Source organism: Schistocerca nitens, chromosome 4, assembly GCF_023898315.1.
Source record: "Schistocerca nitens isolate TAMUIC-IGC-003100 chromosome 4, iqSchNite1.1, whole genome shotgun sequence".
Taxonomy (NCBI): Eukaryota; Metazoa; Arthropoda; class Insecta; order Orthoptera; family Acrididae; genus Schistocerca; species Schistocerca nitens.
Window position 1 is genome coordinate 395,669,256 of NC_064617.1, and position 576,716 is coordinate 396,245,971.

A 576,716-nucleotide genomic window follows, 5' to 3' on the forward strand; every position below is an offset into this window, starting at 1 on the left:
GTTGTACAGTGTTTCAGGGATAGCATAAGGGAACGATTGACAGGGATGGGGAAAAAAACAGTACAAGAAGAATGGGTAGCTTTGAGGGATGAACTAGTGAAGGCAGCAGAGAACCAAGTAGGTAAAAGATGAGGGCTGGTAGAAATCCTTGGGTAACAGAAGAGATACTGAATTTAATTGATGAAAGGAGAAAATACAAAAACGCAGAAAATGAAGCAGGCAAAAAGGAATACAAACATCTCAAAAATGAGATTGACAGGAAGTGCAAAATGGCTAAGCAAGTATGGCTAGAGGACAAATGTAAGGATGTAGAGGCTTATCTCACTAGGGGTAAGATAGATACTGCCTACAGGAAAATTAAAGAGACCTTTGGAGAAGAGAGAACCACTTGTATGAATATCAAGAGCTCAGATGGAAACCCAGTTCTAAGCAAAGAGGGGAAAGCAGAAAGGTGGAAGGAATATATCGAGGGTCTATACAAGGGCGATGTACTTGAGGACAATATCATGGAAATGGAAGAGGATGTAGATGAAGATGAAATGGAATATGATACTGCGTCAAGAGTTTGACAGAGCACTGAAAGACCTGAGTCGAAACAAGGCCCCGGGAGTAGAAAACATTCCATTAGAACTACTGACAGCCTTGGGAGAGCCATTCCTGACAAAACCCTACCATCTGGTGAGCAAGATGTATGAGACAAGCGAAATATCCTCTGACTTCAAGAAGAAAATAATAATTCCAATCCCAAAGAAAGCAGGTGTTGACAGATGTGAAAATTACCGAACTATCAGTTTAATAAGGCACGGCTGCAAAATACTAACGCGAATTCTTTACAGATGAATGGAAAAACTGGTAGAAGCAGACCTCGGGGAAGATCAGTTTGGATTCCGTAGAAACATTGGAACACTGAGGAGCAAAAGGCTTTTAACAATTTGTACAGAAACCTCATGGTAGTTACAAGAGTCGAGGGACATGAAAAGGAAGTAGTGGTTGGGAAGGGAGTGAGACAGGGTTGTAGCCTCTCCCCAATGTTATTCAATCTGTATATTGAGCAGGCAGTAAAGGAAACAAAAGAAAAATTCGGGGTAGGTATTAAAATCCATGGAGAAGAAATAAAAACTTTGAGGTTCGCCGATGACATTGTAATTCTGTCAGAGACAGCAAAGGAATTGGAAGAGCCGTTGAACGGAATGGACAGTGTCTTGAAAGGAAGGTATAAGATGAACATCAACAACAGCAAAACGAGGATAATGGAATGTAGTCGAATTAAGTCGGGTGATGTGGAGGGAATTAGATTAGGAAATGAGACACTGAAAGTAGTAAAGGAGTTTTGCTATTTGGGGAGCAAAATAACTGGTGATGGTCGAAGTTGAGAGGATATAAAATGTAGACTGGCAATGGGAAGGAAAGCGTTTCTGAAGAAGATAAATTTGTTAACATCGAGTATAGATTTAAGTTTCAGGAATTCGTTTCTGAAAGTATTTGTATGGCGTATAGCCACATATGGAAGTGAAACATGGACGATAAATAGTTTGGACAACAATAGAATAGAAGCTTTCGAAATGTGGTGCTACAGAAGAATGCTGAAGATTAGATGGTTAGTGTGATGTACAAACAGTAGCAGAGCCAAGATGGGGAAGATGTAGGCACATTTATTTGGTCCAAATCTCGTGGACACAAACTTATTATTTAACAATAATTTGTTATACATCCAAGTTATTACAATTAAGAGTTTAAAGAAAAATTTAGCAATAGAAAATTCTTTTTAAACATTCTCCAGAAGAACATGCAGCCCCACTCTGGAACATTACATAAAGGTACTGTTAGTAAAAGGTATATCATATATCATGTGCAGTCATCAAGACCTCAAGAATATTGTTTTGGTTCAACATAAGGTGAAAACACCAAAAATGTAGATCTTACAAATAAATAATTTAACACATCACTCACAAAACCACACGAATTATTTCACACATACAGTCTATTACGAGCTCAACAGTCATTTCTGACAGCTGTGTGATACCTAAATTTTATTGATACAGAATAAACACAGCTCAAAAGAATGATCTTCCAACATACTATAAAACAACTTCATAATAAAGATGACTGCTTTTTCCCCATTCAAATTTCTGTGTAACAGTTTTTTATACTAACAAGCTACTGTTGCTGCCTCTTACTTGCTACAGACAGACAAGCACATCTGTCATTAAATGATTGATTAACGAGGTGGCAATTCAGAGCTAGCAACTCCTTGTAACAACTGATTCTCAAATGCTGCCACGAAAAAGATTCTACAAAACAGAATCACACAAATTAAAGTTCCGTTGTTGTTGTTGTGGTCTTCAGTCCTGAGACTGGTTTGATGCAGCTCTCCATCCTACTCTATCCCAGTAACAACTGCAGCCTAAATCCTTCTGAATCTGCTTAGTGTATTCATTTCTTGGTCTCCCTCTATGATTTTTACCCTCCACGCTGCCCTCCAATACTAAATTGGTGATCCCTTGATGCCTCAGAACATGTCCTACCAACCGATCCCTTCTACTAGTCAAGTTGTGCCACAAATTTCTCTTCTCCCCAATCCTATTCAATACCTCCTCATTAGTTATGTGATCTACCCATCTAATCTTCAGCATTCTTCTGTAGCACCACATTTCAAAAGCTTCTATTCTCTTCTTGTCCAAACTATTTATCGTCCATGTTTCACTTCCATACATGCCTACACTCCATACAAATACTTTCAGAAACGAATTCCTGACACTTAAATCTATACTCGATGTTAACAAATTTCTCTTCTTCAGAAACGCTTTCCTTACCATTGCCAGTCTACATTTTATATCCTCTCTACTTCGACCATCATCAGTTATTTTGCTCCCCAAATAGCAAAACTCCTTTACTACTCTAAGTGTCTGATTTCCTAATCTAATTCCCTCAGCATCACCCGACTTAATTCGACTACATTCCATTATCCTCGTTTTACTTTTGTTGATGTTCATCTTATATCCTCCTTTCAAGACACTATCCATTCCGTTCAACTGCTCTTCCAAGTCCTTTGCTGTCTCTGACAGAATTACAATGTCATCGGCAAACCTCAAAGTTTTTATTTCTTCTCCATGGAGTTTAATACCTACTCCGAATTTTTCTTTTGTTTCCGTTACTGCTTGCTCAATATACAGATTGAATAACATCGGGGAGAGGCTACAACCCTGTCTCACTCCCTTCCCAATCACTGCTTCCCTTTCATGTCCCTCGACTCAGTCTACAAATGCTAGAAACGTAGGTTTGCCTTTCCTTAATCTAGCTTCTAAGATAAGTCGTAGGGTCAATATTGCCTCACGTGTTCCTATATTTCTACCGAATCCAAACTGATCTTCCCCGAGGTCGGCTTCTACTAGTTTTTCCATTTGTCTGTAAAGAATTCATGTTAGTATTTTGCAGCCGTGCCTTATTGAACTGATAGTTCGGTAATTTTCGCATCTGTCAACACCTGCTTTCTTTGGTATTGGAATTATTATATTCTTCTTGAAGTCAGAGGGTATTTCGCCTGTCTCATATATCTTGTTCACCAGATGGTAGAGTTTTGTCAGGACTGGTTCTCCCAAGGCTGTCAGTAGTTCTAATGGAATGATGTCTACTCCCGGGGCCTTGTTTCGACTCAGATCTCTCAGTGCTCTGTCAAACTCTTCACGCAGTATCGTATCTCCCATTTCATCTTCATCTACATCCTCTTCCATTTCCATAATATTGTCCTCAAGTACATCATTCTTGTATAGACCCACTATATACTCCTTCCACCTTTCTGCTTTCCCTTCTTTGCTTAGAACTGGGTTTCCATCTGAGCTCTTGATTTTCATACAAGTGGTTCTCTTTTCTCCAAAGGTCTCTTTAATTTTCCTGTAGGCAGTATCTATCTTACCCCTGGTGAGACAAGCCTCTACATCCTTACATTTGTCCTCTAGCCATCCCTGCTTAGACATTTTGCACTTCCTGTCAATCTCATTTTTGAGACGTTTGTATTCCCTTTTGCCTGCTTCATTTACTGCATTTTTATATTTTCTCCTTTGATCAATTAAGTTCAATATTTCTTCTGTTACCCAAGGATTTCTACTAGCCCTCGTCTTTTTACCTACTTGGTTCTCTGCTGCCTTCACTACTTCATCCCTCAAAGCTACCCATTCTTCTTCTACTGTATTTCTTTCCCCCATTCCCGTCAATTGTTCCCTTATGCTCTCCTTGAAACTCTGTACAACCTCTGGTTCTTTCAGTTTATCCAGGTCCCATTTCCTTAAATTCTCACCTTTTTGCAGTATCTTCAGTTTTAATCTACAGTTCATAACCAATAGATCGTGGTCAGAGTCCACATCTGCCCCTGGAAACGTCTTACAATTTAAAAATGGTTCCTAAATCTCTGTCTTACTATTACATAATCTATCTGAAACCTGTCAGTATCTCTAGCCTTCTTCCATGTATACAACCTTCTTTTATGATTCTTGAACCAAGTGTTAGCTATCATTAAGTTCTGCTCTGTGCAAAATTCTACCAGACAGCTTCGTCTTTCATTTCTTCCCCCAATCCATATTCACCTACTACGTTTCCTTCTCTTCTTTTTCCTACTACCGAATTGCAGTCACCCATGACTATTAAATTTTCGTCTCCCTTCACTATCTGAATACTTTCTTTTATTTCATCATACATTTCTTCAATTTCTTCGTCATCTGCAGAACTAGTTGGTATATAAACTTGTACTATTGTGGTAGGCGTGGGCTTCGTGTCTATCTTGGCCACAATAATGCGTTAACTATGCTGTTTGTAGTAGCTTACCCGCACTCCTACTTTTTTATTCATTATTAAACCTACTCCTGTATTCACCCGTTTTGATTTTGTATTTATAACCCTGTATTCGCCTGACCAAAAGTCTTGTTCCTCCCGCCACCGAACTTCACTAATTCCCACTATATCTAACTTTAACCTATCCGTTTCCCTTTTTAAATTTTCTAACCTACCTGCCCAATTAAGGGATCTGACATTCCACACTCCGATCCCTAGAACGCCAGTTTTCTTTCTCCTGATAACGACGTCCTCCTGAGTAGTCCCCACCCAGAGATCCGAATGGGGGACTATTTTACCTCCGGAATATTTTACCCAAGAGGACGCCATCATCATTTAACCATACAGTAAAGCTGCTTGCCCTCGGGAAAAATTATGGCTGTAGCTTCCCCTTGCTTTCAGCAGTTCGCAGTACCAGCACAGGAAGGCCGTTTTGGTTAGTGTTACAAGGCCAGATAAGTCAATCATCCACACTGTTGCCCCTGCAAGTACTGAAAAGGTTGCTGCCCCTCTTCAGGAACCACACGTTTGTCTGGTCTCTCAACAGATACCCCTCCATTGTGGTTGCACCTACGGTACGGCTATCTGTATCGCTGAGGCACGCAAGCCTCCCCACCAATGGCAAGGTCCATGGTTCATGGGGGGATTACCACTCACTACAAAATCCGACAAATCACGCGATATAAATAATGATCACTTCGTAACAATGAAACTGAAAAACATTACACACTGAAGTGTGCTTCTCACTCACAACAGTCCCTTTAAGTGCATACACAACACAGCTCAAAATCTAAATCCCAAGCAATATTAGTAGAATTAGGAAATTTGCAATTTAAACACACCAAGTTTAACAAGATGTAATGTAATAATAACTTGGACAGAACTTTGATAAAATGATCGATGATAGTGGATACCGTGCCATACACTATGAAACAAATTAAGAATTATTCACAGTAGACACCTGGCACGTGATCATATTCTCTGAATTGTTCCAAATCACAAAATGTTGGTTGCAAGTACCAACCCCATAATAAGTAATGATCATGAAATATAATAAAAGTATATGAAAATTTCGGCCTTAGCCAGGTAACGAGAACCACACCAATGCAGTTTCCTGTTACACTCGAGTGCTAGGCCCAACAAACAACAGCTGGTCATGGAGAACCACGCTAAGCAAGCGAGCATTCCGTCCTCCCCACATGCTCACAAACAGCAACCTTATCGCAGTCCTTAAACGGCAGGCACCTGTTGACTCCCAGCCGCTTCCGTCCTGTCGTCATCCGACGACCAGCCGACCGATCGACCAACGGCCTTCCGTCTGCGTCGACCACGGCCCCGGCGCGTACTTGCACCGTGCGGACCTGCCTGCTGCTGACTGCCAACTCGTCCAACGGCGGAGTAACGACGAACCCAACTCAGTGCTCAACCCAACAGCGACTGAGACTTAGAGCCGACCGACTGACATGCGAGTGTCTGCGTTCTGACTGACCCTGTCGCCTCACTACACCGACTCCCAGACTGAGCACCTACCCGACTGACCATACTGGTCCTCTCATCATCTCCCGACCGAGCCGTCCTCCAAAACTCTTGCTTCGCGCTCCAGCGCCAACAGCGCTCAGCGATCACGCCCCCTATCGATGCAGCAGAAACAAGTGAATAATGTCGTGGGTAAATCAAATGAGCTGAGCCGTGACACGGCTCTGTTAGATCACATAACTAATGAGGAGGTATTGAAAAGAATTGGGGAGAAGAGAAATTTGTGGCACAACTTGACTAGGAGAGGGATCAGTTGGTAGGACACGTTCTGAGGCATCAAGGGATCACCAGTTTAGTATTGGAGGGCAGCGTGGAGGGTAAAAATCGTAGAGGGAGACCAAGAGATGAATACACTAAGCAGATTCAGAAAGATGTAGGTTGCAGTAGGTACTGGGAGATGAAGAAGCTTGCACAGGATAGAGTAGCATGGAGAGCTGCATCAAACCTGTCTCAGGACTGAAGACCACAACAACAACAACAATACTACCACAGCACAACGGTCAACATTGCTGCATGAACTACCTAAGCTGAGTGCCCTCCCCACCACAAACTTCAATTCATTTTTCTCTTATATATTGTCACTGATGCGAGCCATAATTTTCTTATTGAATGGGAGAAAAAGTTTTCGAGGTGCTGGCCACTGTTGCTCAGAACTTCCGGTTTCTTCTGCTCTTTAATGGAGTGCTCAATCAATCTCCTTACTATCATATCCATTTTTCCTGAAGGTCGACTGTAAGCGATTTGTCTGCAGATAAAACAGCTCGCAGAGTTTGTTGGCTCTGTCCACCAAGGATTTAATCACACATCTTTCTTGTGTAGGATGATGGTTTAATTTCTTGGGGAGGACTCGATCAGTGTGTTTTCTTTCTATACACCTTATGGCTAAGAATTTCGCCCTCCCATTTGATTACAGCTACATCTAGAAATTTGAGTTGGCCCTTGCTCTCTTTCTCCATGTAAACTGTATCTTCAGTTTAATACCATTGAGATACACCAAGGAAACACCCTGTTCATCTCCATCGTGAGTCCATGTTACAAAAGTATCGTCCAAATAGCAGTACCTTTTAGCTGGTCTTTTACTGACCATATGCAACGCCCTCTGTTTGGAGGATTTCAGAAATAAATTGGCAGTGGCTGGACAAAGAGGTCTGTCTGCAGACACCCTGTCGATTTATTGGAAAAAGGCGTGGTTGTACTGGAAATAAGTTTCGGTAAGGCAGCGTCTAAATATAGCCACTATGTCAGACGGAAAAATATCTGCTATGTATGAAATAGCTTCGATTCAGGAACAGCAGTAAAAAAGAAAATACAGCACAAGTTAATCATATTAACAACCACGTGGAACTAATGATGCTACAGATGAGACGAGGATGGCAGCAGCTTGCAGTAAGCTGTTATACCTCCATTTTTGTATCAGTGATGTATTGCAGGGTTGTGACTGGAATAAGGTGGACTGACTAACATTCAGGACTATGGAACTCAGCACACAAGTGTCAGACATTCGGCAGCAAAGGAAGTCTGGCGGCTTACAGAAAAGCAGATGTGAAACATATGTCGTTGTCAATTATTGATCGGTTATTAATTTGTCTGGGAGAGAATTAACCGAAGAAGAAAGTTTAGTTCTATCGAAAGGCAGTAATTTTGCAGTGACATCGCTGAAGATTCTCGTGGAGGGCATTATAGCAAAAGTGGAGGTAGGACTATGTCTGTTATCCCCACAATCTGCTTATGAAATTAGGACAGAAATGGAGAAATGGCCAGAATGTTACGCAATGCTAAGCCACCTAACAGCAATTTATCTTAAGTGAAAAGGAAGATGCTGACAGAGATCACTGCAGACAAGAGCACCTTTGCACTTACAGCTGACGAAAGTACTACCACAGTTTTGATGAAGAGCAAAGTTTATTACCAGAAGAATAGTGACCTTTTGGAACCCACTACTTATAAAAACCTTCAGGAGGATCCTACAACGAAAGTTTGAGAATCACCACTCAACTGGTATAAAACAGTCTTCTTTCTCTTCAGCCAATAACCAATAACCAACAACTCTGCATAACAAAAGCTAATCGATCCAGACTATATGCCCCACCAAAGGTGCGTAAGCCAAATGTTTCTATGAGACTTATGGTGAGTACCATAGGATCTACTACCCATGAGGTGGCACGGTATCTCGCCTGTATGTTGCAGCTGTATATTGGTAGAACCGACAGTTACGTTAAAAACTCTGTAATTTTATTAAAGGAGATTATCGTCAGCCCAAGTGTTATTCTTCGATTCAGTGTCATTGTTTACTATGGTTCTCATTAACGAAGCTATTTCATACATAGCAAACATTTGACTGAATGGCATGCTGGGTTTATTTAGACACTGCCTTACCGAACTTATTTCCAGTACAACAATGATTTTTATCAACAATTTGACACCGTTACTATGGGCAGCCCTCTTCGTCCAGCCATAGCCAATGTATTTAAGGAGTTCTTCAAACAAAAGAAGCTGCAGACGCCCCGTAAAAGACCAGGTAAGGGGTAATGTTATGTGGGCAATACCTTTGTTGTATGGACCCAAGGTGAGGAGAAACTGGATGACTTCTTGGTGCATCTCAACGGTATTAAACTGAAATACAGTTTACAATGAAGAAAGAGGGCGAGTGTCAACTTAAAAGTTCTGTAAGTACCCGTAATCAAATAGGTGGATGGGACTCTGGCCATTAGGTATATAGAAATGACACACACACTGACAGATGCCTACACAAGGAATTAAACCACCAGCCTGCACAAGAAAGAGGTGTCATTAAATCCTTGGTGGACAGAGCCAACTAACGCTGTGATCCAGTTTACTTGCAGGATGAATTCAATCATTTACAGTAGACATTCAAGAAAAATGGATATGCTAGTAAGGAGACTGATCGATCACTCCATCAAAGAAGTAGGAAGTACTGAGCAACAACGGCCACCATCTACACTGGTGACCAAAATTAAAGCAACAAACGGAAATTATTCAAGGTCGCGCTTATTTTGCAACAAAATATCATAAACAGGCGACAGTAACGTAGAAACAATGTAAATAATACATAATGTAAACAAATTGCAACATGCATAACAGTAGAGAAAAATGTTCTTCGTTTTTTCCAACTTAACAGATTTGCACACACATTCTGACAACAGATCAATGTGTTCAGTATGGGGTACGACCATCTATGGCAGCAATACAGGTCTGACAACGATGGGGCATGCTGTGAATGACGTCATCAATTTCATGTTGAGGCAGTAACGTACATTCCTCCTGCAGAGCTGCCTGCAAGTTTTGGAGAGTGACTGCAACCCTTGTCCCTAGTGCATCCCAGGCCTTTTCTATGACATTCAGATCAGAAGAGCGAGCAGACCACGCCATCTGTGCAGTATTTTCCGTCTCCAAAAACACTTCAACCACCTGTTCTCAATGAGGTCGAGCATTATCGTCCATCAGTACGAAGTCTCGGCCCACAGCACATCACAACAGCTGCACATGAAGTCCCAAGATCTTGTCACAATACCTGACATCAGTTCAGCCTTGCCGATTCAACCAGGAATTTCAAGAAGAGGTGTTCGAGCGGCGAACGTAGTCCCTACCCACACCATTAGGGATCCTCCTCGGTACTGGTTTCTTTCCACAATGTTTGGTTTCTGAAGCCGTGTTCCACGTTCCCTCCAGATGAGAATCCGTCGACAATCACTCTCCAGACGAAATAGGGACTCATCTGCAGAAAGAACATTGGCCCATTGTTCCACCGTTCAGGTGGCATTTTGACAAATCCACTCTCAACGTTTCCTTCTATGAAGACGCGTCAGAGGCACACGTACTGCTTAAACTGTCGCCACTCCCAAGACACAACAGAACAATTCACATTAAGCCAGCGAGCCACGTCAGTTTGTGACTGTCCTGCTTCCATTCTTCCTTGGCCCTCCACCTCAGAGAATCTGGTAGGCGTCTTTTCTATGCCATACAGCACTGTCTGTCACTGTGAGGTGGAATGCCAGGGAGATGTTTTATACATCGACCACAGCAACTTAGCACAACAGTTTCAACTGAAAAAGATGTCAGCAATGAAAGCCTACACTGTATGACTTCGAGTTTTGTTGATGACATTGTACTTCTGTCATAGACAGTGAAGGACTTGAAAGTGCAGTTGAACAGATGCTCATTGTCTTGAAAGTAAGATATAAGATGAACATAAACAAAAGCAAGACAAGGATAATTAAGTATAGTAGAATTAAATCAAATAATGCTGAGGAGAATTACATTAGGAAATGAGACAATTAAAGTTGTAAATGAGTTCTGTTGTTTGGGCAACAAAACAGCTGATGATGGTCAATGTAGAGAGGATATAAAATGAAGACTGCCAATGGCTAGAAAAGTTTTTCTCAAGGAGAGACATTTGTTAACATCGAATGTGGACTCATGTGTTAAAAAGTCTTTTCTGGAGGTATTTGTCTGAAGTGTAGCCTTATTTGGAGTTGGAACTTGGATGATGAACAGTTTGAATCAGCTTTTGAAATGTGGTGTTACAGAAGAATGCTGAATATTACATGAGCAAATAGTCAAACCAAGGAGAACGTACTGTATAGAACTTGCAGTAAAAGAAGAGACATTCATCTCTTTCGTCTTACATTGCTTGTTTTTATAAAGATGACAAAGGCATTTCCTACAAATTAATTTATTTTTCTCCATATTCCCACTTTAGGTTTTATTCAAACTTTTATAGGAACATTAAGAACCAATAAAGACATCATAGAAATAAAACAAGAAGTAAAAGGCAATACTGAAAATGCCTCAATAAAAAATACTCGACTGCAGTAAACCATTTATGGGTGACATACAATGAAATCAATATTTCATTCACATCCTGATATTACTCTGTTTTTACACAATGTTATTAACTGCTGCCTTAAAAAAAATTTAACTGCCATAACTTTCCAATGTTATTTAAAAATATCCTGCACAAGTTCCTATGAATGCATATTACAAAAGACAACGATTCCTGACTTTTTGTGGTTGCTATTAGTTAAGTGAAATTTATTTACAGCCTGTTATCACGTCTCTTATGTTAAATAATGGAAGGATGCTGAAGTTGAGAATGTTCCCAGAAACATTACACTGAAGAAGAGCGGGAGTTACTATTATGGCACTGTCATGTTCTGTCTTTGTTATTTCATAAAATGTACTTACGGTCTAAACACAAAGAAATATATTTATTAAGAACCTCACTACATAAAAAATGGTATATTGATCCTTTCAGGTGTCACAAAAAAAACCAGTGTCTTCTGGCTTGCATTAAGTTACATTACAGCAAGCAGAGGAACCAAGAGAGAAGAGACTTTCTGTTATTCCTGGTAAAAAACTATGCCCAACTTGTAGATGGGAGGTTACACAATATAAGAACGGAAATGAAGGAACTACTTCAGAGGGTACCAGTGAAACTGGAGACCGGACTATTCAGTCTCTAGAAAAAAATATTCTAGACAAGTTTATCAAATTTGGGACTGTCTCAGGCTAAACTGCATTCTATTTCTCATCACAGGAGAGGTGCAATTGCCAAATGAAAACTGGACACTGAAACGGACACATTACAAAATAAACTCACATGCATACAATGTTGAACTGAAAGAGAAACATGAGCATAGAAAATATGACCATAAACAGAAAATAATCCATTTTGATAAATTAATGAAACAAACGAAAACAGAAAATGAAACATTCCAATAATCCAGAAAAAATCAAATTTTGACTCTTGTACCACAGGCTTGTGCTCGACTAAAGGGATGTGAAATGTTTTAAGTCTTTGAATATTTGGTACGCCGGGCACATACTCTTTTGAAACAAAAGAGAATTTTATCACTGCCTGAACAGAACACAAGAAAGGTATTACCACAGGAAACAGCTGACAAAGTAAAAAATTTCTATTTGGATGATGAAAACTCAAGAATAATGCCAGGAAAGAAAGACAAAGTGAGCATCAGGAAAAATGTACATGAACAGAAATGAGTGATTTTAAGTACTTTACCTGAATCGTACCCTCTACACAAATATAAATTTCCTAAAAACACAGTAGGTTTTTCTACACTACCTTCAGCCGAAACAGTTGCAACACTAATGACAAAACCTGTATGCTTCGTCTCTGTGACAAATGTCTCCTACATCCCTATTTCACGAACACCTGCAAAATCAAGTAGAAGATTTTGAGCCTGATGAGAGAGTTCAATACAGGCAGTGGGTTTCAACTGACAGGATGAATTTGGTTCTTCATGTAAAAACACTGTCAGAAATCTGCGAATAGCTGGTATAGAAGATAGAGAAATTTGCACCCCATTCCTTCAATGCAAAATCTCAGGTTAATTATTTGAAAATGAGAAATGAAACTCTTCAAGAAGGAACTGTTTTAATGTTGATGGACTTCCATGAAATCTTCAGCTTTGTTGTGCATGACAAAGCATAACATTCTTACTGGAGTAATGGCATAAATACTATTCACACAGAATGAGCGTACTATAAGAAAGACAAAAGTTTGCAATCAAAACACCTACGCATTGTTTCTGACGGTTTAGAGCATGATGTAGCCATAGTTTATGAAATGCATAAGACTGTATTGCAGTTCTTGAAAACAGAACTCGTATTGCTTATAAGTGATACTGAATATTTGACAGATGGTTGTGCTGCATAGTACAGAAACTGCAAGAATATGTATGAAGTGCTTGGAACTATATAGTGACAAGCAACATTTTTGACATATGCATGACTTTCCGTATATATACCAAGTCAATCACATATATATATCCTGTTAAAATACAAAATGTAGATCTTTTAGATGTGAAGAAACTCATTTGTTTGCTACTGTACATCTTTGATAGAAACTGAGGTTATGCTTTTTCTTAAATCAAATAAAAAAAACATTTTTCCCAATACTTTTTACCTTACATCAAATCTCAGCTTATGAAGGATGTACAATACACGATCCATAATTTTAGAATAGTTTATATGGATACTGCGGCTATTTAAGTTAGTTTTAGTTTTTTTCTAATGAATTGTGCAGCACATTACATTTGATTCCATTATGATGAACACAATTAAGATGCTATCAAAAAAACTTGAAAAACGTTCTTTATATTACATACCAAACAAGTAAACAAAGTTTCAGCTTGATACTTCATACATGGTTGCCAGGACCTCAATGATTTGAAACGGAATGATTCAGAATAAACAGTTTGCTTACTATTTTTGCATCTGTCCCACTTTCATTTGACTGCCCCTTATATTTTCCATTGAACAGGGAATTGTTAGACATCCGAACATGCCTAAAAAAATTGTATGAAACAAAATGTGAATGTGGAATTCTAAAGAGAATCCTACATCAAAACTGACCATAGTATCTGTACCATGGAGCCACAATGACTAACTCAGTGAACAAAGTCAACAGAGTTGTAGAAAACGTGTTTACACTTCATCACATAATTGCTGAGAATGTGTTTCTGGTATTTTGCCAGCTGGTATGTAAGTGTGACAATATTACTAGCTATTTTATTCCTGTTATTTATATATTGTTTCAAAGAAGTAGTCCATTGTCACTTATTGTGGTGAACCTATACAAGGAGCACTTTGAAGCTAACGCCCTTGAATCCACCAAGTTGAAACGCATGTCTTTCCATCGGTGCACGAATGATACATTTGTGGTGTGGTCACATGGGGTATAAAAGCTTCTAGAGTTCCTAGAACGTTTAAATGCCATCCATCACAATATAAAATTCAGATGAAACCTGAAAAAGGGGGCTAACTACTTATCCTTGACATGTTAGTTTAGAGAACAGTGGATGGATTCCTGGTTCACAGTGTATGTGGAAAACCTATGCACACTGACCTCTATTTCCATGCCTTGAGCTATCGCCATCCAGCAAAGAAATTCAGTGCTATTTTTCAGCAAATGTAATATATATTTCAGAATAAAATCCAATCATCAGTTGTACAGATATATTTATTTCACTTTACTGGTATGATAAATTAATTTACAGTAAATGAACCACACCTACTAGGCAAGTTGCTTCTACTTTACGTAAATGTACAGCTGAGGTCTAAAAATTTACAATATCACTAATTTCGTAGGCTTCTGAAGATAACAATTAATATCTCAAAAAAGTAAAGTGAAATAAAAATATATGTGCAACTGAAGATTCAATTTCATTCTGAAACAATCTGGGTGTCCGAAAGCTAGGTGTGTAGGTGTGCATCACATTGCATGTGAATGTGGCACATCTTACATAGGGCAGACTATCAGAACAAGTGAAAAGAGATGCAAGGAACACCAGTGACAACCTTACTAAAACAACCAAGCCAATCAGTTGTCACCAAGCACTGCCTCGAATACACAAGGTGTTGAATGAAGTGTCAAATACTTTTGAGGGCCGATAATATAGACCAAAACAAGAAAAAAATATCCAGTACACATGGACTCTAAAATGCATACCATAAGAGCTATAAGCACTTGGGCAATAGAATAGATGTGTTTAACAACAGCAAAGATGAACAAGTGCCCATAGCTCTGAAGGTGTGCATTTTACAGCTCATGCTTATTTGGAAATTTTTCTTGTTCAGTCCACACTACCAACTCTCAAAATATTCATCACTTTCTTTTTTTACAGCCTGCAGTCATGAAATGAAATACAAAGACACCATTATCATAGTCCATATGGCAAGTTTCTGGGACAAAATACTTTAGCAGTGTATCAAAACACAGATGTCAGAAAACTTTATAAACAGGAATGATAGTTTCAATTTAAACAACACTTGGGGTCAGGCACAAAATTTATTTAAATCGTGTTGGCCGTCACAATGACCACAGTTGGGAAACAGACAATTTGCATTTCAAGGAATATCAGTGTGTGGCATCGATAGGTCACATCGACTGCGTAAAGCATGATGTTTGAACTATAAGTGCTCCGATGCGCCACCATGTTACTGTGACAGTCAGCCTTTGTACCTTGTACAGTGTACAGTGTACACGTGTATCTTTCTTTGTGCTGAAATATATGTGTGTATAAACATTCATGGGCACAGTTTGTTGCATAAGCAGTTATCCGTATTCGCGTTTCCCACATTGGTGACCCCCAAGTTTCTATGTCTTCCACAATTTCGGCACTGGCTGTATGGAATCAACAGGTTTTACGTTTGATGCCGTGGCTACCTCACCCAACGTTTTATACAAAGATTTGAAGGCTCAGCTACTACTACCAGGCCACTCCAACCCCTGCCAACGTATGTTTCGCTGCTAACGGACAGTGATTCGCGATCTGCAACGAAGATAACTTCAAACTTTAAAGCTCTACAACGGCTGAGTGTTACACTATTACCTCAAACAATGGACTCAGGTTTCATGTCACTGGACTGTGCATGCCAACATGTGAAAGGTGAAGTGGACGATTTTCAGAATCGTGTAGCGATCGATCTCTCATGTGGTGTTCAAAGATACCCAAATTCACACACGTGCTTTGATCCTCTATGCGCTGCAACGTTGGATACAGTAGTGCCGTCTGCAACGCTGTCATTCATGCAAAACGCATACACGGTCAACTGCTATCAAGCTATGCCAGTTTTGCCTTCCTCACAATTTTTATATTGGACATTTTTCAACATCAAGTTCGCCAGGCTCAACCACCATATCTGTCGCCCAGTTTCTCGACCACTTGGGTTCGAGCACACTCGACGGTGCTTTGCCATCCAGGACCGTTGTACCATGACAAGTTTCACCAGTGATTTATGGTCCTACAACTCGAGGTGCGTTTCCAACAGGTGGGCCCCACATCATGCCGAATAGACCACTCAGGACTGGCATCACGTTCTCTTCACTGATGAGTATGGCATATGCCTTCAGCCAGAAAATCGTCGGAGACGTGTTTGGAGGCAACCCAGTCAGCCTGAATGCCTTAGACACTGTCTAGCGAATGCAGCAAGATGGAGGTTCCCTGCTGATTTTGGGTGGCATTATGTGGGGTCTACATACGCCACTGGTGGTTATGGAAGACGCTGTGATGGCTGTACGATACATAAATGCCATGCTCCAAGCGATAGTGCAACCATTTCGTCAGCATATTGGCGAGGTATTCGTCTTAATGGACTACCATTCGTGCCCCCATCGTGGATATCTTGTGAATGACTTCCTTCAGGATAGTGACATCGCTCAACTATAGTGGCCAGAATGTTCTCCAGACATGAAACCTATCGAACATGCCTGGGATTGACTGAAAAGGGCTGTTTATGGACCATGTGTCCCACCAGACACTCTGAGGGATCTATGCCGAATCGTCTTTGAGGAGTGGGACAATCTGGACCAACAGTGTCTTGATGAACTTGTGGATAGTATGCTAGGATGAATACATGCATGCATCAATGCAAGAGGACGTGTTACGGAGTATTAGAGGTACTGGCATGTACAGCAAACTGGACCGCCAGCTGTGAAGGTTTTGCTGTGTGGTTGTACAACATGCAATGTGTGGTTTTAAAGAGGGCGGAAATGATGTTTATGTTGATTTCCATTCCGATTTTCAGTACAGGTTCTGGAACTCTCGGAACTGTTGTTGTTGTTGTTGTTGTTGTGGTCTTCAGTCCTGAGACTGGTTTGATGCAGCTCTCCATGCTACTCTATCCTGTGCAAGCTTCTTCATCTCCCAGTACCTAATGCAACCTACATCCTTCTGAAACTGCTTAGTGTATTCATCTCTTGGTCTCCCGCTACGATTTTTACCCTCCACGCTGCCGTCCAATGCTAAATTTGTGATCCCTTGATGCCTCAAAACATGTCCTACCAACCGATCCCTTCTTCTAGTCAAGTTGTGCCACAAACTTCTCTTCTCCCAAATCCTATTCAATACCTCCTCATTAGTTACGTGATCTACCCACCTTATCTTCAGCATTCTTCTGTAGCACCACATTTCGAAAGCTTCTATTCTCTTCTTGTCCAAACTGGTTATCGTCCATGTTTCACTTCCATACATGGCTACACTCCATACAAATACTTTCAGAAACGACTTCCTGACACTTAAATCTATACTCGATGTTAACAAATTTCTCTTCTTCAGAAACGATTTCCTTGCCATTGCCAGTCTACATTTAATATCCTCTCTACTTCGACCATCATCAGTTATTTTACTCCCTAAATAGCAAAACTCCTTTACTACTTTAAGTGTCTCATTTCCTAATCTAATCCCCTCAGCATCACCCGATTTAATTTGACTACATTCCATTATCCTCGTTTTGCTTTTGTTGATGTTCATCTTATATCCTCCTTTCAAGACACTGTCCATTCCGTTCAACTGCTCTTCCAAGTCCTTTGCTGTCTCTGACAGAATTACAATGTCATCGGCGAACCTCAAAGTTTTTACTTCTTCTCCATGAATTTTAATACCTACTCCGAATTTTCTTTTGTTTCCGTTACTGCTTGCTCAATATACAGATTGAATAACATCGGGGAGAGGCTACAACCCTGTATCACTCCTTTCCCAACCACTGCTTCCCTTTCATGCCCCTCGACTCTTATAACTGCCATCTGGTTTCTGTACAAATTGTAAATAGCCTTTCGCTCCCTGTATTTTACCCCTGCCACCTTCTTTAATTGATGAATGTGGTGCTACAGGGTAATGCAGGAGTAGGTTTAATAATGAATAAAAAAAATAGGAGTGCGGGTTAGCTACTACAAACAGCATAATGAACGCATTATTGTGGCCAAGATAGACACGAAGCCCACGCCTACTACAGTAGTACAAGTTTATATGCCAACTAGCTCTGCAGATGATGAAGAAATTGATGAAATGTATGACGAGATAAAAGAAATTATTCAGGTAGTGAAGGGAGACGAAAATTTAATAGTCATGGGTGACTGGAATTCGTCAGTAGGAAAAGGGAGAGAAGGAAACATAGTAGGTGAATATGGATTGGGGGGAAGAAATGAAAGAGGAAGCCGCCTTGTAGAATTTTGCACAGAGCATAACTTAATCATAGCTAACACTTGGTTCAAGACTCATAAAAGAAGGTTGTATAGCTGGAAGAATCCTGGAGATACTAAAAGGTATCAGATAGATTATATAATGGTAGGACAGAGATTTAGGAACCAGGTTTTAAATTGTAAGACATTTCCAGGGGCAGATGTGGATTCTGACCACGATCTATTGGTTATGAACTGCAGATTGAAACTGAAGAAACTGCAAAAAGGTGGGAATTTAAGGAGATGGGACCTGGATAAACTGAAAGAACCAGAGGTTGTAGAGAGTTTCAGGGAGAGCATAAGGGAACAATTGACAGGATTGGGGGAAAGAAATACAGTAGAAGAAGAATGGGTAGCTCTGAGGGATGAAGTAGTGAAGGCGGCAGAGGATCAAGTAGGTAAAAAGACAAGGGCTAATAGAAATCCTTGGGTAACAGAAGAAATATTGAACTTAATTGATCAAAGGAGAAAATATAAAAATGCAGTAAATGAAGCAGGCAAAAAGGAATACAAACATCTCAAAAATGAGATCGACAGGAAGTGCAAAATGGCTAAGCAGGGATGGCTAGAGGACAAATGTAAGGATGTAGAGGCTTGTCTCACTAGGGGTAAGATAGATACTGCCTACAGGAAAATTAAAGAGACCTTTGGAGAGAAGAGAACCACTTGTGTGAATATCAAGAGCTCAGATGGCAACCCAGTTCTAAGCAAAGAAGGGAAGGCAGAAAGGTGGAAGGAGTATATAGAGGGTTTATACAAGGGCGATGTACTTGAGGACAATATTATGGAAATGGAAGAGGATGTAGATGAAGATGAAATGGGAGATAAGATACTGCGTGAAGAGTTTGACAGAGCACTGAAAGACCTGAGACGAAACAAGGGCCCGGGAGTAGACAACATTCCATTAGAACTACTGATGGCCTTGGGAGAACCAGTCATGACAAAACTCTACCATCTGGTGAGCAAGATGTATGAGACAGGCGAAATACCCACAGACTTCAAGAAGAATATAATAATTCCAATCCCAAAGAAAGCAGGTGTTGACAGATGTGAAAATTACCGAACTATCAGTTTAATAAGTCACAGCTGCAAAATACTAACTCGAATTCTTTACAGACGAATGGAAAAACTGGTAGAAGCGGACCTCGGGGAAGATCAGTTTGGATTCCGTAGAAATGTTGGGACACGTGAGGCAATACTAACCTTACGACTTATCTTAGAAGAAAGATTAAGAAAAGGCAAACCTACGTTTCTAGCATTTGTAGACTTAGAGAAAGCTTTTGACAACGTTAACTGGAATAATCTCTTTCTTTAGCAACTCGGAACTGAGGCGTTGCAAAACTTTTTTTGATGTGTGTATATCAACAAGGGATTCATCTCTTATAAAAGTTATGGCGCAAGTTTATTGATTAAAATTGGACAAAAATAGATGTTAAATGTGTTAACAGAAATAAAACGTGATGTGACGGCAGCAAAAATATGCAACAAACAGTTAACGACCCTGTGCGACAGCTGGTTGGCAGACTAAGGTTTGACTGATTGAAGTATTTACTTTGGCTCAAAATATGGATAATGCAATCTAAATTACTTAACACTGAATAGAGCTTGATAGATTTATTCTACGCAGAAGTTATACTACATTGGTGCAGCTGAGAACAAATGGCATGATTGTGATCTTTTTTGCCCTAACAAGCCAGTAGCAATATGGTACCCCTCTTCTCAATGTGCGTTACTGTCTCAGGTGCTGGTCATAGTTCAAGCACCTGCACAATGGCAATGTGCAACACTTGTAATTCCCTAACATGAGCATGAAATATGCAAAGTCGAGGCTAGCAATCTGTTAGACAGATCGCAATTACCCTCTAACACAGCCCTGAAATTTCGATGGACTCCAGTGCGTGACACTCTCCTCCCCCATCATACCATGGGGCAATTTGACTCACTTATATGGCAGTGCACACAAGGAGAACAAATGTCAAAGCGAAGCGAATAAGATTTTCTTAGGCACAGCGAGTTGTCCGAGATGACTATGGTCTAAACTGTCAGTACAGCTAAGTCCTCACCACAGGCTCCCCAGTAAAATCAGTGCGAGTGTGGTGTCATGCTCAGGGCAAGTGTCTCAACTGCATCCCACCCATAACAAAAGTCAAGAGCAGTTTCCTCTCCAGACCGAAGTCTGAATCGAAAGATCCATTCCAGACAGCCATCTGAATCGGAAGACCAAATACCACCTCTCCTCCCTTTCCATCAAGTCTCAATAAACTCCCAAAAGCATCTTCACGACCACCGCCACAAGGGTTTTATGCCAATCACGAGACTCCACGATCCCCATGTCTCTCCTCTAACTCGTCTGCTCTACACATCAGCCAACCCTAATCCAATTTAACAAATATTCTTAACTTTCTGGAGAAATGGCCAGTCCCTGACTCACTGTGTTCCCAATTTGCTTTTTTTTTCCATGGCCCCTTTAGGCAGCGTGTTATTTTGAGTTTCCGTAAAGCTCTAAAGTGAACATAGAGATAATTACCTGGATGGCCTGAATGTTAAGGTGTATCCGACCAGGGGCCTCAGTTAAACCAAGAGAATTGCTTTTGTGTCCCAACATGTATCGTTTCAAAGTCACCATAAATGATGTGTTCCTTCTAACACTGTTTTGAAGTTGTGAGGCTTCCCAGAAAACTCTGCAAGCAAGGGGTTGACACCAACTAATGGTTCCCTCGATAGCATTCTGTCCATGATTAACTTGGCAACTTGCTAATTTTTATGACCGCCATCCTCTTCACAAAGGTAGTTTACAGTGCTGTTGTAGCATGTTGGCTGGGCGACCTAGATTTCTTTCCCACCACGGGCCTCTGCTGTGGCAAGAGGTAGCTAACAGGTATGTTCAGGTATGCCGTGTTACCTCCTCATCGACCAAACGCATTGTCTGCACACTGTGGGAGAACTTCTTGGGTCCAGCATTCTGTCCCCAGTAAGTGTTTTGAGACGTTCGTTACCCTAGTAGCTGCATGTGGCTTTCAAGCCCTAAATGTCCACCACAAGATTTATTGTTAAATGGCCAACTGCCATCTAGTTCGAAACTCCAGAAAAGTACTATTTGAAGGAGAGACACCCTAAAGAACATGCACGCATTAACAATGTACATGCTTCCATCAATGCCTATTTATGTTGATAACTTCTTGTCGTCTCATAAACATGATGTCCTGGGCGAAAAATCAATATTAAATTGTAACCTTGAATATGGAGGATAGTGAGAAAGTGACCCATCCTTTCTCAACTGTATACCTTATCCATTATATTTTTCGTTACGTAATTAATGACCTCATGGCGACAGGAGAAACTATAAAATTTCAATTGATGAAGCAGTTCAAAGGGAACACAAACGTCTAAAGAGTTAGATTGCAGGAAGTGCAAAATGGACAAGCAGGAATGGTTAGAGGACAAATGTAAGAATTTAGAAACAAATTTCGTAGGGGGAAGATATATACCACTTACAGGGAAACTGCAGAGACCTTTGGAGCAAAACCATACAGCTGGATGAATGGAAAACTGGTACTAAGTAAAGAAGGGAAAGCTGAAAGGTGGGAAGGAGAGTATTGAGGATCTATACCATGAAGATGAGCTTGAAGGCTATGTTGTGGAAAGGGAAAAGAACATACATGAAAATAAAATGGGGGAGATGACACTGCCAGAGGAATATGAGAGTGCACTGCAAGATTTAAGTCGAAACAAGGCCCCTCGAGTAGACAAAATTTCATCAGAACTAGTGATAGCATTTGGAGAGCCATCCATGCTAAATCTATTCCATCTGACATGAACGATGTATAAGACAGGTGAAATACTCTCAGACTTCAAGAAGAATATAATGATTCCAAATCCAAAGAAAGCAGACGCTGAGAGGTATGAATATTACCGAACTATCAGTTTTATGGGTCATGGTTGCAAAATACTAACACAAATTCTTTACAGAAGAATGGGAGACATAGTAGAAGCCGACCTCAGAGAAGAGCAGTCTAGATTCTGGTGAAATGTAGGAACACGCATGGCGGTATTGACGTTACAGTTTTTCTTAGGAGAGAGGTTAAGGTAAGACAAATCCATGTTTACAGCATTGGTAGACACATAGAAAGTTTTTGACAATGTTGACTCGAATACTCTCTTTGAATTCTGAAGGTAGCGGGAGTAAAATACAGGGAATTAAAGGCCATTTATAACTTGTACAGAAACCAGAAGGTAGATATAACAGTCGAAAGGCGTGAAAGGCAAGTAGTGGTTGAGAAGGGATTGAGACTGTGTTGTAGCCGGACCCAATGTTATTCAGTCTGTACGCTGAGCAAGCAGTAAAAAGAACAAAAGGAAAATTTGCAATAGAAATCAAAGGTTAGGGAGAAGAAATAAAAAGTTTGAGTTTTCTTCAGCAAAAACTTTCAAGCTGAGAGGTTGTGGTCGATATATAAATTTTCTTTCTGACGTTGTGTCTACAAGTGTGGGAGCTATCTTCTGAGGTAAAGCTGCTGTTGCCACTAAGGCCTGAGCAGCTCTCGCCTTTATATTTTACAAAGTCGAAGCTCCAGTTTTTATGTCTGTTACATCAAATTGCACCCAGAATTACTAAAAGGAACACTGTGTTACGAGCTGCCGTAACACCTCTTGAGAAACTGGTTTGTTTGAGTCACCAGCCCAGTGCAAAATTTTTGCAATAGTCATATCTCCTTCAATACCCTTCTGTTGAAGATTTATAGGTTTTATTTACGTCTTGTATTTGGCTTTTAATAGTTCAAGTGCCTTATTTGTACTGGGTTTAGCTAGTGAAACCACATAAATATTGATCACTGCTGCATCCAAAATTATTTCAAAAAAACAATCCAGAGAGCTACTTAACATTAAATTGGCATATTTAAATGGCTCTGAGCACTATGGGACTTAACGTCTGAGGTCATTGGGCCCCTGGAGCATAGAACTACTTAAACCTGACTAAACTAAGGACATCACACACATCCATGCCCTAGGCGGGATTCGAACCTGCGACTGTAGCGGTCCCATGGTTCGAGACTGAAGCACCTAGAACCGCTCGGCCACCAAGCCCGGCACATATTTAAACAAACAACTCTAATACATTAGCTGATGTATATTTTGCACAAAAAAAAGCATTTGTCACTGTTGCAGTGTCTGAAGGGTTCAGTTCATTTCTTTATGAAACATTACAAATATCTGGCAACATACTAATAGATTCCACTTACTAATCAATCTCTTCCACCCACAGTACTTTTTACAATTCAAGCTGCAGTCTTATTGCAATCTATTTCATTGCAAAATACTAAATACGGTACTGGTATGCATAAAATCCACTTTGCAAATGTAGCAGATGGCAAGTAATTTAGCACACTATGTTGTACAGTTCAGGTTGCTGCCTCACTGCTTCATTTAATCTTTAGTCATTTAGTATGAAATTATAAATTTTAGAAAAAGAAATAACGAAACCAAACATTTTATAATAAATAACAAAAATAACTAACAACAAACAACTGATACCTGGCAACATACTAACAGATTCCACTTACTAATCAATCTTTTCCATCCACAGTACTTTTTCCACTTAAAGCTGCAGTCTTATTGCAATCCATTTCATTACAAAATATTAAATACGGTACTGGTATGTATAAAATCCACTTTACAAATGTAGCAGATGGCAAGTAATTTAGGACACTAGGTTGTACAGTTCAGATTGCTGCCTCACTGCTTCATTTAACCTTTAGTCATTTATTATAAAATTATAAACTTCATAAAAAGAAATAACGAAACCAATCATTTTATAATAAATAACAAAAATAACGAACAACAAACAACTGATATAAACGACGATGAAACGAAAAATGGAGATGTGGGCATCGCTGTGTATCGGAAGAAAATGAGCATGGGGACCACGTGATGAACAACGGATGGATGACGTTAGCCTTCAGAACTACATTCACGAGAAATCTGGTTGGTGCCATGACTTGAGGTAACATGACGGCACGTCCTGTGTGGATGTCGGCATTTGAAATATATTGTAGGATCTTTTGATGGGACGTGACAAGACATGACGGCCAGTGTGAATTAGGCTTTGCTCAGTGACGTTGCCTTCTGTTCTCTCTTGACGCCCAATGTGAATCGACAACCTGACATGACGGTGTCATGACGTGATGTGACGTGACAGCCAGTGTAAATCGGCCTCTAAAGTAAAGTTTCTCGGAAAGAAATTTTTGACTCTGACGTTGGCTTGAGTGACCATGTCGGCGTCTGCTAAATGGTGTGCTGACGTTGGATTTTAACTTATTCTTGTCATGAAAACTTTTATCATAGATGTGGATTTTGTGCTTTTGCACCTATTTAGTCATGACTTTATCACTTAGCTTTATTTTTGTGGCATCATACATAGATTGATGACGTTACTTTAGACAAGTAACCTTTTTTAAGAGTGACGAAGTGAACTCTGTGGAAGTGGAAAATATAAAAATGCTTTTCTCGCTTGCATGGTGATTGTGATGCTCAATATTTGGCAATACCAAAATCATAATTTCTGTAGCTCGTTATGTGCTGGTGCTTGTCTTCAGATTTTGGCACCTGTTAAGCGTTGGGCTGACCAGCATAGTGTGTGTATGCGGTAGTGCCTGAAGGTACTTTAGTGAATTGTGCCAAACCTAAGAAGTTGCTATAGACCCTATAGATCAGTCATTACTGGATACGTAAAAAGGGAAAAATCATTAGTGAAGCCAAACAAACTCTGTTTATTGCCTAATAAATATTGTTTGTTGATTGCATTTACGGTAGCAACTAATGTTGATATTTTGAAAATTGTCGGCGAACTGTCCTGTTGTGTTACATCTCAGCGGTTTGCGAAACAAAGTTTGTCTAGAAGTTTCTTTATGAAATTATTTTGGCCATTAATGTATTTAATTATCGTCATTGCCTTAACTCAAGAGTATATTGTGACTGTTTGTGTCACGAATTATATAGGATAACTTCACCTACAGCGTGCGGTGCCGGACTGGAAATGAAGTGTTGAGGTTACCGGTACGTTTACACTGGGATACATGTATCGCGACATGTATGAGCGACATGTCAATTTGACATGTCGCGATACATCACCTCATACAAAAATTCACGGAACTTGTATGCGGACCCTCGAGCTCATACATGTCGCGTATACATTTTGTATATCGCTTTTTGGCCATATACGCGACATGTATGAGCGACATTTGAAGAACTCGCGCATGCGCAGTACTATCATTTCCTGTCGTCTTGTCGACTGCCGCTTATTTCGACGATTAGCGCATGCGTAGTACCAGGCACTTTGGCGGCTGTTTGAGTTTTGAAGGTGCCGACTGTCGTTTCGACGTTAATGTATCTGCATAGAATATCAAAAAGTGCCATATGCAACATTATTCTTCGTGTTTGCGAGGCCATTGTGCAAGTTTTATCCCAAGAAGTGAAGGTAAAAGTTTTATATATATATATATCAGGTATGTAATACATTATACAATTTTTTCATGCATCTGGCACGTATATCAATGTTTTGCTATTATTCCGGCGGCCTCGCGTGATAATGTTGACAACGGATGCCGACAATCGTGTGTGAGCCGTTGGCATTAGCAATCGCGCGACAATGCAAATGTTTTGTCATGAAATCTTCGTTTTACGAGGAATCCCCAGTGGCTGAAAAACGGAGTGTTACTGCCAACTGATCCTCTGGTGGAATCGCTTCCCGAAAGTTTGTGTTGGTTTTGCACACAAGAGGAGCCACAAGTGATAACAAACCGCGGAAATCCTCCATACTCATCCTAACATAATTTCTAAAATATGCGCCATCCTCTAGCGTTAATTCACGAGAAACTCTCTGTGCCACCATCTACGCTTCCTCCGCCTTTTCTTCCTATCATCTTCCAAAAGAGCAAGTGTATCACCACATAAAAATGTGAAATCTTCCAAATCGTCGTCGGAAGCTATCGCACAGTGATACATATCAACCAGTGTAAACGCACGCTCATACATGTATGAGGTTGATACTTGTCAACTCATACAAGTCGCGATACATGTCGCAAAGTCGCATATACATGTATCTCATACATGTGCCGATACAAATCGCAGTGTAAACGCACCTTTACCGGTACGTTCAGTGCTCCCAGCTGTTGACGTTACCTGCCGTTTTGTTAACGTCTAGAACTGACCTATAACTGAAACACTGGAGTTGTTTTTTACGCAGCGACGCTACTCTTTTTTATATGTCTTAAGTTTTCCGCGATGTTGTTCCACACGGCTATTTCTTGTTTACATATAAGGAAATTACATTGTAGCTCTGGGGGGGGGGGGGGGGGGGAATTTGTAAGTGAGGTGACAAAAGACTGATGAGAAATGCCGGTCAAAGAGTGGAATCTTTGGCCAAGAGCACGTTTCAGTCCCATCTGAGCGTAAAGTGTATGTTATTGAACATATGTGCTCCCACACGATTGTGAAATAGTGTGTTTGAGGCATAGTGACGTGTAAAAAAGACGAGCATTGCTTACTTTTGCCTTCTATATGAGAGGAGATTCGGAAATAAAACATTTATCAAAAAAATACCCTTTTTTAATTTTGTGTCTAGGGAAGCAACAATTTAAAAGTTGCGATGGGAAAAGCAAAAAGAGGCAAAAAAGGTGCCAAGGATGAGGAAATGTAAGTGGAGCTTACTTTGACACTAGCTAATATATTCAACACCACTTTACAAATAGAGCGAGAAAAGCATTTTTATATTTTAGGCCAGCTGTTTTTGCTTATTATCGCCGCGAAGTGTCATCAGAAATGTGTTGTTTTTGTGGAGCATGAAGTCGAGTTTGTTTTCCATTAAAGAGCTATTATCCGAACGTTTGTGTCAGATATGAAATTCAGTGACCCGCAGGCGCCGGTTTTTTTTTATTTTTATTTTTTTTATAAAAAACTTGAAATTCAAGAATTTTACGTGTCAATTTCGTAAAATTAGATCGCCTAATAGGTTTCATTATTACTATATAGTTAAAGATGTTACGTATTTCCCAGTTTTATTTAACGTGTGCATACTTTTTACTTTTAGTGAAGATGATGTTGGGGAACCGCAATTTATTGATGAAACACCTGTTAAAGGGAAGGAAAAGAAAGTTAAACCTAGGTGAGTAACACTGTTCAATTTTAGTATACTTTTTCATCCTAATTTAATGCCATGATTTCATTGAGAATTCATTCCAGAACCAATACTACTATTTTTTTAGACTTATAAAACTGGTTGATCATGTTAGGGCAGTTAATCGTCAGTGAATCATTTAGATGGCGAAGTACATCCACACGTTTGGTTTCATGTTAATTTGAGGATATAGAACTGGCTTTCACGACAAGTTTCACCCACAGCCAGCCTTGCATGGTGATTGTGATGCTCAATATTTGGCAATACCAAAATCATAATTTCTGTAGCTCGTTATGTGCTGGTGCTTGTCTTCAGATTTTGGCACCTGTTAAGCGTTGGGCTGACCAGCATAGTGTGTGTATGCGGTAGTGCCTGAAGGTACTTTAGTGAATTGTGCCAAACCTAAGAAGTTGCTATAGACCCTACCTTGTGCAATTTGTTTACAGTAATCCTTTTTCATCCAGAGTGACAAGTATTTATTTTCTCTTCATACATTACCTTGTGATCGAACGTTATGTTTGCTTCCTCATGGCGTATTGAGCTATTAATTGAAGTTTTTGCATTCAGCTTGCAGAGCTGTGTGCCATCACTGCCGTTGAAAATGTTATTTTTTTCTGATGAAGAGACATCACACTCCTTTGCTATCCAGCTTAAATCAATATATTTACTGAGATTCTTGTGCATGTACAGAGCAGTGTTTGTGCAGGGATGACACAATGGATTTGCATTTTGGAGGACAGTCAATTCAAGCAATTGTTGAACCATCCAGATACATGTTTTGCGTGGTTTATGTAGATAATTTCATGCAAACGCAAGAATATTTCCTTAGAGAAGAACACTTGCTTTCTCCCTGTATGTTAATCAAATCAGCTTGTGCACCGTTTCTAGTTATTTTGCGATTTCTATGGCTTTAAATGCAACTCTGTCGAGCTTTTCTTTCTGATTGTGTTGTTAACAGGTATGAATGGTTATCCTTTGTGTCATTGTTGCCAATGGTTCACTATTGCACAAAGATTGATGATAGTTGTGTACATAGAGATTTATTTTCTCCTTTTATAGATATTCATATTTATGTCAGTGAGCTCTTGGTGCACCTATTTCTCTTCATTCTGTGTCATTAAGGCACTTCTTACCCCTGTCATTCATCTCTACAACTGAGTGGCTCAGCAGAACAAGGTCTAGAGTTATTTGGCAACTAGAGATAGTTTTGAGATAAATCAAGCTTTACTGAATTTACATTTTTAACAGACATGTGTTTTACATAATTCCCTTTAGGCTTAACATTACAAAACCAACGTACCTTTTGCCTGTAAATGACAAGAGTTGGCATGGGCTACGTCGGATCTTATTCATAATTAACGGACTATTAATATTCTGTTTTACGACTGCATTTTTTTAAAAACTTTTATTGCAAATATAACTCAGTTGAAATAGAGGATGTTTGCTAATGAAACTTTGCTGACCTCAATTTGTGTAACTTTCTATCGTAAGTTTCTAGACTCATATCAAAATCAACACCGAGCGAGGTGGTGTAGTGGTTAGCATGCTGGACTTGCATTTGGGAGGACGATGGTTCAAACCCGCATCCAGCTGTTCTGATTTAGGTTTTTTGTGATTTCCCTAAATTGTTTGAGGCAAATGCTGGAATGGTTTCTTTGAATGGGCACAGCCAACTTCCTTCCCTAACCTGATGTGACTGATGACCTCGCCATTTGGTCCCTACCACCACATCAACCAACCAATCACAATCAACATGTGAAGTCTTAAAAGTATCTTCAGTTTCTGCTTTGAGATTTCTGTAGAGTATCTGATACACAGGAGGTAGGCCTACAAATTTTGAGGTATGTGATATTATTGTATTTCAACTGAAATTCACATCCCTAAAAGGTATTTCCTTGGAAAGTGCACAGCACAGGGTACTTCCCTGTCTGTTTATGCAGACTAATTTGTACACCTGTTGTGATCTCGGATTTTCATGGCACATTTCGTAATACTTTGCTTCCTGCTGTTCAGCTTAGTTGTTTGTTTCCTTTTTATGCACAATTCAACAATTTCTTCAGGTTATGTGAATTTTGCTGTTATATATCTTTGCTTTCTGGTCTCCAGACAGACAGTGAGCTATTGGCCTCATGTTGCTGTTTGTTGCAAAGCTTGATTCCCAACACACACTCTGCTATTTGATGCTGTTCTATTTTTTAGGGCTTGCACTTACGGGAAACGGGAATACTGATCACTGCAAACGCAACAAACTGTTCCCGTAAATGTTTATACACACACATATTTCAACACAAAGAAAGATACACGTCTACACTGTACAATGGCTGACTGTAACATTAATATGGCGGCTCGTCAGAGCAGTTGGAGTACAAAGATCATGCTTTATGTGGTCGATGTGACCTATCGATGCCATCCCACCCCCACCCCCAAATCCCGCAGTACGGGACACCTTAGGGGCGCACGACTGGAAGCTCCATGTCAGTCAGGACTACGTGCGAAGGCGCAGTGATGGGCTGCAGGTCCACATCGTAATTGGACAGCCAGCAGGGGCGGACGATGTGTTGGCTGGCCCAGGAGTAGAGGTGTGGGGAGGGGTGCGGCGTGCGAGCGTGCCTGCCACTAATGCAGATCAAGCCGTCCGAGGAGACGAACGCACGAACTCTTGATGGATTGCACTCTCGGGGGAGGGACAGGCTATGCACTATTTTGAGATCTAGTTCTTTGTTGAGTCTGCAGTATCTTTAAGGAACATGAGCACCCGGTCGTAGAAAGCGACAATCGACACATCATCAACGTGGTTAGCTGGTACATTGCAGTGCAAGTTTAAAGTTGGCAAGCAAGTCTCTCCAGTAGATGAAACGTCTTCAAACCCTGCGGTGACGAAGGAGAAGACCCTACCATGGGATGAGCTATCTCATTATCGAGCACGACAGTGGAAAATTCGTCCGGATGGTCCGACTAGGATGGCAGAGGGGCGTTCATGAAAGCAGGTTTGAGTCTGTGTAGCGAAATGATCTGTGGGCGACCTTTAACCATAATGTCGAACGTCGTCTCACCCCTCCGGAGTACTTCAAAGGGGCTAAGGTATGGCGTTTGTGGGGGATGTCTAAAGGAATCGTCCCTAAGCATAAGGTGTCTGGTATCACACGCCGCGGAATTCGAATCCCCGCCAGACGTCTTGGACGTCGAAGACCCGTAGAGGTCTCTGCACCATCGTGCCATAAGCTGTGGCAGCACGCTTCCTGGTCTGCATATAATGTGAGGGCACCACAGTGGAACACGTGGTTCCAGTGGCCAATAGCGGTGCCCCTGATAGAGTATCTAAGCGCCTGCCTCTCGCTCAGCCAGTAAGTCTAATCGTTGCGTGAGTATCTACACATCGCCTCGACAACAGATATCTGTACATCGCCTCGCCTCGACAACAGACAGCGTGTTTATTGTTCTTTGTTTTCATTACTCGTGGACGTCTTGGATTCATTTAGTTGTTGTGGTAAGGTCTCTCACCATCGTCCGTCGTTGTTTTGTGTCCGTCCTTTCTGTTCGTTTGTTTGTTCGTGGGCCACCTTCTGTCTGGTCCTGCCGCGCTTTCTCGGCCACCCCGGAACGGTCGTGGTAACAACAGGTTACTACAATGTAGGAGCATGTGTTGAGTGTGGTTGGCACTTAAGTGTCTGGCGGGGAATGACTGACAGGCAGGTGTAGCTGTGCGTGTCTGAAGTGGGTGCGCATTCTACTAATAAAGTCCGGGGAGGTGGGGGAATCCTCAGGTGCTTGAGGCAAGATAAGTTCCCCAGGTAGAACCAGGTTCTCGCCGAAAACGAATTCGGAGATGGTTCCCTGTAAGTCGGGTTTAAAGGTCGAACGGAGACCGAGTAACATCCATGGAATCGCCTCAGACCAGAGGCAGTCATGGCACCTGAGTGCTGTTTTAATGGTGCGGTGCCATTGTTCCACTAAACCGTTGCTTTGCGGGTGGTAGGCTGTTGTATGAATTTTTTTAATATCGCAAAGGTTACATAGAATCATGAAAATTGCAGACTCGAACTGTCGACCCTAGGTGGTGGTGGTGGTGGTGGTGGTGGTGGTGGTGGTGGTGGTGGACGGGCAACCGAACCTAGTGATCCATGATGAGACGAATCCCTTGGCCATGGTTTCTGCTGTGATGTTGGGTATAGGAGGAACAGCTTCCACCCAACGAGATATGCGGTCGATTGTGGAGAGGATATATCTGTGGCCCTCTGACGGTGGCAGAGGGCTGATAAAGTCAATATGTACATGATGAAAACGTCCTTGGGTAATGTCAAACTTGCCAAGGGGGGGGGGGGGGGTCGTGTATCACTGATTTTGTTGCGTTGGTAGGAAATGCAGCTGTGTGCCCAGGTTTGACAGTCCTGCTTAACATTTTTCCGAACAAAACACTCGGTGATGAGGCGTGTGGTGGCGAGGTTCTGTGAGGCGTCGAAGGCTTGTCGGTGCAACGCAGGAGGGAACAACAGCCGCAGAGTGCCAGTAGAAGAGTCGCACCACACTTCATCCGAAATGCTGGGGAACTTGGCTTTGGTAAACACAGGCAATGTCTGAGGCTCCATGAGGAGAGCTTGAGATTCCTCGTCAGAGGCCTGGAGAGCGGCGAGGTCAGATAAATTGACGATGCGTGAGACAGTATTGATCCACAAAAAGAAATCAGTGGGATGTTTTCCGTGCCTTTGATGTAGTGTATCTCCGTAGTAAATTGAGAGACGAGGTTGAAGTGGCGGAAACACCATTGGAGTTAAAGGTATGGAGGACCTGGGATAAATGATCTTCGTGGTCCTCAGTCGACTTGCTGAAAATGAGGATGTCATCTAGGTATGCAAAGCTCTGTCGTAAGATTGAGTCAATGAAACGTTGCCACGTTTGTGCCGAATTCTTTTAGCCGAATGGCATGAAGTTGTATTGAAACAAACCGAGTGGCATGATGATAGCAGTCTTTGGAATGTCTTCCGGCACTACAGGAATCTGGTGATAAGCACATTTACAGCCAATCACACTGAAGATTGTGGCACCCGATAACATATGGGTGAAATTGTTTATGTTCGGCACTGGGTAATTGTCCATGATGGTGCGAGCATTTAAGCGTCTGTAATCACCACACTTTCAAAAAGAACCGTTGTGTTTGGTGACAAGGTGAATCGGTGATGACCAATTGCTGTCCGATGGCTGTAGAATGCATGTCTCCAGAAGTTTGTTAATTTGCTGCCAGGCCACGTGCAACTTAATGGGGTTGAGGCATCTAACCTTGTGCTTAATAGAAGGACTGGCAGTGGTAATTATCTTGTGCGTCGTTCCATCAGTGACGGAAGAGTCTGTGAACTGCACACGAGGCTGAGTAACATCCTGATGTGAAGTTTTGGGATGAGTGGGGCACGATGAGGCGTAGCCGTTAGTGCAAGTGGGAAAAGACAGCACGAAAGTCACATGCCTATTATGTGAGTGCAGCATGCGCTTGTTTGGAGAGGTCGGGTGTGCGCGCAACACGAAGCGGATTGGGGCGCGCAGTGACTGACTGTTGTTAGCTTTGCCTTGAGTAACCAGTGCGGGCGAGAGAGAGGCATTGGCGTTGCATGGGGAACGGCGATGGCCGCCAAATCACATGGTTGGCGTGTGAGAGAGGGGGAATGTTTACCAACATGTGGGGTGGCTATCTGCGTTGTGGGCATGTTTGTGTCACGCGCGTGACTGTCATTAGGAGCACTGTTTGAAACACATGGCACTGCACGTAGCAGGCGTGTGGCGGGCGCAGAGATCACTGAACGCAAATCGTCACATGCAATGAATGTTTTTAAACTAACTTGATGAGTGTCCATGCTGGTGTGTGCTGATGAAGGTCGATCAGGTGAAGGAACTGTGGATTGCAGTAGCAGCAGCGAGGTACGAGCCGCGGTGAACTCTTCGGAAGTGTGAGCAATGCGTTGTTTCAACTCGTCGTTTTGCCAACGGAGTTGCGCCGCTGCGTCGTACTCTGACAGTAAATAGGTGACGCAGTTCAGAATTTTGTCCGCGAGGATGAAGCACTCACAAACCAAATGACATGCCGCTACAGAAACGGAACGGCGAGCATATGGGAGGAGCCAATGGTGTAGGTATGATGGACATGTCAGCGCTTGTGTCTACTAGGAAAACAAGCTGCGACGAAATGTTGGTCACGTTTAAAGGACCGCTTGGCCGAGAGGACGAGTGGATGGAGTGCAATGTTTGAGGACGCCTGTGAAGTTCCCCGCAGGACTCGGCGTCTCTTAGATCCTGCAGTCAGCATTTGGGTGCTGGCAACGTAATCTGCAATTCTTGGCCTCATCCCCAAAAATCTTGCGGTACCAACAGTACGTATGAGCTGGATCTGGTGGTGGCGGTGATTGTGACAGTGGAGGTGGTTTGTCGCCGTTGATCTGTTCCGGAATGTAAACCGGGACATATGGTGCGTGTGCGATTTTTGAGTGCTTGGAAAGAGGAGAGAGCGAACGAGTACTGCCCGGTGGTGTAGATGGCGTGGAGGCGGAATGAGCCCTGCCTCTGCCCGCAGACAGCCGGTAAACAGGTGACATAGTGCCAACCAGCGGTGAGAGGTGTGCTGGTTGTTTTTGATGCAGAAGTGCATACAGCTGATTTGCAATGCGAAGGCGAGAGCTGATAGACTCAAAGGAGTGTGGTAGCAGATGTATCTGCAGGTCGGTAGGTAACCTTGGCAGACCGTACCGCCCACTGGCGAAGGTGGCACCAGAGTTGTGACGGAGTGCAGTCCCCCAAGTGTTCCTCGTACAGGATCTTGATTATTAATTCCTGTGGCAAGATGCGGCAGACACGGTCGGTACCGTGGGAACAAACGGATGAGCAGCACATAAACTAGGCCCGTAAACTGGACCGGAGGTTAAAGGTAGAGTACTTAAATTGTCCAAATCGGAAGTGACGCGAAAGGATGGCGAGGCAGTCGCAGATGGTACAGCGGGAGGAGCGAGCGGCTGTATGGTTGGTATCGCCCCCGCCCCTCCCCCCCCCTCCCCCCCTCCCCTCGTGTGTGTGTGTGTGTGTGTGTGTGGTGGGGGGGCAGGGGTGTGGGGGAGGGGTGGTTTGGTACTAAGTGTGGCAACAGCAAGAGTTTTCTGTGCACATCGGAAATGCACCTCATATTGTAGGACCATAAATCACTGGTGAAACCTGCTGGCTGTCACATTGTCATGCTACAAAGTTCCTGGATGACAAAGCGCTGTCGGGTGTGCTCGAACCCATGTGGTCAAAAAACTGGGCGACAGATCTGGTGGTTGAGCCTGGCGAACTGGATGTTGAAAAATGTCCATTATTAAATTGTGAGGAAGGCAAAACTGGCATAGCTTGATAGTAGTTGACCGCGTGTGCGTTTTGCATGAATAGTGGCATTGCACACGGCACTACCGTATCAAACGTTGCGGTGCGTAGAGGTTCAAAGCACGTGTGCGAATTTGGGTACCTTTGAACACTACATGAGGGATCGATTGCTACATGATTCTGGAAATCGTCCACTTCACCTTTCACATGTTGGCATGCACAGTCCAGTGACACGAAACCTGAGTCCATTGTTTGAGGTAACAGCGTAACACTTGGCTGTTGTAGATCTGTAAAGTTTGAGGTTAACTTCGTTGGAGATTGCGAATCACTGTCTGTTAGCAGCGAAACAACCATTGGCAGGGAATTGGAGTGGCCTGGTAATAGTAGCTAAGCCTCCAAATCTTCATATAAAACGTTGGGTGAGGCAGCTATGGCGTCGAGTGTAAAACCTGTTGATTCCACACAGTCGGTGTGGGAGTTGCGGAAGACGTAGAAACTTGGGGTCACCAATATGGGAAACGGGAATACGGATATCTGCATATGCAACAAACTGTTCCCATGAATGTTTATACACACATATATTTCAGCACAAAGAAAGATACATGTGTACACTGTACACCGTACAAGGTACAAAGGCTGACTGTCACATTAACATGGCAGCTCGTCAGAGCAGTTAGAGTTCATAGATCATGCTTTACGTGGTCGATGTGACCTATGGATGTGTTTTGATACACTGCTAAATTATTTTGTCCCAGAAACTTGCCATATGTACCATGATAATGGTGTCTTTGTATTTCATTTCATGACTGCAGGCTGTAAAAAAAGAAAGTGATGAATATAGCACTGAATTTCTTTGCTGGATGGCGATAGCTCAAGGCATGGAAATAGAGGTCAGTGTGCATAGGTTTTACACATACACTGTGAACCAGGAATCCATCCACTGTTCTCTAAACTAACATGTCAGGGATAAGTAGTTAGCCCCCTTTTTCAGGTTTCATCTGAATTTTATATTGTGATGGATGGCATTTAAACGTTCTAGGAACTCTAGAAGCTTTTATACCCCATGTGACCACACCACAAATGTATCATTCATGCACCGATGGAAAGACATGCGTTTCAACTTGGTGGATTCAAGTGTGTTTGCTTCGAAGTGCTCCTTGTATAGGTTCACCACAATAGGTGGTCTACTTCTTTGAAACAGGATATAAATAATAGGAATAAAATAGCTAGTAATATTGTCACACCTACATACCAGCTGGCAAAATAACAAACACATTCTGAGCAAGTATGTGATGAAGTGTGAACACGTTTTCTATAACTCTGTTGACTTTGTTCACTGACTTAGTCAATTGTGGCTCCATGGTACGGATACTATGGTCAGTTTTGATGTAGGATTCTCTTTAGAATTCCACATTCACCTTTTGTTTCATGCAATTTTTTAGGCATGTTCGGATATCTAACAATTCCCTGTTCAATGGAAAATATAAGGGGCAGTCAAATGAAAGTGTGACAGATGCAAAAATAGCAAGCAAACTGTTTATTCTGAATCATTTCGTGTCAAATCATTGAGGTCCTGGCAACCACGTATGAAGTATCAACATAAACTTTGTTTACTTGTTTGATATGTAATATCATGAATTTTTTCCAATTTTTACGATAGCATCTTAATTGCAAAATGTTAATTTTTTTCTTGAGAGTGCATGTAAGGTGTGATTGGCTTGGTACATATACGGAAAGTCTTGCATATGTCAAAAATGTTGCTTGTCACTATATAGTTCCAAGCACTTCATACATATTGTTCAGATACGTCACCCACCAGGACCTGATCACTGCAGGCAAACCATCTCGGCTCACATATCAGTGCAATAATTACACCCGTTTTGGAGTATTGTAAGTCAACTGTCAGTCAAACCACAAACCATGTAGCAACACTGCGATCAGTAATTTGCAGTAATTTGTCTCATTGCACATTCATTTTACTCTTAAATAAGGACCACTTTGCTTCCACCAATTTAGAAGGGACCTGACATGGAGTATGCATTCCAGTCATTGTGTTGATTTCTACCTGACATAAAATAAGGGAGAATGGAACATCCCAAGTGTCATTTTCAGACCAATAAAAGGACGATTATGGCCAATGTGGATGGATATATCTAACTCTTGCCTCACTTTCATCATCATTCACTTTCAAAATAACTCCTAGATGCCAGAAGGAATCATTCACACAACCAAAACAGCAATTAGCATGCACACGAACTTCAGGCATTAACGGCTCACTTCAAGGGAAGTAAAAAATGGCACTGAAACTGGTATCACAGCTGAGGTGCTTGGCTCCAATCTGAGTTGCTGGAAATGCTAAGAAGTGGTACATGGGTATGGTTCCAGAAACAGTTCTTGCAGTTGAAAACCATGCAGAAAGAAAACTACAATCCTCAGCTAGCTCTTGGTTTGTAATAAAGAAAAGTGACACTTGTTTCAGGTTGTCCTTGACAAAATTGAAAAACTTCCACATCACTAGGTATTTTTCCACAAAACAGTCCATACAGACTTGCTTGACTAAGAAGCCTGTTCAAAGTGCCAACAATTCCATCATGGGGAGATTTACTGTGGCTAGTTCAAAAAAATAACTAAGTGCATTTGGTTTTGAAGCCATGTTCATGATTTCATATATTCAGAAAATTCTTGCAGTTTCTGTACTATGCAGCACAACCATCTGTCAAATATTCAGTATCACTTATAAGCAATACGAGTTCTGTTTTCAAGAACTGCAATACAGTCTTATGCATTTCATAAACTATGGCTACATCATGCTCTAAATCGTCAGAAACAATGCATAGGTGTTTTGATTGCAAACTTTGGTCTTTCTTATAGTACGCACATTCTGTGTGAATAGTATTTATGCCATTACTCCAGTAAGAATGTTATGCTTTGTCGTGCACAACAAAGCTGACGTTTTCATGAAAGTCCATCAACATTAGAACAGTTCCTTCTTGAAGAGTTTCCTTTCTTATTTTCAAATAATTAACCTGAGATTTTGCATTGAAGGAATGGGGTGCAAGTTTCTCTGTCTTCTATACCAGCTATTCGCAGATTTCTGACAGTGTTTTTACATGAAGAACCAAATTCATCCTGTCAGTTGAAACCCACTGCCTGTATTGAACTCTCTCATCAGGCTCAAAATCTTCTACTTGATTTTGCAGGTGTTCGTGAAATAGGGATGTAGGGGACATTTGTCACAGAGACGAAGCATACAGGTTTTGTCATTAGTGTTGCAACTGTTTCGGCTGAAGGTAGTGTAGAAAAACCTACTGTGTTTTTAGGAAATTTATATTTGTGTAGAGGGTACGATTCAGGTAAAGTACTTAAAATCACTCATTTCTGTTCATGTACATTTTTCCTGATGCTCACTTTGTCTTTCTTTCCTGGCATTATTCTTGAGTTTTCATCATCCAAATAGAAATTTTTTACTTTGTCAGCTGTTTCCTGTGGTAATACCTTTCTTGTGTTCTGTTCAGGCAGTGATAAAATTCTCTTTTGTTTCAAAAGAGTATGTGCCCGGCGTACCAAATATTCAAAGACTTAAAACATTTCACATCCCTTTAGTCGAGCACAAGCCTGTGGCACAAGAGTCAAAATTTGATTTTTTCTGGATTATTGGAATGTTTCATTTTCTGTTTTCGTTTGTTTCATTAATTTATCAAAATGGATTATTTTCTGTTTATGGTCATATTTTCTATGCTCATATTTCTCTTTCAGTTCAACATTGTATGCATGTGAAAGTTTATTTTGTAATGTGTCCGTTTCAGCATCCAGTTTTCATTTGGCAATTGCACCTCTCCTGTGACGAGAAATAGAATGCAGTTTAGCTGGAGACAGTCCCAAATTTGATAAACTTTTCTAGTGTATTTTTTTCTAGAGACTGAATAGTCCGGTCTCCAGTTTCACTGGTACCCTCTGAAGTAGTTCCTCCATTTCCGTTCTTGAACAATAGAAAGTCTCTTCTCTCCTGGTTCTTCTGCTTGCTGTAATGTAACTTAGTGCAAGCCAGAAGACACTGTTTTTTGTGACACCTGAAAGGATCAACATACCATTTTTTATGTAGTGAGGTTCTTAATAAATATATTCCTTTGTGTTTAGAACCTAAGTACATTTTATGAAATGACAAAGACGGAACATGACAGTGCCATAATAGTAACTCCTGCTCTTCTTCAGTGTAATGTTTCTCGGAACATTCTCTACTTCAGCATCCTTCCATTATTTAACACAAGAGACGTGTTAACAGGGTGTAAATAAATTTCACTTAACTAATAGCAACCACAAAAAGTCAGGAATCGTTGTCTTTTGGAATATGCGTTGCAGAGGAACTTGTGCAGGAAATTTTTAAATAAAATTGGAAAGTTTTGGCAGTTTACTATTTTTTTTTTTTTTTTAAGGCAGCAGTTAATAACCTTGTGAAAAAAACAGAGTAAGTAATATCAGGATGTGAATGAAATATTGATTTCATTGTATGTCACCCATAAATGGTTTACTGCAGTCGAGTATTTTTTATTGAGGCATTTTCAGTATTGCTCTTTATTCCTTGTTTTTGCTATGGTGTTTTCATTGGTTCTTAATGATCCTATAAAAGCTTATACAAAATACAAAGTGGGGAAATGGAAAGAAATAAATTAATTTGTAGGCAATGACTTTCATCTTTACAAAAACGAGCAATCTAAGACGAAAGCTTATGGATGTGGCTTCCAAAGACAACACTATTCTCTTATATATATATATATATATATATATATATATATATATATATATATATATATATATATATATATATATATAATCTGTGTCCTAGTGCAAAAATTATAGGAACTGTAATATTATGTTCACAGTGACAGGTAAAGTTTTCTAAAATATGGTTACAAAACCCTCTAATTTATTTATTCTTTTCATATTGATGCAGTCATTTAATCAAATGCAATAAAATTTGGGCATTTGTCATAGGGGTTCCTAAACTTTCAACACACAAACTTTGAAAGCTTTTGTGTGTGTGTGTGTGTGTGTGAGAGAGAGAGAGAGAGAGAGAGAGAGAGAGAGAGAGAGAGGAGGGGGGGGGGGGGTGAAGGTTTCATTTACTTAAATCTATGGATGATTTTACCCAAAATGACCCTTCTTTCAAAAGTATTTTCCATAAAAGTTAATACATTCATCCCACTGTGAGACAAGACGGTTGATGCCTTCATGGAAAAATGTTGGCGGCTGACTATGGATCCGAGATTGTACACAGGTGTGCATCTCTTCGACTGAAGCAAATTGGTGGCCACAAATGTCTTTCTTCAGGCCTCCAAAAATACTGAAACCTCCTGGGGAGAGTTGGGGACTATATGGAGGATGTTTAAGGGCTTCCCAGCGGAACTTCTGCAGTATACTCGAAACAACCTTGGCAACTTTATGGCCAGATCCGTGTGTCACAGTATAAATAGAAAGCCTACATGCACAGACCTCTATCTCCTCATCTTGAGCCATCATTATCCGTCACAAAGAAATTTGCTGCTGTAGACTTCGGTCTATAGAGCTTGAACACTTTCAGGCAAGGAAATCCTTGTTGACAAATTAAAACATCTAGAAATAGTTTTCTTAAGAAATGTATACTTATGTCAGCAAATTGAATAGGTCAAAATAAAGTAATTCTGAGAAGGATGATTAGACTGAGACAGGGGAAGAGAATCTAAAAATTGCTTATCTATCTTATGCAGACCTTATATCGGAAAAGATGGTAGGTGCTTACAGAAATGTGCCATCCAGTGTGTTTTCTCCCTTGTGTTCTTTGTGATGTTGAAGATGATCTATGTTTCCAAAAGCTGGGTATGTATGAAATTCAATGCAAATGTGGCATGTCTTACGTGTGTTGGACTATCACAACAGTACAAATGTTGGATTACGAGAACAGTAGATAAGAGAGGCAAGTAACAGCAACATGCTTGACTAAAACAATTTAGCAAATCAGGTGTCACATAGCACTGCCTTGAATATAATCATGAAATGAAACAGTGTGACCAGAAGTGTGATTCATACTCCAAATTTTTAGGAAAGCATAATTAAGGAGTCTTTCAAAATAAAGATGTCGGGAAACCTAATAAACAGGGACAGCGTTTCAGTTCAAATAACCCTTTGTGTCCGGCACTCAGTGTATTAAAATCTCTCTGGCCATAACCACCAGACTTGGAAAATGCTGTAGAATTTAAGTTTCATGGAATACCAGTAAAAATTGTGGAAATAAAAGGGAGTAGTAGGCACTCTGAGTCAAACTCGTCTGTAAATAATAACATGGGACCAACATTATTTCAGTCTAATTGGAGTCTAGGCAGTAAGAACACATAAACAGGGAAACTCGCAGCAACTGAGGAAGACAGCTGTGTTGATGAACAAAATATTCTGTATTAAATGGAAACAACTCAGCAGAACACCTGTGAACAAACTATTAATTTACATCTCTTCTTGTGTCACTGCAAGGATATTTTAAATGCATTGCACACTCGTAATTGGAAAATGGAAGCTACGACACCCGCCTAATGCATACTTTCTGATTATGTGGTGACAAATTACAATCATTAAAAATCTTTAACTCGTCATTCCTCATTCTGGTGACTCAGAAAGCCTACAGATTCTTTAGTCTATAGCAAAACCAGCAGGATCAGCCATCAGCTGTGACTCACGACAGTATAAAGATGGTGGGCACTCCTGTTTCAACCATATACAGTGTGACAACCATGATATCACCCACTACACCCACAAACATTAATAAATAAAACGAAAAATATTTAATTAAAAGAATAAAATGAAATTAATGGGACAGCCACACCAATTAAGAGTTTTCGTTGTGACAAAGTAAATAAACATCAGTCTGAATAATGAAAACATATCAAACCAAATATAAACCCAAAAATAAAGCAAATGCCATCCTTCGCAATCAACAAAATCAGCATATAAAAAAATGAAAAACAAATCGGTATCGGAAATTTCATTGGATTTCTACACTGATGAGCCAAAACATTATGACCACTTGCTTAATTGCTTGTTTGTCTGTCTTTGAAATGAAATACATCATTGATTCTGTATATCCGACAGTTTGTTGGAATTGCAGTCAAGTCTTCAAAGGAAGCACCTGAGCTACAAATTCATAATATCCAGAAACATATGGCCCCAGCATGCCAATTTTGATTATTTTTGAGTGGTGCATATGGGGCCTGAAGATGACATAATGAATTGCTGAAATTGGTAGTGAAAATAAAATAAAATAACATCTCAGTTGCACAGCTGTTTGACGAATTTCGCTGTTAAATGTTTGTCTGTAGGTTTGTGGAGGATTACTACCACTGGTCCCATGCAAGAGCAGGAGAATGTCTCCCATAGCATAATACAGCTCCCACCCGTTGTAATGTTATGTGAGCCTCACTGCCCTTTTCTTAACTAATTTGTGCCTAATTTTTATTCTGAGAAGCTCAGTAATGCATATAAATACTGTAAATGTAAATGTGATTCAGAAAGTACTTGAAGTGAAGTGCAACACAGCTGGACAGCTAGAAACTCTTTAGCGTGCAATCCCCGCACAATAGTAGTTGTGAATCTTTGAGTGTGCACTGGAATGTTAATCTGTATCTTGTGGAAAGAGGACGTGTTGCTAGGCAGTCACTCAGAACGTATTGTTACATTTAATGAAAATTGTTTTTTTAGTGATAAAACTGAGTAAAGTATGTGTAAGAGTTGCCATACATTTATGTATACAAATTTTCTGGAAGTGAAGAATAGAAATATCTTATTTTTGGAAAAGGAAGTGAACTTCATTGTTGTTGCCATCTATCAATCAGCACTTCCCCCATGAACCATGGACCTTGTCGTTGGTGGGGAGGCTTGCGTGCCTCAGCGATACAGATGGCCGTACCGTAGGTGCAACCACAACGGAGGGGTATCTGTTGAGAGGCCAGACAAACATGTGGTTCCTGAAGAGGGGCAGCAGCCTTTTCAGTAGTTGCAGGGGCAACAGTCTGGATGATTGACTGATCTGGCCTTGTAACATTAACCAAAACAGCCTTGCTGTGCTGGTACTGCGAACGGCTGAAAGCAAGGGGAAACTACAGCCGTAATTTTTCCCGAGGAAATTCAGCTTTACTGTATGATTAAATGATGATGGCGTCCTCTTGGGTAAAATATTCCGGAGGTAAAATAGTCCCCCATTCGGATCTCCGGGCGGGGACTACTCAAGAGGACGTCGTTATCAGGAGAAAGAAAACTGGCGTTCTACGGATCGGAGCATGGAATGTCAGATCCCTTAATCGGGCAGGTAGGTTAGAAAATTTAAAAAGGGAAATGGATAGGTTAAAGTTAGATATAGTGGGAATTAGTGAAGTTCGGTGGCGGGAGGAACAAGACTTTTGGTCAGGTGATTACAGGGTTATAAATACAAAATCAAATAGGGGTAATGCAGGAGTAGGTTTAATAATGAATAAAAAAATAGGAGTGCGGGTTAGCTACTACAAACAGCATAGTGAACGCATTATTGTGGCCAAGATAGACACAAAGCCCATGCCTACTACAGTAGTACAAGTTTATATGCCAACTAGCTCTGCAGATGATGAAGAAATTGATGAAATGTATGACGAGATAAAAGAAATTATTCAGGTAGTGAAGGGAGACGAAAATTTAATAGTCATGGGTGACTGGAATTCGTCAGTAGGAAAAGGGAGAGAAGGAAACATAGTAGGTGAATATGGATTGGGGGGAAGAAATGAAAGAGGAAGCCGCCTTGTAGAATTTTGCACAGAGCATAACTTAATCATAGCTAACACTTGGTTCAAGAATCATAAAAGAAGGTTGTATACCTGGAAGAATCCTGGAGATACTAATAGGTATCAGATAGATTATATAATGGTAAGACAGAGATTTAGGAACCAGGTTTTAAATTGTAAGACATTTCCAGGGGCAGATGTGGATTCTGACCACAATCTGTTGGTTATGAACTGCAGATTGAAACTGAAGAAACTGCAAAAAGGTGGGAATTTAAGGAGATGGGACCTGGATAAACTGAAAGAACCAGAGGTTGTAGAGAGTTTCAGGGAGAGCATAAGGGAACAATTGACAGGAATGGGGGAAAGGAACACAGTAGAAGAAGAATGGGTAGCTCTGAGGAATGAAGTAGTGAAGGCAGCAGAGGATCAAGTAGGTAAAAAGACGAGGGCTAATAGAAATCCTTGGGTAACAGAAGAAATATTGAATTTAATTGATGAAAGGAGAAAATATAAAAATGCAGTAAATGAAGCAGGCAAAAGGGAATACAAACGTCTCAAAAATGAGATCGACAGAAAGTGCAAAATGGCTAAGCAGGGATGGCTAGAGGACAAATGTAAGGATGTAGAGGCTTGTCTCACTAGGGGTAAGATAGATACTGCCTACAGGAAAATTAAAGAGACCTTTGGAGAGAAGAGAACCACTTGTGTGAATATCAAGAGCTCAGATGGCAACCCAGTTCTAAGCAAAGAAGGGAAGGCAGAAAGGTGTAAGGAGTATATAGAGGGTTTATACAAGGGCGATGTATTTGAGGACAGTATTATGGAAATGGAAGAGGATGTAGATGAAGATGAAATGGGAGATAAGATACTGCGTGAAGAGTTTGACAGAGCACTGAAAGACCTGAGGCGAAACAAGGCCCCGGGAGTAGACAACATTCCATTGGAACTACTGATGGCTTTGGGAGAGCCAGTCATGACAAAACTCTACCATCTGGTGAGCAAGATGTATGAGACAGGCGAAATACCCACAGACTTCAAGAAGAATATAATAATTCCAATACCAAAGAAAGCAGGTGTTGAAAGATGTGAAAATTACCGAACTATCAGTTTAATAAGTCACAGCTGCAAAATACTAACGCGAATTCTTTACAGACGAATGGAAAAACTGGTAGAAGCGGACCTCGGGGAAGATCAGTTTGGATTCCGTAGAAATGTTGGAACACGTGAGGCAATACTAACCTTACGACTTATCTTAGAAGAAAGATTAAGAAAAGGCAAACCTATGTTTCTAGCATTTGTAGACTTAGAGAAAGCTTTTGACAATGTTAACTGGAATACTCTCTTTCAAATTCTGAAGGTGGCAGGGGTAAAATACAGGGAGCAAAAGGCTATTTAGAATTTGTACAGAAACCAGATGGCAGTTATAAGAGTCGAGGGGCATGAAAGGGAAGCAGTGGTTGGGAAAGGAGTGAGACAGGGTTGTAGCCTCTCCCCGATGTTATTCAATCTGTATATTGAGCAAGCAGTAAAGGAAACAAAAGAAAAATTCGGAGTAGGTATTAAAATTCATGGAGAAGAAGTAAAAACTTTGAGGTTCGCCGATGACATTGTAATTATATCAGAGACAGCAAAGGACTTGGAAGAGCAGTTGAACGGAATGGACAGTGTCTTGAAAGGAGGATATAAGATGAACATCAACAAAAGCAAAACGAGGATAATGGAATGTAGTCAAATTAAATCGGGTGATGCTGAGGGGATTAGATTAGGAAATGAGACACTTAAAGTAGTAAAGGAGTTTTGCTATTTAGGGAGTAAAATAACTGATGATGGTCAAAGTAGAGAGGATATAAAATGTAGACTGGCAATGGCAAGAAAATCGTTTCTGAAGAAGAGAAATTTGTTAACATCGAGTATAGATTTAAGTGTCAGGAAGTCGTTTCTGAAAGTATTTGTATGGAGTGTAGCCATGTATGGAAGTGAAACATGGACGATAACCAGTTTGGACAAGAAGAGAATAGAAGCTTTCGAAATGTGGTGCTACAGAAGAATGCTGAAGATAAGGTGGGTAGATCACGTAACTAATGAGGAGGTATTGAATAGGATTGGGGAGAAGAGAAGTTTGTGGCACAACTTGACTAGAAGAAGGGATCGGTTGGTAGGACATGTTTTGAGGCATCAAGGGATCACAAATTTAGCATTGGAGGGCAGCATGGAGGGTAAAAATCGTAGAGGGAGACCAAGAGATCAATACACTAAGCAGATTCAGAAGGATGTAGGTTGCAGTAGGTACTGGGAGATGAAGAAGCTTGCACAGGATAGAGTAGCATGGAGAGCTGCATCAAACCAGTTTCAGGACTGAAGACCACAACAACAACAACATCAATCAGCAGAATTGTAAGTGTACAAAGTTCACTAAAATACAGGAAAAGAAATGCATTCTCTATAGTTTCCATTCAATACATAACAACCTCTCATAATTTCTTAATTACAGTAATTGAATTATGTTTTTGTAGTATGGTGATGAACTCCACTGACTATTCTTGATGTAGCAGGACGTGTAGTTTGAAGGAAGTTTGTGTGCCAAGCAATCTCCTTTTCTCATGAAAAGCAGATTGCTGTTTGATCTTATTTACTTACCACAGTGGTCCCTTAGGTATGATAAGCTACGAAAACTTGGGCTCAAAGCTATCCGTTATACGTCCAAGTAACCAATAGTGTCATACTTTAAATCTTAAAGAACAATAACTTCCTCCAAATTATAATACGTCACCAACTGATGCAGAAGCTGATCATTTAAGGAGGCAGCTACCAAAATTCAGGTACCAGTTAAGACTTAAAGTAAAGTCTCAATCAAAATCAATCTCTCTCTCTCTCTCTCTCTCTCTCTCTCTCTCTCTCTCCAAACACATATGTAAATATTCATATTATTAAGATAAAAGTCCTTTTATACCGTGCTGTGTTCGTGGTGCGCAACATGTTTCAAGCCACTGTTCACCTTGATTATGGCATTTATGGAGATGAGCATCAACCTTATGTAGCAAAAATGTGATTTGCTCGAAGAGCTGACATGTTTCCATTGATGGAAGGTTGAATCCTGATTCTCCCATGCCCACTGCAATCATAATTGACAATGTCATTGGGTCAATGTGTGAATATGTAGGGGTGGTCTGCTGTGGAGCCCCATGTTCGGCAATGTACGATGAACAGTGTGCACCGAAACACTTCTGTTTCACCGACATTATGCTGTTTCAGCAGAGATACCACAGATCATCATCTATCCTACTTTACAAAACAGACAAACGTCCAAACCCTGTGTTCTGTGAAGAGTCATGAATGTCCAACCATTTAGCGCATAGTGGTAGTTTTGTTGTCCTCCTACCTTTTTTCGTAGTTGCTCAAGACATTAGCACGTGAACATTTCACCAGCTTCGCCCACTCAGGGGCTCAGCATTCATTTGTTGAGTATGGGCTTGGCGACCCCAGGGTTCTTGAGCTGGGATCTGGTAAGCACCACCAGTCCTCTGTCACCTTAATCTCTAGTCATACTTCAACGACCACCGTGCAGTGCAGCGGTAGAATGTTGTGTGTTTCGGAGAACGAGGGTCTTTGGTAACAGGGCATTAGTGTGCCATAACACTTTCATTGTAATCGAGCAGAACGGCGAAAGCTTTGAGAAGATATCCCCTTTCTATATTCACAAGGCTTTGGAACGTATTGCTGGGTCTCTGAACAGTGTCAAACAACTTCGTAATGGAACGCTTTTAGTTGAAACTGCTAATTTCAACCAAATATCTAAGCTTCTGGGATGTAAGGCCTAAGGTAACTACCCAGTCGAGGCTGAATTGCGTAACACCCTTAACTATAGTAAGGGCATAGTTACCTGTGACAAACTGCCTATTGGCTTCTGTCTCGGGTTCTTCGGCTGACGTTCATCTAATGATTTTTCTGACGTTTCGCCAGCACGAGTGGCTGGCATTGTCAAAGCTTCACCCTCCATTGCCGGTGGTGAACTGGAGGCGAGCTCGCGGCCGCAGACTATATGTACCTGGCGCGCCAACGTCCGAGGGCTTCTCCGCGGTCATTTCCGGTGCGGTTCTCCTCTTGCTACCTGCGACGGTCGTTCGCTGCAGTACGGGAAGCCAGGATCCGTTTACCTTAAGGCTTTCCTCTTTCTTGTTGAAACTGTTCGCGTGTTTTTGGATTTCTACAGCTTCTCTGAACAAGCGCGTGTGATAGTGCTTCTCTACAGCCAGAACTTCCGTGTCGGCGAATTTTATTACGTGGTCGGTCTCATTCAGTGCGTGTTCTGCCACGGCCGATTTCTCCACCTGCCCCAACCTGCAATGTCGCTTATGCTCTTTGATCCTGGTGTTAATGGATCGTCCAGTCATTCCGACAGAACACGCACTGAATGAGACCGACCACGTAATAAAATTCGCCGACACGGAAGTTCTGGCTGTAGAGAAGCACTATCACACGCGCTTGTTCAGAGAAGCTGTAGAAATCCAAAAACACGCGAACAGTTTCAACAAGAAAGAGGAAAGCCTTAAGGTAAACGGATCCTGGCTTCCCGTACTGCAGCGAACGACCGTCGCAAGTAGCAAGAGGAGAACCGCACTGGAAATGACCGCGGAGAAGCCCTCGGACGTTGGCGCGCCAGGTACATATAGTCTGCGGCCGCGAGCTCGCCTCCAGTTCACCACCGGCAATGGAGGGTGAAGCTTTGACAATGCCAGCCACTCGTGCTGGCGAAACGTCAGAAAAATCATTAGATGAACGTCGGCCGAAGAACCCGAGACGGAAGCCAATAGGCAGTTTGTCAACAAGTGGCCACGAAAGCCTTAACAATTTTGTATAGTTACCTGTCCCGAAATAATGGAGGTGGACCCTGTGGAGTTAAGTGAAGAATGGAAGACTGTGGGCATCATGGAGGTGCAGAATTATATGAGGAGAATCAATGGCAAATTGGAAAAATTGGCAATGTTTATTCAAATGTTTAGTACTTCCAAATTACTGGAATATATCTGTGCAGGCTATATCTGCCTCAAGGTTCGCCCATTTGTTTCTAACCCCATGTGATGCTATAAATATCAAAGATTTGGCCATACCACTATGGGATGTAATGGGAAGGCTGTGTGTGGCAATTGTGGAGGCTCCGCTTGTGAGTCAGGGACTTCTTGTACACTTCCATCGAAATGTGTAAACTGCTCTGAGGATCGCCCAGTGTGGAGCAGAAAGTGAGGGGTTTACAGTGAGGAAACGAAAATTCAAGAGTTGAAAGTAAAGAGATGCATACACTATGGTGAAGCTAAAAAGGCTTACAAAGCCATTGCATCAGCCCTTAAGACGTCAATAGCTAAGTGTGATGCCTCCTCACAAACTCAGATCACAGATTCAACTAAGAGCACATGTACTTGTCGATCTTGTCGATGTACCTGTGGGGGAAACTCTCCACTTGCAACTGATGTCGTTCGGAAGCCGTCAGCAGTAGGCTTACCACCTAAGCCACATACCACTCCCCAATATCAGAAGCCAACTAAGCCATCTCTGCAACCCAGGCAGCTGCCTCCACCTGTCAGCAAAGAAAAACATCCTTCGCAAAGTAGTTCTAAGTCCAAGAAAGCGGTAGGTAAGCCTTCGGATTGACGAGCGCTCTCACTTTCTGATGGCGATTATGCTCTTGAAGATAAGGACTTCCAATCGGAGGAACCAGAGAGCACGGAACTGGCTAATGTTCTCCCTGACCTACGTGGTAAATCACCGCCTCCGAGGGAGAAAGAAAAGAACCACCATCGCTAACCAATGGCTTCCATACGGAATTCTGTGTTGCAATGGAATTTGAATGGATATTGCTCACATTTGGAAGAATTGCAGCTGCTGGTCCAGGATAAATCTTTCTGCATCTGCTTACAAGAGACACATCTTAAAGTCACACACACCTGCATTACGGGGCTACCACACATATGGGAAGGACGATGCTACTGGAGATGGAGCTAAAGGTGGAGTGGTTATTTTCCTTGATGACAGATGCCACTGCTCTCCTGTCCCTCTTACCACGACCATGCAAGCAATTGCTGTGAAAGTTCTCACATGCTTTACTATCACAGTGTATTCTTTGTACGTGCCCATCAATGACGCTTTGGATGCGGATGCACTGGCAGACCTCTTTTAGGCACTCCCACACCCATTCCTCCTTGTGGGGGACTTAAGTGCCCACAATGTGCTGTGGGGCTCGGCTACAACTTGCTCCAGGGATCGGATGATTGAGCAACTCGTCGATTCTGAGAATATTTGCCTTCTGAACGCGGGTCAGATGACTCACTTTTCCACAGCTACAGGGTCTTTTTCAGCTATTGATCTTTGTTTTTGTTACCCAGCTGTTGCAGACTTAGTTCAGTGGGAAGTGGCTCCAGATTTACATTCTAGTGACCACTTCCCAGTGTGGATTTGTCTGCCGCCTAGGACGGTGGCCAGCAGGAGACCATGCAGGTGGTTGATACAAAGGGTAAATTGGTTACAGTACAGTCGACAGGCTATTTTTGAATGAAAGGATTTTGCATAGGAGGCGGTGGTCCATATCACTCATGAGATCCAAAGGGCTGCCGCAGAGTCCATCACCAGGTCTAGTAACCACCACAGACGATGGCCGGTACTGTGGTGGAATGACGACTGTCGATTGGCAATCAGGGCCAGACGGACAGCTCTGCGGAACTTCAAACAGTGTCCAACTACAGACAATCCTCATGCCTTGAGGTCTGCGAGAGCACATGCAGGATGAGTGATCAAAGAACGGAAGAGGGCTTCCTGGAGGGAATTCAAGACTTCCATTAATTGGTCCATTTCCGCTGCGCACATTTGGGAATCAATAAGACGGATTTCAGGCTAGGGTAGTCCACATCTCCTTGTGTCCTTGTCCAATAATGGGGTCTTGGTGGACACGCCAGAAGACATGGCTCACGTTTTAGCTGAACACTTCTTTACTGTTACTAAGTCATCCAGACAAGCTCCTGCTGTTTAGGTATTCCGTCAAACTGCAGAGTTAAGGAAGCTCAATTTCTTCTCACATGATGAGGAAGTGTACAACCTTCCATTCTCCATGTGATAACTGGAATCTGCTTTAATGCAGCCAGAGACACTGCTCCTGGACCTGATGAGATCCATTATGCCGTGGTTCGTTCCCTGAAGTAAAAGGTCAGCTCCTCTCTTGTTTGTCAGATCTGGTGTGATGGACAGTAGCCCAAGACCTGTAGGGAGGCAATATTAATTCCATTCTGGAAACCTGGCAAGGACTGTAGTGCCCCTAATAGTTATCGGAGTGTTGCCTTTACCAGTTTTATGGGTAACACTCTTGAACGCATGGTCAATAGCCTCCTCGTCTGGCTGCTTGAGTCCCGAGGTCACATGAGCTGTTCTCAGTGCAGTTTCAGATGCTACCGTTCCACTCTTGACAACTTAATTCTACTGGAGACGGCGATGCAGGAGTCCTTCTTACGCCGAAACCATTTAGTTTGTGTGTTTTTTTACCTCGAAAAAGCAAATGGCACTACTTGGAGGTACAACATCCTTTGCCCACTTCATGAATGTTAACTACGTGGACGCCTGCCGCTTCTGATCCAATCCTTTCTGGAGGACCGGCATTTTTGTTATCGCATTGGCGGTGCCATGTCTGATTGCTTTGTTCAGGAGAATGGTGTGCCCCAGGGCAGTGTCCTCAGCGTCACATTGTTTGCCACCACTATCAATGGCATTTCCTCCACAGTCAGGAGCCCTGTCAAACGCTCTTTGTTCGTTAATGACTTTGCAATCTTTTACCCTTCCTCTGATGTTACGACGACGACGATGCAGCTACAGCTGACCATCAGGAGGCTGGAAACCTGGGCCCAGACAACTGGTTTTCGGTTCTCACCTGAGAAGACTCTGTGTGCACAATTTTAACAAACCAGAGCTTACACTGGGGGTCCATATTTTATGTTTTCAAGAAACTGTACGCTTTTTGGGTTTATTATTTGACTCGAAATTAATATGGCTCCCACACCTGAAAGACCTACGAACAAAGGTCTTCCGGATGTTGAACATTTTGAAATGCCTTGGTGGAAAAACATGGGGAGCTGACAAGTCCCGGCTCCTGCAGTTTTATAGGGCATTTGTTTGATCACGCTTAGACTGTGGCAGTGTGGGCTACAGATCAGCCCGTCCTTCCTACCTCAGGAAGTTAGATGCTGTCCACCATGAGGGCATTTGGATATTGACTGGAGCGTTTTGGACCAGCCCAGTTCAGAGTCTGTGTGAACCACCACTTTGGGTTTGGCGACATATCCTTTTGGCTTGACAGGTGCTGAAAATACCAGTGTCACCTCAGTCATTGGCATTTAGTTCAGTGATCCAACCCACCTTTGAACGATTGTTCAGGAATCGGCCCCAAGCGATCCCGCCATTTGGTATACATGCTGCGGACTGTCTCAAGGATCTGGATCTCTCGGGTATGAAAATACACACTCAGGGTTGGAACGCACTGCCGCCTTGGTGTCTTCAGAGGCCTAAAGTGATTTTAAGCTTGACACTGTACAAGAAAAGTTGTACTCCAGATATGGTTTTTACGACTTTGTTTTCATCTGTTTTAAGTATGTACCATAGTTTTATCGTTATTTATACAGGTGGATCCCAGCAGGAGAATGCTCTCGGTTGGTCTGTGGTTTTCTCTGATAGGGTTTTTTAAGTGAATCTTCCAGAACAATATACAAATTAAGATGCGAAGTTATATGGCATTCTGATGCACTGCAGAGGGTTCACAGACATCATCTTAAGAGTTTTTTTGTCTGTTCCGACTCAGTGCACTGCAAGCACTTCACCAAATGTATCCGGTAGACCCACTGATTCAGCTCATCCATGACTCCTTACAATGGCTCCAGTGCCATGGCAAGGAGATGATCTTTTGCTGGGTACCTGGCCACGTTGGGATACAGGCTAACGACATGGCTGACAGAGCTGCCAAGGAAGCGTGTTGGGATGGTGCTGTCCATCAGTGTCCCATCCCGTTGCATGCCATTCTCTCATTTTCTTACAGATGCATCATGCGTCAGTGGGAGCCTGAATGGCTGCAGGTGTCAGGCAACAAACTGCAGTGGCTCAAATCAACCACAAAGGCTTGGCAGACTTGATGTCAGCCTCGCCACTGGAAGGAGGTTTTGCTTACCAGGTTGCGCATCGGGCATAGCACTTTCACACATGACTTCCTCCTTCGCCTGGAAGATCCACTATTCTGTGAAGTTTGTGGCGTGTCGCTTTCAGTTCGGCATTTTGTGGCTACGTGTGTCCTGTATACTGATATTAGGGCAGCCCTCGGTCTCACTGGAGATCTGCCCACCATTCTCGCAGATACCGATACCAGTGTTATCAGAGTAGTGAAATTTTGTGAACTGTCAGGAATCATCCCTAAACTGGTGGGGGAAGGGCAGCAGACTTTAGTACGTTATAAACTGCTCCGCATGTGGGAACAGCCTTCATTCTCACCTATGAGATTTCATGTTGAGTTTTGTCAGGACGCTGATGACCATGACGTTGAGCGCTCCCTCAAGCCAAATAATAATCATCATCATCATCATCATCATCATCATCATCATCATCAACAACATCATTTACCAGCTTCTCTGTTTTTGAGACACTCATTTACGGGCTCTGGGTAGTAATAATCTGCCCCTTGTCAAAGTCACTTTTCTCAACGGATTTCCCCATTTGCAGCCCATATCTTTGCTAGGATGATTCCCCAACCATGTATGCTCTGCTTACATACTTTCATTAACACGCCACATGCCTGCAACACCAGCAGCTAGCATACATCATCATGGTGGGCAGTGGTCATAATGTTTTGGCATATCAGCGTGTAGCTCAAACAAAGTGTATATCACAAATCTATGCACAGCTCCGAAAGCTGGTACTGCTATTTAAATTACCCTGTACAGCTCACATGAAGCCCGCGATACCAGAAAACAACAATACTCAAATCGTTAAAGGCAGTATTCAACACTTCACTTTACTGAATACGGCTCAAATGAAGTTTGTAATGTGACAAAACCTAACCTCGCTCACGTATCTAATATTGAAAACCTCACCAACAATAGTAAACCCATATCCATCATATCTACCAATCACAGATTTATGGTTCGGTGCCACCCTCAACATTGCGTTTGCTCGACCCATTGCATCATTGCGGAATTTGACTAGCGACAGGAGCTATTAGGACGAGTCCGGTGACAAGTGTACTGGTGGAGGCTGGAGTTCCTCCATTGAAGATCAGACGTGCACAACTGCTCGCCAGTTATGTTGCACACATTCATAGCTCTCCTGAATATCCTAATTACCATCGTCTTTTCCCAACCACGGTAGTTCACCTCCTGCATAGGCAGCCCAGGTCAGGGCTAATGATTGTGGTTCGCGCGTGATCGCTTCTGTCTGAACTGGAGTCCATCCCTTCACCACCGCCCCTCGAGGTCCATTCACGTACACCTTCATAGGGGTAACTGTAGGCCGAAGCTTCACCTGGACCTTTCACATGGCCCTAAGGACTCCATTAACCCTGCGGCTCTCTGCTGTTGCTTCTTCTCGATTCTTGAAGTGTTCCGGGGCTCAATGGCTGATGGTAATGTTGTCCACAGAGGCCATATTGAACAGCATTCCTTGCCTGATGGCTGCAGTGTATTCACTGCAGAGCTGGTGGCCATATCTCTTGCAGTTTAGTGTATCCGTTCATGCCCCGAGAAATCGTTTCTTCCCCGATAAATCATTTCTTCTGTGTACTGACTACTTGAGCAGCCTACAAGCTATCGACCAGTACTACCCTCGCCATCCTTTGGTGGCGTCCATCCAGGAATCCATCTGGGAGTCCATCCAGGAGTCCATCAAAGCCCTGGACCGGTCCCGTCGTTCAGTGGTGTTTATGTGGACCCCAGGAGACATTGGCATCCCAGGCAATGAACTTGCTGACAGGCTGGCGAAACAGGCTATGTGAAAACCGCTTCTGGAGATGGGCATCTCTGAACCTGACCTGCGTTCTGACTTACACCGCAGGGTTTTTCAGTCGGAGATGGAATGGCATAACAGTACGCACAACAAACAGCGTGTCATTAAGGAGACTTCGAATACCGTGGAAGTCTTCCATGTGGTCATATCGCGGGGAGTCAATTGTCCTCTGCCAGCTCCGCATTGGCCACACTTGGGCAACTCAAAGCGACCCACAGTTGCCTCCTGCGCCATGAAGACCCACCTCAGTGTCGGAGCGGCGCCCGTTTGACAGTGGTCCACTGTCCCACTTTGATTGCCCAGCGAAGAAATCTTGGGTTACTGGACTCACTCGTTGCCGCACATTTTATCTGACAACGCCTCATTGGCTGATTTAGTTTTATGTTTTATTCATGAGGGTGGGTTTTATCATTTGATCTAAGTTTCAGCGCATGTCCTTTGTCCCTCTGCGTCCTCCACCCCAGTGCTTTTAGGGTGGAGGTTTTAATGTGTTACAGAGTGGCTGGCTTTTCTTTTTTATTCTCGTGGTCGGCCAGCCACTGTAAACTGCTTTCTTCTTTTACTCTCTTCTGTTTCTAGCATCTCTGTTGTTTTCTTGTCCTGTTTTGTTCCTTTTGGTGTTTTTTGCCTTTCCTTCATTCTTCTGGTTTTTCCTTTCTTTCTGTTTTGTGTTATATGTCTTGTCTGTTTTATTCTCACACTTGTGACATTGTTGTACGAGAAACAAGGGACCTATGACCTCGTAGTTTGGTCCCCCCCCCCCCCCCCCTCCTCTTTTAAACCAATCCACCAATCTACCAGTCACAATCCGGCATAGTTACAGAACACTATCAAAACAAACTGAAAATTCATAAAAACTTGCATCACCACCAATATTGGTGTAAAAGTCACACACATTGTAAACATAAATACACATACCATACATACTACAATAAAAATAAAATAAAACTACAAAAAAAAGAAAAAAAAACCTTATGAAAGCTGCTAACATACACATGTAAGCTGCCCCGCTCCACCCACCCACCAAAAACAGCACAAAATCATAAATGTCAGCCATACCTCCAAAACACAAACACCCCTCCCCCAAACCCCCTGTGCCCTCCCCACACCTACTAACCATAGTAATCACAGTAACTTAACAAAAATATAAGTAAAAAAAAAAACTACATTCAAAAACCATGAAATGGAAAATCCTACCCCTCCCCCACAATCACCTCCACAAATGACACCAAGAGAATTCCCTCCCTCTTTCCTTCATTCCCCCCCTCCCCCCCCCCCTACACACACACACACACACACACACACACACACACACACACACACACACACACACACAAATCTATTCAACTGACTACCATAGGTGTATACATTTTCACAGTAGCCCTCAATAACCTCTGAAATGGGCAAAAATTAGGGCAGCTAAGTGTAGTCAGGAGGTTAGAAGGGGGTGGGAAGGGGCAAAGAGGAAAACGAGAGAAGTAAACAGACTGTTGGTTTGTAGGTGGAGAAGAAGATTGTGCAGTGCTAGTATGGGAGCAGGGAAGGTGATAGATGTGTGAAAGACAGTGACTAATGAAGGTTGAGGCCAGGGGGGTTACAGGAATATGGGATATATTGGAGCGAGAGTTCCCTCCTGTGTAATTCAGTAAAGCTGGTGTCGGTAGGAATGATCCAGAATGGTGCAGGTTGTGAAGCAGTCACTGAAGTGAAGAAGGTTGTGTTGGGCAGTGTGCCCAGTGACTGGGTGGTCCAGCTGCCTTATGGCCATTGACTGTTAGGGGGTCATTCATGCGGACAGACAGTTGTTGGTTGGCATGCCCACATATAATGGAGCACAGTGATTGCAGCTTAACTTCTAGATCGCGTGACTGTTATGGCAGTTGGCAGGAGGCAAAGGCTTGGGAGCAGAGGTAGAGCAGTGCTACCTATGAAAGCAGTTGTGATTTACAAGCTAAACTGCAATCACAGTGCTGCGTACTCTGTGGACATGACAACCAACAAGCTGTCTGTCCGCATGAATGGCCGAATGGCCACAGACAAATTGTGGCCAAGAGATAGCTGGACACGTAGTCTCTGAGCACACTGTCCAACACAGCCTTCTTCACTTTAATGACTGCTTCAAAGCTTGCACCATCTAGGTCATTCCTACTAACACCAGCTTTTCTGAATTACACAGATGAGAACTCTCCTGTGTTCTTGTAACCTCCTGGCCTCAACCTTCATTAGTCACTGCTCTTTTCCCACCTAGTCTAGGGAAGGCTGAAAGTTGGAAGAAATATGTAGAGGACCACAGGGTAAGCAGCAATTTATACTGTTTGCTGACGATACTGTCATTACAGTACAGTGTCATCGTTGAGTGACTGTAGGAGGATACAAGATCACAGACAAAATGTGTAGCAGGTTTCATGGATGGCAGCTCAATCTAAATGCAAAAAAGTAAGTTAATGCAGATGAGTAGACAAAATAATCCCATGATGTTCAAACACAGTATTTGTAGTGTGCTGCGTGATACAACCACATAGATTAAATATCTAGACATAACATTGGAAAGCGATATGAAATAGAACGATCATGTAAGGATGGTAGTAAGGAAGGTGAGGGATCAGTTAAGTTTGATGGGAGAAATTTAGGGAAGTGTGGTCCATCTGTAAAGGAAACCACATACAGAACATTAGTGCAAACAATTATTGAATACTGCTCTAGTGTTTGTGATCCTCACCAGGTCAGATTAAAGGAAGACATTGAATCAATTAGAGGTGTTCTGCTTAATTTAGTACCAATAGGTTCGACCAACATGCCAGTATTATGGAGGTGCTCTGTGAACTCAAATGGGAGTCCCTGGGGGGAAGGAACTTCTTTTCGCGAAACACTGTTGAGAACATTTAGAGAAGCAGCATTTAAAGTTGATTGTAGAGTGAATCAGTTGTGACTAATGTAGGTTTCGCATAAGAACAATGAGGGTAAGGTACGAGAAATTGGTGCTTATATGTAGGCATATATAGGGTAGTTTTCCTATCCCTCCATTTGTGAGTGGAACAGGAAAGGAAATGACTGGTAGTGGTCCAAGGTATCTTATGACATGCATCATGTTTCGGAGTGTGGATGTAGATGTAGATGTGTGGGCAGGAACTACCGAGGATAATGTTGTCACCAGAAAAAATAAATCTGGCAATGTATGGGTCGAGGTGAGGAATGTTAAGATTCCTAAATTTGGAAGGAAAGCAAGAATGGTCCCTAAAATGGAAACAGAAAGAGATCCAGCTTATGCTAAGACCCATCATTGTAGGTCATACTGCAACCATTTTTATAAAATAGTTGACAGCATTTTACTGAACAAACTAATAACTGTCATGTATCATTGCTTTTATCTCCAGCTGGGTGGTACTCAACCAGATAAGTCATGTGTAGAACATGTGGTTTTATAAAGCAAACCTCTGATGGTTTTGAGACTGGAAATGTGATAAGAGTATCTTTGGTTGACGTTTTGATGATATTTGACACTATCATCCATGGAGATTGGTATGTGCAGTGTCACCAAAAGAGGCAACTAGAAAATAAGTTTTTTGTTTAATTCTGAAGCAGCCAAAGTTAGCTATAATTTTGGAAGCTCCTGTATCTACATCTATACTCTGCAAACCAGTGTGAAGTGCATTAATGCTTAGTATCCACCCATATGACTAGATCACAGCATGTACAAATAATGTAGCTCCAGTAGGCTAGCTGTTTTTGTTGTTGGCTTTAGGGTGTCAGTGACAAAATGAATAGTGTCATTTCAAAATCTTTTGAAGGACCGATGATAGTAGCATAATATAAAACAAAGTTGAAGACAATGTTCAGCAAAAGAAGAGGGAGTAAATGAAGATAAGATATGAGGTACAGTACTGCAAGAAGAATTTAACAGAGCACTGAAAGACCAAAGTCAAAAAGAGTCCCCTGTAGTAGAAGACATATACTCAGAATTATTGAGATTTAAATGTGATGGTATTGAAGCCATTAGATTAGGTAGTGAGACACGAAAAGCATTAAAGAGTTTTGCTATATGGGCAGCAAAATAAATGACAGTGGCTTAAATACAGAGTATATAAACTGCCGACTGGCAGCTGCAAGAAAAGCATTTCTGAGAAGGAGAAATTTGTTGACATCTAAAATAAATGTAAGTTCTAGGGAGACATGTCTAAAGGTACGTGTGTGAAGTGCCTTGTTGTACGAAGGTGAAATGTGGACGACAAGTAGTTCAGACAAAAATGGAATATAAAAGAAACTTTTGAGAAATGATGCTACAGGAAAATGTTAAAAATTAGTGAGTAAAGTGAACAGCTAAAGTGGAGGTACTGAATCGAATTGAGGAAAAGTAAATTTGTTACATAACTTGACTGAAAGAAAAGAGAACCATACAAGAAGATCAGAAAATCTGTAAATAGTGCTGACACCATCATTTGAGCTATACAGTGTAACTTGAAAGACTTATACCAATACAAAAATCATTAAAGAATTTGCACTATAAAAAAAAGGAAGGCCAATACACATAGTAAAAAATTGCAAAAACTAATGAATGTCTGTATTGACAACATCAGCTGACCTATATAGCACAAAACGCCAATACTGACACAGAGAGGCCAAAACTTACACACACACACACACACACACACACACACACAAATAAATAAATAATAAACAAATGTGAACATAACTGAGAATTGAACTTACCAGATGCCAAATTCCCCATGCATGAAAGGCTGAGACTCATTGACGCAGATAATGCAGGGGGGGGGGGGGGGGGAAACCACAGTGAACAATGAAGAAATAATATAATTCACAAGTCAGTTAAAATACACAGTAACAATAAGAATGTACATGTCATTTAATAGAAGAAATTGACATACACAAAAACTCATCCTACACACCCAAAAAGAAACCAGCTACCCCCTCCCGTACCCACAAAAAAAAAAAAAAAAAAAAATAAAAGAGAGAGAGAGCCTGCCATCCATTCCCATTTAACTTACAAGCTGTGGAGCCTGTATGTATAACTTTATAAACACCTGAAAGATACAATACTCATGTGGAATATTTTCTGCCAACAGTACTCGTAAAGATGAGCCTGTAGGTCAGAATTCAATCTTTTACCTCTCCAAACATCAGATTTTAAAGTTCCTCAGTGTCACTTAATAGCATTAGTACAGGCCTCAGTGTCACTGTCTTTAAATTCAGTGTTGTGGTTCCCAACATGGCAATTATATCCCCTGCTGTTCAACCCCTTATAGGAAGCGAACTCAACCAACATAATTGTATGCCTCTCTGATACATATACCTCTATTAAGGATGTCAAAACATGTTTACTGTGCTTTTCAACAACCTGAAAAAAATCATCATTACTACTCTCAGTAGAAATAACGGCCCCAAAACCACAAAGTCCAACAACTTTATGGCCCACTACCACTCTTCTTCTTACCAGAGCTCAACTCATCTACTTCCATTATCACCCATCGACCTGCTAATGATCCACTATACCTAATGAATTCCTCGCAGACATTTTTACAGAACAAAAACTGATCAGTTACTGTACTTTTCGGAAACACACATTAAACTGAGGAGTTGTAACAAAAATAGTACATCAGTTTAACTATAACATAAAGGCTGAATCTTGAAGCCTCAAACCACATTTTGTGCCTGATGGACCGCCACATATTATTCTGATGACACCATCACATGTAGACGTTTGAAGAATGTTGACAGCAAACCTTTGTCAGTCTCATTTTGTTGCCACATATCTGACATTTAGAGAGTTCCGTACTGTCTCCTAACATTTGGAAAAGAAAAAATTCACAGTGTATTCCATACATTCCATCTCACTCCACGGCATTCAGCTATTGAATATTAATTTTGGGTCCATGTTGCAAAACATACACGGTATGTTCAAAACCAAAATAACCAACTAATCAAACCAGTCATGTACCATATATTATGTACATTATAAGAAAGAAGGGTATGTACCATAGAAATAAAAGAGAAGATACATGTGTCACACAACTATAAGATGACATAACATTGATCACTAAAAGGGGTTACCACACTGAACACAAGTTTAATTTACGAAACTAAAATTTGTTTGCCTCCAATTCAAAATAAATGTAAATTGCACACATAATTCACTGTTCATGTTAATTGTAATCACAGTTTTCTCCAGTTTCTGAGACATCCGTAGATATTTAATCTTTGGACACTTGAAAGCTTCACATTGCAAACAAATGACATCACACTTGATGTCATGGATCAAACCCAATGAGTGGTATCAAATGCTAGAGTTGACCAAAGTGAAGAGGCTTGCAGTACATAGGCTAATATGGAGACTGCATCAAAGTAGTCTTTAGACTGAAAATCACAACCTCAACAGCTGCTATTACGTGTATATGATAAGGACAGCAATTGCTAGAGGAATTATGTGGTACTGATTGCACTAGTGTCTTGTGTGGTACTTCCTTCTGGAGTTGCACTACACTTTCGCAGAACCCTCCCCTCAAATCATCATCTGTGCAACTGATTTCATGTGTTCACATGATTTCATACCACTTCATAATTAGCTCTAGATTTTTATTGCTAATATTGTAATTTGAGCCTGTCAATATTGCCTTTGTTGAAGGAAGTATCTTTGCATTTATCCAAAGTTTAAAGTGAGTTCCCATTCATTATACGAAATGAAATCCCAAGGTCATCATGTATTTAATTAGTCATCCAGTGATGATACTGTCCTGTAGACAACAGCATTGTCAACAAACAGTATGTTACTGCTTCTGAAACTATTTAATGAATTGTGTATGAGTATTGAGAATTCTAGTTATCCTGTAATGCTTCCCTGTTACACACCCAATTTTGCTTTCACTCTTGCTGCACAAGTGCTGTGTAACATACTGTGTTCTGTTAGTCAAACATTCTTCAAGTCATCATGTGTTTGTGAAGAGGGCACCACGTACTGCCTCAGACATCAACTATCAATGTGGTACAGTGTTGAAAATCTAGGAGGTGAAATGCACCTACTATTTGCAAGATACTGTGTGAAAAAGTTGACTGAGTAGTTTTTCCATAATTCAATCAGACTAGTTGACAGAAACTTCTCTTTGCCCAAGGAATGTTTTAAAGTTAGAGCTTAGAATGTGCTCTAAGATTCTGCAACAGACTGACCGTAAAAATATTGGTCTGGCATTCTATGCATGCATTATTTCACCATTTTTACAAACATGAGTGATGTACAGTCGTCTGCAGTGGGACTGTTCACTGCTCCAGTGTGTCTCAACAAAAACAATGTAGAAGTGTTTCTAACTTTGCACAGTATTCAGTGCAAAATCTAGTAGGGATACAGTCGAGGTGTGATGGCTTGTCATACTTGTTTCGTTACCTCTCATTTGTGTGTGTGTGTGTGTGTGTGTGTGTGTGTGTGTGTGTGTGTATTTTTAAGTGTGTAATTTCAGTTTCTTCTTTCTGTATGTTGTCTTCAATTTGGACACCCTACTGGCATTGGAATTTCCTAGAATTTTCAGATATTTTGCCTGGATCTGGCTGTGAAAATTGTTGTGGACATCGTGCATAGTTGTCCCCCCCCCTCCCCCCCCCCCAGCAATTCTCCAAACGGTCCAATTAAATTAAGATGCATCCTAGCCCTCTTTGATTATCATCCTTGATACATGTTTACCTAATTAGAATATTACCTGTGAAATGACTGACCTTTAACAATGTCATAGGATGGTCAGCTCCCTCTCTCTGTAGGAATGTTAATGGCTGACACCATAAAGGATGTCAAGAAGTTAAGTAGCAAACCAGTGTCCCAGTCATGATTCGAATCGACCGGTCTGATTTCTCAGTTAGCTATGAATGTGCCCAAGTGCTTACATCAACCAAATCACAAAAAGAAGGAAACATTCCACGTGGGAAAAATATATCTAAAAACAAAGATGATGTAACTTACCAAACGAAAGCGTTGGTACGTTGACACACACACACACACACATACACACACACACACAAAATTCAAGCTTTCGCAACCCACGGTTGCTTCATTAGGGAAGAGGGAAGGAGAGGGAAAGACGAAAGTATGTGGGTTTTAAGGGAGAGGGTAAGGAGTCATTCCAATCCCAGGAGCGGAAAGACTTACCTTAGGGGGAAAAAAGGACAGGTATACACTCGCGCGCACACAAATATCCATCCGCAAGGTGTCTGTATATGTGCGGATGGATATGTGTGTGTGCGTGAGTGTATACCTGTCCTTTTTTCCCCCTAAGGTAGGTCTTTCCGCTCCAGGGATTGGAATGACTCCTTACCCTCTCCCTTAAAACCCACATACTTTCGTCTTTCCCTCTCCTTCCCTCTTCCCTGATGAAGCAACCGTGGGTTGCGAAAGCTTGAATTTTGTGTATGTGTTTGTTTATGTGTCTATCAACGTACCAACGCTTTCGTTTGGTAAGTTACATCATCTTTGTTTTTAGATATATTACAAAAAGAAGTGTCTCCCAGTACTCTTGTGTTTGGGATTGGCGAGGTCGATAGGTGAGGTCTTCTGTCATTCAGCTATTATTGTGAAGTTTTGAAAATCATAAGACTAGCCATTATTGTAGGCAGTGTAGCTATATTCACAAAAAGTAATATACTAATATTTGGTTGTGTAGACCTTATAAATAATATGGAATTACCATTGTGCAGCATATTCTTAACAAGGTTTTTTCAATATGTTAATTCTACAAAAACTTGTACCTCGCGAAGCTATTACTCTCATTATGTTCAATATTTGATAAAGTGTTTAATTTTCAAATAAATTATGTTTCAGGAATAAGGATGAAAATGAACAGGATTTGGAAGATATAGATGATGAAAATGATTCAACAAAGAAGAAAAGGGTAAAGAAGGAGAAGAAAAAACACAAAGATGGTGGTGATCGTGAGACTGATAGTGATGAAGATGAATCAGGAAAGAAGAAGAAGGTAAAAAAGGAGAAAAAGAAACAGAAGGACGATGATGACGACGACCATGAGGCAGACAGTGTCGAGAAAAAGCTAGAGAACCTGCATATCGATACAGAACATGCAGGAAAAAAGCAGGCTAAGGTAAAAGTTTTCAGAACATTAAGGTCCATTTTTTCAATGACTGAAAACAAAAAGAAGAGAGCAGACTGTTTAAAGATGTGTGGCATTGAGATTGGTTAAAAATGTGTGATGTTATACAATGGACTGAAAAGAGTTTCTTACAAGTCTGTATTGAAAAACGACTTTTTTTGCAGTGCTGTGAACTTTTTGCATTAGTACTGATTCATGTACATGTCCCTCTGTTAGTTACTCTTATGCTTTTTCTTCTTAGCTTTTTGTGAGTGGACGATAAGTGGTTGCACTGATGAGAATTTCTTTCATCTGTCTACACTTTTTCTTCCAACGGAGCTTTGAATAAAAGATAATTCCACATCAGGTGGTCTAATTTTAGAAATGGACGCCACTGGACAATATCATATTTTGTTGTAATTTTGTGTGCAGATTTACTAAATGACCAAAGGAAGATTTACAAATTTTTATGTGTAAAATGTAATACTTCGTGTGTAGGGACCTCTTTAAGTGAAAGGTGCACAAATGGTGCGGTGACATTTCAATAATTTTCAGAGTGCTGTAATTCACTGGATAACTGTGATAAAGCTGCAAAATGTGGGAAGGTAGTCAGATAGTTTGTGTTGTGCACTTTCTGTAAGTTTTATGTCTTTTGGCTCACTATTTTTGCTCAGAGTGCCATAGAAAGGAGTCAGTAAATTTTGCCATGACAAAATTTCTCCCAAGTTGAAATAGCTTGATATCTTTATGTAGGCTAGTTAGTTTAAAAGAAATCCTCTTTTTTGACCTTAATGCCTAGTAGCTTGATTATCACTTTTTGGGTTATAGTTCTTGCGACTGATGGGTGAATGTACCCAAAAATAGATTTGCTACAAAAGTAATTTTTGAACCCTTTATTTCAAAAGGGATACCTAATGCATACTTGCTTTAATTACTGTTTGAAAGAACATCTTTTTCTCCACAAAATAGTCAGTTTCCAATAATGGTTTTTACTCTAAAGGTCAATAATTATCCATTAAAGTTTGTCATGCAAATCAATGGTTAGGAGGGTACAAGTTGTTTCCCCATGTATTTTATGTATAGAGGTATAGAGAGAGAGAGAGAGAGAGAGAGAGAGAGAGAGAGAGAGTTCCACCAATAACCTCTCAGAGATGGTAGTATGAACATAAACAAGAAAAAAATACCTAGTAAACATGGTTTTTGAAATGAAATGCATACTGGAAGAGCTATAAACACTACTTCATCTTCGATACTGAGGGAGATATCTCTTCTCCTGAATAAGTGCTCATAGCTCTTAAGGTATGCATTTTAGATTCCATATTTACTGGACCTCTTGTCTTGTTTTGGTTTGCACTGCTACTTCTGAAAGTGTATGGGGGTTTTGTTTCACTGTATGTATCTATCAAAACACATGGCAGGAACTTGCCTGTTACCTGAGTTACCTGGGTTTTCTGAATTTATCTTGCAGTTTTAATTTTTGAGATGAAAAATGCTTTAGTAAGGTGCTAATACAAACTTTAGGCTACACAACAGCTCAGTCTCTTATCACAACCTTTACATGGCTTTCACATTCATTTGCTTTTGCATTTTATCAACCAAATTTTCAACTTCTATATTAAAGCTCACTCTACCACCACAGCTATGCTGTGAAGGGTATTCAATCTCATACTGTAGCCGTTTGTGGCATCTGAAAACAGTCATAGTGTTGCTACTGTCACTACCAGTAAGTAAGAAACTAGCCTCCTCATCACCAAAGGCCACACTCAAAAGCCAGACAAGTTCACCATAGGTTGGGAACTTGTTCCAAGTTCTCAGCTCTGATAGTTGTTACTGGGTTGCTTATAACTGTTCCCAAGTCTTGCGTAGGTTTCTTAAACAAGTTGTGAAGCATTTGGGGGATTTGGCAGTTTTTTCTAAGCCTCATGTTTCAGTATCATTATGGTTCCAAAACTGATGTATTTACATTTATGTAAAAACAGCATTAGTGTTGCAGTGATTTAAATTTTTTGTCAATGGGAGGAATGCCAGGCTAAGGACGGCAGCGAAGCTTATTCACCCTGGTACCTCGTATGTACGAGAGTAAATGGGGAATCTTTCTTGTCAATGAAACCTCAGTTTTTTGTGGAGCATTTAGAGGACAAGTTTGGGGAGGTGGAGGGCTTGTCCAAAATGTGATCAGGGTTGGTCTTGATCAAAACAGCATGCTCTGCCCAGTCTGGGCATTACTTGCCTGTGACAAGCTGGGGGATATTTCTGTTTCCATCACACATCATAAGAGCTTAAATATGTTCCAGGATATCATATTTCACAGGAACCTTCTTTTGCTGTCTGACGATGAGCTGCGCGCCAATTTAGAGTGGCGAGGTGTCTGTTTTGTCCAGTGCGTGGGGTTCAAGGGATAATCATGTTGCCACTGATGCCTTCATCTTGGCCTTCGAGGGTGATCCATTACCACAGAAGGTCAAGGTGCTGGGCTGCCACTGTGACATAAAGCCGTATATCCCTCCCCTGATGCGGTGCTTTAAGTGCTGGAAGTTCGGCCATATGTCTTCCCGCTGTACTTCCAGCGTCACCTGCTGGGACTGTGGACGTCTTTCACATCCCAATACTCCCCGTGCCCTACCTCCCATCTGTGTCAATTGTGGAGAGCACCATTCGCCTTGCTTGCCAGACTGCAGCATTCTCCAGAAAGAAAGAAAAATAATGGAATAGCAGACCCTGGACCGACAGACCTGCACTGAGGCTTAGAGAAAATATGAGAGGCTACATCCTGTGCATATGCCGTCAACCTATGCTGCCGCTATGACAACGATTCTACCATCTTCTGTTCTGCTGCATACAGTTAGCTCTTAGAGCTGTCAGACTCCACCTGCCCCCTTGATGGTGGGAGGGGGGCCACTTCCCTACCTGTTGCTTTCCGACCAGTGGCAAAGCTGACACCCGTCAGTGGCTGAAGCAACCACAGGTAGCTGGTCGTAGGGCTTCACAGTCCTCCTCAGTCCCTGAGAATCAGTGAAGCCCTCCCAGCCGGACAAACCTAGAGGAGCAGTGAGATAAACCTAAAAAGAAAAAGACCCCCAAGAACCAGCACTACGCAAAAGCTCTGTGTCTGAGGATGAGGTGGAGATTCTGGTGTCCGCTGAAGACCTAGATCTCTCTGGGCACTCAGACACAATGAATGTCTATCACACAAGTACTCATCTGGTGGCAGCAGGCGACCCTGAGGCATAGACTGCCTCATAGTGTTTCATGACTTCCCAGTCTCACGATCACATAATCCTGCAGTGGAACTGTGGCGGTTTTTTCCACTACCTGGCTGAGCTAAGGCAACTGTTAAGCTTTACACCTGCTTTTTGTGTTGTCCTCCAGGAAACCTGGTTCCCGGCATTGCTGACCCCTGCCCTCCGCAGCTATAAGGGATATTACAGGAACCATTGCAACTATAATAGAGTATCAGGCGGAGTTTGTGTCTATGTCCTGAACTCAGTATGTAGTGAACAGGGGCCGCTTCAAAACCCTCTTGGAGCTGTGGCTGTCAGGATAAGGACGGTGCAGGAAATAACTGTCTGCATTGTATATCTTCCTCCAGATGGTGCAGTACCCCTGAATGTATTGGCTACACTGATTGATCAATTCCCTAAACCTTTCCTACTTTTGGGAAATTTTAACAAGCATAACCCCTTGTGGGGTGACGCCATGCTTACTGGCCAAGGTAGGGATTCGAAAATTTACTGTCACAACTTGACGTCTGCCTCTTAAATACAGGTGCCCCCACACATTTCAGTGTGGCACATGGCACATATTCGGCCATTGATCTCACGGTTTGCAGTTCTGGCCTTCCCCCATCCATCCACTGGAGAGCTCATGACAACCTGTGTGGTAGTGCCCACTTCCCCATCTTCCTGTCATTCCCCCGGTGTCATGCCCAGAGACGCCTACCCAGACGGGCTTTAAACAAGGCAGACTGGGAAGCTTTCACCTCTGCTGTCAACACTGAATTTCCCCCACATGGTGCCATCGGTGTTGTCGTCGATGTTGTCGTTGATGTTGTCGTTGAGCTGGTCACTACAGCGACGGTTTCTGTGGCGGAAAACGCGATCCCTCATTCTTTAGGGTGCCCCGGCGAAAGACAGTCCCTTGGTGGGTGCCGGAAGTCGCTGAGGCAATTAAACAGCATTGGCGAGCTCTACAGCGACATAAGCGGCACACTTCCCTAGAGCACCTAGAGAGCCTTTAAGCAGCTCCATGCCTGCATTCGCCAGCTTATAAAACGACGGAAACAGGAGTGTTGGGAGAGGTATGTGTTTATCATTGGGTGCCATACGTCACCTTCCCAAGCCTGAATGAAGATCAGATGTCTTTTTGGGTATCAGACTCCAGCAGGTGTCCCTGGCATTAACATCAATGGCATGTTATGTACTGACGCAAACGCGATTGCCGAGCACATTGCTGAGCACTATGCTTGAGCCTCTGCATCGGAGAAATACTCCCAGCCTTTCCCACCCTTAAATGGCGGATGGAAAGAAAAATCCTCCCATTCACTACACGCCACAGTGAACCCTATAATGTCCTATTTACAGAGTGGGAGCTCCTCAGTGCCCTTGCACATTGCCCCGACACAGCTCCTAGGCCAGATAGAATCCACAGTCAGATGATTAAACATCTCCCATATGACTACAAGTGACACCTCCTCACCATCTTCAACCAGATCTGGTGCGATGGCATCTTTCCATTGTAGTGGCAGAGAGCACCATAATTCCATTGCTCAAACCCAGTTAAAACCCACTTGATGTGGATAGCTACTGGCCCATCAGCCTCACCAGCTTTCTTTGTAAGTTGTTGGAACGAATGGTGTGTCAGCGGTTGTGTTGGATCCTGGAGTCATGTGGCCTACTGGCTCCATGTCAGGGTGGCTTCCGGCAGGGTTGCTCTACAACTTATAATCTTGTGTTCCTCGAGTCTACCATCCGAACAGCCTTTTCTAGATGCCAAAATCTGATTTCAGTCTTTTTCTTTTTTTTTTTTTTTTTTTTTTTTAAAAAAGGATACAGCACAACCTGGTGACATCATATCCTTGCCACATTGTATGAGTGGGTGTCTCTGGGGCTCACACCCGGTTTTTATTCGAAACTTCCTTTTGCTCCGTACTTTCCATGTCCAAGGTGGTGCCTCCCATAGTTCTCCCCATATTCAGAAGAATGGCGTTCCGCAGGTCTCCGTATTGAGTGTCTTTCTATTTTTAGTAGCTATTAATGGTCTAGCAGCAGCTGTAGGGCCGTCCATCTCACATTCTCTGTATGCGGATGACTTCTGCATTTCGTACTGCTGCTCCAGTACTGGTGGTGCTGAGTGACACCTACAGGGAGCCATCCATAAGGCACAGGCATGGGCTGTAGCCCACGGCTTCCAGTTTTCAGGTGCGAAGTCGTGTGTCGTACATTTCTGTCAGTGTCACACCGTTCATCCAGAAACAGAACTTTACCTCAATGACAATCCACTCACTGTAGTGGAGACATATCGATTCTTAGGACTGGTCTTCGACACCAGATTAATTTGGCTACCTCACCTTCGTCAACTTAAACGGAAGTGCTGGAAGCACCTTAATGCCCTCTGCTGCCTGAGCAACACCAACGGGGGTGCAGATCGCTCTACGTTGCTGCAGCTCTACAGAGCCCTTGTTCAATCCTGCCTTGACTATGAGAGTCTGGTTTATGGTTTGGCGGTGCCCTCAGCATTTCATTTACTTGACCCAGTGAACTACTGTGGGGTTCGCCTAGCGACGAGAGCTTTTAGAACGAGTCCGGTGACCAGTGTCCTGGTGGAGGCCGGATTCTCTCCATTGAAGGTTAGGTGTCCGCAACTGCTCGTCAGTTATCTTGCACACGTTCATAGTTCTCCTGCGCATCTGAATTACCATCTCCTTTCCCCAACCACGGCGGGTCATCTCCCTCATCGATGGCCTTGGTCAGGGCTTACGGTTGTGGTTCACATCTGGCCCCTTCTGTCTGAACTGGAGTCCTTCCCATTACCACCTCTCCTCGAGGTCCATTCACGTACACCCTCCATGGTGTACACCTAGGCCGCATATTCTTCTGGGCCTTTCGCATGGCCTTAAGGACTCCGTTAACCCTGCGGCTCTCCGCTATCACTTCCTCTTGGTTCTCGACATGTACTGGGATCATGAATGGTTTACACCGACGACTCGATGGCTGATGGTCACATAGGCTTTGCGTATATTCATGGAGGACATATTGAACAGCACTCTTTGCCAGATGGCTGCAGTGTTTCCACTGCAGAGCCAACAGCTATATCTCATGCTCTTGAGCACATCCCCGCATGCCCTGGCGAGTCATTTCTTCTGAGTACTGAATCCCTACAAGCTATTGACCAGTGCTACCCTTGCCATCCCTTGGTAGCATCCATTCAGGAGTCCATGTGTGCCCTGGAATGGTCCCATGGTTCAGTGGTGTTTGTGTGAACCCCTGGACACGTTGGAATCCCAGACAACAAACTTGCCGACAGACTTGCCAAACAGACTACGCGGAAACTGCTTCTGGAGATGGGCATCTCCAAAACTGACCTGTGTTCTGCCTTATGCCGCAGGGTTTTTCGGCTTTGGGAGGTGGAATGGCATAACAGTACGCACAAAACAACCTGCGTGCCATTAAGGAGACTACGAATGTGTGGAAATCTTCCATGTCGTCGTCTCGCAGGGAATCAGTTGTCCTCTGCTGGTTCCGTGTTGCTGTGGCTCACAAATGACGGTTGTCCACTTCTTGCTGGACTGCCCACTTTTAGCCATTCTGTGGCAGACTTTTAACTTTCCCAGCACCCTACCTTTGGTGTTGGGCGATAATGTCTCAACAGCAACTTAAGTTCTACATTTTATTTGTGAGGGTGGGTTTTTCATTTGATCTAAGTTTTAGCGCATGTCCTTTGTCCCTCTGTGTCCTCCACCAAAGTGCTTTTAAGGGGGAGGTTTTAATGTGTTGCAGAGTGGCTGACTTCTCCTTTTTATTCTCATGGTCAGCCAGCCATGGTAATCTGATCTCTTGTTTTGATCTCTTCTACATGTTTCTTGTGTGTCTATGTGGTTTTCTTGTCCAGTTTTGTCCATTTTAGTGTTTGTTGCCCTTCTGTTATTCTTGTGGTTTTCTCCTTTCTTCCAGCTGTGTTTTGTATGTCTCGATTATTTTACTCCCACTCTTGTGGAATTATTTTAATCGGAACGAGGGACCAATGACCTAGCAGATTGCTCCCTCCCCGCCCCTCTTTAAACCAACACACTTTTCACTTCAAGTTTTTGTCTACTTTAACCTATCTCTGACACACAAAATTCTATTGAGATTTTTTACTGGACCAACACCTTGATGCCAATGTGGGAAAATGAATTTTCTCACCATGAGTAAAAGTTTGCATTTTTTTTCTTTCCAGTCTGACAACAGCTTAGTAAACAACCATTTCATGCACTCTTTTGTACCTTTTTCTGCTGGTTGCTGCCACTCATCAGGATGGAAGGCACTAGCAGATGACACTTGGCTCTGAGCACTATGGGTCTCAATATCTTAGGTCATAAGTCCCCTAGAACTTAGAACTACTTAAACCTAACTAACCTAAGGACATCACACACACCCATGCCCGAGGCAGGACTCGAACCTGCGACCGTAGCAGTCCCGCGGTTCCGGACTGCAGCGCCAGAACCGCACGGCCACCGCGGCCGGCAGCAGATGACACTTACTTGGTCACTTATTAAACGTTGTACCTAATTAACATTGTGTTTTGTATAGCCTTTTGAATCACATTTACTGATTTCTCTAAAGAGAAGCACCCCCAATGGAACTCAAAATGCTATTAAACTTATCATGTGCTTCCATCTGTGCATCTTCATCAGACAAAGGCTGAAGCTGTGACATCAGCCAATTTCTTATGGATTTCCATGTAACCGCTTAACACTCGAGTATGCGCGCCATTTTTCATATCATGAGCAGGCGCGCGGCGCATTTTGTATGTGTGTATAGAATAGCTTTGTTTATGTTACCAAGGTAAGTCATGTATGATCAAAATCACAGTTTAATCTTAGAGTTTATTTAAACAACGAGAAAATAAGCGTATATTATTCGAGCTAAACCACTGTTTTATTAAAAAATAATGAAATAAATTTTCACTATAACACTGTTGCTAAGGACAGGTGTTACAGAGACAGTAACAACCCACTCAAAGCATTAAGCAGTGGAGTTGCATCATATCCCAGCCAGCTGCTTATTCGATTACCAGGTATCTCGTAGAAAACTGCCTCAATGTGGGAATAAGTTTGTAGTTCGTAATCTATGTAATTTTTTTTGCACGGATTGTAAATTTTTTTCTCGCCTAGCTCGCTTTATATTTTATATTACTGCTGCTCACTTGGACGTACGACAACACAATTTATCACTGTGTTACATGAAGCAAATAATGAAGGAATAGGTATGGGTTTGCAGTTGTGAAACAAAAATGGAACTGTGCAAAATCATTTTATTTTTATTTGGTGCACTTTATACACCTGCTCGAGGGTTAAACACAACTTTTGCTCAATTGTTCAGCTGATTTGCCAAATTTGCATTTATGCAGGTCAGATTTTTCCAGTTGTGATATTCTTCAACAAAAAAGGATTGCAACAGTATATTTGCAGACATTCAGATTTTGTCTGCAAAGTAGCTTTATGATAATAACAAATTGTACATTCATAAACTAGAATGACTCAACAACAGTTCCTTTTGTTCAGGAGAAAATTCTCCAGCATTTAGCAGCCTTAAGTTAATTACTTTTTTGTGTAATATAGTTCTAAAAAGTTGAAAAACAGAATAAGCCAAATGTTTCATAAATATTCTGTTTTTATGTGACCTGTGGGACATCACACACTGGAAAATAGAATAACCAAAAATAAATATAATTATACAACTGAGAAAACAATTAATGCTTCTCATATTGTTGGAATAGCTTGTAGTTAATTATTATTGCATCACCTTCCTCCTGAGAAACAGAGGCGGCCAGAAAATGAGTCTACCAACATACAAACATTTCTGTAATTTTTTGGTGAACTTATAGCTGTGTTCACCATCCTGTATTCTGAAAATTTCTTGTTTCTGGGAGAAATTGATAGCAAAACAATAAAATATAGAACTTCAGTGTCAATTTGATGTTAAGGAGGATTAAATTTGTTAAAAATTAATTTATCATCTGTGTCACACTTTTTCTAGAATGACCTAGTAGTCGTTTGTAGAAGGAATTGTACTGGATTGTTTGAAACCTTAAAGAAATAAAGCATTCTAAAAGTTAGATATTTCAAAGAGAAAGAGGTACTCTTTCAAATAGAAGGGATCAGACATGGGTTCAAAAATTAATTACTTTTACCAGCAAATCTGTTTTCAGGCAACTTCACGCTCGTTGATCTCAAGGATTGTCAAACCAAAAGTGATGTAACTTACAGGTTTTATTAACAAACTGATAAGGTTAAAAAAGGGGAATTTTTTAAACCAACTACATAAAGAGATCAAGCTGTTTCAACTTGGGAGAAAATGTGTCGTGACAAGAATGTATTGACAGCTTTGTGTAGCACTTGGAGTAAAAATGGTGAGCTAAATGACACACAATTTACAGAATGTGCACAGTGCAAACTGTTTAGCTGTCTTGCCAGGTTTTGCAACTTTACCACTAGTATCCACTGAAATACAACACTTCGAATGTGGCTAAAATTTTTGAAATGTCGCCGTGACATTTGGGCACCCTTCATTTGGGAGATTTAGAGGATCAGAGGTGTGAATATACCACTAAAGTTTGGAGGGAGCCATCTCAGTGTGTTCAGGATGGACTCGACCACCACCTGGGGCATCCTGGGTTCTTTTGATGGCTTGGGAGATGGGTGTGGTTTTGTGGACAGCTGTAGAGAAGCAAACAGTGAACATAAATTGTTCTTTATTAACCCATTAAACTTGGAATGCCATATGAGTGCACCTTCATCTCTGGTGCGATTCAGTGTTATCTTGTAACATTCCCAATTGCAGTGGCAGGTGAGCTAGATGCTCCATACAGTGTACTTGCACTGCCCTGGTGGCGGTGCGGTAACTGAGCACCTGTGGCGCCCCCACTGGGGCATAGGGTAAGACAGTGATGTCTTCCAACTTTGCAGCAGCGTCCCAGTGGCAGAAGACAGTGTTATCAGGCCTTTATCAAATACTACAACTGAAACAAAATCTGACACATTGAAAAACAATGAAACAAGGTTACAAATGATACAAAGATACCAGAATGTATGCATCTCATGAGTGAAATTCAAAGATCTTCTCTGCTACTCAAATATTCTACCGTCCCAGTTGAATCAGCTTTGCAGTCTGCTGTTATCAGAATGAAGTGTACCTTTTTCTTTGTTTCTCAACCATCATGCTTGTGACACCACAATGTCACAAGTTGGAGATGCGAACCGATCACTACTGGAGGATGGCAGCCGTCTTGGTGTGTCAGACTAGGCTCGACTCCCATGTGGGGCATCTTGGATTCTTTTGATAGCTTGGGAGAAGGGTGTGACGTGGACAGCACTCTTGTGCTGATTGTAACCTCCTTGCTTGGACCAAGGTTTAAATGCAGCTGTATAGCTCTGGCCATTGTGGAAGAAGCCATGTTTCTTGGCAGCATTGAAACATCTGGAATGGGGGTCTCTTCATGTGGAAGTGGGTGCATGGCGGAGGGTTGTAGGGTCGGCAGGTAGGTACCCTCGGCTGCTGGCAGTGATGTGGCCTGGTTACAGCTCTGGACTGTAGGGGAATTTTATGCCATAACAGGGATCCCCTACACACAAACTATTAAAATTCAGCAGCTTAAAGTTTTTAAACCTTTCTTGGGTCATAATCACACTAAATTAAATATATGGTTGAATGGGGCCCGTCTCTAAAAGAAGACCAACCTATTTTGATGAGCTAGTTCTGAAATCTGTGTATCAAAGAAAAGCAAAACGGAAGTAGGCCATTAACAACAACAGCAGCAGCAACAACAACAACAACAATAATAATAACAGTAGCAGTAATAGAAATGACAATAAATACTCACATTGATGCTTCTGATTTTGTTACTAATTTGAGTGTATGTTAATCATGGTGAAATCTTTATTATACATAATTTTTTTTAATCTTGCTTTGTTTTGACCCTACCCCTGTAGGATTAACTAATTCCTAGTGGAACTCTGTCCTTCATATCGTTTTCAATAGTTTTAAGTTGCACATAGATTCCTGTGCATCAGAATGTTTCCCTTGCTACTTTGTGCCGCACACTTAAAACGCATTTCACATTGTAACAGCGTCGGTAGACTAATGTTACTTGATCTTTTTGTCCCACATGTGAAGAATGCCATAACTTTGCAAACCATAACTTCTACCTGGTGTCAGTACTGCTCTGAGAACGTGGGTTTCACTTAGTTTCTTGATCATCAGTCACACATTCCAGTGTTTAATCAGGCTACTTATCCCAAGGAACTACTGGCAGTTCCATGTGAATATTTAAATACCATCCACACACAGCCTATCAAGACATGGTGCAGAATCCAGTGCTGCTGAGTTTTTCCTAGTATTCTTGCAAACCTCCCCACTGCCCTTTTTTTGTTTTTCAGCCCTGCTTCCTCAGAAACATTTTCTAGTGCCTCATCAGTGGTTTCCTAAATCTGATCTAGCTTTTCATTTGTTATCGGACTTTTGAGAAAAAAAAAGGGGGGGGGGGTGGGGGGTGGGAAGAGAGTGAGAGTGTTTGTGATTTATTCTAATCTCTTTTCTAGGGTCACAACTGACTTTGAATGGTCATAATAGTGATTGTTACTTTGTAATTACTTTTGTTCAATGTTTTTCTTTAATTTTATTTTTGGTTCATTCTCTTTGTATATTTAAATACTGACCGGTAACAAAATTTATGATTTTTTTTTTAATATATTTTCAAAGAATGTGTGTAAATCGATGCTGTGAAAAACAATGTTACATCTGTGTGTTGTTGACTTCCATGGTCAGCCATATTCGGTATCTGTTTTATCTAAATGCACACTTCATCAAAATTAGTTACCAGTTGCCATTTAATGGGTCATTGCTTTTTCTGCGTTAGAACATTTACTACCATGCAAGAGATGCACAATCATGAAGAACCTATAGTTAAAATATCATTCTCTGTCACTAATTGTAATGACATGTGAGTAATACTAGTGTTTTTTCAGGTATTACTCTGTGTACACCCGCAATCAGACAATAATGGTTCATTTTTTCTGTGGTAATTTTTTTTGTCTGATACAGATAGTGAGAAGATGGTATATTACCAAAAGTGGGAGTAATAACAAAGAAAGATTAATACAGCTCTGTCACACATTTTCTGAAGTACCATTATGTGATTTATGCCTTAAAAGTGAATGTAATTAGTACTAATTCAGTACCTACCAGTTCATCCACCATATTGCTGTCGAAACATAATCACTTTCTATTATTGTTATCCTACTTCATGGTACTTGTACAGAGATTGTGATGGAGGTGTCTGTAAAGTATCTGAGATGAGGACATGTAAAATCTCTCACGGTCATTTAAGTGTTGTCCATTTCAGAATAAATAGCCCTCAATCTCACCATGGAATGAGTTTCTGTATTAGGGAGTTGATAATTTTAACCTATTCTCAGAAAAGTCTTGTAAATTTATTCGAAAGGCTAACTGTATCCTTCACTGCCTGAAATCAGTACTTGTTCCATTCCTATTAAATACTAAAGTGGACAATTTTGTGATTTATCTGTTGGCAAGCACATAATTCTCAGTAAATCTCTGATTGCAAATCAGTACATAGTTTTCAATTACAACAAATTGAAGGTTCAGCCAAGGATCCTTTCATTGTGAATGTCTTAATCAAGTAATTAGAAAGAGTTTTCGTGGATGCCAGGAGTGGTGATCCTGTTAAGTTCATAGACAGCATCTTTGTTGTATGGGCTTATAGTAGACATGAACTACTTAGTTTTTATTCTTGGAACATCAAAATTCTTTCTCCATTGTGAAATTCAAATTATCTTCTTCTCAAAACAACTGAGGCATGTAAAATGTCAAGGGCATGGTGATCCTAGCGAGTCTCTATATGTAACTACTTTGTTTCGGCATCTCTTCAAAGATGATTTTGGTGAAAGTGTGTGGGGCTTGGCACAGAGAAGGTAGTAAATCCATATCACATGACAAAATTTGGCCAAAAGAACCTTCATCTTTTTCATTGTTATTACACTCACAACAGTGCTTTAGAAATAATTTATTTATTTGATCAAGTGGACAGGATGTACAGAGGAATATACCTTTCCAACCAGTATGTAAACCCATCTTATTGTCATGTAGGGTAAATATCTCATCATGGCTGTTCTTCTCAAGGAAGCATAAATTTTTAATTATCTTTTATTAGGTCATGTGTTAAGTCTTCCTGCAAGTGTCAAAGAATAAAAGAACTTGACAGATGTAAACAGTGCTGTGAACAAATATGAGAAAATGAAGTCCATTTTGTTTTTGGGTTAATACACCTTGTTCAGATAAAAAGGAGGCAGCCAAATTGTGACAATCTTGAATCCCAGCCCACTAGAAGACAAGTATCAAGCCATTATACTTGACCAACACATTTTTAATCGAAATCTCTGTCTCATCGCTGTAAATTAAAATTTATGGAACAGGATGTCAGTTTAATTGAAGCTTGAATTTCTTCTTTCCCAAAAGAAAAAGAAGTCATTATCCACAGTACAAAGTAATTAAGGTATTCTTAAATTCTGCTTTATGTATGTTCTGGATGTACACTAAATTTTGGATAGTTCATCCAGTGTGTGTTAATCTGTGATTCTGTTGGCGAATTTTAAGAAAAACTTACAGAAGCTTTCATTGTACTGCTCCTGCTCAGATACTGCACTACCTGTGACCAGAGAAGCTTAGAGTATAGCCAAAAAGAAATTATGTCTATGAAAAACAGAAAAATCTATGGAAATTCTTGAATTTCAAAAGACCGAATCTCAAATGCCTTAAAGTTCTATCCATGCACTATATGGACAAGCAGTAAGTGATATTCACACCAATGTTGACCCAGTTAGTATATTTTATAGCAAACAGTTGTCGATTACTGTGTGTGACTGTTCACTGGTATAATTGGGAGATGTTTTATGAGTCTAATGGGATGAAACATAGCAGGATGAGGTGGAAATGAGGTTGCATCTTGTCTGTTCAGAAATATTGTAACACCTGGATGCACTTACCAAAGAATATCTCTGCAGATTTGGTGTGATTATTGTGCTGGACTGCAGGACTAAAAGAGAATTGCATAGTTTTTATGGTACCTGTTTCAGTTACAGCTAATAACTATCTTGAAACAGTTTATTTGAAATTTTTAGTGTCTGGATACTTACATGTTCTTGTGGCAGAGATTTTGGCATTATCAAGTCAAGGAAGAAAATCTGCAAGACAGTGGTGCAGAGAGAAGCTGCAAATATGATAAAAGGGCACAACTATTAAGTGTTGCCTCCATGAAGACTGAAGATATCCAGGATGTACCAAATGCAAGTGATCAATTCCTGAGTACAACCATTTCGAAAACTGGCATCCTTGCTTTGATCAGGATATCAAAAACTGATTTGTCCTATGTGAAGATATTCCTTAAATTTTACAAGCTGGAAACTTGGATGAAGATCAAGATCACAATGGAATTACATTATCTATACCTCTTCCACCACTTGAGACTAGAACGTCTATTAGTGAATTTAAAAACAAATCTCTATTGGCCACACTTGAAATTTTTTTTATAATAAACATGAAAAATTTCTCTCAAAACTATGTGCTTCAGAATAGCAAGCTTATCTTTAACTTGTATGTACAAATTCTTTTTGTGTTTGACATGATGCTCTTGTATAATTTGTATTACTCGAGTTTCTATATTTCGCTAGAGGTGTGTGTGTGTGTGTGTGTGTAGAAAGATAGGAGTCTGTGATTCACCCATGTTATGGGTAATGAAAAGTATTAATATTGTCCTTCACAGTAAGTTCAGCTAGGAGGCAAATGTGAGGTACAGGGGTCGGATAAAAATTTGGAAATACTGCAAGTAATGATTGATTGAACATAAATGCAGATGCTAGCCAAGCCTTCAGGTTGCACTTTTGTATTTGATCCTTAAGAGCATTTGCTTAACATCCTCAATATGTTGCAAGTGTCACTTGTGGTCAGAACAGTGTTCTGTGTTGTTATTAGTGCATCTGTTGGAGCTAAGTGAATTCAAACATGGGAAAATTGTTATTACTTATATGATGGGAGCTTCTGTAGCCAAGGGAGCAAAGTATTTGGTGTTTCAAGTATACCACATACTTTGAAAATGCAAAACATCATCCACTAATCATAAAGCAGATGACAGTGTATGTTGAGGGATTGTGGCCAAAAAAGGGAAGAGCACAGCTGTAAACGTCACTGCAGAACTAAATGTGACACTCACAAACCCTGTCAGCACCAAAATAACACAAATGTATCTCCATAAGCATGGAATTACAGGGTGAGCTCGAATTCCAAAACCACTCATCAGTGATGCATAATCTTGAACCATAAAACCTGGAATATTGACCAATGGAAGAGTGTCATTTGGTTGGCCGAGTCTCGTTTCATGCTGTTTCCAACTTTTGGCTTAGTTTATGTCCCAACAGTAAAACATGGTATGGGTTCAGTGATGTAGACAGCCATATCGAGGTATTCCATGGGCCCCATCGTTACTATGCAAGGTCACATTAGTGCCAAGAATTAAGTGACCGTTTTGACTGATCAGGCCCATTCCGTAGCACAGTGTTAGTACCCAGTGTTGTGCTCAAAGGTGACAGGGTCCTTGTTCACACAGTTCAGATTGTTGAAGACTGGTGTTGTGAACACAGGGATAAATTGACGCATCTCTCCTGGCTACCATTCACAACCTCTCACTGTTATCGAGCCTTTGTGGTATACTTAGGAGAGAAGGGTGTGTGATCGCTATTCGCCTCCTTCATAGTTACCTGACTTGACATTATTATGCAGGAAGAATGGTATGAGATTCTCTTGAAAACTGTATGGGACCTGTATTTATCTGTTCCAAGATGTCTGGAAGATGCTTTGAATGCCAATGCATTCCTACACTGTATGGTTTGCCATATTTTTGTCCAACACCTGCATAACCTAACAACTCATTGCAGAAAATTACAAACCAGTATAAATGTCAGCATTTCTTGAAATTTGTTACACTCATGAATAATTTTCTATTGGTTTACTTGTGCCTTTTCCAGCACTCACAAAATGTGTTTGTCAATTGTTGAAATTTTTTACAAACTTTAGATGAATTAATACTTTTTGTGATCAGACCTATCTTATTTCGTGCCACATGTAAAATTATCATTAAATTTGTTAAGTTATGCCTTGTAGTTTATTTTTACTACAGCTTTCATTGGTGATGTTATGATATGGGCATTTAGAAATTTTATTCTATCTCTCTGTTTAATCAGTTACAACTCTCCATAATCCCATGGACTAAGGCATGCCACTTTCTTCTATCCTATGTTTTCTTGTAGACTTTCCAATTTGGAATCCATTACTTTTGTGATGCTATTGATACATATCATTCTTTACTATCCTGTTCTAGTGCGTTTAATCTTCTATAGTGTTAATGTCTTTTCTAGTGAATCGTGTTTTCTCATAATGTGCCCAAAGTAGGTCAGTTTTTGTTGTCAGTATCATACCTTCCAGGGAGCCATCTGGTTTTTTTTTATTGTAATACTGACCTGTTTTTTCCTGTTGGGGTCAATGGAATTCTAAGGAGTTTCATTGAACACCACAATTGAAAGGTTTCTGTTCTGCACCGTTCAGCCTTTGTTAAGGTTCAGGTGTCACACAATTCTTTTATCACAATTGGAAAGACCAGCACCCATACCGTATGGAACTTTGTTGTTAAAGTTATGCCTCAGCTCCTTAAAACATTGTCAAGCAGGGTGTATATGCTCCAGGAAAGCCGGGAAAAACACGGGAACTTTTTGATCGGGGAGAAACCTTGGAATTTTTTAGAATTTTAGAAATATTTCATTGTTTTAGTTTTCAGTTAAATTTTTGTAATTTTGACCAGTACGAACTGATACTATAACAAAGATTTTTACTGTGGCTCACGACTGCAGAAAAACACTGCAGCAAGTAACACACAAATGAGAGAATAACGCCAAAATAAAACTGTAGTTGCAGAGAAAATTTGCTATTTACAACAACAAAACACAATGCACACACAAGCATCTGCTGACAGCAAAATGTGTCAAAGGATTTAGGACAACAACTATGCAATACCTTGTTACAAGAACCTGCTTTCAATGAGCATGAAGTCACAACTGTTCACAAATATTGCTTATGGTTGTGTGAGAGACATTACTTTTCAAAGTAAATTCCCTTTGATGGAAGATGAATTATATTATGTATGAGAATGTGAGAAGAATTTCGTAAATCATTGAGTGTTTGACTCTCATTCAAAACTTAACAACACTTTGAAGACCAGCCACTTAGAAAAATTTTGGGCCCAGAAACCAGCCATTTAATCCATTATTTAAAATTGTACTGGCACATTTGTGTTTGATATATTTAAAGGGTAATACATGCTAAGAAAGACCAAGTTTCAAGGTAAGTTTATAACACATTTACAATAATGATAGCTAAAAGTATAGTTATCCTTTAAAAATGGAGAAGTAAATTCTTGAGCAATTTTATGCTCAATTGGCTTTTTTTATGGAAAAGTCAAAGCACTCGACAGAACATGTATTTCAGCAAAGTTATCCACGAAATGTTCAGTGTAAAACAGTGGAATTTATAATCATGCTTGTCAGAAATATTCTGCTGCAGTTATTTAAGCTGTGCTCTTTAGGATCCTAACCAACCATACCCTTGAAAATTTTTGACGACTAACATTATATGTGAAATCTTAGCTTTTCAAGTAGCTGTACTGTATGTACATTGATTTAAGCCATTGAGTTTTCCTATTTGTTTGTGCACACTACTGAACAGTGATGATGTTTGGCTGACTACATCACATAGCCTATGCTCTGAATATCTGCTGTCATTGGCTGGTGAGATCATGCGACATGAGCTATGATTGGCTGATGAAAGTGCATCACAGCGCAATTTCGATTTCAGTGCTTCTGTAGCTACCGTGCAGTATTTGGTGGGGATAACAGTGTATTGGTTTTCGATAGCTCATATCAGCAAAGCAGGTTGTGACCTCAATGTTGAATTAAGAAATTTTATACTTTCGTAATACAAAAATATGCAGTGAACATGTTGCTGCACAGCAAAGGTCTTTCCAAAATGTGTTGTTTATTGCTGTATTTTGTTTCCTTAAGTGCTGGGAAGTTCTATGCCGGTATATGGAACCTTTACCATTCAAAGGATTGATCTGTTTAAAACTCCGAGGCAAAGTGTATTGTCATTTAATATTGGGGGTGATGTACTTTCACCCAGTGTACAGTGTATTTTCACCTGGGAAAAAGTGTATTTTTGACAGGGAAGTCTGTCAGCGTACACACCCTATCAAGGTTTGACATTGCCTTTCTGCCAGGTAACAAGGATTTCGTGGCTCCAGTCACCATCTTGGAGCCAAGATAACTGAGCATTGAAATATCCCATGTAGTGGTAGGTGTAATAACTCTAATTCTTGTTTTCTTGACATTCAGCGGTAGAGTATAAAGTCTTGCAGATATTATGTACATTTGTATGCTTGGTGTGAACTGCAGTAAACTGTTTGTCTGGAAGTACAAATTAATTTTTCTTAGTTGTGTGTTTTGTTTAATTAACAAAAAATGAGAAATTTTTGTTGGTGGTGATTTTAAGTAAAAATTGAGGTTTTGTTATAACATCTGAAGTTTTTTGTAAATGTGAACATTTATTTGACTTCTTTTCCACAGAAAAATAAAGGAGCCGATCTGAATGAAGATGATGATACCATAAAGCAGCCTTCTAAACCTTCAAAGGCAAAGAAACAGCAAAAAATTATGGTGCCTGATGAAGATGAAGATAGTGAGAGTGAAGAAAAATCTAAAACCCCTGTCTCTCAGAATAAGAAAAAGGGGGCTAAGAAAAGTTTTGCTTTGTTGGATGTAGAAGATGGTGACTCTGGCTCAGCTAGTGATAAGGATAAGAATAGAGACTCAGAAGAAGACACGCGTGAAGTAAAAAAGGCAAAGTCAAATAAAAAGGTGGTGTCTAGGACTGATAGTTTTGAGGATGATAGTGAAAGGACGAAAGAAGATAAAAGTGCAGTGAGTGGTGGCAAGAAAGGGAAAAAAGCCAGGCGGAAGAAGGATGAAGATGATGAGGAGGACATTGAGAGAATGTTAGCTGAACTGGAGATGGAATATTCAGGTGTGAAGAAAGAACAGGTTGAAGGTACAGAGGAGAAAAAAGTTAGTGCAGATGGTGATTTAGGGGCGAAGAAAGATTCTAAAAAGAAAAGTAAGAAGAAATCTAAAATTGACGTTGAAGACGTGGAACTTGATGATGATGATGTGACTATAGTTGATGGTGAGGAACTTGAAAGTACTGTTAAGACTGCTGCACAGAAGAAGAAGGAGAAGAAAGAAAGAGAGAAACAGAAGAAACTTGCTCAGAAGAAAGTGGTAAGTTTCTGTTATGTCTTTTTATAATTTCTTTTAATTTCTCTTTGGGCCGGGTAGAAAACTGATCATTTCATGTAAATGGTTGATCTCCTCCAGCCCCCCCCCCCTCTCTCTCTCGCTCTCTCTCTCTCTCTCTCTCTCTCTCTCTCTCTCTCTCTCTGTGTGTGTGTGTGTGTGTGTGTGTGTGTGTGTCTTCCTACCTGAATCCACATAGCGATCAAATGCTGCTTAAAGGCTGCTGCTGCGACTGTGACTTCATATAATACTTTCCTTTGCTGTTGGAAAGTTTGTTTTTTGGCATTATCAAAAGTTTGTGTGTAAATGGTCATACGTCCACTGTTCATAGATCACATGTTAAGACAAAAAACTTAAGCATGGCCTTGCCATTCTTGCCAACGCCTTACTTCATAAATGGTCTACAAACAGTAGATGTTTGACCACTTCCACACAAATGCTTTATAATGACCATAATGTACAAATTGACCAATAGCTAATAAAATTATTGCACAAAGTTACAGCCTCAGTACAGGGGCATCCAAAATCAGTCTGCCGTTACCTGTCTAGTGGAGTAGATTGGCATGCAGTGGTATACGATGCGGATTCTGTTCGTGGGATCTTAGTTGCCAGTGTCAGTCAGTTAACTTTGTGTACTTGCAGATAGACTTTGGTATATAGGACACATAAGAAAGGAACGCGAAAATAAACCACATGGTTTACTTGAATCGCCACGAAGGACAACTAATAATTTTGGGAAGGAAACCCATCATTATAGACAGTTTCACAAAAATCAGTTATACAACCAATGGTGGAGAACTTTCAAATAAAACTAAAAATAGTGCCGACATTATGGGATGGGATTTTTGAAGACATACTAGGTGCCATAATTATTAAGCTAAAAAGTGTTAACAATCTTGACAGTCACACTGCTGATGATGACCTCTAAAATGTGATGTATATAAATAGGCAATGAATAATTTCTTAAAAAATACATTGTGTGCTTTCAAACCTGACTGTGTTCATATAGTTTCTCTTGGTACAAAATTTACTACATGGTAATAAAAGTGTTAAACAGTTTTCCAAGGTAAATGCAGTCAAATGTGGTCCAAAGCAAATCTCTGTCTCAGTTACTATTCACCTGATTCTAAGAGACATTGCTTAAAACACACATGCAATACATATCCAGAACACTGCAGAAATTCCCTTCAAAAAATGTGTACTGATTATGGACTTCTACATAAAAAGCTTGACGTTCGAGGTGAGTTCATATATTAATTTTTATTTTTTGATAATAACTTTATTTGTTAACCTACAGCAATGTTATCCTATTCAAAATATTCCTCATTACATACTATACATTTGTGTCAATGCTTTTTCCAATTCCTGAAACACTTTTGGAACTGTTTCTTTGGGATGTTTATAGCTCTCTTAACTATGCATTTTATATCTCACCTATGCTTGTAAAACTGCTGTGCCCTAAGGCCTGCTTTGAAATGTTTGTACCACTTGTAATCTCCTGTTTTACTCATATACTCATATACTCCTCAAAATATTTACCATTTCTAAAAATTTGACACACTTCATTCCATTCTTATAACAAAATTTCATACAGATTCTCTAATATATTTAAATACAAAACAAAATATTGTTGCTACTACCAAAACACATGTAACCTTTTTGACAGCTGACAATAGACTAAATACTCAATATGCATAACATTGTGCAGGTCCTTTTCAGATATGTTTGTGAAGACCGTGACCAAAAAGTAGTGTGAATCAGACTAATACAACACCCGGAATTACTTTCATAACATTCTTTGTGTTGCAATAATTGTTATGTTTCAACAAAACCCTTTGAAGAAACTACCATTTAATAGGAACACAAAGTAAGAACAAACTTTAAATTCTACAGATTGATTGCACTGTATGGGGTTCATTTTACAAATAGCAGTGGAGGCACATACATTGACATGAACAGGCATTCAGTTCTGTGTTTGTAGTAGGATCCTGACTTCCATTCCTATGTTAATATTATTTACTCTATAATGTTGTGTTTCAGAAGTAGCTATTGTCTTTTCATTCCTTGTGTTTTTAATGTATTTATCTAAAAATAAATGCTGCCGGAATGTATCTGTACATGGTGTTGCAACAGATTTAAAGCATGTGCTGCGGCAGGGCTGGTACTACGTTGTGAAACAGCCTATAGAAGTGCCTTGTGACATAGCTGGATAGGCAGAGTAGGGGCTCACTCACTGATCTTGAGTTTACCGCAGAGTATAGCATGTCTTCTTTTAAAGAGAAATTCATTACAGTTGGTCTGTGAGACAGATTGCTGCTTTGTAGAACTAGCATTGCGTGGATACAGTGTACAGTATATTTAAGGCACCTACTCGTTACAGTCTTTTATTTTATTTTTTTGGGTGGTGGGGGTGGGGGTGTCTATGTAGTTTCTGTTGTTGTTGTTTTTTTTTTTTTTAATTAGCACAAGAATTGTGAAACAATACATCTTAATAGCCTAAATGTAATTTTCTGTAAGACAATGTTTGCTGTGTTTGTGGCAGTCTTCAAGCTACATAAACTCTGTTGATGGTGCAACTTAGTTCCTCATGGAGTGTGCAGGTGACTGGCTGTAGTTTGTTGTGGTAACCCCAAGATGCCTAACTTCTACACCCGTACTCTGCAAACCACTGTGAAGTGCAGGGCAGTGGGTATGCCCCATTGTACCAGTTATTAGGGTTTCTTCCTGTTCCATTCATTTGTGGAGCACAGGAAGAATGTTTGTTTCAGTGGCTCTGTGTGTGCTGTAGTTATTCGAATCTTATCCTCACAATCCCTGTGAGAGCAATATGTAGGGGTTGTAATATATTCCCAGAGTAATCATTTAAAGCTGGTTCTTGAAACTTTGTTAGTAGACTTACTCGGGATAGTTTACGTCTATCTTCAAGTTACTATCCATTCAGTTTATTTAGTACACCTCTGACATTCTCCCACAGATTAAAAAAACCTGTGAGCATTTGTGCTGCCTTCCTCTGTAGAGATTCAATATCCCATGTTAGTTCTATTTGGTATGGGTCCCACACACTTACGCAATATTCTAGAATCAGTTGCACAAGTGATTTGTAAGCAATCATCTTTTTAGACCGATTACATTACTTCTGTATTCTACCAGTAAACTGAAGTCTACCACCTGCTTTATCCTCAACTGAGTTTATGTGACCATTCCATTTCGTACCCTTACAAAGTGTTACACCCAGGTATTTGTATGAGATGACTGATTCCAACTGTGACTCATTGATATTATGGTCATAGTGTAAAACATTTTTTGTAAACTGCACAATTTTACATTCTGAACATTTAAAGCAAGATGCCATCTTTGCACAACATTGAACTCTTATAAAGTTCTGACTGAAAATTTATGTAGCTTCTTTCAGACACTACTTCATTCTAAATAACTGCATCAACTGCAAAAAGTCTGAGGTTACTATTAACATTGTCCATAAGGCCATGAATGTACAACATGAACAACAAGTATCCCGACACTTCCCTGGGGCACACCTGAAGTTGCTTCTACATCTGATGTTGACTCTCCATCAAAGATTACATGCTGTGTCTTCCCCACCAAAAAGGTTTCAGTCTAGCCATAAATTTCACTTGATACTCCTTATTGTTGCACTTTTGACTGGTCAGTGTAGTTGTGGTACTGAGTCAATGTTTTTTTTTCAGAAATTAAGAAATAATGCATCTACCTGACTTCCTTGATCCAAAGCCTTCAGTATGTCATGTGGGAAGAGTGCGAATTGGGTTTCATGTGATTGATGTTTTCAGAATCAATGCTGGTTGGCATGGAGGAGTTCTTCTGTTTGAGATACCTTATTATGTTTGAGCTCAGAATATATTCTAAGATTCTACAATAAATCAAAGATACTGGACAGTAGTTTTGAGGATTGCTTTTACTACCGTTCTTGTAGATGGGTGTGACTTGTGCTTTCTTCCAGCTGCTGAGCATGGTTTTCTGTTTGAGGCATCTAAGATAGTTTATAGTTAGAAGAGGGGCTAACTCAGCTGCAAATTCAATGTAGAATGTTATAGGGATTCCATTAGGCCCTGGAGCTTTGTTCAGTTTTAACAATTTCAGCTTTTTCTCAACACCACTGACAGGGATACTGATTTCACTCATCTTTTCAGTGGTACAAGGATGAAATTGGGGCAGTTCTCCTGGGTTTTCCTAAGTAAAGGAACATTTGAAAACGGAGATAAGCATTTCAGATTTTGGTTTGCTACCCTCAGTTCGTTCCTATCTCATTTGTTAGGGACTGGACACTAACTTTGGTGCCACTGACAGCCTTTACATATGCCCAGAATTAAATGGTTTCATGAAAGATCATTTGACAATATTGTGCTATGGTTGTCACTGAAGACTTCACACATTGCTCTTTTGATAGTCAAATGTGTTTCATTAGAATCTTTCCACCTATAGTCCTATAATACAGTAATCCATTTCTTTAAAAGTTTCTTTACAGTAACTTGATACCATGGACGGTCCCTCACATTATGCACTGGTCTTCTGAGTACATATCTATCCAATGCATGGTAAGCTATTCTTCTAAACTTTAGCCATAGTTCCTCTACATGCCCCCTGCTCTGTGCTGAGATAATAGTATTGATTTTTTATCTACTTTACTGAACATGTTTATCTTTCTGCTTGTTTTAATTGCCCCTTTTTACCTTGGTAATCATTGTTGCCACAGCCATTTCAAGATCACTAATTTGTTTCAGTGTGGACATCCTCAAAGAGATCAGATGTATTTGTTGCCATTAGATCCAATATATTTCCATCATGACTGAGGTACCGATCTATCCAATCCAGGTAGTTTTGAGAGAAGGCATTTAGTAATATTTTGAAGGACTTCTTACCACATCCACCTCTAACGAAACTCTAATTTTTACAGTTGATAGTTGGTTGATTTAACAGTCTCCACCTGTGTTTACAGTATGAGTTATGGTTAATCTGGAGATGAGTGTGGTGAGTGATAGAAGGGTCCAGTTATCATTTTATGCCCACCCTAGATACTGAGTCTTGCCCAAACAATCTCACATGCAGCTTCAATTTCTATCTTCAGGGTTTTAAGTTTCTTGTGTACTGTGACAAATACGCCATCTCCATTTCCCGTTTGTGTATCATTTTTGTATATGTCTAAATTTTCCTCAAAAAGCTCATTGCTATCAATTTAAGGTTTCTATCAGCTTCCTGTACCTAGTATTACGTGATTAACACCTTATAGGAGCACTTCAAACTGTGGCACTTTTTTGCGGATGCTATGGTAGTTAAACAGCATGATTTTAGTACTTTCACCTGTGGGAGGCATTTTTTTTTTTGACCTTACACTGATACTTCTGGATTTCCTACAGCTATCTTTATCTGCATTGGATGGAGATTCACCTAATCTAAAAAGCTGTTGTATGCAGCCCAAACACAGTCAGCTACATGAGTAGCAGCAGCTTCTCACAGAACCCTTTAATTCTCTGGTTCAGTCCTTCCACTTGACTTGGAACCAGAGGGCCACAATCAGTTCTGGGGATTATACTGCAAATTGTGAGCTTCATTGTTGAAACTCCGTGCTCAAGGCTGGTCTCCTCAAACTTCTCTGCTAGTCACTGGAATGACCCATGTATGACCTTTGAGACCAGACAACAGGCATCATTTGTTCCACGCGTGCCACAGGCTGCGGTTGGTTGCACCCTGTTCCCTCAGTGGATGCTGGAATAGCCTCTTAAACATGTTGAATGAGGTCCCTAGGCATACACACTGAGTGCATATGATGTCCTTTCCTGTCCCTTGCTGTCATTTCCCTAAGGGGCAACAGCATTCAGCATATGTTTGAAATGCTGACGATTAATAGATCCTATTCATTTTCGTTTGCCTCCTATTGACACCGAACAAAACAAGTTTTCCCAAAATGGGTGAAGTGAGTTCCAGTGGCTCAGTTTCAGTGAAAGACAGCAGGAAGAGAGAAAGCACAAGCTAGGACTGGGGAAGGGGATCAGCCATGTGCTTTTCTGAGGATCATTTCAGCATTTGCTTTAAGCAACTTAGAGAAAACTTGGAATACATAAACATTGATGCCAGGCAGAGATTTGAACCACCATCCTCCCAATTTCGTGTCCAGTAACTTACCTCTAAACCACCTCACCCAGTGCCTGGAGTAAGTTTTGTTCATTGCCACCAGACTTCCATTAACATAATGTTGGTGTATGCTTCGATACCTGCTACTTCTCTTACTGTAACCACCTACATTGTGAAGGTGGCCGAAATATAAAACAGTATGGTTGTAGGGGTGCCCAGTGTGCATAGTTGGTGAGCAGGACTGTGTTGAGGTCATGAATGGATGAAATGTGAGCGGTAACGTGTTCCGAATGAATTTTCACTCTGCAGGAGAATGTGTGCCGATTTGAAACTTCTTGACTGATTAAAACTGTGTGTCGGACTGATACTCAAAACTAGATTAGAGTCTTGGTCCAGCACAAGGTTTTCATCTGCCAGGAAGTTCCATTAATGAATTCACTGGTAGCTCAGTGCATAGTGTCAGCAGATTCTGATAAAGATGTTGGCGATTCAAATCCCACTAATAGCTTACCTTCCTTTCCCTTTTTTAAACAACATATTTGTTAACAATGGAGCATGTCAATTAACTAATACTGAAAAATATTTTTTTAATAAAAATATCTTTGTATTTTCATGAAAAGGTGAGTATTTACAAAAAATTAAAATTTGGCACAAAAATGGGAAACATCAGATACTATGTGCAGATACAGTTCTACACATCTATGGGTACTGCATCAGTGACACGTGTAATACCTGATGAGGCAATAATAAATAGAGTGGAAACGTAAAAATTCTTAGGTGTGTATATTGATGAGAATTTAAACTGGAAAACATACATATTGGGACTCCTAAAACCACATAGTTCAGCCACATTTGCACTTAGAATCATTGAAACTCCTGGTTAGACACACATCAGTATGTTGTCTTATTGTACATGGTTTCATTCAGTAAAGCCATATGGAATAATGTTCTGGGGTAACTCATCTTTAAACTAGAAAATCTTCATTGCTCAAAAACATGTTTTAAGAATAATGTGTGGTGCTTACCCACAATCTTCTTGTAGACATCTGTTTAAGGAGTTGGGCATTCTGACTACTACTTCACAGTATATTTATTCCAACACGAAATTTGTTGTAAATAATTCACTACAGCTCGAGAGGAACACTGATTTACATAATGACAATTCCAAAAGGAAAAAAGGACATTCATTACTTCATGTTAAGGTTGTCTTTAACACAAACAGGCGGTGCATAATGCTGCAACAAAAAATTTTGATCACTTACCTGGTGATATATAATGTCTAAGACAGCAAAGTAAAATTTGAGAACAAACTAAAATTTCTATTATTGCAATGTGTAAAAGGTAGGCATTACTAACTCTCCTGTTGCCCTCTCCCGCCCTTCGACCCCCTCTGTCCGCCGCTCCCCGTTCTGCCCGCCGCTTGGGTCAGTCTTGATCAAAACAGCCTCCTCTGCCCAGTCATGGGCATTACTTGCTTGTGACAAGCTGGAGGATGTTTCTGTTTCCATCACACCCCATAAGAGCTTAAGTATGTTCCAGGATATCATATTTCACAGGAACCTTCTTTTGCTGTCTGACGATGAGCTGCGCGCCAATTTAGAGTGGCGAGGTGTCTATTTTGTCCAGTGCGTGGGGTTCAAGGGATAATCAGGTTGCCACTGATGCCTTCATCTTGGCCTTCGAGGGTGATACATTACCCCAGAAGGTCAAGGTGCTGGGTTGCCGCTGTGACATAAAGCCATATATCCCTCCCCTGATGCGGTGCTTTAAGTGCTGGAAGTTCGGCTATATGTCTTCCTGCTGCACTTCCAGCCTCATATGTCGAGATTGTGGTTGTCCATCCCATCCCAATACTCCATGTGCGCCGCCTCCCATCTGTGTCTACTGTGGAGAGCAGTATTCCCCTTGCTCGGGACTGTAGGATTTTACAGAAGGAAAGGGAAACAATGGAATACAAGACCCTGGACCGAGTGACCTACACAGAGGCTAAAAGGAAATTCGCAAGGCTCCATCCCGTGTGCATGACAACATCTTATGCCACCAATATAACTACTGTTCCAGCCCTATCCATTTTATCAATTCCAGTCAGCTCTCAAAGCCGTAAGACTACATCGGCTCCCTTGATGGTGGGGGGCACTTCCCTCTCTGTTGCTCCCGCACCACCTACTTTGGGAGCGGCACACCCCCAACCATTGAGGATATCGGTCCCCACTTCTAAGCTGCAGAAGCGTAAGTCTTTTTCGGTTCCTCTCGCCAGGAAGGGGTCCCTTGGGTCGCTCCCTTCCCAGGTTCCTATCAGTGGCAAAGCAGACACCTGTCAGTGGCTGAAGCAGCCACATGTAGCTGGTTGCAGGGCTTCACAGTCCTCCTCAGTCCCGGAGACTGAATCAAAGAATCCCTCCCAGCTAGTGGAAACCCAAGGAACAGTGCAAGAAATCTAGAAAGAAGAGGTCCAAGAACAAGATAGTTGCAGTAGCACCCACTTCACCGCTACCTACAAGCTCTGCGTCTGAGTATGGGGTGGGGATTCTGGCATCCCCTACGGACCTAGATCTCGCTAGACCCTCAGACACAATGGATATAGACTGCTCAGGCAATAAGTCGGTGGTAGCAGGTGACCCTGAGGCATAAACTGCCTTATTGAATGTTCCATGCCTTCCCAGTCTCACGATGACGTCAACCTCCAGTGGATTTGCGGCAGTTTTTTACACCTTGTGGCTGAGTTACGGCAAATGTTAAGTTTTACACCTGCTTTCTGCATTGCCCTTCAGGATACCTGGTTCCCGGCAATGTGGACCCCAGCCCTCTGCGGCTATAAGGGATGTTACAGGAACTGTAGAGACTATAATCGAGTGTCAGGTGGAGTTTGCGTTTATGTCCTAAACTCGGTATGTAGCGAAACGGTGCCCCCTTCAAACCCCTCGTGAAGCTGTGGCTGTCAGGATAAGGACGACACAGGAAATAACGTATATCTTCCTCCAGATGGTGCAGTACCCCTGAATGCTTTGACTGCACTGATTCCTCAACTCCCTGAACACTTCCTACTTTTGGGAGATTTTAATGCCCATAACCCCTTGTGGGGTGACACCATGCTTGCTGGCCGAGGCAGAGATGTCAGTACTTTACTATCTCAGTTCAATCCCTGCGTCTTAAACCACACACCTCAGTGTGGCTCATGGCAGTTACTTGGCCATTGATTTATCACTTTGCAGACCAGGACTTCTCCCATCTGTCCACTAGAGAGCACACAACTACCAGTGTGGTAGTGACCACTTCTCCATCTTCCTGTCACTGCCCCAGCATCAGGCCCATGGACCCCCTCCCAGGTGTGCTTTTGACTGCAACAATCGTTTCTGTTGTGGAAAGCGCAATCCCTTGCTCTTTAGTGTGCCTCTGGCGAAAGGCAGTCCCTTGGTGGTTGCTGAAAGTCGCTGAAGCAATTAAGGTGCACCATCATTCCAGTGCTCAGCCTCTGGTAAAAACCCGCTTGATGTGGATAGCTATTGGCCCATCAGCCTCACCAGCGTTCTTTGCAAGCTGCTACAACGTATGGTGTGTCGGCAGTTGGGTTGGGTCCTGGAGTCATGTGGCTCCATGTCAGGGCGGCTTCCGCCATGGTTGCTCTCCCACTGATAATCTTGTGTCCCTCGAGTCTACCATCTGAACAACATTTTTCCAGGTGCCAACACCTGGTTGCTGTCTTTTTTTGCTTGACGAAAAGTGTATAACACCACTTGGTGACATCATATCCTTGCCACAGTATATGAGTGGGGTCTCTTGAGGCTTGCTGCCAATTTTTATCCAGAATTTTCTGTTGCTCTGTACTTTCCATGTCCAAGTTGGTGCCTCCCATAGTTCCCTCCATATCCAGGAGAATGGCGTCTTGCAGGACTCTGTATTGAGTGTGTCTTTATTTTTAGTGGCCTTTAACGGTCTAGCAGCAACTGTTGGGCTTTCAATCTCACCCTCTCTGTATGTAGATGACTTCTGTATTTTGTATTGCTCCACCAGTACTGGTGTTACTGAGAGTCGCCTACAGGGAGCCATCCACAAGGCACAGTTGTGGGTTCTAGCCCATGGCTTCCAGTTTTCAGCCGTGAAGACATGTCATGCATTTCTGTCGGCATTGTACCATTCATCCGGAACCACCACTTTACCTTAATGGTGATCCATGAACTGTCGTGGAGACATATCGATTCTTAGGACTGGTCTTCGACACCAGATTGACTTGGCTACCTCACCTCCTTCAGCTTAAGCGGAAGTGCTGGAAGCACCTCAATGCCCTCCGTTGCCTGAGCAACACCAACTGGGGTGCAGATCGCTCCATGCTGCTGCAGCTCTACAGAGCCCTTGTTCGATCCTGCCTTGACTGTGGGAGTGTGATTTATGGTTCGACGGTGCCCTCAGCATTGCGTTTGCTCGACCCATTGCACCATTCCGGAGTTTGATTAGTGACAGGAGCCTTTAGGATGAGTCCTGTGACCAGCGTATTGGTGGAGGCCGGAGTCCCTCCATTGAAGATCAGATGTGCACAACTGCTCGCCAGTTACGTTGCACACGTTTGTAACTCTCCTGTACGTCCTAGTTACCATTTTCTTTTCCCAACCACGGCGGTTCACTTCCTGCATAGGCGCCCCAGGTCAGGGCTAATGATTGCGGTTCGCGTACGATCGTTTCTGTCTGAACTGGAGTTCTTGCTTTTACCACCTCTCCTTGAGGCCCATTAACATACACATCCATGGTGTAGCCCTAGGCCAAAGCTTCGCCTGGACCTTTCGCGTGGCCCTAAGGACTCCATTAACCCTGTGGCTCTCTGCTGTCACTTCTTCTCGATTCTTGAAGTGTTCCGGGGCTCTGAAGTGGTTTACACTGATGGCTTGATGACTGATGGATGCGTTGGTTTCACCTACATACACGGCGGCCATATTTAACAGCATTCATTACCCGGTGGCTGCAGTGTATGCACCGCAGAGCTGGTGGCCCTATCTCGTGCACTTGAGTACATCCGTTCATGCTCTTGTGAGTCGTTTCTCCTCTGTATGGTCTCCCTGAGTAGCGTACAAGCAATTGACCAGTGCTGCCGTCGTCATCCTGTGGTAGCGACCATCCAGGAGTCCATCCATGTCCTGGAATGGTCCAGTCATTCCGTGGTGTTTTTCTGGACCCCAGGACAAGTTTGCATCCCAGGCAATGAACTTGCTGACAGGCTGGCCAAACAGCTACGCAGAAACCGCTTCTGGAAATGGTTCTCTCTGAAACTGGCCTGCGTTCTGTCTTAAGCCACAAGGTTTTACGGCTTTGGGAGGTGGAGTGGCATAACAGTACCCACAATAAACTGTGTGTCATTAAGGAGGCTGCGAATGTGTGGAAGTCTTCCCTGCCGGCTTCTCGCAGGGAATCAATTGTCCTTTGTCTACTCCGCATTGGCCATACGTGCTTCACACATGGTTACCTCCTCCGTCGCAAGGACCCACCTCAATGTCACTGTGGCTTCCAAATGACGGTTGTCCACCTCTCGCTGGACTGCATACTTGTAGCCACTCTGCGGGCTTTTAACTTTCCCAGTGCCCTACCTTCGGTGTTGGGCAACAGTGCTTCAACAGCAGCTTCAGTGTTATGTTTAATTTGCGAGGGTGGGTTTTATCATTTGATCGGAGTTTTAGCGCATGTCCTTTGTTCCTTTGTACCCTCCACCCTAGTGCTTTTAGAGTGGAAGTTTTAATGTGTTGCAGAGTGGCTCGTTTTTATTCTTGTAGTCGGCCAGCCACTGTAATCTGCAGTCTTGTTTTACTTTTTTCTAATTGTTTTTTGGGTGTCTCTGTTGTTTCTTTGTCCTCTTTTGTTCCTTTTATTGTTTGTTACCTTTTCTTTGTTCTTTTGGTTTTTCGTTCCTTTTGGTATTGTGCTGTAAGTGTCTTTTGTTTTATTCTACCCCTAGATGACTTTTATAGGAGCAAGGGACCGATGAGCACCCAGTTAGATCCCTCCCTGCCGGCCGCGGTGGTCTCGCGGTTCTAGGCGCGCAGTCCGGAACCGTGCTACTGCTAAGGTCGCAGGTTCGAATCCTGCCTCGTGCATGGATGTGTGTGATGTCCTTGGGTTAGTTAGGTTTAAGTAGTTTTAAGTTCTAGGGGACTGATGACCACAGCAGTTGAGTCCCATAGTGCTCAGAGCCATTTGAACCATTTGATCCCTCCCTCTCCCTCCTTCAACCAACCAACCAACCAACCAACTCCCTCCACTTCTCACCCCCCCCCCTCCACCCCCTATCCCCTCTCCCTTTTTCCTCCCGTGTGTGTGTGTGTGTGTGTGTGTGTGTGTGTGTGTGTGTGTGTGGGCGCGCGCGCGATATTTATACGACCAAAAAGTACATCAGTAATTTCTTCAGATATACTGGATCTAACTGAAGCCATTCGTTGATGATTTGATCCCATCCATCAATGAAAATATAAGTGTCCAGCGCATATTCACCATGAAAATGTAAAAGAATGGTACTAGAAATGATAAAGTAAACATCTTGGTCTGTGTTTCCAGTAACTGTAATGACTGGGAAAATGTCATGGTTTCAGAAAGTCGCTCAAAACATTACGGAACGACTGTTGGCTTGTACTATACTCTCCACACACACTGCCAGTTAAATACTTACACTGTTGGTGCACTCACTGTTCTGCATCACTTGAAAAGAGGGAAAATTACAACCCATTAGACCACTACGTGCCTCCAGTCAGCTACTGTCCGGTTTGTGTCATTTGGACCATTGAAGACTTACAGCTTTATGTTCCACAATAGCCTTTTGTGAGATACTCGACTCCAAACATTGATTGCATGCTGTTAACTTCACAATGTTCACTTCAAAACTGGTTGAGTTGGACCTGCATTTACTGAAAGCAGCAGCTGCTGTCAGGTTTGAAACAGATTGTCATGACAAGGTTGGCACTTGTCTCCAGTCCCTTTCAGTTAGGACTTCTTATGACTACTGTCCTTCTGCTGTGTTATGTAGTTGTGTGATACTCTGTTCCTTGCAAGGATGTTGAACAGTTTGCATTGATAAACCAGCAAGTTGGGCAACTTCATGCATGGTGTGGCCATGGGCATGTCTCCTTTTGGCCATTTGTTTGTGCCTCAGTGTCTGTGCTTATTAGATACACATTGTATTACATGACAAGAAGGGCAATTTTTTGGTGATTGGTGAGAAGGGATCATACTGAAAAATGAAAAGACCAATTTTTTTTGGAGAGCTTGTAGTGATACTGACAGTCTTTCCTTGGTATCACCAACTTTGATCATCTCAAAGCTGAAAATCTGAATGAGTGTGGGATATTGTTTGCTTAGGAATGTACGTGATACCATAATTAGAGTTGCACTAATACACAATTATTAAGTTATTAGTGATGATTACCAATCTATCTTGTATGAAAAACTTATCAGCACGCAGAACCAGATCAGCACGTACCATACCTAACAGCTACAGTTCATTGGCAAAGTTAATTATTTAATTGTGGCACAAACAAAAACTCAGATTTATGCAAAAACATTACAATTTGCACCTAGCGCAGTCCTGTAGTAATTTATCATATGCAGAATGTTATGATAATGGCATGAGTCAACATTAAGAGAGCAACTGACATAGGTCATGCTCTTGGGCTTTTGAACTAGAAACTACCAATTTTGATTAATGTTGGCCTACCTAAAGACTAGTGTAAGATTGCATTGTTATTCTATTAACTCTTTGAAAATTGGCTGGATTGGATTTCACTGTTTTGGATGAAATAACAGAACTAATGTTATTTTGGCTTACAGAAAATTATTTGGTTAGTAATTAAGAAAAAAATATGGATCTCATGAGATTTGGATCTCCTTTTTACATATATTAATACCATATTGCAAATTAGGTTACAGTACATTAAATTCTTAACTAGTGAGTTAATTAATGCCATATATCATTTTATGTAGAAAAATTATATCAATGAAAGTATGTATTCATAATTCGGAATCCAACAACAGTCAGGGCAAAGATGGCAATGAAAACTGTCAGAGATTAAGAAGTTAAAGTTTAATTATTTTAGAAGGTGATTGTTTTAGGTAATTTGAAATAAGTTTCTAAAAAATAGAAATGCTTAGGCTTCAAATGATGTAGGTCATTATATTGAATTATGCTGATTAGCCCACAAAGTTTTACATATATCAAAATATAGTGATAACTCTAATTAATTGTGACTTTTGATTAACATGCTCTGTACCCAAACTACTGTTACACATGGAATAATTCTATCCAAAAGGAATAATAATTCTATGCAAAAGGAATAACAGAACAACAAATTTAAATGGGGAATTCTTATGTAACAGTGTTGGGCAAGTTTGAGTATCAGAGGTGGGCATAAAATAATTGGATCCTTCGGTCACCTACCAGACTCATCTCCCTGATGTAACAGAAACCTTTAGAGAAAACCTCAGTTTGCTTGTATGTAAGTTCCCCACTCACACTGTAATCATCGTTGGAGGCTTTAATCATCCAACAGTCAATTGAAAAAAATAGTTTTGTTAGTGGTGGGCACAGTAAGACGTCCTGTGAAACATTACTGATGTGTGGAGGTGTTTTCCATTTATGCAACTAATTGAAGGCAGTTTGTTTATTGCTATATGAGTTTCGTATCTGTTACTTGTGAAGTTTCTTCAGTGGCCTGTGATACATGTTTCCTTTTATACAATAATAAATGTATTATGTGATACTTACAACATGTTACTATACATCTTGTCATGTTTCTCTCTTGTTTTTCAGCTTTTGTAGCACAAATTTTGTGTTGTTAAATCATCATTTGCTGTTACTTAAGGTTTCCAGACGAGATGTGTTCATTAGTCTCAGTACTCCTGATGGCTAATTTCTGACATTTTTTCGCCCACATTTGATGAACACATCGCGTACGTCACTTGCACTTTACATTTTGTGATCAACGTGTGTGTGTGTGTTTACAGTGTTTAGTGTTGCCAACTATTGCTGTGTGTTTATCTTTTGTTTGTGTTTTATGTGTGGTTTGATATTTTTCATTTGGTGTGTGTGTGTGTGTGTGTGTGTGTGTGTGAGAGAGAGAGAGAGAGGGGGAGAGAGAGAGAGAGAGAGAGAGAGAGAGAGAGAGAGAAGTGGGGGGGGGGGAGGGGAAGATTCATTAATTATTTATTCTGATTATGTTTCAGATTCCTGTTAGTTACTGTTTTTGTGGCTACCATGATCATAGTTATTGCTTACAGGGATTTGGTCATTAATTACCTTCTTTTTCATTGCAAGCTCTCTTTGTATGTGAAAGTTCTTGCAACGTCAGAAGCTTTTTGTTGTGATTATTCACTCTAATAATTGTCATGTCTTGTTCCATTTTGGGTGGTTTATGTCCATTTTTTATCAGGTTTTCGGCAAAGATAGAATGGCTGTTTTCATATTTACAACTTCTTACATGTTCTTTGTATCAGCCGTCTGGAGCGTGGAGACTAATGAATACATCTCCGCTGGAAATCTTGAGTAACACTAAACAATAATTTCACATCACAGAATTTGTATTACAAAAGTTGATTCTAACCTGAAAAACAAAAGAAAAACATGACAAAATTAACATAGTAACTATACATTTATTATGTGTATGAAAACAAATGTGTATTACAGGCCATTGAAGATGCTTCACAAATAAAAGAAGCAAAACGTGTGTAGAATAAACAAACTGCCTTCAATTAATTCCATAGAAGGAACATACCTGCCCGAATTTTGGAGCAACTAAGGATCAATGGAGAAAAAAAAAAAATAATAATAATAATAACTGAATGCCTTCTCCCGAAAGTACCTAGAACAGATAATTTGGAACCCCAGTCATGATGGAAATTGGCTGGATCTAATGGCAAAAAATACATGTGACCTCTTTGAGGATGTCCACATCGAAATGGGTATCAGTGGTCATGACGTGGTTGTGACAACTATGATTACAAAAGTATGAAGGGCAAGTGCAACAAGCAGAAAGATATATATGTTTAGTAAACTAAATAAAAGGACCATAGAGTGTTATCTCTGTGAGGAACCTGAAACCTTCAGACAGGGCAGGAGCATGTAGAGGAACTATGGCTCAAGTTTAGAAGAATAGTTGCCCATGCACTGGATAGATATGTACCCAGAACAGTGCATAATGGTAGGGGCTCTCCATGGTGTACAGTCACTGTAAAGAAACTTCTAAAGAAACAGACTCCTGCATAGTAGTTGTAAAGGAAAGCGAAGGACTACAGATAGAAAGATGCTAATGAAGGAGAACTGCAACTGCACCAATTTCATCCTCATACCGGGACCGATGACCGTAGCAGTCTGGTCCCTTTCATCCCCCAAACCAACCAACCAACCAAATCATCCTCATACCACTGAAAAGATGAGTGAAATCAGTGTCAGTGGTGTTGAGAAACAACTGAAATTATTAAAATTGGACAAAGCTCCAGGGCCCAATGGAATCCCTATCAGGTTCTACATTGAATTTGCAGCTGATTTAGCTCCTTTTCTAACTACAGACTGTCGTGGATCCCTCAAACAGAAAACCATGCCTAGTAGTTGGAAGAAAGCATAGGTAACACCCATCTACAGGAAGGTTACTAGAAGTTATGCTCAAAGTTACTGTCTATTATCTTTTACATCAGTTTGTTGTAGAATTTTAGAGCTCAAACATAATGAGGTATCTCGAATAGAATGAGCTCCTCTGTGCCGACCAGCATGGATTCTGAAAACATCGATCATGTGAAACCCAACTTGCACTTTTCTCACATGTCATACTAAAGGCTTTGGATGAAGGCAGGCAGGTACATGCTGTATTTCTTGATTTCTGAAAAGCATTTGACTCAATATCACACCTAAGCTTGTCGCTAAAAGTTGGATCATGTGGAGTATTAAGTGAAATTTGTGACTGGATTAAGGACTTTTTGGTAGGAAGGACACAGCATGTTATCTTTGATGGAGAGTCAATGTCAGATGTAAAAGTGACTTTGGGTGTGCCACAGGGAAGTGTGTTGGGACCCATGTTCATATTGTATATTAATGGCCTTGCAGACAATATCAGCAGTAACCTCAGACTTTTTGCAGATGATGCAGTTATCTGTAATGAAGTAGTGTGTGAAAGAAGCTGCATAAATTTTCAGGGTCTTAGATTAGATTCAAAGTGGTGCAAATACGGCAATTTGCTTTAAATGTTCAGTAATGTAAAATTGTGCACTTGCCCACAAAATGAAAAAGCTTGGTATATTATAACTATAATATCCAGAGTCACTTTTGGAATCAGTTCTCTCATACAGATACCTGGGTGTAACACTTTGTATGGATATGAAATGGAATGATCACATAGGCTCTCTTGTGGGTAAAGCAGATGGTAGACTTCAGTTTATTGGTAGAATACAAGGGAAATGCAATCAGTCTACTAAGGTGATTGCTTACAAATCACTGTGCGGCCCATTCTAGAGTGTTTCTAAAGTCTGTGGGACCCGTACCAAATAGGACTAACAGGGGATATTGAATGTATGCAGAGAAAGGCAGTATGAATGGTCAGAGGTTTGTTTGATCTGTGAGAGAGCGTTACAGAAGTGCTGAAGAAACTGAATTGGCAGACTCTTGAAGATAAATGTAGCAAGTGTATTAACAAAGTTTCAAGAACCGGCTTTGAAGGAGGACTGTAGGAATATACCACAACCCCTCCGTGCCATTCACATAGGATCCTGAGGGTAGGATTAGAATAATTACAGCATTCAGTCTACCATTCTTCCCACACTCTGTACATGAATGGAATGGGAAGAAACCCTAATAACTGGAACATTAGAACTTCCACTCTGCTATACGTTTTGTGTTCGTTTGCGCGTTGAATGTAGATGTAGATTGAAAATATAGCAGAAAATTAGAGAAAGGAAAGGAAAATTGTTATTAACTGGGGTCAGATGGTGTAGAACCATGCTGTTATGTCATAAGCTATAGACCAGTTTTCTGACAGTATTGTGCAAATTGTTTGGTGTGCTTGGAACATAGAAAAAATTCCAGTGCCGCTTGACACTATCATATCCTCTCCACACTTTACTAATGGCGCTTAAAGGGCAGATTCACAACTTTAATTCATAATTTTTTTTCTCCCACTGTTTCACATTCAGGTTGGAGTTACCTTCACTAATCAACATGTATAAGAGATTGCTGCACTTTTGGAATAAGTTATGAGTGGCACCCTTTCCACTACTGCCATCAGCAGTACAATCGCTGCTGTAGTTCAGTGTTCTAGCCGTAGAAGAGCTATCTACGCTACAGTGCTACATCAATAAATGCTACTGAATGCCAGCTCCAAGGAGCCAGTTGGAAGACACAGAGTTGAGCTCTGAAAAATATTCATTTATAACCTTTGATAAAATGCATTGTACTCTTATGCGGACTCTGGATTTTGCACCCCAAGCTGAGCATTACTGTGATAATTGTCAAAAGTTGTTGAACAGTATTGTTTCCTGAGTAAGAAGTTGACATGTATGCCATACACATGCCCACTGAATACGTACTATGAGAATGCCTAAGACTATCCAGTCCCTCAGTGGTACTACTTAGGGAGCTAATCACTCACTTTTTTTTATTTTTGTAAGTCATTTACCATATTTTGACTAGATTTAGGATGCATAATGTATGGATCTGCAGTGATGTTGGTGTTAGACCTGCTTGATCCTATTCAACATAAAGCCAATTTGGCAGCAATTGACATTGTGAGGATTCTATGGTGTATTATGAACTATGTCATAAAAACCACTAATTTAAAGACAATTGTATTTTTCCATGCCATTATCAATTTTGAAATTTCATTCATCAGATGGCTGCATTTAAAGACGACCTGCTAATCAGATGTTGGTTGTTGGGCACCATGGCAGACAAAACAACCAAAGTCTAATTAGCAGTTCTGATGATAAATGAAAATTCAGAACTGGTAATGGCATAGAAAAAATGCGTTAACACAAAAAAAGTCTTTGAATAAATGGTTGGTAACTGTTTTTAGAATACGGTCTATTCAACATAGTTGTTGTTTGGTCCCAGATTGAATCATTTTGGGAAGTCCTGTCAGCAACCTTCTAATATAAGCGAATGTCATGTTTGATATTAGCTGCCATTCATAGTATATGTAATGATGATCCACCATATGCCTAGCAACCTACACTATGTGATCAAAAGTATCTGAACACCTGGCTGTAAATAACTTAAAAGTTCATGGCACCCTCCATTGGTAATGCTGGAATTCAGTATGGTGTTGGCCCACCCTTAACCTTGATGACAGCTTCCACTCTTGCAGGCATATGTTCAATCAGGTGTTGGAAGGTTTCTTGGGGAATGGCAACCCACGGAGTGCCGCACTGAGGAGAGGTATCAATGTGGGTTGGTGAGGCCAGGCATGAAATTCGCATCCGAAACATCCCAAAGGCGTTCTTTAGGATTCAGGTCTGGACTCTGCACTGGGCAGTCCATTACAGGGATGTTATTGTCGTGCAACACCTCCTCCACAGGCCGTGCGTTATGAACAGGTGCTTGGTCATGTTGAAAGATGCAATCGCCATCCCCGAAGTGCTCTTCGACAGTGGGAAGCAAAAAGGTGCTTAAAACATCAATGTAGGCCTGTGCTGTGATAGTACCATGCAAAACAACAAGGGGTGCAAGCCCGCTCCATGAAAAACATGACCACACCGTAACACCACTGCCTCAGAATTTCACTGTTGGCACTGCACACAATGGCGGATAACGTTTTCCGGGCATTCGCCATACCCACACCCTGCCATCGGATCGCCACATTATGTACCGTGATTTGTCACTCCACATAGTGTTTTTCCATTGTTTAATTGTCCAATGTTTACACTTCTCAAGCGAGGTGTCGTTTGGCATTTACCGATGTGATGTGTGGCTTATGAGTAGCCGCTCGACCATGAAATCAAAGTTTTCTCACCTCTTGCCTACTGCCATAGTACTTGCAGTGGATTCTGATGCAGGAATTCCTGTGTGATGGTCTGGATAGATGTCTGCCTATTACACATTACAACCCTCTTCAACTGTCGGCAGTCTCCGTCAGTCAACAGACGAGGTCGACCTGTACACTTTTGTGCTGTACATGTCCTTCCATGTTTCCACTTCACTACTACATCGATAACAGTGGACCTATGGATCTTTAAGAGTGTGGAAATCTTGCATACAGATGTATGACACAAGTGACATCCACTCACCTGAACATGTTTAAAGTATGTGATTTTCATAGAGTTCCCCATTCTACACTCTCAAGATGTCTAATGAGTACTGAGATTGCTGGTATGGAGTACCTGGCAGTAGGTGGCAGCACAATGCACCTAATATGAGAAACATTTGTTTTTGATGGTGTCCGGATACTTTTGATCACATAGTGTATAATGCCTCTCCCCTAGGGCCTTATCCAGTAATGGTTGGGATAGACTTGTTGAAATGGGAACTGTTCAATGCTACAAACATTCTACAACTATAAGCTAAGTACGTATTTTGGTGATCAAATCACATTGATAAGAAAAGTAGAAACCTCTACAAAGAAAACCTCTCAACCTTTATTTTAGCAATAGTGTTGTGAAATGTAAAGATATCAGAAATGGAGGAGGAGTGGGAAAGGTGAGTAATGCCATGAAATGAGTAAATGGAGGGAGTTGGAAAAACAGTGGCTTTCATCCCTACATTGGACACTCCAACACTTCCTGAGTACTTAAAAGTGGGACTTACTCACTTCATAATGTGTTACTACGTTCCACCAAACCCATACACTGGGTGAAAGTTCGGAACACATTAAAATTTAATGTAATGGTGAAGCAACCTATGGAATGATCTCGGGGACACCGTGCACTCCCTCTTACCCTATTTTTTTAGTAGTTGCTCTGGCAAGCATGTCTCTCCCCTCCCTCCATATCAATTGCTTTGGCAACCATCCATTGTGGAGCAAGGGATATAAATCTTTTTGCTGTAGAGAGAAAAATTCAGAAACTGAAGGCCGGCAAATGAATATCGTACTGATGGTGAAGTAAGGAAGCCTTTAAAGCATGTAGCCTCCAGTTTTGCTATGTCATTAAGACTGTCACAGTAAACAAAGATACGTAACGCCATGCAGACAGAAGGTGATATTGTCGTTCATGCTAACTGCAACTGCAAATGATCCAGCAAGGTTATATCAACAGTTTGCTGTATTGAATTTCAGAGACCACCACAAGTGAAACCAAAGGAAATGGCAAGTAGGAAAGTATTTGGCCAGGAGCCACATTCAAATGGCAGTAGTCTATTGCCGTATCAAACCTAGCTACTCTCTCCAATTAAAAAAATGTATAAGCGAATGAAAAACATTGGAGGAGGAATCTCGTGTATAAATGAAGACTGCTGTATAATATCAAGGTACTAGTCTACCTACCTACCTGCTTAAAACATTGCCCCCATTGTCTTGGATCCCCCCCCCCCCCCCCCCCCCAAAAAAAAAAAGAGTATATTGAAGTCAAACCACACCGTTAAAAATAGGCCCCATAATAAAATAGAATATGGATGGTTTCAGGATTCTTGCATAAGAATTTAAGTGTGGAGAAGAGCCTTTTGTTTCTATCTTCTGGAGACCTACTTTGAAGGTTCTGCTGCACCTGTGTTAACGGGCAGCAATACGCACAAAAAGGATGGTCTTATTGGTGACTGGGCTATACATGGAACTGGTTTTTATGCTAACAAATGCCACTCCTCACCAATACCTCTTATGCTTGAATTTCAAGCAGGTGCAGGTGAAATGTGTGTTACTGTAGTGGTGAGTTCTTTTTAACCTGTAACTTGATGACTACGCATAAAAGCTCTCTATCACCACCTTACGAAGCTATCCCTTATCCTAGGATTTTTCAGTGCAGCTGACATGTTTTGAGACTCTGCCAACATCTGTCCCTGGAATCGACTTGCAGAAAGCTGCAGTCTCACACCTTGGTGCATCTATCATCTGAACAGAGTTTAAAGGCTGTACTTCAGTGCTGCAGCAAGGTTGTTATCAGCTGTTAACCTACCCTTCTGCCTGGCTGCTCTTGAAGATGTGGCTCACTGGGTTTTTGTCTTCCTGAAAGACCAGTGTCATGAAGGAAGCTACTTACATCTGTGAATCGGGTGTTCTACAGCCAGCTGTCTGTGTATAAATGCTGTGGCAGTGTTCAGTACATTGTGAATTTCATTATGTGTGTTTTATCAAGCTGCTGAAGCATCCAGTGCAGTTGCTTCTGGTCAATTTGGTGAAGAATGCTGGTTTGCTATAAAAGTCAGATAGCTGTCTTTTTGAAGATTCAGGTGCAGACCATCAGCAGAAGACCCATCAACCTGTTGTGTAGAAAGACCAACAGTGTGTAGAGTGATTGAACCTGGCTGAAGGCAGTCGTGGCACAAATTGATGAAAGTAGTCAGTCACTCCATTTCAGCACCCACAGAAAAGAAGTCAATTGGAAGAATCTCTGGTCATGCATATCAACATTTGTCATTGCTGTGCAATGGGGAAGTTGCTAACATCTCCCATTGAATTGGCTGAGGAAATGTCACAATATGTTCACCATTTAATGTCTGTGAATGCCAAGGTGGTTCTTTCCATCACTGTGACAAAGACATGGAGACGGAACAGTTGGATTTTAACCTCATCAACCAGGATTCATACTATAGTCCCTTCTCCATTTGGAAATTGGAATTGGCTCTATCATTGTCTAACAATATAGCTCCACTACCAGATATTATTCAAAGTAAAATGTACAGTATGTAAATATAAGATACAAAGAGATTCTTCATGATATTGTTGATAATATTTCAGCTGAGGGAAATTCAACATGTAGTGAGAAACCTTTGTGATCCCTCTTCTGAAGTTGGGAGATATTTCCAAATAGCTACTGCAGTGTTTCTTTGATGAAATGATTGGGAAAGACTATGGAATGAGCAATCGAATTTCATTGAACGAGGACTCCTCAGCTGCTTCTGGAGTGGCTTCAAGATGTACCATTCAAACTCAATATCATCACCCTGTTGGAGGCTGTGAAGAAAGAATTATTTCCACAGCAATACAACTTCATAATGTCTTTTCGACACAAAAATAATTTGTGATACGACCTGGAAGTATGTCATCCTGAGACTGCTCCTCAGTTTGGGGTTTTTGTGGGTGGTTGTTAGCATTTTATAAAATATTTTCTATGTAAGTGATATTTTAGCTATAGAACTGGAAATTCATTTTCAGACTTACACACTACTGGCCATTAAAATTGCTACACCAAGAAGAAATGCAGATGATAAACAGGTATTCATTGGACAAATATATTATACTAGAACTGAGTTGTGATTACATTTTCACGCAATTTGGGTGCATAGATACTGAGAAACCAGTACCCAGAACAACCACCTCTGGCCGTAATAACGGCCTTGATACGCCTGGGCATTGAGTCACACAGAGCTTGGATGGCGTGTACAGGTACAGCTGCCCATGCAGCTTCAGCATGATACCACAGTTCATCAAGAGTAGTGACTGGCGTATTGTGACGAGCCAGTTGCTCGGCCACCATTGACCAGACGTTTTCAATTGGTGAGAGATCTGGAGAATGTGCTGCCAGGGCAGCAGTCGAACATTTTCTGTATCCAGAAAGGCCCGTACAGGACCTGCAACATGTGGTCGTGCATTATCCTGCTGAAATGTAGGGTTTCGCAGGGATTGAATGAAGGGTAGAGCCACGGGTCATAACACATCGGAAATGTAACGTCTACTGTTCAAAGTGCCATCAGTGCAAACAAGAAGTGACAGAGACGTGTAACCAATGGCACCCCATACCATCACACCGGGTGATACGCCAGTATGGCGATGACAAATACACGCTTCCAATGTGGGTTCACTACGATGTTGCCGAACACAGATACAACAATCATGATGCTGTAAACAGAACCTGGAGTCATCCAAAAAAAATGACATTTTGCCATTCGTGCACCCAGGTTTGTTGTTGAGTACACCATCACAGGCGCTCCTGTCTGTGATGCAGCGTCAAGAGTAACCGCAACCATGGTCTCCGGGCTGATAGTCCATGCTGCTGCAAATCTCGTCGAACTGTTGGTGTAGATGGTTGTTGTCTTGCAAATGTCCCCATTTGTTGACTCAGGGATTGAGATGTGGCTGCACGATCCTTTTCAGCCATGCGAATAAGACGGTTATCATCTCAATTGCTAGTGATACGAGGCCGTTGGGATCCAGCACGGCGTTCCGCATTACCCTCCTGAACCCACCGATTCCATATTGTGCCAACAGTCATTGGATCTCAACCAACGCGAGCAGCAATGTCCGTGATACGATATACCGCAATCACAATAGGCTACAATCTGACCTTTATCAAAGTCGGAAACGTGATGGTACGCATTTCTCCTCCTTACACGAGGCATCACAACAACGTTTCACCAGGCAATGCTGGTCAACTGCTGTTTGTGTATGAGAAATCGGTTGGAAACTTTCCTCATGTCAGCATGTTGTAGGTGTCGCCACCGGCGCCAAACTTGTGTGAATGCTCTGAAAAGCTAATCATTTGCATATCACAGCATCTTCTTCCTGTTGGTTAAATTTCGCGTCTGTAACACGTCATCTTCGTGGTGTAGCAATTTTAATGGCCAGTGGTGTATATCCAGGAGAATTTTGCCCTTATGGGAAGTATTTTAAGTGTAACCCTGTTTGCTATTCCAATAACTAGCATAATGTCTGTAATGAACAACTATATCCATTTTTAACTTTTTGAAGATGATTTTTCTTGCTTGTGCACATTTTCAATGTTGGTAACTACAGAATGTCACATGTGCTTCATTCTTCAGAGATTGTAGTGAATTAAAATCATTAACTTTATTTTGCAAAAGACCACATGTGTAAATTTTAATCTTCCTCATTGACTTTTTAATGTATAACATGTGTGATTATGGGAAATTACTTTTGGTTTCAAAATAATAGTAAATTCCTAGGTTTCAATTTGGTGGGTGCTGCATCACCTTAAGGTGAAGACACTCAAAGAAATACCTGCAAATGAAGTGCAAATGTTTGCTTCACGTAGCAGCATATATAAAGTACTCATAAGTCTCATTCCCTGCGGGAATCTCAAAGTAGCAAGCTTAAGGGACATGGATAGGGACTGTGGACAGCTGGCACTAGATGGGAATGTGGGTTGGCTGGGAGACATGCCAAGGTAGTCTGCACAGTTGTGATAAAAAGTGTCCAAATGGTGCATTGGTTAACGCAACTGCCTAGTAGTATACCCAGCGAGGTGGCGCAGGCACATTGGACTCGCATTCGGGGTATGATGGTTCAAACTCGTGTCTGGCCATCCTGATTTAGGTTTTCCGTGATTTCCCTAAATCGCTTCAGGTAAATGCCAGGATGGTTCCTTTAAAAGGGCACAGCTGCCTCCCTTCCTCATCCTTTCCTAATCCAATGGGACCAATGACCTCCCCCGAGTCAACCAACCAACTACCTACTAAGTGGGAGGTCCTGGGTTCTAATCTCAGTCTGGTACACATTTTCACTTGTCATTGCAGATTCTGCAAAAAGTCCCTATGGTGCTGACATCAGTAGTTCCTTTCCTTTCTCCCCATCCACATTCAAGTTATATAGTGGTGGTGTGGATTTGTTTATTCCGCCCTTCCAAGTGCACAGTTTGATTATTTCTTCTCTTCACATGTTACGTTCTTCTAAATTGTTCATTATTTATCAATCACTCTTACCTAAATATTAGCTTCTAATGATGTAAGGGAATGTTGTGGAATGTCCCAGAACTTCTGAACACAGGAGGACAGGCACTATTTGGATTAGCAGATGTTGGCTCTCCCTGCAGATCTATCTCAGAGGGACATCCTTCCTTTTTTTCCTAAATAATTATACAGCCAGGTATTGTTAATAAATTGCTAAGTTTTGAAAGCTGTTTCACATTGCGATAATCAGAACTAATGATCTGAACTGTTAATCGTCACGAACTTGAATATAATCTCCCTACCTTTGGGCTCTGAATGAAGAGAGGAAAATGGGGGAAGAGAGGTGGTAGTAGCTGCCTGCTGGTCTGCCCTCCCAAACACATTGACATTGCCATATATTCCTAAAAAAGTTGCTAATTCTTTTTATGGAACATCATCACAGTATGACTGCTTCGAATTAAAGAATTAATTTGTTTCACTAACTGCTTTCATTCATATTCCACAAGGATGCTGATGACCAAATTCTTGAGCACCATAAAGTGACCATACATGACCACCATATAGCAGTTCTGTTTCATAATCAACAATATGGGCTTTATCAACAATATGGGCTTTTGATAAAATGTCGCACTGTTGACAAATCAGCTGTGGTGCTGTTACAAGTTTAAGAAATTACTTAAAGAATGTTCTGCAGGACTACATATTTAGGTACTCTTCTCAGGTACCTCATTGGTCTTTAGTTTGTCTTGAGATATGTCTGTAACTTTGGATCAAAGAGGGAAACTGGATTCTACAGTATTCTGATGACTGACTGTGTCCTCAGTGAGTACCCTTCTATGAAACTATCTACCGATGGCTGGTTCTACAGCCAGTTATTGAAGCTGCTATCCCTTTATACATCCCCAAGGTTTCAAATGACAATATCTGCCAGGTGCAACCAGGATGTCCACTGCCACTTTCATAACAGCCATCTAGGATTTGTAACATACCAGATTCTGCTTGTAGTGTGACACAATGACTTGCCTGCTTGCTGTTCCTGTATCTACAGCTTTACTCCACAAACTAGTGTGAAGAGTTTGGCAGAGGGTACTTTCCATTGTAAGTCTAAAAGTATTTCTTCCCACTCCATTTGAATATGGAGCACTTGAAGAATGCCTGCTTAAATGCCTCTGTACACCATAATTAGTCTAATCTTATCTTCACAGGCCATTTGAAAGTTATATGTAGGGGACTGTTGTGTATTTGTAGATTCTTTGTGTAATACTGGTTCTTAAAAGTTTATAATTTGGATTGTCTATCTTCAGGCATCTGCCAATTGAGGTTTTTTGGAATGCTCTCTTGTTGGTCAACAAATTTGTGGCCATTTGTGCCACTGTTATTTTTTTATGTATCTTCATTTTCCTGTGTTAGTCCTATTTGGTATGAGTGACACACACTCAGGTAATATGATAAGATGAGTTGCACGAATGTATTATAAGCAGTCTTCTTCATGGACTAATTGCACTGTTCCAATATCTTACTAAGAACTTGCTTTACCTGTAACTTAACCCTTGTGATCATCTCCCCCTCCCACAAATTATGACAACTAAGTATCTGTGAGAGTTGATTGATTCCAGTTCTGTCTCATTAATATTTTTGTTACATGATACTACATTTCTATGTTCTGTAAATGTACACTTTTACATTTGTGTATATTTAAAGCAAGTTGCCAATCTTTGCACAGCTTTGAAATTTTATCAAGATCTGACAATACTTGCACCTTTTTTTTTTCTGGTGGTACTTCACCGTTGATAATTGAATCAGTAGAAAATCTGAGATCATTGTTAATGTTGTTTGCCTGATTATTAATATACAACACTGGCTTAGTGCCTGTTGATTCTCTCCTGTTTGACTGTATGGCTTGCTGAGATTTTTTGTTTTGTTTTTATTTAATCCAATTTTTATTTTGTTCACAAATTGCAACACCTTCTAAGCTTTTCACATTAATTAAGGCCACAAATGCATGGTCTTTTCCAAATATACTTATGACTAAAAAGTGATTCTGTTAGCTGGAGGCCAAAGTTTTTGCTAATCATGCCTTTTGCATTCTCGTGAAGATATTTCTGTAGCAACTTCCATCCCCTAACAAATACTTCTTTTATACTTAATCAAAAAGTATAGTTCCAATTTCCATAAATTTAGCATTAAAACTTTTTTAATGTAACAAAATATTTTACTAAAAATTTTCATCCCGTATTGCACTCCCTTAGGGATTCAATGTCCAGAAATACTGAAACACACACACACACACACACACACACACACACACACACACACACACATTTATTTCTAATGGAGAAGTCAAATACCAATTGTCATAGATGTAGCCTTAAAAACCTTTCAGTTGTTCTTTAGTAATTATTTATTAAAAAAAAAAAAAAACTTTCAGCCATTATTCTACCCCCTTAGTGGTTGAATTTCCAAAAATGCTGAAACACATATTTTTTTATTTTCTGGCTAAGAAACCAAATATCAGTGTTCGTAGTTCTAGCTTCAGAATTCCCATAATAGCAACATACTTTCAGAAAGCCTTTCACCCCCTTAGGAGTGGAATTTCAGGCAATCCCTTCTTAAATGAGGGGTACAGATAAGATCCATGCCCTCTCCAAACTTCCAAGTTTCTGTTCTTAGCAGTTTGGGCTGGACGATGATGAGTCTGTGAATCAGTCTGACCCTATTTTATCCCCTTGGGGGTTGAATTTCCAAAAAACAGTGAAACACCTAGTTTTTCATCCCTAACCGAGAAGTCAAACACCAATTTTCAAATATTTAGCTTTAAAAATACTTCAGCAATGAGATATATTCATATAATGCATCACCCGCTATTTCACCTGCTTAGGGGTTGAATTGCCAGAAACAGTGGCATGTATATGTTTTATTTCTAACAGAGAAGCCAAATACAATTTTTCGTAGATTTAGCTTAAAAAATGTTTGACAGTGAAATATTTCCATAGAAACTTCCATACCTGTTTTACTCCCATAGGGGCTGAATTCCCAAAATCAGTGAAACACATGTTTTGTTATTTCTAACTGAGAAGCTAAATTTAAATTTTCAAAGAGTTGGCTGTTAAAATGCTTTCACAATAAAATATTTTCTTAAAAAGTCTCATCTCCTATTTCACACCCTTGGGGGTTCGGTTTCCAAAAACACTGAAAAACATATTTTTTTTATTTGTAACTGAGAAGTCGAATACCAGTGTTCATAGATATAGTCTTAAAAATAGTTTACTAGTTCTTTAATGATGATATATTATCAAAAAAAGCTCTCACCCCACTATTTCACCTCCATAGGGTTAAATTTCCAAAAATGCTGAAACACCTGTTTCTTTATTTCTGCTTGAGAAAGCAAGTATCAAGTTTTGTAGGTCTTACTTCAAAATTGCTTTAATAGAAACATTTAAAAAAAAAAAAAAAGTCATCCCCTATTTCAGCACCTTAGGGCTGGAATTTTGAAAAATCCCTTCTTAAACTATGCCTACAGTATAAGATCCACACCTTCTCCAAATTTCAAGTTTCTACCCATAGCAGTTTGGACTGGGCGGTGATGAGTCAGTCAGTTACACTGCCTTTTTTATCTAGAGATCAGCTGCTGTTGGTCAGTTCTGCTCCTGTATCACACTACTTCAAAAATTCAAGGTCTGCTAGCTGTCCTGAAGAAATGCCCCAACAGATAAAACACTCTGCACTAGCAGTCAGGATTGCCAGTGTATAAATTTGTCGAGCCCAACAGTTCTATCCTTTTTACTTTTTAACACCCACAAATCTTTCTTGTATAAGTACCATTGCTTAACAGCTGGTTTTATCTTTGCGTATTGTAAATTACTATTAAAATCCTGAGCACAGCCCTCTGAGAAACGCATCAGTAACGAGTCACATTTGGTGCTTTTGTTGGGTGGGTATAAGGGACTACCTCTCCCTGCAATATCAACCTCGAGAGGTATCTGGTTGGCCAGTCATTTGCACCTATACTCCCAACATTTCCTCCCATTCACCTCTCCCCTCTCCCCTCCCCCTCACCCGAACCCCTTTCCCCCTCCCCTTTTAAGTCTCCACAGATTAATATTGCTTTTAATTAGCACTGTATAGTGAAATACCCAGGCAACTTGGTAGTCATTATTTTGAGTTTCGATATTAATATGCCACAACAACTAAACCTCTTCTGTAGAGAGGGCACCCCTGGTTTTCGTCACATACATTGTCACTGTGAGCTGAGCATTTTGAGGATATAGGGACTGCTGGAAAAAAAAAATGAGGTGTGGCTAGAAAAAAAACCGGACTAGTACTGGTGAAACAATAAAACGAATGCAATAAGGCTGAAAGTCGCGTGGCCTGTCACGTGACTCTCGCTCCGCCTACTGCTCGAGTTTCATCTGCCTCCTGCACTCAGTCTGCCCGTGGCGTCTGTTTTAAGTAGTTGACGTTTTGTCTGTGCGTCGGAAAATGTTGAGTGTACAGAAAGAACAGCGTGTTAACATCAAATTTTGTTTCAAACTAGGAAAATCTGCAAGTGAAACGTTTGTAATGTTACAACAAGTGTACGGCGATGATGGTTTATCGCGAACACAAGTGTATGAGTGGTTTAAACGATTTAAAGATGGCCGCGAAGACACCAGTGATGACACTCGCACTGGCAGACCATTGTCAGCAAAAACTGATGCAAACATTGAAAAAATCGGTAAACTTGTTCGACACTTTCCTTGTCAACTCCTGTTAACTCAGACACTGCTCTGATTGTTAAACGGCGATCTTGTCGAACAAGTTTACCGATTTTTTCAATGTTTGCATCAGTTTTTGCTGACAATGGTCTGCCAGTGCGAGTGTCATCACTGGTGTCTTCGCGGCCATCTTTAAATCGTTTAAACCACTCAAACACTTGTGTTAGCGATAAACCATCATCACCGTATACTTGTTGTAACATTACAAACGTTTCACTTGCAGATTTTCCTAGTTTGAAACAAAATTTGATGTTAACACGCTGTTCTTTCTGTACACTCAACATTTTCCGACGCACAGACAAAACGTCAACTACTTAAAACAGACGCCACGGGCAGACTGAGTTTAGGAGGCAGATGAAACTCGAGCAGTAGGCGGAGCGAGAGTCACGTGACAGGCCACGCGACTTTCAGCCTTATTGCATTCATTTTATTGTTTCACCAGTACTAGTCTGGTTTTTTTCTAGCCACACCTCGTACTCCCATGAAATAACAAGAACCATCACCATCATTCTTTCCCTGCATCAGGCTCTTGCATATCAGATCTTATAAAAGTCACAGAATTTCCTCTCCCTCCTCTCTCTCCCAGCCTCTCTACCTGTGAATCGGTTAGAAGAGGAAGATAAGGGTATACTACACCTGCTGAGACATTCTAGTAACTAAAGTGAACTTACAGTACTTTGACAGTTATTCCCCAGAAAAAGATGACATCCATGACAAGTTTAGATATTAATCAACATTCTTCTGTTAAGACCCATTTTTGTAGGTAACCTTCTGTGTGATATTTTGATCCTTTATATAATTCATCTATGCTGTAGATTATTATTTATAAAATTTGGATTCTGTCAAGAGAAGGTAATGAAACATTAAATATATTTCATTTGTTATATATCATAAGGTTAATTGATAACATGTGACAGCAGGTAATATGCGTCACTTAACTTTGTAGTAATTCTCTAGGTGATATTCAGAAACTGCCATCTGGCTTTGGCTAGGAATATGATGGGCCCCACTCATAAGGGCCTGGGAAAAGTGTTACAAAACTCTTAATAAAAGAGGATGTGAACTGAAATTGGTACTTGACATACCTTTAGGTTGTGAAAGGAAGGTACGTTACAAGAGGTGCTGGAAGTGACCTCCCCTCAGTTATGATCACAGTTCAACACATCACTGCATGTTCATGAATGTTTCAGCCATAGTATAGGGTGTGACTGTCTGGATTTCATGACAGATGTCCTCATGTAGCTCATTGGTGGTGTGTGGTTAGTTCTTATACTCGTTACTGTTAAGGTGAGCCAACAGAAAACAAGTCAGATGATTTTGGGGGCCATGATCTGGTAGAAATCACTATCAGAGAAAAATTATTCCACTGCAGAGCCTTAATCACTTTAGACATTGTCCCATCTTACTGTTACCAGCCAAGTATCAGTAGCATCACCATCAAACTGGTTCGTAAATTCATGAAATCATATCTGATTTACTTAATGGTGATCATAATGTCAACAAAAAGTTGGTCTGTTGGTGTGCCATGTGATAACGCACAGAATGCGCCCACCTTCTGTGAACGAAGGGGTTTCTCAACTACTATACGCTGGTTGTTACTGCTCCCTAAACATGCGTCTTGTTAGCTCACTTACCCTGACAAGTGCAACCACACTTCATCACTGGGCTGTGTGTACTGCAGTAATCCTGGCCTTTCAGCAATAAATTAGTGACATCAGTGGTGGTGGGTTAGGCATTTATAACGGTCAGTCTGTATCAGTTAATGAATGCCTGCAAACTTGTAATGATACATGCCTGCTTTCTGAGAAGCTCTGTGACAAAGCTATATGATAGTACATATCCTTGCACTAAATGGCTAAGAGACTATATGGGTGACACCAACAATCATGTCTGTACGCCATCCACTCTTTCTCTGATAACTCCCCCCCCCCTCCCCCCCCCCCCCCCCAAGCCTTGAATACAGTGTGTAGATGGTTAATGTTGACCACCGAACCATTCAAGGAACAGTTGCTTACATTTCATAAGGGAGCCAATTATTCAATATTGTTTTACAGGAAAAACTGCTCTTATACAAAATACTGATACATCGTCAAAATTGAACAGCACTGGAAGGAAAAAAGTCATATGAAGCACCATGAACAGTAAGCCATGCTATACTGAGACACAAGACCCTCACTCAGCTCATGGAACCTCGTTGTTGACACATTTTGCAGTTTCTGCCACACTGATGAGTTACGTGAGGATATCTGCAGTGAAAGCTGATACTCTCAGCAACATTCGCCAACATGCAATGCCGTTTGTGTGAGTAGGTCACTTCCAATATCTCTTGTAATGCACCTTCATTTCCCAACCACAAAAGGTATGTCATACATAAATTTAGTTTCATGTTATCTTCTGTTAAGCTTTTTATAGCACTTTTTCCCAAGCCCATTAGAGTGGGACACTATTTGCGAGGGTTGACTGAAAAGTAATGCTTCCAATCTTCGTAACTCTTCAACAGTTGGCAGCATTGGTATGCGGCAGGTACTGGCTTGTTCTGTAGCCTCTTCTCTACAGCTGCAGTTGGCGAGAAGCCTTAGCATTGAATGGTTGTGTTGTTACAGTGTGAAGTATGGAACCCTGCCCAGACGGTCAGTAATGCGATTTGAGCAATGTGCAGTCATTGAATTCTCGACAGCAGAAGGTGTCATTCCAAAGGAGATTCATCAGAGAATGAAAGCAGTTTATGGTGATTGTGTTGATGAAGTTTAAAGGTATTGAGGCGAGAACATCTGACCTGCGTGACAAAGGAAGAGTTGGACAGCCTGTGACAGCAACCACAGAGTTTCACAAGCAGAATTTTGACAGATTGATTCAGGACAATTGTCATATCACTCAGAGATAAACTGCAAGCACAGTCAGCATTTCACAAGAACGTGTGGGTCACATTATTGCTCAGCTTGGCTATCGGAAGATCTGTGCACGATGGGTACCCCGGATGCTGACACCTGAAATGAAAGCGCACAGACTTTAAATTTGCCAGGAACTCCTCTAGCATGACAAGAATGAAGATGACGCCTTTCTCTATTCAGTTGTGACAAGAGACGAGACGTGGGTACACCATTACGACCCGGAGATGAAACGTCAGTCTGTGGAATATTGACACAAAGACTTACCCCTGAAAAAGAAATTCCAGAAGCAGCCCTCAGCTGGAAAAATCATGGCCACAGTGTTCTGGGACGCAGATGGTGTTATTCATGTTGATTTCCTTGATTGTGGAACAACAATAAATTCAGAGCATTACATCAACAATGCTGCGAACTCTGAAATGATGGCTAACAAGAGTCTGAGAGGGAAAGGGAAATGTTTTCCTACAGCATGGCAATGCCAAACCACACACTTCATGTGCCACCACAGCAGAACTTCAGAGACTGAATCTCACCACCGTATGGCATACTCCATACAGTCTAGATTTACTACCATCTGACTTCCATCTGTTCCCAATAATGAAAGACGATTTTTGGGGACATCATTATGCTTCTAGTGAACACATTGAGAGAACTGAGACTGTGGTTGCGGGTCAACTTCTTCTGACAGCTTCAGAAAACTTGTTCATCGTTGGCAGAATGCATCCAATTGGCTGGTGGTTATGTGGAAAGTTGAATATTGGTAATTAAAGAACACATTCTGAGGATTATTTCTGTGTATGATTTATTAAAATATTCCCGTCCAAACCCAATTAATGAAGGTGGAGGCATTACTTTTCAATCAACCCTCCTACATGATTGTTGTGCTTTTTCTTTGTGCTTCTATCTTCTGTGTTCAGCTGATGTGATTGAAACTCAAGCTCTCTTGCTTTATTAAGGCAGATACAAATTATCTGCTTCCATCTCTGTTTCATATATCTTTCTATTACATTCATTATTAGACGTAAAACAATTTTCTGTGACTCTATGGCCTGGTCCAAGTCTTTCCATTGGATTCCACAGCAGCAATTTCAGTATTCCTAACCCAATCGAGTAATCCAACTGGAAAAAGGGGACCGACAGTTCAACATTGAGTCTGAACCACGTATTGACCTGCACATCTTTGAGAGATGGAGGCTAAGTTAATGGCACACTGTGAAAAATTTCTGTGGTTGGACAGGGATTCTGTGCTGCTACCTCACAGTTTCCAGCCACATGTTTTACCACTAGACTACCGAGCCTGTAAATAGTTGCACTATTTGTAAAGCTAGCTTTTTGACATTTAACAGTATGAAGTTAAGAGACATGTATATTCCTCTCTCTTTGTGTCGGTTACCAAAAGATGAAGTGCCTGTTTGTAGGAACCAGTTAAGAAGGCTGAAGAGAATCAAGAAAGCGATAGACCTGCCACAGTAAAGCCTGAGGAGAAGGTGAAGCCTGAACAGAAAGAAGAGAAACAGCCTGTTGAGGGAGAAGAAGGTAAGATTCTGATTTGCTGGTCTGTCTTGTGACTAAATGTGTTCTTGCATGGTTTACAGTGAAAACTGATTTACCAAATAACCAACATCTAAAACAGTTATTACTCAAGGTAAAGTGACACACACACACACACACACACACACACACACACACACACACACCTGTGTGTGAGTTTATACCTGTCCTTTTTTAGTAATGTCCTAAATTATTTTATAATTATCTGTTAATGCAATAAGTAGCTGGTAACTAATTATAACAACCAGAAAAAAACAGTGAGCTTCATTATTTCTGATATTCCATTAAAAATAACAAAACGATAGAATGAGTAAACCAGCATATAAATTCCTGATATTTTATGAATCACTTTTAATATTCAGTGCAGTAGTTATTTGAGCTTATAAATCACACTGCAAGGAACACTGTTCTCACCAACATATTAGATTGACACAGGTTTAATGTACTCGTCGAGGTCAGATATGGGAGCATTACTAATTCAATATACTTTAATTTTATTTATTTGTTATTTTTTCACAATAGTCTTTCAGAGAATCATGACAGTGTCTTCCAATATATCATCTGGGCACTGGTCATCGGCTGACCTCATATAGCGACCCCAATGCCTCTCGTCTCATCAAGAGATCATTGTCAGGAACTCGTGTGATTTATATGTGATAGACATAAAACACACACTGCTTCAGTACAGTATTCACAACACCACATAACACTTAAAAATAAATACTTCAGCTTACCTGGTATATCTCAGTTGGTAAAAACTGGTGATTTTGAAACACTACAGCATCAGCATCCCACATAATCAGAAGCGAGTTAGCTGCAGTGATGAATTTTGGCTCTAGTTCCCATCTTGGGATTGATCCACATTCTTGTGGTGTGAGTGTGGCAGGAGCCAGGTGAGGGAAGCAGGGCAGTTGCAGTTGGAATTACAAGGGTTGGCAGTTCAGAGTCAAAGATGTTGTAAATAAAACTGCATCCTTAGCTGCTGACTAGGAATCTATGATGGCTGCAGCAATTGACTTGTGACCCGATAAGTGCACGAGTTCTGTGTTAGACTTTCTGACCTTTGCCTGAGCTATGGAGGACTCCATCCTTATTAAATAAGGGAAACTGGACAAGATGTCCCTGAAGATTATCCACATGGCACCTAAAAATGTATCCATGAAGTAAGCATCTATGTGGTCATAGTCGTTCGGGGGAAGGGAGCCAAGTAGTGAAGAGTATGCAGAATGGTGTTAACTCTACACTATTGGCATACTTCTCAATGTTTAAGGATAAGGGATGGAAAATGTGTAGCTGTGGTTTAGAGAATACATGACCAAGAAGACAAGGAGCAGATGAAGTTGATCCAGTTAGTGTCTGTGGATGCACTGTTCCACATTGAGCTGACATTGAAGCAGAAAGTGGCCAGAGATTTTAACAGCAAACTTAATTTCTTTGTGCGATCCATTCGTAAACAAATTCAAACTGGTTTTGATTTTGTAGCATGTGCTACAAAGTGCAGTTGCCAGCACCACCATCATTACTATCACTACTGTTCTTAACTTCAATATTGAGAATACTTGAATAATGAACAAAGTAAATAAGTTCATTCTGCTTTGGTTTTAAAGTAACAAAAACACACCGTAAAGAGAGCCTTCTCTGTAGGGGGCTTGCCATTGTCTGGCGGGTTCGTGCTTGGCTACCATGGGGCCCCAGCTTTTGCAGCATCTTTGCCCTTCCGTGCTGCATGTCTATCCTCTTTGCTATTCTTTTTCCCCCTCCCTTGGAGAACATGTCAGGGGAATGTTCCGCATTGTCCATCGCTGACATAAGAACAGTCTCACCACTGTTTTCATTCCCTTTTCCTTTCTGTATTTACCTGCTCCTGTCCTTCCTCCATTTCAGCGTTTGAGATTCTTCTTTTTCTTCTTCCTCCCTGTGCACTCCTGAAAGCTGGCCCACACATCTGACATGTATCAGGTGACTGGGTAAGGCATAATTCCTAGCCCCAGGTTGACAGGTAGGTTTCACACGTAGCCCCTGGTACAGGCCAGGACAGGGAGGGATGATTATCTGTGCTGCTGCCTTCCGAAATTTCAGGTTGGTCACTATCAGGTGTTCAGGAGGTGTGACCTGAGATGTGAACAATCACCTAAGCCATGTGTGCCCCCTTGTGAAGGGGGCCCCAGTTGGAAACAGCATGCCATCGGAGACACTGGCAATCGTTGGGATTTTCTCACAATGAGCCAATCATCTTCACAATCAGCATCTACGAAACGTAAACGGAATGACGATAATGATTCTAAGACCCTTCCAACTGCACCACAGTTCCTCGTGGTTTCATGTACTGAAGATTGTCAGTCCTTCGCAGAGGTAAATCCGTTTATTATTAAGAAAGGCGTTGATGCAATTGCCGGCCCTGTGAAATCCTGCTCGTTTACAGAATGGCACTTTGCTTTTGAAGACTACTTCAGATTCTCAAGCACAACTACTGCATGCTGCTTCGCTTCTCCATGGCTATCCTGTTCGTGTCGAGGCCCATGGAACTCTGAATTCTTCCCATGGTGTTATTTACACTAGGGTGCTCAACAGTCTGACCAAGGGCATAATCCGAACAAACCTCTCTGATCAGGGTGCCATTGCCATCCATCGGGTGGTGAAAAAGGTATATTCATCCTTAGTGCCCACACACTCGCTTTTTCTCACCTTTGCTTCTGGCCAAGATCAAAGCAGGTTATGAAGTTATCACAGTCCGACCGCACATTCCGAACCTGATGTGCTGCGACCAGTGTCATCATTTCAACCACATTCGAATGTCTTGTTGACACCTGGCCAAAGTGTAAACTGTGCTAGGGATGCGCACGAGGGTGATCAATTGTCCGCCTCCTCCTCCCTGCTGTATCAGCTGCAAACGGCGACCATGCGCCTCCTCTCGAGATTGTCCCGTGTATCTTGATGAGCAGGCTGTCCAACAGATCCTGGTAAAAGAAAAAGTTCTCTACCCGGTCGCTCGCAACTTATTGACAAGTCGCAAACCCTGCGTTCTACCGTGTGGCACTTATAATACTGTTCTTGCTATGTCTCGCTCCATGAAGGATGTGGCCATGCAGACGTGACCTCAAATTCAACTCTGAGGTTGTGAAATCGTCCAGTGTCGAGGTAGTATCACTGTCCCCTCATCCAGCTGTACTGTCGCCTCAAGGGATGAAGTCACCAGCTACACAACCAACGAGCCAGAAAGAACACAAATGGTACTTCTGTGAAGGCTTCCTGTGTCCCTCCAGCCAACCAGTCTTCCTCTGCTAACCAGAAAGGCTTGAAGAAGTCTACCAAAGGCAAATGGTCTTCTCCTTTGCCAACTTGAGGATCCTCTTCGACACTGTCGCCACATGATACCTTCGCCCGGCTGGCCTCCGTGTCGCCGGTGCACAGCACCAATCATTTTTATGCATCGGACTCCAAAGACCGACAGCACAAGAAAGCTGATGCTTCTGTGGACATCATGGAGCAAGATCCTCCTCCCTCTATGCCGTGTAGCAGCGAGCCTTAGCAGGCTGGCACTCAGCAACTGCCGAGTTGACACCCCTTAATTTTTTCCGCATCAAGACTCTCCTCCAATGGAATGTTCGTGGTCTTCAATCCAACAAAGAGGATTTCTGTCTGCTTTTAGAATCTCGACGTCCCATTGTACTGTGCCTTGAGGAAATAAAATTGCATCCTCACGACCAATTTGAGCTTTCACTTTTCGTCCTGGTCCATTTTGACCTTCCCCCTGAGTTCAATATTCCATCTCGTGGGGAAGTCACGCTGCTCATACAGGATGACATTCATAGTCTGCTCATCTCCCTGACTTTGTACCATTTATATCCCTCCATCATTAGATGTAACCAGGGCAGACTTCCTTCAGGTTATTGAGCAGCTACCTCACCCATTTCTGCTGCTCGGTGACTGTAATGCACTCCATCCCCTCTAGCATTCTCCCAGAATCTGTCAGAGAGGTGCCCACTTGACTGACCTTCTTAATCAACTTAACCTCTTCTGCCTTAACACAGGAGCACCCACATTCCCGTCCGACTCCTCGCATACCTATTCCCATTTGACCTATCCTTCTGCACTGTCCAGCTTGCCCATCGTCTCGCATAGTCCATTCTTTCTAACACATACTCGAGTGAGCATTTCCCATGTGCTGTGTGTTTCCTGACTCCTACCCCACCCATGTGGACACTCAGGTGGCAGCTTACTAAGGCCTACTGGCGGCTTTACTCCTCCCTGGTGACCTTCGATGAACATGATTTCCCCAGTTGTGATGATCAGGTGGACTATCTTACAAATGTTATCCTTCCTGCTGCAGAATGTTCCATTCCCTGCACTTCCTCTTCACCATGCCTTCTCCCTGTCCCTTGGTGGACTGAGGCATGCTGCGATGCAATTCGCGTGCGGTGACGTGCTTTCCGCATTTCTGGCCATCATTCTATGATGGAAAACTGTATTAATTATAAACAGATGTGTGCATAGTGTCTTCACATTATTTGGGATAGCAAGAAAGCTATCTGGATTTCATTCACTAGTTCTTTAACAGTTCCATTCCCTCCTCTGTCGTGTGGGACAAACTCCGACGGCTCTCTGGGGCCAAGATCCCTTCCCCAATTTCTGGCCTGACAGTAGCAGACGGTCATCATGGACCCGATTGCTTTCTTCAATGCATTGGGCTGCCATTTTGCGGAAATTTCTCTCTCTTCCCAGTATCACCCTTCTTTCCTCTGTCGGAAATGAGTGGAGGAGGCTCAGACGATAGTTTTCTCTTCTCAGGATCATAAGTGCTACAATGGCGCCTTTACTGTGAGGGAGTGAGGTCTTGCTGTCACTTCATCTGGATCCTCTGCCCCAGGGCCAGATGCTGTTCACATTCAGATGTTGCAGCAACTTTCTCTTGCAGGCAAGCATTTTCTGCTTAATATGTACAACCGCATCTGGGAAGAGGGCACGTTTCCCAGGTGCTTGCGTGAAGCCACTGTCATACCCATACCTAAGCCCGGTAAGGACAAACACCTTCCTTCTAGCTATTGCCCTATTTCTCTTACCAGCTGTGTGTGCAAGGTTATGGAACATATGATTCATGTCCGGCTGGTATGGTGGCTCGGTCTCACAATTTACTAACCACTGTACAATGTGGATTTTGAGTGCGTCGTCTGCAGTTGACCATCTTGTCACTTTGTCCACCAGTGTCTGAATGGTTTTCTGCAGAAATCCCAGACTGTGGCTGTGTTTTTCGAGTTGAGGAAAGCCTATGACATCTACTGGAAGACTGGTATCCTCTGTACTCTCTACATGTGGGGAGTGGCCGCTTGCCCTGTTTCCTTGAGGAATTTTTAACATATCAAGTTTTCAAGGTCCATGTGGGTTCTGCCTTGTTGGACACCTCTATCTAGGAATACGGTGTGTTTCAGGGTTCTGTCCTGAGTGTTGTCCTCTTTGCTGTCTTCATTAACCCTGTAATGGCCTGTCTCCTGCTGGGCATCTCCAGTTCCCTTTCTGTTGACGATATTGCCATCTTTTGCTGTGCTCCGGGGGCCTGTCTCATTGAGTGGAGTCTTCAGCAATGTCTTGATCATCTTTACTCGTTGGGCATTGACAATGGCTTTCGTTTCTCGACTGACAAAACCATATGTATGCATTTCTGGCTGGCGCAGTTGGTTTCTCCCACTATATTTACATCTTGGACTTGTTGCTCTTCCCTTTGTTGAAACTACGAAACTTCTGCTGCTCATGCTCAACAGGAAACACTCTTGGTCCTCCCACATGTCATACCTGGCAACCCGGCCCCTCAATGTCCTGTGTGTCCTCAGTGGTAGTTCCTGGGGTGCAGATCAAACCACCCTCTTCCATTTTTACTGGTCCTTTGTCCATTTGAAACTAGACTATGAGTGCTTTGTTTATGCATCTGCATGTCTGTCCCTCTTACGCCGTCTCAATACTATCCATCATCATGGTATCCGTTTGGCCACTGGCGCCTTTTACTCTAGCCCAGTTGAGAGTCTGTATGCAGAAGCTGCTGAACTACGACTGTCCTACCACTGTGACATTCTCCTCAGCAGATATGCATGCCTTTTGTCTGCCATGCATGGCCACCCATCCTATGCCTCCTCCTTTGATGACTCTTTTGATTGCCAATATGAGGCACGTCCCTCTTCTCTGTTACCTCCTGGTGTTCGCTATTGCTCCGGCAGCGTAACTTCTCACTCCTTGCAACTTTCCCAGTGGGTATGAACCCTTCAACACCTTGGCTTCGTGTGGTGGCCCATGTTCGCCTTGGCCTTCATTTGGTTCCTAAGGACACTACTCCTGCCTCATTCTGTCGCCTTCAGTGTTTCATGAACTTTGCATGGAACTTTGCGACTGTACCTTTGTGTACATTGATGTCTCTCGGACTGATCATGGTGTCGGGTGTGCCTTTGTCATAGATGCCGATGTTTTTCATTATCAGCTTCCGGCACACTGCTCAGTATTTACAGCAGAGCTCTTCGCCCTGTATTAGGTCACAGAGTACATCTGATGACACAGACTTTTCAATTGTGTCATATGCTCAGACACTCTCAGCACCGTTGAAAGCCTCTGTGTGCTGTACACTGCCCATCCCATAATGTTACGGATCCAGGAAATCTGCACTTTTGATGGAGCCACTGCTGTTTGTGTTCCTGGTCATGTCGATCTGACAGGAAATGAGGCTGCTGATGGTGCTGATGCTGCTGCCAAGGCTGCAGTCCCTGTACCTCAGCCCACTATTTCTTATATTCCGTCTGATGATCTCTGTGTTGCTGTCCATCAGGTGGTGGTGTCACTTTGGCATCACCACTGGCCCTCCCTTCATGGGAATAAGCTACAATCTATTAAGCTTCTCCCAGTGGCTTAGACGACCTCCTCTCAGCCCACCTGCTGCGAGGTCACCATTTTAACTGGATTGTGTATTGGGCGCTGCCTTTTTAGCCATAGTCATTTTACGTGGCGCTGCCCCACCACTTTGTACACATTGTGCCCAAGTTTTAACTGTCTGCTATTTCCTGACAGAGTACCTATTTTTTAACAGTTTATGTTCCCGTCTCTGTTTTTAGTTGTCTTCTCTTATGTCAATTGGGATTGACATGTAGTTGTTTCTAACTCCTGTCTCTTTGTGTTCTATAGTTTTGACATGGGCACTTATGACGCTAGGTGATTTGTGCCCTAAAACAAAACAAAAACAAAAGGGAACTTTCAAAACGTTCGCTGATTTGTGTAGATAAATACAAATGTTGCCAGAAATGCCTTACTTTTAAGTGCGTTACATGCCTGACCTTATGTAGAGGGTGCTTTATAACCAGAATTTCATATCGGTAATTACCTGTGTACTTTGTGCATTGCTGATCATGGGAGCTTACAAACATTTGTACGTTCTTTATTGTTACATTCAGCTATGGCATTTGTTCACAGATGAAGATGATAAGAAGAAAAAGAAAAAGAAGAAAGGTAAACCAGAAGAGGAAACAAAGGAAAAAACAAAAGGTCCAACAAAGAAAGCTATAGCTGCTATGCAAGAGGCACTTAAAAAACTGAAAGAAGAGGAAGAGAGGCTAGCCAGGGAGGAAGAAGAGAGGCTCAGGAAAATTGAGGAAGCAGAGAGAGCAAAGGAAGAGCAGAAACGTTTGGAGCAGGAACGAAAGGAACGAAAGAAGCAGAAGGAAAAGGAACGTAAGGAAAGACTGAAGGCTGAAGGCAAGCTTTTGACTGCAAAACAAAAGGCTGATCGTGCTAGAGCACAAGCAATGATCGAAGCACTGAAGGCACAAGGTGTTGATGTTCCAAATGTGGGTGAGAAGAAACAGACCACACCAAGACCAGGGACACGAATCAGGCCAAACAAAGTAAAGGCGCAACCACCCACTCCCGCCCAACAGGAAGGTATGTACATTATTTTTGTTTATCCCCTTACTCAGTAAATGTTGATATAAAAACATATTGTCTTCTTAGTAAAAAGCAGATGATAAATAGAAAAATTTCTTTCAGCTACAGTTGAACGCAAGGTGGAAGTTGAAATCGTGGACAAAATACCTACAGAAGTAAACAATAAAGATGTTAAGGATGAAGAGGACGATGTTAAAGAAGCATGGGATGCAGAATCATCTCAGGATGAAGAGGAAGAAGGTTTTTATAAAAGAAATACTTCTCATCTTTCTTTACAGTACTGCATTGCAAAAAGCAAAGTGATTGATTTTGTATTTCATTCTCTTTACTCATTTCTTAGTATTAGTAGTACAACACTGTTAAATCTTACATTATTTTTACTCATAATTTGTAAGAGTATTGACATACCTCCCCTCCTCCAATCTCTATTTCTGCGTCACCATCACTATCTCTTTACTGTTTTCTTTCAGCACAAAAAAGTTCCCCACTTCTCTGTCAGAGTCTTTGAAAGAGAAACATATTCATCTTTTTTGTGCTTCAACAGGACGTTTTTCTTCTGGTTTCATTCTTTTCCTTACTAGACCAGTGTGTACTACTTAGTAAAATGAATTCTATACGTCATTATAGTTTTGACAATTTGTTTTATATAATTTGACACACACAAACAACAGATAAGTATGCCTAATAAGTATTTTGTGGGTGCTTTGCTCATATTACAAATATTTTACTGAATTTGCAGTCTTTGCAGTTTTATATAACTTTTGTCAGTTAGTTTAAGTTCTTTCCAGACATTTTAAGACCCTTATTAGCCCAGTTTTTTGTCACTGCAATATTACATAGGACATATTTGTATAGACTTGAAGTGCCCACTATACAGAGACAGCAGATCCTAAAGTTTTATTAGTGAAAAAAATGCTGAAAATAAAATGTTAGTTTGGTGACTTCAGATCCCTTGCGGTGACCCTAGAACCCTTGCCGCATGTTCACTGTTTCAGTTAAATCTCCCATTACACCTCATCCCAGATTTTACATGCATAAGTATGGTAACTTTGAACTTCTGGTTCTCAGTAACGGATAATGGTATTGAAAAAGTTTCGAAATTCCTTGAGAATATCATCTTAAGAACATAAGGTAAAATTTTTGATGATCTGCTATGAATAGGAATGATAGATTTGGCCTCTCCCACAGTTGTTAATTTTTAAACTTTTTTTGTGGGTGGGTGGGTGGGGGTGTGGGGTGTAAGTACTCACGAACTGCCCATGAACAAATTATGTTTTAGTAAGTTGGCTAAGGTCCACCCTAGACAACACCTAATGCAAAAGAACCAACTGATTTGATCAGTGTGACTGGCCTGGAGTAAGTGTTTGTTTCAGTTTTGGTCCTGTACCATAGAATAGCAGTAGTATGCCTGTTCTTCGGATAGGTATACAAATGGTCACTAAGGCAAGGGCTATCCAAAACACGAGGTATGACCCCATGAAAAATCACATTTTCATGCATAGCTTTTTGGAAGATGTTGGTACCATGCACTATCGTGCACAGACCGATGTAGGGTGATTAATTTCTTCTTTTGCAAGCTATTGAATTTCTCCTTCTGTTTATTAACTGATATTATAGAATCTACTTCCATCATATGGCATGTTAAACTGTTAAATTTTTCCCATATATGGTGATGCAAATTATTACTGAGAAAAATTTGTAGCTCCATTAGCTTACAGTTCACATCACATGCGATGGATGCACTCTCAGAACAGTGCTGACTCTGTGCAATTGTAGACACGATGCCCAGATTCTGAAATGAAGTTTCTCTTCACCTTCAGAAAAATTGGTGCTGTCGAGGTGTCTCTGCACCACAGTGATAAGGTGAAAGATAAGATCTGGGTAAACAAGCTTAGACTGTAGGCCTTCATAACCTGTGTTTGTGATAGTGCTGATATTTGTACTATAGGTGTTTTCCTATGGTCCATGGCATACTTCTCTCCATAACATTTAGTCTTTCAGTGTTGGAGACACCATCAAAGGTTTTAATGTCTCAGAAAATAGTTACAAACGTGGACAAGCTCAGCAAGCGAAACTATTTCTATTTATTGACAAAAAGTCTGTTTTTTATGTCAGCAGACTGCTGCCTAAGGTAGTGCCGATGTGTGCTATGGAGTGCGATGTGGGAAAGATTTTTCACTGTTCGCTTTAATTAGCACTAAGGCCAACAGCTTGTCTAATTTCAGTCCTCTTCCTTTTCTTTTAAAATTGTGTTTGTGTTTTCTTACTTCTGCACCCTTTCTGTGCATCCTAGTGTAGTAATTACTAGATTTGAGTCCGTAATTGCATTGTCCTAGGCTCTTTTGTGGGTACACATGTGGTGTGCATGGACTCAAGAGTATTGCAGCCTTTCTTCTCTCCCAGACTGCATTCCCTTCACTATACCCACTCTTCCCCATCCTAGCTCCTCCACCTCTGCCTCTCCCTCCCCCTCCCTTCTCCCTCAGTGCTTCCCTTTATGATGTCCCAACTGTTCCCTCAGGTGTGCTATTCCTTTTCGGTCTTGTCTCTCGTGTTTTCACTCTTCCCTTTTTTTTCCAACTTTTTCTGGGCCGCCTCGGTGTTTCACCTCCCTTTTTAGATTCTTTTTCTGTTGTATGAGCCATTTGGGGAAGAACTTCTTCCGTAGCATCTCCTGCATGGGTTCTTTGCCTCCCTCACTCTCTGTCTCCCCCCCCCCCTGCCGCCTTCCTCCCCCCACTGTAGCCCCCCCCATCCCCCACCCCTAGGTCACCAGCATGTGTAGCCTGTTCATATAGTGGGGCTGTTATATATGCATTTGCTGAGGCCCCTGGCATCAAAGGGATCACATTTCTGTTAGATCAGCTGTCACTGCCTCGCATATGTCTAGGAGTGGTTGCTGGTCTTTTTAGGGCATTGGAACTCCTGGCAATGACTGCCACACCAAGTGGTCCTTGCGCAGCTGGGTGGTGCCCGCAGGGTAAGACCCTGTTTGGGGGGGATGGTACCAGGATGGACACTCTACAGATGAAGGATGCTAAGGACTACACTCCTGGCCGCTCTTCCGTAGCCATGTATTCAGAAAGGAACAGTTCTCTCTCTGCTCCTACTTTTGCTTCCCTGGCCTTCCCTCCAAGGCCACGCCGTGGGTGATAAAACCCTTTCGCCATTACTGGGTTTGTTCTGAGACAAACGGAGAGACTTTCACCACTACCAGACTGCTCTTGTTTGTGGAACACAGTGAAGATAGGTTTGCTGAAGTTGACTCCCTTAGTCACATGTCTTTGTGATGTGAAGCGAATCCTATTTGTGGCGATTGTGGCCGCCCTCTCCATGTAGTGAGTCATTGCAACCTACCGCCCAAATGTATGAACTTTTCTGACACACGTTCTCTTTGCTCGCCAAATTACCTGATCAACAAAAAGGATGGCAAGATTCAGAAATTCGAAACTCTCAACCATCTATCCTTCTCTGAGACCAGACAGAAATTCGACCATCTCCAACCAGTACTTTTTAACATGTACCTTTGCTCCACACTGGTGTCTTATGCTTCCTGCTCTTCTTACCCTTCTTAGCTAGCTCCCTCCCCCCTTCCTTCTCCTTGGGGATTTTAATGCCCATAACCCTCTTTGGAGCAGTACCATGATCACTAACTGGGATAGGGTTGTTGAAGACATGCTGGCAGGGCTTGGTTTCTGCCTCCATATCACTGGAGGCCCCACACACTTTCAGTGTGACATACGGCACTTTCTCTGCTATTGCTCTTTCCATCTGGAGCCTTGGATTCCTTCGCTGTGTTGAATAGGGAGTTCATGATGATTTGTGCGACAACAATCTTATTCCAATATTCTTATCTTTTCTTCAGCATCACTCATATGGATGCCTTCCCAGGTGGGCCTTTATTAATGCAGATTGGGATGCCTATTCGTCGGCTGCCATCCTGACTGCTCTACTGCATGGCGGCATTGATGAGTCTGTAAGGAGTTTGAGCAGTGCCATCCTCTCACAGCTGCTTTGGCGATTCCTTCTTCCTTGTTTGCTCTGTGATGGAAGACTTGGTGGACCCTCAAAATTGCTGCAGCTATTGAAGACCAGCGTCATGCCCTCAAATGCTACAAACAGCATCTCTCTCCCTGTCTCGACCACCTCCTGACCTTTAAACTGTTTTGTACCTGAGCCTGTTATCATCGTAAACGCTAGAAATGGATTTATTTGGAGCACCCCACAAACCAATAATAATAATAATAATAATAATAATAATAAAGTCCTTTCTGGTTCTGACTTGCTCTGAACCCCCTATCCAACGTGCTAAATAATACAAATTATGGATACAATATTACTGGAACATACCCACACAAAATCACACATTTGCTATACATGGATGATCTAAAACTACTGGCAGCAACAAATCAACAACTCAACCAATTACTAAAGATAACAGAAGTATTCAGCAGTGGTATAAATATGGCTTTTGGAACAGACAAATGTAAGAAAAATAGCATAGTCAAGGGAAAACACACTAAAGAAGAAGATTACATATTGGATAACCACAGCGACTGCATAGAAGCGATGAAAAACAGATGCCTTTAAATATCTAGGATACAGACAAAAAATAGGAATAGATAATACAAATATTAAAGAAGAACTGAAAGAAAAATATAGACAAAGACTAACAAAAATACTGAAAACAGAATTGACAGCAAGAAACAAGACAAAAACTATAAATACTTATGCCATACCAATATTGACCTACTCATTTGGAGTAGTGAAATAGAGTAACACAGACCTAGAAGCACTCAATACACTTACACGATCACAATGCCACAAATATAGAATACATCACATACATTCAGCAACAGAAAGATTCACATTAAGCAGAAAGGAAGGAGGAAGGGGATTTATCGATATAAAAATCCTACATTATGGACAGGTAGACAATTTAAGAAAATTCTTTCTAGAACGAGCAGAAACTAGCAAAATACACAAGGCAATCACTCATATAAATACATCGTCTACACCACTGCAATTTCATAACCACTTCTACAACCCTTTAGATCACATAACATCAACAGATACGAAGAAAGTAAATTGGAAAAAGAAAACACTTCATGGCAAGCACCCGTATCATCTAACACAGCCACACATCGATGAAGATGCATCCAAAACATGGCTAAGAAAAGGCAATATATACAGTGAGACGGAAGGATTCATGATTGCAATACAGGATCAAACAATAAACACCAGGTATTACAGCAAGCATATTATTAAAGATCCCAATACCACAACAGATAAATGCAGACTTTGCAAACAACAAATAGAAACAGTAGATCACATCACAAGCGGATGTACAATACTAGCAAATACAGAATACCCCAGAAGACATGACAATGTAGCAAAAATAATACATCAACAGCTTGCCTTACAACATAAACTCATAAAACAACACGTTCCCACATACAAGTATGCACCACAAAATGTACTGGAGAATGATGAATACAAATTATACTGGAACAGAACCATTATAACAGATAAAACAACACCACATAACAAACCTGACATCATACTCACCAATAAAAAGAAGAAATTAACACAACTAATCGAAATATCCATACCCAATACAACAAATGTACAAAAGAAAACAGGAGAAAAAGTTGAAAAATACATCCAACTGGCTGAGGAAGTCAAGGACATGTGGCATCAGGATAAAGTTGACATTATACCAATTATACTATCAACTACAGGAGTCATACCACACAATATCCACCAGTACATCAATGCAGTACAGCTGCATCCAAACTTATATATACAACTACAGAAATCCGTAATTATTGATACATGTTCAATTACCCGAAAGTTCCTAAATGCAATATAACATATACCGTACAGTTAAAAGGAAGTGATGCTTGATCAAGGTCCGCGTGACTAATAATAATAATAATAATAATAATAATAATTGTTCTGCCAGTCGTAAAAGGCGACGAAAAGAACAAACCACTAATAGGGCTAACCCCCCCTTTTAGTGTGATTAGTTGGTTCAGGACAGAACTAAAGAAGCCTCGGGCAAGCGCCGTCGTGGTCGGGGACGACGCTTGAACCCTATGCCCGCCCACAATGGTAACGACACTGCTAGCCAACTGGAAAATGATTTAAATCCAAATAGAGGTGTTTTGCAGGATATGCTTCCTGCAACCACCCTAGAAGGAAAACAAAGACAGAGGATGAGATGGTCAGATGAAGTTAATCGACACCTCATGTTCTGATATTACCAAGCAACAAACCTAGGAACCAACACAACTGGATACAGATCACAAGTATACAAAACATTTATTACCAGATACCCAGAATTAAAATTTTTAACAGAACGACGACTAGCTGATCAGATCCGTGTAATAATAAAAAATAACAGGATACCCCAGTCAGAATTAGAAAACATCAAACAACAAGAACAACAAATACTGGAACAAAATAATGTGCAATCAGAAGAAGAAGAAGAAAATACAGTAATGGACTCAAACATCCCAGAGCAAACAAACAAAGAACAACACGCACCAATTAAACAATCAGAGGAAAACGAAATCTTAAGACAGCCACCAGAACAAGCACAAATAGAACACGAAGTGACACAGATATTAGATATAGAAGAAAAATTTCAGCTAACATATATAGAATACAAAGACACAAATACAGACATTAGACCATTCTTGCATAGACCACCAAATAACCCACAAGTCGAAACAACAATAAAAACTATCAACACAATCATACACAACAAAATCAATGAAAACACAACTATGGAAGAGTTACAACTACTGGTTTATATAGGAGCACTCACTACACTAAATATACACACCAGGCAGAGATCAGAACCAACCAACACACAGAAGAAACCCACAAAACCAGCATGGCAACACAGGCTACAGATCAAAATAGAAAAACTGAGAAAAGACGTCGGACAGCTAACACAATTTATAAGAAATGAAATCTCGGAAAAAAAACGAAAAAGTTAGGTAAAATCTCACAACAAGAAGCGACAGAGCAATTAGACGAAAAGAAGCAGAAATTACAAGCATTAGCCAAACGACTCAGAAGATACAAAAAAAGTGAAAATAGAAGGAAACAAAACCAAACATTCAACACAAACCAAAAGAAATTTTACCTGACAATAGATAACACACACATTAAAATAAACAATCCACCAAACATAACAGACATGGAACACTTCTGGAGCAACATATGGTCAAACCCGGTACAACATAACAGGCATGCACGGTGGATACAAGCAGAAACAGATACGTACAAGATGATACCACAAATGCCTGAAGTGATAATTTTGCAACATGAAGTCACCCAAGCAATTAATTCTACTCACAATTGGAAAGCCCCTGGAAATGATAAAATAGCAAATTTCTGGCTAAAGAAGTTCACCTCAACACATTCACATCTAACTAAATTATTTAACAGTTACATTGCAGACCCATACACATTCCCTGATACACTTACACATGGAATAACTTATCTGTAACCTAAAGATCAAGCAGACACAGCGAACCCAGTTAAATATCGCCCCATAACATGCCTACCAACAATATACAAAATATTAACTTCAGTCATTAAACAGAAATTAATGACACATACAACACAGAACAAAATTATAAATGAAGAACAAAAAGGCTGTTGCAAAGGAGCACGAGGATGTAAAGAGCAACTGATAATAGATGCAGAGGTGACATATCAAGCTAAAACTAAACAAAGGTCGCTACACTATGCATACATTGATTACCAAAAAGCTTTTGATAGTGTACACCACTCATGGTTACTACAAATATTGGAAATATACAAAGTAGATCCTAAATTGATACAGTTCCTAAACATAGTAATGAAAAATTGGAAAACCACACTTAATATCCAAACAAATTCAAATAATATGACATCACAGCCAGTACAGATTAAGCGTGGAATATACCAAGGAGACTCATTAAGTCCTTTCTGGTTCTGCCTTGCTCTGAACCCACTATCCAACATGCTAAATAATACAAATTATGGATACAATATTACTGGAACATACCCACACAAAATCACACATTTGCTATACATAGATGATCTAAAACTACTGGCAGCAACAAATCAACAACTCAACCAATTACTAAAGATAACAGAAGTATTCAGCAATGATATAAGTATGGCATTTGGAACAGACAAATGTAAGAAAAATAGCATAGTCAAGGGAAAACACACTAAACAAGATTATTACATATTGGATAACCACAGCGACTGCATAGAAGCGATGGAAAAAACGGATGCCTATAAATATCTAGGATACAGACGAAAATAGGAATAGATAATACAAATATTAAAGAAGAACTAAAAGAAAAATATAGACAAAGACTAACAAAAATACTGAAAACAGAATTGACAGCAAGAAACAAGACAAAAGCTATAAATACCTATGCTATACCAATATTGACCCACTCATTTGGAGTAGTGAAATAGAGTAACACAGACCTAGAAGCACTCAATACACTTACACAATCACAATGCCACAAATATAGAATACATCACATACATTCAGCAACAGAAAGATTCACATTAAGCAGAAAGGAAGGAGGAAGGGGATTTATCGACATAAAAAACCTACATTATGGACAGGTAGGCAATTTAAGGAAATTCTTTCTAGAACGAGCAGAAACTAGCAAAATACACAAGGCAATCACTCATATAAATACATCGTCTACACCACTGCAATTTCATAACCACTTCTACAACCCTTTAGATCACATAACATCAACAGATACGAAGAAAGTAAATTGGAAAAAGAAAACACTTCATGGCAAGCACCCGTATCATCTAACACAGCCACACATCGATGAAGACGCATCCAAAACATGGCTAAGAAAAGGCAATATATACAGTGAGACAGAAGGATTCATGATTGCAATTCAGGATCAAACAATAAACACCAGGTATTACAGCAAGCATATTATTAAAGATCCCAATACCACAACAGATAAATGCAGACTATAAACAACAAATAGAAACAGTAGATCACATCACAAGCGGATGTACAATACTAGCAAATACAGAGTACCCCAGAAGACATGACAATGTAGCAAAAATAATACATCAACAGCTTGCCTTACAACATAAACTTATAAAACAACACGTTCCCACAAAATGTACTGGAGAATGATGAATACAAATTATACTGAAACAGAACCATTATAACAGATAAAACAACACCACATAACAAACCTGACATCATACTCACCAATAAAAAGAAGAAATTAACACAACTAATCGAAATATCCATACCCAATACAACAAATATACAAAAGAAAATAGGAGAAAAAATTGAAAAATACATCCAACTGGCTGAGGAAGTCAAAGACATGTGGCATCAGGATAAAGTTGACATCATACCAATTATACTATCAACTACAGGAGTCATACCACACAATATCCACCAGTACATCAATGCAATACAGCTACATCCAAATGTATATATACAACTACAGAAATCCGTAATTATCGATACATGTTCAATTACCCGAAAGTTCCTAAATGCAATATAACACATACCGTACAGTTAATAGGAAGTGACGCTTGATCAAGGTCCGCGTCACTTTCCATTCTTAACCAGACTTAACGTCTGAGAAAATAAAGAAATAATAATAATCATAATCATCATCATCATTGACCTGACCCTGTTGTGACAGGATATTAATTTTGATCAGGTAGACAGTGGAAGCAGTGCAGGATCAGGCCCAGGCATGGTGTCATCCGGGTCACCACTGCAGCAGCCTGGCACTTGACAGCCAGCTTGCTCCAGTGTTTGAATGAAAACTTGTCATTTCAACCCAGCACCTTTCCATCTTCCAGCAATGGATGCCTAGCTACAAGTTACAGATACTGACTTGGAAAGGTTGTGATGTAACAACAGGAAATGTCACTAACTTTCAAGGTGTATCACACTGAGGAGGATTAAACAACATATAACTTAAACCAAAGCAGGGTTTGAGAACTAGACTAGCCAAAGAAATATAAGCCAAACACATGCAAATTCAATTCACTAATTCGTAATACTATGTATCATTAATTTTATATGCCATAGGAATAAAACAGTGAGAATAAAACCTGGAACTGTTCAGTGGGTGTGTATGAGGGGTTATTCTTTTCTGTTTTCACAGCATTCGCATTTCCACCAAGTCTAGATTATGCCTTGACTGTGATGGATACCCACAATATGTGCTAACAAGCATCCCAGAGCATTTTCTTTGGCTGTCAAATTTTAAATCACAGTTTGAATACAGTTCAGCTGTAGAGTTTAATATGGAGCATTAATTCTGAAGGACATGTATTATTTTTGTAATAAACATGAAGCTATAAGATGCCAATAATGCATGAATTTAATCAAGAAAACCGAACTCAAAAGTCTGTTTCAGTCTGCTCTGTTTCAGTGTATCCATGGTTTCCGTAAATTGTTCCAAGCAAATGCCAGCATTTCACAGCTTGTTATTCCATGGCCAGTACTTTGTCTTAACAAGTAAACTAAGTTAAAGCTCCATGTCTACACAACTCCTTGTTTCTGGTACAGTTTTGTCTCCCAGTTCTCTCTCTTGAAGGAAAAAGGAAAACTGTATGATTGGTGAAATGAAGTTGACTTAATGTTTTGGTGTTTGTGCCGAATCCCAAGAAGTCTAGAGGGTGGTGCATGAATAGTTGACACATTTAATGTTGCCACAATGCTTCTATTTTTGAAACAAAAATTTTCAAATTTTACATGTGTACAATAGCACTCCATTGCAACGGACAACTTCGCAAAGGCAAGTACACATATTCTTTAAGACTTCATGGTGCAAGTCTTAATTTATCTTGTTGCACAATTGCACTGACTGGGCAGCATGTCCTTAATATTCTGTAATCTCAAACGGAACAATTTCTCTTCCAAATATCCTCACAGGAAAAAAAAAAAAAAAAAAAAAACATGGGTTTAAATCTGTACATGGAGGAGGCCTAAAGAATTCCCCATGGTGGTACTGGAGGTAGTGATAGTGCGTCACACGATTGCTCAGTGGTTCCTGTAGAAAATCCAGTACAGCTTTACACTGGTCCTCTTAGGCCATAACTGAATGGAGCTACCCACATTAACCCCCCCCCCCCTCCCCCCATCATTTTTTCATGAATGTTTTGTGGTTTTTCTCATTCTCAAAATTGAACACTTTGTTTGTTTACTGTTCCACTAAGATTCATCTGAGAACCACATGTTGAATGTTATTTTGTCTTTTCCTTTTGCCTGTAATGAATACTCCAGTTTTCTGTTTGCTCTGCTCAGTCAGCTTCTGTAATGCAGTTATTTTGTAAGGGAAGAGCTTGAGATGACTCTGCAAAATTCTTTGTACATATCGATGAGATATCTCCATTTCCCTTGGTGCCCCCAGGATGACTTGTTTGGACTTCCCCGGTTGACGCTTAAGGTCGTTTCCCTTCCAGCAAACTGCCTTCTTCTTCAAATTTTCTTTTTAATCAGAGAATTGTGTTCCTTGATGAAGCCCAATGCATGCGGAATATTGCTAAAATCGTCTTCGCATTGCTGTGATATTTTTCAATTCAGCATAAAGGAGAATTGCCATAAGGTGTTGAACAGGCAAACGTCCATGCACCGCCATGGTGAAGCGCTAACTGCGAACAAGGGACTGGCAATATTGCAGTAACATGACCTCTGCCAACATTTCCATGAAACAAAACATATTGGAGTGAAATCAAAGTGAAATATAACTAGAGGTACAATTTTTTTCAGTGTTAAAATGTGTCAACTATTTATGCACCACCCCATGTAATGTTAATACCTTGATGAAACAGTTGGATTAAAGAGCAGTTTTTTGGTCCTCCTTTATTTATTTCACTAATTATTCCTCCGTCCTGGATTAAGTACCTACCACTGCTTACCCCCCCTGCGGGTTCGGGGGTTAGAATAGGCCCGCGGTATTCCTGCCTGTCGTAAGAGGCGACTAAAAGGAGTCTCAAATGTTTCGGCCTTATGTGATGTCTCCTCTCGGGTTTGACCTCCATCTTTCTAAATTATTCCGAAGAGCGAGCCAATTGGGGAAGGGCGCCTTACATGGTGCACTGCATCCGTCGTGCATTGAGACCTATAGCCGGCTTTTTCATCGTTGCAATGGTGTCCCGCTCGTTTTCCATCTCTTGGGCGAGGATACGTCCCTGCGTGCGATTACCACACTGCACTCTGCAGTGTTGCTTTTAACTGCGACAACGACCTTGGACATTTTTGCATCTAAGATCCAGCACGGTAGCCAGTCCGTTGTGGTGGGGCCGCCATGTACCCTGTTGGTTGTAGCCCCCTGACAACACAGGGATCGCTCTACTGATGCCTGCGCCGTTAACTCCCCACGTATGCCAAGGAGTAGATGCCCATCTCCCTGGGGCATCAGGACTCCCGGCAATGGCCATCCTGCCAGGTGGCTATTGCTGCGGCTGGGTGGCGCCCGTGGGGAGGGCCCTTGGTCGGAGTAGGTGGCATCAGGGCGGATGACCCGCAATGAAGCGTGGTACATCATCTCTCGCTGGCGGCCAGCCACCAGCAGTCTCTAAGCGTTCGAGGGCTCATTTCAAAGCTAACGTTTATGACCCCAAATCGTTCCCATCCCTGGCCACACCATGGGAGGAACGAAAGGCAATGAATGACAGTGATGTGTATTCGCCCAGGTATCTCGTCTGTACCAGAGCTGATGGTGACTCGTTTCTATCCGTGAAGCCTCAGTTCTTTGTAGAGCATTTAGAGGACAAGTTTGGGGAGGTGGAGGGCTTGTCCAAAATACGCTCTGTGTCAGTTTTGATAAAAACGGCATCCTCTGCCCAGTCACGCAGGTTACTTGCTTGTGACAAGTTGGGGGATGTTCACGTTACCATCACCCCACATAAGAGTTTAAATATGCTCCAGGGTGTTATTTTCCATAGGGACCTCCTTTTGCAGTCTGATGACGAGCTGCGCGCCAATTTAGAGCGCCGAGGTGTCCATTTCGTCCGGCGCGTTCATCGGGGTCCGAGGGACAATCAGGTAGCTACCGGTGCCTTCATCTTGGCCTTCGAAGGTGATACCTTACCAGAGAAGGTCAAGGTGATGGTCTACCGGTGTGACGTCAAACCCTATATCCCTCCCCCGATGCGGTGCTTTGTGCTTCAAGTGCTGGAAGTTCGGTCACATGTCCTCTCGCTGTACTTCTAGCCTCACATGTCAAGATTGTGGACGCCCATCTCATCCCGATACTCCATGTGCTCCGCCTCCCGTCTGTGTCAACTATAGAGAGCCTCATTCCCCTTGCTCGCCGGACTGCAGTATCTTACAGAAAGAACGCAAAATCATGGAATATAAGACCCTGGACCGACTGACTTACACTGAGGCTAAGCGGAAATTTGAACGGCTACATCCCGTGCGCATGATGTCATCTTATGCCTCCACTGTCACTCCTGCTCCAGCTCCTTCAGCTGCAAGATATACAGTCAGTTCTCAGAGTCATAGGACCTCACCTGCCCCCTTGACGATGGGGGCCCCTTCTCCCGCTGTTGCCCCCACACCATCTACCTCGGGAGCAGCACCCACTAAACCACCGGGGACACCAGTCCCCACTTCTAAGCCGGAGAAGCGTAAGTCTTCTTCAGCTTCTCTCGCTCGGAAGGGATCTTTTGGGTCATTCCCTTCCCAGGTTCCTACCAGCGGCACAGCAGACACCAACCAGTGGCTGAAGAAGCCACAGGTCGCTGGTCGACGGGCTTCGCGATCCTCTTTGGTCCCAGAGACTGACTCCAATAAGCCCTCTCAACAACGGCAACCAAAGGAACAGCAGGAGAAAACGACTTTGAAGACCCGTAAGTCCAAGACACCTGCGGTGGCACCTACTCCACCGCTACCTAAAAGCTCTGCGTCTGAGGATGAGGTGGAGATCCTTGTGTCCGCTGAGGACCTCGATCTTGCCGATCCCTCAGACGCAGTGGATAGCACTTGCACGGGTGCTCCATCGGAGGCAGCAGGTGACCCAGCGGCGTAATCTGCCTTCCCAGTCCCGTCACGCCTTTCTCCGCAATGGACAATACCATCCTCCAGTGGAACTGCAGCGGTTTCTTCCACCATCTAGCTGAGCTCCGCCAACTTATCAGCCTTCACCCTTTCTTCTGCATTGCTCTTCAGGAAACTTGGTTTCCAGCAATGCGAACCCCCGCCCTCCGTGGCTATCGGGGTTATTATAAGAACTGGGCAGCATATGTAAGGGTGTCTGGTGGCGTCTGCCTCTATGTCCTTCACACTCTGCACAGCGAGTCTGTCCCTCTCCAAACACCTTTAGAGGCTGTCGCTGTTCGGGTGTGGACGCCACAGGCTGTTACCGTCTGCAGTCTTTACCTTCCACCGGATGGTGATGTCTCGCAGCATGTCCTGGCTGCGCTGATAGCCCAATTGCCGCCACCTTTCTTGCTATTGGGCAACTTCAACGCCCATAACCCTCTGTGGGGTGGGTCAGTGGCAACAGGTCGAGGCACCACCGTTGAGCATTTATTGAGCAGCTCGATCTCTCGATTTTAAATGATGGTGCCTTCACACACTTCAGTGTGGCGCATGGCACATACTCCGCCATTGACCTCTCAATCTGTAGCCCTAGCCTCTTACTGTCTGTCCAATGGAGTGTGCATGAAGACCTGTGTGGTAGTGACCATTTCCGATCTTTCTGTCACTACCACAGCGTCACTCTCCTGGGCGCCCTAGCAGATGGGCTATGAGTAAGGCTGACTGGGACTTGTTCTCCTCCACTGCCGCTATTGAGCCTCTCTGTAACAATGACATTGATGTGGTGGTTCAATCGGTCACCACCGGCATAGTTACTACCCCCGAATCTGTCATTCCCCGTTCCTCTGGGTCCCCTCGGCGGCGGACTGTGCCTTGGTGGTCGCCTGAGATCGCTGCAGCGATTAAAGATCGCTGGCGGGCGCTACAGCGTCACAAGCTACATCCCTGCATTGAACACCTCATCACCTTCAAACGGCTGCGTGCGCGGGCCCGCCGCCTTATCCGCCAAAGCAAGCAGGAGTGCTGGGAGCGGTATGTGTCCACCATTGGCCTCCATGTCTCTCCATCGCAGGTCTGGGCAAAGATCCGACGCCTCTATGGCTATCGGACCCCTGTCAGCGTCCCTGCGCTCTCACTGAGTGGAGCAGTTTGTACAGACTCCGGCGAAATTGCCAACAGCTTGGCAGTGCATTTTGCTCTTAGTTCCACTTCTTCCAATTACCCACTGGCCTTCCGCTCCATTAAAGAGCGGATGGAACGTCGGAGCCTTTCGTTTCGCACCCACCACCCAGAATCTTACAATGCTCCATTCAGTGAGTGGGAATTTTGCAGTGCCCTAGCCGCTTGCCCTGATACCGCTCCTGGGCCAGATGGCATCCACTGTCAGATGCTGAAACACCTTTCAGTGGACTGCCAGCGGCGCCTCCTCGATCTTTACAACCGTCTTTGGGTCGAGGGGGAGTTTCCGTCGCAATGGCGGGAAAGCATTGTCATTCCCGTTTTGAAACCTGGAAAGAACCCTCTGGAGGTGGACAGCTACCGTCCCATTAGCCTCACCAACGTTCTTTGCAAGTTGCTTGAACGGATGGTGAGCCGGCGCTTGAATTGGGTACTCGAGTCTCGGGGCCTTCTGGCTCCGTCTCAGGGTGGGTTCCGTAAAGGCCGCTCCGCCACCGACAATCTGGTGAGCCTGGAGTCGGCCATCCGTTACTGCCTTTGCCCGTTGTCAGCACCTGGTCACTGTCTTTTTCGACATGCGGAAGGCGTATGATACGACATGGCGTCATCACATCCTTTCTACGCTTCATGGATGGGGTCTTCGGGGTCCTCTGCCGATTTTTATCCGCAATTTTCTGTCGTATCGTGCCTTCCGCGTGCAAGTCGCGGCCTCGTATAGTTCCTCCCACGTCCAGGAGAACGGTGTGCCACAGGGTTCTGTTTTAAGTGTCTGCTTGTTTTTAATAGACATTAACGGGCTCGCTACGGCCGCGGGAAATTCTGTCTCCGCTTCCCTGTATGCTGACAACTTCTGCCTTTACTACAGCTCTACTGGCATTGCAGCTGTTGAACGTCAGCTACAGGGCGCTATCCACAAGGTGCAGTCTTGGGCTGTAGCGCATGGTTTTCAGTTTTCGGCTGCCAAGACCCGCGTTATGCATTTCTGCCAGTGCCGAACAGTCCATCCTGATCCGCGGCTTTATCTTGCCGACGAACTCCTTGCTGTGGTGGAGACCCACAGGTTTTTGGGTGTAGTTTTTGATGCCCGGCTGACTTGGCTGCCTCAGATTCGGCAGCTTAAACAGGCGTGTTGGCGGCATCTAAATGCTCTGAGATGCTAGAGCCGCATCCGCTGGGGCACCGACCGATCTACCCTGATACGGCTCTACCAGGTGTTAATTCGGTCTCGTCTGGATTATGGGAGCCTGGCTTATGGCTCAGCATCCCAATCTGCGCTGTGGGTACTGGACCCAATCCTACACAGCGGCATACGCCTTGCCACTGGTGCTTTCCACACCAGCCCTGTGGACAGCATACTAGTGGAGGCAGGTGTCCCTCCCCTGTGGTTACGGCGCCAACGTTTGCTGGCCACTTATGCTGCCCATGTTTTAAGCTTGCCCGGGCATCCAAACTATTGTCTCCTGTTCCTGCGATCGGTCATCCATCTGCCAGAACGTCGGCCCCGGTCTGGTTGTACAATTGCGGTCCGCGTCAAAGAGCTTCTCTCCGGGCTTTGGGCTTTTCACTGTTCCACCTCCTTTCCGGGCCACTTTGCATACACCCCCATGGTGTGTTCCTCGCCCTTGCCTTCGGCTCGACTTGGCACAGGGCCCGAAGGACTCAGTCCCTCCAGAGGCCCTCCGCGGCCGCTTTTATTCCATCCTGGCCACGTATCAGGGCTCTGGCATTGTTTACACTGACGGTTCAATGGTTGCTGGTCGTGTCGGGTATGCGCTCGCTATAGGGGACCATTCCGAACAACGTTCCTTGCAGGATTGCTGCAGCGTTTACACTGCTGAGCTGGTCGCCATCTTTTGTGCCCTAGAGTAGATCCGCTCCTGCTCAGGTGAGTCCTTCGTTATCTGTAGCGATTCCCTGAGCGGTTTACAAGCTCTCGACCAGTGTTTCCCTCGTTCTCGTCTGGTGATGGCTATCCAAGAGTCCCTGCATACTCTTGCCCGTTGCGGTCGCTCTGTGGTCTTTGTGTGGACCTCTGGTCATGTCGGTATCCCAGGCAATGAACATGTTGACCGCCTGGCGAAAGAGGCCACGAGTAAACCATCTCTGGATGTTGGCCTCCCAGAGACTGATTTGCGGGCAGTCCTCCGCCGAAAAGTTTTTGCGCTTTGGGACGCTGAATGGCGCGATCGGATCACGCCCAATAAACTCCGTGCCATTAAGGAGACGACGACTGTCTGGCGGTCATCCATGCGAGCCAACCGCAGGGACTCAGTCGTCCTTTGTTGGCTCCGCATTGGCCACTCCTAGCTGACACACAGTTATTTACCGCGCCGGGAGGACCCTCCTCTGTCGCTGCGGGGCGGGTTTGACAGCGGCCCACATTTTGTTGGCCTGCCCTAGCTGTGGTCAGGCAGACATTTGCGCTGCCTGATACGCTCCCTGCCCTTTTATCTGATGACCCTGTTATGGCTGGCTTAGTTTTACGTTTTATTCGGACAGGGGGGTTTTTATCGTTTACTCTTGAGTGTTTGTTGTGTTCTTTTGTGTTGATTCTGGCCATTGGCCTACGATTTTACGCTGAGTTTTTAATGTGTTCTCGGTGGTTGGCTTTTCCTTTTTATCTCTATGGTCGGCCAACCACCGTCACACTCTGTGTGATTTTAATTTGTTTTGTCTGATCTCTGTAGGAGTACTTCTTGTCCTGTGTCGTCTGACGTCTTTCCTGCTGTATGTTTTTATTCTCTTTGGGTGGTTTTAATTTTTTGGAAAAAGGGACCGATGACTGTCGCAGTCTGGTCCCTTTAATCCCCCCAAACCAACCAACCAACCACTGCTTAAATTTGGAATAAAAACCATCAGCAGTGGTAGGCGAACTCTTCTGTCATAAGAGGTCACTCTCATTCTGCCAACAGTGCTGTCAGAGAGGGCGGAGGAGCGGTCAGAGTTTAAAGGCATTCTCTTGCAGTGGGGAAACTGCCCCTAAAAGGTGGAAGAATCAACAATGATCAATGGCATGAGGATGCAGAAGGCAGTGGAAAGCACTGCATTAAAGTCACACAGTGTGTATCCACAGGACATAAGGCCTGTAATTGAAAAAGAATCATGACTATCTCTCAGTTGGTAAAAGATTTGGAATTAGTCCCCCATTCAGGCCTCCAGGAGAGGACTGTCAATGGGGAGGTGACCATAAGAAAAAGATTGAACACTGAACGAAAGAATAATGGACTAAGCGTCGGGTTGTGGGATGTCAGAAGTTTGAATGTGGTAGGGAAGTTACACAATCTTAAAAGGAAAATGCTAAGGCTCATTCTAAATATACTGGGAGTCAGTGACACGAAACGAAAAGAAGACAAGGATTTCTGGTCAGAGGAATGGAGGGTACTCCACTGTTCTCATCAGAATCAACAGCAAACCAATACCAACAACAATAGTTCAGGTATACAGGGTGAGCACAAAGTCTTGCCCTGAATATAAAAATTCATGACAAAATAACCGTTTGACGTAGTAAGTTACATTTGATGCCGTTACATAGGTTAATGTTACTAGTTGTGACCAATAGATGGCGCTAGTGCTCCACAACACAGACGCAGTCTGTTAGGTCACATTAGTTGCTGGAGAAATGGTGTTGAAGCAGGAGAAAGCGCAAAGTGTGCTTTGGTTTCATGAAACGAAATCGCCCATCAATGTTCCGCGTAAATTTCGGGCTTCTTATGAACACAGCCCTCCTCACGTTAAATCAATAAGACGATGGTATGCAACGTTTAATGAAACAGGCAGTGTTGAAGATCATCCTCGAAGTGGCAGGCCTGGTGTGAGCAATGCAACTGTTGATTATGTTCGGTAATCGTTTCAACGGAGTCCGTCTAACTCAACTCGTCAAGAATCATGTGAACTTCAAATACTGCAAGCAAGTTTGGTGAAGATTCTTCATGTAGGGCTTAGGTTGCATGCTTACAAAGTGCAAATCGTGTGGTCCTTGCAACCGAATGATTTGCTGACACATGCTGATTTTGCAACTGAGATTCTCAACAGCATTGATGGTGCTAACGATTACTTAAATCACATATACTTTACCGATGAATCCATCTTTCACGACAGTGGAATGGTAAATACGCATAATGTCCCTATATGGGGTTCAGAGTCTCCACATGCTACTGTACAGTTACAGCGAGACAGCGAAAAAATGAATGTTTGGTGCGGCCTCATGTACAACAAGGTTTTTGGACCGTTTTTCTTCGCAGAAAAATCCATTACCGTAGAAATTTTGCAACAGCTCATTGCCCCGCAATTAGAAGAATATCAACCATGGATAATTGTCTGGCAAGATGGAGCAACCCCCCCCCCCCCCCCCCCCCGTCCCCCCACTCCCCCCTCTCCCTCCTCTCCACTGCTGGGCTTTGATAGTGCGTGATTTTTTGGATGAAACATTTCTGGATCGGTGGATTGGATTGGAAGGAACAGTCAAATACCCTGACCGCTCTCCAGACATTATGCCCCTTGACCTTTTTTTTCCTGCGCTATATCAAGAAGGACAGAGTCTTCGTCACACCAATTGCTGACGTCGACAAACTGAACACTAGGATACAAGCTGCTGTGGGTACTGTGACAGAACACATGTAACGAAACACCTGGCGGGAACTGGAGTACCGCCTCAACGTTCTCACAGCTATCAAGCAAGCACACGTTGAGGTTTACTAACATACGTGGTCTTAAAAAAAAATGTAACACTAACCTATGTAACGGCATCAAATGTTAATTATTATGTCAAATGGTTATTCTGTAATAAATTGTTATAATCAGGGCAAGACTTTTTGCTCACCCTGTACTTGCTGATATCGCAAGCAGAAGATGAAGAGGTAAAGTAAGTATATGAGATACTGAATGGGTAATTTTGTACGTAAAGGGAGATGAAAATATAATAGTAATGGGGGTTTGGAGTCTGGTTGTAGGGGAAGGAGCAGAAGAAAGGGTTGTGGAAGAACATGAGATTGATAGTAGGAATGAGAGAGGAGAAAGACTAATTGAGTTCTGCAATAAATTTCAGCTAGTAACAGGAAATACTCTGTTCAGTTACAGGAAAAGGAGGTATACTTAGAAAAGACCTAGAGATATGGGGAGGTTCCAGTTAGATTACATCATGGTCAGGTAGAGATTCTGAAATCAGATATTAGATAGTAAGGTGTACCCAGGAGCAAATAATAGACTTTGTTTACAATTTAGTAATGATGAAGAGTAGGCTGAAGTTAGACTAGTCAGGAAGAATCAGTGCAATGAAGTGGGATACAGAAATACTTAGGAGCGAAGAGAGGTGCTTGAAATTATCTGAATGAATAGCACAGTAGTAGTTCAATTGAAGAGGAACCCACATCTCCAAGAGGAGCAGTCATAGAAATTGGAAAGAAAAACATAGGTACAAGGAAGGTAACTGCGAAGAAACCATGGGTAACAGAAGAAATACTTCAGTTGAGCAACGGAAGAAAGAAGTAGAAAATGATGAGGCAAATTCAGGAATACAAAAATGCAAGTCACTTCTGAATGAAATAAATAGGAAGTACAAGAAATCTTATATGAAAAGGCTGCATGGAAAATGTGAAGAAACTGAAAAAGAAATGGTTGTCAGGACTGCCTCAGCTTATAGGGGGAAAAAAAGAAAAGAAAACCTTTGGTGCAATCAAAAGCAAGGACAGCAACATTAAGAGTGTAGTGGGAATTCCACTATTAAAAATGAAAATGAGAAGGTGGATAGGTGGAAGGAGTACATTCAAGGCCTCTGAGGGGAAGCACTAGTCTGATAACTTGATGGAAGAAGAAACAGGAGTTGACAGAGAAGAAATAGGGGTCTAGTTTTAGAACCAGAATTTAAAAGAGCTTTGGATGACTTAAGATCAAATAAGGCAGAAGGAGTAGATAATATTTCCTTGGAGTTTCTAAGATCATTGGGGGAAATGGCACGAAAGCCACTATTCACATTGGCATGTAGTATGTAGGAGGCTAGCGATATACCATCAGACTTTCGGAAGATCATCATCCACACAATTCTGAAGATTGTAAGAGCCAACAAGTGCAAGAATTATTGCACAATCAGCTTAACAGCTCATGCATCCAAGTTGCTGACAATATTAATATACAGAAGAATGGTGCAAGATGTTTGAAATATTGAGAAAGTTATAGGGATAAGCTATAGAGGAAAGATGAATAATCTATACAATTGTACAAAGTCACGTCATTGCTTAAAATTGTTACAAGATCTTGAGAAGTAATTAACCAATTTACTTCAGATTTTTACATGATACGATAATAAATGTTCAGACGAACATGGACTACAAACTTTTACACAATATAAATACATGATTATAATGTTGTTATGGAATCTGAATCTTTATAATCCTACCCATTCACAGATTTAAAAAATTTGAAATGTTATCACTGAAATTACTATTCTCACAGATCCAGTAGTTGGGGAGGTCCGTCTCATACCACATATACCAATGATACCAACCAATTTACCCATTCATAACAAAAAAAACAGTGTTCAAGGTAAGGGAAGCTGGTAAGAGACTACAGATTGGGGTGGGAGGAAATGGACATGGAGAGGGGGAGAAGAAGACAGAGAGGAGGAACTGGGAGAGGGAGGGGGAACAAGTTATGATGTATATACAATTCTCATACACATTTAGCTGTTGCAAAACATTTCTGGGTTCACTGGTATACAATATGTACAAGAACCAATAGCGAACAGTTAGAGTGGGAGACAAAGAACAAAGCGCTTGGATTAAAAAGAGTGCTCCTATTGTCCAATCTATACATCGAAGAAGCAATGACAGAAATAAAAGAAAGTAGGATTAATATTCATTGTGAAAGGATGTCGGTAATAAGACTTGCTGATGACATTGCTTCCCTCACTGAAAGTGAAGAAGAATTACAGGATCTGCCAAATAGAACAAATAGTCTAGTGAGTACAGACTAACGATTGAGAGTAAGTCAAGGAAAGATGGAAATAATGAGAAATAGAGAAACGAGAATTACGAGATACTTAGCATCAGAATTGGGGCGCAGAAAGTAGATGAAATTAAGAAATTCTGCTATGCAGCCAGCAAAATAATTGACGAGGCATGGAGGACTTAAAAAAGCAAACTAGCACAGACAGAAAGATCATTCCTGTACAAGAGAAGTCTACTAGTATCAAACATAGGCCATAATTTGAGGAAGAAATTTCTGAGAAAGTACATTTGGAGCACAGCACAGTAATGAAACGTGAACTGTGGGAAATCTGGAACAAGGGGCAGGATGATAGGACATATGTTAAGACATCAGGCAATAACTTTCATTGTACTAGGGGGAGCTATAGAGGGTAAAAACTTTAGAGGAAAACTGGTATTGGAATACATCCGGGAAATAATTGAGGATGTAGGTTGTAAGTGCTACTCTTAAATGAAAAGGTTGGCACAGGAGAGGAGTTTGTGGTGGGCCACATCGAACCAGTCAGAAGACTGATGTCTCAAAAACTGTTAGAAAAGTACAAAACATTCTTGGGCATCTTAAGTGTGTTGCTGGAATCATCTTTGTATCTTTATAAAGAATTTCTTATTTCCACAGTTTTTCAGTGTTCATATCAGAGCGATCCTCAACAAATGTATGTTGTGGAGTACCCCAGGCGTCGGTCCTGAGCATGGCACCTTTTGCAGTTTGTCAGTGGGCTAATTCTGATGTGGGACCCAAGGTAACACCATCAATATATGTGGATATATATGCCTCAACTGCAGTGCTGCATAAGTGTAAATCATCAAAAGCAGCTTCAGAGAGCCATCCTGAGGGCAGAAGGCGAGGTTTAGAACCATGGCTTTCAAAAACTGCATTTTAGTAGGCTTAGTACAGTCCATCTTCACTCTATCTACTATGCAACTGATTGCTTGAAATGTTCAAACTGCACTACTCCGAATAGCAATTCGTACTGAATGCATGTTGTATGTTTAGCACTGACCCTGTTTGGTATCAGAACTCAGGATAATAAGAGTTCCCTACTGCAAGCTGTAAGAGACAGCTGAGGGTGCATTAAATTTCAATTAAGTGATAAGTCACACGGTCAACTAAATACTTAGGGATTACAATTACAAATAACCTAAATTGGAATGATCACATAGATAATGTTATGGATAGAGCAAACCAAAGACTGAGATTCGTTGGTAGAACACTTAGAAGATGCAACAGGTCTACTAAAGAGGCTGCTTACACCATGCTTGTCCGCCCTATTCTGGAGTATTACTGTGTGGTGTGAGATCCGCGTCAGGTGGGACTGACGGATGACATCGAAAAAGTACGAAGAAGGGGAGCTCGTTTTGTATTATCACGAAATAAGAGAGATAGTGCCACAGACTTGAGACATAAATTGGAGTGGCAACCATTAAAACAAAGGTGATTTTCATTGCGACAGGATCTTCTCATGAAATTTTAATCACCAGTTTTCTCCTCTGACTGCAAAAACATTCAGTTGGCTTCCACCTACATAGGGAGAAATGATCACCACCATAAAATAAGAGAAATCAGGGCTCGCACAGAAAAATTTAAGTGCTTGTTTTTCCCTCTCACCGTTTGAGAGTGGAACGGTAGAGAGAGGTTCATTGAACCTTCTGCCAGGCGCTTTATTGTGAATTGCAGAGTAATCACGTAGGGCCTTGAAAAGGGGTTATAAGTGACCATAAACAAAATAAAACAAAGTGCAGTGTGATTAAATAATGCAGTGCTGGGGAATTAGATTAGGAAATGAGACACTGAAAGTAGCAGACAAGTTTTTGCAATTTGGGAGCAAAATAACTGGTGATGGCTGAAGTAGAGAGGATTTAAGATTGGCAATAGTAAGAAAGCTATTTCTAAAAAGAAAAAGAAATGTATCATCATCAAATAAAATTTTAAGTGTTAGGGAATCTATTCTGAAAGTATTTGTGTGGAGTGTAGACATGTGCAGAAGTGAAATGTGGATGATCAAGAGTGCAAATAAGACAAGACTAGAGGTATTTGAAATGCATTTCTACAGAGGAATGCTGAATAATTGATGAGTGGCGCAGATAATTGATGAAGAATTAATTAACCAAAATTTAGAAAATAAGATTATTTGATAATCCTCAGACAGTGCCTAGAATAATGAATTAAAAGAATAGTTTGTGGTCCTACAGCTGTGTGTCAAATTGTGACTGACGATGAGAGATCATCGGCTGGTGTTTCCACATACATTCTGGTCTCTGTGTAAAGAAACAAGTGCCATTCAGCACAACTTTGGAGGCTGTGGCTGTTTGTGTGAAAACATCTCTGGAATTTACCGTAATGCATAACCCTCCTGATGATGAAGTGGCTCGGAATACGTTGTCTGCAATGTTTTCTCAACTCTCCTGACCTTTCCTAATAGTGAATCACTTCAACACCTACAATTATTTGTGGGTGTAACTATGACTACTGACCACAGTAAAGCTGTGAAAAACTTGCTTGCGGATCTTGATATTTGCCTTTTAAATACTGGTGTTCTCACACACTTCAGTGTGGCAATGGGTCATATTTGGCCATTGACCTTTCTGTTTGCAGCTCAGATCTTCTTCCGTGCATCCATTGGATAGTCTGATTAACTGTGTGACAATGATCATTTTTTGGTCGTTTTGACCCTCCCTTGCATCATTTGTTTGTGTGTCCACCAGACAGGATCTCTCCAAAGGTGATTGGGATGCTTTCACCACTGCTCTGTTGCCCTTCGCACCCTGCCATGTGGCGATAATGATGAGGTGCCCCAGAGCAAAACAGCAGCCTTTTTTTCGGCACTTGATCCCCTCTTCCTTGGGAGCCCCCATCAAAAGACAGTACCTTAGTGGACCCCCGAAATCACCGTGGCCGTTAGAGATTGCAGGCAGGCTCTCCAATGCCATAAGCGACATCCTTCGATGTATCACTTCATTGCTATTAACAGCTCTGTGCCACCACCTCATAAAATGACATGAATGAGAATGCTGGGAGTGGTATGTTGCTACCGTTGGACCACATACCCCTCCTTCTAAGTTTGGGTGAAGATTTGATGCCTCTATGGGGACCAGTACCCTGCGATTGTAATTAGTATCTCTGTGAGTGGTGATTTTTGGACTTTTTGTTATGCTTGAGCCTCTGCATCTGAGGATTGTCAGCCTGCATTTCGTGTCCTCAAAAAGCGGGTAGAGCAACTTCCTTTACCATTTACAACACGTCACCTGGAACCTTATAATTTATCCTGCTGTCCTTTTTCCCCACCTTTCGGGAACATGTCTGGGGTATTTTTGAGAATGTATTCTGATGTTTCGATAAGCCGGCATCAGAACAGTCTCTCATCTGTTTGTTCTTTTTTTCTTCATTCTCCGTCTCACACCATTCCTCCACTTTGCTGTTTGATGTTCCTCTATGTTTATTCTTCCTTCCTGTGCACTTCTGAAGGTCAGCCTATGTGTTTGACGTGTAACAGGTGACTGGGTAACAAGTAATTTGCAGCTCCTGGGTCAGTAGGAAAGATCTGCTTGTATCTCCTGATGCAGGCCAGGCGCAGGGAGGGGTGCTTGTCTGAGCTGTAACCTTCCTAAATTTCCAATTAATCCCTCTGTAGAAGTTCAGGAGATGTTACCTGAGGTGTGAACAATCACCTAAGGCGGGTGAGTGCCCCCCCCCCCCCCCCCCCCCTTTCCCTCTCCGAGGGGCCCCAGTTGGAAGGAGTGCTCCATTGGAGATGCTAATAATCATGGGGGATTTTTTTGCTATGAGCCACTCGCCTTCATCTCAATCTCTGTCTGTTAAATGTAAACAGAATGAGGATAAAGATTCGAAGTCTCTCCCAGTTTCACCTTGGTTCCTCATGGTATCACCTATTGGAGGTGGTCAGTCCTTTGCTACAGTTAATCTGTTTATTATTCAGAAAGTTGTAGATGCAGTTGCCGGCCATGTGAAATCTTGCTCTCTTCTATGTAATGGCGGTTTGCTTTTGAAAACCGATTGTGATTTTCAAGCCCATAACTGCTTACATCTTGTCTCCCCCATGGCTATCCTGTTCATTCTGAGGCCCACCGAATGCTGAATTCTTCGCATGGTTCTGCTTGATGGTCTGACCAAGGGATATATCCAAACTTGCCTCTCTGATCAGGGCATCACTGCAGTGCATCGGGTAATGAAAATGGTTGCTGCCACCTGAGTTCCTACGTGCACTCATTTTCTCACTGCTGATCAAGTAGTCCTTCCATCAAAGATCAAAGCAGGCAGTGAAGTCATCACAGCCTGACTGTACATTCCAAACATGATGCATTACTCCCATTGTAAACTTTACAGCCACACTCGAATGTCCTGTAAAAACATTGCCAAATGTATTACTTGGGGTAGGGATGCTCATGAGGGTGATTGCTTGCCTCCTCCTCCCCAATATAGCAGTTGTAATGGATACTATGCTGCCTCATCCCAAGAATGTCCCATATATCTTTATGAGCTGGCCTTCCAGGAGACCTGGGTGAAGGAAAAAGTACTTTTGTCTGTTACTTGCAAGTTGTTGGCTGGTCAAAAGCCCTGTGTTTCACCATCTGCCACTTACAGTACCATTCTTGCTAAGCCTTGCACCACGATGGCCATGGCCTTGCAGATTTGTGACGTCAAATTCTGTTACCAAATCACTGTAGCATCCTCATTTCTTCTCTTACAGCTGTGCACCAAGCCACCAAATCTTCACCCCTGGCGGCTAAATTCTCTGCTTCATAAGTGGCAGGGTGGAAAGGAGGAAAGGAGCACTCCTGTGAAGACTTCTTACGTCCTTCTAGCCAACAAGCATCCGAGTCTTCAGCACCAATTGCAAAGGCTCAAGGGGGGCAAAAAAAAAAAAAACTAAACTAACAAAGATACAGTCTTCTCCTTTACTGACTCTGAGATCTTCTTTAATGGTGTTGCTGCATGATATCCTCACCCGACCGACCTCTGTTTTACTGGTGCACACCGCCAACTCTGTCTCTACCCTGGAATCCACTGGCTGACTTAGAGCAAATGCTGATGACTCTGTAGATCTCATGGAACAGGCTTGCCCAGCCACTGCACCTTGTAACATTGAGTGTCTGAAGACTGACACTCATTTTTTCCCTCCTCTCTTTTCCCCATCCTGACTCTCCTCCAATGGAACATTCACAGCCTTAGATCCAATAAGGAGGAATTGCGGCTGCTCTGGGAATTGCAGCATACATGAGTTTTCTCCCTCCAGGAAACAAAATTGCGTCCTCTTGACTGATGTGACATCTTTCATTTTTTTCTGGTCCACTTTGATCAACAGCGCCCCCCTTTCCCCTGAGGACAGCATTCCAATTCTTGGGGAAGTCATGCTTATGCTGCTCATCAGGGTGATGTTTGTAGTCAAACCATCTCACTGAACATCTGGCTGCTAGCTGTTTCAGTCTGTATTTCCCTTCCTCGCTTCACGTTTTCTTGTAACATCTACACCCCTCCGTCATTCGGTGTCATCAGGGCAGACTTCCTCCAGCTAATTGGTCAACTCCCTCACTCCTTTTTGCTGCTCATTGACTTTTAATGCACACCATCCCCTCTGGGGCTCTTCCAGAACTTGTCTGAGAGGTGCCCTTTTGGCTGTCCTTCTCAGTCAACTCAATCTCGTCTGCCTTAACAATGGTGTACCCATGTTCCTTTCAGGCTCCACAGACATGTATTACCATTTGGACCTCTCGTTCTGCAGTGCCCAGCTTTCTGTCATCTTGAGTGGTCCATTCTCTGACACGTACTCGAGTGACCATTTCCTGTGTGCTATCCGTTCGCTGACTCCTGCTGGTAAACCCAACTGAGAGTTTTCTAGTGCCCACTGGAGGCTTTACTCCTCTGTGGTGACCTTCGCTGAACAACATTTTCTCAGTTGTGATGACGAGGTAGAATACCTTACAAATGTTATTCATAGCACTGCAGAACATTCCATTCCTTGAACTTCATCTTTACTGCACCCTGTCGCGGTCCCTTGGTGGACTGAGGTATGTCGCAATGCAATTGGTGTGTGGAATCATGCTCTAAACGATTTTATCATCCTACAAAGGGGAACTACCATTGTTACAAACAGTCGCATGTGCAATGTCGTCGCATTCTTTGGGATAGCAAAAAAGCTTGCTGGATTTCATTTACTGGTTCTTTTAACAGTTTCACTCTGTCTCCCATCATGTGGGTCAACGTTCGATGGCTCTCTGGGACCAAGGTCCATTTCCCAATTTCCTGCCTGACCATAGCAGATGATGTCATTGTGTACGCCATTGCTGAGGCTGCTTTTTTGCGGAGATTTGAGCTCTACCCACTGTCATCCTGGCTTCCTCCATTGGAAACGAATGGAGGGGGCTCAGTTAATACCCTACTCCTCTCAGAATCATGAATGTTACAATGCCACCTTTACAGTGAGGGAGCTAGGTCTTGCTCTCACTTCATCCCCATCTTCCAACTCAGGGCCGGATGATGTTAACATTCAGATGTTGCAACACCTTTCTCCTGTGGGCAAGCACTTTCTCCTTTATACTGAAGAGACAGCCTACATTACACTTGTCCATCCCCTGCTGGAATATTGCTGCACAGTGTGGGATCCTTACCCGGTAGGATTGACGTAGGACATTGAAAAAGTGCAGCTCGTTTCGTGTTATTGCACAATAGGGGTGAGAATGTCACTGATATGATATGCGATTTGGCGTGCCAGTCACTGAAACAAAGGCGGTTTTCTTTGCGGTGAGATCAATTTAAGAAATTCCAATCACCAGCTTTCTCTTCCAAATGTGAAAATATTTTGTTGACACCCACCTATGTAGGGAGAAATGATCATCATAATAAAATAAGAGAATCAGAGCTCGACCGGAAAGATTTAGGTGTTCCTTTTTCCCATGTGCCATTCGAGAGTGGAATGGTAGAGAAGTAGTATGAAAATGGTTCTATGAACCCTCTGCCAGGCACTTTAGTGTGAATTGCAGAGTAACCATGTAGATGTACAGTGGCATCTGGGCAGATGGCACATTCCCCAGATGTGTGCGTGAAGCCACTGTCATACCCTGGTAAGGATGAACACCTTCCTTCTATCTCCGCCCCATTTCTCTCACCAGCTGTGTTTGCAAGGTAATGGAGCATATGTTTTGTGCGTGGTTGGTGTTGTGGCTCAAGTCTGGCAATTTAGAGCGTGCTGTTCTGCAGTTGACCATCCCGTCACTTTGTCAACCCTTGTCATGAAAGGTTTTCTGCAGGAATAACAGACTATGGCCATGTTTTTTGATTTGGAGAAAGCCTATGATACCTGCTGTAGGACTGGTTTCTTTGTACTCTCTACATGTGGGGCTTCCATGGCCACCTGGCCTCTTTCCTTTAGGAATTTTTAAAAGACTGAGTTTTCAAGGGATGTGTGGGTTTTGCCTTGTCAGACACATTTATCCAGGAAAACCGAGTGCCTCAGGACTCTGTCATGAGCTTCGTCATCTTTGCTATAGCCATTAACCCTATTACAGCCTGTCTCCCGCCAGGACCTCCGGCTCCCTCTTTGTCAGTGATCTTACGATTTATTGCAGTTCTCCATGGTTTGTCTCCTTGAGCAGCATCTTCAGCTATGTCTCAGTCGGTTTTACTCATGGAGCGTGACAATGGCTTTCACTTTTCTACTGAAAAAACAATTTTTATGAATTTCTCGTAGTGCAGTGGGTTTCTTCCACTGTCTTTATATCTTGAGCCTGTTGCTCTTCCATTCGCTGAAACTACAAAATTCCTGGGGCCCATGCTTGATAGAGAACTTTGTTGGTCCTCCCACGTGTTGTACCTGGCCGCCCACTGCACCCGGTCCCTCAGTGTCCTACATGTCTTAAGTGGTACTTCTTGGGGAGCAGACCACTCCTCCATTTGTGGTGATCCCTTGTCCATTTCAAACTAGACTATGGGTGTTCTGTTTATGCATTTTCACATCCATCATCTTACACCATCCAAATACGATCCACCAGTAGGGAATCCGTTTGACCAGTGACACCTTTTACACCAGTCTGATTGAGAGTCTCTATGCAGAAACTGCCTTACTACTGCTGTCATGAGGTTTCTTGAGCTCTCACCCATAGCTTCTGGTTTTCCCCCCACCAAAACATGTTATGCAGTTCTGTCACCATTGTACTCTCCATACCTGATCAGGACTCTACCTCAATGACCAAATGATCACTCTAGTGGAATATTATTGTATTTTGGGATTGGTCTTTGATTCCTGGTTGACGTGGCTTCCCTGTCTTCACCAGCTTAAGCAAATGTGGAGGCCACACTGTAATAGTACTTGCTGCCTCAGAAACACCAGCTGAAGTGCAGATCGCTCTATGTTTTTGCGACTCTACAAAGCTCTGATCCTGTCATGTCTTGATTATAGGAGCCTGGCATACGGCTCTGCATCAAATTCAGCATTGCGGATGCTGGACCCGATACACCATTGTGAGTCTGAGTTGTGGACTGGCCCTGCGATCAGCCAACTCGCAGAGGCTGGCATCCCTCCCCTACAGTTCAGGTGCCAACAACTGCTGCTCAACTAAGCAATACACATTTGCTGAGCATCCAAACTACTGTGTTCTTTTCCTGGTAGGGGATCTACCTCCTACAATGAAGGTGAAGGTCTGGAGTCTTGATCACATACAGTGTCTCTTTCCCCACTGTCGCCTCCTGTCACTGAGAAATCGCAGGCACCTCTATGGTTTGTACCCAGTCCTCAGATCTGCTTTGACCTATCCTTTAGACTGAAAGATTCAACACAAAAAAGCAAAAGCACTCCGTCATCAGGCCACAAGTGGCCCATTGGGACCATCCGACCGCTGTGTCATCCTCAGCTGAGGATGCGGATAGGCAGCACATGGCAGCCGTTGCCAAAGACTCGAGACACACACACACACACACACACACACACACACTGTGGGTTTTCGCCACCTATTCTTGGATGCCATTGACGCATTTATGGGCTCAGTTGTGGTATACCCTGATGGTTCTGTGGTCAGTGGACAAACTAGTTTTGCCTACACAAATCCAAGTTGCAGTGAAATATGCTCCATGCTGAATGGATGCAGTGTATTCACTGAAGAATTGGGGGCTGTCGCTTGAGCTCTCAGCCACTTACATTCTTGCTGTGCTGAGTAATTCTTAATAAGCACTGTCTCCTTGAGTTGTCTTTGGGCTGTTGACCAGTGCTAACCTTGACTCCCATTGGTTGTGACTATCCAGGATCTCCTGTAGAATCTCCACCATGCTGGATTTGGAACTGGACCTTCAGTCAACTCTATGCTGACAATTGCTGGAGGCTTGGAATCTGGATAGGTGTGCCTTGGTTTCTCCGACTAAACCGCAAACCATAAAAGTGACCAGGACCATGTGGCATTCTTCCCTTCATGCTTCTTGCAGGGAATCTACTGTCCTCTGCTGGCTTCACATTAGCCACACTTGGCTGACACAGTGTGAAGATCCACCCTACTATTGGTATGGTGCCCGGCTCATGGTGACCAATATCCTACTGGAAAACCCTAATTTTGGACATCTTGTGGCAAAATCTTAAACTTGCTGACACGTTACTTCTGGTGCTAGCAGATGACTCCAAAGTGGCTGATTTTTATTTTACTGTGAAAGTGGTTTTTACACTTCTGTGATACAGAGCACAGTATCCTCATGGCCACTTGAGGGATTGGACGGGTGCCCCTTCATGTGCTCCGACCCATTGGGCTCATGGTGGTCCAGCTTGGCACTTGCACTTCCCACCATTTTAATTCTTCTTATTCTTTTCCATCTGTGATTGGTTTACTGTTTCATAGTCATTGTTTTGTTTCCTGACATTATGTGAACTATCTGTGCTGCTCATTTTCATGAAGTAATGGAGAGATTGAGGAAACACCAGTTGGATCCAGACAGTGTGTTGTGAACTGCATAACATGTTCTAGGGACCTCCAGCTGCTTTTTGGACAGAGCAACTTAACCACCTTCATCCTCGTACCCCTCTCTCCCTTCTACTTGTTTCTGTCTATTGATTTTCTTGATTTTCGGATATGACTGAGTCATTGGGGTTTGTCTTTTGTGTCCTTCGTCGCTGGCATCTGTTCCTGGCTTGATACACAAAGGATTAAGGGACTGATGACCTTGTAATATGATCCTTTTAACCCCATCAATTCAGCCATCTATTACCATGAATTATAGTTTTTCTTAGGTCTATCCTCCAGATATCTATTTGAATACTCTTTTGCCAATTCTTGATATTGGACTCAGTTGTTTCCTTAAAGTCTTTGTTTTGTTCATTTGTATGTTATTTACCCCCTCTTGTGAGGGAGTAATTCGAACATATCCTTCACATTATTCAGTCCTAATGCCTGTTTTATTTTCGGGTCTTGCAAAACGAAAGCCTTTGTGTGCCTTTTCCCTGCAATATCTAAATGTCTCTGGTACTAATAATAAGCCTTTTTAAAATGTTTGTCAACATTGCTACTTTTCCTGTGACTTTCCACACACACACACACACACACACACACACACAGAGATTGTCTCTTTCATTTTACAATGTGCAGAATACTCTAGCCTATTCCCTCATCACTCACCCTGCTGGATTGGCTTGTGGGTTAAATTCGGGTGTTAGTACATAACATACTCCTTGTTCAACTAATAATACCTTAAACACATGTGTAGTCAATTGTGTGACAAAAGTTCACCTGGTTTTCTCATTTTGTTAAAATACTCATTGCCCATAATTCTCTTCAGTCTTGCTTGTAGAATTTGATCCTGGAATATAACACTTGCATAATCACTAGTGTGTACTGCCTTAGAAATCGATACATGCGGGATCGCAGATCTGCTCTGGCACTATTGGATAACATTTATCTTTAGTTGCTTGTGTCTTATATTTAACACTTAGCTCACAAGATTTTAAAATTTTCTTTATCCAGCAAGTCATTCAGTTAAAGTAATGTTATTTTCTCCCACGATTTAGGTGCATCTTGGGCCCAAAGTGACACTAGCCTATGTGGATATACTTGATCAAAGATATCACATAGTCTTCAGGTATGCATGCTCCCCAGTATTGTATTTCTGTCTCTAAACGACTTAACGGTATGCCCTCATGAAGCAAGAATGTCATCCCCTTTTCTTCATGTCTTGGATTTTCAGCTAACTTCTGAAAATTTTTTTTTTCATTTTTTTTTTTTTTCATCAGTCTACTGACTGGTTTGATGCGGCCCGCCATGAATTCCTTTCCTGTGCTAACCTCTTCATCTCAGAGTAGCACTTGCAACCTACGTCCTCAATTATTTGCTTGACGTATTCCAATCTCTGACTTCCTCTACAGTTTTTGCCCTCTACAGCTCCCTCTAGTACCATGGAAGTAATTCCCTCGTGTCTTAGCAGATGTCCTATCATCCTGTCCCTTCTCATTATCAGTGTTTTCCACATATTCCTTTCCTCTCCGATTCTGCGTAGAACCTCCTCATTCCTTACCTTATCAGTCCACCTAATTTTCAACATTCATCTATAGCATCACATCTCAAATGCTTCGATTTTCTTCTGTTCCGGTTTTCCCACAGTCCATGTCTCACTACCATACAATGCTGTACTCCAGACGTACATCCTCAGAAATTTCTTCCTCAAATTAAGGCCGGTATTTGATATTAGTAGACTTCTCTTGGCCAGAAATGCCTTTTTTGCCATAGCGAGTCTGCTTTTGATGTCCTCCTTGCTCCGTCCATCATTGGTTATTTTACTGCCTAGGTAGCAAAATTCCTTAACTTCATTGACTTCGTGACCATCAATTCTGATGTTAAGTTTCTTGCTGTTCTCATTTCTACTACTTCTCATTACCTTCGTCTTTCTCCAATTTACTCTCAAACCATACTGTGTACTCATTAGACTGTAATTTCTTACTGATTCAAAAATCAGCTGCTCGCTCTCTTATATTTTTGAGTAGTTGTTTTATTTCACAGCTACCATCTGCCTTCCTTAAAAAATAAATTCATGATGGTTTGTCAGAGGTGGTATCAGTTGCCCCTCGTTCATGTTCAGTGACAATCCCGATGCGGCATCAGACACTGAATTTTGCTAAGCGATGTGAAACTTCTTTTTATAAATCAGGATGGCTTGGAATTCTAGGCTCACTTAGTACTTGCTTGATTCTCTGAAATTCTTTCATACAGTCAGAGGACCAATGGCGTCATACATCTTTCTTTAACAGGTTTGTTAAGTGTACACTATTTTGTGTCTGATATGGCATGAAAATGCTATTAGAACCCTACTACACCAAGAAGTGATTAAGTTATTTTCTATTTCTGCATTCCAGACATTTTAGAATGACTTCAACCTTTGCAAGATTTCGTCTTATAATTTCACTTCTTATAATGTATCCTAGAAATTTCAATTCGGCTCTGCCAAATTTGGCCTTTTTCCAGGTTAAGAGTAATATTCTTCTCATTCAACCTCTCCAACACTGCCTGTATAGTGTGACGAAGTTCTTCCCATGTTTGAGATGCAATAAGTAAGTCATCTGCGAACAGAATGACACGACCAATTATTTCTTGGTTTAATACCTGATCGGGTGCTCTAATGAGTTCTGAAATTGTTAATTTCAGTCCAAAAGTCAGCTCACTAAACTGATAACACTTTCTTTCAAATAGGAAGGCAGCATACTTCTAGGATTCAGCCAGTAGCACCTGTCAGTATCTTGTAGAAAGGTCCATGGTACTGAAGTATTTTACCGTCCGAAGTTTGGACAAAATCTCTTCAATATTAATAGGACGGTCAAACTCTAACTCTAAAAACTGATTGACTGTTGTTGCATCTAATACTAGATATAATTATGCCAAACTGGCTTTTTGAACAGATGATATGGGATTATTATATCTAATATTTGAATGTTCAGTAATATTCCACTGTTTCAACTTTGACTTCTGTCTTGATACTCATGGGTATTGGATGAGCAGGTTTGTAAAACTTAGTGTTTTCTTTTACTTTTAATTGTCACATGTAACCTTCGATCATTTCCCAGTTAGCTTGTACTTGCTCAACAGGTTTTCCAGTTGCTCTTGCTGTTGAGTGATTGATCTGTCTGAATGCAAGCAAATCATTTTCTTCGTCTTGTGCATCCCATGACCATTACCACATATCCTATTGGTATTTTCTTTCTCTGACACAGCTACTTTTGAGAAATTTGTTTTTATACTCACATTGTAAAGATTCTTAGTATGGACTTCTTCCAAAAAATAAGTGTGTTAAATGAATTTGGTATTCAGTTAAGTATCCCTCCACTGAAGACTCATTTTGTTGTCAGTGAATGAAGTGTTTGCTTTAAGGGCCATAAGCCAATCCGCATCCAACAAAATATCAAATTCTAGATGTGGCACAACAAACATTTTCTGTTGGATCTGTATCCAGGATTTTGAATTCAACCATTGTTTCTTCCTGGATTTCTTTCTATCTGTTACCTACGTCCTCTACAAAATCACTCCTATTATACACCGAAGAGCCAAAGAAACCGGTACACCTGCCTAATCTCACGTAGGGCCCCCGCGAGCACATCTGAAGTAGTGCTGGAGCAAACTGACACCATTAATCCTGTAGGGCTGTCCGTAAATCCGTAAGAGTATGAGGGGATGGAGATCTCTTGTGAACAGTATGTTGCAAGGCATCCCAGATATGCTCAATAATGTTCATGTCTGGGGAGTTTTGTGGCCAGCTGAAGTATTTAAACTCAGACAAGTGCTCCTGGAGCCACGCGTAGCAATTCTGGACATATGGGGTGTCACATTGTCCTGCTGGAATTGCCCACGCCTGTCGGATTACACAATGGACATGAACGGATGCTTATGTATGTGTGTCAGTCGTATCTAGACGTATCAAGGGTTCTGTATCACTCCAACCGCAAACACCCCACACCATTACAGAGCCTCCACCAGCTTGAACAGTCTCCTGCTGACGTTCAGGATCCATGGATTCATGTGGTGATCTCCAGATCCATACACATCCATCCACTTGATACAATTTGAAACAAGACTTGTGTGACCAGGCAACATGTTTCTAGTCATCAGCTGTCCAGTGTTGGTGTTGACAGACCTGGGGAAGGCGTAAAGCTTTGTGTTGCGCAGTCATCAAGGATACACAATTGGGCCTTTGGCTCCGAAAGCCGAAAGTCCATATTGATGATATTTCGTTGAATGGTTCACACGCTGACACTTGTTGATGGCCCAGCACTGAAGTCTGCAGCAATTTGTGGAAGAGCTGCACTCCTGTCATATTGAATAATTCTCTTCAGTTGTCATTGGTCCCGTTCTTGTGGGATCTTTTTCCGGCCACAGCAATGTCGGAGATTTGATGTTTCACCGGATTCCTGGTACTCACACTCGTGAAGTGGTCGTATGGGAAAATCCTCACTTCATCGCTGCTTTGGAGATGCTGTGTCCCATTGCTCGTGTGCTGACTGTAGCACTACGTTCAAACTCGCTTAAATCTTGATAACCTGCCATTGTAGCAGCAGTAGCCAATCTAACAACTGCGGCAGACACTTGCTGTCTAATATAGGCTCGCCGACCGCAGTTCTGTATTCTGCCTGTTTAGATATATCTGTATCTGAATTTGCATGCCTATACCAGATTCTTTAGTGCTCCAGTGTATGAACCAGTCTGCCTCACCAATTGCTGTTATGTCTTACCATAGTTTGTGATTAATGAAACTTACCTGGCATCCTGTTCCAATAATGTTCATTACTTTCTACTAGTCTTTCTTCCAAGATTACACCCCTCAGATGTCCCCCTTTTTGGTAGTCAATGAACAGTGTGCAAGTGTGTAACCTTTGAAGGATTCTTTGTTAACATCAGATAAAGCTTTAAGTGTTAGGAAATCTTCTCAGAAAATATTTGTATTTGAAGTGAAACATGGACGGTAATCTGTGCAGACAAGACGGAACAGAGGTATTTGAAATGCAGCTTTACAGCAGAATGCTGAAGATAATAGACGAGTGTCAAGTCCTCACCCTGTCTCAATACTCCTAAACAGACCATCACCATACAACAACGTTTACAAAAAGTACAATGATCTACATATTTATTATTCTACTCATTGGATAACTGATGAAGGATTGAGGAGAGGAGAAATTTAGGCTGGAACTTACCCCCCCCCCCCCCCAAAAAAAAAAGAAAATTTGTCGTTGTTGTTGTTGTTGTTGTGTGGTTGTTGGGATGTCATCCATTCTTAGGCTGGTTATTACAATAAACAAGAACACTCCTCCCTATTTCTTTATAGATGTTGGAAGTGGAGATCGAAGTTGAGAACCTCTCTGCAATTTCAGCCTAGAGTGACCACCTGTCAGGTCCTCCCCTTCTCTAAATCCTCCTAAACAGACCACCGTCATACTACAACACATACAAAAAATACAGTCATCTACATACTTATCATCCTGTTCATTGAACCTCATCTCACTGTCACATCTAGTTTCATGTAATGGAAAACAACCAGTGCTTTTACTGCAGCAACTCCTGAGCATTCTGTTGTTAAAGGGACCGAGGACTTCGCAGTTTTGTCCTGTGAAACAATATCCACCATCACTACCCCTTCCTTAGATATTCACATCTCGTAAAAAGTGTGGCACTATTATGCTCCCAGACTCAGGAAACTATGCTTAAGCAATTCACTGAAAAATCTAACATCTCCATCTATGCTGCAGTATGGGTAATTTTCTGCTCAATTCTTGGTTGATTTGCTCGATTTCTTTTGTCAAGTGCCAAGAAGATCTCTCTGCTGTGATTGTGCATTTTTTAAAATTTATTTCTACTATTATGAGAAAGATGTTTCCATATATGTTTGCGTCATTTTACTGAATGCATCTTAGTCACTGATTGTGCTGATACATAGTAGTAGTGTAATTGATTAGTGTATGACTTGATTTGCTTGAAATGGAGTTGATATATGAACATGGCCACCTAGTGTTCAGAAAAGATAACTGTTAAGAACTCAACTGGCTGTATCCCTTTGTCTAATATCCAAGATGCTTATGATTGAGACAAGTTTGTTTCCTATTCAGTAGCTTCCATCAGGTTTTCTTTCAGGTATCTTGTAAACTAATTCAGCATACCATATTCTTATCATTGAAGAATCTGTTTCAGTACTTTTTTCTTGCAGAGAAATCAGAAGGGGAGAAAGTGGAGGTAGGAAAGAAAACACCAGAAAAGCAAAAGAGTCAAGATGATGAAAAAGAGGAAGAGGAGGAAGAGGAGGAGGAAGAAGAAGAAGAATCTGAATCTGGAGAAGAATCGGAGGATGAAAGTAGCGAGGAAGATTCTGAAGATAGTGAAGAAGAGCACAAGACTGATGCTGAAAGAAAGAGGGAACGGGCACTTGCTCGTATACAGGTATGCTGTTGAAATGTGTTTTTTTTTTCTGCTGTTCAGAATACCAAACAGTGCATAAAATAATAATGGTAAACTTACACTTTAGACTAGCATTGCCGGCCGGTGTGGCCGAGTGGTTCTAGGCGCTTCAGTCTGGAACCGCGCGACCGCTACGGTCGCAAGTTCGGATCCTGCCACAGGCATGGATGTGTGTGATGTCCTTAGGTTAGTTAGGTTTAAGTAGTTCTAAGTTCTAGGGGGCTGATGACCTCAGATGTTAAGTCCCATAGTGCTCAGAGCCGTTCAAACCATTTTTAAAGTGACATTATTCCCTCATAGCCAATTAATCTATCTCGTGTGCTCGGCAGCAATAGTCAGTTGATGAATTCAAATGAATACAAATGAAACTAACATTATTACCAATTGTGACTTTTGGATCTACATCCGCCCTCACCTGCACCCCATCATTTTTTCTTTCATCAGTGCTGTGTCATTCAGTTGCTTCTTGCAATGTGTAGTCATACTGAAAACACAAAATGTGGTACTCACTTCTGAAAGTGAAGAACTTCTTGTGGCAGCCTTTTGGTTGCTGTTTGTTAAATAAATGCAATTTGTTATAGCTGCCTGTAGTCATTCTATATTTTTCCATTGGAACAGTGTAACTATATGTCTGCAGCCTATAGTTCAAAATAATTTTTGTTGTTCATATATGATGTGAATATTATTCCTGCATGTAGTCAACAATGTAACCAAATTATTGTCCTATCTTTATCTTCATTCTTTAACATTCATTAGTTAATTTTTTCCGATATAGGAGGATACACACTTGTCAATTTTTGTGACAACTAGTGTAACTCTTGCTGATACTAACCCAGATTTTTACATTAGCACTTCTAGAAATTCTTCTGTTAAGAATTTTAGTAGATGTCGATGATACTCATTCTCTTGTCACACTTTGCAAGAATTGCTGGTACGACCAGTCCTAGTACTGTTATAATATGGCCACTCAGATATGTAATACGAGCCACATGTGTATCATACATCAAAATATCGATATTTTTTACTACAATATTGATATATTTCGCCAATATCTAAATAATGGATATTGAATATTAAGTATTGAAAGTGATGTTTTTTATTGGCTGTCTTTTCTTCACTCATAGGAACTATAGTTCTCATCAGCAGATTTCTTGCCCATTCCAGTGACCACCAATCTGTGCAATCTAACAGTAAGTCTCTTACAATTGGCTTGATTTAATTTTGTATTCCATATGGTACTAAAAATGAACACCGGATTTGTATATGAATGAATGTGTACTGCATATTCATGAAACTTCCTGGCAGATTAAAACTGTGTGCCCGACCGAGACTCGAACTCGGGACCTTTGCCTTTCGCGGGCAAGTGCTCTACCAACTGAGCTACCGAAGCATGACTCACGCCCGGTACCCCCAGCTTTACTTCTGCCAGTACCTCGTCTCCTACCTTCCAAACTTTACAGAAGCTCTCCTGCGAACCTTGCAGAACTGTTCATGAAAGTTTGTTACTTCCGTGTGTCATTTCTACCATTGAAAATTATAGGTACGAGGTGCAAAGCAAACATGTTTGGTGACAGCACTGTATGAGATTGGTGGAAATAACCATTCTCTGCTCCCAACTGTGAGGCAGAATGTGCGATCTCTTTACCCCTTGAGTGCCTGGTTCAAGAAAAGATACACACACCATAAAAGTAATGTAGATTGAGTACAAAAGTCACCCAAATTACTGCACTGGGATTTAATGGAAAAAGAACTCTGTTGTCTTATATGTTTATGGTATGTACAATATTTCAGGCACAGAACACACATCCGAAGTGTTTCACTCCTGAGACTCCTCTTGCAAAGAGATGGACCAAAAATACAGTATATGAATATATTGATATCGTTGTCTTGATAATGTCAGTGCCTTTTATAAACATCAGCACAGTACATATCGACATTTTTAAAAATTTGCCCATTCCTATCCTCATGACAAGAAGTGCATTTGGGTCAGGCCTGGTGAGTGTGGTGCCTGTAGTGTTGGTCCACCAGTCCCTAATCATCAGAAAAGGTGCACACAATATCAGAGTAATCGAATGGGTGCTGTCCTGTTGAAAAATTGTGTCTGTTGGCGTTTGTGGAATGGTATAATTTTCCTGCTTATCCATATTTGTGGTCCCATTCACTGGTTTCATGAAAATATGATGCCAGCCTTCAGCAGGCAGTATCACACAAGCACTCTTAGGCTGGGCTTGTTCAAAACAGGCTATCATCAACAGGCACGCATTATCTTTGGCACAGTCAAATAGCAACACACAGACTTTTTCCAGTAAGGACGATCATCTGGCTGCAGATACTATGGTAATTGCAGTGTATAACACTGTAGATGAAAGTTTTTGTACATGACATCATCCACTATGGAGTTTGGTATGTTCAGTTGTGCCACAGCATGAACCTATTTCCTTGGGCTTCTGGTCAATGACGCCTGCAAGGGACTGATGCCAGTCTGATGATCTATGGTTTTTCAAAATTGCTGGTCCCAGTGCAGGGTACTGTTGCAAGCAGGGGGCATTATATCATCCTACATACTAAACTGTTGATGTATATGTGTGACTATAGGGCATAGAAAAATTTCTGCTACCAGTCCCTATAAAGGAACAGTCATGGAGTTCAACAGCATCCTCTATGGGTAAAATTCATTACATGTGTGACTAATGCATTTCATCCACCTACAAGATGAGCTTCACCTCCTGTAGTTCGGAAATCGTATCTAACCTTGCCAGTTGGGACTCTACTGCTGTTAACAACTACAGTCTGCATTCGTTGACTATGTACATGCACGGGCACTGGGCACTGGGCACTGTGTGTGTGGTCCACCACCTCAATAAAAAAATTTAGCATCCTCCTTGCCCCTGTGACATTTAAACCATTAATTTTTGAGGTGAGGTGTATGTCATACATTTTCCTCAGTTCATCCCCAGGCACTCTGTCCAGCATTTATTGTCCTTCATACAGTGATTATTTCCTTGACAACTTTTGCTATTAAGTTCTGTTCCCTCAGTTGTTTGAACCTATCCTCACCTTAGAAAAAAAGTAGTATTTGAATAAGAAAAGTTGCATTATCTCAAAACTCTGTATCTTGTTGCTTCAGAAACGTCGTGAAGATGCTGAGAAGAACAAGTCACTAGATGTTCTCCGTGCAGCAGTTGTGTGTGTCCTGGGTCATGTAGATACAGGTACTGTGCACAATTGTGGACAAAAGAGAAAACAAAGGTTGTAGTAGTTCTGTTTCAAAAGGATAATTATTATTAGCTTTTAGGTTTTGTTAGAAAATAAGAGTTGAGAAAAAATGAGTATTTGAGTATTTCTTTTCATTTTCAAAGTTATCAGTTTGTTTCATAGTATATGGCTTTATCTGTGAATCTTTATTGATTTTTATATTCTGAATGTAAGTCTTTCTTTTAGAGGACTTTAATTTGCCACTGCCAATATTGCTAAGATGTTAATTTAATGTTGTTAGGTAGTATATGGGATTACACATACAGTGCAGCTGATTTAACTTCTTAATCTGTTGCAGGAAGAGTGTTAATGATCATGTAATATGACATCTTTTAAAAACTGTAAAATAGAATGTCGTGTATATCACTACAAAAGTCAATGAGAAATGGACATAGTTTTAAAACAAATGGAAACACTTGTTGATAACATTGGAATGTTTCACTATAATGATTGAATTGTTTCACTCAACATTCCATTTGCTGAGTTAATGTTCTTCTGAGCCCAGTGCTCATACCTTCACTGTTTTTCAAAATATAGCCACTCTTTTTAGTATCTTAGTGTTGCTAAGGCAGAATACTCAAAATTTCTAGGTGTGTGCATTGATGAGAAATTGAATTGTAAGAAACACATCGATGATCTGTTGAAGTGGTTAGGTTCAGCTACTTATGCTGTTAGGGTTATTGCAAATTTTGGTGATAAACACATCAGTAAATTGGCCTACTCTGCATATTTTCATTCACTGCTTTCATGTGGCATCATATTTTGGGGCAATTTATCATTAAGAGAGAAAGTATTCATTGCACAAAAACGTGTAATCACAATAATAGTTGGAACCCACCCGAGATCACCTTGCAGACATTTATTTAAGGAACTCGGGATATTCACAATACCTTCGCAATACATATATTCAACTACGAAATTCGTCATTAATAACCCATCCCAATTCAAAAATAAGTGAAGTGCATAGCTACAACACTAGAAGAAAGGATGATATTTACTATTCTGGATTAAAACTCTCTTTGGCGCAGAAAGGGGTTAACTATGCTGCCACAAAAATCTTTGGTCATTTGCCAAATAGTTTAATACTGACAGATAGCCAACCAGCATTTAAAAGCAAATTAAAAGTATTTCTGAATGACAACTCGTACTCAGTAGATGAATTCTTGGATATGAGGTGGTAACTGTAAAAAAAATTAACTAACTAATTAATTAATTATGTTGTGTAAAGAAAACTTACGTTAAAGTGACATGTTCCACATCATTACGAAATGTCATATTAATGATCTATGTAACGAGGATTAATGTATGTATGTATTAACTTCAGTACCACTATTAGGTACTGTTACAAGTTGCCATTAATTTTATTACAATTTTTTTGTAGTGCCCTACAAATGTTTTTCTGTAATACTAAACAATTCCGTGTAAGAATATATACATTAATACTGCAAATGCGTACATAATGGCCTAAAATAGTTTATTTAAAACTACTTACATAAAGTGTTTTTTTTTTTTTTTTTTTTTTTTTTTTACTAGGCAAGGAAGAAATGAATTTAATTTCCATTGTCTTAGCTATAAATAAAGTTTTCATACTTACCAAATGTGATATAGATGTAATAAAAGAATACAGAAGAGTGCCCTTGTACATCATCTGTACAGATGTGTCCTAAGCAAAGAAAATTCTCTGATTTGAAATTAACACTTTGTAGAAACTACATTCTGTTACTCATAGATATCACTGAGAAAAGTGTGCATTTTATGACATGAACAGTGACGTGTACAACACACATTCAGAAAGTAAGTGGGCTCTGACCATAGTGGGCTGCGTCTTTTTTTTTTTTTTTTTGGGGGGGGGTGGCAACACTGAGCAAGTGCAGAAAGCAGAAAGAGATAGTGAAATTGGGGAAGGAGCTGGCGGGGAGAGTTCTTCAAGGCGGCCGTAAAGAAGCTTTGCGCCACAGCTTACAACATGCATTGAACAGGATGGTGATTATGTGGAAAAATAGCAATAATTGTATCAACAATAACCCATATTTTTTTCAAATACAGTTTTTCTAAAAATTACAAATCTCTAGCACTTTCTGAATATTCCATAGTCTGCAGCCTATACAAAATTCCTCAATATGTTGATGTAAGAAACAAAGCTGAGTGATTTGAAAATGAGATGATAAACAAACAGACTGAGAGATGAACCACTTTCTCTGACACTAGTTAAGTACAAGTTCAGGTAACTCCAAAAAATTAGACACTCATAAAGAAAGAACGTTGCTCAGTACAAAATATCATTTAATTGGATAGACAAAAAAATCTACTCACCAAGCAGCGGCAGAACACACACACAAGACTATTGTGATTGGCAAGCTTTCGGAGCCAGTGACTACTCCTTCAGGCAGGGTTGAAAATATAATAGGATGGCAGTTATGGCAGAACTGTATTGGTAAGGGGAAACAGAAATTGGGTGTGGCCATCAGAACAAAAGTTAGAGTGAACTACTTTACTGAGCTTCAATATTTTTGAAAATCAGTTCATATTATACCTTTCCCAGAAATTGCTGTATCTTGACATTATATTTCTGGCAAATTTTTAAGTAGAAATTTAGTCACATTGCAAGGACATTCCTTACATACAAGAAAACATCTATGTTGTGGTTTTTTAAATCACAGAACTACTATAATGAAGAGGGATATATATTTTTCATTATTGGCAAGGGAGAATTAACAGTCAGAATTTTGCAGGAGGAAGTAATATTTCAATGTTGATCAGAGCGAGCAGACTTTAATTGTTGTGACAGTGTGTTTGTGACAGGAGAAGCAACAGTTTATCATTAGCAGAAGAGCAATCAGCCACGTACAGTTGATTTTATATTTTTCTGTTCTCACTTAAAAATCCTGATTTGCCATATTTCCTCAAAGTTATTTCTTTTTCTTGTATAAGTGGGAACATTTATTTCCAAATGCTAATGACTATCTGTAGAGGTCGGTGTGGCTGACTGCTCTGTGAATGAAAGCCTGTGATGATGCTGATACCTGCAGATGTATTTGAAGATATCTTTAATAAAAATTTCTTTGTGATTCAAGATTGAAGCAGAGTCTCATACTTGACTTGCTTACAACAGAAAGTAACAATTACTGTTTATGTCACTATTATTACGTAACAGATGCCACTATGTTGGTTTCAGTGTACAGTGATGTGCAGAGTATAGATGCTTTGTTGCCCCCTGCAAGAGCTAAAGGGGGCAATCTCCTTCATGGTTTTCCACATAACTACGCACACCCCCTATTTCCTTTGTACCAGCAGCTGTCTTGCTTCTGAGTGTTTACTGTTTCATTTGCTGTAAAAGATGCCATTTACACAATTACTGTGTGAACTGCCTCAAATTTAGCTGAAGATTCTTCTTGGATACTCCATTAGCTGGAATCTGCTTAATGTTCTGGCTTCTGTTTGCATATCACGTACATCATAAATCATGTTCACAATATTAGGGAAAGGATGCATCGCTACTATTAGGGAAATGATAGATCACCTTAAAGATGACACACTGAATTGCAGGCAAGCACAACGAAAAGACTATCACACATTTATCTTTCGACCTAAGCCTTCTTCAGAAAAGAAAACACACACTTTCACACAAACTAACTCACTTCATGCACACATGGCAGCCATCTCTGGCAGCTCAGACCTCAGTGCATCCTGTGACCTCCCATCCTACATTCAAGACACTGCTCACTTCCTTCACAACCTTTCCACAGTTCATGTTCTGTTACCACCAGACTTCTTCTTGTCCGCTTGTACGCCAAATGTCCCCATGCTCCTGGCTTTGTGGCCATGGAACAGTACCTTTGCCAATGTCGTCATGATACCAAACCCACCGCCTCTTTCCTTTCGTTGGAAGTCCCCTGCAGAGATGCTGAGCCTTGCTGCCTCTATAGCTATCTATGATGTTGAAGGTGTTCATGGTGCAGGTTTTATGCACAAATTGACCTCTTGATTATGGGATTCATGCTGGGAGGCCAAATAATTCACTCGAGTTGTCCAGAATGTTCTTCAAACCATTCAGGAACAATTGTGGCCCTATGACATGTTGGATAAGAATTCCATTATTGTTTAGGAACATGAAATCTAAGAATGGCTGCAAATGTCTGGAAGGAGCTGAACATAACCAGGACCCAGTCCATTCTATGTAAACATAGCCCACACCATGATGGAGCCACCACCAGCTCAGTGTCTTCTTGACAACTTGAATCCATGGCAAAGTGGGGTCTTCACCAAACTCAATACCTACCATCAGCTCTTACCAACTGAAATCAGGATTCATCTGACCAGGCCATGGTTTTCCCGTAATCTGGGGTCCAACTGATATGGTGAGAAGGCCAAAAGAGGCTCTGCAGGCAATGTCATGCTGTTAGCAGAGGCACTCGCATCAGTCATTGGCTGCCATAGTCCATTATTGCCAAATTTAGCCGCACTGCCCTAACAGATACGTTCATCATATTTCCGACATTGATTTCTGCGGTTATTTCACGTAGTGTCGCTTGTCTGTTAGCACTGAATTCCCTAACCATTTTTGAAATGGAATGTCCCATGCATCTGGCTCCAAGTATCATCCGACGTTCATTGTCTGTTAATTCCTGTCATGTGGCCATAATCATGTCAGAAACCTTTTCACATGAATCACCTGAGTACAATCACCCATATGTACAACCAAAAATTTGGAGCATTCTCCCCTCTTCGCTGACTCCTGTTCATGTGCCGTGTCAGTTGTTGGTAGGACTCTTTGTTGTACAGAGCTGAATGTAAGGTGTTTTCTCGAAATTTAGAGCACATCAATTTTCAGAGAACCACTTACTAATTAGTTGAAAAACATCATTGACCATCTCTTCAGCCACTTTCTCATTAATGGGTTTTATTATAACACTAATATCATCTACGAAAATGACAAATTTTACGTGATGAATGTTAAGTGGAATGTCATTCAAATATATCAGTCATCACTCCTACGAGTTGTCAGGCACATTTTCTCTGACGATTCAGCTGATATTTGCAGTGTCATATTTGCAATGTGTAGCTGGAGGCAGACCAGACAAATACTGCTCATCACATCTTTCATGCCATGCCCACTGTCAAAAAGCATATGTTCATTCCCCATTAGAAACAAGAATGATTTTTAAAGTAGGATTTTGTGTGTCCCTCTGATAGAGCGATCCCAAATTAGTTTAGTGCAGTATTTGTTTTATCGATATGTATAAAGTGGGATAGTAAAACATGAAGATAACCAGTACTCCACAATGACGAAGCTGTGCTTCTGCTTGGCGGTAGCAATCATCTTGCACCAGGAAAGTGCTGTTACTATTGTACTGCTGGTTATTATTCTTGTTTTATGGTCCCTGTTAATACATATCGATAAAACAAGTACAGAGTTAGACTTTTTTGAGACTTGTGTATGAAATGTGTATGTTACGTTCTGCTTTAAAATAATTTTGTTTGTAAAGTGAAACAAATCAGTGCTTTCCATTGACAGTGGGCTTTGGATGAAAGATGCGCTGAGTGTATTTGTTTGGGGTGACTGAAATACACATTGAAAAAACAAAATTCTAAATGTCTGTGTCAGCACTAGAGGAAATCTTCCTAGTTCATTTTGTAATCTTGTTTCTTCAGCACCTTCTCTGTGTCTTCTTGCTGAGTGTGTTCGTCTTTTAAGTTTGCTGTCAATCTGTTCAATCTCTTCCACTGTGAAGCTAAACATGTCACTTGAGCTTCGTATGTTTCATTTCTTCACTATAATTCTTTTTTCCTTCTGTTCAGTTCACCACTGGCAAAATCAGCATCCTATTAAATGTTAATATTACTTAACACACACAAATTCCACTTAATACACTGTTCTCTACCTTAAGCAAGTGACATTAGTTTATTCTATCACGTATTAACAATATTATGAAAAGGATAGTTGCTACTCACCCTATAGTGGAGATGCTAAGTCACAGATAGGCACATCAATGCAACTCACACACACATGACCACAGTCTCTGGCAGCTGAAGCCAGATTACGAGCAGCAGCACATGATGGGAGAAGCAGCTGTGTAGGAGTAAGGAGAAGGTTGGGGTGGGGAGGGAGGAGGATAGCAGGGTAGAGGTGGGGGATGATAAAGTGCTGCTAGTGGGAGCGTGCAGGGAAGCGGTGAAGGGAGTGTAGGGCACCTAGGTGCAATTGGGAGGTTAGGTGGAGGGCAAGAGGGAAAGAAGTGGGGGTAACAGAAAAGAAGTAATAAGACTTGAAGCATTGGTGGAATAGAGGGCTGTGTAGTGCTGGAATGGGAACATGGAAGGGTCCTGATTGGGAAGAACAATGACTAACGAAGGTTGAGACCAAGATGATTACGGTAACGTGGGATATACTGTAGGGAGAGTTCCCACAAGCACCGTTCAGAAAAGCTGTGAAGCAGTCACTGAAATGAAGAACGTCATGTTGGATGGCGTGCCCATCAACAGGATGGTTCATTTGTTTCTTGGCCACAGTTTGTCGGTGGCAATTCATGTGGACAGACAGCTTGTTGGTTGTCATGCCCATGTAGAAAGCAGAGCAGTGGTTGCAGCTTAGCTTGTAGATCACATGACTGGTTTCACAGGTAGCCCTGCCTTTGATGGGATAGGTGGTGATTATGAGTGGACTGTGAAATATTGTATCCCGGCTGAGACACAAGTTGAAAATATAGTCACTATTTTTTATTTACTTAAATTTGCCATATTTCGTGACAGTACCTTTTCCGTTAGACGTTTGGAAGGCGATATTAGTCTTGGCTTCAGTTGTCTAAGTATGATTCCACAATGCATCTTTGTCGGCTGCAGAAAAGACGTGGTTCAACGTGTTTGCCTCATTTTGGTGTTTCAAATACCATTTCTTCAAATGTAGTTTCTTTTTATAGTTTACACAAAAAAAATACTAACATAATTCAAAATTATTTATGACAGCGACCTTGACATTGTTCTACCGTCAACACACACCAAGAGTTCACTGCCGACTGACTATAGTCAAAGACGACTCCAGCGTCAAAGATGTTTTACACAACACACAAGCTTCCACTTGTAATCAGTCTCTTTGCTGTTCTTCGATACATTTTCTAATAGTAATCAATATGCTTTCACTCTCAAAAACAGAAGTAAATTAACATATAATAAGGCAAATTATAATAAATTCTGACAAAAAATATAAGAAAACATTTACAATTCGGTATCGACAAATACGGTAAAAAAAATAACATCTCCCAGATCCATTACAACTGCTCCCCAGGGCTTTTGTTGTTATGGACATATACAACAAAATCCCGACCACACTCAGTGATGGATCTGTATTACACAATTAGTACATTAATGATGGAGTCTGATAACCTCTTCCAAATTTGGGCTCTTTGAATCTGTGGACTTGCTACTGGCTGTTGTTGCAATGATACTTCCCCATCAATCCCATACACAAAAATTCAAGTAAAGAAATTATTTGACATGACAAATATATATGATATAAAACATACATGAGAAATATTCTATCATACAGCATACAGATTGAAAATAATAGGAAGGTAAAACTCATTTCCTAGAATAAGATTTAATTTTTTAAAATATTTGCCTTGTATATAGACAAAGATGATGTGACTTACCAAACGAAAGCGCTGGCACGTCGATAGACACACAAAATTCAAGCTTTCGCAACAAACTGTTGCCTCATCAGGAAAGAGGGAAGGAGAGGGAAAGACGAAAGGATGTGGGTTTTAGGGGAGAGGGTAAGGAGTCATTCCAATCCCGGGAGCAGAAAGACTTACCTTAGGGGGAAAAAAGGACAGGTATACACTCGCACACACACACATATCCATCCACACATATACAGACACAAGCAGACATATTTAAATATGTCTGCTTGTGTCTGTATATATGTGTGTGTGTGCTAGTGTATACCCGTCCTTTTTTCCTCCTAAGGTAAGTCTTTCCGCTCCCGGGATTGGAATGACTCCTTACCCTCTCCCTTAAAACCCACATCCTTTCGTCTTTCCCTCTCCTTCCCTCTTTCCTGATGAGGCAACAGTTTGTTGCGAAAGCTTGAATTTTGTGTGTATATTTGTGTTTGTTTGTGTGTCTATCGACCTGCCAGCGCTTTTGTTTGGTAAGTCTCATCATCTTTCTTTTTAGATATATTTTTTCCACGTGGAATGTTTCCCTCTGTTATATATATATATATATATATATATATATATATATATATATATATAATTTTTATTATTTTTTTATTCATGTTTGTTCTTTTGTATATTTTTTTGCTTATGATTTTCTTTTTAACTTTTTTTTACTTATGGTTTTTTTTATGATTTTCTTCTTTTAGTACAGCTAAAGATACATCAGTATTATCTAAATGTTTTGCAATTATTTATGTACACTTGCCTCTTTACTACAATATTACTACAAGTCACATTCTTGTGAAAAGAGTACTTTTGCTCCCCACAAAATCAGTATAAACAACAATAAACTGCTCATATATTATGAGGCTTTATCTACAATTGGTTTTGAAACTTATACCTTTGCATGCATGTCCTCACATGCATGCCTTCACCCACAGGGAAGACTTAGCTTCCAAAAATTAGAAAAATTCAGAAATGCTCACTATGGAGACTTTTTTTTTTTTTGTAAAAAGGTAAAAATAAATCTTTCTCTCATTCTTCGTTACAACAGTGTTTTTTCATCAGTTTCAATTAACATCTGACTTCAAATTATTAATTTATACATGCAAATATACATACTTGGTTGTACAGGCAGTTTTGTTCTAACAAGCGTATTCCAGTGGAGGACCTTTGTTTTAGATAATAATAGGTTATTTAAATTTTGAAATTGATTTCTGTTTATACAGTTTTAAAGAGACAACATTTCTGAGACCAAATAATTTCTTTGACTTAGGATACACCAAACGATAAGCATTAGGGTGTGGATTTTCTATGACTTCAAAAGGCCCAATATAGATATCAAAGAATTTTTTAATTTCTGAAGTTAACATTTTTGATTTTTCATGAGATTTGACCAGAACAAGATCCCCAATTTTGAAAGTGGTTAATTTTACCCTATTGTTATGTCTTTTATTCCTCTTTTCCCCTTGTTTCCTCATAGTTTCCCTGACAATATCTTCTCTCTCTTGCATAGTTAAAGGTGTACATTTAGGAAATTCAATAAGTTCTGATATAAGATTTGGAGGTCTAATATTAAACATAATCTCATACGGTGAAAATCCTGTGGAACTATGTTGTAGGCTATTCATAATATCTTCAAAATTTCGAATGTGCTCAAACCAAGTTGGATGTTTATGGCTAAAATAGGTTCTACAAAGTCTCCCAATTTCCCGAATATATCTTTCTGCAGGATTGGTGGACGGAGAATAAACAGATATAAGTATATGCTTCAATTTTGATCTTTCAATAAACTTTTTCCAAATTTTAAAGGTGAACTGTGAACCATTATCTGATAATACAGCTTTTGGTTTACCCACCTGTGCGAAATAATCTCTTTCAATTTTTATTATAATTTCATGGCTAGTAGCTTTTTTCACTGGATATAGTTTAATTAATTTTGAAAATACATCTACCATAACAAATATGTAACAGTGACCACCTTTACTCTTTGGTAACATTCCATATAAGTCCACTGCGATAAGCTCTAAAGGTTTTTCCGGAATAATGTTTTGCATCTCTCCACCACATCTTTGATTGCTCACTTTAACTCTCTGACATTTGTCACAGGTTGCCAATTCTTTTCTTACCTTCTTTCCAATATTGTAAAAATAAACATTTTCTTGTATCTTTTGAATGCACTTCTGTATCCCACAATGACCAAAACTTTCATGTATGTAAATGATCAGCTTATCAGCATCTGCCTCTGGCCAACACAATTTCCAATTATCAGAATCTACATCTGTTCTCCGAAATAAAATCCCCTTATGTAATCTGTAAAATTTATCAAGTTTCTCATACCCCTTCTTGCCTAAATATTCTTTGATTAATTTCCAACTCTGATCTAAATTTTGATTTTTTTCTAATTTTGTTACACATAGCTCTAATTGTTTTTTCATTTTCCACCCCTTTCAAGTATCTAATTTTAAATTGCTTTTCCTCCTCTTGTTCAAAAATCTCCTTTTTTCCCCCAATTGGTAACCTTGAAAGTGAATCAGCTACTACATTCTCAGAACCTTTTATGTGTTTGATTTCAAAGTCAAACTGTTGCAGAAATATTGCCCATCTGGTCAATCTACTGTGGTATAATTTGCACTCTTGTAAGTAACTCAAAGCTTTGTGATCCGAAAATACTATGGTTTTATGTCCAATAAGGTAAATTCTAAATTTTGTAAAAGCCCAATGAATTGCCAAAAGTTCCTTCTCTGTGACTGTATAATTTTTCTCATGTTTGAGCAACATTCTGCTTGCAAATGCTATGGTACAATGTATCTTAATTCCATTCTCTACTCTTTCTTGAAATAACTCTGCTCCAAGCCCATAATTACTGCTATCAGTGTTCAAACAAAATGGTAAATTAAAATCAGGTCTGTGTAATAAGTGTTGCTTCCTCAACTCTTGCTTAATTTTATCAAACTCTTCCTGACAACTTTTATCCCAAACCCAAACAGTGTTTTTCTTAAGTAACTGACTTAAACATGGTGCATTCAGACTCTGATCACTTATATGTTTTCGGTAATAACCGCATAACCCAAAGAACGACTTTAATTGTTTTTTAGTCTTAGGAATAGGAATTTCTGAAATTGCTTTAATTTTTTCTGGATCTGCCAAAATTCCCTTGTCTGTGACAACATGACCCAAAAATTTTAATTCAGAAACTGCAAATTTACATTTCTCTAATTTAAATGTCATCCCCCCCTTTTCTAAGTTTTTTCACAAACTGACTTCAAAATCGAAAAATGTTCCTCCCAATTTTGCCCTGTAACCAAAATGTCATCTACGTAAATTATCAGTTTAGACACAAGTTCTTGCCCCAGTACATGATCCAAAGCTCTTATATATTCGGAAACAGAAGAATTTAACCCAAATGGCACAACACAATATTGGTAACTCTTACCATTGTACAAGAAAGCAGTATATTTTCTAGAATTAACCGAAAGTGGTACCTGATGAACACCCGAAGTTAGATCCAAACTTGACATATATTTTATATCTGTAAATTTTTAGAGTAACTCATCAATATTTTCGGGATGGTCTGTCTATCTGAACAAAATTTTGTTCAAGTGTCTAGAGTCCAAAACCAATCTTACTCCACCATCTTTTTTCGAAACTACTACTAGAGGATTATTATATGCACTGATACTCCTTTCTATTATATTACATCCTTCCATCTTTTTCAGCTCTTTCTCAACAGCAGGTCTTTTTGATATTGCAATACTGTATGGTTTTATGAAAAATGGTTCATGAAGTTTTACCTGAAGCTCACACTGATAACCCTTTACCCTACCAGGTATGTCACTGAAAACATCACTGTATTCCCACAGCAGATTTTCTAACTGTTGTTTTTGCTCCCCAGATAAATTTTGTGTTTCTGAAATTTTCAAATTTACTAAATTCCCAAATTCAACTTCATCAGTATCAAATCTATGAGTTTCAATATTCTCCAATCTATTTTCTTTTAGTAAATTGATACTGTCAAAATTTCCATTACTCAGATCACCAAGTGTGTTCACAAAATTTGTCTGAATGTATTCCCTTTCACTAGTTTCTATCAAAAGTTTTCTTCCAACCCAATCAAATGCTGTATTTACTTTTACTATCCAATTCATACCCAAAAGAAAATCCTCATTAAATTCCTGAATTACAAAACATCCATGTGTGAACAACTTCCCTTCAATTAAAAATGTCACTAAAGCCTGGCTTTTTACCAATTTACTGCTCTTCCCAGTAGCACCTTTTATCTTTACCCCAACAACTGGCATTTCAACATAATCTTTCCCCACTTTCAATTTCTTGCTTAACCTTTCAGATATTCCCGAGATCTCACTTCCTGTATCAATTAAACATTTACCAATCCATGACCCAATTTGAACTTTTATATAAGGACTGCAAAATTGATAACTTTTCTCAGAACCTGTATCCTCATGTAATAAATCACTTTCAATTTCCCCAAACCTATACTTATCAGAATCATATGGTATATCATTACATGTATTATTTGTCACAGTTATAAAATTTGCACAAGATACAAAATTGTCATTAGTACTCTCTATTATCTCAAATAGCCAAGAATTTTCATCCAAATCACATTGTATACTATTGAAGTACTTATCCTTCAGCTTTTCAAAAATAAAATATCTCATCTTTTTCCACCACTCAGGACATACAGTTTCACATACATTAATAAGCATCTTTCTAAAGTTCTTGTCAAAAGAAATAGTTTCACTGTTCAGCCATATATTCATAAGAAATGTGTGTGTATCATTAGTATCTGTAAAAATTTCACTTAGGCTAGAAGTTATACATGTGTCATTGTTATTTGTGTAGTCAGATTCTTTACCAACAACATCAAAATTCACACTTTCACATACTTCCAGCTTGTGAGCTTCATTCATCCTGGTAACATCCCTGGGAATTTCTATAATATTCTCACTATTTAATCCATTTTCAACCATGTGTATACCCAACTCCCTATTTAAACTAATGAAATACCTTTCCTCAACATCATCATCAATACCATTACCATCATTATCAACTTTATCATCAACATCATTATCATTACACATATTCAGGTCATACACATTCAAATTATCCCCCAAAATATTATTTCCCGTTTCTAAAGTTACCAGATCCCTTTCACCGACATTTTCATTCTCACAGCATGCATTCTCTCTTTCATTCACACACATCTCTGAACTACTACAAATTACATCATCTGACAAAGTGTTGTTCTTTTCTGCCCAAGTGTAAAACTCTGTTAAATGAATCACAATTACTTTTATCTACTGTATGTTTTTGTGTACTGAAAATGTTATCTTTATCATCATTATTTTCCTCTTGAAATTTCTTCAGTAAGTAACAACTAATGACCTCATGTGATAGCTTAGGTTTGGAACTGTCATGATTGGGTTTATGATAGTCACATCCATTGGTCCTTTCATCATGCTCACCTTCTGCCTCAACCTTGCGGACCTTCAAGGGGGCGTCTACTCGTTTTTTATTTCTGGTTCCTGTTTGAACTGCTGATTGTGGTTCTGTTCCCATTCCTATGCCAAACATTACCTGATTGTTGGTAGTTTCTATTGTACTGATCTCTAACAAAATTTCTGTGATTTTGATCCCCAAAGTGTTCTCTATTTTGTTGATTATTTCCGCGAAAATGTTGTTCTTGTTTTGGATAAAAATTATGGTCCCTCTTTTGAAAATTGTTATATCTGCATGAATTTTGACTGACACCATGATGATTGTTTTGTTCCCTTTTTTGAAAGTTGTCATTTCCCCAATTTTGACCATTACCTTTCTGAGTAAACCCATTGTGTGTTCTTGTTGTTACCCTATCCAACTTTTCAATATAATTGAGAAACTGCTCTACATTACTATCAGGACAATGAACTAAACTCAACTGCATTGCTGATGGCAATCTTCTCTTTAAGGTATCAATTTTGATCAAGTCATCCAAAGGTTTTGTTAAATGAGTAAGTTTTTGAAGTTCACTTTTGCAAAATTGTTTCATGTTCCCATCTGATTCTCTATAGTTTCTCCCATTCAAAAATTCACTTTTGATTCTAGTTTGTTTAAGATCATCCCAAAAATTTTCCAGAAATTTTGATTCAAATTCTGAAAAGGTCATCCCCAAAGTTACAATCTGGTTTGCCCAAGTCAAAGCTTCCCCTTCCAAGAATTTTTTCACAAATTTAATTTTCATATCATCTGATGAGTGAGGTAAAAAACAATCCTTACAATACTGTATAAAATCAACGGGATGTAAGGGTCCATCTACCGAAAAGTGCTTCACTGGAATATTAGATACAAGATTGCATGTGTTGACATTGTGATTTTTGCTTTGAAATTCAATGTCAAAACTTTCAAGTTTTTCGCTAAGTTCTCTGACAGATTTTTTGTTTTCTAAATCATTGCACTCTATTTTTTTTCTAGAGTAACCAAACGATTGTCAGTTTCTTGTTGTACATTTTTTACTAAAACTTTTGTGTTCTCATCCAAATTTTTAATTTCCCCTTTTATCTCATTAAATTCAATTAAATTTCTTTCCCTATCTACCAGTAACTCATTTTTTACAGTATTAATTTCACCGCTCAATTTAGCATCAATTTCATTTACTTTTGCTTCCACAGATTCAATTTTTTCCTCAACACTGCCAACTCTGTTCGAAATATCACCCACTTGGGTATTGACTGCTTGGACTTGCAACAAAATGTTATCAATTTTTTCATCCCAGTAAGTCTTATTGTCGTCAACTGATTGTTTAATATCTTTCGTGAAATTTACAAGAAAATTTTTTAAATCAAATTGATCGGTTCTTTCTGTTTCATTTGACCTGTCCTGATTTTCGAAGTCTATTAAATTACTACTTTCGGCACAATACTCTCGAAAATCTCATAAGTCATTGTGAAGAACAAAAATTTATACACAACAATACAAAACAAGATAAAAATATTGTTTTAACAAAATACGAGGGTTTCGTGACTTATCTAGAACACTCTTCTGCTGTTGCAAATCCACGTTTTCCATCCATGTGATTGTTGACCAAAATTCTTGAAGTATTTTCTTCTGTCGAAAATTATATTTTTTGCCGAAACATTTCTTCTCAAAACTTTTACTTCCCGATGAACACAAATACTGTAACACACATTCTGAAGAAACTGGTATTAACACACAAAAATTTTCTTCCTCGTAGCACTGTTGAAGATCTCGTGAACACAATATCCCGGCTACAGTCCCCAGTTGAAATATTGTATCCCGGCTGAGACACAAGTTGAAAATATAGTCACTATTTTTTATTTACTTAAATTTGCCATATTTCGTGACAGTACCTTTTCCGTTAGACGTTTGGAAGGCGATATTAGTCTTGGCTTCAGTTGTCTAAGTATGATTCCACAATGCATCTTTGTCAGCTGCAGAAAAGACGTGGTTCAACGTGTTTGCCTCATTTTGGTGTTTCAAATGCCATTTCTTCAAATGTAGTTTCTTTTTATAGTTCATACTAAAAAAAGTAACATAATTCAAAATTATTTATGACGGCGACCTTGACATTGTTCTACCGTCAACACACACCAAGAGTTCACTGCCGACTGACTATAGTCAAAGACGACTCCAGCGTCAAAGATGTTTTACGCAACACACAAGCTTCCACTTGTAATCAGTCTCTTTGCTGTTCTTCGATACATTTTCTAATAGTAATCAATATGCTTTCACTCTCAAAAACAGAAGTAAATTAACATATAATAAGGCAAATTATAATAAATTCTGACAAAAAATATAAGAAAACATTTACAATTCGGTATCGACAAATACGGTAAAAAAAATAACATCTCCCAGATCCATGACAACTGAAGTAGGTGGTGGTGGGAGGATGCATGAGATAGGTCTATTACAAGGTTATGAGCCATGAGGCAAGGGGTTGGTTGGGATGGATGAGGATATTGTATAGATTTGGTGGGCGGCAGAATACCACTGTGGGAGGGGTGGGAAGGAGAGTGGGTAGGACATTTTTCATTTCAGGGCACGACAAAGAGGTAGTAGAAACTCTGGCGGAGAGTCAAAACTCTGGGTGGTACTGAGTCACAAGGGATATGCTCTTCTGTGGCCAGACTGTCTGACTTTGGAGGTGTTGGGTGACTGGAAAGATAAGGCATGGGATATCTATTTTTGTGCAAGGTTGGGAGTGTAATTACGGTAGGCAGAGTCCTCACTGAGACCCTCAGTATATTTTGAGTTTGCACCTACTAATTTCATGTAATCCTGTCACATCTGTCATTCCCCTTCTTCACACTTATCCATCCACAGATCTGCAGCCTACAGTAAGCGTTCTTTTTATTTATATTTTTTCTTTGATCTCTTTGTGACTTCACGCAAATTTTAGTTGGCATTTCATCTTTCACTGTCTATGTGCTCCATCAGATTTCATCTTGTTTCCCCATATTTCATCTGTTTCACACTTTTCATGATTTTTCACTTGTATTTGGGTGTATTTTTGCAAATTTTTCAGATGTAATTCTGTTACTTAAGTATTTTTTAGCATTTTTTCCACCACCATGGATCCTTGCTCCTGCCATATATGTCAACACAGAAAAGTTTCCTTATCCCTAGCCAGAACCCAGTCCCACATAGTGTTTCTGCGTTGCTGCTTGGCTCATGGTATCTGCCCATATGGCTTGGCATCAAATGACCAATCTCTGGCTGCCACTCTTCCTTCCACAATGACCTCCATTTGTTCAGATTCTGCCAATCCATAGCCCTCACCGACATAGTTCTGCAAAACCATATCAGTCAAGCCCACACCTCCTTGCAATACCTTCTCTCCATCTGTGGAGTTCTCCTGGTATGCAATCCCATATTCCTGAATCCCACAACACACAGTGAAACTCTTGCCCTCTAGGAACTAGAGCAACATGCGCAATGCCACCTCAAAAAATACTCCATCCTGCTCACTTCCTTCTTCCACCTTGGGCTACCACTGCCTACCACATCTACAATAACCTCGAAATCTCCTCCACACCCCTCATAGCTGACAAACCCTATCTCAAAAACCCACTCTCCAAAACTCACTCCCACCATCACACAGAATCCAGAACCCAGAGAGACCTCAAACACAGTCATGAACCTTTCCTCCAAAAACCTTGGCCCCACAGAAATATCAGCCCTCTCCAAAAGCCTCACCTTTTGCCTCACTACCAGATTCAATCATGTAGGACTTGTTAAAGATCTTTCCTTCTCCCAGTCCTTCCAGTGGAAAAACTTCTTTGCCACTGACCCCACCGATCAGACACAACCAATGACCAATGTTGAACCCTGCCTGGCTCGGTTTACTCCTCCATCCAACTGTGAAACACCCCCCACTGCCCCCAAATCACCCACTGTTAACTTTACAGAATTTCTTAACCTAGAACCTTGCCTCACCTCATGCAAATTAATCTTACATCTGCAGTAAGAACAGCTATCCACCATCTAAAAATTGATCCCGACTTTATGATCTTACCTGCTGACAAAGGCTCCACTGCTGTTGTTTTGAACCTCAAGGATTACCTCACAGAAGGACTTCACTAGCCATAAGATACATCCAACTACAAACCTTGCCACAATGACCTCAATCCAGGAATCCAGTAGGATCTCCAGTCTCTCCTCAGATCCTTAGGCCCATCCCAGAACCTCTTCCTGGAGTCCATCTCTCTCCTCACCACCACCTCTCCTTCTGCTGCTACCTTCTACATGCTTCCTGAAGTCCATAAACCCAACCACCCATTGTGGCCGGTTACTGTGCCTCCACTGAGAGAATCTCTGCTCTCATAGACCAACACCTACAGCCTATTACCTGCAATCTACCCTCGTGTATAAAAGATACCAACCATTTCCTCCACTGACTCATGACAGTTCCTTCACCACACGGTGCCTGCTCATCACTATTGATGCCACCTCCCTTTACACTAACATGCCTAATGGCCATTACCTTCCCACTATTGAACACTACCTTTCCCAATGCCTGACAGATTCCAAACCAACAACTTCCTTCCTAGTCACCTTGACCAACTAATCCTCACCCACAATTACTTCTCCTTTGAAGGCATTACCTACAAACAAATTCAGAGTACATCTACAGGCACCAGCATGGCACCATCCTATGCTAACCTGTTCATGGACCTTCTAGAGGAATCTTTCCTAAACACCCAGAATCCTAAGCCCTTCTCCTGGTTCAGATTCATTGATGATGTCTTTGTGATTTGGATCGAGGGTGAGGACACCCTGTCCACATTCCTCCAGAATCTCAACACCTTCCCCCATTCATTTCACGTGGTCCTACTCAACACAAAAAGCCATGTTTCTTAATGTTGACCTCCACCTCAAAGATGGCTGCATCAGTACCTCTGTCCATATCAAACCTACCAAACACCAGCAGTACCTCCACGTTGACAGCTGCCACCCATCCCATGCCAAGAAGTCCCTTCCATACAACCTAGCCACCCATGGCTGTCACATCTGCAGTGACAAGTGGTCCCTCTCAAAATATACCTAAGGCCTCTCTGAGGACTTAGCAGACCGTAATTGCCCTCCCGACCTTTTGCAAAAACAGATCTCCCATGCCTTATCTTTCCAATCACACACAACTCACTGGTAAGTCCCGCTGTCCAGCCACAGAGGATTGTATCCCTCATGTCTCAGTACTACCCAGGATTGGAGCACCAGAATTACATTCTCCACCAGGGTTTTGACTACCTTTGTTGGGCCCTGAAATGAGAAATGTCCTACCTACTATCCTTCCCACTCCTTCCCCAGTGATAGTCCACTGCCCACCGAACGTACACAATATCCTCGTCCATCTCTACACAACCCCTGCTCCCAACCCCTTGCCTCATGGCTTATATCCCTGTAATGGACCTAGATGCAAGACCTGCCCCATACATCCTCCCACCACCATCTTCTCCAATCCAGTCACAAACTTCACCCATTTCATCAATGACAGAGCTACCTGTGAAACCAGTCATTTGATATACAGGCTAAGCTGCATCCACTGTTCTGCATTCTATATGGGTGTGACAACCAACAAGCTGTCTGTCCGCATTGATGGCAACCAAATAACTGTGGCAAAGAAACAATTGGACCATCCTGTTGCTGAGCAAACTTCCCAACATGACTTTCTTCATTTCAGTGACTGCTTCACAGCCTGTGTCATCTGAATCCCTCCCACCAACACCAGTTTTTTCTGAACTGTGCAAGTGGGAACTCTCCCCACAATATATTTTACGTTTCTGTAACCCTCATGGCTTCAACCTTCATTAGTCATTGTCCTGACCCATCTAGCCCCTTCCCTGTTCCTATTCCAGCACTACACAGCCCTCTATTCCACCAATGCACCCAGTGTTATTATTTCTGTCCTTTTCCTCTATCCCTCAGCTTCTCTCCTCTGCCCTCTGTCTGACCTCCCGACTGCACCTGGCTGTCCTACACTCCCTTCACCTCTTCCCTGCTTGCTCCCTCTATCTGCGCTTCACAGTTCCCCACCTTTACTCTGCTATCTTCTCCCTCCCTGCCCCAGCCTCCTCCTTACCCCACCTGATTACTTCTCCCATCACGTGCTGTGTTTGTAGTCTGGCTTCAGCTGCTAGAGACAGTGGTCATCTGTGTGCGAGTTGCACTTTGTTTGTGTATGTCTGTTAGAGCCTGTGTGTGGGTTGCACTTTGTGTGTATGTGTTTTGTCTACTTTCAACAAAGACGTTGTTGGCCAAAAGCTCATTTTGTGACAGTCTTCTTGTTGTGCCTATCTGCGACTCAGCATCTCTGCTATATGGTGAGTAGCACCTATCCTTTTCATTATCTTGTTACATTCCATCCTGGATTTTCCATTATTTTGTTGCTTCCATGTTACTTTGATCCACTGTAATTCATTTCTGAAAGTATGCTGATCCATGCATCTTGTCATATACTCTGATGAAGTGTAAACTATTAACAGGATAAGGGCACATTTGAGAAATTCTCAAACATTCTGGAATAGAACTGTTACATCAACTCCCATACATAGCCCATTGGTGCGCTGCCCTCTTTTGTCACCCAAATTTTTGAACCCACCTCTTGCAGTTCCAGACCGAAACTTGCTTTATGGATAAGGGCTCTGGGGCTGCCATACAGTTTAACTCTCATTGGGCTGCAGGGGTGTGTTGTGTGGTTATAGTGCCATGCATGGACAAGCAGTGCTCACTTTGAAACTTCAATGCAGTTTAAAACTATGTGCCAGACTGAGTCTCAAACTGGGAGCATTTGCCTTTCGCCGACTGAGCATTACTCACGACCTGCCGCCATAGCTTTACTTCTGCCACTTGCCTGGCAAGGGTGAACGTCCTGAGTTTGAGTCTGTCTGATACACAGTACATGTATTCAGTTGAAAAAGATGTGCCACGTCTTTTCCAAACGTCTCTAAGACTTACGTTATAGATTTTGTACAGTTCGCAGAACAGGTTCGAATATCCCACCATGAACGTCAATGCACTTTTGAGCTCTAGGGATAACATGTTGTGCTGCTTCTTCAAATGCCTGTGATTGGTTCCTAATCAATCCAGCAGCGTTCATGATGCGACGAAGCAGTTCATCTCATTTATTTGCCTTCACTTCCTGCGCCTCGGATTTCATCCAACCCCATAAACAGAAATCTAAAGGTGTAAGGTCAGGTGAACTTGGAGGCCAGTTAACACACTACACAGCTAATCAATCCATCACTGGTACGCTACACAATGCGGCTTACCCGGCACAACTGCGTAAACAACGGGTGATTGTACTACGTATGTCACATGACCATAATACGTTACAGGTTGCATAGCATAAACATGGCATGTGCCTGTGCATTGTTTGCAAGAAAATCATGTTACGGTCCAGTTGTATTGCGTATACGTTCCTGTTGTGCACATCAATTTTGCAGAATTAAAGTTCCTTTCAATACCCATACCTCCTTAATGAAGCATTGCAGACCAATGTTCATATAACATTTTTTGTTCAGAATTGCTTATACTATCACTGTTTAAAATATTGACCTTTCCTCCCCAAACGCCGAGGGAAACATTCCACGTGGGAAAAATATATCTAAAAACAAAGATGATGTGACTTACCGAACGAAAGCGCTGGCAGGTCGATAGACACACAAAGAAACACAAACACACACACAAAATTCAAGCTTACGCAACAAACTGTTGCCTCATCAGGAAAGAGGGGAAGGAGAGGGAAAGACGAAAGGATGTGGGTTTTAAGGGAGAGGGTAAGGAGTCATTCCAATCCCGGGAGCGGAAAGACTTACCTTAGGGGGAAAAAAGGACGGGTATACACTCCCACGCACACACATATCCATCCACACATATACAGACACAAGCAGACATATTTAAAGACATATTTGGTCTTTAAATATGTCTGCTTGTGTCTGTATATGTGTGGATGGATGTGTGTGTGCGTGTGTGCGTGTGCGCGCGCGAGTGTATACCCGTCCTTTTTTCCCCCTAAGGTAAGTCTTTCTGCTCCCGGGATTGGAATGACTCCTTACCCTCTCCCTTAAAACCCACATCCTTCCGCCTTTCCCTCTCCTTCCCTCTTTCCTGATGAATCAACAGTTTGTTGCGAAAGCTTGAATTCTGTGTGTATGTTTGTGTTTGTTTGTGTGTCTGTCGACCTGCCAGCACTTTCATTTGGTAAGTCACATCATATTTGTTTTTAGATATATTTTTCCTACGTGGAATGTTTCCCTCTAATATATATATATATATATATATATATATATATATATATATATATATATATATATATAATATGTGTGTGTGTGTGTGTGTGTGAAATTGAATAGTGTCTTTGTATTTTAGGGGACTCACATATCTGCAATTATTAAATGCACATAGTTTCATCTTACTCCTTTGCATTAGGTTTTATAATATAACCCATTTTCTTCCAGGCAAAACAAAGATTCTTGACAAATTACGACGTACAAATGTGCAAGATGGAGAAGCTGGAGGAATTACTCAGCAAATAGGTGCAACAAATGTCCCTATTGATGCAATTAAGGAACAGACCAAACATGTTAAAGGGGTATGTTTGATGTATATTTCAAATATTCTTGAAATTTATCACATCTACTTGTATTTGTCCATGTGTATAATGGAAATAAAAATTTCAGTTCTCTGAGACGGAATTGAAGATACCAGGTCTCCTCATCATTGATACACCAGGACACGAGTCTTTCAGCAATTTACGAAGTCGTGGTTCCTCACTGTGTGATATAGCAATTCTAGTTGTTGATATCATGCATGGGCTTGAACCACAGACAATTGAATCAATCAATTTGCTGAAAAACAAGAAGACACCGTTCATTGTAGCACTAAACAAAATTGACAGGTTAGTGATAATGTTAACTGGGTGAACTTTTTTATAAGATTCTAGACTTACTATAAAAAAAGGTTATGTTGCGTTTGGTGTTCAAGTGGAATTCAATAGAAAGCTGTCTCAGTTAGCAAAGAACGATTCTGTGGTATCTTTGATATGGACAAGTTTTATATAGAAACACATTAAATTAATAGGAAGTGAATGCGGATTTTATTATTTGTGTTATTACTTGTGTGTGTTGACATATGTTCCCATCATATTTCTACTTTAGAATGCTCTATAATACTCTGTATTTCTATATACTCTGACCCACTTCATTGTCCATCTGAGTAAGGCTCTTCTCCTCCTGACTCAGGTAACAAACCAGGCAGACAACTGCTCAACAATAGGGTAAATATATGGCAAGTTAGCTGTTCTCTTCCTCATTACTTGCTCCCTTTCAGCATTTTCCACCTGCATCTATCATCAGCTTTTTCATTCAAAGCATCATAACCACAGAGTCAACATAAGCTATGGCAGGTTCCTTCGCGTCAGTTCATCGCATTTGATTTGTTACTGATTTATTTTCATTGCATGTTCAGAAGATTTTTGCTCACTCAGAAAACCTTTGCTGTTGAAAGTGAATCATTGTACTGTGACAGTTGTCCTTGATCTGTAATAAATGTACCTTAATGCACCTTTGTAAAATACATTCCATAACTGCCCAGAAGTGATAGAAACTTAAAGTACTTGTAGAAAAATATTTCAGCAACATGTTCTTAAATGTTTACCCCTGCTGCTTTCAGAACTTGGGCCGACATTCATTCATTGTTCAAAATAGCCCTTGTACCCTGGTGACCAGGTTTCCTAGGCTGGGGACTGGCCACTGCCACTGACTGTTTCAAGAATCTGGATACATCAGACCTCCGATTATGCAGCCAGAGATGGAACAGATTCCCGCCTTGGCATCTTCAGAAGCCCAAAGCGATCTTAACCTTGATACAGTACAGGAAAACTTGTACTCCAGGTTATGTGTTGACAACTCTGTTGTCTTCTGTTCCAAGTATGTACCACCATGTAGCATTGTCTATATGGATGCATCCCAGAAAGAGAATGCCCTTTGTTGTTCAGCTGTTTTACCTCACAGGGTATTCAAAGTATGCCTCCTGATCCAATTCACAAACTGTGATGCAGAGTTACATGGCATTATGACAGCACAGGAGTGGCTTCACAAGCATCACAGTGCGAGGTTTCTCATCTGTTCTGACTTGGCTCAGTGTGCTACAAGAGGTCCCCCAAATGTATCCAGTAGACCAGTTCATTCAACTCGTACACGATTCCTTACATCTGCTCCAATGCCGTGGAAAGGAGGTGATCTTTTACTGGGTACCTGGATGCATTGGGATACAGGGAAATGACATGGCCGACAGAGCACCCAAAAAAGCATGCTGGGATGGTATTGTTCATCAATGTGCTGTCTCTTTGCATACTATCATGTCATTACCCAACAAATACATCGTGCATCAGTGGGAAACTGAATGGTTGGAGGTGGCGGAAACAAACTGCAGTCACTCTAATTGTTCCCACAGGCGTGGCAGACTTTGTGCAAATAGCACCAAAGGAAAGAAGTGCTGCACACCAGATTGTGCTTAGGACATAATTGTTGAACACACAGTTTGCTCCTCTGACAGGAGGATCCACTACTCTGTGAACTTCGTGGTATGCCACTTTCGGTTTGGGATGTTGTTGTTGTGGTCTTCAGTCCTGAGACTGGTTTGATGCAGCTCTCCATGCTACTCTATCCTGTGCAACCTTCATCTCCTAGTACCTACTGCAACCTACATCCTTTTGAATCTGCTTAGTGTATTCATCTCTTAGTCTCCCTCTACGATTTTTACCCTCCACCATGCCCTCCAATACTAAATTGGTGATCCCTTGATGCCTCAGAACATGTCCTACCAACCGATCCCTTCTTCTAGTCAAGTTGTGCCACAAACTTCTCCCCAAGCCTATTCAATACCTCCTCATTAGTTATGTGATCTACCCATCTAACCTTCAGCATTCTTCTGTAGCACCACATTTCGAAAGCTTCTATTCTCTTCTTGTCCAAACTATTTATCGTCCATGTTTCACTTCCATACATGGACATGCTCCATACCAATACTTTCAGAAATGACTTCCTGACACTTAAATCTATATTCGATGTAAACAAATTTCTCTTCTTCAGAAACGCTTTCCTTGCCATTGCCAGTCTACATTTTATATCTTCTCTACTTCAACCATCATCAGTTATTTTGCTCCCCAAATAGCAAAACTCCTTTACTACTTTAAGTGTCTCATTTCCTAATCTAATTCCCTCAGCATCACCCAACTGAATTCGACTACATTCCATTATCCTCGTTTTGCTTCTGTTGATGTTCATCTTATATCCTCCTTTCAAGACACTATCCATTCTGTTCAACTGCTCTTCCAAGTCCTTTGCTGTCTCTGACAGAATTACAATGTCATTTGGCAAACCTCAAAGTTTTTATTACGTCTCCATGGATTTTAATACCTACTCCAAATTTTTCTTTTGTTTCCTTTACTGCATGCTCAATATAAAGATTGAATAACATCGGGGAGAGGCTACAACCCTGTCTCACTCCTTTCCCAACTACTGCTTCCCTTTCATGTCCCTCGACTCTTATAACTGCCATCTGGTTTCTGTACAAATTGTAAATAGCCTTTCGCTCCCTGTATTTTACCCCTGCCACCTTTACAATTTGAAAGAGAGTATTCCAGTCAACATTGTCAAAAGCTTTCTCTAAGTCTACAAATGCTAGAAACATAGGTTTGCCTTTCCTTGATCTAGCTTCTAAGATAAGTCATAGGTTCAGTATTGCCTCACGTGTTCCAATATTTCTACGGAATCCAAACTGATCTTCCCCGAGGTCGGCTTCTACCAGTTTTTCCATTCGTCTGTAAACAATTCGCGTTAGTATTTTGCAGCTGTAGCTTATTAAACTGATTGTTCGGTAATTTTCACATCTGTCAACACCTGCTTTCTTTGGGATTGGAATTATTATATTCTTCTTGAAGTCTGAGGGTATTTCACCTGTCTCATACATCTTGCTCACCAGATGGTAGGGTTTCGTCAGGACTGGCTCTCCCAAGGCCGTCAGTAGTTCTAATGGAATGTTGTCTACTCCAGGGGCCTTGTTTCGACTCAGATCTTTCAGTGCTCTGTCAAACTCTTCACGCAGTTCATCTATATCTATTTCCATTTCCATAATATTGTCCTCAAGTACATTGCCCTTGTATAGACCCTCTATATACTCCTTCCACCTTTCTGCTTTCCCTTCTTTGCTTAGAACTGGGTTTCCATCTGAGCTCTTGATATTCATACAAGTGGTTCTCTTCTCTCCAAAGGTCTCTTTAATTTTCCTGTAAGCAGTATCTATCTTGCCCCTAGTGAGATATGCCTCTACATCCTTACATTTGTCCTCTAGCCATCCCTGCTTAGCCATTTTGCACTTCCTGTCGATGTCATTTTTGAGACGTTTGTATTCCTTTTTGTCTGCTTCATTTACTGCATTTTTATATTTTCTCCTTTCATCAATTAAATTCAATATTTCTTCTGTTACCCAAGGAGTTCTACTAGCCCTTGTCTTTTTACCTACTTGACCCTCTGCTGCCTTCAATACTTCATCCCTCAAAGCTACCCATTCTTCTTCTACTGTATTTCTTTCCCCCATTCCTGTCAATTGTTTCGGTTTGGGATATTTTGGCTAATTGTGTCGTATATACTGGCATCAGGTCAGCCCTTGGTTTGGCTGGAGATCTGCCCACCATCTTCACTAACACTGACACAAGTGTTATATGGGTTCTGAAATTTGTGAACTGCTGGAGTTTAATGCATGTGGATGCAGCCTTCATGTCCCCCCTCCCTCCAGTGCTCCTCCCCCAATGAGAATGGCATGCTGACTTTTCATCAGAGCAGTGATGACCATGATGTTGAGCACTGCCTTCCAAAATCATCATCATCATATTTCTTTATAATTACAACTGTGGTGAAATTTTTAGCAATAACTACTGTTTGGCTGGGGCCATAATTCCCTGCTAGTTATCAGCTGCACTGCCTGTCCATTATAATTTGGAGAAGATCTCGGAAATGGTTTTTGCTCCGGGTCCATTTGCAACATTAAATTGTCTAAACACTGCACCTTGTTGCTGAAGGACTGTGCTCTAACATGTGGTATTCCAGTACCAGAAAAACGCGCTGTTCAGTGGAATGCACAATTTCAACCTTTTCCTTTGGTACGCTAACCTCCTTTCGTGTTTCAGTGGTGGAACTGATCACTCTTAACTGCAGCGCATGATTTATAGACACTACTTATTGCAGTTACAGTGCCATTGAACTGTTTCAAAACTTCTGTATAACTGCTGTACAAAATTCTTACAGCTCTCACAATAAACATACCATTTCTTGCACTTGTCTATTGATATTAGTTTTCGAGATGCTTAATTTTGAAATCAGGCACTCCTTTGCTGGATCCCCTGTATCTTTGCCTTGTTTCTCTAATCTTCTTTTAACATCTACAAAGACTCAGGTGGTGATTTCTTGTATCCATAATCATTATGTAATTTTTCCATGCTCTTTGGTAGCTGACATATCAAAGTATAACGGAGAAGCAAACTCAACTGACCAGAGTCTGTGCTCAGTAAATGCCATCAGTTGAGCAACAATTTTCATTATCTTCTCTGCTAGTGGTGCCAAATCAAGAATTAAAAATTCCTGTGTATCTTAAATCTACCACTGTCACACATGAATTGCAGGAACTTCCTACTCTATTGTATTTGTTATATGGAAGTTTCAGTTATCACCTATTTTGGCAGTTAGCATCTTTACTTTCATCTTATCTTTCTGCTTATGTTGCCACTTGATTTTAGCAGGTATCTGTTGTTTAAGACACCGATGTTCGGTAGATGTTATGTTGAAGCTGAAAACACTATTTACACAAATATATTGATATTACTTCAGTGATAATTCAGTTACATGTGTCAAACAGTGGAAGATCCAGGATGGAATAATAATTGGGAAGGATAAATTGCTACTCACCAGGTAGAGGAAGCATTGAGTCACAGATGGGCATGCTGAAAACCTGAGCAAGCAGAGATAAGGGAGAAGGACTTTGCCCAGTAGCTCAATATTTTTAGCATTCTCATAGTTGGGTCTCATTTTCATCAGTACACTAGTCAATGCAATGCAATGCAATGCAATGCAATGGAAGTGCAAAATGGCTAAGCAGGGATGGCTAGAGGACAAATGTAAGGATGTAGAGGCTTATCTCACTAGGGGTAAGATAGATACTGCCTACAGGAAAATTAAAGAGACCTTTGGAGAGAAGAGAACCACTTGCGTGAATATCAAGAGCTCAGATGGCAACCCAGTTCTAAGCAAAGAAGGGAAGGCAGAAAGGTGGAAGGAGTATATAGAGGGTCTATTCAAGGGCGATGTACTTGAGGACAATATTATGGAAATGGAAATAGATATAGATGAACATGAAATGGGAGATATGATACTGCGTGAAGAGTTTGACAGAGCACTGAAAGATCCGAGTCGAAACAAGGCCCCGGGAGTAGACAACATTCCATTAGAACTACTGACGGCCTTGGGAGAGCCAGTCCTGATGAAACGCTACCATCTGGTGAGCAAGATGTATGAGACAGGTGAAATACCCTCAGACTTCAAGAAGAATATAATAATTCCAATCCCAAAGAAAGCAGGTGTTGACAGATGTGAAAATTACCGAACAATCAGTTTAATAAGCCACAGCTGCAAAATACTAACGCGAATTGTTTACAGACGAATGGAAAAACTGGTAGAAGCGGACCTCGGGGAAGATCAGTTTGGATTCCGTAGAAATATTGGAACACGTGAGGCAATACTGAACCTATGACTTATCTTAGAAGCTAGATTAAGGAAAGGCAAACCTATGTTTCTAGCATTTGTAGACTTAGAGAAAGCTTTTGACAATGTTGACTGGAATACTCTCTTTCAAATTCTAAAGGTGGCAGAGGTAAAATACAGGGAGCGAAAGGCTATTTACAATTTGTACAGAAACCAGATGGCAGTTATAAGAGTCGAGGGACATGAAAGGGAAGCAGTTGTTGGGAAGGGAGTAAGACAGGGTTGTAGCCTCTCCCCGATGTTATTCAATCTGTATATTGAGCAAGCAGTAAAGGAAACAAAAGAAAAATTCGGAGTAGGTATTAAAATCCATGGAGAAGAAATGAAAACTTTGAGGTTCGCCGATGACATTGTAATTCTGTCAGAGACAGCAAAGGACTTGGAAGAGCAGTTGAATGGAATGGATAGAGTCTTGAAAGGAGGATATAAGATGAACATCAACAAAAGTAAAAAGAGGATAATGGCATGTAGTCGAATTAAGTCGGGTGATGCTGAGGGAATTAGATTAGGAAATGAGACACTTAAAGTAGTAAAGGAGTTTTGCTATTTGGGGAGCAAAATAACTGATGATGGTTGAAGTAGAGAGGATATAAAATGTAGACTGGCAATGGCAAGGAAAGCGTTTCTGAAGAAGAGAAATTTGTTTACATCGAATATAGATTTAAGTGTCAGGAAGTAATTTCTGAAAGTATTTGTATGGAGTGTAGCCATGTATGGAAGTGAAACATGGACGATAAATAGTTTGGACAAGAAGAGAATAGAAGCTTTCGAAATGTGGTGCTACAGAAGAATGCTGAAGATTAGATCGGTAGATCACATAACTAATGAGGAAGTATTGAATAGGATTGGGGAGAAGAGAAGTTTGTGGCACAACTTGACCAGAAGAAGGGATCGGTTGGTAGGACATGTTGTAAGGCATCAAGGGATCACCAATTTAGTATTGGATGGCAGCGTGGAGGGTAAAAATCATAGAGGGAGACCAAGAGATGAATACACTAAGCAGATTCAGAAGGATGTAGGTTGCATTAGGTACTGGGAGATGAAGAAGCTTGCACAGGATAGAGTAGCATGGAGAGCTGCATCAAACCAGTCTCCGGACTGAAGACCACAACAACAACAACAACAACAACAACAACAACTACTACTAGTCAATGGAGTGGTGTTAAATAAAAAGACTTGTATCAGGCTATCAAACAACAACAAATGGGGTCTCTCAGCCAGTGAAGCCATATGATCATTTCATTTTCCTTTTCTTCCCCCCCCCCCCCCCCCTCCCCCCCGCACCTCCCCCCATCTGCAGCTCAATGCCTCCTTGTATTGTGTGACGAAAAGCAATCTATCCTTCCCAATCTCCTGGAACAACTGTGTAACTGAAATCCAAATCATTCCATCACGTAACATATTCTGAAACCACAATATTTCATTTACGTTTGACTGAAAGGTAGTCCATGTAGGGGAGTCGGAAATGAATAAAAATACTGTGATTTTTTTCAGTTTCTCCCGGCGTATTTGTTGCTCGAACCTTTAACGGGTATACTGCTGGTTCATAGTGTCCAACGGGCACAATATTTCGGCGATCAGACATGTTGCCATCGTCAGGTGTGCTTACGAACTGAGCTCCTAAGGGCGGATAGCCGATTTAAATCCCCTCCCCCCGCGGGCCGCTCTCTTCGCCGTCGGCGCCTGTGCGCCGGCAGTTGCGAAGACGTGGGCATCAGAATCTGTCGTAGCGTCGATGAGAGTCATCTTCATTACATTCAATGTAAATTCAGACCTCTAAATATTGGGACAGTGTTATAAGGGAGGCTATCTAAATTCGCACCAGGGAAGATCTTACCAACTGAGATTGTGGCTACAATCTCAGCAAGGCTTGGGACCCGGCATTGAATGTAATTAAGAAGACTCTCAGCAAGAAGTATGAACTGGCAACCAGGGCGGATGTAGTAAGCACACCGACACTACGACAGATTCAGATGCCCACGTCTTCGCGACCGCCAGCGCGCGGGCGTGGATGGCGAAGAGAGCGGACTGCGGGGGAAGAGGATTTAAATCGGCTGTCCGCCCTTAGGAGCTCAGTTCGTAAGCACACCTGACGATGGCGATATGAATGATCGCCGAAATATTGTGCCCATTGGACACTATGAACCGGCAGTATACCCGTGGAGTGTTCGAGCAACAAATACGCCAGGAAAAACTGAAGAATCACATCATATACCTTTACGGGAAGGAGATGTATTGCAGCATGAAGAAACTTGACAAGCTGCGCCACCGAAGATGCCGTTTGCTGAGTGCTTTTGCATTCCTGAAGAGATGTCGTACCGAGCAGATTGTGCCGAACTTTGCTAAGGTCACACATTACATCGATTCTGCAGCAGCCAAGAGAATTAAGAGATGGGCCAGCTTTGCCTTGGTACGTGAGAGGGTGCACTTTACTCACTGCTACCTTGAATACAACTCCCAGGAACTATTTAAACTTCATCTTAAACTGGCCAATCAGTTTAATTCGTGGACCTGAGACTGGATGGATAGTGTTACCTGGACGACAGCTGATTCTGCACATAAAAAGGCCACAGGACGTCAGAATTCAAAATTCTCACGTCTCTCGGATAAACCATCGCTGGAGGCACCATGCAAGATGATCATCAATCTCACTGACATGGAGCTGTCTCATGAGGCGGTTTCGGTTCTGGAGAAGGGACTCAACTTTCAGAGCAGTGGAACAGGTTGCAGCGCGATTACCAACTGAAGCAGCAGAAGAAGTGCGTGGGGAAACATGCCGGGCTCTGACCAGAACTAAACCTATGAAGACTAACATTACCAGTAGAGAGAGGGCGGCCATTTGGGACCTAAGAGAGTGCTCTGAGATTGTTATCTTACCTGCTGACAAAGGCAATGCCGCTATTGTTCTTTCCCGTAAGGACTACATTGAGAAGATGCAGCGCCTCCTAGATGACGACTCCTATAGGAAGATCAAAGCTGACCCCTCGAAGAAGGTGGAGAACAAGACCAGGGCTCTACTCAAGGACGCGGATCTACCAGAGGGGGACGCCAAGAAAGTGTCACCTCAAGGACCTGTACCACCAAGACTTTATGGACTCCCTAAGGTCCACAAAAAGGGGTTACCTATGCGCCCGATTGTCAGCGACATTAGGGCACCTACTTACTTGCTGGCAAAATATCTGGGTGAATTACTTAGCCCCTATGTAGGTAAATGCCCTCACCATATCCGTAATTCCATGGATTTCGTGAAACGTCTCGACAACTTCAGACTGAAAGACACTGATATCCTAGTGAGATTCGACGTTGTTTCACTATTCACCAGGGTGCCTCTACGAGAGACAGTCGAGCTTATTGGGCAGAAATTTGACGAAAAGACCACCGAACTCTTTAGTCATGTCTTGACCTCAACGTATTTTCTGTTTAATGGGGAATACTATGAGCAAACGGATGGAGTCGCAATGGGCAGCCCACTCTCGCTGTTGGTCGCGAATTTGTACATGGAGTACTTAGAGGAGGAAGCCTTGGCGTCATCCAATTGGAAACCTACTTGTTTCTTCCCGGATGAAGTCATGGAAGAAGAGGTAGCCACTGCCTTTATTCCGTACAGTGGCGCACTATCGGGAAAAATCGGCCCTATATTAAAGAAACACCGAGTTAAAACCATCTTCTGCCCACCCAATAAAACACGGGCATTAGTGGGAAGTGTGAAAGATGACCTCGGTTTGAGGAAGGCCAGCATATACCAAATTCTCTGTGAGTGTGGGAAGACTTATATCGGACAAACAGTACGCACCATCGAAGATCGTTGCCAAGAACATCAAAGGCACACTCGACTGAAATATCCAAATAAGTCGGCGGTAGCAGAGCACTGTTTGTCCGAGAAACACGAGATGGATTATGAGCGTACCAAGATCCTGGCTCAGACCTCTAAATATTGGGACAGTGTTATAAGGGAGGCTATCGAAATTCGCACCAGGGAAGATCTTATCAACCGAGATTACGGCTACAATCTCAGCAAGGCTTGGGACCCGGCATTGAATGTAATTAAGAAGACTCTCAGCAAGAAGTACGAATTGGCGACCAGGGCAGACATAGCAAGCACATCGACGCTACTACAGATTCTGATGCCCACGTCTTCGTGACCGCCGGCGCGGAGGGAGGGGATTTAAATCGGCCGCCCACACTTAGGAGCTCAGTTCGTCAGCACACCTGACGATGGTGACATATCTGATCACCAAAATATTGTGCCCGTTAGACACTATGAACTGGCAGTATACCTGTGGACTGTTTGAGCAATAAAAATACTACTTGAAAAGTTTGATGATGCTCTGTACTTCGATGTCGACATATTTGAGGTAAATCATTGCTCCAGAGAACGCATCAGTTGTTGTAAAAAAAATGTGTATGCTAGGGGCAGAATTGGGAAACTCTTCCTTAAATTGCCATTCTTCACCAATGCCTTCAATACTTCCTTCTAGATGCTCATTAAATTTTCATTTACATGCAAGGGAATCTCACTTACTGGCTCACTGAAATTGTTTTCCAGTATTTTTAATGCTCGGTCATTTCGTGTTATTTAAGGGGACTAAGTATGGTACAACTGGTCTGAAAGTGACGTTTTCCAGTTGTCAAATCTTAATAATATTTGATCTATCCTGAACAGTTTGATGTATAATTTGTCAGATAATTTCAATTGGAAGTGTAAAATTTATCACTTCAGAATTAATTCTTGTTCAAGAAATTATTCACCATCATTTAAGATTGGACAGATTCCCATATGGGCGTCATAGGAATAAGTATCCCTTGTGTAGAGAAACAACTTGCAGATTTGAAAGCAAATAAATCACCAGGTCTGAATGGAGTCCCAATTTAATTTTACTGAGTACTCTACAGCATTAGCCCCTTAGTTAGCCATTGTTTATCATGAATCTTCCACCCAGACAAAGTCTCAAGTGACTAGAAAAAAGTGCAAGTGACTCCAGTATACAGTGTGTAAAATTTATGTTGACAAACCAGAATAACTCGAAAAATAAGCTTCACACGAAAAATATGTTTAATCCAGAGTTGATTATTTTCGAGGGGGACATCTGCTGGTGCTAAAATTAGCCCGCTACCCCAGCCCCCTGGGGGTGGGACGGGAGGCAACTTTAAAATTTCAAATGGGAACCCCCATTTTTTATTGCAGAATCAAATTCTACATAAAAAAACTATGTTCATTTTGTCTTAAACATTTGTTTTGATTCTTGGTAGTTGGTGCTGTAATTCAAGAAAATCCATGTTCTCATTTTTGCATGGAAAATGGTTACAGATAAATAAAAAATACTTATTTACTTCGTAAATTTTGATTCGCTAAAACTAAAACTCTCCCTCTCTCCCCATAGGGTGTGGTTTGAGAGAGAGAAATTAGGGTTTTACAAATGCTGACCCAAATACTAATTTTTTTCTGCAGATTCGGATAAGTTTTGTTTGTTTCGTGGTCATGAGGTCACACAACTTTTAATTATTTATTTTAATTTAATTATTTTAATTTTATTTTAATTTAATGTAATTATTTATTTTATTTATCCATAACAATTTTCTACCCAAAAATAAGAACATGGATTTTCTTGAATTACAGCACCAACTACCAAGAATCAAAACAAATGTTTAAAAACAAAATGTACATAGTTTTTTATGTAGAATCTGATTCTGCAATAAAAAATGGGGGTTCCCATTTGAAATTTTAAAGTTGCCTCCCGCCCCATCCCCAGGGTCTGGGGTGGTGGGCTAATTTTAGCACCAGCAGATGCCCCCCTCGAAAATAATTAACTTTGGATTCTACCCATTTTTCATGTGAAGCTTATTTTTCGAGTTATTCTGGTTTGTCAAGTTAAAATGTACACCCTGTATAAGAAGAGTAGAACAGCAGATCCCCAAACTTACAGATCAATATCCTTAACTTCCATTTGCTATGCTCAGTTCAAATATAATAAACTTTCTTGAGACTTATGCTGACAAATCAGCAAGGTTTTGGAAAGCACCGCTCATGCAAACCTCAGCTTGCCATTTTCTCACATCATGTACTGCGAACTATGGATGAAGGGCAACAGGCAGATGTCATATTTCTAGATTTCTTGAAGGCATTTGTCACGGTGCCCTATTTTGGCTGTTTACGAAGGTATGAGCATATGGAATAAGTTCACAGATATGTGAGTGGCTCGGAGACATTTTAGGTGATAGAACCCAGTACATTGTCCTTGATGGTGGGTGTTCATCAGACTCAAGAACATTGTCAGGAGTGCCCCAGGGAAGTGTGATAGGACCACTGCTGTTTTCTGATGTGGTGTACTGTAAGATATCGAAGTTGAGTGTTCTGTAGAAAGATAAAAGACGTCTTGGACAAAATTTCTAGTTGGTGTAATGAATGGTAGCTAGCTCTAAATGTGAAAAAATGTAAGTTAACGAGGATGAGTAGGAAGAACGAGCCTTTTATTTCTGGATACAGTAGTGCTAGTGTCCTACTTGACACAGCCAAGTCATTTAAATATCTGGGCATAACATTGAAAGTGATACGAAATGGAGTGAGCGTGTGAGAACTGTGGTAGGGAAGGCGAATGATCGATTTCAATTTATTGAGAGAATTTTAGAAAAGAGGATTCACCTTTAATGGAGACTGCATATAGGATGCTGGCACATCTATTCTTGAGTGCTGCTCAAGTTTTTGGGATACATAGCAGGCCAGATTGAAGAAAGACATTGAAGCAATTACGAGGCGGGCTGCTAGATTTATTACTGGTAGGTTTGAACAACACATAAGCGTTACGGAGATGCTTTGGGGTCTCGGATGGAAATCCCTGAAGAGAAGGAGACATTCTTTTTGTGATACACTATTGAGAAAATTTAGAGAACCGGCTTTGTAAACTGACTGCCCCACAGTTCTGCTGTTAACCAACAACATTACGCGTAGGGACCACAAAGGTAAGATACGAAAAATTAGGGCTTACATGGAGGCAGATGGGTAGTCATTTTTCCCTTGCTCTATTTGCGGGTGGAACAGGAAGTGAAGTGGCTAGAAATTGTATAGGGTACCCTCTGCTATGCACTGCACGTTGGCTTGAGGAGTGTAGGTAGATGTAGATGTATTAGTACAAATGTAATAAAATCCTGTTGTTCTGCATTCATTTACATAATTATCTCTATCTTTGGAAGTATTCAATCTAGAAGGCTATGGTTTTCAGCTATTTATTCCATCATTTTATGTTCATGTTATGAGGTTGGATGCACTGTGTAAAAAGAAGTGGCAGTATTCCATATACATTTAGTGCTTTCTAAGTGTTGTGTTGTAAAGGTAATAGATAAACTCTAAATACTAATGGAATAGATGCAGCTAAAAACATTAACTCCAACATTATTATGCAACAGCAATAAGATACAACATATGACCTACATTCTTCCACAGGTCATGGACTGATCGTTCCACCTAACATGATCTTTGTCCACTGGGTGCCGATTGATGGCACAAGTACTGTTAAGCTCAGGCAAAGGTACAGAGGAATGATTTAGACACAAAAACAGCATACCATCTGCAGTGATGGGAGCTATTAAACCAGTGTATAGAGATTTAGCTGCTCATGATCTTCTTTCCGAGTGTCTCCATGGTTGAACCCAAAACTTGAATGAGTCTTTCAGTAATGTCATTTGGACCTGCATATCAAGAAAATATGCTTGTAGAAATGAAAACTTATACATGACACATATTCACATTTGCGAATAATGACAAGCATCAGCTTCATAATAGAATGATGACAATGAAAATTTGTGCTGGGCTGGAGCTCGAAACTGCATTTCCCTCTAACCATGAATGTGGTCGCCTTGTGATTAGGCTATCCGAGCATGACTCACGTCCAGACCCCAACTTCCATATGTCGTCAACCTGCACTCGTACATTCATTACGTATACTTCCATACAGGGGAGACACTTTACTTCAAAGTTGCCTGCCCAGTGTCTGCCAGATAAATATGATATTGCAGTGCCTGTGTTGTTCATAAGTATGATTGAAAGTTTCTTTGGACATGCAAGTATGTTATCCAATACTTCCAAAAAATTTCAGGTCTCTATCTGTCAGTTTCTGGAATAATGGGTCATTAATATTGCAGTTTCAACAGTTTAGATATGGGGCATATATACTCCCCTTAAGGGGGCTGGCAGGTGATCAGTTACTGATGTTTCTCGGTATTATAACAGATCCTCTTGATAAGTGAGTATTCTTGTTCTTCCGTTGTGAATTTCACAATATACCAGGTCACACATTTCGTGGTCAGTGGTCAACAATGTGATCTGAAAACTGTAACTGTGCACCCCCCCCCCCCCCCCCCCCCCGCTCCTCCTCCCGATTCTTTTAAGAAATTAAGAAACCCAAATGATTTTATAAATAAAACAATTTTGGATCTCTCGCTCCTCTGCTGTAATTACTGCTTTGAATAGGGGAAAAAAGAATTAAGATTTTGTTCACTCCCTTCTGTACTCTTGTTTTGTCTGGTGGAATAAACCACCACCTATTTTTCTGCACATTTTGACCATTTCATTTCCTAACATTTCTATAAAGAATTTCAAATAGCAAAGGCTGAACCACATATATGACAGACATTGGTGAAAACATTTTTACAGGGTTTGTAATTTGAAAAGTAGTAAGCTGATCACCTCTGAAACTGTTTTGAAGCAGGACTGGTATACAGAATACCTTCTGGTGTTTTTCAAAATTACAACACACAAAAAGAATAGTCCAAATGATTTCATACTATGAGAATTTGTGGAACAATGTTGTAGCAAAACTTTATATTATAAATGTAAAGGCCTGACATACTCCTTTGTATGCTTGGAATAGTCATTGTTTCGATAAACTTGGCCATTGGTAAATTGTCTGGTAATGTGTAAGCAAGTATCAGTATGCTTTAGTGATGTCAGAACACATCATAACGGCCTGTGAATGAGAGTGAATGGGCTAGAAGATTTAGTCTCAGAGAAATGGGTTTGTCATACCATGACTTTCATACAGTGTGTGTTTTTAAAACAGTGATACATGGATTGAACCATGGGGTAGAAAGTAGACATCTATATTTGTTGCTGTGGCACTGCTTCTCTGAGTGGCAAAATGTAGCATTTTCAGGCAAGAACATCATTAGCCTGTCATACAGTGATAGCTGTTATTTAAAAACTATTTCTGTGATGACTGAAGTCTGACAACCTTCATTGATGAACAGCGTAACGAACACCAGGCATGATAGTTTCGGGTGTGTTGGATGCAATGTGCAGTTTTGCCTCCTATGTTTTGTCATATCAACAGAAACCTTATATCAGGGAGGCTTTAGTCTGAGGTGATGTTCTTTCCTCATGCAGCTCCATAAGAGATATTTCAGAAGTATCATGTGCTACCATATGCAGGATGGGATATACAGGAATTGTTTGATCCTGCTTTTCTGGTATCCAAGTCCATCTGAAAAGTTACCCATGCTACATCTCTGTAATGTGGTTTGGCATCCATCAATTATAATTGATGTCTAGTGGACTAGCATACAAGCCATGAGGAGGGATGTTCAAAGGAATATACCCAGGCGCTCTGTGTTTTTGTGTGCTCCAAAATTTAGTCCTTGATGGTATCATGTAGGGGATTCATACAATACTAGATTCTTGGGGTATTAAGTTAATTTCATCTGTTTCCCCCTTAGTGTTGCTATTTTCACTCAGATTTGTGTGTTTATGATATGTGAATGTGACGTTTAATTTTCTGAGTGCTTTGAATCAGGAGTTTAAAAAAAACTTTTTCTTTGCTGGCAGTTTTCATCCCTGTTTTAGTTGGAACTGCATCTAATGTGTTTCAGTAGATGTAACTGACACCAATTGTACACTTTCTTGTATATAGCCCTTCAATTCCCATATTGTATCACACTATTTTAATTTTATTGTGATTCGTTTCAGGTTGTATGACTGGCAGACAATGAACAGAAAGGATGTGCGGGACATCATCAAGGGCCAAGCTGCAAATACGCAACTGGAATTTGAGCAGAGGACTAAAGAAGTCATTGTCCAGTTTGCAGAACAGGTTTGTTGGTGCTTCACACTATTCTGCAAAAGGGTGGCATCAGTTTAGATTTTCTGGCAGTATTTACACCAGTGAATGAGAACACAATTTCCCACAGTGAGATAGAATGCTGCCTGGTGTTGTGGTCACATGACACAGGAAGGAAAATATATAGTTGAGCAGGGGAATCATGCTAGTAATGATGCAGCCCACAGCTGGGGAAATCCACAGACATAAGCAAATTTGACAAAAAGCAAATTGTTATGACACCTGCACCTGAGAACAAGCTTCTCAGAAGTGATGGAGGTGGCTGTGCTGTTCATGTGCTGTTGTGGGGTGTGTGTGGAAAGGGTTGAATGTCAGTGAAACCAAGAATAAACAAAAAGTTGTTGGATGTCAATATTTTGTCAAGGAACATTGTGGTTGGAGAGTGGCCTGCTCTATAAAGCAAGATAGGTGGCGATCTATGACAGATCTGAGAGTGTACATTACTGGTGGACATTGTTGAACATGGGGTTTCACTGCATACAATCCCTATTTTTCCTACGTTGACCCAACAACATTGTCAATTAAATTTACAGTGGACGTGGGTCATTGAGATTGCACCAGTCAGCGGAAACAAGTTGCCGGGTCAGATTAGTAATGTTTGTTTTTACGCTGGGTGGATGTATTGTCCAAATGCATTGTCATCGAGGTGAGTGGCTTCTTGAAACATGCACCACACCATGGACACAGGGCAGTAGGAACAGTGTTGTGCTGTGGATGTATTCACCTGAGCTTCTGTGGACCTGGCAATTATTGGCAGGCACACAGGTCTGTGACTATTTAAATGCTAACAACTTGCCTAGGATGACGTAGAATTTCAGGTCGCAAGAGCACAAAGAACAATCAGATGGCGCAAAAGGTGGTCAGAACAGGTGGTTTTAGACTTGTTAAAATGCTGCATTAGCTTCAAGAAAGTATTGGAATCCTATAGGGGTGTTTCTATCAAACATAAAAGCGCATTTTCCCCATATCAAATCCATCTGATGGATTGAAAACAAAGGTCTAGATGTGGGTTTTAAGCAGTTTCCCACATCTGGTTAGATGAAAACTGGGCTGGTATTCATGTACTGCCTCAGTTACTCGATTCAAAGATGTTCTCTTACTTTGATAAGGTTCACACATTCTGTCCCAAGGGGGACATGATAGGAATGGCATTCAGCCACCCTCTGTCACTAACATTACCACATCCAGAACAATATGCCAACCCTGTGATACACAGGATAAGGCCAGAAAAGGAAGGTACCAGGTTGCCAATAACTATGTACTCAGACAGGGCTGTAATAAGACAACTCCTGATAACATCTTGACAGTGTGCTCTTCTTTTTTCTAGTCTGTACAATAGAAACACAGGTACCAATCTTCCACTCCAGTTGAGTACTACTGGAGGAAGACAGGTGAAAATTATTTTTCCAACAACACTGAGGGATGTAACTGGCCTTCCCCCATACAGGACTCTGAATTTGACATTTGAGGCTCACAAGAATACTGCTAGATGCAATGAAATCCATGCAGTGTGTTGCAGCATCTAATAAATGAGACTGTAACAGTTTCTTCGTAGATAGCTAAGGAATGTTCATTGTGCTGCTGGTCAAGGCCGTGGAATGTGCAGTCAACATCTGGATTTCTTAGAATCAGGAAGCTACTCAATTACTTTCAGTGTTGTTCAGGAGCTATCACTTACTATTGATAACTTACTATTGCTGGAAACAGTAATTCACACCGACATCTTACATGTATATAACACTTGGGAAGCAAAACATCCCCACACAGTTACACAAAAAGGGGTTCGAGAAACAACTTCCCACACTTCCAGTACTCTTATAGTCCTTTCTTTTGATATAATTTTTCAGGTATCAAGATGGTCACACTTTATGAAGTACGTATGAGTAAGAGAATGGGAGACACTCAAGGATCAGTTTTAAGTATTACAAATGTTGTTTTCTGTTTTCTGCCTCCCTTTCAGCATTGCAACAGACATGTGTTAGTTGCAGGTGGTGATAAGGTGGTTGGAGGAATGAGAAAAAACTACCATTTATAAACTATGCGTGTTGCCTAATCATTCTTACAACTTTATTGGCCAATCGGTACTTCCAATGAGCCACATAGTTCTCAGTTTCAAGGAAGTTGTGAGGGCTTCTGGAGCTCACTTTTGACAAGAAGTGGACAAAGTTGCCACCACTACACCTTTCTAGGGTCAAAGATCAGAAAACATTAAATACCCTCGCAGTGCTCTACTTACAGGTCTTGGGCACCTTTATAGTACTGTTTCATGCAATCTCAACTGAATTGAAACACCAAGTTTCCAGGTCTGCAGTACCAGCATAGCTAAAGATTATTAATGTTGCCTGTTACGAGGTGGTTTGGCTACACTAATGCAGTCTTACCTCTGTGCCAAGGATTGTGAGCTGCCATTAGTGAACTGGCTACGCCTCCACAGGCTGTATCAGTCAAGTCATGTGTATTCCAATAATTAAACATCTTCCTGTAGAAATAGATTTTTCAAATTATCCTTCTGCAAAAAAAGTCAGTAATGATCTGCACAAAACATGAGCTAATGACACTTCATGTCATTCAAATATCGTGCCTTATATAGGAGTGGAGCCAACTTTAGTAAATTATAAAACAAAAAATTATTTTACATTTCCATTTGCAAAGAAAGCATGGTACTCTATATTTTTTGTTCAGACTATCCTTTCATTTGGCATCATCACTCTTTGGTGGGTTCGTGCTTGGCTACCATGGGGCCCCAGCCTTTGCAGCATTTTTTCCCTTCTGTGCTGTGTCTATCCTCTTGCTATTCTTTTTTCCCTGCCTTGGGGGACATGTCTGGGATGTTGTTGGGAATGTTCTGCATTGTCTGTCGCTGAGGTATGAACAGTCTCGCCTTTGTTTTTCACTCTCTTTTCCTTTCTTTGTTTCCCTACTCCTCTTGTTCCTCCGCTTTTGCGTTTTAGGTCCCTCTTTTTTGTCTTCCTCCCTGTGCGCTCCTGAAGGCTGGCACATGCATCCGACGCATAACAGGCAACTGGGTAACGCGTAATTCCCAGTCGTGGGTCAACAGGTAGGGTTCGTCCATATCCCCCTCGTACAGGCCAGGCTCAGGGAGGGGTGATTGCCTCAGCTGCAACCTCAAATTGCCGATTGGTTCCTCTGTCAGGTGCTCGGGTGGTGTGACCTGAGGTGTTAACAATCACCTAAGGCAGGTGCGCTACCTTGTGTAGCATCACCATCCCCCCTGTCCAGCTGTGCAACAAACTGTCAAACTCTTGCCTCAAGGGGCGAAGCCACCAACTAAACAAACAGTGATCTGGAAATGACATAAGGAGAACTCCTGTGAAGACTTCCTCCAGCCAAACAGCCGAGTCTTCCTCTAAGCGGAAAGGCTCGAAGAAATCCACCAAAGGCAAACTGTGTTCTCCTTCGCTGACTCAAAGGTCCTCTTAGACATTTCCCCGTGGTACATTAGTCCGGCCGACATCTGTATCGCCGGTGCGCACCACCAACCGTTTTTCAGTGTTGGACTCCACAGGCCAACCGCACAAGCAAGCCATTGCTTCTGTGCACCCTATGGAGCAGGTTCCTTCTGCTTCTGTGCCCTGTAGTAGCGACTTTACACCAGCTGTCAATCGGCAGCCGCTGAGTTGACACACCTACACCTCTTTCTCATCATGGCTGTCCTCCAGTGAAACATTCATGGCCTTTGGTCCCACAAAGAGGATTTTCAGCTGCTTTTAGCTTCACAGCATCCCCTTATACGCTGCCTTCAGGAAACGAAATTGTGCCCTCACAACCCCTTTGAGCTTTCAAATGACTTACTGATTCGTTTTGAACTTCCCCCTGAGGTCGGCATTCCATCTCCCTGACTACCCATCTTCAAGCTGTTGCAGTTCGACTTTTCCTTCCCCACCTGACTTTTTTCCTCTGTACCGTTTATGTCCTTATGTCCTTCCGTCATTCAATATCACCAGGGCAGACTTCCTTCAGCTTGTTGGACAGATGCCTCCCCCATGTTTGCTACTCGGTGAGTTTCATGCGCATCATTCACTTTGGGTTCTCCCAGGACCTGTCAGAGTGGTGCCCTATTGGCTGACGTTCTTAACCAACTTAGCCTCTTATGCCTTAACATTGGAGCACCCACTTTCCTTTCCAACTGATCGCACACCTATTCCCATTTGGACCTATCCTTCTGCTCTGCCCAGCTTGCCCATTGTCTTGAGTGATCTGTTCTTTCTGACACCTACTTGAATGCCCATTTACTATGTGCTATCCTTTTGCTGACTCATACCCCATCCACGTGCACGCCCAAGTGGTAGCTTACTAAGGCTGACTGGCAGCTTTACTCCTCCCTGGCGACCTTTGAAGAACAAGATTTCCTCAGTTGTGATGCCCAGGTGGAATATCTCACAAACATTATCCTTCCTGTTGCAGAACGTTCCATTCCTCACACTTCCTCATTACCTCGTCGTGTCGCAGACCCTTGGTGAACTAAGGCACGCTGTGACGCAATTCGCTCATGCAGAGGTGCTCTCTGCATTTTCAACTGTCGTCCTATGACAGCCAACTGCATTCATTATAAACAAATGCGTGCAAAATGTCATCGTGCTCTTCAGGATAGCAAAAGAGCTAGCTTAATTTCATTCACTAGTTCTTTTAACAGTTCCATCCCTTCCTTTGTCGTATGGGCCAATCTCCGACAGCTCTCTGGGACAGAGATCCAATCCCCAATTTCTGGCCTGGCAATAGCAGATGAGTTATTGTGGACCCTATTGCTATCTCAAATACCTTGGGCCACCATTTCGCGGAAGTTTTGAGCTCTTCCCTCTATCACCCTGCCTTCCTCCATTGGAAATGAGAGGAGGCGGCTCGGATGATACCCTTCTCCTCTCCAAATCGTGAGTGCTACAGTGCCGCCTTTACTATGAGGGAGCTAGATCAAGCTCTCAGTTCATCCCAATCCTCCATCCTAGGGCCAGACACCATCCACATTCAGATGTTGCAGTACCTTTCTCTTGCGGGCAAGCACTTTCTGCTTAATGTGTACAACTGCATCTGGGCAGAGGGCACATTTCCCGGGTGCTGGTGTGAGGCCACCGTCATAACCATACCTAAGCCCAGTAAGGACAAAAACCTTCCTTCTAGCTACTGCCCCTTTTCTCTTACCAGCTGCGTTTGCAAGGTGACGGAACGTGTGTTTCATGCCCAGCTGGTACTGGTGGCTTGAGTCTCGCAATTTACTGACGAATGCACAGTGTAGATGTAGAGGTTGGCGTTCAACAGTTGACCATCTCATTACTTTGTCTACCTATCTCATGAATGATTTTTCTGTGTAAATCCCAGGCTGGCCGTGTTTTTCGATTTTGAGAAGCCCTAAGACACCTGCTGGAGAACTGCTACCCTCCATACTCTTTACACGTGGGGTTTTGATGGCCGCCTGCCCTGTTCCCTTCAGGCATTTTTAAAAGATCAGGTATACAAGGTGCTTGTGGGTTCTGCCTTGTCGGACACCTTCATCCAGGAAAACAGTGTGTTTCAGGGTTCCGTCCTGTGTCGTCCTCTTTGCTATCTCCGTTAACCCTACAATGGCGTGTCTCCTGTCGGGCATCTCTGGCTCCCTTTTTGTTGATGATTTTGCCATCTATTGCAGTTCTCTATGGACGTGTCTCACTGAGTGGCGTCTTCAGTGATGCCCTGATCATCTTTACTCCTGGAGCATCGACAGTGGCTTTCGCTTTTCCACTGACAAAACCATCTGTGTAAATTTCTCCCGCCATCTTTACACCTTGGGCCTGTTGTTCTTCCATTTGTTGAAACTATGAAATTCCTGGGGCTTCTGCTTGATAGGAAACACTCTTGGTCCTCCCATGTGTCATACTTGTCAGCCCGCTGTACACGGTTCCTCAGTGTCCTAACTCGATAGTATTTCCTGGGGTACCAATTGAACCACACTCCTTTGTTTGTACTGGTTCCTTGTCTGTTCAAAACTTGACTATGAGTGCTTTGTTTATGCATCTGCGCACCCATCCCTCTTATGCTGTCTCAGTGCTATCCACCATTGTGGGATCTGTTTGGCCACAGGCACCTTTTACACTAGCCCAGTTAAGAGCCTGTATGCTGAAGCTGCTGAACTACCACTGTCCTACTGCCATGACTTTCTCCTCAGCAGGTATGCATGCCATTTGTCTGCCATGTGTGGCCACCCATGCCATGCCTCCTCCTTCGATGACTCTTTTGATTGCCGGTATGGGGCACATCCCTCTTCTCTGTTACCTTATGGAATCCGCTTTCGGCACTTGATACGGCAGCTTAACTTCACACTACATGCAACTTTCCTGGTTTGTGTGAACTTTTCACCTCCTTGGCTTCGTGAAGTGGCCCAAGTTAACCATGGTATTCATTCACTTGGTCTATCACCTTCAGTTTCACGACCTTCACACGGAACTTTGCAATAGTACCTTTGTATACACTGATGGCTTTCGCACTGACCGTGGAGTCAGGTGTGCCTTCGTCATTGGCACCAGTAGTGGCTTCCGGCACACTGCTCAGTATTTACAGCCGAGCACTTTGCCTTGTATCAGGCCATGGAATACATCCGGCGACACAGCCTTTTCAATTGTGTCCTCTGCTCAGACTCACTCAGTGCCCCTCAAAGTCTCTGTGCACTGTACACTGCCCATCCCTTAGTGCAGCGGGTCCAGGAAAACTGTCACGTATTCACTCTTGGTGGAGCCAGTGTGATGTTTCTGTTGGTTCCTGGCCATGTCGGTGTGCCAGGAAACGAGGCTGATGACGCTGCTGCCAAGGCTGCAGTCCTCGTACCTCAGCCTGTGAGTACCTATATTCCCTCCAATGATCTGTCTGTCTCCGCCTGTCAGGTGGTGGTGGCCCTTTGGCATCGCCAATGGTCCTCCGTTCATGGGAATAAGCTCCGGCTTATTAAGCCTTTCCCAGTGGCTTGGACGACCTCCTCTTGGCCCTCCCGCCGGGAGGAGGTCATTTTAATTAGGTTGCGTTTTGGGCACTGCCTTTTTGAACTATCGCCATTTGCTACATGGCACTGCCCCACCACGTTGTACACATTGCGCCCAAGTTTTAACTGTCCACCACTTCATGATGGAATGCCCATTTTTTAACTGTTTATGTTCCCACTTGGATTTGCCGTCTGATTTGTAGGCCATTTTAGCAAATGACACACGAGCTGTTGACTGCGTTTTACTTTTTATCCGCCAAAGCAATATGGCAAAGGCCACTAAATTTTAGTTTTGGAGCTCTGTTTCTATATGGTGTCCTTTTTAGCCCTTTTTCCGTGTGCCTGTTCTTAGTTGTCTTCTATTATGTCAATTGGGACTGACGTATAGTTGTTTTTTAACTCCTCTCTGTCTTTGTATTCCCTAGTTTTGACTTGGACACGTATGACCCCTAGTTGTTTTTTGTGCCCTCAAGCAAAACAAAACCAAAATCAAACAGTTGTATGCCTGTCTGCACTTACAATCATTCTCAGATAGTATTCTTAATGATCAATTTAGCAAATGAATTCTGTTTCTTTAAAGTGAGGTACTCTTGTTCTTGAGAAAATTGGAGCAGATGAACTCATTCAAATTATGAAATCACTTGGCCTCTTCAAAACATTTAAGTGTGTTGCAAGCTGTCTAGTGCCTGTGCCCAACAGAGAAACCAGTCCAGTCCATCCAGCACCGCATCTTCCGACTATAGCCTATAGGGAAGGAGGTGATGCTATGCTGGATTTCAGGGTGTACAAAATATAAGGGAAATGCATGGACACATACAGCAGCCTAGGAGGCATCCACATCATCTTTAGTAACACAGTGTGCCATCCCCCTTGTGCAGTTTCATCATTGAGATGGACACCGCTGAATCAGTGGGAAGAGAAATGGTTGGAAGTGAGGGATAATAAGCTGGAGTTGATGGAACTTGCTACATGGCTGTAGTGGTAATCCTTGCAGCTACAAAGGTGAGATGACGTGCTCCTAGTGTACTCAAAAATTGGTTACTGGTGTGTGATGCATAGATTTGTTCTCTGTGCATTCATTACCTGTGGTTTATGAACGTATGTATGCTACACTTCAGAAGACTGTGCCCAATTTGCACATCAGTGGAGAGGCCATAATTAGGCTAGGGATTGTTCTCTACTGTAGGCAATGACACAAGGTATCAGTCATAGCCAGACTTTGCAGATGGCATTGGTAAGGAACAGGCAGCATGGTTCACAAGTTGGTTTGATGAACCAACCCTATTACTTTCTAACATTTTTCAAGTTATTTATAGCAATTTTGTGCACTTTGTTATACAATTTTACTTAGTTATGTGCAGTCATGTGCAACTATTTACTCGCCTACATCTGCAACTATTTGTTCACCTACAGCATCCAGTAGATGATTTCTACTATCAGCAACACAGTGCATAACTCTCAGATTGTATCAGAATAGATTGAGAAATAGTCTACATTATTAGTGTGAGATTGAGAAATAGTCTATGTGATTAGTGTGGATGTACGGTTTCCCATGTCATGTTTCCTAATCCTATTGAACATATACGAGACGCCATAAATATCTTGGTTCTAGCTCTGACCAATCTTCTTGAGTTGTGGGCTGCTATTGAGCAGTCATGGATTTGGATGGCTCCCCATTGCTTCAAGTGGCTCTTGTAATTCATACCACAACCTATCGCTGCAACCATACGAGCAGAAGGAGGTGCTACATGTTACTAGACTGTTCTGTTACTCAGTTACTCATGATAGTAATTGTTCACCAATATAATATAGCATACCATGTTTACTGAGCATTATGTCTTGTGAAATATTATCATCTTGTACCTGCAGATGTGAATAGGCTACAACAAAAACTGCTATATTAAAATGTTTTGACTAGTATGTTACAGTGAGGACTGATTTGAGGTAACTTTGATATGTGTGTGTGTGTGTGTGTGTGTGTGTGTTTTATGGGAAACTCGACCTTGTTTTTTGCAGCTTTTAATGTTTGTATATTTTTTTAATAGGGTCTCAATGCTGCTCTATTCTATGATAATCCTGATGTCCGGAGTTACGTCTCCCTGGTACCTACAAGTGCCATTACAGGGGAGGGCATGGGAAATCTGCTGGCTCTTATTGTTGACAGCTGTCAGAATATGTTGGCAAAGAGACTGATGTACTCAGAGGAACTTCAGGTGAGATCATGAAATCAATTTTGAATATTATTTAAGTTACTTTGGACAGCATTGTCCAAAATGTCACTAGTATTTCTTTGATAGGTAAACATTTTTTTATCTGCACAAGGTTAGAAATTGGTCCATGCTGCAAAGTATTTTTAATGTATAAAAATAACATTAACAAAAGTATACAGAATTCATACAGGCAATCTATAAAATTAGACTTGATTCAAGTGATGGTTAAATAATGAGAATGTTTTGTTGACTGCTTTATTCAGTGTTTACATTTTGTGGCATACAGTAGCAACGGTAGTGGTTCTTAAGTTAAATAGTGACAAAGTTGTTGGTGAATTGCTTTTTGGTTATGAAATTTAGTAGTCTTCAGTGGTGTCTCATGCTGTTTCTGGTGAAATAAATAATGGTTAAATAAATTTTCTGAAACTTTCTCTCACCGTGTTTAATAAAGTTGTTTGCACATTGTAATCATTTATTAAATTTTAGTAGGGCAGTTTTCAGCCAGCGCTGTTACTATTTGTAGTGAAATATTTCAGAAAACACTTTTGGTTCACAGTGTTTACTTTCGTCACTGTTCCAGTGGATGCTTGAATTTTTAATTTTAGATAAGAAATTGTGTGAAGTTTGTGTGGTATTGGTATTAGTTGTGGTTTAGTAGTATTAATAGAAGTAGTTGCTTTCTTAGTAGAGGACAGAAGTCGAGTTCACTATTGTTAGTTCTGTAAATCATTCTATCATAGTAACTGAACTTGAATAAGATAGACATTTAGTTTTCTTCAGTAATTGTTAACATTTTACCATGAGTGAGAAGTGTGGGCTTTTTTGTAGGTTGCGAGTAGTGGGTTACGATGTGAGATTTGTTCAAAGTATTTTCATTGGGGGATGCAGTGGGGAAGCCAGTGGGCATTCTAATGAGATCCCCTCCAGGAAATGCAGACTTTGTAGCAGAGATAAGCTAATAGAGAAGTAGGAGCGTAAGGTCTGTGCCATTCAGGTGCAGTCACAAAACACAAAGGAGGAACTAGATAGGATGTGGAGGGAAAAGGGTACTGGAAATGGGATCTGGCAGTTGGTAAGAAGGCAGCTAGGAAGAGGAGATATTCAGACAGTTGTACTTGGCATATCACCAATAGATTTGACCTAGGAGCCTTTTGTAGCTATAGCTGTAGGAAACATGCAGCAGACTTCAGCAATTAGAGAGCCTAAGTCAGTTGCAAATTCTAATAGAAGGAAGGATGTTCTGCTGCTAGGTAGTTCTCACGGTAGAGGTGTAGGCCAGCACTTGTAGGGAGTGAGTACCACATCACCAGCATTGTGGAGCGTAGTGCAGGGTTAACTCGAGTGAATGTGAATGTAGGGAAGTTATGTAGGAGTTTTATGAAACAAGATCTGGTAGTGATTGTGGGTGGAGCTGGGAATAGGCACGAGGAGTGTGATGGAGGTGGTGACCAGGAAAAGGTAGCTGCTCAAACTGGTGGCACAAATGTGCACTTCATGCAAATGTTTCAGCTTCATGGTCAATGTCATTTTAACACTGCTGTTAGGCATGTTAACCTGGGACTCGAGAAGGCACTGGTGGCAGAGTGTGTGGCTCACTTCGCAGTGATGCTGGTTGAGCCTATCAATAGCTCGGGTTTCAGTAGGCATGGTCTGCACCTCACTAGATATGGGAAGGGTAGGCTGGCAGATCGTACAGGTGGCAATGTAATGGATGGTGATGGGATCGCTTGTGGGAAAATTCTTGCAGTAGTTGGTGTAAGAGATGCACCATTTTTAGTTTGAAATCAGCTGATAGGTATCCCTGCTTATAGGAAGCCTCTCTAACATTTACATCTACATCATACTCCGCAGCCACCTAATGGTGTGTGGCGGAGGGTACTTTCAGTACTACTATCTGATCCCTCCAACCCTGTTCCACTCACGAGTAGTGCATGGGAAGAATGATTGTCAGTACGCCTCTGTGTTGGCTCTAATTTCTCGAATTTTCTCCTCGTGGTCAGTATGCAAGATGTATGTGGGGGGAAGTAATATGTTGTCTGAGTCCTCCTGAAAAGTGCTGTCCTGAAATTTCAATAGTAAATCTCTCAGTGATGCACAAAATCTCTCTTGTAACTTCTGCCAGTGGAGTTTGTTTAGCATCTCCGTAACGCTCTCTTGGCAGCTAAATGATCCCGTGACGAAATGCGTCGCTCTTCGTTGGATCTTCTCTATCTCTATCAGTCGTACCTGATAGGGATCCCAGATAGATGAACAGTACTCAAGAATCGGGCAAACAAGCACCTTATAAGTAACTTCTTTCGTGGGCAAGTTAAATTTCCTTAAGATTCTTCCGATGAATCTGAATCTCGTGTCTGCTTTTCGCACTATCTGTTGTATATGGTCATTCCACTTAAGGGGCTCCGGAACGCCCTATACTTGCAATGTTAAAATAACGCTTATAAATTACATCTTTCCTCACAAAGTATTTGAGGTAGGAAGTTGAACTTTTTACAGATTATTTATTGGAATATGGGCTACAACTTAACACAGGGATTTTACAAAATTTTAGTTCAGTTATTAAAGATGATTTTTTTCCAATTGTAATGAAAATTCACAATGTTTTTTTGCAATTTTTTATTTATATATTCAAAAATATACAGTTTTTTGGAAAAAGGCTGTGTTAAATTATGCAGAAGGTACTGTGTAACATTTACTGAAAGTTTGAAACAAATATGTTTGGAAGATCCTTAGAAAACATGTAATTAGTATGAGAAAATAAAAGTTTTGGGAATCGAGCGACAAAGATTGGATTAACTTTTTAGTGCATTCCAGGTCCATAGGATGGATTATCTTCATCCTCTGCAAACTCCTCCTCCAGCTTCCTCTAGTTCCTCCTCCTGTTTACTCTTGCTTGTATTTCTAGACTCTTTACAGCCCTGTCTGCAGCCCGAAGGCGTTCCTCGTCTAAAGCAAGCATCGCTCGTACCATGTTAGAACCTATCTTCATTCCCATATTTCTAAATACCTTGCACCTTACAATGTTGCCATCATTGAAAGTCGCAACAGCATCATACACACCAAAGTTAAGTGTTTCTATTCCAACAAATACAGTCTTGGGGATTCTCGACCATATAACACTATTTACATTTTCATTGGGGTTTTGAGTTTTTCTGTGAATACACTTTTTCAACAGTTCAGGTGCTGCTAAGTCTCTGAAAATAGGTTTTATCACCTCCATTATTGCATGAGGCAGACTATGCTTATGAGTGTACACTTCACCAGTTAGCAATCCTTTGTTATATTTACACCAACTGTCTTCTTCTTTGGGACACAAGCTATGTTGGGGATTTTCATCGTCTTTATTGTTTACAGTAATAACACATACCTTTGGCTATCCAACATTTCTCCTTTTCTTAAAAGCCTTCAGAGGATTTCTAATAACTTTACTTTTACTCATTATTATACTTCAACAAAACAGAGACTCAAGAAACAGAATTAATTACGAATATTTTCGAGATAACGACAGAGTAAATAAACATGAAACAATCGACACCAGCGATATATATTGAACCATCACAGGTTAGCCACAACACATACTTTATCTCACATCACTAAAATGTACCTGATGAACACGGACGTTAATAATAACACCATTTGACAGCAGTTTAACAGCGCCACAGTGGGTCACGCCCATGTAGAACACATTTCAAAAAAAATTTAAAAATAGTTGTAGTCTTCAGAATTGAATAAATTATATATCTATTAAAAGGTAATAGTCTGCAGATTCAGAAAGCGCAAAAAAGTAAAAATTGAACTTTTCATGATTTTGAGCCTTTCCGGAGCCCCTTAAGGTCGCTCTGGATAGTTACGCCTATTTTATAGCAGACGCAGTCTCCAGCTGTTTGTCATCAATAGTGTAGCTGTAAAGTAGTGGATTTCTTTTCCTAACAAAGGAACCACCTTCAAAGGTGGTCAGGTGGTCAGGTATCCAAGTAGTGAAGGAATTAGTATATTTCATCAAAGTACACTCCTGGAAATGGAAAAAAGAACACATTGATACCGGTGTGTCACACCCACCATACTTGCTCCGGACACTGCGAGAGGGCTGTACAAGCAATGATCACACGCACGGCACAGCGGACACACCAGGAACCGCGGTGTTGGCCGTCGAATGGCGCTAGCTGTGCAGCATTTGTGCACCGCCGCCGTCAGTGTCAGCCAGTTTGCCGTGGCATACGGAGCTCCATCGCAGTCTTTAACACTGGTAGCATGCCGCGACAGCGTGGACGTGAACCGTATGTGCAGTTGACGGACTTTGAGCGAGGGCGTATAGTGGACATGCGGGAGGCCGGGTGGACGTACCGCCGAATTGCTCAACACGTGGGGCGTGAGGTCTCCACAGTACATCGATGTTGTCGCCAGTGGTCGGCGGAAGGTGCACGTGCCCGTCGACCTGGGACCGGACCGCAGCGACGCACGGATGCACGCCAAGACCGTAGGATCCTACGCAGTGCCGTAGGGGACCGCACCGCCACTTCCCAGCAAATTAGGGACACTGTTGCTCCTGGGGTATCGGCGAGGACCATTCGCAACCGTCTCCATGAAGCTGGGCTACGGTCCCGCACACCGTCAGGCCGTCTTCCGCTCACGCCCCAACATCGTACAGCCCGCCTCCAGTGGTGTCGCGACAGGCGTGAATGGAGGGACGAATGGAGACGTGTCGTCTTCAGCGATGAGAGTCGCTTCTGCCTTGGTGCCAATGATGGTCGTATGCGTGTTTGGCGCCGTGCAGGTGAGCGCCACAATCAGGGCTGCATACGACCAAGGCACACAGGGCCAACACCCGGCATCATGGTGTGGGGAGCGATCTCCTACACTGGCCGTACACCACTGGTGATCGTCGAGGGGACACTGAATAGTGCACGGCACATCCAAACCGTCATCGAACCCATCGTTCTACCATTCCTAGACCGGCAAGGGAACTTGCTGTTCCAACAGGACAATGCACGTCCGCATGTATCCCGTGCCACCCAAGGTGCTCTAGAAGGTGTAAGTCAACTACCCTGGCCAGCAAGATCTCCGGATCTGTCCCCCATTGAGCATGTTTGGGACTGGATGAAGCGTCGTCTCACGCAGTCTGCACGTCCATCACGAACGCTGGTCCAACTGAGGCGCCAGGTGGAAATGGCATGGCAAGCCGTTCCACAGGACTACATCCAGCATCTCTACGATCGTCTCCATGGGAGAATAGCAGCCTGCATTGCTGCGAAAGGTGGATATACACTGTACTAGTGCCGACATTGTGCATGCTCTGTTGCCTGTGTCTATGTGCCTGTGGTTCTGTCAGTGTGATCATGTGATGTATCTGACCCCAGGAATGTGTCAATAAAGTTTCCCCTTCCTGGGACAATGAATTCACGGTGTTCTTATTTCAATTTCCAGGAGTGTATAAGAGGTGTTAGAGATAAAGTTAGTGAACTACTTACAGATGTTCACAATTCAGAGGCTTTCTTAAACAGGATACAGATTAGCTGGCTGTTTTTTCAAGTAGTTGTTTACGGGGTGAGGAACTGGCCATGTACATAAAAAGAGGTATTCCAGTTACACTGCACTGAACAGGTATTTGAATGTTATGCAGGTGCAGTTGAATTTAATGAAACTGAACTTCTAATTGTTGTTATTTATAGGTCCCTTAACTCTGACTTCAGAGCATTTCTGCTCAAGCTAGAGAGGGTTCTTTGTTCACTTTATCGGAAATACCAAAAATTAGTTGTTATGGTGACTTCAATATTAATTTTGTATGTGATCGTGAAAGAACAAGGATGTTGGAAGGTATTCTAAATTCATATGATCTGAGGCAGACTGTGTTTTTTCCAGCCAGGGTGCAGGGAAACAGTAGCACATCCAGAGATAGTATTTTTATTCGTTCTTCATTACTAGATGGGCATTCTGTTAGTAAAAGGGTGAATAGCCTGTCAGACCATGGTGTGTAAATTTTGACAATAAAAGCTTTTTATACTCATAAAAATGTTATACATGATTACGAACTATGTGAAAAGCTAATCCAATGGCAATAGATCCAACGACAATAGTGTGTTTTTTTAAACCTCCTGATGGAACAAGAGTGGCAGGATATTTATAGTACCAATAACATAGCTGACAAATATAATGCTTTTCTTAACACATTTCTCATGCTCTTTGAAAGTTTCTTTCCATTAGAATGTTCTAAATAGGGCACAAGCAGTAAAGACAGTCTGGGTGCCTAACTAGTGGGATAAGTATATCATTTAGAAAAAAAAGTGGGAATTACGTCACAATGTTAGAAGTAGTCAAAATTTACTATAGCCCTTTACAAACAGTACTGTAAGGTGCTTAAATTGTTATTAGGAAGGCAGAGAGTATGTGGTACACAAATACAATAGCTAACTCAAAGCATAATATTAAATCTGTATGGTAAGTTGTGCAGGAAGTGCGCTGGTCAGAAGCCAAGGTCGAGGATATAAAGTCAATATGTAGTAAAAATGTTTCTGTTCAATCACTTTATGAACATTGCTGGCGAATTAAATAAAAACTTAGTTTGTACAGAGAATCATATCACTCTCTTGCAAAATTCCTTTCCGAGACTGATATCTGAAATAATCCTCTGTGATACTGACAAGTGGGAGATTGAATCAATAATTAAATCACTGAAGACTAAAGACTTCCATGGAAATGTTAGGGAAATTAGCAGAATATTAAAGTACTGTGGTGCACGCATTAGCTCTGTATTTAGCCATATTTGTAAGTTTTCCTTTAGTAATGGTGAGTTTCCTTAACAATTAAAGTAGTCAGTAGTAAAGCCGCTTTATGAAAAGGGAGCAAGGGATAATGTAGACAATTTTAGATCTTAGTATGGGCTTTCAGTGTTTGTTAAAGTTATTGAAAAGGCTGTGTATGTAAGGATAATTCATCAATTTATTTCACATAATTTGCTATCAAATGTATAGTTTGGTTTTAGAAGTGATTTAACAAATGAAAATGCTATATTCTATTTCCTGTGTGAGGCACCAGATGAATTAAATAAAAGGTTTTCAATACTAAGCATCTTTTTTGCTTTAATTGAGGTTTAGATTAGATTAGATTAGTACTTGTTCCATAGGTCATGAATACAACACTTCGTAATGATGTGGAATGTGTCAGGTTCATAAAAGGTGTCTATACAAGATATTACAGTACACAAAATATTACATGACACTCAATATATATAAAAAACAAAGATGATGTGACTTACCAAACGAAAGTGATGGCAGGTCGATAGACACACAAACAAACACAAACATACACACAAAATTCAAGCTTTCGCAACAAACGGTTGCTTCATCAGGAAAGAGGGAAGGAGAGGGAAAGACGAAAGGATGTGGGTTTTAAGGGAGAGGGTAAGGAGTCATCCCAATCCCGGGAGCGGAAAGACTCACTTTAGGGGGAAAAAAGGACACACACACACACACACACACACACACACACACACACACACACCCGCGCGCGCGCACACACACACACACACACACACACACACACACACACACACTCACACACACATCCATCCGCACATACACAGACACAAGCAGACATTTGTAAAGGCAAAGAGTTTGGGCAGAGATGTCAGTCGAGGCGGAAGTACAGAGGCAAAGATGTTGTTGAAAGACAGGTGAGGTATGAGTGGCGGCAAATTGAAATTAGCTGAGATTAAGGCCTGGCGGATAACGAGAAGAGAGGATATACTGAAGGGCAAGTTCCCATCTCTGGAGTTCTGTCAGGTTGGTGTTAGTGGGTAGTATCCAGATAACTCGGACGGTGTAACACTGTGCCAAGATGTGCTGGCCGTGCACCAAGGCATGTTTAGCCACAGGGTGATCCTCATTACCAACAAACACTGTCTGCCTGTGTCCATTCATGCGAATGGACAGTTTGTTGCTGGTCATTCCCACATAGAAAGCTTCACAATGTAGGCAGGTCAGTTGGTAAATCACGTGGGTGCTTTCACACGTGGCTCTGCCTTTGATCGTGTACACCTTCCGGGCTACAGACACCACTACATACAAAGTTTGCCAAGGTAATGCCATTCCTGATGTCCAGGCAGAGCTTCAAGGAATCCTCAGAACTATAGACCCCTACAAAACCTTTCACCTGACTCCATCAACCTCCTGACCCCCCCCTACCTTCTACCTTCTTCCTAAAATTCAAAAACCCAATCATCCCGGCCGTCCCATTGTAGCTGGCTACCAAGCCCCCACAGAACGTCTCGCTGCCTACGTAGATCAACACCATCAACCCATTACATGCAGTCTCCCATCCTTCATCAAAGACACCAACCACTTTCTCAAACGCCTGGAATCCTTACCCAGTCTGTTACCTCCGGAAACCATCCTTGTAACCATTGATGCCACTTCCTTATACACAAATATTCCACACGTCCAGGGCCTCGCTGCGATGGAGCACTTCCTTTCACGCCGATCACCTGCCACCCTACCAAAAACCTTTTTCCTCATTACCTTAGCCAGCTTCATCTTGACCCACAACTTCTTCACTTTCGAAGGCCAGACATACCAACAATTAAAGGGAACAGCCATGGGTACCAGGATGGCCCCCTCGTACGCCAACCTATTCATGGGTCGCTTACCGAGCGAGGTGGCACAGTGGTTAGCACACTGGACTCGCATTCGGGAGGACGACGATTCAATCCCGTCTCCGGCCATCCTGATTTAGGTTTTCCGTGATTTCCCTAAATCGTTTCAGGCGAATGCCTAGATGGTTCCTTTGAAAGGGCACGGCCGATTTCCTTCCCAATCCTTCCCTAACCCGAGCTTGCGCTCCGTCTCGAATGACCTCGTTGTCGGCGGGACGTTAAACACTAACCACCACCACCATGGGTCGCTTGGAGGAAGCCTTCTTGGTTACCCAGGCCTGCCAACCCAAAGTTTGGTACAGATTTATTGATGACATCTTCATGATCTGGACTCACAGTGAAGAAGAACTCCAGAATTTCCTCTCCAACCTCAACTCCTTTGGTTCCATCAGATTCACCTGGTCCTACTCCAAATCCCATGCCACTTTCCTTGACGTTGACCTCCACCTATCCAATGGCCAGCTTCACACGTCCGTCCACATCAAACCCACCAACAAGCAACAGTACCTCCATTATGACAGCTGCCACCCATTCCACATCAAACGGTCCCTTCCCTACAGCCTAGGTCTTCGTGGCAAACGAATCTGCTCCAGTCCAGAATCCCTGAACCATTACACCAACGACCTGACAACAACTTTTGCATCCCGCAACTACGCTCCCGACCTGGTACAGAAGCAAATAAACAGAGCCACTTCCTCATCTCCTCAAACCCAGAACCTCCCACAGAAGAACCCCAAAAGTGCCCCACTTGTGACAGGATACTTTCCGGGACTGGATCAGACTCTGAATGTGGCTCTCCAGCAGGGATACGACTTCCTCAAATCCTGCCCTAAAATGAGATCCATCCTTCATGAAATCCTCCCCACTCCACCAAGACTGTCTTTCCGCCGTCCACCTAACCTTCGTAACCTGTTAGTTCATCTCCATGAAATCCCCAAACCACCTTCCCTGCCCTCTGCCTCCTACCCTTGTAACCGCCCCCGGTGTAAAACCTGTCCCATGCACCCTCCCACCACCACCACCTACTCCAGTCCTGTAACCCGGAAGGTGTACACGATCAAAGGCAGAGCCACGTGTGAAAGCACCCACGTGATTTACCAACTGACCTGCCTACACTGTGACGCATTCTATGTGGGAATGACCAGCAACAAACTGTCCATTCGCATGAATGGACACAGGCAGACAGTGTTTGTTGGTAATGAGGATCACCCTGTGGCTAAACATGCCTTGGTGCACGGCCAGCACATCTTGGCACAGTGTTACACCGTCCGGGTTATCTGGATACTTCCCACTAACACCAACATATCTGAACTCCGGAGATGGAAACTTGCTCTTTAGTATATCCTCTCTTCCCGTTACCCACCAGGCCTCAATCTCTGCTAATTTCAAGTTGCCGCCACTCATACCTCACCTGTCATTCAACAACATCTTTGCCTCTGCACTTCCGCCTCGACTGACATCTCTGCCCAAACTCTTTGTCTTTGAATATGTCTGCTTGTGTCTGTATATGTGTGGATGGATATGTGTGTGCGTGCGAGCGTATACCCGTCCTTTTTTCCCCCTGAGGTAAGTCTTTCTGCTCCCGGGATTGGAATGACTCCTTACCCTCTCCCTTAAAACCCACATCCTTTCGTCTTTCCCTCTCCTTCCCTCTTTCCTGATGAAGCAACCGTTTGTTGCGAAAGCTTGAATTTTGTGTGTATGTTTGTGTTTGTTTGTGTGTCTATCGACCTGCCAGCACTTTCGTTCGGTAAGTCACATCATCTGTGTTTTTAGACATATTTTTCCCACGTGGAATGTTTCCCTGATGATGTGACTTACCGAACGAAAGCGCTGGCAGGTCGATAGACACACAAACACACACACAAAATTCAAGCTTTCGCAACCAACGGTTGCTTCGTCAGGAAAGAGGGAAGGAGAGGGAAAGATGAAAGGATGTGGGTTTTAAGGGAGAGGGTAAGGAGTCATTCCAATCCCGGGAGCGGAAAGACTTACCTTGGGGGAAAAAAGGACAGGTAGACACTCGCGCCCGCACACACACACATCCATCCGCACATACACAGACACAAAAATATCTGCTTGTGTCTGCGCATGTGCGGACGGACATGTGCGTGCGTGCGCGAGTGCACACCCGTCCCCCTTTCCCCCCAAGGCAAGTCCCTCCGCTCCTGGGACCAGAACGACTCCCCACCCTCCCCACCCGGGCGGGGGTGCTGGCAGGTCGATGGACACACGGACGGACACGGGCATACACGCAGAGTTCAGGCTTTTGCGGCCAACGGTTGCTTCCTCGGGAGGGGGGGAGGGAGGGGGAGGGATGGGCGGATGTGTGTTAACCCTTCCCTTTCATATTGAGGTGTAGGCCGTGCCTATCAATAGCCTTGACAGCAACCAATCCAATGTCTGACAGAGTGGCCGCCCTACGCAACTGATCTAACTCCATATTTACCCTCCTGACAGAGCGGTTCAACTGGGACTGATCATGCCGCACGAAAGCAGGCACCAGCCCAACATTGGTATGGGTCGTTGCCGAGGCTATTTTCACCAGGTCACACTCGCCAGGCTTTTGAGTGTGTTGATCACAAAATATTGCTCCAGAAGTTGGACCATGATGGAATAAGGGGAATAACTCGCAACTTGTTCTTTAAGAACAGACAGCAAAAGGTTATCCTCAACAGTATTGAGAATAGCTATCATGTGAGGTCCAAGTGGGGCACGACCCCAGAGATCAATGCTGGGACCACTCCTGTTCCTTATTTATATAAATGGTATGCTCTCTAGAGTTACAGGTAATTCTAAAATATTTCTGTTTGCTGATGACACTTGCTTGGTTGAAAAGGATGTTGTGTGCAATGTTGGAGAATATCCTCAGTGATACCAAACAGTTCAAATTTCTAGGTGTTCAGATAGATAGCAAACTGTTGTGGAAAGCCCATGTTCAGGATCTTTTTCAAAGACTTAATGCTGCATTTTAGAACAGTATGTGAAGTAAGTGATTGTTTGACACAAAATGTGTGTACTTTGTTTATTTTCATTTGCTTTTGATGTGTGGCATTATATTTGGGGGTAAATCTTCACTTTCTCAAAGGGTATTTTAATTCAGAAACTGGCAGTTCGGCTTTTAAGTGGTGTAAGTTCACGAACTTCTTGTCGACCACTATTCATTAGTCTGGGTATTCTGACATTGACATCTCAATATATGCATTCTTTACTGTTGTTTCTTGTTAACAGTATCAGCTTATTCCCAATAATTAGCAGCTTTCACTCATTTAATACTAGGCAGAAATCCAGTCTGTTTATGGATTGTGCTTCCTTGACTCTTGTGCAGAAAGGCATGCAGTATTCTGCTGTATCCATTTTCAGTAAGCTACCACAAGAATTCAAAAATCTTAGCAGTAATCCGTGTGCTTTCAAATCTAAACTGAAAAGTTTCCTCATGGGTCACTACTATTCGGTCGAGAAGTTCCTTGAAAAATTAATCTGATTTCGGTGTTATATTTTTGATTGCATTTACATGAATTTGTAGATTGAGGACATTTTAGGATACATAAACATTTTATTACCTGTTATTACTTTTCTGTTGTAATTTCTTGCGCTGACAGGTTCCATGAGCATGGAAATTTGCTCCTCAATTTGGTACTACGGAACTAATGTCTAAAATTTAAAAAAAAAATTGGAACATTAACTTCTTCTTTGGAAACAGATCTGCACCCTTGTTCTGAAAACCATTATTTTTATACCAAATATTTGTTTCAAAGGTTCCATTTCACTTTTTGGGAGGGAACAATTGATTATGTACATGGAAGTCTGTAAACCTTTTCTGCCAACAGGAAGAGTTAACTTTGTGTTCTGAAGTTAATGAGTATTTTTGTAGCTTGATATTGCATTGTCATAATTTCAACTTTCCTCTTAAATTTTGTTGGCATGGTTGTTAGTATAGCATTTGGAGGCTGATGTTTTTGCAGTTGTCCAGTTCGGTGTGTGATTTTCTTTTGTTCATGTTTCTGAGCATACAAGGGTTGATCAGAAGCAAATGCATCACTTCTTTTTTCAACAACTTTTTATTGAACACAATGAAAGGTGCTTACAAGAAAGAATGATGTTTCTTCTACATTCCTTATTTTTCCATTTATCTCCTTCCCATCCTGTGGTCTTCATCCATTGAAACAAGGGCCATATACACCCTGTCGATGCCACTCCTTGTTCTGGTCACAAAGCCATTTCCTCACTGTGAATCACTTCGTTGTCCTCAAAATATTTTCCATGAGTGGCATCCTTTAACTGCCTAAACAGCTGGAAGGCTGAGGGAACTAGGTCAGGGCTGTGGGGGGGATAGGGTGACACTGTCAAACCATGTTTAGTGATGTACTCTGAAATCTTCAAACATGTGGGAGGCTGAATGTTATCATTTTGAATCAGCCACCTGGGTTGTTATCACACTGAAGTCACTGGAAATGCTTTTTGACTTTGGTTAATATGTTCATACATGCTTCAGAATTAATGGTGCTGCCTCTTGGCATCTCAAATTGCAAGTGGATCTTGTCAGGTGTGACAGCTGTGAATGATTGCCACGAATGCTGCAAATCTCGGAGCTCTACCAAAACTGCCTCTGAAGTGCATCACTTACAGAAACCATTTTGAAACATTGCTGCAGCTACGCTATCTGTCGGAGGCAGGCCGGGTTATGGGCAGCGGGGGGTGTCAAACTGGGTATTTGCTCTGGGCAGCAATTTCAGGTGGCCCCAAATTCACTTCGTTGCAGAAAAACAACTTTATTCCACAAAGCGCCTAGCATCCAGTGCACCTGGTTCCATCAATTGTTCATATGATTTTGAAATACATGACTGTTTGTTTTTGAATATTTTTGAACACATTCTAAATTGATTAGTGAACAGATCTTAAGTTGATCTTTGAATGCGTGCAATAGTGTACATGACGTCTCTGCCAGGGGAATCCCCATAGCATCTAGAAATAAAAAACCTTCCCGCAGACAACAGGGGACAGTGCTACACGAACTGAGCCGAATAAACCCAAACAGGTGAATGCCAATCGCTGATTTTTTGTGTGGTTGATTGGGTGTGCCAATGATAATTGTTTTTATAATTATTATTGATTCAGACTTCCAGAGTGGAAATGACTGACTGACAGGAATAGCAGCTAAGAAAGATTATATAATATCTTCTGTGTATCCAAGAAAATGAAATTTTGAAAGAAAATTTTTGCCGTAACTCTGTACCACTAAGGACCATTCGTACAGTCTCCGGTTAGCGGCTGCTTAAATTCTTCTCTTGAAATAGTGCAGAAAACATATGTGAACATGTAATAACACCTAACTGGAAAATAAACAATGGATAACAGAACCAGTGATTCTGGCAGGGTTTGCAAAGGTAACCGGAGAATAAGTTTTGACAATGGCAAGAATAGTTACAGAATTAGTGATGGCAATATTTTTTGTTAGAACAAGGAACGAGCAGAAATGGGGACATCAAACAAATTATATGGAAGAATATGACTATTCCAAATTTATATAAAACATACTACTGCTGCTGCTGCTGCTGCTGCTGCTACTACTACTACTACTACTACTACTACTCCTGCTGCTGCTGCTGCTGCTGCTGCTGCTACTACTACTACTACTGCTGCTGCTGCTGCTACTACTACTACTACTACTACTACTACTAATTATGTCATTTTTTATGTAAATGAGGTGGATAATAACCATTTGTGCCTAAAGAGTGTCACTTATTTGGTGTATGTTACAATTGCTGCAATATTAGAAAGGCCTATTTTGTTTTATCTAGCAAATAGTGACAAAAAGCGTAATCAGATTGAGAAACCATACCAGTCTTTGGTACTATTCATATTAACGGCTTTTTCAGTATTAGACAATGACATTTTGATTTTTCATGTAGCAAAATGTTTGATGAACTTTGATGAGGTACTAGATCCTTTTGCATAAAGGAAAGCCTGCCATGTAAAGCTGTAGCAAGATTAGAGAGGAAAAAATGCTGGGACCTAAGGATTGAAGAAGTCATCAAACCGGTGACTGGGAGCAGCAGGGGCACCTCAGGACATTTTAATTCCCACTGTCCTGAATATAGGTTTGATGGTTTCCGTTGTACACATGTTTGAATTCCACAGAGTAAAATACTGTTATGTGCAATAGAAGAAAGCTGTGCGATTAGATGTGGCACTGCACTTTGGCACACTTGAGACCAAATAACATGTCTTACATTTCCTTGAACATATATGTTTATATGTGTCAAACTCTTCAGAAAGATGTGTGCTACAAAGTGAACATATTTTTGAATTTTTCAAATTTTTGTGTTACATTGCATCTCAAACACTAGAGTTTTTGCCCCATTTTGGAAATATCTTAGATCTGGGGCTGGTTAGAGGCACTGAAAAATTTGCATGCTTGTACCAGAAACATCAAATAATGTATACCTAAAATTTCACGTTCATACCACTGTTGTTGACTGAGGAAAGACAAAGTGGTACATTACTTTCTGGGCGATCCTCGTATTCAGTGACAAACTGTGGTGTCTAGTTTTTGTTATTAATACTTGCCATTAATTGGAAGGCTTCTCTGAACAAAACTGAACTTTTAAAAATTATTTAATTTTTGTCTAAGGAATCTGTCTGGTGTTTCAAAACTGCAACTAATCTTGTAAATTTTCCTTACAGGCAACAGTTTTGGAGGTGAAAGCTATACCTGGCCTGGGAACAACTATTGATGCAATTTTAGTCAATGGAAGACTTCGAGAAGGTGACACCATGGTCCTTGCAGGCACAGATGGTCCGATTGTGACGCAGATTAGATCCCTCCTGATGCCGCAGCCCATGAAGGAATTGCGTGTGAAGGTATGTACTTACATCCAAATTTGTTGTTTTTTCATTTCTGTCGATACTGGCCTATAATTTAGATAAAGTCAATGGTTTTTTGTACATACTATATAAACAGATGAGTCGAAACATTATGGCCACAACCTGCTGCAAAGTCGAATGCCACCTGGCGGTACTGTAGGCACATAATACTGTCGGGAAATTATATAAGCAGAGCAGAGATGGATGGGGAGTCATTCTAATGACTGGAAGGGCTACAAATGAGAAAATGAACCGAAGCAAGCAACTTTACCAAAGAGCAGATTCTTATGGCATTGCGCCTAGAACTAGCATCTAGGAAACTGCAACACGGGACTGCTGTTTGTGGGCTACTGTTGTGAACATATCTGGAAAGCAGTTGAAGGATGGTGAAACAATGAGTAGGCAACAATATGTGAATGTATGCTTTCCCAGCATATACAGCTGGCGAAGAGTTCTCGGGCTTCCGCCACCCAGCTGGAAGCCCGAGAACTCTTAGCCAGGCAACAAGATGTTTAACATAGATGTTTCACCACAGAACGTGAAGGTTGGAGGTTAGTCCACTATGTAAAGTGGGATAGGTGGTGACCTGCAGCACATCTGATAACAGGGTACAAAGCTGGTGCAGGCACAAGTGTTTTTGAGTATACCATTCAGCAGACATTGTCTAACATAGAACTCTGCAGCAGACAATTCGTAAGTGTGATTGGACATCGTAAGTTGTGATTGCAGCAGGCACAGGCTAATCGATATTGGAACATGACCCAATAGAAATGTGTTGTCTGGTCAAACGAATCATGTTTCTTATTATACCAGCTTGATGGTCATGCTTGGATATGCTGTCATCTAGGCAATTGGCTGCTCAAAACATGCACTGCACCACAGAATAAGGCAAATGGGGACACTGTTGTGCTGTAGGGGACACTTTCATCTGGGTGTCCATAGGATGTTTGGCAGTAATCAAAGACACTGTGACAGCAGTGGACTAAATGACCATTATTGTTGACCACCGGCGTGATGCTTCATACTTGATGCTTCCTCGAAGGCTGCGGGCACTTTCCAGAAGGCTAACTGGGTCTTCACAAGACCAGCTATCACAGTTTGAGCAGCATGGTAGTGCACTGATATTGATGTTTTTGCCACCAAATTCACCAGAACCGAACCTGATATAACACTTCTGGAACCACAAATCTCCAGCCCGTAAATTATTAGATGGGTATGACCTCTGTGTAGACATCTAATGCTGCGTACCATGGGAAACTTACCAAGAATGTCTTGAATCCATGCCACGTGGAAACATTGCTGTATTGCATTGAATTCCAAAGGTGGGCCAACATGCGATTAAGAAAGTAGTCATAATGTTTTTCCTTGTAAGTTCATATTTTAGCAATGAAAATTTTAATTTACTGCCATAGTTACTGTACAGTAATGTGTTGATAAGAAAGGACATAGAAATTTTGGACAGATCTTCAATTTGAAGCTTCAACAAAAATTCGCATTAATTTTTTTTTCTTTTTTTTTAAAAAAAAGAATTGTCATGGCTGCCTGTGCAGCCATTTGGAACTACTTAAGATGTATTTTTAAATGAAATTAAGTGCTAAATTCTAAAATTTTGCATGCGTAATTCCCCCAGTTTCTCATTGACACTGATGGAATCTGAAACTTCCTGGCAGATGAAAACTGTGTGCTGGGCCCAGACTCGAACTCGGGACCTTTGCCTTTCTGGAAACATCCCCCAGGCTGTGGCTAAGCCATGTCTCCGCAATATCCTTTCTTTCAGAAGTATTAGTTCTGCAAGGTTTGCAGGAGAGCTTCTGTAAAGTTTGGAAGATAGGAGACAAGGTACTGGCAGAAGTAAAGCTGTGAGGATGGGGCGTGAGTCGTGCTTGAGTAGCTAAGTTGGTAGAGAACTTGCCCGCGAAAGGCAAAGGTCCCGAGTTCGAGTCTCGGCCTGGCACACAGTTTTAATCTGCCAGGAAGTTTCATATCAGCACACACTCTGCTGCAGAGTGAAAATCTCAAACTGATGGAATCTGTTTATTCTTCTCATTGCTGTGTGTGTTACATGTTGTTAATGCTGTATGGACAAAGAAATGAGCCCTATATGCAGTGGAACTTCAATTTTATGTTCTCCGATTTTCAGTGCTTTTTTTCTAAAAAAAAAAAGTTTGAGGGCACTCTGACATTGGATATAATCAACAAAAATTACTTGTAACTGAGGCATGGGATACCACCCGTCTACTTTTAGCCATGACGTCAACATGTAGAACTAAAAAAAAAAAAAAAGGGGGGGTATCGGACTCTTCAGTTGACTTTACAGCTCTAATGAAGCAGGCAATGCCGAGAAACACCCAAACATACATGTGGTATGCATACCCGTTTAGCACTACCATCGCCCACTATTAGCGGGCGAGGGCTCTACATGCTTATCGAACTGGCTGCCAGCAATTCAGTTGTCGAGAACGGTTGCCGCAGCTTCGAAATGCTTGAAACAGTCAATGGCATTGCTTTTCCCTCCAAAAACTGCACTGGTATCGTTCGTATTGCAATTACCAACACGAAAAAATGAAATAAAAAATTTACGTCCGTGAAATAAATCTTTGGCGTTCTTCCAAGATCTCAACATCGTAAAAAAAATACTTTGTCGATGAAAAAGTTTAGGGGTACGCATCGCCCAGAAAAACAGCACTGCCGATTTTACATCTTTCATGATCTACACCATAAATTCGTAGCCCCTGTGAAAAAACTAAAAGATCTTTGCTGAAAATTCCCCAATTTTACATTTCTTCCTAGTAAGGTTGACCTCGATTCTTTGTTCTTACTCGTTTTGCTTGAATTCATCCTGTTTTCTTCCTATTGACATTTGAAGTGATGGAACAAATTATAAGTGGCACAAAAGACAGATGGTTTGCACCTGAGTAGTGGTGGAGTTAAGGAATATTTTAGGCTGGTGTGGAGACAGAGGGAGACAGGAAGTGTTCCGAACTGAGCCAATATGTGATGAAGGGGTCCAGTCACCATCTTTTCTTGTGCCACTTATAACTCAGTCTCATCTTGAATTCCTGATGTACTGTATTTAGCATCAATATTAGTCGTCAACCTTTTAAATTCAGACACTGAGTTTTAAAGAATATGCCCGGTCAGAATTAAGAAAAGTTGGTCGTTTCTAGCTAGTGAGCTTTTACTGGCTGGTGTATTGTTATATCGCCCAACAGTCAACGCAGCCACCACACCACACCACACTTTCGCACTAACATGAGCATGCCATTTTGTTTAGCTCACTACGTAATAAGTTTAGAGACCTTAGCCTACGAAGTATTTGAATTCCTAAATTACTGGATTATAATCTATAAACAGGCACAGAAGCTATTAATCAAAGTCAGTGAGAGAACTTCACTCTGCTCCTCCTAGGTAGCAATTTTACTAACTCTCATAACATTCACTGACATAACCAGATGGCAAGTCTGTAAACAAACGAGAAAGAAATTTGAAAATTTTACTTCATGTAATAAACCTATTAGGAAAAAAGTAGGTTTTGCACTAGTAACCCTGTAGGGTACATAACTTAAGACTTTTGCAAATGTATGTGGTAATTGAGCCATTTCCCAACACACTACTGCGACAAATTATACATTAAAACATGCTGTTTTGAGAGGTCTTTCATTTTAAATTCACCTCAAAAATAGGAAAAATTTATAGCCTAATTGGTGAAATAAACAGAAAGCTACAAAATATGGTGAAAACTGCCACATTAAAACATCTCAGATGTTTGTTTTCCACCTGCAGCCAGTAGTTGTATGGCATGGTGACTTGATGCTAATGCAGTGTCTTCTAACATATAGAGTGATAAACAGGAAGCTTATTTGGTGGCTAGATCCAAAGTATGGCAGATGTGATTGGTATACAGCAAATGGAGTGACCGTAGCTTCCAATTAGGTTTAATTTATGTAACTATACTCCGAATGCACTACACTAACATGCATTAATTTTGCTTACAGTGCTTCTTCTAGGAGTTTGTCAACACAATCTGGAACATATCGAGCCTCAAATGACTGCAGCCAAGATAGGCTTCTCCATTTGCTATTTGCAGCACCACAATTAACAGGACATGTTAAATGAACTGTTGGGTGATGCCTTGTTTGTGTTTGTTGCAGTCCTCAGTCATGTTTAATACATTGTGATGGCAGGCAGATTGTTATAAATGTAATGAATTGCTGGGGCAGAGGAACACTGGAGTACCAGCTATTTCGTATTCTTTGGTATGAGTAAGTACCACACATGAAGGAAAATTTGTTTGTATACATGTACTATCATGAAATTTGCTGTGTTTACACTACAGCAAGTGACGAGTTTGAAGTGCAAATGGCACTCGTTGGCAGTATTGCAGAATGCTCCACTTCTAACACTCAATGTGGGGTTGAGTAGACTGCACACTACTTTTTGCAGTAATGAAGTCAATAGTGGGCTTTCAACTACCAATTTTTGCGCGCGCATATGAATGACTCCCAGTGTGAACTGTGTGCATTTTGATTATTCATTTCCTTTGAAGTGCGTGTGCTTCAGTATGTTACTACAAAGCAGCAGTTCATTGAAAATGTATCACAAACACATCATCCCCATCATTAAATGTCCCTTAATAAAGCATCAGAGATGGAAGGCTTCAAGAGATCTTATCATAAGAGACAAAACTCATGAATTAATCTGTAGCGTAATGAATAATGTCGTGGCGTACAGAGTTAAAGGTGGTAGGTTCGCTTCCTGCTACATTCTAAAAATTTTCCATTTTAACATTGTTTAGACAGTCGGGGACTTTTTTTATGAACGCAATACCACTATGTTCTGCAGTATTGGATCTTTTCATATTTCCGTCTGATTAGAAAACAAAGCATGAAATGAATATTTAGCTTTCCATTTCCGTATGTGTGATGATTTCCAAGTTTGTGGCTAGGCGTGGACCTAAAAGAACAGTTTATATTGCTGCAAGTGTAATGATGACCAATAACATTCATATTATTCCTCCTTACAAATATTTCGCACGTTGTGCAACCACAGACACATTTCCGTAAAGAGTTCTAACTACAGCTGAAATTCTCCTGTCACTAACACATCCATAAATGTATGAACTCAGTGCTGTAGTGATTGTTAAATTGATAGACTCATTTCTGGTCACCTTCACAGTGCCATACATCACGATTAAATCAGTTCCTGCAAAAGATAATGTGAAACATACTGGATCCATTGGCACAATGAACAAGGAAAAGTTTACTAGGAACATATTAGAGGTTACTGCACTCGTGTCACCGGAGTATGCTGCATTCACTGCCGTTGTCTACAGAAGGAAAAGCGTGCACCACCCCCCCCCCCCCCCTTCCCAAATGTGTTAGATTCTGATGTCTTTCACTGTGGTTCACAGTTTTGGTGTAATTCATCATGTAATCAATTTTTGTTTTTTTTCTGAGTGAACACAAAGGAAAGATCTCTCAGAAATGCATGTTTTGAATGTTATGACATATAATTTATAGTTGTAGCATGTTGGAAAAGGCTCATTTACCTTGTACCCAGATACCACTCAGTTTTTTGATGAGTTTTTACTTGCTGTTACATATCTGTGATTTTTCAGAACTGGTGAAATTGATTACCACCATTTATTGTATAAGATTGTATTACACATTTAATTTCTTTCACTTATACAGATTTTATATTGTGTTGGAGAGGATTACAGTTTCAGTCATATGTGCTGCAAATTACGTATGTTTTGCTTGTATTTTGGGAATGTTTTAACATTTTCCTCAATTTTGCATTTTTTTAGTCTGGACCACACGAAAACGTAAAATAGGGGTTTCACTGTAGAATGCAATTAACAGGATAGATTATTTATTACCATGCAGTGTTTATAGGAAGGAAACAGTTTGTCACAATGTCTTTATCCTGCTGTACCTCTCGTGACATCCTGAGTGACTTTCCGTGTTCATCCCTGTTTAGTCTCGTTTCCTCCAATCCATACTTATTTCATGCAAGGCAATGAACCACTAGCTGCCTGCCTTTTCCTGCTACTACTCGTTCACTTATTCAGTCAGTCAGTCATTTTCTGTAGTTTCCATTTTGAAGGAGTATCTTCAGGGATATGATGAGAATCAAGTTTAAAGCACTGTAATATAAGTGTGGGTGAGCAAAAGAAATATACACATTTTACATTTGCAGAAGAAATTTTGCTCTGAAAAATGAAGCATTTACCACCCTTTTGAGCTAATTTACAAGTTGCTTGAGAGATCTTTGTATGATGTTGTAATGTTTGAGGAAATATTAAATCAGTATATGTACTTTCCTGTTGCAGAATGCATATGTGGAGTACAAGGAGATACAAGCAGCACAGGGTGTCAAGATAGCAGCAAAGGAATTAGAAAAAGCAATTGCAGGTTAGTACTTTTCACTCTGTTTGCTCTTTAAAGTTGTGTAAAAGGGTGAAGCATCATTAGCAATATGTTTCCTCTTAGTGCATGATAGAGTAATGACTATTATTGTGCTTCTATTCCATAATGAAGTTGTTGTTCTTGGTGTGGTGGTCGCGGCGGCTACTCTTCATCTTTGCATAACTGCTGCAACATACATCCTTTTGAACCTGTTTATGGTTTCAAGTCTTGGTTTCTCTGTCCAAGTTTTACATCCCACACTTGCCTTCCATTACGAAACTGATGATGCCTTGATGCCTTTGGGATGTATTAACAGCTAATCACTTCTTTTAGTTATGTTGCGCCATGAATGTCTTTTTCCCCTTGTTGGGTTTAGCATCTCCTTATTAGTTGTTTGAACTATCTATTTTATCTTCAGTAGTCCTATGTAGCATCACATTTAAAAGCTTCTGTTTTCATTTTGTCTGAACTGTTTCATATTTTATTTCTGTACAAGACTGCACATCAGAAAAATGTCTTCAGAAGAAAAAGTCATACCCTCTAAATTTACATTAATTGTTAACAAACTTCTCTACCTCAGAAGTGCTTTTCTTGTTATTGCCTGTCTGCATTTTGTATCGTCTCTGCTTCTGCCGTCATCAGTTATATCACTTTCCCAATAGTGAAACTCATCTGCTACTTATAGTGTTTCATTACCTAATTTAATTCCCTCAGTATCACCTGATTTAATTCAGCTACATTCCATTACCATTGTTTTACTTTCGATCATGATCATCTTACAACTTCTTTTAAAGTCACTGTATGTTGGGTACTGATGACCATGCAGTTGAGTTCCCCACTGACCAGTCATCATCATCACATGAGCATCTGCCCAGTTTGGAATTGGAATTACTAGAGTCTTCTTAGAGTGTAATGGTAATTTGCCTGTCTTATATACCGAGTGTGGACAAAAATAAGGAAACACCAGAAACGCAACACGTTACCTGGGTAATGTGGTGTAGGAAACCTATTGGCATTCCAAACAGCTTCCATTCATCCCAGAATGGATGATAAAACCTCCCGTATGGTTTTTCAAGGGAATCTTTTACCATTCTTAGTGCAAAGTGGGAAGTTCAGGTAGCAAAGATGGAGGTGGATAGCGATTGTGCACCCTCCTCTCCAACATAGACCACAGAGTCACAATAACATTGATATCTGATGACTGTGGTGGCCAGGGCAGATGGAACAATTCACTTTTGTGCTTACAAAACCAGTCCTGGATAATGCGCGCTATGTGAACAGGAGCTTTTTCATCTTGGAACACAGCATTGCCATTGTGGAATGAACGTTGTACTTTGAGATGGACCTGATCAGCTAATGGTCGCATAATCATTGGCAGTAATATGACGTTGCTAGAGTATCCATGGGGCCCATGGAACAACATGACATGGCTGCCCAAATCATCACTGTATTTCCACCTTACTTTGCTTTTGGGACATGTAATCAAGGAGCAAGACTCTTCCAACCAAAAGACTTTCTTCCATTGCTTCATAGTCCAGGTTTTATGGCTTTGGCACCATGTTTTCCTGTTGTGAGTATTTGGGTTACTAATGAGTGGTTTTGAAATTAAAGTTCACCCTGCAGTTTCCTGCTTATGGAGATCCCTCTGCAGTGTTTTGCTGCTGACAGGGTTCATGAGTGTGACATTCAGTTCTGCTGCAACTTCTGCAATGTCCTCCTCTAGTATGTTGTCACAATCCCCTTCAGTGACCTTCTGTCATGATTGCTCAGCACATGCTTGTATCCATGTTGTGGCTTTGTAAATGATGTTTTTCGGTTTCCCCTGTAAGCAGTATAAATCTTCAATACGGCACCTATTGAGAGGCCAAACATTTCTGCTATCTTGGTTATGGAAACACCTACCATATGAATAACAATAATTTGCCCACGTTTGAATTCACTTAACTCCAAGACAATGCACTCACAACTACACAGAACAGTGTCCTGAGCACAACTGACACTTGCAGTATACTGAGACATTGCACAGGTGATTTTTGCTGTCACCGAGTGACGTGGCGCAGTGGTTAGCACACTGGACTCGTATTCGGGAGGGCAATGGTTCAAACCTGTGTCTGGTCATCCAGGTCTAAGTTTTCCATGGTTTCCCTAAATTGCTCCAGGCAAATGCCGGGATGATTCCTTTGAAAGGGCATGGCTGATTTCCTTTCCCATCCTTGACACAATCAGAGCTTGTGCTCCATCTGTAATGACCTCGATGTCCGCTTCCTTTCATGGTCAAATACCGCAGCACAACCTGTAGGCTTGGCTAGCACATGCATTTATGTTCAAGGATGCATTTTTCATGGTGTTCCCATAGTTTCGTCCAACCGCTATACCTTGCACACCAGGTAGAATAGTTTCGTCATGGCTGGCTCTCCCAAGAATCTCAATAATCCTTCAATCAGATTCTATTAACATATTATACTTTAATTCCATTAATCTTAAGAATGTATCAGGGTTCATTCTTCTTCCTTTTCAGAAGCTGTTTTTTTGTTCATGTTTATCAGTGCAAGGTTCTTTGTTGTATAGATGTAAAAGTGTGTAATTGTGTTTGTGAATTCTGTTTTGAATGGCTGTATTTTCAGACAGAAATCCAACACAGAGTTGCACAAGACTGTCCAACTTTTTTTTTATGGATGCTGGGATTTTACTTTCAACAAGGCTATAGCAGACCATTTTGCCCATCTGTACTCATAAGTAGTAGTGTTGCATCTCAAATGATGATAATATTGTTAGAATGAAGAACCCATACATTACTTCCTTTTTCTTCCATTGAGGTCGGTGACCTATCTCCAGCTTTTATAAATGGATGTTACTATTGCAAACTTAAGTCTTTCATGAATTGCCCCTTGATTCATTGATTGGTTACAAAGGTAATGTGAGGATGGTGCTACCAAGTTAGCACAAAATTGTTGTACTTTGGCTGAGATAGCATCATAGCCAGAAGATTTAGTACATTTTAGTCCCTAATAATTTTTGTGACTCCTCTAATAAAGGATTTGGCAAAACAGGTGTCTGGTGGTGGAGTGTGCCATGCTTTTCTGAATACATCAAATGGTTCCACCATTGATGAATAGTTTTTTGTCAGTGTTTCCAGTTACTTTTAGAAAGATTTTTGTGAATTTAGTAGCCAGTGTTCCGAATTTTGTGTCCTATGCTCCACTGCTACAGTCATTCAAGAGTGGAATATTTTTGGTTTACTAAGTTAAACAATGCCTAAAACTGCTCCAAATTTTCTCTGCTCTCTCCTCAGAATGTTGAATTTTTTGTTCATTGTGTGTGGTTTTTGTTTTCTTGGTTACATACTAGTGAATTTTACATAATAGATTATTGTGCATTTTAAGTCTTGTTTAGAGCTTGGCCCTTTACATTAAATAAAAATACCTCTTCTTGACACAAGGTACTTTGATCCTAGTCGTTAGCTGGCCATATTGTGGCTTCCACTGTGATTTATTGTGACCCATTGTAAAGAAAATCTGACTTCATAATTTACTTAGAATATCTTAAGGGGAAAATAATTGAATTTCTTTGTGTCCTTCCATCCTGAAGATATAACTGAGTTAACATTTAGAATTCTGTGAAATTTTCCTTTTTCTTTCATAGTTGCCATTGCTGCCATTGGACCATCATGATCAAAAAACCATCTTGGGATTCAGATTTTTTTGAAAAGGCACATGAATTTAGAAATAAATTATCAGTTGCTGTTACTGTATGTCCTGTTCTTGTTGGGGGTGTTACTATGGAGATCACACCAAAGCTGGACATCAGTAACACAAGAAGTCCTTGATCATTACTATCTGAGATAAAAAGTGTATTGAAATTTCCCTGTGCAGTCGATTCCCAGTTATTTCTACTAATTCTTACTGTTGTCCTCTCCAATTGCTTAAATTTTTTTTCTTTAGAAAATCTCCTGCTGTGTGCATATAGATTGTCAGACTTACTATTGTGTATGTTTCCAAGTCTGCTACCGAAGCACATCACTCGCATAGGTTTCAGTACAGTATTTACTGACGTCTATGGCTGGAACTTTATTCCACTTTCTGTATGCGTAACCATTCCCGCCTTTCTTCAGATTACTTCTTCTGTAACGCGACACTATCTCACATCCACCAAGATGCATCTGTTCAGTTTCTGTAATTTTCAAAAGATGCTATGATATGGGTGCCACTCACAAATAACAACTGCCTTTAGATTTTTCACTGTCGTGCATTGATGTGAGAAGCTCAGCTTATAATTTAACAAACTTCTTATGTTTAGTTACAACTTTTTAAAATTGGAACTTTGTAGAATGAGTCATTTTACACAAACACACACACAAAACTGCTATTCGACACCACATATTGTTCTTTCTGCTCACTTTTGACTACAAAATACTTTCTTTTAAGTGATGAGTTACTCCAGAAAATTATTCCCTAAGACATTGAGTGGAAATCTGCAAAGTTTGTTAGGGTGTTGATTCGTTTATTTTTAAGACTAAAAATTATAGAAATAGCAATGGTAGTTGTTCTAGCAGGTCAGTTCAAATTTTAATCAGTACATACAGCCAGAAATCTGGGGAGCATTCTACCATGTTTGCTGATATCTGTTCGTGTGCTACATCAGTTGTTTGTTGGACTGTATTATATAAAACTGAATATAGCGTGTGTTCTCAAAATTTAGAGTGAGTCCATTTTCAGTGAATCATTCAATATTTCTTTAAAATTTTAACAATTGCTTCCATTGTTTCCTCTTTTATGGGGTCCATTATAGCCCTAGTGTCATATGCAGAAAAGGCCATCTATGGCTGATGAATGTCAAATGGAAGGTTATTTACATTTTAAAGAACAGAAGTGGACCCAAATTGAACCCTATGGGATTCCCTTTGTGATTCCTCACCAGTCACTAAAATTTTCTGGCTATCTAACAGTGCTTGCGTTATTCAGCCCAACTATTTGTATTCTGTTTAAGCATGATGGAAACCAGTTGCGTGTAAAGCCATCAGTTGCACAAAACTTAAGTTGTTCTAAGAAACCAATGTGTTTTACACAATCATCAAATGCATTGGAATGATAAAAAATACCACTTGTCAATATTTTATTACTTAATTATTATTATTTAATTATTTAATGCTTGGTGAGCGAGCATACAAACAGCATTCTTCATTGAGCAACCCTTCTGGAATCCAAACTGTGATGTCCAAAGTAAATAGTTCCTATTTAAATTTGAGGCTACTCCTCAATACATTTCTTTTCGAAAATTGAGATTTCAGTGGGGAAATTGGATGATAATTATTTAAGTCTGTTTAAAACCTCTCTTATAAAGAGGTTTAATGGTGGCATATTTTAATCTGCCTGGAAAATAAAATATTGTGATGATGTATCAGTTTATTCTGTTTCTTTTCTATAGGGCTCAATTTGCTAGTTGCACAAAAGCCAGATGAAGTGGACATCTTGCGAGATGAAGTTGCAAGAGAATTGCGTTCAGCTTTAAGCAAAATAAAGCTTGCTGAAAGAGGGGTGTATGTGCAGGCATCTACCCTTGGCTCACTTGAGGCATTGTTGGAATTTCTGCGAACTTCCAAGATACCAGTGAGTAATGATAAATAACGTTTTGAAGTTTTTAATTGTATATTGCTTTTACTCAAAATATTTTGTCTGTAGCCTAAGCAATATGCCTTGTCATGCTGTTAACACTGTAACACACACAAAATTCAAGCTTTCGCAACAAACTGTTGCCTCATCAGGAAAGAGGGAAGAAGAGGGAAAGACGAAAGGATGTGGGTTTTAAGGGAGAGTGTAAGGAGTCATTCCAATCCCGGGAGCGGAAAGACTTACCTTAGGGGGAAAAACGGACAGATATACACTCGCTTGCACGCGCGCGCAACACTAGAAAATTACAGCAAAATGCAGGAAGACCTGCAGTAGGATGACACTAGGTGCAGGGAGTGTAGGTTGGCTCTCAACATAAACAAATGTAATGTATTTTGGATAAAAATTGGGGACCGCAGTAAATTGATCGAAATGTCAGCAGTTTAGTTGTTTTAGTAGTGTACAATGACACTGGCCATGGAAGCCCACGGATAGATGTAACATATTTTGCATTAAACAGGTAAAAAGACCAAGTATTCTATCATTACACGATTGCAGAAGAGTCACTGGAAGCAGTCACTTATGACATCTAGAAGGGTGTGTGTGTGTGTGTGTGTGTGTGTGTGTGTGTGTGTGTGTGTGTGAAGAAATTTTTAACTTGGAATGACCACATAAAACTTGCTGCAGGTGAGGCAGATGCCAGACTGAGATTGGCTGCCTGAATCCTCAGGAAGAGTAGTCCACCCACAAAGAAGGCAGCTTACAAACATTTTGTTTGAACTATAATTGAAAATTGCTCATTAGTCTGTGATCCTTGTCAGACAGGATTGGCAGAGGAATAGAGATGATCCAAAGGAGAGCACTGTTTTTCATTACAGGTTATTTAGCAAGCATGAAAACATCATGGAAATGCTCAACCAACTCAAGTGGCAGATGCTGCAAGAGAAATTTTCAGCATCACTGTGTGCCTTACTGTTCAAATTTTTGAGAGCTTAGACTCGTAGAATAGTCAGTTAGTATACTGCTTTCTATTACTGTGATAGTGCTCTTTGGGTTGTTTTTTTCTTTTAGGTAATTAGACTTCATTTATTAAAAATTATTTTCGGCAGAGAGTCTGGTGCACTTCCCATTCAAATTGCATTATCTGCGGTGGTCCGCCTTGCATGGTGTTGATTTAGCATTTGATTTGTAATAATAAATTAATTCTGTGTTTTGCTATTGCACTATTCTGTGAGAGCTGTGAATGCATTGCTTTTGGTAGACTACTGGGTTGACCATTAAATATGTGCTCACCATCTGGTTTTACGTCGGGCTCTTATTTTCCCTATCCTCTGAGCTTCCTCCATCACTGAGCAACTGCACATCTGCCTCCTACTTCTCTTTCACACTCTGTGTCCACCACAGATTCTGGCAAAATAAGACTATAAAGGTAAAAAACTAGAGAGATTTGAGCTCACATGGAGACTTACCAACAGTTAATCTTCCAGTGTACCCTTCATGACTGGAGCAGGGAAAGTACCATCTGCCGCATACTGTAAGGTGGCTTGCGGACTGTAGATGTAAACAGTGAGCTTGTGGTTCAGGACTGTGTATTGCTATTCGTCAGTTGTGGTGGTGGTGGTGGTGGTTGTTGTTGTTTTCAAACACTGAAAAGAAAAGTGACAAGCTGCACTATGGTCCATCTATCTACTATTGCAGTCTGCAGTTTTCAGAATATTGTTGCCCATGACAGTTGACTCTGGTGGTACTTCATGTCCATTCGGTATTCAGCTGCTACACGGTTGGTATGACAAGATCCCAGACACATGACATTATGCCTGTATTATGATTTCTACTACTACCATGATTGATGGTGATGGTGATGATGATGATGAGGAGGAGGAGGTCCCATACTCCGAGGAGTGTAGGGGATGATGTGGGAGACCCGCACCGCTGACTAGGCAAGGACCTAGTGGAGGTGGATTGCCATTGTCTTCCTCCGACCGTAATGGGGATGAATGATGAATATGACACAACACCACCCAGTCATCTTGAGGCAGGGAAAATCCGTGACCCAGCCAGGAATCGAACCCGGGACCCCATGTGCAGGAAGCGAGAACGCTACCGCAAGACCACGAAACCTCAAAAAACTGTCTCCCTGTTTAAAAAGTTTTTGTGTCAGAAAATCTTAAGTCACTCAGTGGCGTACCGGTCGCTAGGTTCACTGCTGACTCCATAGATATTGCAGAGGACATTATCAAGAAATCTGAATTATTTGTCTGTTTGTTTCGACAGCAGTCTTTGTCTGTGTGTTTTTCTCCTGTGCTCCCTGTTTGCTGGGGATAATCTCTGGATCTACAGTGTGTTGCAATGTTGAATACTGCCACCACTGCATAATGACCCATTCTCTCCAGTATTTAGGATTCCTTGTGCACACAGATTGGTACTTAGAGGAATTGCTGTTCTAGTAGTAAGGGGGGAGTGTGTTGGTGTAAATGAAGATGTGCCTCCTATGCCTTTTTACACTCAGTGTCACCATTGTTATCAAGGATCTGCCATGTTAACTCAGGTTACAGATCTCCTGAACATCTAGTATTGTGTCCTAATCAGTTGTTTACACACAGATCGAGTCACATCCACATACTAAGTGCATTCCAATTCCCAGTTTAGTGTTCTTTGGAATGCTTTCTCCCCCCCCCCCCCCCCTTCTACATTCATTTATTTCTTTTATTCTGATTTGGTATGAGTACGTGCCAAGCTGACTGTCACCTACTGGAAAGTAGGTTGGCCACATTGAGGGGCTTCAGGTGTTGTAATCCAAACCTTGACTATTTGAAAAGAAGTTGTACGTTCAGCCTCCTTTTCAGCATCATCCCAGGTAGAGGAGCATCCAGTCTCTTGCTTGTTGTTGCTCTGTGGCCTGAATTTTGCAGTATTCATTCCTGTTCAGACAGTGCATAGCTGTTTTCTTCATTGCTTCTAAGCCAAGCAGACACATTGCAAGTAATACACTAAGCGCATCTGCAGAGATGGCACCAAAAACTCCAAACAGCCTGAGGAGCAATCCATGTACTCTTTTTGTAGCATGTGCTGATGTTATCAGTAGCAACATGTGAAGCCAGATACTTGCTCAGTAACACTCAATAGCAGTTAAATAGCCTTGTTATACTGTTGTGTTGATTGCAGCGGTGCCTGACTAAGTGTATCCTGCTTCTGTATTACTTTTCGACCTCTCTTATCCACTTCCTCTAGATGAGTGCTGAAACTGAATTGCTCATCCACCTATGTATCTCGATACATTAGTGAAAATAATAAAAATCTACACACCAAGTGGTGGCAGGAGAATACACACACAAAGATATTTAAATATGAAAGCTTTTGGAACCAGTGGCTCATCTTCCTGGTAAAAAGGTAGAAGTGGAAGGAAGAGGGGTGAAGGAAGAGGACTGGTGAGGTTTAAGAAATGGAGAGATTTCAGAAAAGTCACCCAGAATCCTGGGTCATGAGAGACTTACTGGATTGGATGAGATGTCTTGTTTAGAGCTTGGCCCTTTACATTAAATAAAAATACCTCTTCTTGACACAAGGTACTTTGATCCTAGTCGTTAGCTGGCCATATTTTGGCTTCCACTGTGATTTATTGTGACCCATTGTGGACGGGTCGAAGATAGGGTAATATACAAGACAGAGATTACTACCAAAACATTGTGCATGAGTTAACAAGAGCAGAAAGCTAAGTGCATTGCATGTGATAGAGGTGAGAGGGAGGAGGAGGGGGGGAGGCAAATAGACAGGTCAAAAAAGCAAGATACAGAAAACGAAAAGGGAGTGAAGAAAGGAATAGTTACTGTGAAGGAATGGCAAGACTGACGAAATTAACGTAGTTGAGGCCAGGTAGATGGCAAGAACGAAGGACATGTTGTAGTGCCGGTCCCCACCTGCAGCGTACTGAGAAACTGGTGTCTGGGGAAAGAATCCAGATGACACTTGTGGTGCAACAGGCACTGAAGCCACGACTGTCATGTTGTAGAGCATGCTGTGCAACAGGGTACTGCGTGTCACCGGTATGCACCCTCTGCATAGGTCTATTCATCCTAACTGATAACTTGTTGGTAGTCATACAAATGTACGAGGTTGGTTGAAAAGTTCATGGAACGGGAAAAAAAGTACTTACATTACTGAAAATTTTTTTAAATTTTCAGTGTAGTCTCCTTGTAGGTTAACGCACATCGTCCAACCATGTTCAAGCTCCTTCATCCCATCTCGAAAACGAGTGTGGCAACAATTCATACCTTAGTTCGCGTAATTTTGCCAAGGCGACAGTGTGGGGGCTCGCGTAAAGAGTCGCGGCACCCATCTTGCAGATAATTTTTTCATATCTAGTTCTTCATTTAAAATGTGATATACCCTTTCAGATGGCATGTGGCAAGTGTGAGCAGTTTCATGTACTTTCAATCAGTGATCCTGCGTGACCATTTTGTGCAGTTTTGCAGTGATTTCTGGAGTAGTGACACGTCTTGGCCAACCAGTGTGCAGATCATCATCTAAGCTCTTCTGATCAAATTTAAATTCATTTTTCTACTTGGCAACAGTTGAATATGAAGGAGCAGAGTCCCCCAGTGTATTTTGGAAATTGACGTGAATATCCTTTGCTTTTATACCTTTCTTTACGAAATACTTAATCACTGCGTGAATCACGATTTTTTTCCGTCTTCGCAAATCACTACGCAGGAGCAACAACTGCCATGTCACTGCCACAGCTCTCTTCCAAGAGCACTAATGTGGCATGTGTTCACAGGTAACAGTCCAATGACTATCATGTGAACAACTCGTGCTAGCACTGACCTCTCCTGGTGATTCTGAGAACTTTTCAAACCACCCATTTAAAAGCCGAAACAGTGTTTACATAACAGCTGGTATACGGCGTATTATTTCACAGGTGGCTTTCCCTTTGATAGTACATGTTTTGCCAGTTAAAGGGCAGGTATAGGTTGTGGTCGTAGGGTACATAGGCCAAGTCTTATAGTGGGGGCAGTCACAGGGGTAGGATCCGTAGGGTAGGGAAAGTGGTGCAGAAGGAGCATAGAGTCTGACAAGGATATTGCGGAGATTTGGAGGGAAACAAAAAGCTATTCTAAGTGTGGTGGGGAGAATGTCAGACAGAGTGCACCTCATTTCAGAGCGTGTTTCTAGGAAGACATAGCCTAATTGAAGTAGCTAATTAATACTTCCAAGCCTAGGATAATACTGTGACAAGTGGTGTGCTCCGAAGTTGTTTTTTAGAGGGATCAGCAGTACCAGGATTGGATGTGATGGTCCATAAAATCATCTTTTGAGCTAGGCTCATGGGGTAATTATGTCCAGTGAAGGCTGAGATGTGAATTGATGTATTGCTATAACGCGTCTGTCTTTGGACAAATATGTTTGTCTCAAATACCAAGGCTATATGGGAGGGACATTTGATGTTGAAAGGATGACAACTGTCCAAATGGAAGTACTGTTGTTTATTAGTAGGTTTAATGTGAACAGGAATGTGTAACAGACATGTGGCGAGGATGGGGCCAACGTAAAGAAAGTAGTGTGGGATTCGGAATAGGGCCATGTTAAAGTTAATTGGGAAAATGTGTTTTCCAAGAATTTTAACAGGTGAGCCTCACAATGAGTCCATATCACAAAGATGTCTCAATGTATCTAAACCATACCAGAAGTGGGAGGCTTATGGATCCCAGGAAAGCCCCCTCCAAATGGCCCATGGAAAGGTTGGCATAGGAAGGAGCTATCCTAGTTCCCATAGCTGTGCCCCTGATCTATTTGTATGTCTAACCCCAAAGGTGAAGTAGTTTTTAGTAAGTATAAAGTTGATTAAGGGGAGCAAGAAGGATGTCATAGGTTTTGAATTAGGTGGATGCTGATTGAGGAGGTGTTGAGCAGCAGACTGACCTTGTACATGCTGGATGTTGGTTAGAGGGCGGTGGTGTCAGTGGTGACAAGCAAAGTGTGTGGTGGGAGTGGGACAGGCACAGATTTCAGATGATCCAGAAAATGGTTGCTGTGTTTAATAAAGGAGGGAAGTCTTTGTGCTATATGTTTCAGGTGTTGATCAACAAGGCCAGATATATGTTTGGAGGGTGCTTTGAAGCTAACAGCAGTAGGATGGCCAGGTTGGTTGGTTTTGTGGAGCTGAGGAAGAAGGTATAAAAGATGGGGTTGCGGTTTTGGGTGGGGTACAAAGTTCTGTGGATTGATATGTTAGTCCTTGTGATGGCCCTGAGGTTTTAAGGAGGGATTGTAGGTCAGTTTGAATCACAGGGATGGGTGTCAGACAGCTGGTATAGACATTCATTTACATACCCCCATTAGTCAAGTACAACAGTGGTAGATCTCTTCTCGACTGGTAGAATGATGATGGAGTCATCAGGTTTTAGGGAATGAAGAGTTCTGCAGAGGCCAGGTTAGGGACATGTTATAGGGACCTGCGGTAGGATTTTGAAGCAATGATGGATGTGGAGAATTCTTGGAAGGCTTGTAAGGGAAGATTTTGAGACAGTGGTGGTGGATCAAGTTGGGATCGTGGTCAGAACTGTTCAAGGCAGGGGTTAGTGTCAGGTTTGCTGTTGAAAAGGTTTTCTGATTGGGTTGCAAAATGTTAAGAGGGTGAGTCAAATGAAAACCTTAAGTTTGTAATAACAAATCGAAATTTCGCGCCGTTATCCTGTAAGTTGGTAAGCTTGCTACAAACAGCATACAAAATGGCCTGTAGTTGGCAGCACGGTGCAGATGCACACATACTGTCGCAGTATCAGTGTAAAGGTGGCTGCCCCACTTGAGACTTGCACCAGGGAAGAACAGCGTTCTGTTATTCGGTTTTTGCGTAGTGAAGGTGTGAAACCTATTGAAATTTGTCAACGAATGAAGGTTCAGTACGGTGATGCTTGTTTGTCACAGCAGCAAGTCTATGAATGTAGTAGGAAGTTCGCAAATGGTGTGACTTCAGTGGAAGATGCTCCTCGTCCAGGTCAGGCACAATGAGGTGTGACTCCACAGAACATTGCAGCAGTTGAAGCCGTAGAGAAGGAAAACTGCTGAGTGACACTGAATGACATAGCAGCATATTTACAGATTAGTCATGGGTTGGCACACCACATTGTGCATGATGTGCTCCAATTTCACAAAGTGTCTGCAAGATGGGTGCCACGGCAGCTGACTCCTAAAATGAGAGAATGATGTGTTGATGCTTGTGAAGAACTTCTTTGGCGCTTTGAACGAGAAGGTGATGGCTTCCTTGCAAGAATCGTTACCGGGGACGAAACCTGGGTTCACTTCCACCAACCTGCATTTTGAGTGTCTTCCTCATCCACCATACTCACCAGACCTTGCCCCAAGTGATCTCCATACGTTTGGACCACTCAAAGACACAATGGGAGGAAAGAAGTTCCATTCTGATGAAGAGGTACGCCACGCGGTGCATGAGTGAGTGGTTGTGCCGACTATCAAAATAATTTTTTTCTAAGGGAATTTATGCACTTTGTAAGCGCTGGAGAACTTGCATTGAGTGTGGGGAGATTATGCTGAAAAGTGATACAGCTTTGTACCACTTCTGCACAATAAATAATATTTAAAAAATATTTAAGGTTTTCATTTGACTCGCGCTCGTATTTCCAGATGATCTGGATACAGATTTTCTTTTTATGGGAGTGTTATTAAGTCACATTAGTGGATCTCTTAACAACATGTCTGTATTTTTTTAAATAGCTTACTTTACTCTTTGGTACCAATCGTGCACCTCTTTAACTGCAATGTAATGTAACCTGCTTCAATATTGCTTCTTGAGTTATCTTTTATGAGGACCATTATGTCATCAGAATATGCCCTCTCTTCTTGGAATGAATCGAGCATAAAATTCAGAAGCAAAGGGAGACAAATGGCTCCTTGTGTGCAGCCTTTGGAGAGCTTCATGTTGAACTGTTATCTCTCTGTCTTGTCAGTAACCTTTCAGACAGTTGTGTAGTGCTGCAGGGCAGTCCAACTCTCTCTGATGTGAAAGAGTTCAACACCCCAGCAATGTCTGTCATTATGCTTGCTACATAGTTGTGTGGAGCATTTCGTACTAAGGATGTTGCTTCATTCCTAGAATAATCTTTCTTTGACTTCCCTTTCCTAAGGCCAAAGTGATGAAGACTGACTCCATACAGCACTCTTTGCACCTGCAATTTGCAACATAGCAACTTTTTCAACACGTAAGGAAAATTGTGTAACAGTAGATTAACCTATAGAACTTTGGAACAAAAGGGCCCTGGTGATCACACTTCTTTAAGATTATTACATTTTCCTCTTTCAATAATGTTGATATTATGCCCCGTTGGGAGACATTCATTGTTCAGCTGACTGACTTGTGGACTGATCTGCACATAAAGAGACCGCCAAACTTCCACAGGAATGCCATAGAGACCCAGTTTTTTAATTATATTTTCAATATTTCTTTTTGGACTTCATTGTTCAAGAAAGGACACACTACACGTTCACTTACGTACGTCTCTCTGTTTTTATTGTGAAGTCTCCTATATTTTGCATGTTTGGCCACACACATTGGTCTCCAATATGGTCTGAAAACTACAAATCCATTAATAACCAATCTGGTTGTGCTCAGTTCATACGTCTACTCTTACTCTTCAAAGTTGACAACATTATCACTAATTTTACTTTTTGACATACAGTTTTGTATGGTATGCCCCAAGGATCAAGATGTAGAGTCTGTAAATTACTTCCAACTCTCCATTCTTACTGGTCACAAATTTTCTTGAAACTGTTGCCTCAGGTTCCTGTTCTATTGCAGTCTACAAATGGTATCTTCCACAGTGTTGTTTTTCTGGTAAAATTTTGTTGTTTTGGTGACCTTTAGAGGCTATTGCATGAATATTGTCTGTCTGAGTGCTGGAATTGCTAGTTGCTTATATTGTACTAACTAGGTGGTTTGCTTTCATTTCTGTGTTATTGCATAATTGGCATTGTGGCTTCATCTGATTGAAATTGTATTGATACTAACAATAATAAATGTTTTTACCACTAGTTCATTACTAGCTACTTGTTCAGTGTCCAGCCTTGGGACATGGATTTGATGTGAAGGTTACTTATTTAGAATGTTTGGATTCACTTAAAGAGACCTCCTTCAATAAGATGCAGGACCTGTTCATCTGGTTCCATTTTTAAAGCCTATCCAGTTCAGGTGGTCCTACTGGTAGCTAGGCTACCACCAGCATACTCTCAGCCTCAACAACAACAACAACAACACACACACACACACACACACACACACACACACACACACACAGTTCTGCCATATCCTCCAATTCTCTATTATTTCTTTCCATCACCCATGATTTCTATCCTTCACTCTATCATTGAAGCTCTCATCCTTTATACTTTCTACTAATTCCCATCTTCTCAATCCCACCCAACTGGTCCTCTTCCTAACAGTCTTTGTTCTCTGACCCTTCTACCTCTGAACCTTGATACCTCCTCGCATTGCATATCTTTTCTGGCCCTGGTTAACAGTGATAGTGAATGTTTAAGGAAAAGTAAAGAACATATAACATGCAACCTTAACTCTAGAGCAGGTGAGCTCTTAAATGTTAGAGGAGCAGGCACACAGTGTATTATGCACACATTGATGATAAGTGGTGTGGTAGGTGGCTGTTGAATGCTGTTGATTTATAATTTATTGCATTTTTTTGCTGAGAACTGTTGTTTGATAATGATTTTTGCAAACAGATTTATTAAAAGAGGAATATCTTATTGTTGGGGAACTATTCTTTGCTAAATTCCACGTCTATTTTTTTTCTTCATTGGTTGCTCTTTCATATATGTCTCTTGAACTTTGTAATGATACAGATACTTGCTAACATCAGCTGGTGAATTTGGTATTACAGATCTTTCAATAATATATGGTTTCGTGAGAAGGTTTTTCAGAAAGCTTGATGTTGATGTTTCCAATTCTTTCCATTTGCTTGAAACAACACCTACGCATTGATACCACCCATGTTCAACAGTACGTACCATATAGCCATTGTACATCTTCTTGTCATTCATGTTACTGAGTATTTATTGCACATTTGGTCAACAGTATCAACACCACTCTCTGTCTTTTTATAATCTAGTACAGTGGTTCCCAACGTGGGGGTTATTATCCCCTGAGGGATAAAATGAAAATTTCTGCGTGACAAAAACAGAAGTGTTCAATTGAGTTTTGGTCCCAAAACTAAATAATGTTTAAAAGCCATTTCTATTATTCCTAATTTGTGACACTGTAATACTGATTACATGAGTTGCCAAAATACATTTTTAAATATTAGCATCAACGTGTGATACAATGTGGTGGACATTGCAGTTTGTGGAATGAATTTATGGACAACATTTTTCTCATGTAACCCATTCACTATGTGCATACCTCTTACCATGCTTCTATGACAGTAAAATGGAGATTGATTTATTACATGTGGTTAAATATCTCATTAAAATGCTGTTTCTAAGTTGTAGATAGTTCCCACAGTAGAACAGAAATTGCTTCATTATTCACTTCGCAGCAGTAAACGAACTAATTGACACTGGAACACAACAGTAACTATGTAATGGCTACTCCACTGGTGTAATGCTTACACTGTATTATTATTATTATTATTATTATTATTATTATTATTATTATTATTATTATTAGCAGCAGTAGTAGTAGTAGTAGTAGCTGCAGCAGCAGCAGTCTTAAAACACAAAGAGTTTACAGCCGGAAGTTGTCCAATTTCTGCCAATTCAGAAGGAAGGAGTCCAGTAATCAAATGATTTTAAAACAACAAGTTTTGTGTACATATCTTAATTTAGTCGATTTTAAATTGGTGTGCAGGGTGTGAGTGCAGGGAGTGTCGTTAGGGAGGGTAGTACTGCACAGCCAACATGTTTTTGTTACACTAAGGGGTGATGTTCTCAGAAAGGTTGAGAATCACTGATCTAGTATAATGTGAGGTTTTGTAGTGGCCTCATCTACTGTTCCTTCATTACGCACTGTGGACGTGAGTAAAACAGATTTTTTTGCATTTAGCTACATACAGTACAAGAGCAATGTCTTTCTGGTAATCAAGAACTGTGGATCTGATTTCTCCGCTCTTGTTGGGAAAAAAACTCACGTGGAATTTTTTATTATCTTTTCTTAAGTTTACTACATAAGTATTTGTTTTGAAAGTTGAGAGAGAGCCAGTGGATAGCTAGTATACCAGTCACTAGTGTCACATTTCTACTTGTGTCTGTTATCAGCTCAGTCAGTCAGATGGCTTGTTAAAAACACAAAATTGCCCTTCTGGTTATTTGCCACAAAACACTTCCAACAAACCAGAGTAGAATGGCTAAACATTGCACAGAGCATGTATTGTGATGCCATATTTGGCTGGTTTGCTGGGAATGTATTGTCTGGAGCTGCAACGACCTCTGAATTCTTCTAGTTTCTCGTCAGTAGTAATAAATGCTCCAAGATTGAACCATTCATGTAGTTTTGCACAAATGCATTCAGAAATGTCCTAATAGCAGCTAAACTATGTGTTTTATGTTTCATATTCCTAGTTTCTTTATCATCAAATCTAATACACCTGAGAAGCAATAAAAATCTCTTGTAACTCATGCAGGATCTCAAAACAGTCATTCCTGTTCTATAATTTGACCAAAGTTCCAGTGCATTTTTGTGTCTGCCATTGAGGCCAGTCATATTAAGAATGCCTAACACTGTGCAAATTTCATTTCAGTCTGTCAGCTTAACATCCCTATCTCTGGAATAACTTCCTTCTTACCTTTTTCTGTGGATGTATACATCTGTAAAATGCATAGTTTAATCTGTCAGTTGACACAGATAATTTTATGGAATGATTCAGTTTCCTCTACAATACCTCATGCTACCATTTTAGTGCTTGCAGATATCGTGATATATTTTTTTTGCTGGTAAACTGGATGTCTTTTTATGCATATCAGTTTTCATCCATTTTCTGTGTTTTACCAATAAACACATCATCCTTAGTATCAACGAAAGCTAGCCTTTCATCATACTGAATTTCAAAGCTACTATCATGATCACTTGGTAATATTACTTCATCCTTTCTGTTGGAAAACAAATCATAAGTACCTCTGCGGTCATCATCTTGCGCAAGCACCTTCAAGAGAGTCCACTCTAGTTCCTCCAATGTCAAGTACTTTTGGCCCTAAAATTAGAAGCACAAACTGTTGTTACCAGCTAATGAAGTGTTTTAATGGAAGTCTATAAAATATGCCTCTTTTTAGCAAACTGCTTAGTATAACTGTAAAAGAGACAAGGTTGACAGTTTGAAGTATTACTTGCTTGACCTGGCACGTGGTATACATAGTACACCGCTGTGCGTTTCCAGGAGTAACTAATCATTGCTCTTGACCTTTTGGTGCTGCAATCATTCAGACACAACTAAACATATGCTAAACAATAACTAGAAAGGTATCAATAATTAGATGGCTATAAGGCTTGGCATTTTTCTGGTAGAGGGCAAAAGGTTACTCTGGTGTATTAAATACATATGTACGCGTACTCTAGGGTTAACATGCTCTGCTCATCATCTAGTAACCGTCTTCAGTTTCCCATGTGTGGTTTGAGAGAGCACTTTCCATGTTGTGTGTGTCAAGACACAAGTAATCCGTCTTACTGAGGGTCATTCCACGTCTGTTTCTTCAGAATCCTGTTTCACCTTGAGTGATCCACTGCACCCTTTTATATTAGTTTCTATCCATTTATGTGTTTGTCCCGACCACTAAACTTATCATCTTCAGCATCAAAGAAAGGTAGCCTTTCATCATACTGAATTTGAAAGTCTCTATTGTGATCACTTAGTAATATTACTTCATCCTTTCTGTCGGAAAACATATCATCAGTAGCTCTACAGTCAGCTTCTTCTGCAAGTACCTCTAAAAGAGTCCACTGTAATTCCTCATATGTCAAGTATTTTTGACCTTGATATTAGAAACACAAACTACTGTTAGCAGCCTTACCTCTTATTTCATATATATCATCTTCCACCCATTATAACCATGGTGTACTCATGCTTTAGTATAATGGTTGCATAGTTTGTGTTTCTTGCTAAAGGAACAAACCTTGTCACAGAAAAGCCTCTCTAGCATTAGGCCTAGAAAATCAGCAGTAAGGTAGCTGCAACTTTTTCAGAAGTCAGGAAAATGTTCTGATGGGGGGAAAAAATGATCCTGTATACATGGTAGAATGAAATTGGAAACAATTTGGCAGGTCGAATTTCACAATACTGTATTGCAATAACATAACCGAAATGATAAACATAACTTAATGTACAAAATTTTGCCATTTGTCATTCATTTCCATAGAATGAAATAGTCGAAATTCATGGTGTTTAAGGAAACATTGTCATAATATTGCTGGGTTGTCAAAATGATGAGAAATCAAGCTTCTATGAAGAGAAACAGTGGGACAGTGAAGATGAACAGTGGGACAGTGAAGATACTGCAGTGAAAAGCTGAAATACATATCAGTCTTGTATTATTATCTTTTAATCTTTGCTATAGTTGTATGGTTTCCAGATACCAAGCTTCTGTATAAAAACATGTAACACACAGGTTATTAATGTTTTCACTTAAGTTTGGTTGTAGGCAATCGCTTGGTTTATATAAATTTCCTGTTCAAGGCATACACTGACGAATCAAAACATTAAGACCACCAGCTTAATAGTGTGTTGGTCCACCTTTGGAGTGCACTAGAGCAGCAATTCTGTTTGGCATGGATTCAACAAGTCCTTGACAGGTTTCTGTAGGTCTGTGGCACCAGATGTCCATGCAAAGATCAAGCAATTACTGTAAATTATGGGCTGATAGTTTGTGGGTGCTTAGCTGGCACCTAATAGCATGTCAGATGTATTCCATGTGGTCCAGATCAAGTGAATTTGGTGGCAAAGGCATCAACTTGATTTCACTATCGTGCTCCTCAAATTGCTGTAGCATCATCTGGCCTTGTGACAGAGCCAATTATCTTGCAGGAAGATGCCACCACCATTGGAGATGACATGAAGATAGGTAAATGGTTTGCAATAATGTTCATGTAATCCACAGTTGTCATGGTTTCTTTGATTTTAACATAGATCCTGTGGGAGCTCAGGTGAATGTGCCCTGTAGCATAATATTGCCCCCACCAGCCTGCATCTGTGGCGTAGTGCATGTTTCAAACAGCTATTCACCTAATGATGCCATATCCAGACAGAACCGTCAACATAATGTGACAAGAAATGTGTTCATCTGACCAGGTAACAAATTGCCATTAATCCACAATCTAGTTTCTAAGTTCAAATGCCACTGTAATCACAATTGATGGTGTCATTGGGTCAGTATGGAGCCACCTACGGATTGTCTGCTGCAGAGCCCTGTGTTCAACAGTGTGCACTGAATGGTGTGCTCTGAAAAACTAGTGCCAGCAACAGCATTGCACCCTCGTTGTCAGATGTGCCACAGATCACCACCTTTCCTCCTCTGTAAAGCAGGACATCAATCACCTTGTCACCTATTTGCGATCTCGCAGTCCTGCAACCACTTTCCACAGATGCTCATGTCAGTAGCAACAAACAACTGAGCTGCTTTATTGTTTCTGACACATCTCTCCTCCCAACTGCTATGCTATAAGAATCTGCCCTAGAATGATTCCTCATTTGTTTGTGCTCTGTTAATAAACTTTTCTTACTATTTCATATGCCCAAATTGCTTCCAGGCATTATTCATTTTTTTGGTGGGCAGTGATTATAATGTTTTCACCCATCTTTATGCTTGTATCTAAAAGGACTGAAATAAACTTCCTACCAGTTTCCCTCATTTCAACAGTGAACAAGTTCCATGTTCACTGTGAGCAGGTTAGGGATAACAGTTAACTCAAGAAGTACAGATGATGTTTGGTCCAATAATGAAATAGAAAAAATTATTTGAGTAGACAATCTGCATTTTTAAAAATTTACTCTATTTATTTTTTTATTTAGTTTTGAGAAAGGAAGTGCATGGTTATGTTCCCACTGCAGTCAGGCACTACATTGAAATGCATCCAAAGTAACATGCACTTGAAAAACCAAAATACTTTTACCACTTTTTACTTATGGACAACAGGAGAGTGAATTTTGTGATTCTATAATAAAATAGTACAGTAGCAAATAAAATTAAACGTACATTAAGTAGGCTCCATATTTTATTAATTAACATATTTGATGGCACATAACTAATGACAGAGGAAAAAAAAATTGTACATGAATTTGTAGAGTTTTGAAATCGTTGCAGTTACAGCGGTGAATCAGATGAAAGAAACACAATTTCAGAAGTAATGCCACGTGAGGTATATAAAGCCAGTCGAGATATGAAGAAATTAAAGCTCCCAGGATGTGATGTTTTAGTAGAAATGGTTAATGCTGGAAGGAAACTAATATGAAAGGAAGTTGCAAATTACGTACAGAATTCGTGCAGAGGAAAAAGTTAGTCAAAATTGATGCAGTGCAGTAATTGTTCACTTTACAAAAGAGGAGACAGACAAAATCTACAGATCTATTGGCATTCTCTCCTTAATGCACAAGAAATTTGAAAAAATTTCCACAGTCTCCAAAGCAGAAAAAAAATTAATGAAACAAAGGAAGAGGGTGGTTCTTGGTGTGGATGTAGTGCAATGGACTACTTTTAATTTGTGAACAAAACTGTTGGAATGAATTAACCATACTGTCTGGGTTCATAGATTTTGAGAAAACTTATTAAACAAAACACTGATTTACACTGTGGCACAGTACTGAAAAACAGTGACAGTGGCCTTGGCAGACACGCAGTCATGCGTATGAGTTGCGTTTGTGTGTTTTGTCCAATTCTGATGAAGGCCTATTTGGCTGATAGCTTCGTTTGACAGTCTTTTTGTTGTGCTGTCTGTTCTCCGCATCTCCACTATTTGGTAAGTAACAACTATCCTTTTCATGATATTGTCATTATTCCATCCTGGATTTTCCATTGTTTGATTTATACTGAAAAACATATGTATCAAAACTACAGCTTCCATTGACTTTTTTTGGGATGTAAAGGAGAGTTTGATAGGAACGTGCTACATCTCCAAAAAGATTCCCAGCAGTTGTAGAGGATGCAATTAATCCTTAAACTATGAAAATGAAGAAGTAGTGTGTGTTTCTGGAACTTGCAGGAAGCATCTTTGTTTTGCTGATTACATGTTAAAGCTTGTTTCTAGTTTAGATAAACTTCATCAGTGAATGGAATAACTAAAAAGACCAACTTTAATATGGACGAAATTCATTTATAATAAAACTCAAGTAATGTCCATTCAACACATTAAAAAGAAAGAGCAAATTAACAAAGTAGCCAGTTCATGATTTTTGTGTTTAGGGCCATTAAATGTGTCTTGGTGGACTGGAAAAGAAATACACAGTAAAAATGACCTGGAGCACTTCTAGCATTCTAAATAGGGTTTTCGAAACTAAGCTTCTGATGTGTGTGTAAAGGGAAGTTTATCATATTATGTGTGTACATCAGCATTGTGCCATAGCAATGAAATCCATTCAAACATACAGGAATACTCAATGAGCAATACAGACACTCATTTTTGTGATTGTTAGAAGAAACGCGAAAACAAACATCTGTGCCATAGAACAAATTTGAGTCATATATGTGTAACTGTAATAAAAATTAAAGGGAGATAGGTAGAAAATGCATTCAGGTGAATGAAAAGTAGGTGAATGAAGGACTTGTTTGATGAATTCTAAGAGATGGGAAAAGATTGAGATGAAAATATAATAGTAGATGGACAGGTGGCACCAGAAAACATGCGGGAACAACATGGATATGCATAACGGAACACTATAATACATAAGAAAGTCTAGATCAGGCCCTTATCCAACAGTCATCATTAGACTGTAAATATGTTCATCGGAATCCGTATAACTTTGTTATTAGCACCCACATATTCCGTAGTACTGAATAAATATTTTTGTGAATTCTGTTTTATCAGCCACTAAAAGGAATTTTTGTCAACATGTATGATATATTTCAGTTATGTCGACTGTTAATCTGGATGGTAAATTTGCTGGAAACTTATTTATACTGCTGCGAGAAGTTGAGAGGTGGTCTCCCCCCCCCCTCCCTCCCCTGATTCTTTCTCGTGTGCATGATATTGCAAGGGCACTAGGGGATATCCATATCACAGCAAGCAAGATTTGGAAAATGGGCATAAGATAACTAAAACTATTGTTTGAGCACTGCTTTTGGCCAGTAGCTGGTCAAAATAACTTGCTTTTGTTTGACTTCTGGTCTGTATATAAAAATCAGACTCAATTAGAGCAAACTATCCCTCCTGAAAACTGTGTAACATTGCAATTCACACCACATTGAACCATTGGACAAATTCAGCCTCTGGATGTTTTTTTTATTTTATTTTTTATTCTGTGCCTGTAAAAGATATTATCAAATTATTTGTAGCTACGCCTTAAAGGATAGCCAGTTTCACGATAAGCTCCATGACAAACTATTTTGCCTTTGATTGCATGCCATCAAATTCCATCATTTCTCATCAGTCTGTTACATCATCATGAGTCTATATGCATTCTTTAAGAGTGGATACCTAGCTGAAAATCCTGCACAGTTAGTTACACCCAACAAGTTCACCTTCGATCTTGATGGTGAAAACCTTTGTGATCACTGTGGCACGCAATTTCTCATTTGGCGTTCGTGGTGTAAGTTAATGATTTGTTTTGAACATTTCTTGAATGTCGACGGTGTCCATTTCGTGAAGTATGATACATACGCACCGTAGGAGGTTGATCTCTGCACCTGCTGGACACTCATTTTCTGTTGCCTTCCTCATGCACGCGGTGAGCCATTGGCAGCTAAAATTTTTCCTGACATAATTATTAACGTAACACTTTGACTTGAGCCTTATTAAAGATTGAATTTGTGACCTCACACTCAAGGAGCTGCTTGTGAGACATGGGGAAGATATTTGATCGTACTTTCTCTCTGAGGTGGAGGGTTGGGGAAGGGATGGAAGAAGAGACCAACTCTTTTAATGTAGACCTTTCTGAGATGAAGATGATGGATGGTCACGTCCCTTTTTTTATGTCCAGTTTATACTTTATGAGTTTCGTTACATCAATAATTTCATAACTCGAAAATTGGGAAACGCATTCTATAGATCTTTATGATATTGTAGAATTCTCGAAGAAAAATCTTGAATCTAGATTAACAGATTTTTTGTTTTGTTTTAATGTTAGTCAAAATTGGAAGAGATTGAGCAAATCAGACAAGGACAGATTTAGGAAAGATGCTGCTAATGTTTATCAGATCATGGTTTAATTTCGAAATGTTGACTTTTAAAAAACTCATTATCCTGAGCATGGAAGATGAGATGACCTTTGACAGCCTTATAACTGATGAATTCTACAATTAATACTTCCAGTTTACTGGCAGACCAAAAATGGGATTATTTCTGTAGTGAAACTAAAGCACTGCACATATTAAACGTAGGTGAAATCTGTGGAAGGTGAACCTCTTGTTAAAATAAACTGTAATATGAGTTGCTCAGAATTCTTTCAGCATGTTCTAAATGAGAAGAAACTTGCAAAAGTCGCTGCGTCAGACAAGAAGTACGCTATCAAAAGTATAGATCAAAAGTATCCGGACACCCCCAAAAGTATACGTTTTTCATATTAGGTGCATTGTGCTGCCAGGTACGTCCAGGTACTCCATATCAGCGACCTCAGTAGTCATTAGACATCGTGAGAGAGCAGAATGGTGCACTCTATTGAAATCACAGACTGCAAACATGGTCAGGTGAGCGGGTGTCACTTGCGTCATACGTCTGTACACGAGATTTCCACACTCCTAAACATCCCTAGGTCCACTGTTTCCGATTTGATAGTTGAGTGGAAACGTGAAGGGATACGTACAGCACAAAAGTGTACAGGGTGACCTCGTCTGTTGACTGACAGAGACTGCTGACAGTCGAGGAGGGTTGTAATGTGTAATAGGCAGACATCTATCCAGAAAATCACGCAGGACTTCCAAACTGCATCAGGATCCACACGAAGTACTATGACAATTAGACGGGAGGTGAGAAAACTTGGATTTCATGGTGAGCGGCTGCTCATAAGCCACCCATCACGCCGGTAAATGCCAAACGATGGCTTGCTTGTTGTAAGGACTGTAAACATTGGACGATTGAACAGTGGAAAAACGTTGTGCGGAGTGACAAATCACGGTACATAATGTGGTAATCCGATGGTAGGGTGTGGGTATGGCAAATGCCCAGTGAACGTCATCTGCCAGTGTGTGTAGTGGCAACAGTGAAATTTGGAGGCGGTGGTGTTGTGGTGTGGTCGTGTTTTTCATGGAGGGGGCTTGCACACCTTGTTGTTTTGCGTGGCACTATCACAGCACAGGCCTACATTGATGTTTTAAGCACCTTCTTGCTTCCCACTGTTGAAGAGCAATTTGGGGATGGCGATTGCATCTATCAACAGGATTCAACATCTGTTCAAAATGCACGGCCTGTGGCAGCGTGGGTTACATAACAACAACATCCCTGTAATCGACTGGCGTGTACAGAGTCGGCCTGAATACTACAGAACACCTTTGAGCTGTTTTGGAATACCGACTTCGTGCCAGGCCTCACCTACCGACACCGATATCTCTCCGCAGTTCAGCACTCCGTGAAGAATGGGCTGCGATTCACCAAGAAACCTTCCAGCACGTGATTGAACACCAAGTGGGGTAGTGCAGTGGTTAGCACACTGGACTTGCATTTGGGAGGACGACGGTTCAAACCCGTCTCCAGCCATCCTGATTTAGGTTTTCTATGATTTCCCTAAATCGTTTCAGGCAAATGCTGGGATGGTTCCTTTGAAAGGGCACGGCCGATTTCCTTTCCAATCCTTCCCTAATCCGAGCTTGTCTCCCGTCTCTAATGAGCTCGTTGTCGACGGGACGTTAAACACTAATCTCCTTCTCGTCCTCCACATGCTTGAATATATGCCTGCGAGAGTGGAATCTGTGATCAAGGCTATGAGTGGCCCAGCACGATATAGAATTCCAGAATTACCGATGGAGGGCTCCACGATCTTGTAAGTAATTTTCAGCTAGGTGTCCGAATACTTTCGATCACATAGTGTACGTCTGTAAGTTCCAGCCACAGTCCTATATTAGATGCTGCGTTGTGTTTGGAGTGTCCCTATTTTCGTGTTTCCAAAGGCGATAGTCTAGCAGCCCAGCATTGCCCATGAGGAGTATCAGACTCCAATAAGACACGGTGCAAGACCATCCGAAATGGCATTACCGCGGCATGCCCGGAAGATAATTAACAATATTTATGCAGGCCATGACATCTGTGCAGAAAGTCGCCACTGATGGGGAAATTCTTCATTTTTCGCAATGTGATTGTGCCTATGAACATCGGACCATCAGACACATTGTAAACAAGCTGTAGCAGAAAAGCTTAGCGGAAATCTAGATTATTTCTTTGAAGTGGCAGAGGCAGCCCTTGAATGGGTTAGAAAAACAGGACTGCAGCATCGTAATCTACAGACTTTACACCCGAGGTTGCCATATTCTGGCATCGGTAATATGTCACGTGACCAAAGCCGTGCTTCCAAAATGACCGACATCAATGTTTCGTTTCGACACCGTGGTGTCATTGAATTACTTGTTGAAGAAGGAAAATGTGCAGCTTAAATACGCCTCAGACTTCATCATGCCCACAGAGATGTCTGCATGGGCGGTGCCAGCGTTGTTAGGAGATGGGTGAAACATTTCAAAGATGGAAACACAAGTATCCAAGATGAGTCTCGTAGAGGTCGCTCTCGAACTGCCCCATGGAAAGCAACAAGGGAAGATTCTGACTGATTTTCTTAACCTGGACAAACCATAAATTCTGTCCGCTATGCCCAGACACTTTCGAAGGTACGTCGTGTACTACGCGATAAAAACACTGGGAAGAAGATAATCCTGAAACAGGATAACGCGCGTCCTCGCACTGCTCGTGTCATTGTGCAGAAAATCAGGACATTTTGGTGGGAAACTCTTTCATATCCTGCGTGCAGTTTCGGAGACGATGGAGGATGTTTGGATGTTTGGCAGTTAGTGCGTCAGTCTTGGGGAAGCTAGAACGGGGTTCTATCGTAAGAGCATTTTCAGACTTGCAGAACAGTGAAAAAAAGATGTGCAAAGAAATGGAAAATATGTTGAAAAGTAACATCAAGTAAGTAGATTAAAATGATGTGCTTGGTTTGTCTAACAAATAAAGATTACAAATTAAAAAAAAATGTACTCTTAACTTTCAATATGGCCAGTAGATACAGTGTTCTAGTTTTACTTATTTCGTAAAATTAAGCAATTTATGTACGTTAGTTCTGTTTTTATTGACATACGCTAATTAAATAATAAGTCAAAAATACGAGGAGAGGCCTGAATTGCAAAGGGAGGAAAAAATCATCTTTCATGAGGACACTGCACCTGCTCACAAGGTATTTTTCAGTGGGAGAATGTGAAGGCGGAAGTTGGAAATGGTGGGCATTCACAATGTTTACTGTATTTAGTACTTTTCGACATTCATCTGTTACCATATTCCAACTCAAAAACGTTGGGATCACAAAGATGTCATGGCAGCCATAAATAGGTATTCTGCAGGCCTTCCTGAATCGCACTTCTAGGATGGAATCTGCTCATTGAAAAACCATTGAACAAATTACACTAACGTAAAAGTGAACTACACAGAAAAATAAGTACAATTTTTTACGTACAGCCGTAAATACATTATCCTCGTATTGTATACTGGGCGTGTTTATGGCCTATGTGTAGTGCAGCAAATAAGGAAACGGACAGAAACAACATAATTTGTAAAAGTATTGGATATGTTATTTTACACTTAATTTAGCGTAATTAGGATAACTGTTTTTTGAAAATTTTATATAGGAAAAGAAGCTTAAGCGTATAAGCGTCAGTTCTTGTGGTGAATTTTCAGTCAGAGGTCTGCGAAGGTATTTCTTGAAGGATGTAATGACGGAGTTTGGTTCCCTGTGGCTCCGCCCTCTCACTGCTGAACGAGCAGATCGCTGCAGCAGTATTGCCGTTGATATGCAAGCTTAGACTGTAGATAACGGAAGAGAGAGAATCGGTTGTGTGGGGCTAGACCTCCCTCCAGCAGCTAGTGGCTACCGCGCAAAGTTGGAGTCGATGGGATGAGACGCGCTGCGCACCCCTGCCTGCGGTCGGGGCAATGAAGGACTTCCTCCTTACGGCGCGCAGGATACGGCTCATTGCAGAGGAAACGGCTCATCAACAGAGGTTTTTCCCTGCTTTCCCCCGACGTAGATGATAGAGTCTGAACTTTCTTCAATACGCGCTCTTGTTCTGGGCGTCGGTTACCACCCTTGTACACCGTCGTTTCGGGACACTCCTCCTTAAATTTGCTAGTCTGCTCAAACGGGCTGTGCTACGTGTTGGCACTGAAGTGTAGCCCTGCACGACGTATCATGCAAAAAATAAGGAAACCCTGCGGAAAACGGAGCGCTTCTTAATTTTCAGATGCTGTGAAATAAAAGACGTTTCTGTTATGTCTTGCATGCATTCAGATGTACGGCACTAAGCACAAAGAAAACTTTTTTGCGAGTCTCACTCGCTTTTTCCTGACTCTCGGTATGCTTTGTACCGAATGTATCAGAAATACCTTTACAAACTTTGGCGCCGTTTCTCATCAGTTCAGGAAGTAAGTCCACGTTGACATATTTCCCAATTTCTCTCTTTTTTGTTACTAATGAAAGAATGAGAAATTAATAACACATGGTCAAAATTTCCTCAGCTTGGTTCTGCATGTACATGCACTTAACAGATGTTTGTGGGCGTATTAAAATGCTTCATGCTAGACACCAGCAGAAGTTCAGTATTGCATGGTCTGGAAAGTCCAGACGTTCTCCCAACATAGCATAAGTTGAAAGTACCCGATACTAGAAGCAAAACCAGCTTTTAGACATGGGTTGTAAAATGTATACCTTAAGAGCCTTCATCTTAGCTGCTGTGAAACACATCTCTTCTACTGAACTAGTTCTCGTGACTCCTAAGGTATTCATTTTACAGCCCTTTTTTTTTACTAGATCTTTTTGCTACTAGGATCGTGTACTTTCAACTGTGCGTATTAATTATGATTCACCCTGTATATACTGCGTGGTCTGAAACAGTCTGGAAAGCTTGTAAGGGTGTTGCAGGGTGCGTTGTGCGTGTTCTTCGTTTGGTTTCCTAAAACCGAACAAGAGAGCGATACAAAATCAGGACGTGGACCGGCAGTAACGATCGAAACCGAACTACGGGCTGAGCAGTTTCGTGCGCTGTCGTGTACGATATAAGAACACCTAATACTAACTGATCTGTTCGGACTTCGCGCGCAACAGCACGGTGGGAAAACTTCAGTGCTACTTCACTCGGAAACGGCGCAACATATCAAATTCTTTCTCAACAGCTGTTATTTCTCAGCATAACCCTGCAACAGCCTGAAAAGCTTTTCAGTCTGTTTCTGACCACGCTGCGCATGGGAGGACCAGTTCCATGGCCACTTGTCTTCTCGTTGCAGAGGCCTCAACCCAGTAGATTATTATCTATATGTGATCGCTCAACTTTTCTCGGTGCGATTGATTAGTAGTGCGCTTCCGCATGTTGTGGGAGTTGTTGTTTCCGCTTTAGGCACAATGTTTCTACGACCGATCCAGCCGTCGTCTTCAGGTGCTGGACGTTCCATAGTCTGGCTGCGGTCCGGCCAGCGACATCTGAAAAAGAAGGCTGTGTCGGTCGTCGAAATATTGTGCATAAAATGGAAACAACTCGGCAGAATACATAGACGCACACCAGTAACTATCTATAGGGGCGCAGGCTTTCCTAGATGCATCGTGTTGGTAGTCTCTAAAATCATTCAGCGTCTTTTAATAGTGTTTAAAAGAGTGCGACATTCTCTCATGTAACGAATGCTTACCGGCGTTGAAGAGAGCAGAGGATGTTTTGAACATTTGCTGTGAGTTTCTGACTTCAAAACATTGTGATATGTTCTGTAATTCATGATTCAAAAAATGAAGCATGGTTGTTCTTGCACAGTGTTACATGGTTTCGAGTAGTACATCATTTGTTAGACACACATTAGACAGTCCTTGTTGATAAACCAACAGTTGTGCAAATTTATTGATAGTGTGGTCAAGGGCACGCCCAAACACGATAGGTTTTTTCTGACATTCTGCCAGGTCCCTGTGTCGACCCTTACTGCGCTGTTTCCGTACAACCGACAGGCACATGCACACAACGTCATCGCCATGACTTACGTCAATGCTGTAGAGTCACTTGATCGCCTGGTATCTTTTCACTATCTACACCAGCCCAAAGTGTCCGGTTTGTTCTTTTGAGACGTGACATATTTGCTGTTAACATCTGCGGCGTTCGTGGAGCAGTGCAGGAGCCGTTCAGTGCATCATACAATCCATCCTCTTGCGTTTTCACCGGTAATGAACAAGAGCTCTCAAGCACGTATTACCCGTATATCCAGCGTGTAACTAAATTACAGTTACAGAATATTGAGGACGGATTCCTTACTCAAAAACATTGTCTAGTAAATATGGACTCTAAAATGCAACCTTAAAAGCTATGAGTGCTAAAATGCATATCTAAGGAGCTATGAGTACTTGTTCATCTTCGATACTGTGAAACACATTTCTTCTACTGCACACTGCTTTCCATATGTTGGGAGGAGGCAGTATGGACCATAACTGTGAGCACTTTCTCAGTAGAAGAAATGTTTCACAGTAACAGAGGTGAACAAGCACTCATAGCTCTTAAGGTATGCATTTTAGAGCCCATGTTTACTAAACATTTTTTTCTTGTTATGGTGTAAGGAACCTATCCTCAAATTCTGTAAATGAAATGTAGCTCATATATTTCCCTCGTTGACCAGTTCGTTGTGACGATGGTCGTCAACATATATGAGTAGCACTGCCACCATCCCCATCTTTGCACGTGTGTGGGATGTGATAGCAAGGAATTACCGCCAGTATCCGTTGTCTACTTGTGGAAACAGGCAATAACTAACGTGAAACTTTCTCAATGTAGCGCCAGATTTATCTGTTACTGTCTCTGTGCACGAATTCAGGATTGTATTGTAGCTGAAGGAGCAGTACAAGAGCCTGAAATTATTCTCCAAGGCACTCTGTCTAGAGGTGTATGGTTAGGCGATTATTTTCATACTGTGTACGATCCCTTTAAACTTTGTTGTTGTGGTCTGTACCAGAATGTTTCACGTTGCTCTACACGCTGCTCTGATGTCATCGTCTCTGCATAATTACTCGTTCCACAGCCCTCAATTACCAAATTGACTACTCGTGGATACCCTAAGGGGTGTCCTATCAACCGATCCCTTCTTTTAATCAGGTTGGCCATAACTTATTTCTCTCCAGTTCGGTTTAGTATTTCCTCATTAGTTATTCGATCAGCCCGTCCAGTCTTCAGCTTTTTTCTGTAGCACCTCGTTTCAAAAGTTCCTTTTCTTCTTGTCTGAACTGTTTATTGTCCACGCTTAATTAACATCTATTCAAGGCTAGACTCCAGACAAGTATTTTCAGAAAAGACTTCCTAACGCTTAAATTTACAGTTAATATTTCAACATTTCTCTGATTTTGCTGTTGCCGTTTTGCTTTTTATGTTCTCCACGCCTACCACACAGTTTTCTGCTGTCCAAGTAACACAACTCATCTACTATTTATAGTTCTCACTTCCTAATTTAATTCCCTCAGCATCGCCTGATTTGATTCGACTTCCGTTGTTTTACTTTCGTCGATATTCATCTAACAACCTCTTCAAGACACTGTCCGTTCCGTTCAGCTGCTCTTCCAAGTCCTTAGCTGTTTCTGACAATTGCGGTGCCGTTGTCAAACCGCGAAGTTCCTTTTTATTCCCTCGCCACTTCAGTTATCTTTAAAATTTCTCTGTGGTTTCCTTCACAGCTTGCTGAATGTTCAGAAAGAATAACAACCACCTTCTGAGCTACTGCTTCCCTTTTACTTCCTTCGATTGTTACAACAGCAGTGTGGTTTTTGTACAAGTAGTAAGTAACATTACGCCTCCTGTATTTTATCACTGTTGTCTTCAGATTTCTGCGTCTGTTCCGATCAACATTGTTGAAAGCTTTCTCTAAATCTACCAATGCAATAAACCTAGGTTCCTTGACCTGCGTTTTGACATAAGTCGTAGAATCAGAATTGTCCCATTTTTCTGTACATCATGTGAGTCGGTATTTTGGGACAGTGACGTATTAAAATAATTACTTACCTGTCAGCATTCAACTTCTGTTGTTTTCCATACCCTGTTCCAGCCAGTCTTTGCCCAATCTCCCGCTGAAACCTAACTACGTGCTTACTGATAGTTACAATATTCTTGCGTTATATTTCGGTACTTTCCACAGCCTTTTACTTCTCCTATCCTTCTCCTCCTACCCTGCCATCCGCCACCCTTCACACACGTCTGATAACGAGAACTTGCACTGTTCCATCAGCACGATAGAATCAAACGTTCTTTACTTGAAAATTGTATTTAAGTATTTTCTTCGTGAAAGTTACCACAGCCAAGTGTGTATTGATTGAATATGGTATATTTTCTTTGCATTTTTTTCCTTCTTCGCAACCAGTTTCGGTTTACGAAGCCATACACAAATTGTCAAAATATGTAGAAAAATATGTAAACCAGTACGAATTGAGACACAGATTGTGAAGACAGTGCCAGTTAGGCATTTGGCAAATTTAAAAGACATTCACAAGACATTGGCTTCATAAGCCGAAACCGGCAGAAAAAATAAAGAAATATCAGCCTAAGTGAAGAAAAAAGCCGCATTCATTTATTGTCCAATCAAATTGTCAGAAAGAAAGCCTGTACCTGGCAAAAGGTGGGGTAGAAGATTTTATTTTCTTAACGCGTTCATGTGGCTGGAAAAATTGAAAAACCAGGTTTTGCCAACAATTTTTTTTTTGTTAAAGGATTACGAACAGTTTTAGACATCAAAAATATTTATTTCGGTGGTTACCGGATCGGTCAGTATTTGATCCTCAGACACTCGTGCCAAAGTGGTAGGCGATGGCAGTGAACAGAGCGAGTGTTATGATTTCACGAACGACACCTGAGCAGTTTCTCTACGAGAAATGTTGTCAAAAATTACTAAAATTTATGTTCACTAACTGAAAATGTCGGATTTCAGTTTTTCAAAAAATATCAGTTTCTTGTGCGTCTAGCGATTTGACGTCTATTTCCTTTTTAAAAGAGCACAAAATTCTCTACAAATTGGATTACTGTAACTTTTTCCTGCATCCATTACCAAGGGCGCTACAGTTGGTCAAAGAAATATCAGTTTTTCAAATTTTGTGCAAAATGACAGTTTTTCAAATTTTGTGCAAAATGACAAAATAACTAGTTGTTGAGGCCTTTTATTTCAGTGTCTGTTTATGTAATTGAAATATGTATTATGTTATTTTTTGGAATTGAAGAGCTCACTTTGCGGCATAGAGCAACGCTGACGTCACATTCAGTAATAACTAAGTGACATCAGATTGCATGAAGCTCTTTTTGTGTAGCGTATAAGACTAACTAATTGCCTACAGGTGCCATACAGCCATAGACGTCTTACAGTTGAATGACCCTAAGGATCAGTTATAAGAAAAAGTGTGTAGGAATTATTATTTAGCGGTCAACATTGCTTTTATTCTTAAGTGGGCGGAGTGATTTTCGAAGTGTGGTCATTGTGGGAGAAGATGTTGACCTCGTTATGCTCATGGCTCATTTGACAAGACATCGAAAACTTATTTTTTCCAATACCAGTAAAAGTAAATTCAGAAGACAAGTGATTGTGCTCTGCATCCTCCAAGTTCGAAGCGAACGTATTCTATTCACTCATGTCGCTAGTGGATGTGTGATAAGACATCCGCGTTTTTCGGTCAAGGAAAAACGAAGTTTCCCAACATTTAGAAACATCAACATCTAAACTCATCACTTGGCACGTTCAAGAAGACAGATGTTACCTGTGAAGAAATAACAGCTGGGGAACAGTTTATTATTGCTGTGTATGGTGGAGGTGTTAGCAGTTGACGCTAGACGATTTGCTGTACCAGCTATTTGCCAAGAGCGTCGCAAAAGAGAAAATTGACTCTCTCGTAACATCATTCGTCACCGAGTTACCCCGAGTCCAGAGTAGGCTAGGAAGCTGAAAAACTTCTGAGAAATGGGGCTGGTTTCAGAGCACCCACAGTTCGAGGACATTACCCAGCACCTGAGTCAGTTTTCCACGTTGGCTTGTGCTCATGTAAGTGGAGCTGTGGCGGAGCGTGCTCCTGTAGAAAGATAGGTTTGAAATGTTCTTCCATTTACATGAAATGCAGTGGAGTCAAGTGTGAAAACGTGCCAGAGTTTTTATATGAAGAAAGTGAAGAAGAAATCAGTTTTATGGAAATTATTGAGAAAACGTACTTCGAAAGCAACGAACTTGCAGAGGCTGACTCGCTGTTGGAAAACTAATCTGGGACCCACTCGGTCTGCCTACCCTGATCCTTCTACTCAAGGCATTTCTAGTGACAACTAGGTACTTGGCCCATCAAAACGTCGAAAGTGACTCACGTATCCGTCTCAAGTGCGTCGAAGATTGAAGACTGTCAGAAGTATTCGGGACCCAGAAATGATAACAAGTGTTAGTAAACACTAATGACTTTGTAAGTACTGTATGTAAACACTAATGACTTTGTAAGTACTGTATGATAAAGCTACTTGTTTCATTTTTAGTATATGGTCTCTTTATCCAAGTATAATTAGCTACCTATGTCGGTTTTAAAATTTTAAAAAATGCATAACCTTGTGCTGTCTATAATAATATTGTGCATGCTGTTGACAGTTGTCTAAGCGAGATGTTCTATGTCGGTCTGCCTATTCCAGCTAATAATGGTTCATTTTCCTGTCGCTGGTTATTTAGTGTATATAACGTAATGAGTAAATAATTTGGTTTTATAAATATGCAGGGGTCGGGGTGAGATGCTCTTGAACTCAACTTCGACTAGTGATGTGCGAATCACAGTAGATTGATGCCCAGAAATCGCCCGATTGCACTTAGAGTAATTGAATATCGTAAAGTGAGATGTTCGGTTCCAATATATAACGTAACACATATTCCTACTTCATAAACCAAACTGAAATAACAGTGCACAAAAACAAGTTATTTTGCCGCTATTTTGCACAAAATTAAAAAAAATTGATATTTTTGAGGAACTGTAGCGCCATTGCTATGGGTGTAGAAAATAGTGGTAGTAGAGAATTTTTTTTAAAGAAATAGGCTTCACAGCGCTAGGAGCACTAGAAGCTGAGATTTTGCGAAAAAGAGAAAAGTCCGAAATTTTCGAAGCTTTTTGACTACAAAAAGTTTAGCCAGCATAAATTTTGTAGGAAAAACTTGGCATTCCAATCTTTAAAACTATATGACAGTATAAAAAAAACCTCTTCTTCTGCACCTAAACTACTCTTTGACTGGCTGTCAGTTGTATTTAAATCTTCGCCCTGCCATATTATTTTTACCACCATGTTTGTAGAATTCTTTCGCCGATAGTGATTATCATAAAATTTACGAGGGCGAGTCAAATGAAAACCTTAAATATTTTTTAAAATATTATTTATTGTGCATAAGTGGTACAAAGCTGTGTCACTTTTCAACATAATCTCTCCCACGCTCAATGCAAGTCCTCCAGCGCATACAAAGTTCATAAATTCCCTTAGAAAAAAATTCTTTTTATAGTCCGCGCAACCACTCATGCACCGCGTGGCGTACCTCTTCATCAGAACGGAACTTCTTTCCTCCCATTGCGTCTTTGAGTGGTCCAGACATACGGAAAGCACTTGGGGCAAGGTCTGGTGAGTATGGTGGATGAGGAAGACACTCAAAATGCAGGTCTGTGATTGTTGCAACTGTTGTACGGGCAGTGTGGGGCCTTGCATTGTCATGTTGCAAAAGGACACCTGCTGACAGCAATCCACGTCGCTTTGATTTGATTGCAGGCCACAGATGATTCTTTAGGAGATCTGTGTATGATGCACTGGTGACAGTGGTCCCTCTAGGCATGTAATGCTCCAAAATGACGCCTTTTTCGTCCCAAAAGAGAGTCAGCATAACCCTCCTTGCTGATGGTTCTGTTCGAAACTTCTTTGGTTTCAGTGATGAGGAATAGCGCCATTCCTTCCTCGCTCTCTTCGTTTCCGGTTGGTGAAAATGAACCCAGATTTCGTCCCCAGTAACGATTCTTGCAAGGAAGTCATCACCTTCTCGTTAAAAGCGCCGAAGTAGTTATTCACAAGCATCAACACATCGTTCTCTCATTTCAGGAGTCAGCTGCCGTGGCACCCATCTTGCAGACACTTTTTGAAACTGGAGCACATCATGCACAATGTGGTGTACTGACCCATGACATCTGTAAACGTGCTGCAATGTCATTCAGTGTCACTCAGCAGTTTTCCTTCACTATGGCTTCAACTGCTGCAATGTTATGTGGAGTCACAACTCGTTGTGCCTGACCTGGACGAGGAGCATATTCCACTTGAAGTCACACCATTTGCGAACTTCCTACTCCATCGTAGAGTTGCTGTTGTGACAAACAAGCATCGCCGTACTGAACCTTCATTCGTTGATGAATTTCAATAGGTTTCACACCTTCACTACGCAAAAACCGAATAACAGAACGCTGTTCTTCTCTGGTGCAAGTCGCAAGTCGTGCGGTCATCTTTAAACTGATACTGCGACGGTATGTGTGCATCTGCACCATGCTGCCACCTACAGGCCATTCTGCACGCTGTTTGTAGCACGCTTACCAACTTACAGGATAACGACGCCAAATTTCGATTTGTTATTACAAATTTAAAGTTTTCATTTGACTCAAGCTCGTAGCAACTACAATTAAAATAATTTTGTGTGCGGCATTTCAGCGAGAACGATTGTTGAGGGCCAGCCACAGCTGTCACAATTTCTTCTCGAGCGCACGTGTTCGAGTGTTGCCCGTCATCCAACGTACAGACGATCACAAAGTTACTGCCGGCCGGGGTAGCCGAGCAGTTCTAGGCGCTACAGTCTGGAACCGCGCGACCGCCGCGGTCGCAGGTTCGAATCCTGCCTCGGGCATGGATGTGTGTGATGTCCTTAGGTTGGTTAGGTTAAAGTAGTTCTAAGTCACTGATGACCTCAGAAGTTAAGTCCCATAGTTCTCAGAGCCATTTGAACCATTTTTTGAACAAAATTACTTTATTCGAACTATAGTGTACCTGTTTTCGCTGAACTGATAGTCCTTTGTAGCCATTTCTAGGCCTGCGCAAGCGTTTTTATCTAAACATATATCTCATATTACATTGTCAGTCAAAGTAACGCATTCAATATGTTTCACATTGCGCATTGTGGAACATATTATCAAGCTCTGTTAAAAAAAACGAGCGAGTTATTACTATGCTCCACTTTACACCTTATAAAGCATCAATCTATGTTTTCTGCCGCTATGGGATGGAACAAATACTGGTAGAATAGATCGATTATCATCATTCAATAAGGGCCGCCGTATTTGTTGGTATCATGTCAGATGAATAAGGCTTGTTTACCCAATGTGGCACTTGGACAGGTTATTCGGTTTGTTACCGTACTTGCCATCATGCACGAGATGAGATGTAGAGGAGCGAGATACAGACGGAAGTCTTGCTTTTGGTTTCCTCCTAGCCATATGGAACTGATGTCCCTCGCCCGGGTAGTAGCTGCTAAGCCGGAAGGGATTTTCGTCACAGTACGTGAAGGACACCCCACCAGGACAGGAAATCGGATTAAAACTGGCGAGCCGTTGCCTACGGCTCAGGGTGACCGGCTGCCAATCATGAAGCAGACCGCGGTACTGCGGCGGGCGGGAAAACGCACATGGCGCTCCCTATGCTAATCAGAGATATCCGTCCGCTGAACGCCCTCTTCATATAAAATCTTGCTACCACGATGCGAAATATCTGACTCAACTGTTCGATATTGGTTATCGTGATTAACAAAGTTTGGTTCCATAAAGTTACTATCATTGGAATTCAACGGCAAGGCTTTCGATAAGTCGGAATTGCTCTTAACGATTTGCGATTTTTATCGGTTTAGTCCTTTGTCGGTATCTAATTTAATAAAATACACTGAAGCGCCAAAGAAACTGATACAGGCATGCGTATTCAAATACAAAGATATGTACACAGACAGAGTACGGCGCTGCGGTCGGCAACGCGTATGTAAGACAACTACCGTCTGGCATAGTTGTTAGATCGGGTACTGCTGTTACAATGGCAGGTTATCAAGATTTGAGTTTAAACGTGGTGTTATAGTCGGCGCACAAGCGATGGGACACAGCGTCTCCGAGGTAGCGAAGAAGTGGGGATTTTCCCGTACGACCATTTCACGACTGTACCGTGACTGTCAGGAAACCGGTAAAACATCAAATCTCCGACATCGCTGCGGTCTGAAAAAGATCTTGCAAGAACGGGACCAACGATGACTAAAGACAATCGTTCAACGTGACAGAAGTGCAACCATTCCGCAGATTGCTGCAGATTTCAATGCTGGGCCATCAACAAATGTCAGCGTGCGAACCATTCAACGAAACATAATAGATATGGGCTTTCAGTGCTGAAGGCCCACTCGGGGAACCTTGATGACTGCGCGACACAAAGCTTTGCGCCTCGCCTGGGACCCGTCAACACCGACAGTGTACTGTTGATGACTGGAAACATGTTGCTTGGTCAGACGAGTCTCGTTTCAAATTCTATCGAGCGGATGGGCGTGTACGGGTATGGAGACAGCCTCATAAATCCCTGGACCCTGCACGTCAGCAGGGGACTGTTAAAGATGGCGGTGGCTCTGTAATGGTGTGGGGCGTGTGTAGTTGGAGTGATACGGGGGCCCTTATATGTCTAGATACGACACTGACAGGTGACACGTACGTAAGCATCCTGTCTGATCACCTGCATCCATTCATGCCCATTGTGCGTTCCGATGAACTCGGGGAATTCCAGCAGGACAACGCGGCGCCACACACGTCCAGAATTGTTACAGAGTGGCTCTAGGTACACTGTTCTGAGTTTAAACGCTTCCGCTGCCCACCAAACTCCTCAGACATGAACGTTACTGAGCATATCTGGGATGCCTTGCAACGTACTGTCCAGAAGAGATCCACCCCGTTATACTATTACGGATTTATGGACAGCTCTGGAGGATTCATGGTGTCAGTTCCCTCCAGCACTACTTTAGACAGTAAGAGAGTTCGTGCCACATCGTGTTGCGGCACTTCAGCGTGCTCTCGGGGGCCCTGCACGATATTAGGCAGGTGTACCTGTTTCTTCGGCTCTTCAGTGGAGTATGTTACATGACTCACTTTCATAGACTAGTTCCTGCAATTCTCGTGAATACAGGACTCTTTTTTGATGGGTCTCCTGTGTGACTGCACTGGAGAAAAGAAAATCGAGCACTATAAACAGGTCCACGAGCCAGAAATTCACCTCCGTGTACACTCCTCAAGCTACCTTATGGTGTGCGGTGAAGAGCACTGCTAGTCCCGTCCTCGATTTCCCTGCTTTCCTGTTTCTCCGTTTTTCTTGTATGGTCGTTGCTTGAGGGCTATATGAGGTAAAGTAATATGTTGCTCGACTGTTTTTGGAACGTTTACCTCCGAATTTTTAACAGGATCGTCAGCTTAGAATAATGATAATAAAAACAGAGCTCTGTAGTTTAAGTGCTGGTAATTATCGAGTTTGATTTTAAGTATTATCAGGATTTCCTTTCTCTGGATAGCAGGACTGAGTGACTGTGCGACATGCGGCAAGGGAATTATGCTGTATAAATTGTGGTTACTGCATCACCAAGCGAGAGCCGCAGTTGTTGCATCAGGACGACGGTTCGATTCCCCATCCGGTCATTCACATTTAGCTTTCCTGCAATTTTCCTAAATAGCTTAACACACATGCCGGAACGAGTGCTTTGACTCCGTGTTGTGCAGCACGTTGTTTGTTCTTATGCGTTCACTCATGCACTTGAACCGGAATGCGAACACAAGCATGAACAAATCACTTTCTGAGGCGTTTATACTTCGAAGTACGAATTTAATTAGGGATTTCTTTTAAGATAACCTTCTGACAGAACCACATATGTTACCAGTGAGCCGACATGCTTGCTGCGAAGTATGTTCCTCGCAGCTAAAACATTCAGTAAATGGACAGTACTCATTACAGCTTGGCGAATTTCTTTGTTCTTTAATTGGCAGCTCTGCAACAATCACGAAACGCAACAGGCAGCGAAAGGTATTTTCTTATGAAATCATTTTGAACATAGTGTAACTTATACTGAATTTCAAGACTTCAGGAATTGAACAAACAACGAAGTCAGAACGTGTAGACCGCTAGACGTTAGTTTGTGTTCTGATTGACCTGTGTCACCTGTGCTTGGAATTATGTCTTCATGTCTTAGTGTCAGAATTGTTAAAAGGGAAAAATATGTAGTGAAATGCAAAAGGACTTAGACTGATTATCAAGATGGTGATACTGATACCGAATCGACAGCGTGTAGCAGTAAAAGTGATAATCTTCAGCATCTTGTAGCAATGAAGTCCCTGTTACTATTTCTGGTAACTCCACGAAAAATGATACCGGTGCTGAAAGTGGCAGCCACAGGGCATGACTGTTTAAAAACGCAGGGTAAAAACACATACATGGATTCAATGTGACGAAAAAGATGACAGTTGTTTTTTTGTGTACGTCTATGTGCGAAAGCAAGAGTTTGCCTCCAAAAAGTGTTACTGCGAACAAGGATTCCTATAATGCGTTCGTCAAGTACGGCTTTAAGAACTGGTCCGTTGCTCTAAAACGATTCAAATCTCATGAAAAAAGGAGTTTCATCAGTTAGTCCTAAAGCAAAATAAAATGCAGCCCGCTACTGTTTAAGGACAATTTTTACTTCAATATTTTTCCTGGTTTGCCAAGGGTTGACCTTACGTGGTCATGTTAATGAGTCTTCTAATTTTGTCAGTATTCTGAAATTACGTACCGAGGATGTACCCGAACTGATACTATGGCTTAATAAGATTAGTTACAGGTGGATGTCTCATGGCATAGTTAGTGAAATTATGGCACTGATAAGCATGTCTGTTACGAAACATATATATCAGAGAGCAGATGCCCGTTTTCGTTTTGTGGTTGTTATGACCCCTATTAAATGATTCGGAGACCCTGTTCAAATCTGTGAAGGACATATTATAAGATATTGTATCTGTGAACAGTGTCGTGGGCAATGCTATGACGGCACAACAAACGTTAGCAGTTTTCAGCAAGGATTATAGTCACGGACAAAATATGTTGAAACCGGGGCTATTTACGTTCACAGCTTGGCCCATTCCCTAAATGTATCGGTTCAAGACTCATTTAATAATATTCCAGTATTAAGAGGTATTTTGTCAGTTTTCAAACATTTGATTTGATTTATTCGTGGTTCACCCAAGAGGCTAGGAGAAATCTTAAACAATTGCTATCAGTTTCTCATGACATTGAAGTAGGTCGAGGTTTAAGACCGTTCTGTCTAACGAGATAGTGTATGCTTTTTGTGTGTCTGTTGTGTGTTGATAATAATTATGATCTTTTGCAATTTCTTGATGATACGCAATATGAAATAAATGATGCTGGTGCGAAAGCGAAGGTATTTCTAAAAGTTTGCAAAACTTTGAAACTCCGTTTCATATCAAGATGCTGAGTTTTGTATTCCAAAGAATAGAAAAACTTAACGCAGAACTTCGAAAAGTTTCATTGAATTTCCGCCTTGCTTGTAATTCTGTAGATGCTGTTTTATATTCAATAGAAGAAGCCAGAAATAGATATACATTTTTATTGATTGGCGACTCCATGTTGTCCTGTGCACCACGACCAGATAACAGGTTTACTTGAAAAAAAGAGACAGCATTGGTCGTATATTTTTAACTATTGCAAAATCGATTTTCTGTCACTGAGTGACCATCTTCAGTGCTATATTGTATAACTTAAATTGGGATGCACTGTTGTCACTAAGCTTACGGCGATCACATAGACTCAGTCTAAGCTGTGCTTAAATGGAAGGAGTCGTTGTTTTTCTCATGTAATTTTCTGCCTGTGTGATGTCAAATAATCCCTTTCCGTTTAAAAATCACGATTCCCCCCCCCCCCCCGCCAATTTCATGCCGGTCTTTAAATTTCTGTCTATTCACCTGTTTTCGCTTTAGAAGGATGGCTCTAATCTTTGCTACATACTTTGTTTTTAGAACCATTAAACTCCGACATTTCTGATTGAAAACAGGGGCAGAAGCTTCCTTCAGAGTTCAAACGCCAAACGGTCCAGGCGTTTTGGTCTGGCAGTTGACGTGACGTTTCTTTTACTTTAAGATATATTTTCTTACAGGAGGAAAGTAGGTTACAATTTCACGTTCCCTTGAATGTCAGTACAGGCGGAGCACAAGTTCAGGTGGGACTAGAATGGGAAAGGAAATGGCATGTCGGTGGTCCACTAGGGGCCGAACCTGACAATAACCCTGGGTTCGGTGTGGGGCGGCGGTGGGGTGAGTGGACTGCTGCAGCCTGTTGTGGGGTTGTGTACCACTGCGGGCTACGGCGGGGACAAAGCCTCTCCGTCGTTCTTAGGTCCCAAGTTCCATACAATACAATACAACGTTTATATTCATTTGGAACGTAGTTTTTACATTAGGGAGTCTATGTAATGTCATAAAATCGACCATAACTACAGAATGGCACCACATTTGTCATTCTTTAACTTCCTAAGGACTCTGGGAGGTACGAAACGGTACATTACAAGATAGTTTATTTACTATTCTCTTGTAACGTACAGAAATTTACCGAATACTGTCGTTTTCTTTTAATAACAAAAAATTGCTAATGAACTCCGGAATACCTGACTCTTTGCAGTTGTGTATCTACCCGACGAAGTGCTGTTTTATTCGCTACACTTTCAGCCAAATCAGTGAATTTGGAAAGAAGGGAATTTATATGGAATGTAATACGTACATTATTTAAGGGGACATTGTATGTCCTATGCCGCCAATGTTAAATTAGCGAATTTTGTGAACCATTATCTTGGAAATTTTTTAAGACACCAATTTATAATTTTCCATCATTATTGAATGCATCTTTCTAGATAGAGTGAACTAGAATTATTACTAAAATTGTATTGTGGGGGATGTTTCTTTGTTTTTTTTCAAACACTCAATTTTTGACAGAATTTTGTAAATAAATGAACATAAAAACAAAACATCTCGGGATATTTTAATTATTCAAGTTCCATATGTGTTGAATCTCTCACTTGGTATGCTGTGAAAATTTCATGTCTCTACCATCAGTACATTTTTAGAAAACGGGTCATTTAATGCAAGAAATGTAATTCAGAGATATTGAGGTTTAAAAGTTTTTTATTTCAAATTCTTATACAGACTTACATTTCTGCTTCTTTTATGCACTAGAATTGCCCTGGCTCATAGTCTGTGTCTTCGTCCGTGTCACAACAGCCCAGTGCTTGCCGCCTCCTTTTCTTTCTTGTTTCTTTTGTCTTTTTCTGCGCAGTTAACTCTGCTTCACGTACACGAAGCTCATCCAGTTCCCGCAGTCCTTTAGCCCTGTCCTATCCAAATCTTACCCCTAACTTCTCCAGAAGTTTAAGTCTTTCATAGTTACCACCATTAAAAGTTACTACAGCATCAGACACTACAAATTGTAGAGTCTTAAGGCCAACAAATCCATTTTTAGGCACACTGCACCATGCAACATTATTGAAGGACCCATTCACATACTGGGTCTTCCCGTGTAAAAACTTCTTTAGTAGCTCAGGATTTGTCAGATCTCTGTAAATAGGTTTGATTGCCTCAGTTACTGCCAAAGGAAGAGAATGTTTATTTGTAAATTCATGCAGGGTACCACAAAATTCAGCTTGCCTATATTTACACCATATGTTTAGTGGAGGTGGACACAGAACATGACATGGCTTTTCATCGGTTGACATGATGAAGCAAAGGTCTCACAAATCTGTTACCGGCACATTTGCGTTTCTTGAAGTTACTTTTACGCTTAGTCATGTTATTTACGTATAAGAAGCAGTAGAAGTTTGCTTACTACAAAAATAGCCGATAATCACACTACTTTCAACGAAAACTAGTATCAGGGACGAAGGACTGGTTTGTTTATTCGTAATGCCAACTTCTGAGACGTAGCAGTAGGCACAAAGCAAAGCAATTCACAGTCTTCTAGACACTGTAGTTCCCAAGATATGACTGCCCAACTGTGGCAGTGTATACCGCGAAATTTGACAGTCACACGTCAACATTCAAAATATTATTTGAAGGTCTCACAATTGTCTGATTTTAATGTATTATATACCGAAATGTTGAGGAAAGACCAAAGTACATTATGGAGTAGAAAACAGAAAATGTCAAATTTCAACGAATTTCACGTGCAATGTCCCCTTAATGTACGAAATAAGCCACCATAGTTGTACGTTGAGAGTAAATAACATGAACGTGTTAATATCACGTCGAAAGCAGTACAACTGCGACACCAATTCCAGATTATTGCTATATTTGAGCGACAAAGGGCAAGAATTTTCAACACACACAAACATCATGCATGCAAAGCCATTGTTTCTATTTTCTATTTTATCATCATAGACGCTTTCCACGACACACTTTTATGTAGTGTAACGATTTACCCATTCTTACATTCACTCGGCTGTCTAAAACGAATGATTGTGAAAATGTAATTAATTTTACTTTTGAAGCAACATAAATTACATCTATAAAATTATTCGTTTATTAGAAAGCCGAGTGACTTTAAGAATGGGAAGATCCTTAGACTACATAAAAATGTTTAAGCGTCAAGGAAAGTGCTTACGATAATTACAATAACGTGTGTTTCACAATGATTCATTTCTCTTGGTAACTTACTAAACTCGTGGAACGCACAATTATAATTATTTCGTTAATTTGGTAGGAAACAATTTAAAATTAATATTGTCCTAAAGGCGCGATTCAATGTCAGCTTTCTGACTGCTTTGGAGCGCATCGGGGAGTGTCGTGACTGTATTTATTAGAATGGGGAAGCAGTATATTGGTTGTGTCAAGTGAAGAGATAGTTACCATCTATCTCTTATAAGCTTAACAAAAGCTCTGAAATCGACTGGGAAATTTCAGATTAAATAACAGAAAATAGTTATTTAAGAAAAATAAATTTTAGTATAACACGTTTTTAAAACGAACTGAGAGGTATAAAATAATTCTCCTAGCTTTATACAGAGTCTTAATCCCTTACAGATAGTTCTGAAAATTTATGCTTATGAATTTTTAATAGCTAGGACAATACTCTGAAAATTTAAAACGAAAAACGTGGGGCGTATAAATAGATATAATTAGATGAAATATTCTTGCATAAATTACGTTTTGCATGCACCTTACGTTTTTTTGTTTTAAATTCTAGACTTTTGCCGTAGGTATTCAAAATTCACAAGCAGAGATTTTCAGGACTGAATGTATGGGATTAGGAAACTGCAAAGGGCTAGGACAAAATTATTTTACCTCCTTTAGTTCGTTTAAAAAACATGTTACATTAAAAGTTACTTTTATTTAAATAATTATTCTTTCTCTGTATTGGCCTCTAAGGAGTGCGTTTAAAGTTGACTGTGGTATCTGCCTTATTGACACCCTAAAATCTCTTCACGAATCCACTATTTACCAGTATTTCATTATTATGTTTTCTTGTGTGATGTTCATACCTTGTAAATAATTGTGCCATGCGCATAGTTTCAGTGAACTGTATGCTTGCGCGTCGAGGAAAAATGTCATTCTTAATTATTTACTAATCTAATATGGCTGAGTGGAAAGTGAAGGACTACGGATTCAAGTTGTGTCTCGATTACCGGTAAGATTTACGATTTTTGCCTGTTGCTTACATCTTCTTTCACCTGTGGCAACGTTTTCTGATGTGAAAACTGCCCAGTTGACCCTTTTCCACAGTTCACAGTAAACTGTAGTTCCCGCTATAACTGGCTGGCAAGCCAGTTGAAAGGTGGAAAGAAGGCGACATAACGCTTCCAGTGGAACCATGCCAAGTAAAAAGCACTGTGGTGTTCAAATCAACCTTCTGATTATTGACAAAATTCCTTTAAAACTAACCAAGTAATTCTTGACTAAAGTTTCACTAGATGGTACGAGAATCACAGTGCAGTACTTTTGCCGCGTATTTACGACAGGAGGTGATATTTCATGCATTGTTGGTGGTGGTCATGGAAGTATCATGCATTTCTCTCTGTAGCCCTTCTTTATACTGCCATTTTTGGTAGTAATTGTTTATATTTATGTGTTGACCTTCCATAAATCTACAAGTAATATTTTATTCGAGTAGAATTTTCTATACTTCAGACGGATTTCTGTGTGGAATGTGGCGCTAACCACCGCCCTTCTTCTCCGTCTGGTTTGTCTCGCCAAAAAAGAATAACTGAGAAAGAATGTTACCGAATATTATTTGATGAAATACCTTCTGGTGACAACAGTGTTGACAGTGATGGCAATGAACCGACATTCACTTTTGTCCACAGGTGTAAAAGAATTTGTTTGCTCCAAAAGTAGTTTGTGTCTGCTGCTTCATTCTCTGTATACAAAAACAATTTATCATCTCAGATCAAGCACAGAAGCCATACGTAGAGGGATGTATTAGCCACGAAAGCAGTAAACATCAGCCCATTCACTCATCATGTAGATTGTAGAAGATATGCAGTTCAAGAAAAAGCCTGGTCGGAACTGAGTGGATGTGTTCAGTGTGCAAAATACCTTTTTGCCTGAGAGCAGATACCACGAAAATTAAAAGCAAGTTATACCAAAGTTGATCTACCAACTATCGCACGTAGTATACTGTAATGCGGTGATAGTTAGCAGCGGTTACGACATTTAATGCTTAAATTTTGTTGTTATTAAGGCGAATTTTTACAGACTTCTACAAGTGGATCAAATTTGAAATACTGAAATTACTGTTCATGCCCCCCGAGGGTGAATTTTTATGGCGTGTACCTGTTCCCAAACAGTTAGACAAATACGAATCGCCACTTTGAGTTCGTGTAAAGACATGAAATAACTAGAAGGCAAAGTACTGTACTATCGACACTGTTGGCGGCCCATGATGCAGCATTTAAATCGGGCCGTATAGCGGCAGTTAATTACATTGTTTAATGTCGGCTATTTGTGTAGCCCGTCGCGAGCGATTGACTTCCGGGCAGTGTAGTGACAGCAGGTAGTACGTCTAGCCGTGGCGTATGTGGGCAGCGGCAGCGGGCGGCGCGTCGCCCACGTGCTGGTGCTGGTGCGTGTGCGTGTTGTCGCCGCTATATATAGCGCGCCATCGCTCGGGGCCGGATGTGAACGCATCTGCCGTGCGCTCGTAACCGGGCACACGTTGAGAACGGGGCGCGGGGCCCTGTCAGCGCCGCGCCGCGCCTCCCCCTGCTCCATCTTCCCGTGCGGGGCTCGCGACCGGCGCCGTGTCGCCTATCTACAGCCTAGTCACAGACTTCGTAGCTCAGTGTGCCTCTGCATACACTGTACAATGCCGAATTACTGTCCTGTTCCACTCAAGTACTGACCAAGAGAAACATGTTTATAATGCTCTGTACACGCCCTCATCTCCTTTTCCTGCACGGATTATAAGACGGTGGCAGCAGGGAGATCGCACACTTTTTCTCGAATACTGTTTCTCTTAATTTACAATGTAGTGTTTCACGAGAAAAGCGTCGCTTTCCTTCCAGAGATACCCATTTAAATTCTCTTAGCACTTCTGCAACACTTTTATAAGGCAGGGAGACCCATTATTCTATCATTATGCGCTTTTACAACAGTCACTGGAAGCATAAACATAAAATCCCTAGGAGTATGCTACGAAAACAACTTTTATGAAGCGCAGGTTGCTTTATTCTCTTCCGAATGGCTGTTATACAATGGGGTGACAAAAGTCATGGGATAGCGATATGCATACATACAGATGACGGTAATATAGCGTAAACAAGATATTAAAGGGCAATGAATTAGCGGAGCTGTCATTTGTACTCAGGGATTCATGTGAAAAGGTTGTTACAGACGGATTATAGATGCACGACGGGAATTAACAGACTTTGAACGCGGAATGCTAGTTGGAACTAGACGCATCGTACATTACATTTCGGAAATCATTAGGAAATTCAATATTCCGAGATCCACAGTGTCACGAGTGTTCCGTGAATACCAAATTTCAGGAATTACCTGTCACTACGGACAAACGCATGGCCGACGGCTTTCACGTAACCACCAAGAGCAGCGCTGTTTGCGTAGAGTCGTCAGTGGTAATAGACAAGCAACACTGCTGAAATAAGCGTAGGAATCAATGTGGGACGTACGACGAATCCATTCGTTAGGACAGTTGGGCGAAATGTGGCGTTAATGGGCTATGGGAACAACTACCGACGCGACAACGCCTGCACCGCTACTCCAGGGCTCTTGACCATTTATCGGTTGGACACTAGACGACTGGAAAACAATGGCCTGGTCAGATGAGTCCCGATTTCAGTTGGTAAGAGTTCATGGAAGGGTTCGAGTGAGGCGCAGACCACACGAAGCCACGCACCCAAGTTGCCACCAAGGCACTGTGCAAGCCGGTGGCGGCTCCACAATGGTGTGCGTTGTGTTTACATGGAAATGACTTGGCCCTGGCCCCCTGGTCCAATTGAGCCGTTCACTGCCTGGAAATGGTTATTTTTGTCTACTTGTAGACCATTTGGAACCCTTCATGAGCTTCATGTTGCCAAACAAAAATGGAATTTTTATGGATGATTCGCTATGTCACCGGGCCACAGTTGTTCAGAATTAGTTTGAACAACATTCTGGACAATTCCAGAGACTGATTGGCCAACCATATCGCTCGACATGAATCCCATCGACCATTTATGAGACATACGAGAGGTCAATCCGTGCACAAAATCCAACACCGGCAACACTTTCGCAGTTGTGGACAGCTGTAGAGACAGCATGGCCCAATATTTCCGTAGGGGACTTCCAACGACTTGCTGAGTCAATGCCACGTCGAGTTGCTGCACTAACCAGGCAAAAGGAGTTCCGACACGATATTACGAGGTATCCCGTGACCTTTATCACATCAGTGTAAAGGCGAACGGCCACACACAACTAATCTGAGGTAATCAGATGCCAGATGGATTAATTGGTAGAATTCTTAGGAGGAGTAGCCTACCCACAAAGGACGTAGCTTGCAAAACTCTTGCTCGACCTGTAACTTACGTCAGTATTGCTCGTCAGTCTGGGTTCTGTACCAGACAAGATTGATAGAGGAAACATAGAAGTTCCAAAGAAGATGAGCGCGTTTAGTTACGGGTCCATTTAGTTAGCGCGAAATCATCACGGAGGTGTTCAGCCAACTACAGTGGCAGAGGCTGGAGCAAAAGGCGCTTTGCAGCACTGTGTCGCTTAGTACGTACGTACCCGGTAGCCTCAGCCAGTATATTGCTTCTCTCATAAGTATCTCTCACGAAGAGATTTCGGAGGAAAAATCTTTGGGACTCGACCTCACACGGGGACTTACGTACAGTCATTCTGCTCACAGACCATTCGCGACTGGAACAGGAAAAGCGGAGTGGCAATGGTGCGTAAAGTACCCGCTGCTACACTAGGCAAGGTTGTTTGTGAACTAGTAGATGTAGAAGAATGCAGACTTGTTACGTCTCTGAATTCATTCTGCGCTTCTTGTCAAACGTCGTTGTTAAGGACTCCAATCACTGTAACAGCGGTCCAGAATAATTTACACTAGCGTCTTGACTGCCATTTCCTTTACATATGCACTGTGCTTTCCCAGAATCCTTCCTTCAGATCCAACAAGTGTGTCATTCACCCGACTTTTAAAAATGTTCAAAAGTGTGTGAAATCTTATGGGACTTAACTGCTAAGGTCATCAGTCCCTAAGCTTACACACTACTTAACCTCAATTATCCTGAGGACACACACACACACACACACACACACACACACACACACACACACACACACACACACACACACACACGAGGGAGAACTCGAACCTCCGCCGGGACCAGCCCCACAGTCCATGACTGCAGCGCCTTAGACCATCTTTCTGACTAGTGGAATATATACATACGAGCAGCAAGCGTTCCTCCGGTGCAATGGGCTTCTCAAGCGTTTTCAGAAATCGAAGATCAAGTTTTTATGAGCCTGTTGAATACTACTATCGACGATCAATGGCGTTAAGTGCAACCAGCTAAAGCGGCAGACTTGTCTGACTGTGCTGCAGTGGAGGCTTGCCATTGACTTCTCTTTTTTTCTAATCTTTCACCAAATAACGTGACTTTTCTTCGGAAACCAACAATAACGACAATAATAAAAATAATAATAATAATTGTACAGCATTCATAAAGACGTATAATCAAGGTGTAGTAAGGAATTGCGACGAAATGAACATTATACATCCATACATCGCGCATATCGCAAATACAGTGTACTGTATGAAAAGCAAGTGTAGGCCGCCATGATTTGCCTACCATTCTTGCGTATATGTATCGGTAAAGAAATGTTCATTTCCTCAAAATTCCTTATTGCAAGGGTGTCCATAATTAAAAGCTGTAGAAAGACGACAGCTCAGAATGATCCCAAATTTGAACAGCATATTATTGACGCAGGAGGGAACGTCATAGAACAAAAAATTTTAACGAAAAGTTTACTAGTGGCTGGAGCTGTAAGCGTCTTAACGCAAGTGGGATCGGCGATAGAAAAACTGTAATACGACGAGTATGGTTTGAGTTGCGTAATACACCATCCATACTGTTCAGTGTGCACTTCATGAATTCGGCTGTCAACAGTTGTGGCACTGTTAGTGAGTTAAGCTCATCCACCACGGCAAGGTCGTGCCACATAGATGGGAAATTCGGCTATTAATTTTCCAGAGCCAAAAACCGCATCAAAAGCAAAATGACATCGGTATTGGCGTCAGACTGGCGCAACCTCGTTACAACTCCTCTGAACCAATCACTTCATCTTCTTTCTGTTATCCTTTGGCGCAGATCCATGTCAGTGTATAGGCAGATGAAATGATAATTAAATGGACACCCTAGCTGCAAACAGGCGTTGATATACTTCATTGGGGACATGTTGAAAATGTGTGCCGCGACCGGGACTCGAACCCGGGATCTCTTGCTTACATGGAAGACGCTCTATCCATCTGAGCCACCGAGGGTACAGAGGATAGTGCGCCTGCAGGGACTTATCCCTTGCACGCTCCCCGTGAGACCCACATTCCCAACATGTCCACACCACTACATTCGTAGTGCGCCTAAAAGATGATGCGCAAACATCTGTTAGGCGCACTACGAATGTAGTGATGTGGACATGTTGGGAATGTGGGTCTCACGGGGAGCGGGCAAGGGATAAGTCCCTGCAGGCGCACTATCCTCTGTGCCCTCGGCGGCTCAGATGGATAGAGCGTCTTCCATGTAAGCAAGAGATCCCGGGTTGAGTCCCGGTCGGAGCACACATTTTCAACATGTCCCCAATGAAGTATATCAACGCCTGTTTGCAGCTAGGGTGTCCATTTCATTATCATTTCATTCTAAAGAAAGCTGCGTGGTCATCAACGGTAACTGTTCTTTCGGGAACAGATACTACCTTCATATATATAGGCAGGTGGTTCTCTTTTCCAGAAAAGCATCAGAGACAGCAGTCAACTTGAGTGCATCACTATTATCTCAATAGACACACAGTAGAATGTTATTAAAAATCATACAGCAGCTGTTCCGTAAGGTATTTGTTAGCTTACACTGCGTGATTGTGATTGGTGGAGAGTACAGAGAAGCACATTGTAAATACTGGTTGTTGAGGTTTAAAACACTTAAACAGTCTTGCACAGGGTCAAACACACAGTCCATTCCTTAGTTGCGTATTGCAGCCACACCAGCCGGTAATACAACGCTCTGTAGCTAAGGACACGTCATGGAAATCTGTAAGGCAGTTGCCGATAAATTTGGGGTCACACCTGGGCTTTTGAGCCGACATGTATAGATTTATTACTCTACGTTTGGTGGTCATCCATGTTAAACATTTTGTTACAGCTGTCGTATCGCCATCGACGAGAAAAGAATGTTTCCCTGATACACGGTGCTTCCATGTCAACTTTTTCTCGTCTTGCACTTGCTGTCGCATATTCTTTCCGATGTACAAGAATTTTCTACATCAAGCAGAAGACATGCAAGTACTCCCTCATTCCCCCTTAATTTCCCCCGCATTTTGGCGTATTTTCCCTCAATTTATTCGTATTTTCAGTAATTTTTCGTAATTTTATCGATTTTGTGTCACTTTTGCCCATGCGATCATGACATCACTTCTTGCCACGTATCTAAAATTGCTTGTAAATGTAGCACAGTCGTCAACACCTAGCGCAATCTTTCTGGTCGGCCGGTATAGTATAGCGCTGTACTCGAGTGCATTCAGTCACCGTGACAAACGCCACAACATTAATGCTGACGATGTCAGACTTCTTCATGACAATGCTCGCCCCCATTTTGCTGCTCCTGTCCATAAGTAAATCGCCATATTGTGTGTGAGGTGCTCCAGCATCTATCACACAGACCGGACTGTGAAGCTTCGGACTTTCATCTGGTTCGCACCCTGAAGAAATTCCTGGCCGGCCAACGCTATGCGATAAATGCGGATGTGAAATCAGCAACTGGTACCACAATGGAAAAAATTGTTGAGAACGTTGACGACTACGTAGAAAAGTAGTTAAAAGATGTAAGTCCATTTGTAATTTTTTTTTTGTTTTCTACCGTGTTATTATTGAACATTACTTTCCTATCTTCCCTCGTTTCAACGGCAAGGAGAAATTTATATCAGATAAATTAATTAGAGCCAGAACTGATAGGCCACGATGCAGAAAACATGTCATAACTCCGTTGCAGACGTAGCGAAAAGAGCAAGCTAAATTCAAAAGACCAAAAATCTCCAAGATTGGCGATGTTTTATGCAAACCCGAAATTGTTTCCACAGTGAAACTGTGTTTCGAAACCTGGGTGAAAATCGAGATATATTTTCGTCGTACGCAAGTGACAAGACGGAATCAGTATCTTCAGTGATCGATAGCAGTAATAATGTTACCGATAACGGAGCCACGAAAACGTAGTTAGTAAACACGGTTTTCCGAAATTCCATAGGGAAAGAAAACGAAGTAAGGATCTCAAAATCCGAATCAAGAACGGCTGCCAAGATGAGTAGCGAAGCAACTTAAATCAAATAAGGCAAATCTTCCGGCCCCGATTGTACACCAGTCAGATTCCTTTCAGAGTATGCTCATACATTAGCACCATACTTCGCAGTCACATACAACTGTCCGCGTGTAGAAAGACCCCTACCTGAAGACAGAAAGTTGCACAAGTCACGCCAATACAATACCGAAAAAAGGAAATACGTGTAATCAACTGAGTTACAAATCCATATCACTAACGTCGATTTGCAGTAGGTCTTTTTAAAATACTGTGATCCACTATTATGAATTATCTGGAAAACAGCGATTCGTCGACACACAGCGCGCATTCAGAAAATATCTTTCTTGAGAATCACAAGTAGATTTTTATTCACACGAAGAAATGATTGCTATCGACAGGGGATCTCAAATTGATTCCATGTTTCTGGAAAGCTAGAAGGTTTTTGGGGCCGTTCTTCATAAGAGACGTCAAATGAAATTGTGTGTCTATGGGAGAATCGCTCCAGTTGTGCGACTAGATTCGTGATTTCCTATCGGAAATGTCATAGAAAACAGTAATTGACGGAAAACTACCGAATAAAACAGAAGTTATCCGCCGTTCCTCAAGGAAGTGTTACAGCCCCCCTGTGATCCTAATGTACGAAACGATACCGCAGACAATCTGAGCAACCCCTTCGATTGTCTGCAGATGGTTCTGTCATTTTCCATCTAATTAGGTCTTCAGAAGACAAAAACAAATTGCCAAATGCTTTAGACACTATATATCTATGGTGCGAAAAGCGGCAATTGATTCTGAGTAAGGAAAAGTGTGAGGTCATCCACGTGATTACTGAAGGAAATCTGTTAAATTTACAGTTATAAACAACTTAAATTTGAACGATGACAATATTGTGGGGAAAGCAAACCAAATACTGCTTTCTATTGGCAGGACACTTGGAAGAAGCAAGAAGTCTTCTAAAGAGATGGCCTACACTAGGCGTGTCCATTCTCTGTTGCTGCACGTACGGCTTCTTTATCGGGTAGGATTGACGGAGGACCGAAAAAGTCCAAAAAGGGCAGTTTGGTTTGCATTATCGTGAAATAGGGAATGATGTCACGCATATGGCACCTGAGTTGTGCGTTCTTTCTTTTTTATTTTTTATTTATTTTTTATTAGTCGAGATGATTTCCCGAAATTTTTTGACGCCCACATAGATAGGGAGAAATGATCATCGTAATAAAATAAGAGAAATCAGAGCTCTCACGAAAAGATTCAAGTGTTGGTTATGCTGCGTGCTGTTAGAGTGGAACGGTAGAGAAATAGTCTGATCGTGACATCTTGGGTTGTCGGGTGTTCTGCCGGATATCAGCGTCGTAAAGATCTGATCGTGCTTCGATAAACCCTCTGCGAAGACTTTAATGTGATTTGCCGAGTAGCCATGAATATTTAGAAGACCATAACGAATACAGCACCACGGGCTGTCAGCATGGCTGTCGTTGTTTCGGCTTCCTTTGACGCTCTTCTGTTTTTGCACACAGTTTTAGGATGGACGTATCCGTTTGTAGAGGCTACAATTAGAAAAAAACGTTGCCAGATTGCATTGGTCCTCGTCATAAGCATCCAACGTGTGACGTGATGGTATGGGGTGCCTTTAGGTACGTAAAACGATCAGATGTGTTTCGCATAGCCTGTAATTGTGACAGCAGTTCTGATGCGGCAAGGCTGATGGCAGTGTTCACAAGATACCTTGAGAACGCATGTTTCCCGAGGCCATTGCAGCTGTGGTAAAATTTTTCTGTTTTAAGTAATCCTTTCGTAAAGATCGAGTAAATTTTATTCGTAAAATTTGTATTGCTTCGAAATATTGCATTATTATAGAAAAATGGAAAAGCGATCATTGCTATTTTAATAACAACGCCGACAGAAGGATGCAACAAATACGTGGCATAATAATTGGTACAGCGCTGCTGAGACAGTAATGTACCTGTTAGCATGTGGCGTGGCTTATTAGATGGTACGCATGGACGTGCAGTGCAAGACTTGCCCATTTGGTCTATGTGGTAGTTTCTCAGTGCCGTAGCCAGACGCCAGTATTATTACGAATGGCACCATCCCTAGTCTGAAATTATTGTACGAAGTGTGTTATCAATGAGGTGCAATTCTTGATTTGCTTTCAAAGTTTGAAAACCAGAGAAGCCACAACAAACTTACGGCATGACATTAGAAGAAAACTTAAAATTTAACAATTAATTCGGAGTTACAGTATAAATAGAAAGCAGCTGATACGCTGCCTGTGTCTACATAACATGCCTTTCCTGCTTGTAGCCCTTGAAAACGGACAAATTAACACGAAAGACAGTGTTCTTCAACCTCATTTTTCACCCTTTAGCACTGACTACTCGTAATCCCCAATCCCAACATGATTTTTGAGCAGTTTTTCAAAAAATGAGAATCGGTAGGAGAATACTAGTGATTTTTTGCCGTAATCACACACACTTATCACTTTTCGAGAAAAGCAGCGAACGGTGGACGGACTATGTTTTGTTCTGTTTGCCTATTTAAATTGATGCAGTACTTTGATTCTAAGTATCTTGAAACTGAAGGAGCCAATATTTTTCAGCCTTCGTTCGATTTTTACATTTATTACAGGAAATAATAGGAATAAAAAATCGTAAATAGGTTATTTCGGAAATCGTTTGAGAGGTTTTAACAGTCCGGTTAAACTGGCTTTGGGAAAAAAAAACGATATAACCAAAAGCAGGTTGTTTCAAAGATAACCGCCGTCTCTACCGTGGTCGTCACGTTGTTCAGATCTTCACCCACTGAAAACATCTGACCATGATTTGCTGAGAGACTGTCATTTACTAGCCAGTACAATGACGAACTCTGACAAAGAGTTGAAGCAGCATTGAATGACGTCCCGCATCTATAGTCCAAGCTCTGTTCGACGCGATGCCCAGCACGTTTAAGCCTTTGTTGCTACCAGAGGTGGTGCCGTACATCCCTAAATTGCCTACAAATTTAATCCTTTATTCTTCCTAATGTATTATATACGAACAATAAGAAAATTTTTGTTTGCAAACCTTTTTGATGTTGCAATTTAAATGCAAGCAATGTACGTCATTAGCTTTTACTGATTTGTTGGGCGAGACGCAACGTTTTTAGTAGTATTGTGATATGTATTTTGACACGAATAACGATTTTGGGAGGAGGGCGATAGCGATGAACTCTGCACGAAGTCAGGTATTTCAGTGCTGTATCAACTATGTTTAGAAGTGTCGTTGGGTATGCGCTGCTAGTTGGAAACAGGCGTCACGACAAGAGGCACAGTTAATGGTGCTGCTTCCAGGTATCAAGAATGAGACAGCCGATCTATTTAGCGACAGATTACGATAGGACAGGGCTGGAAGGGACCGGTCCTCGTATTTTTATGTACGGCAGCAGCAGTTGGGCGTGGACGATGCGACACCGACTGCGGACTCCAGTGGAAAGGCTCTGGCGGTCGCGGGAAAGTACTCCCTGGGAGTGGGGTGGAGGGGGTGAGAGCGCCGCGACGCTGCCGCCCACCGGCGTCGCCCACGCCACAATTATTGTCCCTGTCCCCTCCACCTGGCCCGCGTCTCGCTCAAGGAGCGCCCGTTTCGCGCCAAACGCCAGCGGAAAGCGTACGCCTCGCCAAGCCTTGCTTTGCATGGCACTGCCTCGCCTCCGCTACGACTCCCACCACAGCTTTTTTTGCCATTCATCTGTACTGTGGCGCGCACATGACAGGACTCTCTTCGTACCGTTGGCAGACTGCTGTGTTTCTGTAGAGGTTTCGTGGGGTATTATTCTGTCACCTGGTTTGTCGTTTCACAACAGATACACTGAATTGCTCTTCTCCTGACTTCAACTAGGTTGCGCTACAGGGTGATTCGAGAAGAAGTTACAATTTTGGAACGATATAGAAATTTATTGAGATGACTTACAGAATCGGTAGACGTGTCATTTTGTAGCAAACAACCTGAAGTCTGATTAATGTAATGTATCAGTACCCCATTTCGCCACCAGTAATGCCAGCGTAGTGCACAATTAAAATGGCTACTTTCACTGGTTCGAACCGTGCTCTCCGTGTGTTTTGGTTTCATGAAACGCTCTGTGCAGCAACTGTTCGGCGCAAATTTTGCACCGAATACGCTAAAGAATCACGAAGGAACCCTGGAACACTTTCGCGACAGCCCCCCAGTTAACGTATTTATTCTTCATAGAGAAAACTTATCACTGGTATTGTGTATCTGGATAAACTTTTTTATTCCACGGATCGATGAAGATGACCAGAGTGGGATGGTTTACTACCAGTAAGACGGTGCACCACCTTATTTCCACACGGAAGTTCGAAGTTTCCTCGATAATGGCTTCTCGGGTCGGTAGATTGGCCGTGAAGGGCCAATCGCATGGCTCCCCAGACTTAACGCTACTAGATTTATTTCTCTGTGGTTTCTTAACGACCGTTTGTATGTTTCTCCCCAACCAACCAATTTAGCCGACCTGAAAAATCGAATTTACGCTGCCGTTGCTTAAGTTACGTCCGAGTTGCTGCAACGAATGTGGGAAGAAATTTATTACCGGTGGGATGTTTGTCGCATCACAAATGGTGGTCACATCGAACCAAAATGACACTTGAAACTTTAAGGTGAAACTTGAGGTTGTTAGCTACAAAATGATACATTTATACCGATTTCGTAAGTTACCTGGATAAATTTCTAGATTAATCCAAAGTTGTAAAGTCCTTTTGACTCACTCTTCTATTGCGCTGTGTGTGTGTGTGTGTGTGTGTGTGTGTGTGTGTGTGTGTGTGTGAGAGAGAGAGAGAGAGAGAGAGAGAGAGAGAGAGAGAGAGAGAGGGGGGGGGGGGACTGTAGAACGTACACTATCAGATCAAAAGTATTCGTACACCTATTAGTGGACGTGAGGTGTGTCCATCCGTCGCATTTATGACGGCTTGAACACTCTGCTGTGATACTTTCAGTGAGGCCCATGAGCTTTCTGAACGTGGAGGAATGGCAGTTCATTCTTCCTCAGTAGCCTAGACCAGAAAAAAATGATATCCGACTCTGGTATCTGCAACGAAGTGAATGTTCCAGCTCTTTCCAAAGGTGCTCCAGTGGGTTCAAGGACGGGACTCTGGGTTGACCAGACCATTTCAGAAACGTTATTCTCCCCAAGCCACTGCCTCCCCTTTGCTGTTTTATGACATGGTGGATCGTCATACTGATACAGTCTGTCATCGTCTCTGAACTGTCACTCTACTGGACGCAGTACACAATTCTGTAAAATGTGTTCATATCCTTCCGTATTTTTGTAGTTTTACTGGGAAGACGTGGACATCATGAGGACTCAGAAATGGAAATTGTTGTTCTGTTTAATAAAATTGTGCTACTCTTCCTGATTCTAAAAGTATAAACCATCTGATTATTGCCTCATCATTTTAGTGTTGAAATACCTTCTTAAAGTAGATGCGCCACGTTTGTTGTAAATGAATAGCTGTCACACTACTGTAAAACTCAAAACATTGCCTAAAATTTGTTGCTGTTTGCTTTCGGCGCCAATATTTCCTTAGCAACTCCTTTGTGGAATGTCCTTGAACATATCGACTGTACTGCTAGCAGAGATTTATTAAAAGCGACCTGTCTGTGGATACAAGTAGTTTACTCATGTTCTCCGCGCGTGTTCGTAACTTCTTGTTGTGACTGCTGTAGGCGTATTTCGACGATTTTGCATCGCGAAATGCCAAAAACTAAAATTTAATAGCATTCGTAAATTTTACGGTAATCAACACAAGCGTGTTGACGGAAATTGTGTTAAAAATGAAGAAATTGTGACTCTGCAGCGAAGTGAGGTTAGGCCAAATAGCTCGTCAGGCAGTACTTCAGAATGTAAGTTGAAACATCGTACCAAAATGATCAAGATGTTTGCATTGTAAATAATGAAAATAACATTTGAATTATTAAGAGCAGACTTTCAGAGTTGATTTTGTATGTCGCTAAATGTGAATACTGCAATAGCGGAAAATCCTTTGTGTTTAGCGAGGAAAGGAGAGAAGCCTATCTTGCAAAGTGATAGTGGAATGCAAAGTGTGTAAAGTTACGATAAATAAAATGACATTTCCTGTAACATACACAAAGTATTGTGAAATAAATATTAGTCTGGCTTATGCCATGAGGTGTATTGGGAAGGGAAGAAAAGCAGCCCACACGTTCTGTGCTGTGATGGGTCTCTGACCGCCATTTATCAACTGCCGAGCTGGAAACTCGTACAATTTTGTCAGGTGTAGACCGTGCACGTGTTCTTTTTGTACAAGGGAAGATCGGAAAGAAACACGCAAAATTTTATTACCAAAAGGTTTAATAGGTAAAAAAATCACGTACGAACTTACATCTTTTACCTACTTTTTTACATGGTCAACAACGTTCTCAACACATTTCTCCCGTCGTGGTATCAGTTGCAATATGCCCTTCTCGCAGAGGTCCGTTGGATCGGAGTACAGCCATCTACGGACTACTGATCTCACTTCCACATCCATCGGAAAGCGTTGGCCGACGAGGAATTTCTTTACGGGACGAAACAGATAAAAGTCCGACGCTGCAAAGTCCAGTCTGCATGATAGATGCTGGAACACCTCCCACACAATATGACGATTTACTTACGAACAGGAGCAGCAAAATGGGGACGAGCATTGTCATGAAGAAGTCTGACATCGTTGGCATTAATGTCGTGGCGTTTATCACGAAGGGCACGACGCAACTTAACTCAAGTTTTAATGTAGGCTACAGCATTCACATTGGTCCCGTGTTCAGTAAGTCCACCAATAACACGCCATGCATATCCCAGAAAACTGTCACAGGCACTTTCGTTGTAGATTGAATCAATTTGATATTTTTTCGTACTGGGGAACCAGCATTTTTGCACTATATAGGTGGCTGCTCGGTTTGGGGCATGTGGTGGTACGCCTTCGACTTATCACCAGTGACAATTCCTTTCAGAAAGTCACACCTTTCTGCGGCGTAACACGTTAAGAGAGCCAAGCTTGTCATCATTCGCTGGCTCATGTGGTTGTCCGTCAGGTTTTGAGGCGCTAAGTGAGCACTAACTTCACAACATTTTGACGTGTCATGAATAATATCATACACCGCATGATTTGAAGCGCTGAACTGCTGCAAAAATATTCGACGTTGCACACGTTGCTCGTTCAAAATTCCTACCTCACTGGCTCCGGACATTCCGCGGGGTTGCAACTGTCAACTGGCCGTCCGGAGCGTGGCGCATCACTAAGGCTCACATGACGCTCTTAGATGAATACACACTGGAGACATACACTATGTGATCAAAAGTATCCGAACACCTCCAAAAACATACGTTTTTAATATTAGGTTCATTGTGCTGCCACCTACTGCCGGGTACCCCGTATTAGCGACCTCAGTAGAGAGAGCAGAATAGGGCGCTGCGCGGAACTCACGGACTTCGAAAGTGGTCAGGTGATTGGGTATCACTTGTCATACGTCTGTACGCGACATTTCCACACTCCTAAGCATCCCTAGGTCCACTGTTCCCGACGTGATAGTGAAGTGAAAACGTCATGGGACACGCACAGCAAAAAAGCGTACCGGCCGACCTCGTCTGTTGACTGACAGTGACCGCCGACGGTTGAAGAGGGTCGTAAAGTGTAATAGCAGACATTTATCCAGACAGGAGTTCCAAACTGCATCAGTATCCACTGCAAGTACTATGAGAGTTAGGCGGAAGGTGAGAAAACTTGGGATTTCGTGGTCGAGCGTTTACTCACAAGCCACACATCACGCCGGTAAAAGCCAAACGACGCCTTGCTTAGTGTAGGGAGTGTAAACATGGACGATTGAACAGTGGAAAAACGTTGTGTGGAGTGACGAATCACGGTACCCAATGTAACGATCCCATGGCAGGGTGTGGGTATGGCAAAATGCCCCGTAAACGTTATCTGCCAGCGTGTGTAGTGCCAAGAGTGAAATTTCGGATGCGGTGGTGTTATGGTGTGGTGGTGTTTTTCATGGAGGGGGTTTGTACCCCTTGTTGTTTTGCGAGGCTCTATCACAGCACAGGCTTACATTGATGTTTTAAGCAGCTTCTTGCTTTCCACTGTCGAGCAATTTGGGGATGGCGATCGAGCACCTGTTCATAACGCACGGCCTGTGGCGGAGTGGTTACACGACAGTAACATACCTGTAATGGACTGGCCTGCACAGAGTCCTGACCTGAATCCTATAGAACACCTTTGCGATGTTTTGGAACGCCGACTTCGTGCCAGGCCTCACCAACCGACCATCGATACCTCTCCTCAGTGCAGCACTCCGTTAAGAATGGGCTGCCGTTCCCCAAGAAACCTTCCAGCACGTGATTGAACGTAAGCCTGCGGAAGTGGAAGCTGTCATCAAGGATAAGGGTGGGCTAACACCATATTGAATTCTAGCATTACCGATGCAGGGCGACACGAACTTTTAAGTCATTTTTAGCCAGTTGTCTGGATACTTATGATCACATAGTGTAGCTACGATCCATACAGTCGTCCCCATACACGCTGCTCCTGTCCTAGTGAATTTCACTCTGTTTATGCACTTTGGCCCACAAATATAGAACTACATTTCGCTGCTCTCCACAAGTTGGCGACAGTAACCTGCGCGCTTTATTTTTGTTTCGTAATTGGGCTTCTCTCGCTACGGTTCCACATAAAAAGAAAATACATACTGTAGCGCAAACTTCAGACTATGTCGTCGTGAAATTTCAACATTCCATCTGCAATACCAGGGTGTATATATATAGTGCTTTACTTTCCGGTATTCCCTCGTAATGGGCATCAAACGGTTAAGAGGCAATTCTTTTACGACATATGGGTGTGGAGACCGTGTGGTGGCTAGTGCTTCGGAGGCGTAAGCACATGTGCGCGGTGAAGGACGCAGACGCAGATGGAGAGGGAGAGGTGTGTCGCCTGTGGGCGTCCGCGGGGAAAGCGGCCGGCATAGCAATGATGGGCTGATAAGCGGGCGCGGGGTGGCCGGCCCACGCGCCGGAAGTCGTGCGGCCCACGTCTGGCGGAAGCCCCTCCGCCGCGGCGCACTGCACTACTTATTCCCACGCGCTAACCAGTACTAAAGTCCGTTTTACACGACCGACTTTCTGGTCAAATTGATAACTAGAAATCCGTGCACCTTCCGTGCCCGCGTGTATATCAACAACCAACCACGACGCGTATGTGTGTATGACGTCAATCATCCATAGATTGTGCCGAGCGTGCAATTCGAAATTTTCGTGCTGGACGTACACTGCGCATCGTGGAAGCGGAGGACTATGACAGTGTCTGCTAACAACGGAAATTAACTTGTTCTGTCCGAGCTCGCTCATACTATAGAAGTGGATTTTATGCTTCCATGTCTTCTTAGTCTGTATTGCGTTGTTTGCTTTGTTTTCGCGACATGTGGTGCTACAGAAGAATGCTGAAGATAAGGTGGGTAGATCACGTAACTAATGAGGAGGTATTGAATAGGATTGGGGAGAAGAGAAGTTTGTGGCACAACTTGACTAGAAGAAGGGATCGGTTGGTAGGACATGTTTTGAGGCATCAAGGGATCACAAATTTAGCATTGGAGGGCAGCGTGGAGGGTAAAAATCGTAGAGGGAGACCAAGATATCAATACACTAAGTAGATTCAGAAGGATGTAGGTAGCAGTAGGTACTGGGAGATGAAGCTTGCACAGGATAGAGTAGCATGGAGAGCTGCATCAAACCAGTCTCAGGACTGAAGACCACAACAACAACAACAACAACAACAACAACAACGAGTTCTTTACGGAAGAATGGAAAAACTGGTAGTAGCTGACCTCCCGGAAGATCAATTTGGATACCGGAGAAATTTAGGAACACGCGAGGCATTACTAACCCTACGACTTCTCATAGAAGACGGGTTAAGGAAAGGCAAACTTACGTTTATAGCATTTGTAGACCTTGAGAAATCTTTCGACAGTGTTGACTGCAATACTCTTTCAAATTTTGAGGGTAGCAAGGCTGAAATACAGAGAACGAAAGACTATTTACAACTTATCCATATATCAGATGGCAATTATGAGCTGAGGGGCATGAAAAGGCAGCAGTTGTTGTGAAAGGAGTGAGATTGTATTGTAGTCTATCCCTGATGTTATTCAGTCTGTACATTCAACTAGCAGTAAAGAAACAAAATAAAAATTCGCACATGAATTAAAATTCATGGAGAAGAAATAAAAACTTTAAGCTTTGCCGATGACATTGTAATTCTGCAAGAGATAGCAATTGGACTTGGAAGAGCAGTTGAACGGAATGAATACTGTCTTGAGGAGGTGGAGGATAGAAGATGAACATCAACAAAAGCACAACAAGGATAATGGGATGTAGTCGAATTAAACCAGGTGTTGCTGAGGGAATTCGGTTAGGAAACAAGACATTGAAGTAGTAGGTGAGTTTTGCTATTTGGGCAGCAAAATAACATAAAATGTAGACTGGCAATGGCTAGAAAAGCATTCCTGAAGAAGAGAAATTTGTTAACAGCGAATATAGATTTATGTATGGAAGTGAAACATGGACGATAAACAGATTAGACAAGAAGAGAACAGAAGCTTTTAAAATGTGGTGCTACAGAAGAATGCTGAAGATTAGATGGCTAGCTCTTATAGCTTAGGAGGAGATACTGAATAGAATGGTGGAGGAAAGAAATTTGTGGCACAACCTGATTAGAAGAAACGATCGGTTGATGGGACACATTCAGAGAGATAAAGGGATGTCGATTTAGTATTGGAGGGAAGTGTGGGGAGTAAAAATGGTAGAGGGAGACCAAGAGGTGGATACAGTGAGCAGATTCAAAAGGATGTAGGTTGCAGTAGTTACTCGGAGATGATGAGGCTTTCACAGGATAGAGTAGTATGGAAATCAGCATCAAACCAGTCGTCGGCCTGAGGACAATGATAACAATATTATTAACATCGATTTGCAGTAGGATTTTGAAACTTATTCTGTGTTCCAACAATATGAAATAGGTCGAAGAAAACTCAGAGATTTTCAGAAGGCTTTTGAGGCCGTTCTTCACAAACGGCTTCTAATCAAATTGCGTGCCTGTAGAGTATCCTCTCAGTTTGTAGTCTATATTCGTGATTTCCTCTACGAAAGGTCGTGGTTCGTTCAATGGATGGAAGGTCATTGAGGAAAGCAGAAGTGATATCTTGGGTTCGCAAATGGCTAGAAAAGTAGCAATTGATCATCAACAATAAAAAAAAGTGAGGTCCTTCACTTGAGTGCTAAAAAATTCCATCGCATTTCAGTTACTCGATAGGGAAAACAAAATTTGTAGATTCAACTACATTCTTCCGGATTACAATTACAAGCAATTTAAATCGGAACCATCACCGATTTTTTTTTTTTTTTTTGGGGGGGGGGCGAACCGGATACGTTTATTGGAAGGACATTTGGAAGATGCAGGAAATCATCTATAGAGAGACAGGCTACACTATGCTTGTCCGTCCTCTTCTGGAATGTTGCTGCACGATGTGGGATTTTTCGAGGTAGGTTGACGGACGTCGTCGAAGAAGTTCAAAAAAGTGCAGATAGTTTTGTACTATGGCGACTAGAAGAGTGTTAACAGATACGCTATACGAGTTTGGGTGGCACATCGTGGCTAAAACCTTTCACGGATCTTTCCACGAAATTTCAGTCTCCAACCCCCCCTGTGGGTTCGGGGGCTAGAATAGGCCCGCGGTATTCCTGCCTGTCGTAAGAGGCGACTAAAAGGAGTCTCAAATGTTTCGGCCTTATGTGATGGTCCCCTCTCGGGTTTGACCTCCATCTTCCTAAATTATTCCGAAGAGCGAGCCAATTGGGGAAGGGCGCCTTACATGGTGCACTGTATCCGTCGTGCATTGAGACCTTTAGCCGGCTTTTTCGTCGTTGCAATGGTGTCGCGCTCGTTTTCCATCTCTTGGGCGAGGATACGTCCCTGGGTGCGATTACCACGCTGCACTCTGCAGTGTTGCTTTTAACTGCGACGACGACCTTGGACTTTCTTGCACCTAAGATCCAGCACGGTAGCCAGTCCGTCGTGGTGGGGCCGCCATGTACCCTGTTGGTTGTAGCCCCCTGACAACACAGGGATCGCTCTACTGATGCCTGCGCCGTTAACTCCCCACGTATGCCAAGGAGTAGATGCCCATCTCCCTGGGGCTTCGGGACTCCCGGCAATGGCCATCCTGCCAGGTGGCCTTTGCTGTGGCTGGGTGGCGCCCGTGGGGAGGGCCCTTGGTCGGAGTAGGTGGCATCAGGGTGGATGACACGCAATGAAGCGTGGCACATCTTCTCTTGCTGGTGGCCAGCTACCAGCAGTCTCTAAGCGTTCGAGGGCCCATTTTAAAGGTAACGTTTATGACCCCAAATCGTTCCCCTCCCTCGCCACACCATGGGAGGAACGAAAGGCTACGAATGAGAGCGACAGGTATTCGCCCCGGTATCTCGTCTGTACCAGAGCTGACGTTTGTGTCTGTGAAGCCTCAGTTCTTTGTCGAACATTTAGAGTACAAGTTCGGGGAGGTGGAGGGCTTGTCCAAGATGCGGTCAGGGTCAGTCTTAATAAAAACGGCATCCTCTGCCCAGTCACGAGCCTTGCTCGCTTGTACGAAATTGGGGGATGTTTCTGTTACTATCACCCCCCATAAAAGCGTAAATATGGTCCAGGGAATTATTTTTCACCGCGATCTCCTTTTACAGTCCGATGACGAGCTGCGCGCCAACTTAGAGCGACGAGGGGTCCATTTCGTCCGGCGCGTCCACCGGGGTCCGAGGGATCACCAAGTTGCAACCGGTGCCTTCATCTTGGCCTTCGAGGGTGACACGTTACCTGAGAAGGTCAAGGTGATGGTATACCGTTGTGATGTCAAGCCCTATATCCCTCCCCCGATGCGGTGCTTCAAGTGTTGGAAGTTCGGCCATATGTCTTCTCGTTGTGCTTCCAGCCTCATTTGTCGTGATTGTGGTCGACCGTCCCATCCTGATACTCCATGTGCCCCGCCTCCCATCTGTGTCAACTGCGGGGAGCACCATCCCCCTTGCTCGCCAGACTGTAAGATTCTCCAGAAGGAGCGGAAAATAATGGAATACAAGACCCTGGATAGGCTGACCTACACCGAGGCTAAGCGTAAGTTTGAACGACTGTATCCAGTACGAATGACGTCCACTTATGCCGCCACTGTCGCTCCTGTTACAGTTCCTGTAGCTGCGCCACACACCGTTAGCTCTCAGAGCCAGAGACCCACACCTGCCCCCATGATGGTGGGGGCCACTCCACTCCCTGTTGCTCCTGCTCCATCTACCTCAGGAGCAACGCCCCCCCCCCCAACCATTGGGGACATCAGTTCCCCCTTCCCAGCCGGAGAAGCGTAAGTCTTCTTCGGCTCCTCTCGCCAGGAAGGGGTCCCTTGGGGACCTCCCTTCGCAAGTTCCGACCGGTACCAAAGCCGACAGCCGCAAGTGGCTCAAACAACCGCCCGTCCCTGGTCGTCGGGACACACGGTCGTCGTCTGTCCCTGAGACTGACCCAGTGACGCCCTCCCAGCCTGAACCACCGAAGGCACAGCGAGAGAAGCAGAAGAAGAAGAAAGTCCCCAAGGCTAACGACATTGCGGTGGCACCCATCCCACCGCTTCCTACAAGCTCTGCATCTGAGGATGAGGTGGAGATTCTGGCGTCCGCTGAGGACCTGGAACTCGCCAGTCCCTCGGACGCAATGGATGGCTGTCGTACAGGTGGTGACTCAGTAGCAGCAGGGGCCCAGTAGGCGTAATCTGCCTCCCCAGTCCCTTCGCGCCTTTCCCATCCATGTACAATACCATCCTCCAGTGGAACTGCAGCGGTTTCTTCCACCATCTAGCTGAGCTCCGACAACTTATTCCACCATCTAGCTGAGCTCCGACAACTTATCAGCCTTCACCCTTTCTTCTGCATTGCACTTCAGGAAACTTGGTTTCCCGCAATGCGAACCCCCGCCCTCCGTGGCTATCGGGGTTATTATAAGAACCGGGCAGCTTATGAAAGGGTGTCTGGTGGCGTCTGCATATATGTCCTTAACTCTCTTCACAGCGAGTTTGTTCCTCTGCAAACAGCTTTAGAGGCTGTCGCTGTTCGGGTGTGGACGCCACAGGCTGTTACCGTCTGCAGTCTTTACCTTCCACCGGATGGTGCCGTCGCGCAGCATGTCCTGGCTGCTCTGATAGCCCAATTGCCGCCACCTTTCTTGTTGCTGGGCGATTTCAATGCCCAAAACCCTCTATGGGGTGGGACTTTCTCCGATGACCGCGGTCGTGCCGTGGAGCATTTGTTGGCTCAGCTCGACCTTAGCCTTTTGAACACCGGTGCTTCCACGCATTTCAGTGTGGCCCATGGCTCGTTCTCGGCCATTGATCTCTCTCTTTGCAGCCCCGGCCTTGTCCCATCCCTCCACTGGAGAGTGCATCCTGACCTGTGTGGTAGTGACCATTTTCCCATCTATTTGTCACTGCCCCAGTGTCATTCTTCTGGGCGCCTGCCCCGCTGGGCTCTCCACAGGGCTGACTGGCCGGCTTTTACTTCCGCTGCAACCATCGAGTCTCCACCACAGGGTGACATTGACGAGGTGGTCCGTGTCTTAACCACGTCAATCATTTCGGCGGCCGAGGCTGCCATCCCCCGCTCTTCTGGACTCCCTCGGAGGAAGGCTGTACCCTGGTGGTCGCCGGAGATTGCTGAGGCTATTCGCGACCGTAGGCGGGCCCTCCAGCGTCATAGGCGGCACCCGTCTCTAGAGACCCTCATCGCCTTTCCGTGCTGGGAGAGGTATGTCTCATCCTTGGGCTCCTGTGTCTCCCCCTCGCTCGTGTGGTCCCGGATCCGGCGGATTTATGGATACCAGACCCCTATGGGTGTCCCTGGGATCTCCTTGGACGGCGCTGTCTGCACGGACGCTGCCGCCATTGCTGAACACCTTGCTGCGCACTTTTCTAAGAGCTCTGCGACTGCAACTTATCCCCCCGCCTTTCGCTCTCTCAAGGAGCGAGCCGAGCAGACGCCGTTATCATTCCACACGCGTCGTTCTGAAAAATACAATGCTCCTTTCAGCGAGAGGGAATTCCTCGCTGCCCTCGCCGATTGCCCTGATACAGCACCAGGACCAGACTGCATCCACGCACAGATGCTGAAGCATCTCTCCAGGGACTGCCAGAGACACATCCTCACCATCTTTAACCGCATTTGGAGCGAGGGCGTGTTCCCGTCGCAATGGCGAGAGGGTCTTATTGTCCCCATCTTGAAACCCGGTGCGGACCCACTGGCGGTGGACAGCTATCGTCCCATTACCCTCACCAACGTTTTGTGCAAATTGCTCGAACGTATGGTGGGGCGGCGTTTGTGTTGGGTCCTTGAGTCGCGCGGTCTCCTCGCTCCATCCCAGGGTGGCTTCCGTCGGGGCCGGTCTGCAGCGGACAATTTGGTGCGGCTGGAATCTGCTATCCGTACGGCCTTTGCCCGACGTCAGCATCTCGTTGCTGTATTTTTTGATCTGCGGAAGGCGTATGACACCACATGGAGGCATCACATCCTTGCTACGTTGCATGAGTGGGGTCTTCGTGGTCGGCTCCCGGCTTTTCTTCAAACCTTTCTCTTGCGCCGCTCTTTCCGGGTGCAAGTTGGAGCCACCTCTAGTTCCTCTTATACGCAGGAAAATGGGGTCCCTCAGGGCTCGGTGTTGAGAGTCTCCTTATTTCTAGTGGCCATTAATGGTCTGGCTGCAGCCGCGGGGTCGTCGGTGTCTCCTTCTTTGTATGCCGACGACTTCTGCATCTCATTTAGCTCCACGACTACGGGAGTCGCCGAACGCAGGCTGCAAGTAGCCGTTCGCAAGGCAGCATCATGGGCTCTGACTCATGGTTTTCAGTTCTCTTCAGCCAAGACTCAAGTTATGCACTTCTGCAGGCGTCGGACGGTCCACCCTCATCCTGAACTTTACCTCGAGGGCCACCTGCTTGAAGTGGTGGACACTTGCCGCTTCTTAAGACTCGTCTTTGATGCCCTACTCACATGGTTTCCTCATACTACTCAGCTGAAGCAAAAGTGCTGGCGGCACCTCAACGCCCTCCGCTGCCTGAGCCACACATCTTGGGGGTGCAGATCGCTGCACGCTGCTGCGATTGTACAGAGCCCTTGTGCAGTCCAGGCTTGATTATGGGAGCCTGGCCTATGGGTCTGCATCACCCTCAGTGTTGACGTTGTTAGACCCCATACACCACTGTGGGGTTCGGCTTGCAACTGGCGCTTTTCGTACGAGCCCTGTGGATAGTCTACTGGTGGAGGCCGGGGTTCCCCCGCTGCGGATTCGCCGCCATCGACTGCTCGCCGACTATGCTGTCCACGTGCATTGCTCGCCGGGCCATCCCAATCGTCGCCTGCTTTTCCCTGCCATGGTCCCCCATCTGCCCCAACGGCGACCTAGGTCTGGGCTTTCCATAGCTGTCCGCGTCCAGTCCCTGCTGTCGGAACTGGGGTCATTCCCTCTTCTGCCTCCCTTCCGGGTCCGTGCACCTATGCCTCCCTGGTGTTTGCCCCGGCCGTCCGTCCGTCTGACTTGGCACAGGGACCCAAGGACTCGGTTCCGCCTGTGGCCCTCCGTCGCCGTTTTCTTGCGCTCCTCGCCTCATTTTCGGGCTGTGAGACTGTCTACACTGATGGTTCCCTGGTTGATGGTCGCACTGCCTACGCTTTTGCTCACGCTGCCCATGTTGAGCAGCGCTCCTTGCCGGCTGGCTGCTGTATTTTTACTGCAGAGCTGGTGGCCATCTTGCGCGCTCTTGAGCATATGCGTTTCTGCTCAGGTACGTCCATCGTCATCTGCAGTGACTCCCTGAGCAGCCTTCAGGCCATCGACCGCTGCTATCCCTCTTCTCCTCTGGTGTCCTCTATTCAGGAGTCTGTTTCCGCCATTACCCGTTCTGGTCGTTCGGTGGTCTTTGTTTGGACGCCAGGTCACGTTGGCATCCCGGGGAACGAACGTGTTGACAGGCTGGCCAAAGGGGTCGATCGACGCCCCAGCTTTGGAGATCGGCCTCACGGCTCGCGATCAGCAGCTGGTGTTGCGCCGTAAGGTGCTTGGGATGTGGTCTGCTGAGTGGCGTGGCATGACAGCCCCGAATAAACTGCGGGCTGTCAAGGAGACGACCGATGTGTGGCGCTCCTCCCTGCGGGCTTCTCGCAGGGACTCTGTCGTCCTGTGTCGGCTCCGCATCGGCCATACCTACCTGACGCACAGCCATCTTTTGCGTCAGGAGGATCCCCCCCCCCCCCCCCCCCCTGTGTCGGTGTGGGTCCAGGCTGACGGTCGCCCACATTTTGTTGGAGTGTCCCCGACTGCGCACCCTCCGGCAGTCTCTTAATCTCCCGGGCACTTTGCCTTTGGTTTTATGCGACGATGCCTCCATGGCTGACAACGTTTTAAATTTTATCCGAGGTAGTCCTTTTTATGGTTCTATTTAGGGAGGTCCTGGACCTTTCCCTTTCTGTGTCTTTTGTCCTCGCGTCTCTCAACATTTGTTGTTGTTTTGGTGTATAGTCGGATGGTTGACTCTTTCCCTTTTTTTGTTCTCGTGGTCAGTCAACCAGTCTCCGGCCCTCTTCTTTTCTTCTGTTTCTTTCTGTCTGGTGTTCATCTGTACTCTTCTTGTTTGTAGTGTTTGTTGCTGCATTTGTGTTCTTTTAGTGCCTGGGGGGGAGTCTCCTCCCCCCTTTGGTTTTTACCTGCTCCGCACATTTTCGGCTCGCCTGTTTTTGGAATGGGGGACTGATGACCTCCGCTGTTTAGTCCCCCTTAAACATCTCCAACTTTCTCCTCTTATTGCGAAAATAATTTTGTGACTTCCATCTTCAAAGGTAGAAACGATTATCGTAATAAAATTGGAGAAATCCGAGTTTGTCTGGAAATATTTAAGTATTCATTTTGCCCATGCGCTATTCTATAGTGGAACAGCCGCTTAATCGTCTGAAAGTTGTTCTGTGAATCCTGTGCTAAACATTTAAGTGTGGCAGATGTACGAGGGATATTTTTTTTCAACTTTCGATCGGTCGCAGAATTAAAACCACAATGAAAATCCGATGAAGCTTTGCGCAGATGTGTTGCGTAGTGTATCTGGTATGCCCGTCTATTGCGTCACGTCAAATGTTTTAGTTCTGAATGCATAGTGAGAACGTAAAAGTTACTGGACGGTAGTGTCTCCCGCCAAGTGTGAAGCGCTACCGAGGGGTTTTGCCTGATTTGCTGCAGCCTTCATAACGCAACTCACGCGTTTCCTTCTTCATGACAATTATTGGCCACATACCGCAGGTTCAACGAAGACTGTCGTATAGCGTTTCCGATGGGAAGCTTTGATACTAATCACGCACCATATAGCAGGGACGGGACATGGCTCCCTTCTATTTCCATATCTTCGCTCGCATGACCACTGGCTATGAAGGCAGCATTTTCCATAGACAATGAGCTGCAGACCAGCGTACAGGATTGGCGGAAAGCACAGGCGGCTGCCTTATATGACGAGATAGTTGGAAAGTTGGTACCAAGCTACGACAAATGTCGAAGTTGGAGAGCGGCGGCGATGTAGAGCAGTAGCTGGAAGGTGTAGCTAAATGTTGCAAACAAAACTTTTTTTGTTTTCACTGTGGTTTCCATTTCGCGACCGACCAGGTATTGGAAAAATAGCCATCTTAGATAAGGTACCCGTTGCCTCGAGTGCTTGTTAAAAATAGTTTCAAATAGAAACACTCTGCCTACTGTTGTCATTATTATGTACTGAATTTCATTCACGATACGTTTCAGGCGGGTTAATTTATCTTATGGTGGCCAGTTGCACTTACATAAATGAGGTTCAGGAATTGTGGATTTCAGTAATATCTGCAAAGTGTTGCCTCCGTGTTACATACCCTCACTACAAAACAGAGGCATTACTGATTAAATGTTCGCAACCTTTTTTGAATAAAACTCTTTTCAGAAAGCTATTCATGTTACACCAGACAAATAAATATGGTTCGTAGCCCAAATTCTATTTGACAGCTCTCGTGTCTAATTTAAGATTCAGATGATTACGGAATGATAGTTCTGAATTTCTGCTACAAAGTTCATAATCGAATTTTGAAAAACAGTTTCACAACAATTCTTACACGAACGTCCAATTACATTCAAACATTTTTTTTTTCGAGCTATAAGTAGAAAACGTTATCATATCGTTATATGAAAGTGGCGTGAACTTGTGCAGTCATCGCTTTGGCGTGTAGCTGTGTCGTCGTCGTTATCATCGTCATCATTTGACGCCCATTGGTTAGTAAGGATCTGCTGAATTGCCGTCTTCACTTATATCCAACTTATTCCAGCGTGTTTCTTTAACGCCATGTATCCACCTTCCATCAGAGCAACTTTTGTGCCCTTCCCCCCCCCCCCCCCCCCCCCGGAAACCGACAAAGAAAATACTTAATCAAACCCCCATCTGTTCGCCAGTATACGAGCATGCACATTTCCATTTCATTTTTTTAAATTGATTGTTATGTCTCCGTCTGTGGTTTGTTTCCTAGTCCATTCATTTGTTTTCCCTGTCTCCCCTGATACTTCCCAACTTGTCTGTCGCCAATGCTCGATGAGCAACACACTGTATTTGAATGATGTAATATTTAAAGTATCAGTGCGGTAACTGATTAGTGGTTATATATTCACTGATAGTAAACTTTTCGTTTGATACACATCAGACGGCTTTCAAGCCTTTTGTTCCCTTTCGTTTATTTCTCTTGCTGTTAATCCTGGCCGGCCGCGGTGGCGAGCGGTTCTAGGTGCTTCAGTCTGGAACCGCGCGACTGCTACGGTTGCAGGTTCGAATCCTGCCGCAGGCATGGATGTGTGTGATGTCCTTAGGTTAGTTAGGTTTAAGTATTTCTAGGTTCTAGGGGACTGATAACCTCAAATGTTAAGTCTCATAGTGCTCAGAGCCATTTGATTTTTGTTAATCCTGTGACCACTGAAGATGCTTTGAAATATAGCTAAACGCGTATAATCTAAATAAGAGTTTTATTACAGTCGCGAATGGCGGCATATATCCTGTATTGCGTGTCTCCTGAATTTGTTTGCAACTTCACTAGATAGCCGAATAACTCCGCCAAAATATTAGAGAATGCCGTTTTATATGTATAGTCTTAACCAAAGCAAAGTTTCTGTGAAAAATTGGCGCATAGATCGACGTATTTTCAGATTTTTAGCTAGCTTCAGTTTCTCCTCTTTCTCGCTTTCAGACTGCTGCGAACGCCCTCTGCCCGGAGGATGTTATTCTTAAAACAGGAAGTTGTGTTCCACATATACGGTTCCTTTTTTTTTTACGCCGGCGCTGCAGGAATTTTACAGAATTGTAACTTTGCCCTGTTCCCTTAAGTGTGAGAGAGAATTTATTTTTTCAATTGCAGCTGTTGTAAGCAAGTATTTTACGCACTGCGATTATTTGTGAGCAGTATGCATCCTGTTGGCGATCGTGGGTAAGGGACTGTCTGCTATTGTTTTAGATTTCTCTCGTGCATCGCGTTGCCGCACTAGTTTTGCTATGTTCAATCCTTTGTTTATGCGACTATTGCGGTCCTCTGATGAGACTATTGCGGTCCTTTGATGAGAAGCTATTGACACCGAACCTCTGTATTTGTTGAATTATTTATTATCTGACAGAGTATTTTAATATAATCGTTTGCAGACTCACTAGCTGTAGCCTGAAAGTCATGAAGGATACTTGTTTGTGAGTTGGCTTCAGCAATCGAATTGCATATTCCTTAACGCGCGGTTGCGTTTTACAAGGAAACCCACTGACCACTACCGTCGTCACCTCCCATACCACGCCGTCTCCGCAAGTACAGGCCAACTTACTTTGCGCTTATCGCACGTGATATATGATCATGTAGCGCGGTGCTAGAGATTCGTGAAACAACTAGGTGGTATTCAAATGTTAAAGGTATTTGATTTTTGTGCATAAGTGTCTGAGTGGGGAGTGAAATTATATTGGGAGGCTCCCCATAAAGACTTCTTGATCATTGTCTCTAGCGGCTATGAGCTGAGTGGTTAGATAGTTGTTGGTGAGCGTATTTCCATGACCTGGAAGAACATCGTGTCCGTACGAAGTTTGAAATTGAGAAAAACGTTGCAGAAACGCACCAAATGTTGAAGCAAGCTTTAAGAGACAAAGCTTTCGGTCAAAAGACAGGCTTACGATTGGTATAAGCTTTAAAAAACGGGCAAATTCGATTGATGTCGATGACTGTTCTGGTCGACCGTCAATTGACATCACGTCAAAAAATGTTCAGGAAGGGGGTCCGGGTGAGATCATAACATATCAGCCAAGACCTCCGCAACACTGAGGGCCGCTTCGAGAACATTTTTCCACACAAGCGACATATCATTTGCTGCCCCCCCCCCCCCCCAGCTGATACACTTTCACCCGTGTTAGTATTCGCTAGGAATATGGGTAAGTAATGTATATAAATTTTGATAGCGACGAATTACAGTTCAGATTTTAATGTATTAATGACTTGCAACTGTCACAGTATTTGAAGACCTTGCGGTGAAACTAGTTTATAATCAGTAGAAAAAGACTGACAGTGTGTTGGACATCCTCCATAGAACGTATGGTAGTGCACGAGAATCTGTGGACAATATGAAGTTAGTGAAGTCAGCTCGTAAAGACGTTAATTCCGGTGATGAAAGGCTAAATAATAAACGAGATTTCGTGAGGGAACAGCTACATTTAGTTTTAGGAAAAAGAACACATTATAGGGCTCAAATTTATTATTTGCGACCAACATGTTTTACTTCTTTTCATTCTATTTTACTTAAACACAGTGAAGTGCTGACATTACCACATCCAAAATATCTAAGGCAGCTAAGTGCAAGTTCCAGTCCGATGAAGAGAATGGGAAAGAAGAATAAAGAACTTAGTTCATGCACAACTAAAGGAGTTCGTAGCTTACATCAGTGAGAAATGATCCGTATATGCTTATTTGACTTGTCATGATTACTCCACTTTAACACAACCATACATGTTAAATGATGACAAATTCCCCCTAAATATGTAGTTACGGTACCACTTTAACACAACCATACATGTTAAATGATGACAAATTCCCCCTAAATATGTAGTTACGGTAGGAAATAAGATTACAGCGGGTTTTACTTTACATTCAGATAATATACTTCGTTAAAAATTTGAAAATTTTGCCGAGAGAGAACTCGAGTCTTGCTCTGCTTTCGGCAGCACGCTGATCTGCGTCTGCGATGTCATAAAAGTTATATGCAGGCCGGTAGTTTCATGAAGGCTGTGTTAGGTTCCTCTACTTGAATCCTTTCATCTGTATCGTTCATTCAGCTTGACAGTTCCGTGTGGTATCCTCTTGCACAAAGTTGAACGACGGAGATTTGACACAATGGAAGAGATCCGGGCGGAATCCTACAAGATGGACCCTACTGGATATCTTAACAAAAAATGCTACGCCGATTTATTTCAGAACAAGCAAAAATGGTTGGAGAAGTGTTCTCCTCCCAAGGGGGCTATTGACAATGCCATGGTACAGAATAAGATGTTTTAATAAACACGGCTTAACTGGTATAAGGGCATGTTTTTCTGTTGATGACTGAGGACGGTGTACTAAACAACATGGTATCAGTATTTACTTCATTAGCAGACTAATAGTTATAGCTATTAGGCGTAGTATGTTTTTAGGTTGGTTAATACCTCCAAGTACACGAGGCAAGAGCAAGCCATTAATGATTATTTTCAGCTGGGAAGCAGGTCTGGTATTGAAGTGTGGACACATCGACACGAAACGGTCAATCTATACCGTCAGGCGTAGTCCACCTAGTGGTTTAGATCGTCAAGTTGTGACCTTTTTGTAGGAAGACTTTTCGCCGCAGAGAGAAAGCAAGCAACACGCTGATGTGTTGACATATGAAGGTACTACATACTAAAATAGCCAAATGCCTTGCCACCTTGATTCCCGTCAGATCACCGCAGTTACGCGCTGTCGGGCTGGGCTAGCACTTGGATGGGTGCACTCAGCCCTTTTGAGGCAAACTGAGGAGCTACTTGATTGAGAAGTAGCGGCTCCTGTCTCGTAAACTGACATATGCCCCTCCATATCCGCATCAAGTGACGTCTGTTGGCTGAGGATGACACAGCGGCGTCAAGAAAGTTCGTTCCTCTTTTAAGTGCACCAGCGATAGCGTACCGTTCTGTTACCGAGCGAGATGGCATTTTGGTGAAGGTATCTGACTCATTCTCGAGGAGAAGGGCTCAAGGTCCCGCTCGGCTATCAAAATTTAAATTTTACGTGGCTTTCCTAAACCCAGGCGAATGTCAGGATTCCTTTCAGTTTCCTTCCCCAGCTTCATCCAGTCGTACAGGGTGACAGTTATTGAACTATATGAAAAAAAACGTAAATTAGTTACAAACTACGGCGTGCAGCATGTAAATGCCGCTTCAGATATTCAATTTAGGTTATGACATGTTCAATATGCCTGCCATCATTGGCGACGATGTGGCGCAGACGAATAGCTAAATTCTGCATGACACGCTGAAGTGTCGGAACATCGATGCTGTCGATGACGTCTCGAATGGCTGTTTTCATCTTAGCAATGGTTTTGGGGTTATTGCTGTACACCTTGTCTTTAATATAGCCCCACAAAAAGTAGTCGCATTTGTTCAGATCCGGAGAATATGGCGACTAATCGAGGCTCATGCTAGTGGCCTCTCGGTACTCCGACCCAGAATGCGGTCCCCAAAGTACTTCTCCAGGACATTAAACAATCTCGTGCTTCCATGGGATCGAGCTCCAACATGCATGAACCACGTCTTGTCGAAGGCAGGGTCACTTTGGATAAGGGGGATGAAATCAGCTTCCAAAACGTTCATGTACTGTTCGGTAGTCACCATGCCATCAAGGAATATCGCACCGATTATTCCTTCACTGGACATTGCGCACCACAGTTACCCATCGAGAGTGAAGAGACTTCTCGTTCTCGAAATGCGGATTCTCAGCCCCCCAAATGCGCTAATTTTGGTTATTGACGAACACATCCAAATGAAAGTGGGCTTCGTTGCTAAACCAAACAACAATGCTCATACTAATTCCCATGATGCGCCGCGACCAACCGTGCTGTTTGAACGTCCTAACGCAAACCCTTCAGAAGTTACGACAGTTTCATTTCATATAGTTCAATAATTGTCACCCTGTAGATTGCGTCCAGAATCAGTGAGGCTGATGTCGTCAGTGCATTACAAACTCTGATCTACTTCCTCCACCGTAATACTAGTGTGTACAAATCTACTCCTTTTGTAACTAGAGCATTACTCTTACAGCTTTTCACCATTTTTGTAAATAGAGAAATAAGCTATAGCGACAATAAAACAAATGTCAGCCTGTTCCATATTCGTAGCAGTATTTGCGAGGTAAAATATGATGTCTTTAGTTAACCGCCAGGTTGACACATTGAACACATGGTTATCCGAGAGTACTGCGTGCGGTGCTCTCCCTCCCCCCCCCCACCCCCCCACCCACCCACCCACCCACACAAAATCAAATCTTTTTGCCCCCGTAAGCCGTTTGATAGGCAACCTGCAACTAGTGTTGGGTTCCGTAATATCAGTTTAGCAATACGGATTAGAAACACTTTTCGTACCATACATTCTTAGTGAGGAGCTCCTCAAGGATGTGAGACATGCCATAGCTAGGCAAGGGATTAACGCTTTGAACAAACAACCAGTTACGAAAATGGATGTAGACGTTTTCTCCTTCTGCCTTCAGTTGAATGGAGTGGGCCTGTGGCGCAGGACAGTAATACGGTTGGTTGCTGTGGCTCGATATCTTCACACCTTGGAATTTGAATGAATGCCCGCCTCCTGAAAATATCTTGTGATATGGTCATAGATTTTTGGCTGTTGGGCAAGCTTAAAGAGGAATTGCGCTGTCTTACTTATTATTCTCATTTCCTTCGGAGTTTCTGAAGGATTTTAGCTTGCTGTAGTGTATTTTCCCCTCAGCTAGTGTTGGAATATTAGCGAGTTCGTTAATCTGGACTACTGAAGCCCAATCTCTTCTTCCACACCAATCGCTCACCTTTAAATCCATTCCTCAGCTTTATACAGCTAGTGAAATTCAATTGTTGACAACTTTCGCGTTGATTATCACTGCGTGCTGGACTGGGAATTGTTAGATTTTCTGTATGTCTTGTTCTCCTGTTATTTTTCGTCAAATGAGAAAGTCTTCCCATACCTTCCGACATTTAGTAATGAACCACGTGAGCATGTGAAGTGTGGTTGTTTCCCTTCCTGCAGTTCCGTATCTTTGTTAATGGATCAAATTGATCACATGCATCCAAAAACCCATATATTCCCATCCGTCCAGGAAGGAAGGGATGGTGCTGTGGGTTATCAGCTTCGCCTCCTGCGGCAGTGACAGTTTTTGTCAGCTGCTGCTCCCGCGTCGGACGGACCACACATGGAGGTTGCCAGCGATAAGTGCCGCCGGGCCAGCGCGGAGGTGTCGCTTCCCGACAAGCCGCCCACCAAATTGCTGCTTCCGCTCCGCTCGGAGCTTTTTGTGGATCTGACCCTTCCCCGTTCTAGTTCTGCCCATCAGCATCACTGTCATCAACCCGTCGTGCCCCTTGTATCAGGTAAAGCTTGGTTGTCACGTCACTACAGAAGCTCCAGCTGCGGAACCTCGCATAAATATCATGCAGATTATGGCATATTTTTGTTGATCTATTAGTATCGCCATATTTCGATCGCTGAGTTGTTCATGTAACTATGCAATACTGCACTACGTTAGTAAGTTTACAACAACTGCCCGACTGAGCAAACTAAGCTTGGATGACATACGGGTACGCCATCTCATGCTGAGTTAACTCTGTGCCAGAGCCCACCAATCGTAATGGCTGGCGAGTGTATGCTACTCTCTCGTCAGTCCGTTAACAGATATTTTCAATAGGTGAGAGACCTAGAGAACGCGCTGGAGAGGGCAACAGCTAAATACCCTTTGTACCAAAGTAGGTCAGGACAGTACGGGCAACATGCGGTCTTGCCGGCCGGAGTGGCCGAGCGGTTCTAGGCGCTACAGTCTGGAACCGCACGATCGCTACGGTCGCAGGTTCGAATCCTGCCTCGGGCATGGACGTGTGTGATGTCTATAGGTTAGTTAGGTTTAAGTAGTTCTAAGTTATAGGGGACTGATGACCTCAGAAGTTAAGTCCCATATTGCTCTTGCGTTATCTTGTTAAAAGGACGTGACGGAGGCGTCGAAGGTAGGGCGCTTCTCCCAGCCTTACCCCTTCAGAACTGAAACGTTTGCTCTCAAAATAGCCATTCCGCGAACCAGAGGATGTGGTGTTGATACCCAATGGCACCCCATATCATCACGCTATGTACTGGCTCCGTACGACTAGTCTGGCAGTGTTCTTTTTCCTCGGAGCTTCCACACTCGGGTATGTCCATCTTGACGCTGAACACCGACTAAGGACTGTTCAGAAAAGACGACGTGGTGCCTTTCTCGACTCCATTGTTGTCGTTTGTATTACCATTGTCAGCGCGTCCCTTCCTGCTGTCACGTCAAGGGAAGCCGCAACTTGGTCCGTGTAGTGACCCCTCGTGGTGCTTCAGACGTCGTCGCACTGCCCCTAGGTATAATTGTCTTGTCTCAAATAAGCGCGATCTAATGTACAGTCGTGGACAAAACGAGCGAGACCCCTCGCCATTTCGTTATGCTGATCCGCACAGCTTTAAAGTCTGCTACACAGCATAAAAGGCAAGGCGACGAAGTGCTACCAACATACTGTGCACAGGCGTGAAATTGAAAAACTATCCGAACTTTTTCAGACTGTTTTCAATCATGTGTAAGACTATATTAATTCTGATCAGTGTGTCAACCACAACACCTAAATATAAGATTTAAATGAAAGAAGAAACGCTAATTAGTGTGAACTGTACTAATAAAAATGAATTTCATCTTATCGAGATAACATAATTGTTTTAGTAAGACAATGTACTCCAGATCGTTAAGAATTAGCAAAATATTATGCGCATTCGGCCGCGAAATGGTCTGTGTCAACGTTCAGACCAGTCATACTGGATTACCGTTGCTGACCTACCATGAAAGTGTGCAAATTTAGCAATGCGTGAAGATTCATAACTAAATTCAGTTAAAAATCATTCAGTGCCACACTTAAGTAAATTCAGTTATTGACAGAAGCGGAAAAAGTAGGCAGTAACAATTATGAAATTCTCCAAGAGTTTCATATCGACATCCACAGGGCGTCGGTACAGAATAAAGGGAGCAATAAAACGTATTGGGGGAGCGAGAATTTCTTAAAATTCCTTTACTGATAGTCTATCTGCCTCCATCGAGATTAGAATCGAAAACAAACCAGACCTCCCTTGCAGTAGCAAACATCTTTCACTACGCTAGCAGACAACCCAGGCAAACAACCCTCTATTAGTACCCCAGACATGAATAAGTCGGCAATTTCGCAATGAAAATGGCAAAATGATCTGCATTTTCTGTTTCATAGAGTTTTCTGGACTCAAAAACATGAATTGTCTACCTTTATGTCACCGATTATGTGACAATCATTCGTGATGTTTATCGAAATAACAAAAAACTGTTATTAGCGAGTAAATTTATTAAGATAATTCTACACCACCCCAGGAAATAAACGGCGACGTAGCTGCCAAACGTATTCTACAATGTTTCGAATTCTCCATTAGACGTGCCACAGCCAGAAAACGTTCATTAGCCGAAGTGTTCCTTAAGGTAGCTAGTAATGGGAATGCTCGCACATTTAAAACGCGGTGGCATTAATAGTGGGATCTGAATTACCAAGTGTATAGGCAAATGGATTTTATTTGCATTCCTTTAAACGTGATTTGGATCGAAAGCGTAGCTACGATTAGCATGCTGATGTATCGACTGCAACTGGAACATTTCGAATAAAGAGTAGGGGAAATTATTATGCGGCCCTCATCTTCAGTAACTGTGGTAACTATTTTCGTTGTTAGGATTTGCTCACGTAATTCGGTAAAAATGGAACTAGTCTCACTTTCTTGACCGTCTATCTGTCCACCCAACCCTTAAAACCCGTTTACCTCGAGTACGGGTGGACATTATAAGCGGAAACGTATCGCACTTCCTGCGGTATACGGTCCCTTGGTGGCGTAAAAAAGTGAGCTATGTCAACGCAATCTAAAGATACGGCCGTTTGTGTAAAGATAATTTACGCGAAATGTCAGAAATGGCTCTAAGAACTACGCCACCAAACTGCTTAGGTCATCAGTCCTCTAGATCTAGAACTACTTAAATCTACCTAACCTAACACACATCCATGCCCGGGGAAGGATTCGAACTGACGGCGCAAGGAGCCGCGCATTCCGCGATATGGCGCCATTGAGCGCACGGCTAACCCGCGCCGGCAAGCTGTTAATATAATCTGGTGTTACTAAAAAGTTATTCACTTCTGGTGAATGATTTTCTGCACAGTTCATTTAAAAAAGAAGAACTAAAATATATTTTATGTTACGGAAGAGGAAGGACGCCTAATTCATTTCCCGTTGTCTTTATTCGTGATGTTAGATTCGCAATCTGAGCATAGGTACTAACCGTAACCACACTTTAGATTCCAAGTCATAGTCACAGACATGCGAATACAACACATTGGCTTATACTTGCGGTATTTCGTTTCCCACGAAGTGGTGGCAGACGATCCTGTGGCGTCTCCGAAGCGCGAGTTTCTTCAGTGCTAGCTATCTCAGCACATCAGCTGAGCGAACTTGAATAGTATGTTGGTAGCCCTTCGTCGCCTTGCCTTTTATGCTGTGTAGCAGACTTTAAAGCTATGCGGATCAGCCTAACGAAAAGGCGAGGGGTCTCGTTCGTTTTGTCCACGACTGTACATCACATGATTGTGCGGACTTGTCCGGTCAAGTGAACACTTCCCGCGCCCGGGTTCCCGGGTTCGATTCCCGGCGGGGTCAGGGATTTTCTCTGCCTCGTGATGACTGGGTGTTGTGTGCTGTCCTTAGATTAGTTAGGTTTAAGTAGTTGTAAGTTCTAGGGGACTGATGACCATAGATGTTAAGTCCCATAGTGCTCAGAGCCATTTGAACCATTTTTGAAGTGAACACTCTCGGTCCTCTCGGGCGCTTGGCGCTTAGGGTTGCTGAGATCCTGCGTGGTGTACAGATAATCATCTAAATCCGTCGAACCCGTATTCGGATGACAGTCGTGGGATTCCGACCAATGCGGGCAGCAGTATCGCGGAACGATAAACGGCAATTCTCGAGAGGCTGCGATCCTGCCCCTATTGAATTCCTACACGTGCTGGGAGACCTTTGTCCTTGTTACACGAGAGATTCACGTGATCCTCTCTCAACGAACCAACACTCAAATGCTATTGTTGGATGAGAAAAGTGCTGTATAATCTTTCCCTATGCACAGAATGTAGGTGACATTACTGGTACGTGCTTTTTGCTGCTGCGCTGAGATGCAAGTAATTTGCATAGCCAAGCATGTAGTCAATTTCGCCCCATTGCGAAATTTGTTGCATCTCACCTTCATCGTATTACACTTTTAATAGTCAGCGAATAAGGTTTGGCGCTTTTTCCCAAATTTGTTTGGAAAGTAGTAAATCCGCCTAGGAGCTCAAACATACCAGGTGTAGATGTATGAAACCGGAATTTCCCTGTAGAGGGTGCTAGCCGTCAGTGTAAGGCCCGTGAGACCGCGTCTGCAGCGCCACCTTCTTCCTGTAAGGGCTGACGACGAATGTCCACACACAGTAACCCAAGTTCCGTGTATAGGTACCTGTTTCAAACCCACAAACATGTCGAGTTGTGTGCCTACGGACTACAATTGCGGATAGCATTGGATTTCTGTTATCATTTGAAGGAAACTGCTGCAGAATCGTATCGAATGCTTGTCGAATCTTTCGGCAAGTATGCTCTTGGTAAAACAGTGTTCCGAGTTGTTTAAAAAATCCAAAAGTGGCGATTTTGACGCGAGAAACGACCAGCGCGGAAAATCACCAAAAAAGTTCGAGACACCGAATTGCAGGCCTTATTGGATGAAGATGACACTCAAACTCAACAGGAACTCGCGGAACTTTTGGATGTGACGCAGAAAGCTGTTTTCTCTTCGCTTGAAAGCTGCGGGAAAATGGGTTCCGCATGAAATGAATGAATGACAGCAAGCAAATCGAAAGACCACTTGTGAAATGCTCCTCGGCAGATACAAGAGAAAGTTGTTTCTCCATCGAATAGTGGCAGATGATGAAAAATGGATGTGTGTTGAGAATCCTGAGCCTCGTAAATGATGGGTGAATACAGGCAAACCATAAGACCGATTCTGTTTATCAATATGGGGTCCTTACCAGATAGTACTGAGAGAGAGAGAGAGAGACTCAACAAACGCCAATGGCAGACGTTACAGGAGAGTTTACTACTGAAATTTCGAGAGTACTTTCCGGGAAGAATCTAACAACATATTACTTCCTCCTAAATGCATCTCGTTTAATGACCACGACCAGAAAATTCGAGAAATTAGAGCCAGTGCAGAGGCTTAACGACAGTCATTCTTCCCATGTGCCATTCACGAGTGGAACAGAGTACGGGGCGATCAGTTAGTGGTACCAGAAGTACCCTCCACCACACACCATTAGGTGGCTTGCGTAGTATGATATAGGTGTAGAGTTACGTATCACGTATTTAAGAGAGAAATGTACTCAGTCGAATCCACATGAGACAATTGTGAATGAAAATATATATTTTGCCAAAAATTATGTATACAGGTGCGCATGTAGGGGTAATCTCGGAAAGTAATGAAGCTGTTAACAGAATTCAGGCATGTATCCTGACTTCTTTTTATTTTTTGTTAAGGACATTACAGCACTAACGGATATGGATTACGCCATTTTGTCACTGACAACTAATAACAGAATCTACCGTAATTAATTTCAACTAATTAACGATTACACTGTAAAAAAGATTATACCTGACCCGTTTAATCTTGACGGAGTTTTTGCTCTGTGACACTATTCATCTCCTTAAATACATGCGTAAGGAACATCTTTCATTTAACTGAATACATTTCCGGCATTCTTGTGGGTTACAAATATTTGTTTTTAAGTGCGATTCAGACGGATTCTGTAGAGTAGTAATTAGATCGCTACAGAAAAAGTGATTCATGTTACCAAGTGTCAGTTTTGCACGTTTTGTACAGTAAAAAGAAATGAAAAATGATTTGTCCTAAAAATGAGATCTGATTTTTTTGGGAGAGTTCAGTGTAAGAGATCTAAAACTTTGTTCTTTAGAAACACCTAATCAATTAGTGTCTGTTAGATATTTGCAACACATTCATGAACATGCAACCAAAATGGAAACCTCTCAGTATGATTTAAGTGTGTTATGTTTTGGATGTGAGTACACATTGTTTATTAAAATTCATAAGTGGTTGTGAGAAATGTAAATCGGTTACTGTTAGTACTGACTAATTCATTGCAAACGAGATAAACAGTGACATTAAGTCATATTTTCTCAATCTGCGCAGTGGCGCCTGAAAGAAATCACTTGATCTAGTGTTTCAAATTGCCATCGAAGGGTACAAATCGTTTCAGACACTTATATCTGATGATTTCTGATGTTCGTTCCTAAGTAGCGCAAATCATGGAGAAGTGTTTAACCAGCTTCTGAAAATGGTAGTTCACTGTAGTCACTTTAATCAGACGTGCTGGGGGTTAAGGTGTGAATTAAATCACTTCAGAAACATGTCACATTTTGGGAAATATTTTCACAAATAGTTTTTCCAAAATAAGGAACAAATGCCTTGTAAACATTAGTGCACCTAAATTTTTCAAATAATGCAGATGTGTGTAGTGGTATGGCTATCCTTTCCTGGTTTTTCCTTCCGAATCTCTTCTCCTGTGACACCCGTTATAATAAATGCATATTTGACATTATTTCAAGAAAACTTGAAAATGAAGCAAATTTTTAAGTAATTGCCTTGAAGCTAAGTTGTTCATTATACTCCTGAAGAAAGTTTGTACTCTTAATTCCCCCCTTTTCACTTCGTCCACAGGTGTTATATAGTCTGCATGGGATGTAGAATATTTGACGGTTCAGGCGTTTGCACCAAAATTTCACATTAGAAATGGTCCCACTGACTGTTAGCCCCGACTTGTCTGTCTATGCTTGGCACTCATTGTCAGACCGTGATGTCACTATAGATAGAAGCAGGTCTCCGTTCTCGCAGGCCTCGGATCAATGTTGCCATTGGTTTTTTGCTACCTACACCCAAAGATCGGAAGACACAGAGCGAGGTCGCGCGGTGGTTAGCACATTGGACTCGCATTGGAGAGGACGACGCGTCCGACCATCCAGATATAGATTTTCCGTGATTTCCCCAAATCACTCCAGGCAAATGTCGGGATGATTCCTTTGAAGGATCACAGCCGAATTCCTTCCCCATCTTTATTCAAATTGTTTGCATTTATTGTGTTACGAAATACCTTCATATCCTATAACTTGCTTATCATTTGTATTTCCACCGACTGAATATTTGAGAAGGTCGACCGGCGCTGTGCACACACGACACAGCTGCCTCCGTCCGCAGTTCGTGGTCATTATCATTCCTGACAATAGTTAGACTGGACTGTGTACAAAAATTGGGCTGTGAAAAAATTGGGACTTCGTACGAGCGCTGATGACCCCGCAGTTGAGCGCCCCACAAACCAAACATCATCACAGCTGCCTCGCCTTTTCTCACGGCATGCGAAAGCTCGAAATGAACGAGTAGGGGGATGCGAGGGGCAGTCACCGCCATGGAAAGATGGTACTAACAGAAGTCGCAGCCAGTCAGTTGGCGAGAGGAGAGCAGAAGTCGAACCATCGTTCGGAAAACAGTGGAAGCCACGCGGCTGAGTACAGTCCCAGCCTGAATTGATTCGCCCGTTTTAGATTATCGGGTGATCGCGGCGTTTTGGCGTACCGCATTCTAACGCTTACGTTCTCGTCATAGACGCCTTCAGAAATTCAACTCACGTGCACCCTACCATTTTTGAAGTGATTGCGTGTTATACCTGACACCAAAACTGTACAAGATGTTTGGACGTACTTCGTCCGGAAATCCTATGATAGCGAGCTGCTTGGTTTGCTAATGTTAGATGCGATACGTTTAACAACGTACATTTATAAAATTGCTCAAAGTGACCACGTCGCGCTTCTATGTACCGGGTGATCAAAAAGTCAGTATACATTTGAAAACTGAATAAATCACGGAATAATGTAGATAGAGAGGTGCAAATTGACACACATGCTTGGAATGACACGGGATTTTATTAGAACCAAAAAATACAAACGTTCAAAAACTGTCCGACAGATGGCGCTTCATCTGATCAGAATAGCAATAATTAGCATAACAAAGTAAGACAAAGCAAAGATGATGATCTTTACAGGAAATGCTCAGTATGTCTACCATCATTCCTCAACAATAGCTGTAGTCGAGGAATAATGTTGTGAACAGCACTGTAAAGCATGTCCGGAGTTATGGTGAGGCAATGGCGTCGGATGTTGTCTTTCAGCATCCCTAGAGATGTCGGTCGATCACGATAAACTTGCGACTTCAAGTAACCCCAAAGCCAATAATCGCAAGGACTGAGGTCTGGGGACCTGGGAGGCCAAGCATTACGAAAGTGGCGGCTGAGCACACGATCATCACCAAACGACGCGCGCAAGTGATCTTTCACGCGTCTAGCAATATGGGATGTTTTTTTTTTGGGGGGGGGGGGTGGTTCTAATAAAACCCCATGTCATTCCAAGCATGTGTGTCAATTTTTACCTCTCTATCTACATTATTCCGTGATTTATTAAGTTTTCAAATTTATACTGACTTTTTGATCACCCGGTACGTCCTGAATCTGCATTCCAAGGTTTACTCTCTTCATAATCGATTTGGAAAATGGCTACCGAAATAGCGGAGAACATTAAGGGCAAAGTGAGATGGATCACTATCATGCATAAAACACATACGCTGGATGAGACTTTTAGGTATATCACCAAGTGAATGAAGCTCCTCGCTTCTAAGGAACCGTAGGTACATTTTTCAAGTAATACGTTATGCGAAGATATTGGAAGTAATAAGATAATCAAGAATGATTCCAAACCACACGTTGACGCTGAGCAAAAGACTGCCAGAAAAACTAAAAATAAATACCATTGCTATCTTTAAAGAATATTGTAAGTAAAAACTCATATCTGAGGTTCGTTGCATAACAACAGTATACTACAGAAAATCCCTTTCGTGACTCACTAGCGAAGGGGTTACGGACCCATGTTCGTATATACTTTTACTGGCCTTTTGTTGTCAGGAGCGCGTCCGTACATTTATGGACACCAATTTATAAGCACCTTATGTTTTGAATTGTTAGCAATGTTCATAAATCGTGACATTAGGCGTCCCGCGTCAGGCTTTACGTGGACCGTTCACGACACCCCCAAAAAATCGGGAGATGCTGCGAAAATCGGGACATCTGACAGCGCTTAGATAGCTTTAGCGTAGGGCGACCAACATTAGATCGTGGTTTTAAGGGGGGTCACATCTGCCGATGATTTTAATGGAGGTTTAAGAAAGATTAAATTGCAATAAATTTCAGCTGTACAAATGCATCGCATTTCTTGGAACGGGTGATACAGAGGAATGTCCATACATTGTCAAGACAAACATTTCAATGTCTACATCTAACCCATCTCAAGCAGCTTTTGTTGCATTACGCAGTATGTGATTTGAGGATTTGTTTTCACCAAATGCTTGTCGTCTTCTATTCACATTTGCCTTACTGGCGCAGTGTGCAGCGATGTTCCTTACATCGAAATTATGAAAATTCACTGAAGACTTGATCAGACTGTAACACTGTTAGCTATGTCATCAGTTTGTTCAGTGAAGTACAAAATCCTATTCCTTCTTGTTTCTCAGGATCAAAATAAAAGAGGACGTAACAGATATCTTTTTTTGTGGTTTTAGGCATCGGTGTGTTATAGAGAAAGAGTTGCTTGATATAGCTGGATCTCTCAAGATGTAAATTAAGTTTTGAACACTTTTTGGAGCCGAAATCTTTTTCACAACTGTTTCTGCCTTAGTTCGACCACATGTCACCTTACCCAAATTATAATCGTGGAAAAACATCCTTCGATAGATAATTTATTTCCACAACCCGTACTTGTGTAGCTATGTTTGACAGTATGAAAAACTATCGCTAACACACGTTTTTCGTGTCGTTGCTGCCACTACCAAATTTTTGAGCAAATTTGAGGACGCTTTCACTTGTTTTCGTTCCATTTATGAATTTCAGTACAAGAATGTTGACTGCAGTCGGCATTACCCCTATGACCGATGCTGAAGGCACGCTTACATAGCACACAGTAAGCATGTGCGTGTCAGAAGGAAAGTAAAGAATGTAACGATTGTTTTTAATCCTGAATCTCCCTATAAAATGATTTCGCGAGTCCTTGTTACTTCGGTGCCTTATTTATACCACAGTTGCAATTTGGTACGAGGCGAGCTCGTCCGTTGTTTACCAGTACTGACCGAGCAACAAGTAAATATTCTCCGTCTGAGAACCCTTCTAGACACACAGGCTCTGTCATTCTTCCTCCGCTCCTCGCAATGCCTTGAGGCAAACCGTCTTCTTCCGTAGAAGCACGAACAGAAAAAAAGACTATAGGTCGATAATAGCAGCGATTATTATAGGAAAATGTGTAAAGATTTGTTGGTCAGGAATTTTGAACTGTCAACAGTACTTCACGGGATTAATATTTACGATAATGATCACTGTCAGAATACACTTATGAGCCAAAACATCATCACCGCCGACCTACCATCAGTATAAACCTGTCTAGGCTATAGCAGTGTCGCCTGGCGAGGAATGACAGTTAATCATACACACGCACGGTGCGTCTGGTATCAGTGAGCTTGCTATCTGTGTGTGGAATGGGGAAGGCTCGCAATCTATATGAGTTTCACCGAGCGCAGAGTGTGAAGGCCCGGAGACTCGGCACGAGCATTTCGGAAACTGCACGGCTTGTCGGGTGTTAGAGGATTGCTGTGGTTAGTGTCTTCAACACGTGGTGCAACCAAGGTTAACCCACGTTCAGACGTTGAAGGGTTTGGACGTCATAGGCTGGGCATATTGGTAAAACAGGACAGGCGGCGAATTGTAGGGGAACAAACATCAGACTTTAATGCCGGACAGAGTAAAAGTGTGTCTGAACACACTGCACCGAACACTCCTAACGTTGGGCCTCTGCCTCCCGTTCATGTTCCAGTGTTAACACCGCATGGTGGGCAATTACGACTGAAACGGCACCTGACCATTGGCACTGGACGTTTGCACAGTGGCATTGTGTTGCATGGTCGTATGAATCCCGATACCTTCATCATGCCGATGGTTGGGCGCGAGTCCGTCGACTTCCAGGTTAAAAGCTCCTTGACTCTTGTACTGTGGAACAAAGACAAGCTGGTGGCAGCTCCATTATGCTCTGGGGAACATTAATGTAGATATCCATGAGTGCAGTGGAGCTGCAGTATCTTGCGCAGGTTGCAGACCACGTACACCGCATCACGACGATCATGTTTGCTTACAGCAGTGGCATTTTTCAGCAATATGTGGCACCATCTCACGAGGCCAGGGATTTGATGGAGTGGTTCGAGGAACACTGGCGATTTCCTGTTGATGTGCTGGCCGCATAACTCGCCAGATCTGAACCCGAACGAACACATCTGAGACGTGATTTAATGTGGCGTCAGAGATCATCGCTCCCGTCCCTGGTGTTTACGTGAATTAAGTGACTTGTGTGTGCAGATGAGGTGTCAACTCCCTGCAACGATCTACCAAGGCCTTATTGCGTCCATGCTACGACGCGTCGCCGCTGTTATCCGTGCTAAAATGGACATACCGGCTGTTAGGTAAGAGGTCGTAATGTTCTGGGTGATCGGTGTACACAGGAGAAAGAGGCGGAGTTTGGGAGTCTGAAGGATTAAAGAAAAATTGCTGTAATACAGGAGGTCCCGGGAGAATTGGTCGTCATACTGTAGGTTGATGCACGGGCCGATGCCCCGTGGGGAGTTTTACGGTGGCGCGCCGCTGGCCCGCGTGTCACGTCGCAGCGGCTGTCCCCAGCCAGCGCCGGCCGCGGCCGCCGGCTGCCGGCGCACCGTAAAGCAGGGTGGGAGCGCCCCGCCTCGCCTCAGCCTGCCGGGCCCGCGCCCACGCGCCCGCTTCGGCCGGGCGGGGCAACGGCTTCGGCCCGGGAACGGACGCGCCTGCGCCCGCGGCTTTCCCTCACACCTCGCAGTCACCGTCCAGCTCTTCGCTACCGACCTCACATTTCCTCTGCCACTACCTTCATATTCTGTGCGCTTTCAGCTGGCAGTTGTTCGCGGCACAGACCTTTCGAAGACGTTCCTCCAACACTCCTCTTGGTTTCGATGTTCTGAAGCCAGGTGTTTCGTTCTGCCAATTACGCGCGTCTGTTGCTTGGGTAACCCACTTTCCCCTCGATTATGCTGGTGAATGTCGTCCTGTAAGTTTGCCTTCGCTGGAAAGCATTTTCTGTTTTTACTATCCTGAAGAGAGAACGTGCAATACTAACGTTTATACACGTTTTGATGATTATTTCTGTAGAGCTTCAACTGTTTTCAGTGCCATATCTTCCGCCAACTTTGCTTCTCATTGTTAACTTTAAATGCAACACACATCTAAAAAAAAAAAGACACACACACACACACACACACACACACACACACACACACACACACACAGAGAGAGAGAGAGAGAGAGAGAGAGAGAGAGAGAGAGAGACGCCCATAGGATTCCTCGACTTCGAAAAACCGCTCGATGACTTAAAAACAGCAGTATGTTCGAAATACTCAGAAAAAAACTAAGGCGTAAGTCAGAGGGGAAAGTAGGGTACTGTACAGTATATACCAGGCGGTTATAATTAAAATGCAGCAGCTCACAGAGGTCCAGTGTAGGCTGTAATTAGTATGGAACCGATTTACCGGGTGGTCAAAAAAGTCAGTATAAATTTAAAAACTGAATAAATCACGGAATAATGTAGATAGAGAGGTACAAATTGACACACATGCTTGGAATGACATTGGGTTTTATTAGAACAAAAAATACAAACGTTCAAAAAATGTCCGACAGATGGCGCTTCATCTGGTCAGAATAGCAATAATTAGCATAACAAAGTAAGACAAAGCAAAGATGATGTTCTTTACAGGAAATGCTCAATATGTCCGCCATCATTCCTCAACAATAGCTGTAGTAGAGGAATAATGTTGTGAACAGCACTGTAAAGCATGTCCGGAGTTATGGTGAGGCATTGGCGTCGGATGTTGTCTTTCAGCATCCCTAGAGATGTCGGTCGATCACGATACACTTGCGACTTCAGGTAACCCCAAAGATAATAATAGCTCGGACTGAGGTCTGGGGACCTGGGAGGCCAAGCAATACGAAAGTGGCGGCTGAGCACACGATTGTCACCAAACGACGCGCGTAAGAGATCTTTCACGCGTCTAGCATTATGGGGTGGTTCTAATAAAACCCCATGTCATTCCAAGCATGTGTGTCAATTTTTACCTCTCTATCTACATTATTCCGTGGTTTATTAAGTTTTCAAATTTATACTGACTTTTTGATCACCTGGTACATTGGAAAAAATTAGTTCCAGTTTTGGTCACCAGATGCAAAGCTGGCGCTGTGAATGCTACCAAGACCCATAGAAATATTTCCGTATGTAACGAATTAAGAACGGGACGTGGGTAGAAAAGGTCAAACAAGTGAGAAAGTCATAATGTTGATTTTATTATTAACCATCGCTTACATAATTTGTTCAATATGAGCACCGGAAGGTTCAAACGAGATGCTGCATCCGTGAAACGATTTGATCAACTGTTGCCTGCAGGTGTTTCGGAGGAATATGAGCAACGTGTTCCTGTGTACTGACCTTCAGATCATGTAGAGGTCACTGATGTCCCTGGTAAACGCTTTCTTTTGTTATAGGTATCCCGAGATCCAAAAGGCACATTGATTCAGATCAAGTGATCTTGCATCTGGGAAACAGTTACAGATAACACGTTCGTGCATTTAGCAGATCTTTCTCTGGACGAACGACATGAGGTGTTGCTCCACCTTGCATGAAAACTTGTTTCCACACAATTACGCTCTCCCAGAGAAAAACCACATACTGTACAAGGTGGTTTCGATAATGTGCAGATGGCACGATACTCTTGACAGGCCCTCTGTGTGCATCCTCTTCAAAGAAGAACGGACTGCGAATAAAGGTGCTTGTGATACCACACCACACAGTGGCATAGGGCGAATGCAGTGGATCTACGTGCACAACAGGCTTTTAACAGTACCTCAAATTCGACAGTTCTGCGTACGTATTCATTGCACTCTGCAGTGTAAAAGTGCCTCGTCACTCCATATAATATTTCTCTGCCACATATCATCAACTTCTGTCAGAGCCAGAAACAGAAGAGCAAATTTAGAACGTTGTTGTGGATCATAAGGTTCAGTTGTTAAAGCGTCTGGAACTTTTATGGGAACCTATATAAAATAGACCGCAGAACTTTTTGTATTGTTGGCTATGGGATGGACAATTCTCGTGACACTGCACGAACAGTAGCACCACACGGGACACACGCTGCATGGTCAGATACAGCAACAGCTAGCTCCTCATTAACTTGCACGGGGACCCTCTACTGTGGCAGAGGACTCTGGTGCAAGCTTGTTGGGTGGCGCTCGACCCGCGGGTAGGCCAGTTCGAATCCTGATTTGTGGAAAAAAATTTCACTGCTAATATGTGTCCGGCAAGGGGAGGAGAGATGGCGTAAAGTTTATGATCACCAGACGTTGCACGTGAAATAGCAAACCTCTCCGCAGCTTCTCATGAAATGAAATGAGGGCATGCGACACTGTTGATGGTCCGTCGGATGGCGACGTTAAGCTTGGCGGCTGCCTTGCTGCTATTCGTGAGGAGAAGGTGCGCGCGTAGTATTATAAATTCCGTAATGGAGCATTTTGTAAGTAAAGAAGTAAAATAAACTTCCACTGGAATTGGACGCCTTCCTCTTCCAGGTGCCAAATCGAGCTCATCCCTGTTTTCGAATTTCATTATCATCTTCTTTTGACCATTTAATGACACCCAGCCTCTCCTTAGACGTTTCAGTCGGCGATGCTCTCTCAATGCAGTACTGCAATTGCTGCCGTTCACATAAAACAATTTCACTAACAACGGACGGTCTGCCTTCTCGATAGCCATACTATTCAGTCGGAAATGGCTTGTCAAATGGAACACAGCGTCATACAGACAGTGTACAGTGCCAGATTGGCTCTTGGTGGCCACCAGTGCAACTAATTATTTTCTCTTTTCAACGTCAATTGGTTGCGCATTAAGGCATAAGAATAATCTACCAAGATTCGCTGCCATACGATAATTACGGCACACACTGGGCCTGCGTAGTGGTACAAAACCAAGGGAAAAATAAGAATGAGATACCAAGAGGGAAATAAGTAGTTAAAGCTGTACAATGGGAATATCGTTTTGAACGCCACAGTACATTAGTATGCATGGTTCTGTTGGGAGCGCTATGCCGTTGCCTTCCTCCTACTCGTGAACAGACGTACCGGGCCATCTCTAGGGGACTTACGGTTTAACGTGGGCTCTGAACCACGGAGGAGCTACGCATTTTCCATATTAACGAACCCTGCCAGTAAGGCTGAGTTAATTCAGATCTTGTAGTTCAAAAATCGATTTGGAGGTTGGAGGGGGGGGGGGGGGTGGCATGCTACCACCAACAGGACCATTCGAAGCACACCACTTCTTCAGTGCTCAAACTAAACTTCGAGTTGAGGACAACTTTTCTAAGGCAGGGATACAGTGTTTGTATTGTAGTGTTAAATCTGTATGTTAAAGAAGCAATGAAGAGTATGAAAGAAACATTCGGGATCGGGATTAAAATTCAAGGTGAAAAGATGTAAATGATTTAACTCGCTGATCAGATTGCCGCCTATGAAAACGAGGAAGTATTACATGACGGCGTTGTGAACTGGACGAACAGTCTACTAAACACAGAATAGAGATTAAGAGTCAATCAAAGAAAATCGGAAGTAATCAGGAGTAACAGAAATGAGATTGAAGGCAAACTTAACACCAGAATTGGGCACCACATCGTAGACGAAGTGAAGGAATTGTGCAACATTGGGAACAAAATGACGTATGACGAACGAAAGGATGAGGACATGCTAAGCAGATTAGCACAGCTAGGTGGATCATGGTAATAGAGGTGTACTGATGTGAAATATAAACCATAATTTGAGAAAAAAAATTCTGAGATTGTATATCTGGAGCCCAGTATCGTATGGACTGTGGAGTAGCCAGAGAAGAGATGTGCTGTTAAATAAGTGTGCTGAAAATTAAGTTGACTGATAAGGTAAGTAACGGTGTGGCCCTCAGCAGAATCACCGAGTGGATGAAAACCTGTAAAACACTGGCGAGGAGGAGGTCTGGTTATTCAACATGTGTAAAGACCTCAGGCAGTAGCTTCTGTAGTATCCGTACTAGTAGAAGCTGAAGAGGGCAACAATTGCGAGAGAAGACAGCGATTAAAATATACGCAACAAATAATGAAGGATATTGGGTGTAAGTGCTACTCTGACACGAAGGGGTGGGTACGGGAGGACAAATCGTGGTGGACCGCATCGTGTCAGTCAGAACATTGATGACAAAAACCTCTACCTCCTCGGAACGCATGTCTGTAGCACACAGTTTGACAGGACTTCGTTACCTTCATAACCTACCAGTTTCCGTTGCACTTCTGTTAATAGAGATTTGTTTCGGGAGCAGTTTTGCTGCGGAAGCGAGTTATTTGGTTCAAAACGGTTCAAATGGCTCTGAGCACTATGGGACTCAACATCTTAGGTCATAAGTCCCCTAGAACTTAGAACTACTTAAACCTAACTAACCTAAGGACATCACACACACCCATGCCCGAGGCAGGATTCGAACCTGCGACCGTAGCAGTCCCGCGGTTCCGGACTGCAGCGCCAGAACCGCTAGACCACCGCGGCCGGCCGAGTTATTTGGAACCACAGCAGTTGTCTAAACCTGTAATTCCCAGTATATCGTAGGACTTCCACGAAGAATCAGCATCTCGTTTTGTTGTTGGCCAATATTTCGCATTTGGTATCGTTTTTGTAAAAAGCTGGCAGTTCGGGCACTGGGTTTATAATTGTAATACACTCCTGGAAATGGAAAAAAGAACACATTGACACCGGTGTGTCAGACCCACCATACTTGCTCCGGACACTGCGAGAGGGCTGTACAAGCAATGATCACACGCACGGCACAGCGGACACACCAGGAACCGCGGTGTTGGCCGTCGAATGGCGCTAGCTGCGCAGCATTTGTGCACCGCCGCCGTCAGTGTCAGCCAGTTTGCCGTGGCATACGGAGCTCCATCGCAGTCTTTAACACTGGTAGCATGCCGCGACAGCGTGGACGTGAACCGTATGTGCAGTTGACGGACTTCGAGCGAGGGCGTATAGTGGGCATGCGGGAGGCCGGGTGGACGTACCGCCGAATTGCTCAACACGTGGGGCGTGAGGTCTCCACAGTACATCGATGTTGTCGCCAGTGGTCGGCGGAAGGTGCACGTGCCCGTCGACCTGGGACCGGACCGCAGCGACGCACGGATGCACGCCAAGACCGTAGGATCCTACGCAGTGCCGTAGGGGACCGCACCGCCACTTCCCAGCAAATTAGGGACACTGTTGCTCCTGGGGTATCGGCGAGGACCATTCTCAACCGTCTCCATGAAGCTGGGCTACGGTCCCGCACACCGTTAGGCCGTCTTCCGCTCACGCCCCAACATCGTGCAGCCCGCCTCCAGTGGTGTCGCGACAGGCGTGAATGGAGGGACGAATGGAGACGTGTCGTCTTCAGCGATGAGAGTCGCTTCTGCCTTGGTGCCAATGATGGTCGTATGCGTGTTTGGCGCCGTGCAGGTGAGCGCCACAATCAGGACTGCATACGACCGAGGCACACAGGGCCAACACCCGGCATCATGGTGTGGGGAGCGATCTCCTACACTGGCCGTACACCACTAGTGATCGTCGAGGGGACACTGAATAGTGCACGGTACATCCAAACCGTCATCGAACCCATCGTTCTACCATTCCTAGACCGGCAAGGGAACTTGCTGTTCCAACAGGACAATGCACGTCCGCATGTATCCCGTGCCACCCAACGTGCTCTAGAAGGTGTAAGTCAACTACCCTGGCCAGCAAGATCTCCGGATCTGTCCCCCATTGAGCATGTTTGTGACTGGATGAAGCGTCGTCTCACGCGGTCTGCACGTCCAGCACGAACGCTGGTCCAACTGAGGCGCCAGGTGGAAATGGCATGGCAAGCCGTTCCACAGGACTACATCCAGCATCTCTACGATCGTCTCCATGGGAGAATAGCAGCCTGCATTGCTGCGAAAGGTGGATATACACTGTACTAGTGCCGACATTGTGCATGCTCTGTTGCCTGTGTCTATGTGCCTGTGGTTCTGTCAGTGTGATCATGTGATGTATCTGACCCCAGGAATGTGTCAATAAAGTTTCCCCTTCCTGGGACAATGAATTCACGGTGTTCTTATTTCAATTTCCAGGAGTGTATGGAGCCTGCCTCATTTCCTTCGGTGTCGGTTGTCCCAATTAAGTGTCCGGTCCATTTGATCAGTTTCACTCTCCTTTTTTCATTTGTTAATCTGTTGAAATAACAGCCAGTGTTCTGTAAGCTTTCATCTTACGTCTTTTCATGGGACATCAGTAAAAGAGATAACAAGTATTTTTACAACTGTCGGTTGTTCAAAGTTCCTCATAGCACCACAGCAGATGACAACACCTTCACATTCTTTCATTTTCGATAGTGAAATAATTGTGCACTCGCCGAAGAATAGACAAACATATAGTTGCACAGTGTGATGAGGTTCTTCAACATATAATTATCTTTATTTGCAGAAATCTGTTAATATATTGAATTGCCCCGTTTTAATCTCATGTCACGAAAAGCGGCGTCAATTTACCCGAACAGTTTGATAACCAGTTTGATTGCACATTCTCCCGATAGCTCCTACCTGTTGCGAATGATACCCATCAGTTCGTACTCGAAGCAATTTGTAAGTGGCCATGAAACGCGACGCTTTAAATACATCGCAGACCATACATTTTTCGAAAACAGTTGTTAAAAAAATATACGATATATTTTTACTAGTCAACTGTAAGTTATTATTTCTGTGTATAGCTGCGCCTGACTATGGCCGCAACTCAAAAACTGATGGTACTGAATTAGCTAATGTTCACTGAGGGACTAGAAACAAGCAGTGTGTTAAAAATCTTTCAAGTGATTTTATTCTGCACTTGTAATGGATTCACGTTCTTTAGCGTCGGGGTTGAAGCTCCAGTGATGCCACCCAGATAAGAGTTTCCGTGGTTTCCAATAAGCCATTGATCTAAATGGCAAAATGGTTCTTTGTGATGATCCCTCTCCTATGCTTGTCAGATCCAGACTTGTGCTTACGTGTCAATCTCGTCATGGTGATGGTGGTGGTTTGCCGTAGTGTTCTCCGACCTGTTGCTAAGTAGCACCCGTTCGAGTATCACTATGCTTAACATTTCACTTGGCCCCCCTTCATAAGACACTATTTAGAGAATTTAACCCAGGGTGTTGGTGGATAGCCTGCCGATTTACCAACTGTATATCACAATATCTTTTATACACGTAACAGCAACGACCAAAAATTCGAACAATTTGTTGAGAAGTTGCAACCAATCGCTTCCATATAGAATGTGCCAAATGATCCACATACGTTAAAATTTAGCGATATTATTGGGTTACTTACACATGAATCGCGGACGCAGTGAGACACTTCAAAAAGTCTGTTACTCCATTAGTGTGGGAAATAAATCACTGATTGTAGGAGACATGCTTTAGCAAATAGCGTAGAAGCATTCTACCTGAGCGCTAACAGGCACCATTTTCTCCCATGGTTGAATTTGGCTGTCGGAAGACGCTATATGTAGTTACGCCACCATCATATCATGTATGCAAATATCAGATTCGTATGCAAGATGAACCATCTACAACTGCACCTGTTTTATATCGCAAACGGTTCAAAAGATGGAAACAGTGTCTTCAGCAAATGGTTGTAGGCAGAAGGCACGGATGTTTGTTGAATGGGTAAATAGTCTTAACTCCTGCATCAACTGAGATACTGTAGCAAGTGCGGTAAATGGAACGATATACTTTTTTGTAGTCGCTGTCAAAAACTCTTCAAAACAAGAGTATAGTGATATACCACTCGGTAATGTTTTAGTTGAAGCTTTCCTCACGAATATCCGAAAATAAGCTAAATTTGATAGGCAAGACAGCCGGAATTCACTTCTGTTGTGGAAACGTCACCAAGTTGGGCTCTCGTGCCGGGCTCTACCGTTTTATGAGCCTTTCGTTCGCATGTTTCCGCAAAAACTGTTCATTTAAATATGAATATGCAGTAGGAACAAGAGAAAATACGTTGAAAAAATATAGTAATTCCACTAAAAGAAAAATGCTTGCTCTACTATCTCGGTTGATATAAAAATGTAGTGGATTAACCATGCAACAAAATTAGGTGTCTCTCTGCGTACTATCATCTCCCAAAAAACTTTCTTCGACATCTTGAACTGTTCGCGGAATAAAAGGGTGTATGTTTTAGGCAACTCATTCACATATAAGCAGGATGATATATAATATACCGGATGATTTTGCCTAATGGGGTCAAACTGCTGGAAACTATCCCTGAGAATATAAGGAGAAAAAAAAATCATATGTGCCGGAAATGCATTCCGAGGGAGGTTCACCACTTGAAGATATATTTGGAAGATCGTCGATACTATAGTTTTCCGTGATTTTAAAGCACGTGACAAGACGTCAGGAAAGTGGAATTGTTCTATCTGTACTACTGTTCTGGTGGTGTGGTGGAAGCGATCTGTGAGCACCGGTTCGGCCTCAGTGTGTGGTATGAGGCCAGTCAACCTTCCGCATCGCCTTAACAGTCAGGGCACATCTGCGCTTCATGGGGGTGAACTTGCCACCGCTGCTGGAATGCGTGCCATAATGGTAAGAAGTGTAATTTCGCTACTACATGATGGTGCCCACACACTGAGACTGGCCGGTGCTGATGGTTCGCTCTCGTCTCCAAATATGATAAGAAAGTTGAAGTTTTCACGAGGAAGGAACTGCTCCATCGCACTAGTGTGCGATATCTAAGTCGGCTTACGTGAGCATTTGTACAAATGATGCGGGTTATGGGACGCAGTGTAATGAAATACGTGGTTTGGTTCACCGTTCTCACGCCAGGTTCTTTGTTGGTGAGTGTCATGTTGCGCTTCGTAGGAGCATGAGGAGAACGAAAACAACTACTCTCAGGTTCATGCTGTGTTCCTTGAATTTAGGACAGTTCCGCACTGTCGTTTAGTGAAGAATGTAAGAACGCACCGAGAACCATACTGGATTTGTGATTGGATTCAGGACTTTGTTTCAAATAGAACTCAATACGTCGCTCTTAACGGAACAAATTCAAAGTTCGTAAAGATCGGTGTATCCTGAGGCCACTATACGGCCATAACTCTTGCAACATAGGTATAAAAAAGCTGTTGGCGGTTCAGAGACTGTTAGTTAAACCTGAATGTAAATAAATATAACTTATTGTGCATAAATAGCCGAAGAAATACTGTTCGGGTAGATTACACTATCGGCAGCAAATCACTGTAAACACTAACTACCGTAAAATACCCAGTAATAGTCATCTACAGGTACCTAAAGTGGAATGATCCATAAAATATGAGTTTCTCCTGTCGTATTAAATGTCCCAACAACTTATGGGACTACAGCCGGGTGACATTTTCGACAACGGTCCGTATTTCGAAAGGTGAACGCCCCGTTATATTACTGACACAAACGCCTTGAAAATGGCGGGTTGTTCACCTGTCGAAATATCACAGGTTGTCGAAGACTCCCGTAAATTGTTAGAACATAGTAGAACAATTAAATGTCATGCTGAGATTCATGGGAAGAATACGAAGGGAATGTAATTCATACACGAAAGAAGCTAGTTAAATAAGAAAACACTTGTTCGACTGATTCTTGATTATCGATCTTCAGACTAGGTCCCGTACAGATAGGACTGATATACAAAGTGATCAAAAAGTTTCCGTTTGAGAGTGTTGCTGCAACGTATATGCAACGTAGCGCGACTCCGATGCGGGTATTTAAACATCGACATGTAGGTTGTGTATTCTGCTTTTGTGCCTGCGGTAAATGCGGAAACGTGAACTGTGGCGCCGGTATTACCAGAAGCGTCCAAACGGCGGGACCAACATGCTGTTATTCTTTTCTTGTCCGCCGAAGGAAAAACACCGGTAGACATCCATCGGAGAGTGAAGAAAGTGTATGGGGCAGCATGTTTGTCGAAAACCACCATTGTAGAATGGTGCACCAAGTTCGGTGTGACAAGGGGTGAACCTTTGCCCTCTTCACGGATGACACTGCTGTCTGCTCCAGTCACCCGATCCCCAGCTAAATGGTGTTGAACATCCAGAGGCACTTGGGCGAGATTACACAACCATGTAACTTCTGGAAAATTATAATTAATCGGACCAAGTACAGTGCCAAATGTTCACACCCTCTAAACCGTCAAACCTCAGTAGTCTGTAGGGACCTCTCCTGGTGTGACACGATCAGATACTTGGGTCTGAAATTCGATAAGAAGTTGTTGTGGAAAGGACACATATCTGACGCCTGTAATCGGGGTTCGAATAGCCTTTGTCAGCTATGCCCATTGCTCACCTGCAATGGACTGACCACCCAAGTTAAGTTATGGAAGATTGTGGTATCTCCAACTTTACGACTGTGAGATCTGGAGTGTGGCTGCAGATGCTCACATAAGAAAGCTGGAAATAATCAAAACAAGGCAGTTAGGATAACAACTGATGCTCTCTGGTTCGTCCTGAATACGCTTAAACACAGACACAAATATGCCCTCCATCTCATCGGTCATTGAACAGAAAACCCAATCATGCTACACAAACTCAGAAAATTCACTTCATTAACCCATCACAGCCTTAGGCACTGACCCATTCCGGGTCAGCTACAAATACCTGAAAAACACTAATCACCCACCACGTCAGGGTTTAAGCCGCGGAAAATCAATCCTCCCCCCCCCCCTCTCTCTCTCTCTCTCTCTCTCTCTCTCTCTCTCTCTCACACACACACACACACACAATCCCGCAAAACTCAGAGGGCATTAAGGTAGAGCCCATCGGTTCTTCAAAATTACATGGACAAGAGTCCAGACGTGATACGCAGTCTGTCGGTCTGCATGTTGCTGTTACATTATAACGCACGTCCCCATACCGCTAATACAGTAACGCAGAAATTAGACCAGCTCAACTGGGAGACAATCGACCACCCGCCCTAGAGTCCTGATACTACCTGCTGCGACTGTCACGCCTTCGGTACCTTAAAAATGCCTGGAAGGGCTGAAGATTCCTGTCGGGCGAATTAGTGCAGCAGGAAGTTAATCGACTGTTTCACGCTGCAGGACGCGTTGTTTTACGAAACGGTTGTCTTCAACCTGTTGCATCGGTGGGATGATTTCCTCAAAGCTCACGGCGATTTTGCATGATTGGCATACCGTTTCTACGGGCTTCTAATGGAAACGTTTTGTTCGCCCCCTTGTAGGAGAGATAGAGAAGATCTAGCGAAGGGAGGCGCATTACGTCACGGGATCGTTTAGTTTGCCTGAGAGCGTTACGGAGATGATCGGCAAACTCCAGTGACAGACTCTGCAGGAGAGGCGTGTGTATCACGGACAGATTTCTATTGATATTCGGAGAGCGTGCGCTCTGGAAAGAATCTTAAAATATACATGTGAGTCAAAAAGAGCGTAACAACTTTGTAATGATACAGAAATTTATTGAGATAACTTACAGAATCGGTAGATGTCATTTTGTAGAAAACAACCTCAAGTTTGATTCACGTAGTGCATCAGTATCCCATTCGACCACCAGTCGCGCCAGCGTAGTGCACAGTTAATATGGCTACTTTCACTGGTGCGGACAGTGTTGGCGGTGTGTTTTGGTTACATGACATGAACTGTGCAACAACTGTTCGGCATACATTTTGCGCCGAATACGCTAAAGAACGTCTAAGGAACCCTGGAACACATTCGCGACAGCCCCAAAGTGTGTTTCGTGCGTTTAACAGACTGAAAGTCCAAGGCCCCTCTTCTTCATAGAGAAAACTTATCACTGGTATTGTGTATCTGGATAAACTTTTTAATTCCACGGATCGAGAAAGATGACCGGGATGGGATGGTTTACTACCAGCAAGACGGTGCACCACCTCATTTCCACACGGAAGTTAGAGGTTTCCTCTATGATCGCTTCCGAGCTTGGTGGATTGGCCGTGAAGGGACAATCGCGGGGCCACCTCGCTCCCTAGACTAGACATTACTGGATTTCTATCTCTGATGTTTCATTATAGAGAGTGTATATGATCCTCCCCTGGCGAACACCGAGCGAGGTGGCGTAGTGGTTAGCACCCTGGACTTTCATTCGGGAGGACGACGGTTCAAACACACGTCCGGACATCGTTAGTTAGATTTTCCGCGATTTCCCCAAATCGCTTCAGGTAAGCGCCGGGATGGTTCCTTTGAAAGGGCATGACCGACTTCCTTCCCCATCCTTCCCTAACCCGATGAGACCGATGACCTCGCTGTTAGGTCCCCTTCCCGAAATCAACCAACCAGTCCACCCTACCAAACAATTTAGCCGACACGAAAAGTCGAATCTACGCTCCCGTTGCACAAGTTACGTCTGATTTGCTGCAAGGAGTACTCGTATATGAAGAAAATGATTACCGGTGAAATGTTTGCCGCATCGCAAATGGTAGTCGTATCGAACCAAAATGACACTTGAAACTCTTACGTGAAACTTGAAGTTGTTTGCTACGAAATGACACATGTACCGATTTCATGTGTTATCTGAATAAATTTCGATATCATTCTAAAGTTGTAGAGTCCTTTTTGACTCACCCTGTGCTATTTTCTTCCCCGACACGTCTCGCGAAATGACCACAACTAGACAATCAGATAGATTTTTCTGAAGTTTACCGACAGTCATTCGTCCCTCCCGCCACCGCCGAACGGAACAGAGAAAAGTGGGTAGGGTGCGGAGAAATATCATGGTACCAGAAGTAGGCCCCTCCACACTCCGCGGAGTATGAATGTTGGTATACATGCAACGTGGAATGGCGGTACGGTGGCTAGAGCGTGCGGAGTCGCGGACTGCATTGAGAGCGAAGGAGCGTGGTGCGTGGAATGCGCCTGAGGAAGTCGAGGCAGCTGCGGCTGGCGGGGCGGGGCGCGGCCGCTGTGGGCTGCAGGTTGCCGTCCCACGCGGCCCTGCCGGCCGGCCGGCCTCTGAATATTTTGTGCCGGCCGCGGCCCACGCGCCACAATACTACAGTTAGTGCCACTCCGGGATTCCTGCCCGCAATTACACCGCTCTCCCAGTCTGTCCGTCGTGTTTACCTCTGTACGACTGCAGATCACCTTCGTCACAAGCTCCTGGTGACAGGAACGCTGAGCAGCGGTTCTTCTCCGAGCCTTCTCGTTAACACTCCGTTAGTCACAGCTCTCGCCCATCAGTATTGGTCACATAGCATCTCTGAAATGTTAGAAGCCGGGTAACTTACAGTTCACAAGACTTTGTGCAAACGTGACGTCATTCTGATGTAACACGCATTTATCGAACTACTATCGACTTTCGTTAACATTCGATGCTGGGTGGTTGGGAAACAGTGGATTGCGTAATTCCGTATCGTAACTCGTCTATTATGAAAGTATACGGTTTCGAGGCTGAGATATACTGAAGATTTATACAAACGCGTCATTATGGGTACGATTTGTTGCAATTAAACGCGTATTGCCGGTTGAAGCCTTCATGGGATCTGAGTTGCAGTACAGAAGTCAAACTTTCGCCGGCTCTTCGTGGTGTTGTGGTTATGTGTTAAATGACGGTGGGCTGGGTAGCTTTATGGGGAGGTTCGCGCCCTGCGGTAAATGAATTCTTATTCTTTTTTTTTTTTCACCTTCACGTTCCTAAAATGTTTTGGAACAACCGTATTAAATTAATAGAAATGTGTTCTGTAATATTCCACGTTATGACAAATTAAGCATCCAACGCGTAAAACAAACTACCACTCAGAACAAGAAACATACCAAAGACTAACACATTTGCAAAAGAATTAAAAGGTAACTTAGTCTCAGCCATGTATGAATTACTTAGGAAACGGACACAAACAGGCTCGACCGCAGCAATATTTATTTTAGTGATAACCGGTATTGGTAAGTTTTTGACCCTCCTCAGACCGTCGTACTGAAATATGAACATAGAACAGATTTATAGGGATGTCTGATAATAGTAGTAACATACAAAATATTAAAAGAAGAAATCATACCTACAATGGTAGGCGTTGGCGGTGAACACCCGCTCCATTCCCCGCCACCAAGTCTCATCATGGGTATAATTACTTCTTGTAATATTTGTTACTACTATTATCAGACATTCTATAAATCCATTATTTGTTCATATTTCAGTATGACGGTCTGTGGATGGTCAAAAACTGACCAAAACCGTTTACCATCAAAATAAGTATTTCTGCGGTCGAGCCTGTTTGTGTCCATTTTTAAAGTAATTTTTGCCAGACCGCTGTGCTCCACGAGAAATGATCTCAAAGTTACATCTATAAAATATGGTACAAAATTTACGAGCTAGTTCTTTTAGGACACTTCTTTAACCTCCAGTATGAAGTTTTTCGTAATTTTGTTACAACAAATTTTACCAGTACGAAAACGTTTTCGAAAGATAATCGATGTCTCTCTCTCTCTCTCTCTCTCTCTCTCTCTCTCTCTCTCTCTCTCTCTCACACACACACACACACACACACACACACACACACACACACACACACACACACACACACATTGCTTGTAAATCAGTAAATCGTCCACTTTCGCTGTTGAAGGCTTTAATTTCTCTCGTCCCCACTACCGAGTCCACATGAATGCATAACTTTACGTATTTATAAACCGGGTAACTTGGAGGTGAATGTTATTGTTTTGGAAATTTGGGAAGGACACGCACGCACGCACGCGCGCGCGCGCACCCGAGGTAGGACTCCAACCTCCGATGGGAGGAGGCTCGTGGACCGTGACAAGGCGCCTGAGACCAATCGGCTACCCCTCACGGCATTGTTTTGAACTTATCTTCACCTCGCGTGATGTGAATCGAACGATCATGAAAGTTAATAGGCAGTTCTTTTAGTCTTCGATACAGCTTATAAGGTCACGTTTGCACGAAGTGTTAGGAATTGTAGGTTACCCATAGAATCAGATTTAGGCCAAGATGCTTGGGTTCCGGAGAAGTACAGGAATGTGAGGACAGTATTGATCGTAAGATTTATCTTAAATCTACATTCATAGCATTTATATAGATTTACTGAAAGCTTTTGATGATGTTGTCTGGACCAAACTCCTCAAAACCCTGAAGGTAACAGGAATAAAATACGGGCTCAAATAGCTGCAGATATGAAGAGTCGAAAGACATGAAACGGAAGCAGTTACTGACAAGGGAGTGAGACAGTGTTCTAGCCTATCGCCGATATTATTTTAACTGTACACTGAACACGCAGTAAGGAAAACAAGGGTAAATTTGTTCAGGGAGGAGAAATCTGAACTTTCAAGGTTGTCAAGGAGACGACAAAGGACTTGGGACAGCAGTTGAATGGAATATATAGCGTCTTGAAAAGAGGTTATACATCAACGTAAAAACAATAAAGCAAGAGTAATGGAATGTAATCGAATTAAGTAAATAAATAACAAACCAAAAGGAAGTGAGTAGTTTCGCTATTTGGATAGAAAAGTAACTGATGTTGGCTGAAGTAGAGAGGATATAAAAGTGTAGACAGGTGATAGGAAAACATTTCTGAAAAAGAAAATCAAATTAAGCTGCAACTTTTACAGTTTTACCGAGGTAATCCTGCGCCCCTGAGAAGATTTGTCAAAACTACGCCACCCCACACCCCCACCTCCTGTAAAATTACGTTTCTGCAATTTCCTCTACACAGATTTTTATAATTTTGTATGTACCCTTATTAAAGATGAATCATTATTCCAAAAATTATTGAAATTGATGAAATGTACTGTACATAACAATTTAAAAATATCATTGCAGTGAACAAATAGAAAACATGTAAACGTTCCTAGAAAGTCGATAACCTGTTCTTTGTGGCAGTACCTAACATTTAGATTCAAACCTCTATCATCAGGTAGATTTACTTGAATTATGCCAGTGGTATGTGTAAAACTTTGGGATAATGTGCGGCTCTGTTTACTAGCAGAAAGTTTGTGGAAAAATAGCCATATGAGTGGTCACAGAAAAATGAACTTATGACATCATAGTATAAGTTGAACAGTGGGGCAAAACGACTGCATCCCAGCGTTATGCCCATACTTTACATAGTCCATGCCCATACTTTACTTTCCAAAAGCAATACTGATCATCATCTGTCAGTTATGAAGAATGGAAAAAAGTCCAACATCACGTTGGAAATGTGTTGCGTTTGGTGAATCTATCATTAAAACTACTATTTTACTAGTTGTACTAACGTTTCCATGCAGGATGCGTAGACAGTGAAGGTGTAATGCACTCCAATCCACCAGCAACTGGACAATATCAAGAAATTTAAGAGAACTATTGACAGTCACCGAGTCAGTATCAGAGAGGTAGTTCATAATGTTGTCGCATCAGGTCATACTAAGCAGTTTTTATTTTATTTTAGTCATTTATTGTTGCACGTTTTTACCTTGAAAAACAAGGCATTTCGAAATGATCGAATTTTAATCAAAAGCAATTCCAAATGAGCAATTTTAAGGAGTTGCTGAAGCTTACAGTGTCCAGACAAATTTTAACTGATGTCAAGAGATGGATATTTGACGTTGATACTGAACCCCAATCATTGAAACAGAATTTTTTTTCTTCCCAAAACCCAAGACTGCAAACAGTTTTTCAAGTTCAGTTGAACGTGAGGTTGATTTCAATAGCATGTGCACCAACAGATTGTGTATTCAAAAAGAAATACAAAGTTGAAATTTTGTACAGTGAGCACAAAGCAATACAGTGAGAACTCTCAGCTTTATGCTGAAACAATTTATGTTTTTTAGTGTATGGCAGTGTACGTCTTCCTTAACTGGCTGCCATCTTTGTGATACCTCACGTCAGTATTCACCAGACATTAGTCCCCTTATAGCTTCTAAAGCTAAAATAAAGCTTAACTTTCCGCTCATGATTAATAAACCATGAACAATTCTTGGCTCAACACTACATCAGAAAATCTAGAGTCAATATTTGTGTGAGGCACCTACTAATATAACTTCATAATATTCGTGGGTTTGAGATGAACCATGAAAAGATGACATTTCGTCATCATTGGCGAAAGATAGAACTACTGAAGAAGCAAGATACTATATTACGAATTAAGTTTTGCGAGAGTTTCAAACATTGGTAAAAACTCCAGTAGGTGATTGGTAGGCATTAGCAAATCAGAAAGCTATTGCCTATGCCACTTTAATATGTGTGATGGGGAGTACTTTGAAGGGGGTAATGTAAATATTTTCAATTAAAAGTTTTTTGAGAAAAACAAAACTGATACAGTTTTTTTTATCTGGCAGTAACATGTTAACTTTTAGCATACGGATGACAAGCCTGCTGGACTTCCATCATTTCTGGATGGACATAATTAATCAAGCTGTGTTCCAGGTTCCATTGAAACACCCAATACTCATATCTTGGAGTTTGTCCCGACCATCCTTTTTAGATGAAAATCACATATCGGGTTTCTGTACTTCAGAGAAATGTTAGCAGATTTAACACTAAGTGAAGAAGTTTTTCATTCAGACTTTGTTTCACTGTTGTTCAATAGATGCATTTTAAACATTGTGTATAATTGGTAGGAATTGTAAAATCATTAAAATCATTCAGTCTTATGATGGCAGTGTTTCATCTAACGTATGATATATGTTTTGAACAATATGGACTAGTTCCATAATGAGCAGATTACAATCACGAACTGTCAAATCTTTTCTATTTTCTCCAGTTTCTCCTAATCGTTTAAAAATGCTTATCAAAGAGATAAGTATGGATATGGTCCTAGAATACTCTTTAGTGTACGCATTATGTTTAATATTCCACAGTATCGAGGCATAAGCTACTGGCAATTCATTTAAAAATGCATTTTTGCAAATTGAAGTACACGTAAAATGACCATTTTTGCTTTATCCACATTTTTATTACAGTATACGTTTATTGTTTGTTGCAGTATTCCAACATACGAATTGGACCTGTTGTAAAGAAAGATGTAATGAAAGCGTCGACCATGCTGGAACATGAGAGCCAGTGAGTATACATGACTACAGAAATATGAATCCTTTATCTTCACTCTTCATTGTATTTGCTTAAAAGCAGAATGACAATGTAATGCAAGAGCAATCTAATTCTATTTAGGTATGCTACAATTTTGGCTTTTGATGTGAAAGTCGAGCGAGATGCCCAAGAGCTAGCAGATACCTTAGGCGTGAAAATATTTCAAGCTGATATTATATATCACCTCTTTGACAAGTTCATGGCATATCGAGAAGAACTACGACAAAGGAAGAGAGAGGAATTTAAGCATATTGCAGTGTTTCCTTGCAAGTTGAAGGTGTTACCTCAGGTAATGTTATTTAGTGCTTTATGCAAATGTTTTTGATGCATACATATCTTAGTAAGTGTTTGTACTAGAACTAAAATTTGAAAATTGTCATGTTTTTAATGCGGAACAGCAGCGCAATTCTAGTTTTGAAACTGCAAAGAAGAAAGTGATTATAAGTAGAGTCAAGTCTTTATCTTGAATAAAATAATTTTGGGTAGTAGGCTGTGTCATTATAAAATACTAAAGCAAGTAAAGTGCTGACATTTCTACTGAATTTGTAGCAGCCCTCTTTAGGGCAGGAACCTGCTGGATACTAGCGAATGTGTTCCTCTATATACTGTTGATTTCAGTTATATGATGGCTACCAACTTAACATATTTGGGATGTCATTGGACAGTTTTAAGAGAAGTTGCTGAAGAGGGGGATGGCTGTACTGTAGGCTATTGTCTCTGCTGCATTGGTAGGTGATTGGAAGGCAACTCCAGTAGGTGATTGGTAGGCAGTAGCAAATCAGAAAGCTATTACGTATGCCACTTTAATATGTGAAAGATAAGTTATCAATTACAAAAAAATTCATTTGATTTTAGCAATAGCAGTCAATATTAAAGGATTGCAGGAATTGCCTTAGTTTAATAACATTGAACCACAGCTAAATTGACTGCAGTTCCCCTTTGCAAAATGCGTTCCGAAGCATTCAGTATATTTCCATAACACACTAAGATTAAAATAAAACAGTTATGACCATTGTGTTAATAATTCTGTCACAGTTGTGTTTGAAAAAGTTAGTTACTACTTTGAGACAAGCAGAATATTTGCAGCCAGACTCTGATAATCACCGTATTCAGAATTAAGTATTGAGCAGGCTCTGCCCAGTAGTTGAAGAGCCTCACATAAGATTTAGTAGCGAAATGTTGTACGCGAGGAGTATGAATCCCTGCTGCATCCTACAACATTTTCTCCGAGAGTATCTACACATCTGAACATCAAAGTCTAGAGTCTGTCTAATGCCAATTGTATTGTTTGCAATTTTCATTTTGCCCTGTTTTCCTGTGCTGAAAGATATTCGCACTTCACAAGACTGTTAGTTTGTAAAACAGTTCCCATATATTCTTGAGCAATGTTTAGTTCACTAATATGTGAAAATCCTGTTCCTGTTAGGTCATATAAGTTTTCTTCTTCAGGCTAGCACTCTGCCTTGGATTGGTTCTTCCATTCACTTTAATTAAGACTACTGAAGCATCGTTATCTCCTCTTTCTCTGCTTCCAGCTATCCTGCCCCTGTTTGTACAGACAAAATTTTGACAAAAAGAAGTGCTTTATTATAAATTCCCTCACACTGAGATGCCTTCACTCTGCAAAGCTGAAGATGTGAAAGCACCAGCAGAACAACAGAAGTGTGCGGTACCCTTCAAAGGATAGGGGAATTGTAGGCACATGCCAACTCCTAGTTTCCTGCACTATACTTCCATTAAGGGTGATGATGATTCAGAGCCTTTTGTGGCCATCCAGATTTAGGATTTTCATGGTTTTGCTTAAAGCAAATACTTGAATGGTTCCATGGAATGGACACAGTCAATATCTATCTCCAATCAAAACTTGTGTGCCATCTTTTATAGCCTTGCTATTGGCTCGATGTTAAACTGTACTCTTCGTTACCTCTTCCTGCAAATTTGAGGTATTTTAGATGATCCAGTGGAAGTGTATTTTAATTTGGTTTATAATCCTTACCCTGCCTCTGGTGCTTTTGATACATCTAAAAAAAATTTCATGCTTCTGAACTTCTAAGTTACAAAATGTTTCTGAAAAATACATAAGCAGGGTTCCAGACATTAGACTTCAATTAGGATTGGGTTCATGTACTCTCCTAGTGTCTTGTTCTCTCCAAGAAATGTTCAACTTCTGGATTATTAAGAAATCCTGTGCAATAACAATGCACTTTTATGAGCATTTTAGCAAAAAATGGTATGCACTGTGTTTCATTGCAGTTACGCTCTACCCTCTCTGCACAATCATTAACATAACATTCCACATTTTATGTTACTTGCAAAATTTTAGAATCTTGTGATATTTTGTGGCAGAACATGGATAAGCCTATGTACTGCATTAAGGAAAGCAGTGGATCTTTAATAGAACTCTGTGACACTCTCCGATTCACAGCACCCAAGGAAAATTTAAATCTGTTCCCATCTATTGACACTAGTTGAAAACCTACTGCTTTGTGTTTGCCAGATATGTAGTGAACAGTTGGGAGGTTGTTCCCTGATTATATAGTTCTCCTGCTTAATCAACAATGTATTATTGTCCACACAATTGAATACTTCTGTTAAATCAAAGAATATAGAATAATGGGAAAAAATTGCATCAGAAAAAATTAATTAAAGTAAAGTAATGAAATTTGTCTAGGTAACACATCTTAGTGATTAAATGGGGAATGCAGTCATGCGAAGGTGCATGCGTTGTGTTCTACAGGTGCCAGACTCAGTTTGTGGGATGGAGTTCCATGGCCTATTACACTTGACCGATCAATGCTGGGACGGTTAATGCTGTTTGTGGATGATGCTGTAGTAGTTGTCCGATGATGTCTCATATGTGTTTGATTGGAGATAGATGTGGCGATTGAGCAGGCAAAGCAACATGTAGACACACTGTAGAGCATATTGGGCTACAACAGTGGTATGTGGGCAAGTGTTAGCCTGTTGGAAAACACGCCTTGGACTACTGTTCGTGAATGGCAGCACAACAGATTCAGTCACCAGATTGATGTACAAATCTGCAGTCAGGTGCATGAGATAAACAAAACAGTGCTCCTTGCTGTCATACAAAATTGCACCTCAGACCATAACTCCAGGTGAAGATCCAGTGTGTCTAGCACGTGGGCAGTTCAGTTGCAGGCCCTCAATTGGCCTCTTTCTAACCAATGCAGGGCCACTGCTAGCACCAAGGCAGAACCAGCTTCCATCATAAAACGCAACCTCCACCCTGCCGTCCAATGAAGGCACCTCTCAAGTGACAAATGGCAGTGGTTTTGGATCAGTGGAATGCACACTACAAGGCATCTGGCTCAGAGCTGTCCTTGAAATAATTGATTTGTGACAGTTGACTGTGTCACTGTGGTGCCAACTGCTGCTCAAATTACTGCTGAAGTTGCAATACAATATGCCAAAGCCATACACTGAACAAGACGCTCTCCACAGTACCAACTGGCTGTCCGGAGCCTGGTCTTCTTGTGACTGTACTTTCTCGTCACCACCACCAGCAATCGTGCCCACTGGTTACATTCCAGCCAGGTTCTATTGCAATATCGCAGAAGGAACATCCATTTTCTCATAGCTCAATTAATGGTGTTAATGTTGCCTTAAAGGCATTCTTGACTAAAATCATCTCACCACGCCCAATATCAAAAGTAACTAAAACTTAAGATCATCTGTATTTAAAGGAAACCTGATTTGTATCCTCATAGTGATGCTAACAGCACCACTGTTGTGTGACTGGCACGGAATTTGAATGGATGTCATCCTTTAGAGCTAGAAACATGCCTACAATTTATGTTGCACAATTCCTCCTTGGTGTCACGATTTTTTTTTGGTCAGTGTATACACCACCATTGATTAATCAGTTTGTTCTGCAATTCCTTCATACACAAAAGAATAAATTGCATTTTATGTTTGTAATCTCTTCCTAAACTCAAACTGCAAATCTGATATCAAATTGTGTGTACTGGGTTGTAATAAGATATAAATATAATTAGTACTAATGTGTAATACTAATATTATACATCACATTCTCAGATATCTTGGAAAGTACTGATAACAAGGGATTTGGCTCATGATTGTTAACATTATCCTTGTCTCCCTTTCTGTAAAGTGGTTTCACTTCAGAGTATTTAAATTTATTTGTTTCACTTGAAAGACACTTTACTCAGTGATGGAATACAGCATTAAGTATGCTTCATTGGCCTTCATAAGTGTACTCGATATTTCACCACGTGCATATAATTCCTTACTCCTCAATGAATTAGATTCAGTTTCTTCCTTGCTTGGATTTAAAAATTCTGAACAATTTGATGCAGCTTGCCAACTGTTGTCAGGAAGTGTTTATTTAATATTTTGTTCATCTGTGTTGGATCACTACCAGCTTCGTTCTGCCTAAGAAGTGCTGTAACATGTTTAGCACCCACTTTCTCTTCTAGTACTTCATGCAGAACAAACTACATGGTTTTAATTTTTTTTCTGATAGCTACCGTTATTTACAGTATTGTTTGTAGCAAAATTTTTGACTGGGCTGTCACTGTCCTTCATACTTACATACTGTTTTGGTTTCTTACTGCATGATATTAGAATGTCATTAGTTATTCAGATTGATTGCCTATTAGTACTGCTGCTCTGCTTTCAATTTTTTTAATGGAAAAGAACTGTCAGTGAAAGAGATAACGGTGCATAGAAACATATTTGTTGTTTCGACAGCTCATAATGTAAATATTGTCAGAGTACGCCCATCAAAATTGGTTTTGAATTTCTGCATTGGAAGGGCACCCATAGCTCTAAATCTGTCTTTACTACTTTGTGATATTTCTATGAATAATTTCCTTTGTATGTTAACATTTTCTAATTATGATCCAACAGTCTGTCCATCAGCTACTGAAAAATCTATGAGTATTTTAAATATGTTTGTACTACTGTTTTCATATGGTCTAGTTGGAAATGCCACTGACTCTCTTGTTGCAATTACATTAAAATCGTCACATAAGATAAATTTCATGCCTTTCTTACAAACTGAATATAAACTATTTCTTCCCGTAAAATCAGCAGTATCAGAAATGAGGTTATGAAACAATGACGTAGTTATCTAGATGTTAGTAACTGTAGATACATATTTTGTATTCTTTTTTGGTTACTCTAGTACTTTTTTGGTTACTCTAGTAGTACTACTGATAGGCTTTTCTTTCCTGGCACATGTAATCAGTGTATATGCAAGAAGATATAAGTCCAATTTGTGGAACATCTGTGCTAAGTTTCCTGTTCCTCGAGAATACTTCTGATTATATCTTGATATAATGTAGGTCTTGAATTTATTGTTTCATCTCTACAAATTATGTTGAACTTTTGTTTTTAATTTTTACAGTATATATTCAACTCTCGCGATCCTATTGTGATGGGTGTGATGGTTGAAGCAGGAATTGTCAAAGAAGGAACTCCTATATGTGTACCAAGTAAAGATGTGAGTAGCATACTATGTACTTAACATCTGAAATTGTAGACATGAATAACGTATAGTGTGATGAAAGTTGAAATTTTTATGTTTCTGTTGATATATATCGCTTTTATGAACTGATCTAGAGAGAATTTTTCATACTTGTGGTAATTTTATGAACAATGACCAGATTTTATGACAGAAAAGGTAAGTGTGTTATTTCCACCTAGACCTTAAAACTTCACTCAAAAATAATGTTGTTTCAGTTTTTATGTTCCCTTAGGGATGAGTATTTAAGTGACACCTTTTGTTAAAGAATGCAAACCTTTATATCTCAGGTAATGTTTCTCTGTATTGAAAATATCACAAACATGTCTTTTAGTCGTCTGGATTAGGTTAATATACACAGCCCGGCAAAAAGTAAAAGCACCAAGATGATGTTGTTGGACATCAATGTAGCTTCATAGACATACACACCATTGGCGTGTCTGTAAATGATGAGAGCTAAAATTCTCTGTGAGCACTAGAAGACATGCCAGAGTGCAGTAGTGTTGTTACCAGGCCAGGCATTTAGTGATCACTATGAAGAACACAGAGTCGTGACATACTAGTGTGAGGGGACAGCTTCAGCAACAGACAGAGTTTGAAAGAGATCTCATTGTGGCTCTTCATTGGGCTGCCTGGTCAAATAGTGCAATATTCACATTTGTGGGTCATTCAGATATGACAGTGGCTTGATGTTGGACTGCAGGTGAATATGAGGACAGAGATATCCATTGCCAAGGTTCCAGTCAACCATGTCTGACCACCACAATGAAGGATCACTATATTGTTCACCAAGCACATCTGTATCTTTCATCCGAAACAAGTAATGGACGCTCTGCAAAATTCTGTTTTGTCCTTCATCATTGGTCGGAGACTGGCAGGAACTGGAGTAGGGAATTAGTATCCCATTATTATCCCAGATGACCATTGTCAGCAGGTAAGGTGGCGACCCGGGGAGAGGTTCAGTTCTTCCAAATTTTGGAGTGGCACAGCAGTGGTAATGTGGTTTGGAGAGCGTCAGATGCGACTTTTGATCATAGCTGATAGTGACTGAGAGAATTCTGGTGGCAGAATGATACATCATCAACATACTATGTCCTCAAGTGTTACATCCTGTGCTGCCATTTTTCAACAGGACAGTGCGCACACACACACACACACACACACACACACACACGGTTATAATAGAGGGAAACATTCCACATAGGAAAAATATATCTAAAAACAAAGATGATGTGACTTACCAAATGAAAGTGCTGGCAGGTCGACAGACACACAAACAAACACAAACAAAAACATACACACAAAATTCAAGCTTTCGCAACAAACTGTTGCCTCATCAGGAAAGAGGGAAGGAGAGGGAAAGACGAAAGGATGTGGGTTTTAAGGGAGAGGGTAAGGAGTCATTCCAATCCCGGGAGCGGAAAGACTTACCTTAGGGGGGAAAAAAAGGACGGGTATACACTCACGCGCGCACACACACACATATCCATCCACACATATACAGACACAAGCAGCCCTTGGCCAGCGAGATCCCTATATCTGTCCCTGATAGAACATGTGATGTCTTTGACGTTAACTGTATCCCAGTGCTGGTATTGAGCATATGAAGGACCAGTTAAAACAGTTGTGCACAAGCTTTCTTCAGAAGAGGATGTAAGGAATTAATGACATACTTACCATCTCTATCAGTGGATGCATCCAACCCAGAGGGGATGCCAAATCGTATAGACAGTGTGGCTCATATGACAAGTTATTTGTCAATTTGACTTGATTCTGCGATTGCTGTCAATATTGCATTCCTTGCCAACCTGTGAGGCTCCATTTTGTTTGCCACTCCTCTGCTGTATACTTCATGTTTCTTCGCAGGCAGTGTAAATTGAGAACTTAAAATATGAGAGAACTACATAAAAAACTAAAGAGAAATTGAAAAGAATTTAGTAGGGTATCTCTTACTAATGATAGTCACAAGAATTGAGTGCTGATGAAATGTTTTTCATCCATACTGGGTTGTAAATCAATGTTTCTGTATCAGGTGACTTCTTATTATCCAACACAAACTGATAAATAAGTAAATGTCTACATTGGCATGAGTAATTGTTGTCAGATTTAATTACTGATTGTTAACAAACACGTCAGATAAGTAAAATTGGAAGTGTTGTTGCCTTTTTTAAATCCTATGCATGCTTCAAAAATGGTGGAGAATCTGTTCAAGATATTGATATTACTGTAAGACTTAACAAATAAGAAATCTCATTCTGACTTATGAACCAGTAATTATTTTTGAAGGAGTGACGTATACAGTAGATGAATACAGATACTGTCTAGAGAAAATTAGTCTCAACTACGTGCATTATTGTGTGAAGTAATGTGGAGTGATGTAACAAATGTAGGGTGTACATAAAGTCCGGGAACACATTCAATTATTTATTGCACAAGAACCAAACATTATATAGATATCATACATATGTCATTTTGAAGAGAAACTCTGAAAGTTATTTTTTCCACGTATGCCGTCACAGCATAGTTTGGTAATTTGCTAATAGCGCTAGTCGCAAACATGGCGAGTTCAGGTACAGAGCGAGCTTTCTGTGTGTTGGAGTTCCCCGATCACGAGATTTCACTTTTTTCTGTGGGGACACATTAAAGATCTGGTGTATGTACCACGTAATGTAGCAGAGCTCCAGGAGAGAATACGGGAAGTGACTGCCACATTCGACGATGCCATACTGGGACAGGTATTGACGTCTGCCGGGTCACTCATGGTTTGCATATCGAATGTTTGTAAAAAACACTTTCAGGGTTTGTCTTCAAAATGCAGTAGGTATGACATCTGTACAATGTTTATTTCTTGTGCAATAAATAATTGAAAGTGATCCCAGACTTTATGTACAACCTGTAGTTTCAAATATGTATACACATTTATTTATATCTTTTCACTGTATTGGATTTGGAACATACAGTAAGTTGTTGTTGAGACATGAATATGTTACAATGTTGAAGATAAAAATCACTAGATGGAGGAAGTGCTTGAAATATTACTTCCATAATTACTCACTCTTTCTATCAGCAACCAATAATTGTTTCTTAATAGATTAACAATAGTAAAAATCCTAGAATATAGCAAATGATGATGTGGTACAGTGCTATCAATATACTCAACAGGTCATATTTAATGAACTCTGTCATCTATTGTGTTGATTTGATTTTAGTGAAGGGTCTCACAAACTTTCACACTACAGTAAAGTGTAATATCAGGTTGTTTACATCTTCATCTCTTGCAGTTTGTTAGCATGCAATATATGAAGATAACAAATGTGTTGAAACTTCCTGACAGATTAAAACTGTGTCCATACCAGGACTTAATTCTAAAATCTCATCTATCATGGGCAGTGCTGTTATCAACTGAACTACGCAGGCACAACTCATAACCTGCCATTACAGCTTCAGTGCTGCCTTTATTACTTTTGGATTTGTACCCTTTATGGAACACAGATTTATGCTTCCAGACATTTCCAAAACAGCACACACATACTACTGCACAGTTTTATGCAGGAGGTAAACATTTGGATAATAGATATACAGCTTCCTGTCCAGACAATTTATTGCAAAGGGACAAACTAGGGAAGAAATTCAGGTAAAGCTTCATTGTAAACAAGGAGGATAAAAACAATAACACAAATATAGAAGGGACCTTAGACACTACAAAATGATAATGGGTGACTTTGATGTGGAAGTAGGTCAGAAACAAGGTAATTCTTCTTCAGCAGGAAAATTTTGATTCACTACCAGAATAGACGGAGTCAATTAAATTTCCTGAGAACTTCAAAATGTTTCTCTTCCAGAAGAAAAGTAATAAGAAATTACTCGATAAATACAAATGGAACAAAAAATAGAGTGAGAGTATTGTATAAGACAATAAAGAAGTTGTATGGGATGTATTCATCATCATCACAGTCACCACCACCACCAGGTCACAGCTCCAGTTTTTTGATTGCCGGTAATGAGCCTCTTCCAATACAGCTCTCCTCATGGATGCTTTCCAAAGGAGGCCACTTCTTGACTATGTTGATCCTTCTACACCTTGGCTGTACGAAAGGTTTTCAAACTTCAAGGAACTTTCTGAGGTATCCTGATATCTTCTGTCTGTTTCACATGATCACACCATTTTAATATAGGTTGGGGGAGTTTCCCCAGTACATAATGTTTTACACCTGCATCTGTTCTGCTCATTTATTCGCCTGCATCTGTTCTGCTCAGTTACTCCTCACCTTATCCTTTTTCCTTTACTTCAGTATGAATCTAAAAAAGCTTCATTTCAGCGATTTGAATTTCTCTCTCTCTCTCTCTCTCTCTCCCCCCCCCCTCTCTCTCTCTCCCTCTCCCCCCCCCACCCCCTCCACCTCCCTCTCTCCTGTCCTCTCCTTCCCCCTATCCCTCTCTGCAGGTACACAGGTCTGACATCTGGTTCTCCCAAAGGAGGTACCTTATCTAGTTGTAAAACTGGGAAGCTTAATGAGTACTGTTAGAACTTCTCTTCAAGTTAAGTTTTTACAGTCTATCACACTGCCCAAATATAGGAAATGTTACTCATTCTCCAGGGGTCTTCCATTCAACTGTAACTTTGGCTGTTCTCACCATCTGCTTATGTTCGTGGTCACTATCTTTGGTTCACTTTCTTTGACACCAGACTCATCAAAAATATTGTTGCATATATTCAGTTTTTCTTGGACTTTATTTGTCTCTCCCCAGCTCATATCATCATCATCATCATCATCATCATCATCATCATCATCAGTGAACACAGTTTCTTTCAGTGCAGGTCAATACTGCTCCTTCATCATTTTCATATCATCTTCCATCACAGTTATGAAGGGCAGTGGAGACAAGGCATATTTTGTCTTGAACCAAGCACTTCCTCATTTCGTACTCGAACACAACTGACACATCTTCCGTAGAGCGTCTTTACTTTCTCAGTTAGTGGCTTGGGTCCACTTCTTCTCTCTAGACCTTCCCAGATGTGGGATTTTGATACATGGCTTTTTCTGTGTCTAGGAAGACTTGGGTGATGCTTTTATCCTTTTCCACATTTTCTTGTGCACTGTTGTTATTGCAGAGATCACTTAAATTGCACTGTTGTTTTTCATAAACACACATTGTTCTTCTTCTGGGATGTAATTCACAAAATTCAATTTGAATTTCAAGTAAACGTAGACACAATAGCCAAGCAGAAGCTTATGATTGAAAAGAATGAGCAAATAGTGTTAGACACAGATCAAGGCCGAATTACAGATACGAAAGAAAACCTCTAATATCTTGAGAATTTGTGTGGTAACATCTGTAGTAAAGTCAATGATGATACCTTAATCCTAGACGAATTGGAAGCTTCTATCTCCCAAATCCCAGTAGTACTCCTCTCAGAAGACGAACAAGTTGGAAAAAAAGAAAAAGAAAGAAAGAAAAAACTGCTCCCAATAGGTATGACCTCTCAGTTGATATTTTAGGACTGAGTGATGAGAACTCTGCAAAGCATTTAGCTAAAACATTCTCAAGTTGTTTTCACAGTGGAAAATTACCAAGAGATTGGAATAAAGCCAAAATTATGCTAATACACAAGAAAGGTAGTACCAAAGACATAGGGAACTATCACTCTATCAGCTTTCTATCAATGCCAAATGAAGTTTCTGCTAGTATTTTGAGTACCAGATTGAGCACCACACTTGTCATGTCACAACCCCCTGAGCAAGCTGGGTTCCACAGGGGTTTGGTGCAGTTGATCATATCTTTGCTCTATGGGAAACAAGTAATAGAATAAATGTGCACCATCTGCCTCTTTGCCTTGCCGTAATATATTTTGAGAAGGCATTTGGTTTGATAAGTCACCCACCTGCGTTCGAGGATCTGAGAGAACGAGGAATAGAACAGAGATACAGTATTATAATATGGACAAAAGTCCACTGTGTTTGTGAGTGTTGTTGAAGAACCCAGTGAATTTCCCACTGAAACGTGTGTAAAACAAGGTGACTCTATATACCCAAAATTACGTTCACCAGTCCTAGAAAAAGTAGTGTCTAAATTTAATTGGAAAAGAAAGGAAATCCAAGTTCTGAGAAAGAGATTAAAGAACCTGAGATTTGCTGCTGATATTGTTCTATTAGCAAATAATTTAGAAGATATTTAAATATTGGTTAGTGAACTTGCATTAGTCTTCTGTGAAGTTGGTCTAAAATTGAACTATGCTAAAATGAAGATCGTGATGAATGACTGGACATAGGAGGGAAATACATTTGTTGGAAGTATTCAGCTGCAAAGGATCACAGAGTATCTTTCTAGATCAGCTTTTAAATCTCAAAGGAGACCTAAAACCAGAAATATTTTGACATATTAAATTAGGCTGAGAATATTATGAAAGATACTCTTCAGTTTCGAAGTCTGAGATATTGGCAAAGCTGAAGAAAATAATTTTTGTCCAGTGTATACTGCCAGTAATAACTTATGGCTGTGAGGCATAGACAGTAAATGAATTCATTGTTAGAAAACTAATTATAACCCAAAGAGGAATGGAAATGTTGATGTTGGGCTACACAAAGAAAGACAGAAAGAAAGCAGTTGGTACCAGATTGGCAACAAAGGCCAGTGATATAATGGCAAGAGTGAATACCATGAAATGGCAGTTGGAAGGTTGTGTCGTTCGAAGAAAAGATGGCAGGTGTCAAAACAAGTACTGGATTGGAGCCAAATTTAGCAAAAAAGTTGAAAAGTAAGACCACCAGATGCTTGAGAAAGTTGGTCATTCCACTCTAAATTTGCTCCAGACATATACTTCAGGATAATTCTTAGTTGTGGCTAATCACAAAACTATATGGATTATTTCTACCCATTTAGTTACATTACTTTTTGTATCTGGACAAAGCAGAGAGCATCTTTTGGAAAGTTGTCTGCTAATGTTTTTCAGTAGTAATCATCTTCCAAAGCATGTTTCCTTATATATTTAAAACACATTAGTTTTGATCTGCAGTAGCCTATCTGTGGACACAGCTACCAACAATTGGTTGTAGGTAACTCTGCTTAACAGATACCATTTGTAACCAATAATTTTCAGTTTGTTGGTTATGCACATCACTAGTATTCAACAGTTTTGTATTTTCTTAACCACAGTTATTGTATAATGTTTTTGTTTTTTAACTATGTTATTTGAAGAAACATTCCTGTGAAAAAAGATTTTCTATTTCACAAAAGCTGTCCAAAATGTGTAGCTAAAACTTTTGTAAGCAGGCTAACTGGAGGGGCTAACAATCGCTCTTTACAATTAACAAAATGTTCTGGGCTATTATGGCATGGTTGAATGGATCTCAGCTTAAAATTTGACATTTTGTCCCCATCTGTGGAGATCATTTTCAAGGGAGATCGTAGCTCTGTTGAAATTCCGATTCACAATTCACACCCAGGTTCGCTACAGACTACAGAAAAATTCCGCTTCCATGAGGTCCCACACAGTGGCATGACATCGTGTTTTGAATCTGTGAACATAATTGGCCATTGTCAACTGCCGTCGTGAAATAGGAAGGAGGAGTGTGTGAAATTGAATGAAATTTGGATTCCGGTGCTGAAGAAGATGTGTACCATGGGATGATAGAAACAGTGGATGATGGCAGTTGACAAGGGCCAATTGCACTCATGTATTCAAAACATGTGGCATCTAAAGCTACCATCCCCCTTGAAATGTCCTCCGCAGACAAGGATGAAATGTCGGGTTTAAGGTGAAATACATTAGACTACGCCATAACAGCCTGGAACATTTTATTAATTTTGACATTTCCAGCTGCAAACGTTTACATTTTACAATCACTCTTTAACATCCAGCCTAGGTATCTGTTGTTGTCTGACAAACAGCCCACTTCATACTGTGTTCAGTGTGTTAGTTGCTTCCAGGACATGTTTTAACCATATCTATAATTTCTCAAATAGTAATAGCAAATCAGAGAATGGGCTGAAATGATTGGGGGCTGAAGCTAAACGGGAAATTAAGTTGAAAATTTATGCATAATTGTGTTCTTTTGTCAAAAAAGGCTGTGATTCAAGTGATGTTTCTAAAGCATAAGTCATTTGTCCACAAGAAATAGCGAATTCATCATAAATGTATAAGAATAAAGACTTATGAAACTTCCTGGCAGATTAAAACTGTGTGCCGGACTGAGATTCGAACTCATTCTGGAATAAAGACTTAATTGAATGAGACAAAAAGGTGCTCTTTTTGTTTACAGCTTCAGGTATTAGCTATGTGGTCTGTTTTCTTTCCACAATTTCTTCAGTGTAATTCTGAGAAAGCCCGTAGATTGCTACCTGTGGACCATTTTTACAAAGCACTCGTTGTTTTGGTTTTCAGTTAAATTTCAGAGAAACTGGGCCATGTTAGATGCCTAACTGAAGAACTAGGGAAAAATTATGTATGGTACGCATCGGTGTAATGTTTGTAAGCATGACAGAAATCTCTTCTTAAATTTAAATAGGGCCAGAATTAAAATTATTTTCTTAAGCGACTGAAGTTTTCCCCTCTAGGAAACAGGTTCCAATCTGACAAATCTCCCAATTTATGCAGGAGGCTCCCAATTCTCTGGCCTCTAGTTTATTCCGTCGTTTCTCCAGAGTTTTAGCTAATTGAAGCCTAAGACATCTATGTTGAAAACCTGCCATTTCAGCTTTTTGCTCCCACAGTGGTCAGAAAGTCTTTACCCATTAGCTATTTTTAAGCAGTATAATATATATAGCGAAGTTTACAGAAACCAGGAAATCACACACAACCTGTACACTGATTGTAATTTTTCCTCTTTCCCCTGCATTTTGTGGAATGTATACTCGTATTGAACAATGTTGTGCTCTATTTGGACTTGTTTGTTTGTTGTGATTGTGCTTGGGCAGGTGAAGTAATTTATTATTCAGCGTTTTTGTAAACAATTTCTATCTTTAGAGTGGATGGTTGTAAGTGTTATTTTACCTGACTCCCTGAAAGACTTTGTATTTGGGTAAGCAGTTATTTCACAAGTATCTTACTCATTGTAAAAGAAAAAAAAAACACCCCTCTTTTCTCAAAGCAAATATTCAGTACATTCAGTACAGTTTCTGTGCATTGTGAATATTATGAGGAAATCGAAAAAAAAAAACTCCCCAACCTAATACTGATTACCTGTGTGGTACACTACATATAAGGTGTATGGCATCATTGTTCTCAGTATTTTAGTTTCTTCATTTTTATTTTTATAGCCATTTTATAGCTTTGTGAAGTCATATGGAAAGACACACATTGGCTACCTTGGAATTATACTGAAAACGAGCAGCAGTTTTTTAACATTTGTACCTCCTGATTTTTAAAATTGTATCTCCTGATTTTTATTTTTTGAAAGTTGGCAGGTATTAGTTTCAAATTCATAACATCATATGTTGACTATTGAATTCATTGAAATACTTTTTCATTGATTATCAAAGCATCAGTTATTAGAATATGGTGTGATTATAATTAAAATGCTCGTACTCACTGAGGTCGAGTGTGGACTGTGATTATCATATGGCAGTGAAACTTGGTAGATATACTAATGGGTTAATGCAGAATTAATTTGCATTGGGAAAAAAATTGGTTTCAGTTTTGGCCACCAGGTCTAAATCTAATGGTGTGGATTATTTGAAGTATGCTATGACATCCACACCATCGTTTTACAAGCCATAACATGAGTGAACAGTATATGGCTACTGAGAATAGAGACTGTGTGTTGTTAGTGAAACAGTTTTATGTGAGCATCAGATATTTCAGTGTTGCCTTGAGAAAGTGTCGGCCCTGACCCCGGCTACGAGCGGTTTTCACTTGCTTTGTTAAGAGATAAGTAATTTAGACTGTAATTAATCGTTTTTGCTGTATATTCTATAATATTTATGTGCGTTAGTGTCAGATAGACGTGATAAATTGAAGGTTTCAGTTTTTATTTGTGTCTGAATAAGATAAGCGAAGTTTTTGTTTAGGACAGTTTCGCGTGTACGCAAACATTTGTTTACATTCTTGTTGTTGTTGTGGTCTTCAGTCTTGAGACTGGTTTGATGCAGCTCTCCATGCTACTCTATCCTGTGCAAGCTTCTTCATCTCCCAGTACCTACTGCAACCTACATCCTTCTGAATCTGCTTAGTGTATTCATCTCGTGGTCTCCCTCTACGATTTTTACCCTCCACGCTGCCCTCCAATGCTAAATTTGTGATCCCTTGATGCCTCAAAACATGTCCTACCAACCAATCCCTTCTTCTAGTCAAGTTGTGCCACAAACTTCTCTCCATTACATTCTTAACTGACATTAAATACACGGAATTATCAATTAAGTCAGTGCACAATACTCGGTATTTACATTTATTAGTGTCATTTAGACTTGGTACATTTAAGGTAGCAGTTTCTATAGTTTTGTCAGGTCATTTTCACGTGTGTGTAAACACTTGTTTACATTATAAATATGAGGGATAATCAGTAGGTGTAGCTTACTGTAGGTTACTGTTTAATTTGTTGTTAATTTTCACTAGATAGCCCCTAGCAGTTTACTGTAGGTCACTATTTTGTTCTTTAGTATTCACTAGATAGCCACTAGCAGGAAAATAAGCACCAAATCTAGCTTCTACCATACATTTTTATTGTTTTTAATTGTTGATTGTCCTTTCTGCCAACTTGACTGTGTGGCAGTAGGTTGCCTTAAGTTTCTTATAGTAAATTAGTTATTAGCTAGATGGATAGTGACTGTGTCTGTTGTGTGCGGATGCAGGAGGAGTTGGCCACAGTCCAAACACAGCTGGAAGCTTTGTTGGCCACAGTCAACAAGCTCCAGAGTGCCACCTTGAGGTGCGGTTGGGATGGGGTGCCTGGGACAGCCTCTGCTGTACTAGATGTGCAGGAGGGATGTCACAGCTCTCTGTCACTGAGCTGACCTCAGGTGAGACTGAGCCGGCTGGCCCAGTCTCACCTCAGTGTGGGTGGCGGACAGTGTCTAGGTCTTGAGCCTCAAGGCGAAGGCTCCATGGGGGACACAGGCTCCTGCCAAATCCCATGCACTTTGCTAATAGGTTCAGTGTGCTATCTGATTCTGCCAGGATAGTTGCCGCTCCTTCAGCCCAGTCTTTAGAAGTGGTAACTTCCATCAAGTATCTGGGTGTGACTATTCGAAATGATGTCAAATGGAATGATTAGATGACACAAGTAACGGGCAAGGCGAACTCTAGATTTTATAGTATTGGTAGAATCCTGAAGCGATGCAGTCCTTCAACAAAGGAAATTGCTTACAATACGTTAGTTCGTCCAGTCTTCGAGTATTGTTCGTCTGTATGGGACCCTTACCAGTTGGGTCTGATTCAAGAGATTGAGAAGGTTCAAAGAAGAGCGGCAAGATACGTTTAGCCATCACGAGAATGTTAGAAATCTTATAGAAAGTTTGAAGTGGGACACACTTGCAGATAGACGACATGCTAAATGGAAGGGACTGCTCCCTAAATTCTGAAATTCGATCCTCACCGAGGATGTAGAGCATATATTATTACCACCAACTTTCATATCGCACAATGATCACCATTCAAATATAGGGGAAATTAGAGCTTGTACTGAGGCGTTCAGATAGTCATTTTTCCCTCATGCGACCCGTGATTGGAACAGAGGAGGAGGGGGGGGGGATATGACTTTGGCATGAATTGTGCCCTCCACCACAGACTGCTTGGTGGCTAGCAGAGTATATATATGTAGATGTAGATCAGAAAGGTCTGAGGAAAGGCCAGATGTCATTAAATGGCTTAAAGATGATGATAGTGAAATTTGAAATTCATGTGATGCAGCAAATGAAATCTCTTGACCTGCAGAAACATTTTGAATTTGCTCATCGGTTTCTGGCATGGATCGAAGTTAATGACAGGTGGCTGGGCAATATTCTGTGGATTGATGAGACACATTCTACACTACACGATACAGAGCTGCAAGATTTGTTATAATGCTAAACTGCATGTTGAGCAAGAAGAGCCATTGCGACTGCTGTATGTGACTTAGTGTTATGCATTTACTGGTACCTTTCTTCTCAGTCCACCATTCTTTGAAGAGAATACATCCAGAGGGCCTATCAAGTGTACTGTGACCTCTAAATGTTATTGAGACCCCCTTGCCTTGCTCTGTGAGTAACTTCACTTTAATTAAGTAGCCACCCAGTGCCTTGCTTGGCAGTATATCTTTCTAAAGTTGTGTATCACATTGTGTTTGCTATGTATAAACTATGGAAAACCGTGCTTTTTTATTTTTATTATTTGCATTACTAAGGTTTTTTAATGTTGTCATTTTATTCGTAACTAGTAAAAAGTTGAAAGCCTCCATCTCCTACAAAAATTCTGAAATTCACATATCCCATCGATCGCTGTAATGTCTGTGACGGTGTCAAAAATGTGTTATTGGTTATAATTAGGTGCAGAGCTACTATTCTTTTCTTGAAATTGGTGAAATTTTCGTGCCAAGAAAATTTTTCTACTGTATAACTGCCAAGCAGAATCCTATGCACAGCAGAAGTGGCAATAGAGTGGCAGTTGACTGGCAGGATGATTGTAGCTGTTGGCTGCAATTCGTGGTTGCTGCTGAAGGAGCAGAGTCATAAATGTAACACCTCTTCACAGAGTAGTGTCTTAGCATGGTGCTTAGCTCATTAAACAGCCATGCAGGAGGTCATGGGTTCGTTCTTGTAAATTATAGTGTTTCTTTTATTTCTAAATCTAATCAAAGGGCTTTCATTATTATTTTTATTCAGTTATCAGACTTATATATATATATATATATATATATATATATATATATATATATATATATATATATATATATATATATATATATTTCTAACTCTTTGGCTCATCGTTTTCATTATCATATTCACTTTTTTGCTCTTATTTTTCTTCCTACAATTCTTATTTTGTTTGGAATCTGCCTGTATCATGTATAATCTTCAACTAAATGTCAACTACGACTATTCATCAGTCGATAAAGTGGCAGTTTGTGTATCCAGTGTGATGATAGTTTCAGGTAACCAATGAACGATAGTGAGATATTACAGTTTGCTTTTAGCACCGAAACCAGAGTTTCTGTCGAGTTTGCTCCTATATGTTAGCCGAGAATCGCTGTGAACAAAGCGATCATGGTTTTAATTCTGCTGCTGCTTTCTGGTACCTGTTTTCTTGGATATATTGCAGATCAGAAGGTTCTGGTTAGATTAGGATACTAGTTTAAATTCAGTGCTACAAAACGTGTCCTCTCCCGCAAATTCAGTCCAGACAGCCGCCGGAGGAAAAGGTGCACCTTTCAGGCTTCTGGGACTTGTGTTGGGGAGTGAGTACATAATATTTTGAATGGGAACCCATGTCCGGAAACATACCATTTGTGTTCCATGACCGTTTCAGTTGAGATGGCTATTTCATCCACTTCTACTTGAGGAATGGAATTAGGTGTGATGCAGTACAATTATTAGGTAACAGTTAGAAAGGAATCATAATGAAACATCCACGTAATACTTAAGCAGATTTGTTTGTATTAACACTTAAACATTACATGTTTACATTGTTCCAAAATAATAAAGAACTTCGCGTACACTATGGACAGAACATTAGTGATGCATTACAACAGCAGCTCGTTGTTGATATAGAAATGTGGTGTCTCTTCAGTTTCTGTTGCAGAGGCCAGAGCTCATGCCAGCAAATTATCTTCTAGCTCTACAGAAGTCTCGCAAATTAAACTCTACACACGATCCCACAAGAAGATTTCATAGCTTCACCCTGTCTACCCTATCGCATACCAGGACAAGCAACTGAGACTTTTCTCTTTCCCTCAGCATACGTGCCCGTGTTACCAGGCATGGGTTCCAATTCAGAATATTATACACTCACTCTCCTCTCCAGGTCCTAGAATTTTGTAATGGGAATTTCAGAACACCCTATACAGATGCGTAGTTAGCACATATTTAGACCATCTTTTCGACTTGTGTAGGAGAATATTGAGCTGATTGTGAAATCCTGGCTAATGCGGTACAAAAGGAACGTACTTACACTACACTGCCAGTGGACAGAATTTCATAGCTTCATACTGTCACTGTCGACTGAAATTTAGCCTTCGGCGGAAAGAAAAAAAGAATGATGGACTATTTACATTAACAGCAGTACGTCAGATGCACGATAGAGGAGAGAGAGAGAGAGAGAGAGAGAGAGAGAGAAAGAATCGTTACGGTGTGGGCACTTGTGTCGAGAATCTGAGCGCACTTTTTCGCGTATTCGTATACGGGTGAACATCGTGCCGACGTTTGAAGGCGTCCGGAAGTGAGCGAGATACGAGCCAACAGCGCCACAGATTGTAGTGACCTTATCTGAGTCTCACGGTTTTTCTCAGCCCCCGAGGCTAGGCGGGCTTACGTAATGCGAGCCCGGGGTCCCGCTCAGCCGCGGCGTGCCCGCCTCCGCCTCCCGCACTGTGGGGGCTGCCTTCGCTTAATTAATCACTCCGGCCGCTGCGCGGAGATACGACGGGGAAGTTGCCACTGGACGCGCGGACCTGTTCCCTTGTCTGTTGGCGAGGCTTCTCACAGGAATGTTTTCTAAGCTGCATTGCGAATTGAGTGGTAGTCGGTGTAACTCCTTCGCAAAATCTGTTTTCCTTTTGATGTTGTGAGCCACCTGTCAAATGGTTCAAATGGCTCTGAGCACTATGGGACTTAACTGCTGAGGTCATCAGTCCCCTAGAACTTAGAACTACCTAAACCTAACTAACCTAAGAACATCACACACATCCATGCCCGAGGCAGGATTCGAACCTGCGACCGTAGCGATCGCGCGGTGCCAGACTGTAGCGCCTAGAACCGCTCGACCACTCCGGCCGGCGCCACATGTCAGTGTGGCATAATTCAATCAGGTGTGTTTCATATACTGACAAGTGTGTCGCTGTAATTTGAAGTGTGAACCTGCCCTCGATTTAACTCGCTACAAAACGAGTATAGTACTTGTTTTGAAATTTTGCATATCGTTGGGAATCCTGCGTGTTTCTGAAGGGCGCTATAAATTAAATCGACTTAGAAGATACAAAATGAAGAGATCTGCAGAATCTGCAAGGAAGTCACTTTTATAACAGCGATCGTCAACTTGATTCGTGCCACGTGCGGCCCGCGGTTTACGGCCGTGCTTTGTAACGCTTTGCGTCTATAGTCATATTAAAATTACGTGATAGTTGACGTCTGTCACTTGCCGCTACGGTGTTGTCACATCGGCTGCCGGCTACCGCTCGGTTATAGGTGACACCCAAACACGGCGATCACTCGCAAACGCTGTTAATGTATTACCCGGAGCAATGTTGGAAGCGGCCGCCACGAGGAAATGCGAGGTGCTCTTTCTACAGCTAGTTTTAAGTGACCAATGACTAAACTGCGGCAGACGACTCGTTTTGTAGCCCTGAATTTAAACTCGTGCCGTAACCTAACCACAACCTCCTGATTTGCAATGTATCCGAGAAAACGGCGATCAGCAATCAGTGGCAGAACTAAAATCACGATCACTTTTTTCACGGCGATTCTTAGCTAACTTCAACGGGCAAACTCAAGACAGAAAAATTCCGGTTTCAGCGCCAAAAAGAAACTGTAATAACTCGCTATCATTCATTGGTTACCTGAAACTACCATAACACTGGGTACACGAACTGCTGCTTTACCAACCGAAGAGCTTCGTTGTAAATTGTAGACGATACAGGCAGATTCGAAAAGAAAAAACAATTATAGGAAGAAAAATAACAGCAAATAAAGTGAATACGATAGTGAAAATGACGTGGCAAAGTATTAGAAACTTTAAAAAAAGGTTTAAATCAGTTAATTGAACAAAAATAACAATGAAAATCTTTTGATTAGATTTAGAAACTAAAAAAATCGCTCTAATTTACGATATACGAAACCACGACCTTCTACACGGCTGGCGCTAACCACTGCGCTAAGACACTACCCAGCGGAAAGGTGTTACATTTATGACTATGGTGCCCCAGCGTCAATCATGAATTGCAGCCTTCAAAAATTCGTCATCACGAAATGTCATGTGAAACCTATAAAACATAATCGTGAATGCGCATTACAGCGGCCAACTTCAAATGCGGTTCATATTCTTGGAAGGAATATGACACTAAATTGAGCCCGTAACAATACAACGCAATAAATAGAAGAAAAACTTGAAAACATTTGGTAAATATTTGTGGTCCTGCCCCATGTTGCATAATGCGTTAAAATGTAGTTCCTATTATTAATCATTTAATCGTCTGTTCATAGAACACTTTGTCAAACAATTAGAGTTATAACTCTGAGGTCTGTGTAGGTGGCAGTATTCCGAAACAGAGAACAGTCGACACGAAGTGTTCCGAATGGTGCCGACTTGTAACGACCATTTCTCAGGGCTGGGGCCATTTTCTGTGTCGTTCATACCGATCGGTGCAGTAGGTTAGCCTCGCTAGTGAAGTCATTTTCGGTGCTTTATCAGTAATTCCTATTTAGTAAGCTTCTGAGACGTGTTACCCATCCGTCCTCCTGCCAATTTTTCGACAACTGTACCAAGAGGTTTTGGATTTCGGTATGGCCCCCTCGTTCCGTTCATTGTGGTTTATTTACACACATAATTTGTCATTTTAAACATATTGAGCGGTTTTAGCTTCAGATTTAGTGTTTGTGTTGCTGAAGAATCACCAGGACACGTCCGGGTGGAAATCCTTTGTTAGAAATATGGTTTGTATTGTTGTTACTGTGAATGATTATATAACATAAAAAGACAGTTGCGGTCAATATTCTCACAAAATGTGTTATTTTTACCTAATTACGAGTATAAAATATTAAATTTCAAAAGGTCGGCTCTGCTAACGTATATCACATGAGTATTAGCTGAAATTACGTTATTGGCGTACTTTTTTCCGCAAATGGTTTACGTATTAATTACAGAAACACGTTTAAAACAATGCTATGGAATTTTGTGAAGCCTGACAGAGGAAACCTTCACAATTTCATGCATTTACGGCTTAAGCCCGCATCATTCGGCAACGGTCAGCCAGTGTCTCTCTCTCGACTGAAATTATGTGGAATAAAAGACCGATCACAAACGAGTCGTAGTAGCGAAGTCGATAAGGTAACGAACTGCCGAATCTGAGGTCGTAGGTTCGCATACTGCTGGACCTGATTTTTTTTTCCGTCTTTGTGTTTGAAACACATTCTGAGACTTCGTTAATCACCAAAGTTAAGCATTTTTCTGAAATATTCTTTTTATTTACATAAGAGCGCGCTTTCTCAGTAACTACTATCTTCGGTTTCGTGACTTCCATATGTTTAAGGGTAAAAGATGAAATTGCTGTGCGTGAAACAACTGACAGTGACAGTTACACTTTTTCTTGTCACAAATAATTCACAGTATTTTTCTGAATATTTAGCGATTTCCGAGAGTGTAGTCAGACAGGAGTCTAAGAGCACAACTGCGAATGAAACTAGCAGCAGTCATCTTTATACTCTAGGTTGTCACAAGTGTTTATCTGCGATAGAACCCTTAACAACAGTAGACAGAGATGAAAGATATCTGCCACAATATTTTCAGACTGTACTACCATATATGAAACACTTTGATTCATCAGATGCATGTTATAAACTACAACGAACTTTTATAGCTGCACTCGACACACGCTCTCGGAAAGGATTTTTTTTTTTTTAATTTCGTTTTTATGAACCAAATCGTTGGTGTATCATATAGGCTACTTCATCATTTGGATCTCTAGGAGCGAGTTACAGCCACATTCTATGCATCTTCTTATTCTTTGACTCTCTCTCACACAATTTTTCAGGTTCATGGAGATGTGTTCGGTCTGTGCAACTAACTGAAGGCTGCTGTTTCTTTATTGCCATTCCAGTTTCGCTGCTTTTATTTGTGAAGCATCTTTACAAATAAAAGAAGCGAAACATGTATGGAAACTCCACGAATAAAAGAAGCGAAACTCGTATGGCAATAAACAAACTGCCTTCAATTAGTTGCATAGACGTAACATACCTCCATGAATTTTGAAGCAACTAAGGAACGACGGAAAACAAAAAATGACGAATTTTTCGGGTGTTTCTATAGATGTTTTAGTATAATGTGATTCTACAGTCCATTTCCAACTCGTATTCCCAAACGTAAAATCCAAAACAAGACGTCGATGTGAATGAGAATAAAGAGACGTAATGTGACATTAATGACAGTTTCCAGAACACAGTCAATATTCTATCGTTATCATGCATTCATGGAAGCATGTGGTCAGCGAAATTTGAATAGTATTATGTACTCGAACCACACTTTTCGGTACTGTGAAGAATAGCGTACCTCTGTCGGCAGCTAGCCCCTTAGAGTTCGTGCCGCTGTGGCGCTGCAGTGCGCATGCGAGGATCTGAGGCAGCCTGATTTTGATTGGTTGCCGCGAGGAGAACTGACATCGTTTTGGTTCACTATAACCATTTGGCATTGCTTCCGAAATGCTTACGGAATAACATTGGGGCTCTCCTTCGAAATAAAGACCGTTCGGTGCGCTAGCGTACCGAACCGATCGGCAGAATGGCGGAAAGATACAGATTAGGGCCCCTGGCAGTCAACTTATAGCACTCTCACTGCAGCTAATCTATTGGGGGCTCATAATATACAATTTGAAAACTTACGACAACAACGAACGATTCTTCATGTACTGCAGCTTCGAACCTTCAGCAATTAAATGTAGATAGTCGACATTATTTGTTTGTTTGTACAAATACGATTAACGTTTAAGTAATAATGCCTGATCTACCCCCTTACCGAGTTAAATACACTCATGCTCATAAATTAACGATAATGCCGATACATGGTGAAACAACGCTCTGGCGGACGGTTTGCGGGTTTAACTCACCTCGGGGTATGACCATGCAGTGCATTTGACCTGCGGTCGTCGCACGGTAGCGCTGGCAGCAGTCCACATACGCAGAGAAGTGTTGGTGAATGTCAGAGTACGGTGCAGTGAGTAAGTGTGCAGACGTGCTAATGGTTACTGTGCGTTGAAAATGGCTCAAAGAACACATATTGATGACGTTACGAGGGGTAGAATACTAGGGCGACTGTAGGCTTTACGCAGCAGGTCTTCCTCCGTGTGCCACAAAGTGTGATCTCAAGATTATGGCAACGATTCCAGCAGACAGGAAACGTGCCCAGGCGCCACAGTACGGGACGTCCACAGTGTAAAACACCACAAGAAGACCGTTACCTCACTATCAGTGCCCGCACACAGTTACGGAGTACTGCAGGTAACCTTGCTCGGGACCTTACCGCAGCCACTGGAACAGTTGTCTCCAGACACACAGTCTACAGACGACTGAACAGTCGTGGTTTAGTCACCCGGAGACTTGCAAGGTGCATTCCACTGACCCCTGGTCACAGGAGAGCTTATAAAGCCTGGTGTCAAGAACACAGTGCTTGGTCACTGGAACAGTGGCTCCAGGTTATGTTCACGGACGAGTCCAGTTATAATCTGAACAGTGATTCTCGCTGGGTTTTCATCTGGCGTGAACCAGGAACCAGATACCAACCTCTTTATGTCCTTGAAAGGGACCTGTATGGAGTCTGTGGTTTGATGGTGTGGGGTGGGATTATGATTGGTGCACGTACACCCCTGCATGTCTTTGACAGAGGAACTGTAACAGGTCAGGTGTATAGGAACGTCATTTTGCACCAGTATATCCGCCTTTTCAGGGGTGCAGTGGATCCCACCTTCCTCGTGATTGATGATAAGGCACGGCCCCATCGAGCCGCCATCGTGGAGGAGTACCTTGAAACAGAAGATATCAGGCGAATGGAGTGGCCTGCCTGTACTCCAGACCTAAACCCCATGGAGCACGTCTGGGGTGCTCTCGGTCAACGTATCGCTGCATGTCTTCAAACCCTTACGACACTTTAGGGGCTCCGGCAGGCACTGGTGCAAGAATGGGAGGCTGTACCCCCCAGCAGCTGCTCGACCACCTGATCCAGAGTATGCTAACCCATTGTGCGGCCTCTGTACGTGTGCATGGTGATCATATCCCATATTGATGTCGGAGTACATGCGCAGAGAACAGTGGCGTTTTGTAGCACATGTGTTTCAGGACGGTTTTCTCAGCTTATCACCAATACCGTGGACTTACAGATCGGTGTCGTGTGTGTTCCCTATGTGCCTATGCTATTTGCGCCAGTTTTGTGTATTGCCACGTTGGGTGGCACCACATTCTGGAATTATACTTAATTTATGAGCATGAATGTAGATGTCTGACAGGCCTGGCCACGATTTGCGCTCCGCGAGTGCAGCCCAATCTGCTCATCACTCCGGTTTCCCCCACAGTCTCTCTGTTCCGAAAAGCTGTGAGTGAAACGGCTGTATACCGGAGGCTTATCGCGGGTGTATATTTTCAACGTTTTTCTGCCAAAGCAATAACGTATTATGTAATTAAGTAGGCTACATTAGGTACTGCTGGTACAATGAACAGAACTAGCTGTAAATACTGGCACGGTAAATACCATTTAACATGATATTGTGATGTTTAATACACATGTCACTCTTAGAACATGTAATGCACTGTAAGAAAAAAAAAAAAAAGTCGCACCACGGAGGAGTTACGCAAATTGCTTACAAATCGAGATTCATACAGGTGTCGCCCGAAAATGCAAAACTGTAAACTTCGGCGGCTAATAAATGAATTTGTGACAGTACAGCATAATTTCTCCAGACAGCTGGCAAGGATAGTAAGTAGGGGTCACGTCGATACAAGGACATAAAGTCTCTACGAATTTCATTCCACATGCTCAGTTGGGCAGTAACTATGCCTCGCAGACGGGCGTGAACAATGTAACTCAATCAATATCAGCACTTGAGGGAGGACGTGTAGTTGGGGTCAAAGAAGCCGGTCGGAGTAGTCGGCGAATAACTTGACGTTTGAATAGGAGAGATGCTATTATTCGACAATGTTGTTAAGAGTGGGTGAACCTTAGCTGAACACAGCGTCAAGAAGGTAGCGATCGACCTAGAGAGATGAAAGAACGCATATTCGGCCAGGAATCTCATTAACCAAAGTAGAATTGTCTTCAGTGATGAGTTCTACTTCGAATTGAGCCCTGATGACCAACGAAGATGCCCCAGACAGCTCTGACATACAAACCTGACATTTGCCCACCATACGGCTCGACAACCGTGAGTGATGTTGCAGTATCTCTTTATATTCGATGAATTATTCTGATACAATTCTACCCTTGAATGACGTTTACTAATTTTCTATCTTCATACTCGCAGAATCCATGCGCAAAGTAGTTTCATACAATAGCTATGCCTGAGCGCATAATTATTCTTTGTCATACTCTCTCTGGTGGTTGTTAGAAAAAAGCTTCCGAGATTGTCTTCGTGCCGATTAGCCTGAGCATTGTTTGAAGAATTATAATCTGAATATTGAGATTTATGACAAAAGATAACTGATACGAAATTGTACGATTAAAAGGGAAATATATATATTGCTCCTTCATACAAAAGGTGTGTAACAATTTACATTATTTGACATTTGAGAATTAATGATATTCATCGATATATTGCGTAGTTGTTAATCAGAAGGGGAATTTCCGAAAGACTGGATACGAAACTGCATTTAATAATCCAAGAGCTCCACTACTTCTTCGGAAGGTTAAACTTCATCAAAGTCAAATATCCGCTTGATGTGAGGTTCCCCTACTGATTATACAACGCTCCCAAAAATACGAGGCATTTTATTTGTACAGATTAGCAGACTGCTGCAAAGCACGAGCCTGCAGAGAAGAAGAAACTTCGCCTGATTTCATTCTAACAAGTAAAATTTCTGAATCATTTTGAGTGACTGAGTTATGACTGTGTTTCCTATTATGATTGATTGATTGCTCGAACGAATTGAGAACTACATAACTACATAATTACATAGATAGGAGGAAAAATTACAATGTACTTGAGTAATAATGGAAACTAACAGCTATGCTGTAATCCAACGTGTTTTAAAATGAGGCCGTGTTCATTGTCAATACGTCCCAGAGATGGCAGCACCGTGCGGCAGATGGAATTTTACCGCCAGCGGCGAGAATGAGAACTGTTTTAAATACTTAAAATGGCGTCGTTTTCCTTACTTGAACAGCGTGCAATCATTCGTTTTCTGAATTTGCGTGGTGTGAAACCAATTGAAATTCATCGACAGTTGAAGGAGACATGTGGTGATGGAGTTATGGATGTATCTAAAGTGCGTTCGTGGGTGCGACAGTTTAATGAAGGCAGAACATCGTGTGACAACAAACCGAAACAAACTCGGGCTCGCACAAGCCGGTCTGACGAAATGATCGAGAAAGTGGAGAGAGATGTTTTGGGGGATCGCCGAATGACTGTTGAACAGATCGCCTCCAGAGTAGGCATTTCTGTGGGTTCTGTGCACACAATCCTGCATGACGACCTGAAAATGCGAAAAGTGTCATCCAGGTGGGTGCCACGAATGCTGACGGACGACCACATGGCTGCCCGTGTGGCATGTTGCCAAGCAATGTTGACGCGCAACGACAGCATGAATGGGACTTTCTTTTTGTCGGTTGTGACAATGGATGAGACGTGGATGCCATTTTTCAATCCAGAAACAAAGCGCCAGTCAGCTCAATGGAAGCACACAGATTCACCGCCACCAAAAAAATTTCGGGTAACCGCCAGTGCTGAAAAAATGATGGTGTCCTTGTTCTGGGACAGCGAGGGCGTAATCCTTACCCATTGCGTTCCAAAGGGCACTACGGTAACAGGTGCATCCTACGAAAATGTTTTGAAGAACAAATTCCTTCCTGCACTGCAACAAAAACGTCCGGGAAGGGCTGCACGTGTGCTGTTTCACCAAGACAACGCACCCGCACATCGAGCTAACGTTACGCAACAGTTTCTTCGTGATAACAACTTTGAAGTGATTCCTCATGCTCCCTACTCACCTGACCTGGCTCATAGTGACTTTTGGCTTTTTCCAACAATGAAAGACACTCTCCGTGGCCGCACATTCACCAGCCGTGCTGCTATTGCCTCAGCGATTTTCCAGTGGTCAAAACAGACTCCTAAAGAAGCCTTCGCCGCTGCCATGGAATCATGGCGTCAGCGTTGTGAAAGATGTGTACGTCTGCAGTGCGATTACGTCGAGAAGTAACGCCAGTTTCATCGATTTCGAGTGAGTAGTTAATTAGAAAAAAAGTCGGAGGCCTTAGAACTTGAATGCACCTCGTAAGTAAACTGCCGCCAACGTACGAACCACGTTGACAAAGACCATCGGAATATTCAAATGGAACCAGTACAACTTATTGAGCATGTTACGCCACAATGTGCAACCAGAAGTCGAGTGCAGCGGGTCCAAAATCAAGTGGATTCCTTAACTTCCAGTCTGACCATTGGTGGGCCTGTTCTTGGAAGTTACACAATCCAGCTGATTTTGGCCCCTCTGCACTCGACTTTATTGTTGCACATGCTGGCGTAACACGCTGTACTGTTTCGATTTGAAGACTCCGTTGGTCTTCCCGTTTTTTAACTTTTTAAGAATGACAAGAAACTGTTTGATAAAACAGAAGCAATAGGTCAATAAGTGTTTGGCTGTTATTAGCCTTACGGTTGAGTGATACATGCTAACGTTCTGTGTTTAACATTTTGAATCTTTTGTAAGTGTTTAAACTCATTAGATAGTTTTTACATTAAAAATGGTTAATGCTGAATTTTATAATAAATAGGTAACATACGGTTTGTGAGTATAATCTTTGAACATTTAAAGCGAGTTGCCGGTCTTTTCACCGCTTTAAAATCTTATCAAGACCCAACTGTATGTTTGTGCAGCTATCTTCAGACACGTCTTCGTTATTGATAACCGCATCATCTGCAAAAACTTTGAGATTACTGTTATTATTGCCTCCAAGGTCTTTAACATACTGCATGAATACTGAAGGTCCCAACACACATCTAAGTGTTAGAAACTGTAAATACTTAAGACTGTTGAGAGTCCATCAATAAAACTGGGACCAGCGATGCGACTGTTGAAAATCGCGCATCACAAGTTGGCACACCACGATCGTTATTTATCTCGACTAGCGTGGATTTTCATATGACCAGGAGTGTGCATATTGCAATAATTGATTTACCAATGGCTCGTAAACGATGCTTTACGCGCAAGCAAAATGTTGCACAGAAACGCCTTTTGGAAATCTGGAGTCTCCAGCGTTACGTACACTGAGGTGACAAGTCATGAGATACCTCCAGATATCGTGTAGGACCTCCTTTTGACCAGCGTAGTGCAGCAGTTGGACGTGGCATGAACTCAACAAGTCGTTGGAAGTCCCCTGCAAAAGTATTGGGCCATGCTGCTTCTATAGCCGGTCGTAATTGCGAAAGTGCTGCAGGTGCAGGATTTTGTGCATACATTGATCTGTTGATTATGTCTCATAAATGTTCGAAGAGATTAATGTCGGGTGATCTGCGTTACCAGGTCATTGGCTCGATTTACCCACAAAGTTCTTGAAACTAATCGCGAACAATTGTGGCCCAGTGACATACTGTAGTGCATTGTCATCCATTGTTGTTTGAAACATGAAGTTCATAAATGGTTGCAGATTGTCTCAGAGTTACGAAAAATGACAATTTCCAGTCAATTATCGGTTCAATTGTTCCAGAGGGCCCAGTCCTTCCCAAGTAAACACAACCCACATCTTTACGGAGCCACCTCCAGCTTGCACAGTGCCTTCTCTACAACCTGGGTCCATGGTTTCGCGGGATCTGCTCCACACTCGAACTCTACTATCAGCTCTTACCAACCGAAATCGGGACTCATCTGATCAGGTCACAGTTTTCCAGTCGTGTAGGGTGTAACAGTTATGGTCACGAGCACAGGAGAGCCGCTGCAGGCGATGTCATGCTGTTAGTAGAGGCACGCGCGTCAGTAGTCTGCTGTCGTAGCCCATTAACGCCAAATTTCACCGCACACGTCCTAAAATCCCATAGTGCTCACAAGGGAACCTCCCCATCGCACCCCCGTCAGATTTAGTTGTAAGTTGGCACAGTGGATAGGGCTTGGAAAACTGAACACAGATCAGTCGAGAAAACAGGAAGAAGTTGTGTGGAACTATGAAAAAAAATAGTAAAATATACAAACGGAGTAGTCCATGCGAAGATAGGCAACATCAAGGACGATGGGAGTCAAGGAGCGCCGTGGTCTCCTGGTTAGCGAGAGCAGCTACGGAACGGGAGGTCCTAGGTTCAAGACTTCCCCTCGAGTGAAAATTTTAATTTTTTATTTTCAGTTTATGTGACAAACTCTTATGTTTTCATCACTTTTTTGGGAGTGATTATCACATCCACAAGAAAACCTAAATCGGGCAAGGTAGAAGAATCTTTTTACCCATTCGCTAAGTGTACAAGTTAGGTGGGTCGACAACATATTCCTGTCATGTGACACACATGCAGTCACCCGTGTTGTATAGAATATATCAGACGTGTTTTCCTGTGGAGGAATCGGTTGACCTATGACCTTGTGATCAAATGTTTTCGGTTCCCATTGGAGAGGCAAATCCTTTCGTCTACTAATCGCACGGTTTTGCGGTGCGGTCGGAAAACACAGACACTAAACTTATTACAGTGAACAGAGACGTCAGTGAACTAACGGACAGATCATAACCTCGCGAAAATAAAGTAAAATTTTCAGTCGAGGGAAGACTTGAACCAAGGACCTCTCGTTCCGCAGCTACTCACGCTAACCACGGTACCACGGCGCTCCTGAGTTCACATCCTCCTTGATGTTGCATATCTAGCGCATGGACTACTCAGTTTGTATATTTTACTAATTTTTTTCATAGTTCCACACAACTTCTTCCTGTTTTCTCGATTGCTCTGTGTTCAGTTTTTCAAGGCCTATCCACTGTGCCAACTTATAACTCAATCTGAGGGGGGTGCGATGGGGAGGTTCCCTTGTCAGAGCCATTTGAATAATTTTTTTGAACACTTTCAATTATTTCTTGCACAAGAGTCAGTTATTGTACAGTCATCATAGATATGTTATTTTGAAGAGAAACCCTGAAAGGTTTTTTCATGTTGCCGAATTGTAGTTTGGTAATTTGCCGACAGTCAGCGCTAGTCGCAAACATGGCGAGTTCCGGTGCGGAGTGAGCGTTGTGTGTCTTGTGTGTTGGAGTACACGGAACAGCCTCCCCGATCACCAAATGTCACTACGTGTGCCTTTTTTCTTTGGTGTATGTACCGCCTATACCACGTGATGTAGCAGAGCTCCGGGAGAGAATACGGAAAGCGACTGCCACAGTCGATGATGCCATGCTGGGACCGGTATGGCAAGAACTCGTTTACCGTATTGACGCGTGCCGGGTCACGCATGGTTCGCATATCGAATGTTTGTAAAAATACTTTCAAAGTTTCTCTTCAAAATGCAATATGTATGACATCTGCACAATGTTTAGTTCTTGTGCAATAAATAATTGAAAGTATTGCCGGACTTTATGTGCCCTCTTATTAGATATGATTGGTTTTTGATGATGGGCTGTGTGCTCCGAAACCATCGTCAGTGTAGCCTGGGAACTCTGGAATGTTTCACACATCAAATGCGTTTCGTCTCTGAGTTACCAACGTCAACAATGATGTTGTTGTTGTTGGGGTCTTCAGTCCTGAGACTGGTTTGATGCAGCTCTCCATGCTACTCTATCCTGTGCAAGCTTCTTCATCTCCCAGTACCTACTGCAACCCACATCCTTCTGAATCTGCTTAGTGTATTGATCTCTTGGTCTCCCTCTACGATTTTTACCCTCCACGCTGCCCTCCAATGCTAAATTTGTGATCCCTTGATGCCTCAAAACATGTCCTACCAACCGATCCCTTCTTCTAGTCAAGTTGTGCCACAAACTTCTCTTCTCCCCAATCCTATTCAATACCTCCTCATTAGTTACGTGATCTACCCACCTTATCTTCAGCATTCTTCTGTAGCACCACATTTCGAAAGCTTCTATTCTCTTCTTGTCCAAACTAGTTATCGTCCATGTCTCACTTCCATACATGGCTACACTCCATACAAATACTTTCAGAAACGACTTCCTGACACCTAAATCTATACTCGATGTTAACAAATTTCTCTTCTTGAGAAACGCTTTCCTTGCCATTGCCAGTCTACATTTTATATCCTCTCTACTTCGACCATCATCGGTTATTTTACTCCCTAAATAGCAAAACTCCTTTACTACTTTAAGTGTCTCATTTCCTAATCTAATTCCCTCAGCATCACCCGACTTAATTTGACTACATTCCATTATCCTAGTTTTGATTTTGTTGATGTTCATCTTATATCCTCCTTTCAAGACACCGTCCATTCCGTTCAACTGCTCTTCCAAGTCCTTTGCTGTCTCTGACAGAATTACAATGTCATCGGCGAACCTCAAAGTTTTTACTTCTTCTCCATGGATTTTAATACCTACTCCGAATTTTTCTTTTGTTTCCTTTACTGCTTGCTCAATATACAGATTGAATAACATCGGGGAGAGGCTACAACCCTGTCTCACTCATTTCCCAACCACTGCTTCCCTTTCATGCCCCTCGACTCTTATAACTGCCATCTGCTTTCTGTACAAATTGTAAATAGCCTTTCGCTCCCTGTATTTTACCCCTGCCACCTTTAGAATTTGAAAGAGAGTATTCCAGTCAACATTGTCAAAAGCTTTCTCTAAGTCTACAAATGCTAGAAACGTAGGTTTGCCTTTTCTTAATCTTTCTTCCAAGATAAGTCGTAAGGTCAGTATTGCCTCACGTGTTCCAATATTTCTACGGAATCCAAACTGATCTTCCCCGAGGTCGGCTTCTACCAGTTTTTCCATTCGTCTGTAAAGAATTCGCGTTAGTATTTTGCAGCTGTGACTTATTAAACTGATAGTTCGGTAATTTTCACATCTGTCAACACCTGCTTTCTTTGGGATTGGAATTATTATATTCTTCTTGAAGTCTGAGGGTATTTCGCCTGTCTCATACATCGTGCTCACCAGATGGTAGAGTTTTGTCATGACTGGCTCTCCCGAGGCCATCAGTAGTTCTAGTGGAGTGTTGTCTACTCCCGGGGCCTTGTTTCGACTCAGGTCTTTCAGTGCTCTGTCAAACTCTTCACGCAGTATCTTATCTCCCATTTCGTCTTCATCTACATCCTCTTCCATTTCCATAATATTGTCCTCAAGTACATCTCCCTTGTATAAACCCTCTATATACTCCTTCCACCTTTCTGCCTTCCCTTCTTTGCTTAGAACTGGGTTGCCATCTGAGCTCTTGATATTCATACAAGTGGTTCTCTTCTCTCCAAAGGTCTCTTTAATTTTCCTATAGGCAGTATCTATCTTACCCCTAGTGAGACAAGCCTCTACATCCTTACATTTGTCCTCTAGCCATCCCTGCTTAGCCATTTTGCACTTCCTGTCGATTTCATTTTTGAGACGTTTGTATTCCTTTTTGCCTGCTTCATTTACTGCATTTTTATATTTTCTCCTTTCATCAATTAAATTCAATATTTCTTCTGTTACCCAAGGATTTCTATTAGCCCTCGTCTTTTTACCTACTTGATCGTCTGCTGCCTTCACCACTTCATCCCTCAGAGCTACCCATTCTTCTTCTACTGTATTTCTTTCCCCCATTCCTGTCAATTGTTCCCTTATGCTCTCCCTGAAACTCTCTGCAACCTCTGGTTCTTTCAGTTTATCCAGGTCCCATCTCCTTAAATTCCCACCTTTTTGCAGTTTCTTCAGTTTCAATCTGCAGTTCATAACCAATAGATTGTGGTCAGAATCCACATCTGCCCCTGGAAATGTCTTACAATTTAAAACCTGGTTCCTAAATCTCTGTCTTACCATTATATAATCTATCTGAAACCTGTCAGTATCTCCTGGCTTCTTCCATGTATACAGCCTCCTTTCATGATTCTTGAACCAAGTGTTAGCTATGATTAAGTTATGCTCTGTGCAAAATTCTACAAGGCGGCTTCCTCTTTCATTTCTTCCCCCCAATCCATATTCACCTACTATGTTTCCTTCTCTCCCTTTTCCTACTGACGAATTCCAGTCACCCATGACTATTAAATTTTCGTCTCCCTTCACTACCTGAATAATTTCTTTTATCTCGTCATACATTTCATCTATTTCTTCATCATCTGCGGAGCTAGTTGGCATATAAACTTGTACTAGTGTAGTAGGCATGGGCTTTGTGTCTATCTTGGCCACAATAATGCGTTCACTATGCTGTTTGTAGTAGCTAACCCGCACTCCTATTTTTTTTATTCATTATTAAACCTACTCCTGCATTACCCCTATTTGATTTTGTATTTATAACCCTGTAATCACCTGACCAAAAGTCTTGTTCCTCCTGCCACCGAACTTCACTAATTCCCACTATATCTAACTTTAACCTATCCATTTCCCTTTTCAAATTTTCTAACCTACCTGCCCGATTAAGTGATCTGACATTCCACGCTCCGATCCGTAGAACGCCAGTTTTCTTTCTCCTGATAACGACGTCCTCTTGAGTAGTCCCCGCCCGGAGATCCGAATGGGGGACTATTTTACCTCCGGAATATTTTACCCAAGAGGACGCCATCATCATTTAATCATACAGTAGAGCTGCATGTCCTCGGGAAAAATTACGGCTGTAGTTTCCCCTTGCTTTCAACCGTTCGCAGTACCAGCACAGCAAGGCCGTTTTGGTTAATGTTACAAGGCCAGATCAGTCAGTCATCCAGAGTGTTGCCCCTGCAACTACTGAAAAGGCTGCTGCCCCTCTTCAGGAACCACATGTTTGTCTGGCCTCTCAACAGATACCCCTCCGTTGTGGTTGCACCTACGGTACGGCCATCTGTATCGCTGAGGCACGCAAGCCTCCCCACCAACGGCAAGGTCCATGGTTCATGGGGGGTCGGGGTCAACAATGATAGAGAGATGAAAATCGTTTCGTTATTTCTTTTGTTCTGTCTGCCCCAGTAGGTTTCTCGCCAAACTGGCGTTAGATTAAAGCGTGGCCTGTAATTCGGCCGGGTGTCGGGGGCGTCTAGCAGTTGCTCGCCACGTGTTTATGGGAGCGCACGCTGCAGTGGTTGTGGAGGGACCCCCGCAGCTGGTGACACAAAAGGCAGGATGTGTCGCGCTGCGCGCGGCCGGCCGGCTGGTTCGCGGTTCCAGGCAGCGACACCTGGCCCACCGCGCCGCCCCGCCCCGCCACAAAGCTCGCGATTCACAACAACGGCCGCCATTCATGCGGTTATCGGTAGGCCCCTGTAGCCTACTTTCGCTGCGATAAGGGACAAGCATCACTCTTGGACCCCTCGGGACACAGATCCTGTTGTCCAGGAATGTATTACGGCTCCAACGCCTGCCAGCAATATTGTGCGTGACACTGGTATTGTCAGAGGTGTTCCAATAAAATTTAGAATCTTTATTCACTGCTGATAATTTGGGATGAAATTAAAACGTAATAGCAGTACGTGCGTGGAAGTATGTACTACTTACATCGTAGGATTCGTCTATCAAGTGTAGGCTTGTTGTTTGTCAGCCAGTTAAACAACTTTAAGCTTGAAACTTCCTGGCAGATTAAAACTGTGTGCCGGACCGAGACTCGAACTCGGGACCTTTGCCTTTCGCGGGCAAGTGCTCTACCAACTGAGCTACCCAAGCACGACTCAGCCCCGTCCTCACAGCTTTTCTTCCGCCAGTACCTCGCCTCCTACCTTCCAAACTTAACAGAAGCTCTACTGCGAACCTTGCAGAAGTAGCACTCCTGAAAGAAAGGATATTGCGGAGACATGGCTTACCACAGCCTGGGGGATGTTTCCAGAACGAGTTCTGCAAGGTTCGCAGCAGAGCTTCTGTTAAGTTTGGAAGGTAAGAGGCGAGGTACTGGCGGAAGTAAAGCTGTGAGGACGGGGCGTGAGTCGTCCTTGGGTAGCTCAGTTGGTAGAGTACTTGCCCGCGAAAGGAAAAGGTTCCGATTTCGAGTCTCGGTCCGGCACACAGTTTTAATCTGCCAGGAAGTTTCATATCAGCGCACACTCCGCTGCAGAGTGAAGATCTCATTCTGGCAACTTTAAGCTTTTCTAGTGTCATAGGCAGAGCTTAGAGTTGCAATCTGTTGAAAGTTCTGATGGTATTAAACTGTGTTGCTACTTCTTCTCAGTCTGGGCCATAAGATATCAAACTGTGCCTCAGTTTTGGTGTTTCCTTCTAATGGAGATAAAGATACGTAGATGAATAGATTCGCGCTGAGCCTTCGTAAGAGAGGACGACAGTTCTTCAAAGAACCCATCTGGCATATAGCCTACGTGAAAATTCTTAGTTACACGAGGTCATACGAGAAAGCTCCGTAAGTTTGAATTTTGCGCGCAAATGGTTACAAGTGCGCTGAAATACCGCTGCGTCTCACCTCATACAACCACCTTGAATGAGTTTGGCAAGCGGCTGCGAGCTGAGTGAGTTTCTGTAGTTGTTAGACTATTACCGTTGCCTCGGTTCCGTCAGTTTGCTGTTTGACGGTAACTGGCCTGAAAGAGCAGCCTGTCTGTATGAAGCCTTGTTTCAAACTAGGGAAAACATCTGCAGAATCGCGCCAAATCAAGCATGCGTTTGGAGATAACGCTCGCAGACTTAAGACTGTTATAACCTGTCTGTAAAATAATGACAACGCGTTGTACTGGGTAAAGTGCCTTTTTTCCAGCAGAACGCCGTACCTGCCGTACAGTGTGATATGTTAGGTGCAGATGTACAGGACTTAAGAATCAGTGTCTCATCTAGTAGTTATTGCAGAGTGCGCGCAGTACAGAGATCTGTTGATACGTGATGCGGTGATGTAAGTGTATTTTGTCGAAGTGCATTTCTTGTATTAATTATATTAGTTACTAATTTGTATATTTCGTATATTGTTAACATATTTAGTGAAAGTGAACCCTCACAGCCGTGTCTGAGACACCAGCTCGCTCTTCAGATTATCGTGTTGCTAAACAGACGAACATCGAGCGATGACGACGATCCGTCGATCGTCTGTCAACTGACATCACACCAGAAAAATCTCAAAAGGGGATCTGACTTTGCAGGATCATAACCAGAACATCCAGGACCTCTGCAACACCTAAGGAGTAAGTTATTGTACACGGGAATGAACAGTGAGAAGAACTGAACATGAGACTGATCGCGACGAAGTTTGTGTTACTGATGCTTTAAGAGGATCCAAATGTCATTGAAAGTTTTTTTTCACTGATGACCGAATTTGGGTTTATGCCTCCGATCCTGAAACTATGGGGCAATCGGTACAATGGAAAAGCCCCCTTCAACTGAACCAAAATAAAAACTCTTTAGTTCAAGAGTAACATTATGTCCCTGTTGATCGGATTTCATTGATGCGATAGTCCATAGAGAGTTTGTCCCTGCTGGACAGACAACGGTAGAGATTGTATCGTAATGTTCTTTAAAATGTTTGCACTTGTGCTGCGGGAGAAAAGTCTACAGAAGGGGTGTGCGAAAGATGGGTTATGTAGCAAGACATGCACGACCATATACAGCGTACATTATTTACGGATTTTCGATTGCACTAAAATGACAGTTATACAAAACTGATATTCACCAGATTTAGGTCAGTGTGACACCACCCTCTTCCCCAAGACGAATAATCAGATTTGAAGTTCGGATGCATGGGCCACCAGGACCACACTATCGCATCTGTGACAGATCTGCAAAACATACAATCACGCTGTATTCGAATTATGATCACGAACGTAAGCACAGGATTGTCACTTCCAGATGGACCTAAGCTTCCAAAATGTGTGAAATGTAGGTTTTGACAGTGTTACATTGTTGTAACAGTTTCTTTAGGATTGGCAGACTTTCAGAAAACAAATTTCAAATATGAATTATAACGTAAAATTATTAGCAGACTCGCTGCCGACGTTATTACCCAGCCGTCGGCGAGGATGACATTAATCGGTGAACCCAGATCAGCTTCCTGCTCTCCTATGCTTGTGAAATAATTTTCATACTCAACCCATTTTCCAGTTGGCCAACTTTATCACGCGGCTCTAATAGCACTAATGCGTACAAGGTATTTCAAACTTTCAGATGTTTCAGAGAGGACTATCCATGGAACCCATGTCCGGAAACGTCATCCAACGACGCCACAGAGCATCCCAGTTATAGGCGCTGCCGTCCGTAAATGTCTGCATATAGAGAGTGATTCCGTAATGATGTTTCCGGCGTTCAAGGGGGATCAGGACGGATAAATGTATCGATTTGAGATAAGGGTCTCTGGTGTGGAAAGGAACGAGTCGAAAGTTAGCAGCGAAAATCATACTGATCTCTCTGACAGTGGACTGCATGTACCGGTACTGTTGTCGCTACGAATGGGGATATGACACTTTCAGAGGTGGTAGTATGGTCCAAAACAAGAAAAAATCCTAGTAATGGGTTCTAAAATGACTGTCGCTATACATCTGAAGGTACGTCTGCAGAACACAACAAAGTGTAAGTTCTGAAGTATTACCCGTTTAAGTGGAAGCTACAGTACCTCAGAAGCGAGTAAAAATATGTGCCAGAGACCTTCGTCTATTTGCATTAATATCAGATGGACGATTTCGCGCTTCATGTTAGGAGCTCGTAAATTTCGGTTCACAATAGGGAAAAGTCTCGAATATTTTACCTCATCCTGCGACAGTAGCACACAACGTTGAAAGAGAATCCACTGAAATACGGGTCAGAATGACGCCCAGCATTGTTCAGGCTGTAGGTGTGAATACATGTACAGGTACAGTAGATATGCGAAGATACATAATACATATCTTCAAAGTTGTTACCCATCTATTGCTGCGTACTTTTTCTATCAAGATTCTAAGAAGAAAGAATCTGATAAATTTATTAAGAACTGCAAGCAGGAAACATTTTATTTATGAGTAACTTCCGAACATTTTAATAAGAGTTTGTCGTTGACCGAGTCGCTAATATACGCAAGGCATGCAATGTGTTAATTAATGTTAACACTAACCATGTACATATTATCCTGTAAACAGACCAGTTCCACATCATTTCGGCTAAAGAATCATTCAGATGATCTGTGGAACTGTAACTAGCTTTCAGCATTATGCATGCATTACAAGTGTTTCGAACACAGTCCTTAAACATATTTTCGATGAGACGATTTGAAAAATAGGTTGCTGCCGTTTATTTCACAACATACGTTGCCAAAGATACTGAGCGTTTCATGAAGAAAACTTATAACATGTATTGGATGAAGATGGGCTTGAAGCAAGAAATTGAGGCTAAATGAAACATCGTGTAATTAGACTGTATGGTAAAAAAGTGGAAATGCTTGCGGAGAAGAGCGTCTACGAAAAACTTGCTGGTTGCTACAACAGTAATGTAAGAGAACTCCTGATATTTTTAGAGCGATTCAAAGAGGCGACAGAAGCATTCGAAGGCATGGAAGTATCCTACAGTTCAGTTTCTTTTTATTGGTGTATAAACCAAAAATTCATTATAACACAGGGCCTGTGGGATCAATAAATATTTGATTAGGGCCGCCTAGACAGTGTTAGCCGTGCTCACAAATCGGAAAATGAAGTTTCTATGTGCAGGCCACGTCATACACAGTCTACCGGTGACGCTGACTTCCATTTAATGTGAATGGATAGCAGTGGCGACGAATGTTTGGCGTTTCAGCCTCAAATGTGACTTGCGAAAGAAATTTGTCTGCGTGGAACGCATACGAAGCAAACTTGATCGGACACGAGTCGATGAAATCCTGGCAATTCGTTGTCATTACAATGCTTATTGAGAATAATTTCCTTTACCTGCAGTACACCCAAAGTGCTGCGCCTTCCCAATACCTCTCATACTACATTTATCGTCTAATCTTCAGGTACATTTTCTTGACGTAAAGGGAAACCCATTGACACTGGGTTGACTATACGAGGCGCATGAGGATAATAATGAAACTAACAACACAGCGTTGCCATATCGCTCGCAGTGTTGCGAGCGATCTGGCAATGCTTTGTTGTTCTACTAGTGTAGGCCGGTGTGTTCATCGTATCCAGAATCCAGATGCTCAGTCCGAGTTTCAGCTCACGAAGAGCGCTATCAGCGAAGTTATGTTTGTGCTGTGTGTTAGGAAAATGGAATAGCGGACTTCAGAGCAAAGTTATGTCATCAAGTTTTGTTCCAAACTTCGGAAATCCGCGAGTGTGGCCCTTGAAAGTTGAGGATAGGCTTACTTGGAACATTACCTATAAAGAGCATGGACGTCGCTCACAGAGATCTTCAACTTTAAAAACCGACGAAAACATCGAACGTGTGCTTACTCGTGAGAGATCAGACCTCCAGGACAAACTGTCAACTAAGTGCATTGCAAAGATGTCCTTGAAAGGCTCAGGAAAAAGGTGAATCGATCGAGACCGCATATTGCAGACAGGTGGTTACTTCCATTTTTGACCTCAAAAGGCGTTAAAGTTGTTTCACCCCCCCCCCCCCCCCCCCACTACTCAGTTGGTCTGAGTTCTTGTGACTTTTTCCTTTTCCTGAAATAGAAGAATGCCTTAAAAGGACGTCAGTTTGGGGCTGTGGAGAGCATTCAAAAGAATGTGACTGATATGCTAAAGGCCCTACCAGTTGAAGCCTTTCAGCGCTGCTATCAATTGTGGGAACGACGACACCGAACAATTTTGCCGGGGGGGGGGGGGGAGAAAGGCTGTCTAATTGCTTTTCTTACACTACTCGTAGAACTTTAACAGCAGCATTTAGCATGCAGTATGAAGGCTACCGAAAGTCAACTATGATCAAGTTAGAGAAGGCCAACTTCTACAAACTAGAGAACTACACACCTAACGGGGTACTGTGTTTTTCATCTTTACTGTGTTTGTTTATGTTTCGCACTATTGTTAGGCCGGTATTACACTATCAAATTTCTTTGTCAAAGATTTGATCAAAGATGTGATCAAATATTCCGTCAAATATATTTGACAAAGATCTTTGACGTAGCCTTAGAAGGGGTATTACACTGTCATCAAATTTTTCGTCAAAGTTCAAGATGGCTGACAACAACTTGTTATTAACCGCAGCAGTTGCACGTACCGCATTGTACTGTGTACACATGCGGTAAAGAAGTGTGGGGGGGGGGGGGGGAGAAAGGAACCATACATACGAGGTTGACAGTCTTAAATTCCTGGGATTACAACTTGATAATAAATTCAGTTGGGAGGAGCACACCACAGAAATGCAGAAACGCCTTAACAAATCTGTATTTGCGATTCGAGTGTTAGCAGACGTAGGCAACATAAAAATGAAAAAGCTTGCATACGTTGCCTACTTTCATTCCATAATGTCATATGGTATAATATTTTGGGATAAATCTTCAAGTCAAACAAAAGTTGAGTCCAAAAGCGTATAATACGTATTATTTGTGGCGTAAATTCACGGACGTCCTGTAGAAACCTCTTCAAAGAACTGGGTATACTAACTACTGCCTCTCAGTATATTTACTCCTTAATGAAATTTGTCCTAAATAATATATCTCTTTTTCCAGCAAACAACTCAGTTCATACATACAATACCAGGAACAAAAATGATCTGCCCAAGGACTTAAAAGCACTTACTTAGTTCAAAAAGGGGTCCACTACTCAGGATCACAAATCTTCAATAATTTGCCAGCAAACATAAAAAATTTAGTTACAAATAAAGATCAGACTTACTAGTGGCCAACTCTTTCTACTCCATTGACGAAATTTTTAATAGAAGCAAATGATGTATTGTATTTATTCATACTATTAGTATTGTTATTTCAGCTTAAAAAAAATTGACATGTTCCACATCCACAAGGATCTCCTCAGCACGGATCTATGGAACGAAAAACTAATCTAATCTGGGTGAAGCCGTGGGTTTTACGACGACGCGATAAAAGCATTCAACAAAACTTGTTACGTGAGCTTACAGTGGAAGACGTAAAGTCGTACATCGATTACTTAAGAATGGATGAGCATATATTTCTGTATGCGCTCAGTGAAGTGTATCCACATATCACGAAGCACAATATTAACTTAAGAACTGCTACATCTTCAGAAGATAGGCTCACTGTAACACTCCAATTCCTTGCTACAGGAGAGGGTTATGTTATGTTATGTTATGTTATGTTAGGTCAGGTCAGGTCAGGTCTCCAATCTTCTTAATCTATTTTTGTATTCAGGGTGCCTCACGTTGTAAAGCGCCTCATTAGCTTCATACATCTATATTAATTTTGTAGCTATCGGCACACACCAATTGTATTTACCGGCAATGTTTATAAAAACACTACAGACGACAGAACGCTGCAGCGATGCTAGCGCTCCATGTGGTAACATGTCACATTGCAGTGAACAGAAGACAAGCGATTTCTTTGATCAAATCTACAGTGCGGCCCTAGATTTGATCAAATATTGGACGACATTTGACAAAGATGTTGGACAAATAAATTTGATAGTGTAATACCGGCCTAAGACATACTTAGTGTGGTGTCACCGCCAGACACCACACTTGCTAGGTGGTAGCTTTAAATCGGCCGCGGTCCATTAGTACATGTCGGACCCGCGTGTCGCCACTGTCAGTGATCGCAGACCGAGCGCCACCACACGGCAGGTCTCGAGAGACGGACTAGCACTCGCCCCAGTTGAACGGACGACTTATTTGCAGAGCAGATAGTTAGAATAGCCTTCAGCTAAGTCAATGGCTACGACCTAGCAAGGCACCATTAGCATTACATTGCATGTATCTACAGAGTCTCACTTGTATCGTCAAGAGCGATGTACAACAATGATGGATTGAAGTTAAGTATTCCAGCAGCTACGTACTTTTCTTTATAGCATTCATTACGTATCCTGTTTCAGACCTCACGCCAGCCTGCGTGAGTTAACGCGTGCATTCGGCCTCCTCAACCAAGTAGTGTGCGTAGTGTTGGCTAACTGCTAACACTACACTTACATGTAAGAAATGCCGCTCTAGTACGATGCGCTTATCAAGCTTTTTCGAGAAACTTCAATTTGACGAGTCTGGTGATTAACATAGATTGCCGCACTTGAATGTGCGTAAAACAACTGTCCAGTTTAAAACCTGAATGATTAATACCGTGACAGACCATCTCGGCATTCACCAAAATTCTGAAAGTTTAGAGTTTTTGACCGTATCCCCATCACAGCACCGAGCGAGGTGGCGCAGTCGTAAAATACTACCCTCGCGTTCAGGACTGCGGTTGTTCGAATCCCCGTCCGGCCGTCCATGTTTAGTCTTTCCATAGTTTAGGTAAGCCGATTAAGGCAAATGCCAGAAGCTCCCTTTGAAAAGTACATTGTCGCTTTCTTTTCCTTAGCTTCTACAGCCAGAGTTAGCGCTCTGAATTGAATGATCTTGTCGCCGAAATTACGTTATACTCTTAATTTTCCTTCCTTCCTTATTACATCGCGGTATTTCTTTGTATGCCCATGGATACTCTGTCATTCTTTGCTTGTTTGAATGAAATTGTTACCGTTTATGTACAGTAGTTGAAAGATCAGACTTATTACAGTGAAGATGTTTATGGCAAAGAGGAGCCTGATCGATGCAGCTTTGTGGCCTTTGTCGATCTCTCCCCAAGTCTTGGCGTCGAATCTACTGGCAGCATGGACTATAAACAGCCAGTAATACATGGGACAGCCTCTTGTGCTTGTAGCACACTCAGGCGTGGTCTTAAACTTGTAGGCTGGCTGTAAGATATCCAGGCTGCCCGAGAATTAATTCCAGTTTGGGAAACGCTGGTAGAATACATACAGAATTACAGAAGAATATTCGTTTATTGTTTACTTAGCCTTAAGAGATCAGGGCCTTCATCTGCATCTACGTGATTACTCTGCTATTCACAATAAAGTGCCTGGCAGAGTGTTCAGTGTACCAGCTTCAAGCTGTCTCTCTACCGTTCCACTCTCGAACGGCTCGCGGGAAAGACGAGCACTTAAATTTTTCTGCGCGAGCCCTGATTTCTCTTATTTTATCGTGATGATCATTTCTCCCTATGTAGGTGGTTGCCAACAGAATGTTTTCACAATTGGAGGAGAAAACTGGTGATTGAAATTTCATGAGAAGATCCCGTCGCAACGAAAAACGCCTTTGTTTTAATGATTGCCACTCCAGTTCACGTATCATGTCTGTGACACTATCTCCCCTATTTCGCGATAATACAAAACGAGCTGCCCTTCTTTGTACTTTCTCGATGTCATCCGTCAGTCCCACCTAATGCGGATCCCACACCGTACAGCAATACTCTAGAATAGGGCGGACAAGAGTGGTGTAAGCAGTCTCTTTATAGACCTATTGCACCTTCTAAGTGTTCTGCCAATGAATCGCAGTCTTTGGTTTGCTCTACCCACAATATTATCCATGTGATCGTTCCAATTCAGGTTATTTGCAATTTGTATTTAGTTGAATTTACAGCCTTCAGATTTATGTGACTTATCGCGTAATCGAAATTTAGCTGATTTCTTTTAGTACTCATGTGAATAACTTCACACTTTTCCTTATTCAGGGTCAATTGCCACTTGTCGCACCATACAGATATCTAAATAATTTTGCAAGTCGTTTTGATCATCTGATGACTTTACAAGACGGTAAATGACAACATCATCTGCAAACAATCGAAGACGGCTACTCAGATTGTCTCCTGTGTCGTTAATATATATCGGGAACAATAGAGGGCCTATAACACTTCCTTGGGGAACGCCAGATATTACTTCTGTTTTACTCGATGACTTTCCGTCTATTACTACGAACTGTTGATGTATCGCCTTTTGGCTTTTGTCTCGGGTTCTTTGGCTGACATTTGTTTGACGATTTTTGTGGCGTTTCACCAGCATGATGGCTGGCTTTGTCAAAGCTCCACCCTCCATCGCTGGTTACAGGCTGGAGCTCTGTACCCCATCATAAGTCTGCAACACCACCAGGCGTCGTTTTGTTTTGCAGTGGGCATGAGGACCTGGCCTATTGTGTGTAGGAAATTAAGCAGAAATTTCACTGTATGTGGGCTGCTCTATTCTGTTCGAACCTGTGTTTTTTCAGTACTAGGCCTCTTTTTGCAAGTATGGGAAGAATCAGTTTCGCAGCATGGCAGAGTATTATTCAGTGGTTATAGTGGAATAGAAGAAAAATGAAGCTGTGGTTGCACGGCCTGGCATAGTGACCAATACCCATTTTCCTTGTATGTTTCTTCCGTGTCCTCTATTTGCAGTTTCTTTGTAGTCTTGAACTGAATACTCTGTTCCTCTACAAAGCAGCTTGAATGAAAGCAAGAGTCGTCTGAAAACCACCTTTGCATAACACAGCCTCTACTTCCAATGCTCAATTTACAGGCTGTGGCTATTAGTGGAGCATTTACACCGTTCTTAGGAATTGCACATTGGTGATATTATAGCTTGACAACATTCCTGGTCACCCGAATCGCACAATGTGTTCACCTACGTTGACAGCCACTGGAACATGCCAGTGCTTGCAGCAATACATTTCCAGGCCATAAGAGTTTACACAGAAACACTATGATCGTGAAATGGATGGAATGAACAGATGCGGGATACATACCAGAAAGTTGAAACACGATTTTGAATATATAATTTAAAAACAATTCTTTCGAAAATTGGTAAGAGCAGTATGAAAATACTGTATACTAGTTTCAACCAGACTGACAATCATATTCAAGTTTTTGGTCACTTGTAATGCATACAGCAGTATGAGGAATCCACACTTATAAACTCAAAGTGTAATGTACTTTGACAGATGCCGTGGAAGAATGAGTATTGAGAGTGAGCAATTAAATAAAAAATAAATATGTTGCGTGCTATAGCTTTTTAACTTCCATTCACACTCACCCCTCCTACTATTACTCCTGCTACACTCATCTGTAATATTTTGTCTCACCTCTACTTTATTGTTGTTGTTTCAGTTTGTTGACTTGGGCATTGTTACGAGTATTGAAGTAAACCATAAAAATGTGGAGAGTGCACGCAAGGGCCAAGAAGTATGCATCAAGATAGAGCCAATTCCCGGAGAAGCTCCGAAGATGTTTGGTCGTCATTTTGATGAGAAGGATTTCCTAGTCAGCAAGGTTAGTACTACTATATGACTTAATATTGTACAACATACCATATACTTAAATTAAGGACACATGTTACCCAGAAATGTTGTAACATACTCATTGGTGTCTTTTTGCTCCATTTATATTGATTGTTTATTCAGTTTATTGAGTTATAGAATATTTATTAGGTGTCAAAAATACCAGCTTAGTTACTAGACAGGTCTGGCATCAAAACTGGTGAAGTATGACTGCTGTGTAAGGTAAGTCCTTGTAATGAATGTCAGTTTAGAATGGTTTGACACGAGTAAATGTATTCAGAAAGCAAGCTTTCATCCTCTGTGACTGAGATAGCGGTAATAACAAATATGAAGAGACTTGCCCTGAGCCTAAAAGGCTGCTAGTGAACTGAAGATATGGTAGAGGGAAGCTAATTGCCTGAAATGTAAATTATTGAAAAATGCATTCAACTAATGAACATCACATAAGACAGATAAGTTGTTTCCAAGGAGGAAGTATGCTAGAAATATCTTACAACTAAAATATCACTACAAGTTTTTAATATGGTACAACACACTGAAGCAGAAAACATTATGTAAAACTCAGAAATTACCAGCTTTCCTTGATAAGGACAAACTTCTGTGGGTTGCCAAATTAACAGGGAACAGAAAAGTATCTTTGCTGAATATCTACTTTGTTGGTCCTTATTTGTAAACTGGAGAAGTGAAAAACATAATGATTGCAATGTATTTTGTGAAAGGGCCTCAAATGGTGCAATGTATTGGTGTGTTGCGATTTATCTTTATCTATATATACTTCACAAGCCACCTTATGGTGTACAACTGAGGATACTTAACACAATCTGATCAAAAGTATATTAACATCTACTAGTGGACATTAATGTGGTACATGTCAACCTTTGCCTTTATGGCAACATGAACTGTACCGGGGACACTTCCTGTGAGATGTCTGAAGGGCTGTGGAGAAATGGCAGCCCATTCTTCCTAATTAACAGATCCAGAGAGGTCCTTGGATGTCGAGGTTTGGAGCAAAGTCAATATTCTAACTCATCCTAATGGTGTTCTGTAGGGTTCAGGTCAGGACTTGGGGCAGGCCAGTCCATTTCACAAATATTATTGTCCACAAACCATTGTCACATACATGTTACTTTATGATAAAGCTGCATTTGTCATTCTCGCACAATCGGTCATCGTCGTCATCTAACTGTTCCTCTACTGTACACACTACCAATGCTGTAAAATGTGTTAAAGACCCCACACTGTGACACCACCACCATATCCATACTTGACTGTTGGCCCTACACATACCTGCAGGTAACTTTTTCCAGGTATTCAACAAACCCAAATCTTTTCATCTGATTTTGACAGGGTATAGCGTGATTCGTCACTCCACTTCGGCTTACGAAGAGCTTTCGATCATTGTAAACCACTCCTATTAACTCCCTACACACAGTAGTCATGCTGTTTGGATTGCTGGTAACAATTTGGGGATTATGATTGATTTCTTTTGATTATTTCATGCGATAGTTTACAACCACTGTCCACACTGCTAGATGGTCCTTATCCGTCAGTACATATGATTTAGCTGTGGTCATTCCTTCATGTTTCCACCTCACAGTCTTATAACCAACTGTGATCTTTATTGATGGCTCTGGAAGGGTTTAAATGTCTCCAATAGACCTGTTACTCAGGTGACATCCAGTGTTAGACTAAGTTCAAATTCGCAGTTCTCCTGATTGACCCATTCTGTGTGTTTGCTTTTGTACTGACAATGCATTACTCTCCACCTCCTTTTATACTGATAGATCCTCCTCTTGTGACAGGAAATAGTCAATTCCCCTTTGCTTAGGAGTTTCCGAATACTTTCGAGCAGGTAGAGAATGTACTGCTGTCATTTCTCCCATTTCCTGTTCAATTTGCAAATGGTTTACGGCGAGAATGGTTGTTGGTAAGCATACATGTGGCCCGAATCTTCCTAATTGTACCTTAGTGGTCTTGTCCGAGGTGTTCAGGTGGATGAAAGCAATATATTTGACTTGTCTAGGTAAGCAAACTGTCAGAACTTAAACTGTAGACCACACTGTGATGCAAAAGACCTCTCTTGCTGTGTGTGCTGCTAGAGTTGGCTGAACATCTCCATGAAGAAGATGATAATTGGTTTTTGGGGTGCTCAAGTGTGGTCATCATTGCCAATACAAAGCCCCAATTTTTACACAGTCGACTTTTTTCACAATCCAATCTAGTCACTGTAACAAGTGATGAAGACGATGACGATGAAGTGATGAGAACAATACAAACACCCAGTCCCTGGGCAGAGAGAATCCCCGACCCAGCCAGGAACTGAACCTGGGACTCCGTGATCATCTCCGGGATGCTTTTGTACTTACTAAATTAACATGTAATAAATGTACTGTTCTGATTTTAACCTTCCCTACTTCCACTGTCATTCATATGTGGTACGGATCCTAAACTGATGAGCAATATTCAAATATTGGTTGAGTGGGTGTCTGTCAGTCAACAGACGAGGTCGGTCTGTATACTTTTGTGCTGTACTTGTCCCTTCACATTTCCTCTTCACTATCACATCAGAAACAGTGGACCTGAGAATGTTTACGAGTGTGGAAATCTCTTGTACAGATGTATGACACAAGTGACACCTAATCATACGACCACATTCGAAGTCCGTGAGTTCTGCGCAGCACCTCATTCTGCTCTCTCACGATGTCTTAATGACTACTGAGGTCGCTGATATGGGGTACCCGGCAGTAGGTGCCAGCACAATGCACCTAATATGAAAAAAGTATGTTTTAGGGGGTGTCCGGATACTTTTCATCACTACTAAAATACACATGTGATGTCTTCATATCTAAAGCGTCTGCTGCTTTGAACAGCGTCGCTCATAGATGAATAATGTAGTTGACCTATTATCAGTAGTCCATGAGGAAAGGTCTCAATCTGTCACTTTCCAAATCTTCTGTGATTTTCTGTAGGAAAAAATGCCGAAAGTACGCAACGAATACAGAAAGCTGAGAGACCTTTCAGATTTAACATTCATGCATCGGTTTAGGTATTAGGGCTTCTTCTGGACGACAGACTATCCTGATCAAACACGTTAATCATATTGGTACAAAAACAGAAAAAGCTCTCAGTGTTTTACTTGCTGCCAGTCGAGCGTAGAGAGTAGCCCAACTGGACATCCTCACCATCTTGTTGTACAGAGTGATAATCTCTGAAATGGTCTCAGAAGTTTTCTTTTAGCAAATTCTTTATAGCATATACTGCAAAAACTAAGTGTACTTTAATAACGGGCGATTAGGTAGTGGTGCCTAGAAGCATTGACGTCGCCACGAACTTACACCCTTCTAGTAGGAAGTGAAGATTTGCCTCTTGACACCTGTAGAGAACTACTACCTAAAAAGCGTCAGAAGATCCGTAATAATTAATAATCCTGTCATGGCTAAACCTCAGCTTTTGGCAGACAGAGGATACCCAGAAGAAAGCAAACTTACACAATTGTTAGTGATAAGCGTTGCCTCACATTCGTATTTCCTTTGACACGGAAGTAAAGATTATGAAACAATAGTCTGTCATAATGATGTCTCTTACTTATTAGTCAGACTAGGTCAACAGTTACCAATAGCCCCCAGGAGGTCCACAACTCTCTTGTGGATACGTGGTTGGCGAGCACGGGACCCTAAGCTAGTGCGGCTCTTTTTCCTTTCCGGGCTGCATACCTTCCTTTTCCACATGCATCCCCCCCCCCCCCCCCCACACACACACACACCGCCTCTTCCCTTCCCCTTCTCCCTCTTTGAGAGTATGTTCCGTACCTACGTCCGGAAATGGAAGCTTGTAACTGTAAGACATTGTTTCTCTTCTTTGCTTTCTGTGCTGGAAAGTCTCCGTCCTCCCTTTGTCCTTTCTTCCTTGCATCTTCTCTTCACATTCTTCTCCGCTGCGTCGTTTGAGACCTCTCTTCTTCCCTTTCTTTGTTCCTCTTTTCTTTCCTCCTTGCGCGTGTCTGAAGGCCGACCCACGCGTAGACGGTGACGGGGTAACGCGTAATTCCCCGCCCTGGGTAGACAGGTAGGACACGTATGTACCCCCTGGTACAGGCCAGGCCCACGGAGGGGTGATTATCCGAGCTGGTACCTTCTAATGTGCCGATTGGTCCCTCCGTCCGTTTCTCAGGAGGTGTGACCTGAGGTGTGAACAATCACCTAAGGCGTGAGTGTCCTCAGAGGGGGGGCCCCCACGAGGAAGGAGCGCACCATCGGAGACGCTGGTAATCATGGGGGATGCTTTCGCAATGGTTTCCTCTACGTCTACAACTTCTGCTCACAAGCGAAAGTTCGATGAGTCTCAGCCACGCATAATTCTTCCATCAGTGCCACAGTTCATAGTTGTTTCTCGGTCTGACGAAGGTCTAGACTTCTCCACAGTCAACCCTTTCATTATTCATAAGGTGTCAACGCAATTGCAGGTCCTGTAAATTCTTGTTCCCGATTACGAAATGGCACCTTGTTAGAAACAGTCAGTGCCCTCCAGGCACAAAAATTTCTGCGAACTCCTCTGCTACACACCTTCCCTATCAGGGTGGAAGCGCACTACACATCTGCTACACACCTTCCCTATCAGGGTGGAGGCGCACTGAACTTTAAATTCATCACACGGGGTGGTTTATACATGCTCACCCGACCGATTGTCCTACGAGGAAATTCAAAATTACCTGTCTGACCAGGGCGTAACGGCTGTACGTCGAGTCATGAAAAGCGTTGACAAGGACTTGGTACCAACCCGTACTCTCTTCTTGACGTTTGACAGAGTTCAACTTCAATCGAACATTAAAATGGGATATGAGATAATTTCAGTTCGCCCTTACATCCCCAACCCTACGTGTTGCTATCGGTGCAGAGGTTTAATCATTCCAGCCAGTCGTGTTCCAATCCGGCCAAATGCGTTACATGTCTCAGGGATGCCCGTGAGGGTGATTGTCCACCTCCATCCCCTCGTTGCATCAATTGTGTGGGCGACCACGCTGCTTCCTCTAGAGATTGCCCTATTTTCAAAGATGAACGAATTATTCAGGAAATCCGAGTGAAGGGAAAGATGTCTACATTCGCTGCTCGTAAGATATTCGCCAGTCGAAAGCCCACTGTGCCCCCAGCAGGTAAATATACCACTGTCCTTGCATCTCCTCAGCCTACTAAGGAGGCAGCCACTCAGACTTGCGATCTCACGTTTAGTGCCAAGGTCGTCAGGTCGGCCAGCGCAAAGATCGCCCGTTCAGCCTCCCCACTATCACCTGCTCACTCTACGGCTCACCCTTCATAGGCTCCTGCTAAATCACGAGCCCAAAAATCGGACGCCCGGACTTCCAAAAAAGAGCCTACTCGCGAAGATTTTTTACATTCCCCGACTTCACAACCATCGATTCCTCCCTTATTTCAACGTCCAGTTCAAAGAAGGCTCATAAGAAATAAAGTTCCTCTCCTCCTCCGCCACGGCGTGTCTCATCTACAGCGCCATCCGGCGGTAACCGCCCTTGGCCGTCTTCAGTGTCGCCGAGGCGCAACGCTGGCGGCCGATCAACCGGCTGATCGTTGGTGGCAGGAGCTGCCCCCGAACAGCGTATGGATCAGGGTCTTCTCTGCCTTTGGCTGAATGCCGTTCCACGCTGTCGGCCGCCGGCTCTCAGCGGTCGTTGAGTTGACAGCAACTGTGGTAAGATTCTTCCCTTTTCTGTCCACCCTATGTCAATTATCCATTGGAATATCTGCTGCATTCGAGCCAATCGGGATGAATTGTCGATCCTACTCCCCAGTCGTCTTCTGTCTTCAGGAAACAAAGCTGCATCCCCACGATCACTTTGTTTTCCCTCATTTCCAGTCAGTCCGGTTTGATCCCCCCCCCTCTGTTGATGGCCCTCCGGCACATAGGTGACTTATGATTCTTATCCCTGATACTGTCCATTATCACCCCATTCCCTTAAAGAGTTCCTTCCAAGCTGTCTCTGTCCGTCTTTCCCTTTCTGGATACACCTATCTTTGTACCATATACATTCCATCGTCCACACCGATGGCAAGAGCTGATTTCCTTAATCTCGTTGGTAGCCCCCCCCCCCTCCCCCATTTGCTGGTTGGGGACTTCAATGCCCACCACCCGCTTTGGGGATCTCCACGACCAATTTCTCTCATTTGGACCTTTCGGTCGGTACTGTTCAGCTAGCTCTCCACTTTGAATGGTTCGCTATTGCTGATACACACTCGAATGACCATTTTCAATGTATCCTTAGATTACAACCACAACTGCCATCTATGCGCCCAAGACGCTGGAAGTTTTCCCAAGCCGATTGAACACTTTTCTCCTCTCTAGCGACATTCGATGACCGTCCCTTTCCTCGCTTCGACGAGCAGGTCTCTCATTTTACGGAAGTCATTCTTACAGCCGGCGGAGCGTTCAATACCTCACACCTCCGATTTGCCCCGGCGCCCCCTAGTTCCTTGGTGGAACGAGGTGTGCCGTGACGCAATACGAGAACGGAGACGTGCTCTTCGCGTTTTCCGCCACCATCCTACGTTGGCCACCTGTATCCGCTATAAGTAGTTACGTACGCGATGCCATCGCATCATCCGCGATGGCAAGAAGGCAAGCCGGGACTACTTCACCAGTTCCTTTAACACCTTCACTCCCTTCTCAGTAGTTTGGAGTCGAATTCGACGGTTATCCGGCACGTCTAGTTTCTCCCCGATCACTGGGCTCACTGTCGCCCATGACACCTTTGTGGACCCAGTCGCAATTTCTAACTCATTGGGTTAACACTTTGCTGAGATTTCGAGCTCTTCAAATTACCCGCCAGCCTTTCTCCCGAAGAAACGAGCAGCGGAAGTGCGACCTCTTGCTTTCTCCTCTCAAAATAGCGAAAGCTATAATACTGTTTTGTCTATGCGGGAACTTAAGCGTGCACTCTCTTCTTCTCGCACTTCCGCCCCAGGACCGGATGGCGTCCACGTCCAAATGTTGCTGCATTTATCATAGTGTAGTGTGCGTTACCTCCTTTGCCTTTATAATCGAATTTGGGCCGACAGTACCATCCCCAGAAGATGGCGGGAAGCTATCGTCATTCCTGTTTCGAAACCTGGAAACGACAAACATCTCCCCTCTAGCTATCGCCCCTTATCTCTCACGAGTAGTGTATGTAAGGTTTTGGAGCGTATGGTGAATTGCCGTTTAGCCTGGTGGCTGGAGCCCCGAAACCTTTTAACACCTGCGCAATGCGGTTTCCGAAAGCATCGTTTTGCAGTTGATCATCTTGTTGCTCTCTCCACTTATATCATGAACAATTTTCTCAGGAAACGCCAAACGGTAGCAATATTTTTTGATCTGGAGAGAGCATACGATGCCTGTTGGAGGACATGCATCCTCCGCACACTGTTCTCTTGGGGCTTTCGAGGTCGGCTACCCCTTTTTATTCGTGAATTTATGACAGAGCGCACATTTAAGCTGCGGGTAAACACTCCTTTCTTCCGTACTTTCTCCCAAGAAAATGGGGTGCCCCAGGGCTCCTTGCTAAATGTTGTACAGTTTGCCATCGCCATAAGTCCAATTATGGATCGTCTCCTTCCTGATGTCTCGGGCTCCCTCTTTGTCGACGGTTTTGCTATCTGCTACATCTCTCAACGGACCAGCCTTCTTGAATGACTTCAAGGATGGCTCGATCGCCTCCACTCATGGAGCATCGAAACCGGCTTCCGATTTTCTCCCAGTAAAACAGTCTGTGTAAATTTTTGGCGTCGTACCGAGTTTAATCCGCCTTCCCTACAGCTAGGCCCTGTCGACCATCCGTTCGCGATCGTCGCTAAACTCTTGGGACTTATGTTTGACAGAAAACTGTGCTGGTCCTCCCACGTTTCATATCCTCCGGCTCGCTGTCTGCGATCCGTCAACACCCTCCGTGTTCTGAATGGTACGTCCTGGGGAGCGGACCGAGTGGTGATTCTCCTCCTGTTTCTCGCCTTAACGTGCTCTAAATTGGACTATGGCAGCCTAGTTTACTCCTCTGCTCGGCCGTATATTCTTCGGCGTCGCGACACTGTCCACCACCGTTGATTGCGTTTAGCGTCTGGAGCTTTTTACACTAGCCCCGTGGAAAGCCTTTATGCTTAGACTGCTGAACGCTGTCCAACCGGCGAGCTGTCCTTCTGAGTCGTTACGGTAGTCATCTGTCTTCCATGCCTGCTCATCGGGCCCATGCCCTTTTTCGTCGATGCCTCCTTGGATTTAGGGTATGCAGGCCGCCCTTCCTCTATACTACCACCGGGAGTCCGCTTCCGTCAACTGCTATGTTCTCTTTCCTTCCACTTTCCTAAAAATTTCTTGACAACTGGGAGTACTGCACCACCTTGGCTTCGCCCCCGGACCTGCCTACTCCGTGACCTTTGTGAGCTTCCCAAGGATAGTACCCCTCCTCTCGTTTATCGTTGGGCATCTGCTGCTCTATGCGCACAAATGGAGGCTGCCACATTTATTTACACTGACGGCTCAAAAATAACATTTGGTGTTTGGAGTGTCTACGATCTCTACAGAATCGGAGTCATACTCTCCCACATGCAGCGAACATCCAGAAGACGACGGAGATCTTAACCACATCATTTTAGGATGTTCTAAATATGCTCCACATCAAAACAAACCGTAGGAAAACCTTTAAAAATGCATAACCCCTTGCCTACAAATATTAAAATAGTAATGAGTTAAAAAAACTTTGAAATTAACATCAGTATCACATTACAAACAAGAAGGGAATATAAATCTCTGGCTTATCAAATACTGACATTTGTAAATTTTTATTTTTATAAAATAGCGATATATTTAAGATTTAACCGTAACAAGCAGTTGCAATAGTTGTACAGCTTTCGACGAAAATGCAACAAAATTAAATTTAAAAAATCAGTGGAGAAAAAAGCAGTTGGCAGACCGAGGACAAGACGATGAAAATGAAACGGCAATATTAATGTATACCTCAAATCCCAAAAGAAGGGAAAAACAGCCACCATTTGCGTAATGCAGTGAGTCGAAGAGAAATGTGACTGGTATTACGAATCATGACGCTCATTATTTATGCATATAGAAAGTACTGGTACTGATTAGCTCAGAATACGACCACGTTAATGAAAATTTTACTAGCCATTACTAAGCCAAGATGTGGGCAACTGTCTAGTTACAGAGGGCTGTCCGTCATATGCTATAGTGTCAAAGGGTCTCACCATAATTATTCTGTTAGAGTATATCGCACTGCTTTAATGTGTCCTAGAATCCCTTGACATTTGTACGCAACTTGTTGACGGATTTCGATAGATAGATAGATAGGTAGATATAGATAGATAGGTAGATAGATAGATAGATAGATAGATAGATAGATAGATAGATAGATAGATAGATAGATAGATAGGTTGGTTGATTTGGGGGAATGGTACCAAACAATGAGGTAATCGGTCCCATCGGATAAGGGAAGTATGATGAAGGGAGTCGGCAGTGCCTTTTTAAAGGAACCATCCCGACACTTGCCTGAAGCGATTTAGGGAAATCACGGAGAACCTAAATCAGGATGGCCGGGCGCGGGTTTGAACCGTCGTCTTCCCGAAAGCGAGTCCAGTGTGCTAATCACTGTGCCACCTCTCTCGGTATTTCCACCGAGCGCAGTACTCTTCGCAATCAGGAGATGGGAGATTATGGGCTCGTCCGAGATGGATGGGAGATCATGGGCTTTGCGGCACTGCCGTGATTTACATTACAGCTGCACTATCCATTAACCCAGTAGAGTCTTAGTAGAGTCTTGAAATATGGTCTCCAGTTGGGGATGATCAAATGTCATGGACACCTTTTAATATCTTTGTAGTTTCAGTAATACCACGCCGATTCGGAAAGACGTGTTCCTGAAAGGTGTCCGTTATAAAAGTCCATTTGTTACGTTTAGAATAACTAGCTGACGTGAACTGGGTTGTACCAAATCGGACAGACGGAGGATCAAGCCAACTAGCAGCGTGCTAGAACTATTCCCCTTGACAAGCACTGCGATCGGTCTTAATGTAGGAGTCAGTCATTTTTCCTCAAAACTTATTGGGTCGGCGGTTGTTCTCCAGCTCTCGTGGTGTCGATACTTAAGCAGTAAACGCCTCCACAACCCGTCACCAGTGTCTTCGGCATTCGGTATCATCGTGTTTTTCCATTGATTGTCATGCTGTTCAAGAAATGATTAATGGCCTTGCAGCTGCAACTGCGATTCTGTCTTGCTTCCGGCAGTAACTGCTGTTTTTGTAAAAGGGGTAGCTCACGTCTCATGGGCACGCTGGTGGAGAGTATCAATGGACGTGCGTTGGCTTGAATGGAAGCAGCTTGTGTGAATGGGCTATGTTGGTCACCAGCTTGTCTGTCCCTTCCTGCCCTCTCCACCGCAGGTTTGCAGAGCGCCGCGAATCGATAGGCCGGCACGTGTCAGCCGAGGGGAGACACAGGTCGACGCACCCGAACTCGCCTCTTGCATCCAGCTGCCACGTGGAAGACCTGCCCCATTTTACAGGACACGGCTACACTTTTTTTTCAGAAATTAGCAGTTTTTTATCTGCTTCATTCAATTATGAATACACTCCTCGGGCAGAATCCGCACAGTATCGTGAAACGAGCATTTTCCTCTTCTAACACACTCTTTCAGAAACACATCTGTAGTGCTTGCAATGATTGTCCATATACTTCTATAAGTGCACATTGGTTACAAGCAAATTTGCGTTGAAAGTGCCCCTTCTTTGCTCAGCAGACGAAGTTTTGTGTGACTTGTGTGTGGTGCAATCACACTATGTAAACTTGCTCCAGTGATTTGTCACGGACAGAGCTACTAACTCGTTGGAACACAGCATCGTTCAAAGGACGTTACATCAACACAGTACCAGGCTGGTCACTGACTTATGATCGATCCACGCAAAGAGTGCGCCAGATGATGAAACTAATATAAGACCGTGTTTGCTTCAGTGAGAAACTAACAACTGTGTACTCAGCGTAAGTGGGAAGTGGAAGTAGAGAGTAAGCACTTACGGTAAGGTTCATAATATTTTCCTCTTAGGAAGCTTACAAAAGCATAAGAACAGAAACAGCCTGTACGCACTACGCATCACATTGTTCAAGAATAGATTGTTTTCATGACAGGCCCATACTTCGATTGGTCAAGCAAGCGGTACATTGGACTCAGCTCGCTTCCAGAGATATTACCATACAAGACGAAAACTAAAGACAACGCCACTCTGTTACACTGTCAGATTTCCGGAAATTGGATAATTTTACAAGATGTTCGAATTATATTGTCAACAAATTCTTCAAGCCCCCTATATTCCTCCTCAAATTCTCTCTCTGATGAGTGCTAAATGGCGTTAGGATTTAGGTCAAGGGGCTGTGGAGGTCACGATAAGGAAATTTGAATTAAGTAGGGGCTGTTACAGAAGTTTGATGAATTAGTGAACACGTTCTGAGATCATCACAAAGAATAACTTATTGTCTTGATCAGTTTCGTGGAAGGGGCACCTCACGGTTCTGTAAGCTTCAGCTCGAGGGCATGAATGCGGGGCTGGGAGAGGGAGGGTAGGTCATCCACGTGCCGCCTCGCCTGACCCACTTCCAGCCACCCATTCACCTTTCCCGGGCTCATTCACAGCAGCTCCCTTTCGTTGATGATCCAGCAGTTGCTTGACCCGGCCTCTCGCGTCAGGTCATGCTGTTATATTTGAAACAGGTTAGCTGCTTTGTTATAAAGTTTGCTCCTTTTTCCGAACGGATTCCCACAAACTTGCGGAATATTTTCTTGTTTCAGAAGGCTTTTAATGACTCCGAATAGACCGCCGCGTAACGTCTTCTTAATTGAAGTAGATTGTTTTGAAGTTCTGAAAGTGGCATTGAAATGTGATAATTGAGAGCGTCGAATATCGTTGCGTCGTGTTGTGAACGGGGCGGATCCTGGCGTGTTGTGAATGGAAGTAGGCCAGCGAGCAGGGGGTTGGGGCGGCTCGGGGGCAGGCACGTGCCGGCCCGGCCGGTGTTGCCCGCCTGCTCTCTCACTCGAGTCTCCGGCAGCCGCTGCTTCCCCCAGCGCGCGCGGCCGCTCGATATGACGTCACGGGTCTCCTGCACGTGACGTCACACCATTGACCGGGACAACCACCCCTAAACCGGCACGTGGCACCACCACGCCATTGATTTTGGCCTACAGCCGACCCAGTGACCCACTTGTCCATTCACGAGGCCACCGCCCGCTTCTTCATTCAGCAGTGGCCTCGGTTGAGCTCGAGCCGTTTCATTCATGTCGTCGGCACCCTCCTCTATTCTTCTGTCGATAACATCCCCGTAGCTTGCGCCAGAACGCCGTCCACGTAATTACCAGGTAGTTCTGGAACAAATTAATTTTTCCTGCGCCTACCTGTCAACATAGTCATGAAGGGAACGTTTTCTAATCGCAGAAGGTAATTTGTCAGCAGTTTATGCCTGGGAAATTACCCTAAGAAAAGTATTTCCCATTCTATTAGTTTCGCGGTCATCTCTTGTGTAAGTTGTTTTGTGCTTGCTTCTCTGATAATTTTGACTAATCGGAATAAGTGTCATTATAAAATTAATTAAGAAGTGATAAAATACTTTTAGGTAATAGATGTCACGCATGCGTTACTTATAAAGGGATCGTTACTCCTATCGAGCGATCTAGGAAGACGTAGGGCTCATTTTCGGGCGGAGCGCAAACAAAATTCAGTCGGGCCAACCAGCTTTTTCGGCGTCTAAATCATTTGACAAATTCCGGAATGGCCCCTTCAGCAACTGTTCTCCCGGTTTCCTTTCCTGTCGTTGTGACATCTGACCTTATACTTGGTCTGTAAAAATCTATACGTCATCGAGAAGTGTTCTCAGCTGTGTAGGTATTTCCCTTGATTGTAATCACAAAGATAGAACTTTGTTTACATCGTTCCCTCTTTGGGAGAGAACGAGTGAAGTATCTGTGGCCTGTTTTAGCGGGGTGTAGTCTCTCCTCCAAAAGTCTGCAACAAGGAATATAGTGGCCTGTTGAAAATCTGGCCCATCATAGAGCCTCGGATCTTTGCAGCCAAATACCAGGCAAGCTGGTCGTGCGCGGAAGGGAATCGCAGTTGAGAATGAATTGGAGGGGGTTACCTATACCTACATTTGCCTTATAACCAAGGAAAACCTCCCGAAATCTTTGGTCGAAACCGGGGGATTGGAACTACTTTAAATTTCCTTCTGGGACAACGTTACCTGCTGTCCACTGTCAAAGACAAATAAAAAAATAAAAGAAAAAAAGATTTGTCGCTAGAGCTCATTCGTATATTGCAGAGACAACGTTCACAACTGTGAGAATGTGTTATTAGTTAACATTTGAAACTTATTACGTAGAGATTAAGGTGTTCCAGCTGCTTCTGCAGCCATGCTCTCTTCGTGCCCGGCAACAGTGCTGCTCCACGTGTGACCCGAATCCCGAGGGCGGCCCGCCACGTGCCGCTGTGACGTCAGGGGTGCGTCATTCACGAAGGGGTAGCGACCCCCATTCATTCGAGAGCCCCGGCAGCTCAATGGGCCTGGTAGCTACTGTCCGCGAACTTCGATGCCGCGCAGAAATAACGTGAAAGCGCTTTCAACTTCGTGGCATTTCGCCATTACCATAGACGGCAAATAGTTTATACTATTGTTGAGGCGACGTCTCGAATTTACTGTAATCTGTGTTAGTAATATTCGAAACGAGATAACGTCTGGCGCTCATTACGGGCGTCATACGTACTGGTAACTATTATGCTACGCAAACAAATTGGTAATAGATCTCATCTCAGCTATCGCCTCCTACTATCATGAAATCGGCCGTCATCTGCATGCAGTGTGGGATAGTAATGTGCTTGAATCTGCCCTCCAAAAGAATCTGTTGGAATAAGTTCGGATGTATAAAATTCTTTGCGTGACCCTATTGGGAGAACGTTAAATATTCGACGTCAAGCACGTGACACCTTTACGGTTCAATCCTAGAAACCGTAACGATCAGTATGTTGGTTTTATTAGCTTCGGATTATTCACCCATAGACTAGCGAAAAAGTATAGAGAACGTTTGAAATTTGGTGTACAGTTCGTTGGAAGTCGCTTAATGCTCTCACTGTCAAAGATTGGATTAGTATATTGTGGGTAATTCTTACCCCGATTCAAGCAAAAGTTAATTTTCTAAGCATTACAATCTTTGTTATGTAATATCTGCTGAACTGTGTGTCGTACACTGATGTAATCGTGCAGGTATATTCATTGGTATACGTGGATACTGCCTGTAAAGTGTGCTGCGAATAGAGTTATTAATAAAGAAGTACGAGCTGCTGAAGTTTTTCTACGTAAACAAAGAAAATGTAGTAAGCGATAAACATTTTTCCTTTCATTGTTCTGAGGAGGTTATTAACTAGAAAATGTTTCGTAGAGGTATGAAACTGTGTGTAAAGTTTGTTGGAAGTCGCGAAGTGCTCTAATTCTAAAATATACGGTGAATATAGTCTGAGCAGCCCTAATTTGTGCGCCGTGAGTTAAGATTCCCCAAGACAATTATTTATTGTCATAGGCTATTTGCAACTAGTATTGTATTACTGGTTAAGATGTTCGTAATGTATGTAAGTTTTCGATTTTTAAATTTGTGTAAAACTATGTGGCAATTAACACCCAAACCTCCAGCTGTCAGACCCTCAGATCGGTATCAAACGTTGTGTGTCGATGGAGCATCAACCAACACACCGATCAAGTTCGTGCTGTGTGCTGTCGTCCAGTAGAATAAACGTAAACGGTAATGAAAAGTAACAGCAGAACTACGGATTATAGGAAAAGCCTTTCTGTGAAAATTTAATATGAATAACTCTGGTAGGTGAGTCGGTAGAGCGTCAGATCGACGTAGCAATGGTCCCGATTTCGAAACTAACTGAAGGCGACTTTTTTATTAACAGTTTACACATGAAATTGTTACATGGGTGGACATTTTCTGACATGTAAAAGGACGTTTCGGAGTTTATAACAGTGTGTTTTTGCTGTCTACTTTCGCTTCGTTAGTTGAAAGTAGCAAACCTACAGCTTATATTTGTATAGATGACACCACGCGTACCTATACAAATGTGCTCTGTAAGTTTTCTACTTTCAGCTAACGAAGCGAAAGCGCGCTGCCAAAAGAACATTGCTATAAACTCTGAAACCTCCATTTACACGTCACAAAAATGTTATCCCATATAGCACTTTCACGCGTAAACTGTTAATAAAAAAAAAGTCGCCTTCAGTGAGTTTCGAAATCGGGACCTTTGATACGACGATTTTACGCTCTACCAACTCACCTACCAATTCTTTACATTAAGAACCTACACATACGCTTTTCCTGTACTCCGTAGTTCTGGTGTTACTTTTAAGTACCGCTTATGCATGTTCTACTGGACACAGCACATAGCACGAACTAAATCGGTGTTTTGGTGATACTCCATCGACACGCAACGTTTGATACCGATCTGAGTGTCTGACATCTGTAGGTTTGGGTGTAATTAGTTAAAATCATTTTCGCAGATTACGTAACTACGATTTTTGCCACACTCTATATATTATTCAACGAAAAGTAACCTTATGCTACAATATAGATGTAAATTTTGGTAGACGATATTATTTTGCTATCTCGCAGTAAATATGCAGACTGAGTATGAAACCTAATCAACGTTATAATTATCACTGTTCTTCTATGTTACCAAATCTTTAGCGTCTCCAGTTCTAATAGTCCATAGTTTCCTTCTTGGTGCTAATGTATTTGCTCTCGTCCATCACATCATTTGAAGTCTTTAATGTTTTCCTATCTTACCTCCTCTTCCCTCCCACATACAGTACCTTTCTAAGATTGTTTTTATAAGCCTTTCGTATCGTAAAATATGCTCTGTCCAGTTTGTTCTTTTTATTACTCACTGTAATTGTCTGCCCTCCCTCACTTCTCAGTACCACCTCGTTTTTATCCTAGCAGTCTAACATTCTTTTCCTCCTGCGCCACGTTCACATCTTAAATATCTCCAGCCTTACTGTCTTTTTTTCCTCACTGTCCACCTTTCAGTATCATACAGAATCGCACTCCGTACGAAACACAGTATCATTCGTTTCCTCAAATCTTTGTCCATATTGCTGCAGAAAACTTCTCTTCTTCGCCATTGCTATCCTGATTTTAATTTTTATGCTGCGCTTGCAGTCCAAACTTTGCACATGGTCTAGTATTTCTCCATCCAGCAGTATCTTTACTCTTTTATTTCATTCTAGCGCTGTTACCTTTGTTTCCTTTTTATTAATTTTTATCCCCCAGCTCCAGTGACGTCTTTTTCCTACAGCTGTTACTCATTCGTTGCTAAAAGAACGGAGAGAACCTTCAGTCACTGATACATAGATTCAATGAAAGTAACATCTCCAGTCCTTCACCCCCCCCCCCCAAAAAAAAAAAAAAAAGAAAAAAAATCTCTCTCGTCTCGCACGCACTCCATTTTTACCTCAACGTTATTTTAATCTGCAGTAGTTAGACTTTAGTACATGCTGTGACGGAGAATTGTAAATCATGTAGTTTTGTTTTGTTGTTTCTGCTTGTGAGCAGGAGATAATGAGCGAATCCAGTATTTTGGCCGATCAGACCAACAGTTGTTAATCCATCGCCGAGGATAACATCTGTGCATCGCGCACGTGCCCTTCTGGCAAGCAATACAAGCACGTCGGGGAAAACGTTTGCCTCACAGAAGTCTGTCTGCGATCGGAATTGGCCGTGTATAGGGACGCGGTTCCATTGGTGCTTGAGGTGCGTGTTTTGCGAATCGATGGGCGCGAGCTCGGCAGCCAGGCGTCCTCCGCGGCTGGCCGCCGCTCTCGCGGGCCGTGACGTCATCGGCAGAGCGCCGCGGCGGCGGTGGCGGCTGGTAGCGGGCGTCGGGGCGCTAGTTGCTCGCTGTTTCGCGTCGGGAGAGCGCCCGCGTTTCCGCGTCCGGCGCAGCACCCTAGCCGTAACCGTCCGGTGAGTGCCCGTCCTTTAACAAGCATGTCAGTAGAATCTGCGTTCTGTGCTCGACCTGCGAGTTACTGCTCCTACATCTCTGCTTTCCCAATGTACTGCTTGTAGTGTGAACATATTTTCCTTAGTACGTCTACAGTTGTGAAACGGCGCTTTGAGGAATAAAGGGCTGAGAAGCGTGCAACAACAATCTGCTATCGGTAGTGACGCTTGATTCTTTAGCCAAAAACTTAGTGAATAGCGAAGGTTATTTCTGTTATTGTCACTGTTGTCTCGTACTTGCTTCCATAGAAAGTAGCCAAATAGTCCGTGGTAACTTATTAATATTTTTTGAATGACACTATTAGTCATGTTTCTCGCTGTCACTCGTGATTTTTTTCTTATAATTTTTTTTTTCAGTTTTCCGTACTTGCATGCTGTACCATACAACAGCAGCAGCCCACAAGTCATTACCAGCAGTATTTCGTTAATATTGACTTTTGCATAAATAATTCATTTTCTTGGCATAAAACGTTTTTTCTTTTCACAACCCTACCAGATTCATAGCGATATGTTGTTATACCACATTTTCAAGTGAGAATACTTTTGCACTTTAGTATCGATAGGGATATTTGCCGATTTTTGACTGGAGGAGGACGAAACCATTCTTTGAATGTACCATGGCCAGTCATAAAGTTCTGCTTATCAATAATTAATTAAGACGACCATGAAACTCGAAATGATAATTAAATCAAGACCTTAAGCTGCCAACAGGCGTTGATATACATCAACAGGGACAGTTGAAAATGTGTGCCCCAACCGGGACTCGAACCCGGGAACTCCTGCTTACATGGCAGACGCTCTATCCATCTGATCCACCAAGGGCACAGAGGATAGTGCGACTGCTGGGATTTATCCCTTGGACGCTCCCCGTGAGACCCACATTCCCAACTTAATGTCCACACACTACATTCGTAGTGCCCCTGCAGGATAGTCCTGGGTTCGAGTCCCGGTTGGGGCACACATTTTCAACTGTCCCCGTTGATGTATATCAACGCCTGTTGGCAGCTTAAGGTCTTGATTTAATTATCATTTCATTCTAGAGAGCTGCACAGTCAACGACGATATGTCCGAAAGAACAGATACCATCTTCATATTCATTCTGTGAAACTTCGTGATGCTATTAATCTTTCTGTACTTACTCATTCTGTGGTGCGACCTTTTTTTCCTCAGTGGTTGAGGTCTTGGCAGGGACCATCGTTTTACAAGTCCGCATTTTCACTGTTCAAGCAATGTTACATTTTCAAACCCACCGTACATTCATCAAGAAATGTCTGCCACACCATGTTTTCTTCAACCAAGGAAAGAGAATGAAGTATCCGGATGCTATGTCAGGATAACACAGGGTTGGGGGAGGCAACATATGATAGCCCAGAGAAACAGCATGTGTGACTGTATCCTGTGCAGAATGAGCTGGAGCATTTGGAGCAGAAACAGTTCCTTGGAAAACTTTCACAATTCTTTGTCTTGCCTCCTGCAACCTGGCAAGGAGATCTCTAAAGTGTGCTCCTGAGGCTATTTTCGTTAGTAAACTCTTGTGGCTATTGCTCCCTAACGTGAATAGTCCATTGTGTAATAATTCCATTATTGCATCAATAGTGATGGGATAAACTTTGAGCACTGTGGCCTACAAATCTCTTGCAGTTACCTGTTCTACACACAGAGATAATCTGCCACATTGTCATTCAGAGTGGTATGCGGACACTGGAAGCAATTGTGTTATTTACAAATGTGCCATTAGTACATTAACAGTCTATGGGATGGGGAGGAGCTTTGCACACCCCCTGGTCCAGTTGTGACAGTTGTTTGCCACACAGGGCTGGTTATTGTGAATGGTGTCTGCTGCCCTGGGTTAGTCTTTTGGGTGGTTGGTCCTTTGTCGCCCTGGGGCAGCCATTGGGGGGGGGGGGGGGAGTTGGTCGTTGGCGGTTGGGCCCTCATGGGCCCCGAGTCGGTCGTTGGCGGTTGGGCCCTCCCAGGCCCAGGCCAGTTATTGGAGGACGAGGCCCACACTGTCCTGAGTTGGTTGCTGGGGTTGGGCATGGCGCCTTTCAGAGGAAATTCACCTAAAGAATCATTAGGTCAATCTGCGAAAGATAGATGATGATGTAGTTCAGTTATGAGCTATACAGTGTTTTAAAATATTAGCCTGTTAGAGCAATAGTGAAATCAGCCACATTGAGATGGAATGTGAATGAGTGATGCGGAAGTTAAAAGGATATCAGATGGAAATCCAGATGGTCGAAGAAAATGGGGTGACCCAACAAACAGAAGGATAGATGGAGTCATGGGAGACATGTAGAAAATGGGCTCTCCTGGGGATCGAAAACTCTAGCCATGGATCATAACTTGCAGAGAATTGAAGAGTCCAAGGTTGGCAATGAATTGTAGAACAACAGAAGAAGAATAAGAAGAAGAAGAAGAAGAAAATGAGACATTTGGTACTGACCTGTTCTAGGAAACCAGTGGAGTGGCACTGTTCTGATCCAGAGCACAGTTTCACCAACCACAAGAATGGCATGTTTCTATCATGATTTCTTACATATTTTAGTTTCCAGTGATCCCAGCATATTACAGCCACACTCATTTATGGTCTAACTTTGGATTAGAAAGAATGTGCATCGTTTGTTTGCGTGTAATTCATTGACTGTCGTCTTGTGTCTTACTCATTTTATGAATCAGTGGTGTTACTTTACACTTCAAAATGATCCAGTATTCGCCATTTGGAGATCAAGAAATGACCAGAGCTGTATTGAGGCTACATACTCTGATAGAACTTCATCTAGTTGATAGAGCTGTGGATTCATCAGTATTCCACCAAGTGGGGTGGCGCAGTGGTTAGCACATCCGACTCACATTGTGGACGACGACGGTTCAAACCAGCATCTGGCCATCTTGATTTAGGTTTTTCTGTGATTTCCCTAAATCGCTTTAGGCAAATTCCGGGAATTGTGCCTTCGAATAGGCATGGCATATTTCGTTCTCCATACTTCCATGATCTGAACTTGTGCTCCTTCTCTAATGACCCTGATGTCGATAGGATATTAAACTCAAGTTTCCTCCTCCTCCTCCTCCTCCTCCTCCTCCTCCTCCTCCTCCTCCTCCTCCTCCTCCACCGCCATTACATATACATCCTCTTGTCAATATTACATTGAATTTAATTTTATATGACCTTATAAGTAAACATACAGTGTGCAAAGTAAAGACTGTAGAAAATACAAGTAGTCTTTAGATGTCTTCCTGGCAGTATTGTATAGTTCATATTAAGTTGATAACAAGAGAATGTAATAATTAAAGATAATTGATTTGTTGGAAATTGATTACAGTTCATTAATATTGTAACATCAAGAAGGATAGCAAATAAAAAAAAACATTAGTTAGCGTATAGTAGGAAGAATACGTGGTTAAATTGGTGCATTATTTGGTGGTATACAGGATAAGAAATATAGTAGAGAGCTGTCACCACCGGTCAGAAACAATAGCTCTAACCAGGATGGGACTTGAGTCAAACAGAACTTGGATGTCAGATATCTGCACATCATTACATACAGCTTCAGCTGTATGCCAGAATTCAGCAGGTGATGGTCTTAGTCCATCAGCAGCGAATGACCAGATCATTTCAGCAGATGAGAGATCTGGAGAATATGCTGGCTAGGGCAACAGTTGAACACCCTCTGTATTCAGAAGAGCCAGGACAGCGTGGACAGCATACGGTCTTGGGTTATCATGTTGCAGGACTTTGAAGATAGAGCACTGGTGTTAACAAGTCAGAAATGTAATTATAGATGTTCAAATTACTGGCTAATGATCCAGAGCTGATGTTTTATGTACTAAATAGCACCCTGTGCCATCATGCCAGGTGCAGGGCCTGTTTGACGGTGATTGAACGTTCATTCTTCTTGTAGCCTGAACACACATGTACATCCCCTGTGATGCTGTAACCAGATCCTGGACACGTCCAAAAACACAATTTGGTCCCACCTCTGTATCCTTTGTTGTCGTTGGGCCCATCACTGTCTGCTACTGTCTCGAAGGAAATGGTATCAGTGATCACTGTGCTAACAATCCATGGTGTTCCATACGTTTTCGCGCGGCCACTGTGAATATGTGTGTTACTTTAAATAATCCAATGTTGTGATTCAAGGTACGTTATGTGGCTGTACTATCCTGCGCAACCTAGGAAATAGTATCTGCCCTCTCATGTGCTATATGTGGAGGACCAATGATACAGTGCATGACAATACGTACAGCCTCCTGAACCCATCAATTTCACATTTGCATGACGGTTGTGGGATCCCGAACAATGCAAGCTACAATATTGCAGAGTGATAAACTGCAGTCTTTATAGACCATGGTATGCCACTGTTGAATTCCCATAAGTCATAGTGGACGTTATTCCCCTATACACAATGCATAAAACAAGCTTCTCACAGGCGACCAACATTAATACACGATTTCTGAATGAAATACCTGCTGCATAATCTTTTAATTTATACAGAATGTAGATGGCATTCCCTTACCCACTTCGTGCAGTAGCACTGAAATCCTGGCCATTCACATATCCAAGCATGTAGAACACTACGTGCCAATTGGGTGTTTGTTGCATGTAGGCTTCATATGGTAATACACTACTGGCCATTAAAATTGCTACACCAAGAAGAAATGCAGATGATAAACGGGTATTCGTTGGACAAATATATTATACTAGAACTGACATGTGATTACATTTTCATGCAATTTGGGTGCATAGATCCTGAGAAATCAGTACCAAGAACAACCACCTCTGGCCTTAATAACGGCGTTGATACGCCTGGGCATTGAGTCAAACAGAGCGTGGATGGCGTGTACAGGTACAGCTGCCCATGCAGCTTCAACACGATACCACAGTTCATCAAGAGTAGAGACTGGCGTATTGTGACGAGCCAGTTGCTCGGCCACCATTGACTAGACATTTTCAAATGGTGAGAGATCTGGAGAATGTGCTGGCCAGGGCAGCAGTCGAACATTTTCTGTATCCAGGAAGGCCCGTACAGGACCTGCAACATGCGGTCGTGCATTATCCTGCTGAAATGTTAGGGTTTCGCAGGGATCGAATGAAGGGTAGAGTCACGGGTCGTAACACATCTGAAATGTAACGTCGCCGTCAGTGCGACCAAGAGGTGACCGAGACGTGTAACCAATGGCACCCCATACCATCACGCCGGGTGATGCGCCAGTATAGCGATGACGAATACACGCTTGCCTTGTGCGTTCACCGCGATGTCGCCAAACACGGATACGACCATCGTGATGCTGTAAACAGAACCTGGATTCATCCGAAAAAATGACTTTTTCCCATTCGTGCACCCAGGTTAGTCGTTGAGTACACCATCGCAGGCGCTCCTGTCTGTGATGCAGCGTCAAGGGTAACCGCAGCCACGGTCTCCGAGCTGATAGTCCTTGCTGCTGCAAACGTCGTCGAACTGTTCGTGCAGATGGTTGTTGTGTTGCAAACGTCCCCATCTGTTGACTCAGGGATCGAACTTGGCTGCACGATCCGTTACAGCCATGCGCATAAGATGCCTGTCATCTCGACTGCTAGTGATACGAGGCCGTTGGGATCCAGCACAGCGTTCAGTATTATCCTCCTGAACCCACCGATTCCATATTCTGCTAACAGTCATTGGATCTCGATCAACGCGAGCAGCAATGTCGCGATACGATAAAACGCAATCGCGAGAGGCTACAATCCAACCTTTATCAGAGTCGGAAACATGATGGTACGCATTTCTTCTCGTTACACGAGGCATCACAACAACGTTTCACCAGGCAATGCCGAACAACTGCTGTTTGTGTATGAGAAATCGGTTGGAAACTTTCCTCGTGTCAGCACGTTGTAGGTGTCGCCACCGGCGCCAACCTTGTGTGAATGCTCTGAAAAGCTAATCATTTGCATATCACAGTATGTTCTTCCTGTCGGTTAAATTTCGCGTCTGTAGCACGTCATCTTCGTGGTGTAGCAATTTTAATGGCCAGCAGTGTATTAATGGTCAGCAGTGTAATAGTGGTGTAAACAGTGAAGCAATTTAACGTGGATGTGAATGTGTGGATTGAGGGGCGGCATTTTGGCACATTATCTTTACTTCCTAATAGATTTACAGTGCTACAACTGTGTTGATTTACTGCAGAGAATTCTTGAAATGCAACTGCTTTATCTGTTAAAATCTCCATTATTCTTTTGTACACAACTGCTTGTGAGGATGAAAGATACAGAGAATTCATCCTGAGAAGTACAGGCATGTGACTTGATAATGAGTGTGACGTTAATCAGCCATTCACTATATCGTACTTTCTCCTTAATTGTCAATACATAGTTGGATTGACTCCTCATTGGGGCAAGACGATGTTATCTGGGAAGTAGAAGTCATTCGCGTCGTTTTTACGAAGTATGGAAGTATTTATATGCAGTTGACACTGTCTTGTAAACTACTTTTATGCCTGGAGGTTCTTGATACGTTTACAATAACATTTTTTTAAACACTTCGCACTTTTTCGTAAGTAAGGTACGAGACAAAAATAGAACAGAATACGGATTATCTGTACAATATGGAAATCAGGCCATCACTGCCTCGCAGCGGTACATATCCGTAACGGATGAAATTGTTCGTGGTTGTATGTCTCAGGTTTTCCCCTTTTTTGGACAAGGAGTGAAAAAAGGAAGATATGGAATTCATCTCCCGTCGATTATGAGGCCATTAGAGATTCGCACAAACTAGAAGTGGGGAAAGATAGAACAGGAATTCGACCATGCCCTTCCAAAGGAAACTCCCGAGAATTTGCGTTAAGCAATTTAGGGAAATCACAGAAAATATAAATCAGGATGTTCAGATGAGGAGTCCTGCAAAATATGAGTATAGTGTTTTATTACTGCGACAGCTGCGGTGGTGGTTGAAAGTGGAGTTTATAGGTTGTGAATGTGTTGAAGGAACTGTCCCCTGGTTCAATTGAAATATTTCAAGCGTTCATTGTCTCAACTTCTGCTTATTTGATAACTTACATTTTTGTGTAGAGATAGGTGCGTCTAGAAAGTAATGCAATTTTTAACATAGATTTATTGTAAATATCATTACAAACGTTAATATTCTTCGAAGTAGTTCCCTTGGGCCTCTATACAATTTTTCCAGCGACTCTACCACACTCAGTACAGATTCTGGGAAGGCTTCAACGGGAACTTGGGCAAGGACCCTCATCACAGTGCCTTGGATGGCTTCAATCCAGCCAAAACAGATTCCTTTCAGGGCGGTTTTGATCTTCGGGAAGATAAATGTCGACTGGAGCCATGCGGACTGTCGGCGGTGTTGCGAAGTTTGTGTACTCAAGGACGTGCCGAACGGTATGACTTGGAGCATTGTCGCAGTGGAGCTCCCAAGTACTGGTGACCGTCTTTCTCACTCAGACGATCCTTTTTCACACAGTTTTTCCAGCACATCAACGTAGTTGGTGGCGTTCACGGTTTGACCTTGAGGAGCGAACCACACCTTTGGCATCGAAAAAGACAATCCACGTAGTTTTCACTTTCTACTTGCTCATTCTTGCTTTTTGCGGTGTTGGGGATCCCAAAATATGCATCTCGCATCTTCGACGTTTTGTTTCCGAGTCTTACTCGAAACACTATGTTTCATCCGCGATAATGACATGTCCATGCGTTCAAGAAGTTCTGTTGTGACAGTAACCCGGTGCTTCTTCTGATTGTCCGCCGAAAGATAAGGTAGCAGCTTGTCACACCCCTTCCTCATGTGCAGTTTATCGGCCACAAGTTTGTGCACAGTTATTTTGGGGATGTTGAGATTTCTGGAATTCTCTGGACTCTCAATCGATGGTCAGAATTCAATAGATCGCACACACGCGTAAACAGTTTCAACCACTGTGAAACTTGCGAATGCGATAGAGCAGTCACCCCCTAAGCTTCTACAGTCAATTACTTGGTTTCCGCAGGAGATTTATTCAATTTTGCACAAAACTTCATCGTTTAAAGTTGTTTTAGTGATAGTTCCACCGCGTTTCGTGACACAGGCACTAAACAGGGATATGCAGAGACAAAGATCCTGACGCTCCAACTGCTCCGAGCAGACATGTTGAAGACATCTCTTTGAAGCTAAGTGTCACCCCTCCTCCCCCCTAACTCTACATTCAGAACGCTCCGCTGCCATTTTAAGCACTAGCAAAAATAATTACATTACTTTCCGGGGGGGGCACACATCGTAGGATTCTTTAATTAACTTCTGCCTAGGAGCACTTATTCATTGCAGCCTTGCATCATTCCTTATTCCGGGGGGGGGGGGGGGAGAAATAAGTCAAGGCACTCATGGCCCGAGTGATTTGGGCAGGTCAAGATATGGTGGTGATGAGTTCGCAAGTAGTTTCATTATTGTCATAATTGTGTACATAATACAAACACCAGATATTGCCATATTTTCCTGTATTACATCGTGCAATTCATGTTTTGACATGGTCTGATGGTTAGAGGAGCGATACTCTGTGTGATCTGCGGAGCCATGAGGCACTGCGAAGCCTCTGCAATGGCTCCGCTAAAGTAAGATCAATCGAAAGAACAAAGCACATAAGTCTTGTCAGACACTGAGAAAAAACAATGTATTCAAATAGCATATCAGCGTTGGTTTTATAAAAGCTATTTTTTCTCCCAGTGTGTAATAGCCGAAAATGAGGCGACAAGCACTATAATAAATGTACAATAATGCTATGATGAAAAACTCCAAACAAAAGAATTTAGTTTGTACGAGTAGGTATGTGGCGACTTGATACTCGTCACCCCAAACGCTTGCAGCCATGCGATCTCCCCACCTCCACCCCACCAGACCCCACCCCGCTGCCTAATCTATACATGTCGCGAACATCCCACTACGCTGTCTCCATCTCTTTCATCCACACACACCTCAGACTCCGGTGGAGGATTTTGTGGCTTCGCTTTCCATACAGCACTGGGGAGTGAAGCATCAAGCCGTGCAGCACAGAGAACAGTTCGTACTCGAGCGTTAGATTGCGCCGGGCGGAGTGGCCGAGCGGTTCTAGGCGCTACAGTCTGGAACCACGCGACCGCTACGGTCGCAGGTTCGAGTCCTGCTTCGGGCATAGTTGTGTGTGATGTCCTTAGGTTAGTTAGGTTGAAGTAGTTCTAAGTTCTAGGGGACTGATGACCTCAGAAGTTAAGACCCATAGTGCTCAGAGCCATTTGAACCATTTTTTGTTAGATTGCAACGCACAGTCTGATGTGGCACGGCGAATCCGCGCACTGCCCTCGGACCGCAGTATATTCGATTCGTGTTTGTTGTTGATTACAGTTGCGAATTTCATTAGCTTGTGACAATTTTACCCTGTGTTTGTCATCGTGTAAAATTAAACTGTTGATTTTAAAAGCGTTGCGCTTTAAGGTGTTGCAACAAGATCTCACATCGAAAGTTCAAAGGTTGTTAGTCCGGAAGATGCAGCACCAATCTCAAACGTTTCCAATGAAGACTATGAGATTCAAGACGGTGATGTAACGCCTTCAAGCTAGGTGGTTTCAAGCAATAAGCCATATATCGACTCAATGAAGGTAGGAAAAAAGAATGTATGAGGAACTTCACATCAATCTCGGATACGTTGATTCTAACGGCTGATCGCTCTGAATGTTATGTAGCAAGCTACAGCCACATAGTTCCCGTGGTACTTGTTATGATGCGCCCGCGTTAGAAACTATACAACCCGATTGCAAAGACAAGAATGAAGACTGTTCCACACGTAACAAAGAACAATTCTTATGAAGTCAAAAAACTGTGAAGTATGTGACCCAAAATATGAATGAAAAAGCCATGAAGGCATCGTATTTAGTCAGCTACTGCGTTGCATAAGCGAGCGAAACACTTACTGTCTCTGGGAATTTAGTATAACCATTTTTGGCAGATAAAACACAATGTAAGCTCGATGAAAAATCTGCAAAGCATCTTTCTACCGTGCCGCTTTCGAACGACGCCGTTTCACGTTGAATTAACAATCTTGCATGCTGTAACAAACTAGAACTAGTTGATTGCCTTTGCTGGACTGGCCATCTTGCTGATAATTATGTGACATCCATCACATCGCATCGCAGCCAACTAACGCTAACGGAAAAGAAATTTTTAACACAGTTAAGTTTTTAAATAAATTATCTCGATTGGATCGATTATATCGATAATCGTTCCTCTGGGACCAAGGCAGTGATTGGTAAAACAATAGAAGCAGTATCGCATATAAAAAGCCCATAGAGAGAGACAACGTTGTTCATAGGAGAACAGTGATTTGGTGCTGTAATTTGGTTGAAATAACAGTCCAGATCGCATTGATATTTATTTACTGTGACAGATTTCAACTTTAAGTTAGTCATCGTAATTGCTACCACAAGAACAGCCGAGGAGCCGCCAGCACCGGCCATAGGGGGCTCACGGCTGAAGATGACTTCAACTTAAAGTCGGAACAGATCACAATAAATTAATAAATACTCTTACCACTGCTATGTAGGCTTAGTTTAACTAAAAAATAAAGTGATAACCTTTAGTTCCAGCTATTGTATCCTGCATAGACAAGCACTCACGACAAAGATGAATGCCGAATCTAAAAGTGGTTCACAGTGAAGCAGTAAAAATAACCAGTTGTGTTAAATCACTCCCTCTTTAGTACCGGTTGTCTTAGGTGGTTATCTCTGGGTAAGATCTTAACCAGTTAATTCGAATTAAGGGCTGAATGGGTAATTCAGTACGTAAAGGGAGATGAAAATCTAACAGTAATGGGCAATTGGAATGCGGTTGTGGAGAAAGGAGTAGAAGAGAGGGTTATTGGGAGAATATGGGCTTGGTAATAGGAATGAGAGAGGAGAATGGCTAAGTTCTGCAATAAATTTCATCTAGTAACAGTGAATATTGTATTCAAGAACCACGAGAAGAGGAGGTATACTTGGAAAAGGCCGGGAGATACGAGGTGGTTTCAGTTAGATTACTTCATGGTCCGGAAGATATTCTGAAATCAGATACTGAATTGTAAAGTATACTCAGGAGCGGATATAGACTCAGATTACAATTTAGTAGTGATGAAGAATAGGTCGAAGTTTAAGAGACTAGTCTAGAATAATTAATGCGCAAAGAAGTACTAAGGAATGAAGAGATACGCTTAAAGTTTTCTCAGGCTATATATATACACACACACAGCGATCAGGAATAGCTTAGTAGATATGGACATATCTAAAAAAGACAATCACGGAAGTGGAAAGGAAAACATAGGCAGAAAGGAGGTAATTGCGAAGAAACCATGGGTAACAGAAGAAATACATCAGTTAATCGATGAAGGAAGTAAATACAAAAATGTTCTGGGAAATTCCGAAATACGGAAATACAAGTCACCTAGGAATGAAATAAAATAAAGTGCAGAGAAGCTAAGGCGAAAAGGCCTCTTGAGAGGGAGGACTGATGACGTGATAGAAGAAGAAACTGGAGTCTATGAGATAGGGGATCCAGTATTAGATTGAGAATCTAAAAGGGCTTTGGAAGACTTAAGATCAGATAAGGCAGAAGGGATAGATAACATTACATCGGAATTTCTAAAACCATTAGGGAAAGTGGAACAAAACGCTTATTTACGTGTGCAGAATGTATGAGTCGGGCGATATACCATCTGACTTTTGAAAAAGCATCATCCACGCGATTCCGAAGACTAGAAGAGACGAGAAGTGAGAGAATTATCGCACGATAAGCTTAAGAACTCTTGCATCCAAGTTGCTGACCAGAATAATATACAGAAGAACGGAAAAGAAATGTTAGATGACGATCATTTTTCTTTAGGAAAGGTAAAGGCACCAGAGAGGTAGTTCTGACGCTGCGGTTGACGATGGAAGCATTATCCTGCTGAAATGTAGGTTTTCGCAGGGATCTAATGAAGGGTAGAGCCACGGGTGGTAACACATCTGAAATGTAACGTCCACTGTTTAAAGTGCCGTCAATGCGAACAAGAGGTGACCAAGACGTGTAACCAATGGCACCCCATACCATCACGCCGGGTGATACGCCAGTATGGCGATGACGAAACACGCTTCCAATGCGCGTTCACCGCGATGTCGCCAAACATGGATGCGACCATCACGATGCTGTAAACAGAACCTGGATTCATCCGAAAAAATGACGTTTTGGCATTCGTGCACCCAGGTTCGTCGTTGAGTACATCATCGCAGTCGCTCCTGTCTGTGATGCAGCGTCAAGGGTAACCGCAGCCACGGTCTTAGAGCTGATTGTCCATGCTGCTGCAAACGTCGTCGAACTGTTCATGCAGATGGATGTTGTGTTGCAAACGTCCCCATCTGTTGAGTCAGGGATCGAGACGTGGCTGCACGATCCGTTACAGCCATGCGGATAAGATGCCTGTCATCTCGACTGCTAGTGATACGAGGCCGTTGGGATCCAGCAAGGCGTTCCGTATTACCCTCCTGAACCAACCGATTGCATATTCTGCTAACAGTCATTGGATCTCGACCAACGCGAGCAGCAATGTCGCTATACGATAAACCGCAATCGCGAGAGGCTACAACCCGACCTCTATCAAAGTCGGAAACATGATGGTACACATTTCTTCTCCTTACACGAGGCATCACAACAACGTTTCACCAGGCAACGCCGGTCAACTGCTGTTTGTGTATGAGAAATCGGTTGGAAATTTTCCTCGTGTCAGCACGTTGTAGGTGTCGCCACCGGCGGGAGCCTTGTGTGAATGCTCTGAAAAGCTGATCATTTGCATATCACAGCATGTTCTTCCTGTCGGTTAAAGTTCGCGTCTGTAGCACGTCATCTTCGTGGTGTAGCAGTTCTAATGGCCAGTAGTGTAAGAACTTTTAGAGATAGGTAACTGGGTAGGAGGTAACACATGATTTATAGGTGGAGATTAGTTTGTAATGGTTTGTGGACTGTACTAGCATACTTGAGAATAGTGTTTTATAACATATTTCGTGTCTTATGAACGAATAGCTGCACTAGTTCATTGAACAACAGAAATTTCTGGAACTGGGACTACTAATTGATTGGTTTCTAAACTGGAAATTACTTAGTGAAAATGACGATAGAATATAAATTACGAAGATACTCAATGTGTTTTTAATCTAAACTAAACTCCATCAGAACAGGCCTCGGACGACCCGAACGGCACTGACCGACCGCCGTGTCATCCTCAGACAATAGATGTCACTGGATGCGGATATAGAGGGCGTGTGATCAGCACACTGCTCTCCGGGCCGTTGTCAGTTTTCGTGATCAGAGCCGCTACTTCTCAGCCAACTTGCCAACAGCGTGAGTTTGTGAAAAGATTCCGTCACAACGAAAAACGCTTTTGTTAAAATGGTTCCCATCCAAAATCCTGTGTCATGTCCGTGACACTATCTCCCTTATTTCGCCATAATACAAAACGTGCTGCTGTTCGTTGAACTTGCTCGATGTACTCCGTTAATCCTAGCTGGTAACGATCCCAGACTGTGCAGCAGTTCTCCAAAAGAGGACGGACAACTGTAGTGTAGGCAGTCTCTTTAGTAGGTCTATTACATTTTCTAATAAACCGCAGTTTTTTTGTTTACCTTCCCCACAACATTTTCTACGTGTTCTTTCCAATTTAAATTATGTGTAATTGTAATTCATAGGCATTTTGTTGAATTTTGGCCTTTAGATTACACTGATTTATCGTGTAACCCGAAGTTTAATGGGGTCTTCTTAGCACTCATGTTGATGGCCTCACACTTTTAATTATTTAGGGTCAACTGCCAATTTTCGAACCATTCAGATATCTCTTCTAAATCATTTTACAGTTTGCCTTATATTGAGTTTACTAGACGATAAAAGATAGTATCATCAGCAAACAACCTAAAACGGTTGCTCAGATTGTCTCCTAAATTGTTTATATAGATAAGGAACAGCAGAGGGCCTATAACACTGGATGGGGAACATCAGAAATCACTTCTGTTTTACTAGGTAACTTTCCGTCAGTTACTACGAACTGTGACCCCTCGGACAGGAAATCACGTATCCAGTTACATAACTGAGACGATATTTCATAAGCACGCAGTTTCGCTACGAGTCCCTTCTACGATACAATGTCAAAAGCCTTTTGGAAATCTAGAGATACGCAATCAATTTGAAATCCCTTGTCAGTAGCACTTCGTGTGTGTAAAGAGCTAGGCTGTGTTTCACAAGAACGATGTTTTCTAAATCCGTGTTCACGGTGTGTCAATAGACCGTTCTCTTCGACGTAAGTCACACAATATTTGTTGCAGGATCCTGTTGCATATCGACGTTGATGTTACGGGCCTGTCATTTGGTGGATTACTCCTACCACCTTTCTTTAGTATTGGTGTGATCTGTGCAACTTCCCAGTTTTAGGGAACGGATCTTTCGTCGAGCGAGCGGTTGTATATGAGTGTTAGTATGGAGCTATTGCGTCCGCATACTTTGAAAGGAACCTAATTGTATACATTCTGGATCAGAAGACCTGCTTTTATTAAATGATTTAAGTTGCTTCACTACTCCGAGGATATCTACTTCTAAGTTACTCATGTTGGCTGCTGTTCTTGGTTCGGATTGTGGAATATTTACTTCGTCTTCTTTGGTTGAAGGAATTTCGAACGGCTGTGTTTAGTAACTCTGCTTTTGCAGCACTGTCTTCGATAGTGTTTCCATTCCTCTCACGAAGAGAAGGCATTGAACGTTTCTTTGCTGCTAGCATACTTTACGTACAACCCAGAATCTCTTTGGATTTTCTGCCATGCTTCGAGATAAAGTTTCGTTGTGGAAACTATTATAAGCATCTCGCATTGATGTCCGCGCTAAATTACGAGCTTCTGTTAAAGATCCACAATTTTGGAAATTTTGCGTTGGTTTAAATTTGCCGTGCTTTTTTCGTTGCTTCTGCAACAATGTTCTGACCAGTTTTGTGTACCAAGGGGGATCAGCTCCGTCGTTTTCTAACATTCTGCGTGGTGTCTGTTGTTCTATGTCGTGTCTCCCTACCACTTTCGCGCAACGACGCTCTGAGCCTGTTTTTTTAGGGAATTGACTAGTTTGAACCTGGGACCTGTTGCTGGTAAGGAGACGCCAGACCACACATGACATGTAGAGTTCAGAAGAGTTCAGTGAGACTAGCGATGATATAACCAAATAGTTAATGATTTCAGCGTCAGCTCCACTGCTCTCCCTGTAAAAGAATCTTAATACTAACTAAATTTAGTGGAAGGGGTTCAAGGCTTTCCTATTTTTAGTTAGCTGGTAAAATAACGTTGAAAAAGCAGTTAAGTTTACCATTGGAAATTTTATTCTACTCACAAATCATTGTTTATAAATTGCACTATTGATAAAAGGAAATGTTTTAATACAGGATGATAAAAACCAACTGCCTTCAACAAAAAGTGAACGAATAATCCCTGAATGGGTTTCCAAGTTCTACAGTGGATCGAAGGATGACCTATGCCATATCACAATTATAATCTAGGTTTAAATTAAGTTTCACAAAAGAGAAAACTATCAAAATGGTCTACAGTGACCCTCAATTATCTTTAATTACTTATCTAACTTGTCGTAAGTTAGAGTGGCTGATGTGGCTTCTCAATAATTATATAACAGAAAAATCATCGCATTTCAGATTTTAACTTACCTAGCAAATGTGAATACCATGAGCTTTAATTGACAATCAACACTAGTCTTACGCAAAACGGGGGTGTAACAGATGAGACTTCTGCAGTTCTGAGTGAAGCTTTATGCGCTGTTATGCGACATCGTGTGCGTTCATTACCTTGTCGCTGGTTAGGGAGCGTCAGGGGGCGGCGGGCGGCGCAGCTCCATACTTCGCCGTCTCGGAAGCAACTCTCTCCTAACTTCTCCTTTTTACAATTTACCGAAGTTGGTTAAAAAAAAAAACTATCTGGCTGTGTTTTCACCTGACCAATCAGGGTCTCAATGTTAACCTTAAGCTCCGCCTACAAAAATTCTGTCTATCCAATGAGAAACGTTATACTTTTCGTGGTGGGGCAATGTTTTTATCGTTTGCAACGTAACAGACACGAAAAAGTCTCACGCTAAAACTTGCGGCTGGTGTGGCCCTTTTAGTGTTATCGTAAGATCTATACTGTTCTTCTGGAGGGCTCTAGCTTTTAACATGGGCTTGGGGGTGGTCCTGGCGGTTAGCTGGAGACGTGGGTGTCCGTCTCTCGGCTTTTCGTTTCTCCCCTCGGAACTGCGTCTGTCTCACGGTGGGAAGGTATGACATGCATTTAGGCATTCTTGTGTTAGTCTGTGGTATTCCATTTGCTCACTCGTTACTCGTATTACTTTGGTTAATTTAATGTCACGATTTATTCGGAGCTATGTGACATACTACTGGATTTGCTTATCATGTCAGGGTTTTCATGGAAGGTGTTGGATTTGCCTGACACCTTACAGTTTGTTAATTTATTTGGTATAATTGTCTCAATTGCTGTCGATACTGTTTCTTTAAATTCAAGCTACATCGGGTCTGCACGTACATTGTTAATTTGGGAGGAGTTGAGATTGTCTCTCAGCAAGGCGTCAAGGTACATTTTCCGTTTATTTTTGGAAAATTTGGAGGTTACAGTATTCAATGTCGTTACAACTACTCTGTGTTCACTAATCCCTGTATTTGCTTTGATACTAGTTATTAGCTCAGAGGTCAAGTTTATTTACACAATCGTTTACTATTCGCGTGGGCTCATGACCTAACTGATCGAAGTAATTTTCAGTGAATGCGTTTAGTACAATTTCGTATAGTGTTTTATGCGTACCTCTGTGTTTAAACATGTACTTTCGCCAACATATCGAGGGTAAATTAAAGTCACCACCAATATAGTTGTATGAGTCGGGTACATTTTGAAATTAAACTCAAGTTTTCTCAGAAACTTTCAGCGATTGCATCACTTGAGTTGGAAGTTCAGTAAAAGGTCCAATTATTGTTTTATTTCGGTTGCCAAGAATGAGCTCTGCTCATAGTGACGCAGGAAGTATCTGCTTCAGTTTCGCTTAAACTACTTCTAACAGCAACAAAAACGCCACCGCCGACTGTGTTTAGCCTATCCTTTAGAAACAATGTTAGGTTCATCGCAAAAACTTCGGCTGAACTTATCTCGGGCTTTACCCAGCTGTCAGTGCCTAGACCCTCTAACTTAAAAAAACCGCTCAGTCCACACCACATAGCCCCTGCTACACGTGTAGCCGCCTCCTGCATGTAGTGGACCGCTATCCTATTCAGTGGAACCCGAAATCCCACCACCCTATGGCGCAATCTGCAGCCTACACAGTCGCAGAGCCGTCTGAGCCTCTGATTCAGACCCTCCACTCGGCTCTGCACCAAAAGTCAGCAGCTGGTCCTGTCATTTATGCTGCAGATGGCGAGCTTTGCTTTAATCTCGCAAACAAGACTGACAGCCATTACTACTTCTGTTAGCCACTTGAAACAAAGAGATAATTTCTTCCGATCCAAAGCGACGCACATCACTGGTACTGATGTGAGCCACCTCTTGCAGTTGGCTGCACCCTGTGCTCTTCATGTCATCCAACAAGACCCTTTCACATCTGGAATGGCTCTACCTGGTTTGCACATGGAGTGCACATTGGCTTTCTCCCCCTCCTTTAGCAGCCATGTTCCTAAAGATGCCCCATAATGCACTTATCATTGGAGCTCCCAACTACCAATAATCCCACCCTCTGTGATTGCCCGGATCTTGCAGTCTGAGACGTTCCCTCTGGAACAGGAAAGGCACTACATCTGGGTGAGGGAATGTCAGCTACAGACAGCACCTGGAACTTGTTTGTCAGACTAATCAGTAAGGCCTTATGTGCAGCCCCGTGGGAAGTCTTTCGCTGCCTGCATGCCCCGATGTGAGCTTCCACTTGACCAAGGGTGAGTGTTCAATCTCAGTGCGAGCACTAACTGGGCTGATCACCAGTGGTGGCCGATCGGCGGGCTCAGACGTGCTGGACGTCAGTTGGCTCTGTACGGTAGACCCACCACAGTCATGCCCATCCACTGCAGCTTCAAGCTGTGTAACCGAAGTCATCACAGCCTGGACTGAGAGCGTAGTGTCACCAACTGGGCTCGCATCGGCACACAGCCATCACAGTCCCTATCTATACTAAAGATATGTTCATAATAAATTACATAATGATTCATAACTGGGCATTTGTCTCCATTATTGAATTCCTTATGGCATTTTTTTTAGTGTTGTGCAAGCAAGAAGATGGTTATGTGATGCGTTCTGCACAGATGGGGATGGAGATAGGGTTCTCTCTGTCCCATGCAACACCTACACCTTTACTCACCCTGGTAACTAGCAACGGCGGCGTAAGCGCAGTATTGGGCCACTGTTTGTACTTCATACTGTCCATAAATACATTTATATGCTCGGAAAACTATTGCTGTCGATTTTTAATGTAATACTTGCAGTGTTTGATTTATGCCATCCATAATGAACACCACAGCGGCTAAGTACCTTCATCGCAAGTAAAATAATATGAATCAACTCTAAACATTTCACTTTTACCCCAAAGCGAAACGGCAGTGTGACTCTGTTGGCTGGAGTGTCGTGTGGTACGCTGTCTCGTGCTACTGCAATTCGTCCACACCACCCGCCTTCTCATGTGCACACCATGGCACAGGGGGATGGAGGTTGCCGGTTTTGTCTTGCTGGCGGGAGAAATTTTCATCACGAGAGTTTGAATAGCAAAGACGAAAAAGTTGGAGTAAATACCATGACTGCCTCAATGCCCTGATCAAAATTTCGAAACCTCTCTGTAGTGTCGGAAGGACTAAAGAAGTGTGTTAACAACAGTGTTCTGCGAAAAGTGTGCGACAAAGTATCTTCAGTACGGAACGTACAGAGTTACTGTGCACATTATACAAAATAATGCTCCAAAAAGCTACTCAGTCAGGAACTCCACCAGACATCTTAATTGCTTTTTAGTGAGAATTCGGAAAACCAAACAGAATAGATGCCACTGTCCAAGGCAAACATAAATATCGTCCATCTGTTAATAAAGTAACAGTCGTTATGGGGAACAATATGCTCACCAATTCATAATGCAGACAGCATATTGAGTTGTGCTACCCTCTGTGCAAAAAGTGTTACGGGTTATCAAATAGCTATTTGCGAAAGGACTTCGCGACATAAGTTCCCTGCTGGACGTTATCAGCACATACATTGTTCGCGTGGATTCCAGCTGTGAGATTCAGAAGCACTCAGGCCAGGAGTAAAACTGCTGTGAGCATCGGTCTACCAAGGTTTTGCGTTGTTCACGTGTATCGCCAAACTGTTCGGGCCCTGGCGAGGTAGTGCACCGTGTTGGGGTTGGCAGATACCCTGGTACTCTTAGAGACTTCGTAGGAGTTCTGTATGCCATTTCAAGTGAAAATGTAGTGCACCGAAGGAACCCAAATGTACAGGCATTTGGCCATACCCATCTGCTCCTGTACCCACATGGTACTACACAGCACCTGGCTGAAGAGATAACATCGTCTTTACAAGCCCAGTTGCTTCGAAAGCTTTTACGTGGAGACAGTTGTAGGATAAAAGATTGGCGATCGGAAGAGAACCTCAAATAATATATATGAGGGATATCAGAACTGCGACGAAAAAGCAAAGGTTTAATACAGGAGAACACAAGAAGTAGAAAATTCAAATGCAAATTTTGTTGAAAGCAAAAAATTATCACCATTTGTATTGATACTGAAGGAATTTGTAATATGCGAGCAAACCCATTTTAAATATAAAAGAAAGATATTTTTCTGGGAATCAATAAAGTGTGCGAATCAATGTGCTCATACTCTGATGAGAAGATTGAAGAGTTGTACAAAAATTACGGTAACTGATACGTGACAGCAACTTCTAGTTCAATGAGGTTTTTTAATGTGAAAGCAAGACAACATAGTAAAACAATAATTCTTTTATGGAAAAGTTCGAGTGATGGGTCGTGGTTTTCCGTCTGATAACTGTTTTCATGCAGCTCTCCACACTGGTCTACCCTGTGCAAGTCTTTTCATGCCTGTATAATTGCTGCAACCTACATCTATTTGAACCTGCTTACTTTAGTCAAGCTTTCGTGTGTGTCTACAATTTTCCGTCCCCACATAACCTCGCCGTTGAGTGCCTCCGCTCCATCCCCTCCCACATACACTCTCTCCCCCGGCCGCCTTCCATACTTCTTTCCGTTATCAGATTGACTGTTCATTGGTGCCTCAGGGTATTCCCTTTCAAAAGTTCAGTTCTTATAGCCAACTTCTGCAATAAATTTCGTATGTTCCAAATTCGTTACGTTACTTCTTCATTACGCACCTTCAGCATGATTCTTTACCTTCACATTTCAAAAGCTTCTATTCTTTTATTGACCTAGCTGTTTATCGTCCGTGTTTCACATGCTTATGAGGCTACACTCCGTACAAATAACGTCAGAAGATACCTCCTGGCCCTAAAACACTTTTCTTGCTGTTGCCAGTCTGTGTTTTATATTCTCTCTACTTCGGCAATCATTAGTTACTTTTCTGCCCAAATAGCGAAACTTATCTACTACTTTGTGTCTCATTTCCTAATCTCATTCCCTCAGCATCACGCGATTTAATTCGACTTCATGCCAGTAAGCATCTTTTACTTCTGTTGATGATCATCTTATAGCATATTTTCATTGGACTCCGTTCAGCTCCCTCTTCCAAGTCCTTTGCCGTCTCTGACGCAATTGTAGTTTCATCGCCAAACCTCAAAGTTTTCATTTCTTCTCCGTGAACTTTAATAACTGTTTCAAATTTCTCCGTTTTTTCCTTTAGTGGCTGGTCTCAATACACAGAATAAATGTCATTGGTGATAGGCATCAAGCTTATCTGTTTTGTGTACAAATTGTGGATAACTTTTCGCTCCCTTTGTCTTATCCCTACTACCTTCAAATTCTCTCGTAAGAGTGTATTTTAATCAAATTGTCAAAAGCGTTCTGTAAATTTTGCAAACATTTTGCCTTGGCTTAATCTACCTTATAAGTCGTAGGGTCAATACTACCTCAATTGTCCTACAATTCTCCGGAATCCAGACAGGTCTATCCCGAGATCGGCTTCTACCACTCTTTCCATTCTTGAGTAAATAATTCATGTTATTATTTTGCAATCCTGCCTAATAAGACTCTAATGGATCGGTAATATTCACACCTGTCAGTACCTTCTAATGGATCGGTAATATTCACACCTGTCAGTACCTGCGTATGGGTGTGTCTCTGGAAATGACAGAAGTCATATGTTAGTAGAATTTGCGAAAACAGCGTGTTTGTCATTTAGAGAATGGTTTTGAGAAGGACTAAATGAAACTTTCATTGAAGTTCGTGATATTTTATCAAATAATAAAGAAATTGTATAGGACGCTATTAGCCACTTTTGAGTAAAAAATTATCGTAAATGCAGAATAAAAGTAGAGGCAAATGTGGAAAGAGATTGGCTTGTCAGGCAGGAAGTCAGAAATGTAGATTATGAGAATTTATGTAAGAATAGGATGTCATACCAGAATTTAAGAACTAAGTTGAGCATCTTGTAAAGTGTAGTTCATTTGGAGAGAGACGAAAGGCATCAGCTAATTTAAGAATGGTGTTTGTGCGAACGGCAAAAGATGTTATCTGTACAAGGAAATCTAAAGAACGGGAAATATCGAGTGGAACAAAGCAGATGTTAAAATAAAATTGAGCATTTGTTGCAAATTATTCTGGGATATTGATACGATATCTTCAATTAAACAGCAATATTCAAAAATGTTTTACACATGAAGTGAGAAGATATATTGAAAATTTTATAAGGAAAAAATCTGACACTAGAATTTGAATATAGCAAAACCAAAAACCGAGAAAGGAATGGCACAGAAGTAATAAACCTCGACAATCAAATCAAGGGCACGTTCAACAAAATCTCAGTACGAAAAGATGGAAAGGGTAAGTTTCAGTAGTGATGGAATGAATTGTACGAGGGCTGTTCAATAAAGATTGATCATAATTTTTTTTTGCAACTTACCTTTACTCATCCTCATAATGTTGATGGTCCTCCTCAAAGTAGTGTCCCATGAATGCGATGTACTTGTTCCAGCGTTTCTGCCAGTCTTCTTACATACGTTGGAAACCATCTTTTGAGAAGTCCTTCAAAATCGCCACTGCAGACTTCACCGCTTCTGATGATTGATAATGCCTCTCACGAAGGCGTTTCTTCATGTTAGGCAATAGAAAAAACTCACATGGGGCTAAATACGGACTGGGGGGAGGGGGGGGGAGGGATGCACTTCACGTTGATTTTTGCAAGATATTCAGCAACAACATTGGCAATATGCGGCCGCGCATTATCGTGGTGCAGCATCCAGCCAGCTTCACGGAAATGTGGTCTTTTGCGCCTGATATCGACTTGCAGCGTTGTCAGGACAGCCCTGTAGTATTGTCCAGTTACTGATGTGTATGCAGGTACAACATGTTGATAAACCATTCCATGAATATCAAAGAATGAAATGACCATAACTTTCCCAGCAGAAGCAATCACTTTGGCAGCAGCAGTGTTGATGTTTTCTTCCGTAAGAGCAGTAATTTCCTTTGAAATGTTTCCCCTCGTTAAACATTTTAAACCACCTTCGGGCTGTGCTGTAGGGAGGCCTCCTGTAGCATTGTATAGGTCTCAGCTGAAGATTTGTTGAGACGAAAGCAGAATTTCAAAGCCGCAGACTGTTCCTCGCGTGTTAACCTCCATTGCAGCGGTAGGCGATACTGAACATGTCTGACCTTACCTGCCTCTCACAGGCGGGAACCAGGAGTCCCAACAATGAAACTACTACGGCGTGTTTATTGCACGTTAAGCTAACAGAATGTCATAAGATTAAACTTCAGCCCGAGAAATTATGACTATTAAGAAATTATGATCATTCTGTATTGAACACACCTCGTATTAGAAAAGAGCCAAAAAAAACCTCCCCTAACATCAACACAGAAGTAAAATTGGACCCTAACCAGTGTTTATACATAAAGGTGAAAAAAGAAAAATACTGAGAAAAATTAAACAAGTGTACCCTGCAGCCCACTGAAAGCATGTATGATTTTTGGAGAGGCGTGTACATTCTGCCTAGTAATAGTAGTACATATATTTGATGAATTCTATCGAATGAGAAATGAGATCCTTATGGAACACAACGTAACTTGTTAATGCCATAATCATTAGTGTGGAGACTGTGTGCATTTATCTATGCTCGTTTATCTTGCCCAAGTCTTTTCCTGTCTGCATAATTGCTTCAACTTAAATCCATTTGAACCAGCTGACTGTAGTACCCGTACCTACCTACCTACCTACCTACCTACTTACTTACGTTCCTACCCTCCCCCTCCCCCTACCTCTACCCGTCCCTCCCTCTCCCCCTCTCCCTCCCCCTTCCTCTCACCTCTCCCTCCCTCCCCCTTCCTCTCACCTCTCCCTCCCTCCCTCTCCCCCTTCCTCTAACCCCTCCCTCTCCCCCTTCCTCTAACCCCTCCCTCTCCCCCTTCCTCTAACCCCTCCCTCTTCCCCTTCCTCTAACCCCTCCCTCTTCCCCTTCCTCTAACCCCTCCCTCTCCCCCTTCCTCTAACCCCTTCCTCTCCCCCTTCCTCTCCCTCCCTGTCCCCCTCCCCATCACCCTCCCTGTCCCCCTCCCTGTCACCCTTCCCCTCCCTCCCTCTCCCCCTCCCTCTCCATCCCTCTACCCCTCCCTCTCCCTCCCCCCTCTCTCTCGCCAGATATCGTTCTCCCCCTCCTTCTCCCTCTACCCCCCCCCCAGCCTCCTCCTTCATATCTCCCCGCCCCTCTTTTCATTACCAAATTGACGAAGCTATTTTTTAACAAATTCGTCACGTCCCATAGTGCTCAGAGCCATTTTGTAATATACCTCTATACTGCTACTGGGTTGAGAGCGCGCCAACCCTTCAGTCTTGGCAGTGAAGCAGGAGAACTCGTAAAGATACGTTTATAATTAAACAGGGCCTTTCGTCTGCGGAATCGAACAGTTGACAAATGTGCTGAAAATAACAAAACAAAATTATTTTCACTTTGAGTGTGGTATTGTCTATGAATCAGTGTGTATATGGACTCCCCGGTGTTTGGAGTAGATACAATAATTTGTATGATACACAGGGAAGATTGAATTTGATGGAATGAGTTTGTAAAAAGCGTTACAACCGTGTATGGCACGAACTATGTTTTCTGAGCAGTAGATAAAATTAATGGCAATACGGGGTGACCTATAGGAAAGTGACGGTTTTCTTATTCTTACAAAATCTGCGGTTAAGATTTTCTGTTCGATTTACATGGACACTTGTGAACCAAGTGGCCACCATTCTCTCGAACAGTGTTTTCAGCGCCCTGCTAGAAATAACTCGTGACTCGCGCCAACAAGCGTCGGTTAATCACAGCCACCTCTTCTTTAATTGTCCTGAAAGCTGTATCTCATCGTAGGATCATGTTGCGATTTGTAACTGGCCAATTAAAATGGGCCACGAAATATCCGCCATGTTGAAACGACAGATTGACTGACTGGACCCGGATTTGATTCCCGGTCTTGTCGAAGATTATCTCCACTCGTGGCCTGTTTGTTCTGTTGTCCTTACATTCGTGTCGTCGTAACTGACATGAAAGTCACCTCAGCCACACTGTCTTATCGTCTTTCCACTGTTGAGATGTCTGTATGGGCATGACCCGAAACCCAATAATAATAATAATGATAATAATAATAAAGGTATCGTACACGAACATGCGATGTTCTGTCGTTCACTCTTCCATTGCTACTGAAATGGAGTACAGTCCCGCATAGCAGTGAATGACGTATGCGCCTTCTCCTGCCTACCACTGAAAACGGCGAATCACGTAGTCTAAACATCTCCATTTCCGCTATTTGTGCAAAACGGTTGATAATCCACAGATCAAATGAAATTAAAGAAAACGCGGTTTTGGTGATCTAAAGAAATGAAGAAAAAAAAAACAGTGAAACAGTTGCGGAAGAAAATGAAGAAAAAAAAATTGAACGTGATCCCTAGAACGCCGTAACGCAGAAAGAAGAAAGTTAAAACACAGGCACAAAAGGGAAACAGCCGATGCACAACACTTTTACAACATGTGCACCCCATGAGAACAACATCGCAACCATTAATACAGAATAAACAAGTAATATAGGTAGTACTAACGAAAATGTTTATTAAAGTCAATGAATGCCTTAAAGTTAAAAATGTACTAAATGTATTTAATGAACTATTATGTACTGTAGGAAAACGGAAGAAGAGGAGGAGAGTCGAAGAGTGTGACATGTGGAAAGATTTTGAAAATTGAGGGGACTGCCAAGAAATGTTGTTCGGAGAATCATTTAGGAGATAAACTTCTGGAAAAAATACAACGGGATGATACAACATGTGTTAAGAAATGACTTGCATAGTATTTCAGGAAGCTTGTAGAGAGTAAAAACTGTAGGGGAATACAGAGATTAGAACAGGTGAGGAATTCTAAGCACCCGCATCAACCTAATGGGAAGACAAAACATTTTTTTTTTTCTCCGTTCCGCTGAGACAAATTGTTGGCCGCTGACGAAGAGCGAAACGTATGTGTCCTCTATTTCCGTCGAACATTTGCCGCATATGCCATAATACAAGTTGTTCCACGTTCGCCACCAGCGCATCTCCGGCGTTGCGCGGGAACGAATACCACGTAGGCAAATTCCGACCATAGCCACATGTGCTCTAGCCCGTTGTGGGACTGTGTGTGTGTGTGTGTGTGTGTGTGTGTGTGTGTGTGTGTGCGTGTGCGTGTGTTTACTGTGCGATCGAGTGTACCTTTTTTCCTTTCCTATTGTGCTATTTCCATTCGGTGTGGTATGAATGAGGATCAGCAAGAGTTCCATGTGTTCAGCTATGCAGGAACAGAGCTGTATGTGAAATGTAGGCTAACTTTGTCAAAAATCCCCGATGTACATATTCATAATGATACATAGATTAGTAAAGTAATTTCGGCACATGTTATCCGTGTTGGACAAATAAAGTATGGAAAACAGTGTTTTAACTGAGCTTAAACTAGACAGGTTAATAAGAACAGGGTTGGAAAGAAGTCCGAGAAAGTCGTTGAGTCATTTTAACAGTTCAGTCTAACCTGTCACTAGCATCTCCTTACAGATCTCTGGACGAGCTGAAACTTACAGTTCGACAACAGTCCATCAGCTGACCAACACAGATAGTGTAGCTCAGTGTCAGTAGTGCAGCAGTCTAGACCAGTTTTTGCATGATTAACTTGATCCTGAAGTTTTTTTTCTGATGAATCGTAACTCCATTTGTCGTGAATTAGCAGAAAAAACTGCGTTGGAGCTCTGTTAACCCTTGATTACTAAATCCTCGACTGCAGTTCAATCTGGTATTGTCAGGATAGGGTGTAAAACGGAACGTTTTATACTTATTTTTTATGTGATACGTCATTGGAGCCTCAATAATTGTAGTTAACTAATGCATAACCTGTGTACAGGTTTATTAAAGGTGTAACATTTCCTCCCCTTTAGTGTTCTAGGGTTAATTCTCATCTGTTTCATAAAGTGTCTCTGTATGATGTGAAAACGAAATGTGGTCTGCAATTAATGCAGCGTGAATTATTGGAGCAATTTTTTTCACCAACCCATAATTTCTCAAACGTATGTGAACAATGGTCAGAGAACTAACAGCTACCAAAGTGATCCGCAGTTATTTCATGCTGGACCTTGCAAGAATACACACTGCCAACGCGTCTATGGCAAGATTACAAGGTGGTTTTGATGACAGGATAGTTAACTGACCGTTTCATTCCGAGATCTAGGTGTGATTTTCATATATTGGGGTTGTTAAAAGATAGTGTCAAAAATCAGTCTATATACACGCGTAGGGTTAGAAGACAGTTTTAGCCGCTGAAATTGTACGAGTCTTTGACAATGTGTTCAGAAGGTGTCGAGTTGCTCTTGCTGCATGCTGTAAATGAAGGTAAGCGTAGTTTAGTTGTATTGTTTGTTAGTCAATGCTCAAATCTGGGAAGACGCGCGGAGCCATCATGCGGTGCTGCCGAGGGAAGTTGCCGTTGCTCTTCCCATGCGAACTTAAGGCGTGCGCTTGCGTCATATATGAAACACCCTGTGTATAAACGTAAGGAATTACTGGGCATGCAAGGGAGAACCAGTTGGGTTGGAGCCATTTGAAAATACTTATTTTACCCACGATGCGTTTGAGGTATTTTAACGTATCTTCTTTAGGTGGGTATTCGTGTTTATTTTACGTCTTGAGGTAGAGATGGTGGCCGCTTCAGTGCGTTTCTGCCGACTGATGCATCCGCATTGTGTGGCGTAAATAACGCCATATATTAACAGGCATTCTCTTAGCCTACAATCCCTTCCTGGCCTGTGATATATTATCCTTGCTTCGTCTGTCACGCGTAATTTAACATTTAGGGAGGAACATTTCCTTCACTTCGTCTACGACGTGGATACCGATCTCGTGTCTACTATTTATCGTTACTTTAGTTTTTCTTTAGCTTACTCCCCGCCCATGTTTGCAGGCTCCATTCAGTAGTTCCAGCAATTCTTCTTCAGTTTCGTTGAGAATAACTCATGTCATTGATATCGTTTCAGCGTTAATTTTAATCCCAGTCTTGAACTTTTCTTTTTGTTCGATCATTTCTTCATCGATGAACAGGTTGAACAGTGAAAAGGGAGACTATGTTCCTACCGTAACCCCTCCATGGGGTGTTCGGAAATTCCCCTTACAAACTTTAAGGAACGAAAAGTATTATTTATGTGTTTATTAGCATTTAATAATTGATCCCACGTGTTGTACAACCTTCAGTTTAGCACACGTTTACTTTAAATGTTCACCGTTCACTCATAATGAAACGACGACCGGTCGCCGCAACTACGTCAGTCAGTGTTACAGTGGAGATCGTGCACATGTCGCTGTAATCTCCTGGCGAAATTCCTCCAGCGTGCGTGGCTTACGTCGATAGACGTTATCTTTCACTGTTCCCCACAAGTAAAAGTCCATAGATGTGATCTGGCGACCGTGGAGGGAGCTCAATGGTCCCTCTTCGTCCAATCTAACGGCTCGGAAAATTGTCACCCTGGAAAGCTCATATGGCTAGGTGGTAGTGTGGTGGCGCCCCGTCCTGTTTGTAGAAGACATCTTCTTCAGCTCCATAAAGCACAAGTATACCTGGCAAAATTGATGTGCGTAAAATTTCCAGGTACACATCTCCAGCGACAGTAGCATCTAAGAAAAAGGGTCCTACTAAGCCGCTAGATGATGAACCCATGGTAGGTTGACCACTTTACCCACATAAACATGCGGATTTTCCGATGCCCAGTACACACTGTCCTGCCGATTCACGGTTCCATTAAGTTTAAATTATGCCGCGTCACTCCACACTACCTTCGTCACAAATTGTTCATCAGTTACCAATTGCTGATACCATTCGCAAAATTACATTCGGCGATCGGGGTCGTCGTCATTAATCGCGTGCAGTAATCGTGGAATGTAAACTTTCCAATTTGCAGCTTTCAGAATTATTCGTACACTTGTACTGCTACCCCCCACTTCACGTGCACATTGCGTAGCTAACTTCTGTGGAGAATGAGGTAGCTGTACGCTGTCTTCCTGATCTTCCTTTGTGAATATCACAAATCGTTCCATGCAATTCAAACTTGTCAATGATGCGTTTAATCGTTAAGCGGGTTAGCGGTTCTGTTGCAGACTCCCACCTCCACTGACGTTGCACGTCTGCAGCATTATCAAACTTGAAAAACCACGTCACAATACATTTTCGTTGCCCGACTGTCAAGAGTGCTGCAGCCAACTTGTTTTCTCAATACCTAGATGAAAGCACTAATATCTGTTGAGCCAAAGCCCATTCTACAACACACTCGTAACTCAAATGGAACGACAATATCGATATCTCGATAGAGCCTGACAAAGAGTGTATACATTTTTCTGGCGGACTCTGTATTTTGTATAGGAACCCATGTCCGGGACTGTTTCAATCAGCTGTTTAACTCATCCACTTCTGCTTGAGGGATTGAATTAGTAGTGACGCAGTACAATTATTAGGTAACAATTCGAAAGAAAACATAACGGAACACCCCTTTATCGCTAAGCACATTTGTCTGCTGTAACTCTTAAACATTACATATAGTATGCTGGGTTCTTTTTTGTTTTGAATAATGTAAACGCATGATTTTAAAACAAACAAATGTGCTTAAGAGGTAAATGGATGTTTCATCAAGTTTCCTTTCAAATTATTACGTAATAATTGTACTGCGTCACGCCTAATTCAGTTCGTCAAGCAGAAGTGGACCCGTCGTAGAACGGAAACGGTCGTTTCCAGGCGTGCGTTCCTACTTAAAATATTATGCACTTACTCCCCCTCTACAAGCCCAAAAAGTTTGTATCGGGAATCGTAGAACACCGTGTATAATCACAAACACTTCCCTCGGTCTTTTATTCTTACTGTTCCCTGTAGGTTCTTATACATATTTCTCATTACCTCTCTTTCTCTGCTGCTTGTACCTTTTTTTCCCTGAGAAATGCAAACATCTTGCAGCATTTTAAGTTGTCGAACGCTTTTTTTCAAGTGGGAAAATGTTATGAAGGTTGTTGTTGTTGTTGTTGTTGTTGTTGTTGTTGTTGTCTTCAGTCCTGAGACTGGTTTGATGCAACTCTCCATGCTACCCTATCCTGTGCAAGCTTCATCATCTCCCAGTACCTACTGGAGCCTACATCCTTCTGAATCTGCTTAGTGTATTCATCTCTTGGTCTCCCTCTACGATTTTTACCCTCCACGCTGCCCTCCAATGCTAAATTTGTGATCCCTTGATGCCTCAGAACATGTCCTACTAACCGGTCCCTTCTTTTTGTCAAGTTGTGCCACAAACTCCTCCCCAGTTCTATTCAATACCTCTTCATTAGTTATGTGATCTACCCATCTAATCTTCAGCATTCTTCTGTAGCACCACATTTCGAAAGCTTCTATTCTCTTCTTGTCCAAACTATTTATCGTCCATGTTTCACATCCATACATGGCTACACCCCATACAAATACTTTCAGAAATGGCTTCCTGACACGTAAATCTATACTCGATGTTAACAAGTTATGAAGGTATCCCGATTTTTTCTTAAGCATTATGAAGCGCAGCGTCAGAACTACCTCTTTCCGAGAGCTAAATTGATCGTCGTCTAGCAGATCCTCAATCTTGTTTTTGCGTCCGCCCACGTTATCGTCGCTAATTTTCAAGGACAGATCAAGATTTCGAACGTCGTCACGTCCCACCTTGGCTCTGACACGTGGTGGCGCGTGCCATCAGTGCCGGGCCCCGTCGTCTGGGCGGCGGACAAGGTGAAGGCTGGCTGTGGGCGACCTTGCACGACTCCGGCGCCCCGCCCGCGCACATGTGCCTCGTCAGGTGTGAATGAGGGGCCCCGCCCATTGAGCGCGCCGCGCAGCGCGACGCGGTATTGATCCGCCGTCATTCAGCGCACACCGCTCGCGGCACTTGGACCGTTGTCGCTCGCGTGCACGTCCTAGCACTGGCGCTGCATTTTCCTGCGGAACCAGATATTGACGGGGTGCAATTCGGAGACAAACGAGCCAGAATGGCGACACTCAAGGGATCACTGATTACTGTAGTGATATCATCAGATGCTTTACACTTACATGGACATAAATCTGAAATATGATGAGATTTATTTGCTGGTTCTGCCAGTGAGATTATGTACTGTGATTTCACCGTGTTTGCTGGATACCTGCTTGTCTGCGCACAGAGCACAGTAATTTAAACAACTGAATGTGAAAATTTTAAGTGGGGACGTATTTATTACTGTGATCTGTGAGCCAGACAAGCAGATGTTCAGAAAAAAAAAAAACGGTTACATCTCACTATATAAACTCTTGTGTATACTGCGGAGCTTTACGCTGTTCTCCAGGCTGTCCACTACATCCGCCGCCATCGGCGGATACAGTACGTTATCTGCTCAGATTCTCTCAGCTCTCTCCTCAGTCTCCAAGCTCTTTACCCTGTGCACCCTCTGGTCCACCGGATTCAGGACTGTCTGCGCTTGCTCCATCTGGGGGGCGTCTCGGTGGCGTTCCTCTGGCTCCCGGGACACGCTGGTATCTGTGGGAATGAGGCGGCCGATATAGCGGCCAAGGCTGCAGTCTCTCTTCCTCGGCCAGCTATTCAATCGCTTCCCTTCACCGATCTACGGAGCGGTTTATGTCGCAAAGTTGCTCATTTATGGCATGCGCATTGGTTAACACTTCCCAATAATAAATTGCGGGAAGTGAAAGCTCTTCCTTGCGCTTGGACTTCTTCCTCCCGAACGCGTCGTCGGGAGGAGGTAATTTTAACTAGACTCCGGATAGGGCACTGTCTTTTTAGCCATCGACATCTTTTAAGCGGCGATCCTCCCCCACTCTGTCCCCACTGCTCTCAGCTGTGGACGGTAAGACACCTTTTAATTGAATGCCCCTATTTTAATCCGTTACGCGCCCGTCTACAGCTATCGCCTGATCTATCGTCGATTTTAGCAGATGACACGCGCTCAGCCGACCGCGTTCTCCAGTTTATTAGTGCTAGTGAAATGACGTCAGTCATTTGAAGCTTTTTTTGGGAACAACCAACCCCTTTCTGTAGTGGATTTTTAAGCCTTCCCTCTACTTTTAGTTTCTCCAATTTTATGACTTTGTTCCCATTGCTGCTGATTTTCAGTTTCGTTTTTTTTTTTACTATTTCCTAAGTCACAGGCTGGGCGCTAATGACCATAGCAGTTTTGCGCCCTAAAACCAAACCAAACCAAAACTATATAAACTCACTGATATACCCAACAAATAAACATCACACTTCAACTTTATGTATATTTAACTGTAAAGAAACTGATGATGGCAGCATGCTGCCAAAACCCGTCGTTCTAATAAATATTAGTAAAAAGTCACCTGAACGGGAAAAATGTTCCACTAAAAAAAGAAAAACCCAACTCCTTCCCCCCTCTCCGTACCACTAAAAAAAGAAAAACCCAACTCCTTCCCCCCTCTCCGTATCCCCCCACCCGCGCTCCCTCCCTTCCCAAACTGACGATAGTTAGACGCCTCTGGAGGACGTGCCCTATCACTAAATCTCTTTTTGCTTTCTACTTTTATCATAACACAATTCTCTTCTTCTCGTTTTTCTCCTCGATTCGATTGAACCTTTTCATTGGCTACCCAATACACACACGTAATCTTCAACATTTCACATCAGTGCATGGCTACGCTCAAGACAGATAACTCAAGGAAAATCTCCCTAAGTTTTAAATTTATATTCTCTATGAACAAATTCTTCTTTATATAACATATCTTGCTATTGCCAAAACTACATTTTATACCGTCTCTGCTTTGCCCGTTGTCAATTATTTTGCTGGCCAAACAGTAAAAATCTTCTGCTGTTGGAGTGTCTCATTACGTAATCTACTTTTTTCAGCGTTACCTAATTTAATTCAGTTACCCTCCATTACCCATGTTTTATTTCTGATGTTCTCCGTGTTATAACGTCTTTCCAAAACGCTATCCATTCCATTCAAGTTGCCCTACGCTAGTCCATTGCCATCTCCGACACAATTACAATGTTATCGGCAAACTTCTAAGTATTTTTTGCTTCTCTCTTACTTCAAATATCCTTTCCAGATTTTTCCTCGGTTCCTTTCCTCCTTGTTCAATGTACGCATTGAATAACATGTGGAATAGGTCCTATATCCTTGTAAACAGAGATCTACGGATGAATAAAGCTGCTGCTGTTGCTACTACAACAACTGCTACTACTACTACTACTACTACTACTACTACTACTACTACTACCACCCCCCCCCCCCCTCTTGCCTACTCCCTTCTCTACTAAAGCCTCCCTTTCATAACCTTAAACTCTTACAACTGCCGTATGCGTTCAGTACAAATTACAGTTAGCTTTTTGCTCCCTGTATTTTATCCCTATTAGCTTTGGTATTCCATTCAACATTGTCAGAAGCTTTCCCTAAATCTACCAATATCATAAACATAGGATCAGTATTGCCTCGCATGTTCCTCGATTTCTTCAGGACCTAAACTGATCTTGACTTCTGCGAGGTTTTCCATCCTTAAGTAAATATGTATCGTGTCAGTATTGTGCAACCGTGACTGAAACTTCTGTAATAACCACGGCTTTCGAGTTCATAAGCCAGAATTCTTCAAAATTTACGCTCCCAGTTATGTAATAACATATATTTGAAATCACATGTTTCTTTACTCCCATTGGACAGTTGTACATTAGGGAGAGTCTTCTCCCCAATGGACAACTCCATTCTTCCAGTGTATTCTGCTCCAGTGTGTTCAGCGTTTTTGTGACATCCTAGCTTCCAACAAATGTGACTGAGGAACCAAGTATTTCTTCTTTGAATATTATCTCTCTTTCTCTCGCTTCCATTAATGAAATTTCCAGTATCCAAACAAGAGAAAAAAAAAAAAAAAACAGCCGAACGATACTTTTATAAGCGCCGTATGCTATTACAGATTACACTTTCGTACGATTCTTTGGTAATATCTGTATCAAGCATCTGACATCTACATGTCTAGATTTACAGGTTTTGAGCAAAAATACGAAAACACGACAAACGCAAGACGTCACCATGCCTAATACGATATAGGAATCCCGTTGGCTTTCAAAACAGCTTCCAGTCATATTGGAATGGATAAATGATGTATAGCATCCTTCCTTTAAAACAATGGCAAATTCAGGTAACGATGATGGATGTGGATAGCGATCAAGCACCCTTCTTTCCAGAAGAGACCACAAAGGCTCAATCCCAGGAGTATTGAGATACTGCATGATGGTGGCCATCGGAGATGCGACAGTTCCTTCATCCTCGTGCTCACTAAAGCAGTCCTGGATGACGCAAACTGCTTGAAGAGGGGCCCTGTCGTCGTGGAACACAGAATCACCATTGGGGAACAAACGTTCAACCTGGGGTGGACCTGATCAGAAAAAATGGTTACATGATCTTTGGTAGTAATGCGGCTTAGCGGAGTAACCATGGCGTCCATGGAATACCGCGGTGTGACTTCCCAAATATATGACCGACGTAATTTGGGCCAGGTTTTGTGGCTTCGACTACAAATTTTCCTGTTGAGGGCATTAGGCTCACTGAAGAGTGGTTTTGAATTTCAGTGCGCCCTGCTATTCCCTGCTTATGGAGCTCCTTTCCTGTTATTTTGGTGGTAATAATGTTCGCGACTGCGACATTCAGTTCTGCAGTGTCTTTTGGAGCCGTTGCCCCTACGTTTTTTGTCACAGTCTTCTTCAATGGCCACCTCTCACGATCAGTCAACACACGCTTTCGTCTGTGTTGTGGCTTAGTAGATGATTATTTTCCGCTTTCCCTGTAAGCGGTATAAATCTTTGATGTCTTGGTCACACAAATTTTTGCAATTTGCAATTACCGGTTTCGGCTGCTGCCATCTGGGTACTTACTGTGTACTTAAATATATAGATTTTGACGTTGATTTTATGATCTGAAGATGGCAATAGCCGACACTGGTAATTATGAATTGTAGGAAAAAACAGTTGTGTGATCAAGATGGATCTTCACAAACGAAGTGCCATTTACATGATCGCGGACTCATTTACAAGACTTCATGTCTTCAGTCAACCAAACACTTGGGCGCCATTGGTTAAGGAAGCATCCACCATACGAGCACCAGCAATTCACCCACATCTGAATTCACTTAGCTTTTACATAACAGCAACACAGAACACTGTTCTGACAATGACTGACACGTATGAAACGTAATATGGACATTGCAAAGGTGCCATTCGTAGTCACATACAACAGCACTACTTTCAAGCTTTGTTTTGCATCGGCATTTATATTCAAGCAGGCATTTCTCGCCCTGTTTCATATTTTTGTCCGACCCCTGTATGTGATCAACATTACGTTGCACTGGACAGGTAGACCTACCAGCTTGATAGTTATGACAGATTCCAGCTGGTCTCTCAATCGGGAAGGCCAGGATTCAAGTCCCCCATCCAAACAAACGGATTAATGGTTCAAATGGCTCTGAGTACTATGGGACTTCACATCTGTGGTCATCAGTCCCCTAGAACTTAGGGCTACTTAAACCTAACAAACCTAAGGACATCACACACATCCATGCCCGAGGCAGGAATCGAACCTGCGACCGTAGCGGTCACGCAGTTCCAGACTGAAGCGCCTAGAACCGCACGGCCACAACGCCCGGCAAACGGATTAATGTTTTCGGTATTTTTTTTATACTGCTCAAGGTAAATGTTGAGATGGGGTAAGTGAAAAGTACATGGCTGATTTCCTTCTCAATCGTTCCTCAATCAGAACTTGTTGCTCAGTGGCTTGTGACCTTGTCGTGGACGTGACATTAAACCCTCATCTTGCTGGTTCCGGTGACTTAGCTCCAGTATTGGCGTCTGTTTACAGGCATTAATTATCTTTGTTTCGTAATAATTATCCAACATTGACACTTACCTGTTAACGAATGAATCATCCACTAACTGACTCAGAGACCAACAAGCTTTATCTACTAGGCCTTTCGTATATTTCGTGGACAGTAATGGCCCTGTCATACTACTTCGAAGCACACGAGATGTTGCTTCACTTTTAACGATGGATAAGTTCCCAGTCTAGTTTGTATACCTGTTCCAATCTCCTGTGAGCAAAATGATATTTATTAAGTAACTATATATAACTGTATTGAAAGATTTTTGGAAGTTGGGAAACATGAAACCAACCTGAAATCCATCATTCACCGCCATTCTATTAACCAAACAGAGGCTGCGTGCTCACACATGGTTGGTTCTTTGGGGATTCTTCGTTGATGCTTACAGAGTTATTTTTTGGGCCTAAAACATCAGCATGCTCCGCATGTGAATCAGTTGATAGAATGAAAAGCACAGAGCGTCTGCGGTGTCTCGCCCCCTCTTTTCGTGAAGTTAAATACAGGGTGAGTCACGAGGTTTTTCCCCAGTTGCTACAGGTTGTTCCTTAGGTTATTTGAAACAAAAAATGTAAATACGGTAATGTTATCAGATCCATAATTAAGGAGCCACAACAGAGTTCCGAAACATGCCACGGTGTACAGAGCGCTACACTTGTGTTCACAGGACACACGATCAGTCTTAGGTAGACAAGTGCAGCGAGTGGTACGTTTGCATACTGCAGGCACTATTTACTGTTATTGTCTCCTGTGTACAGTACACTTTGCTATGCCGTACAAGTTTTCATCGCAGGAGTATGGAGAGATGGTGTACATTTTGGGCTTTTGTGATGGTAATGAGAAAGCTGCTGTTGCCGAATATCACCGGCGGTATTCAAATCGTAGGATTCCGAGTGACAAAACGTTTAGTGGAACATATCAAACTTTGCTAGACACTGGTACTCTTCCCAGTATTCGTATTCACTCCGAAAGACTTCGTGACGTTCAAGATGAGGAAAACATTCTTAATTCAATAGAGCGCAGTCCTCAACCGAGTACAAGACGCCTAGCTACCAGACTGAACGTTTCACAATCTAAGGTATGTAGAATACTTCATGAGAGTGGACTGCATCCTTTTCATGTGAAGAAAGTTCACCATTTAGAACCACATGATTGTGCCAACCGTTTGCACTTCTGTAATTGGTTAAATGGAAATCGGCAGCTCTGTCGCTTCATAATGTTCAGTGATGAGGCAACCTTTACAAGAGATGGTATCAACAACATGTATGACATGCATGTCTTGGTAGACGAAAATCCCCATGCCACGGTAGTATCTCAATTTCAACGCAAATTCAGTGTCAGTGTCTGGTGCGGTTTTATGTGTGGCCAGTTACTGGGGCCGTTTATTCTCCCGGGAAATTTAGGTGGTCAGATGTACGGTAACTTTTTACGAGAAGATATACCGCAGCCTCTTGAAGACGTTCCTTTGGAAACAAGACGCCACATGTACCTCCAACATGACGGGGCACCTGCACACTTCCACCACATGGTAACAGCTTATCTTAATCAGCAATTCCCACATCGATGGAAAGGTCGCGGGGGCCCTATCAACTGGCCTGGCAGATCCCCAGATTTAACAGCCCTAGATTACTGCATCTGAGAGTGGATGAAAGACATCGTGTACGAAGTTAAGGTGAAAACACGAGAAGAATTAATACATCGCATTTTCGATGCCGCAACGTTAATAAGGAACGAGCATGTGAAATTACGAAATGCTAATCGCGCGGTTCACTCCCGTGCGAATCTTTCCCTTCAAATGCAGGGAGTAAATTTTGAACACTTGCTTTAAATCCACTCTGAATGCAAGAGACTGCTACAAAATGGTTTAAATTAATTATTATGTGCATTTTCGATAGTGAAATCCTACAATAAAAGCTTTTCTCGGCCATTTGCCTGAGGTTTTCAATTACCGTAGCTCCTTAATTGTGGATCTGATCCCATTACTTTATTTAATTTTTTTTCCAAACAACCTAAGAATACCCTCCAGAAACCGAGGGAAAACCTCATGACTCACCCTGTATATCTTTCAGTGTAAAAACGGTTCTTGACAATACATTCTCACAACTGGCAACCTTTTTATTTCTTTTATTTAGCGTTGGGGAGCATTATTTTACTTCTTGTTCGTGAGATCATCATTGTCTGCTGCTGTGGGAAGGAATTTCCATGAGAAATCATATTTGTGTGACAATTTAACTCTGCATCCTGTGTAATTGAAGAAACACAAAGTTATTTCTCGTAGTTTCTTGACACACATCAGTTTCTTTGTCCTCCCAAATATATTTAATTGCTCCTCAATTTCATGTTTCTTCTGATTTTGAAATTTTTTTTCACATGTGCGAATCTTTTCTGATATTGTTCCACATACTGTATCATGATAATCTCTTTATTGTTTGCATTTGAAGTCTACAGATGTTCAGGATTCATGCCTTACATCCACTGAAAAGTAATTAAATGTCTGTAGTGAAGATTTGCCAGTTCCAAAAATTTGGAATTAATTTGACCAGGTTAAATGAAACTTGATGGTACTTAGATGTGTGTCACTGAAATTACCAGACTAGCAAGTAGATCTAGTGTGAAACAATCTTTGCTACATGTCATACATTGACTAGTTTATTGTTGTTGTAGTATAGCTTGTGAACATACACATGTTCATTGTAATATGTTACAAGAACTCTTGTATCCATTTGTTAAATAGATATGAATTAGATATTTTTAAATATGACGATTATTTAAAATAATCTTATGATTAAGTCCTGTAATTCAGTTACCATTTTGTATTGATTTGTATGTTTTTCCCCTGTCAAAATGTAGCTTACAGTTATTTGCATGTGCCTATATGAAAGGGCGGGACTTTATCCAAAATCAAAATATTAAACAGATGATGGATTCTGCACTTCCCTTTAATGAGTACAAAAACTCTCCAGTTCATATTTTTGTCACTTGGCATGTGTTAGGGATCTAAAACATCACGTTTTGCAATCATATGTCTTCATATTTGATAGTCTTAATTAGCTACTAGCGTAGACAATAAACAGATTTCAGCCTGTGTGGATCCTATTTTCTTTCTTGAGCTCAACAACACTGTGAAACATAACTGAATACTGAGTCCAAATAAATAAATGTGAATCTTGTTTTGTCTCAGTCTCTCAAGGATGGTTTTAAGAGAGATGAAATAAACTTGGAAAGACCAGAAGAAAGTAGGAGGCAGACTCAATTTTAAGCAGCTGTCACAAGACATGTCCTAAGGCAAATAACACTTGTGGTGGTTCAGGTGTTTTTTACTGAGTATATTGTACCTTGCCTGTCTCATCAATCTGGAGTGTGGTGTTTAGATATTGAGTGGTGCATTCACAGGCCAGTTAAAACTTCCATGTCTCCTGACTCAATGTTTTTCTGACTGTTGCTTCTTTTGTATTTTTTCAGATTTCAAGACAGTCAATTGATGCTTGCAAGGACTACTTCAGAGATGATTTAGTGAAGACAGACTGGCAGCTCATGGTTGAGCTGAAGAAACTTTTCCAGATTCTGTAGTAGTGGGTAGGTATTATTAAGACTGAGAGAAAAATCTGTATCATGCACGCCATTTATTATATTGCTTTACCAGTTTTGTATAAAACTTTGCATAAAAAGTAGATATTTGCTACAATTTCCCCATTGTATAGTAGCATTTTTATGTGCTGTCATAAACAAATACCCTGTTTTAAATAAAGAGTTTTAAGAATCTATTATATATACATCGTAGTAAACATACATTATATGCTCATCCAGAAATGGATTTAGCCAATGTTGATTCAGAAAAAAAACAAAAAAAGTACCCCACTAAATTTATAGTTTATTCCAATTTCCTAATTTCAGTTAATTACACCTTTATTGATACTATAAATATGCTGTTGTTTCTCCTGCAGCATCCTGATGCAGTCTTCCAGAGATTTTCTTCTACATGCTAGGTCTTAACACACAGTGTGTGACCAATGTTTGCATCTGATAATGTAGCCTTGCCAGTTTAGTGTGGCATAATTGTTCAGTGATCCATGATATATTATGGTCTGAGCAGTGAAAATCTTGCATTATGAGTTCAGATCTGCCTGATGTGGGAGCAAGATGGGAAAAATCTCATGTTTTTAGTTCTTGGTTGAGGCTGCAGAGCAACTTTTCTATTTATATAAAATGTTTTGATGTTTTGTATGTGTGAATATAGGTATAGTATATCTGAAGAATATATATTGAAGTATATATAAAATCTGCAAACTATTTAAGCAAATTATGTACATTTTTTGCAACTGAAAAGAGCCTAGTTTATACTTATATACAAATCTTTGTTGAGGGTGTGAGCAATGATAGTATTACTGTTAAAACTAACTAGTGGATGCAGGTAAACAATTTTAGGTGATCTCTCTTAGGAGTGTTCACCAGATTAATCTCCCAACGACTTTCTTTTGCAGGGAGCTATCTCTATGATCTTCCTAATCATAATTATTGTCCAAATTGACACTCTTATTGAAAAGAAACAAAGTACTTTGTGGTATTTTTATTTTATAATCCTGTAATTCAGGGAAATTGCTGTGATTTGAAGTCTGCAAATGATTTGAAGTCTGCAAATGGATATTATGCTTTTTTATCTTCTGTAAATACTCATTCTCTTTGAAACAGATTATAGTTGCACAGTAATCTTAAGTTATCTTGTTTTGGCTCTTTCATATAGTATCTCAATTTTTTTAAAAAATTGAGTTCCAAACTCTTCGTGGTTCTGCTGCATTGTGTTGCTTCGTCCTATTGTTAATCTTATACAAATTCAGTACAATATGAAATAATCATATTTTTCTATTCAGTACTATAAATTTTGTTTTATCACCGTTGCAAAATTTTATAACTAGTATAAGTATGTACTGGCACAGATGTTAGTTTTTGTGTTTAGAAGAGAAAGAATTCAGTCAAGAACATGAAACTAAATAAAGAATTGTACTAATTTTGATTCAGTATTTCAGCTGTAGCCACATATTACGATGAGACCAGAAAAGCAAGTTGATTTTTTTAAAAGTTAAGATATATTTCATACTAGATTTAACCATGCTTGAAGGGATGCATGATTCCCATACCATCCTCATCTGTTTCACATATTGATCGTCTTGTAATATCAGATGAGAGTGAGATGTGAACTATCAATTTGTTTATGTTTTCTCACTCTAGGGAAATAGTTTGTTTTCCTGTTTATAGAAAATGGCAAATCTGTAGTATTGCAGAAATTGCAGCAGATCCATGACTGTGGAGACACCTATTGTCATCTTTATGTGTATGAATTCTTATGCACTAAAAGATCAAATTATCCATTGCCCCAGAATTACATTATTTTTGAAAGATGTGAATGTTTTAAAAAAATTTTAATACACAAAAGTCTTGTTTTAATGCAGCTTGTGGTAATCATGTACTTAATTTATGAAGAATTAGTTTTTTCTGTCATTTAACTGATATTTTTGTCTGTGATGGAATATGTGTGTTTGGGTGAGATCGTAATTTGCCATTACATAGCACTGTAACATTTGCAGAAATGCTGCTCATTCTGGTGTCACTGGTTAACAATAACAGCTGTAATAATTGTTTGAAATAAATGAAAATTGAACTACATGAAAGAGGCCTCCATTTTTGTATCTAAATGGCATTCTAACACTCTGTCTCTTAACAGTCACTGTCATAAGAAAGATGTGCCACACTTATCAAGACAAGCGGAAATTCTCTCTATGGATTAACACAATCTCTCATCAATGTTGTTATAAACCAGTTGATGCAAAATACATTCTGTCTAATCATCAGAAGAGCAGAATTTTACTATTTGTCAACTGCATAAAGTTGAAAACTTATTTCCGCAATGTTTTAAATAAACTCCTTTTTTATGGCTATATGATTATTTCAGATGTTCTCATAACTTTAGTGTAACAGTGTCAAGACAACACAAATAAACAAAACCAATTAAATTGCACAACATTCTGCATTGCGTAGACACCATGTGTTGTTATGTAACCTAATTTTTCTTTTGGGTGTAATGCTTGGAATTTATTTACACTCCATTATGATATCTGTGGATTCCTGAGTTAGAAACATATAGTATTAGTGTATCTTTTGACAAAGAAGTGATAATGATAATATGGTGTTTTTATCAAACAATATTTTAACCCCAACTGTATTTGAGTTGTTTTGTAGCCAGCAGCTGGTTGCTTCCTTACAATATCTAGAACTTGTTGATAAGCATTTCAGGGACCTTCACATTTTCTCACTACTGTGACATACACTTCATCACTAGAATGTCAAAATGAGATGCACATTGATGTATTCAGCATTAGTTTAGGTAAAGTGAGAAAGAAAGTTGAAAAGGTGGGAAAAACTTAAAAAAGTTGTCCCCAATTTATTTAATAGCTTGTTCACTACATTTTCCACATGATTACAGAAAATTTCATTACATTAACTAATTAATAATTAAATGCTTTAATGATAATAATAATAATAATAATAATAATAATAATAATAATAAACAATTTATCAGCATCATTCAGTCTGAACTGTTCTGGCGTGCATGGAGTGATATGGCAAGACTACAGAAATCTCACTTCAAGGTGGCAGGAATAGTTGGTGTTTCTTGTTCACCAGATAATCAGAGTAATAGGGACGTTGGAAGAATACTTACGTGCTGAAATCCAAAGAAATTCGATGGTAAAAAACAGTGGTTTGAGACTTAAGGTGTCATATTCTAAAACTGAGTGCTTGGTTCGTAACACTTAAAGTTGTCCTTGAGATTGAAGGAGAAAGAAGTGCGCTGGAAACTCTATGTATTTTTATGAATTTTTGTAAATCTATTATCTGTGCTTTCAGCAAGTTTTGGTACAAAATACATAACATATTTTGCCAAATAGATGTCAAGTTCAGACACAGAAATGCGTTGTATTACTGATTGCTTTCAGATAAAAGTTTTTCAGTTCTGTGGCAAGCATAATTCCAAACATCTTAATAATAAAACTTTGCAATGTTCTCTTGAAATAAGTATATGATCTCTATTCTTGAAACTTCTGGATCTGTGAAAAAAACAGAATTTTCCGCAAAGTGGCATTATTGTACTTCATCTTCACATTGGTTTTAAGTGAAACCACATGCATTAATTCAGCAGATCAAATTGCACCTTGGTATTTGATTCTTGGTAAGTAGTCTTAAAACTTTTTAATTCTGGAGCAACAAAACTGGACCAAAATCTTGTGAATATTTGGGTATTCCCTTAGAGTTTGTGTCACAAGAAATTGAATTTTATATATGAATTGTGATGGTAACAATATTACCGCCATGAATGGTATAATTTGAATATTTGCAGTAGTGGAACTATCGGACACTGAAAGAATAACCTTGAAAATAGAGTGTTTATAGTTAACATTGGGTCAAGTGGGTATCTTTTTGGGAAAATACCAAGAGTGAAAATATGTCATTTCAGTACTATTTCTAGGATTTCCGATATCAATTTCTGTCAATGAATGATATTCTGAAGAAAATAGTAACTCTTTGCACAATACAATAAATGCTAAATTTCTACCTGGACTTGAAAAGGGCACCAAATTGTTCAATGTGCAACCTGATTCAAGACTTTATTTTCAAGGAGGAAATACACATGACGAGTGATGAAAAGTGATAGCTTACCGTATCTTTGGCTTGCAATTTGTTACAGCGTGTCAGTCTTTCTTGCAGTCCATCTGTTTAATATCAACCAGAGATATAAATCATGTACTGACCCATAATTCATAATTTTTTGTAAGAAACATTGAATTTGCAGAGAACTTTTAGTTTGTAAATTTTTCAAAATTTTAATTACCGTCCAAAATAATATTTTGGAGAACCATATGAACTTTGTGTGAAGGAAACATTTCTCTGCTAAGAAGGAAATAGTGTGTTCAGCTGCGTGGGACAAATTAAAGCAAGATTGAATCACCAATAGTATTACAGCCTTGCATCTATTTATGTAATTTGTAAAATTGTGTTTGACACAGAGAAAGTTTGAAGCTTTTTTTGGATTCAACAACTTCTAGGGTAACACACTGCAACAACAAGCATAGTGGCAGTGTACACAAATACCCCATGACACTCATAATTCTGTCTTATTCTCTGCCTCTTGATTGAGTTTACTATTCTATGCTCCAAGTATTAGAGAACACAACATTCTCATACATATGAAATTTAATGTAATATATGTGGAAATAAATGATGAATTATCAACAGATAACCTCATATTTGGTGACTGCTGACATAGCGTTACATCAGGACAACCACACCAGCCGCATCCCACTTATTTTCAGTTCAAAATTACAGCCTCACCAGAACCGGTTACTAGCAGCAAGATCAGCAGAATCATGATCAGACTCTCACTGTTCTGGCAACATAACCCAGTGTTACAGTTTGCACAATTTAAAAGCCAGTTCACGTTAGCACAGATACCATCAGATGAAATCTAATACACCTGTTGTTGCATCACTGAATCAAGATTTAGCTGTAAAAGTGCAAGACCTCCTTGCTGCATTCCCAAACACTGAGAGATACGCACCTATCAAAAATGCGTTAGTGACACATGTATCCCAATCAGAGGTGAAGCGATTGGAAAAAGTTTCGTGAACAGCGATCACATCCCATCACAGCTTTCTACTGCAACTACAGATGCTGTTGAGTAATCCAGTTACTAATGACCTACTACAGAACAGCTGGTTGTCTCACCTATGTCATCACAGCTTTCTACTGCAACTACAGATGCTGTTGAGTAATCCAGTTACTAATGACCTACTACAGAACAGCTGGTTGTCTCACCTATGTCATCACAGCTTTCTACTGCAACTACAGATGCTGTTGAGTAATCCAGTTACTAATGACCTACTACAGAACAGCTGGTTGTCTCACCTATGTCCCAAAATGCAGATATGTGTCGCTATTTGAAGATGCTAGCACGGACAGCAGATAGAATTATGGAAACCCACCCCTGTGTGTGTGTGTGTGTGTGTGTGTGTGTGTGTGTGTGTGTGTGTGTGTGTGTGTGTGTGTGTGTCACTCTGTTGATAATTATGAAGTGGCATTCAGACACCTGGTATGCTGAATATCTGCTGGTATTATAACAAGACGTTCACTGATGACACCTGGAAGTGTATGCCACCATGCAACTGGAAGCATGGCACAGAGTCCATATCGGCAGCAACTACTTCTGTCAATAGCACACATCGCCTTTTCATCATGGACTGTGACAGTGTATACTGGAGCTGTGATGAGAGCTATCTATTTGCTCCAATAATTTCGAGCTCAGTACTTATGGGCACGTGACACTATTATTCAATCTTGAATTACGTTGCAGATTAAAATGGCATTTCAGAGGGCAGATGCATCACAGCCCATTCTAGGAGCTGGTTTCTTATCTTTCTACGACCTGGTCACCGATCTACAACATCAGTGACCGATAGATTCTACCACTAATGTATACAGCTGAGGAAAAGATATGTTGTGTCACCTCAATAACAGTACGCACAATTTCGGGGAATACTCCATACATGCACTTCTTATGGAAGTTCTCCAAGTCACAAAACAAACCCACACCTTGGCACAATTGGAGCACTCAACAGTACATCATACCTTACTACATCAGGACCATCAGCCTATGAATGTCATAGGTGTGTGACGCCAGAAAAATTAAAAGTTGTGAAGCAGGAATTCTGTGACATGCTGACACAAGGTATCTGTCAAGCCTTCAGTAACAGCTGGGCAGCCTTGTTACATGTGGTGCTGAAGAAAAATAATGGATGATGCCAATGTGGCGGTTACCACCAACTCGGTGCAAGGGCCACCACTGATAGGTATCCACTTCCACACATAGAAGACTTTGCTTTCAACATACGTGGTAAGAAAATATTCTCTGTTATTGACTTGTTTGAACATACTATCAAATTCCTGTTACACCAGCAGACATGCACAAGACAGCTGTAACAAGGCCCTTCGATCTTTTTGAGTTTGCGAGATTGCCTTTTGAACTGTTTTATTGTAGCACAGACATTTCAGTGCTTTATGGATGTAATGAAAAGAAATTTGGATTTATGATATGTCTACATAGGCGACATTTTAATGTCTGCATCAGAAGCAGGACATTACAACATTTAACGAAGATATTTGATTGTTTGTGTGTGCAAGGCCTAGTTATGAAACCAGCAAAGCATACCTTCGGGGGCTACAGAACTCCAGTTTCTTGGAGCCGGCCGAAGTGGCCGAGCGGTTAAAGGCGCTACAGTCTGGAACCGCACGACCGCTACGGTCGCAGGTTCGAATCCTGCCTCGGGCATGGATGTGTGTGATGTCCTTAGGTTAGTTAGGTTTAAGTAGTTCTAAGTTCTAGGGGACTTATGACCACAGCAGTTGAGTCCCATAGTGCTCAGAGCCATTTTTTTTCCAGTTTCTTGGATATACAGTCAATGTTTGTGGCATCCGATGTCCTAAAGATAAGCTGGAAGCCATTGTCAAGTGTTCCCATCCCATTACGGTTAGGGAGCAATGTCATTTTATCAGCAGCATTAATTTTTATAATCAATTCATACACAATCCTGCACTAATAACAGCCTCACTGAATCAGCTTCTGAAGGGTGCACTGAAGTCGAATAACATGATGCAGTGGACATGTGAAAGAGATGCAGCTTTCCAAGCTGTAAAAATAGCAGTAGCAGAGGGTACAGTTAGCTCTCCCAATATCGCAGACTCCACGTGCACTCAGGGTAGATGCATCAGCTACTGCAATTGGCATTGTACTTCTGCAACAAGTTGAATGTAGTTGGCAGCTACTCGTGTTCTTTAGTCACAAGCTGTCACCATCACAGCAATGCTGAGCAACTTACGATCAAGAACTATACGCTGCAAATGCTGCAATTAGGAAGTTCTGACACTTATTAAGTGTTCAACACTGTACCACATGCATAGGCCATAAACTACTGACGTATGCTTTCAGTATGTAACCAGAGAAAGCATCTCTCATAGTCTGTGTGCTAGGAAAGTTGAATGTACCAGCAAACGCTCTCCCAAACGTTGAAGCTATAACCTGTGCAATTGATTACTAGGTCCTCACCCAATCTGAGCAGCACGATGGTGAACTACGCACATTACTGGCTCACCCAGCAGGATTATAGTTAAAATGCATGGCTGTACAGCAACAAATGCAGTGATGTGTCTGGAGCAAAAGTATGTCTGTTCATACCTCACCAACTTTGGTCACAAGCAGTTGTGGCAGTGCACAGGTTAGCTTATCACAGGGTTTGAGGAATGGTGAAATTAGTCAGAGTTTCGTCTGGCCAGGAATGGATGCTGACTGTAAAACATTTGCCAAATACTCCATGGTTTGCCAGGAAAATAAGATCACTGAGCATTTTAATGCACCATTAGGCACATTCTTATCACCAAGTTAGCACTTTGAACATGTGCACATAGACGTGATTTGCAACCAACGGGCGCTGTGATGAAAAAGGGACACTGAGTACAGTTCCACAACCCTCTGATGGTACAGGAAAAAAAAAAAAAAAACACTCCTGATAACTACTGATCCTCGGTGTTTGTAATGTTGGAAAAGTCATCCATCAACTAGGATAATGCATTATCATTGGATATGATATTGTCCACATGTGTGATGTATTTACAGTTTGGTGCATCCTTTTTCAAAAGTCAGTTTTAGAAGCAGTGTTGGATGATGAATAGACATGCCCTTTAATAGGAAATGGTACCATACCAACAGTTCACAGCCAGTGACCTGTATCCAACCCACTTCTGTGATACAGAAAATGATATCAAATTATTTATAATTACCTGATTGTGAGATCCCAATTGTTGTGGGTTGCTAAATGTCCATTTATTTGTAATGTTCTGTCTGTAGTAAGCCCTGATGTTTACAATCTGAAAATTCACGCTATGATGATTGCAGCATTCACAGTTGGCATTTATTTCTACTTTCAGAGTTTGCTGCTGTACCAGTATGTGAATGAAGACTTCACTGAAATTAAATCAGTCTCTAATACAAATCTGTACATTTTAAGAACAAAATTCTGTTTGTTGTTCCTTCTACATGTTGCAGTATTTGCTGATGAGAGTTTGTTTGCCTGCAAGAGAATTAATTGTGGTCAGATGAAAGTTTCAGAGGATGCCAATTTCATTAGTGAAAGAGGTGGAGGAGGAGCATCACTTAACGACTGTAGACCTGAAACCAAATTAATACAGTAAATTAAAACTGTCAAGCTTTATTGAGTTGATTTACTCCTCTGAATATAGTATATTCATGAATAGTGTTTTTTTTATTGCTTAGGTTGTAGGTTGTAGGTTGTGTGCCATACCAGTAAATCCCCAGTTCTTTTAAAGAATTGAACTCCTGCATACAAAACAGCTTCAGATGCTGATTAATTTACAAATGATTTAATTTGTTAAACTTTTCACGTTAAGCATGTAAGTGAGAAAAGTTTAGCAAAGTATCTATAGATACTGTCTGCAAAATGTGTTGTGAATAGAGTCAGTAGTAAAGATGCTGAAAACAAGATGATGATATTTAAAACATTTATACAGAATGTGGACCAATATTACAACATAGTAATTGACATGCTGCCCAGCAAGGCAATAGGTTTATTACTACCATATCATTGTACACAAGAAAAATGAAGTTTGAAAAATTAAAACATCATGCTGATGCTCATTTTACTGCATCAGCAATGAAAATGTAAGTGATAACAGGGTGAGGGGCTATCAGTGAGAAAATGTTTTGTTTCGTAAAAGTTTGAAATTCTGTGTAATGTTTGTTGAAAGTTACTGAGTGGTCTCATTCTCAAGAACTGAATGCTTACAGCCCAGATATTTGAATACACAGTTTCTAACTAATAATTCTCTTAGAGTGTAAAATTTTTAATATAAGATTATACCTATTAACAAGTAGATAATGACAGCATTTTCAATTTGGTCAATAATTATGCAAAATATTGAAAATCAAAATTTTGTTACCCCTGGAATCCTTTAGATAAAAACCTACAACTGGTACCCGTTTCCATTATACTTGTTTGGTAACATTGATATGATATGTAAAGTTATTAGCAGGGCAAAATGATATGATTAAAATTAAATGTCACTATATTTTAGTTTACTGAATTATTTGAAAGTTATCTCATCATTGTTATTTATTATGGAATAAATTACATTTCAACATTACAAAGTAGGACATATTTATATCAAATATGTAACTTCTTTAAGAACCTTTTTTCCACAAGTAAGGCAAACAAACACCTCATGTTCAAACATGTAATGTTTGTTATGCTGTTATTTCTTCAACAGCCATTTGTAGCTGACTACATTTCTGTTTTTGACCAGTGGGGTAGTGGTTGAATTGATGTTATCTTCCTTACATTCTCCCCTCTTTTTTTTTAATCAACTTTCCTTCCCCTGGTGTGAAGATAGCCTGTGACAGCGTTTCATCTTTCACAGAAAAACAGAATATTTTTGGAAGTAAAGTTGAACAGAGAAAGTGGTACCAACTGCCTCTTGCTCAAAAGTGTATTAAATATTTTTCAAAAGGTCTAACATACTAAGTATGATACATCTAATTATATGACTGCTTCAAGGAACTAAAACCAACTTTCACTTCATTTTCTTTGGTGTAGTTGGAATCAGAAAAATATTGAAAACATTCAGCACTGTTTTAAAAGGAAATAACTCTAAACTTACAATACTAAACTTTCCGTGGTGAAATTGTACTCAACTGCTTGGGAACCACTAGTTCATGGTTGGTTTTGTTTCATAGAGGTTATTCTGAGAATGAAAATTAGGTAAGATGTTTGTTCTGTGGAGTGCATTAAATAAGATAGTGTCAATGTTCACACAGAATACAGTGTACTTAGTGAATGAATGTAATTTGAATAGTTGTATCTCGTATGAATCGAGGGCTTGCTAGGGGTTATCGGTGATGAAGTGTTTGGAAAAGAGATCAGGATAAATACTGAAAATAGGATAGATGTTTTCAGTTTTAATACTTAAGTGCATGCAAGATTTCTGTTTACATACTGTACGGTAGGAGGTCTATATAATCAAAAATAGAAAATATAGTTAGAATGTGCATTTCATTGCACTTTGTAATGTTCACTCCTCTTATTTTCCCATTTCATATGATGTAACTTGGTGAATGAGCCAAGGTGGGATAGTTGACACCATTAGTCTTGTTAAAGCCTGTTATATTGTGAGTACAGGCTACTGACAGTCTGGCAGTTGACACTCTTGGTTGTTATTTTATATAGGGAGAAAAAGGTAAGTTAAAGCTTTTGTTAAGGAGGACGGGTTTTCAAATCCTAGTACAGCTATCTGGATGTGGAAGGATCTCTAAATCCCTCATGTTGGCTGAAATCAAGAAATTGGAGGATGATTTTCTTCTTGAAAAAATTGTGTGTTGGCCGAGAATCTACTTGCAATCAATGTGATTTATGTGGTCAACAGTATGCTCAAGGGAAATCCCAAACCAATCCAAAATGGTAGGTGAGAATAGTTGAAGTCACACTAATAGCTTCACTATAGTATAAGGACCTTACAGGTTTTTTTACCCATTCCTTTGGTGATTGTAGATATTATCATTAATAACATGGAGATAGTGACTCAACAAAGGAGAGCATTCTTTTATTGTTATCACTTAATGCGGACTGGTACATTATTTGACATAAAATTTTCACAAATAAGACTTTTCTAAGACTAAAGACATTTGGGCTAATCATCATCAAACACTCTGACACTTGACACATTAGAAGAAAAAAAATTTAGAAAATTCTTTTCATCACTCCATCTTTTTAGTGAAATATGACTGATAATTGCCTTGCAGTGGTACAAAGGCAATACTTCTTTCTGAAACCAATAGCTACAGCAGCTGCATCACCCAAACTAGCTGTATAAGACAGAGCCTGAAATGATCCTAGCCTATGTCATTTATCTGCCCACCAAGAACAATGCACCATTTCTTTATAGTGCTTCCTTTCCCGTCATATTTATTTGATGTTGAGTCAAAGAAGTCATATATGTGTATGTTTCTTGGGGTAGTAGACCTATGTTAAGAATGATTGCTTCCGTTATTGCTGTTAGGCCCTGTTGGCTTTCGTAGTAATGACATTCAGTGCCCCCTATGTGTTTCTTATGGTCTTTCTCCAAGAATATTTATTTGGTGTAACCATTGAAGGCTAGAATTGTCGTCTGATGTAACTGGCTCTACAGAAAATGTGAACAAGGACATCAATGAAAGTTTCTGTTTTTAGATGTTCTTGCAATGTTTTCTTACTGTGCAAAGTCCAGGTCAGGGGACTCTGTTGCACATTGTAAGATTGCATTGAGTACACAGCCGCCGAATTTGTCAGATATAGCTCAGATTGAGTGAAGCAGCAGTTACCTTTGTTGTCCTACAAGGTTTTTTTCTCATTATCACAGTATCTTAAGAATGTGTACCATCTGGCAGCAGTTTGTCATTGGATTGAATTCCTTCACCCTATTCGTTCACTATTATATACAGTCTTTAGCGCTGCTTGTTTGTCCATGGGCCTGGTTTGTACTTCAGTCATCAGTAAGGGTGCCCTTTTGCATGTTTTAATGACATTTTCTGGTCAAGACTGTCATTGAGTTGTTCCTTCTTATGTATAATGTGTAGGATTGTCTCTGATGTAATGGGTTTGAAGACACTCCTCAGGATTTGTTAGAAACACAAAACTATAAAATTTTGTTGTAAGATAGTCTGTACTGATCATCTATGTAGTATGTATGTATGTTGAAATGTTTAAATGAATGTGCGTAAAGACTAAATCGAATTTTATGTGTAATTATATAATACATTGAGAACACTAGAGTTTGTTAATGTGCTTCTTTGTCTAGAAACCGGTGGGTATAGTGCGTGCAGAATACTTAGATTAGATTAGATTAGTTTTCGTTCCATAGATCCGTGCTGAGGAGATCCTCGTAGATGTGCAGATAGCAGGGTTACGCGTAGGGAGAGCGGCAGTGGTGGGGACTGTGGGCAGATACTGTAGGGGAAATGCCGAGTGCTGGAGGGGCAGTGCCATTCTAAACTGAAGCCTACATTTGCATGTTTTGTAAATATCAAGTGGGGTCTCTTCATGCCCACACTTACATGGCGACCATTCAAAATGATCTGCTGTCACCTCTACTTGGCTAGTGTCTAAAAAGAAATAGTGGTTTATTAGGTTTATTAACCGAGTAACTGAGGAAAAGTAAGGTCAGTAGCTTTTGAAAAAGCACATTCTCAGTACAAAAAAACGTGCAATGTCTTCACTTACATTGTTCGCAAACCTATAGCATTACTCGTTTCACCGGCTATCGATGGCTCTTAAAACTACATTCTTTCATCGAAAAAATCTTTAGTTAGTAGAATTACATGGTTGATAATGAAGTTTTACATATGAACGCTATGGCAAAATACTCACCTCTTCACGTGCTATAACTTGCCAAAATTTCATTTCGATATTTGAAACCGTTTATGAAATACGAGGAATGTTGTGTGTATTTCAAACTGACTTTATCGCTGGCGCGGTGAGATCGTAAATGAGTGTGCTACGTCAGATCAATTTTCTCGAAATTGGTGAAGATAGAAACTTCTACCAAAGTCTAACGAAAAATTCAATACGTTATCTAAATTTCGTAAGCAATAACGTATTATGTAATATGCGCCAAACGCAAAATCATAGCGATCTCTATTTTTCATTGGAAACTTTTTCGAATTTCGCGCAGTGTCTTACTTCCACGTAAATATCACAATAACTTTGACATCGTGGCCCCCAAACAAAACATCAAGTGGCAGCATTCCATTGATCGGCAAATTTCAGATTTGCTTCCTTTCTCTGTTGCCCCCAAGAAGCCACTCCTTGCTTGGCTGTGTTAACCAACGTCTCCAAACATGAAGATGAAGGTTTTACATCGTTTCTCAGAATATCGTAGTCCTATTGGCTAATGCTGGAGACAAGGGGAAAGCTTACCCAATTTCGATATCAAAACTAGAGTGAAATACCTGTTAAATTAATTGTTTAACAATTTACAGGAGTCAAATAGATCGCTTAAAACACTCACTTCACCTTACGATGACCCTTCTTCATAATAAAACATATTTTCAATGTTTGAGTCTCACATGCAAACATTATGGAAATCATGTAATAGAATTTCTGTCGCAAATAGATCGTAGCGCTAAATATATCGTAGGTGTTGTATGCACCCTCATCCACCTCAACGTTTCCCCTAAACATATCTGATGGCTAAAAAAAACCCTGACGATCACACACATTCGCGATCATGATGTGCGTGCCACTTCCTGTCGGGCGCCGCTCTTGTTCGCCGCGGCTCCCTGGCCATGCCTCCCCATACCGAACGCATGCGTGCACGCAATACAACTATCAGGTATAGAATTTCTAAATTGGCTCTCTTTGCTACATTCGGAAGAAGGAAGGAAGGTGCGTGAGATAACAAATACAACAGCAAATACTACTGCAAGACAGAGCCCACTGCAATGTATTGAGAAGCACTGAACACGACACACTTCAACCACGATCCAGTCCGTAGCAATAAGCGTTATGACTAGATGTTGGAGACAGCTGTAAACACACACATCTTGTGCACTTGACAACTCAAACCGTTCACTCGCGGCACTCCCTATCCCCAATCGTAGTCTGCCAGTGACGACGTTAATAGGTCATTGAAAGTTGCTGCCGAAGTTGCAGTCGTGGATGCGTGTGTATGCCGGAGTGCACTTCTCCGGCCATGCAGGGCATCTGGAGATGATTGGAGTAGTAAGAGTTCGGATGTGATCAATAGGCGCAGCGCAAACATCCATTATTTTGAACCTTCTCTCCTTCAACACACAGCACACGTCCGCTTCTGTTGTACACATCAAAAACTGAGCTAATCCGATTCTTTCGCTTGCCGACTCCTTGTGACCGTCCTCGCGGGCAGCCGCAGTGCACTCCGAAACAAGCAGCTGCAGCTTGGACGTATACAGTAGCTCTTAACAATTCCACTCCGATGCGGACGCACCAGTTTAAAAAATCTACTTTACCCAATCCAAGGCAACAGTGTTGTCCATACACCTCTAATTTCTCACACAAAATGTAAATTCCTCCCGTTTATACGAGTTACTTTCGAATTTAGAAGAAATCGAACAACACACGCTTTTTCATGTCGCTAAAGTATCGTTACTCGTTGTGAAAATCCTGTACAGGTTTATGCCATACACTATACCCGCTCTAAGTGTTCTTTCATCAAGTAGAAAAAATATCTTTCTTTACCTGTCATCTCATGCATCACAGGACTAGAATATTAAACTCATTTTTTGGCTCACGACGGAGTGCTAAGATCTACCACTGTCACAGGACGCCCCCTCACTTTCGAACTCGCTCTTAAGGTAACCAAATGTCTCGCCACATATGAAGTCTCTTAAGGTAACAGCACAGAGAACTTGTAAAAGTAAATTTTGTACTATGTATCACTTTATAAATTCGCTGACACATCAAATTGTATGACGATGGTGATCTCTCCCTGTGTAGGTGGACGAATGAAATATAGTTAAATGATATTGTCACACCGAAAAAGAAAGTAAGTGAAGAATCATATTCATAGTGCCCTAGCCATTACCTTCACCCGCCAGGCAGCATGTCCTGATATCAGATTGATGCACTAATTAATTAAATTGATCATGAGAGTCACTTTGTGTGGGAGCATGTTGTCGCAGCTCCGCCAACAATGGATGATGTGTAAGGTCAGCGCCAAACAAAGCCTGCTCCTGCAACACAATATAGTATAAAAGACAGTACAAGCAGTTCTGGTGGTGTTTGTTATTGGGGGAAATTATGAAGACTTCACATCATATAGGAACTGGAAGAAGGACGATGATTTTGCTTCTGCGTTGCAATATGCTCCCAAATTGCATACAACTACTACAGTCTGAAGAAAATCTGATTCCCTCAGGATACATTCACCTCTGTCACCCAAACATTTTATCTTCGTTATTTTGTACCATCCAACAAAGGAAATCTGTTGTTGTTGTTGTGGTCTTCAGTCCTGAGACTGGCTTGATGCAGCTCTCCATGCTACTCTATCCTGTGCAAGCTTCTTCATCTCCCAGTACCTACTGCAGCCTACATCCTTCTGAATCTGCTTAGTGTATTCATCTCTTGGTCTCCCTCTACGATTTTTACCCTCCACGCTGCCCTCCAATACTAAATTGGTGATCCCTCGATGTCTCAGAACATGTCCTACCAACCGATCCCTTCTTCTAGTCAAGTTGTGCCACAAGCTCCTCTTCTCCCCAATTCTATTCATTACCTCCTCATTAGTTATGTGATCTACCCATCTAATCTTCTACATTCTTCTGTAGCACCACATTTCGAAAGCTTCTATTCTCTTCTTGTCCAAACTATTTATCGTCCACGTTTCACTTCCATACATGGCTACACTCCATACAAATACTTTCAGAAACGACTTCCTGACATTTAAATCTATACTCGATGTTAACAAATTTTTCTTCTTCAGAAACGCTTTCCTTGCCATTGCCAGTCTACATTTTATATCCTCTCTACTTCGACCATCGTCAGTTATTTTGCTCCCCAAATAGCAAAACTCCTGTACTACTTTAAGTGTCTCATTTCCTAATCTAATTCCCTCAGCATCACCCGACTTAATTCGACGACATTTCATTATCCTCGTTTTCCTTTTGTTGATGTTCATCTTATACCCTCCTTTCAAGACACTGTCCATTCCGTTCAACTGCTCTTTCAAGTCCTTTGCTGTCTCTGACAGAATTACAATGTCATCGGCGAACCTCAAAGTTTGTATTTCTTCTCCATAGATTTTAATATCTACTCCGAACTTTTCTTTTGTTTCCTTTATTGCTTGTTCAATATACAGGTTGAATAACATCGGGGAGAGGCTACAACCCTGTCTCACTCCCTTCCCAACCACTGCTTCTCTTTCATGTCCCTCGACTCTTACAACTGCCATCTGCCTTCTGTACAAATTGTAAATAGCCTTTCGCTCCCTGTATTTTACATCTGCCACCTTCAGAATTTGAAAGAGAGTATTCCAATCAACATTGTCAAAAGCTTTCTCTAAGTCCACAAATGCTAGAAACGTAGGTTTGCCTTTCCTTAATCTTTCTTCCAAGATAAGTCGTAGGGTCAGTATTGCCTCACGTGTTCCCATATTTCTACGGAATCCAAAGTGATCTTCCCCGAGGTCGGCTTCTACTAGTTTTTCATTCGTCTGTAAAGAATTTGCGTTAGTATTTTGCAGCTGTGACTTATTAAACTGATAGTTCGGTAATTTTCACATCTGTCAACACCTGCTTTCTTTGGGATTGGAATTATTATATTCTTCTTGAAGTCTGAGGGTATTTCGCCTGTCTCACACATCTTGCTCACCAGATGGTAGAGTTTTCTCAGGACTGGCTCTCCCAAGGCCGTCAGTAGTTCTAATGGAATGTTGTCTACTCCCGGGGCCTTGTTTCGACTCAGGTCTTTCAGTGCTCTGTCAAACTCTTTACGCAGTATCTTATCTCCCATTTCATCTTCATCTACATCCTCTTCCATTTCCATAACATTTTCCTCAAGTACGTCGCCCTTGTATAGACCCTCTATATACTCCTTCCACCTTTCTGCTTTCCCTTCTTTGGTTAGAACTGGGTTTCCATCTGAGCTCTTGATATTCATGCAAGTGGTTCTCTTTTCTCCAAAGGTCTCTTTAATTTTCCTGTAAGAAGTGTCTATTTTACCCCTAGTGAGATAAGCCTCTACATCCTTACATTTGTCCTCTAGCCATGCCTGCTTAGCCATTTTGCACTTCGTGTCGATCTCATTTTTGAGACGTTTGTATTCCGTTTGCCTGCTTCATTTACTGCATTTTTATATTTTCTCCTTTCATCAATTAAATTCAATATTTCTTCTGTTACCCAAGGGTTTCTACTAGTCCTCGTCTTTTTACCTATTTGATCCTCTGCTGCCTTCACCACTTCATCCCTCAAAGCTACCCATTCTTCTTCTACTGTATTTCTTTCCCCCATTCCTGTCAATTGTTCCCTTATGCTCTCCCTTAAACTCTGTACAACCTCTGGTTTAGTGAGTTTATCCAGATCCCATCTCCTTAATTTCCCACATTTTTGCAGTTTCTTCAGTTTTAATCTACAGTTCATAACCAACAGATTGTGGTCAGAGTCCACATATGCCCCTGGAAATGTCTTACAATTTAAAACCTGGTTCCTAAATCTGTCTTACCATTATATAAACTATCTGATAACTTTTAGTATCTCCAGGCTTCTTCCATGTATACAACCTTATTTCATGATTCTTGAACCAGGTGTTAGCTGTGATTAAGTTATGCTCTGCACAAAATTCTACCAGACGGCTTCCTCTTTCATTTCTTAGCCCCAATCCATATTCACCTACTATGTTTCCTTCTCTCCCTTTTCCTACTGACGAATTCCAGTCACCCATGACCATTAAATTTTCGTCTCCCTTCACTACCTGATTCATTTCTTTTATCTCATCATACATTTCATCAATCTAATCTATGAACTAGGAAACCTATGAACTAGAAAACTCCGCTAACTTCATCTTACAGAGAACTTGTTAAGATTTTTACTACATCTCTCTCTTCCAGTATATCAAAAACAAATACCGTCTGCATGCTGGCATTGAGCATATGTGTTGATCCTACTAAATTTGCAGGTACTGATATACTGGAGCAGGCGTCCAGTGATTGAAGTCGTTTGCGCAGGCCAGTGTAAAGTTTCATCGCCTATACAATAGGAGGACCGTATTCCACAGACTATCAGTCGCAAGGGAGTGTCCCTGTTTTGTTGTTTAATACATTCTTTTCTTCTGTTGTAAGGTGATTTGTACACCAACATACGTTTTGTTTTTTTCCGCCATGACTTCGAGGTTGGTGTCAGGTTCTAAACTGACATTAACACGTTTCGATCCATTGGCTCTCACAGAAAACTGGACATCACACAGTGTAAATGCATGTTGCTGCTGCTACCACAACACACACACTGGATGGTCTTACATAAAACACAGTCACATCATATGGAAACTGGAAGAGTTTTGCGACGTTGTTGAGCATTTCCAAACTACTGTGTGTGTGATACTCAAATGTTGCAAATATGTTTTATTATGAAGGAGGCTCATAGTAAGGTGGAAGTGAGTGCTTTAAGTAATCTATTTGACTCCTGTAAGTTGTTAAACAATTTGACAGCATAGGGCAAATGGATTATTTCACTCTATTTTTGATATTGAAATTGAGTCAGCTTTCCCTTTGTCTCCAGCATTAGCCAATAGGAATACAGTATTCTGAGGAGAGATGACAGCCTCTGTCTTCATGTTTGGAGACGTTGGTTCACACAGACCAGCAGGGAGTGGCTTCTTGGGAGCAACAGAGAAAGGAAGCAAATCTGAAATTTGCCGATCAAGAGAATGCTGCCACTTGAGGCTTTGCTTGGGGACCTCGACATCAAAGGAGCCAATATCCGGTCCATGGTCAGTCGTATTTAGTAACATGATCTGTAATTATGACATGGGGCTGTTTTGACTTTCGTGGTGGCGCCCTGATGATAATTATCGAACTACATTCCATTCCCTTGTGACTACAGTTATTATGCTGTGGGGAGCAAGGGTGGAGGGATGCAGTCACGATGTTTGCCCAAGTAGGGGAACTCTATCTCCCAAAAAGTGACTAAATAAAGAATATACATCAATATATTATTGATATTGATTTGAATTTCGTGTAATGAGATCCTTCTTCAGCATAGAGTGAGTCTTTTTCCTACTAATTTTTCGTGTAGGGATGGGGTGGGCCCAGGGGTAGGGAGGGTGGAACGTCCTTTGGTGGTGGCATTATCACTAGCTCAGTCGATCCCTGCAAGTCAAGGTGAGCACACAAAGGAAAATTTTCCAGTAAGACGGTACCTTAAACTTGTCGCAGTGTAATTACGTAATTAGTACATGTAGTTGTTGGATGTGAGCTTTACCCACCAAATTTAATTTTACAAATAAAAAGCATATCCTGTGCTACATAATTGTATTTCTTGTCATGCATGCTTGGTAGAACATAAGTTGAAACAGAGAAAGGTCATGAATTTCGACAGGAATTTCTCAGGTGTCAAGTAGGAAAGGGATGCTGCCAACTGATGCTTTTGTTCGAGGATTTGTGTCACATCCGGTCTGTCAGTTGTGGGTGTTTGAGCGGGGACACCTGTGTTTGGTGGACGCCTGTCAGGCTCTAGTCGGTACAACCAGACTCCTGGCAGTGTGTGCTGTAGTGGTTCAAATGGCTCTGAGCACTATGGGACTCAACTGCTGTGGTCATCAGTCCCCTAGAACTTAGAACTACTTAAACCTAACTAACCTAATGACATCACACACATCCATGCCCGAGGCAGGATTCGAACCTGCGACCGTAGCAGTCGCACGGTTCCGGACTGCGCGCCTAGAACCGCGAGACCACCGCGGCCGGCTGTGCTGTAGTGTTCTGGCAGTGTGTGCTGTGGTGTTGTGTGTGGTTCAGTGGATGGGATAGTGGGTGGTGTGTGCTTCGCAATCGAGAAACTTTTAACAGCGTAATTACGTGTGACAGGTGTTTCATGATGGTATTCTTTGCGTGACTGAAGTGAGAAGAAGAGTGTTCGATTTAATTGCTTCTTACAAGACCTGCATCTTTCCAAGGAGCAGGGAATGATGAACAAAAGAAATACAGCCCCTGCAAACTGATTTTTTTATAAATAAACAATACACCCTTGAATTTTCTGTCAGTAGATCCTTCCTCTCCACTGCAGAGCTGCCAACTTTTAGGCAGGGGAGGGTATGGGGAGGGATAGAGGGTTTACCAGGAGGGGGATGGATTAATTAATTGATCAATTTAAATAAGTAGTCAACAAATTGATAAGAGTGAGAGGGCACTATTTGAATAACTAAGGCCAGAAAGTGTACCTGTAACAGTTGGGGGGGGGGTAGTTGGAGATTTCCTGAGGGATTGGGAGGAGGAGGAGGAGGAGGAGGAGGGGGAGGGGTGGGGGAACAATAGGTTAAGGACCTGTCAATCAAAAGGGTCTTAATCCTTTTAATAGAACAATGGGTTAATGACCTGTCAATCAAAGGAGGACAGTAGGGTTGCCCCTGGTGTAGGCAACCTGCTCTAACAAAATACACTGGCGCCTCCCTTGTCCTACTATTTATGATCGTACATGATATAATAAAGCTTGATGGAGGTGGTCCCACAGATTCTCGATTGGGTTTAAATCCAGATATTTTGACGGCTAATGGAGTATGGTAAACTCATCCTGGAGCTCTTCGCACCACGCACATACACTGCGAACTGTGTGAGACGTTTTATTGTCTTGTTGGTAGATCCGATCGTGCGGAGGAAAAATAAACTGCATGTAGGGGTGGACATGGTCCCAAAGGATAGATACATACTTGTGTTGATCCATTGTGTCTTCCAGAATGACGAGATCGCCCAGGGACTGCCATGAAAACATTCACCAGGGACCCTATTCTGTGTCGTTCATATCGATCTGTGTAGTTGGTTCGTTTCGGTAGTGACGGCATTTTCGGTTCTTTATCGAAATATCCTATTCAGTAAGCTTCTGAGACCTGTTACCGAACGGTCCTCCCACCGATTTTACGACAATTGTACAGAGAGGTTTTGGATTTCGGTGTGGCCCTGTCGATCGGTGAGCTGTGGTTTATGTACACCTATAATTTGTTATTTTAAACATATTTAGCGGTTTTAGCTTTGGATTTAGTGATTGTGTTACTAAAGAATCACAAGAGGACGCATCCGGTTGGAAAGTGAGACTATTTTCTTTTGTTAGCAATATGGTTAGGTTAGGTTGTTACTGTGAATGATTACATCCAAATACAAAACGTTTTCGGTCAATATTCTCTCAAAATACGTGTTATTTTAATGCAAATAAGAGGTTAAAGATCATTAAATAGCAAGAATCGGCTCTGCGTATGTATATTACATGAATGTGAACTGAAGTTACTAGTGGCTTTGTGTACTTTTCCCACAAATGGTTTAGTTAGTAGTTATCGAAACGTGTTTACAACTTTCAAGTAACAATGGAAAGCAATTATGTGAAGCCTGATACTGGAAACCTTCCAAACTATTACGCATTTCTGACTTTCGCAGCATCGTTTGGCAACGAAGTCAGCCTACGTTCCTCCGCAATAGTACAAGAATTCAGCCACTCGTTGTTTAGCGTAGCCAAGTGGATGGCCTCTGTAATAAAAAGAAAACTGAGTGGAAGGATCTACAAACTAACTTAACGGATGTCATGCGATGTCCGCAACGACCAAACACAACGATCAACAACGAAAAAAGAAAAAAAAGTGGTTAGCGCGCGGGATTGCTACACGTAAGGACACGGGTTCGCGCACGGATGGGTGCAATTTTTTTTTCCCTCTTCATATACGCAACACGTTCGGAGACATTGTTATTCGTGTAAGTTAAGATTTTTCTGCAATATTACTTACAGGTAAGAGCGCACTTCCTCAGTAATGATTTCGTGATTTCTGTGTGTTTAAAATACGAAATATGAAATTGTTGGAGATGAAATTGCTGTGAGTGAAACAACCGACAGTGACCTTTATATTTTTTTTGTCAACAATAATTCACCATTTTTTCCGAATATGTAGTGATTTCCGAGTATGCGGTTAGACAGGAATATAAGAGCACAACTTAAATTACTGGGAATGTAACTAGCAGCAGTCATCTTCAGAATCGTGCTTGTCACAAGTCTTTATCTGCGATCGAATCTTCAGCAACAGTAGACAGAGATGAAAGATCTCCGCCGTAATATTTTTAGACTGTAGCACCATATACGAAACATTTTCATTCATGAGATGCACGTTATAAACTTCGATGAACTGCAGGAGCTCTCGGAAACGCGTTTTTTCAATTTTATTTTTAAGACGGAAATCGTTGACGTATCATAGGGAAATGGGCTACTTAATCATTTGGATCTCTAGGAGCAAGTTATAACCACATTCTGTTTATCTTCTTATTCTTTTAGCACAGGCTACAAATACTGTCCAAAACTGTTCAATAATAAGTGCCTCTCCATACCCAGGGTTGCTGTTTTTGTTTCAAATAAAATACCCATAAACGACAATCACAATAGCAATCCTTAACACTCTTTCAGTGTCACTGAACTGTGAACCTACCAACCTCATTTTCGTCCGACATTTCCAGTGGTATTTTAGCAACACTTCGTACTGCGAAAACGCAAGTTCGGTACTGCGAAGAATAGCTCGCCTGTGTCGTCTGCTAGCCGCTTTGTGTTCGTGGCGCTGTGTGCGCTGCAGTGCGCATGCGCGGATGTGCGACCGCTTGCTTTTGATTGGCTTGCGCGACGCGAACCGACAACAGCGCTTCGGTTCTCTAGACCCGAACGGTATCGCTACCGAAATGCATACTGAATAATGATGGGACTCTAATTCGAGTACTAGACCGTTCGGTGCTCTTGAGTACCGAAACGATTGGCACAATGGCGGAAAGACACAAAATAGGGCCCCAGACCACAACAATCACTTCCCCAACCTGGACCTTCTGACGATTGTCGCAGAGTGTTTGCCTTCAGACGTTTCATGCCGATACAGCATAAAACGTGAATCATGTGAAAAGACCACCTGTCGTCAGTCAGTGGACTTCCAATTGCGGTACTGGCGTGCAAAATCCAAGTTTCGTTGCCAATGAACTGCGATCAGCATAGATGCATGAACATGAACTGCCATCAGCATAGATCCATGAACCAGGCGCCTGCCACAGAGGCCCATACCGCAGCAACGCTCGCTGAATGGTCGTTGAGGATACACTGTTGGGTAGCTCCCGCCGTTCATCTGGGTTATCAGTTGCTCATCTATCCGCCCGTACACATCTCCGATGCCTTCGTTCACCACTGTCGTGTATTGCACGTGGTGCACCGCAGTTACCTTGGCACTGGCTTTTGATAGCGCGTTTTGCTATGCACTGTATACTTTAACCATGGCGTCATGCGACCATTTTACAAACCTAGCCGTTTCCACCCTTGGCCCGAAAGCAAATGATAATAATGTCCATATGTACATTCCCTTTTGGCCAATCTAGTTTATGTTAGGTTACTTTATGTTTTATTCATATAGTTTTCTTTCCGTTTTCTTCACTACTCAGGCTGAATCTACTCTCATTGGAGAAGAGCAAGCCCCTAGTTGGTCCAGTGCTTATGCTCTTGGCACCACCGAAACGGTGCCGCTGATGGGCAAGTGTCGGCGGAACGCAATGCACTGGTCATGGGGAAAGAGACCACCCCCTTGCAGTCGCAATGCCACTGTGGAGCATGAGATTGTATGCCTTGCAGTCCTATTAAACGTGGTTGCTATTTCACCCGCTATTTGACGTGAATCCAGTCTTGTCTGTTGCACAGCGTAGCGATCATATGTTGCTGTAATTGACCGTGAACGACCACCCCCTGTTCAAATGGTTCAAATGGCTCTGAGCACTATGGGACTCAACTGCTGTGGTTATCAGTCCACTAGAACTTAGAACTACTTAAACCTAACTAACCTAAGGACAGCAGACACATCCATGCCCGAGGCAGGGTTCGAACCTGCGACCGTAGCGGTCGCTCGGTTCCAGACTGTAGCGCCCAGAACCGCACGGCCACTCCGGCCGACATTTCAAAGGGGCAGAGCCAAATGCCCTTCTTGGCTCCCTTGTGGTCGCCCATGACTTAGATCACCATCGCGGTGCAAATCCAATCAGATGCACTAATTTTTAGATTACTTCCATGAAGTTAACAGTCGTCTGACGAACGAAATGACACAAATTTGATAACTGCGGCCATGTAATAATATTTTGCTGAATAAAAACGCAATATTGTCCATTGTTATGTAGTATCAGTTGTAATCACGAAATGACGGTCGAGGCCTTAGATTGCTGTTCACCCTTTCCGTCATAACAAGAGGAGTTTTATCACATTTCCTGCAGCCCTGACGATACATCTGTCTGTGATGAAAACTCCACACTTGTAAGACAACGTACTCGTTCTGTTATTTAAACCTTCGAACCACTCACATATCTGAAAACTTATTCGGTATGCTCTGACCTTCGTTAACAGTGTTCAGTGTGGCACTTTGTAGAACGCGTCCCGGAGTATAGGAATACGGAGTCTGTCTGCAGCCTTTCATACGTGGTGCACAATAAAGCATACGCGAAAAGGGGCAAGTAGAGTTTCGCCCGAGCGATGCTTTCTAAAACCACGGTAATTTGTGGACAGAAGTTTTTCTTTCTAAGGAAATATATTATATTCCAATTTATAATATGCTGAAGAATTCTGCAGCAGACCCATACTACGCATATTAGTCTGTAATTTTGCGGGCCCTTCCTTTTACCCTTCTTACATGCAGGAATCACTTAGGGTTTTTTCCAGTCGCTTGGGATCTTGCGCTGGAGGAGAGAGTCACGATAAATGTAACCTAAGTAAGTGACCAATGCCGAGGGGTACTTTCTGTGAAATCGAACTGGGACTTCATATAGACTTGGCGACTTAATTGTTTTTAACTCTTTCAGCTGCTTCTGAACTCTAGGGACGTCAGTTTCAGTGTTCTCTATGTGGGAGTTTGAGCGGCAGTCAAACAATGGTATGTCTGTACGACTCTTCCGCGTGAATGATTTTTTGAACTCGATATTTAAAGCCCCAGCTTTCCTTTTTGCTGTCTTCTATTGCCACACCAGACTGGTATATGAGTGATGATGCTGTAATGTGTGGATAAGTGTTGTCTTTGAGTATCTGTACGTCGTAAGAGAATACAGGATGACTTGGGTAGAACTTCTATTTAGTGTAATGAATGGCAGCTAGCCGTAAGTGTGGAAAAATTTAGGTTAATGCAGGTGAGGAAGGAAAGCAATCCCGTTAATTCGAATACAGTATTATTAGTTTGCTGCCTGACACAGTCACGTTAGTTAAATATCCAGGCTGACACTGCAACGTGCTATGAAATGGAACGCCCACGTTAGGTCGCTTGTAGAAAAACGAAAATTTACCTCTGGGCACAGGCCTGTAGAAGAACTGTGGCTGAAGTTTAAAAGAATAGTTAATCATGCGCTGGATAGGTATGTACCTAGCCTCTTTGGTATGCAGCCACTGTAAACAAACTGCCGAATAAACAGTGGCTATTGCATAATAGGTGTAAAACAAAGCATAGGACTGGCAGAGAAATACTGAATGAAATGTGTTTGATGTCAAGAGGGCAATGCGTGAAGCCTTCAGCGACTACTGTAGCAGAATATTATCGAAACATTTCTCACAAAATTCAGGGAAATTCTGATCATACGTAAAGACTGATAGAGCACACAGAGTTAGTTTCCAGACACTGATGGACGAGACAGGAGCTTAAATTGAGGGAAACAAAGCAAAACTAGAAATATTGAACACCATTTTAAAATGTTCCTTTACAAAGGAACATGCAGGAGTGTTGCCGCAATTTAATTCACACACCACTGCAAAGATGACTAATATACACTTTAAGGGAAAAAAAGGCCGACGCATCTGAATCGGTAGATGTGATGTACATGTACAGACAAACAAATGATTATAATTTCAGAAAAATTGGATCATGTATTCAAGAGAAAGAGCTTCACAAATTAAGCAAGTCTGTAACATGTTGGACCATCTCTGGCCCTTAAGCAAGCAGCATTTCGGCTTGGCATTGATTGATGGAGTTGCTGGATGTCTTCCCGAGGTATGTCGTGCCAAATTCTGTCCAGTTGGCGCGTTAGATCATCAAAATACCGAGCCGATTGGAGGGCTGACGAACTTGCAAGCCAAGGTAGGGTTTGGCAAGCACGAAGACAAGCAGTAGAAACTCGCACTGTGCGCGGGCGTGAGTTATCCTGCTGAAGTCTAAGCCCAGGATGCCTTGGCACGAAGGGCAACAAAACAGGGCGTAGAATATCATCGACATACCTCTGTACTGTAAGGGTGCTGCTGATGACAACCGAAGGGGTCCTGCTATGAAATGAAGTGGCACCCCAGACCATCACTCATAGCTGTCAGTCCGCATGGCGCGCGACAATCAGGTTGCTATGCCACAGCTGTCCGGGGCGTCTACAGACGCGTCTGGTCATAAGTGTTCAGTTCGAAGCGGGGCTCATCACTGAAGACAATTCTATTCCAGTCATTGAGATTCCACGCCAAACGTGCCCAACACCACTGCAAACGGGCTTGTTGGTGCACAGAGGTGAATGTCATCGGCGCAAGGGGCGCCGTGAGCCGAGCCCCGTTTCTGTGAGCCGCCTGTTAATATCCCTTGTGGTCATTGAAGCACGAGTTGTTCGCCGTGTCGATGATAATGGTGATTGCGGGACTACGAGTTCCTCTCAGACAACTGCTCGGTCCTTACCTTCTGTCGCCTCACTAGGTCGACTGCTTCTTTCTTGACGCTGTGTTCGGCCATAGTTCACCCATTCCTGCCATCATCGTCGAATAGTGGCGTCGTTTCTATTCAAATGTCAAGCAATACGCCGATTACTCCAATCAGCTTCTTTGAGCCCAAGTACTCGTCCTCACTCAAATGCTAACATCCGCGAATATTGCTCACACGCCTGTCTGCAAAGCATAGTTACTGTCAAACTGAGCATAGGGAATGAAATTCGCGAAGACTTTACGCCGTGGTGTTGGCATGTCCCCCGTTTACCATCCTTACCAGCTGTGCAGTGAAATCACGCTGCAGCGTGACACATTCATCCATCTCTGCAAATGGACTATCACTAAATTTTGAGAAAACACAGTTTATACAATTCCGTACAGTAAATGGCATAACACCATTGATAAATATAGACTACGAACGGAAGTATGTTGCTAAGGTAGCATACTCAAAATTTCTGGGTGTGTGTGTTGATGAGAAATTGATCTGGAAGAAACACATCGATGATCTGCTGAAAGGGTTAGGTTCAGCTACTTACGCTATTAGGGTTATTGCAAACTTTGGTGATAAACATATCAGTAAATTAGTCTACTATGCCTATTTCCATTCACTGTTTTCATATGGCGTCATCTTTTGGGGCAATTTGTCATTAAGAGAGAAAGTATTCATTGCACAAAAGCGTGTAATGAGAATAATAGCTGGAGCCCACCCAAGATCACCTTGCAGACATTTAATTGAGGAACTCGGGATATTCACAGTACCTTCAAAAATGGTTCAAATGGCTCTGACCACTATGGGACTTAACTTCTGAGGTCATCAGTTCCCTAGAACTTAGAACTACTTAAACCTAACTAACCTAAGGACATCACACACATCCATGCCCGAGGCAGGATTCGAACCTGCGACCGTAGCGGTCGCGCGGTTCCAGACTGAAGCACCTAGAACCGCTCGGCCACTCAAGCCGACACAGTACCTTCGTAATACACAAATTCATTTATGAAATTTGTCATTAACAACCCATCCCAATTCAGAAACAACAGCGAAGTGCATAGCCACAACACTAGAAGAAAGGATGATATTCACTATTATGGATTAAATCTCACTTTGGCACAGAAAGGGGTGAATTATGCTGCCACAAAAATCTTTGGTCATTTGCCAAATGGTATTAAAAGTCTGACAGATAGCCAACCAACATTTAAAAGCAAATTAAAAGAATTTCCGAATGACAACTCCTTCTACTCAATAGATGAATTCTTAGATATGCAAAAGAAAGAAAAAATTAATTAATTAATTATTTTGTGTAAAAAAAACCTATGTTAATGTGACACGTTCCAAATCATTACGAAATCTCGTATTCATGTTCTATGGAACAAGCATTAATGAGTGAATGAACAGTTTACAACTGTGCAATTTCGGTCGACACCTGTATGAATATCAATTTGTGACCAATTTGCATAACTCCTTCGTGATGCGTCGTTTTTGTAGTGTGTACTTGTTAGTGTCATTCGGTCTGAGAAAAAAGTGGAATCGCTAAAATTGAACATAGTGCCAGGACCGTATGTAATCCCTATCAGATTCTAGAGTCTGAGTTAGCTCCTCTTTCAAGCATAATATGTTGTAGGTCCCACGAACAAAAAAATCGTGCCCACTAGTTGGAAGAGAGGATAGCATGAGTGTTCTACAAGACCACTGTGCTATATCATTGATATCCATCTGTTGCAGAATATTAGAACATACCAGTAAAGCCCCAATTCCTAAAAGAATCGAACGTCCATGTGCAAAGCGATTTTAAACGTTTGTTTACTTTACAAACGAGTTAGTATGTTAAATATTTGCTTCCAACATGTAAGCGGAAAAAAACTTTACGGAAAGTTTGAAATTATGTGTAGACTTTGTGCGAAGTCGCTATGTCCTCTCATTCTCAAATACTGGATGAATGGAGTCCCTGTATTTGCTCGCCGACAGTTACGCTGCCTCGAGACAAACACACAGTTTCTAACTGTAATAGTTATCTTATTATATTAAACTTTATACAAAAAATTATACCTCTTAATGAATAGCGTATGACACCATTTTAAATATGGTCAATAATTACGCGAAATACTGAAAATCGAATTTTTGTTGCCCCTACGGTGCAATCGGTACCTGCTCTGGGATAGCGTTTTAGTACGAGGGGTGTTCAAAAGAAAATGTACGAGACGATACTATGGGTGTAACTGAAGTCACCAGAGGCCTGAGCACAATTATCACACCGTTTCAAGAACAGAAGGATTCCCTGTTCTCAGAATCCCTGTGGCTGTGACAGGATCCAGTCGTCCACTATGTCCTTCATTTCGTCGTCCTAGTTGAAGAGCTCCCCTTTGATATGTTTTTTAGTGGACCAGACACATAGAAGTCACAGAGCGACATGTCAGAGCTGTAGGACGGACGCTAAGCAGCTCCCTCGTAAACTTGGCGATTGCACTTTGTGTGACCTGGGAGACGTGTAGACGCCTGTTATCGTGGAGCAGAATCACTCTCTCCGTCAGTAGCCCAGGTCATTTGCTCTTGCTGAAGTTGGCATTGGCTATGGAGTGTCTCACAGTAAACGTCACTGTTAATGATTTTTTCGTGCTTGAGGAATTCGGTCAGTATCAGATCTCGAACGGCGAAAACTACGGTGACCATCACCCTGCCAGCTTTCATTTTTTAAGGGGAGGTGACGACACTACAGTCGCGTCCCTAGATATCTCACTACGTTATCCCAAAGCGACATATGCCAATTTCAACCGGTTTCGTTGTTAAGACGTTTCGCACCTTTTCGTTTGAACAGTGCTCGTAATATAGAGACCGAGATATCCCGAACAGAATGACCTCCTCCATACCAAACATTATGGGTTTCGAAAACATTCATCATGCGGAACACAACTTGCGCTTTTCTCAGATGACATCCTGAAGCTAAGGGATCATGTCAGTCAGACAGATGCAAGAACTGATGATTTCTTGGTAGGGAAGACGCAACTTGTTATCTTCGATGACGAGTCATCGACAGAAGTAAACTTCAGGGATGCCCGAGAGAAGTGTGTTGGTACCTTTTTTCTTCATGATATATATTAATGACCTGGTAGACAGTGTTAGTTGTAACTTCAGAGCTTTTGTAGACGATAGTGTTATGTGTAATGAAGTACTATTTGAAAATGCTGCACAAATATTCAGTCAGATCCTAACAAGACTTCAAAGTAACGCAGAGGTGGAAACTTGTTTTAACTATTTAGAAAGGGTGGAAAACTTCTGTACTACGACAGCAACATCAGTGAGAACAATTGAATTAACTTATACGTACCATGCCTGGGCGTGACAGTTTTGTAGGGACATGAAATGAAATGATCACAAAAGCTCAATTACAGGGATAGCAAGTGACAGACCTAATTTTGGTAAACATTTTTGGAATACAGTGATCAATTAATTGTTATATTTAGATTAAAGTTCAGTCTTGATCACGTTATGTCTGTTTTAATGAGTAACCGGTTTCGGTTTTTTCTATAAAACCATCTTCAGACCCATTGGCTCCTTTGGGCTGGTAGGTGGAGCTCCCCTTGCTGCTGTGCAGTCAACTGTGTTATGTGTATGTGTATGTGTTATGTGTTGACTGCACAGCAGCAAGGGGAGCTCCACCTACCAGCCCAAAGGAGCCAATGGGTCTGAAGATGGTTTTATAGAAAAAACCGAAACCGGTTACTCATTAAAACAGACATAACGTGATCAAGACTGAACTTTAATCTAAATATGACAGACCTAAGTTCATCCCTTGCAATTTCATGAAATTTCGATAAGTCGCGGCGCTGTTCTTAGCTTTCAAAACTGTGTCTGTAACGCAGTTGCATCCCGAGCAGAGAGCTGTCATTGAGTTTCATTTGGCGGAAAGCTAGAGCATCGCAAATATTCATAGGCGCTTGAGGAATGTCTACGGAGACCTGGCAGTGAAGAAATCCCACGATGACACGTTGGGCGGGACGTCTGTCACCATCGCAACAAAGTAGCGCAAACTTGCCCGATCTCTCGCGTGTCGGCCTCCCGCACACAACTGTGACTCCTGCAGTTTTGGAACGTGCGGACACACTCATTTGAGGATCACAATCGGACACCTCGCTGCACTACTGGGTGTCTCTATTGGTGGCGCTAACACATTTGTCCACCAGTCGGGGTACTCAAACGTGTGTGCCCTTTGGGTTCTTCGCCGCCTACCAGACCATAAAGAGCAATGAAGGAAATTGTGCGGAATTGATTGCGCGTTACGAGGCTGATCGTGATAATTTTTTGTCGAACATCACCACAGGCGATGAGGAACACGGATTCATCACTCGAACCGAAACGAAATGGGAATCCATGGAGTGACGCCACACCAGCCTCTTCTCCGAAGCAAAAGTTGAAATCCGCGCCCTCAGCCGGCGAAGTCATGGCGACGGTTTTCTGGGACTCTGAGGCGGTCCTCCTGTTTGAGGTCCTCTCTCATGCTACAACGATCAACTCCGAAGTGTACTGTGCCAGCCTCAGGAAATTGAAGAAACAACTTCAGCGTGTTCGTCGCCACAAAAATGCAAACGAACTTCTCGTCGTCTCCGCACCCGAGAGGAGCTCACAAAACTTTCTTGGACTATTCTTCCTCATCCACACTGGAGTGTGGATCTATCACCTTCCGACTTCCCTCTGTTTGGCTCAATGAAGGCTGCACTCTGCGGGAAGCAGTGAGTGGATGATGGGGCCGTTTTTGATGCAGCAAAGTCGTTGGCTCGGACGACGACCAGTGCAGCTTACACGAACTAGGACACACCGGTTGATCGCCTAACGTGGTTGATGTCTGACAGGAAAATGCTTTTGTCCTACCTGCAGTATTAAGCGGTCGTACAGACCCTCCCAGTAAGGTGACGTTAGGCCGTTGCATTGAACGCAGATTATGTTGAAAAACAGGGTTTTGTAGCCAACAGAGCAGCGAATATTATGGCGTACTGTAATCCTGAGTAAAACCAACTTGCTTTCAGAAAAAAATGTGAACGCCCCTCCTAATGCTAAAAGCTGATAATGAACGTATTTAAAGAAGAGGGCACCCGTGGGCACACATTTTCACCACTCACGGGAGAGCATCACGGAAATAATGGAAAACCTGAATTGGCAGACTTTTGAAGATGGACGTAAATTATCCATCTAAAGCCTAGTTATAGTGTTTAAAAGACGAGTACCAAGTGAAGTACCTTGAGATATTCTTCAGTTCCTTCGTAATGTACCCCTGGCGAGTGTCAAGACACGATTACACTAATTACAGCACGCCACAGAGGCATTTAAGCAGCTCCGTACGCAGTAAGACGGGAAAAAAGTCGAGCTTATATTGAGGCTTACCGGCAGTCGTTCTTGCCTCGCACCATTCGTAACTGGAGCAGGAATGTGGGTGAGTGACAGTGATACATGAGGTACCCACTATGGTACTTTAAGGCGGATTACAGAGTATAGTCTGCCAACAGGTCCCTAACGTAATATTTTTCCAATGTTGCCTCCTTGAGTGGAATGAGAGGGATATTTCCTACCGAACCCATAGTACTATTTTGCCGTTTTCAGGGGGAAAAGGCATGCAAAGCATTGGTTCAAAATGGTTCAAATGGCTCTAAGCACTATGGGTCTTAAAGTCTGAGGTCCCCTAGACTTAGAACTACTTAAAACTAACTAAACGAAGGACATCACACACATCCATGCCCAAGGCAAGATTCGAACCTATGACCGTAGCAGCACCGCGGTTCCGGACTGAAGCGCCTAGAACCGCTCGCCAGCAGCGGTCGGCTGCAAAGCATTGGTTACTCGTTGTCTGATCAAGGGACCTGCCATCATCACAGTTAATGATGAGTGTAATGAATTATAATTTTGGCATACAGGGTTAGGCTGCTAATTCAGACTACCCAAAATATATCCAGTACTTATTAAAATATCGAGGTGCTCTTTTCACTTATCAGTGGTGGAAAACATAGTGAACTTTATGATGTATGTAAGTAATTTTTAACGTCTGCAGACGCTATTCGAAAAACGCTAAGTGATTTCAGAAGTTATTGCTATGAATCCTCTGATGTAGCGTAGTGTGGAGTGGATTAAATGCCTTGGAATGTACTCATAGTACTTACAAAACAAGGGAAATTCTAAAGTAAATGATTTATCAAACACAGAACACTATATTTAGGGGTTTAGTGTTCTGTGCCACTTCCTGCATCTCTAAACATTCATTAGCCTGCTGCTATCAGCCTTAATTTTTTCCGCTTTTAGCAGATAATTGAAATTTTCAACAGTAATATCGAAACTCATAAACATTAACTGTCCTGTAGTCGTGCATAATGTTGTAAATGCTCTTACATCTGCAAGTTATGATACAAATCCCTATCTCATATGAGTTTACTGCCATCCATGCTGCAATGTGATTAAGCAACACTGCCGGCCGCGGTGGTCTCGCGGTTCTAGGCGCGCAGTCCGGAGCTGTGCGACTGCTACGGTCGCAGGTTCGAATCCTGCCTCGGGCATGGATGTGTGTGATGTCCTTAGGTTAGTTAGGTTTAAGTAGTTCTAAGTTCTAGGGGACTGATAACCACAGCAGTTGAGTCCCATAGTGCTCAGAGCCATTTGAACCATTTTTGATTAAGCAACAGGTACATTCTAAAATTCTTGAGGATAGGAAATATTGTGTCCAATTAATCTACCAATGTTTTAAATCATACTCAGAAACAGACTTGTATAACGTGATGTTTGCTTGAAAAATTTCTGTGGACTCTAAGAATAAGATTTTTCCAACAATAATACCCTGTTCAGTTTTTACAGATTTATTTACTCTAGCAAATATAACAATGAAGTAGGTAATACTGAATATACACACATCAAAAAAAGTGTTGCATCACCCTGATTCCCAGAACCGCTGAAGACAGACGTTGACTGTTGATATTGTATCACAGACAGTCCCTTTGACTGTGCAGAGATGTCACTATACCCGCCCAAAGATGTAAAAACCATGCATGAGCATGGGGGGGGGGGGGGGTCCGACAGCCGATCAGTTCCAGTCATTCCACCAGGAAGCAGGTACATGGCAAGTGTTGTCTGTAGTTCAACCATCCCTGGACGGTCAATACCGCGGTTCGATTGCGTCCGCATTGTTACTTTGTGCCAGGAAGGGCTCTCAACAAGGGAAGTGTCCAGCCGTCTCGGAGTGAACCAACGCGATGTTGTTCGGACATGGAGGAGATACAGAGAGACAGGAACTGTCAATGACGTGCCTCGCTCAAGTCGCCCAAGGGCTACTACTGCAGTGGATGACCGCTACCTACGGGTTATGGCTCAGAGGAACCGTGACAGCAACGCCACCACGTTGAATAATGCTTTTCGTGCAGCCACAGGACGTCGTGTTACGATTCAAACTGTGCGCAATAGGCTGCATGATGCGCAACTTCACTCCCAACGTCCCTGGCGAGGTTCATTTTTGCAACCAAGACACCATGCAGCGCGGTACAGATGGGCCCGACAACATGCCGAATGAACCGCTCAGGATTGGCAACACGTTCTCTTCAGCGATGACTGTCGCATATGCCTTCAGGCAGACAATCGTCAGAGACGTGTTTGCAGGCATACCGGCTAGGCTGAACGCCTTAGACACACTGTCCAGCGAGTGCAGCAAGGTGGAGGTTCATTGCTGTTTTGGGATGGCATTATGTGGGGCCGACGTACGCCGCTGGTTGTCATGGAAGGCGCCGTAATGACTGTACGATACGTGAATGCCATCCTCCGACCGATATTGCAACCATATCGGCAGCATGTTGGCGATGCATTCGTCTTCATGGACGACAATTCGCTCTCTCATCGTGCACATCTTGTGAATGAGTTCCTTCAGGATAACTACATCGCTCGACTAGAGTGGCCAGCATGTTCTCCAGACATGGACCCTATCGAACACGTCTGTGATGGATTGAAAAGGTCTGTTTGTGGACAACGTGACCCACCAACCACTCTGAAGGATCTACGCCGAATCGCCGTTGAGTGAGGGAGGCAATTTGGATCAACAGTGCCTTGACGAACTTGTGGATAATATGCCACGACGAATACAGGACGTGCTACTGGATATTAGAGGTACCAGTGTGTACGGCAGTCTGGACCACCACCTCTGAATGCCTCGCTGTATGGTGGTAGATCATGCAATGTGTGGTTTTCATGACCAATAAAAAGGGCGGAAATGATGTTTATGTTGATCTCTGTTCCAATTTTCTTTACGGGTTCTGGAACTCTTGGAACCGAGGTGACGCTAAACTTTTTTTGATGCGTAAATAGTTTACACAATACATAAAAGAATCTGAAGCAGCAGTTAAAATATAATTATTTTATTTTACTTACACTACTAGTTTCTAAATAAAACTAATTCAATTAACATCTGATACAACCACCAAAAATATTTTAATTTTTTAAAGCTATCTTTACAATACTGAGTAAGATGTCAAAAATTTTTGTTGCATGTTTTTATCTTTTTAGCTGATGTAGGTCTATGAGTATTATAGAAATTATATTTCCATATGTATTATAATTCAGAATATCATTATTTATTAAAAACGAAATTTTGTATATACCATGAAGATTTACTTAAAATACCAAAATCTGCAAATATAAGTCTGCAGGCTGATAACAGATTAACTACTTCTTACTATTTGTGCTATATGTCTTCTTGCAATGCCTCACCATGGGTGACTAAACAGATGTATTGCGCGAGATGTCAGTGAATATGTACGCAAAAACTTTGATTTACTAGTATTAATTTGTTTGTCTCCTGGGTTTACACTGAGATAAGGTGCAAATGTTATTAAATTTGTATTTTCCAAACTGATTTTTTGAGTTTTAATTTTTAGTTAAAAAGACATCTCAGAATCTCTTAGTTTCTGTCCTACACAGCCGGCCGAAGTTGCCGTGCGGTTAAAGGCGCTGCAGTCTGGAACCGCAAGACCGCTACGGTCGCAGGTTCGAATCCTGCCTCCGGCATGGATGTTTGTGATGTCCTTAGGTTAGTTAGGTTTAACTAGTTCTAAGTTCTAGGGGACTAATGACCTCAGCAGTTGAGTCCCATAGTGCTCAGAGCCATTTGAACCATTTTGTCCTACACAGTTACTCATGTTTGTGGTTCGATAGGTAATTTAACAGTTTCTATTGTAATTGTTTGTAACTTGTAAATTTGTAAGGTACTTATGTGTAATATACAACTTAGATCTTTAGAGGTTAGTAAATAAACAAGTCAAGAATAATAAAAGTAATAATTATAATAAACATATTATTTTACTTTATTTCATATGTGTTTAGTTTTTCAGTCAAAATTTCATCGGTGGAATACGTATTGTCCAAACAAAACAATACCCATTTAGCTGCTAATTTAGCTTTGCTCTATGACAAACAGTGCCCGATATCAATACGTTCCAAAAATCTGCGCGCGAAATTGCAGTTTTTCTGGAGGTCATATCTCTATTGATCGCAGAGCTAAGGGGTCAAGCGATTTGGTTTGCCCTTGGCGTAGCGACCATTTGTATACCAATCGGGAGGACAGGCATACTATAGCTACACTGCAGCACAGGGGCAAAATTTAAACATTATACACTTCCTGCAGCCGAGGCACATTGGATAAATCGTTTGGTTCTTTTGAAACAGGTGTGATCCAGAGTCGGCGTTTGCCGGCTTGGTAAATCGTCGAAATTTTTACTACACTTTCTTAAGTTGATGATGTTACAACTTTTTTTAATATCGTCATCCTTTATCTAGATTAAGAGGTTCAAAGTTCCCTACTTAGAGATGTAATATCTGGTCTTATGCGTTACTGTACCTTTAACGCAAGTCAAGGGTACTGGGGTTGTTGCAAGGGGTTTTAAGGTCACCAAATTATGTTGTAGTTGCCACCTTTTCATCAATTAAACTTTATGACGCGCTGCCTCTGTAAAATGGCACTCCACGCCTATGAAGGCTGTCTTCACCTGGAAATAATTCGACGGTGCCACCTAGCGGCGTAAGTACCTTACAAAAAATAATTTTGTCGAACGATTTTTTTGTAGTTGGTATACTGTAGGTGTAGCCTAAAAAGTGTGCATTTTTATGCAAAATATTGTAAAGTGAAATTGCGTTGGATGGGAGACGATTTTGTGTTAATCTCATGTGTACTTATTTGTCATTTGTTATGTGGCAAAGTATGTAAATGTATCGAAGTATAAAAAAAAGCTGTCAAAACTGTACTGACCTACAGAATTCGTTTTATTTAAGCAGCACACCCTGCTGTAGCGAGGAAAAGAAGAGAATCAGCGGAAAAATGCTCTTGTCAGAGCACAAAAATGCTGAGTATGTTCCTCTTCCAAAGACCCGACAGAAAATCGAGGAACCAGCTGCCTCAATCCTCATTCCGCCCCCCTCAACAAAAATTTTGGCATAGGAACATATTTGCACTCTGTTGTGCTGAAAGAGAATAGCAGAGAGACAGTGATGGTGTAAAAGAGAGGTGACAGTGCCAACTGGGGCGAAAGAGAGAGGAAAATGGCAATGAAAGATGGAAAGAGACAGATGAAGACAACAGCAGTGGGAACCAAAGAGAAAGGAGATAGTGATGGCCAGTAAGAGACAGTGCCAGTAAAACAGAAAGACGGTTAGGTAGATATAGTAGCAGTGGGAGCAAAAGACAGATAGTGAAAATGAAAAAGAGAGATGAGCAGAGACCACATATAGGTTTGGGGAGCCTGGACTCCCAGACAGGCGGCATTTGTCACTAAAAAATTTGCCCACTTTCCCTCATCCGCATGCCCATGTGTTAAAGGTTCCCAGTCTAGTGGTTAAAACCCCGAGAAAGCGATCCCCAAGGACATGTGTGGAGAGGAGACAATGGTGATTGAAGAGAAAGAAAGCAGACTGTAAGCGAGAAAGAAAGCGACAGTGGCAATGGGAGAGAAAAAGAATGGGACAAAGATAATGGGAGTGGGACAGAGAGACGGTGAAGATGGCTGAGAAGGAGTTAGTAGTAAGGAAGAGCAAGAGAAAGGGATGAAGACAGTGACAGTGGGAGAGAGAAGACAGGAGAAAGTGCCACTGAGAGAAGAAGGAGACAGTGAGAGAGAGACATACAATTGGCAGTGGGAGGGAGATGCTAAGTATGAAGGCTTCACTATAAAGAAAGACTGAATAAAAGGATTTAGAATATTTGTGTTAAAAGAGCGAGAATACGTTCGCATGCCAAAATTTTTGACGAGAAAGGCAGAATGAGAATTGAGGCAGCTGGTGCCCCACTTTTCTGTCAGTTTTTTAAAGGGGAGCTTGCTTGCCTTTTTTGTGCTCCAACAGGTACATTTTTAAGCTGCTGAATAATTTCATTAGCAAGAAATGTGATGGAAAGATTTCACTGGGATGACAAACTCCTTGTAGACGCATTTCCTATAAATGAATCAAAGTATGCCTTTGTAGATCTGCAAATTTTTACAAATATCTTTGAGTGAGTTAGTTACATGTTCCATAGATCATTGGAATGACCCTTTTATCGAAATTATGCGGATTGAGTCGGTTTACATTATTAGTGTTAACATTAATGAAGACTTTTTTTACTTCTACTCAAGCAACTTCACTTAAAAACAAGGTTCTTCGTTTTTTTCAGGGTCCCAGTTTTTTAAATAGAAATCCATCCATGGAATAGAAGGAGTTGTCCAGGAGAAATGATATTAGATTAAATTTAAAACTTGCTTTGCTATCTGTCAGACTGTTATGTAATTGTGCAAACGGTCACAAGTTTTTGTTGCTCGTATTGAGATCCTTTCTGAGCCACCGACAATTTAGTAATGCATAATTAAGGTCATTTTTTGTCTTTAGTGTTGTAGGCGTTGTCATTACTGTTCTCCCCAAATTGTGGTGGACTATTTATGACGAATTTCAATAGCAAATGTATGTATTGTGGTGAAGCAGTTAAAATACCTAACTACTTGAAGAGGTATCTTACATGACGACCACTGAACACCGCATATTATTCGTACTGCTCGCTTTTGTGCAATCAATATTTTCTTTCTAAGTGGTGATTTATCCAAAAAATTATTCCATGAGACATTACTGAGTGCAAATATGCAAAAGATGTCAATAGGTTGATTCATTTGTTTCCAATACTAGCAATTATAGGCAGAGCAAAAGCAGCTAAACTTAATTATTTGAAAAGCTCAGTAATATGCTTCTTCCAGTCGAGCTTTTCATCAATATATACACCCAAAAATCTGGAGCATTCTACCATATTTACTGACTCCTGTTCAGGTGATACATCAGGTGTTCATATGGTCCCATATGTTGTATTGAACTAAATACAGATAATATTTTTTCTCAAAATTTAGGAAGAGTTGATTTTCAGAGAACCTTCACTGGCCTATAAAGTACACCAAATGGAAATTCAGTTGAATTTTAGCGAGTTTAGATCTTTTGTAGGGTCTGGGCAAACAGCTAGTCCTTTACTATTGTATTATTCCTTCGGCTAAGGTGCTGATAGGTTGCGTCCATTGTCGAACACCTGTACACTGTCTGCGTGAAGTTTAAATGTGGGTACCTCACGTCTGGCGTACGAAATACACAATGCGCCTGGTCACACAATTAAAATTTCTCCTGTTTAAGTTTTTCTACCGTCACTAATATAGCTACTGTCTTGCGTCTGGTTTAGTATGCACGTGTTCTACAAAGTACGAAAGACATTATTGTTGTTCTGGTCGCGTAAAAGCGCCACGAATGACAAACTTTATGAGCCATCCAACACGAATTGCAGCGCTGAAATAGAGTATTCCAGTGGAGAGTATGACGGTTCTGATGAAGATAACGAAGCCATTGACTGTAGTGAGCATGTGAATGTAGTGAAGGTAATAATCGGTTTGCAAATGAGATGTATTTCATAGGAATAGGCAAACAGAGAAAATAGAAGGAATTGTCAATAAAAAAACCTGTGAAAACGTTTTCTTTGTTGTAATAAAATTAGACATTGTGAATTTTAGCAGTTCCTTAAATAAGGCTACATTGAAGTGATTATATGTGGTAGATTGTTGTGGATTACAAGGTACACCGTACACCCACAAACATAAGAAGAATTTATGTGCTCTCTCAAGGGTTAATAATGTCTACTGTGGCTTGGGATTCATCATGACATAGTGGAATGTCATTCATGTTTGTAAGAAATAGGAGTGGACTGAAAATTGAACGCTGTGGACCCCGTTTCTCTCGAGCCACTAGAAGTTTCTACCTTTCCAGCATTGTTTCAATTGTTCAGTACATGTGTTTAACAGTATCAGCTAAGAGGTGAGCATTCTAACAAAATAGTTGTCGTTTGAATGATAGAGCAAGGTGTAAATTCTTAAGACACGTTTTCTAAGTGATCAGTTACCACAAAAAATTATATTTTCGACAATTAAGGAAAATAGATGTTAACACAGTGACGTATTTGTTTCTTAGACTAGCAGTGGTAGAAAATACTGAAGTTAATAGACTCAGTTCTTTAAGAAGCTAATTTTCAGCTTTTTTCAAGCTTAAATTCTCATCTAAGTGATTTTCATGAAATCTGGACCCTGCTCCATTCACTAACTCTGCTGTAAATGCTGCATTTGTTCTTGGTTACATTACTTTTTATTCAGGGTTGCATATATTCTGTTTCTACAAGTTTAGAGAGACTTGATTTGCAGATAAATACTCAGTACTGATTTGTAGGCATTATTGACAATTTTTATATTTGTGTCAATGAGAATAAATGATAATAATTGTGTAATCTGGAAAAGTATTAACTGTACTTGCTGCAAACTACGCATGTATCTGCGGAAGAATAGTCGATTCTAGCATGAATCCTGTGGGATTAGCTGCTTCTTTCTCTACTTTCACGAGATTATGTTACATTTTTACATTATTTAGCAGTGATCTTCTGCAATCATTTCGTTAACTATAATCCACAACAGTCATTTATTATTCTGTTAGTTGTGTGAATCTTTTCTTAGAGATCTAATGATTTGCAAAATTAAATTCTGTGGGCAGATCACTAAAATACCAACTGTCGATAATTTGTTGTTTATGGCTTCCAGGGTTTTGGAGTGAAAGTATATACGTCATTTTCAACCACTCTGAAATCCAAATTGTGTGATGTACGAGTATATGTTATTACTATTGTTCTACAAGACTATTCTGTAGTACGTGGCGCATCCAGAAAATAAATTTCCCGATGTTGTTTCCTCTAAAAGAGACGTATTTAGACGGGAAAATTTCTCATGCGCAACAGATTTGTGATGTGGCAATCAAATGCTGGCCGAACATATCCCCTGGTGCCAGTACTGCGACAGCAGTGCCCCGAGGTGCCTGCGAGGTTCAGTTAGTGATAAGGTTCGTTAGTGCACAAAACATAGCGCCCATCGAAATTCATCGTCAGCTCTGTCAGATCTATGGGCAGAACATCAAGAGCGAACAGACGGTGTGCCGCTCGTGTAGGTTTTTTTCCTAAGGTCGTCAAAGTGTCCATGATTAAAGAGTGCAGTGGGCGACCGTCCCTCATCAACGATCACATGGTTGAGCTGGTGTGGCAGAGCATCGTGGAGAAGCGTCGCGTCACAATTAACAGAGCTCAGCAGCCATTTTCCGCAGATATCGTGATCCTTGTTGCATGAAACTTTCACTTAACACCTGCTGTTCAAGAAACTGTGTGCAAGCTGGAAGCCGGAAAACCTGACACCTGAGGACAAAACGAAACGCCTTGTAGCAGCACTGACATTTCTACAGTGGTCTGATGATGACGGCGACAAGTACCTCGCAGGACGGTCATGGGCGGTGAGACGTGGTTTTCTCACTTGATTCCAGAAACCAAGCAGTACTCAATGCATTGGCGTCACAGTGGATCTCTGTTGAAGACGAAATTCGAAAAGATTGTGTAGGTGCAGAAAGTGGTTGCGCGGTGTTGTGGGACAGGAAGAGCATTCTGCTCATTGACGTCCTGCCCAGAGGTGAAACAATGCGGAAACTGCGACGTGCCACTCCGAACAAGAGGCGTCGAGTGCTTACTGCAGGTGTTGCCTGCTCCACGACAGTGCTCGTCCCCATACGGCTCGGTGCACAGCAACTGTTTTGCATACAGTCCTGATCTTGCTCCCAGCAATTTCCATCTTTCCTTGCACCTCAAGAAATTCTTGTCCTCCGGCCAGCGTTTTGACAATGACGAAGAGCTGGAAACTACTCTCACACACTGATTCCATTCACAGACGGCAGACTTCTACGACACAGGAATACAAAAGGTGATCCCACGATACGATGTATGTCTCAATTCTCTTGGCGACTACGTCGAAAAATAGCTCAAACATCGACGTATAAAGTTTTTCATGTAACTATCTTGTCTTAGATTTAAAAAAGAGGGGAAACTTACTTTCTGGATGCACACTGTACAGCTCTTTTAAAAACACAAATAGAAAGTTATGCCATTAAATTAGTTAGTTTTTAATTATTTAGAAGACCTTTGTCGTTTTTTCTAAGAAATGTGAGTTTTAACAGTGTCACCTTTTCGTCTTCCAATGTAAGTTTTGTATTTCATAATTATGTAGCTGATTAAGAGATCACAACTCTACAAATCCTGTTTGAAAATTGAAATAATGTTTACACGAAACACATTGTCACGTTAAGAAAACCTATAATTTCATTAATTCTTGAGACTGAAACTGGAAACATCTCATAATTTATTAAATTTTGTTTTTTGGTTTCTTTCCTCTTAGAGCATCTCACATTTTAAATGAAAATATTTGTCACTATCTTTTTTATCACATTTGTAATGTTCAGTACAATCACTCACTTTTATAGTAATAGTCGTTGATTATCCTATGTTTATTGTCACTACATTCTATATATCTGTAATTCAGTTACCTTTTCTGTCTCTATTTATGGAACCCTGCAATTTTACAAGGATTTTAACAATGCATCATGTTAAGGTAATAAGAAAGCTACTTCATACATTTACATATGTTCATCACCAAATAAATGGAATTTCACATCACCATCTGGTTTTTTGTCCGCAGCTCGTGGTCTTGCCTAGTCGGCGGTGCGGGTCACCCGCATCGTTCCCTACGCTCCTCGGAGTATGCGACCTCATCATCACTCATCATTATCTACTTTTTGTAAACCTTCTCTTACTCTCCATCTTCTATCTATTAAATTCGTCAAACTATCCCTGTGGAGACATGCATACAACTGCAGTTATTTGTGATGTGTTCATCAATAATGTGTTGCCCATTTGTAGTAACACGTTTTCTTTCATTAAAAAAGATGCTTGTTGGAATAACGAAGATTGTGGCCCAGGGGTTAAGAAATTAGACTCATATTTGGAAGGAGGAAATCACAGTCTGATCACAGTCTGAGCATCCAGATTGAGGTTCACCATGGCAAAAGGTGGGCTAGTTCCTTTCAATAACTCAGAGTTGATTCCTTTCTGGTTTTGTCTAGCTGAGGAGTTGCTCTATCTCTAATTATCATAGTGTTGTTAGGGATCAGATCTACTTTCCCTTGAACATTTTTGACACTGAGGTCACTCCTTCTTTTTTTCACAAAATGTCAACACGAGTAAGATGATAGCTTGTAACAGCCTATATATAATTATCCTAGCATTGTGCATGGAGTGTTCAGATTAGAACTAGATAACTTACTCTTCAGATCTCAATAGATTGAGAAACACAATAATATAAACTTTTTCAGTTATCTGTACATATAAAATATCCCATACTTAAATTTCAAATACTCTCATGTTCTGATGAAATAAATAAGTTTCATATTTCAATCAAGTGTCCGATATTCTGTGAGCCTCTTCTGTATCATATTCCTCTTTGAAATTACTTGGCTGAATACTCCATCTAACTTTAAAATATGTGTCTCTCAATTCACTAACCATAATGATCCTGAATTGTCACATGGTAGTTCCCCACATTCCTGCAACATGACAACTAATTCATCTTGCTTCTCTTGTTACGCCAATGATTTATGTTCCTACCTCACTGCTGCAGCAACTGACACTGTACGTGAATGTCACTTTGCTGTCATCAGAAGAAACTTATTGAATTTCTGTTCACGTAACTAAGTGCTGGTGGTTATATTTTGCAAGCTTTATAAAACTTCACACATCTGTGTGCTGTTGTTCAAATATCCATTAATGCTGTTATCTAACTCTAGCCTGGATTTTCTGCAGTCCTGTTGCGACTATCTGACCTTCTCATCAGAATCTTTGGACAAACCCCTTACTTTCAGTGTGACCTACCTAAGACCAACACTTGGTTTCACTACACTTGTTCGCTCATTTTTTGTAGTCACTTTGCCTATAACAGCTGACTTGCATTTCTTTTATTCTTGTATTTGATTCTAACTTTGATCTAAACTTTGATGCTGCTCCTATCAGTCTGCTGTGTACTACTTTTCTCTACCAAAGATTGAAGTTCTTTCCTAACCTGTTCTCAATAACTGGTCAAATAGATTGAGTGACTAGTATAACTTATAAATTGCCTGTATTTTTCGTTTTCATGTGCTACTTGTGATGGATCACCAATTCTCACTCTGTTTCCCCTTTTTCTCTTGTCATTAAAAACACTGATTCACACTCAGCCTAAAGGACACAAATTATACCAATGATTAACTTATCTATTTTGTATAACTGTGGTAACATATGAGGCTCTCATAAGGTAATGTACTGTTTTTCACATTATAGTCATTGGAATGATATAACAATCAACAGCCACCACATCTTACTCTGAAACAGCGTAAGTTATGGCAGCATTTATCTCACGTGGTTCAAATTTTACAATAGTAAAGAACAATAAGACAATTCAGCCATGTAAATTTCACAAGCTGTCATTGCTCACAATCGACAGATATAAGCCCACTTTCAGAAATTTACACTGCAGCGATTTTCACATTAATTTATCTAATGCAAAATGAAGAAATTATAAATAAATAAGTCGTCAGAGGTATCACTGATGCATTCATACTGAAAACAACAATTTTTGTATTGAGGTGAAGGCTCATGTCATATTTTGTGCTGTGTATGTTTCAACAAATAAATGTTTTGAACCATGCATAGTAAAAAAAGAAGAAGGTTGTGTTTTCTCAAGGAAAAAACCTTTCAAAACAAAATATATAAAAAGTATTCTGCCTGGTGTTTTTGTAAACAGTGCTTTGATATTTAAACTGGATGTTTTTTTGACACACTGAGAATGTAAAAGCAGTTTATTAGCTGAATTTTTTATGGAGGATTAGTTAGTTATTTGCAATGTCTGTGACCACCTATTTTATGCTGTTGGTTGCGTACCAGTGTTACATCATTACTTCACTATTAATGTTTGCAGCAGAAAACCTTCATATTCTTAGCTAGGGAATAAGAAATGTAGTTACAACTAAAATCAAATCTCGTCACGTATTTCTTGCTGTTAAAGCTAATTTTGCACCAGAAAAACATACACGTTAATAGTCAGCTGCGAGTTGTGTCGAAAAACGAATTCTTTTGCTTACTGCAACAGTACGGTGGCATTGAAGTTGGTATCCACCATACAGCGTCCATTTTAATAGCCTACTGACCACAAATTAATCAATTTTCACTTTACATATAAATACTGACTGTCATCATAAACCTGTCAGCATCCAGCATGTGCCATGCAACTGGCGTATGTTACAAATATCTCCACTACAAGACGTAACATACTTCGCTCAAAAACAATTATATGGTTTTTGTGTTGTAACACAATCGACATATGAGCAAATACGTTGATCCAAAGTGGTGGTAAAATGAACGCCGGAAAACAGTGTTACTGTAATTACATGTTTAGAAAACTGCAGCAGTTTTTATATACATGAACATTAAATTTATTGGACAACATTTCAAAGCGAACTACTACTTTATTTCTATTTTTATATTAACATGGCCTGGAATTATTGCTTTGTAGTGAAAACTGATTCAGCACGGATTCAGTTTATTGCAGCTACTATAACATGTGCATCGCTGTTAGATTTATTGGACAGTGCTTACGTTGTTTTTATTTTTATTTTTAAGAGTAGAATGCTTAGTTATTTATCTAAAGAGAACAAGAATTATTTTTTTCAGTGCTTAGTGGTTGGTAATAAAGATACAAATCAGTTCAGACATAAGAGAGTGGAAAATAGGGGGGGGGGGTAGTGAGAGGATTAGTTGATTACGTGTTCCGAATTAATAAATTTTGGAGATTCTGTAAAAAAGTGTTTCCCAGTTCAGTGTGGTTGCTGCGAAGGTGATTTGGTGCTATATGTCTCTCGATAAAGATTTCAGTTAGTTCAAGAAGTCCAAGTTTTATGCCTTTGTTTTCAAAACGAAGTACCTTAAGGTTCTGGTCTATGCTGTCTGCAGAATGGCTGTGTTGGACAAGATGTGTGGCAAAGTCGGATTTTTTCAGGTTGTGAAGAGAGAGTGAATCCAGGTGCTCTTTCAATCATGTCGCAAAGCTTCTATCAGTTCTTCCAAACTAGATTCAAGTCCATGAGATGCAAATGAGTTTGTATACATCTGTCGTTTGGCTTTGTTGTTTAGTAATTTGGGCATTGTGTATGTTTCTAGTTTGTATTTTATTGTTGGCGAAAAAGCTCATTCTCATGTCATGTATCTTAAAGTTGGCAATTTGGTAAGAGATCTTTACTACGAAAGGTAGCTTATGAATAGAAGCCGCCCGGTCCATACTAATTACAATATACTCATACTGTCGCAGTAAGTAAAAGTATTTGCATCTTTGCACAACACCCCATATAACTATCACTCCTGGCGATACATTAAAGTTTTTACATTCTTGCCACCGAGCCAGTACCCAGCATCGCGTTACGGAATAAAGATGTAACATCTGGGTGCCCTGTCTGAAGACGAGGCAGAAAAGGCTCCCTAGCTTGTTTATAGGAGTAAATGAATATTTCAGAAAAGTGACTGGTTTCGGTATTTGTGTTCAATACGTAACTACGCGTTCTAGATGATCCGTAACGGTGTATGTAGTATGACATATACAGTATGTACATGAGAACTACGGGGAGATGAATGACGGGGTGAACATGGATCTGGTATTATTAAGAGTATGCACTGCGTCTGAATCACAAATAAGAAATGGTTCAAATGGCTCTAAGCACTATGGGACTTAACATCTGAGATCATCAGTGCCCTAGAACTTAGAACTACTTAAACCTAACTAACCTAAGGACGTCACACACATCCATGCCCGAGGCAGGACTCGAACCTGCGACCGTAGCGGTCGCGCGGTTCCAGACTGAAGCGCCTAGAACCGCTCGGCCACCACGGCCGACTCACAAATAAGAATTAATACAAATTTTCTTTGCGTGGCTTTAATAGAAATTTGCAACTATGAAATGATACCTTCTTTATTCGCTATTAATAATATAAATTTGCGAGAAAGAAAGGAACAGTGGGACTATTGTTCGGAGAAACAAACAATAGGGGAGAGTGCTGTACCTGGAGGATACTGTACGTGGAAGCTGAGTGGTGGATACCAACTGCAATGCTGCCTAACATTTTCAAGCTTGGCTTCAGATGGGGCACACAGAAGTTACATCTTTGTTCCGTACTACGTGCTTGGGTACTGTCCCAGTGGCAAGAAAATAAAAACTTTAATGTATCGACATGAGTGATAGTTACATGGCGTGTTGTGCAAAGATGCGAACCTGGTCGTTGTTTCAATCTAGTGACTGATATTAGAATCACGTGAAGGAATGCGCACTAGAAACAGCTATAAGCAGTTTCCGGCATTTTCTACTGTTTTTATTATTGTGAGACATGAGGTTGTGTTTTGTTGTGCAGCGTATGCAAATACTGCACTGAAGTGTAAGATATTAAAGCTATCTGGAGGATATTGTTAGTTTTTTAGTTACAGAATTTTATGGTGAATAAAATTTTGCATATTTTTAAAATTAGTTACATAACGTGTGGGCAGATGAGTCTTACCTCATCCCTCGTGCACCATCTTACAACTTGACTCCTAAGAAGGTCCTCTAACATGGAACTCATGATATTTGCAAATGAACTGAATTTGTTCAATGTCTTAATAATTTTTTCTGTCTTGAAAATGGAAATTTGTGTTAGCTGTGAATAGTTTCCATTGATAGTTTCTTAACTTGTAGCTGGTTATTGATAATATTTCCACCTAATTCGATTGCACTTACAGATTATTGGCGTGCGTAGAGTAATAATGGAACATATAAACTATTAAATACAGTATTAAAAAGATTTTCTCAATTGCAACACTTTTAAATTTGAATAGAATATTTGGTCCTAGGTACATGAGCATGTTGTACCTTGGAACAGTTTTTCATATTTGCAAAAAGGTTTAGTTTTTCGGAGTAATCTTTGTAATTACAGAAAAAGACTGCGGCACACATAAAGTGAATGCTATCATTTCAGAATGGAAGAAAATTATTTAGTCGGATCGAGTCTTGCTTCACACGGTTTCCAACTTGTGTCCGAGTACACGTCACAAGAGCAAAGCATGGCGGGGAGCGGGAGCTGGGGTTCAGTGTTAATTAGTTAGTTAGTTACGTGTTCCATAGATCAATAGCACAGAAAAACCGTTATGATGTGGAACGTGTCAAATGCACAAGAAATGCGCACAGGAAACAAGTGGTTTTTTTGTAATTTCTTAGACTTTCCCGGCGATTTGATGACATCTCGTGGAACACCTGATGAAGACGTCAAGTAATGACGTCGAAATATCGTGTTTGGAAGACGCTGATATCCGGCAGAAAACCCGATTTCCACGAGATGTCAGTGTTTCTTTTGTTTACATTTTAGAGTTATACCTAAATATTTCTATTATCTATCCCATTCCCTTAAAAGGCACAAAATGTATATATGATATCTCCAGATTTATTTACTCATATTCAAGAATTCATCTATGGGATGGAAGCAGTTGTCAAGGAGGTATGATTTTCAATTTGTTTTTGAAACTGTTACTGCTGTCTGTCAGACATTTTATTTCATCTGGTAATTTATCAAAAATGGTTCAAATGGCTCTGAGCACTATGCGAATTAACTTCTGAGGTCATCAGTCGCCTAGAACTTAGAACTAATTAAACCTAACTAACCTAAGGACATCACACACATCCATGCACAAGGCAGGATTCGAACCTGCGGCCGTAGCGGTTGCTCGGCACCAGACTGTAGAGCCTAAAACCGCACGGCCACTCCGGCCGGCGGTAAATTATCAAAAAGTTTTATAGCAGCATATTTGACCCCTTTCTGTGCCAAAGATAGGTTAAGTAAAGGAAAGTGTAGGTCTTTCTTTTTTCTGGTATTGTAATCATGAATGTCGCTGTTTATTTTAAACTGACCCATGTTGTTGAGAAAAAATTTCATTAGTGAGTAAATGTACTGTGGAGCAGTTGTAAGAATTCCTAACCTTTTAAACAGATGCCTACAAGATGTGCGAGTATGAACCCCACACATTATTCTAACTACTTTCTTTTGAGCAGTGAATACCTTTTGCCTAAGTGTTCAGTTGCCCCAGAATATTATTCCGTATGACATCAGAGAGTGGAATATCCAAAGTATGTTAGCTTACTAATTTCTACATCGCCAAAATTGGCAATTATTCTGATTGCAAAAGTTGCTGAACCTAGTCGCTTTAGGCGATCCAAAATATGAATTTTCCAATTAAGATTCTCATCTATTTGTACACCCAAAAACTTAGTATGCTCTACCCTGGCAACTAACTTATTTTGATGTGTTATGTTTATTGAAGGAATTATACTTTTTGGAGCAGAAAATTGGATGTACTGTGTTTTTTCAAAGTTCAGAGCAAGTCCATTCGCAGAAAACCAATTAATAACTTTTCCAGAGACCTTATTTGTATCATTTTCTATCGGACTTTCTTTTACTGGATTAACAATTATGCTTGTATCATTAGCAAACAGTGTCAGTTCAGCATCTTGTTTCACATAAGAAAGGAGGTCATTCACATATATCAAGAACAGAAGTGGACCCATGAACGAACCTTGTGGAACACCTAATGTAATTTCATCCCAGTTAGATGAAGTGGCAAACTCTTGAAGCATATAAAGAGACTTTTTGCTTCCTGTTCTGTAGACTTGACTTAAACCACTCATGTGATGATTCGAAGAGCCATATCGGGGTATTCCACGGGCCCCAAGGTTACTCTGTAATGTTCTATTACTGTCAAGGATTATGTGACCATTTTGGCTGATCAGTTTCATCCCACAATACAATGTTTGTTCCTCAGTGGTGAGGGCCCGTGTTCACACAGCTCGCATATTCCATGACTCGTTTAGGAGGTAGAGGATGAATAAATTGTCGTATCACCCATGGCCACTACCGTAACATATCTCAATGTTATTGAGCCTTTGTGGTTTACTTTGGAGAGAATATGGGTGATCGCTGTCCACCTCCACCCTCGTTACCAGAACTTGCCGCTATTTTGAAGGAAGAATGGTATAAGATTCCCTCGAAAACCATAAACGAATTGTTTTTACCCATTCTGAGACGACTGGTCACTGTTTCGGTAGCCAACGGTTTTCGTACCCCGTACGTATGGTAGTGTGTTGTGTTTCTGGTGCTTCTGTATTCTTGCCACCTCCCGTACGTCTGTCTGCGTGGCGCTGCAGGATGCGAGTTTAGTTTGCGAACCTTTTTTGCGGTGGTCAATCGGCTGCGTGTGTGGGTGCGTGTGTTTTGGCGAGCGAGGGTCGGGGGGGGGGGGGGGGGAGGGAGGAGGAAGTAACGGCCCTAGCCTGTTCCTCACTGGCTAATCCCGTGAGTTTTGTGATATAAAGAAGCGACTAGATGAAATGGACAATTAAAAAATTACACTATTTGGTGAAAAGTATCCGAACAGCTATCAGTGGACATTAATGTGGAGTGCAACAACCCTTTGCCCTTATGATGGCTTGAACTATGCTGTGGACACTTCCAGTAATGCTTCTGAGTGTGTATGGAGGAGTGGCAGCCTGTTTTTCGTCAACGGCTGAAACAAGAGAAGGTAGTGATGTTAGACGCTGCGGTGAGGAGCGAAGTCGACACAAGGCAGGACAGTTCATGTCTGGAATGGTATAGCCCACACAGATGCTACTTTATGACCAGCTGCAGTGTCATGCTGATGCAAGAAATTATCGTCTGGGAACTGTCCCTCTCCTGTACGCAGCATGCAGTGCTGTAAATGTATTCCTATTCTTCCGCATTAAGCGTTCTCTTAAGAGCAATATGAAGACCACACCCTGACTACATACCGTAACACCACCGTCTCCGTACTTCACTGTTGCCACTACATATGATAACAGGTAACGGTCTCCAAGCATTCACTAAATCCAGACCCTCTCGTCGGTTTGCCACAGGGTATAGCCTAATTCATGATTCCATATCACTCGTTTTCAGTCATCTACTGTCCAGTGGCGTCTCTCTGTACGTCATCTCAAGTGTCGCTTAGCATTGACTACAGAAATGTGTGGCTACTCAGGAGTTGCTGGACCACCGTAATCCATTCTTCTTAACTTCGTACGCACAATCATTGTGCTGGGTGGACTCTTTTGACAGCAGGTTGAATGGACTTTGCGCTATTCTGGAAGGTCTGGAACGAGGAAAAAACACCCATCTTGTCTATGACTGAAACTGGGACCACCAGGGCTGGAGTCTGGTGCTCTACATACTCTACACCACCGACACTGTGCTTTATATTATATTATTTAAAAATAGTTGAATCTTCCTGACAGGGTAAAAGTGTGTGCCAAACTGAATCTCGTACTCACAACCTTGCCTTCCACTTTCCTTGCTCCTACCGATTGAGCTATCAGGCACGAATAACGACCAGCCCTTACGGCTTTACTCCCACCCCTCTCCTCTGTGAAGATAGGAAGGTAGGTGAGAGAGAAACCTATCTTCTACGAAATTTGGAATAGTGTAAGGTGAAATATTCATTCTGGAAATACTGCATGTACCGTACGATCAAGGGCGAGGGATATCAGATGTTTATTGCTGGAAATCTTTTATATTAATTTTTATTTCTCGAGTACACAAGAAAGCGTCTCCATTAATGCTCAGAACTATTGGTGTTAGTTTGTCTACAGACTTGACGGATTTTTTAACGAACAAACTGAGACACTTGGTGCACTATATAGAATCTCATTTCGGGGTTCTGTACATTTCAAAGGAGCACTTCAATGTCGTATCCGTCTCGTCCAGAGACTTAATGGCGAGGTTCAGTGTGGAATCATTGTTTACTTGCTTACCAGTATAGGACACAGTGCGTGTTCTACAGGAGCGCTTGCACCAGATACACTGATCAGCCAGAACATTATGACCACCGACCTACTATTGATATACACCCGTCCAGGCGACAGCAGCGTCACCTGGCGAGAAATGACTCTTGTCAGACAAACGCACGGTGCACGTAGTATCAGTGAGAGTGCTGTCCGTGTGTAGAATAGGGAAGGCGCGCGAGCTATCTCATTTTCACCGAGGGCGGATTGTGATGGCTCAGAGGCTCGGCACGAACATTTCGGAAACTGCACGACTTGTCCGTTGTTCGAGGACTCCTGTGGTGAGTGCCTTCAGCACGTGGCGAAGCCAAGGTGAAACCACGTCCAGACGTAGGGGGTTGGGCGGCCACCCCTCATTACAGATGTCGGACGTCGCAAGCTGCGCAGACTGGTAAAACAGGACAGGCGCCGAAGTGTGGCGGAACTAACATCAGACTTAAGTGACGGGTGGAGTACAAGTGTGTCTGAACACACAGTTCGAATCTGTCCAGTGGGAGGGCGTGAATCCGTCGTCTTACAGGGGAACAACTCCTTGACACCTGTACTGACGTCGGGAAACATGATAGTCATGAAGGGGTGTACGTGAACTACAACCAGTGTACGATTCTCCTTTGCCGTCACGGTACCTTGCACGAGCTCCAATGAGCCACTGGAGGCCCATATGAATGTTCGCCAAAGCATAATGGAACCGCCGCCAGCCTGCCTCCGTACCACAGTACAGGTGTCAAGGAGCTGTTGCCCTGGAAGACGACAGATTCGCGCCCTCGCATCGGCACGATGAAGAAGGTATCGCGGGATTCATCAGACCATGCAACGCTCTGCCACTGCGCCAACGTCCAGTACCGATGGTGACGTGCCCATTTCTGTCGTAGTTGGCGATGTCGCGGTGTTAACATTGGTACTTGCAAGAGTCGTCGGCTGCGGAGGCCCATCTGTAGGATTGTTTGGTTGTACTAGGTGTTCAAACACACTTTTACATTGCCCAGCATTAAAGTCTGATGTTAGTTCCGCCACAGTTCAGCGCTTGTCCTGTTTTACCAGTATGCCCAGCCTACGACGTCCGACATCTGTAATGATGGGTTGCCGCCCAACCCCCGACGTCTGGACGTCGTTTCACCTTGGTTTCGCCACGTTTTGAAGACACTCGCCGCAGGACTCCTCGAGCACCCGACAAGTCGTGCAGTTTCCGAAATGCTCGTGACAAGCCTCTGGGCTAGCATAATCTGCCCTAGGTCAAACTCAGATAGATCGCGCGCCTTCCCCGTTCTACACACAGACAGCACGCTCACGGATACTACATGCACCGTGCGTGTGTCTGACTAGCAGCCATTCCTCGACAGGTGTCGCTGCTATCCCCTGGATGGGTTTATAGCGGTAGTTTGTTGGTGGTCATAATGACCTCGCCGATCTGTGTGCGTGGTGTCCCAGGAGAAATGGTCGATATTCAGAGGTATGACAGGAACGATCATTCACAGGAAAAATCTGTAGCACATCTGGGCTGTATAATGCATACCCTAGGTGCTAGGAGCACTTATTCATCTTCGATACTGTGAAACAAATTTCTTCTACTTAGAGATATTTGCTTTCCATATTTTGAGAGGTGGTAGTATGGAAAAAAACAGGAAAAAATTACCCAGTAAAGATGGGGTCTAAAATGCAAATCTTAAGAGCTATGGTCACTTGTTCATGTTCGCTGCTGTGAAATCCATCCCTTCTACCGAACCAGTGCTTATAACTCTTAACGTATGCATTTTAGAGCCGACCTTTACTAGACAAGTGTTACTTGTTTCGATGTATATTATCGTCTCCCACAAAATGGAAAGCAAAGAGCTTGCAGTAGAAGAGATTTGTTTCACAGTACCGAGGATGTAGAAGAGCTCGTAGCTATTAAGGTTCATTTTAGTGCCCATGTTTACCAGATTTTTTTTCTTAGAATGACTTTCCTGTTATGTCCCTTAATATTGACCATTCATCGTGGTACACCCCACATACGTCTTGGTCAGCATAAGAAATCGACAGTGGCACAACATAAAGACAAACTTGATGGGTATATACAATGTAAATTAGCCAGTGTTTTAACTTCGGTGCCACTCACCACTAACAGCACACTCAAAGAGGTTGTCAAGATAGCGTACGGTCGTCCGACAAGAAACATGAGGTGGGCTGCAGGCTCTCCTCGTCTTGGCTCCCCAGTTATTTTAGGCCAGCGGACGACTCAGATTCGGCGATGTCAACCAACAAAACTAATATCAAACATTCGCATCAATAAGCATCTGTTATTCCTCCTCCATGATCCTGTTAACCAATCAAAATATAGCATACCAGGATGCCCAGGCATGTTCAAGAAGTGTCTACAAATCAGCAACCAAAAAACACATCCACAAGCCAAATTAACCACAATACAGCACACGACATTAAAGCAACACTGTCCACAAAACACAACATAGTGCCTGATTGTGACTCCAATTTCCATTGCCTTCTTGAAGGACGTCACGTTTACTTCCTACAAGCCATAGCAACGGTGTAAAATGCTATACTATACACTGGTTTCCATCCCGAGAAGCAGAAGATCTCCGACATACATTCCTTAAACATAAGAAAACTCTCAGTGAAACCTCATCCTCCTGTCTTTAATGAGATACCTGAATTCATCGCAAACCAGTGCATCCAAAAACATTTAGAAAAAGCTTCTGTGCCTCTCCAACACAAAGTCTGGCTTTCATCCGAAATACTCCAAAGATTATGTTCTCCATAATCTATCTCATTTCCCTACAACTGAACAACCGCCGTTGTGTCACATGTGTGTTCCTCTACGTCGATAAAGAATTTTCTCGAGTATTACATTGGAGTCTCTATTTCAAACAACAAACTTATTCACTTCCAATTGATTATATCCATCTTACATCTTCCTCTCTGATATACCGTCCCACTTCTGTCACAATCAATGGTACTCCAGGCCCATATCTTCCATCTGCCTGCAGGGGTAGCCCAATGACCACTTCCACACCACTTCTCTATCCCCCCTATACAAGTGATGTGTCCTAGCTACCCGGTCGATGCATTTGGTACAGCATATCAAAGACAGTGTCTTCCTTGCCCTTGTCACAACATTCTGAGCTTCTCAGTGGTTCCTCCAAATCCATCTCCATAGTTCTATGTCACTGTGTAACCTCTGGTACCTAAAATAAATCATGTCAAAACCCAGGTAATAATAGGTTGCACTTTCTATCGATTCCATCACCCTCACTTTCATCTCGCCATCCATAACCATTCTATCCATCTTACTCTGTCTATATCCGAATCCCGCTCCAGCTACTGCCGGGTCTGGGTGCTGATGAGTCCCCTCCGTTTGGCTTGGTCGTCCCACCACTTTTCCTCCTCCACTTGCTGCCAGGTCACACCTCTCCTTTCTACAGATATTCTCACTCCCATTTTCCACCGTGTTCTTGGGCGCCCTCTGGGTCTTTTCCCATCCATTTTTAGCTCTTCCATAATTTTGGGGAGTCTCAGCCCATGCATCCTCTTAACATGCCCATTCCATCTTACTACCACTCTAAAATATCTAGGACTAACCCTCGACTGCAAACACGAGGCTCCTAGCTATTAACCTCTAACAAAAAGCCCATAACAGACTAAAATAAGTAAAACTTTTAATGAGCCATCCATGTGATTAGACCTATCCACAATCCTCTACAGCTCTAAAAGCTTTGTCTACCGCATCTACACCTTTGACACTGTAGATATAGTCTGGATCTCTGTATCCACAATATTTTAACACTCCTTAAATTCCATCGCGCCTTTTGTATCCATCTTACCTCTCCTACATGCATCCTCTACCAGTTGATAAAATTCCGCCTTCTTCTCGAATTCCTCGAACATATCCATAAATCCTATACATTCCACGTACTCTAAGATCATAGCCTAGTTATCTCCCCAGTTCTGTCGAACCCTGGGCTGCTGCTACAGCATCTATACCAACACTTCCACCCTCTCTCCACCTCCAACTCTTCATATCCTATCTCGAGGCAGCTCCTCTTCCCTATGCAGAAATCTGCACTGTCATCTTCCCTACCAGCTGCAGTCCTATTCCCTATTTCCTTTCCTTAGATGAAGGCTCTCTCTCCCAGCTTACTGATGGACTCTCGCTTCTTTCTGTTCCATCGTCCACTCATACATCCCCACTTCCCAACCCAACTTCATTCCCCTTTCATCTGTAGGTTCCAATTGCCCTTGATCACCAGATGGGATTATATTGGCAAATATAATGTGCTGCATTTCAGCTTACCACTCCTTTTGTGCTATACTGTGTGACTGGCATGAGGAAACCTCATAATTGTTGGCCACACGATACAGAAGTCATCGTGGTCGGAGCGACACCTTCTTGTGGTGTTCGGGACGAGGAAGAAGTCCCATCTCTGAATGAGCTACTGTACGTTCTAGTACACATGTATTATTGGCCAAAATGAATAGAAAAACACTCAAACATCTCACTTTTCAGTAGAGCAGAGTGCCAGCACTGTTGCCATGTTAGGTGTGGGAAAGTGGGATGAAGTAAGTGTTGCAAGTATTTCTATTTTATTCTCGTTGGCGGACGATAAAGCTATCATTTCTCATCCATCTTATAGCCTACAGCCTGAATTTTGGTTACTGGCGAGATGGTGTTGTTCCCCATGCACCCTGCTTGTGTGTATCTCAGTGAGCAATATCTATACATGACACCAGATGTGTGCCGAAATAATTCCTTTAACAATGTCACGGCTGATGTTTATGTGTGCTCGCTCTCGAACTAGAAGCATAATTAATTGATGAACTGTGACGCAGATGATAAACATAGTCAATAGAAACTGTAGAATGTTGCAGTAAACGTGTAGAGCAGTACATTGTGGTGGAAGACTTAAACGGGAATAGCAACTGCAATAATAAGTACACTGGACAAAGCATTAGTCAGCTACAGGAGAAATCACGCTAATACCGTACGGCATCACCTCTAGTCTTGATAATGGTGCCAGTGCGGTAGTAAAAACGGCCTGGCCGCAGTGGTAACACCGGTTCCCGTTAGATCACTGAAGTTAAGCGCTGCCGGGCTGGGCTAGCACTTGGATGGGTGACCATCAGGTCTGCCGAGTGCTTTTGGCAAACGGGGTGCACTCAGCCCTTGTGAGGCAAACTGAGGAGCTACTTGATTGAGAAGTAGCGGCTCCGGTCTCGTAAACTGACATACGTCCGGGAGAGCGGTGTGCTGACCACGTGCCCCTCCATACCCGCATCCAGTGATGCCTGTGGTCTGAGGATGACACGGCGGCCAATCGGTACCGTGGGGCCTTTCAAGGCCTGTTCAAGCGGAGTTTTAGTTCGGTAATAAAGAAAGTCCACGAGTTTCCTCAGGCTTTACATGCTTAGCCGAAGCCATTCACTGTTAATTATAAGTGATCTCTGTGGCCGGCTGAAGTGGCCGAGCGGTTCTAGGCGCTACAGTCTGGAACCGGGCGACCGCTACGGTCGCAGGTTCGAATCCTGCCTCGGGCATGGATGTGTGTGATGTCGTTAGGTTTAAGGGGACTGATGACCTGAGAAGTTAAGTCCCATAGTGCTCAGAGCCATTTGAACCATTTTTGATCTCTATGTTGACTGATAAATTTCACCCACTGTTCCAAATGGTTCCAGACGTTTCCTGTGGCATTAAGATTGGATGATTGAGCGAACAAGCAGGGGTGCGACCGGGTGCCTGAATGTTTCTCAAACCAAGAACGTATGCTTACAGCGGTATGAACACAGCTTTGTCATCTTGAAAGATGGGAGTGTTCACAACAAGTTCATCATGAAGATGTAGGAAAAATGGTTACAGGTAACTTTCAAATAAATATCCTGGTTAATGTTCACGACGAACTGAATGAGTGAGATCAAGAAATGTTACTAAGATTACTGCTAAAACATCACAGGACTACCTCTGCCTTGAACTACTATCTTCAAAAAGTGGATCGGTGCACTGGACGTTTTGCATCATTTGGAAGGAGGCAAAATTGCGACTCGTCGCACCACATTACGCGCCTCCTGTCAGGGTACTAATTTCTGTGCAGTTTGGCCAACTGTAGACCTGTGGCTTTGTGTGGCGCTGTGAGCAATCGACTTTCTCGACATACCCGATTCCAAATGTTCACATCATACAGTTCTATGCTCGAACTTCGCTCTGAAACTGGTTGAGATGGTCCTGCATTCACCGAAAGCAGGAACTGTGTCTGTAACTGACAAGGGATGACTTTCTTCTCCAGTCCCTGCCTCAGAGGGCCGCTATGCGACAGTTGTTCTTACGCCGTGTTACGTGGCAGCGAGTAGTATATCATCCCCTGTAGACACAAAGGAGAGTCCGCATTGACACACCAACAAATCGGGAAATTTCATTCACGCTTTGGTCATAGGCACTTGCAAACACGACAACTTCTTTCTTCCATTATGTCACAGCTCCTTGTCGGCCGATATTACTGCGCTGATTCTGTACAACCGAGTGTCACATATACGCCGCTACATTGTCGACAGCAGCGAGTGGGTTACGTGATACCCTCGTACCAGTCCTGCACAATCTATACTGCCCCAAAGCGACCAGAGTGCTCTTTTATGAAGGAGGGATGCCACCAGTATTTTGTGCGGTGAGCTTGGAACTAAGTACAAGTATAGTAGCGAAGACTTGTTGAGAATATGCCAGACATTTTTTATTCATTTTATGATCAAATAGTAAAGGTGTCATCTGTGATCTGCTTTTATCTATAGATAATTACTACGTTAATTTTTCTAGAACAAGGTAAAATTTGTTCAGTGTAGGAATTTGAAAATATTGAACAGTATTTGATTACAGAAAAGTGAAGCACTGACTGGCAGTGCTCTAGGTCCCCGCACCGCAGCGCTGTGCACCCTGCCCGAGGCTGCGGATGTCCTTGTGAATTTGCAAACGCCCCGGCCACGGCCTTGCAGGGGGTGAGGGGTGCGTCACGCAGCGCCGCGATTGACCTCCGCGGGGGCGTTATTTTGGGCAGGAGCGAGGGGCGAGCCCCGGCGGTGGGCGGTGCGCTGCGCGACTGGGCGGGGGCGGTGGGCGTGGCCCGTCCGCGCAGTCCCGCCCCGGGCGGCCGCGGCCCGACGCCGCCCACCGCCGCCCACGCTGCAGGGTGCGAGTATCGACTGGCGGACTGCGTGGGCGCGCTACCCGCACCCACAGCGCCGCACTGCACCGCCGCCCACGCGCGCCGCCGCCGCCGCCACCGCTGCCGCCGCCGACAAATTAATTGGAGAAATATCGAGACAAATCCCGCGCACAGCGACATACATAGAGCTACCGTTTCCACACACGACAACGGCTCTGGTATGTGCATGCATGTGGCGGATGCTGTAGCAGCTAACATACTCCCCCTGGCGCTCGCTACTGCGCAGCTTGTCATGCCTCTAGTTTTCTTCAGGATTCTGTCGTCTTTGTGCAGGTCGTCAGCTGATCGATTGTTTCGGAAACGTCCTTCAAAACTTTTCTGTGCTCTGAATATACTGTATCACACATCATTTCACCTTCAGTCAAGTGTTTGGCACAAGCTACTTTACTCACCTATACCTTTTTTATACGTTTTCACTTCCCATGTTTTCTGCTGAGTTAAAATCTTTCTAAACAAAGAATTTACCACAACATATACTCCCCTCCAAGCCTAGAGTCACAGATCTCTCTCTCTCTCCTTTTTTGCCCCCTGGCTGGACCAGATGCCTGACACCGGTGAGAAAATTCTTCGCGTTTGTTCAGTCTGCGTTCTCGGTCGTTGCCGTTACTGTCTTATGTGCTGCTGCTTCCTGCAGTAGACCCATAGTCAGGTAATGTGGGAGGTGAGCAGATGGAGTTTGGTGCAAAGGCTGGACATTAGGAACTTTACGTCATTACCTATCCTCCCCTTGCTGGCCAAACACCGACAGTGAAAATTTTCCAGCACCAGGATATGAACCAGCATAGCTCCGAGTTGAATGCTACCGCATAAGTGTGCGTTAGCGGTCTTGGCTCCAGAGGCGGTAATATTGCTTCTTGCAGCAATAAACTAGTTGCCAGCATTTTGACTTCATCTCTGTTTTGGCCGTGCGGATCTAGGCGCTTCAGTCTGGAACCGCGTGACCGCTACGGTCGCAGGTTCGAATCCTGCCTCGGGCATGGATGTGTGTGATGTCTTTAGGTTAGTTAGATTTAAGTAGTTCTAAGTCCTATAGTGCTCAGAGTCATTTGAACCAATCATCTCTGTTTTCTCCGGAGCTAAGATTTTCCTGCCCACCTTTGTAGTATTGAATTTGCTTTCCAGACACATGATGGTTAAGAGACATTACACTTTTCTTAGCTATTCTCTCTCTAGAGTTCAGAATTACAATACATTAGATCAGGCCTGGCCAACATTTGTGAGCGCTCCGGCTTCCCCCACCACTGCTGTGTTCCGAGCAGCTGTGACTGAGACAGCTGTATGCTGGAGGCTACACATGTGGGAAACTTAGGATGACGTGTTTGCAACACAGTGCTGCAACTTCTAAGAGGCGAATACTGCAGCATTCTTTTATAAGCAGGACTTTATCACATTTGTCTATTTTAAATTTTTTGTTTTTCTGCCAAGGAATAACTTTTATCACTTGATTAAATACACACATTATATTGTGCCAATAACGTGAGCAGAACTACAAAAAGCATTAAATACAGGCATTTAACATTATGTTGTCGTGTTTATACACTTATAAACATTTCGATTTTAGAATGTGTAATGTATGGTTCGTGATACAGTCAAAAACATATTGATCGTGGAGTAACATTGTATAAAAATCTCGTAAATTCCTGGAGTGGACTAACAGATTATTGAGCCAGGTACTCCACTGAATGTCTATCATCTCAGGTTCAAATGGTTCAAATGGCTCTGAGCACTATGGGACTTAACATCTGTGATCATCAGTCCCCTAGAACTTAGAACTACTTAAACCTAACTAACCTAAGGACATCACACACATCCATGCCCGAGGCAGGATTCGAACCTGCGACCGTAGCTCATCTCAGGTCAGAAGTAAAGAGTACATCAGTAGCAAAAAGCGCTAGTGGGCTCACAAATAAGTCGAAATCCGACTTTAGTCGTGCAATGCCTTGGAATCTCTTTGAGAGCTCATGATGAAATATTTCAACCGCTCAAACGTGTTGGCCATGTCAGATCCACAAATGACTGCCCTTGAATAACAAGAAATATTTCATGACACGAACCAAAAGCTGATTTTTCCGCTGGATTAATTTTTGTTTTGTAGCATCAATCTTGTCCGCCGCATGGGTTACGGTACCAAATGATTCTCTCTTCGCATCAAGACACTTAATGAATTGAAATAGTTTGTGATGTCAACAATAAAAGATTTTGTTACTTACTTACGTTGAATTCTGCTTTGTTCCCTAATGGCCACCTTCAGTTTAGCCAGCATTCGCCATTCTTCTTCAGAGAAAAGTGCATCATATCATCTTTGTGGCCGTTGTTGTAATAACGTTACAATGAATATTTTTCAACTGTTAATAGTGAGATGGCATATTAAACCCTTTGCATGTCCTTTAAACGATGTGAGCAGTAAGGCAGTCCCCATTTGGCACTGAACGAGCGGTTTCTCCATTCTTTTTTTCTTTTTTGGACAAGTGCATGGACGCCATAGCACTTCTAATGCAGAACTTAAATCTTATTTAACACAAGTAGTACTGGCGACAAGCTGCTTGGCGACTATCCAGCCCTAGCGGCGTCCAGCTGCAGCCTCCACTGTGCTCTTCCTCAAGCCCACTAGCCGCTGCGCTGGGAGTACTACGTAGGAGCGCGATCGGGCCGCTCGTGCTCGTATAGCGCTATTTGACCAGTCCTGCTTTAGATGAAACTTTTTGCTGTTACTAAATGGGTCCAAGTGCTGTACAATACCTCTTCCACATTCTTTGTATTGTATTATATATATACAGGGTGTTAGTGGTGTAGGTACAAATATTATGGTCATTGGTACCTTAGTATGTGACAATTTCAGTGTGTTAGTTGTTTTTTCTCTGTGTATAATAGTCTTTCCACAAACACATCACATAATTTACTACCTGATGTTTTCAGAATGGTTGAAATGTCGTGTGACGAGGGCCTCCCGTCGGGTAGACCGTTCGCCTGGTGCAAGTCTTTCGATTTGACGCCGCTTCGGCGACTTGCGCGTCGATGGAGATGAAATGATGATGATTAGGACAACACAACACCCAGTCCCTGAGCGGAGAAAATCTCCGTCCCAGCCGGGAATCGAACCCGGGCCCTTTGGATTGACAGTCTGTCGCGCTGACCACTCAGCTACCGGGGGCTTCAGAATGGTTGTAACTACATTACAAAGGGACTACACCTGGCGGTATAGACTATCTGATATATGTCCTTGTGCGCACATTTCAATACCTGACCTGCTGGCCAGGGGACAATAAATGTTAATGGTCTACTTATTCCATGCGTACTTGGAAATACTACTACTAATACTACTACTACTACGTGATCAGGCCCAGTGGATCGCACACATCTACAAGTTTCCTCCTCCACTGTATTCTGTCTATTGCTGCTATCCACCATTCGTCCACATCTATTGCCACTTGGTTTAAATCTTCATGGAGTCCATCCCTCCAACGCTTCTTGGGTCTCCCTGGCGGCCCCTTTCCTGTAGGTGTGAAATCCAGGAGCTTCCGGGGCCATCTGTGATCCTCCATCCGGGCCGCACGGCCGGCCCACTGCATTCGTTTGGCTTTGACAGTTCCTGCTATGTTGGGCTGCTGGTATAGCTCCTCAAGCTCTTGGTTGTATCTGATCCTCCATTCTCCTGTATCTGTATCCAGAACCGGACCGAGGATCTTCCGAAGCACTTTTCTCTCAGAAACAAGGACCTTATGGAAGTCCTGTTTCCGGATACTCCATGTCTAACACTTGGAAATACTAATCAATCTAAAAACATACTATTCATAATAGCTGTAATTATTAGTCCGCAGCTGGCTGGTGTGACCGAGCGGTTCTAGGCGCATCGTCTGGAACGGCGCTACTGCTACGGTCGCGGGTTCGAATCCTGCCTCGGGCATGGATGTGTGTGACGTCCTTACGTTGGTTAGGTTTAAGTAGTTCTAAGTTCTAGGGGACTGATGACCTCAGCTGTTAAGTCCTATAGTGCTCGGAGCCATTTGAACCATTAGTCTGCAAACTGAGTAAATACTGATGTAATATTGTTCACTACACTGTCCTCAGACATCAACAGAAATATCTGCACTTATACTCCTAACAACCTATATTTCTAGCTAACAATTTCAAAAGCTGATTTTCGAAACAATACTGTGGTAGTTCCTATAAACTGGTTAGACCATGATGCACCAGTGCGATATTTATCAGACTTTGTGTACATGTTGGTCGCATAAATTAAATGAGAAAACTTTCGTTGCATTCGGAACTAACGTCCATCATGAACATCGGTATGGGTTGTGACTCACACAGGCTCGAATACGCTCTTGTATTCGTTGTGGCATATAAGAAAACAGCCTGAGAAATTTCTTGGTCTACCTGAAATACATGTTGTGTCAATTCGTGAAGACTGCTTACTGGAGACTAATTTGAAAGAAAACGTCTTCCCGTCACATCCCAGACATTTTCTGTGGGAGATGAATTAGGGGACCAGGCAGGCCAATCAAGAATGCATACATTCCTTTATGTGTTCCTGATGTGAACTTCAGTGTGGCGTCTTGCCTTATCCTGCTCGAATACGCCATTTAGTACCCTGATTATGAAGGGTATGACAACAGGGTTTACAATTCGTGCTATATACTGCTGAACAGTCGAGCTTTTGAAATCCTTTCAATAATTAGTAAACCAGTCCTGTTGCTGTAACTAGTAGCCCCCCCACAGCATGATTACAGGAGTTGGAGAGATATGTATCTCCTGTGACTTTTCAGTATATCGTTTATCGATACGTTGACGTCGATCTGACCGTCACAAACAGAAGTGACACTCATTGCTGAACACCACAAAATGTCCAGTTTACTGTGGCTCTACACGATGCGATTCGCTGTTGTTTGTAGTACGATGTCAGCGTTAAGCGACGCTTGTCAACTTGAGATTCAACCCAACTTCCCGTAATCTGTTCCCAGTGGTTAATGGTGACACTGCTCCCGTAATTTCTGCCCGGATTTCAGGAGCCAATTGATCAATCCAACAATCTTCTTATGCTACAGTCGTTCTGGAAGGACACCCGTCTACTCCTCTAGCCACAGTGTTGTCCCGAGACCATCTCGCCACCACCCATTCTTCGGTCAAGCACTACAGTCAACTGTTTGTGCGATATGTCGGTAGAAGCTCCCATGTCCGTGATGTCAATGATTCGACGTTTCTCAAAGTCTGGAGCTGTACGTGCACGTCTTTGGATCGCAGTCTCCAGCTGAGAAACTCCACTAATTTAAGACACACATAATACATCGGGTAGGCACAACATTCATCTATAGGAATGACTTTTTTCTGTAATGGAAATAAGCTAGCATAAAGATGAATATTCATCAACATATTCCACAGGCATTGAAATACTGCATCAGGAATTCGATATTCAGTCAATGTATTCGTGGTGTAAAACTTACCTTTTCTGTCTGCGGATTGAACTGCTCTTGCAGTATTTGAAAGTGCGAGCAAAGCACTGTTCTGGAAATCAATGTTAGTGGACGTTTGACGCGGTAAGGAAAGTATATGAGCCACACAGAGATGAATGGGTAATCATTCAGGTGACGATAAGGGTCCCAGATGAGGAGACACACCAATTTACGTGATTTTGACAAACGGCAGATTGACATGACGTGGCACATGGGAGTGAACATGTCGGAATCAGCGAAGCTGGTCGACTGTTGGCGGGCTACTGCCGTGAGCATCTGTGGAGAGTGGTTGAAGGACGGTGAAACCATTGGCAGGCGACAAGTTGTTCAACGACCACGCCTCATCAGAGAACGTGGACGCCGGAGGCTTACCCACTCCGTAAAGGAGAATAGGCGGTGATCTGTGGCAGATATGACGACGGAGTATAATGCTGGTGCAGGCAAAGGTATTTCTGAGCACACCGTTCACCACACACTATCGAACTTGCAGATCCGCAGCAGACGCCCCCTGCGTGTTTTCATGTTGCCTCCACGAAATCGTCAATTACGATTTCAGTGGAGAAGACTGGACAGTGGATCAATGGAAACGTGACGCCTCCTCGAATGTACTACGTTTCTTGTTGCACCAGGTGGATGGTCGTGTGCAGATACCTCTTCTTCAAAGCAAATGGCTGCTCGTAGTGTGTACCGACGCAGGCTGGTAAGAGCAGCATTTTCTGTGGGAATATTCACCTGGGCTTCCACGGGACGTGATATAGTAATTCAATACACCATGACATGTATGGGCTGAGTCAACGTTATTGCAGACCATCTGCATCCTTCCACGCTTGATGTTTCTGCCAATGCTACGGCAACTTCAAGAAGGATAACAGTTCGTTCTACAGTGGTTTGAGGATCATGAAAGGGAACTTACATTGATGTCTTGGTCAACAAATTCGTCTGGTCTGAGTCTCGTGGAATACACCTGGGATGCTGTCAGGTGCCAGCTTCGAAGCGACATACCACAGACCCTTCAAGTACTTGAACTGCTTAGACAGCTGTTGCCACATACCTCCATGGACCTACCAAGAACTTGCTGAATCCGTGCCACGCAGAGCCGCAGCTGTATTTCGGTTCAGAGGTTGACTAACAGGCTATTAGACGGGTGTTTTGGCTCATCATGTATAACCAAGATATCGAAAGGAAAACACAAATTAACCATGGAATCATAAAACCAGCACAAGAGTAGTTAACGACAATAAGTGGGTGGACAGAGAAACGAATTATCCGGACATCAAAAATGTCTTGTCATGATTCTGATAATTTAAATAACGTTTTAATAACTGAGCTTCCGATGTGTCTGAGAAGGAGAGTTTACAATCAATGTGTATTACCCTCGCCTGAGGGTAGTCAAAGTCAATAACGCACGTCTGCGTGTCAGCTCTCCCTCGAAGGCAACCAGTGTGAATCCTGATGGTAAATGAAATTTGGCCCGTAAGGGGGGAGGGGGGGGGGGAAGAGAGACGCTGGTGTAATGTTCCTGATCGGCTGAACTCGCGCGCCGGCCACCGGGGTGGCCAAACGGTTCTAGGCGCTACATTCTGGAACCGCGCTACCGCTACGGTAGCAGGTTCGAATCCTGCCTCGGGCATGGATGTGTGTGATGTCTTTAGGTTAATTAGGATTAAGTAGTTCTAAGTTCTAGGGGACTGATGACCTCAGAAGTTAGGTCCCATAGTGCTCAGAGCCATTTGAACCTTTTTTTTCCTTTTTTTTTTGACCTCGCGCCTATATCCTGGATTATACTCCGGACCTCTCCGTAGTGGCTCAGGAGCAAGAGCGCATGGCCTATTGATGGTCATTCTTTTGATGTATGAGAATGTTAAACTCGATGGTCCCGTAAGTGTTGTTCGAGAGGAACAGGTTGTGTAGCAGCTCCGGGTTTCAATCTCGCCCTTCTCTCAGCATCACACAAATATAGCTCCGCTTTATACACACTCCATTACAGTCACCCACACGCGTAAAACAGAACTTGCACTCAGCGAGGAAAGGAGCCATTTAACGAGGAGGATGGAAAGCCTTTCTGACTGAACTGCTGAACCTTTTCCTTGGGGCCTTCCAGCTATTAGTGCCATATGATCATGAGATGCTTTCATTCTTTTACCCAGCCTTGACTTAAGGCAGTGGGAAGAGTTGTTGAGCCAGCGGCAGAGTGATCGTGCTGGCATTTATTTGGAGAGGCAATAAAACAAGCACATCAATCTGGGAACAACCTACGTTGAAAGACTTAGCTGTAGCTGCAATTACAATCCAATGGAGGTGGACAGAGCATATATAGTCGAGCGAATAAATTATAAAGGAACGGAGCAAGACCTTAGCTGGTTTATAACAGATAAGTAAAGTAAGGGACAACGACATAATCAAAGCTGGTAAGGAGTCATTAACAAGCAATCAGCGACAACATGCGTATAGCTCAAGGCCGTGATGTATGGAAAAGTCTAGATGAGGTCATTATCCAGTAATGGATCTCGAACGGCCGGTCTACATTTACATCTACAGCTACGTCTACATAGATACTCCGCAGACCACCGTAATTTCGCGTATCTTTTCTTCGGGGTCCTTACGCTCATTGTATGCTGGCCGCAGTAGAATCGTTCGGCAGTCAGCTTCAAATGACGGTCCTCTAAATTTTCTTAATAGAGTTTCCCGAAAAGAACGCTACCTTCCATCCAGCGATTCCCATTTGAGTTCCCGAAGCATCTCCGTAACACGTACGTTTCGTTCGAACCTACCGGTAACAAATCTAGCAGCACTCCTCTGAATTGCTTCAATGTCTTCCTTTAATCCGACTTGAACGGATCCCAAACACACGAGCAATAACCAAGAATAGGCCGCACCAGCATCCTATATGCGGTCTCCTTTACAGGTGAACCACTCTTTCCCAAAATTCGCCCAATAAACAGAAGTCGACCATTTGCCTTCATTACCACTGTTTTCACATGCTCGTTCGACCTCATATCGCTTTAAAAGGTTACGCCCACGTGTTTAAACGACTTGACTGTGTCAAGCAGACCACTAGTAATGCTGTAGTCGAAGGTTACAGGTTTGTTCTACCTGCTCATCAGCATTAACTTACATTTTTCCACATTTAGGGCTAATTGCTGTTCATCAGTCCTGTATCTTCCTACAGTCACTCAACTTCGACACCTCACCGTACACCACGGCATCATCAGAAAACAACCGCAAACTGTTGCCTATCCTGTCCGCCAAATCATTTACGTACGTAGAGAACAACAACGGTCCTGTCACACTTCCTTGGGCTCTCCAGACGATACCGTTGTCTCTGGTGAACACTCGCCGTCGAGGACAACATACTGGGGTCTATTATTTGAGAGGTCCTGGAGCCATGGAGCCGCTGATGACATATATTTGGAATTCAGACCTTTCGTCATGTCTCTTTTCATCTATTTGATGTGAGAGATTTTCATACTATTGGCTAGGTAATAATTAAAAAAACTCGTTTTGCACCCCAGAAAATACTGGCCATAGCCTAACCGGAATAATGCACATGGTCAGTTGGAGACTGCTTATGCATTATACATTCACTCAGCAAATATCACAGGTCTTAAATAATAAAATATAGCCAGCTGGTACTTTTTCTTATGTGTCTACATTAGTGTAGCTGTATCTAATTCTATTATAGAAGCTGTCCCATCTATTAAAAGCGCAGCAAGTTTTCAAAAAATAAAAAAAAAGTCTTCTTCTCCGTCACTGCTTTCCTGTATTACTGATGTGCACACAGCACGAGATACTTTAAAAGTGCTCCTTCCCACAACAGCCAGTTGTGCACTCGCTCTACTCATTTCCATTGTGATACTCCATATTTGTGCCATATATCCGGTTCTGGAGAGAAAACAGACGTTTATGAAGTCGACAGATTCATTGTGGTATATATCTGTACTACTGCCGTAATCGAGTTGAGAGTTAGTCCCCAATTGTGAGACGCCATTTTCAAGGAGCTTGCTTTCATATAAATCCCGACGGTTCAATGCTGATCTCATATTCTATAGCGTGGTCGTTCCTATTGTCTTGGTTTAAACCCGAACGGTATCAGTACTATTTTCTGATTATTGAACACTGTTCATGTAGTTGAAGTATCTTAATGTCGCTAGGACTGGCTAAGAATATACCTTGTTTGGGTTAGTGTCAATGATGTCCGGTATTTCATAAATCCTTAATCACCGATCGTACTGTAAAATTGTAATATACGCCGTCTGGTAAAAAGTATCCGTACAACACTGTGTAGTGCGGAATGGATCACTAGATGCCACGAGAGGCGGACCCGCTAGTATTAAAGGTACCAAAATGCTACCAGTAGTCCATCCACAGGGTGACAATTCTTGAACTATACGAAAACATCGCAAATTAATTACAAACTACGGCGTGCACACACTTTATTCAGCATGTAAATGTCACTGCCGATATTCGGATTTAGGTTATGACATGTTCGATATGCCTGCCCATTGGCGACGATCTGGCGAAGACGAATAGCTAAATTCTGTATGACCCGCTGAAGCGTCGGAACATCGATGCTGTCGATGGCCCCCTGGATGGTTGTTTTGAGCTCAGCAATTGTTTTTGGGTTATTGCCGTACACCTTGTTTTTAATGTACCCTCACAAAAAGAAATCGCATGTGTTTACATCTGGAGAATATGGCGGCCAGTCGAGGACCATGCCAGTAGCCTCTAGGTACCTCAGAGCCGGAGTGCCGTCCCCAGAGCGCCCCTCCTTCGATGGGATCGAGCTCTGTCTTCTATGAACCATATCTTGACAAAACCAGGTTCACTTTGGATAAGGGGGACGAAATAATCTTCCAAAACCATCACGTACCGTTCGGTAGTCACCGTGCCATCAAGAAATATCGCACTGATTGTTCCGTGGCTGGACGTTGCACACCACACAGTCACCCGTCGAGACTGAAGAGACTCCTCGGTTGCGAAATGCGTGTTCTCAGTTCCCCAAATGCGCCAATTTTTGTTACAGACAAACCCATCCAAATGGAAGTGCGTGTCGTCGCTATACGAAGCCATAATGCGCATACTAGTTCCCATCATGCTCCGCGACCAACCGCGGAGCTTGAACGTCCTAACGCAAGCCGTTCAAAAGTTATGATAATCTTATTTCGTTTAGTTCAATAATTGTCACCCCGTACCATAATCACTGTACGTAGGGAGTTAAAATGAACCAGGCAACTCCTCATAAGCCACGCATTTCTGTATTCAAGGCTATTTGAGACTTGAGTTGGTGTACAGAACAGCGCCATTGGACAGTGAGCGACTGGAAACGAAGGATTTGGAGTGATAAAACACGCTCTAACATGTTGCAGGCCTCTGGAAGATTTAGGTTTTGTGAATGCCTGCAGAGCATTATCTGCCAAAAGTGAAGTACGGATGACGTGGAAGTTTTCGAAATTAGGAAGTGGTCCCCTTACTGCGCTGAAGAAAACGCTAAATGAACACATTTACAGCATTATGTACTGTGTATAGAAGAGGAACAGTTCGGAGACGATGTTGCTTCAAATGGTTTAAATGGCTCTGAGCACTATGGGATTTAACATCTGAGGTCATCAGTCCCCTAGAACTTAGAACTACTTAAACCTAACCAACTTAAGGACATCACACACATCCATGCCCGAAGCAGGATTCGAACCTGCGACTGTAGCGGTTTCGCTGTTCCAGACTGAAGCGCCTAGAACCGCTCTGCCACACCGGACGGCACGATGTTGGTATCAGCATGTCATAAAGCAGTATTTGTGAGGCAATGGTTCGTGGAGGATAACATTCCTGAAATGGACTGGTCTGCCCAGATTCACAACCTGAACCCCACAAAACACCTTTGCGATGAGTTAGAAATAGACTTCGCTCGAGACCGCAAGTCCAACATCAGCACCTTCTCTGGTTTCTGCTCTTGAGGAAGAACGGTCTCATTAAGACACCTCTTTCAGTGTTCAGCCCGTCATAAATGCGTAAGGTGGACCCTGCTAATTGTTGCCTGGATACTTTGGATTTGATCTTGTATCATTCCTGACAAAGCTCGTGAAATCATCCTCCGTTAATTTGAGGCCGCACCCGATCCTGGGGAAGTTGGTTTTATCCAGCCTGGAGAGCACGCTTTGGTCTTTCCGTAATCCTTCTAAATGGGTTGTAGGAGGGTCCTACTATGTTGTCCTGAGGCCTAGTGATTCGACATTTGGTCGGGTGTCATTCAAGCGCCTGATAAAAAATAAATTAAAAAAATTGTGTGTGCTGGGATGAAGCAGCATTTTACAGAGGAATGATTTTAATGGGAAGAGGACGTGTCCAATGACTGTGTGTACATTCTGCTGCAGAGTCTGATTGGTGGAAAGGCTGAAATGTTGAAAGAAATTTGCGGAGGGCCGGGGATCTTGCGAAGTGGAGGAGTAGGTTGGAAGGTGTTACAGTTGCTGGGGGTGAGTCATGGGCCGTGTGAGACAACGATAATGCTTCAAGAGTGTCTGTATATCAAGGTCGGAGTGAGTGAGCCATCGTGATCTATAAAGTTGACTATTCAATATAGGAAGCTTAAAAAATTTCACGTCCACCCCATTGGACAGGTTTAGAACTCTAGTTAATCATTGTCTGGTTAACTAAACAAGAGTTGCGGTGTCTTGAGAAAGCACGTGCTTGGTAGGCAGAGGTCTCTCATCAGATCACAGAGCTAATAGAGAGCTAGATGCGGTATTTGATGAATAAAGTCAATTTGGCCGGAATCTAACAGAAGACTATAAACTCCATTTGTTTCCGTGTACATCTGATGTGTGATGTGTTTGTTTATCTTTTGACCAACTAACTTTTATTCAGTTTTGTTTTTGAGAGCCATTATAGACGAGATTGACAAGAAACTAGCTGGAAGTGCAGAAGTGACTGTTTGCAGAATATGTTTTGCAGTCTAGTGGACGGATCTGAAGGTTTTTCTGACAGTAGTTGGATTGGTACTCGGTATTTGTTAGAGTGTTTAAGAGTACTGGAAATTTTCCTTTCTCTCTCGGGTCAAAGCGTGACTGGCGAACCTTACTGAAACTGATTTAATATGGAAGTGGAGAGAATTAATTCAGGTCCGCAAACAAAAGTTTAGGAATAAATGTTACAAGCAATATGTCGCGTAGCACACAGGTTTATAAGAGTGCGTGGGTTCCGGCCGCGTGGGAGAGACGGAAGAAACGTTTCATAACACTGTGGAGTACGCCATGTTTTAAACAGTGTGGTTGGGGCACGGAACGTCCCTCGCGCTGATCATAGGAAAAAGAAGTACGGCAATGTTAAAATTCAATAACCCATTCCTAAATACTGAAAAATTAAGTATCATACTCTTCATAAGTCACCAACATATTTGGAGATGATTTTCTGTTGATGATAAAGCACAAACGAAATTATGATAGAACAGTACTTTAACGAAGGAGTCACACCGAAACACTTAATAAAAACATTGATACTCGACTTTGGTGTGTGCCTTTTATGTGTGCTTTTCATCTTTCCCCCCTCGTAGTTCAAATTGGTTCAAATGGCTCTAAGCACTATGGGACTTAACATCTGAGGTCATCAGTCTCCTAGACTTAGAACTGCTTCAACCTAACTAACCTAAGGACATCACACGCATCCATGGCCGAGGCAGAATTCGAACCTGCGACCGTAGCAGCCGCGTGGTTCCGGACTGAAGCGCCTAGAACCGTTCGGCCACCGCGACCAGCCCTCCTCGTAGTAGTCACTTATTATATAGGATATGAAGTCGGAGAGGGACATTTTGGTATCCATTAGGAAGAATTTTGAAGGGTTGTGGAAACGGCTGGCCCCGACGCAATACGCACGCCAAGCGAATTCCAGACATGTTCAAACTACATTCAAGTCTGCGAAGTACGCATTCCATGTCTTGTCGCTTAAAATTATGTGCTGGATCGGGTCTCGAACCCGGAACCTTTGCCTTTCGCGGGCAAATGTTCTGGCGACTGCGTTACTCAGGTACAACTAACGGTAGCTTTAATTTTACCAGCACAGCTTCGAAAGTAGGAGAGATAATGACGGAAATAAAGCTGTGAGGACGCGTTGTCAGTCGGTAGAGCGTTTGTCCGTGAAAGGCAAATGTTCCACGTTTTAGCCCCAGTCCAGCACACAGTTTTAATCTGTCAGGAAGTTACAAATTGCAGTCCTGTGAGTTATGCCCACATTGACTAATTCTCTCGCCTTAGTGCCTATTGGCTCTACAGCATTGTGTTGTTACAGAGGTAAACTATTCCTTAACTGCGTGTAAGTCATCTTCACGAGATCTATCGTGGGCTTTGGCATTGCACCATATTTTTGCTGTGATAGAGACGGACTTCATCCTCAAGTTGGACAACGTTAGAGAAGGAAATCTGCCGTGTCTGTTTTAAACAATTCATTCTGACATATGCCGCAAACGATTTCAGGTGTTCGTGGAAAATTTAAAGCGCGATGTTCAGACGAAGATTTGAACGCTACTCCTCCAGAAGAGGAATCTAGTGCCTAGTCCACTACACCATCAGCCCTTTAGAAAGAGAGAGAGAGAGAGAGAGAGAGAGAGAGAGAGAGAGAGAGAGATAGGGAGGGAGGGAGGGGGTTTGAACAATACAGCATTTGTGTATGATATTATGGGTGAGTATGGAATGAAAAGGAGAGAGAGGGTATTCTGCGCCAGCTGATAGACAAAGAGCTATAAGTGGTAGGGAAAATCATATAACTCACTGAGGACTGAATGCAGAACCTTCGAATTTATAGCTTGATACCTACTAAGTCCTCAAACTACCAGATCACATGTATAACTGCTAATTTTTAATAATCTTTTGACGGTAATTTTTATTATATTTCATTATTTTATAAATCTGACATGTCTAATACCATTGTAAAATGAATTGTGGTTGAATAAATAAACCTAATAAACAATGCAAATTAGCTTTGGAGACTATTGATAATCAAGGAGATCAGAAACAGTTGAATTAACAGAGTAGAATTTGCAGGGTACGGGTAGAAAGGTAAGAACTAAAGAGATTTATTTGCTTCACTGTGGTTTTGTACAAAAATCATTAAGTAATAAATCATAATTACTGGAATTTTTAAACCAATCATTAGGTTTAGTAATTCCACCTTTATTGAAGTGTTACAAAATAATTTGAAGTGCTAGCCGAAAGTGTAAACTTTGCTGATGATATTACAAGTACCCTAATTCAGCCATATCAGACACACTGCAGCTATAGTTCTAAGGTTCTATAACTGGTTCACAGGAAATAATTGAAGACTTACTTCTACGAAAAGTAGTACTATGTTATTTCAAAAGAATAAAAATGTTTTGCTGCTACCAGAAATAGTCGTATATTACATACAGCACCAGACACAAATGTCCTTGGTGTCCTCATATATAAAATGTTAAAATTGAGTCAGATCACAGTTTATCATGTTTTGCACGTCGAAGTATCACTCATAACACCAAATTAGATGTTAAACTTAATAAAGGTACTATGTAGCAAATCAAAGTAAAGTATGCTGATATTTCACACTTTTATTCCTATTGTTCGATGAAATTTTCTTGTTACATGCTCTGGTTAAATTAATATAAAGGTTATCTAGGGGTCACAGGTGACCCCCAAATATGTTGCGAGAAGCAAAGAAGCAGATAACCACATAACTTCAATGAACCTCTTTAAAAATTCTTAACTTCACCTCACAACAGTTTCTCTTCAGTAGTATTTTAGATATTGATAAATTTCCAATGATTTGTGTTTCATTCAATCACACCTTCACCCACAATCTCCACATGCAGAATTTACCTTCTTGTCTGAATTTTAAAACTGGGTTATGTATTCTGGCACATAAATGTTTCATAAGATGGCAGCACATATAAAACAAGAAAACAAGAAATTCAAAATATTTTGAAATTCAAATGAAAATGAAAATTATATCTTATAACCCATCTGTTCTACAAATTATATCAGTATGACAGATAACAGCATGCAGTGTAAAGATGCCCATATTCTTATGTTTATAAGCGCGCGCACACACACACACACACACACACACACACACACACACACACACACATATATATATATATATATATATATATATATATATGTGTGTGTGTGTGTGTGTGTGTGCGCGCGTTTATAAACATATATATATATATATATATATATATATATATAGTTTTCTTTACACTGAATTATATATAATTAAAAAATAATTAGCCATCAGTGGTTGATAAACAGAATAAGTGAGAAACAACTGTTTTTATCAGCTTGACTTTTCTCCTAATTTAATTATGCTGTTCTATAGTCTGTCTAAAGTTAAATGGAATATATCAGATAAGTGATAGGTAACTGTGTTTCATTACCCATCTCTAAAGATACTTTTTTTGGGTCTGACTTGTGAAATACTACAACGAATTGAGCATTGATTCTTGTGTTCCATCCATTTATTTTAACAGTAAGTAGTGAATTACCATTGAAAAATGTGATACCAAGAGAAGTGATGCTTTCATTCTCTAATCCAATATTAACTTCAGCTCTTCTATATACTTTGTTGGTTGTATTTTTAGTTTCATTTTATTTATTATATAACATATGCTTTCTAATAAAATATTCTTGATTATAATATTAATGCTATTCAGTACCTAATTTTTCACATCATATATAAATATTAATAATTAAAGTGTTTAAAAGGATGTATTATATTTTCATTGATTTGACTATGCCTTGCTACTGAACAAAAAAAATTATACCTCAGAATTAATGACAAAGACATTTTTGTCAATTCTTTGGTATGTTGTGATTAATGGTTCTTGTAATGTCTGAGAATGCTAAACAGAATGCTGAATTGCTAAACAGTTTGACAATATCTAAAGAGATGACTTTCTTATCTAACATTTCTTCAGTACCCTTAATCTGTTATGAACATTTCCCTGTTCCATACAGAAAAGCAATTTCCAGTTAAGTGTTTAATTTTGTGAAACAAATATAACTTTCGGTATATTTGTAGACAAGGTTGTGTGTAAAATTTAAAATAGGTTTAATGGCCTTTTTTGAAACTAATTTGGTTTCTTAATTTTTGAACATTATGTGTTAATATTAAGCAGTTTATAATTTCTTGTTTTGTAGAAAGTGACTTTGTGACTTTGTTTTTCTGAATTGAAATTTTGCATTTTGATAACTGCATATCAGCATTGTGTTTTTTTTGTTATGGAAGTCAGTTTCTTATTAACATAGTTCTTCTGCCAATTTTATTTCTATTTAAATCTACTTCTTTGTGAATGATATGGTCAGCTTTATGTGTTGACATTATTCCTTCATTATGTTTGAGCTCTACTAATTTACTCAAAGTTTTAGAGGGAATTTGAAGTCTTTCAAAATCTTCTTTTGGACATAGTTCATTCTTCAATACGATAATTCTTGTATCATTAAAACCATCAATGTATTACTTATTTGGGTACAGCTATGTCTCATTGGTTTCTTATATACCATTTGTCTAAGGAATTACTGTTTTACACAGTGCTTTTTGTGGAACTGTTCATGCATTTCACAAATAGCGAAGTTAGTGTTGTACAAAATTACTGTCAGCTAGGTTGAACAAAGAATTTAACATTTCATGTTTATGAACACTGTCATGTGCATTAGTATTATCTCTTATATTCAAATTTAACATCTGTCTCTCTCTTGTGAAGTATTATTTTCTTCAAGATGTTCACAGTGCTTTAAACAACAAGCAAGATGAGTGTGATAATATAATATTATTGCACAAGTTAACTAGGTGCAGCTGTCCAGGTAATCCCACATTATTAGGCAATTTGTATGACCAGTTATTTCTTTGTATAATTGTTGAAGAAAAATATTTTTTGGCTCAAAACCATTCATACGTGTACATCTTGTAAGAGTACATATTATTTGATGAAACAGTGATTAGATTCAAAGTAAGATCCTAGAAATTATCTATTAAATGTCAGAATTCATGAACAAAATTCTTTTAATCCTCCCAGGTGAAAATGCTACAAAATTTTGAGGATTGGAGACCAATCTGAGAATCTATAGTCACTATCTGCCATCAACACATAACTACCTTCCTTCAAGTGGAAAATCTACAAGTTGTGGTACACATTCTAATTGATGAAGTGTTTATGTACAATAAGGGCCCCAGAGATAATGGCTGTACACAGTAAACACACACATCAATGTCATTGAAGCAATATTGAGTTTCCTTGACAGAGATTATGGAAATATATATATTTTATATATACTTTAAAATGTCAGATGTATTTTTAATTGGTTTTATTGAAACTAGGTGTATTTCAGCTTCGATTTCAATGTCCATATGGAGTGGCTGGAGCAGCTCCCAATCAAATTCCTCAATGAGACTTTTACCTGAAGAAGGATGGGACTGCACTTGTGCCATAATGATACATTGCTTTCCTATTAGAAAAAATGCTGTAATTTGAATTCGACTGACTAGTGGAAGCAGTTTTATTCATCTATGGACCACATCCAAAAGATATAGGACATGTGGTATTACATTTTAAGAACTAAATACCATAATTCACTAGTATAAGCATTCACATAATTGTAGGTCTAGGCTGACAAGTTAGAACAGGGCATCAGCTGTAGCGTTATGTGAGGAACCATCTTGAATTAACATCATTCATTTTATCTGCAGTGCACAACACTATTTTGCGACTAAGTTATTTTACAATGCAAAAGGTTAGTGCTGTATTGTTCATTCATTTCTCAATACTAATCAATGCAAACGCAAATGTATCAGTTCTTCCCATTTGCTTGCCTGAAAAATTGAGTAAACATCCCACCAACATGAGTGAAAAGTTAAGCTTAAAAAGAGGATAAGAGGTTTGTGTTATCCACTGCAGAGCTTTGACGTTAGGATTTTCAGAAAAGAAAAATACATTGTAGTGCAGAAGTGAGGTGTGAAATGAGAGAGATATTTTATTATTATTATTATTCGCTTGAGTTAAATTTTTTATCAAACCTCTACTCTGTGTTATTCAAGTAATATTTCACTGCCTATAATGTTTTACATTAGAGATACTTTGTAACTGCAGTTTAAAAATGTTTGTTTTTATAATCTCTTTAATCATCTTGGGCAATTTATTGTACAGTTTTATTCATTGGTAAATATACTAATTTGATTTTAATGTTTCTTCTTTCTTGGCCAATGTTAAGATTAGTTTAGGCCTTGTTCCATGGTCATGGATAGAATTGTTTTTGCAGTAATTATCAAGGATGTGCATGGTGAACATAACTGATTGGTATATGTCCTCACATTTCCATATCCAGCTTCGAGCTCTGGCCCTGACAGTCCATTTAGTACTGACTGGCCACCATGTCGGCATCATTTGGCTGTGACGCAGAGGGGTGAGGGGTCGGTACTCCGCTCTACAGTCGGTTGTTAGTTTTCCAGATCTTAGTGCCACTAATTCTGAGACTCAAGTAGCTCATCAAGGTTGAGTACACTTCGTTCCAGTCCTCCCTCCAAAGAAATATCTCTGGCAATAATGTGAACAGTATCCGGATCTTTTGCATAGCAGTAAGACTTGCTGAGTATTTTGCTACAGAGGTACGTGGTGTAGTTAAAAATTCCTGAAGTTATGAACATACCTTCGCAGTTGGCTTGATTACTATTTGTAGTAATTATTCTTATGATCCTATTCTGTAGTTTCGAAAACGTGTTGATATTTTATCCACTTGTTCCTTGGAAAAGAATTCCACAGTTAGGCACTCAGTGATCTTAAGAGACACAGGCTGTTACATACTGCTGACAGTAATCTAAGGGTGACTAGAACGACTGTGGAGCTTGACAGCCCCCAGACATTCAATGATGAGGCATAACATTATGTCCACTCCCTACTGCTAGAATGGATGTAGCCGGGTGGCGTTGTTGGCACGTAATGCGGTAAGGGAAGTACATAAGCAGAGAAGATACAAATGGCGGATGATTCTACCGACAATGCGGGCTGCAAATAGGGAAGTCCAGTGGTATAAGGAACTTTGACAAACGGGATTGCCTGGGAAAGAGTAACTCAGAAACGGAGATGCTGGTGGGCTGTTGGTGTACTACTGTCGTGACCGTCCATATGAAGTGGTGGAATGACAGTGAAATCACAAGTAGATGACAAGGTGTTGGACGTCCAGGCCTCATCACAGAATGTTGAGGTCGGAGGTTTGTCCATTCTGGAAAGCGGGATAGGCATCGACCTATGGTGGATCTGACAGAGTGCAATGCTGGTGCAAGCACAAGTTTTTGGAGCAGGCCGTTCAGCACACATTGTCGAACGGTGGGCTAAGCAGCAGACGAACTCTACATTTCCCATGTTGACCGAAAGACGTTGATTACGACTGCAGTGGGCACAGGTACATCTAGAATGGACCGTGGATCAGTCCAGACTTGCTACCTGGTCAGATGAATCACGTCCCTTGTTACACCAGATCAATCGTCGCGTGTCGATGCAGGCTAACGGTTGCTCCAAACATACACCTTGACATGGTCACAGGCTGGTGCGTCAGTATTAAGGAGGACATTCAACTGTGCTTCCGTGGGACCTGTGGTAGTAATCAAAAGCACCAAGACGGTTGTGGGCGTTATTGCAGGCCACTTGCATGTCTTTAAAGTTTGATGTCTTCCCTAACGGCGATAGCAAATTCCCGGAGGATAACTGTCAAAATTCGTGCTGCGATAGTTTGAGGAGAATGAGGGAAGGAAGAAAGATTCGAATTTAACGTCCCGCTAAAGCACTTTCGTTAGAAACGGAGCACGAGGATGGGGAAGGAAATCGGCCAGGCCTTTTTCAAAGAAACCATTCCGGCATTTGCGTGGAGCGGTTTGGGGAAACCACAGAAGACCTAAATCTGGATGCCCCGATGGGAATCTGAACCGTCATTCTCCTTCACGGTCCCGGGTTCGATTCCCGGCCAGGCTGGAGATTTTCTCTGCCTGAGGACTGGGTGCTTGTGCTGTCCTCATCATTTCATCTTCGTCATCATTTGTGAAAGTGACTAGATTGGATTGTGAACAGAAAGTGGACTGTGTAAAAATTGGGACTTTGTATGGGCGCTGATAATCGCGCAGTTGAGCGCCCCACAAACCAAAGATCATCATCATTCTTCTTCACTCGGTGAGCAGACTAAAACTGAACCCGCTATGATATCTTGGTCATGAAATTCCGCTGATTTGAACACAATGGATCACATATGTAACGCTAGTGAGCGCCAGCCGCACGCCCACAAAGCACATATCGGTGATTTACAGGAACTGTGTGACCTGTGTGTAGTCAGCTGGCGCCACATAACTCCGGAGACCTACCAAGGACTTGTCGAGTCCATGCCACCGACAAGCGTTGCTTTACTGTGTTCCAAAGGTTGACCGACACGCTATCAAGCAGGTGGCCATAATGTTTTGGCTCTTCAGTGTAAGCTTTTCATAAGTGCGTCACAGCTTGCTCGTGATGATGAGGAAAGATGTTGCGGTCTGAAGCTCGATGTATCGTATGAGGTAGACGCCTCTGAGAACCGAGAGGAATGTGTTGATCATGAGTAACAGTGAGCAGGGGCGAATAATTGACGCCGGTCTTTGGACTCATGCCGTAGGCGGCGCTGTACAGTAGGCAGCCGTGTGAATGAGCAGACCTCGAGTGCGCACAGATGTTGCGGGCCGCGCGTTGCCGCCGATGCTTGCCTTTCTCACGAGTGTCCACGGGACGCAGCGCCACGCGACGCCAACGCAGATGCCGCCGCCCACGCCGCTCTTAGTGGGCCTGCCCGGGGCAGCCAGTCGCGCTGTGTGTGTGTCCTGTCCACTGTTTATACTGACTTGCCAGCTCCGTTGCAGCCGTGGCACCAACGCCACACTAGTTTTCTGCTATATTGACCACTGTTTCATGTTGTTGTTCTTTTATTTTTATACTTTCATTCCCCCTTCCGCTATGAAATGACCATAAGAATGAAACCAGAAATAGTAATCGGGCACATTGTAAAGATCTCTTCAAAGCACTGGAATTCTTAACTGCACCACTTAGTACATTTGTTGTTTTTGTTGTTGTTGTGGCCTTCCGTCCGAAGACTGGTTTGAAGCAGCTCTCCACGTTAGTCTAGCCTGTGCAAGCCTCTTCGTCTCTGCATAAATATTGCAACCGAAATACTTTTGAAATCTTTATACTGTACTAAAGCCTTGGTCGTCTCTACAGTTCTTTTCACTATTTCTTTAATTACTGAACTAACAATTCCTTTATGCCCCAGCATTTGTCCCATCATCCGATCACTTCTTTTAGTCAGGTTATACAGCAAGTTTCTTTCGCTTCCACTTCTTTAGTTTTTCGATCTACCCATCAGCTAATCTTCAGCTTCCTTCTGTATCATAGCATTTCAGAACCTTCTACTCTCTTCTCGTCTAACTGTTTATCGTCCACGTATCACTTCTGTACAAGACTATACTCCATACAAACACCTCAGAAAATACTTCAAAACATTTAAATTTATGGTCGGTTCTAGCAAAAATATGGCTCTGAGCACTATGGGACTTAACTGCTGAGGTCATCAGTCCCCTAGAACGTAGAACTACTTAAACCTAACTAACCTAAGGACATCACACACATCCATGCCCGAGGCAGGATTCGAACCTGCGACTGTAGCGGTCGCTCGGTTCCACACTGTAGCGCCTAGAAGCGCTCGGCCACTCCGGCTGGCTCGTTTTTAACAAATTTCTTTCTTTCAGAAATGTTTCTTTTTCTTGCTATTGCCAATCTACACTTTACACCTTATTTATTTCGACCATCGTCAGTTACTTTGGGACCCAAATACTCATCGACTACTTTTCGTGGTTTATTTCGTAATCGCATTCTGTCAATATCACGTGATTCAGCTCGCCTACATTTCATTACTGTTGTTCTGCTTTTGCTGCTGTTCATCTTGTAACATTTTTTCAGTACTTCTTTATTCCGTTGAACTTCTCTTCCAAGTCTTTTGCTGTCTGTGACGGGCATACGATGTCGTTGCAAACCTCCAACGTATTATTTCTTCTCCATGAACGTTAATTCTTTTTCCAAATCTCTCCTCGGTTTACGCGGTACAAGTGGATGGGTTCAAACGGCTCTGAGCACTATGGGACTCAACTGCTGTGGTCATAAGTCCCCTAGAACTTAGAACTACTTAAACCTAACTAACCTAAGGACATCACACACATCCATGCCCGAGGCAGGATTCGAACCTGCGACCGTAGCGGTCGTGCGGTTCCAGACTGTAGCGCCTTTAACCGCTCGGCCACTCCGGCCGGCAAGTGGATGGGAAGTGACGGTACACAAAATGGAAACTAAACATCGTCGCCGTGCTCCTGATGCCACCTGGTACTGTGCGTAGTGTTACATCATGACGTAATGTTTGTATAGTGTGTGTGGTGCGTGTGGTGATAGGCGTCGAGAAATGAGTGACGGAGTAGCACTAGTTCTGAAGATAGTTTATTTCCGGCACGATCAGACACAGTTTCGAAATTAATTATAAAACAGTCTAGAACGCAAAGGCACGTTTATTACAATGCGACCAGTTTCGATCATTACATGACGATTTTCAGACCATCAAACTGTAATTTTTTTCAATTCGTTTCGGCCTACCAGGGACCAGGGGGCTTTTTCTTGTCCATCTTCTGGCTGTGAGCCTGCTTCCTCTCATCTGTCCACTTAGGTCTGGTGGTGCCTGTACACTTCTTGCTTGTGAGACGTTCTGAAGGATGGCCTGTCGGTATTGAGTTCGGTTCTCAGTTGTCTTTAATGGGATCTGCACTTCCTCTAAGTCTGATTTAACAGAGGTCATCCACTTGGCTTTGGACGCCTTTCCCCTACTTGCCACTGTGGGGATCCTGTTGGTCAGTCTGATTCAGGCGGGTCATGTGGCCATAGAAGGTCAGTTGCCTTTTCCTCATACATGTGACTATGTCTTCCTGATGTTCGTATAGCTCGTTATTGTGCCTGATTCTGTAGGTACTGTCTTCCTCTCTTATGGGTCCTGGTATTCTCCTCAGGATCTTCCTCTCTTTAAGTTCTAGTTTCCTGAGTGGGCCCTTTCGATTCATCAAGAAGCACTCAGAGGCATAGAGTGCAGTGTGTTTTATACCGAGTTGTAGTGTTTCAGCTTTATGTTCTTGGATAGGTACTTGGAGGTATAGAAGTTCTTACTGGAATGATGGGCCCTCTCTAACTTGGTGCACCTGGCGTCTATGGTCAAGGTTTCGCTCTCGCTTACTGAGATCCATTCTCCTAAGTACTTGATTGCAGGAAGTTTGCAAATAGTATTGTTTCCTAGTGGGATTATAGAAGAAGGCCTGCTTGGTATTGGTGATGAACTCAGTCTTCTGTATATTGACCCTCAAGCCTGTTTTTGCCACAATACTGTAGAGGCTCTGTAGTTGGTGAGCAGCCTCCTCCATGCTGTTGGCCAACAGGGTGATATCGTCAGCAAAGGCTAGACCGGGTACATTGAAGTTGTCTTTCATGTACCAAAGCTTCATTCCTGCTCCTGGTGACAATGTGGAAGTCCATTTTCTAACGATTTTCTCCAGAACACAGTTGAAGAGGATGCAAAAGAGACCATCCCCCTGCCTGACTACTGTATGGATGGGAAAGCTTGTGGAGAGTTCACCTCTGAACTTGACTTTGGAGGCGGTGTTCTTCAGGGTAGCTTGGACCAGTCTGATAGTCTTCCTATCTAGGCCTAGTTCCCACAGCGTAGAGAAGAGGGTCTGTCGATCTATTGAGTCACATGCCTTTTGAAAGTCTACCATAATGGCTACCCAGTGGTGTCCCCCACGGCTCCTATATGAGAGTATGGTCCTGAGGCTTTGAATCTGTTTTGTGCAGGACGTACTTGCATGGAAACCAGCCTGGTATTCACCTAGTTGGGAGTCTAGTTGTTTAGTGACTCTATTTTGCAGGGCTTTAGAGAAGATCTTGTATGTTATAAGCAACAAGGAGATGCCACTGTAGTTGTTGAGGTCGGTCTTACTTCCTTTCTTGCGTAGTGGATGGATCACGGCTGAGGTCCAACACGCTGGAAGACCTCTGTTCTCCAAATGTCCTGAATGATCTGGGTGATACTCTGCAGGGGCTGGTCACCTACGTGCTTCCACATTTCTGCAACTATACCATCTTCACCTGGGACCTTGTGGTTCTTAAGGTGTTTGATGATCTTCTCTATTTCTTCCCTGTTGGGTGGTATAGAGTTCTGGCTCCTGACAGCACGCTCGGTGAAAGCTAGTCTTGTTCTGTATTGAGGAGTTTCTGGAAGTATTCTGCAAAAGTTTTTCTGGAGTCTTTGTTATTCATTTGGAGTTTCCCATCTGGCCCTCTGAGATGTTGGGTTGGGGCCATGTATGAAGTAGCCTGTTTCTTGGGTCGCTTGTAGAGATCCCTTGAATTGTTTTTCTTCAAGTATTCTTCCACCTGTAATATTTGAGACCTGATGTAGTTCCCCTTGGTTTTGCAGATGAAGCCCGCTGTTATTTTTCTTTGCGCCATGAAAGGCTGAAGGTTGGGCTCATCTTTGCTCTGATTTCACTTGATCCAGGCTCTACGCCTTTCCTCTGTAGCTTGATCACATTCTGTGGTCCACCAGGGGTGCTTGCCTTTGTACGATGAAGCAGGTATAGTTTCATGAGCAGCATCCAGTAGAGCCTTTTGAAGAGTAGACCACCCTTGTTTCTGTGTGTTCTTCTCAAGGGTGGTCTGGAAGTCGCAATCCTTATCGCTCAGCCGGTGGGTGTTAAACCTTGGTATTTGCGAAACCTTTGGGGTGTTGTGAGCTCTTCTCAAAGGTTGTAGGTTTGTCAGAGTCGAGGTTTGCTCCTCTCAAACTTGACGTTTTGTATTTCCTTGTGGCATCTCCTGTCAATAGCCACATGGTATATCTGAAATTCACCCAGCATGTGATTTGGATTCCACCAGGTCATGGCCTTCCTTGGTAATCGCTTGAATGCAGTTGGTTTTAGGACCAGGTTGTAGTTGTCACAAAGATCTATGAGGCGCTCGCCATTTCTGTTGGTCCTCTTGTGGACTGGGTAACCACCTACTGTCCTGCAGTACTTCTTTTCCTTGCCAACTTGTGCGTTGAAGTCACCCAAGAGTATGATGTTATGGTGGTGAGGAATCTTGTCTAGGGTCTCTTCAAGGGCATTCCAGTGGTATTCTAATGCTTCCAGATCTTTCCTGTTGGTGTCATTTGTGGGTGCATGGACGTTAACTATTGTGTGTGCTCTATTTTGGGGCCCTCAAGGGTAACGAGGAGGTTCTGCCATTGGGGATGTTAATTCTAAAACATTGTCGACCATTCTACGATGTACAGCAAAGCCAGTACCCAGGTGTAGAACTGTCTTCACCACTCTTTTACCTGGTTTTCCTTTATAGATCCGGCATCCTTGGGATTCCATTGTATCCTCGTCTGGAAACCGAGTCTCTTGTAATGCCGTTATCTTGATGTTATACTTCTCCAACACATCAAGGGTGTGTTTGAGTTTACCAACCTTTAACATGGGGTTCATGTTCACTGTCGCTAGGTAAGTAGTGTTTCTTTTCTTTTCCTGTTCTCGTTTATGTGATGTCAGTAGTGGTGGAGTACATGAAGGTGCAGGCTCCCCAGAATCCGATGACCTGCTTGCCCCATCATGACTGGGGATGGATTGATTACCACCTGGGGTATTATTTCTGTTCACATTTCTCTTCATGTTGAGTTCTACAAGCGTGTGTATGGGGTCGCCTTAATGGGTGACGAAGTTCTCTCAAGGTTGTTAGCCCTGAGATATATTTTACCAGCCGCCACTAACATGTGTAACAGACGCTGTTGGGTTACCGACATGTGAAGTCGCCGTGCCCTTGGTACTAGTTTTGGTCCACCCCGAGTATTTTTTCCCTGGTACCCACCACATACGGTGAGCATAACCCTACCCACGCGGTAGGAGACTAGTGACTGTAATATGATACAGGATAGAATTTGGAGGGATACATAAAAAGAACTTAAAATTAGCTATAAAATTACAAAGCATAGACGTACCCACATTGATGGACAGTGGCTGTACACGGAGCAGGAACCGTTGAGTGACGATAGTTAAGTGCTGGACAGGGCAGCGCAGTACTGGAAGCTCCGCCTACAGCTGACAGGTACAACTCGAAAAAATTATCACAAAAGATGTACTTATTAGTAAACAGAACGTCAAAATTACGTAGAATAATTTTATAATAAAGGAGAGACACCTCGTTAATGCAGTTATTGTCAAATAAATATAATAAGAACTTTAAATAGGAGCAAATAAACATCGAATTCGTCGTATATAGGCTAGAAAAATAATTAAGATGTTGGCTTCTATGGAAATTGTTGACGCCGTTCGAAAGATGTAGCAGCAGTGCGATTTCCAAAGACGTGGCAGTGAGTATCAATAGGTGATATCCAGCAGACGACACCAGAGACCAGCATCTACCACCTCCATAGTAACCAACTATTTCGTACATTCCATAGATGTACGAGGTAGTTGGTTAGTATGAGATGGTAGGTGCTGATTACTAATGGTTTCCATTGAAGTGACCACAAACATCGATGAATGAAGCTTACGTTAACAGAGAACGCTCCATAGATGTAGTCCCAGGAAACAAATAAGCGGAATCAATTTATGTAGATTTCGGTCTACAATAAATAGTTGTTGATCGTAATACGCCAGCAAATAATAACAAAACTGATATAAGAAGTCAGTAATGGCAAAAATAAACAGGTGCTCATATTTCTAAAAAAATTGTGATCTTCTAAAATTTCTAAAAAAATATCTAATTTGGTAATTAGCGAAAAAACAAGTAATGTCAAAAATTAATTAAGTAAGATAATTCCACGAGGAACAAGTATGAAATAAAAATGCAGTGTTACGAATGAACTAACGTGCCAGTTACTTATATAATGTAATAATATTACATAAATATGTAAAGAAACAATATGAAATTAAAGTAAAAATGTCATAAGCCATTATATATAAATGAAATAACATGAAGCAAAATAATATGGGTGACACTGAAAAGCTTGTGAAGAAGGGTATAAAACAAATATGTGTAGTTATAATATTAAGACATCAGAGTAAGCATTCTAAAGCTGACGGTCAAAAAGCTTATGTTTGTCTTCGAGGTCTAGGTGCTCGATTATAATAGATAAGGATTTCATACTGTAATGTGAAAGATTTCGATTTCTTCTAGTTTATTAAGAAATAATCCTTTAGGTGTTTTGTGTAAAATTTTCATGTTATTAGAAATGAAATCTTCAAAGAGATAATGTTCATCAAGATCCTGACCAAACAATGACTCGATACATGCAGTACCAGTCGCATGAAACATATTAAAAAGTTACGGCCAGTTTGCTCAATATATCGTTTAGTGCAGTCATAATGCATTTTTACTGCGGAGTATTTTGTAAATGCCAGAATTTTGCTTTTTGTTAGATTTTTGAATTGTATGTTTCAATTCTTTGTAGTAGGTTGTTAGTTGTGAAAGCTGTCGTTAGATTTTTTAAAATAATTTGTTTCTTTTTGAAACGTCCCCTTTGAACAATTATACATGACTGTGCTTAAACTGACACACAATATTTTTTTAGCGCAACGCAATCTGACTTTCAGTAATCGCTACAAAGAATGGCCCTGACTAACATTAACCTATACCTTTCACAAATCACTTACCTCACAAAAATCTTGGTTACTCGAACTACTGCAATTCAGCGAGCGCCACTACTGCCAGCTAAATAAAAGATTCAAACTACTGAAGGCACTAACTACTGATAGGCATAGTTAGCAAATGAAAAATTTTGATAGAGAACAAACAATGTATTTACCTTAATAGTGTTGAAAAGTCATAATATACCTAGCGGTTCATGACATCCAGTCTTACAAATTTCAAAACTCCGCCATTTCTCTCCCCACATCCACCACTGCTGGCGGCTCACCTCCAACTGCGCAACGCTACGCGCTGTTAACAGCCAACTGCCCAACACTACAATGGCCAACAACAATGCTAACTAGCCACATACTGCACACAGCACAGCCAGTGATTTTCAAACAGAGCGCTACGTGGCGTTACCAATAAGAAAACCTAAACAGCCTACTTACATAGCCCCCATGCTCCCCACAAAAAATTTTACAAATTGTTTTGGGCGGTGACCAATACAGATTTGAAAAAAAATTCATAATTACAATAACAAAGAAATCAAATGCACACACTTATCGATACAATGTTGGTCAAAAGCTAAAATTTTCTCACAGTCCATAAAGACAGTCTGATCATTCATCACAGTAAAATTGCAGTGTTTTTCTCAAAGTCTGAGCAGTAAAATAAAATGCACATGGAAGTAGTGGATTTCCATGCAGTCTTGAATAAGTAGTGTTGTCCTTCCAGCGGAAAGATAGTGCTGACTCTTGACATGCAGACAGGTAATGGGCCACAACAGAGCAAACCCACAGCAGAGTCAGTCGAAGTTTTGAAGAATATTGGTAGGTAGGTCATCACAAAGCAGACCCACTATAGTCTTGGTAGAGAGTATGGTATTGGTGGGCTACCAGAGGTGCAGACCCACTGCAGTCCTTGTAGAAATAATGGTATTGGTGGGCCATCAAAGATGCAGACCCACTGTAGTCCTTGTAAAGACGGCCAGCAGCCATCTGTTGCGACTGTGCAGGTGTACAATCACCATCGAAGTTTGAAGAGTCTTGCAGACAATATAGCAAGTCTATAAACCACCACTTGTGCACTCACAAAGTTTTTGGAATTGTCCTTAGAAGTCTTGCAGACAATATAGCAAGTCCATAAACCACCACTTGTCCACTCACAAAGTTTTTTGAATTGTCCTTAGAACCAGCAATGCTGTTAATCAGTCCCTTGCTGAATTATTAACACACGTCCAAACACCAAGAGTCCTCTTTTTTTTCACATATTGTGCATATACTATGACCAACAGAAATATGTGCAGTGAAATGAATGCTTACAAGTTACATAATTTGATGAACTGGTGTCAATTACAATTTTGTAACATGAGAATACAATAACAAATGTGCAAAATACATCATTAAAGAACATAACAATACAGATAACATTTGTAGTAATACGGGGTTTACAAAAGAATCGAAATAACATATACATCAGTGTTACAGGAATTATGACATAAGTACATACATAAAAGATCAGAATAACGTTTCAAACATCAACTTCACACATGAGCATTAAAACAAAACAGAATAAATAATGTCTAAACATCTTTACAAAGTAAATAACATATTATTAATCCAAATTATATTTGAGGATAACAGTATTCCTCATCATAGTGAATGTAGCTTAGTATTAGAAGAGAAAAAAATTCTATGAAACTGTACACAGAGACAGGAAGAAAACAAATACACAAGGGTACACAAACACATAGTGGGATAACACAGGAGGAAAGGACAGGGTTTGTTTACAGTGTAACATTTGGTACTGCAGTCCAACCCAAAACGTCATTCCATATATCTTTCCTCTTATTTCAACATTTGTTTCCACCAAAAAAATTCTATCCAAGCATGCTTTCTGTATTTACATGTTCACACATTTCTTACCTCATTATTTATTTTCCATTATCTTTCCTCATCATTTATTTCCAAGAAAATCCTACCTAAACCTGTTGTCCCTAAACCCTACTTTTTGTTCATATCCTCTTTCAAAATACGTTTTTGGCCAAACCATTTTCTTATAGCTTCTCAATGCATTTCTTCCAATTCATCACAACTTGTTCTCTTATATGGCCTACCCCATCTTAAGCTAACTTAAATCTACTGAGCTCAGATGCTAAACTAAGGGACGAGCCAATGCAGCAGCACAAAACAATTAGCACAAACAGCAATGACAAAAAATGCAAATGGGCTAAGCAAGCAGCAGGAAATCTAAATTAGCAAAGCAATTGCAATATTACAGCTAATATAAGGCACTGTGCAACAAACAAGAAAAATAAATCAGTAGTAAAACTGGCTTAACAGAGTAATACAAAGTCAAATTCAGTAACACTATGCCTGGCAAACAGTAGCAGCAAATGCTATAACTTATACCTCAACACGACAAAGCTCAAGCATAAAAAATATTAAAGACAACAATGCAGATAAGGGAAATATCTATTCACATCTTAAAATCTATGTCATTAAAGTGGTGCACCACAAGAAGTTATTCTACCAAAAAAAATACCAAGTAGTTGAAAAGAAAATTATGTATGCAGTAACTGTTATTAATCCCTTCTTACTGTTCTTTCCTTTCCAAGTGCTTCATTTTCGAAGAACATGGATCATAAAATTATTATTTAATAGATCTGTTGACAGAAAGTGTTCACATCAGCAAATGCATTTAATTTTATTTTATAAAACCAATGCTGCAACACAGCTGGAAACTAGATATCAAGTGAAATAAGCAACTATCAAAAGCAAAGCATAAAAATATTATTCAATAGTCATGTGACATTTCATAAGTTAGTAGAAATTCTTTTAACTATCGTAGAAAGACGCTTGTCATAATCAGGTGTGCATATGTAAGTATCTTTCCAAGTAATGAGCGTGTCGTATTCGCGATGCTTTCTACAAAGGAATGTCAATAGCGAGGATAATGGCCTCTTTTTTTCTCCACCTAATGGCTTTCTTTTGTCAGACGACTATCTCTCAGCTGGGCGCCCAAAACGCATTACGTCAAGGTCACTTACCTTTCTTACCGAAATATTTACGACAGCAGTTTCCGCTACAGTGGCAGTCTCATATAAAAAATTCACAGGTCGAAAATTTGCTTTAGAAATGTGTAGAAACAAAATCCTGTAAATATAACAATGTCCAAAAAATTTTCGTCAGCACTGTGGTACATTCACACATTTACACACATTTCATAACTCTTAAAGTACGATTCTTGGTTTCCAACATCCTTTTTCACAAGTCAGAGTCCCTAACCACTACTCATTATTCCTTACCTTATTACACATATACATATTCGTCGACACTTCTTCAATATTTCATCATAATAAATACATAGTATAATCAAATTCCTTGTATAGCATCAGCTTATTGGTCATAAACATACCTCAACAGCTTAATACACATCGTCGTTGTAAAAATAACATCATAACACCTCAGTCAAATCTCTAAAACACCGTAGCTTTCTGCAATAATGTCAAAACCTAAAAAAAATTCTCTGCTCAATTCAATAGTGTCATCTACCTCAAACGTACTTTAAAAATCATGATCCCATACCAAATACATCATTCAGAGCTCTCATAGTATCACAATGGTTCCGAAAAAATATGAACAGTTCACAAAGTACAGACGAAATACAATTTCATAAGTGTGAAGTTATCCAACTGTGTAATTGCGTAAATACCTGTCACTGACGTAGTAAAAAGTTTGTCTCTCTGTTAAATAATCAGATAGCTGTGTAATTCTGTGTTAGAGAAATATGGTACCGATGTGTAAAGTTGTATAAGCAAATACTATATTAGCTAGGGCTCCTTGCTCCTTGTGTTTGCCAGACCATAGTACACAATGTAGGCATGTACCCCCTGAGGATTAATGTAATTATACCCTCAGGTGTTATAGATTACAGCAATGGAATGAAATGTATCACAGAAAACCTTTGTATCATTGTACTTCAAATATCTTTAAAAATAAATGATTTAAGTACAAAATTAATCACTCAAATACGTGTACTGTAGCGCTAAACTGTGCGTCTTGTTGTAAGATAATCTCTGTGGAAGTGTCATAGTTATCGTCCTCCGAAAGCTAAGTTCTGCAGAAGCCAATGTACTTACCTCGTGATAAACAAAAGTGAAATGCTTTGTGTATAGATATCTTAGTTATTGCGCTTATTGCCGTGATGAAGAAAGTACTGTGCTGTAACGTATTGTTGTGCTACGGAAAAGGCAGTCTCATTGTAGCTATACCACAAAAGTTACTACTGAAACATGTTTTACTTTCCAGAATAATACAGAAAAACTGTGCAGATATAAAACAGAAGCACTGCAAAAGCAACATTGTAAATTGTCACTCATTAGTAGCGTCGTGATAAAATCGTGTAGCTGTCACATAAACTAACCACTGTGTCATCTGGTATCTCTCAGAAAGCACTTTAAATCAGTAATGTATTTTCAAGTAAACCAAAATGTTGCAGTAAAATCTCATTAGCAGTACTGTTATATGTTCTAAGTATGTAAGCTTGATAGTCGTTACATAATCGTGCAACTAACAAGCAAGAATGTACAAATAACAACATTGTGTGATCTGTTCACTATAACAATGCATTCGTAATTTCTGTTTAAATAAGTTCTCTTGGTTCTTGATTGGGTATTTAACTTCAGACATTGTTGCATGTTAACAGATTCTAAGTGTGACAAAACATACTAGTTATGTAAAGTGAAAAATTTTCTAGCAAAGACTAAGTTAAAAAGCAGATTATCTCTCAATAAACGGTTTTACATGTGAAATGTGGTGCAATCCTTTACTCAGAGTTTCAACTTGAACGCAATTATCGTGCAGTATACGTCAGTAAAGAATACTGGAATTGTTCTCAAGGTTAGTGTCTATGTTATTTTTCTCTGAGCCAGCCGGCGCACGCGGCTGCCTGCGGTGCGAGTTATTGTCTGTCTCTTTGTTGGCGCGCGTTGTTATTAGGATTAGGAGACCTAATGTTTACAAATTCACCTTGTCGAGATGGCCCAACCCTGTTTGAATCTCGCCAGTTCTGATGAAATTCAGGTCTGTCGTAATGATTATATCGTCTGTCGTCATGTCGGTAATTTCTGTAATTAATTTCTAGTCGGCCACGTGGTGGAGAACTTCTCCCTGAGTCGTAGCTGCACGAAGGACCGTTGTGTCTGAAGTTATTCTGTCTCCCTTGATAATAATTGTTTTGGTTCCCATATTGTCTGTTTCTATGATTATCTCTGTCATATTCATTACTACGGAAATGCGATCTTTCTCTGTAACTGTTATTACTCTGCCAACGGTTGTCATACGGGTGGTGTCTGTTTTGGTCACGATTTGTGTTGTGAGAATAGTCTTGTCGTGTCCAGTTATTATTTCTTTCATCGCGGAATTGCGACGGATGTGACCTGTAATTGTTGTGTTCCTGTTTTCGCGTTCCGTGATTGACAGTGTCAATTTCTAATTCTTGTAAGAGTCCCTGAAAAGCTTCAATGTCGTCTTTGCAACGACCTGCCAAATTAATATGTCGTAAATGTTCAGGTAATTTGATTAAGCAAATGCGGATGAGTTCTGAGGGGCTGTATGGGTTTGACAGGTACTGATTCTTGTGCAACATGTCTTCAAAATATTTCACAAGACTGGAAAATTCAGATTGTTCGAAATATTTCATCATGGTGATGCTATGTTGTACTCGGTCTTGTGTAGCTTGAGACCAATATGCTGAGAGGAAGGCATGATAAAATTCTCCTTCACTGTGGCAATCGTGAATGACCGATCGCATTCTTACAGCTGGTTCATTCTCTAAACAGCCACACATAAATTCTAATCTGTGCTCTAATGACCAGTTGGGAGGAAAACAATGAGAGAATTGATGAAGCCACGCTTGTGGATGAATGTCGTTACCGGAATTCTTAAATGTTTTGAATTTACGTGTAGTAATGAACAGCTTATAGTCAAAATCATCGTGTCGGCGAGTAGCACATAGGTCATTGATACGTCGTGTCGGCGGTTCCATCTCAAAATTCGGCGCATCTTGCCAATTTCTTTCATAATTTCCGAAATGCCCTGTGTTATTATTTTGTGGCTTTTCCGTATTTCTAAGTCCCTCTTCCCGCGTTGGAGCGCGAGTGTCCTCTGAAATATGTAATTTTTGTATTATTTGTGCCAACTGATCTTGCACTTCCCGGATTTTTCTTTTGTGTTGCGTATTAATTTGATTCTGATTTTGTTTGAATTTCTTAATTTGTTCATACTCTTCTGTGTCAGTGATGGCTATAGGTCTTGTGTCATTCAGATCATCATCTACCTTTGCAGATAAGTTAGTGAACTGATCCGAAAGTTCGGCTACTTTCTCCGATAGTGTACTTATTTCCTCAGTGTGTTTTTCTGAACCAAATTTCAGAGTGTCCATTTGTGTTGAAATCGTATCTACTGTGTCCTTTAAGTTGTCCTGAATTTTTGCAAGTTGCGTAGCCGAATCGGTAGATGCAACTGAGTCAATTTTACCTTGCAAGGTCTCATGATTTTCATGAACAATAGTTTGCAGTTCTTTCATGGCTGCTTCGTGATTCTGTAATGCATTTTCATGCCGCGAAAAAATAGGTTGAAATGCTCACAAATTTGTGGTTTTACGTCATTACAGACTTTTTGACATTTCGATTCAATGTTATGTAACTCAGTAGTTAAATCTTCACGTGTTTGTTCAAGCGTGGTGTCTAACTACCGAAGATTTTGTTCCATTGTGTCTAACTTTTGCTGTGTTTGTCTCTGATTTTGTTCCATTGTGTTTAACTTTTGAAGATTTTGTTCGATTGTGTCTAACTTTCCAAGATTTTGTTCCATTGTGTCTAACTTTTGAAGCTTTTGCTGTGTTTGTCCCATTTGTTGTGTTAATTGTAATAACAATGCACTGGTGTCTAAAACATGTTCCTCAGTGCTTTTCAGCAGTGAATTTGCACCGGCAACATTCACATTTTGACAAGCAGAAAATGTGTCTTGACTTATTTGAGAAAACGGTGAGGATCCAAAACCTGAATCTACAGTATTTGCGAGATTGTGTCCTGTCATTTCGGATTCCTGAGGCGAGCTACTGCCGACCGATCGATCGATAATGCTTCCCTGTTCACTAATTGTTTCACAGTGTACGTCATTATTTGCCGCCCGCTCCATTTCCCTATGCACAGTTACAAAATTACTACTTTGAATGTCTGTTAATTCATTACACAGTGGTGCTGATAAGCTACACTCGTCGCCACTATTATTTCTCAGTTTACTTTGGAGCCTAGTGTTATGTTTTTCACACGCCATTATTGACACAATATTTCACACGATAACAGAGAAAAGCACAATTTGAAGAGCAAAATAAGAAAACACATTAACATAGCACTGAAAATAATAGCTCGTTAATTGCAAGCGCAGCTGCGAAATACTTGGTGCAAATCTACATGCATGCCACAACTGTTTTACTATACAAGAATGAAAAACTACAACTACAAAGGAAATTCTCTCTACAATTACGCGCTAGCAATAAACAAAGGCTGCACGAACTGCACAAACTACAAGAAAGAATCAGAAGATTCCAGTGAGGTATCCTCGGCTAAGGGTCGACATATGAAACGTCCCCTTTGAACAATTATACATGACTGTGCTTAAACTGACACACAATATTTTTTTAGCGCAACGCAATCTGACTTTCAGTAATCGCTACAAAGAATGGCCCTGACTAACATTAACCTATACCTTTCACAAATCACTTACCTCACAAAAATCTTGGTTACTCGAACTACTGCAATTCAGCGAGCGCCACTACTGCCAGCTAAATAAAAGATTCAAACTACTGAAGGCACTAACTACTGATAGGCATAGTTAGCAAATGAAAGATTTTGATAGAGAACAAACAATGTATTTACCTTAATAGTGTTGAAAAGTCATAATATACCTAGCGGTTCATGACATCCAGTCTTACAAATTTCAAAACTCCGCCATTTCTCTCCCCACATCCACCACTGCTGGCGGCTCACCTCCAACTGCGCAGCGCTACGCGCTGTTAACAGCCAACTGCCCAACACTACAATGGCCAACAACAATGCTAACTAGCCACATACTGCACACAGCACAGCCAGTGATTTTCATACAGAGCGCTACGTGGCGTTACCAATAAGAAAACCTAAGCAGCCTACTTACATTTTGTCTGAAATAAGTCCCATAAAAGTAATTTTGATAAACCGTCTATTGAAATTCGTAACAATGTCATTTGTTTGTTCTAATGTTTCATATAAAAAATCGACTTAAATAGCACCAAAATTATTGGCAATAGAAATTTGTTTTAAAGTATCAATTTCTTTTTGTACTGCTTTGGGTTGAAGAGGTTAATTTAATAACCTACGTATCTAACCTCGTTTCGGAGAACAGCTTTTTATATGTAGTAGAATGACATGAAGCGGCATTAATTATTATATCCGTTGATGTTGGTTTTCTGCAAGTAGAGTCCTAATTTTGTCGATTTTGATTTGAAATTATAAGACCTACAAAATTAATAGTTCTTTGGTTTTCGTGCTCTACTATAAATGAAAGATTAGGATGTTTATAATTTAAGCTGGTGGCGAGGAGATAAATTTCTTCATATGAACATTTATTTTATAATACCGACGTGTCGTCGACAAATCTTTTATAACACATCTTCTTTCTTTCTTTTAGTGTTCAACCCTGAGGTTGGTTTGCAGCAGAGCGCCATTCCTCTCTTCTGTCTGCATTTCTCTTCATTTCCAAGTATGTGTTACATCCAATGTCAATCATGATCTGTTGCATATATGATATCCTTAGTCGCCCCCGCCGATTCCTTCCCTCAATAGCTCCTTCTGCTATTGTTCCAATGTTGTTGTTGTGTTGTACGTTGTGCCCTACAAGTTTGTCTCTTCTTGTTTGGATGTGCCTCCACAGAGATCTGATTTCCTGTACTGTTCTAAGTACCTCTTCATTTGTTACTTTGTCTCTCTTGCTGATCTTCATCATCCTTCTATAGCACCACATCTCCAGAGCCTCTAGCCGTCTTCTCTTCCAATTGTCCAAGTTTCACATTCGTATAGGGCCACACTCCAAACGAAACCTTTCGTGATACGTTTCCTCATTTTCAGTCTGATGTTGTTGCTGGTGAGTAAGTTCCTTCTCCGATTAAAGGCAATTTTGGCCTTTTGTATTTTGCTCGCAATTTCTTTCCGGCTTATACCATCCCTTGTGATATTGCTTCCCAGGTAAGTAAATTTCGCTATCACTTCCAGCTCCTCTCTTCCAATTATCATTCTCAGGGGTTCATATTCTGCTTCTGTACTGCATACAATCACTTTAGTCTTTTTCTTGTTTATTCTCATTCCATACTGATTGCATAACATATATTTATTACAATTATAATAATATATAATTATATTGTATATTTATTATAAATATTTCGGAGGTATTATTTTTCAGCACGACCTCGTGGAATTTAGGTGGCTCCACTAGATTATTTCAGACAGATGCCGGAATGGGGCTATTATAAAGTCTCGGCTGACTATCTGTCCACATTCTTGTCAAACCTCAAATATGTAAATGTTTGTGTTTACGAATACATCAATGAATGTAATTACTATTTCTATTATTATCAATGGTTCAGTTGCCACTACACAGTCGAGAGCATTGATGAAAACGTGCTAACCTTCAAGGTCCAGTCACAGTAATGTGACAACCGCCTTCGTTCGACGATATATAAAGCATGTCGGGGAGGGGGAGGAAAAGAGAGCACGATCATTGAATTTCGGGCCAAGGGTGGAACCGTTTCCGAAATGGCGATTTCTTTTAAACCATCTGCGCGCTGCTGTGGTTGAACTGTATCGCGAATGGCTCTATCCAGAACCGTCGCGAAGGTAACTGTGGTGCACCGCCGGCCATAGATGACAGGGGTGTATGGACGAATAGGCGTGCAGCTGTTGACAACGGACCAGCCAGAAGAACCACGTGGCTACCAGTAGTGTCTTCTCAACGACTGTACTGCAAACGAAGCTGCGTGCCTCCACAGCGGGCGCCTGGTTCATGCACCTATGCTGACAGCTGTTCATCTGCGACGAAGTGGAATTTGCACACCGATATAGCAACTGGACGACCACTGAGCGGCGTCAGGTTTCCTTTTCCGGTGAATGACGTTTTGCGCTCCATCGGACAGATGGCCGCTGGCGTGTACAGCCGTGCAGCAATCGTCGGAAGGCTCCAGGCCGGAGCAGACAGTATTATGATCTCGGAAACGGTTTTCTAGCATTCCTTGCGTGATCTGATCATTCTGGAAGGCACAGTGGATGGACAGTAGTATGCACCTCTCCTCGGGGACTATGTCCATCCCTACATGCGGTTTGTTTGTCCTCGGCACGATGGCATCTACCGGCAAGACAATGCAACGAGTCATACTGCTTTCAGTGTACGTGCAGCATCAGGGTGAGTTTGCTGTGCTTCTCTGGCCACCAAACTCCCTGGATTTAAACCCAGTAGAGAATCTGTCGGGCTACCCCGATTAGGCTGTTCGCGCCATGAATCCTCAATGACAAACGTAGCGCAGCTGGCCACGACACTGGAGTCAGTATGGCTCCACATCCCTGTCGGTACCTTCCGGAACCTCAGTGACTATCTTCATGCATTTTTCGCAGCGGCCGCACTGCAAAAAGTTGTTATTCAGATGGTCACATTAATGTGAGTGGACAGTGTAAAACCCCTACCTGGCACAGTTCCTGCTAGTTCGGCTAGCCCAATACAACTGCAAATAACGCATAGAAAAAGAACTTATTTCGTGCATGACGTGTAAAATGCTCTTGTCAGTTTTCCTTATTACCTTCTATGAAGCACTACACTACAATTAGCCAATCACATGTCTATGGGTTCAAAGCAATGCTTTCGCAGTTTAGTCATTTTCGCAATATATACACACTGCTCTGCAACACCCCAGGACGAGATAGATAAAGTAACTCAGTGGAAATGAATGAATGTGTGGGATCATACTGCCAGAGATCTTCCAGTCGTGCACATAAAGTTGGAGGTGAGCGTGACCAGCCGGCCGGGGTGGCAGAGCGGCTCTAGGCGCTACAGTCTCGAACCACGCGACCGCTACGGTCGCAGGTTCGAATCCTGTCTCGGGCATCGATGTGTGTTATGTCCTTAGGTTAGTTAGGTTTAAGTAGTTCTAAGTTCCAGGGGACTGATGAACTCAGAAGTTAAGTCCCACAGTGCTCAGAGCCATTTGAACCATTTGAGCGTGACTCTAGCGCCGAATGGGGCTGGCCCCGCCACACGATGCAGTGGATGGAACGAAAAAAGACAGTGTGTGACAATCAGCAATCAGTTACGGTGCACAGTGGTGGAGTTCTTCATTACAGCATTGCCCGGCGACAACATTTGGATGGCTCCAAAATGGGAAGAATCATCGGGAAACTGGAAGAAGGGTGAAGTGTGACAAGTGAAACCCAGAACAGGAGCGAACTGCATTCTTCTTACACTCTCCATGCACCACGAGCATGTCGGCGTTTTCTGCAGTGGTGAATCCCCATCGTCCACTCACTTGCTGCTGATACCTAGCAACTACTCTGAATGAATGGAATAGAAAAGTCTCGGTGTGGGAACTATTAAAAAAGAAAATATTTCGTAATACGGCAAGACTTCGCTGCTTTCGTCACTAGTCCTTATTATACGTCGATTACATCTCACTTCTAATGCACCACTACAATCTTCGTTATTATTATTATTATTGTTTTTGTTGTAATTGACACATGCCGAAGAATCATCATGTATTGTGGCGATAAGAGTACTTGGTCCAGGAAGAGGAAAGAGAAATGAACAGACTCGTAGGTTGCTTACCAGTACGCACTGATGGCGCTGCTCGAGGACTGGCGCTCTCGTATGGTATTCACCAGGCTCGTAAAACATTAATCTCGACATCTTGGAGGCTCTCGAGAAGCGAATTGTAATGGAGCAGCATTTGTTAGATCTAAGCAGGTACTACAATCGTACCAAAGATAAGCAATATTGGTCATCCGCTAGGTGTGTGCTCCCTTTTCAAGTATGCACTGTATTAGGGGTAGCCAGGCTTTCTTGCCTAGCGCCCACATTTCTATTTCGTTAGTAGAAAAATTTTCTATTCGTCCAGCAGTTCCATAGAAATGGTGGTGTCTAAAGTAGGGAAATAACTTTACTGCAAAAAAATTATAAATCACAGTTACAACAAATTACAGCATGTAACAATAACTACTTACCAAATACTTTGTTCAAATTTTATGAAAACCTAATGAAAATATCTTTAACCTCCTATCGCCCACCGACCACACGAAAGCTGGAACGCCCACCAGTGGTGGTAGGGACTAGATTGACTAATACCGTACTACATTATCGAAAGTATCGGAACACTTCTCTGTATTGCGAGACTGACCACCAAAAGTCACGAGAGGTGAACCCACCAGAACAAAAAGCAGGCTTTGAGTAATGAGTTGTCAACAGGGAAGCAGCAACAACAGAATGAGTCGGCCAGGTCAGCCTAGTAACGTCGAATGTGGCCTACTAAAATGGTTCAAATGGCTCTGAGCACTATGGGACTCAACTGCTGAGGTCATTAGTCCCCTAGAACTTAGAACTAGTTAAACCTAACTAACCTAAGGACATCACACACATCCAAGCCCGAGGCAGGATTCGAACCTGCGACCGTAGCGGTCTCGCGGTTCCAGACTGCAGCGCCTAGAACCGCTCGGCCACTTCGGCCGGCGCGACCATCATGAAGCTGTAAACAGAATCTGGATTCATCCGAAAAAATGACGTTTTGCCATTCGTGCACCCAGGTTCGTCGTTGAGTACACCATCGCATGCGCTCCTGTATGTGATGCAGCGTCAAGGGTAACCGCAGTCATGGTCTCCGAGCTGATAGTCCATGCTGCTGCAAACTTCGTCGAACTGTTCGTGCAGATGGTTGTTGTCTTGCAAACGTCCCCATCTGTTGACTCAGGGATCCTGCACGGCGTTCCGTATTACCCTCCTGAACACACCGATTCCATATTCCGCTAACAGTCATTGGATCTGGACCAACGCGAGCAGCAATGTCGCGATACGATAAACCGCAATCGCGATAGGCTACAATCCGACCTTTATCAAGGTCGGAAACGTGATGGTACGCATTTCTCCTCCTTGCACGAGGCATTACAACAACGTTTCACCAGGCAACGTCGGTCAACTGCTGTTTGTATATGAGAAATCGGTTGTAAACGTTCCTCATGTCAGCACGTTGTAGGTGTCGCCACCGGCGCCAACCTTGTATGAAAGCTCTGAAAAGCTAATCATTTGCATATCACAGCATCTTCTTACTGTCGGTTAAATTTCGCGTCTGTAGCACGTCATCTTCGTGGTTGGTGTAGCAATTTTAATGGCCAGTTAGCACCACGAAGCGTAAGGAGTTACAAAGAATGGGAAACAGTCGTCGAGCACCTCCTATGTCACACAGTTTTGTATCCAGCGCTAAGCGGCGCCTGAGCGTGGTGTAAAGAGCGATGCCACTGGTCAATGGACGACTGGAAACGAGTCATTTGGAATGATGAATCGCGCAGTACTTTTGCAATCAGATGGAAGGGTTTGACTTTGGCGAATACATGGAGAACTTCACCTGCTGTCGTTCGTAGTGCTAGCAATAGCGTACTAAGAAGGTTGTCATTTTCGTCGTTAGGGTTTGGTCCCCTTTTGTGCTCAAGAAAATACAAAATGCGGTAGGATATAAACACATTGTTACAACATTGTGTACTTCATGCAGTAGAGGAACAGTTCGGTGCCGATGACTGTTTGTTTTGGTACGACAGTGCACTCCGTCATAAAGCAGCATCTGTGAGGCTATAGCGTGTAGACAGAAACATTCATGAAATGCACTGCTCTGCCAAGCGGCCCAATGGAACACCTTTGGGATGAATTAGAATGTCGGCTTCGTTCGAAATCACAAAATACAACATCAGTATCTCAGGTTTCAGCTGCAGTCATGGACTGTGCGGCTGGTCCCGGTGGAGGTTTGAGTCCTCCCTCGGGCATGGGTGTGTGTGTGCGTCCTTTGGATAATACAGGTTAAGTAGTGTGAAAGCTTAGGGACTGATGATGTTAGCTGTTAAGTCCCACAAGATTTCACACACATTTGAACATTTTCAGGTTTCAGCTCTTCAGGAACAATAAACTACCATTCCTCGACAGACATTCAGACACATCATTTAAATTCTTCTCAGCGTTCTAGCTGTCATAAAGTCGAAGAACCGTCACTCTCCAATGAACGTCCACTAATAGGTGTCTCGATACTTCTGATCAGATAGTGTACAAATCGCACTTCCTGGAAATGTTTAACTCCACAACCAGAATTCGTGCTTAGTTACTGTCGTCTGGAATGACATGGACTCTTGATACCACTCGTAACACTAATCTTCCCTGTATGTGAAAATTTTTCGTAGAGATAATCATTGCCTCCCCTATTCTGCGAAGGTGCTGATGTTGTTTGGCCATTCTAACGGAAATTCTTCGGATAGTCTTCTCTTGTGCCGATTTGACACACGAGTAAAATGTTAGTATGCTGAAAGGGACAACGTTATTTCACCAGTAGGTTGGCCACCTACTGTCCTTATAGCACTGTATTCTGGTGCTGAGTTTGCTATATGTCGGATCCGCGACGGTCCGCTTTCCCATACAAGTCACGAGCTGATCTGCTACACATCCTCCGGAGGCAGTCCTGCTACCTGGTGAAGTTCCGCAGTCGGGAATTCCTAAGGTAGTTAGTAAGCCAGTTTAAGAGCTGGCGGTCGTTTTGCATATCGGCCGCGTTTTCACAGACTGCTGCCCCATACTCCATTACTGGATGTACCGAGATCCTGAAAAGGACAATTACAAGGTCCTGTGAAAACTGGTGACGTCGAATTAGCAGCGGGTAGAGATGGTGCAGCCTTTCGTCGATTTCGGCCTATTGAAAGTAGTAACTAGGTAGTTTGGCTGTGCTTCCGCACTGCGTAATTCCAGCCAGGATGTCTACAGCCGCCCGTTCACGGAGACTCGTCGTATCGCTACGACGAGTGCTTGGCTCTTCACTGTCGTGAAGGCCAATATACATTTCACTGCCATAACGACATGTCGTCGATGGTAGTTTGGAGCCTGCACTTTATGGACATTCACAGAACGCGTACGTATCTCTGTGGTCTCCTCGTACAGCGTGAGCTGAATTCCCAGACATAGTGGCAATTTACTGTGTACAGAGTGTGCGATGTCAAAACTTGCGCTGTTCCCCTAGGTTCCGGCAGTCTAAGCGTAGGCCACACTGTGTCCTGTCGTAGAAAACTCCGCCCTCAGGTAGACGTTCGGTGGCAGGAGGAACAAGACTTTTGGTCTGGTGATTACAGGGTTATAAATACAAAATCAAATAGGGGTAATGCAGGAGTAGGTTTAATAATGAATAAAGAAATAGGAGTGCGGGTTAGCTACTACAAACAGCATAGTGAACGCATTATTGTGGCCAAGAAAGACACAAAGCCCATGCCTACTACAGTAGTACAAGTTTATATGCCAACTAGCTCTGCAGATGATGAAGAAATAGATGAAATGTATGACGAGATAAAAGAAATTATTCAGGTAGTGAAGGGAGACGAAAATTTAATAGTCATGGGTGACTGGAATTCGTCAGTAGGAAAAGGGAGGGAAGGAAACATAGTAGGAAAATATAGATTGGGGGGAAGAAATGGAAGAGGAAGCCGCCTTGTAGAATTTTGCACAGAGCATAACTTAATCATAGCTAACACTTGGTTCAAGAATCATAAAAGAAGGTGGTATACCTGGAAGCTTCCCCCATGAACCATGGACCTTGCCGTTGGTGGGGAGGCTTGCGTGCCTCAGCGATACAGATGGCCGTACCGTAGGTGCAACCACAACGGAGGGGTATCTGTTGAGAGGCCAGACAAACATGTGGTTCCTGAAGAGGGGCAGCAGCCTTTTCAGTAGTTGCAGGGGCAACAGTCTGGATGATTGACTGATCTGGCCTTGTAACATTAACCAAAACGGCCTTGCTGTGCTGGTACTGCGAACGGCTGAAAGCAAGGGGAAACTACAGCCGTAATTTTTCCCGAGGACATGCAGCTTTACTGTATGATTAAATGATGATGGCGTCCTCTTGGGTAAAATATTCCGGAGGTAAAATAGTCCCCCATTCGGATCTCCGGGCGGGGACTACTCAAGAGGACGTCGTTATCAGGAGAAAGAAAACTGGCATTCTACGGATCGGAGCGTGGAATGTCAGATCCCTTAATCGGGCAGGTAGGTTAGAAAATTTAAAAAGGGAAATGGATAGGTTAAAGTTAGATATAGTGGGAATTAGTGAAGTTCGGTGGCAGGAGGAACAAGACTTTTGGTCAGGTGATTACAGGGTTATAAATACAAAATCAAATAGGGGTAATGCAGGAGTAGGTTTAATAATGAATAAAGAAATAGGAGTGCGGGTTAGCTACTACAAACAGCATAGTGAACGCATTATTGTGGCCAAGATAGACACAAAGCCCATGCCTACTACAGTAGTACAAGTTTATATGCCAACTAGCTCTGCAGATGATGAAGAAATTGATGAAATGTATGACGAGATAAAAGAAATTATTCAGGTAGTGAAGGGAGACGAAAATTTAATAGTCATGGGTGACTGGAATTCGTCAGTAGGAAAAGGGAGAGAAGGAAACATAGTTGGTGAATATGGATTGGGGGGAAGAAATGAAAGAGGAAGCCGCCTTGTAGAATTTTGCACAGAGCATAACTTAATCATAGCTAACACTTGGTTCAAGAATCATAAAAGAAGGTTGTATACCTGGAAGAATCCTGGAGATACTAATAGGTATCAAATAGATTATATAATGGTAAGACAGAGATTTAGGAACCAGGTTTTAAATTGTAAGACATTTCCAGGGGCAGATGTAGATTCTGACCACAATCTATTGGTTATGAACTGCAGATTGAAACTGAAGAAACGGCAAAAAGGTGGGAATTTAAGGATATGGGACCTGGATAAACTGAAAGAACCAGAGGTTGTAGAGAGTTTCAGGGAGAGCATAAGGGAACAATTGACAGGAATGGCGGAAAGAAATACAGTAGAAGAAGAATGGGTAGCTCTGAGGGATGCAGTAGTGAAGGCAGCAGAGGATCAAGTAGGTAAAAAGACGAGGGCTAATAGAAATCCTTGGGTAACAGAAGAAATATTGAATTTAATTGATGAAAGGAGAAAATATAAAAATGCAGTAAATGAAGCAGGCAAAAGGGAATACAAACGTCTCAAAAATGAGATCGACAGGAAGTGCAAAATGGCTAAGCAGGGATGGCTATAGGACAAATGTAAGGATGTAGAGGCTTGTCTCACTAGGGGTAAGATAGTTACTGCCTACAGGAAAATTAAAGAGACCTTTGGAGAGAAGAGAACCACTTGTATGAATATCAAGAGCTCAGATGGCAACCCAGTTCTAAGCAAAGAAGGGAAGGCAGATAGGTGGAAGGAGTATATAGAGGGTTTATACAAGGGCGATGTACTTGAGGACAATGTTATGGAAATGGAAGAGGATGTAGATGAAGACAAAATGGGAGATAAGATACTGCGTGAAGAGTTTGACAGAGCACTGAAAGACCTGAGTCGAAACAAGGCCCCGGGAGTAGACAACATGCCATTAGAACTACTGATGGCCTTGGGAGAGCCAGTCATGACAAAACTCTACCATCTGGTGAGCAAGATGTATGAGACAGGCGAAAAACCCACAGACTTCAAGAAGAATATAATAATTCCAATCCCAAAGAAAGCAGGTGTTGACAGATGTGAAAATTACCGAACTATCAGTTTAATAAGTCACAGCTGCAAAATACTAACGCGACTTCTTTACAGACTAATGGAAAAACTGGTAGAAGCGGACCTCGGGGAAGATCAGTTTGGATTCCGTAGAAATATTGGAACACGTGAGGCAATACTAACCTTACGACTTATCTTAGAAGAAAGATTAAGAAAAGGCAAACCTACGTTTCTAGCATTTGTAGACTTGGAGAAAGCTTTTGACAATGTTAACTGGAATACTCTCTTTCAAATTCTGAAGGTGGCAGGGGTAAAATACAGGGAGCGAAATGCTATTTACTATTTGTACAGGGACCAGATGGCAGTTATATGTAAGCGTCGAGGGGCATGAAAGGGAAGCAGTGGTTGGGAAAGGAGTGAGACAGGGTTGTAGCCTCTCCCCGATGTTATTCAATCTGTATATTGAGCAAGCAGTAAAGGAAACAAAAGAAAAATTCGGAGTAGGTATTAAAATTCGTGGAGAAGAAGTAAAAACTTTGAGGTTCGCCGATGACATTGTAATTCTGTCAGAGACAGCAAAGGACTTGGACGAGCAGTTGAACGGAATGGACAGTGTCTTGAAAGGAGGGTATAAGATAAACATCAACAAAAGCAAAACGAGGATAATGGAATGTAGTCAAATTAAATCGGGTGATGCTGAGGGGATTAGATTAGGAAATGAGACACTTAAAGTAGTAAAGGAGTTTTGCTATTTAGGGAGTAAAATAACTGATGATGGTCGAAGTAGAGAGGATATAAAATGTAGACTGGCAATGGCAAGGAAATCATTTCTGAAGAAGAGAAATTTGTTAACTTCGAGTATAGATTTAAGTGTCAGGAAGTCGTTTCTGAAAGTATTTGTATGGAGTGTATCCATGTATGGAAGTGAAACATCGACGATAACTAGTTTGGACAGGAAGAGAATAGAAGCTTCCGAAATGTGGTGCTACAGAAGAATGCTGAAGGTAAGGTGGGTAGATCACGTAACTAATGAGGAGGTATTGAATAGGATTGGGGAGAAGAGAAGTTTGTGGCACAACTTGACTAGAAGAAGGGATCGGTTGGTAGGACATGTTTTGAGGCATCAAGGAATCACAAATTTAGCATTGGAGGGCAGCGTGGAGGGTAAAAATCGTAGAGGGAGACCAAGAGATGAATACACTAAGCAGATTCAGAAGGATGTAGGTTGCAGTAAGTACCGGGAAATGAAGAAGCTTGCACAGGATAGAGTAGCATGGAGAGCTGCATCAAACCAGTCTCAGGATTGAAGACCGCAACAACAACAACAGGTAGTTCACGTCACTTTCGTGATGTACTGCACAAAGAGTGTGTTCAAGAGACACTCGTCTTCCTTGCATTTTTTTCTTAATTGGAGTCCTTCCACGCCCTCATTTGTGTCCAGCAGGAAAGTTTTACTGTCACCTCTTTGATAGTGTTAGCTTATTACCTTAGATTTCCAGAATGCAGGTCTGCGAGGTGATTAATATGTCTAGGTCCGATCGAACATCATTTGATGCGGGCCCATATGGAAGATAATATGCAAAAGCGCTTGATCGGTGGCGGTATAGAGCGGAATGCTAAAAGTGCCACGAAAACCCGTGAGTGAAAATCTCTGCCACGCTGTAGACAGACAGTAGGGCAGCCGGTGGATTAAGCTGCCAACAGCGACAATTCGTGCAAGACTACCGGGATCTTTAGTATCTGGTATCGTACCGCTGGGCACTGAGGATGTCTCAAGGACAACCACAGGCGTTCCGGTTCTACAACATGCCGGTGTCGTCATCAGGCAGGTCAATTTTATAACGTTTAATGTAGATTATTATGTGGGTTTTGTTTGTGGTTTGCACATTGTCATCTTCCTTGTGGCAGTCTGACGTTAGGCTCTACAAATGTAACTGGGAGCATCTGTTAAATTGACTGAAAAATGGGGTTTGCTGACGTCATTGTGTCTATATTTTCCTTACGAAAAATTATTTTTGGTCTGTTATGACCATAATTCGCCTGATTCAGGATCAAGGCGATATGCTAATGTTTCTGTTAAATCGTGTAGCGAATTTCTTGAATACTTCCAACAGTGTCTCGATACCGAATTCAGCGTCGCATACATGGTGGGTGAGTATCTTGGAGATCTGCAGGCAATTTTGCATCACCTGCAGAGGGCTAACGTGTATTGGAACTGCACGCACCTGGACTGGAGCTGTGTATGTCTTCAGCAGTCTGACGAGAGTCATGTTCATGGACGTAGTCACCCTGTCTGTCTTCCTCTTCCCCCCCCCTCCCTCCCACCCCTCCTCTCTAAGTAGGGTACTCTAGATTCCGATTCGGTACACTAGTAGGCGAGACTGCTCTTACAATATTCTAGCTGTACAAACTAAAGTGAATTTTTCTCTGACGCTTGGCTGACCATGACAACAATTTTAAATAACAACACTCTCTTAACGTTCAACAAGAACATTAGTATAGCGTTTTGTAATTATCATTTATATAAGCTACTTTAAATGTAAATTCATTAAAATGAGCTCTCTCATGTGCCTATTATAAGCATATCAACAATATAATACCTATCGAATGAGGAATTCTTATAGATGTTTAATTATGTGTTCTCACTTAGTGTCATTTATTAGTACAGTGGAAGAAATTTGTTTAACATTAGACAGACCTATATAAATTTCGGAAAGGATTTTATATTACAACTCTTCTTGTGGGTTCAGACATTGCCTACCTCACATCATACACTCAAAATTAAACCAAATTAGCACTATAGAATGCCTATAGTTAGTAATTAAGCAGACCAGGCAGAGAATTACTCTCGCACCAATGACGTGTGAATCGCCTCTAGTCTTGGTCTCCATTCAGCCAATTTATTCAGGTATGCCATTTTTAACTGAAGCCTCTCATTGGTGGTTTGGACCCGTAGAGCTGTCTTATAGGTGGGATGTAGACCATTATATTCCACCCGCTGTTTCAAAAACCTCACATATCTCCTATAGAATTAAGAACGTGTAATTTACAGGGCTAGTCTAAATGCAGTATGGTACCTGAGTGTTCATATAAACATGAGAGCATGCGTGCACTCCTGTGAAAATGGTTGTTGTCATCTTGAAAGATGAGAGTGTCTACAGGATACTTATCATAAAGACGCAAAAGAAAGGGTAACATGTGGTCACCGTGAGCGCGCAATAAACATCCCAGTACATGTTCACGGTACTGTGAACGACTGGGCTCAACTCGTGGTACGAAAAACACCCCAGTATATCATACAAAAAATCACCTACGACCTGAACTACACCCAACAGACACTGCCGTTTAAATGTCACTGGACGTCTCTCATCATTGGAAAATAGGCAAAATCGCGACTCCAGTCAGGCGTTCTTGAGTTTCTGTGTTGTTTGACCCACTGAAAGTATATATATTTATGTACCGATGAGAGCATTGGCCGTTCGCGAGGTACTGGGCTTCAGATGGGCATTGCATGTAGTTATCTTCGCAACATACGCTCTGAAACTGGTTTGGAAGGGCGTGTGTTTGCTAACAGCAATAATTTCTGCAGTCTGATTGTTCCTGTGGGTTACATGGCTCTTACGTTATATTACACGGCTGCTAGTGGTGCATCACTCCTTGTAAGCACGTTGATAGATCTACGTATCGGCAAACTGCATTTAGGACGGGACCGTGGACACGTCCAAACACGATAGATGCTCTCTGCTATTTTGTCGCGTCTGCGTAGATTCCACGCATCCAAGTGCCACATTCACAGCACTGCACTACCATCAGGGTTGGAGGGTCAGATAACAGTTCTACACTGCCTACAGCGCTCCAACGCTGCCAGTGTCCTCTTTTATCGGAGAGACTAGCATTTTCTCTGTGAGTTGATATGAAACACATTTAAATCAACAAACTGAAGCTAGGGTATTATTATTGTGTATTAACCCTGCTGCATGCTCTTACGGGCGTTTGCTTCTTTACTGTTAATTACTCGTGAATTAGGGATTAAAGTTCATCAGGGGTGTTCCGTATTAAGTTAGTGTGTTGCTGACATCACTGCTTCATTCTACAGCGCTTCAGAAGTGTAATTGATTGTCACCTTTCAGGTCACCGTACAAATTTTTGAATGCCAGATAGTAATTTTCTAGTAAATCGTCTAGTTATGTATTTCAAAACAAAAGTAGGCGTCTTTACAGTGGAAATTCCGGCTTCGAATTTTCTTTGCAATGGTGTACGTAGTTTAATCGTAGCTCATCTGGTACTGTTAGTGAGTATTCATAATAATTCCGGATACTGTCCATTTTCTGCCGTTAACTGCGTTCGGTATGAGACACCCGTGCTATGCTTTCGGCTATCATTGAGGATGGAAAATTCCGTTCACACACTGCGGCGATTTCTTCACACGCTTGGAACGGATTGATTTCCTAGTCTGTCCCCAGCTTCTACCGTCCCTGCTCCAATTACAGCTGAATAGCACGTAACATTGACGGTCAGTATACAGGATGTTACGCCCAAAATGTGCATTGTGTCACACTACTTTATTCCAATTGCACTGCTATTACAGTGTAACACAGTAAAACGGGAAGATTTCCACAATCCAATAAAACTAGAAGTGATGAAGGAAATAAACTGCATTCATAATAACTGAACCTTACAAAAAAAATGGTTCAAATGGCTCTGAGCACTATGGGACCTGAGGTCATCAGTCCCCTAGAACTTAGAACTACTTAAACCTAACTAACCTAAGGACATCACACACATCCATGCCCGAAGCAGGATTCGAACCTGCGACCGTAGCGGTCGCGCGGTTACAGACTGTAGCGCCTAGAACCGCTCCATAAATAAAAATGTTCATTACAATAACTCGAAACACTTTATGGGTAGAGCAAGAGATATGTAGATCAATGCGTGACAAAAAAACTATAGCGTCTATAATGGGAGAAGGAAACGAAATGAAAGTTCAGGTTCAAAATGGTTCAAATGGCTCTGAGCACTATGGGACTTAACAGCTGAGGTCATCAGTCCCGTAGAACTTAGAACTAAGTAAACCTAACTAACCTAAGGACATCACACACATCCACGCCCCAGGCAGGATTCGAACCTGCGACCGCAGCGGTCGCGTGGTTCCAGACTGAAGCGCCTAGAACCGCTCGGCTACACCGGCCTGTAAAGTTCAGGGGTTGAAAGATTATTTGATGTTATTTCAGCGATTACAAAATCGCATTATTTTACAAAGAACTTGGCAGTTTGGGGCTATTTATGTACATGACATTGCATCCCCTCTGGCAGGGATGCATGCACTGATCCGTTTAGGAAGGATATCATAAACTTGATGTATCCTCCCCTGAGACAAGCCGTTGTAAGTGTTGCTTGATATCCTGTGTACTGGCACTGGAATGGGGTTGACGTCGGAGCTGGCCCCGCATATATTCTGCAGGGAACAAATCTGAGGAACTCGTTGGCCATAGCAGTTCGCAGACAGTTCACAGAGACACATGCCCTGTGTGGACAAGCACTGCCCTGTCGACAAATGCCACGTCGATACTGCCGCATGAGAGGACGCAGGATGTCCGCGACATATCGCAGCGCCTTCAGAATTCCCTTCATCACTGCTGGCCGTGCTCTGCAGTCATACCCAACGGCCTCCCAATGACGCCAGAAGTAACGCCTCTGCGCCTCTCCAAAACATTGGGAGAGTGTGACACCTCTCCCGCGGCTGCTGCGGTCGCAGGTTCGAATCCTGCCTCGGGCATGTACATGTGTGACGTCCTTAGGTTAGTTAGGTTCAAGTAGTTCTAAGTCTAGGGGGCTGATTACCTCAGATGTTAAGTCCCGTAGGGCTCAGAGCCATTTGAACCATTTTTTGGCACACCTCTCCAGGTCGCCGCCGACAGAGGTCATCCGCGGTAGTCCTGAATCGTGATCGCCGAACGTGACGCAACGCCATTCGTAGCAGGCCATGCTTCTCATACATGGCACCAACCCAAACACCGCCGTTTGTCTTGTGGTGTTGACACCCTAAGCATGGAACGGTAATTCCTTAGCTCGGATAGCAAGCAAAGATATGAACGGGTTACGCTGTGGCTAGTCCACAATACGTCTATTCTCCTATGCGGTGGCCATATGTGGTCGAATAGAACCTTGACGACGAGTATGCCTGCCCAATGCGCCCCCAAAAAAAACTGGATATTTGACGATTAGACCAATCGACCAAATGGAGACCCACCATGACACCTCTTTCATACTCCATCAGGTACCGAAACGCTGTCTCATACGACTACGCGGCATCTCTGTGTCCTTCACAGTGATCATTCAACACCTGACGTTGTTAACACCCCTTATACACTCAAGAGCCAAAGAAACTGGTACACCCGCCTAATATCGTGTAGGCAACACGACGTGACATGGACTCGACTAATGTCTAAAATAGTGCTGTCCTGGAGGGAACAGACACCAAGAATACTCCAGTTCTGTCCATAAATCCGTAAGACTACGGCGGGGGGGGGGGGGGGGGGGGGGGGGCGGTCTCTTCTGAACCGCACGTTACAAGACAGCTCAGGTATGCTCAATGATGTCCATATCTGGGTAGTCTGATGGCCAGCGGAAATGTTGAAACTCAGAAGACTGTTCCTGGAGCCACTCTGTAGCACTTCTGGACGTGGGGTGTCGCATTGTCCTGCTGGAATTGCTTGAGACCATCGGAAAGCACAATGGACATGAATGGATGCAGGAGATCAGACATGATGCTTAAGTACGTGTCACCTGCAGAGTCTTATCTAGACGTATCAGGGGTCCCATATCACTCCAACTACACACTCCCCACACCATTAAAGAGCCTCCACCAGCTTGAACAGTCCCCTGCTGACATGCAAGATCCATGGATTCATGAGGTTGTTTCCTTACTCGTCCATCCGCTCGATACAATTTGAAACGACAGGCAACATGTTTCCAGTCATCAACAGTCCAATGTCAGTGTTGACGGGCCCAGGCGATGTGTAAGGCTTTGTGTCGTGCAGTCATCAAGGGTACACGAGTGGGTCTTCGGCTCCGAAAAGCCATATCGACGATGTTTCATTGAATGGTTCGCACACTGACACTTGTTGATGGCTGAGCACTGAAATCTGCAGCAGTTTGCAGAAGGGTTGCACTTCTGTCATGTTGAACGATTCTCTTCAGCCGTCGTTGGTCCCGTTCTTGCAGCATCTTTTTCCGGCCGCAGCCATGACAGAGATTTGATGTTCTACCGGATTCCTGATATTCACGGTGCACTTGTGAAATGGTCGTACTGGGAAGACCCCATTTCATCGATACCTTGGAGATGCTGTGTCCCTCCGCTTGTGCGCCGACGTTCAAACTCATTTAAATCTTGATAACCTGTCATTGTAGCAGCGGTAACCGATCTAGCAATTGCTCCAGATACTTGTTGTCTTATATAGGCATTGCCGACCGCTGCGACGTATTCTGCCTGTTTACGTATCTCTGTATTTGAATACTCATGGGTATACCAGTTTCTTTGACGCTTCGGTGTATGAACTATCAGGTTTGATAAAAACACCATACAAGGGAAACTCTAATGTACCCTGGAGGGTGTTCTACCTGTCACAGAGAATCGCAACACGCTGATCGGTGCTGTGTATGTGTACGTGCCTTCTGCGTTCTTCAGTTTTCTTGTCAGGCAGCGTACTTCCTGACAACTAAAGCTGTGTGCCGATCGTGTGCTAGGACCAAGACGTTGCCTTTCAGAGGAAATGCTGCGTCAGTTGGACTGTACGAGCACATCTCAGAGCCTAACTCAAAGCTTTAGGCTTGCCAGTGGCTCTCCCACTTTCACAACTCCACATAATCTCTCCTCGTACCTCGATGGATGTTTGCAGTAGCCGTTCCTTGGAGTATGACTTAGTTCTGTTCGACCGAGCGAGGTAACAGAGTGGATGAGCCACTGTCTGACATACGAGAGGAGTGGGGTTTGAATCGCCATCTTGCGAGCCATATTTACGTCTTCCGTAGTCTCTTACGTCAATGTCTATAACATACAATGTAGTTTCTCTATATATACGGTGTTTCAGATAAGGGATTTCTGTCTGTAACATATAACATAATGTGTGGGAGGAATAGTTATTTAGACAGGTAAATGTAATAAATGATACTCTTTCTGAGAAGTTATGGACGTAGTTTACTTGGCTGTTTTCCAGGGAATTACAGCAACGAGTTGTATACAGAGTGAACCAGATCTCCATGGACAGTCTTTCAGAGATTGTCTACGGGCGCTTTCTGTGTATTTTGGTGTGTGGGAGCCACGGCCTCTGGCGGCTCATTACAGTGTTATTACATTTCGTTAGCTTTGTGATTAAAAAACTGGTCAAATGTGTTGTGGAATTCACACATATTATAAAAAATATGTTTGTGTGTACTTCATATCTCCTCCTAAAATCAATGGACCGATTTCAACCAAACTTGGTACACATTTCGGTTTCTATCAGGCAACAATCGTTGAGGGGTTAAGTATCGCCAGCCTATCACAGTTCAGGAGATATGACGTCATAAACAATGAGATGCGTGGAAAACTGCCACATCATGCATGACGTTTAAATTTATTACTTCTGTTTGCTAGCTCACTTCACAATAAATTTCGCAGACACTATTCACAAATGCCACTGAATGTACCTGCAAAATTATATCATTGTATGACACATAGATCACGAAATATGACCTCATAAACACTGAGATGCGTGAAAAACTGCCGCATTGAGCATGAAGGTTAAATTTATTACTTCTTTGCTGCGGACTCTATTCGCAACATATTTCGCAGACAGTAACGTCATATACCGCTGACTGTGTATACATAAATATATCATTGTACGACGCATAGTTGAAGAGGTATGACGTGATAAACACTGAGATGCGTGAAAAAATACCGCATCATCCACGAAATTTTTATACATTTATTCGTTACTACTAAGACATTCGTGCAGCTTCAGGAAACCAGTGACACCTGGCAGCGTTTCTGCCAGCTTTCAACCGCGAAGCGCAAACGGTTGTAGGCGCAAACAGTAGCCGTATATAGGGCTATGAAGAGGCGTTAACATGGAGACGCTTACAAAATCGAGTCATAGACACGTGAAGCAGTTGCGCCCAGCGCTCAGAAACTGTCTGGCATCATACCACATCATACCACACCGAGTCTATGCAGGGGTACTTATAAGGTTTCGTTTCTAATAGAAAACTGGCAAAATGTATACCCGGAAAATGCCGGGTTTGTCAGCTAGTAATTTGTCTAAAAGTAAGAAATAAGTTAGTTTAGAGAAAAATCTTACGCACATTTGAGTAATAGTCGAAATCCTTTAAGCAAACCGGGTGCAATTTCAAATGATGATAGAGGGTATTTGTCTGATGGATTATGTAGACCGTGGAGTCTCCTGTTCTGTATCCCTGAGATACTATTGCTGTGCATGGTGAAGTGGTAAAATATTTTACCATTTGAGATACTACTGCTACGTAAAACGATCATTTAAATATTTTGCTGACAGAGTTACTATTACATTAATGCAAATTCATTAACCGTAGCTGATAAGATATTCATATGTTAGTGGCGTAAGTAGATAGGTGACTGAAATTTGGCAACCAATTCCTACTACTATCTGATCGAAGGTTCCAATTTTATTTTATTTTATCGATTACTGCTTTGCTGACAAACGCTAATAAACAATAACAATGCTGTCACCAGCAGTGGGAAGAGATGTACTACTTCTTTCACCACACGAACACTGTTTCCAGTATTTGTAAGGTTCTATAGCGAAAATTAATTCAGGCTCTAAATTTGTTGAATCTTTTTCACATCTATTGTTACACACTAGAGAGATGCATCATAATCCCATACCTGCACTGAGTACTGTGAGTAGTATCCACCACGCAAATATTTCCTACAATCCTTAAAAATTTCAGTTCGAAAACCGAAGGAAATCTGTGGGTAACACTGCTATGTGAACTCAAGTGTTCAAATTTTTATTGGTTTCGTGCATAAGTTCGTAACGTTTTTATTTTGCATGTTGGTATTCCGGTTGCTGTAGATTTACTTATCGACTTTCGTATTTTATTTGTAGTTCACTGTTTCTGTCTGAATTGAAATGTGGTCATTTTGTCGTGTGAGGATAGGAAGTGGAGTTGTGGACACTAGAAATTGGGGTGGCAAGTGGAGAAATTGGAACATTTAAGACATATTCTTCTGTTTGAGTTCAATAGAGGAGTGAGAGCAACGAAGGCAGCGAGAAACATTAGTACTGTTTGTGGGGACAATGCCCATGGACAGAGAACAGTAAGAAAATGGTTTTCTCTTTCTAAGGAGGATTGTCTTGATATTAGTGACTCTACACGTTCAGGATGACCTTCGAGGTTCGTTGAAGATCTTTTAAAGGCATTAAGCCACAATGACCCACGTCAGTGTACTGGAGAACAGGCAAATGTGATTAACTGTGATCATTCCACCATTGTTGCAATTGGGAAGATGCAAAAACCGGATGTATGGATACCGCTTGCTCTAAGCCAAAATCACAAAAATCAGCAGGTAGCCATATGTGCATTTCTGTCTCGAACAACACCGACCGTTTCTATCCCATATTGTTACTGGTGACGAGAAATGGTGTTTTAATGTTAACATAAGGAAAAGAAAGGAATAGTCCTACGCGCATCCACAAAAGACAATGTTCTACATATGGTGTAACAGCGGGTACCGAGAATTGCTTCCCCGGGGTGCAACCACCACTGCTGACGTCTGTTGTCATCAGCTGAAATGTCTTACGGACGCAAACCAAGAACAAAAACCAGGAACACTGCGTGCAGTGATGCTGCTTGACGATAACGCCCTCTCGCGTTCCTCTAGACTGATGAAAACATTGTACTGGAGGTAGGTGGAGAAGTCATTCCGCTCCCACCTCATTCACCTGGCTTTGTGCCCTCAAATTTTCACCTTATTCGCTCTCTATCGAACAACGTTCAAGGAACTTCCTTTCTGGATGAAAATGCGATCCGAATATGGCTCGACGAGTTTTTTGCCTCATAACCACGTGATTTCCACATGGGCAAAATCGAAAAATTACCACTTCTTTGGCAGACTGTTGTAAATTATGAAGGAGCATATATTGTTTATGATTAAAGTCTCTGTTATGTGTATCTGTTGTGTTTATTAAACATACGGAAAAACGCTGCGAAATTATGCACCAGCCTGATAATATTAGAAAAAAAGAATCGAAACAGCTGGAACACTGTTACGTCTGTGACGTAGGAAGAGCACTAAGTAGAATCCGCAGTTCGATTTAACGTCCCAGTTCTATTCTATTTTTTGGATTAACTTTTTTTTATCGGGGAAAGTGAGTGAACAAGAAGAATTATACCGACAGCACTTTTGCGGCAGACATTGCGTCTTACGCTACATACATTCTCTTTCCTGAGTTCACCGGTTCTCTATTGTAAAATTTTTGAGACTGAAAAATTCTCGTACTTTTTTTAAACCTTCGGACATACCTGATAGAAGTATATCAAGGCCACACAGCAGCGGGCCGCGCGGTCTGTGTAATACAACAGACAAATATCCCCCAATACTCTTTGAAAGTCCAAGGCTCTTAATTAAACTTTGAACCTCAAATTCTCAGTTGGCACCTCATTTGTTGTACATGACTACGAGCATCATTCAAAGGCGCGTCCAAACTATTTTTTTCTTTCTTTCAGGCAAATCATTTCACAAAACATGTGACCTTATTTTCAAAACATTTTTCTAGTTTTGCATAAAATATATTTAAATATCGACCAGTATTCTGTTATTGTTAAGAATATATGAATGAAGCGAAAGCAGGTCTTGGTGAAATATTTAAATTTTCCATAAAATCACTGGTTAAATTTTTCTTAATAATCCTGATAACTTTCAAGTAATTAAATATTTTTTTTGGAAAACTAGGCCACTTGCTGGTCATTCCCACTCTTGGTTTGGCTATGAAAATTCGGACCAAAATTTTTCTCAAATCACTAATTAAGTTTTTGTTAATTACTCTAATTACTTTCAGTCAAAAGATCTTTCTTTGCAAAACTATACCTCACGCTGGCTGATTTGATACTCCATTTGTCCATTTCCCACGCTTCGTTTAGCTACGAAAATTCGGATAGAAATCTATTGTGTAATTTCTAGGGAACCTTGCTTTTGCTCCGCTCAAGCATTTGACCAAAAAAGAGTCTGAAGCATATCAAGACACGCCTGAGCAGTTATGTTACACTCAAAGTAGAAAGAACCAATCAAACCACTCGGTGCAATACCACTTCACACATTATGCTCAGTTAGATTCACAGCCTTATGCAAATGAACGTGATTTTGGGTCATAGAAGACGCAATTGTGGCTATTCGAAGTACCATTAAGTTTGACCTGCGTCTCGTGACGCCACACAAATTTCTCATCCTCGCGAAACATGTTCTCAAATCACTCACGGTATTCAGTTCTTCGGTCCGGCTCAGTTCTTCTGACCGGCTCACCCCACTGGTTCACAAATAAGATGAATGTTGCAACACCCTGGCGCCGGATGCTCTACTTGAATGAAGCTGTGTCGCTGCGGTCTTCCCAGCGTGCCGCGTGTGAAAAACAGGAAGTAGGACCCTACAGTGACGTCATTATGTATGTCGAGCTGTACGTGTCCGCACCATCGCAAACACTCACAACACTAAACAAACAACAGAAAAAGAAATGTTGTTCCCACATCTGGCACAGATCAGATACTTTGATTTAAATAACTAGTAACATTATTTTAGTGTTGTGGTTTCAATAACCGTTATCTGTACGATATTTTCAGTGCGAACAACAATTGCAACTTTATAATGTAATACAATGTTCCTTAGGGATTACTAACGACGGCACAGGGACGGGAGCAAAGGCTGTAGAACTTAGATCTTCAGGGCCTGAGCCACACGTGCAGGAACCACTTAGAAGTAGAATGTTGGCAAACAGCAGTGGAGTGTAGATTCGATGTATATTCCAACGTCGCAACCCCCGGTGGCTTCGGTGGAAACTTACTCGTATCTTTTTCTACTTTCTTTCCATTCTTTTCTTTTTCCAATCTTTTATATCTCTTCAGTCTTCCTCATAGTTCATAACATATAGATGTAGTAACAGTAGGCTCCACGAACAACTATGAGAGCAGTTGTTCTTCATACTGTTATTGTACTTTCAAACTAAATTGTCTACTCTATTCTGATCGTGATTGGATGCTTGACTGTATAAGCCGGCCGAAGTGGCCGTGCGGTTAAAGGCGCTGCAGTCTGGAACCGCAAGACCGCTACGGTCGCAGGTTCGAATCCTGCCTCGGGCATGGATGTTTGTGATGTCCTTAGGTTAGTTAGGTTTAACTAGTTCTAAGTTCTAGGGGACTAATGACCTCAGCAGTTGAGTCCCATAGTGCTCAGAGCCATTTGAACCATTTGACTGTATAAGATATTATTATTGTAAATATGATTGTTAGTTGATCGTTAATGGAATGTACTGTTCGTCATAGTATCTAGACGGATGATTATAAAGCTCCTGCTGCGGATAAAGAAATAAATACTTGTAGCTGTTCCTTGTTGTCCAGATCTTGCCGTCTGCACATGTGCAACAGTTCCGTCAGCTACGAACTTACCGTGAATATGGACAGTTGTTCAACATGTTGACGGTCGTGTTCTAAAGTCTTTCTGTTACAGCCGTTGTATCTCGTGAACATTCTTCCACTTCCAGTGGCGCTTGAGAGTACAGCCTTGCGTTCCGCAAATGATAAACTCACCTCAGCCGCAGTACCTATTCGACTATCTCCCGCAGCACTGTCTCGCAACGTGACCTCCAACGACTCATGCATGCTAGGTGCTAATTACCATGTCCATCTACCCACGACAAACAAACTTCCGCTTGAGGTTAGCAACAGTAAGTCTTTCTGCTTGGAAATTATTGAATTGCAACAAGTAAGCTCAATAAGCAGTATCTTTCAAATCCAAAATTCTTCACAGGTTCCCTGAGAGTCAACTACTACTTTTATGAGTGTCTGATCCATTTTCTCAAATGTTCAAATGTGTGTGAAATCTTATGGGACTTAACTGCTAAGGTCAGCAGTCCCTAAGCTTACACACTACTTAACCTAAATTATTCTAAGGACAAACACACACACACCCATGCCCGAGGGCGGACTCGGACCTCCGCCGGGACCAGCGTCACAGTCGATCCATTGTATTGCAAGACGTTCGTCACTGAAACAGCTGTCTTCTGATAAAAACGATCGAATGTCCATAGAAACACACTATCGAGTCACATTAACGCGTATTTTTGCATTCATAAATATGTTTTGACATTTCTTCATTAATTTTAAAAAATGCTCTACACTGAGGAGCGGAATATTGTACCGCTGGCAGCCTATCCCCTGCCCATATGGAGCGAGAGAGACGAAAAAAATAAAACATTACCATCAGCTCTTACCAACTGACCAGGGCACGGTTTTCCAGTCGTCACGAGCTCAGGAGAAGCGCTGCAGGCGATGCCGCGCTGTTAGCAAAGGCACTCGCGTCGATCAACTGCTGCCATAGCCCATTAACGCCAAATTTCGCCGCACTCTCCTAACGGATACGTTCGTCGTGGTTCCCACATTAATTTCTGCGGTTATTTCAGGCAGTGTTGCTTGTCTGCCAGCACTGACAACTCTACGCAAACGTCGCTGGTCTCGTTCGTTAAGTGAAGGCAGTGGGACACTACGTAGTCTGTGGTGAGAGGTAAGGCCTGAAATTTGCTATTCTCGGAACACTCTTGCACTGTGAATCTCGGAATAGCGGATTCCTAATGATTTCCAAAATGTAATGTTCCCTGCGTCTGACTGCAACTACCATTCCGCGTTCAGAGTCTGTAAATCATGTCGTGCCGCCATAATCACGTCGGAAATCTTTACACATGAATCAGCTGAGTGCAAATGACAGCTTCGCCAATGCATTGCCCGTTTATATCTTGTGTACATAGGTGCATATCGCTATCACATGACTTCTGTCACCTCAGTGCATCTATTCTGTAACCACTGCTCTGTGTAACCACTGTATTAACGAGATTGATAATTATGATACGAAACACTTATAATGACTTTATCGCCGGCCGCGGTGGCCGATTTTTTCCTTTTTAACTCTTTTGCCTGAGAATAGTATGGTCCCGTCGGCAGCCCACTCTCGTCCCCCTAGGACGAGGGAATAAAACGACAATGTAAGGGACTTAACTTCTAAGGTCATTAGTCCCTAGAACTTAGGACTACTTAAACCTAACTAACCTAAGGACATCAGACACATCCATACCCGAGGCAGGATTCGAACCTGCGACCGTAGCGACTGTAGCGCCTAGAACCGCTCGGCCACCCTGGAATCTAAGGGAATGAAATGACAATGTAGGTGGAAAATATAGGTATTAATTTACGGACCGGTTACATCCGACTGATGCTAATGTTCTGACGGATACGTCCTCCTGTGCTACCGCCGCCATGTGGTCCCACGACTACACGTGTGAGTGCTCGGCGATGCGTTAGCAGCGACTGCCCCAGGCAGTCCGGCGGGTCCGCGTGTGAGCGGCGAGTATCGATGTGGACGCGCCGCAGATGCGATTACGGCCGCCTGCGGAACGAGAGCCGCAGCCCCTGCCCCGCTGCCCCCGTCGCACCCCGCCGCCTCCGCCACCCTCGGCCGCCCACGCCGCCCTTCCGCCGCCCACGCGCCGCCCTTCTGCCGCCCACGCACGGGCGCTCCGCGGGACAACAGCCTCGCCGCCGCCGCCGCCGCCGCCGCCGCCGCCACCACCCCCGCCGCTAGTGCTTGTTTGCGACCCGGTCTGGGCCCCTCACAGGGCGCCCGTGTCCGTTTTTATTCGTAGTGAACCGACCTCACGTCTGCATCTCATATTCCTCCTACGTACCTCATTCGGAAACTGACGAGCACCAGGTTACAAAATGGAAGTAGAAATACGAACAGAACACGGCTCTGTACTTTATCCGTAACTGTTTCTCAGTGAGGTCACGATTTCTAAAGGTCACTAATGAGAAACCACACAAATCCCACCTCTATAGCCAACTCTTGCTACTTCGAACCACGATAATGCGAATTTCTCGATAAATCGAACTTGTTGTTAAGCCCCCAGAATAAAACTCAATAAATCGAAGGAATCCATTGTTTTTGACACACTCGATAAGTGGAAAGGATTGTCACGACAGACCACAAACACTCTATAATTCGAAGTCAGCGCCTATCTACCACTAGGTTAATCGTATTGTTTCGTCGGTTGTTCAGACAAGTATTTCGTCATTCAGCTCTTTGCACATTCTTTTGTTTTCTCAAGTAATTCATAACCCTTCCACGGTATGCAAATCAGTTGCAAAAATGACTTCAAAGAGGTACGAGTGTTCGACTTTTGCAGTAAAGTTTATTGAGCCCTTGGGATGTAAAGCGGGAAAAAATAGGATGTATCGAAAGGTTTCGCGATTCCGTCATCCTCGCTTTCGAGAGACCTGAAGCGGAAAAGTAAGACTGCGGAAAGTATCGTAAGGAGGGAGGAAGCGGACCTGCAGAAGTTAGGTTAGGTTAGGTTAGGTTAGGTTAGGAAGTTCCCGTCTTGAAGAATTTTTATACACCTGGCTTACTCAGTGCAGAGGACAAACATTTTCTTCAACGTGGAAAACTGAGATAAACTGAAGTTTTCTTTAGTATTTTCGGAAATCTGTGTGTGCCTGTCGTTTGAAACATCAAAATAAATAAAATGTAGTGAAAATGTTAAAAGGAAAACTTTATTTTGAGCTATGATTTTCACATTAAGCTTCCCTTTGTAATAGAATAGGTGTATTATTATTATTTTATTTTATTGCCTACATTGGACCACTTTAGTCATATTATGAATTAGGTTATTCTGTTTTTTGTTAGCCCAGTACTTTTTCATTCTTTCAGATTGTGCCCTTCTCTCCTCATTCGAAATCACTCTTCCCATTCTCTGTTCGTTAATTTTTATTAATAGTGTGATATGTTAGTGCTGAAGCATCTTGAGCGCGTCCTGTCTTGTCTTTCTAATCCTCCATCGTAATCTGTAACTTCATCATGTCCTGCTTGATCTCTGCGATCCATCTAATGCCGCTCTTACTATTTCATAACTTCTCAATTATTCTCCTGCTAATTCTATTTTATGTTGTCCTCTTCAAATATTCTAGGAAAGAGATCCGTTTCTTTTTCATTGTACTTGTCATTGGTTCTATTTCTTTATAAACTGTTTCATTTGAAGCTGTTCTCCGAACTCCGTCATTTTTGGTATTTTTTCTTTATAAGTGTTTTAACTATTCTTCTTTCTATTTTCAGTAATCTTTCTATTGCTTCAGTGCTGGTTGTTTAAAACGTAGTTTCACAAGCATACGTTATTTGCGGCTGTGTGACTATTTTGTAGTGTTTCAATTTTCTGGCTATTGAGAGGCATATTTTGTTATATGTGTTCCTGGTAACGTGACGTGTTCCAATCAATTTGTTTGTTCTACTCTGCTATGATGGTCTGTCGTTCAGGTTGTGTGTTATTATTTCTCCCAAGTATTTAAACTTTTCAACAGATTTTATGTCGTGTTCTCCAATTCTAATTTTGTTTGCCAGTGGCGGTTCCGTCAGCGTTATTTCTGTCTTTTAAACAAGATATTTTAAGGCCAATACTCTGGGCTATTTCCTGCAATGACGGTATTTGTTGTTTGGTTTCTTGAATGTTGTTGGCGAGGAGGTCATCAGTAAATCTTAAAAAGTTCAACTTTATGTCATCTTTTTGTGTTCCGACCTTAATGTTCTTTGGATTGTTCTTGCACCACTCACTCATTATATATTCAAGAGCACAATTAAAAAGAAGCGGTGACAGACCGATTCCCTGCCTTAAACCAATTTTTAGCAAGAATGATTTTTCTAAATCATTCCCCTCTGAACTTAATTTTCGTATTCATTAAGGTAAGTTCTATCAGTTTAGTTAATTTTGAGTGGAGTCCAAAACGTCTCAAAATTTTTAACAGTGGGTGTCTATGGATAGAATGATACACTTCCTTAAAATCTATAAATGTATTTGGGGGAGGCTTGTTTCATTTGCGGTAATAAGCCATGATTAATTTCAGAGTAATTATTTGTGCGGCGCAGCTTCTCCAAGGTCCGAAACATCCTTGGTATTCTCCTACTTCCTTATCCACTTGTTCTTTGATCCCATTGTGTGAAATCATGGAAAAAGTCTTGTAGGTACAGTCCAAGAGCGAGGCTCCTCTGTAGTTGTTAGCTTCGCTCTTGTCTCCTTTCTTATGAAGTGGGTTAATTATAGTTGTGCTCCATTCTTCTGGGAATTTTTCTCTTGCCCAAATTTTTTGTAAAATAATATGTAAAGATGTCTGAGTTGTTTTGCTGGCATACTTCCACATTTCCGCAAACACTTGATATTCAACACATGCTTTGTAGCTTCTCATTTCTTTAAGTGCAATTTCTATTTCTTGTACTGTAAGTGGGTTTATATTTTCTGGTGTGGTTTTTACAGGGATGCTTGTGTCTATCGTTAAAAGCTTTTCGGGTTCATCACAGTTCAAGAGCTTGTTGAATGCTTCTGACATGATATCTGCATTTTCTTTGTTATTATGGGCTATTCTTCCAACTTTATTCCTCAACAATAGTGTGGGGCGGGTTTTGTCGTAGTTTCCTTTAACGGGATTCAGAATATCCTTTTGACATTGCCACTTTGTTTCTATGATAATTTGAGAGAATTTTGTCTGATGTTTTTAAGGTTGGTTGCGTTTTCTTCTGTTTTGTGAGTTTGAAATTTTGTTCTAGCTTGATGTCTTACATTCCGTAGTCCACCATGCCTGTTTTCTACGTCGATTTACTGGGGTCGATTCTAGACCATGATGTTTTAAAATTGGTATTAGTTTCTTAAGATTATCCGTTACCATTGTATTTTGTTTGTTTTCTGATGTTTGTCATTTTTCATTAATTTGTGTGGGTCATACTTTCTTTTATCTCCAATTGCTCTCTGCCTTTTTTCCGTAATGAGGTGAATTTGATTTTGATTTTGACCCTATAATGATCTGAACCTGTGTCTGTTGCTCCCAGTACTTTAACATTTCTATTTTCATTATGAAAGAAATTGTCCATGCAGACATGGCCCAGCTGCCACTCCAATCAGGATGTTTCCATGTCATAAGTTTGCTTGGTTTTCTTTTAAAATATGTAGGTTTAGAGATGAGCCCATGTGTTCTGCAAATTTTAACGAGTTTTTGTCCGTTTTATTAGTTTGTTGATGTGGAGCCCATTTTGCAATTATATCTCTGTACTTTTTCCTTTCCCAGTTGGGCATTAAAATCCCATATTAAGATCTTTATGTTGTTTTTATTGGCTTGATTTATTGTCAGATCCAAAAGATCTCAAATTTTTCTGCTTCTATCATAGTTCTGTTAGAAAATTTTTCTGCTTGGTAGGGGCATGGCTTGTTTATGGTTTTCAGAGTTAAAATTGCGATTCGTGGAGAAATAATTCTAAAATAAGTTATTCAATCTATAATTCTCAAATTTACTGTAAGTCCTGCTCCGGATTGTGGCACTGTTGCATGACTCTTTGTCCTGGTTTTCCATTTTAAATTCTATAACCTTGAGGTTCAAATGGATCTTCTGTTGCATTTCTCATTTCTTGGAGTCCTGCTGTTATGATCTTTTGTCTGTCCAATTCATCTGTGAAGTTTTAGAGCTTTACAGTTTTCAATAAAGAGTTACGTTATGTGTTGCAACGTAGTTAACATTTTTTATGTTTTATGTTTTATTTTGCCATTATTTACTCCATGAGAGTTGAGTGATTTCAAATGCTCTGATTTATTTGAGTCTTCTAGTTGGCTACCCACCGAATCCAATGTAGCCTTCTCCTTCCCTAATGAGTTGGACGGTGGAAATTTTTCTCTAAAAGGCGTTTTCATGTTTGACTTTTCAGAGGCTATCAGCCTCGAGTGGTGCAAGCTCCGTGTTACAACTATGGTTGTTAGCAACAGAGGATAGTAATCAGCCACCACTAACATGTAGAACAGACGCCTGTTGGGGTACCGCCACTGACATATAGAACCGTCGTGACCTTGGTTTGCTATTGAGCCTATAGTACATCTCTTAATTTATATTCTCATTTCGACTTTTCCCTCATTCTATCTTGATCTGCCAAACTCGCGATAAGACGAACTTCGGTTATTCGAACTTTTCATTGTCCGTTGATCTTAGAACTACCGAAGTCGATTGTACAGTAATTATACAATAATTTTGTGAAGTTTTGCTGGTATTGGTATTAGCTGTGGTGTAGTAGTATTAATACAAGTACTTTCTTTCTTGGTAAACAGAGAATTTCGAGATCACTATTGTTAGTTCTATAAGTAGTTCTACTGGTGTAACTGAACTTGGGTAACGTAGAAGTATAGTTTTTTTCAGTAACTGTTAAATTTTACCATGAGTGAGAAGTGTGGGCTCTGTCGTAGGTTTGTGAGTACTGGGTTACGGTGTGGGATTTGTTCAAAGTATTTTCATTGGGGGGGGGGGGGGGATGCAGTGGGGAAGCCAATGGGCATTCAAGCGAGATCCTCTCCTGGGAATGCAGAATCTGTAATAGAAATAAGTTGATAGAGGAGCAGTAGCGTAAGATCTGTGCCCTTCAGTTGCAGTTACAAAGGAGGGACTAGACAGGTTGTGGAGGGTTAAGGGTGCTGGGGTATGGGAACAGGCAACTGGCAAGAAGGCAGCTAGGAGGAGGAGGTTCAAAAATGGTTCAAATGGCTCTGAGCACTATGGGACTTAACATCTTAGATCATCAGTCCCCTAGAACTTAGAACTACTTAAACCTAACTAACCTAAGGACATCACACACATCCATGCCCGAGGCAGGATTCGAACCTGCGACCTTAGCAGTCCCGCAGTTCCGGACTGCAGCGCCTAGAACAGCACGGCCACCGCGGCCGGTGAGGAGGAGGTATTCAGACAGTTATACTTCGAGTATATGCAATAGATTTGACCACTGTCAGAGTTGAGTGGAGAAGAGTCTCTTGTAATTGTAGATGTAGGGAACATGCAGCAGACCTCAGCAGTTAGGAGGCCTAGGTCAGCTGCAAAGTCTAATAGAAAGAAGAAGGTTCGACTGCTAGGTAGGTCGCACGATAGAAGTGTGGGCCAGCAGTTGCAGGAAGTACTGGGGAATGAGTACCAGGTCACCAGCATTGAGAAGCCTAGTGCAGCCGCTTCAGTCCGGAACTGCGCGACTGCTACGGTCGCAGGTTCGAATCCTGCCTCGGGCATGGATGTGTGTGATGACCTTAGATTAGTTAAGTTTAAGTATTTCTAAGTTCTAGGGGACTGATGACGTCTGATGTTAAGTCCCATTGTGCTCAGGGCCATTTGAACCTAGTGCAGGGTTGGCTCAGGTGACTGACAGCATAGGGGAGTTACGTAGGAATTTTTCGAAGGAGGATCAGGTAGTGATAGTGGGTGGAGCAGGAAACAGTGTTAACAGAGATGGAGAATATGATGTACGTGGTGGCCTGGTAAAGATAGCTACTCAAACTGGTGGCACTAATGTGGATTTCCTGCAACTGTTTCAACGTCATGATCGGCCTCATCTTAATGCGGCTGTTGGGTGGGTTAACATGGGGCTGGGGAGGGCACTGATGACAGAGGGCATGGCTCACATTGCAATGGTTCCAGTTGGGTCTATCAGTAGATCGGGTTTCACTAGGCATGGCCTGCACCTCAAGCAGCTTTTTTAGACTGAAGTCAGCTGATAGGTATACCAGCTTAAAGAAAGTCCCACCTTCAGAGGACGTCATGTTTTCAAGTAGAGAAGGAAGTAGCATATTTCATCGAAATATAAGAGGTATTAGAGACAACATTAGGAAACTACTTATGGATGTTGACTCTGAAATTATTGGTACGTCGGAGCACCACTTAAATAATTTGATAATTCAGAGGCTTCCTTTAGCAGGATACAGAATAGCTGGATGTTTTTCAAGGAGATCCTTGCG

General features: G+C 41.9%; 1 protein-coding gene across 2 annotated transcripts; it reads left to right on the forward strand.

Annotated features, from left to right (window-relative positions):
* Window positions 1–26,779: 26,779 nt before the first annotated feature.
* On the forward strand, window positions 26,780–458,782 carry LOC126253437 (eukaryotic translation initiation factor 5B). 2 transcript variants are annotated; one of them, XM_049954783.1, is made up of 22 exons: window positions 26,780–27,052; window positions 27,447–27,521; window positions 63,471–63,747; window positions 82,676–83,386; window positions 118,290–118,407; window positions 125,866–126,333; window positions 126,439–126,576; window positions 164,729–164,958; window positions 168,104–168,188; window positions 189,863–189,996; window positions 190,085–190,302; window positions 206,175–206,298; window positions 215,335–215,502; window positions 230,831–231,007; window positions 237,342–237,423; window positions 242,842–243,023; window positions 346,095–346,171; window positions 346,280–346,487; window positions 351,588–351,683; window positions 392,753–392,914; window positions 449,046–449,159; window positions 457,611–458,782. In XM_049954783.1, the coding sequence occupies exons 1-21, from the start codon at window positions 27,006–27,008 to the stop codon at window positions 449,151–449,153; spliced, it is 3,885 nt and encodes a 1,294-aa protein (XP_049810740.1). In that variant the 5' UTR covers window positions 26,780–27,005; the 3' UTR covers window positions 449,154–449,159; window positions 457,611–458,782. The 2 variants fall into 2 exon arrangements, with proteins under 2 accessions (XP_049810740.1, XP_049810738.1); XM_049954781.1 differs by lacking the exon at window positions 457,611–458,782 and adding an exon at window positions 449,528–451,249.
* The last annotated feature ends 117,934 nt before the right edge of the window (window positions 458,783–576,716 follow it).

Bases quoted from the DNA above. Each gene is read 5' to 3' on its own strand.
- LOC126253437 (XM_049954783.1), top strand. From the start codon at position 27,006: ATGGGAAAAGCAAAAAGAGGCAAAAAAGGTGCCAAGGATGAGGAAAT. The intron at 231,008-237,341 runs GTATGTACTTAC...TTCCTGTTGCAG, and splicing joins TGAAGGAATTGCGTGTGAAG to AATGCATATGTGGAGTACAA. The intron at 346,488-351,587 runs GTAATGTTATTT...TAATTTTTACAG, and splicing joins AGTTGAAGGTGTTACCTCAG to TATATATTCAACTCTCGCGA.